At 43.5% G+C, this 431,924-nt stretch overlaps 3 protein-coding genes across 7 annotated transcripts; 1 reads left to right on the forward strand and 2 right to left on the reverse strand.

Moving 5' to 3' along the window:
• Positions 1-8,425: 8,425 nt before the first annotated feature.
• Positions 8,426-147,135, reverse strand: HIPK2 (homeodomain interacting protein kinase 2). 3 transcript variants are annotated; one of them, XM_082280218.1, is made up of 15 exons: positions 146,849-147,135; positions 102,315-103,413; positions 52,955-53,078; positions 50,749-50,868; positions 49,982-50,068; positions 48,708-48,892; positions 44,850-45,012; positions 42,085-42,211; positions 40,423-40,544; positions 36,122-36,264; positions 35,610-35,786; positions 32,831-33,112; positions 22,846-23,093; positions 21,677-21,837; positions 8,426-19,904 (listed from the first exon to the last, which is right to left on the reverse strand). In XM_082280218.1, the coding sequence occupies exons 1-15, from the start codon at positions 146,865-146,867 to the stop codon at positions 19,437-19,439; spliced, it is 3,525 nt and encodes a 1,174-aa protein (XP_082136344.1). In that variant the 5' UTR covers positions 146,868-147,135; the 3' UTR covers positions 8,426-19,436. The 3 variants fall into 3 exon arrangements, with proteins under 3 accessions (XP_082136344.1, XP_082136342.1, XP_082136343.1); XM_082280216.1 differs by having other exon boundaries at positions 42,085-42,304; positions 146,849-147,134; XM_082280217.1 differs by lacking the exon at positions 146,849-147,135 and adding an exon at positions 127,280-127,380 and having other exon boundaries at positions 42,085-42,304.
• Positions 147,136-180,084: 32,949 nt separating this feature from the next.
• TBXAS1 (thromboxane A synthase 1) lies at positions 180,085-407,619 on the forward strand (the record flags this gene model as incomplete). Its single annotated transcript, XM_082280876.1, has 13 exons — positions 180,085-180,182; positions 233,040-233,133; positions 259,714-259,766; positions 281,089-281,185; positions 308,114-308,230; positions 315,450-315,538; positions 318,004-318,152; positions 320,131-320,261; positions 342,249-342,563; positions 402,209-402,297; positions 404,738-404,875; positions 406,773-406,935; positions 407,545-407,619. The coding sequence occupies 13 exons, from the start codon at positions 180,085-180,087 to the stop codon at positions 407,617-407,619; spliced, it is 1,608 nt and encodes a 535-aa protein (XP_082137002.1).
• A 5,876-nt stretch (positions 407,620-413,495) lies between these two features.
• Positions 413,496-430,729, reverse strand: LOC309572509 (protein mono-ADP-ribosyltransferase PARP12-like). 3 transcript variants are annotated; one of them, XM_082280843.1, is made up of 12 exons: positions 430,406-430,729; positions 429,629-429,764; positions 427,654-427,948; positions 425,915-426,013; positions 423,326-423,449; positions 422,390-422,579; positions 421,657-421,777; positions 420,272-420,368; positions 419,221-419,299; positions 417,611-417,741; positions 416,809-416,960; positions 413,496-415,887 (listed from the first exon to the last, which is right to left on the reverse strand). In XM_082280843.1, exons 1-12 carry the CDS (start codon positions 430,720-430,722, stop codon positions 415,619-415,621), a joined length of 2,010 nt encoding a protein of 669 aa, XP_082136969.1. In that variant the 5' UTR covers positions 430,723-430,729; the 3' UTR covers positions 413,496-415,618. The 3 variants fall into 3 exon arrangements, with proteins under 3 accessions (XP_082136969.1, XP_082136968.1, XP_082136970.1); XM_082280842.1 differs by having other exon boundaries at positions 429,629-429,770; XM_082280844.1 differs by lacking the exon at positions 416,809-416,960 and having other exon boundaries at positions 415,709-415,887; positions 429,629-429,770.
• Between the last annotated feature and the right edge of the window lie 1,195 nt (positions 430,730-431,924).

The following is a 431,924-nucleotide window of genomic DNA, read 5'->3' on the forward strand; positions in this document are numbered from 1 at the left end:
CTGGATCAAAACCTGCTCATTTCACTAAATCTCCTCTCAGATCTTGAATGTTTCAGACTCATCAACACCACCCACTATGCTAAAACTTCCCTGTCTACTCCCACTCACATCTCCCAGCTTTCCAAGCCTAACTAGCCCCTTGCTGTCAGACCATGCTTGATCACTTTTCCCGACCGACCGTCTGCATCACTGTCTTCTGTCCTGCTACTCATTGCCAACCCCTGCTGTTAGCAAGTGATTTCATGTTCATTTACATAATAGATTACATTGTTACATTAATGGATTAAACTGCTTCCAGCATTGCCCTAATCTGCATGAACTTCTTTTGGACTTCTCATTGTCTCTATCATTTGGCCTCCTCTTGGTGCTGTTCACACAAGCTGTACTGATGTCATTTTTAGACTCAAAATGCAGTGTATTGCTGACTCATATGCCCAACACAGTTTCACATACGTTATCACTGTGCAGTTACCTTTGTTACTATACCAAATGTATAGTCTCATCAAAGCACAAAAATCAGGTTTGTTTGACAAGTTTGCTTACAGGTCCCATAAAACTCGGTCGGTGGCGTTAATCATATTCTTTCACTTAGTTCTTTCTTGACTGATCCATACAAGCTTTCCTTTACCTCCCCAGGAACTAAGTTTAGCCAGCCTCCAATTACTGGACTCATTCCCTGAGGCAAAACTAATACTAGTCTTTTTGCTCTGTTCCTTGTCTTTAATGTGCCCTGACCCTACCTTTCTCTGACTGTCCCTGCCCTGCTCTCCTTCACAGAGTAGCAGGTTCTGTTTTGCTCCTAGAGAGGCTTAGGGGAAGGGATTGAGGCTTCTTCCTCTCCTTTGCAGAACACTACAGAGCTATTGCATGTATCAAACGTTGGGTTCTGGCAGGGCAGAGGGCAAGAGAGAGAGCTGTGGAGATCTGCATGCCCACAGCACCACCTCGGTACCTCCACAATGTGCTGGTCTGTCCTATAGAGACAGTCCTGGTCACAAGAGGAACCAGCCTGTCTGAGAAAAGAGGGAGGAGTGAGTAGGGCAGAGCTGGGGAGCTCTCCTGCCCCTGCTTACACTTCTCCTAACCTTTGTCCAAAAGGTTTAACAGTACTGCCATGATTGATGATGGCATAGTATCATCCTTTTGGTTATTATCAGAAGCGAGGTTCAAATGATACCATTCTTCCTTACCTTCAGGCCTATTCTGAAGTCTGTTGGAGTCCTTTCATTAGCATCAATTAGCATCAGATCAGAGTTTATGCTTGCATTTCCCTGGAGGTGTAAAAGATGCTTGCATTCCTCCTCTTCCTTTTCGGGATGCTCAGCATGGTCAGAGGGTCTCCCCTGCAGAACAGCAGTAGCAGTTGCATTTGCATTTCCAGAGGAGTTATAGGGTTTCTTTCCATTCGCCAGGCCCCTTTCATGCAGCATACAGCTTCAGAGCCACTGGTGGAGCTCCTTTCCAGCAAGCCAGATTCTCTGATTGCAGGATTCACCAGAGGATTAAAATAGATTTTCTCCACAAGTCCTGACAGAAATCAGCACTTATGCACCAGGAAACAGACTCAAGATCATGCAGCTGTTGTTCTGGGGTAACCTGTCATAGAAGCCTGTATAAAGAGCATATTTCAGGCCCTAAAAAGCACAGGAGAAACACACATTGCACTTTACAGAGGGTAGATGCAGCAGAGTCAGTTTTGAATGAGGTTAGTGTATTCAGCAAAGCACTTCAAGTGCCATTTGCTGAGAAAACCTATTAATAAATGGAGACAAAGGCCATAACAAACTAAAGAGCAACTGCTTCACAGTTCAGAGAGTAAATACAGTGCCCTGGGCAAGGAAGCGAGATAGCTCAGTTACAGAGTGCTCAGCACAGACCTGCTCAGACCATTGATAACTCTGCTTATCACAAAGAGAAAAATCACAATGATGGGAGAAAATAAATGAAGGAAGAAGAAAAGTGAAAGAGAAGGAAGCCACAGAAAGCTGAGCTTTATAGTAAGTGTGTGCATTGACCTGTGACACTCTCTGCCTATAGTTAGAGGCCATGGAGGCACATACCTTATTAAACATCTCTTTAAAACCCCAGATCCTTTCTCTGTAACCTTCACTTGTGGTAAAGCAAGGTCATATATGGTTCTGAAAAATTTTCCCCAAGTTTTCATTAAACATAAGGTGTAAGCTGCAAGCAGTTTGCTTCTCAGAGACTCCTTATAAGTTATGCTTTTGCAGCAAAGCAGATCATTGGCTTCTCAAGTGCTTTCACATCACTCAAAACCTTGAAGCATTTATTGGTGAAAGCTTGGTCTCCTTTGAACATTTTGAACGTGGTAATGAGAAAAATCCAAAACCGACACCCTTCTCCACTCAGTTTTTTTTCTCATGAGGCTGAAATCAGGATGCTGCCTTTGCAGCTGAAGTGAAATATACTTGGGAATGGGGAAAAGGTATGAAAAAAACCCCAACAATCCAAACAGCTCCTCACCTTCATCACAAGTTATATTCTCCATCTTCCTTACTGTAGCCAAAAAGCATCTAAAGAGCAATGGATTTGAGAAGCCAGGGACTCCCATTGGTATTCAAAGGAAGGGCAACTGAAATGGATGAAGGGAACCCCATGACCTTTTGCCATCCAGATTTTGCGTTCAGATAGTTCCATCATTTTGCCATGAATCTCACAATCAATGGTTCCAGCACTAGATGTGTCAGAGCTGTTAATATTTGATATCCAGCTAAGGTACTATATATGCTCTGTGCGGGCACAGCACTGTTCCCTGGGATCAAAAGCAAGGCCTGTGATCAAAGGTATGTGTTTGACTCCTTCTGGAGAAAAGCACCAGTGATACCCTTACTTGAGTGCTGAATGAGTATTCTGTTCACTTTTGCTTTCCCTCTAGCATCAACTGTTTTTCTGACTGAAATCCATGAGTCCCTTTTTTTGTGATTGTATGTTCTCTGAAAACTCTTCTGCTACCTCTGTTTCAAGGCACCTGGATTATAATATCTCTTATAATGTTTCCCAGCTCTACAGGGTTTGGCTGGGATGGAGTTGGTTTTCTTCACAGCAGCCCATATAGTCCCATGTTTTGGATTTGTGTCCAAAACAGTGCTAACATGGAAGTGTTTTAGCTATTGCTGGCCACTGCTCACACAAGGTCAAGGCCCTCCCTCTTGCTCTGTCTGCATCCTCAGCAAGAAGGGTGGGAGTGGGCAAGAGGCTGGGGTAGGACAGCTGACCCCAGCTGACCGAAAGGATGTTCCACACCATAGAATGTCATATTCAGCTATAAAAACTGGGGGGAAGGGGGAGGTTCCAAAGGTAGTTGCTTAGGGACTGGCTAAGATTTGCTCTGCTGGTGGGTGGTTCTGCGTGACCTTGCATCACAGTGAGTTTTCTTCTTTATTTATTAAGCAGTCTTAATCTCAACTCAGCTTTATTTCACCCCTATGTTGTTGGATAGTTGCACCGTGCTCAGCATTTAAAAATGTCATCTAGCACCAACCTACTTTGTGTCATTCGCATGTACAGCACCCAGCACAGCACGCTGGCCAAGACTAACTTTCCAGTGCCACTTAATTACAGCTAAGGAATAAGGCAGAATTTTAAAGTCCCTTCACTTCTTGGTACTGACAGTGTGCCTTACACTCACCCGAGCCGAGCCGAGCCGAGCCGAGCCGAGCCGAGCCGAGCCGAGCCGAGCCGAGCCGAGCCGAGCCGAGCCGAGCCGAGCCGAGCCGAGCCGAGCCGCGAGAAGGCGCGGGCGCCCTCTGGCGGCCGGCGGGTCCGCCCGCCTGGTCAGGGCCCGGTGCCCGCCCGCAGCGGCGGCTCTGAGGGGCGGCTCCCGGAGGTTCCACCGTTAGAGCTGGGAAGAAAAACACGTTATTCCAGCACTCCCATGGACTGCTGTGTGCACACCCCACTTGGAGACCGCTGCTCCATAGGCTGCATGGAAAAATCTGGTGGCGAGGGGACCACATTTTTACAAGGGGTTGAGCATACAACCTTCCCCTCTGATCTCCCTCCCAGTAGTGGAAACTCGGAAAGTCAAAAAATTTTCACTTTCCCATCGATTTTATACTCTTCTTCAACCTATAGCCTGCTTCCCCCACAGCTGTCTTTTATCTCTCCTCGTATCTGCTCTCAAAGCATTTCACCCCCTTTATGCATCATTCCCAGTAATTCCAGAACCCCTCGCATCTTGTCACGGGAGGCAGTGTCCCCAGCCCTTGCCTGCCTGCAAACACCGTCATTCCTAATTTTAAAGTCTTAAAAACCCCAAACCCAGCTCTATGGGGTTTCCTTTTCCTGTCACCCTCCACTACCCACAGCTGCCTCTCTTAAGCCGCATCCCTCTCCCTGTGCCCCTGGGAGTTGCACCACATTGAGAGAAAGGAAAGGAGGCAAGGGGAGAGGTGAGGAAATGGGATCGTGCAGGACAGGGATCATTAAAAAAAAAAGGAGGAGGTAGTCAGAACCCAGAGAAAGCAGGGGTAAGCAGGGAAATGTGACCAGCACACAGATAGAGGAGAGCAGAGCTCTGGTGTCTGCATCTCTATGTCACAAAGAACAGGGTACAGGACACAAATAATCTGGTGTGTGCAGGTGAAGTGTGGTTGAACCTTCATCGATCCTCCTGCAGTCTCCTTCCAGACCTGCCTTTGTTGTTCCTGTCACTCCTGTTCTGTAAACTCCTGAGGACGCCTGTTGATGTCTGAAGGAGAGAGGCAGATCAAGGATATTTGGGTATGGAAGAAACAACTTCAAGAGAGCAGAAGAAAGCTTTTCTCATGCGGCCCAGCAGCTGTGCCCCAAACCCTGGTCATTGGAAGTGCAATACAACAGCAGCTTCGCTCTTTGTAGGAGCATGAATTCTTCTCTGTGGTTTTCAGACTGGCCCTGACTATCAAGACAGGATGAGAATTCTCATCGCAGGGTCCAGTCACAGTACTGGGAATTACAGTAAGTCCTTCTTTTAAACTGTACTTCTCCCCTTATTTTTTTTTTTTCTCCAGGTGCTGACATTTACTGCTGACATTACTACAATTTTTTTTTTTTTTTTTTTTTTTAATGAGCTTGGAATAAAGAAAGGGGAATAAAGTGACTTCTTTGTATTTAAAGAGCTCACACACCCGAGGCAATATGCTGTCCAAGTACAAATGGGAAGTGTTCCAGATGCCTCCTGGACTTGCGGCCTCCTGCACCACATATGCATGTGTCTGCATGTGCCTAGAAAAGCCTGTGCACAAGTGCAGCCTGGAGTTAAGTGTACTTAAGTGATGTGGGAACCCAGAGTGCAGAGAATATTTCTCTGCCTGTTTTGAGGGGTTTCACCCCCCTGAACAACACAGCTTTTGACCTCTGTCCATGGAAAAAAACTGCTCACTATTAAAAAAGAACTAGAAACTAAACTAGTGTGAATTAGGTGATAGACTACCATGTAAGATTGTCACAGGGTGAAAAATTTAGAGGTTTTGGGTTTGTTAATGTAGTAAATAGATAAAAGCAAAAACCAATCAAAATGGAGGATTGTTGTTATTCTCCAAACCTCCTTTTTCTTCTTCTACTACTCCATATTCTGCAGTAAAAGTAGTTTGGGATGACTGGACAAAGAATTCTGCAGTTCCTGGCTGTGTTACTAAATAATTGGTAGAAAAGTAAAAATAATGTATGTTTTTAGTAGCCACTGGTTGGTTTACCTTTAAAAAAGCCATTTAATCTTGATAATTCGGCTTTCTCCTGTATTCTCTGCTTTGTGCTATGTCTGGATCACGCTAGTGACTCTTTTTCTCTGATAAGAGTTAATAAACAACCATCAAGAAGCAGCGGAGGCTGAGAGTCCCGTTTGTCTCTGGAACTCCTAGCAAGGACTTTAAAAACTCTCTCGCATCAAGAGAGATTTGATTACGGCACGATCAGTGTCAAGCTACCTGGTGTGCCTTTTCACTGGACCTTCTTACACCATTAACACAGGGTGATGAGTCCCCATGGAAATGGAGTGCTGCTCCCTAGCTCGTGGCAGGTTCCCAGGGCTGGCAGTGCTGCCTGGAGAAGCCTGCTCCTGTCCCTGGAACTGCTGCTTTGACAAACGGGTTTAAGTGTGGCTCAGGATCTGTGCATCGAGCTCCTCTCGTGGCTGTCTTCCTGTGAGCAAAAGCCCCAAACAGCAGAGCCTTTGATATACAGTGCAGGGGCCTTTAAATAACAGCCTCTATCGCTCATTATTTGCACAGCCACCTCGCAGGAGAAAACATAAAGGAAAAAGCACATTGCAGGAAATGCGGATGCAGGTGTATTTGCCCTGGCCTGACCAGAAGAGTAAGAGAAGACATGAAAATTTACAAGCTGCAGATCCACTGCTCCAGCACGGGTTTGCTGTGGAGATCCAACACACACACGCAGGTGACCAAAGGACAGCAGCCTGTGTTTCAGAGAGCAGGTCCATTCTCCTTCTCCCAGACTCCCATTTACAGTTTAATTTGACATGAGTGGCAGCCAGGAGGGCAGAGCTGCATTGGAAGTCAGACAAGCTCTCCTCTTACATATAAATACAAATATAGGTGCCAAACTTTGGACTCCAGTGATTTAAAACATAGCCACTGCACTGGAAAGCATAAGCAGCACATGCCAGGAACAGCAGCATCACTGTGCATACACCACGTCCATGAGTCCACCCACCTTCCCAATTTTAAGAGCCATACCCACCTAGAATAAAGCAGTTTGGCTGAGGTGAACACTGAAAGCATCAGCAGAGATTCCTTGCAGCCCAGAAAGAGCTGGATTTGCTCAAGTTTGTTGGTGGTAGTTTTTATCAGCTGCTCAGGATTGTGGTCTCCAGGTGCTGACATTTACTGCAGCTCCAGTGGGTTTGAGAAGACCCTTCTCAGCCTCTTATTTGGTGGCTGAACCCCTCGCTGTTTCCTCTCATAAGGCACTGCAGGCTTTGTTAAAAGCAACCCTGCTTAAAGTGAGAAACCACTTTCCCCTCCTGGGAAAAAAAGGGCCAGAAAGTACAATCTCCAACTACAATGCATTTTTAATGTGTTTTGGTCTTGGACAACAGAGTGACAAATACTTTTTACAGTTTTATTGATAAGTTTTGCAAAAAGAAGAAACAAATAAAGAAGACACCATAACACATCACAGACATGGAGAAACTACACTAGTTAAACTATCTGTTCAGGATTTACAGCTGTTGACGTTAGATCATTCACTAATGTCTCTCATATCATGACCCAGCAAACTCCTAATTTCCCATAGAGTACTTAACACTGCAATTACCTGCTAGCTGTTTAATAGGACACATGATTTTAAATTAAACACTGACTTAACTGGTTTGCTGGACAGAGAGAGTTTTAATTGCAATTGCTCAGTTGGGTCTCACCCAGTTTAAGGCAGCTGGGAGAAACGGTCCATGACTTCCTGTCACCAAAGTTTCATACCCTTCTAGAAATTCATTGCAACAGTTTCTGCAGTGCTCCCTGTTTAGTCCAAGGAAACATGAGAAGAAGGCTGTAAAACCAAGGGGCCAGTACTCACTGATAAAACGAGCCTCCCGTGCTAACTCCAGGTTTACGTCCTGAGGCAATCCCCTCGCCTGGCAGTGCTATGCAGGGCCATCCAGTGGTTATTGCGTTTGCAGAAGCCATTTGCCAGACACTGAACACAGAGTGTGGTCCTGGATCGTGGGCAGCCAGTGCAGCTCATGAAGCATCCCTCTGGCCATCCCTAAGAAGGGAGAAGCTGACCTAACAAGATGAATCCTGTGGGCTGGAAACCCATGCAGGAGTCATGACGTTAGGAAAGGTCAGCAACAAACTCAGGCCAGTCTTACTCTCCCTCTGTTAAGAGGAGCTGTTGAGGAGCCATTGGCCTCCTCCAAGGTGACATTATAGTATAATAGGAGACACTTTGCAGATGCCTCCAGCTTGCTCCTGAGCAAACCTCCTGGTGAAAATCAGGCACAGCCCAAAAGGGCAGGTATGGCAATTGCCAACACATGGTGGCTTTAGCATTTTAATGTCTATCTAAGCCTTTCAAAGGTCAGCTGGGACTTGGCAAAGAGAGGAAAGGGAGCAAAGGAACTGAGGGCTCAGGCTAAAAGAAAATCCAGACCTGTGCTTGCAGCTGATGACCATAATCCATTGGGCACAGCAGGATATAGCAGGGAGCTCTTGACAGAGCTGAACACAGCAGCTCTGAGCAGCCTTCTGTGAAGCATCTGAATGCAGATGCTCTTCTGCCCTGGGAAAAAAATACATCTCACGAACCTAAACATGTTACCTCAAAGAGGAAACTATTTATTATTAATGATACTATTAGTGCTCTTTTTTTCAACAGACTGAGGAGATTAAGTTATAGTATCTGAAAACTAACCAAATGTTCAGACCAAACTTCACCTAGTGAGAAGACAGAGAGATACACAAACTTTGCAGTGACTTAAAACAGTTTAATGTAATTCCAAGACAAAGTGTGATTACATTTCTACACATATACAATATGCATATGTGAGTTGACAAATTCTGATTAATAACTCGTTTCACCTCAGAGACCGAAAAAATGATCAAAAAGAAACCGTGAATAACAAGCTATAACATAGTTCACCACAACGGGACCTCCTTTCTCACCCTACAGTTAGTAATATTACAATTAAAATAACTATATTCTTCTATAATGTATTTTCTGTTAAAATCATCTCATAAATTTACAATGCTATTATTAGTTTCCAAGACTAATATAAATTCACTCCATTTTTCTACAACGAAAATGATTATTAATTAGAAGCACACAACGTCATGATGAAAAACACAAGCATTTTTTTTTTTTAGTAGCAAGAACTTGATTGGTTAAGAATTAGTTTTCTTGTAAAACATTCTAAAGCCAAGTAAAATATCCATTCTTATAACATACCTATAATATGAGACTAAGGAATAGGTTACATATAGGTCTACAACACATCAGTTTGTTTTTGTTTTTTCTTTTAAAAGAAGAAAGACATATTACTAAAGGAAAAAAAAAAGAAAAAGAGGAAGGAAAGTAAAAAAAAAGAAAACAGAAAGGGACAATTCACATAGGTAAAAAGCAGTACACAAGAAAATACTGTTGCACACAATAATTTTCACGAAGATTAACATGGATTAACACTCTTATTACAGAAACCGTACAGTGAAGGAACACAACGGCTCAGGGCTTTTGTGGGGTTACTGGGCTGAGATGATACTGTAGAGAAAGAACCACTTGAGATCCAGAGCTGGGGCAGGGGCATCTTTTCCCTTGCGACTGCAATAGCGTTTCACAGCTCTGCCCCCACCTTCCCTTAATAATTTTGGTGCAGTGTATATTAACTTCCACTTTCCATCCAGAGTATGCTGGGCTTGTGGGCAGTTGAAAGGTATAAAACGTTCCCTCCATTTCACCCCTCCTGTTTTTAAAGGATTTTACAACTCATTAAAAAAATGTTTCACCCATTGGTTAATTTTTAACTACCCGAAATCTAGACTTTTCACCTTCCGAGATGCCCCTCTTTCTTCTCTCTTTCTCACTCCCTCTCTTACTCTCTCTCTCTCACACACTCCTTTATTAAAGCTATTAATGGCACTTTCTCTCCTTTCAGAAATTGGATTTGGTATGAAATATACAGGCTACATTCTGGTTCTGCCCAAGTAGAATCTGGTACCCAAAACGCCTTGATTGCTTTGTTGGTGAAACATGGGATGTGGAGATCCTTTTTTACACCTGAAATGGTTGTGCCCTGGAATATCTGTGGAAGTTCTGTTTCAAGAATACAGAATAAAAAATACAGAGAAAATTAAAAAATCAAACACATAAGGGATAACAGGATAACAGAAGTGTTGTATGTAACCATGTGAGGTGGAAGCGTTGCAGAAGCGCTTTCTTTCCTTGCTGAGGGCAGAGGTGCTGTATGTAACCAACCAGATCCTATGGGATGTGCGTTGCCAATGTTGGAAACCCCTTCTTGCCTACCAAGCTGTAAGCCAAGGTATTCAACAAGACTGTGGCTCCTTGAGTGTGCTGGTATTTGTGTGACTCCGCTCGGGAGAAGAGCCGGCAGGAGCCGGGGGCAGTGAAGCCTGTTGACTGAGTGGTGGTGCACAGGGAGGGAGGGTGGATGTTTTCCAGCTGGCCCGAGTGCTGCTGGCAGCCCTGCCTTGCCGTATGACACCTGATGGCTGCGGCAATGCGGACGGCGAGGCGGGGATGGCAACCCCCGGAATGGCGCTGAGGGAGGAGGAGGCGGGCGGCATCCCCGGCCCCACGGCTCTGATTGTACTGGGAGCAGCACCGGGAGCAGCTGCAAAGCATCGCCGATTGCTCCTTTCCACCACCTCTGCTGGGAGCTGACAAATACCGCCCCCTCAGGCATGGTGGAAACACGAAAGGAGTCCTCCCGTGAGCACCCCAGCTCCACAGCTGAAGCTCAGATGTACATATACATATTTTTAAATGCCAGTTCCTGTACTGTCGGGACCTCAAAGTACCATTTTGCCCAGCAGACATTTATACCATGTTCATTGATTACCCAAGTGAGAGAACACAACAGAAAAAACTAGACAGCTTAAGTGAGACCAGGGAGTGGGGAATGTGATATATCAAAATGCAAAGTACAGGGTAGCAGCAGTGGGGAACAGCATTAATGGGAACTGGCATGTGCTGAGAAAACAGAGTTGACAAGGAGATGGCCAGTGAACTTTGTGTTTTGTTTACTGGTTTAAAACATTTCTGTGGTGGTGAGCATCATTTGTAAGAAAGGGGTGAAAGATGAAAGCCAAATTACAGCATTGCCTCTGAGTGGCTCACATAAACACACACACACACACACACACACACACACACACTCTTACAAAAAACCCCCCTCCCCCCCAAAATAAAACAGGCATTCACTAACCCAGGAATTATTTGTTTGGCTAATGATTTATCACAGTACAATACAATCCTTCTAATGAATATCCTTCATTCTCCTGATGTGGGTATCTTCATCCAGATGAGGATCCTACACAGAACAGTGAATTTTGTATCATGCTCCCTGCTTCAACCCAGGGAGGCCTGATAATGCACGTTATTAAAACAAGCGAACAAACAAATAGCTTATCTGTTGAACTAAATCTTCAAAGTGGGTGGAGTGTTTTTTTCAATCAGACTTTGGAATACATTGGATTACTTCGTCTCTGGACTGACTTTCCAACACTATGTTATATCTCAAAACAGAATATACATATTAAAAACACACTTGTACTTTTCCATTTTTAACGGGCGAAATTAAAAAGAGGCAGCTGTATTGAGTTTTTGAAGGTGTCACTTATAAACACAAGATTTCCCTTAAAAAGTACCAGTTTAAATGTAAACTATAAAACACTGTAATAACTATAAAATGTAGCCAGAAAACTGTTTAAGTAGCCACAGTCTATTATTCAGTTCATATTGGTTTAAAATGTGACTCATTAAATATCTTCTAGAAGGCCAAAGCATTTTACAGTAGCTATAAACATATATACTTACATGTGCATTTTAACATCACAATTGATTAAAATACATAAAAGAGTAATCTATTCCTTGGTTTAAATTTTTTTTTCTTTTTAAAGATTCACTGTCTTCAGAATTCACTCAAGCAACAATGACCAGGGTGGGCATTTATCGCTATTCTGCCCCTATGGAGTTCAGAGTCTTTGAATCAAAGTTCAAGCTGGCTACATGATTTCAGAAAGGCTAAAACCAGGATGAATGCCCACATTTGAGGTAATTATTGCCATTAGGTCACAGTTTGCTTAATGTAAGTGTATTTAAATCCTTCTTTTAAAAAAGCAAAGGTATCCCACAGTACTGGGGGATACCCATTGAAGCAATCAGAATCCAGAATCCTGATCAGTGGGTTTGCTTCCAAAGGAGCCAGCGGTCCCAGAGCACAGGGCAGTCCCAGGACAGTCGCCAACCAGCCTAGAGCTCAGGCAAGCAAGCCTGCAACAAGCCTTTTTTAATTTTCAAAATTTTTTTAAAGAAAAGGAAAACGTAAGAAAAAATGCCATAAAATAGATGGGTAACTTTTCTGATCAGAATTCCAGACCAAAGCTTTTCTATCTGTCTTATTCCTTTCCAAACAGTTTGCTGAAAAATCAAAATACATTGGCTTAAATATTAACTCTATGCCAGCACTGCAAAAATTCCTTGGCTATGTTCTGAAAGTGGGATAAGCTTTGCTTTTGCTGAGCATTGTTGCCCCATTGCTTTCTGTTTCAAAGAGGAAACCTTGTTTGAAAGAAAGAAAGAAGAGGAAGAAGGAAATGAGGAAGGGAGGAAATGAAAAGGGAAATAAGGGAAGGGAGGAAGGGAGGGAGGGAAGGTGCAGGAAGGGAAGGGGGGAAGGGGGGAAGGGGGAAGGAAGGAAGGGGGGAAGGAAGGGGGGAAGGAAGGAGGGAAGGAGGGAAGGAGGGAAGGAGGGAAGGAGGGAAGGAGGGAAGGAAGGAAGGAAGGAAGGAAGGAAGGAAGGAAGGAAGGAAGGAAGGAAGGAAGGAAGGAAGGAAGGAAGGAAGGAAGGAAGGAAGGAAGGAAGGAAGGAAGGAAGGAAGGAAGGAAGGAAGGAAGGAAGGAAGGAAGGAAGGAAAAATAATCCCTGGCTGTCAGAAGTACACACAAGTATTTACAAGGTTTGTGTGAATCTGCACACAGTTCCCCTCACAGCGAAAGAGTTAAGAACAGAGATGTCACAATATTTATCAGTGCAGTAAAAAATATCATTTTTGGAAAAAAATATACCTTTAGTATTGCCTTTCTTAGATTAACTATGATAAGCAAAAGATTAAAAACAAAAACTTTATCTTCAAACACACATGAATAGTCTGTTATAGCAGCACTGCTAAAACTGGAAGGACAAAGCTAACCCGTAAATGAGAAACAGGAGTTTCAAACCACAAATGCTGAACGCAAAGCCTCCTAGTATGCTTCCTAAGACTTCTGAAGAACCAAGCCAATCTACCATTCAAATTTCACTCTCAACACACCCAAATGCTCTAAAACCATGTCTTCCCACTGAAAGCATTTGACACATGCAGAGCTCAGCTCAGTTTACCTCCAGACCAGTTCTTGCACCTCCACCTGCATCAGCAGCTCCTCACAGGTAACCACCATCTCTGGGGTCCCTCACAGTGATCACATTTGTCACAGGGGACAAGAACCCCTTGAGAGCAGAGCCCTCATGAGCAGGGCTCCTCTGCAAGCTGCCAGGCTTTCCTTCCAGGGGCCACCCCTGCCGTGGGTCTCGCTGTGTGCCTGGGGTGCCTGGTGAGCATGGTGGCATCACGGCGATATTCACACAGGTAGCGGTGAGGAGGATGGACCACAGGGATGGAGACCAGCCTGGAAAGCCTCTTAGCCGGTGCAGCGCTCCTGCAAGGAGTCTATGCACAGCCACTGACAACAGGACTGGCACCATCTCTTCGAGCACCTCACTCAACATCTGCAACCCAGGGTGAAACTGTCACTGTCATCAGAGGCAGCTTTGCTGGAGTACGGCAATGAGGGAACCTCAGCAGCAGAGAACCATCTTCTCCTCCCTGTGTCTGGAGGGAGAGAAATGATTTGTAGGCACAGAAGTGGGCCTCGAGAAGTAAGCTGGGGATTCCAGGTACTTTGAACACAGGTCCTTCTCACAGGAGCACCAGAAGGGTGATGTAGATGAGTGCCCAGGACCACAGATCAACTGCTTTGAAGCTTACACAGCAAATGGGACCACGGCAGGGAGAGCTATGTCAACAGGAAGAGGGAAAACATTCCCTTCCCACGTTTTTCCCCTCTGTATTGCCTACCCATGGCAGACCTTGCACACAGGTATCCAGGATTTGGCCCACAAGTAGCACTGCAGATTTCTAATGATTGCAAAGCCATGGAAGAACAAAAGTCTAAGTCCAACACCCTTGCCAAGCTAGCCTGACCATGGCATCACTGTTTGGGATATCAGGAAAAAGTTTTTCACCCTGAGGGTGGTTCAGCACTGGAACAGGCTTCCCAGGGAAGTGGTCACAGCACCAAGCCTAACAGAGTTCAAGAAGCATTTGGGCAATGCTCTCAGGCACATGGTGTCATTGTTGGGGTGCCCTGTGCAGGGCCAGGAGTTGGACTTGGTCTTGATAGGTCACTTCCACCTCAGCATATTCTCTGATTTTACAAACCCACAGAGCAAACCCAGTGTTCCAAATCCAGAGGAAACACTACAGAAGCATGCAGAGCATCCAGAAGCTTATCCCCACTACACAGCTCACCATTTGCACACTGCAATGTCACCACTGAAACACTTTAATCAGTGTGAACGAGAGAAGAAAAAAGTTCTTGACATCCCCTACAGTTTAGGATAGCAGCAATATTTCGTGTGAATTTCTCTGCTCATCAAGCTAGCTACTCAAAATGATGTCAGAAACTTGTGAGAGAGAGAGAGAGAGAGAGAGAAAAAGAAAGAAGTGAATGGAAAGATTGAGTTCCACGGTGTATCCTCATTGCCTGATGCTCATGACTCGTGGCTTCATTTAATTTCTGGAGTAGATGGGAGTCTCTTTCTCTCTCTTTTTTTTTTTTTTTTTTAAAGTTTCTTTGGTTAAAGAAAAAAACCAGGTTTATTGCCCTTCAAATTTGCTAATGGAATTGCCTTCAAACCAAATTGCAAGACACAATCCCTTGAATGTATAAAAAAAGGAAAAATGTCACAGTCGAAAGTGTCCCTTTCTTGGAATGTTTTACGTATTACAGCAAAACTGCTAGAGAAAGAGAGAGAATCAGAGACCTGCCCAAACCCAATTAGTTTGGTACAAGCAGGTAAAACCTGCCAAAGAAGATGCAATTGCATTTGCTCTCTCAAATGACTGGATTTGACCACTCTACAGTGAGATGTGCTTCCATTTGGGTTTTCCAGTCTGCTCATGTTAGTGGTTCTCTACCCTCCCTCCTGCATTCTGACCTCACAGCAGGCAACGGAACATCCACCTCTGAGGAGAGACTATGTCTGTGCTCCCTTCTGCTTCCTGCGCAAGCAGAATGCAAGAGGACATGATGGGGAAAAGGACCACTTTTTCACTCTGCCAGCCATAAGCCACCCATAAAACATCCAGTATCTAAACATTCTCCTACCCCCTCAAGTTTCCACGCCATTTACTCCACGCACAAAAGGAACACCAACTGAACCAAACCATGCCAATCCCATTTCCTCTCCAAAGGACTCTGCAAGCAAAACCAGCTGGCTGTTATTATGTGTGGTACTGACAGCATGCAAAGCTCTTACTTCCTCTGCTGAAATGACTGTTTCCCCTGTGACCAACCACACCTTCATCCATACAATTCCTTTATACAGGTGTGAGGGAGGAGGTGGTGCTCAGCTCCCTTATACCCACTGGAAAACACAGCTCTCACAGAGTATTGCACCATCAAAGCAATTTGATGGCTGTGCTGTGCATCTCTTGCAATCAGCATCCCATTATCATGATCGTCTGGCAGACCAGCAATTCCATAATAGACAGTGTGGAAGGTGGCTCCTCTGACATGCACTGCAACCCTTCTCTCTGCCAGCCTGTGCTGTTGTACCAGTTCCACTGCCAAATACCCCCCAAATGCAGATCTGAGCCTACGTGGGGGAGCAGGCCACATAGGTACACAGGGAAAATGCAATTAATACAAGTAAAACATTACTGTGATCGAGACAGCAACCTTCCATGCTTTGCTAATTTTAGGCCAGAGGAGCACATAAACAAGTATTTAACTTGAAATTCTTCAGCAAAGCACTCAAGTGCATGATTAACTTTTAGTCTCTGCTGAAGCCCTATAATTTTTCACTGGAATTTAAATTCAGTCACCGCTTCCCTCTATTCTACAAGAGCAGGTGATACAAATGAAACCATAAATATCTAAACTGTAGCAACCAGAATAGCTTAACAAAATTCCACAAAAAATAATTATAAAAGAAGGGAAAATCTACATCAGGAACAAACAAAGAAAAAAAATCAAACCAAGCATCCTGGCCTGTGGACACCTAATTAGTCTTTAGTGAGAGTGGAAGAGCAGGTGAGGAGCACTGCCCTGTCTGCAGCCATGCTCTACCCAGATAATGCCATCTGTGTGTGTCAGTGTGCTTTATCCAGTGATGGGACTGAGAGCCACCCTAGCGGCTCTGCCGCGGCTCCTTCAATAGCCCTGTTTCTGAAGAGCCATCTGTGTCCTCCTTTAGGAAATCCAAACCCTTAGCACGTAGTGTGGTTTTGTGTTCCTTGCAAGGGCTCAATGATCATGGCCTGGAGCACAAGTAAGTCTTAATCTTATATAAACGTCCTTTCAAACTAAGCGATGGTGAGCTGGACCCTGGGGCACCAAGGTCCTTACCTGCCTTTGATCCAGCTCTCCTGACAGATCATTACGTTAGCTGCTGTCAGGTGTTGGCCTCTGAAGGAATGTTTCTGGACTTATTCTGAAATGCAGATGTGACCCAGAGGATAACTCCTGTTCCTCAAGGCTGTAACCACTCTCACTGAGCAGTCCCACTCCCACAGATTAGTGGCAGAGTTTTCATCATTGGAATAATCTTGTTTCTCCTTCCTCCTGCAGTTCTCACAATCACAGTAAACCTTCCAATGCCACTGATGAATAGAAATAAAATTAACAACAATAACAACAATAAGAGAAAAAAAACCCCACAAAATTTAAGGAATGCGTGTGCAATTAAAACCCAGAGTAAAATATAATAATAATAATAAAATAATAATCATAATAACCATACAATAAAATAACATTATCTTTCCTTTTCATGACATAAGCAGCATGACGCTCTCGCTCCCAAACTGCTGAGAGAGGAGAGGAATGCAAGAGAGAGAGCAGGGCTTTATTTTCCTGCCTCAGACGAAAGGGGACATGTCTTTCCAAAGGAAGAGCAGGGGTAAGGTGCATAGGCCGCTGGGAGATTGCATCCTCATCTACAGTATATTGAGCTGGAATGAAGGACAGGCAGGAGAAAAAAACTGTGCAAGAGTAGCCCAGGAACCAGAGCTGGCAACCAGGAAGGTTATTTGGTGGTTTGCCAGAAGACAATAGTCTTGTTGAACAGCCTATGCATAGCAGGATCCCTTCGTCTTCCAGGCCAGCCAAGCACTTGCTGCAATACAATACACTTGTGCTTGTCTTTCTGTCAGCTTTTCCAACCTGAGAGAGCCTTCTTCCTCACTGCCACTCAGGGAACCCATCCCTCGCCACCCTGCCAACAAACCTGCTATTTTCCAGCATCTTGCAAAACACTGACTACTTCATGCTCTAGTTACAAGGAAATGTAGAGAGGAACTGAGCAGCCCCATAGAATTCAGCTTTCGTGGAAACATTCTACCAAACTCCTTTCTCTCCTTCCTCCTCAGGACATCCACAGGCATGATGGTACTGATGCACAAGTGCAAGTGCCATTACCAGGGAAACTCCCCTCTGAACCAAACCAACGATAGGAAAGGCTCTCTTTAGAAACTGTTGGAAAAAAAGACGACCATGTAGCATTCCTTGGTGTGGAGGACCAACGTGCTTTCCAGTTCCAGGGTCACTCTGCCACTGCAGGCAGTTTTTTGGGGTGTAGGTGAGAAGAGAGGAGGGGAGGCACACAGTGTCACAGCTATGTTAGAGTGGGTAAGGCTCTATGTATTACAATACTCTTTTCACTTAAGAAACCTGAGATTGACTCTCTCAACTGGATTTTCTCATGCTTGCTTTGGGACTCCAGCCCTTTCCTGACCCTTTCTCATCAACAGACACAGTGAGAGACGTTGGTAACAACTAGTGTTTCCCCTTTCAAAGACTAAATTTTTGTTCCCATTTCAGACACATGACCAGGACAACCTGATGATGAGGGCGGACAGTGTCCTCCCACTCCATCAAGAACATCAGCAAACAGCAGAATGAGAATTCAGTTTCCAAGGAGGAAACCTGCTATTTCAACAGGACAGAAACAGACCAGTCCATGAATGAGTCCCCAGACCCTCTGGGTCCTCACAGCTGACCTGGTTGCTTCCAGCCCATCCAGTGCTCGACAAAACACCCAGTTATATGCACTCCTGACCCCAACGAGCCTCCCCAACACCTCGCCAAGTCAGCTACGATTGACGACGTGGGAAAAAAACCCAACACCACCAGCAGGAGAAAATCGGCAGTAACAACCAAAAAAAAAAAAAAAAAAAAAAAAAGAAGAAGAAAAAGAAAGAAAAAGAGCTGAGAGTAAATTCCAACTAGCCTCAGTCAGTTTCTAGGAGTACCAGTGGAAGTAAACCCTTAAACCGCATCTGTAGTTCGGTAAGGCACTACGAGGGAATGATGTAAAACTAAGACTGTGACAGTTGTAATGGCTGTGCTGAGGAACACACCACAGAGAGAAGGCAGCATCTGCACACACACGCACACACACCTGGACAATCACATTGTTACATGCCTATGTTATATCACTTTTCTTTGTGCAATCACATTGAGGAATAGTCTATTGGTATCGTTGAAGTTCAACACAAAAGAGTAAAAAGGGGTATGACCTGTATAGTGCTACATTCTACCGGGGCTGGGGGCAGGGGGTTTGGGGGCAGCTAAAATGTCTCCTATACTAAAATGGCTAGGGATTGAAAACGAACACTTCCAAAAAAAACCCCAAAAAAAAACAAAAAAAGAAAAAAAAAGAAACTGAAATCCAACATACATTATTAGAGATCTTGTTTAGGAATAGCATTTCTCAGGGATTTATCCAGTGTGTTCAAGAAGAGGGAGAAACACCCCACTGCTTCTGCTCTCAACCAGTGCTGCACAGCCTGCTTTGCCCAGGTGTGTTTAAGTTTAGCAGTGTTAGGTCCAAATTTAGAGCACTGGGACAACATTTTGTCCTCCGCCCTCCGCCTCCCTTACCCACTTTCTTTTACCATTAAAAATCCCCCCAAACCTATGTATACTTTGGGATACAAAAACTGCTGTATAAACCCTTTGAAATGCTGGATAAATCCCTAGTCCATATACCTACAGGATTAAAAACCTAATGGATTTAATTTTAGGTGTTCTGGACAACAAATTTCTAAATGTAGCTCACTATTGGATGAAAATAACCTTTAAAAGTCTGTTGGTGAAGTTCTTCAAAAGACAGGACCCGCTGAAGGGTCCTTCTGCTTCTCTCTTTCTCTCTAGTTTGGTGCAGAATGGTTGGTTTTTTGTGGTTTATTTTTTTTTCTGTTCTTTTTTTCCATTTTCTCTTTTTTTTTTTTTAAATAAAAATTGTAGAATTGGTTTTCCCCCTTCTTTCCTCTTTTTCTTTTCTTCCTTAAAGTCTCCTTCGTTCAAGTTTCACATGAGCCTCCCATTGCATTGTTAGTTTGTCATGTTCTTCAATACAAAAGCGGCTGCCTCACTCCCCCCGGGATGGGTGCGTCTCTCGCTCTTTATTCCAGTGTTTAGATGTAAGGATACTGGTTGACCTTGGTGGGGCTCAGTGGGTATCCAGTGTAGACTGTGGAGGCTGGAGAAGCACTGATATAGGTCTGATGGGCAAACTGAGCCTGGTACTGACTCGGGTGGATGGTGGGCGAGGGCAGGACGCGCGGGCCCATGCTGACGGGGACCTGGTGGACGATGCTGGCGGGGTAGGTGGTGTGCTGCACCGCGTGCCGGGCGGAGCCTTGCGAGGCCACCAGGTGCGCGACGGTGCCCGTGGAGCCCAGGGCGGCAGGGGCAGTGTATGTGTACAGGTGGGGCTGGGTGGGCAGGTGAGCAGCGGCAGCCGCGGCCAGGTGGGGATGAACTGTACCGTGGCTGGGGCTATTGTGTGGGAAAGAGTACGGGGCCTGAGCTATCGTTGGAGTGATGTAGGCTTGCTGTCTCCGGTGACTCCCTGTGCGGTCAGTCGAGATGTGCTGCTGGGCCTGGATAAAGACAGCAACAGTGATAGGCAGTTACAAGACAAGAGATGGCTCTTTACCTTCTCAGTAGTGCCTGGGAGCCTCCCTGCAACACCAGGATGGCCTCAGGAAAGTCTCCTGAGCTCCTCCCGACACCCTCAGCATCACCAGTCTTTCCTTGGAAATGAGTGACAGCAGTGGATCCCTCACAAGCCTAGGAAGACTCTGTAGTTTCATACATTGACCAAAATGACCCCCAGCAGGTCAACAAGTCCCCCAGTTTGAGCTACAGCCTGCTGACACAGCTACCAAAAGACACAACCTTGCATGCCCAGCTTCCAAGAACATCTTCCACAAGGCCAGTTGCTCAGGCAAAACATGGTTTTTGTTAGTGAACTCTCTGATGACAAATTGTGGTGCACAGATAGCTCAGGGGAATGAAATTGCCTAACTATGCCTGGAACGGGCAAATTATTTTTTCTCAGTTTGGGTATTTGCAGTTAATAATTTCCTTGGTAAGTAAAAATAACCACGTTATTTTTTAAAGAGAAAACCCTCAGCTTGATTAGATCCTGCAGGTGCCTGGTGACCTCATTGTCATCAGCTAAAATTACTTGAGCACAGGCAACTTCTAGCAGTAGGATGGGACCAATGTACTTTTTTTCCCATGGATTTTCTAAGTTGTTTTCTAGCATTGCACAAAAATGTAAGGAGTTTTCCCAGTCATTTGTAGTCAGAGTGTTAAGTTACCAGTAAAGTAGGAATTAGAAGACAAGAAGGAAAATGCTCCATGCTATTTCCTTCTATTCTTCCAAACCTTCTCATCCTCTTTGTAAGCACTCTCTGTGCTTCTATTGTGGTCTGAAATACAGTAGCCACACTCTTCCCCAACACTTGCAAAGAGCATCTTGCCCACTTCCTCCATTTTCACACACTTTTATTTCAAATTTGTTCACATTTTTAAATTTCCTCTGTACCTTGAGGGAGAAGAGATATTCTTCTCCACCAAGTTATTTTTCTTTTTAAAAAATAAGTTCTGCTTATATCCAGTTCTGGATGCACACCAGCACTGTCCTCTGAGCTCTCCAGACTTTCTTCTCTTGAAACACTGGTAACTGAGCTGTATCCTCCCTACTCCTGTCAACTCACCTCAGGGAAGAGAGAGGCCCGAGGTAGAAGATGTGAAAAGGGCATTATTTCCTGCAGCTCCTGGGGAGCTCCCTGGAAGTTCTGATCACAGATTGTGAAACGTCCCAAGAACTGCATGCTGCCAAGAAATGGCATTTGTCCAGATCTCAGCCCAGCTTTATCAGAGGATGGATCAAACTCATTACATGAGGTCACGTATATGCATAGAGGCTCTGCTTTGCCTTGTCCCACCTGACGGGGACTTCTCTCCCAGTCCCACTGCCAGGCTCATGTACCTTCTTCAGCTGAAGATATTCTCCCCATGGTTACTTAGAGCACGGAGAATTCAGTCCTTCCTACATGCTCCTGCTCCACTCCTTTGTGGCTGAGCCACTGCACTTTCCCTCTCACATTATTCCCACTCACACTGTTAGACCATCAGACTTCAGAACACAGAGAAGGAGTACCCTCATCCCACTCAGGGGTGTGATCTGCACTACCTCTCTGCCTGAGCTGGAAGATCAGGGTCTGCAGTCAAGTAGAAAGAAGTTGATCAAACTCAACACAGGGTCCAACTATCACTAGACTGGAACAGGACAGCCCATGATGGAGGAGTGGTAGGTAATAGCTGGATGATGCACCACCAAAATCAGTTTCAGTTAACTTACCTGACTTAGATTAAGAGGCTGCTGCTGCTGGAAATGTGCTCCTGGTCGCTGCTGCCTATAGGCAACGGCTCCAGACGAGCTCCCTGAAGAGTGACCGCTGGTGGAGGTCACGGTGCTGGAGGACTTGGACTTGTAGGAGGATGAGTGGTGACTGGTGGTGACTGTGCCAGGAAAGGAAACACATTTGTAGCTTACATGACATTCTTTAATTGCTCACCCTACCTTTTCCTCACCGCGTCTCCTCCAGAGCGGCTTTTGGGAGGAGACATACAACAGAAGCAGGTTAAGAAAACTCTTTCTCTCAATTAACAGAATACTTCAGCAGGGCTTGATATACACGACCAGCCTGTCATCCTAGAGGCAGACAAATGGACCTGATTAACTGCACCCAAAGCAGGTCTGGAGCAAGCTTTATAGATCCTTCAGAACCATGAGACAATGTTCTGCCAGCAGAACTGTACAATGTAGGTACAAATCCCAAGGAGAGGAAGGAAAGTATGGTGTGCACAGCCTAAAAAAGCCCTGGCTTGCCTAACATCAGGTGAGCGCGAAGGGAGGGAGAAGGAGCTGGTGGGGAGCTCACCCTTTGAGCCTTTGTGTTCACCAGCAGCACGTCCAAAGCAAGGACTGCCAAGTAGCTCAAAGGCAACTGCTTCGGGCCAGACTTCCACCATAAAGCCCTTTTCAACACATAGTACTATCTAGCATTGCAGAGGTTCTGGATGAGCAAACCTCATCAGTCCACAATGAAGGTCCTGGGGAAATGTTCTTCCCAGAAATGTCAACAAGTTTGGATGAAAATTCACATGTGTTTTCAATCTCTTACCCATTTTAAAGTAAGCCTATAGAAAGGCAAGACAGCAAAGGTTCACACTTGCATTTGGGTGCCTTTCATGTCAAATGTTGAGCTAAAGGCTGCATTCTGTTCTTGGGTTTGTACAGAACTAACTGGGACTGACACTTGCCCCATGACTCCTGAGTGAACCACGGCACATAATTAATGCAATATGGCTACCAAGAACAGATGTGTCACTGAGAGAAGTGCAGGAGCACAGCTTCTTTGGAAAACAAACCAATCAACCAAACAAAATGAAACTGAACAATGAGATTCTTCCAAGATAAATCATTTATTTCTTACTAATTTTCTTGACGGAAGAGGTGCAATTTACCTGGTGCCAGGCTATCGCACTCTACCAACACCTCACTGGCCTGGGTTTTCAGTGGTGGCACGATGATCGTTCGGGGGTTCCCACTGCAGTGAGTCTCTGGAACCCCTTTGGTGTCGTAGCTGTTCCCATTATTCTGCCCTGTGCGATGTTGCACGGCGTAAGGGCTGTTGTTGCTGGAGGAATCGGAGTAGGGGGAGTCATGCACGGTGACACAGCTGATGACATTCTTCCTTTGCTTGGACAAGGTGCTGCAACACAAGCAGGCAAGTGGAAAGAGTGAACGGACAATGATCAACCTGACGCCATCAGAAAGCTCTGCCCGCAGCAGACAAGGTCTGTGAGGACAAAGCAGGGCCTTCAGTCCTCCGCCGGAGAGAGGCTCCTTAAGCCAAATCCCGGGCTTCAAAACTCCCTCGTTACTATTCCAGGAAAGCCTTCATGGAGGTCAAGGAGTGAGTAAGACATTGTGGATAGATCTTATATTCACACTGCTTAGAATAGCACTGAACCAGACTGCCAGATTTATTTTCAGACTGCTTTTTATGTATGTGTGCAGTAGAAGCCCAGCAGTTATACTATGCTTTGTTGCAAGTCTCACCACCCACACAAGAACGTGGCGGTTTCTCCCAGCCTTTCAGCAATGATTTAATAATAGATGCTATGACTTTTCATGCTTAAATTCCATGAATCTACAAAACACACACAATTCTATTTACTAATATGGTACAATGGACATATTCTCAAGAAGCATTTGAAAATAAGGAACAAATTACAAAGAAATGAGCGAAGTATGCAATGCTTTTGATTTTCTTTCCTTTCTCTGAACAGGTTCTGGGTCTCCTGACTCTAGTGTAGATTATCAAGGTCCTGCTGCAACTAATCTATGACATCAAAAAAGTGATTTAAAAGGAACATCAACACTTCCAAGATCAGTGCTGGAAGTTCATTAGACTAGACTGCATGAGTACGATTGGGATTTGCTCTGCTATTGTGTCTAATTATTCCTCATGGTTTCTCCTTCCTGTTATGAGCTTGCTTAGGGAGAAAAAGAGAGAGTGAGAAAGAGGAGGGAGGAAGGGGGATGGTGAAGATTTGCTTAAATGGCTCACATCCTTGACAGTGCGCAGACCTTGACTACAGAAAATAGCTGTTATGTTTCACTGATTGCATTATGTTGTTATGGCAACTGAAGTTTTTAAAATGATGAAAAGAAATGGATAGCACATAAAAAGCTAAGTAATTAGGCTTAATGGTGGAAACAGCCCCAACAGGAACAGAAATGCCACGAAGAAAAAGGCATCTTAACTTCATGAGGGTGCAGAGAGATCTCTTTCCCATGGAGTGTCCTCTCTGCTCTCTCAGTCTGGCTAGTCCAGTCCAGTCCAGCCCAGGGAACAGCTGATTAATCTGGTCTCAAGTCTGTGACAGAGCTGTTTTTCCCCTGGTCTCAGCATCTCTTCTTGCCCAAAGAAAGGTGGAGTAGACACTGATAACAGTTTCCTTCCAAGGACATTTTTTGCCTTATTTATTTTTCGTAGTTCTAAAGGAGCACTGGTGGGTTCCCTTCACCTTGCCCATCCCAAAGTCTCTCTGCCAGCATTCACAAACTGCAACTCACCATGCATCGGGGTTGAAAAATTATTTTCTTTTCCCTTTAAAGAACAGCTTGGGGTGCTGCATTCACAAACAAGTTCCCATCACACAGATTTTCCCTGGGCTATCATCACAGGATCCTGGTGTGCCCCGAGGAGGACAAAAGACCATGTTGTTCTACTCACAGTGAAAAACACAACTTGAGAGGCCCCTGCCATCCTAAAAGATTGTCAGTTGAAACAGCGCACATGATAGAGAAGGAGAGGGAGCTATTGCACAGCAGCTGGAAAGCAATCCTTCCAGGGGCAGGGATGGATGAAAAAGGAAAATGTACAACAGCAAACCCTCATATTCTGGCTTTTCACGAGGAGCTGGAGAGCACTGGATTAGAAATGGAAAGAGCAGCAGAGTATCTTAGATGGACAATGACTATGTGTAAAGAAAGATGTTGCAGTTTGGATATGCTGCTACGAAAGAAGAATATTAAGCCAATAAAAATGACTAATATTGCATCAATATTCCCCTCTCCATCAGTAGAAAGGCCTGTAATCACACATTTATGAGTATCCACGCTGCTTGCCCTTTGCCGCTACCCTTGGCTGCCAGTTGGGAAGAGAGACATATTCTTTATCTCTGACAGTTATTACATTTTATAAAGAAAAATCAAGTCACTAAAGAGTTTTCTGACAACTGATAAGGTCTAACTGTTCTTTTACAGTCCCTTCCTGATCTAAGTGGCTGAGCTGCTGAACTGGAAATACTTGCTCTCAGCTGACAATTGACGTGAGAAGGCTGAGCTGTAGAACTGGACGGGTAATTTTCTGTGTAATCTGTGCTATTTATTGTTTTAGTTTGGGCATATTTTTCACCAGTTTGATTGAGGGCTTGTCAAAACAGGTACCCTGGGAAGTCTTCTCCTTCAAAGTGTTAAAGCTCCTTGGCTACAATAAAAAATTCAAGTATAACTGTTTGGTTAAATAAATAAGTGACCCCAAACCCTTCCAGAGAAAGGGACCATATCAGAGTAGTAACTTATTTCATGGATGGGAATCTGAAAAGCACGAGAGCTATGGTCCTGCCAGGCCTTATGCAAGTGCTCAGCACTGCTAATACATGTCATCTCCCAAAGTCAACTGGACTATTCCTGTAACAGAGTTAAAGCCCATGGGTAAATATTTGCAGGATTAGGGCCCAAGTGATCAGCCTCTCGATTCAGCAGGCTGCATCATTTCAAGTACATGAGGAGTCCCACTGTAAGCAGCTGGATTTCTGTCTCTAGGAAAGGTAACAACTGTGGTTAATGTTACAGCAGGCAGAGAAGTCAGTTTGGTCTAATCACACGTGCCAAGAGCTCAGCACCTGCTGTATCAGAGCCTGCCCCAGAGATGAAGGGTGGGAATTTCAAAAACATCAAAGGCCCAACTCAAGCTGAAAATCAGCTGATTTACAGGCTTAAAGATACACTTTAATCCAAAATGGAGGCTTTTGAAAATTCAGCCCAGCAGTTAGCATTCCCCCTACTCAGAGTCTTCTTGCTAGCCAGCAGCTTTCCTCTTTCCAGCTCCCTCTAAGGACTCACTCAGCTGCTTGTCCCACTTCTCAGTAACCCAGGAGTTATCTGCGTGAGGCCCAGGCTGATGGATCGCCTTCCCTGCCCACAAACTATGAGGACTGAGAGCTTTTACCTGTTGACACAGCACTTGCCTACTCAGCAAGCTTACTGTATTCCTATAACTCAGCCACAGCTTTTGGGGATGTTTGTGCTTACACAGAAAAATACTATTAAAAGTCTTGCCCCCTTCCTATTAAGCTCTCTCCAAGCCTGGTAATTGCTTTCCCTCCTGCGTGCACAGAAGCGGCAGCAAATGTGATTTAGTAGTTTGGGGAGTCGCTCTGTGTTCCTGGTCAGCTCGTGTGCCTGCCTGCATTATGTGGGGAGGTATGTTTTAATTCTCCAGAGGAGGGACGGGGGAAGATTGGTGAAGTGGCAGTGAATCCATCTACACAGAATGAAAAACACTGAGCCAGGAAGGCTTTTTAACCCTTACTGCCAGGGTTTGTGTCCTCCTTTTCGGAACAGCAGATAAAATAAGCATTGCTTTGTACATTTATTATTAGTTTGTGAGTAGTATCCCCTTCCCACCTGGTCCTAAAGAGCTTATCCCCAAACTTGGACCCAAACCAATTCCTGTCTGTCCATTGTGCAGACACAGAGCATGACCATGCCTTTTAAGTAGAAGTGGGTTTTGGAGATGGCTCTCATCACATAACCTTCGTGAGTGCACAGCAGAGATGGATGTGGGTCCCTATTCCCTCCAGCAAGGAGAAGTCTGATAGAGGAAAGGGAAGGAAGGCAGTCTGTGCACAGGCACCCTGCAAGAAACTAAGGTGGTCATCTGAGATACTGTTAATGGCAAGGTGCTGAAAGGCAGATGTTGAGAACAAAAAGTGAGAGGAAATTAAGAAAAAGAAGATGCTGAACTAGGTGTTAAAACAATGCTGAATCCACCTCAATAGTCAAGGACAAGGAGACAACTCCTGTAACAATGCAACTTGAGATGATTTTCACTTGCTGAAGGCCCAGCCCAAAAGCTTGGTATGTGGCAGCGTTGCAGGAACAGATCTTTTTTTCCCTGAATACCTCGAGTTACAGCAGAATCACAGAAAAACCAAATGGTGTCTAGTGGGAGCAATTCTTCAGTGCGTGGTTCACTCCAAGAGCTACAAAACCTTTCAGTGCTGCTGACACTGTAGCAACAGTCTTTTAGCTCTCAAGGTCACCAGCTTGGCCTTCCAGCCTGGAGGATGAAGGGAGCCGTCGCACAACTGTGCCTTTGAACTGGTGTGCATATACACCAGGGCATGTTAGCTTTACCTCACATTGCAAAAACTCTGTTCCAGGTCTCTGAAAACTTAATAACATGTAAGCCTTTTAGGTTGCTGCTTCAGAATAATCCACCTATTCTAGGAAAGCATGGAGTCAGCCAACCAAAACTCACACCACAACTGCAATCACTCTCCTCATGTTGAAATCTTATGCCATGCATAGCTCAGTGTTGGGAACGTGCCCCCTCTCTTCAGCTCAGCCTCCATCCTGACCTGTTAATCTGCTCTCACCTTCTTTGTGAATTTGTGATGGTAAGAAATATTTATCAAGTACTACACTGAGGCCATTTTATTAGGCTATACAGCATGTGTCGTTGCTATTTAAGTCATATAAACTGAATTGCTTAGCAAGTTGTAAAGGTCCTGCTGCTGAAGGTCTGCTGACAGAGCTACTGTCTATCTCTGTAATTTTAAGTATTAGCTGCATGTTGGTGTCTTCTGGAGATGGAAGGCAGCAATCTTTTTACCAAATGACTGTGGTTAGTCAGTGTATTGCTATGCAGAGTCAGTGCATTACTATGCACAGCAGAACACAGCCACAATAGGCTAGATGTCAAAAGAGAATTACAAATGGTGTTTTGCCCCTCACATGTGCACATCAGCAAGTTGACAAAAACACCTGGTTTGTGCCTGCCAGCAATTTCTGTGTGTAAGGCTTCTGAAGTGGGCTCCACCACCACTGCATGACATGAACAAGGTGAGTAACAACCCACACCAGCTTACGCTCTGTTATAGAGCCGAGACTCACACAGAGACTACACCACAGAGCTTCCCATCTTAAGAGGGAAAACCCCACAACCCTGCAAGGATTTTGTGCCAGTGAACATGGTCAATGAGGCAGTTCCTCAACGTGCCGACACAACAGCAGTGGTCAGTCTGCCTTGCCCAGAAAGACAGTGATAAATGTCAGGAAGCCATGGAAAACCAAGGTGGAGAGATGTTACCTATGACACCAGCACAGGTAGTGGGGAACTGAGGGGCTCTCCTGCCTCTTTGGAAGCATCCCCAAAGCCACCCAGCTGAAGGCCACCACTGTATTGTTTCAAGGAGAGTCATGTTTTCCTTGGCTGCTGCACTCATTGCTTGGAGAGGAAGTCATCTAGGCACATCACAACAGTCATGTCCACTGCCCTTCCTTCCATCCCTTCCTCCTGCCATGCTCTGCAATGCATGGATGCAGAAACGTCCCTAACTGGACCACCAGTGCAGCCCAGTGCATCCCTCCCCAGGACGTTGCATGCTCTCTCTCCCCACCACAATTCCAAGGTGCCTTTGTGCCTCTCTGCTCTATGTCTCAGCTCTTGCTTTATTTCTCTCCACTTCTAAGCTTTAGAAATATTTAATCAAGGGAGGATTTAAATTTAAACCAGTGCAGCAGGTTGAAGCTGCATGCTGGGGAGTACGTAACCCCTATCACGTGCTACTCACTGTGTGCTCCAACCACTGCGACTGCACTTGCACTATCAGTCAGCTGCTCTGTGCACTAGACTTTCTTGCAAGTGCAAGTAGAGAAGCTAAAAAGGAATAAATTTAAAAAAAGAAATATCAATCTACTTTCTGTCTCGCTCTCTTCACACTGCTTTACAAGTAACAGTTAGACCTAATACCTCCTATTCAGAGTAAGTAACGGGGTTATTACCTTACAGCACAGCACTGGAAGTCTCTCTGCCTGATGAAATCTCCCTGTAAAGGACGCTGAGAGTGTACAAGCTCATTAAACAAACAGGGTGACAAAATAGTTTCCTGTTCATATAATGCTCTTTATAAGCAATTTTCCCCCCTGCTGTTCTATAGGACAAAATATCACATGCAAAAGTTTGTGAGCAGCAGAATCCAGGTAAAAATGGTTCCATTTGGTAAAAAGGTTCCCTTTTTATTTTGACCATTTCCATTTTATTTTCCTATTATTTACTTCTGTTTTGAAGAAACAAAACCCTCCATTAAACCAGAAAAGAGAAGTCTTCTCCTTAGTTAGTTAATTCCCTGACACTTTCTTTCCTTAAACAAAGGTCAAAACCTTTTGCAGTTTTGAAGCTCTTCCAGATTTCACTGTGTCGAGGGTATTACTACAAAAACCTCAATGTAGCCAGCAAAAAAGCCTTGGTTTTGATGAACTTACTTTTCTAATCAGGAATTTGCCCCCTGCAAAATCTCTGGCCATCTCTCTGAGGATGGGCCCTGCTGAACTGTAGCTGAGGCTCCTCCTCGGTGACTGTGCCTTAGGCACGGGGCTGGGGCCCAGTAGATGGCCCCCTTTGACAAGGCTCCACCGAGCAGGTCCTCCAGAGCTCATCTCACGCCACCTCCCCAGCACCTCTACCCAACAGGAGCCCAACATTTTCAGATGACTATTGATTTTATAAAGGTTACACCAAACTACCTTTATCAACAGTGCAAAACGAGCAATGTGCTGCCCTGCCGTCCTGATCAGCTGGTATTTCATAAACACATAACATAACACTTCCTACCCTTCAGTAGGAAAAGGAAAATTCTACTCACATCACAATCAATTTTTCAGATTTTTCTTTCACCAATAAAAAATGTGCATTCCCTGTATGAGAAAAGGTGTCCCTGCTGCTCTGGTATTGCAGAAAGGCTTTCCTTTCGGAGCAAATCCAAGTTGTAGGGCTCCTTTACTGCATCAGCAGTATCAATTTTTACCAATATTACCAGTACTTCTTAAACTGAGACTGACGAAACTCTTACACCACCAAAGGATCTACTTCTCACAACCAATCTCTCTTCACTGAGGAATCAATAAAATAAACATTTTTAGTCTCACAGGTCACAGGGCAATTTCTAGCCCTGCAAGAAGTAAAAGAAAGAAGTGCTGTAGCAAATTGAGGAGCTGATTCAATGACAGCGAAGTTAATGCAAAGTTACCACTGTTATCAGTAAGATGTGATCAGGCAACTACCTTTGATCTGTCAAATGCCCTATGATTTCTATATTCTAACCTAGAAAAAGCTAGTGTTTCTAGGATGTGAAAAATAGCACGTTTCAAGTGATTCCTTATTTTTCACCCCCACACCACAGCTATTGCCCAATATGGTAATATTTGCATATATGAGCCAGACAATGCATTCTTTGCATGGTTCCATTTTCAACTCGGATCCTGAACCTTTGGGCACTGATTACAGTAAGCACATACTTCACTGTCACTCCCATTTTTCTTGGAGCCAATAAAACAGGCAAGTAAAAACTTACAGGCACTTCCCTGAATGAGACAAATTTTGAATGAGAAAGACTTAATCAGGGACAAAGTCCACTGGCATTAAATGCTGATACAGCTCCTTGACTGGAAGCTACACTCTCACTCCAGCTGAGAATCCAGTCTTAACATCTACCCACGTCAAAAGGTACTGAGCAAATTGATTTTGCTCTCCTAGAGACTTTCACCAAAAAATTCTCATTCTGGCCATGCTGTTTTCCACCTGTGTCTCTACCTCTAATTCTCTATTTGCTCTGGTTACATCTGCACAGGCAATTTAACTCACTCGTGTCCATGCAAAAGGTCTCTACGTGGCTCAGAAGTTAAATCTAGCTCTTAAGCTCTGGCCTTTCTGGAATGCTGGCACCCTGGCACTCTATAGATATGCCATATGGATACAAAAAGTAGCCAGGGATCTGATCCCAGGCAGGAACGTGTCCGGAATATGCTTTAGTCATATCAAAGCCAGTTTGTTTATGTAAGTCTGGCTCCCAGGACAACTTTCCAAGCCCTTCGGCAGACCCAAATCTTTTAATACTTCAAACTCCCAACTCGATTTCCAGACATGCTCCTAAACTTTGTTCTGCCTGTCTTCCTGGAGAGGTGCTGAGTGAAGAAACTGGTCAGATGGCAGTGAAGTTGAAGCAGAGGAGACAACCACTGGCTGAAGTGGCTGCAGTATCCCAGCTCTTTCCTTCACCCCTCTCTGGACCCAAGAATGACACCCAGATGGTAAGTTTAAGGATTTGCACATAATGTCCTGAAGTCTGGGATCAGCAATGTGGGTAAACATGCTTTAAAAGAGCTCCCACGACCCCTGAGTTTTCACCATCTCTTTTGTTTGCCCTTCCTTTCCCGTAAGAGCCCTGGAAGAAGTGGCTTCTTATTTATAGTCCCCCTGACTTTCACACTGGTCTTCATGCAACTCCTCCTGGAAACATGCTTTCTACCCCCATCTAAGTAAGGGATGTTGTAGAAATTTTAAATTTTTTTTATTTTTAAAGTGAAATAGGTTAGGCTGTCCTGTGAACCACTGCATTCATGGCAAGGCTGACTCTGAGAGGCACTAAGCTCTTGCTGCCCAGTGGAGTTCACTAGCATGGAGAGAGGAATGGAAAGCAGCAGTGGCTGTTGGGAGGCATGCTGAAATTCCAGCCTGGATGCCTGAATCATATGGCTTTTCTTTACAGATTTTTAGCTCCTGAAGGCCAAATGTGTCTCGTCTGTTCTGTGCACATTTGCAGGCTTCACTTACCACCAGGCTGCAAAGATGCAGAGACACAGAAAGGTATCTTTGGTGATTAAAGGAAAATCTGCCATGGAGTGTGTTCTAAGTAAGTGAAAAATAATAATCTCTTGACAACACTGGAAGGATAAAGTTAAAAGTTTCCTACCTCAGTTACCAATATAGAGATGGTATAATTATTCAGCTGTTTGCAAAGCTACTTCTCTACATCTTACAAAGCAGAGCGATGTCTTGTGACTGGCATCAGATGGGAAACCCAGAGCACTTGCATGTGATGAAAGGTGCTGAAAGGACAGTCCTGGAAAATTAAGTCCTTTCTGATCCACAAGGGATGATCAGCAGTGGCAGCAGTCCTGGGCCATGCTGTTCACTTGGATAAGTTAAGTCTCTGAGGAGCAAACTCAGCCACCACTTTCTAGCCTCATCTATGCCTCTCTGCAGTGTCAGACAAAAAGTGGTTTCTGCCACTTTTATGATAGTTCAAGGATATTTTGGCAACACAATCCGGACTGAGCAGACCTCTTGCAATATATTTATCATTGTTGAGTGTTTATGACAGAACCATTGTTTTTGAGAGCTTTGTAAAGAAAAGTATTACATATGGAAGATGTCATTTAATGCTCTTTACAGATGCCTGGATCACTTAGAAAGAGAAAAGGCGAATTTAAGGTCCCTTCCTTCGAAGCCCTTCTTTCTGTCTTTGTTTTAAATATATGTCTCACTTACAGAGGCTCATCACCACTATCTAAAGTCTCCTTTCCACAAAAAGGAGATAGAGAAAACTGTTCTTTCCTCTTACAGATGGGAGACCACGGTATGGAAAAGACTACTACACTTCTCCAAGGCCACACAGCAAATGTAAAGCACAGAAGGGAGCATCACCTGAATCTGTAGAGTCCTCAGCTGGTAATTTTCCTCACAAATCAAAGACAACCAGGCTGCTGAGACCCAAACGTACCTCCTGGAACCCTACAACCTGCAACTCCAACCCTTCTACGCCCCTCACTCCTTCTCCTGCACCCAGTGAAGAGCAGAGAACTCCTGCTCACCTGGTGGGTGCATGCTTCTGCTCTTCCTCTTCATCCGTGTCGCTGCTGATGGTGATGACGCTGACGGCGGGGCTGGGGGTGTCGGGGATGACGATCGTCTGCCGCTGCCGCTCCCGCGTGCTGCTCGTGGCCACGTCGCCCCAGCCGCACGTGAGCGAGGTGCTGCAGGCAGGGCTGTTGTGCACCATGGCACAGCGGGGAGGGGTGTTCTCCTTCACTCGTTTTGACCGCTGGGGCGAGCTGATGGACTGAGAGGATGAAACTTCATAGGTGGATGCATTTCTGGAAAGGGGAAGAAGTGTTAGTTGGTTAAAACTCTGTATGTTTAAGTCGCCCGTTGCCATGGTTTGTGAGTCCTGGTCTCTGATTCAGTAGCACTGGGTTATGGAGTCTGGGAAAACTGCAAAATTGGCAGAGTCACTTCTTCAAAGAAGACAGTGCCTTGCATGACTTACTCATATAATTGGCTGAAAAGTAGTTTCTTTTAGTAAAAAAATTTAAATTTGTTTTCCCTAGAAATTTCCATATGAGAACTGCTGCCTCTCAGGAGTTTGCACTGGGAGGGTGAAGGCCAGTCACTCCACCCACACATACAGAACAAAGGCAGGCACAGCACGGCTGACACAGGAGGAAGAGCCACCCAAATGATAATCCCTTTCTCCTGTATCCTGCATGGATGCATCGTGACCAGATATTTTTTGGCCAGAAAAAAACTAGAGCTAAAACTAGAATTTGTTGTGGAAAACAACAATCACTTATCAGAAAAACTGCTCTTTTTAAACAGAAATGAATTGCTGTTTAAGAATCTTTTTCAATGAACTTTCCTGCTCCATACTTTATCCTCTAGGATGTGATGTCCCATGGATGAAAGCAGGCAGATGGGAGGACATATACTCAGTTTTATTTCATTCCCATGTGAAGCAGCATACAACATATATAAATCAGAAAGAAAAAAACAATATATTTATTATACAGTAAAGAAACATTCCCAGTCTTCCTATTTCAGCTTCCCTGCCTGACCAGTTGGAAAAGGCCCACTTGGATCAGGGATCCAAACACACCCCTATCTGCCAAACAGTGCAGTGTGGGTCTACAGATGGGGTTATTTACCAAAGCACACTGACTGAAGCCCATTTCACTCATTTCCCACACTTCCTTTCTTGGTTGTATTTCTTTACACTACTGCAGAACATCTGGAGATTCAAAAAGGAAGAAAACCTTAAAGTTCTGGTTTTGTTCTACAGTGGAGCCTGGGCTGCGTGTTCAGCCTGGCCTGAAAGCTAACAAAAGGAATAGGTGGCATCCATCAAAAGGAAGTCACCCTGGCAGTATATCACACTACACCAACTTACACAGGCTCTTTTGCATAACAAATGGCTGCACAGTAGCATTCAAAGTGGTTTTTGAATACCAATGAGCAGCGTGGAGTACCCTCCTCTCAAAAAGGAGCATGGTTCCTCATTTGGCACAAAAAGAGTCACAGTCAATGAATTCGTAGTAACCGTTTGCTGGGAGAGTGCCCCATTCCTCCTGGACACCACCACCCCGCCCTAGAAGTGACGGGAGAGGGGAGACCCTGCACAGGCACACTGGCTGCAACAGGCACTCTCTTTTGCTGGCTTGCTGGGGACAGAGCTGCCTCTCTGTGTTATGAATAGACTAAGACAGCTGGAGCCCACCCAAAGTAAATCCAACATTAGAGACCAGATAAATGGGAAGGATTTAAATAGTTGCCTCTTAACTTGAGTCAAACTGGTTGCGAACTCAAAGCCCCTCTGGCCCCAGTCCAGTCACCCAGGAAAGCCACAAGCTCAAGTTTTTGCCACTGCACAAGTGGTGACCCCTTTTGGTTCTCTCCCCTTCACTGTTTTGTGGTTTTTTCATTTAAAAAAGAAGTGTGATAGTTGCACAGCCCAAGGACCTTATCCAGAAAAACTGTGCATACACCTGAACAGCCTTGTCCTCTAAACAAGATTACAGTGCTGTGACAGGCACTGCAACAATCCTACAATCTGAGCTGTGCAAGAAACCCCAGACTCCTCCTTCCAGAGCCAAATGGTCCTACCAAGAGATGACAGATTCTAGACTGCCCAGTATGAGATATCCTTATAAAATGCTCCCTGTTTTATGCTGCCATGATTATAAGGCCAGGATATAATAATGGGTATCTGTTGCTGGTGTGGACTGTTGAAGACAGGGGCTAATGATCTATGTTAGAAGCTAGAGAGCTCAGGTGGCCTAAAGCCACCCCACTCCTCCACTCCACGTGGCCATAAAGCTCAGAAGACTGGTCATCACCCCATTGCTTTTGAAAGGGCAGATCTTGTGTGCGCACATCAGGCACATGTTCCTGAAGATGCAGCCCTCTCAAGGTGCAAACACTGCACCTCAGCAATGTTTCTTCCAGATGATGTGGGAAGAAAAGGTGTGGCAACTGGGCACTGTGCCACACCGACCTAAGAACATGGTTACATTTTTAAATCGTGGTGACTACAGGGCCTCGGGTAACTGCAGCAGCGCAACAAACTGTATGAACAGGGCCTGAGCCTCCCATCCTGCATCTTCTCCAGCCACTAACTCCCACACAAAACGATGCTCACTGTGTATATAACACACCTGACTACCTCCTGGCTACCGAAGAGGTGAGGCAGCGAAGAGCCCCATCACAAAATGTGTGATCTAATCCCCCACAGGCGTCAGCGAGCACCTCCCTCACCAGCACGCCGGCGTGGCGGGGCCGCAGTCGGAAGCGCCCAGGCAGGGAGCCCCCGGCACTCACCGTGGAGCTGACTGGTGCTGCTTGCTCTTCCTGGCGGAGGTGGCGGTGGGCGGCTGGCGCATGACGTGAGCGACGCCCACGTTGACGGGCTGGGCGGCGGGCAGGGCCACGTGGCTGGCCAGCAGCGTGGGCTGCTGCATGATGGGGTTGTAGTGGCTGCCGTGGGCGTGCGTGTTCCTGCACAGCGGGGACACAGGCACACGTTTAGAATGCAACCGGCGGCTCCTCAGCAGGCTCTTCCACAGCCTCCCACCGAGGTGCCCTCTCCTCCAGGGCCTGCTGGGCTCCCAGGGTGGAGCGTTTTCCCCAGGGAACAGACTGAAGGAGTGGTGTGGGCACAGCATTCCACTCCGAGAGCATGGAGCAGAGAAGTCTCCCATAGCTCTCAGACAGTGGGATCACAGGCTGCAGCCCTTCTCCCCTCAGCCCTGTAGCCTCACAAGACCCCAGCCCTCATGCCCCCTCCAGCACCTGTGGGTACTTTAGGGCACCTCCAAACACCTCCAGTTTACCTCCAGTCTGCCAGCGGTTGGGTGCCTGCCATGGACTCTGGGATGACGGTCGCGTGCTGGACAGAAGTGTGGGTGGCCACCCCGGTCAGCTGCTGCCAGGCGGGAGGGAGCAGGATCTGCTGAGTGCCACTGGGCCATGCTTGCTGTCAGACAGAGGGAAAGCAATTTCTTAACAAAAGGCATCAAGCACAGAACACGAGCGATGGTCCATGCTCAGCTGGGGCCCCTAATAATGATCATGGTCGTACTACATAGCTCTTACCACCTTTCAGTCACAGATGACATCACTGTTAGGAAACCACAGCAAAAGCAGGAATAGTTATTAATATAGAGAATGCAAAGGAGGGGGCAAAAAAATCCCTGCCATACAAAGCAGCAGCTGTGTTTTAGGTTAAACTGGGAATGGAAGGGATCAAAACTTGTTGGCATTTCAACCCAAACATCAGATTTTTTAGCACCGTCTAATTTTGGATCCCTAGATCATCTGGGCACTACTGGCTCCATTGTTAATTTCCCCTTTCTACAGCCAGCTTACTTTCTCAAATAATGCACAGCTACACATTGCATGCCTGTCCTCTCCACGTGTTCTCCAGCTTTTACCCCCCCTCTTAGAGGGAGGAAAATCTCTGCCTGTGAGTTGAGCCATCATTCTGCTATGCAATCACCCCTCCAGCTGTGCTGCCACAGGCATGACTCAGGTTGTCCTGCTCCAGTGACTCCACACAAGTCAGATGGTTGTTTTTAGAACTTGGGAAACTTTCTTTGCTATGTGCTGCCTGAACGTGGCTCTGGCAGCTTTTCGCTGCTGGGCTGAGGAACTCAGGGGTATGAGCTACAGCCCACCTTAGTCCTAACCTGCACTACTGTACTGGACCTGTGTTGTGTTATCTCACTGCTCTAAGGAGGCTAAACTTGAGGGGAGGCTTCCTCCAGGCATGCATTTATCCCCTTCCCTATCCTCACAAGGATCAAGGCTGCTATAGTGAGGCCTCTCAGCAACATCTGCAAAGGATGGAGAGTCACAAGGCTCCTGAGAGCCCTTCATCTAGGGAGCCACAACCATGGACTGGTGCTGCTTGGAGCAGGCAAAAGGACGAGGCAAAGGCACAAAAAGATCAGGGAGGAAAAAAGCCTTCTTATTATTCTCTTTTCTTTTTTTACCTCAGCTTTGCTTTAAAAGAGGAGACTAAACTACTGTTGCAGTCAATCCCAGGGGACTACCTGGATTTACTTGCAGACAAAACTGCTTCCTCCCTTTTCAGGAAGGGAATGGAACAAATCTAAGCTCCTTGTCCAACTGCAGTGCATAAATTTAGATGCAGTGTCAGGGCCTAGGCACAAATTCCTCAGTTATTAGGTAAGGACCACTGAATCATTTAATCTGCAGATAAGACTTGTCTAGGCTGATCCACCAGCACAGTGTGCTGTGCTTACACATGGAAGGCTTGTGCTGGCAGCGGCAGCCTGGTCCCAGTTAGTGCATTACTACAAAATTTTGCTGGAGTGGTGGAGCAATGCTCTGGCTCTTGTCCTCAGGAGCTGGTGGGTCCCCTGGTGTGACCGAGCTCGTGCTCCGGATATAGAGCAGAAACAACTAATGGAATAACGTGTTTGTTTTGAAAGCCAGTGGCAGGATCTCTGTGGGAAGTGTTGTTGGGAAGGAGTTAAAAGGAGAGAAAATCCAGAATCCAGGGTGTTATTCAAGGACAAGGGGACAGTTCTGGGTCACACCATGGAAGCCTGCCAGAAAACTGTACCGCTTTGCCTCTTTTGAGATCTGAAGCCGCAGTGAGGTATTAGTAAAGACAGGATCAGTCTCCTTTCACTGGCCTCTGTGCATACAGTATGTGGACCACACTCACACTTGCTTGAGAGGGTGAAAAGAGACCCAGAGAAGTTACAACCAAGTTACTTTAGCCACTGACCCTGCATCTTGCAGCCTGCTTGCTCTGTCTTGCACTGCCTAGCTCCATGCCACAGGCTGCAGACACACAGCTGCCAGAGATGATGCTCAAGCTCTGTCAGTGCCTCTGCCCTGGATCCCTTGTCCGAGACACCTGGTCTTGCACAAAATGCTCAGGAAGAACCCGATGCCACCTGCACTGAGATGCAGTAAGGCTTTACCAGCCACAGGCATCCTGAGGAGGGCAAGTACAGAAACCTGTGCCATGTGCTGGACAGGGGAGAAAGCCTGATGGCACTACACAGCTCTGGGAGAGCAAGGAGCAGCACCATGCCTGATCAGTGGGACAAATAAAGCAGGAGACAGACAGAAGTGGGCTCTGGAGGTGCTGCACTCTCTGCTGGGGCCAGTCCCTCTTGCAGTCGCAGCAGTCACACGGCCCAGGCTGAAGAGCATTAGATAAGCAGCTGTGCATGAGAGGAACAGCTCTCTGCTGGGAGAGAGACACGCAGCCGCCGAGATCAGATGTGACTACAATGCATCACAAAGAAGCTGTGTTTTTCCATTCAGAAAAACTGGAATTGGGTACAGATTTGTTTATCAGACCAGCTGCTCAGCCCGAACCGAGCGAGGCCCACGGACACCAGATGCCACCGGCATCAATCAGAGCGCCCTGCCATCAGAGACAGCTCGCATTTCTCATCGTGCGAGACAAACAGGCACAGCAACAGGCACATTGCCGCTCTTGGATTACATCAAAAATTAAAAATCTATGCAAGTGGCATGTTTCTGTTTTGCAGAAACAGCCAGAATTCCCCTTTGGAAGTGACAGTGAATGAAATGTCAGTAGAAAGTATGAAAGGAGGAGGCCATGAAGTGGGTGTTCAGAGGCAGCACTGCTATTGGTAACCTGTGGGCAGGAGGGTGCTCAGGAGGAGCTTTATTACCAAGCACTCCTCACTTGCATAGAGCCCAACGAGACCACCACGAGAAGAAAGAAGGAGCTGGAGGTACTGAGATCTTTCAGGACCCTGCTGTCTTTGAGATGCTTCAGATCCAACCCTCACCTCTTCAAGCCCAAATAATAGCACACCACAGGAGGCCTGGCAGAATGGTGGGGGCATGTAAAGCTCTGTGACCTCCTTTGCTCACTGCCTTGGCTGACTTCTTGCACAAGCAAGAGGTGCCAGCCACTGAGCCTGCACAGACTGCTCCTTGCTTTGCCATGGCTTTTGTTCCCCTGCCTCTTAGGCTCTCCTTTCCTACCAAACAAGGGAGGTGGCCCATGTCAGCTGTTAAAACAGGCTGCAGTAGAGACCGGTTTGATGTTTCAGACAGCTCTCTGACAAAGGCTCTGTTATTGGGAAGGGGCAGGGCACACTAGCTGATGGAAACCACACAAGCTGCAAGTTGCATTTTGATCTGTCTTCACCAGATAAGTGTGACTGGCAGCTGGCAAAAGAAGGCAATAACACCAACAGTCTTAACCCAGCAGTGCAATGCACAGGCGTAAACCCTGAAGTCTACTGGTACCTGACTGCATATGAACCTGCTGGCATGGAAGATCAAACAAGCCTGAGACAGAGACATGCCTTTGTAACTAGTAACTGGTCATCTTTTCCAGGTTGCACAACTTAGTCTTAAGTATAGTAGGGGCTTTTTTTCCCCTGTCTGGTATCAGCATGGCACCAGTCCAAAAACAGTCGGGGCAGATTCATTGAAGCCAGCACAAGGAGGAATGAACTGCTCCTCTGGTCTGAGGAGGTGGGGTACGCCTTGTGGATGTGCATGTGATCAGTAGCACCCATTCCTGTTTGGTTTTTTTCTAGGAGGAACCATGCTTTTCCTGTGAGAACATTTCAGACAATTGTGCCAGTAAGAACTGCTGACAAGGAGAGCTCCTTGAGTGTGGGGCTCTTGCCTCTGCCTCCTACATCTCTCTCATACCTCAAGAGCAGAGGTGCAGCTCATAAAACAGAATAGTGAAAACCTAAAGCATGAAAGATATTTATCAGCAGCATGGAATTCAATGCAACTCCTGGCTGCAAACTACCCCCAAGATTACAAGTTAAGGAGGATGCAAGAAGGTTATTGTTGGTCTCTTCTCAGCTGAGGCCTGACACTGCTTTCTCTGAGGCTTTCCCACTGATTCCAGTAGAAAAGCAGAAGGAAAGAAGGTTTTTCCAGTGGCTTTCACAACTCTGACATAGTTTTTGAGCAGAACAATGAGCTGGGGGAGATTTTGACATTTCAGAGAAAGCTGCAGATCCACGTACAGCTACCCAAGTCTCTGAACTGCACCACAGAAGGCCCTCAGAGAAAGCTTCTCTCCTCAGCCTCCAAGAGCTAAACACCACAGCAATTACCTGCTGAGCTCGGTGCCTTTAGAATTGCTTACCTGTGCGAGGAGTCCTGGCTGGATCTGAAGAGGCTGGGCCCCAGGAGCCTGAGTGACAATGGGAACGGCGTTCTCCATCCGAACCGAGTACCCAGCGTGCTTCGAAGGCGAGGCTTGTAACCCTGTTCCACCAGCACAGAAGGTACAGCATAAGCCACCAGCAGCATCGCCAGGAACAGGGGCTGGCTTTCAGAGATGCCTAAGGGCACTCACTGATGTCCACTTAAACTGCAGTGCTCAGACCCTCTGAATGATCAGCTATCAGAGTGCCACATGTTCTACCCTGGCCCAAAGACATCCATCAAATATTCACAAACACGACACGTGTATAAGGGTGCAGAAAAGACATTTCCAAAGGCACTAAGGGACTAACTGAGTTCATATTTTTAGGGCACCTCAAATGCAAAGGAAATATTTCAATACAGTGTGTACAGGGAGAAAAGGAAAAGAGGGGAGTGAATGGCTTTTCTTCCCCATATTCTCTGGTTTAACAACAAGAAATGCTCTTTGTCAGCCAAAACCCACTGCTATGTGAGAATGCTCTCTTTACACCGAAGTGGGATGGGCATCCAGAACTCCATACTCCCTCAGCCTTGATGGGGACAGGTGATCTTCTCTCGCACAGTTTCTTGGGACTCATATTTAAAAGGCCCTAGCACACCCCAAACTCCAATCACTACTGACTGAGCCCCACATGAGCCTAACTGACCTGGAGGATGCTTCCCTCTCCAGCACCTTAGTGCATGGCACAGTCTGTGCTGCCTCCTCCACTTCAGAGCCTTCTCAAGGCAGCAAGCTGAAGATGGTGGCTTACATACTCCACTTCTGAAGTCAAACCCTTGAGATGCATTTTAACTACGCAGAAGAGGTCTAGCTAAACTTCTCTAGTTCAAAAGAGCTTTGGTAATCTTGCAGAATATTTAACAAGTGCCTGGAGACTAATGCACAGACAGGCTTGTAGAAATGAAGAGCAGAAGCTGCACCAGCTGAACCGAGGTCTGTTTAGACCACTTCCTACAGATACTTGGCTAGTTTTCCCAAATTGCTACAGCATGTCAAGTCAAGAGAAGGACAAGTGGTTAACACTGAGCATCTCCCAAGTTGTCTGACAGTAGTACCTACCACTAGTATACACAGGCAGAGCTGTTTGCAGCAGGGCTGGAGCTAAGGGAATTGTCCTCATAAATGATCATGAGCATCTGTTATGGGGGAGAACCCTCGTCTCCACCAGCACCACACTCCCTGTTGCATTACCCTCCTGAGTTCCCTTTTTAGCACTGAGAGTCACTGAGAAGTGACAGTATGACCCATTACACATGTACTGATTTACTGGTATTGTGTGGGAAAACTTTCAATTTACCTAAATATGTCAGAAGAGCCTTGAACTTTGCTCAGGGCAAAGGATGACAAGTCTCACATATTCTCCCCCAGCCCCTTCTCAGTATCTGCCCCATCGTTTTAGACCAGCTGCCTCCAACTCAGGATGTTAGAGGTGCCTGCAAGATCCTCTGCCAACGCAAACCCTTCCATCTGCAACAACCTCACTGCTCTGATTTACTAGGCCAGCCCTTTTTTCTGCCATGTGACCTGCACTGAGAAAACTCATTTCCAACAAGATCTGGATAAAGCAGCAGGCCAAGACCTGGTGAGGCTGTCACTTACCTTGGAAGCCTGGTGGGCAGACGATGAGGGCTTGCTGTAAGGGGTCTGGCCGGGCACAGATCTGCGCTGTTCCCGTCTGCAGGGGCATGCTCCGCTGGGCCACCGCAGCCATGGACGCCGCTGAGGGCTGGTAGAGTGCAGATTGGTAATTTAGTATGGAGACCTCAGGGTTGGCTAAGGAAATAGTGGCACTGGAGGAGGTGGGAGCCAGGTTGGTGGTCTAAAGGAATGACGGGAATTAAAACAAAAAACAAACAAAAAATGAGGGAGATGGGTACGTTGGAAGAAGCAAAATCCAAAAAATAATAAAGTAAAATAGTGTAAGACGAAATAAAAACCAAACTAAAACAGCAAACAAGGGGTAGAACAGGACACTGAGGAGCAAAGAGACAAGGGCAGTGCTGGGGGAGGGATCACTGTCTGCCTGAGTAACCACAGCTGTACCATGCCCTGGGACCTCCAGCCACACGGTGCTGCTCAGAGGCACAGCACATTCCCTACAGCAGAACTGCAGCCCCATTTCTCACCCAACTGGCTCTGATTTGCAGCATGATGAAGATGGGCTCAGAAAATGTTGCTATCCATAAATTACACTGTTCACTCATTATGTACATAGCTCTAGAAGCTGCTCATATTTCTTAGGTGAAATAGACTCAGCACCTCCATGCCCTGTGAAATCTCATCCTGAGAGGGGAAATCCATTTCTGACCTTTCCTCTTAGATACCTTGTATCTAAGATGGCACATGCCCCTTGAATTATGTTTGGAATTTGAAGTAATCAGAAGGCATAACACGGCCTTCTACGCTAATACTTGCAAAGTCCAAACTTCACTTGACTTGTCTTTAAAATCTTTTGGAGCAGAAACTCCAGTAAGGGGATGTTTCAAAGCCAAAAAATCAGCCCAGAGTTCCGCAAAAATCTAGAAATCTGAAGACTTTTTTTTAAAACTTGGACTGAGTCTAACAGTTGCAGGCAACTAAACAGCTCTGCCACTGCTCTAAATATATGTTCTTAGCAAGCATGTCTAGGGAGCCAGACACTACCAGACCAGAGCCCATCCTTCCCCTCTGTCCAAACATGCCGGCAACACTGCTGGAGAAAGGTCAGACAACACTTTCTCATGGTGAGTGTATGAACCCAGGAGGAGGCTTTGATCAAGGTGCAGGAGAGAGCAGAGTAAGCATTTTGCACTGCCCTGGTTGCCACTGGACCCATGCTGCACGGCCACAGCCACAGCCATGAAGGATGTGACAAGAAAGCATTTCTTCCTCCTCCCCATCCCCTCTCAGTGCAGAGGCTGTGAATTGCAATCTGCTCTCCTGTGCAACGCACTGAGCAGCAACCACGGCAGCTCCCACACTCGTAAGCTCAGAAGCCATAACTGGAAGGAGGCGATCCCCTGATACTGTGCAGAGACAGGAAACAAAAGAAAGCCAAGACGAGTGGCATGTTGAAGAGAATTGTGAAAGGCTTAGAGCTTGTTCAAATTAAAACGCCCTTCCTAGAAATATTTCTACCAATTCCTCTAGGAACACTGGGGATACTGGTTCTGCTCACAACACACACCCCTTAGGAGAATTCAGAAATGACCATGGATCTCCCCAGCTAACAACTGATCTTAATGTCAAGTGAATTGCAAGGAAATGAAAGCAAGTCTGCCTTTTGTACAAGTAACTATGGTACAAACGGTGCCTCTGCCCTGCAGCTGGGGCCTAGGGGAGCATGTAGCATGTGTTTCTTTAGTCAGCATCTCAGAAACAGCTTAGAAAGGGAACTGGTGTTTGTAACTAAAACCCTCTCGCACTAAGTCATGACCTATCTCTGTACCTGCTTGAATTGTTTCAAAAGACCTTCTGTGATCACATGTATCAAGACCTGAGTGATGAAGTCTGGTTTTCTGACTGACACAGGAGCACCCTGCACGTCTACACGGACTCCTTTTGCTCCCTTGCTTTCCAAAAACCATTTCCGCAATGCCACCTGCAATCTCTAGAGTGAATCTTGAGCAGGCTGTTCCCAAAAGGCTTCAAAGACAGCAGCTATTTCTTGAGCTTCAGTCTCCTAGAGTGCTCTCCCTGGAGAGCTTCCTTTCACTGCTGTGATACAGTACCACAGCAAACAGCTTAGCCTGCTGGTCACATAAAATTTGTTAACACAGCACCCCCCAACCATGGGGCAAGTAAAACTAATACAAAGCATGATTATAAAGCCAGAGTCCCCAAAACTAGAATGCAGTGTGTTCACAGTGGGGTCATATGCACATGGTCCCCGTATCAACTGTGGCTCCTGAAGTAAAAGCAATGAGAGATAAGAATAAACATTATCACTAAACTCTTCTGTCCTGTTGATCAGTTACAATGCTGTGTCTGTTACAGAGGGTTTAAATTCATTTTACTTCAATGTCAATTTGAGGAAGAGCTGCAAGATCACAAATACTTCTGCCTCACCCAGGGAGTGAAGTACTGCTTGCTGCATTAAGGGACTAATGAGCTTTTCCCCATAGCAACTTCCCAAGTAAGCAGGATTTATCACCCCAACAACAACAACATAAAAAACAAGGGCAACATTTCACCGTCACACAAAATGTCACAAGATTACTGCTTGCCTGAAGAAAAGAGAATGAGGAAAAGAGCAGAGGAAGGAGAGTAAAAAGGCACCATCTCTTGGCAGGCATGTTAAATGGGATGCTACTTTGCTTTTCATCTTCTAGGCCCTCCTGACATAAATGTTTCAAGCATTGGCTGCTTGTGATTGATGCCCTCACCTGGTTGTGGACTGTGTTCAGCTGGTTGTTAAAAGTCATGGTCAGGTTGGTCGATGTACTTGGGGCTACGTGGGTGATGAATGGCGTCTTGCTCTGGTTCACCGTGTCGTACATATTCACCCGCCGCTTGCAAATCTCCATGTTCTGGAAGCAGGACTTGACACTGTGTGGGCAAAGGGGGGCAAGGAAGGCAGAGAAAATCAACCAAGCGACTCACACAGGTAACAGTTCATCACAGTGGCCCTGCAACAGGTCTCCATGGCAGGCTTAGCACCTTCTAGGCTCTTAAAGCCCTTTGCTATTTTATGCAGGTCTCTCTTAACCGGTGAGACTCAAATGAACCCTGCACTGAAGAAGGCCAAGACGAGAGCAGCTGCCATGGGACTCCTGGCCGCTCCCACGGGCCCCTACACTGCAATACAAGTCACAGTTGCTCTCTAGGGGACAGGGCAAGAAATACAAAGTGGCTATATTAAAAGACTGAAAGAGACTGAGAGCAAGAAAGAAAGATACTGGGTTTTTTCTGACGACTGAGCCCCAGAGGAAAAGACAACTCATGCTTTTTGCCTCTGTGTAAGCATAAAGATAGTTTTACATATATTTTGCAAGGAAGAATTTTACTGTTCTTGATCACTGAGACACCCCTAAAAAATCATCCTTGCTCCTTTTAAGAAGTAGTTCGCCGAGAGCTGAGTCCAGACAAGCAGCTAAAACATTGCCCCTGTCTGGCTAAACGCTTGTGCAGATGCTTATCTTGAAGCATGACATCTCCTCTTGCAGTCAATGGGACAATTCATATCAAAAAGTTATTCCAAAGCAAATTCCTCAATGCCCTGAGGGAATCTGGTTTTGAGGTTATCTCACACTGAGAACTGGATCTCTTGGGGAAATTATTACAGCTTCTTCCTCTACACTGACTTTCCCTTAAATGTTACTGATATAGCAATGGAAATTTTGAGAAGTATCCTATTTTGTGCCCCAGTAAATGAGTGAAAATACTCTCTACATTGTTAGAGCACAGTAGGCACCCAGTACATGAAACTGTCTGTATTTCATTTTTATAATTAGAATACCGAAGCACACAGAGGTTAAGAGACAACACCACAGTGAACCTGGGCAACAGTGTATTTTTAGTACAATCTCATTTTCTGACATGTAAAAACCAATACAGGTTTTCCACACTTCCACCACAGTAACTGATTTTACAAATGCGAACTCAGAGTCTGAAACACAACCTCAGAAAGTATAAGGGCATTTATTTTATTTCCATTATCCCAACACGGAGAAAGAGAAATTCCAAGAAGTGAAAATCAGCTGTGTGCTGATCGTTTTGTAATGATCTAAGCTGCTGGAGGTAGGCAGTATATCCTCACACAATTTTTAAGAAACAAAATATCCCTTCAAATGCAACAACCTTATATAATCCCTAAGGTTTATAGATCTTTTTATCCCTGTCTTGCCTCTTACTCAAATGGTCACCTCTCTTTTCCTACAAGTAATATCTTGGTACCTGGATCTGGGCCATGAACACCTGCAGACAAGCCAGGCTCTGGACACTGTGCACAGCTGCCCATTATGTGCATTCACTAATAGAACTATACCTGTTGGTCACAGAACATCCAGCAAAATCAAACACTTGTCACAGAAATACAGAAGGCTATTGGATCACTTCTTTTCAGACAAGTATGAATATAATTCCCCGTGCACAAAGAAGAAAGCACTGCGAAGAGTGTATGTTCTGTACACGTAGTGTGTGTTACCAAATGGTTTTATCTAACAAGGTGTAAGCTCTACAAATGCAATACCATGTTCTCTGGCTTTACTTTAAAAAAAGGTGGGGAAAAAACCCAGCAGGGACAAAGCAAAACAAACAGAAAGTCTGAGGAGTACTCAGCAATTTAAGAGCCAGGAAGATAAATATGTGAAATGGGAAGCTAAGCTCGCTTTGCTGTCTGCTTGTATGAAAGCAGAACAGCCCCTCTTGTGCCGCTCAAACTTGCAGCCTCTCTGAAACGTGCCACAGCAGACATTCCTTCCAGAAGCTACAGCTTCCCTATACTCTCACATTTTCTGCTGCCCAATTTATTTCCAAGAGAGATTACAGCTCCCTGCATCTTTCAAGGCTTTGAAGTTTCTATTCTCCAAACCACAGGTAATCACAGACAAAACTTTCATCCACTTGCCATGCTGGTTACAGCTTATGGCTCTCTTTGCCAGTCACCTCTTCCAGCGTGGAGGGGCTCGCAGGGTCACGCACCCGGCTGGCACATATTTAGTATTCAGAGACGTGATGCTGAATTCTTTATTTGGGTAAAATTCTCATTGCTATTGGCTCCAATGATATTTTCAATCTCTCTGGGCCTTTGCCTGAGCAGCCACAAGTGAGCACTTCAAAAATGAAGATGTGGTTATGGTCTGTTGCGTTAGTGGGAAGATCTCTGACGGCAATGCATTAGGTCACACATCTCTCGTATCTTACACAATCAGTTGCACAGTCAGAAGGGCTGTTGCAAATTAAAAGACTTTTGCCTATGATGCTCACTTAGTATTTTTACTGTCATTTTCTATTCATGAATGTTTTTTATATGAAACTTTACTTTCTTCCTGTTTAGCACAATCATCCCCCATCTTGTTTTCATTTATCACTTACTATCTATTTATAGGTAACAATGCTCAAAGACGGCTCTGCAGGCTAAGTCTGGGTCTACACAGATCGTGCACCCACCACCTTCTGGTAAGCAGCTGCTCTTATCTTGTGATAAATGTAACAAAAAGGCAGCTACAGCTCCTTCAAAGAGGGAAAGCTACCTTAAACAAACTCAAAATGCTGCAGCCACACATACAGGCAGGGGAACTGACACAGTTACCTGTTGCTCTGCAGCACAAAAACATACTCTGCAGCTCTTCAAGCATCCCTCTTTAATTTTGTACCTGAGATTCTGACAGCCTTTAAAATGCTCATGCAAATGGCACCCAATGAAGTACAGGACTGTGCCAATAATTGTTCTCCTGTCAAGGGGAAGGGACAGCCTGTGAAAGCACCTTGAACTGACAAGTGCTGTAGAGCTGGATGCTCAAAGCTAAGTGTCATGAAGGAAAACTCCCACTATGTGTCTACCTTCTCCACTAACGCCTAAGAAGCCTGTCCCTATGTGAACTGCACATGGGCAGTGGGCTGGATGCAGGTATCCTACATCTCAGGCTGCTGTGCTCTGTAGTGCAGCCTTAGGAGAAGGGGCAGTCAGGCTTGAAGGAGTGACTTCTCCTCCTCTCCATCAGGCAGTGAAGCCCATCCCCATTCCACATGTGTCAGCTGAGGTCAGAGCGTGGTATTTAAGGTGACACAGGTGGACAACAATCAAGCTGAAAATTGAACTCTTTGTCCTGTTGCTTATGCTTGTAAAACAGCCTGCTGCAGAACAGCTCTTCCCTTAAAAAGCAAACAGCCCCAAGCTGACTCCTGGCATGACGGGAAGGTTCTGGGAGGAAGGGTTGACTCCCCACTGCAGATAAGGTTGATTACTCCAGTAACAATCAGGACTATATTACTTTGAAATAGACTGATACTTTCAGCACTAATTGCATAATTTCTTCTGCATTTTAATGCAAAAAAATGTAATTACTGAATATTTACATAATTAATGTAGCACACACTGCAGCGTTTTAAATGCCAAGCACCTACAACACAATTCTTGCAACCTTGAGTTGGCAATTGTCTTTTTTTTTAAACCAGGAAAAGATTAAAACTTAGGGATTAAACATCTTAACAAAGCCCCTCAGATACACTTGGTCTCCACCACAACCAGCTCTCCTCTTCACCCCTCAATTCAAAACCCAAGGGGAACAAAAGCCACGTACTGTGTGCTGTGAGGGAAGTCGAGCAAGTGCGTCATGGTGACAAAAGGGTGGCTCAGAGTTTCAATGGGTGTTATCCTCTTATCCGCGTCTATCGTCAACATCTTCTTCAACAGATCTATGAACTCCCGCCGGTCTGCCTTTTCCACCAACATATCGCTTCCTTCCAAATCCGTTGTCATGTTTACCTAAAGGAGAAGGGACGGGAGTGAGCGCCAAAGGGAAAGAGCAGATGGTCAGGCCTCCAGCAAACTGTGTTTACTCTTCGTTGGAGCACATGCCCTGCGAGCCTCCCTGTCTAAAGGAGTAGCTGCTGAAGAGCCACGGCAGACTCCGTGGTGGCCACTCGTCTGGCTTGTGCACGTCACATCTCCAGACAGACTGTTAAGCGTTCAGCTCGCCTGGGTCAGTGGCTAATGAAACACTTAGTCACCCTCCACTGAGGATGAACAGCTTCCATGCTGTAGCAGGCAAGCTCTGATAATCAGAGTATTTATCATATGCTGTGCCATCAGATACTTATCTATGTGTCCTATGAGCAAAAAATATATAAAATACATAAAAATTGTCAGTAGGTTTATAAGAAACATCCCATTCATGTATCAGGTGCCAGGGAAAAAAAAGACTTGTTACATTATTTCACGCTTTATCTAGTCTCCTCTGATTCCACTCCTCAGTTCCTGCCTGTTTACATGTTTACTTGCTACAATGTCTAAACCTTGCTAGCACAAACTCCAGTTTGGTGCTAGAGTTGGGCCAGTTTTGCACACTGGTTTGTTTGTCAGCACAAACTCCCATCACAGGAGTGGTTATGCTGGGATCAGCTCTCACAACCACATGGGACTGGCACAGTGAATTAGTACTTCTCATTGTTGCCCCAGCCAGCCACGTTTTACAGTGAGCACACTCTTCTGTGGTCATGGTGAATATTTCCACTGTCACCCTTTAACAAATGGACATATTAAAACACAGAGAACTATGTGACTCGCCAGTGGTCGTACAGGAGAGCACTGGAGAGACAAGAGAAAATGCAGGATTTAAACACTCAGAGACATGCCTTAGCCACTTTCCAAGGCTGCTTTACTACAGCATACACGCCCCTGTGTGCAGTCACCTCCACAAAGCAGCACATAACAGCTAATTTGGTGGCATAACCCTGGTATTTTTCAGGAGCTGGCCCAAGAATTGGATACACAGAGAACTTATGTAATTCCGTTCTGTTAGTGTTGCTGGAAAGCATATAAACAGTCTTGCTGGTTACTCACCAATGCTCTTACCTGTGCCATATCATCCAAACAGTTGAAAATATACTTTCTTGCTTCCTTCGACTTAATCCCCGTCTCTGCCTCATGATCATCTGGCGTCTGCTCAAAACAGGACACAGGCATTGACCAACACTGCCCTGCAACCAGCTGCAGATTATGTGCCACTTCCCATTTGTGCCTCATCGTGTCCTCATCAGAGACCATTGTGCCTCTCTTGCCTGACCAGACACCATTTACACGATCTCTGCCACAGTTACGTGACATCTTTTACACAAGGTGATTTATCTCTTCTCTTTCACTTCTGAGGGCCCTCCCAGCTGTGGTGGATCTCTTACATCCACCCCAATGTGAGTTTCAGCATCCCATCCCAGCCAGAAGCTCACTGGCCTCTCTCCTTGGGGACAGCATGCAGCCAAACACGCCGGCACAGGACACTCAGGGCTCACTAGAGGTTTTGACTGTAGAATTAAAATGCTTGCCTTTTTTTTCCCCCCAAATGAGTTAGATATTAGAGCAATGTCTTCCCACTACACAACAATTCATTGACTACTGAGAGGGAGATTTCCAGGTCAGTTCTGGACCTAAATTTCCTACATCGCCATGCCAAGCAGGTGTATCATGGGCTCCAGATTTTGGGGATGGCGGTTTTACCTTGGGCAGTACTCCCCCTATGTCTGTGCCGCACTGCAAAAAGCAGAAACTTAGGCTGTGAAACTTAGGCTCTCCTCACTTCCAGCCAACAACCGCAAGGTAAAAGGAACACGGAAACATCTTCCTACCTTCAGCCTCCACAAGGGATATGGTGAGTCTGTATCCCTGTTGAAAAACCTCGTAGTCTTTGTCCCTGCACTTAACAAATACTCTGCTGGTAAGCCCTGCGTCTGTGAAATGTAGCGAATCTGTAAGAGAAGGATAAGAGGTCACTGTTTGTCCTGTGAAGATCTCTGGAGGTCTTCCTTGAAGGAGTGCAGGAGGCATTTGAAACAAAAAACAGAAGATGTAGCACATAAATATACTTCACCCAAAAAAACTCAAGTGCAAGGAATGAGAGGAAGAGAATTTCTGTATGGAATTCCCTTTGTTTATCACATACATCACTGGAAACTCACCCTTACAGTGCACTCCCACAAGGCCTAAGGATGAAAAGAGGAAAGTTCCAAAGTTTTTAGAGGTCAAAGAGAAGGACCCATAGAGCTATTTCAATGGGATGTCTCAACACTTAGCACCTTTTTATGTCACCCTCTCCTCTCCAGGAAGTAATTTCAACAATTTGATATTTGCTCTCTAACTTTTGCTGGTTTTCTTCCACCTGAGCACACAGCCTGTCCTAGGAGCAGTCTGAAGTTCCAACCAGAGGATTATGAAGTGACTGCCTTTGAACCGAGGTGAAATATACACTCAAACCAACTGACGCCCTCATGGTATGGAAAGTACTTGTCTCTACTGACTACATGACGTTATTTGGGTTGCATCCACAAGCATGACCTCATTGGCACCCACACAGCTAAAAGATACTCTATTTGTGTTTCCAGGATCTCAAACTTTTAATTATTTATAAAGGAGAAAGGGTCTGTGATTACACCACTGAAGACCGATGTCATGCATGCCTGGGGTGCCACACAAAACCTTAACCTTGGCACCTCCTGACTCCTGAAAGGCTTTGCTCTGCAAAATTGCTGCAAACTCTGCAAAACTACTAAAACCAGTCACCTACTCTAGAAAATTCTAGGGAAGAATGGAAAGTGTTTTTGAGAGAAGAAACAGAGGATAAAAACATTAAATAAATAAAGGCATGAAAAGCAGCCGTGGTTTCAATTACTTCCAAGCACTCAGGCCCCAGTTCACTGTGCATGGCTTCCTCAGCTCTGCAGCTCCTCAGGTCCTTAGAGCTCACACCTCTGAGAGGCACCAGGATCCTGCCTGCAGCCCAGGGCCAGTGCTGCAGCCAGGGGCTAGGATCAGCCCCTATTCCTTTCCCAGCTCCCCAGGAGCTCTCGTCATACTTTACCAGAGGAAGCTTTGTGCTGGGCAGTTAAACTGGCCAGTAAGGTATGGTGATTTCTTTTTCAGCTGTGTGTTTTATGGCTTTTGGGGTGCAACAGGGAAGAGAAAGAAATCTACTCTTCATGCTTGGTATGTGATTTTCAAACGCTTGTAAGTTTCTCAGCTACATCTGATTTCCTTTAGAGTCACTAATAGCTCTGCTCTTTGCTGCGAGTTATTTCCCCTGCCAAATTTTACCTTTAGAGCTCTGATTAAAAAAATACAAGTTTCAAAAGAAAAGTCAAGAAAACATTTCAGTATGTGAAAAACTTATTTATTATCCTGCCTTTTTTTTCTATTTTAAAAATTTATTTCCTGAAAGAAAAAAGACTCTTTTCAGGCTGCAATTGCAGACAGCTAAGATCAGTCTGAAGAATACTATGGGAATGTAAAGTATCCTACAGCCCTGGCTCTAGCTGCTGCTGCATTATCGGTTTTAGGACTAAAAGGGCGTAAAAGCCTATAGGGAAAAAAGGGACGACAGCTTATATTAACTGGAAACCTACATCAATGCCAACATTCTCCTTCTTGTCATTGCTTTTAATATGCACTCTCATAAAAGGGGTTATGAAATGCAGCCGAGTTCATGCAGTTTCTTCTAACAAATAAGCCTTTATACAGCACTTGCTGTTACAGCAGAGAACGGGTGCCTGCTCTGCTCACTGAGGAGAGACATGTACAGAGCTCTCCAGTCAATGGCAGCGTTGACTCTTGATTGAGATTTCACTCAGGCAGTCAGGTCTTAAAAGCAAGTGTATCAAGCTGCACACTGGTTACCTGGAATAAATACCCCAGATGCATAATGACAAGGTTGACTTGGGAGAGCAAGAAACACACATCCGTCATTAGCAAAAGCGAAAAAGTTGGTATCTGTTCACTCTGACAAGAGAAGGGAAAAAGATGTGTGCACTTACCAGCACCCAGGGCAATATCCACACCCACCTGATCGTACTCCGAAGCTCCTGGGTACAAGGGCCAGCCCAAGAACAGCTCTGCAATGACACATCCCAATGACCACATATCGATTGCTTCACAAAAGGGTAAACCGAGGATGATTTCGGGGGCTCTGTGAAGGAAGAGGTCAGAAAACATCAGCAAGGGGAGCAGAGCCACTCGGCTAGCGTAGGGCAGCTGGTGCCCGTCGTGACACTCGTGGAGCTGCTGCCAACGAGTGTCACTGCTCTGACAGAGCTGAGGGACACCCTGGTCACTGGCACAGTGCCTGCTAACCAAACATTAGTTGGTGAATATTTATCCTCGCAGAAGAGTCCTGTGGCCGTATATAGCCAAGAGACAGCCCTACGTTTTGCAGTGTTCTGTAAAGCAGAGAACTACCACTGCTTTCATCCAGCAAGTGGGACTATGAAGGCACCCAATCAAGGCCCCCACTGGAGGCTCTCAGGCTCAGCTCGCTGTCCTGTGGAGAACTGTGCAGATCCCCTGCGGTGAAGCATCCTCTGTTCACACAGCTCCGTGGGTTCACAAACAGCCAGACATTAAATAATCATTACAGGACTGGTATAAAAGGATTACTGACTTTTTAAACAAATGGCTGTAACAATAAAATAGAGAAATAATGTAATTAGATCTATTAGACCTAAGCCTTTTCCTCAGGAGGAAGTAGCCAAGAAGCCTTCCTTTCCCAGTCTGTCCCAGGCACCTGATTAGATTTCCTTTTCCCTTTCAGCCCAAACAGCCAAGATGCACCAGCACTCTGGCTATGCATTTATTGCCAGCTCCAGGAGATGCCACCAAAGCACCTCTGCTCCCTCCCCTTCCCGGGGGAACCTGTCCCACTGCCTTGGGGTGGTTGGAATCCTTCTCCACTAATGCTGGAAAGGTCTTTAGGATGAGGTGAGACGAGACGAATCCTGACCTATGTGCCCCAAACACATAGGTATTTCAAAAACTTCTGTGTGAAAGAATCAAAAGTATTTTTCAAATACTGAAAATCTTATACACACAAACACCTTCCTTACTCTTCCCACCTCTGCCTAGATGTCCATATGCAGTTATGTGACACAGTTCTTATTTACACAAGGACCTCCTACAGCTTCTTTCCTGTTCTTGTTGCAACACTTCTAAAGCCCCAGCTTCTGGTTTCAGGTGATGTAAAGCAGAAAGAATAACTTACTCTCCCACACTCCTCTAAAGAAAAAAAAAAAAAGCAGAAGACAGATAAAAGAAAAAAACATTGCTTTAAAACTTTCATCATTTCAAAAATAGCCTTGGGATTTCTCAGGCCCTCATGCATATTTTGGGAATGCCTGGGGTTGACTATTGAGCAAATCAAGTGCCACCATGCAAAGCTCGAAATAGGACCCATGGTTCCCGGTTTCCCATCTGTCATCAGGATAAGATCTGACACTAGTGAGATCATACTAAGGATTACCAATTGCAGTGGAAAGTATTATGTTTTAATCATGCCATTACACAGTCATGTCAAGACAAGTCTTTAGCCAAGAAACCAAGCAAAATAATAATTTTTTTCCAAAGAAGCAAAGGCCCTGTAGCAAGAATCCATGCCCCATCTTCAGTCCACAAACTTCCCCAGTTTTGGGTGGACTTGTAATGACAAAAGTCCCAAACTATCTCTTCTCAAACCAGCAATGCAGAATGTAAAAATTACAATAAATTCTGGGATTTTTAAGTTAGAATTTTTTGTGTCATTTCCACAAAAAAACAAGTCAGAAACTTAAAAAGTGGCTACCTTAGCCCTTCTAGCTTCATCTGTGCTTGCCATTGCCATACCCTACTGTTCTCTAGTCCACTGTGACAAACTTTTTATTCTAACAGCAGTCTCTCCTCATGAACAAGGGGTTAATTTTCCTCTTTTCCTCCCTATTCCGTCATCCCATCATCCCTGTCATCCCTACACACTACTCGACACCTAGACAAAATGCAGAGAGAAAAAGACAGCTATGGTGACCTGAATCTCATTACTATGTAAATCCTGCATTCAAAGCCATCTGCCTCTCCCTGTCTGCCTTCCACATTGTGAACGAAATGTCCCTGGTCACTAATGAGAGCTCAGCCACGCATCGCCTGAACTTCAAATCCCTCCCACTAACTCAAGTGGAGGGGTGGACTATAGGGATATTCCCAACATGATTTTGTGAGGAAAACTCCCTGTTCATAAAAATCACTTGCACTGCTGTCATATGCAGCACACACCTCCTTCGCTCTCTCCCCACACTTATGCTGCCAACACCTTCAGACCCCTGAAAGAAGGGATGACCTAGAATTTGAGGTTCCAAAATCTCTAATTTTTTTTTTTTCTCCTCAGTCTTTGGCTGTCCAGTGGGTTTTCCTTAAAGCTCCACTTTCAGAAGTGCAGCAATTAGGAGAGAATTTCTTTTTTACATGCGGAAGAAGCTTTCCATCTCTGCTATTGGGAAGAAAAGCACAAACCAATGTCCCTATTATTTAAACACATAAAATGCAACTAAACAGAACACCATTCATTCTATGAACTCTAACACTGGTGAGAATGCCTGTGAGAAGGGGCTAGATCGAGGTGATATGGTGCCCTATGTACACCAAAGCCAGCACTCGCTGGGGTTTTCTCCCAGCCTTCACATCATAATTGCGATTTTGCCATGGCGAGGGAGTGGCCCTAAGACAAAAAGATCTTGTTAACTTAATTAAGCAGTCATTAAGACACCTCAAGAACAACAGGTAGTGGACACCACACAGGCTTCCAGATTTTCAGCCAGCAGATACCTCCTGTTTGCTGTGTGAAAGAGGGAGCTGGAGTCATCAGGAGCAGTGCTCTGCCTGCTTGAGATGGCCAATGCCAAGCATTTTGGGGCAGGATGCTATGAGCTCTGCAACAAAATAGCCTGTCCACTGATAAAGTATCTTTGAACCTCTTCTGTGGTGGATATTGTTCATTATGCTCAGTTATGGATGCATACATCCTTCTGCACATAATATCTAACATGTGCAACTCCTCTCTTAACATAAGCATGTCATTTTTTTAAGACAAGGTGAGATCTTAATTTCCATCACATGTTGCGGCACAGAGTTCCACAGGCAACCTTCTGCTTTCAATAACATCTTAACTCAGCTGTTTAAAGCTTGATTTTCCTTCATCAGGTTAGAATTTGTCACCTCTTACTTCATGTTCACATAGATTGGTCTAAAGGTGAAGATGGAAGTGACTGAATCACCTGCCCTTTAACATAAGTTATTTTTGTATCTCTGCCCTGTTCTCCCATGTCTGCAGCAGCTGCTGGCTTCTCAGTGTACCATCCCATGGATGTTTCAATCCACTTCCACTGCCTGACCCTACAACTCCTCTTCCTCACATGACGGCTTGGAGACAGGCTGAACAGACCTAGAAAGAGTTAAACACAAGGATATTCCCCAGACTTATTTTCCACTATTTGCAGAATGCTTTTGCGTTGCAGTCTTCCCTAAGCTTAATATTTTGTTTGCTTTTGGAGTGACACGAGGCATTTCGGCAGATGTTTTATCTGGGAGATCCTCTGAGACACACAGTCCTTTCTCCAGAGAAGCTGCAGTTAATTTAGGACATAGAATTATGCAGAAATAGTTCATTTTTTGTCTTCTGATGTTTACTGCCTTTCAGTACTGCACTGATCTGGCATAATGTTTTCTGTAATCTAGATCAAATCCTTTAAATGCTCCTCACTCTTTTCTGCAGCCTAACCTAAGCAAGTTTGTGATATCTGCATGCTTGAACACTTTGCTACTGGTCCAGCAGTTTTTACAGCTAATTAATACATTAAATAACTCTGGTCCTAAAATGTGCATGCAGTCCACAACTGACCCTTGTCTCCCTAAAAGCACTCAGATTTAACTCAGCAATTAAAATGGTGTAATTCTTTTTCCCAAAGGGAAAGAAAACAGTTTCCATGTCTTAACCAGTTCTTGTGTGGGATTTCTCCATTCTGCAGCTGCTAACACTATGTAACAAGGGAAGATGCCCTATTAAAGTGTGCGCATCCGAGTACTGCAATCATAAATCGGAAGGACGATTCACACGGCAGCAGATCCTCCCAAACAGCACCGAGATCTTCAGCAGATCTCTCCATGGCTGAACAGGGAATTATTTTCTGTACTAACAATACAGGTTTTTTAACACAGGCCCACCAAACTTTTTGGTTGTGGTGAGGATCTTGTCTGACAGCACACAATGGAGCCAGCTGCCAGATACCTCAAGACGTGCAAGAACATCCCCGTTTCCCGCTCTCCGCCCATTTCTTGGCTGTGCATCTGCAACACTCTTGGCACAGTAATTCCTGCCTCCAGTTCAAGACACACAGAAGGAAAACAGAAAACTTTGCCCTCCTGTCCTTCCTCTCCCACGAGCTACCCTCGATGTCTTCCAACAAAAGGCAATCCCCTCCTCCATGCACAGGCACAACCTGTTCTACAGCTCACACAGATCTCACCAGCATAGACCAAGGGTTTAGAAACCACTTGCCACCAGCCTGGGAAAGACCGAAGAGCCCTGCCAAGAGCCTCTGTCTCCAGGATAAAAGCAGCCATCCCATCCCCACTTCCCACATCTCCTACCCCTTTCTGACCAAATTACTTGCCTGGACAGCAAAGTGTGACCTGCTCCTCGGCTCAGCAGTGGGTCCAGTCAGTCCCACAGCCTTTGCAGCCCAGCTTGAGTGTGCCTGTGTACACCACAGAGCTGCTGGTGATGGTGCCCCAGGGCGCCAGGGTCCCCGTGCTGGCAGCACCCGCAGGTCCCCAGAGGCACAAGTGCCATCTCATCATTTTCTTGCACCACACACATGACCCCGTCCTGCTTTCAGGCCTGCTGCTGGCAGAGTATTTACTTTAGCAACCCTGCTTTGTGGCAGGGTAATTTCATTGTCTGGTGTTTCTGTCAGAAAAATTAATTACCAGTCTAGCTCGCTGGCTTTTTCACCCACACATCACAGGACATTAAAAACAAATGCCAAAAAAATTAATTTCCACAGACTGGGATTCAGAGAGCTGGGCTCTTTCTGAATTTTAAAACTTCCCTGCAAACTGCCCTCCTCAGGGATAATTTACCACCCCTGGTAGGGTCCCATGGCCAAGCGTGATAGTCTCAGCAGAGTCCTTCATGGATAAGTATACATATCAGACAAAAATATAACTCAAAACTTGATACTTGCTGGCATGCTGAGCAGAGAGTGCTCCTGCTCCAGAAGAAGGTTGGGGGCAGCTGCAGGCAGTGCAGACAGACCTACAGTGAAGATGTCTCTGAGCTGGTACACACAGCTCCTGTCTTGCTCTACCTGCTCGTCTCACCTGCTAAAGCCTGAATTCCTGGAAGCAGGAGATTGCACATCTCCTCTCAGAACACCCTGGGCAGAGGCAGAGAGGCAGGAGCTGAGCTCCTCTAACAGAGCAGGGATGCACTGACCAGCTGCATGCCCAGGGCTTCACCCCACTCAAGGCTTGTGCTCTCCTAGGCACCAAGATACCACTTGTGAGGACAAAGAGCTGCATCCTGTGTATCTTACAAAGGGGTTTTTATTCAAGTGATGGAGCTTTATCCTCCTCTCAGATGAACCCTTTCTTTGGCATCTTTATGGACTCCTTCTCATACCTGCTCACTTGTATTTTGTGGCGGTGTCCACCTTTTACTGCCATGTACTGCAGAATGCAGAGTACCCTTAACTCTTAGGTAATGGAGGTGGAATGCACACAGCATCTTTTTTTTGTTCCTCTGTACCTCTCGGACTCCAAATCATTTCTTAAATGAAGGGATGTAAAAGGAGACAGGCTCATATTCTGGAAGTAAAAGGTTACAGTTGCTATTTCCCTCACCCCTCCACCTCTCCACTCACACTGACACCCGGAAGGGATGCAGACATCAAATATGGATGACCCTCAGACTAAGGCCATCCTCTGCTCCAGGGCTGGGCATCAGCAGACTTTGTGTCTGTGATAAAGGCAGCCACCATGGCCAGAGCTTAACATCCCTACAAGCACCAACAGCTCCTGCTTGCTCACTCCCCATCCCATGCAGTGGACAGAAGAGCAGCTCCAGGCCCCACTTGTGTCACTCAGCAGGGAAATGCTGGGCTCATCCTCACTGCTGGCCTCACGGCAGGACTTGTGCATTTCTCCTGCATCCCTGAGCAAGGGACAGCCCTGGGAGTCAAGACTCACTCCGGACTATGCAGGCACATCATGCCTTTCAGATTCCAGCATCAAGTTCCAACCATGGAGAGGCCAGTCAGCACAGGATTATTCCTGAGGGAGGGAAAGGACCCCTGAGGAATGCCACCCAATTGGTCACAGTATACTGTCTGCCCACAAAGATGTGTTGGTTTGAGTGATAAGGAAGGACAGTGCCTCCAGAGGACCTTCCAGCAGGCTCTGTATTTCACAGGTCAAACACAGGTACACCTGGTTTCTGGGAAGGACTGTGGGTGTAGCCAGAGCCATTTTCAGGGCTGACAGACCACCTGTACAACCAGCACTAGAGGGGAGCTCCAACACTGCACTGCTCACATTGCCCTTGCCCATCCCTCAGGATTAGTCTGCAACACTTCAAAAAATATCTGAATCAACTCAAAGGACTGGAAGCTGGATCCACTCAGCCCTCGGTGATGGTTTATGTTACAGGACATAAATATATACTGGAGGCTGGTAACCAGTGAGGTACCGCAGGGGTTTATCCAGGAGAGCCATGGTGTCCATGACAGCAGCCTGCTCCTCCACCTCTGACACATGGAGAAAATGGTGCCAGGCTCTTCCCTCAGATCGGTAGCAGAAGGCAGAGATGACAGACAAACTGAAACAGGAGAGGATCCCTCTGGGAATGGGGAGAACACCTCCACGGTGTGGATAAATGAACCACCAGCACAGGCTGCCCTGAGGGACTCTGCCGTTGCTATCCTTGAGGGCTTTTAAGGCCCAGCAAAACAAAGTCCTGATCTTGATCTCATGGCAGACCCTACCTTGACCATCAGGTGGGACTAAGTGACCTCCCAAGGCCCCCTGTCACCTGAACTTCTCTAACTCTGGAAGGTCCAGTAACCATACAATTCTCAATAGGAAGGTCACCACGATTCTCCTACACACAGGCAAAATCCTACACAGCTGGGAGTGTCTCAGGTGGTACAGGCGCAGGTCCCAGGGTGTTTTAATCAAGTGTACATACACACAGCTCTGTCTTTTAAAAACAGAGAGCAAGTTACACAACAATTACTTCTGAACTTGACTGGCGTAATTATCAACCGAGTCTCGTGAGCCTCTCACTGCTAGCTAAGGGTATTTAATAGCAAATAAATCATAGAAGCAGACTAGACTACCCACCCCTGGACACTGCTCATGTTCCACCAGGGTGCTGACTGGGAAGGATGAAAATACTCCAGAGGATGGTGTCAGAGGTGGACCAGGCTAACGTGGAGCTCAGGGAAGTCACCCACTCCCTCTCTGCCCTGATCCTGGGCCATCCAAGCAATGCCTGTGTCACTCCTGGCAAGCTTTCAGCTAGCCTGTCTCAGAGACCTCCCATGGTGGAGCATCCATAAACTCTGCTGTGCCCCAAAGGACCTCACCCCTTGTAATTTTAAGGAATAATACAGCTGTGCATAGCTAACTTTATGTCGTGCTTAATTACAACTTGTTGTCAATCTGGCATCTATGTAATACATATGGAAAAACATAATTTAATGCATCTCACTTGACTTTGCCTATACCTGGCTTTCTGCCAGGCTGCACCTCCTCCCTCTCCTCACTCTGCCTTGGCCTCAGCACATACTCAGTACCTATAACCTTGTCTCTTTTCCTCTCTTGCTCACTGTGTCAGTCTCTTTTTTCCACTTCATCTTTTCTGCTCTCTTCCCACACTTAATATGGACAGCCCCCACAGGAACCCCCTAGCCCTGTGAAGGGGGTGCACACCTCGCACCTGGAAACTCAACCCATGCTGCCATGGGTTTGAATCCATCTTTAAAACTGGCGAGTCACACAGACACATCTCAGGCACTCCAATAGGATCCCCCTGCTCGCTGCCACCATCCACAAGGCTCTTGGAAAAAGCAATTTCCATAGGTTAATCCTGGAAGACTTTCAAGTAAACCACACTTACATACCAAGCACTTGCCATCCCTATGCACCTTTCTTGGGATTAAGAAAGCTGGATTCAGCCATGAACAAAGCCTGGGTTTGAATGGGGAGGGAGGGGTCCCTGCTGGGAGGCTCTGCACCTCTCTGCTCTCCTATATACATTGCACATACACACTTCATTTAGGTTAGGGCCTTAAAGAAAACCTCCTGCTCTCTTCAGCAAGAGCATGTGAGCAAATAAATGACTGAAGCCCAGAGCTGGAGAAGGCAGTGCAGCTGTTTGTGGAAGCAAGACAAAAGATTTAGAAACACTTGCTTTTTTTCCCCCCTCTCCCATGTCAGGCTGTTTACAGAAACCAAGGGATGAAATTTTGCAGACAAAACCACTGAGAGCAGCCTGTCAGTCTCGAAGGGAAGGAGAAAGGGAAGGAGAGGGAGAGGGAGGGGAGCGTAGGCTTCTTTCAGGATTATGGATCATTGCTAAATTGCTCTATCAATTATTAAACCCATCACTCAAAGCACAGTAACCAAAATATAGCAGATAAAGCCTTTCTCATCCACTCTCTACCAGCTGCTCTCCTCCTCCTAAAGCCAGAGGGGAATGAAAATTCCCATAGTTTATATTTTATAAAGATCATTTTCCCTGTGCCTTGAAAATAAAAGATTTTCTGGACAAGGTACAGTAGAACCGAGCCCGCGGCGGGAAGATATTAAAGGAGGAATTGCCCTTTTGACTAACAGACCCAAGGAATAAAACAAAATCTCTCCAATCAATATGATTTCTTAACATTGACAGGTTAAAACATTTGTCTGTGACTAAATGAAGAGGCAGGCCTCAGCCATCAATAGCTGTTAGTTGCTGTTTGCTCTTTGCCACTGCTGCTGAACAGATCTGAAATCAACAGCAGGGTGGGCATGGTCCCAGGAAAGGACAGGACAAAGGGGCACGAGGCACCTGGTCTGGCCAGTGGCTCTGTGGAGAAGGAAACTGCAACCATGCATCCAGGGTGGGACAGGAAGCCCTGGGTGAGCAGTGCTGAGAAAAAAAACACACAGGGAGGATGATCGTGACCTGACATCCAGCTGGAAAGGCTTCCACGTGGCTACCAGGGTCTGGATGGGCGTTAGTTTTTAGCAGCACCACATGCACTTGCTGGAAGCATTTACCATACGCACCATCTGAAGCAAATACATGCCTGAGTCCTGGCAAGGGCCTGGCTGCAGCTCAGGTTAAACATGAACTGAAGTGTTTTACTGAACCTGAATCCCCTAGCAAGTCCTTGCCATGATTGAGCTGGAAATCATAAAAGGCAAAAAAATGCTATTAAACCAAATAATGAAAAAGAAAGCCAGGCCTTGGGTTTGACCAACAGCCTGCTAAGCTTGTCCCAGCCAAGCATCTTTGTACATCCCTGGAGGAAGCCCTACTGGACTGACCACAATCACACTCACCTCTTTCGAATCAGAAACGCAGGACTCCATAAACTCGAGAGGAGGTGCACAACAGGGAGCACCAGGACCATCGCCCCGGGGGTCGGCAGCTCCACACTGAGCCAGAAGCACAGAGGCACGCACAGGGGGTGATGAAATAACAGCTACATTCAGCACAGAGTGACCTCTGGTTGTTCTCCCAAACAAAGGGCCATGCATGGGGGGAGGGCTGGGGCTTTCCCAGGTTATGGAAGAAATCAGAGAATAGAAAAATCATAATTTGAAAACAAAAGCCCTATCCATGCCAGGCAGTGAATGGATGAGCCGCAACGTATTGGGTGCAGCAATCCCCTGAAGGAGGCATCTGATCAAGAGGGGAAGAATGCCAATTATGTGCTCCCATTCATGCCACTGCAATGAGAGCATAATTCTGACTCTGCTTTCTGACCCGCAATATGCAATTTATGCAAATCCAAGCTGTTCTCGCTTCCCTCAGAGCCAAGTGTCCACCAATGCCAGAGCTGGCTCTAACTTTTGTTTTCCTTTTCAAATCTATTGTTTTCACTGCTGAATATTTAAGACCTTTTGTTGTTGCTGTTGCATTTCTTTGGAAATGAAATAATAATTGAAAAAATCCCACAGCACACAGAAACAAACAAAAGTTGACTTCTCCTCTCTCCAACCATTCTGCCACGCTCAGTTCCATCCCAACCCCTTATCATTCCAGCCCAGAGCCTTGCCACATATTGGCCAAGTGAAGCTTGTGTGTGATCTGCAACGATCCTGACACTTTTGTTCACAGCAAATACTGAAAGTTGCACCAAGCTGTATGGTGGTTTTATAGGATTAGCCCAAATACTGAGCCAACTGACAATATAAGGCTCCAAACCATTTCTATCCCTGGCAAACACGGATACGAACCAGACTCAGGCCATGATCCTAAGATTGGCTTCACAGAACAAGTAGCAGGTCTGAGGCTAAAAATATCAAATTACTGCAGCCTTCCTTTATTTTTTTTCCCTTTTTTTAATCATGTCTACTGGCTGCCTTTTTTTTTTTTTATAATTAGAAAAAGACAAAGACAAAAATAAAGTACTTATCCTGCCTGCTCCTTGGAGAAAGGAGCATTGCCCTTTACTTATCTCTGAAGAGCCACACAGATTTAATATTATTATTAGCCGCAACTATTTGTATTTCTGTAGCACACAGAAGTCCCGGCAGAGCCCAGAGCCTCACAATGCTAGATGCTAAAACACGCCGTGCTAAGGGACTGTGTCTGCTCCAGAGAATGGATGATCTAAGACGATGTGTGGTGACAGGGGAACAGATTGGTGCAGCAGTTCGCCCAAGATCATACAGTGAGAGCACAGCAAAGCCAAGAAAAGAAGCGGGGTCCTTGTGAACAGCGTGCCCTATCTATCAGACCATGTCTTCTACTTTCTTATACCAGGGAACAACAACAATAATACACGGATTTGAAGGGTCCTTCAAAAGAGAGGGGTATTACTGAGGTAAGGCAGATTTTAGGTCAACATGACCTGTAGATGTCACCCAGCAAGACAGCAGCCATGCCGGGAACAGCTCATGAAATCCAAGGCCCACTTTTAAGCCCTGCCTGGTGACTCACAGCACCCTGCCTACGCTCTGAGGACCTGCTTGGTCCACACAGAAGTTCAAGGAAAAGCCTGGGAATGCGTGCTCATCTGCACATGGAGATACACATGGCAGGGAGCAGCAGGGACACCTCGGAGCTGCCCCAGTTGGCCATTCCTGCTGCAGAGAGTCAAAAATTTCCACTTCCAACTCAAGTCCTACTTGAGTCAGCACAGCCGGCAGAGCAGGTGACAACAGCCCCCTGTACAAGCAGCGGGGCACAGCACAGATTGCAGAAACACAAACCCACTCTGAATTTAATCTATTTTTATTACATTTATATTAGGGCTAACATCTGGAAGTGTTAAGTAGAGCCCTACTGTACTGCAAAAAAATGTAAGAAAACAGTCCTTGCACTAAAAAACTTGCAACCTAATTTGGGATCCCTCATCACCCTGGAAATAAAAGCTCTGGGACTTGCTGCTCAGCATCTGCTAAGACAGGACTGCAACCAAGCCTGAAGAAAACGCAATCCCTGGCCCACTGGGGTGACCACTATGAGTCTACATCCTGCAGCTACCATATTTTAGGGCCAAAGACTGCAATTGCTCCCTTGTCCAGAGATGGAAGAGGGCCCTTGTAGCTGTAGCAGAGGAACAGCTCTGACTTTACCTGTTAATGTCACACATCTTAGTGGAGCTGGACAGAAAACCAGGATACAAGCAAGAACGGAAGTGTGGTGTGCAAATAGTCCCAAAGGAACCATGGTGCTTGCGGGAAGAAAGGCACCGCTTCAGAAGAAAGACTTTTAAAACAAAGTCTTCTGCAAAGTTAAGTTCATTCTTTATTTAAAACCATCATATGGAAAATTCAATTGTTCTCTAATGCGTCTCTGTACCAAACCAGGAGCCTAAATTCAATCATTAAAGTGTGAAGCTGATGAATTTAAATCTATAGTAAGTGCAAATTTCAACACAATTTTAAGTAAGGAGTCGCTCCCAACACCTTCATAACATGTCAACACATAGTCATATATCTGTTTCTGGGACTCTTCAAATGTCTCCTTTTACTGTTTCATTTTTTTCTTGCCAAAACAAATTCTTAAAGCTATCCCAATGTTCTGAAAAAATATAAACATTTTCCGCATGTTAAAATCTAAGGTGGCCATGACAGAAATTTTAGAGAGACAAATTTTGCAGGGGAAAAAAAAAAATCATACAAAAGAAGCTTTTCGCTATACACAAGGGGAATCTGAACTGATTCCCATCTGATTAATTTTAACTTCTAATTTGTCCTTGGATCACACTGCAGTACGGATGTCATTTTTTAATTTCACTGTTTTGTAAGTAGCCAATACTGTCCTTGTAAAGGGCGAAGAAATCCCCATATATCAGGAATGCTTTTGGCTGAGAGGAAGTTTAGTAATTACTCCAGAGAAATAAATACAACAATCAAAAGTACTTCCCAGGACATGAAGGCATAGATCCACCCTTTCTTGAAAGAAGGGGCTGTCTTACGTATACATTCCTATCTTCAATTATCATGACTGCCTGTAACCATTTAGCTCTCTGTTAAGTCAACTGCAGGGCTCAAGAACATTTCCTGGCATTCTTCACATTTTTTTTACATGTTGCAATTTTATCTGGTGTGTATCATATGCTTCCCCCCAAAATGCCTGAACCGAATGCTCTTCCTCCTCACAGAGGAGTTCAGGCTTCGTAAACTTGACTGCAGCTCTCAGAAACCTCATCACTTGAGAGCTGCGTTAGAAACCAGTGAAAACAGAGCAGGTTTGGCTTTGAGAGGTAAAACCACTGTACGCTCAAGCAGCAGGGGATGCAAATGGACCAACGCCTCCCCTTAAAGACATCTTCATCCAGTTCTAAGCCTGTGAATTTACTGCCCCAATGTCTCGGAGCTTCCCTGTGCCTCCATCCAAAATCTTAGGGTATGTTTCGTTAGCTTTACTTCACCCTTCCACAGCTCTATCCCTGCAGCTCACCCGACACCCATTTCAGGTGAGGAAAGCTGTCATTTTGGTTTAACTGGGGCTGTGACAGAGCTGGTGCCCACACTGGGCAGGAGCCTCCAGCTGGATGGGGGCAGAATAAAAGGGCCCTGCATGAGGGGCAGCTCACTGCCCACCTGTGATTTACTACCAGCAAAACACACTATTTAGGGTGTAATAATAAGGTGGTACACGGGTGCTTTACCAACAAACAAGATGGGGAGGGAATAACTGTATTTCCCCTGTTGTTCTAAGGGCAGGTTCACCAAAAGGTTAGCGAGAAAACAATGCAGGCCCATCGATCACCAGGACAGCTACCCTAGAAAGGTTACCCCGTGTTCCTGCCTCATTTTTCACATCTATAATTACCCTGCCGCTTCTCCTCGCATCCCACCCATCGCCTGGCAGCAAATGCCAACCACCACTGCTTTATTAATTATGTATTTTGCTCACGCCCATTGTCGCCGCCCCCCAAGATGCTACAGTGGCTGCAGGATTAAGCAGTACGACTTCTGTGATCTCCGCAGGGTGGCGTGGCCAGGGAAAAGGAGCTTGAGGGCTTTCCTGTTTTTCCTTCACCAGATAGGGGAAGCTACCAGCTCCATACCCCATTGAGGTGGGATGGAGGTGGGAGGGAAGCAGCTCTTTACATCTGCCCTGCGAGAGAGAGAAGCAATGTAGGGGCATATGAGGGAAGACTGCTTCCATTCATGAAGGGCTCAGATTTCTCTTGGATCTTCATCCAACTGAAACAAAATGCCAATATTGCTGAACATACTTAGCACCTCCTAAAGTGCAATCCTACTCTGAACAGTGCCTGCCTAAAAACAGCAACGCCAGGCACCTTGTTTACTGTGTCTTCCTGATGCCCGATTGGAATGTCTCAGTTTAAAAGGAAAAAGAGGAAAAAAAGAGTAATTTTTCTATCTACCAGCCCAGCAAACCCAACCACAGCTTCAAGAACCACTATGGATTCATTTCTTGCATATTTATGCACACAGACACGAGCAGCCAAATTAAGAGTTATGCAGAGATGGGCAGGGGAAGTGCAAGGCAATGATTTGAAGACAACAAATTTGCAGGGAACTCGATATGTTTCTACTCAAAGTACAGCATCACGTTTCTGATTCAGGGGAGCCTGAGGGTTTTTTTTTTTTGCTTTGAGGAAACCTAAAATAGCCTCCTTTGAGAACATGCATTCTGTAATCACCACTTCATCCTTCTGCAGTATTTCTGGATCCAGGCTTTTAAGTTGTAGAATAATAGTAAATATGCATAAAATAGGGAAAACTTCTGCTTGATTGAGAAGTATTTTCTGTTCTTCCTTTTATTCTATCCCACCAGAAACTACAATTAATTTATGCTCTAGCAATACTAAAATAATTATTTTCTAATTGTAACCATATCTACAATAGAAGTCAGGATTGATGGAAAATGGAATAGAAAAAAAAATTGCTGACAAAAGCAAGAAGACTGCATGACAAAAGCTAGCACAACACAGAGTTGCATGCGTGTCTTGTTTTGGGCCCCAGAGAAGTTCACACCCATTGAATGGTAATGAAAAGAGAAACACCCTGGAAAAGCCAGTAGGAGTAGACTCAAGAGAAAATTAAATAAAGAATTTCTCTTGAGAAAAAAACCTAGAGTGAAAGCTTTTGCAGTCTTTGACGCTGTTGAGCTTGGAGATGCACACTTTAGGATCCTGATAGCAAAGTGTGCATCACTGCTTGTGAAAGCACAAGTAGGATCCAGAAAAACCAAGAAGGTATAGTACTCCTTCACACTGCCAAGAAAAACCAAAAGCATGGCACCTGCCGACCTGCTGCCCTTCGAGGCTAATTCACTGTGTCAAATGTGCTCCACAACACATCCCTGAGACTGGAGGTGATCCAGGCACTCTGCCAGACTTTTGTTGATGGCTGAAAGCAAGGGAAAACCCACCAGAAGCACTGGCTTTTTGCATTGATGGCCATCCCGCACACAGAGAAGGCATGGGTGGCTCCTGACCAGAAGTCAGAGTTACCATCAGCAGAAAACCTCTATCACAGAGCTTATTTGAATGCAAGAGAGTGAAAGCCACCTACACTCTCCATCCACACCCCTTGTGCTGACTTCTACAGTCAGGCCTGGTTTATAGTGATCTTCTTTCTTCCAGTGGAGAGGGACAGTGTTAGTGCAGTGCTCACCACACCCTGAATCCCTAAGGCAATGCTGATTCGTCATGTGAGTGTGAGGACTGACACTGTGCCCATGTATGGTTTGCTGGACTAAGAGGGGAGAGACCCCTCAAGAGTGACCAGGAGATACCTAAAGCTTCTGGTTTTGACACTGCCTGCGAGATCCTCAGGGACATCAGGAGAAGAAAAGGAAATGCCTTTATTGTGTTTTCAGGGCAATTTATGAGAAAATTTTTCTATCTCATGCATGATCCATTTTAAAAAATCTAAAATTCAACGATGGGAATTTTGTTGCTCTCCTCATTAAGCCCATTTACAGTTCTTTCAGGTCAATGGTTTAGCCATGAGCTGGGGCATATGTGCTTGGGAACATCTCTTGGTTGTTTCTTTGAATTCCATTGTTTAATTACTTGTTACAGAAACAAAGAACAATCAACAGCATGGTACAGAGCCACATGCTCTGGAGTGGAGCAGCAGCCACAGACCCTTCAGAATTGAGATGGGTCTTCTGAGGATCCATCTCACTCACTTTTAGAAAAATCCCTGCTTTCCCACTTTTCCTTGAAGCAGCAAGCTAAATGAGGGAAGGATTAATTAGCTGATGTTTCTAAAGCTCTTTGAAGATGAAAAGTGTTATTTTTATTTTCAGGTCTCACCAAATGAAAAAAAAAAATCAAAAAAGAAAAGGCCAGAGAAAAACTTCTGCTGTTTCCTACAGAGAGAGGTCTCAGGACTGAGCTCCTGTACAGAGACAATCCTCCAACATTATGTATTAACTGGCAAGCCAACACCACAGCCCTACCTCTGGGCCATGCATTAACAGGGGCTCTGCCTATAACAGGCCCAGCTGCCTATTTTCATGGAACATGTAGGACTCAATACCACTGAGACCTCTCTCCCTGCATCAAATTTGCTGAATTTGTTCACCAGATTCAAAAGCTAAGGGGAACATAGCAGCAGTGTGATCACACACACCTCGTTTCCTTAGAAAAGCAGACTAAAAGCAAATGAGGAAGGCCCTTGCATACAGATGCAGAGTGTCCAGTTGCCCAGAACCCTGGTGGGCTAGTTTTCCTGAAGTGTAAATCACAGAAATGATTTATCTTTCTTAAACACTGTGTACCTCCTGTTGGAATTTCTGTACGTCTCTATTCTTTTTTTTCTCCTCTTTGGCATCACGAGGATGCACTCAAGCAGCAGAGTGGGGAGAACTAGGATCCCCTGGCAGCTGGAGAGCAACAAGAAGCTTACAGGTAGGGTGCCCTGCCCTAGGAAGACAAAAATAGCAAGAAGATAGACAGGATTGCAATGCATTAGCCAAGCTGTGCTTAACACCCAAGACAAGGACGACTATGAGCTGTTACAGGTCAGGCCTGAAATGAGCTGGAAACCAAGAAGGGAAAGATTCCCCCGTGCAGCCCATTTACAGCTCCTTCAATTCCATGATCTCATCAAAATCTCACCACCACCAAATATAAACAGGATGCTTGCTTGGAGTTATCCTGTTAGGTAACACTGAATATTCATCTCACTGATACCTAAGGTCCAGCGCCAGATATATTCATTCCCCCTGACCAGGCAGGGCTGGCAGCATCTGTCCTGAGCCTGCTTTCACCAGAATTCCTCTCCCTGCTCTCAGCTCAGCAAGGCACAATGCGCAAGAGCTGAGAGGTCCTGCAGAAAAACAGCCATCTGGTGAAGGGGCAGGAAGAACCAGTTAAAAACAGAGTAGCTCCACCATATGGAGAAAATAATTCAGTTGGGCAGTGTAGGAAGAAGCAAACCCTATTATAATAATTGTGTTGCCAAGTGATGTTGCAGACTTGTTTTTCCCCTCACGGCTTCTGAACTGATTAAGAACAGCTTCCCCCATAATATGGCACAATCCCCACAGAAAGATCACACTGTTCCCCCAAGTGACTTGTGGGAATACCAGGTTAGTACCAAAATGTCCACAGCATGAACTGAGCATGGAGACAGGAGCATTGCTCCCCCTTACCACCTTGCCTATCCTTCCATTCTGAGTTAAAATACCAAGACTTTGGGATAAGCCAGCCTGGTTCAGCTGGACAGCATCCCGAGGAAAGCTGACTCTGACTTAGCACAGGAGGCAATTACACTAGTGACAAGCCAGGTTTGGAAAACTTCTGGCCCACCAAACCCAAAGACAGGTAATGTAAAACCTGCTTGGGGCTAAGGCACCTCTGTTCCTACACATGGGAATTCTGGTCCCCCTGTAATCACCCATGTATTCAGAACAGAGGAACTTAATAAAGCCCTGGTAATGAACAGGTCCTTCTACAACAGCTCCCCTTCTTCTCCAGGCTGTTGATATAAAGGTACCGGGTGTGGCAGCTCCAGAAGTACTCCTTCCCCTGCAGACTGAAGGTGACTCCTGCCTAGAGATCACACTAATCCCCCTCACAAGAGCCATTACTACTTGGGCTCCTAGAGTCCTGCAATCAGATTATCATCACTAAGAGCTAACTATGTGCAAACACTGAGTTTCCAATGTCCCTCCCTGTCTCTCCTGGTCACAGCGGCACACCCCTGCTGGGAATCCATCGGGCAAGGGATCCACCTCCGCTGCTGCTCCCTGCCCACTCTCCATGCTGCCCCAGCCAGCAGGGCAAGGTGAGGTGATGGCACCATCTCCTCGGTTAGCACACGCTGCTGCTGAGCCCGGCACACCAGGCAAAACAGCTGCCCAGGCCAGGCTGACTCTGGGGCAAGGACAGATCTGGATGCCAACCATAGCCACCACACTTTTTCCTTTGTTTCCAGCCCCCACCCCCTTTCCTCTTTCTCCCTCCTCATCCATTCCCAGGCTGTGGCTTTCTACTGCATTTTTTTCCAGAGACATGTATGCTTGTAACAGAGATTTCCTTGCATGAGCTGCCTTGCAGCTTCCATCCAAAATGGACAAACCCACTCGTGTCTCCAAGGGCATGGAAGACAGAGAGGGAAACACAGCCTCTTGCTGCAGGCATCTTTCCCAAGAAAGCAAAATCCCAGTCTGAGGCCAGTTAACGTATTAGTCATTAATTCTGGATAAAAGGAAACGTATTTGCATGGCCCTGCTTAGACAAGACTGAAATCTTAACATGCCCCTCCCCCTTCCCTGCTCTCCTTTAATACCTTATTAATATTATACGGCAGCACAAGCCAACATGCAAATAGAGCTCTATGCAAATACAGCTCAACGCAAAGACAGCTGCACTTGGTTCAGTGTGTTACTGCAACTCCAGGGGAATAGCCAGGGGAAAAATAAATCATATAGATGATAGAGAAAGCATGTCTTAGCTTCCAAATTTCCAGGGAGAAAGCCATGTGTGCACGTCTGTCAGGGCAGAGTTTACCAAGTTTCATCAAGGAGATAAGGTAGTTAATACTTTGCTTAATTAGAGGCTGCAAGGTTCTCTTTGGGATGCTGAGAGGCTTGCCCTCTTAAATATCTAAGGCTCTGTCTTGCAAAACCTAACTCTAAAGTGGACTTAAAAGTACAACTCTGCTCACTTAAAGGAATAGTCAGCTTTCCTGTACATTATTTCTCTGTTTATTATTTCACATCAGATATACTTAGTTTCTAGACAGAAGCCTTGTTACAGGTTTTCCCAAAGCACAGGCCTGCAAACAGAAACCCTGAATTTGAAAGTCAATCACTTCCATTCCTTCCCTAGCACTGCTACCAGCATTGCATTAATTGCTGCTGGCAATCAACAGGTCCCCAGGTGTAACACTGACGAGGGACAGATGTATTTCAACAGAGAGTGTTGAAGAGAACGAACAGAACGAAAATTTTACTTTGACACATTTGTTGTCTGGCCCCTTGGAGCAGGATCTAGATCAAGGGTGCTCTCAGAGCTGCTGATAACTACCATAGCTGCCTGCAAGCAGAATGAAGTTCCATTTGACTCTAGCTGTGAGAAGCAAGCCAGCAGGTCAGCCCTTAGGGTGCAGGTGGTATCAGAAAGACTCAAGCGTTTTGCATTTCCATGAAGACAGCTGTTGGATTTTCAGAAACTTTAATATACCCGGGTAAGGCAAGTACAATTTATTAATCCCACTTAATGGCTGGGAAGACAAAGAGATGTAGCAGAAAAATAATTACAAGTTCACAGAAGCAAACAAGGAAACAACTTCCTTTGTCCCAACCTTGTATGATAGCCAAAAGATCATCTTTGGATACAAGCGCCAAGTTTAAGAGTAATGCACATCACTGCAATTGGTGACCTTGCATTTAGAAGTATTTCTCAGCCATAAAGGACAGCTGAGAATGCATTAAGGTCACTTGGAGCACTTTTTGAGAACAAGCAGTCCAAGGAATGTGATTTTTGTTGAAGAACTATTTGGAAATGAGGTTCCCAGCTGGAAAGTTCATCTGCTAGAAATGGCAAAGGAACGAGGGCATCTGTCTTGCCCAATAAATACTGAAACAACACATCCCTGCTCCTAGCATAAGAACTGTGAGTCTCCAAGGAGCTGGAGTTCAGGAAAGAACTGAGCAGAACACCTTGCATCCTTTACTGGCATCTCTTCCAGCTGACACCACTTCATCAGTAAGCCTGAAGGAAGGGCTTGTAGAAGTTATCCCCACATGCTTCTTCCAGGCACTGGGTTTTAGATTTTTTGCAAATACCAACTTCAAAATGAGAGAAGAAGGTTACAAAACAATATAACAACTGAAATCTTGGCAAAGCAACATCCTGTCTCTGGTGATCATTGATTCAAGCCCAGGATGTGTTACTTTGCTGTTAACTGTACTCCATACTATTATTCCACATACTGCTTTTTATTACAGATAACCCTGTAGATCCATACCTGCTCCATGGGCAAGGCTTGTATTTGGAAATATAGGGTGGCATGTAGCAACACATCAGAAAGGGGATCAACAGTGTTATTTTTTTTAAATTTCAGTGGAATCAGTCTTTTAGCATTTTTCTTTCTTTATGTAACTGGGAAAGGGCTGGGGTGAGAAGGATCCCACACAGAAAAAGAGCTGGCTTGCAATGTAGAAGAATGAAAGCACTGCTAAGAAAATGAGAAGACAGCTGGCTGCCACAAAGGGTGCCAGACCTCGTGTCTAAAATTAAAGAATCTCATGTTCTGAGGTAAGCACCTAGTCTCACCCTTAAGTAGAAAATTAAAAAGCAAGAACTGGAGAACACCGTATTATCACTGGTGCCCAGTGATAATATAAACCTTATACAAGGTTAAAGATAAAATAAACCTTATACAAGCTGGGATCCAGACTGAACCCTACACATGTTGGTAGTACCTGACAGGCTTTATTATTCAGTGGCTTGTTTCAAGGCCTGAATGAATAGAAATCAAAAAATGCATGGTCAACGGCCAAGAGCTGGACCCCCCTCACAAAGAACAGTCACTTCTGGTAGCACAGCTGGGCAGCCCTAGAAAGGCCAAAGCCAAGTGAGTCATAAGGTCAGCTTAGCCCTTTACCTAGATGTGACCTCTCCAGGCCACGCAAGATAAAATAGAGAACAGGCATTTTACCCCTGCTCCAACACTGGTAATGCTACCACACTTCTCACTTCTCACCTTCCCTGTCTCCTTCCCCAGCAGGAGCTTAACTGTTCTGGATTGGAGAGAGACATCCTGATTAACAAAGATGAGTAACAAAGGAGGTACCAACACAGGCAAATCCTGTACAGCTCTAGTCAGACGTCAAGAGTACCACCTGCGGACCTGGAGTCTCACCTCCCTGCAAGGCTCGGGGAAGCACAGGCCCAGCCTGGCTGCTGTGGAGGCTGTGGTTTCCACATACATCTCCTCCTGGTGGCACTGCTGTTTTAACCAGTCTCTGCCCCAAACCCCAGACTGCCCTGCTGCTTATGACAAGCTGGTACAAATTCTCAGCAGAGCACGGGCAGGTGGACCAGCTCCGACGCACCACGGAGGTAAGATAGGGAGGGAGACAGCAGTGCTTAGGCAGCTGCTGTCACCAAAGGGCAGGTTTGTGAGCATGCCCCAAGAAGACAACTTGGTGAGCTCAGGACCAAGCTATCACACACAGGTATGTAAAAATCAAGCCAGAGCAACAAGCAGAGTGATGGAGATCAAAGTGGGGGAACACATCACCGGCCCACAGCTCATCTCTCCTACGCTCCCAGCACCGTGGTCTTTCAGGTGGTGCTTGGTGGTTTGGACATTAATCACAGATGAAGGGTATTCTCTCTCTCATGAAAGCAGAAACCCCCCAGAAGGCAGCCTGCCAGAGCAGGCTATGATTCACCCAGCATTCAGAGGAAGGACTGGCAGAGGCACACACCTCATAAGGGATCACAGACTTTGTGCTATCCCCTGTCCTCACCCATGGAGCCGCCAGGGAGGTGAGCTTGGCTTTTCATATTAGCGCACAGTAAATTAAATCTCTTTCTTTTTAGAAGGAAGGGGGAAATTGCATCACCTCCCCAGTTTCCCAGCACTTGAATCTTGAATATGTTTCCCACCAACAGCACAAATAACGTGTTTCATGTTCAAAAGGCAAAGAACAGCAGTGTGAAGGAAATGGAAAATTTACCACTCCTGATCAGGTAACAAATATGGGAGAAAAACATCCCTGTTAGGAGAAAAATCTCTTATGCTTTACCAAACTCTTACCAGATTGTTTCTGTTTACAAAAAAAAAAAAAAAAAAAAAAAAAAAAAAAAATCCACTGTCATTGACGGCATTTTGAATAATTAGTTTTGCACCTAGTTTTCTTGAATTGCTTTAGCACTGACTCAGGAGTTCACATACTACTCCAGTCTTTGCAGATTTTCTTTCAGACATATTTTCTCCCTGGCTTTGGGCCAAGCCCTGGTATTCTTTTTACTTGGGGAAAGTCCTCAGGAAAGTCTGTTGCAGATTTGTTTCAAATTATGGGTCTTTGCCTGTAAAGATTCATCTCTTCCCATCACTGACTAACACACGTGAAAACAATCAAGATCTGGTTGTTGGGAATTTGGCAGGATCACAGAAATTACCTAGCTGTGGCAACCTTGGCCACAACAGGCTGTGAAATACCCTTCACACTCCATGGGTCAAACTGCAAGAAGCCACCTGAGAATTCAGGTACACTGTTATGGGTATAAATATGAGAATCAACACTTATTTCCCCTGTTCCTATTTTCCTGGAAACTATGATGACAAGGTCCCAGGCAGCAGCTCCCTTTGCTCATCTGGTGGGCAACCAGCAGAAGGTGGCTGCAGACCTTCCCCCTCACTCCCCATCCTGCCATGCCCCTGCCCAGTCACCCCCCAGTTCAAAGTCGCTGGAGGCCTTGGTTCTTATCATGAAATGTTCTGCCAAATCAAATGTAAACAAATGACATGCACAGTTGACATGGCAACAAAGCAGCCCTGCACGCAACGCGGCAGCATTTAACTCTGCTGGGCTGGGCACAAATTTGCAGAAAAAAAGACCAGAACATGCAGGAAACTGCAAAGGTAAAGGACAGAATCTCCTCTCCTTTCCCTGGATGCCTGGAAAAATACACTGCTCAGCACCCAGGGGGTTACTGAAAGAACAGCCAGACATCCTGCAAGATGTGTTCAAATTTCCAGGCAGTTTTGGGTGGCATGAGAACTCCAGAGCATTACACATGCTTATGGATCTCAAAGCCCCTCACAAAGGAGTTCAGCATTTCAGACTAGTCTTTCCTACTGAAGACTGGCAGCATATCCCTCTTCCCTCATGACCCACCCTTGTCTATAGGCCACTCACAGGAGCAGAGCCCAGGCACCCACCACATACACAACAATGATAAAAACCAGGAGAGAGAGTGAAAAGGCTCAGGGAAGGGATGCAGCAAGGGATGCAGTGGTACAACCACTTGGTACACAGTATTACATTATTTGCCCACCTTTCAAATCTCCCACCCAAATACAGTTCTAGGCACATACATACTTAATAAAAGGTGTCAGAATAAAAGTTACCACTGCACTTGGGCTCACCCTGGACTGTGTAGTTTTGTCAGCTCCCTAATATTAAGCCAGATCCAATGGAAGCTTGGAGCCGAAGGTGGGTGTTTACCTGCAAGCACTTTGGGGCAGGGAATGCAGCAGTGTGATTTGACACTGCTCTTCTCTACAGACCTCATAATCTTCTAATTTTAGATGCCCAGGACAATTTTCATGCTTTGGTCTGATAAAAAAACCACCACGTGCTGCTAAAGAGCATCTTATTTTTATCATGGTGGGAGCACTGTTCCAGGTATGGGGGCACAAATCCCCACAGAGACAGCACAGGGTGTAAATACTTTGGGAGCATCAACACTAGGAAGCATCTTTTTTGGAGCAAACCACATTGGTTTCACCTCTCTGAGGAAGGCTTGCAGTCTCCGAGTGCCCTTCCAGGCGAGCCTAGCAAGGCACGTCAAGTCTGCAAGGCAAAGCCCCTTTAAATAAAAGCAGCTGCTGATGTTAAGATAAGCATCCAAGCAGTAAAAATAATGAAGCTGGCTCTTAAATAATGAGTGCTGATGGCCCCCTCTGCTTACATTCCTAGTCTAATTACTTACACAGTTAGCTCAGCCCTATATGCCTTTCAAATGCTGCCATTTAAAAATGAAAGTTAAATCCACTTGGAGAGGACAAGAACTAATGGCAACTACAGTGTGTGCACATTGCTGCTGGAGGTGAGGGTCCTGCCACAGGGGCCTTTCCCCTGCGTCTCTACTTTCAACAGGAAAACACAATTTAAAAATCAAATGAGTTTCCAGCTTACAGATGGAAGAATAGCTGTTTAAGATGGAGGAATCCGCAGCTTTTGAGCTTGGGAATTCAAATTGCTGCCTAGCCCGAAATACTGTGAGCCTTGGGTTGTGGTGCTTATGCCAGGGAAGGCATGAGGAGTAGCTCCTGGTGGTGAACCACAGGCCCAGGACACAGCCCCGCTGCTGCCCTGTGCTGGGACCTCCTTCAGTTCTGCCCAGCTCCAGGACAGCACCTGCAGCATCCTCACCCCATGCAGTGCATGTCCCAGTCATGCCCAGTCACACGGACAGAGCACCACTGGGAATGGACATGTGTGTGAAATCCCACCAGCACATCCAGAGGGCTCCTGGCACAGCTTCTGAGATCAAAGTAGAGGGTTAAGAGTTGCTGGGGGGAAAAAAAAATACAAAAAAAGAAAACACAGCCCCCCAAGAATAAGATAGGACTACACATACCGAATGGGATGAGGAAACAGCAGGAAGAGGGGCAGATAACGGCTTTGGTGAAGGAGTCAGGTCCCAGAGCATTGTCCCACCACCACAAGAGGGGTGCCCACCTGAAGAAAGGCTGCAACCCCACAGCGTAGCACCCCTACTCGTGTCTCATATGTGCTCTTCCCATTCAGTTTGGCACCAACATCTTGGCTCCAGAAGCTATCCTGGCAACAAATTCTTTCCTGAAAATTTATCACATGCCTCTATACAAAGCTGCCAGAATAATTTATAGACACTTACCTAACAATATCTGCCTTTTCTGCAGTCATTAAAGAAATAAAGAGAGGCTGGAAAAGAATCGGTTTGGAAAAGGGGCCTCTACTTAGGAGGAACGACAGGCTCGGACGAGCAAATGCGGCCCAGCCTCAGAGACAGGCTAGCGTGACAACAGTGATGGATTATGGAGAGGGAATGCTCCTCAAAATGACGTCCAATTACTCTTCATGCCCAATCAAACTGGTTTTAAGTTATCCCTCAAGTGAAAGAAGCATTCCTGACCTGGAAGAGAAGGCAGGGGCTTTGTGTGTAAATAAATAATTAGAAATAAACACAGGCTGATGGTGCAGTTGCCGGGGTCTATCAGAGAAGAAATGAGAAAAAGCAGCAGTAATGGATTGCTTTCTGTCTCACATATGTGTGGATTTTTTCTGAGATCTGTAATTTATGACAGATTGTTTTTATCAGCCAGTAAACAATGATTTATAACATTAATAAGCAGCAATAGGTAAGTTCCCCAAATATGATTTCTCTGTGTGCTTCCCCATGACAGGGATGGAAAAGATTTTCCTTTCTAATAGAAGAGTGAATCTCACAAAACCATTTGCACCATCCAGTAACCACAAAAGCAAGTCCTGTGTGCTTGTCAGGGACACAAACGCAGTTTGCAGCCCGCCTTTGTCCCCATCCCTGAGTGCTCGCCCCGGAGCAAAGAGGAGGGAAATGATGGCTGGGCTCACTCACGCATACAAGTGCATGGAACTAGGGCTCCTGGCTTGCAGTGTGCTTGGGGATGTGCTGTGCCTTTTGGAAATGAAGCACCAGCTACACATGCTGGATGTATTCACTGCAGGCACTACATGTCTCCATTGCCAGTTTTCCTGCATTTAACAACTCCAGAATGACCCTGACCACTTCAAGAAGGATACTGAGGAGGGCCTGACAATTACTTTTCTTTTACAACCTAGATTTGGAATAAATGGCTTGGAGGAATCCAGAATAACTCCCCTTGCCCTTTTTTCACAAGTCCTGACAAATTTCATACCTTCAAAAAGCACCTGCAAACAGCCAAGAGCTCAGACATAAAATGTGGTCGTTAATGAAGATGTGCTTCTACTTCCAGAATGTAATTCATTAGGAGAGGAGTGAAGGGGAGGGCAAGAAGAAGGAAATCAAACGCAGCTTCCTTAATGTTCAACAGTATTCTATGAGTCCAGTTCTGGGGAATACAAGTAGTAAAGTGCTGGGTGACTTTCTAATCTAATTATTTCACTTGCAATTCAAATTATTTTCCAATTAAAACCAAGCTAATACATTCTGAAATGTAAATCAGACTCTATTACCTTTTTTTAATTGCAATGCCGAAACTATTCCCCTTTTCCCTTTAATTGATAGAAGTCAGGGGGAGATTTCCACACATTCTCTTGCAGTCCTGTAGGGTTACTTCATACTGGCCTTGCCCGCCTCACCATCCTTCACCTCTGCCCTTGTTTCCACCACAGCGGAGGCCGGTGCTCTTTGCTTAATAAAGCAAAAAGCCTAGAGAAAAAGGCAGAGGAACAGCTCTCTTCTCTCTGCCTGATGGCAAAGGCACAAAGGTACAGACAAAAGATTTCCATCAAGTGCCAGCTCTTGCCCTAGAAACAGGGTGTTTGTCCCCGGTCGGTGAGGACCAGGCAGCCCTGGTGCGGTACACACAGCAAGTTCCCGTGGCTGCACTTCTCCTGCACTTGACGGCTGCCTTCGTTCAGGAAAAAAAAAGAGGAAATAAGTACAGAACGTTTTGTCCATTGAGCCAGCCCAAGTCAGATATAAATACATAAAGAATGAGCAAGGAAGCCTCTTCCGTAAAGGGAAGCTATTTTTGATTTAGGCAGGGCCCTTTCCAGACTGAAAACTTCTGAATAAACTTGCAATGTCTATATTACTTCCCTTTTCTCTCTAATTGACAAAACTAATCCTGCAGATTATCTCTGCCTTTCAGCTTCTTTCACATCCTACACTTGCCTTCTTTTTCTCCAAGTTCCTTGCAATTTTGACCTCAGCAGCCACTCAAGATTCTCTTGCTCCAGGGTGGGTGTCCCTACTCTTCCCCAGTAACCCTGATGACCTCCACAGGAGCTGGGCTACCGCATCCCTGCACAGTGGTGCTGCCTGGGCAGCGGCCCATCACAGCATGCCCACCTTCTGCAGTGATGGTGGAGGAACACAAGGCCCTCACTGTCACCGCTGTGGCATGGGATGGGAGTGGATAAACCAGCCTGTTCCCTCTGCAGTCCACGCCTGCCTCAGCCCCAGCCTTCCCTCCTGACCCCCATGGATCACAATGTGACGGTCGGAGCTGAGCAAGCAAAGGTGCCATGAAGGGTGGGTGCTCATCCCAGAATGAAATGCCTGCAGGAAAAGCAAGTGAAAACCAGTGAAACCAAGCAGAGTCACACCCCAGCTGTGTGGGCAGCTGCTCCAGCCGTGATGGGCTGCGCTCTTCAGCGTTCTCCTTCTTGAGTCAGAAACGTGAATTAAAGGGAGAAAAAACCCCCAAAGACACAAGAATAAGGAGTGGCTGACACTCAGCCTGGCAGACAGTAACTGCACCGACAAGAGCAGCAGGAACCCTCACCTGTATTCCACTATTAGTGGAATAAATTAATAGGGACTGCAGATGTGGAAAGGCTTGCCTTGAATCCAGAAGATGCCTAATGCAAATTCAGTGTGGATTTGTACTTCCCACAGTCACACTGCCTTCAAAAAAGCTAATGGAGATACAAGTCAAAGGGAACTACCTTCCTCTTTGGTGCAAATATGCCCTTTTCTGACGCTTAACTTTTCAGCATTATCTCTAAAGTGCTCTGGGAATTTTCAAAATACAGATTCGCTTCATCCAGCAAACATCCATTCCCTGCTTGTTCTCTTCCTAAAGTTTGATGTTAAAGCTTGTATTGCTTTGTAGTTTACGTCACTACAACACACTAGAAGTCATCTCACACGGGCAAAAAAACCCAAAACAATGGTATATGATTATTTTTTTCAGGTTAGTCCTCAAATGAAGTATTTCATCTGAAAAAAAAATTCGCTAAATATTAAAAGTATTTAATATATATACAAAATATTTTAACTTTATATTATGCATTTAGGTCCTTGAGTCAGAGAACTAGCCAGGCAGTTAGAAATTTGGATGCCTTTTGAGTCTGAACTATCAGCACCTTTTAAAAATTGTATGTGGAGATATTTTAAAAAAACCTGGCCATAACATATAGTTTTCCAGAAGTTATCTCAGCAGATGGGTGGTGATCTGTTGTTATAGAAAGCATTTTGGACTTCTTGTTTACTGTATTGTTTAAGAAAGGTTCAAACCTTATACATGAAGTCCCCATTTTCAAAATAGCAGGAAGGAGAAGCAAAAATCCCTAGTGGGATTTTTATGTGTTTAATAAATCACTGGCAATCTCTTCATGATCCAGGTCACGGTAATCCAGCCTGTCTCTCCCTCTCGAGGGCTTCAGTGGCAGGCTGCAGCTCTCCATGCCACAGTGACACCCCTCAAAGCCACTACAGCCCGTTCTGTTTTTCTCTTCTGGGTTTTAAGCCGTGTGTTGCCTGGTATGGCCAGTGTGCAGATGAAATAACACCATGCTCATCCAAACCCCTCCTTCCCAGCTGGTTTGTGACTGCAGGGTGGTTTTGTCCCTCCTTGGGTGCCCGTGGTTTCTGTGTTTCATTGCTTTGGTCTCTTCAACTCCTTCTTACTACGAGCATGTTTCTGAGAGAAGCAGCAAGCGCAGGGGTGAGCATGCAGGGAGGCAGTGGAGGGTTTGGAACCTGGCATTTGCAAACAAGGAGGTTTCAGGAAAAGAACAGAACAGGAATGACCTTGTGCTTCTCTCCTGCTCCAGGGTTTCATCTTGCACCTGGCTGCCCCACTATGAGGGATTCCTGGCACAGGGGTTATCACCTTCCCCCCTGGTTCTTCCCAATTTCTTCCCACAATGGATGCTGAGGATTTTAAGAGTCTGAAAGGCTCTGGGCAGCTGTGCACTGAGGAAGGATGCCCACCTGGGCACCTTCCCACTCTCAGGGCCAGGGCTGGCAAATAACATCTACCACCCCAAACCCCTTTTCACGGGGGATGCCCCGGGGCCCGCCAAAAGCAAAAGGGGTAGAAAAAACACTGGCCCCAGGACATCCCCCATGCAAAGGGAGGTTGGTCTCTAAAACTTAGAAAAGCACAAAAACCCCCAAAAACCCAACCAACCAACCAAAAAAACCATACCCTGGACCTCTTCAGCAGCTCCTTTTCAGAACTCAGGAAAGTTTTGAAAGCAGATTTTCCAAGAGATGTCATTTCAGTGAACCTGAACCACAAATAACTCCACAGCTGCTGCACTGGAGATGCATGGATTTAAATCAAGAGAGAAGCAATTCCTGTGACTTCCATATAACGGAGAATCAGAGAGGTATTCTTTTCCTACCCAGGTTGTTCCTGCAGGTTTTCTCCCAGGAAAGGATAACCTAAAAAGTCACCTGTTATTCACCAAAATAATGAGATTACATCTTTGTTTTTTCAGGAACATATTCAGTTTTTTATATCTAGCTTGTTTTTAAACTCCTTTTTGCAATAACACTGAGATCTAGAAATGCTTCCCTGCTTTCTAAAGTTAAAAACCAGATTCTCCCGGGTAGGTAGAATGTCCTACCTGAAACCACCCCCCCCCCCCCCAAAAAAAAAAAAAAACCACAACAACCCAACAACCAAAAAAGCAGATTATAAGACTTGATGAAAACAAACAATAGAGTACAATAGAGTGCACCTATACCAGTGCTTCAGCTGGGCACTTTTGAGGTAAGCTTCTCAGTTGCTTCCACTGTAGAGTGGTCTCAGAGTGCACAAATGAGCATTCACCTACTGAACAAGACCTAGTCCAAATCAGCTACCCCTCAGAATGCCCCAGCCATGGCCATCAGGTCCTTGACAAAGGATATGCTCTCCAAACCATCTCCCACCTGGCCTCACTGATTGCTAAGGCACACAGAGCCAAGGACTTGTGGGGTCCCATACACATTCCTTGTTCCCTGCCATCATCCATCGGGATGTCACTTTGTTTCACATCTCTGTGCCTGTACCCAGAACAGTGTGAATTTCAGTGTGCACCCCTTTACCTAGCAGAACAAAAGCACAGGCCTGATTTATCACATGACCCTTCATTAAGCCCATGAAAGGATTAACAAAATTAATCGAAAGGGTTAATATGTATCTGTAACAGGCTATCCTGGTTATGACATTTAGCTTCCCTGCCACAAACGAGTTATCTGGTCTCCTCTCTAGAGCAGAGATAAATGTCAACCGATATCAACAATCATGTTTTATAAATATGCAGTGCATAATTTTTTGTCTCCTGCTGTTTTGAAGCACTACTGCTTTAGATGACAGGCATGAAATACTTAGAAACTTTTGGAATAAGATGTTCTGAATCCTCCTAAACTTTTAGTAACTTGCAAATCGTGCTGTCACCCACAGGACAGCACCAGAAAGGTGCCTGTGCCAAGCAGCAACAGCCAAAAGCCAGTTCCACTCTCACTGTACCAAGCAGATACCACTTCCCACAAAGCAGGCATTGTAGCTGTTGGGTGTCAATTTGTTCTGCTGAGACAGTGGGGTATTACATGCAAAATAATGCAGATGAAGATCTGCAGAAAAATCATCCAAGTTCAGTAAAATCTTACAGAGAGTTCTCAGTCCAAATGACTCTGGCTTCTCTCTCTGTCTAAGAAAGCATGTAGAGCCCACACGGGATATGCTTCCACAGAGGAAGGCAGGATCTGCTTTACAGTAGGCACACATGTGCTAGATAGCTGTTGTTTACTAGGTCATGTTGATTTTGCTTTCAGCTATGTTTTCTTAGGCACCCACGTCTCTTCATGTAGGAGTGCCTTAGAAATTACAAAATATTACTCCCACTCAACATGCACTCATGTGTGTATACATTGGGACTGTGTGTACATAGCTACAGAGATGCCCACCATAAACAAACATTTGCATCCAGCTTTCAGTAAAACAAAGGTATTTTTCCATCCCTTCACAGGAAAGGACTGCACTTGAAGACAGCAAGCACTACATCCTCACTGCTTTCATCCACTCCCCTCATTCCAAAAGTACTTTGGGATCCCAACTCCTCTGTGCCTCACTTCCCAAGGCACAACACTCAGCACAGCTCTGTTGGCCACCTCCCTCCTGGGGCAGATGGAGGAGCAGAACGGGTTCCTGCTCCGCTGAAAGCCTTTCCCTGCAATGCAACTTGCTTGCAACTCAGCGTTTCCCCACAGAGGGGCCTCCAAATGCGGATAATTTCACTATTCTCTTTCCCTGCCTCTGAAGCATCCCTTCTGCTAGCTGTGGAAAAGCCCAGTTTCTTGGAAAGCAATAGATTCTTGCTTAAGATAGGAATTCCTGTTACGGAAGCTGATCCCGATCAAGCCCTTCCCTTCTGCCTCGACCTCCACCCCAGTTTAGGAAATTCACCTTCCTGGAAATGCCTTGGCTATAAATACAGCCCTTCAGAACAGCCTGTGACATTTTCCCCTTTACTACATAAACTTTCCACTCGCCGAAATCAACCCAGCAAAGGCCAGCACAGAATATGAACTGGGGAGAGCCGCGCTTCCCCGGAGCAGCAGCGCGGGTGGCAGCAGGCAATCCACCACACACATCCATCCCATCGGCACAGCTTCGGCCTGGAGCTACCCTTGCACGTGGATTTGCAAGATCCCTAACCTATCCAAAGGATTCAGCCCCTTGTGCTCGTCCCCTTAGCCCTCCCTGCTCCCCACCTCGCTGTCACACTGGGTTTGTTTCATTTTGTAAGCGACGGCTTTACAGAAGCCACACAGCAGAAGTTATTAATGCTGCTTTGGTACGGGGAAAATCTCATTAACGTCAGCAAAAGGAGGAAGAGTTCTGAAAAGCTCCCAGCTAATTTGCTTTCTTTTAATTTCTTGCAATTACAGTAAGCAGCATAACGCTCTCCCAATAAATGAGTCTTTAGCATTGTGGCAGAGTCTTCTCCCCAATCAATTCTCGCTCAATTTAACCCTTTGCTGGATTGCCAGAGAGCAGAAATGACTATGAGGTGCACGTTCCCAGAACAAACGGTTTTCAGACATTTCCAGTAATTTCTCCACATGGTGGAAAATCCCTGTTTTGGCTGTGGCGCTTTTTTTTAATTTTTTTTTTTTTTTTTAATTTTTTGCTTTGCAGCCATCACAGCAGTACCAAGCTGCTGCTTCCCACATCCTTTGCTTGGTCTAAATTCAGTTTCTCTTACAGTAAACACAGTTCCTAAAGGCTGCAATCCAGTTCTTTTCTGAAAAGAGGTTCAGTGTAGCATATCCCACACACTGGCTGATTTTTAAAACTCACTGTGTGTTCTATTTTCCCTTACTGCTTTGAGAAGTTGAAGAGCAACAATTCTATTCCAGACTGCAGCTTATTATTTTTACTCCACTGCAAAAAAATAAAATTACAATTAAAAAACTAATAATGTTGAAGAATGTTTAAGCATACAGTCTGGAGGGTAGTAAGAGGATAAGGGCTTGGTTTGCTTTGTAAAAAAAAAAAAAAAAGGCAAAAGTTCTCCTCTCGATAAAGTAAAACTGGATTGGTTCTTCAACCACCAAAAATGTTACAATAAAGCCAACCCCCAAATTTCATTTACTTAATTTCATTCAGTGGTAGGTTTTCAGTTAAAATGGAAGAAAAAGGTAGGGTTGTTGTTGTTGGGGGTTTTTTTCATAAAAAATTTGAAGAAGTGGAATTTTGGAGGGAAATCACATTCTGATTAGCCTTACATGAGATCACTTATTCACACCAAAACAAGTTAGAGAAGACCAAACACTACTATTACTATTATTTGATGACTCTTTCAAAAAGCCAATACCTTTTTTTTTTTTTAAATTCTCAACCATGGGTTCATCAAAGAAGCTTAGCTTTTCATTTTAATTCAGTTTCTAATCATAAAGGCTCCAACCCAATAAATCGCAACCTGAAATACAGAAGAATCTGTTGTTATTTTTTCCCCTACACACAGACTGACCAACATATTTCACCCATTCCTGTACTAGTACACAGGGAACCCAGGATAGCAGGAGTCCCTGGGAAGGAGCAGAACTTCTGCTTGGACATTTGGAAGTCTCTGCCCTGGTCTAAACGTTGTCCAGCCCTCCCAGCAGACCACACTGTTGACACTGGAGAGAAGCAGCATGAGAAGCTTCTTGCTCTCTGAGTTAACAGAAGCCTCTCCACAATAAAAATGACCTATCTGTCCTAGGAACTTCACAAAGAAAAAGCACATCCTGGCACATTCTAGAATACACTGAGTTTTTTGCAGAGTTAATCAGCACACCAGCTCATATGAAAAAAACCCCACTGTATTGATTAAAAATAACATTACATGTGGAAATTAGGTGGTTAAAGAACTGCTATATGACTAGACCCTTTGCTGAACACTTCTTGCACTGATCTGCAAGTTGCAGAAAACCCCACTGCTGCCAACATTTGAAAATAATTAAGTAGGACCTTTGTTGTTTGTGGAAAGAAAATAAGCCAATAAAGACACATTTTTAGCTTCTTTAAAATGATATTTAATGAGCACCAAGCTTTTTGGACATATAGAACTGTATCTGCACAGTAAAAAAGGGCGTCCACCAGTACATACACACATGCACCAAGCCCTGCACTGAGAAACGAGTTGTGCATCATTTATAGCTACTCTGTGTACTTCATAATGTATGCGTGGGTGAGCTATACCGAGTGCAGGATACTTAAACTGTCTCACTTGTCCAGGCCACTCACAATCACACAATGAAAGGATGGCCATAAAGAAATCCTCACTCCAACAGAGAACAGGAGGGGAAGATCAATTTCCTTGTTTTGTTAGAAATGCACCCACCCCCTCCACCCTCCCCCACCCCCCCATTTACAAGTGAAATCCAGGAGTGACAGGAATTTACAGTAATTAAAACAAAAAACCAATCAAGAAATTAGAAGTGGGTCAGGAAAAGCAAAGTCAGAGGATTTCACTGGACAAATCCCAGGGCTGTCACCCCAGCAGAAGTTGCTGTCAGGAACCAAACACCAGTTTAAGTTTTCCTCCTGTTTGTGCAGATGAAGACTTTAGAAACACAAGTCTTCCTTTCAGCTCATCACTACTCCAGCATTTTAAAATCAACTCTTATTTCATCTTGAAAACGTAGAGCACCGAACAAACATCTTTTGGTGGTGCAGTCAGTAGGAGAAGGTCCCTTCTTGCCACCCTTTCCTGTTCAGGACCCAGAGCTCCTCAGCTGCCAGGAGGATTAGAAAACCCGTTCTGTCATACAGCCAGAAATTTGCTCTCACTCAAAACACTGAGCTCGCTGTGCTCCCAACAAAGCCGTGTTCAAAACAAGCATTGGCATGTGCGTTTATGTGAGATGACTGAATGGCCCTGCAGGTTGATAAAAGGTTCTGGAGTCTTTCACATACAACTAAAGTCATCGGTTTGAACCCGATCCGCGTCAGTGGTGTCTGGAACTGGCTGCAGCTGGAAGACTGCTGTGTTCCATCTCACGGAGTCAGTAGTATCACTCTATCCCCTGGAAGACAACTATACACGCTGTTTTGGGGTGCTCTGCACAGTGAGGACAACACTGGTGGCATGGATTGTGATATACCTTCCACAGCTAAGTTTTAATTGAAAATATCTCCACATTACCATTTCCTACAGTCCCACAATCATCTACCACAGCCTCGTGAACTCATGGATGACACTTCAGCCTCCATGAGCACATGCTGGAAGAACCCATTCCTTCCACACCATGCAATAAAATCCTGATAGTGTTAAATCTGAAGATCATCCCTGAAGAAGCAGTAAATTAAAAAAGCCCAAAACAATACCATCCATCTGGAATCTGCCCTTCCCTCCATCTCCCAAGGCCATGACCAATTCTGCCAGTCAACTTTCCCACAACAGCTCAGTATTAGTACACTCAATCTGCCACAAAAGACAGATTTAGATACATAAATTCCCCATCCCATTTTTTTGTATAGAAATGCTTAGCCTGAAGGAAGCAAAACCCCATTTCGCCTGAAACTCACTTCTGAGAGTAAAGGTCCAATCAGGCTACAGTCAGAGAACCTCAGAAGATGTGGCAAAACCAATTGTAAAGTCATACTGAAATAAAGCATGGTTTGGATTAAACCTCATTTTACTGGGATCTCCAGACGTCCTATGGGCACTCAAACTGGTCTGGTTTTAGCCCATTTTAACAGCCTCACACTGACCACTTCAAAACTCTTATTACCCTGGTGAAAAGTACAGCCTAGGCTTTACTTTCTAAACAGTACCAAGCTGCTCATCAGCCCTTACCAAAATGACAGAGAAATGAAGAGCGATCCTCCCTGTGTGAACTACAGGCTTTGCCCCAGCCTCGCTGAGGTGGCAAACCCCGCTGGCTTGCTCCCGTTCACACAGACCTGCACATGCTCAATAACACCATTGATTTTGTTTGTGCAGGCAGAGAGAATCCAATTTTAAAAAGCCACATTGATTCCCACCCATTAAAAACAGAGCAGGCTGCAGCATTTGCTAGATGGATAGAAAAAGACTGAGGTCAGGATGGAGGGGTGGGAATAATGTCATTACGCTGAGCTCGTTCTGAAGGACAGAGAATTACAAAAACAGACAATAAAATAGTAACCATTTGACTTCTTATTATTTGCTGTAGTTTCTAAATTACAAAAACAGCAAGTCAACAACCAGGGAGTGCCTGGGCGCAGTGACAAGGGATGCACAACGGAAGGCATCCAAGAGCATGGAGCTGTGATTAGTTGCATTTGGAGCATGAAGACACACACGCACACAGCGAAAGAGGGCACAGACAGAGGAACTGAGAGAGAAGCCCTGCGACTATCTGCAAGGACCCTGTCTGCTTTTCAGTTCTTTGTTTTAGCACATTAAACAAACAGAGCCATCACACAGGTCACCGAGGACCTTCCTTCTGCAACTGTGGCCCCAGCTGCACTGCACACAAAAACTATTATTATTCTCTAATGGCTGCACCTTTTGGACAATGATTCAGTGTTTTGGGGGTTTTTTTCCTCCTTTTGTGCAGTGCCGCTTAGTCTTCTGCTTCATTTTATGTTTTATTTGCACACTCTTGAAATCTTCATGTAGTGACTAAAAATTCATGAGGCAGCCTTAAGTAGGAGCCCCCGCTTCCCTCCCTCCCCTTTTTGTACCAGTAACAAGCAGCTGAGGAGGTACTGGGCATACATCGGTGCTGCCGCAGCAGCAAGGGGGTGGGAGAAGCTGCGGATGGGGAGGGAGATGGTGCTGCAGCCCTGGGGGTGCCTCCTCATCCTGCATCTGGGAGCACAGGCTACAGACAGTGCCGATGCTGGGCACTGGGGCTCATCCACGCTCAGGGAACACATCCCAGAGCAGAGACACTCCGTGCTCGATGTGCTGGCTGTGCTTCAGCTGCACACCACGCACTGCCCGACCACGAGCCTGCCCGCGTGCTGCACAGCAGTCATTCATCTCTTCAACTTCAGCCCAACAATGTGAACAGGCAAGTGCTTGCTAGCATTAGTGAGGCTTTCATAATTGGTCCCAGCTGGTTAGTTGTAACATGCCTTGTTGTTGAGCAACTACCTAGTAACGCTGTCAGACATCCCCTGGTTGCATAAGGAGGGTTAGTATCTTTATTAATTACGGGCTGCCACCAGTCTGTGTCACTCTCCACAGATAAGAAAGCCTGTAAGCTCCTGGTCAGTCAAGGCCTTGTTGGAAAATCTTGTGCCAGCTTCGAGCAAAGCAAGCTCAGGCTGTAGCCACAGCAGCCTCCTGCCCTTGTTACCAGGGTTCCTGCTCCCCTCTGTCTGCCATGGGGGCTTCTGCCAATGCCACCTACTTGCCAGCTCTCCGGCCACCACGTGGGCATGCAGGAACCCTGGCTCACTGCGAGGCACGTGGGGGTGCACACTCAGAGCATACCAGGCGTTTCAAAGCATTGTGCAGAAATGCACCCCAGCGCCTGGCCATGCTGCTGACGAACACGGCGACAGCAGCGAATACTATAGTGTGGCACAGCTCCAAAACGCCAGCAAGGCAACACAGGATCAAGCAAATGCACCGTTCCTGCTGGGGAAGGCAAAACCCAACAATGTGGATCTCTCAAAAGGCAAAAGCATGGAGGAAATGTAATGGAAGTGGCCATTTCACAAGGTACTTGAGCACAGCAGTGGCTCTGAAATCCCCAGTCAAAGTTTGCAACCATCCCCACTCCCCCAGCCCTCACTTGCCAAGCAATGTGATCTGTGTGATACAGCAAGTCAGGCACATTTTCTGCTGAGAACCAAGCACCATGCTCTTCTGTCCGCCCTGTCACGGGGCTGCTGTGATGGTCCCCTTACAAATGCAGTGACTAGAGTTACAGCCTGCACACAGGATTCTTACACAACTTCAAATGTCATTTTGTGGGCAGTAATCAGATCCTGTAGCCCCAGGCTAAGGTAAAAGCTGTGAGTGTGTCTAGGAGCTAGAGCTCCACAGTCGCTCAAAAGCGCACACCTTGAACTGGAAATGAGCCTCTTCAAATCCCATGTAAGACCAAACCACAGGACTGGGCTGCAAAGGGTGGTCTGTATGGCTGTGTTGGCCATCTAGAGCAACTCTGACCTTTGCCATCCTCTGTTTTCATCTGAACCAACCTCTCATATCCTGGGTTTGCTGCTGCTTTTTCTCTCTCAGCTTCTGCTTTGGCTGCCCTTCAGAGCCTGAGATGGGCATCAAGGTGCTAGGAAAAGATCCTGACAACTTACATGCGGCAGACACTGCTGCATTTCGAGAGCTGCTGGAAAGAAGCAGCTGGCAATTCTTCACCTCTCTGATGGGACTGAAGGCTTGGGTTTGCTCAAAGGCCATTCAACAGCAGCTGCCCAACAAAGTGGCACAGGGTGGGATCTGTCCACTGTGTCTTGATGCTCAGCTTCCACACACTGCAGACAGATCCTTTTCCCAAGTCATGAGCCACCTCCCCATGCACACCCAATATACACATATGAACAGCGAATCCACTGCAACACTGCATGCTCATCACTACCATTTCTCATTTGAGCAGCCGTTCAACATATGCTTTAACATTACCCATATTTCTGAAAGCCAAGAGGGCCATCCACATAAACTTAATCTTAGTTACTCTTGCTGGATCATAGGTACTGATGCTGGAAGGTAATTCCCTAAATCCAATGTAAATGTTTAAAGTTTATTCCCAAAGGATTTATGTAGATATAAACACACAGATTAAAAACAAGCAAGACGTCAGGAGCTTTTTACTACCTTCTAAAGTAGCCAGGCACATGGATATTTTATCTCTCCTTTTGGATCTGCTTTCTTCCAACGGCACAGTTCAGAGACTTCATACAGATCAGAGGCAGAGTTCAGGCTAGCACTGACAATTTCATTAGGAAAAAAAAAAAAGATAGAATTGTGTTTTCTTATGTTCTCTGCTCTTTTATTGCTATTTTCAAAATGAAGAACAGACCCTACCAAAGTGCTAAGCGCTGAAAACATAACTCTAAATGATACAGGAAACCCAACTTTGTGCCAATCCATTTTTATCCTCTCTTTGTGGCCATAACAAAGCTGAGAACAAGAGCTAAACAATGGAGAAAAAAGAATAATTTCAACATAATTTTTTGCTGAAAGTAACATCAGTGACAATAACAAGAATCCATTCAAAAGACAGAAAGTTATCTTCCAACACAGTTAACATGCCTTTCTTTCAGTCGCTCATTATATATCTTACACATCAAGCTGTACTTTGACCTCCTTACAAAGGAATACATTTGGAGCCACCACATCCCTGTACCCATACTGGCATTGCTAAGTGAAATCCAGCCCATACTGCCATTCTCTTCCCTGCTCTCTCATGCACCTGCCAAGAGGAGATAGCTTATCAAATGAGCCTCCAGAAAAGCATTTCCAGGAACAACAATATGACTACCTCCTGCTCTTGCTTGTGCTCATGCAGCCCTTCAGAATCCAGTCTACTGATTTAACAGGCTAACAACGACATGAGCTGTATTTCTGACAACTATGGGGATGAGATAACTTAGATAAGCTTTTATTTCTGATATAGGCTGTCACCATCACTTCCTTCCTACTGAAATCAACTGGCAATATTTCATCATTAACTTTTTAGCACAGCATAGCAAATTCATCTAGCCTCAGCTGAACTTGTTTACATTTTGGATTTCATCTGCCCCTCTTAATACTGTTGTGAGCATCAAAGAAATACTCCATTTTCCTCTTGGATGACTATTCTCTGTTTGCAGTCTCCCATTGGCAAGTAAAACACTCTTAGACTAAATATATTGAAACTTTTCTTAACTCATCAGATGCTCATTCCACACCCTCATCCCCCTCCCAGACGCTGAGTGCAAAGCTCTGCATGGAAGCAACTATTGGAAACACAAATTCTTACCCTGGTGAATCCAAAAAAGGCCATCAGCTTTCCTTCTGTACGCCAGCTGTCACATTAACATGCGTGCTACCCCTCATTGTCATATGTACTGTTATACCCTATTGCCCTTTTGTTTAAGGGCCTCAGCCACAAAAACCTTTGTGCACGAGGTGCTGTAAACACAGCCCTGTGTCTGCAAACACAGCATTCCAGGAGAACAGCACAAGGTAAATGGTACAGACACCTACATCTAGGCTGGAGAGTACAGGCAGAAAATATGGTGTTGCTCAGCAGTTACTACCACGAGCCATCCAACCATGCTATGTGCAGTTAAAACAACTCAATGCAGTACAGCTGCTCCTGATGTCAATTCACTGAAACACTGCTAACTTCTCCTTGTCTGCCTCTATGTGAGCACAAGCATCAGCTGCTAGAACACACAATTCTCCTTCTCCTCTAAAGGCTTCAGCTGATGATCCTTCTGTGCTCAGAAGCTGTGCAAGTCACTAGAGTTATCTGAAAACTGCCCCAAGCCTCTAAAAAATGTAGAAATTCAGTGATAACACTATAAAATTTTTGGCACTCTTCATGTCTTATCAGGCTTGGGGTATTACACTTGCACTTGAGAACTTCTGCTTCAAATCAGCTGCAAATGGCAGTGGTTAACAAAAAGCAAAATAATGACAAGGAGTTAACCCAACACTCTGAACAGCAGAGTTTTCAATTCAGAGTCACTCCAGTTAGATTCAGGTCAATCCCCCCCCATCTACCCCACCTCTCTCCCTGAGCAGAAGCCTTTGCAGACAAACACTAGATTTGGTAGTGAGTAGAAGTCTGCTACTCTCTGGCTAATGCAAACCAGCAGAACCAGGGACAGAACCTGGATGTCCACCCAAGTACTGGTCCCATGAAGTCACAAAGGCAAAATAAAGGTAAAACAAAAAATGAAAGGTAAAGCAAAATGACTCATGTCTGTGCAGGTAAAACTATGTCTGCAATTATTTTTGTCCTTCAATAAGCAAAAGTCAAGCTGCCACTCAGGGACTCACAGATTACTTTCCAGCCCACTGCAGGAGAAAGATGCTGTCCTGTTTGGAAATTGGTTATCTCTGGCCTTGAAGTCTCCAAATAGCAAGGGTGAAACTTCATCTTCTTTCCTCCCACACCTTTCCTTATATGGGAAACACCAACTTCCAGGTAACCATGGCCTGTAAGAGGATTCCTCCTCTGCCCTTCCCCTCTCTCAGTTCCTAGAGCCACTTCCCTTTTCTTTCTTCCTCTTAAAACTGTGAATCTCTCAGAGTGTGTGTGTGTGTATATGAATGCCTCTCTTCTGCATTTCTTTTTTCCTCGTAAAGCACCACATAACAACTCTTGTATGATCTGGCCTAAAAGGCAAGGACATTTTCTTGACCTTCCTTCTTAAACAGGTAACAGCTGTGGCTATAACTCAGCTTAAGTCAGGCCACAAGATTAGGGTTTTTCAAGCAAGAAAAGCACTCTCAACTGCTTGAGAGTTACTCCTTTTCCCCAGCATAACCTGGAGAAGGAGGCAGCTACTGAGCCTCCACCTGAGAATAAGGTGCCTTTGCATAAGCTTAGGCTAACTGGAGGCATCAGTGCAGCAAATGGCTTGAGAAGATAGAAACTGGAGACTGGAGTCATGTCATTCAGGGGTCTGAAGATGGGGAATGTATAACCCTGTGTTAACTGCCGCATCTTCAGGTAATTTTTCTCTTCTGGTAATGACTCATTCATTTATAAACCAACGTCAGTCACTTTTCTAACCTCATTGCTAATAAGCAGCAGAGCAGAAATACTTTCTAACCAGAAAATGCTCTTCAGTGTAACACAGCTTTCCAGTACCGCTGTGCTGGGGCCTAAAACTTGTGAACCTAATGAATGCACAGACATACACAGTAAGCTTCCTCCATTTTACATTAACATCTCCTGCCTGCACTGAGCAAATGTACAGGGGGAGGTAAAAATCTGATAAGATTTAAATACATGGTACTTGAGCAAAGTATCCCTGAAATCCTGTGCAAACTGTGTTGCTAATGCTTTTTCATACTCAGGAGAGGATGAGGAATCTCACTACTCATAATTCTTTTATTTTCACACTTGGAGCACCGATTTCATCCCAACAGCCCCCCACCTCATTTTGCTTCTCAGCAGCCATCACTGCCCTGACCCAAACACGCACTGAAATAAATGTAGGAAGACATAGAAAATGCTACTAGTGTGTAAGAGTGACTGCAGTGCACTCTCCTTCACTGGCCACCTATAGCTGGAGCAACATCTGTGGGTTACCACACCACTGCTCCTGTGAGCTGCTGCTGTTTTGTCATCGGAGCTGAAAAGAAGAGCACCCTCTCCCTGCTCTGCTTCCTTTGCACTTGGTGAGGAAGTGACTTGAGTGGGAGGAGAGAAGGAAGAGCAAACACAAAACCACAGAAGTAAGCAACTAGAAGCAGAGGCCAAACTTTATGCTTTTCCTACACGTGCAAACAGCTGTCTCTGACTGCACCTGGCTCTTGCTGCAGCCCTGTGAATTGTACCTCCACTCATGTTGTCGCTGCAGAAGCAACTGCTCGTCACCGTCCTGAGCTTGGTCATGTCCCAGCCCCTGGGCTGAGCACAGGTATCTTTACCAAAACACAGTATGTCTTTTACATCCTACAGAGATGGAGTCGGAGTGCTACAGCCAATAGCTGCAATTAGGGTTTTGATTTCTTGTAGGTAAATAGCTCTTTTTAAGTAAAACAACCTGGCCATTTGCAGCTGTTTCAGGCTTGCCCTGGCACAGTAAATACAAGAGTGACCTTGATTTTTCACATCATTTCGCCAGGCTGCAGCCTTAACAGGACTTACTGTGTTTACAAAGCTTAAGAGAAGAAAAATAGACAGCAGGAAATCCTGTGACAGGCTTGTTTTGGTGGTGATGAGAGAGAAACAGTAGCAGGAGAAGAAAGGAAAAAAAAAACCCCATAAACCCAACACCTGTACTGTAGCCAACCTACAAGTGGGGAGAGTACGACTTCCAAGCCACTCCCTGATCTTCACAATGCTACTGAAACTACTCTGACAGCAAGTATAAAGAAGGTAGGGATTAGTTTAGGATTCTCTGCTGGGTTTAAAAGAAAAAGGTTTGTGATGTTCATGTTAGAGTTCCCAGATGCCTTCAGGTGGTAGTACATGGACTGGTAACAAGCGTATTTGCACACTGCCTCCTCTCTGCAAGCCCTCGAAGAAAGCATGAGGGAACTCCAGCTTAGCCCCATTTGAAGTGTTATTTGTTTCCAAATGGTAAGGTATTGCTTTTGGGGAGGTCAGCCCCAGGCCTGGAACTACGTGGCACTGGGTGGTGCAAATGCCCACAGAGGGAAGGTTTGTTTAAACGTGTAAGTTATGGAGTAGATAGGGTGGAGGGAAAGGGGAGCACAGTTCCAAAATCATGTCCCTCTGGAGGTGATGTGAAGAAGGATGACATGAGTTACCCCAGTTTGGGCAGGACCTGTGTCAGAGCTGGTGGTTGACCACTGAGCCCTGGTCAGCAGCCACATCACCGTGGCTCTGCTCCTCCTTCTGTTTCCTGCCTGCACAGCACTGCCTGGGCTGTGGGCAGTGCCCCTGAGGGTGAAGGGGGCTGCTTGCATCCAGAGGGCTGCCTTTGCCTTTGAGGGGATCACTGATGTGCTTAAAAGCTGCAGCAGCCTTGGGAAAACTACACTTACCTTCTTCTCCCCAGGTTTTGTTTGCTCTTTTACACCAGACCCAGAGCCCCTCACCTGAGGGGTGGCACCAGCTGACGGAAGAACAGTGCTTCTGACCCTGGTACCTGCCTCTGGCTGCTGTTCACATACTAATCTCTGATCCACAACACCCCTAATGAATTGATCCCTGCCAGTGGACACACAGGTTCCTTCCTCTCCAGCCACTGAGACAAAACTGAGATCTGCAGGAGTAATTACTGTCAGTGCCCTGTCTTTGCCATACAGGAGCTGTTGCCAGAGAGAGGAGAGGGGACTGAAGGGATTGGCTCAGCACTCAGTTGAGATATTTGATTTTCCACCTCTCAGACGCAGATGAGGCAAAAGGAAACAGCATGACAGTTCTCCCTTCCTTGCTCTACTGAAGACTTCTCTTTGCTGGGAAAAGACTCCCTGTCAGGTTCCTTGCAAGCAGCCCTTTGTTACAAATCTTCTTGGGCCTGGAGGCACGTAACTGGGAATATTTTATCCATTTAGTTAATAAATAAACAAAGCCCTCCTGTGTTAGATGGCCTTTCTGACTCCACACAGGGATGCAGGGCTCCTCTCGGAGAAAGGCCAGCATCATGAGCTGGAGCTGGGCAGGGAGGTGCTGTGGCGGCTCAAAGAAAGGGGCACATCACCAGCTTTGATGAGATAAAGGAGGAGCTGGCATGTCTGCTCAGAGCAAAATAAAACGTACTACGGAAATAGTAAGATGGTTTTAGCAAAGAAAACACTAGGGAGGGTCTAGTCTGAGGAGATTGTTCAGGCTGAAATACAGGCTTTTCTGTTTTAAATTAGAACCGAGATAGGGAATACAGGCAGCATGACTCTCCTGTTGGATGCACCATGAGCACAACGCTGATTTACCATCCCTTCTCCGAGGTGATTTATATACAGATGAACTTGGCAAAGAACTATCTTTGCTTGAGTCCTGTAAAACCAAAAAACCAACCTGGCCTGACTATTCCAAAGGTGGGCCAAAGCCAAAAGCTTTCAGCTAAATGTCTCTTGCCTTCCAAGACTTGGTGGTCTGGGTACAATAAAACTGAGATTCAATTAATCCTGATTTTGGTTTTGAAAAAAAAATCCTGCTGAATTTCGATTCTGAAAAAAACATCTTCAAACTCCAAGTGTCCTTGGGAAAGAAATTAACAACTGCTTAAAATAGTATAGCTTGAAGTCTGCTTTCCTCCACAAAGTCTTCTGCAATGTATTGCTGGTTTTGTAAGCCTGCAGTCCTACCAGGCGTGATCGTCACCAAGTGAAACAGAGCTTAGACTTCAGCAATGAACTTTGTGGTTTCACTCCAGTCCTCACAAGAAACTTTCCTTCTCAAACCACCCTGCGCTTTACCTTGGCGAGGCAGAGCCAGTAAAGCAGTGAATTTTGCAGGTAGGACTGAAATGGAACGATGTGGATCCCACAGCTGCAAAAGCAGTCAAATCTGAGATAGAGAAGTTTTTGCAAGTCCAGAATGGCAGAAGATTTTGAAATACAAATGCATTACACTGTTATACGAGGACATACCAGATGCCAATTCAGTGAGTAAACAAATAAGCACAGCCCATCCCTGTGTCATTACAACTGCCTCATTTAAAGGGCAGTTTTGACCGGAATGACACATTTGTGAGTCACACAATGGGGAATAGGTTGTGACTTTGCTCAGAAATCGACCTTGCTTTGGCTTCCTGTCAGCACGGCCGAGGGACGGATACCTGTCATGGCACAATGTCCATGTGTGGCAAGATAGATGCAGTTTAGCCCCCTGCATCCCTCAGACCTGCACTCACCCAGCTAAGCATGTAGAGCCAGTTAAAACCCACGCCTGCACACAGCCTCACTACACACTCTGTATGGGCGGTTGACAACATGCACGTAGCCTTTATGCATGCCTATTTTCTTGCAGCCTCTGAAACTAGACTGATAAACACCTCTTCAAACTGATACTCAGCTTCATTCTCTGTTATCCAAACATTCATCAAAGGCCACTTACCTACAAAGCAGACACCTCAACCCAAGCCAGACAAGCCACATACCAAAAGCCTTTTGGAAACAAGGAACCAAACCTGAATTTATTCGCTAATAGTGAAGGAGTGACAGTCGTTATTTTATATCTGCAATACTTTGCAAATTCTGAAAGACTTAAATCTCATAAGGTGATTACACCATTAATTAGCAAAATATTATCATCGCTGAGGTGCCAAGACAGTAGCTGTTTCAGCTGAACAGCAAAGAAAAGCCAAGAGGGCAAGGTAACAAGCTGGTAGTGCCCCCATGAGCAGCCTGACTGCTCCAGGCACCCCCACGCTGCCACCTCATGACAGGGAAGCACTCTTGTTCCAACAAGGGATGACCTCAACTCTCTCTTTACCACCCCAACCACCCCCACCTCCCAGAGGGCAGTACCCCCTCTTCCACCTGGGTGCATGAATGGGGGCTCTAACAAAGGCGCCATCTGTTGCAGCCTGAGCTTTGTATTTCTCAGGATGTGGGTTTTCCCAGGAAGCTGTTCATACATGGCTTATCAACCCAGAAGGGATCTCTCTGGTCATTCATTCCTCTGACCCTCTGCAAAATGGATATCATAGAAACTAGCTCAATGATCTCCTCTTCCAACTGCAGCATGAAAAGGAGAAGGACAAAAATAAAATCCCAGGAAGATACCCTGTGATGCAGAGGCTATCACAGCTTTTTGATCCATTACTCTGTGAACAGGGCTTCATTTCTAGCTTAAGCATGTCTGGCTAAAACTGCCAAGTGCAGAGCCCTGCTCCTGCACTGTGAGCTGGGCAGAGCAGCCCTTCATCGTTAGCTTCAGTTCCTCACATAGGCACCTCCAGACCATGCCCACATCACCACAAACCTCCCTGAAGGGTCAGTAATCAGGCCCAGGTTGATGCAGCTGGTGGTAAGGGACAAGATGAAGGACTATGGTGACCGAGTGGACAGGCTGGGACTCCTCTCCCAAGGAAAGGACTTTTGGACAGCGACCAGTCAGGTCCTACACACACTGGCTAAGGATACCATGAGAGAGACACTTTGCACCACAGGGAGTTCTGCACCACAGGCTGAAGATGGGTGAGCAGAAGAGGGATGATCCTCTTCACAGCACTCTCCTTTTAGATGACTACTCTGACCGCAGACTGTGTCTGTGATGTCCTTTGTCATGTCAGGCAGGGCCCATGGTGTGACCTTGCTGGGGCTCATTCCCTTCTCTTGAGGCCTGCAGCAGGCACTGGCGACACAATGGCACTGCCCTCCCAGAGAGGGATTCTTGGCAGCGGGGGAGTTCCTGCAAAGCCCACCTTAGACCATCATGTTCTGCCTCCCATGGGCTCCCTATAGTCAGGAGCAAGGGAGACAGATCTCCAATCTCCAGAGTACCACTTGTGGCAGCAGATCTAGCTTAGAGGAGGCTGTATCCTCTTAAGAAGGTTGAGAGCTCAATTCTGCTGTACTAAAGACATTTTGATACTTTTCATCCTGTTCTGTCACCTCAATGCTACCACCATCCTTCCAGAGAGCATTTGCTTAGAAATATCCCAGGTGGGACAGAGACAGTTCTGGGCTTGGGGCACCCAGTGAGGGCCCCTGAGCAGTGCCAGCAGCATGACAGCAAGTCTATTCACCATTCCTCCCACAAGAAACTTGGTCAAGGGATCCTGTTCATCTTCAGAGCATGTTACACGGCAGCAATGGCCAATCACTCACGGAAAGTCTGCAAGCAGCCATGGGGCTCTCTTGGTTTATGCAGATTCAGGTCAAGAAAAAGCACAGAGTTTGTTTAAAGACATTTTGTCCTCTACCTCCAGGAGAAGAAAACAGACCTATCATTTACAGGAAGGGGAAGGGCCTTACACCTCTCTGAGAAGGAGCAGGATCCCACACACCTTTCAATCCTTCAAAGGATTTGGCCATCACATTCTCAAAAGTAGTGATACAAAAAAGAAAAAGCAGGTTGTTAATAAAATATGGAGACAACTTAGGAGTTTGCTCGCAAAAGTCCATGATAAAAAACCTCCAGCTGAAATCCAGCCTCTACTTCATATGCACGGGGCACAGGGCTTCTGTCCCTTCTTAGCACGACTGCTTAGAGTCTGAGAGGTTTGACTAGTCTGAGGAAGCTTTTCCTTCACATCCAGCTTAAATGTGCCATTTCTTGAAGTCAGCCCCCCTTGTCTTTTATACTCTAGTAAGCAAAACAAGTGTAAATTAAATGGAAGACACATGAAATCTTTATAAAGCCCAGTGTTTCCCTTAGCATGAAAGTTCCTTCACTTTAGAGTGGAAGGGGTCTTACTCTGTGCTGTATTTTCCCCATCAGAAAATGAAGAAGAACATAAATTTTCCTCATGACTTGAATTTAGCTTAATCAGCAGCCCCCTGCTGATGTAATTCAACCCAATGAGATTTTTCTTTTTTTTTTTCCTGGTGAGCTGCTGCCCCTTTTCCCCTCCTCCCACCAGTTCAGGCATGGAAAACAAGGAAGGAATTAAACAGACAGAACTTATTATCTGTATCAAGCTGCAACTTCAGACTGGGCAGGAATAACATTTAAAATATAAAAAGCAAATTTTATCAGGCCTTTTCTTCCCCAGAGACTGCCACAAAAATATTCCTTGTTTGTCGCTGAGAATGAACCATTTTTCTCTTTCATTTCTGCTTTCTGTCACACATTTCATTTTGGGTGCCCCTCCTAGCTAGGGACCCCTCCTAGGTCCCCCCTAGCTAGGGACCTAGGCTGCTAACGCAGAATCACAGGTAACTCAGCAACAAAATGCCTGTATTCTCTTTCTTTTTTTTTTTTCTAGTCTGTCAGGTAATTGCAACTCTAAAAGCTTTTGCATATTTACCACAGAAACATGTCTCTCCAGGACGATGGGACTGTCATCAGGTAGAGTATCTTATTTAATAAGCCTCTTCTGAGGTATAAACTATTTTAGGGCTGGGGATTTTTTCCTGGCCTCCTTCAGAGCAAAGGACAAGCAGATAAAAATCAGCTGCTGCAGTGCTACACTGTCGAAGTTCCTGTTCCTGTGAAAATTAACTCTCTCCAAGCTCAGAGTTCAGGTAGGCTTTGCCACTGTGAAGTTTATGAAGTAGGAAAGGGGTCTGTTATCAACTCACGTTAATTGTTCATCCCCAGTCCTCCCCACGCAGACAGATTTCTTTCCTATTTACAAAGAGATCAACCACCCTGCTTTTCTGTAACCCATCTGATGAGCTGTGGATGCTGCCAGGACTGATTTTCATTAGAACAGTCATCAAGAAGGATCGCATTTTCTCTCCTTGCCCCTGTTTCACAGAAGTACAACAACAAAAATGTGGTCTGAACATTTCTAAATTCAGCTGTTATCTTAAGACAAATTCCCTTCACCCTGTTCACTATTTTCCCCCACCCCTGAGGCAGCAGTAGAATTGCTTTTCTTGGTCCCTAGGATGCTGAATCAAGCTGACTGGTACCAAAGAGAGGACGTGAGAACATCTACAGAGAGATTTTGTGTCTTGGAGTCAAGACAGAGGGCGAGGATGCCCCTCCAAGGGTTATGAAAAGAGGCTGCTCTGCTGAAACTGTTCAACAGACTGAAGAGGGCTATAGCTGGTTCACACATTTCACTTCAGGCACACCTCTGCAGAGGTCAGAACCCCATCCTAGCACGTAACGAAGCCCCGTGAGTGGAAATCAACAGACAACAACAGGTCCTCAGTCCAACACCAAATCACTGACAATACTCATTCACCTCTACCAACAGCTTCCCACGTGGCCATAGGTGTTTCCAGCCTGGCCAGGCTGTCTGCTTGCCTGGAGGAGAGCAGACAAGAGCCAGCCAGAATACTACTGTTGACTCACAGCCTGTGTGAAAACTAATCCTTGACAAACCATCTTCTGCATCCATACAGTCTTCCTGTGGGCCAACCTTGCACTTGTAAAGCCTCTGGTTTCATATATGAGTACAGACTGTAAGACACATTTGAAATATAGATTGATTGTTTAGGTTAAAGTAATTCTGAAATGAAGAACCTATATCCATTGACTTGGAATGGAAACATGGACGTCCCCACTTCTGGAAACAGTTCCAGAGAGAACAAAGTACTGACAGAAGTGAAAGGCTTTCTGAACTGTAGCTGGCAAACCCTATTTTTTACAACACTTTATGATTATTTACAAACTTACAATGGTTTTCAATGCAAGTAAACTCTAAGAGGTTACAACATCATTTTTTCTTATCATCAACAAGCCTTTCTAAGAGCCATCTCTGTTTAGGATTAAGGGATGGACTCTCATTCATTTAAATGAATGGAGGAAAATTTCCATAGGTAAAATACTTCTAGTAGTGTTACATGAGCCCAGTCTCTTACCTGTAGTATCTGGATTGAAGGTAGGTAGAACACACAGCTTTAGACACATGGCTAGCTGAACCAAAGTCTATGACCTTGACCCTATATGGCTGTCGGGATGGGTCTACCAGCATGATGTTCTCTGGTTTGAGATCAGCATGAATCAGTCCCAGGCTTTTCAGCTTCATTAGGGCAGTTGCTACCTGCTGGAGAATTGGTCGAATGTACTTAAGGGGCAAGGGACTGAATTTATTTTGTTTTAAGAAATCATAGAGGTTCTGCTCCAACATTTCAAATACCAAGCATGTGTGATTCTTGTGCTGGAAGCATTCATAAGCACGGACAAAGTTGTAGTCATCCGCACTTTCTGTGCTCAGCCGAGCCAGGATGCTCACTTCAATCTGGCCTTGCCGGGCATAAGAAGGGTGGTTTTTTAGGATCTTGATAGCCACAATCTCATTAGTGCCACGTTTCCAGCATTTGACTACTTGTCCGAAGGTTCCACGGCCAAGAAACTCTAACACTTCGTACGTGTTGGTCATGGAACAGAGCACCTCATGTTGCACCAGCTGGTAATCCCCTTCACTGTTGGAGCCACTGTTTTTGGAAGTGGCCGTGGAGGTGGTGGCGGTGGCTACAGTGGCCCCACTGGCATTGTTCTGAATCATTGGTGGATGCTCCTCGATAATCTGCACGCTGCTTGTGTTCTCAATCTCCTCACTCTTGCGCTTAAGTCCACATTTTTGGTAGGTGTCCAGAAGGCTCACAGTGCTGCGACGCATCAGGTTGTGTGGCCCGCCCAGTGTTTGCCCAGACACTGCAACCACACCAGAAGTGCTGTTGGCAGATGTAACCACGATGTGCCCCGTGCTTGCTGGGAAGATGATGGTCTGCTCGTAAGGGATGCTCGGATTGGGGATCTGGAGAGAGGCGTTGACGGCTGCTGCGGCGGCTGCTTGGGAGGACTGCACGTTCTTGCTCTGGTTGTAGACTTTGCTGTGTGTGCCGTACCCAGTCATATCCCAGTTCGAACTCGGCTCCACTTTCAGTTTCTTCACGCTACAGAAGGCACTTGACTGAAGGGTATGAGGAGAGAAAACTTGCACATGCGAGGCCATACCTGCAATACAACATCAGAGTGAAACCAGGGTCAAGATGCCTTCCCCAGCTTTTTCCATTTGCTCAGTGGCAGAAAAGGAAAATGGGATAGGAGCTTCAGATACAGCACATGCACACACACAAAAAGCCAGTTCTTCCAGATATGTGTATTTGACGCAAATAAAATATTATGCTCTAAAATAAATCCTTACCCCGGATTGAACTGTACTAACATTCAAGATTTGTGCTCTCTTGCTCTCCCCCCTTTCATTTTTAATAACAGGAATGTACATGTTATTTTTACCTCCTCTGCCTAAAGAGACTCCTATTCCCATTGTCTCCAGGAATATATCTAGCTCTCTGGAAGAACTCATGTCAAATACCGCAAAGTATTCTGACTACAGAAGCCAAATCTCAAATCCTCAGGCTCATCCAATCTTAAGCAGTTTGGTGGATCTGATTTACGCTCTCCACTTATTTCCATAAAACCACCGTGTAGCTTCTGGCCTGCACAGAGTCAAGATGGGACCAGGAGAAGATACACTGTGACAAAATGGAGGTGCATAGATAAAGTTGAGGAGCCAGAACAGAAGATGATGTTTCAGATTGCTTGCCAAGTCTGCGAGTGGGAATTGTGCACAATGCTAGTCTGTGCTCAGGGACACTGGAGATGGGAGTTACACAACATGAGCTTCACTGTGTGCTCTCAGTGCTCCCAGATTTATAAAATTTTGTTCATCTATTCTTATTCACAGTGACAATACCGTCACTGGAAAGCAGATCCCCTGGAAGTGAACAGCATTGATTATGAAGCAACATACACATTAGCATGTTGCAGAATTAGCTCCTTATATAGCTTTATTTTTACAGAAAAGACAAAAATTAATTAATTTTTGCAAGCTCATTTGGTTTCAGAAGAGTTAGTGGTCTTCTAAATCTTTATTAAAAAAACCCCAGACCATCAAAAAACAACCCCACAACCTCATAACCAAAGTGAAAATAATGTATCACTGAGACAGACTTACTGAAGGATTCTGAGTAATATTCCACTGAAACAGAAAATGTGCCTATTCAGAGGAAAAAGATGTGGTGCACAGAGAAGGGGACAGCTAAGTCCTGACTTGCTGCCAGCTTTCCCTGCCCAGGGTAGGGATAGGTCTGCTGGGGCAAACGTATTGTGAAGAACACAAATCCATGGGGATTCCTGGGGAAGGAGTCAGTGCCCAGCAGGAGTTAGAGCAGAAAGGCACAGCCTCCTTCACCCTTCTATCTGTCATCAGTGTTTCTTTTTAATAAACCAGAATGACTAGGGAAGAAAAAGACAATATGCTGAGCTGGCACCATTGTTGAATTATTAAGCACAAACATAACCTTGACTTGTTTTCAACTTTAAAAAGTTAAAAGCTGAATGAATGCTTCAGTAACAAAACCACAACAAACTCTGCAGTGCACATGGACAACTGCTTCATGTGGAGGCCTGACAGCATCTGACTTGGCCTCCTCATACTTCACTAGTTCATGTTCCTCTTCAGAAGATTCTCTGGAGCTCATGCGTACACACTCACACGCACGTATGCATAAACTTACACACTCATACATAAAAATACGGATGTCACTCCACACTCACAAAGCTCAGTAGTCAAGTAAACAGTTCTAAACATACCCAACATTCATTTCCAGTTAATTCCCAGCAGCCCAAAGGCCAGGAAGTGCTCAGGAGAGGGGTGGTGTGGTGAGCCAAAACCCACCATGAGTAACTACTCAGAAGTAACCAGCCAAGCAATCACTCCAGTTTGCTTCACCACCCCTGCCTTCATCCCTGCTGCAGTGATGAATTTACGAGGACGGGGCAGAAGCAAACGAAAACCCCATCAGGATACACGGGGAAACTCTCACCTGGGCTTGAACACGCAACACAACACCCTGCTGACCTCTCTCTAACAAGGAAGCCCTGCAAACCACAGCGTGCTGCCCTCTGCAGACATGACTCCTGGCTCTGAGGGGATTTCTGATTGTTTGCCGGCATTCTTTTTAACTCCACTACCCCCTGCTCCCCCAACCTCCTCGGCAGCAATTTCCAAGGTCCCTGCAACTGGGTACTCAGACTCCCTCCAGCTCCTTGCCCCTCTAAGTACCTTCTCTCCTCTCTCCTTTCCACAGGGCAATGATGCTGTCACGAATGCCATGGCATGTGGCAGGCGGCGAGCTCGGAGAACCGCAGCAGTGCTACTCAACTTGTCATCCTGGACACAAAGATCGCATGTGAGTGAGCCCAAACCATGTTTGTTTTTCCACTGATTAAGAAGAATCACGGTGTTCCTTCTAGTACAGTACTGACCTGCCTGGAGAGAGGGGGTGGTTTGATGTATGTTTTCCCCCTGGACACGAATAATATGGCAGATGTAATTGGTAACATATTGTGGACCTAGCAGAGGTGTAATTTATAGTTTTATGGCTTTCACTCCACAGTGTGCTTGAGCAATCTCTCTTCGTACAAAATAAGAAGGGAAAAAAATGACTGATGCAAAACAAGGAGAGACGTTCTTCTCGCACGATCCTCTAAAGATAACACCAAAAGACTGAGGCATAGCAAATTAAAGTCAAGGATGTGAAGCGCAGCAGCTGCAACTTTCTCAGCGCCACTGTAAAAATCAGGATAATCACCACCATTAAGGGACAGACTTTCAACTGGTGCAAACTGGCAGGGCTCCAGTTGATATCAGCTGACGCTAAAAACAAGGTCAGCAGTCACTCAACATTGTCAATGTCAGATGGCTGCCTGTGCCCTTTGGTGAAACGAGTTGTTGTTAGGGGCTGGTTTCCACATCGACAACCAGCCCCTTGCTGTCCCTGAAACACTGCTGGCAGCCTCAGCAGAGGACAGGAACAGGGGATAAACACTGACTCACCCTGGTACCCCAAAAATGGAGGGGGTGGAGGAAGCAGTGCTTCTGTGGATAAAGAGAGGACTTTGGACTCTTCTGCTGCCAGTGCTGCCCTTCTCAGAGGTTGGATCTCATCACAGAAAAGGTTGCTTTTTTCCCCTAAAAAAAGAACTATGCAATCTTCTTCCTTACATCCAAAATGATTTTCTCATGTTTGAGGTTTTAGGGGCACGCATTGTAGGGAGAATAACTCAGTGAGTTCTTCAGCATAGTCCGATACCTAGAAATTACAGGCTGATTTGACAGCTTGGTGATAGGAAAAGGCAGCTTCTGCAGCAAAGTAATTTTTATTGCAAATTTTCCTGTGCAGTTAATGCGAGAAAAACACAATCCTAAATTTCCTGGGGACACAATAAAACTGTGCTGGTGGCATATTCTTTTTTTCAAAAAGGATTTTTGCTCCATGGCAATAGCAGGAACAATAATAAATGTGAATAAAAGTTGGATGGTTTTGTTACAGGAATCAAATTCCTCATTACAGCCTGTAATATGATTTACACCTTCAGCCTTTTGATTACATAGGCTGACAACAGCTTGCCACAATGTCCATGAGGAAACAAGCCGGCAGTAATGGGGTGATCCATGCCAGCCCAGTGACACCGATGTCTCAGAGACAGTGGGGACACCCCTGGGGAGCGTTCTTGCTCCTGGGGTCTTGGAAAGGCAGAGGGGCCATAAGCTGCAGAGAGATGGAAAATGGGATGTTTCACTTGGGAAAAGTTCTTTTAACCCCCCACTCACAGGTCTGACAAGAAATCCGTGCAAGGTTGGGCCTCTCATATCATCTCTCTTCTCTACAGGAAGATTCCAGCAGTCACCTTTCCGCATTTTGCCTGGCATGCCCAAGGCTGGCACCTGGCTCCTCACTTTTTTGCACTCTGCCAGGAGTGGAGCGGGTGAGGATACTCAGGATGAGCAGCTCCGCCCACTGAGCACTCCTGCTCACCTGAAGCCCAGCTCAGCAGCCCCACCTACCCCACCAAAAGCTTTGGCTGGACTAAGCCAAGTGGCAACTCCAACTGAGCTTGGCATGGGTGCAGGGCAGGCACCTATTAGCCAGCCAGGATGCAGCCAGGACTCTGCAACAGCTAAATACATGTCCTGAAGAGTGTAGGTCTAAGTTTTGTATCACCCCTGAGCATGGTGAATCTCTGGGCTGGGAGCAGAATCAGGGTTGGGCACCATGCATTAAATAAAATTGATAGTTCCTTTCTTTAATAATGAGTTTAGTGTAGTCATTTAAAGCTCTCACAAAACTGACAGTAACTGGATTTAATGGGGCCTCCCCTGTCCTTGATATGACTCACATAACTCCCCATAGCATCTACATGAGCTGAAGTAGGTAGTGTGCAGCTAGGGGACAGTGTTAAAACAGCTGGAACGACTTTTGTTAAAAGACTTGAGGTTTTTTGTTCCTGAGAACTCCTCCCACGTCAGCTTTCACTTAATAATAATTTAGCAGGTGCTATTTACAATTCAGATGGCCCTCTTCTGCATGCACACACAAATCACGCAGCCGCCTCACTTGTACTTCTAACAGGTTTCAGGAAAGCAAATGAGGTAAAGTTCCCTATCCACCCACCTCACCCTAAAGGGCAAAAAATACACTTTGGGGACTAAAGAAGGAACAGTTTGAAAGTCACTGATGTTTTCTTCTGGTTTACTCCCAGCACTTACTGCTGATTTTTAAGTGTGGCCTTTGAGGTGGCAAGAGACCAAGCTGGTGCCCTGTATTAAGTAGGAAGTCAGACCTTCTGCAGTACCTGCAGAGCTACCAGTGCTCTGTAACCAGAGGCTGCTTCCTGGCTGCTGCCAGAACGACAGTGCCTGCTTGAAAAATACTGTAGAAAGCACATGGCATGTGTTCAGCATATAAATGATGCTCACAAGACAATGCTGAAATAAGTATCTTCCACTTCTCCCCACAGAGGCACAAGCCTGCAAACCCATATACATGCCCAGGTTGAGAAGGAAATGAAAAGGGGATCTGTCAGGTATGGCTAATGCATTGCACCTTCAAAATAGGCATGTCTCAAGCACAGCACTCTTCTTCACAGTGGCCTTGGTGTGGCTCCTTTGGAGGCATTGTCCCCAGCACCACTGCACTCTCAGAACCTCCTGAAAATTTATGTCCCTGGAGGCTATACAAATTCTTTCCCTTGTGCTCCAAATGTTTGGAGACAACCACAAAGCAGAGCTCAGACCTCAACAACCTCAGCTCCTTCCTGTTCCTGGTGAGCATAAGATGTCAAGGGGGCCTTCGTTCCAGGTGAAAATCTCCCTGCCTTCCTGCTCTGCTTTTCCTGTCCTGCTAGTAAAACTGTCTCAGCCTAATTAGTAGTTTTCTAAATGCCTATGTAGTGCACAGCAGTCCTCAAAGATGTAAGATGTGACAGAGCCTGTCCCCTGCACTGCTCCAGACCTGGATTCACATGGCTCCAACCTGCCATATTTGATCCATGTCCTGTGGCCAAACGAAAAACAAGACTTCCCAATGCGCGGCATAGCCACAAACAAAACCAAATGGACAAAGCTGAGCACCCATCTCCCTCCCTCTCATCCCCACCCAAAAAGCACATCCCTGCAGAGCAATGGCCAGGGCACTCTCACCATCATTACCTTCAAACCCCTTCTCTCCCTAACACCCCAACTGCCCTCCTACATATCCCTTTCCTGCATTTATAGCATCAACAACCCTGCCTACTATTTCACTCTGCATGTCATGACTTTCCTTCAGAGGTATGATGAAAATTATCGACCTGGACTTACTTAGTACTCTTGAGCATGGAGGTGGTGTAGGCAGTTATTCCTTATCACAGCCTGATCAGGTTATTTTGGCATGTGGCTCAGGATACTGTTGTCTCTCCTCACAAACCATCTTTATTCCCTTCCTCATTCTCCCTTTAACTTCCTAAATCCAGGGCAGCTAGTCTGCTGGCTACTGAAAGCTTTCTTATGTGTAATTTAGAAACATTACGATTCTTACTCATCCTTTTGGTGTGGGCACAGGGGCAGATGAGCCTGGATAACAAGCTATGGGCTTCTCTGACATATTCCTGGTTTTAGGCACATGAAGCAAAATCTCAGGACAAATACATACATTTACATTTGAATACTTTATTACACCTCAGTGCAAGATTCTTTCAGGGTCACCTCCATCTCCCACTGGAATGAACTGCAGTAATGACAAGAGATATTACAGATTTCCTCAGTTAATCATGTGACTAGTTTATGTTTCACATTATAGTTAATTAACTATGCAACACCTGAGGACACAGGTTAAAATATATCTCACCAGAGGCTGCCCCGTCGCTTCCCTGTAGATGCTGCAGCAACTGGATCTGACACCAATTTCTAGATCTCGGCGTGAGAAGGTGCAGCAGTCCTGAACTGAAAGATAACCCCTAGATACCTTCTTATGGGAAAACCTGGCACAGCTGGAATAGTGCAAAACTTCTCTCCAGGATGCCTCAATGTTACTGAGTGGAAAGCAAATGAAGACAGCAAGTGAATACAATTTAATAGTCTACAGCCTTGACAAAACAGAGCCAGACCCCAGTAAGTAAACCCTCTTCAGTGTATCTGTCAAAGCAGACAGAAAGATTGTCACCTCCATAGAAATCACGAAATGACACTGCAAATGCTCTACCAAGATGTCAAAGTGCTCTCCAAACATAAAGTGAGAAACCTGAGAGTCTGTGGTGCCCATGTCAGGTCTCTGGGGCTTGAGAAGGCAGATCACAGCCCTACCAGACGTAGCTTCCTGAGCAACAGTCCTCCAAGCCACGGAGGACTTCTGGAGTCCCAAGAACAAAATGAGGTGATAAACAATAAAGACGAGGCAGGGGCAGCACCTGAAAGCCTTCAAGGTCTGCATGAGAGTGTGAAGGAACTTACACACAATGTAAGCATAAAGGTATTTTAGGAAAGTGGGTGTCAGGGAAGTCAGGTAGAAGTTTTACAACCAAATGATCAGTACTCCCAAGGGCCTCAGAGGAGAAGGAAGTCTGCTTGGGAGTCAGAGATGGGATGAGAAAGAAAGAGCAAGATGAAATCAGACAGGTGGGATTGACAGAAGCCCTGCTTTGAAGCTTTATCTTTGGAGGACACTGAAGGATGTCTAACAAATGCTTTGCTGAAGAAATCCCTCTTTCAGATTTCTTGGAGAGAGGCCCAGCAGAGCTGAAGCAAGTGTGGAACGCCTGGCTGGAGCTGTGCTGCAGGCTGCTGGGGGACCTAGGAGCAGCACCACATCTGTTTAAAGAGCTGAAGACTGCAGCAACACCCACAGCACCACGCAAAATGAGGCGTGACATGCTGAGGCTCCTACAATGCCATGCCTGAATGAGCTCCTGAAGCACTGGGTACAGCCAGAGGAGATGGGGAAAGCAAGCTACCAAGGAATGTTTCCTCATCCTGAAGCCAAAATGGAGCCAGATGAGCCCAAAAGCAGTTACTCACATCAATGTGCCAGGTAGGACTGTTTGGCAACATCGTATGTGTTCTGGCCACCTTCCTCCTTCCCATCTGTCCTCTACAGTCACAAAGTGGAACAAACAGTAACCACGGCATTTCCACAGCACCCAAAGCTCCCTCTGTAGAACTGTACAAGACAGTCTCTGCAGTAAATGTGAAACTGTCCTTTGTTTGCCTTGTAGTCCAGCCTAATGTCTGCATCCCTACAATTAACCTCCAAGCAGGTCTATAAGGCAGAAGCCTCTAGGTTCCAACAAGCTCCATCTCTGATTGCTACCTGCTAACAGAGCTGCATCCTGAAAGCAGAACTGAAAGAAGGGTGATCTTGGCATGGCTATGCTTTCCAGGCAGCATGGCTCAAGTCACTGCTGTTCATCTTCCAAACAGGAAATGACCACAGTACCCCATCTTACAGGGGAAAGAGCGACTTTCTCAACCTTCCTGACCCTAGACTTCACTGGCCATCCCACCTGGCTCTCCGTTACCTTAGCTCCTGGGAGAGGGCACCAAGGCCTCTCAAAAAGGAACCAAAATGAATCAGGTTTACTTTGCTGCTCTGGTTGTGCTCCCCTCACCCACACAACACTGGCATATTCGAGGCTTCTCACAACCGCCTAGTGGAAAGGTCATTTTGGCTTTTTCCACGATGGCTGTCTCCCCACCTGGATTACTTTCCACTTGTAAATATTAACTTTGTAATGCCAATGACTCCAACTGGCCTGCAAGTGTGGTGAAACCACAGGGAATGCCTGACACCTCGCATACCTCACTTGTTAGAAACAACACTACTTGTGAAGGCAAGACATGGGCAAGGCTCACTGGAGTCTCTGGCTGAGCCTCTCACTCCCACAGGATTTTTTCTTAAGTGTTTTATTTGCAAAGAGGCCACTGCATGACATTCAGCCCTTGCTTTGTTTACAAAATCTGAAACTCAGATCAAGCTCTAGATGGGTTGAAAACATCAGTTTGCCTATTCACAAGGTCCCTTCTTTAATTTGATTTCCATCAGGATACAGACCTGCTGGAGAGAAACAAGCCCCTGGTGAGGTCTGGATGGAATACACAGGATCTGGGCTGCAAAGGAAGATGGAGATGCAAGGAGAAAGTGGGGAAGCTGGGCACAGGGTTCTGCCAAAGCAGAAAATTGAGACAGACTGATTTGTTGGCCTCCTGACAGCCACATACCAATTTCAAGTAAGAATGACCAAACACAGGACCTACAGCACTCTCAAACATTGAGGGCTATGGGGTGTTTTAGGAAATGAAAAGATACTGCAGGTTGATCACCTGACCTCCAGTTTAAGGAGTTGCAACAATTCTGTAAGTAACCTGCCTTCACATCATGCCACAAACACACACCTGACCTGCACAGAGAAAAGACTTCAGTTCCTCAAGGAAACACACCTTGAGCATTTTTCACCCTGTCTTCCAGACTTTATCTTCCTCATCACTTAGGCCAAGAAAACATCCCCAAAGTTATGGGCAAACAGTCAGAAACCTTTCCTTGCTGTCACCTGTGGCTTTTGGTTTGCATTCCAAAGTAGGGCTATAAACCCAGAAATGCATCATGTGAAACAGGCCATGAGCTGGGACCAGAACAGGCACAGTGGGACTGAGCCAGCAGGCCCAAAGCAAAAACCATCAAGGAGACACAGGGTGCAGGATTCAGATGTGGACTCATTTCTCCCAAAAACAACTGTCTCTCTTGGTCCATTCACCTTTGAGACTGGTGAGTGGCTCTTGTAGGAGACCACGGAGACAGAGAGCTGCTGCAGTCTCCATGAGAATATGGTGTGTTGACAGGTTTATGTGTGGGAACCAATGATTCTGTTTGCTATATTTGGGGTTGTACTGACCTCTGTCATACAAAACACATGGTCACGCTCAGGCACACATAGACATGTAAACACTTGCTTGCACAGCCAGATGACCCACGAAGGCAATGAATGTCATAATCTCCAAAAGAAATGAGTGATGCTACCCCAAGCAACCCCCCCCAGAAGTGCCTCTGGACACCTGCACCAGCCTCACTGCTGGCTGGCTTGCTGGGGCTGGTGCACACCTGATCTCCCACTGTCTTCACAGCAACTTTATTTTTAAGCAAGGTCTAATAGGACAGAGGCCAGATCAGCATGCAGAGAAGAGGCCTGTTTGGCCAAGGAAGGACAGCCTAGGTAATGTACAAATCTCTTGCTTCCACAGAAGAAACTCCTGATTTAGGCATAGGGATAAACTACATGAAGGATTTCAGAGCCTTGAAGAGTAAACATCCAGAAGCTCAGGAAAGGCTATCTACTTGAGAAAGGAGGATATAAGGCTCTTGTGTGTGATGAAGAAGCTCAGGGACAGCACTAACAGCCTACTCCCCCTCAAAGCTCTAAAAGAAAAGAAATCAGTCCAAGGGAAGTCATTAAGAGAAACAAAACAATAAAAATCTCCACCTGTATCAGCAGAACTCCCTGGCTACCATCAGTCTCTCCCCCAGGTTTCTCTTTTGTGCAGGATATGATTATTTATTGACATACTTATTTACTCAGCTCTGCAGTGCTTAACACCATGGCTGATGGGCTTCTTGCACTGTCAAAATTAGAGCATGACAGAAGAGGAGTGAAGCTAAACATGGACATCCAGTGTGACACAGGCCAAATGCCTTCTGCAGTGCAGCCTGAGGCATGCTACCACTGAGACAGGCTAGACTGGGGGACCCCACAGCCAGAGTGGACAATAAACACTCCCTAGGTGTGACTTTACTCCAGATCACTCAGTGCTTTCAAGAACCTGCACAGTGCCCTGCAGAGACCCAGGCACCAGAGCACACTTCAGGTACAAGTGCTGACCATGAGTACCTGCTGTGTGGCACTCATGGGTAAGGCACCAACAGCTGAAACCAAACCTGCAGAACCAAAAATCCACAGTAGAAAGGAGAGATAGCTGCAGCTGATAGACTAGATAAAGGGGCTGTCAAGCCTTCTTCTCATCCCTGATCCTACATTTAAGAGTTGACATGCCACTTTGCACTTCCAGCAGCATGCAGCCACTTGCCCCACCTCTTCATAAATATCTTTTTGGCACTGCTGCAACTGTTCTGCAGCCATGTGCTTTCAACACAGAACATTCAATTCTTTCCTTTTCCTACGCAATGGAATGAAAGGATTGAGCTTAGATGTAGTGGGACAATGAGTTCAGAATCACCAACGTGTCGGTGATGTCGCAGCCAAGCTGTCCACAGTCACATCTATGGGTTTTGACTAATGATGTAAGGGAAGTCTGGCCAAACTGAGTCATGGGGGAAAGAAGAGTTTCTGTGAAAATAAGCTCTGTATGATTTTCTCACAAGGAGCCAATACACCACTGTTTCCACAGGTGCCAGAAAAAACAGATTAGCAACAACTTGTGGTCAAATCACAAGAGCTCTCAATATGTTCAGGAGAACCTTGGGCATCTTAGCTTTGCAATAGTCATAGGAATGGCTAGGGAGTAAAATAGCCTGGGGTGAGCCTATGGGTTTTGCTAGAAAAATTGTGATGCTCCCAGCAAATGAGAGGGGGAAACTGCCATAAAAAAACCCACCCCAAACCAAAAAAAAACAGCCAGGGGAATTTAGTACCAAAAGTCCTGTGAACTTTCATCAGACCTTATGTACTCAAAACTCACTGAGAGCTTTCCAACATCCATATGGATGAAAAGGAAGAAGAGACTGAAAACTAGATTCAGCAGAAGCACAATAACTGTGTAAAGAATTTCAGTGGGAAGCAGCAAGTTTACACCTAGCACAAATGCCCAATTAATCTGATGTTTGCAGTACTCCTTTGTGGACACAGTCCTTGGTTTTGGTCATTTTTCATATCTGAAAATAGCCACGCTTCCCTCTTTACTCCTTCCTGGGCTCATGGGAGACTGAAATGAGTCACCAGAGGACCAGCTGAGTCATCCAGCCAAATCTTGGAAAGCAATACAAAATATGTGGTCATCACATCCACAGCTAAAATGTGTATGACGGCAGTACCCCTAGTAACCAACCATGCATTAGGCAGAAAGGGCTGGAGATCACTGACACTATGAGCTGTTATTCTGAGCCAGGCAGAAGAATGCCTTAAATGAAACCAGGACAATGCAAAACAAGAGCTGACAAACATGGCCGGAAAGCAGCCCAGTGGAAAAGGACCTGGGGGTGCCGGTCCATTGGCAGCTAAACACGAGCCAGGAGCGGGTCCAGGTGGGCAAGAAGGCCAGTGGCATCCAGATCAGAAACACTGTGGCCAGAAGGACCAGGGCAGGGACTGTCCCTCTGCAATTGGCACTGGTGAGGGTGCACCTCAGATCCTGTGTTCAGTTCTGGGACCCTCACTACGAGAAAGACATGGAGGTGCTGCAGCATATCCAGAGAAGGCAGTGGAGCTGGTGAAGGGTCTGGAGAGTAAGTCCTATGAGGAGCAGCTGAGGGAGCTGGGGTTGTTTAGTCTGGAGAAGAGGAGGCTCAGGGCTAACCTCATTACTCACTACAACTACGTGAAAGGAAGTTGTAGCACATTAGGATGGGGATGGTCTCTTTTCCCAGGCAACCAGCAACAGGACAAGAGAAAACAGCCTCAAGTTGTGCCAGGACAGGTTCAGGCTGAACATCAGGAATAATGTTTTCCCTGAAAGGGTGGTTAAGCACTAGAATGGGCTGCCCAGGCAAGTGGTGGAGTCACCATCCCTAGAAGTGTTCCAGAAACTACTAGAATGGCACTTAGTGCTATGGTTTAGTTGGCAGGGCGGTGTTCAGTCAAAGGCTGGATTCGAGGATCTTAGGAGTCTTTTCCAGCCTTAATGATTCTATGGCCACTGGTTCTGCACCTGGCACAAAGCCCTTCTCCATCCAGTTTCCCCATTCCAGTGGCATTAGGAAAAAGGGATGGCCATCTCCATCTTCCAGGTCATGAGATATTCCTAGCCCATTTTCCAGCTTCTGTGAACCAAAGTCCTAATTTATTCAATTCCTTTAGCATATCATCAAAACTTAACAAGACCTATTTCGATATGCAATCTCCCTGACAACCAAATAACTGTGACCTTTTAAGAACACAGGTCCATATTTCATTTTTATGTCTATTATCTGCAGAACAAAAGGAAGTGGGGCAGTTGCTTTTGGGCACAGAAACTGTATTTACCAAGCAGTTTTTTTATGATGATTACAAAAGTTTAACGAGTGAATTCAGGACAGCTGTCTCTCTGTGCTCTCATGGAACAACAACCCCGAATCGCAGCGGCTGGGTCACACTGCGCAGCTGCTGGGGGAACCCTGTCCCTGCACAGCTCACTGTTATTCCACAGACCTCGTGCCACAAGCTGCAGCTGAGCCAGGCATGGAGGACCCTGAAGCACCAGGGAGTTACGGGGACAGCATGTGTGGCACATCAACAGTACAGGCCCCTCTGTGGCTCACCCAGAAAATCCATTGGCTGGAGGTTTCCAGCGACACTCCTTTCATCTGGCCAAGCACCAGCAAATGGTGCTCAGGGACTACACGGCACCGAACAGGTTTTCATGAAACTGCTCAAAATTTCCCAACTAATGATGGCACTCCTGTTTTGCCTTGATCCTTCCTGCCAGCTCAGCCCTGGGTTTCAGCAAGGCCATGATGTATTCACCTTGCTGTGCCTCTGCTCCCAGCCCTTTGCACCTTCACTCCTATTTCCTTTGCCAAAAAAACTCCCACTTGAAAACAAAGGGAAAAATAAGAGCTGAAAGGTTCAGGTGGTCATGAGTGAATGACGAGCTCCACAAGACAGAGTAATGCTTGAGCCTTAAGGAAGACAGATGTCAAACAGAGATAACTGGTATAACTGGTGTAAAAAACAGGTTTAAGTGAAATTCAAGTAAAAATATTCAAAAGCTATTAAAGTACCTAAAATCCATGGTGTTTTGATCCCAGAGTTCCTAAGAACTTCGTATTATTTAGTCTTTTAAAGGCTCAGTGGTAGGGACTCCAAGCTGTTGAAATGTTAACTTACTCCATGCTCTGCAGAGACAGAAAATATATGTGAAACTAGATCCTGACATCACCACTAGATCCCAAAATTGACCCTCCTGCTTTCTGCTCTGCCTGCTCCAAAGAACATGCTATTCCTGGAGGAGTTTTAAAAAATAAAGCCCAAGCAAGTGTTCTCATGTCCTCTCCACTTCCCAAAGCTAAGGCAAGCAGCTTGCTTGAGTGGCCCTCCCACGCACATCACCCTCTGTGTCCTGGCACTTGCAAACAACTCTGCACCAGCCCCACAGGCTGGCCTGGCACCAGCCACGAGCAGAGCAGCAACCGCAGCGCGCAGCTCAGCACACTCGAGCTACAATAAATCTGTCAGACTGCGCAAGACATGAATCATATGGACTGCCACAACAGCAACCCAGCGTGTGCAGCCTTGCTAAAACAAACAAACAAACAAACAAACAAACAGACAACCCTAAGACATCCCAAAATACAGATGTAGGTAAAAGGCACTCTCCTGAGGCTGCCAGTACAGTTATATGACAGGGCTTGCTGGAAAAATATACATTCTCCTCACTTGTGACAACTCAGAAATGTTTCAGCAGAGCTGTAGTAGGGGGCCAGGGGAACACAGGACCAACAGAGTCTCTTCTCACTGGGAAACTGGACCCTGATCAAGCAAATGCCTGGGTTTCCTGGGATGCTGAAAGTGAGAGAAAACACCTGTAGCAAAGGCTACTGCTCATCGGTCACTGAGGGATGTGGCTGCAGAGGTTGCTCCGGGCCTTTTAGAAAACACATCTCTGAATGTACTTAGCTGAAGGTGATGCTTCTCCCACACTGGCTGGGAAGTTATGTAGGAGAAACAGCAGCATCTTTTCCTGCTTAGGGTTTCCCTGTAGTCCTTGGTACAGCCATGAGACTGAAGCATGGAAATAATGCTACAAGTGCATCTGAGGGCCTTGCATGCTGCCTCTGCCCTTCGGGGCAGCCTTGGGAGTGCATGACTGCTCCATCGATGCTTGTGGGCCATCAGGGCATACTATTTCATACCATGAACCTGTGACTAATAACTACACTTTGGATGTACATGTATTTTTCACTTGTATCATTGCAATACAGTCAATGGGGATAGTGACCATTTCTCCATTCTGTTTTCCTCCCTGCTATTTAATGAACCTACTGTGTCGCCTCTTAAGCCACAGTCCTTCAAACACTTGCAGACACCCCCTCATCTTCCAACCAGCAACCACAAAGCTGTGACCCAGGAGATGAATTAGGAAGACATAAGCACAGGGGGAAGGTTTATGGCCTTTCTATTTGCTTTTCCTGGCAGATTCAGTCTAGAGACTTTAGCTTTTCCAGGTGACAAGTGTCTTCCAAGACAGTGTCTGCATCAGAAAATATTCTATAAAATCCTGATTTAACTGTTCCCCTAGGACAGCTGGCTAGACCTTCACATTACTGCCACATGTGCCTGTGTCTGAGTTTAAGCACATGAATTGCCTTAACTGACTTCATCAGGACAACACATGCACCGAAAGCCCACTACATGTGTGTGTGTTAGCAGGAACAGGGCATTAGTCATCTACCTTGGTTTTTGAAAGGGTGTTTGTGTAGAAAAAAAAGCAAAAACCCTCCATAAAACTTGTGGGTACAATTCAGGCATCCAAGTGATACGTTAATCTAAATTAAAACCCTCTCCTTCACTCTCCCTTTTAAAAAAGCAAGTTCTTCTCTACAAGTGTATAATCTGTAGTTAACCGCTGTTGACTGATTTCAAAAGACATCCTGTGGAAGGTAAAGTCTCCAGTACCTGTGCCCACCCCAGAAGCAGCACACTCAGAAAATCTACATTTGGTTTTCTTGAGATTATTCCTTCCCTTCCTTCTCCATGACTAGCAATATGCATAGCAAAACATGCTCTCTGCTCTTGACAGAGTGGCTGCTGCTGCTGCTGCTGCTGCTGCTGCTGCATGTTCTCCACCTGGAGTGAAAATTCTCCGTTGTCACGGCAGCCAACAGTGATGTCACAGACTGAGTATTGTGACTTCAGCTGGAAAAGGAGCAGCAAGAGCAGATGAACTCTGAAAACAAAGATATTGTTTTGGTGTAAACAGCCTTCACAAAAAAGATGGGGAAAAAAGAAGGAAGTATATATACACATCTGACAATTACAGTTTTCTCAGAGAAGTATAAATAAATATATGATAAACAGAGTTCTCTCTAGACAAGTATCTCAAAGGTCCAACAAAGTACTGAAAGAATTGTCATTTTGCTCCTGTTCTGTTAAGAAACGGGACCCTTTTAGCTTTTGAAATACACATTTTCTATTCTTTTTTTACTTTTGTTTTTAATACCTTCTTGTCTGGTCATTGTCCCAGAATAAGTAATCAGCATTGCTGTGTAAAGAAATAAGTCTCAGGAAATAATGCACATGTTTGCATATGTTTCATTAATTCACAGGCAACTTGCAAGTACTGCCTGGATTCCTATGTGAGGGTGGTTGTTTTTCATATAGGTCACGTATTAATGCAATTTGAAAAAATTCTTAACTCCATTCAACCACATCCCCTTCCACATTTACACTGAAATCCAGAGGTTGTAATTACACCCGGGAGCAGGAATAAATTAAAACAAGGGCTCCTGTTGCCTTGAACTCTTTTTTGGGAAGAAAAGCAATTCCATCTACCCTGCCTTATGTGCTCTAAGTCTGAACTTGGCAGGCTGACAGGCAAAGGGGCAAATAGGTTTTTGTGAGTTAAGAGATGAAAACAAGTCACTTTCAGAGGTCAGAAATGGAGTAATGTATCCCATGTTCTAACATGTACCAGATCTTCAGAGGGGGATGTTGTCTTCACTACCTCAGCTCCTGCCTCACAGAACATCTTCAGGCTGTGGCACCCCTGAGCTGCTCTGTGGAGTGGAGTGGGAGGGAGGACACAGGCACCTTATGGGTTAGACACTTTCCACCCCTTAGCAAGGGCTACTAAACAAGTGGCACATCATGACAGTGGGAGGGAAGGAAGGAGGGAAGAAGGGAGGGAGGAAGGGAGGAAGGGAGGAAGGGAGGAAGGCAGGAAGGGAGGAAGGGAGGAAGGGAGGAAGGAAGGAAGGAAGGAAGGAAGGAAGGAAGGAAGGAAGGAAGGAAGGAAGGAAGGAAGGAAGGAATTAGGAAGGAAGGAAGGAAGGAAGGAAGGAAGGAAGGAAGGAAGGAAGGAAGGAAGGAAGGAAGGAAGGAATTCGGAAGGAAGGAAGGAATTCGGAAGGAAGGAAGGAATTCGGAAGGAATTCGGAAGGAATTCGGAAGGAATTCGGAAGGAAGGAAGGAAGGAATTCGGAAGGAAGGAAGGAAGGAAGGAAGGAAGGAAGGAAGGAAGGAAGGAAGGAAGGAAGGAAGGAGGGAAGGAAGGAAGGAAGGAATTCGGAAGGAATTCGGAAGGAAGGAAGGAAGGAAGGAAGGAAGGAAGGAAGGAAGGAAGGAAGGAAGGAAGGAAGGAAGGAAGGAAGGAAGGAAGGAATTCGGAAGGAAGGAAGGAAGGAAGGAAGGAAGGAAGGAAGGAAGGAAGGAAGGAAGGAAGGGAGGGAGGGAGGGAGGGAGGAAGGAAGGGAGGGAGGGAGGGAGGGAGGGAGGGAGGGAGGGAGGAAGGAAGGAAGGAAGGAAGGAAGGAAGGAAGGAAGGAAGGAAGGAAGGAAGGAAGGAAGGAAGGAAGGAAGGAAGGAAGGAAGGAAGGAAGGAAGGAAGGAAGGAAGGAAGGAAGGAAGGAAGGAAGGAAGGAAGGAAGGAAGGAAGGAAGGAAGGAAGGAAGGAAGGAAGGAAGGAAGGAAGGAAGGAAGGAAGGAAGGAAGGAAGGAAGGAAGGAAGGAAGGAAGGAAGGAAGGGAGGGAGGGAGGAAGGAAGGAAGGAAGGAAGGGAGGGAGGGAGGGAGGGAGGGAGGAAGGGAGGGAGGGAGGAAGGAAGGAAGGAAGGAAGGAAGGGAGGGAGGAAGGAAGGAAGGAAGGAAGGAAGGGAGGGAGGGAGGAAGGAAGGGAGGGAGGAAGGGAGGGAGGGAGGGAGGAAGGAAGGGAGGGAGGGACTACCATTGCTTGCTAAAATGCAATTCCCTAATGCTTGAACAACTGGAATAACCAGCCAGTGCTGGTAAACTGATGTCTGTCTTGACAAACCTTTCTGAAAATTCACATGCAGAAGAAGGGGAAATACTTGGTAGGACTTCAATTATCACTTTCTCAGGGGACATCACAAATAATGAGCAATTCCCTCCCCAAAGTACCCCAATGATATACTAGCTTTACAGAAAATCATGCCTGAATATTTTTTCTGAAATATAAAATTGCCACACACAGTCAAAATTAGAAAGAAATAATAGGGCATTTTTAAGAGAAATTCCATGGGGAAAAGCAACTGTGAAATAGCCAAACATCAATTATGAAAACGACATCAAGAACAGGCTCTTGTGCACGGGCTTTAGGGTTTAGGGATTTCAAGAAAATGTGCATCCTAGTTTGACTCATAACGTAGGCAGAGAATGAGCAACTTTCCTCAACTTAAAAACAGCTCAGTGAGTATGTAACCCTTTAAAGTCACTGTATCTATACAGCCTTCTTGTATCTCATAGGTCCTACTGATGGCAATCTTTGCTCTCCCTGCCCATCTCCTCTGCAGGGCTGGAGTGACAGGCCTACTCCCACCCCAAGCTGGTGCAGAAGAAATAGCTGATACTACTGTGACATGGGCAAACTTCTACTGAGGTGTGCACCCCAGCCACCCCAGAGCTTGTTTATTGGTGGCATTATCATGATCTCTACTGCAAACCTTCAACCAGAGCTTTCTCCTCCCCTGCTGCTGCCCACATACAACTCTGAACAGGCTGTGGGCAGCACTGCTTCCTTCTACCTGAGGGTAGAACACAAATGGAAGGAAAGCAAAAGGTAACAAAGTGAACAAAGGCAGAGGGATTTGGGGTTGATTCTGCCTGTGAGTCAGGGCTGGATCATTTTCCCAAGCTTAAAGATTATGGTCTCATGAGTGTACCATTTGGGACTTCCACAGGGCAGGATCTGGGAGAGGGAGCAACCTGAGCTGGGAGTACCGAGGGTAAAACCAGGAAACGCCTTCCCACAAGACCCAAAGAAAAAGCAACGGCATGATCACTTTCTTCCTTAAAATAACTTGCCAGTCTGTTGGTTTGTGGCATTGCTGTTTAATGCTAGAGAGCATTACTAGAGAAAAACAGCATAAACCAGACAGTTATCATAAGGGAAAAAAGACAACTCAGTTAATTTGCTTTTTTCCTCCAGCCCTGAACTTCTATCTTGAGGGTCACACTTGCTCCTACACAGAATGTCTGGACAGAACACTTCACCAAGAATTTTCCTCTCTGATGACAAATGGAGCCAAGCGCTTTCCTGTCTCTTCTTCCAGGAGTAACAACTGTTTGTTGTTCCCCATTCCCACTCTGCATGACCAAACAACTACACAGAAAAGAGAGAAAGGTGAAAGCAAGACTATTTAAAGCTGCAAATCAAGAACACAAGGCTTAGGAAAACTCAGCTTTATGGCTACCTGTGCAACCTTCGACCCTCTTTTCCTGCCTGTGTACCATGGCAGAGCTGTTAATCACATAATCACAGGCTATTTTTCCACAGGACCTTGGCCTCACCCAGTGCAGCAGGATCCGGGGTGCTCACCTAGTGAGCACCTAGTCACTATTTCATCTTCTTGGCACTGTTGGAGGTGTGGCCCTGAGCCTTGTTTACTGTGTACCTGCCACACTCTGCTCTGATCTGGAATTAGTAATTTACTCATGGCCTTTCCTACAATATGCTGAATGTTTCACAAACATAAAGGAATGTATTTTCACACTGCCCTTATAAAATAAGACACTGCATTACCCATATTCGATGGGCAGGAAACCAAAGCAGAGAGAGATTAATGTGAAAAGCTCCCACTAATTTTAAATGCTCAGTTGAAACTCTTAGGTACAAATCCCTGAGAGATAAGTTTTGCCAGTTGAGGCTGTGGTGACAAGCATTTTTTTTGGGTTGATGCTCTTGGAGATAGCAGAAGTGGTATCCCTGACATATATACCATTCAAATTTTATTGGGTTGTTAACGTGGAGGTTTGCTTTCTCATTTCTTTGTATATTTGTTATATTTAACATGCATCAAAAAATTCAGGAGAGGTATAAAAGAGCTGTTTTCTAAATATACATTCTGAAGCAGGTAGCTGGGATGGAAAATTTCTGCCCAGACAGTTTAAGTTTAGTAAAGTTGTGAACAACTAAAAATGAAGGTCTTAAAATAGGGAAGCTGTTGGATGGCCTCAACAGCAGGTCATTGCCATAGCATACACTTTTCTTTCTCTTCTCCGTTGTTGGAAGAAACCACACAGGTCAGATGTTACACTAACAGAATCAAGTCAAACTGAAACACAAACTGTAACTGGAACTTTATTTTATATCCTGGTTCTGTTCAGATAAACAAGATCAATTTATTTTTAACTTAAATGCACAACAAAGTCTTGTTACTCAATTCCAAATAGCTTAGAGCATAAGCCCCACCTTTCCTCCTGTTCTCTCGGAAAGAGAAAGCAAGTGTCAGGCACTGCAGGCAGCACTGGTCATAAACTGGGTATAGGCCAGGCAGATGGACAGTACTCAGAGGTAGTGAATCTTACATTGGTATAAACCGATCCTTCCCCTGATTATTTGCAGGGAGATTCACAAATTCCTATAAGAAAAAAACAGCCCATCTGAAAATTTCAGGCAGTGATTTATCTGTGCTAACCCCAGGAAAGAAAGACAGACAGACAAAAAGACAGACGGTAGGGGGGTGGGAATAATTCAACCAACTGCTGGTGCCAGCCTTCTTCAGAGAAATAAAGTAATTTTACAGACACTTCTGTAGGAGAGTAAAATCCAACCTTGCAACCGTGCACAGGACTCAGGACACACAGACACAGACACGCACAGACACACAGACACACACACGGCACTGGACAACAGTGTGAGACAATGTGGGAGCTGGCAGAACGGGTTCCTCCATCACCTCGGGAGCATGCAAGGACAACCCTAGGATAACTCCCAACAATTCCTCTTTGCCACCCAAGCTGTATTCCTGGCAAATGATGTTATGAACAGTTCCGTCCCTAGACACGTACCATATCCACACAGAGAGGAACACAGACCCAATTTCTCTGTCCTGCACTAAAAACTCTCACCACATATCCCTGCTTTTGAGCTAGTGATGTCTCCTGACTGCACTAACTTTGACTAATTTAGTATTTTTAATTACAGAGGGATTTATGGCACTGCACTACAGCGCTCTCTTTTATTATACCCACGGTTTCTGCTGAATCTGGGTACACTCTACATACAAAGTTGCACATTAGACAAATTACACTGCACATTAAGTAAATCTCTCTAGAAATAGGATTAGATGGAGAGGCAAATCTTCCTCATTCCTAGTGCATAAATTAATATCTACAAAATCAATATAAAGTAAGAGCTCCATATCAATTTAAGAAAAAAAAAAAAGTTTAAACGTACTCCACAATTAAACAAATTTATGTAGGAGATGCATTCTTTTTCTTCTATTTTGCTTAATAAATAAAACAGCTGGCCCAAGGAATCAGGTCAATCAGTGTCTGGAAAAAGCCCCATGAAAGCTGCTATATAACCTAGTTTCTCAAGCTGCATAAGGCATCCTAATATTGAAGAGGCAGAAGTCCATGCAGAGACAGCATGGATGGCTCAGCTTCTGGCCCTTCAGGGTTATGGAGGATATTTATCACAGAAGACAGCAGTAAGTGAGGTATCTTGCAAAGATCTAAGGAGATAGGGAGGCTCTGAAGGACCACAACGAAGACAACATGATGCATCCAGACCTATACATAAAATAGAGCTAGTAATCTTGGGCACCTAAGTTGAGGTCATCCAGCATAAGGAGATGGTAAAGGCCCAGATTTTCCCGTATGTTCAGATCCCCTCAAAGCTTGCCTAGCCCTGCTGCCACAGTGGGTGATAACACCTCTTCTCATAGCACTCCACAGCTACAGGGCTCCATCCCTCCCATGTCATGTGGGAGGGCGAATCCAGCAGTGCCCAAAGCTGTGGGTGTGTTTTGTGGGCACAGAGCCTATTCCACTGCAGGCAAAAACCCCACAGCATCAGCCCATCTCCTCCTGCAAAGCACACAGCACACAACACACAATGCCCAGGCCCTCCTCACCCCAGAAAATGCAGCCCTTCCTATATTTAGTAGGTTTGAAAATATTTTGCAAAGTGTATGACAATCCACATCCTATAGAAATAAAAATGGAGCCAGAAGGAAGTGTAGTGACTTGCTGAAGCTTAAAGAGCAAGGAGCATCAGAACTGGGAAATGAAACCTCCTGGCCCACAACCCTAGGTTTTAGCTTCTTAAATAAGGATTCTCTTTCCTCATTAAAAAACTAAAAACGGGAAGAGAGGGAGGAATATTCTGTAGACAGAATGAACTTCGCCCTCAGAGGAGTAGTGACCTGATATACTTTTTTTTCCTTCTCATCTCCATTTCCCCTGCTAAAGTTACAGTAACTTCAAGGACTATCCTTCTTTCTTGGTCTGCTTTAATCTAATGTGTCGGCTCAACATTGTTTTCCCAACCACCTGACGCCAGAGACCATCCTTCCCAGAGAGGAGATTACCTTCTCGCTTTCAGTCTCTCTGGACATCCTTGCAACACCCTGGACTGAGACTATTCTGCTTTCTGCATCATGATGAGGGACTCCAAAGTCCTATCCACTGGTCCCAGCCCATAGTACATGGCAGCCTGAAAGGGTACCCTGGAGGTAAAACCTGGTTGTTCTCTATTAATTTTTCATTTCAAAAATGGCTCCAGGGAAAGGAGGGAGATATAGGTCAGAGACTTTGGGGGTGGATTAGTAACTCTGTACATCTTCCTTCCTTTTTTCCCCCCTCAATTTTTTTTTTTTCTCTTCCAAATTCAGAAACAGAGGGCTTTCCCTCTGTATTTCTCATTTACTCCTTAAGCATCATCGGCATTAGTCAGCAAACTCCTGCTATCTCCTCACAAGCCCCTGACACTTGCAGAGTGACTAACCCTCTCTCCCCACACTTTGGTTCTAACAGTTGCATCTGGTTTTTTTCCTCAAGAAAAATGGATCTCGCTGTTGCACACGCGCAGTTCTCCCAGTAGTCACTGTAAGGGTGACCAGTCACTCCCTGTAAGCTCCCGCTGCCAGGAGGCTGTACACACCACACTTTTTCATGCACAGAGCCAAAGAGCCAGGAGGTGATGGCAGGGCCTGCTTTCAGGTCACTTCAGAATTCACCATCACAGTAGCAGTGTCCCTCAAACCAGGAAGAAGTTAGCTCCTGTCCCAAGCACAGGCACGTGGAGAACACAATGGAGGAAGCCTGAAGCCACCTCGCTTCTCTTTGCAGCCCTGCCAGTCACCTGGTCTGTTGGGTGACATTGTCTTCAGGTGCCTGCATTGGCCTTTCCTTCCCAGGCTCAAGAGTTTCTGCCCCCATTACAGAGCCTGGTGCTTGACACGATGTGCAGAAGGCCTCGGCTGGGCTTCTGAGACACAAATACAGGGTGAGTGAAAATACAGCTCCTTGTGACTCAAAGCCACCTCACCAGAGCATGATGGAAGGCTCCTCCTGGCCAGGTGGGCTTGCACAAGCTGCCCACCCACAGCCACGCTCCCAGAAGACCTCGCATGCAGGTCATGCTTACGTAGGCATACCCACAGACCTGCCCACACTGTGCCCTCAGAGCTGCGCTCGAGCACGCAGCAAGTTTGTTGTATCCACCTTTCCAAGGTGATGCCAAGAGCACAAAGACCACTCTTCCTTATGTCCAACATGCCAAGAGGATGTCTTGCCCCCAGGGCAAGGCCATGCCCTCAGGCAATGGTAGGCACTACCTGCTGCCACCCACTCAGGGAATAACCCACATCCAGAGCAGAGTACATCAGTATCAGTGGGAAGGCCGGTGAACTTGGTGCTGGAGTAGTTTATTCCCCATTTAACCTTGATACCCTCACCCCAGCACCGACTCCGCTCCCGCCACCCTTACCTCCGACCCCATTGTAGGAGAGCCTTCTGCATTGCTGTGTAGGGAGGCATGAAAATAAACCACCGGCTCCAGTGCCACACTCCCTCCTGGCAGATCTGTTTCTCTCTTCTTAACTGTTTCCAAGTGCCTGGCTGTTTTATAATCCCCAGTGAGCATTCCCTTAACTCCTTCCTCACTGATCCTTCCACTCTCCCTCGCTCGCTCTCTTCTAAAAGGCAGAAAAATCCAAGGCGAGGTAGGGGGTAGAGAAAGCAAAGGAGGGGGCCTGAATCAAAGAGGGAACATCTGAATCAAAGAGGGAACATCTGAATCAAACTGCACATATTAGTCATTTCCCCAGCCTTCTCTTAACACAGACAGACTGACTCTCCTGTTAACATATTTTTTTTTTCCCATGGACATTTGCGTACCTTAGAAACTTCTTTGCTAATCTCCTCCTGCTTTTTCATACCATGAGGTCATATGCTCCTGCTGGTAGCATGACTTTAAATCACACAGCAGCTTGCCCTTTGAGGTCTGAACAGAAATCACTGTCTTAGATCACAAGTAAATATGAGTTGATGGCTTCAAGCCCAGTGTCACCACCACCCCACTTATGCATATTGCAAAATTCGAGAAGAATCAAATGCAGGTGTTGCTTCCCAATGGAAAGGACTTTGGCAATCACTGCAAGGGCTGTGAGAGGGCTGTGTGGAGGAGCTCAGGCAAAGCAACACATCTTCCCTGTTTCCAAGACGTGGGACACTGCAACTACCCTGAAGTGACCTGTCAAGAGCCACACATGCTATGGGTGCTGAAGGCTGTGCACTGTGTGTGTGCTTGCATGCACGTCAGTGAGGTGGGGGAGGGAGTCACTTGGCCTGAGACATTTTAGGAGACCCATAGGTCAGGGCTAGACTTGGATGAGCACAACGTAGTGGAGGTCGCTGCGTGCCAGGATGTGCTGGCAGCACAGTGTGGGGTGGGACAAGTACAGCGACCCAGCAGCTTTGGATTTCATAACCCTGACTATGTGCAATGCAACGTCACAGAACACTCTGGTGTTTATGCTGCTCCTGTGAGAGCATGAATAAAGAATACGGCCAAAAAAAGTACTGGCTTTCACGTGTCCCCTCTCAGGTGGGAACATGACACGTGCAGCTGGCTGCTGCTCTTCCTCAAAGTCTATGGGTGCTTCTTCCAGCATCTTGAAGTTACCCCTGACAGATTCCACTCAAAAGTTTGCCAAGGTATCTTTTTCCCTGACAAAATGAGCTATTCTGTCACACAAGGCTGGGCCGCAGGGCTTTTAAAATCGGTTCTGCTGATGTTCAAAGGGAGCAGCTTGCTGTGCAGAGGAGTGGTAGAGTTAATAGCAGTAGGATCAGCACAAGCTCTTACCCTACCATCTGCCTTCAGCTCAGCCAGGCCTTCTGCTGAACAGCCAGTGTGGGCTGGGGCCACTGGAGTGAGCAGCAACTCACTGACATGAAAGACTGCCTGGGTTAGTTGATTAAGAATAAGATTACGAGCACAGGAATCCTGTATAGCGCTGGTACTGACTCAGTTCAGGGATTTCATTCGGATATTTACGCCCAGTTTTCCAAACAAGTATTTTATTTTGCACAGGTGGGTGTTTGTGTGTCAGCTTAAACAAGCCCCATGAACTGATGATCCCAGAAACAGGGGTAATCTCTGAAAATGCTATGCTTTCTTCTTTGGTCACCCCCACTGGAAAACAGGGATAAATAACACTTAACTATCTCACTCCCCTATAATGTTTAAGTCCTTTACACTTACAGAGCTCTGGAGGAAACACAGGAAAGGCCATTGGAATGGACAGGGATGCCTCTCACAACTATGGGTCACAGATCCCTCTTGTTCTGCCTTGTGGACTTCTTTTAAGCACTGGCCACTGCCAGCAGACCCTGACAGAGGCTGCTCAGCTCTGTTCCTGCACATCCAGATTGACAGCTTCCTCAAGAGTTCTCCCTCTCTTTTAATAATAGAAGAGCCACTTAAGGCTTGTGGATGACCTCAAAGTACCAAATTGCTGACCCACTACCAAAGTCGGAATCTGCCAATGCAACTGTGAAGAGCAGGGCTTGGTCCCCTTGAGGGATGCCAAGGGCAAAACAGTTCTGTAGTCCCATAACAAAATACTGAGGTCCCCTCTGATGTTATATCATTCCGTAGTAATACCCTACAGCAATTTAAAGGACTGCTGCAGCTGATCTCCAAACCCAGGAGGAAACACGTGGAGGATGCAGCAAAAGGGTGCTGGTCTGGAAGGGAGATGGGGGATCTGGGATGAGTGAGGGCACAACCTGTCTGCTCTGAAAGCGAAAAGAACAGAGAGGCCCCTCCTTTCACAGATGGAGGGAAGAAAAAAGCAAGATGAGCAAAAAGCCTGGACTTAATAATGAAAAACAATAGCTCATCATTTATTTTCATATCCTCTCACTAATGCTGGCATAATGCTAACAGTGGAATTCTTATGGCATGCATGTCATGCCTGCAAATACCAAGTGAATTATTTCTCAGCAAGGCTATGGGCTATGGCACTGAGCAGCAAATTCGCTACAAGCTATTGGATGATGAACGACAGTTCCCAAATTCCTCCTTCACAATGCTACTTGCATTAGTTGTAATTTAATGAGTGTGAGAGAGAAAGTTTTGGCTCAAAACACAGAAATAATATTGCCTGCTGCTGCTTCCCACTGGGTCTTGTATTAACTCACACCACCTCCACCTCCTACTTCTCTACCTCCTCCCTTTTCACACCTATCCTCAGGTGCTAAAAGTTGTGTCATGAAACCCATCAGCACGGCAAGAGAGCACGCAGAAGCCCCCAAGCACATGCATTCCTTCTGGCTAAAAGGCGGGAGAGGACACAAACCTCTCCCTCTTCTCTGCCAACAGTCACGGCAGGCTGGGGTGGTTCCTACAGCAGCCAGTCTCGGTGTAGACAAGCCACTTTGGTTCTTTCCTCCGAGGGAGCCAGTGCAGGTGAAAGACACCGACCTGCCAGTTCTGGAAACAGAGCACAAAGCACACACTCCATGACCCATGTTGGTGCAGAGCTCCCACCACATACCCCTTCCAGCGTGGTCCCCATGCCTCCCCAGAGGGAGCCACAGCAGGGTAGCCCAGCCTCACCCTCAGCTTGCAGGCTGTCTCAGCTGGTTTGTTGCTCTTTTTAACAATTCTGAGATCTAGTAAGCAGCCAGTAAATGTGAACAAAACTTTTGCTAGGGGGTAAGGCCTTCAGCAGTAAAAATGTGCCATCACTGGTGACCCCCAGTGAACCTGGCAATCACTGCCACAATGCCTCCTCCTGACCTCTTGGGTAGATCTGTACCTCCCACATCTTCAGGGCATAAATCAAGCCCCTCTTCTTTGCTCCATGGACCTTGACACAAAAGGGACAGCCACAGCAGCAGGGACATCTTGCAGGTCTCTGCCCTGGAAGGAGCCTAACTGGCCAGCATCACCTCCCACTCCCGTGGTAACCTTGCAACAGAGCCTGTACCCCTTCACATGACAGGACATTTATCCATCAAATGACCCTGCAGATAAGGCTCACACCTGAAGCAAGACCCACTGTGTGAGGTCTCATATGCTGGGCCAGAAGAAAGCCAAGAGGTCTGATCTGAGCAGCAGACTTATAACCAAGAGACTGCAAATATCACTACTACTCTCCTGGTGTATCCAGTCTCTTCAGTGTTTCCTGCTGACAGAGCCTAAATGACAACCATCCATGGGCTCCTACCCGGTGGAGCATACAGAATAGTCCTTATCCCTTCTGTGCCAACTGTAATTTAAAAGCCCCCTTCCCACATTTTGTAGTGTTTTGAGAAAAACAAATCCAAACAAAATTTACATGTTTCTGAAACGAAGGCATAAGCAGGGCAAGGGAAAATGCCCTTAAGGATTGGAAGCAAATGTGTTTGTGCAAATGAGACCCAGGATTTACAGTTACCTTCCAGCCTCCAGCAAGTGCTACAGTCTTAGCTTTGACTTTAAAACAATCTGTTTTCTCATAAAGGTTGAAAAACACCAGTGATATTTTCTCTGGTGTACTGGCCAAAGTCCCACAGCCCTGGCTGGGAGAGGAGGGTGGACATGATGTCACAGGACACTCCCAGGGACATCTGCAGACACAGGTCTGTAAGGACACACACATGCACATCTGTGCTTCCCAGCAATACAGCAGGCACGATGCTGGGGGCCACCTTCAGAAGCTATCTGGCCACAGACTTGCCCCTTGTCAGAATCTCCCTCCCAAGCCCACGTGTAGCACTGCACACTTTGTGGCTTTCTTAAAACTATAGCTGTGCTTTAAGCAGTGACCAGGCTCTGAAATAAATGAAGGCATGCCTTGCTAAAGTGACCCTAAATGAAAGCAGCAACAATTGGCACAAATAAATAAAAAAGCACCACAGCTGCAAATGAAAAAGGAAGAAATGGTGAGCCTCATCAGCCTGCTGTAACTAACCTTGTGCTGGGCAGCTCACCCACTCAGCAGTGTGGGGAGTCACGCATCCCTGCAGCAGGCACCAGATGGAAGGGGTCACTTTGGAGACAGCAAGCATGGGGAGAAGGGGACACAAGCACGAGAGGGAAGTGGGGGGCTCCCACGACAGTGGCCCACCACAGTGGCTGTGTGGCCTTTAGGAGCCTGGCACAGGGGTGCTGTTACCTGCTACCAGCTTGCAAAGAGAAGCAGTGACCAGGCTGGGGAGATGAAAAGCAGTTATCAGGGGCAGAACTGTAGGGATGAACATACCTAGACATAGGGAGACCTGCTGGACTGCCAGAACAGGCCTGTTACTGCAACATCTTCTTCGGGCATACAGTGCAAGCTACAGTGGTCAGAACTGCCAGCCACGATTTATCACATTTACAGTTTAAAACTCAACCAAATCCGACACTTCTGTTGGAACCAAGAAGTTCAGCTGAAGATTCCTGGAGCAGCTGGGAAGGCAGAGGCTGTCCTGTCTCTTGGTTCCCCTCCTGATAGGCTGTTGCGGCTCAGGAAGGGTGAAGCTCAGACACAGCACTTGGTGTCACACTTCAGCTCCCTTTAAGCCTTCAAATTAGGGCTTACACGGGGCTTAAGTGCAGCCTGTCCCAACACAGAGCTGGATTTCACAGCTCTCATGTGCTGCTAGGTTTCCACCTCCAACAGAAAAGGGGATGAGTGCCCTGCAGGCGGCCTGGCAGGCAGTCCATCCACCCAGATATCCTGAGCAGAGGATGGGGAGCACCTGATCCCAGCAGCTCTTCCCATGTCCCTGGAGGGCAAGATGGGAGGGCTGAGATCACCAGGGCAGGCTCCTGCTTCCCTTGCCTCAGTTAGCCAAATAACTCCAATATCCACCCCTTCATTAATTTCATGCTAACCACAGAGTGTTCTACCTCTGCGATCAAGCCTGTGCTCCCATATGTGTCCCCCATATCCCTGCTGGCCCCCCATGTCTCACCCTGAGCCCCAGGGTGACCACAGAGTCCCCACCCTTCTGGCCCACGGCTTGGGATGTCTGACATGCAGCATTCAGTTCCCATGTGAAGTCAGCATGTTCTCAATACACAGCATGCTATGTCCTCAGCCGTGAACACCTCAGGTGGGCTGGCCACCTTCCAGCAAGGACAGCTGAATATGATAGGGCTGGGCTGGGGAGGGGTGGCACAGGGGAAGAAGCTGCCAGAAACAGGAGTAAGGACACAAAATACTCTGGGAGAATAAAAGCCCCATCCCTTTCACCAGCCCTGCAATACAAGAAGGCAAGAAGGACAGGAGTATCAACCACAACAAAACCCAAATTAAAAATTACGACCTGCAACTTGCTCCAGTGATGCCATGTAACAAATGTGGCTAGGAAACACACTTCCTAGCTCACCATCAGGGCTGCCACAAGCATCTGCTTTATTGTACACGGTATCAAAAGCACCAGGCATCTGCATCTGAAATCATGCCCTCTCCTGCCATTCACTCACATCCCATCTTCTTTTTCTCTTGCACATTATTTTCTACAGGCAGCAGCTTTTTGGCAGGAGTCTCAGTGACTGTTTGCAACAGGGCATGGCAAGGCAAAGCAGACATCTCCTAAAGCATCCTCTTCCTGAAACCCCTTCAACCCTTCCTGGCTGAGAGGAAATGCAAGGATTGGTAATGACTCAAGTGCTCCTCTGGGAAACAGCAGTGATTTTAGAGGAAGATGAAATAACTTTTAAGCCAAGCCTAGTCCTGGAGAGGGGAACTCCACACGCTGTAGCTTGAGTTCACAGTAGAGCATGAACAAAGCCGGGATTCAGGCGCCCACCAGCAGAGATACTGGAAAAGATACAGCTACTTTATTGAGGTAGTCTCAACTACATTAAATACATTGTGAGTGATACAGTAAACACATCTGAAGGGATACAGATTCCTCAGGGAATACTGTATTTGCATACAGACCCTAGTTAAATCACACCACTAGGTAAAGTTTCAACTGAGAATACAGAGACAGACCTGAGACACATTAGCAGAGATGAAGATATATCCAAGAACTGGTCCAGTTGGGACACCAAAACCTGGCACTGGGAGAAGATGCATAAAAGATGCCTGCCATGCAGCTGTTCTGGATCAGGATAGAGACAAGCTGGTGGATGTGGATTACAGATCATTCTCCGTCAAAATGTCTTGAATGATATTTCTCTCAAGCTTGGATTTCTAGTAACCCTTTTGTTCAGCCTGAAAAGTCACATTGCTTGATAAAAATCTCTTCCTGCCTTTTAAAGGCAGAGTGGCAGTGTCCCCTCCTGAACACACTGTGATTTACAGTCTTCCACACTAACACTAGCAATGCGAGCCCTTAAGCAGAGACTGCAGACAGCACTCCTGCCAACACATACTCTGCCACAGCATCGCTCCACGTAAACACCCTGCATTCACCTTGTTTATATTTCCTCCTCTACAGGCTGTGACAGCTCACAAACACACACAAAGCCTAATTTATATTTATAATAAATCTCCCTTCTTCATTCACTGCAGCAGAAAAGAGCCCTGGTACAAATAAAATTTTTTGGGAACATGGTGTAACAGCTCTAAGGAGAATCAGGCCCATGCTCTTCTGTAGATAAAGAGGACAAAGCCACACCAAACACATGTGTACACTCCTACACATGACTACAAACATGGAAGGAGTCCCACACACACACACACACAGAGATACTCTTCCACCTGTGCTCTCACATACACTGCTCAATAACAGCACCTGCTGTCCCTTCTGACTCGCACGTGCTTTCAGGCAGCACAGACTTTTGGAAGGTGCACTTTTCATTACACAGGTGCTCACAGCCTCAGATAAGTGACAGGAGAACGACACTGCAAGAGAAGTACTGTCACCATCAGTGGGATATGCTTGTGTCTGGGTCTCACAGGTCCTTCTCAGGTGGTGCAGCTATTTTTAAATGGGGGTTGCAACCTGTTTCTTATCTCCACTTGCTAAATACACATATATTCTGCTGTTGAAAGAATGCAGAGAGGGAGTTAGGTGGGAAAGCAGATTTCTGGTGGTGCCACTGATAGTGCTAGAAGAGATGAAGAAAGTTTTTTATTGTACTCATGAAAAAAATGTGATCCCTAGTTTCTTTGTCGACACATGCCTTGGAGGATTTATGAGATCTTGGGTTTCTCCATGCTGTCCATAAACTGGCTGTAGCCAAGAGTTGTCCTTTTGTTTTAATTTGGTTTCAGAGAAAAGGTTGTGATCTCTCTTCTCTCCACAAAGGACCTTGTTGCTGCTTCCCTAGCCTCCATCACCCTGAGGCCTGATTGTGGCAGTGTCTTCCCCACAGGACAATGCTGTCAGCCTGCTCTGAAGCTGGGCCTAGTGTGCCATGTGGGTGCTTGCAGGGGAAGCACACCCAACCAGTCTCTGTGGTCTCTACTGGCTCCCAATAAGCTTCCATTAAGGTGACTTAACTATTAATTCCTGTCAAGGTGTTGTGTGCTCACATGTCTTCTGAACAGTTCTAACTCCTGATGGCCTTGCAGAGCTTGAGTGACTCAAGCAACTCGTCTGATCTGCCACCTTCTCTCCATCCTGGCAACACTCTAAGCTCAACCAAAAACTTCACTCTGCATCACCACCAAGCACACCAGCAGCCTGCCCACTACCAGAAAGTTCCTGTGCACTGACATTTTGGGAGCTGGAGGATGGGCATCACCTAATCCCAGCACTGCTCCGCTGCTGACCCAGGGCTCATCCCGCAGCACACTGCCGAATTCCCATAATGGAGAGAGCACCATTACGCACTGCCCTAGCCAACTGTATCGCTAAGGCGAGCTGACACATCACCTGGCACTGCTGTCCTCAGATCCCTCCACTTCACTCCTCCCTGGAGCCCCACAGGGCCTCAACATGGCATCAATTCTGTTTGTCAATGTTAAGGTGCTCAAGTGTGCCGCCAGAGATTTCCAAGTTAGAGATGACTCTGCTCTGGGTATTCTGAAGACCTAGTAATGGCTATTTAACTCCTCAGAAATTCTGTCACAAGAGGAAGATTAAAGGTTGCACACACACACACACACACACACATACACACAGAGCTATGAAGATATCAAAGATGGTTTTTTAGAAGTTTTTCTCCAGCTTTTGAAGTCAAACATCTAAATAAGGAAGTAGCAATGATGGCTGGAAATTACCACTATTTGGAGGTAAAACAGAGACCTGCTGAAAATCCTTGCCAAACTATGTGGAATTTGTCAACACTAAATGCTGCCTAGGAGAAAGTAAAGCCCCATGCACTTTAGCTGGACATTCTTCTCCTCCAGCCTATTGCTTTAAGTAAACAGATAGCCTTCCTACACACGTACATGTGCAGCAATACGAGCACTCACCCTTCTACAATCCTGCTGCTGTCAGGTCCTGACAGAGGAATAGCCCAAAGCCATGGCAGAACCATGCAGAAGGTCAAAAACCAGCCCACTCCTGGCACAGCTCTTCCACAAACACCACTATGAAAAGCTAACCCTGGGATGAGTCTCGGACCTCTCTCTGGGCAGGCTTGCAGTCTAGAGATCACAGTCCCACTAACATCCTTCTGGGTACTTCCTCTTCTCCCCATGCCACCTCTGGCTGATTTGAGCACCTGTCATGACCATCCCTTCTCAAATACAGGTTGTGCATTCTCTGGGATAATGCCATGCCACAACTGTCCATCTTCTGGAAAATCTGCAGCACAGAGATCCTTGACTTCGGATCCCAGCTGCCAGTGGCTATGAATAATTGGTAATTAAAGTAAAAGTGAAGCCATACCAGGGGATTGTTGTGCCTCTAAGTTTTCTCCAGACTACTCTCAGGAGACACAGGAGAGCTACCAGAGATAAAAAAATAAATCTCAGCTTACGAGGTTTACACAGAGACCATCAAAAATATGCATCTGTATTGTTCTGACCTCCAGATCTTTTTTTTCCCTTCACATTTTCCTAACCTTTAAAAGGCATGTAAGATAAACAGAGGAGAAGCTAGGCAGACAACATCCTCGGAAGAGATGTAGGAATATAATCAAGCCCTCAGACACACGCACACAAACACCATAATTTATCTCTTCCTCCTCCTGTTTGATATTATCCTCTGTTCTAGTATCATAATCTGTTGCTATGGAAACAGCTATGATGTCACTACAAGAGGTTTATGGATGCCTTGAACAGGAAGGAAAGGTACAGGATGATGGGAGAGGGAAAAAAAAAACCACCTACAAACAACTGCTGAGCAGGAGATGTTCCAGGAATGGCAAGTGTTAACAGGGAAAAGATAAATACATCAACGGTGCTGGAGTTGTTGCAGACAAGAGCAGAATATAAACTGCACTTTAAAAATAAAGAATGCTTACAAATTTTGCCTACAACTAAAAATATTCTGGGCAAGCTAAAGGACCTTCCTGAAAAAAAACAAACTTTCTTTGAAATGTTCAGCAAGTTTTCTGGGACTGGATATTCTCTGAGTCTTGCTGCTAGAGTCCAAGTCTCCACCAAGCCACTCCATCACCTGCTGTAACATTCCGTCCAGAAGCCTAACACCCCATCAATGCAGCTAACAGTTGGGGAGCTTGCTAACTATCCACCATCCTGTGTATGTCTCTACGACCTGTAACTAGAAAAAACCCTCGTGTCTTCAAGCAAAAATAAACAGAACCATAAAATCTCTTAGGCTGAAAATGACCTCTAAGATCAATGAGACCAACTGTTAACCAAACACTGCCAAGTGCAAAACTAATCATGTCCCCTAGCACCACATCTATATGTCTTTTAAATACCTTCAGAGATGGGGACTCCACCACTTCCCTGGGCAGCCTGTTCCAGTGCTTGACAACCCTTTCCACAAGGAAATTTTTCATAACATCCAATCTATGCTTTCCCTGGTACAACTTGAGGCTGTTTCCTCTTGTCCTGCCACTTGTTACCTGTGGAAAGAGGCTGACCCCCACCTCACTACAACCTCCCTTCAGGTGGTTGTACAGAAAGATAAGGTCTCCCCTGAGCCTCCTTTCCTCCATGCTAAACAAGCCCAGTTCCTTCAGCTGGTCCTCATAAGTCTTGTGCACTAGATCCTTCAGCAACTTCGCTGCCCTTCTCTGGACATGCACCAGCACTTCAATGTCTTTCTTGTAGTGCTCCTGTGCCTTTAAGATTTGTTTACTGGAGAACGTCCAGCCTTCCCGGACTCCTTTGTCCCTCAGGACTGTCCCAAGGGACTCTATCAATCTGTCTCCTAAACAGGCCAGAGTCTGCCCTGTTCAGAACTCCAAGGTAGCCGTTCTGCTGAGCCCTCTCCTTACTTCTTGAGAATTGACAACCGATCACTGTACCCAAAACAGCCTCCAAACACCACATCACCCACAAGTCTTTCTCTGTTTGCATAAAACAGGCCCAGCAGGGTGCCTTCCTTTCCTGGCTCACTCACCAGCTGTGTCAGGAAGTTATCTTCCACACACTCCAGGAACCTCCTAGACTGTTTCCTCTCTGCTGTTTCCTCTCTGTGCAAAGACACACTAAATCCACTGGATCACACCCAGTAGCAAATAAACACCCTGACCCCAAACTATAGTCAATGGAAGAGCTTTTATTGCTCTCTTCACCCAAGAGAAAGACCATAACCTTACAGACTCACTGCCAAACATACTGACATACCTGCCTTGCTACTAGAGAGAACAGTATGCTGAGCCTCAGACAATTGAGATGTGCCCAGCCTTCGGGCCATGCACATCCACGTGTGGGATGATGCACATGTGGTTCTCACCCAGGAGCTCAGGTGCTGATGCCTGGGCCTCCATGCTTGTACCTTCTTTGGCCACCCTGACTGATGGTGAGAGTAGAGCAGACATGATGACAGAGAGGATGGGGCAGTCACATATGTCCTTAAAGACATCATGTGCAGGCTGAGGGAAATTCAACATGAATTTGCCTGATGGGGAGGAGGAAGAAGAATGGCACATCAAATTGTCCTGCACAGGCACCGTTGTCATGGGATGAGCAATGGCAGAGAAGGAGGAAACCACAAGGATCTCAGATCAATGAAAAGTGGTGGTGTTTCAGATAATCTCTGTCCCATCAGTTTCCTGAGCATGGTGAGTGGGATCAAAGATTTTAAGGGAATGCCACAGCATCAGTTTTGCCTCTGGTGTCAGCTCCAGATGGGGAATACCCAGACAGACTCTCTGTTCTGCCTGTGAGCATTAGGATATTGGTAGTGTCTCCTGTCCTCGCTCACCTTCCCCTCCAAAGATGTTAGAGACAACTGCAGGGGAAAAAAACTGAGAGAGACTGAAGTCTGATGAGAGTGGGAGAGACTGAAGTCAGTAAGTGCAACTGTAAAAACAGTCCAAGATGGGATCTTCAGCATTTCACTCAATTTTCTGTTCCTGCCAGCCTTGGCTGTGACAGCCCCAGCCCCTGAAGTTCTCAGGGATGACCTCCTCCTCTTCTGTTACAGTCACTTGCCCTCATCTTTGTTCCCCACCTGCCTCTCTCATCATCTTCTCTCTTGTTCCTGACCTACTGACTTATTCCTTCTCAATCTTCAGCCCACCCATTCCTTTCCCAGAGGAACCTCTGTCACAAATGCTGTGGAAAACCCACACATTGTGACTTCCTCTCCCGAAAGTGCCCCGACAATTTGAATGATGCACCCTCCCGCGTCTGCATCTACATGAAATGCAAATCCTTTGGGGTGGGAACGACCTACCCCTTCATGTCAATGTCATGCCTAGTACAGTAAGGTTCTGCTTTTGTTTGGCACAGAAAATACAACTGTTATTAGGAACACCTCAAAAGCACCAAAGGAGAGTAAAAGAATAGGAGGTGTGAAAACAATGCCAAGTGTTTAGTGTGTTTTCCAGTTTCTTTTCTCTTTTGTGGGCAAGGTTCTGCTTCTATTTTTTATTAAACCATTTTTTCTCTTCTGTACTTTATATTTGGGACTGCAGAATAGACAACAAAGCTAATCTCGGTAAAGAAACAGAGACTGTGCTATTTAAATTGGCAGGTGACACCAAGCAGGATTGCAAAATTGGGGGAATTAGATAAGAATTCAAAACAATCACAACAAATTGAAGGGTAAAGGATAACATTCAAATGGGACAGATACAAAAATCACACACTTAGGTAAGAAAGCCTACCTCCACACATACGGGATGGAAAATGGCTCATGAGGCATCAGACTTCTGGGACAGGATCTGGGAGCCACAGCACATCACAAGCTACACAGAGATGAACAATGTTATGGTGCAGGAGTTAAAGCAAACAGGAGCACTGCCTGTAACAGACATGAAGAACACTTCTGCTCTCCTTGGCCAGCACAGGAGCCAAAGTACAGCACTGTGGTCTCACAGTGCCATTCAAGAGAGGGATGGACTAGGTGAAGGGAGCACAGAGAACCAGGAGGATGGTCAGAGATGAAGGGGAAAAGATACAAGAGAAAGAGTTGAAGAACGTGTTAGAGATATGATTTAGCCTAAGGAACACAAAGGAGAGACATGACAAAGACAAAGGCATAGTCTTCCTACCCCCACAATTAAAAAAGGACGACGAATCAGAGCAGGGAAAGCAGAGAGGAATTAGAGGAGGTAAAACCTTGTCAGTAACAAAGCAAAGGGCAATGATGACAGCCTGGGCATGCTGTGAACCATCCGTACACGGGGAATATGCTGGACAAGCCTGTTAGAGAACATGCTGGACAGGTATTTGATATCCTCCTTTGAAACACTTACTTAAATCTTTCCTTTGCCCATTTCCTATGATTTAAATGATTTTGGTGAGAGATAAGTTTCTTTGGCATTTCAGCATAGCCCAGAGCCCAACCCGTCAGCCTTTAGGACCAAAGGAGATGTTAGCCTGCAGGGTTCTGCTAGGTAACACCATTGTTCCAGGTCTTGCAGATTAAAATCTTTAAACTTTTACGGATTAAAATCTATAAAGAACAGGGAAGACAGCTGCCCTTCGTAGTTTCCCAAGTATCTCTGGCAAATACCACTGCCTTGTGGGATGACCGTTCCTGCTTTTCAGGGTAGGAGCTGTGTGTGACTGCTCTTACTTTGTCCTTCCAGAGACAGATGTCAGCACAGGCCCTGGAAGGTGAGCAGGACAGAGAAGGACGTGTAAATAGAGTGAGCTTTAACTTCTCCAAACATGTCCCATTCAGTGCTGACACTAAAGAAAACCAAGGGAGCAAACAATGGCATCCATCACCCAGCATAAAACTCCCTCTCCTTCCAGAACATGACACAGACAGGCTAATGCTCATCAGGTGGAGACCATGCTTCCCCTGGTGTAGCTCCCCGGGTTTCAGAGACATTGTTGCTGATCTGTATCAGAATCAAGCTCAGGAGCAGCTCAAGGGGGTCACATCTTGAAGATGCGTCCCTTCTTCTGGCTATTCTGTACACCTCCTGTGAGTAAGCAAAAGGCTCCGTTCCTTCGCATCGTTCTGTCAGTGGCCTGATCAGACAGCCACTCTTTATATAGCACCTTGAACATATACAGCATTGTATAAATACACAGTATTACATCTTATTGTTACTTTCATTCAATAAATAAATCCTAATGGCACAGAGAGCTTTTTAATTTAGTCCTGACTCTGGATTTTCCCAGGTATTTTGAGATGTGGCAATGCCTTTGCCAGCCTACAGAGACAGAGGTTGCTCCTCCACTCATGTGCGTGGGCAAGTCTTAGTAGAAGTATTTTTGCCATCAAAACGACCCAGTTCTGAATGATACCTGAATTCAGGAGTGGTCCCAAAATACAGGCACTTGTGCTTTCCTGAGGATGGACCTCAGTTTGCTGATACGGCCAAATGAGGGACTATTCAGGGGCGCTCTGTGCTGTAAATGAGGGGTAGCAGTAACATGCCTCTACTCCTCCTGCATGACAAACAAATTGCTAGATGTCCTGTCTGGAGTGAAATTATCACTTGGGTTTATTTTCAAAAGAAAAGGTGAATTCTGTACTGCTAGGGAAAATAGTTTCAAAAGAGAAGGCTTCCAGTTAAATACCTTGGTCCACATTAGGGTATCTAAACAGCTCAAGAAATAACCTTTTCTCCAAATAATGTTTAATTCTCACTTCTTGTTATCCACCAGTTATCCTTCCAAAAGTAAGAGAAAGACCTATAAATAATATTTCACATTCAGAGGGCAGAGATTTCCTAGTAAGGGTGAGGAAACAACCCCATTTTATAAATGGAGTGATTAAGCTATAGAGGCCATGAGTCACAAAGGTACTTCAGCGTGTGGCTAGCTTTAAAGACATAAACAATCCTAATGAAGTCAGCAGCACTGTCTGTGAGCTTAAATTTAGGCACAGACCTGAAAATATCTTCTTAAACTGGGATCAGAGAGGAAAAGGGTGGAATGTTAAAAAAAACCCCAACAAACCAGTCTTAGCCTTCCCATTCACTACAGACACAGGGATAGGGACACCATAACAGCTGTGAGCCCACCACTGGATGCCTTCGCAAACTCTCCTCAGGGGTCTCGCCCATAGGCAGCACTATCACAATTGCCTTGAGTCCTGCAGCTAGAAAAAGTTGTCTCATCTGCCTCATGCCAGTGTCTCAGGCTGGTCCCAGCACAAGGTGACTGCACTTCCCTCGACCTCACTATCCAGCAGGACTGCTCTAACACCATCACCTGGGACCCACTTGGTGAGGCCCACAATCACGACAGGGATTTACTTCCAGGCCCATGTCACCAATCCTGCCATGAAATCACGGCACTTTTACGCACCACTGCTATGATGTGGCTAAAATCGGGCCTTATTCATTTTGCCACCCAAGTCCATTATCTACCTCCAAACACATGGTCTAACTTCCCAAGGCTGAGCTAAGCTCAAGAGCCTCACAGGCATCAAGGAGGTCTCTAGGCTGTTCCCCATCAGTAGAAGAACCTACACTGAACGAGGTGCAGCTCTTAGCCAGTCTGGATGAAACCACATCCAGTGGTCTCAAAGCACCATGTAAACTGGGCAGTAAATAACAACCACTGAGCAAATGGGGAAACCTAGTGATGGAAAAATGAAAATTATTTCACTTTCCAGGCCAGCTGAGGTGCCCAACTGAAGGCAATTGGGTCTTCCCCACCTGTTACAGACACAAAGAGGAATGCACTGCACAGAGTCCAAGGGCTAACGACTGCAGTGAGTAGCTGAGCTTGCCTCTTTGTCTGTTCACCCCAGCCCCTAGTCCCAGCAATGCTCTTTTCCCTTCTGAAAATAAAACAGCATTTTTCACCCGTTACATCGCAAACTTGTTTAATCACTAGACACAGCAGCATGATAAGAACAATAATTTTAACTGGAGGGGGTTTCCTGTTATCCTGGCTATAGCCATATCCTGAGCAAATAAAAACTTAGGCTTTTGGTCCCAGCATTGACACAGCTTAAGTTCTGCTTATTATTTCATAAACAGGAAGCGTCTCTGAGTTATCATCTCCCTGCATGAACTTTGGGGTAAAAACCTTTACCCTGCCTCACTGGGGCCGCCTCCCTGATGAGCAAGTTTTGTGTGCTTTAACGAGACTTAAGGATGCATTCAAAACCCAGCAGGGCTGGCCTGTTTCTAGCATTAAATGGGATCTGATCCACAACGAGTACAGGGTCAGATTTTCCGGCTTTCCCAGCCCCACATGTGACAAGGATAGCATGCAGGCAGGTCCCTGCCTGTGTTCAGCTCCAGCAGCCGCACTGGTGGCGAGGTGCAATTTACAAATATTACCCAGATTAATTCCATGAGCCACCCACATAGAAAACTACCGATGCGGCTGCTAAAAATACACCCTGGATTGCAACAAAGTTGTCAAGAATAAGTAAGAAGCAAAGCGAAGAGGAACAAAACCAAAACAGAGGTAATCACTGTTTAGAAAATAAAGGTTAATACATATAAATACCTCTCTTTACACAATTGTGAAGGATGCCAGGTAGGAGATGCCAAGAAAATCGCTGGAGACACCCATCCTAGGCAAAAATCTACCCACAGCCTGTGATGTCTAGCAGACCCCCTCTTAAAATAGGGTCTCCCCTGGTCCATAGAGCCTGGCTCTATTCTCTGCACAGCAGGAAATGTCACAAGGTGAGTGCACAGGTGATGATTTTGCACAGCAAGGGCAACACTGCCTAGAGGAGGGTCCAGAGAACCAGATTCTTGCCTGGCTCAAGCCATGCACCTCCTGTGAAGCCAATACAGCCACTCCTGATGAAGCCACATCTCTGATGCTCGGTGGCATGGCAGCCACTAGTTTGCCCCAACTCTGGGGCACAGGCCATGTAGGATTACACCTGATGAGGTCTGCTTTGAAACTCAACTCATTTCCTTGTACAGCTCACAAATGAAACTAAGAACCAGGTCAAACATTTAACAGCAGTGTTACTTCTGGTTTGTTTCACTTGTTGTATTTTCATGTCCTTCATTTTACTGCTAAGCTCTCCACCACCCAGAAAAAAAAAAAAAGGATAAGAAAAACTCAGGAGAGGAGAAGACGAGCAAAAACTCCAAATTCTTTAAAACAAATGGGAAAATTCTCCTGGCACAGTGTGTGTGGGAGAGGATTTCACACCAGATATTCACTTATTTATCATGCCTCGCCTATTAATATCAGGTGAGGCACCATTCTGCTTCCCAGAACTGGTATTTAAGCCAGCTGCTCTGCACAAGCACACACCACCCTCACCGGCACATCAAGAATGGTGGGTGACTTTCTGCGTGTGCTCTATGTTATCACTCACTTAAATTTCTACTGGAACCACTTCATAAGGCCTTTGAGGTGTCACATTTCCTCCCAGGGTGCTTTTTCTGTCAAAGAGCCTATGTTCTGAAATCGGTACAGTGGGGATACGGTTTCACCTCCCCTCGCCTGCCTTGTGGTGGTGTCGGTGGGCATGCATGTGTGCCACCCTAGACTGCTCGGTCAAGGGCAGGAGCAGAGCAGCGCCTGCCCGTCGCAGTGCTGCTCCGAGCCCTCGGCTCCTGTGCTCTCCTCAGTGGCCTGACTGTACCTGATGCTCCAGCGCAGGGCTACAGACCGAACTGCTTATGCACATAACGTGAGGCTCGCAGGGGAGAATGGCAGTCCTTGCCTCCTTCCAAGGAGGAAATTGCATCCCCTGCGATAAGTAAGTTTTTATCTATGCACTGCGATATTGCAGGGAATTCGAAGGACCTCTCATGGCAACTAGGAGGCGAAAAACAATCATTAACCCCTCCTCCACCTCCCTCGAAGCCATTCACCAGCAATTTAACCCGCAAGCATACCGCAACACAACACAGATAAAACAATTTCTATCTGCCTTTACGCTATCTCCGGCTCCTGCCATTTGGGATATTCACCTCTAGTTTGAGGCTTAAGACATGCTGCAGAGCCTGGCCGCAGACCCTTCCGTATCTGCTGCGGGGGATCTGTTTCTACGGGTCACTTTCAGGGTATTTTTTCCCATCTGCTTTCTTTTTCCAGTCAGGCAGAGGCAGGGGCGCCGCTGAAGTTAGGATGCTCGAAGGAACCGCTAAACTTCCACCGCACGCTCCGGTGCGGCACCGCCGCCCCCTCCTCAGGAAGAAGCCGGCGCCCTGCTCGCCCCGGCAGTGGCCGAGGCCTCTTCTCCTCTCCTCTTCCCTCCCCTCCCCTCCGCTGCCCTGCCCGGCTCCGGGGAGGCGGCCGTGCCAGCGCTCGCCCACTGCGGCGCGCCGGGAAGGGGAGCGCGGCCGGGCTGACCGCAGGCCCTGCGGCCCCTCCGCCCCCGGCTGCTGCGGACCCGCCGGGCGCCGCCGCTCGCCAAGGGGCCCCGCACCGCCCCGCACCGCCCGCCGGATGCGGCCCGGCGAGGAGCGAACTTCAGAGCAATCGCCGCATGACCCCCCCGGCCGGCGGCGTCCGCCCGGGAGGGGCTGGGCAGGCTCCGCAGCGGGCGGTGCGATGCCGGCCAGGCCTCACCGGCCCGGTCACACCGAGGGGGGGGGCCAGGTCCGGCCCCGGGGGGCCGTCGGGCGGGGGCCGGGCAGGTACGCGCCCGGGCTGCGAGCTCCGCGCCGCGGCGGGGGTCGTCGTCATCGGCGGGCTCCCCCCGCCCGCGGCGGGGCCCCGCTGCCGGGGGAGGCGCCGGGGGCGGCCCAGGCGCGGGGCGGGGAGGGGAGGGGGGGCTTCCCGGCCCGGGGGCCGGGGCCGCTCGGCGGCGCGACGCGGCCGCCAGAGGGCGCCGGCGGCGGGCTGGCCTCGACCGGCACCCCGGGCCCGCCGCGGCCCCTCCGCCGGCACCGGCCCCGACACCGCCGCGTCCCCCCGGCTCCCCGCCGTCCCCGCACTCCGGCGGCCCTGGGCCCGGCCGCGGCGAGCGCGGGGAGGGCCGGCTGTACTCCCTGCGCTAACGAAAATGCTCCTCTTTGTCTGCCCGCCTCCGGCGGGGTCCGAACTCCAAACAGCGGGTGAGCCCAGGGCTGCCCAGAAATAACCCGGCGGGCCACCGGTAACTTTACACCGCCCGCCGAGCGCCCTCCTCGCGGGCGCCGCAGCCCGGGCTCGATTTCCTCCTCAGATAAGTTTTACCGGCCTCACCATGGGGAGGAAAGTACCGTGTGTTCCCGTGCCGCCCCCCCTGCTCCCCTCCGCGCCCGGGTCTCCGCCGCCACGGACCGAGCGGCCCCCGGGCGGGATGGCGCGGCTGCCGGGGGAACGTCCCTCCGCTTTATGTAACGCTCCCCGGGCAGCGCCGAGCCGGGAGGGGTGACGGGGAAGGGCAAATGCGTCGCGAGGGGATTTAAATTAACCCCGATACATCGTTGAATTTTTTTTTTAAACAGACACCCTGGACTACACATTGATCTAACACACACAGCCATACACACACACACACACACACACACACACACACATATAATTATTACGATTTTTTAACCCGAAAGAAACTAAGTTGGGGCACTTGGGCTTCTCGCCGCAGCCCGGGCTGGGCTGATGGAGAAGCCAGAGGAGCTGACAGGAGGCTCCAGCAGCCCCGTCCCCCGCCGCCGCTGCCCGCGGAGTGCCCGCGCCTCGGAAGAGAGGAGCCACGGCGGGGGGAACTCCTGGGAAACCGGCGAACGGAGCGGGGTGGCCGGTCCTGGGAATGCGAACTGCGGCGAGGGGCAGGCAGGCAGCAGGCACACACACACACACACACGGAGGCGCAGGGCAAGCTCCGTCCACCTCATTGTTCTGCTCGGCACCGGCACGGACTTCACCCACCGCCCCCCGCCGGGGACCGAGCGCCCGGGACCGCGGGGCCGGGGCCGGGCAGAACCGGGGGGCGACCCGCGCTACGCCCCGCTCCCGCCGGGCGCCGGGCAGGGCGGGGGTGCTCCGCCGCCTCCCCGCAACATCGCCCGGGGGGACGGCGAACCGCGGGCGGGCGGCCGGGGAACCCCTGCTCCCCTCCTCCCTCCCCCGCTGTGGCCGAGCCAGGGGTGCCGGCGGGGCGGGCCGGGCCGGGGCTTACCTTCGTACATGGGGGCCATCGGTGCAAGGACGCCTGTTATTCATGGCAACGCCGCCACGAACGACGCGAGATCGCAGCCCCCCAAACTCAACACACATCTGCCATCTTGAGCGGGTGTCTCTCGGCGGAGGCGAAGCTGCCGCCTGCCTTCTGCATCGCTGCCCACCTCAGCGCGGGGGGAGCCGGGCACATCCAGCCCCGCTGCCGGCCCTCCGACGCGGCCGGGGCGGGCGGGCGAGCGGGCGGGGGGCGGCGGCGCCGGGCCGGGCCGGGCCGGGCCGGGGCCGGGGCGAGGCGCGGGGCCGGGCAGGGGCGGCGGGCGGCGGGGCCCCCCCGGCTCGGGACGGCGGCGCTGGGGAGGGAGGGAGGGAGGGAGAGAGGGAGGGAGGGAAGGAGAGAGGGAGGGAGGAAAGGAGAGGGAGGGAGGGAAGGAGGGGGGCTGGCGCGGTGCCCCCGCTCTCAGCGCGGCATGGCTGCGTGTGCCGGGGCGCTTGCAAAAGTTGCACTGGGGGTGAGAGAAAGGGAGAGAGAGACGTAGGGAGAGAGAGGGAGACGGAGACCGAGACGGAGAGGAGGAAAAAAAAAAGGAGGAAAAAAAAAAAAAAGCAGCGAAGGGAGTTTGCAAATAATCAAGCGCCGATGGCACCGATCGCGGCTTCCCAGAAGGAGCGGGAGCGAGCGAGAGAAACCCTCTGCTGAGATTATGTGGGATCTTGTTTAACAACACATTTCAATCAGGAGAAAAAAGGAACAGTCAACAGAAGTTGGTGAAACACTTCTGTCTTCCCCCCCTCCTCTTTATAGAAAAGAGAGGAAAGGAAAAAAATAAAAAGGCAGCTGATTGAAGCTTTGCAACTCACTGGCTGTGGGGATCATATAATTTGTGCTCATGTTTTACAATAGCATGGAAAATTCCTACCTCTCCCCCTCTCCCCAAATAAATCTTCTATTCCCTCAAGGCATTTCACAATCTGGTTCACTGACAAAAATTCCAATTTATCTTTTTTTTTTTCTCGTTTAGCTTACTTGCAGTGTAAATATTTAGCGGATGCATTTAAAATAAACATACGTTGTTGCTTTTAGGAGTCAGGTTGTGTTTTTGTTTTGTTTTGTTTTGTTTTTTTTAAAAAAGGAACCACATCAAAGAAGTGTTTACTAACTGAGATTGACAGCCTATTCTCCCCCTCCCTCTCTTCCCCCCCCCCCCCCCGCCCCGTTTTTTTAAATTTTAAATCATCCGTCTCTCCAGTTGAGCTCTTGCTGTAGGAGCACCAACCCGACGAGCATCATTTTTGTCCGTGCATAGAGGAAAGCTGTAGGTGAAGCCACAGGAACCCCCTTTGCCTGACAGGAGCTTTACAAAGGAAGGTCAGTCGCCAGGTACCCATTAGGCAGGCAAAGGAAGCTGAGACTCATGCAAAGCCTCTGGCAAAGGTGGAAGCAAAACCTCGGGCTGTGATCCTGCATTAACAGCCGTCTGGATCTGACTGCCTGGAGCTCCTTACAGATAAGCAATCTGGGACTGGACCAGTGAAGACATAACTCCCTTTGTGCCTGCTGTTACTGCTGATGCCCCAAAACGCTGCCTCTCGCTGCTGCTGGTGCCACCCAGACCTCTCCCACCGCAGCACTTGGTCGCAGCAGGGCTCAACACCCGGCTACTCCCACTGATGCCTCGAGGACGAGGCAAGAGGTAACTTTTCCTTGGGAATTTCAGTGCGAGTCAAGCGCTACAGCCAGCCTGGCCCTTGTCTCGGGGTGCTGCGGGTGCCTACGCTGGCAGATAAAAGCAGGCCAGGGAACAACCCATGCTGACCAGCCGATGGCCATGGCTGCACTGAGGAGGATGTGATCCCCAGGCTCCTGTGGGCCATCTTGTTTGCAAGGTATCTTCAGTGTTTTGCATGATTTTTCTCCCTCCACTGAAAAATGCCTGAAACTACAGGAGAGCTGTCTCACGCCCCATTAGCATTCTGTTTGCAACATGAAGCTGAGGATACATTTTAAATGTGTCGGGGAGTGCCATGCAGGGCTGGTGGAGGTGATTGAGGGCTCAAAAGTGGGCTGGGATGGCACTGGGGGAGTATGTACACCAGAGGGAGCAAAACCTGCTCCCGTCTCATCCCTGCTTCATTTTGAGAGTGATCCTGAGCTCAACCATCACTAAATCTTGGAAAGAAATGGAGCTGCCTCCAGCTGGACCACTGGGGAAGTCCAGGCCAGAGGTGGAGGGCAAGTGTGTGGATGACAGCAGGCACAGAATTTGAACATGCTTCTTGTCCCTCTTTTGTTTAGCTATGGTGACCTGCAGGGTTCAGCTCTAGGCATGAGTCGAAAGCCTCATATTTTACTGAGACGTGTTTCTGGTCATTGTAATTCTGCACTGCTCTCTTCTTTATGATGGAGAACCCTATCTGCTTTCCAAGGCTACTGATGCTTCTGATCCCAGCCTGCCTCCCTGCCCTTGATCAGAGCAGCAGCCATGGAGCCCTGTCTCAGAGAGACAGAAGAGATGTGGAGAAGTGTTGGGGAAGAGCAGAAGACAACAATGGAAGAGCAGGCTGCTACAGGAACCAGCTTCACGTCTTGGCGTTGCATTCTGCTGCAGTGTGGCTCCAGGTTACTCACACCACCCTCACTCTCCTCAGCTGCAGAATGGGGGCAGATGTACCAGTCTCTGCTGTGTGAGACTGCACTGATAGTTTCTTCTCCTTTTGTTTCACCCTGAGCTATCCCATAGCCTGTGGGGTCTGTGTTAACGCCATGTCCATCAAAACTGGCATGACACAGGAGCTTAAAATACAAACCAAACTCACTCCTTGCCAGAAGAAAAGGAGGAAGGGGTCATCAGTGATATCTGCAGGACTCACCATGTGTGGCCTGGGCATGGAAGTGGTGCCTCCTAGCCCTATGGCTGGCATGAAGGGGGACACAGGAACATCTAACCTGCACCTGATATACTTAGGCAAATGCTAAAACTGTTGGCTTCAAAGCACTGGTTATTCTGCTTGTCTTAGGGAAAAGGTGCTGAACTTGATAGACTACTTGGCTGGTCCAGGACATCAATTCCTGAATGTCTCTCAGGTTCAGTATTGCTAAGGACATTACAGACTCTCATCCACCCACAATTTGTCCCAAGATAGGAAAATTAATGGGCATGTTTTTAACAATAAGGACTGTTCTGATCTTACATATTTTTAAATGTTGTTGCCAAATGAGGTGACATTTGGTAAATAAAAACCAGCCCCAATATGTCCTGACCTTGGCCCAGACTGGCTGCCACAATGTGCTGAATAGAGGATGCTGGTGTGGGCATGCAGGGGGAGCAGGGATTTGCCCAGCTGGGCACAGCCTCCCTCCCCAGCTCACACAGGGGCCTCCCCGAGTGTCTCTTTCGGAGAGAACTTAGGGCACATGATTGGAGCTAAGGGGGTACAACTCCTTGCTGTACTTCCCCACTGCTGTGAACAGATGGGGATGCACTCTGGAGATGGCCCAGCTCTGAGCCTACAACCTTATTTCCATTCTCCCCAAAACTGAGCATCCATGCAAGGATGTTACACCCTTGGCCATCTGGGCCCCTGAGCCAAGGCCAAAGATGTGGTGTGAACATACCTGTGGTGTGAACATACCTGTCGGGAGCCAGTCATCAGCAGTGCAGCTGCAACAGCCCTGGGGCAAGGCCATTCTGCTGGAGAGATCATGGTCCACTCTCTGCCTGAGACTGGAGGAGGTGTCACTGAAATTTTGAATCCTGAGATTTTCTAACCTTAACAGATTACTTCTTCTCTCTGTCCCCTTCTCTTGTGAGAGGAAGACAAACCAGCACTGGAGAAGCACCTTTTAATGCCTCATCTTCAGGTTTTTTCATTTCTCCATTTGCCTGTTTGGGTCTCCTATAAACATAGCCGTAGTCTGGGTACAAGTATGATGCTCAGCTGTGTCATGGAGTACCACCAAGGCAGCAGCATCCCCAGCTATGTCCAACGTGGCTGCTGGGTGGCGGTGGCAGACACTAAGCCAAGAAAAGGAGGGTGGCCTTTTCACAGCATTGGGCTGGCACTCAAAGGGGCTCCATTTCTGCTCCACATTTTGGAGCACAAATTTTGGTGGTCTTGGCATGTAACTCACTTCTCCAGAAAGGCACATGCTGTTTCACTGGTGTGTCTCAGGGGCCTGTTGGTAGCAACTGCAGCAGGAGCAGCAGAAGTTGCTGTTTCTTGCTGGAAATTGTGAGAGTTTGGGCTTTTTTGTCTTTTCTGTTAGAAATTACTATAGATTTTGAAAGTCAAGTTTAAGAAGGAAGGCAGATGAGTTTTAAAACATAGTTTTTGGTCATGATTCGCATTTTAGGGGGGTTGTGTGAGTAGACAAAAGATGCCCTTTGGTCTCTCAGAACCAGAAACTCTACGGCACCTTCACCACCTCTTCTCTGGTGCCTCCGCCAAACCCTTGCTGTGCCAAGAGCATGCCAGAAGCATTGCCAGAGGTGCCTGCTGCTGAGATGCAATTTCTTCCTCTTTCCCCAAAAGCTGCAGGGTCTGTGGCTCCCAGCCTTCTTGGCTCAGTGTCCATCCACTGCAATTATTTCTTTGGAGAGACTGAGCCTAAAACTGTACTAATAAAAGTCTGTATGGTACATTAAAAACAACGACAATAACAACACAACAAACCAAAAAAACCCAAAGAAAAAGCAGAAGAGAAAGGCTGTAAGCACACAGGGTGAGCATGTTCCCTTCAGTGACAACCTTTCATACCTGTTTGCGTTCATGGTGGAGCTGGAATGCAGCAAGTTGTTAACAAGGATCAGGCTCCAAATCTTTCACATTAAGCAAAGCAAAATATTTTTTTTAAACACCAGGGGAAGGTCTCCCAGTGAAATACACACAGTTGTTTTCTTTTTAAATGTAAATCAGTGAGGGAATGGACAATTTAATTAAAAGCAAAATTATTAGGTAAGTGCTGAGGGAATCTACATTATTTGCTGGGTACACTCACATATTTTTACTGGTGAATCAATTGCAATTTTTAATTTCTTTCCACCTAATAAGACCAGCTCAGAAGAGTAGCCACTGTGATGTGGAATATTTGGGGAAGGATTTTTCCATGGGTAGCAGAAATGTCTGTTCTGTATGCAAGCTGGGGATGCCGAGGCAGCCTGCTATGGTATGTCCATTACATCTCTGCTAACCACAGAATATTCTGAGTTGGAAGGGACCCACAAGGATCCTCATTAGCAAACACTTGCTATAGGCTGCCTCTGTGGCATCACCTGGAGGAAATCCTGTCCCTTGTGACAGGGATTTTGGGTCACTGCTAGTGACTGAAACACTTGGGCTTACGGCTGGCTGGATGCTAAGTGAAAGGTGCCACATTGTTAACCAACTTTACACCCTGCTGCTGCTCTGTTGCTGGACCCTGCTCCCTTCAGTGTCACCTGTCCCTCCACACACAAGCCTTTTTGCAGGCAGGTGTTTAGTGGAAGCCCCCCTGCCCCTTCCCTCAAGCCCATGTGTCCCTCTTGCGCCTGGCAAATGATACAGACGGACTCCCAAGCACATCAGAAAATAGCCAGTGCACTGGGCTGGGGCAATGCCTGCTTATTTTGTAAGGTTCTGAGGGAAGGCCCTTATCTTTGAACACATATGGAAAATACACTGCATACTTGAGTGGGGTTGGGGACTGATGGCTCTGTCACAGCTGAAGTTCAAAATAAGACCACAAAACCCTACAGCACAATTATCCCATGAACCAGCAAGTGGGACTCTGTAAGAACTCAGGTATTTTTACTCAGTCTGAACATCAGTGCCTTCCTCAATGCAGCTCAAGTGATGTAAATGCCCCTTTCAAGGGGTAACAAATGGATTTACAGTGCAGGCGTACAGAGGGATGACGCTTAATTCCCAATATGAAACCAGATGATGCTGATAAAACCTTAGTGGCTTCAACAGATGTACCCTGATAGAGACAGGAGTGTGGTGATGAGAAACAGGACAGATGTTGTAAAATGCTTTAGGTACCACGGATGGAGGAAAGGTGCGATGAAAGCGCACAGCCTGATCAGTGCCCCAGGGAAGGCAGAGATCTGGGTCACCTCAGCCAGACCTACCACCACATCTGATCACATTCCTGAGCTTGCTTCCCCATCAGGAGTATCACTGAAATAAATGCCCTAAAAATGATGTGGCCTCTCCATTTGAGGGGTTAAACACGATTTCCCATCGTCGAGCTTTTGCAGTTGGCTCAGGTATTGTTGCAGGATCTTGGATCCTTTTCTTATTATTATTAATAAAAGAAACTTTGAAATATATATTAAAAAAGTGCTTATCAGATAATGAAATTCTAGCTGTGGTTGTCTTTCAAACAACCAGGGCCATGATTTAATTGGAAGTAATTATAGTCTTTTCTGAAGTATAATTTTTAGGGTATTTTTTCCCCTGACATTTGCAGTGTGGAAATTAAAAATAAAACGATGTCAGAATCATGAGATTTCAATCTGTCTTCAAACAATAATGTGGGCTAGTGTCAGAGGTTTGTCCTTGGCTGGAAGGAAGAAAAACTCACTGAAGAAAATCCTGGTGAAAATCACCAATAGCACCTACTGGTGCCTTTGCTGTGCTGAGGAATTCCTGAGAGACTCCTGCTTCCCAGAGCTCACTAGAAACCCTCCTACCTCTGCTGCAATGGGAAAGGGCACATCAGTACCTAGCTCCTGAGAGCACCACATTTGTGATGCAGGCTTTGTTAATTATTCCACCGGTAAAGCTGTATTAAAAGATATACTTAGAGCAAAGAAAAAAAAATTCCCATTCTACACAACAAAAATTAAATGTATTCCTCGTATCCTGCTGAAAACAAAGTTAGTTCCATACTTCTTTTTCCCCCAATATTTTTTTTCAAATTTTTGAACAGGAAATTTTTCAAATTATCTCTTTCTAAATTCTACCCTGTTTTCATTTTGCAATTCTTCATCTTCCTTCAGTGTATCCCCTCAACTTTGACTCACACTCTGTGTCTTACTGAAAGTGCCGTTTCCAAAGGAGGGACAGTCTCTGCCAGCATCAACTCAACCTCTTTGGTGGCCAGGGGCATCAGCAGGGCCCCGTGGGCAGAGCCTGAGCTCCTATCAGCCTTTGTGGCTCTACAGGTACTGGTGATGCTGTGATGCCCCTGGACACATATGCAGCTCTAAATACAACCACTCAGAGGACAGTTTGGCTCAGCCTCCTAAATCACATTCTTCAGGCTTCAAATCATTCCTGTAGGGATGTGGATGCGCATGAGAAATCATCTTGCACTCTGAACTCTCTGCTTCTGGATCTGAAATTTTATATCTAATGCCCATTTTAAGTCCATTCCTGAATGTCAGTCAAAGGTAAAGGAAGGAACTATTTCAGATTAAAAGGGCAACACATATAAAAAGAAGAAGTTACCTATGAGGCTATGATTCACTGTATAAAGTGCTGTAGAGGATTGTATGAGGGATGCTCAGTTCTGCAAAGTGTGCTGACTTTTTGATGAGGCATTAGGTGAGGTCCCCTATCATTACAGACTCTATGGAGTTACTAACAGGATGCTTTACAAGCCAAATTCCTACTGGGCAATGCCTGCCTCGCCCACTCGTGTACCCCACCTCACTGCTCAGCTTTATTTATTCCATTTCACTGTTCACCTTAAAAAATCCCATTGTGTGGTCTTTCCAGTGAAGAACATCTATGTTTCATCTCAGACAGGCTTCAGCAACAAGGGAAGGGATTTCTCTACTCTTCAGCCTCTGAAACAGCCTTTTCAAAGAGAGGTATTTTATTATATGGGGGAAAAAATTTATACAGGCTGAGGTAAAGTTTTGGTCAGGCCTTATAAAACAAACTCAGTGACTTTAAAGTAATAAAACTTTCTGTGGTACTTTGCCAGAGCTGATCTTCTATACTATACGTCAGGGATAAGTACGGATGTGCTGACAGAAAAGTAGTGGTTCCAACCCATAGGCTGTGTAGAGCCTCAAGGGATTTTCTGGAAAGCAACTGCTTTTTAAAAGTTAAACATTTTTATCCCCCTTCCCAAAATGGCCATCAGACCAGCAGTGTTTCACAGACAAGCACATGTGTTTACTTCCATGACTTTCATGCTGTCAACAGAAAATATTTGAAATTGCAGGCAAAGTTTCCAAGAAAGCAGAGATGGAGATTTTCTTTGCTTTAAATTTCTGAGGACCTTCCAGCAGTCCTTCTCCTGTCTTTGCACCACTCTCTTGCTCAGCTGGCAGCCTGGAGATCTGAGCCCATGACTTGGGCATGGATCTGTCTGGGGACTCTCGTGCGTTTAGGTGCTGTGGGCCAAGGAGTACCTTTAGTACATGCAGTGCCAGCTACAACACAGTGCTAAGCTTGGAGGGACCTTTCTGGACAGGGGTGGAAAACCCTTCTAATATTTACACTTATTTGGCTATGCAGTGGATATTATCTCTTTTTCCAGCCCAGATCTCTATGACAGCCAAACCTGGCCATGATGTTTGTCACTGTTAATGCTGTACCAATAGCTAAGCTATTGGTGAAAGGTTGACACAAAAGCATTGTGCCTTGCTGATTAGTCACAGCCTGTAACTATCACAGCTTTAAAAATTGTGATCATGAGGCCTTGTCTTGCGACCCTGCTGCCCACCCACTTTCACACAGAGAGAGACGAATAAATATTTACTACTTCTCAAAATAACACCCAGCCACACTCACCCTTACTGCTGCAGAGTAGTTCATCTAATTGAAATAAGAACATAAGTAAATTGTTTGTCAAGGCAGTTTATTAGGAAAAGATTGCTGTGTCAGGAGCTCCCTCACTGCGAGAGATGCTGCGTTGTCTCTCTTAATATTTAATGCAATTTTAATAATATTTCCCAGTTAGGGGTGCAGGCTGATGTTATAGACTAAAGCCTGCCAAAGTGGGGAGGAATAAAAGCTTGAGGTCAGCCTCATTCAATTGACTTTTCCACCTGGAGGCTGGGCAAAGAGCAATGCTGCACTTTTTCCAAGGGACTCAGCCACTCCCAGGTACTTCTCTCATCAGCAGCTTTATCTCTTATTTGTGGATTTTGCCTTTCACTCACTCAGAATGACACTTTAAAAGGTGAGGGCCATATCCTGAGGAGGTAGTTATGAGAAACCCACCTTTCTTCCTTTGACAAACCCATTTCTCTTTGCGATGTTGTTCTGCTTGGGCTCATTAATCAGACAGTACTATAAACTACTGAATTTCTCCCAAGCTTGTGATTGCATCTGCAGCTACAGCACTCCTAACTGTCAGTGGCAAGTCTTGTTTTGGAAACCTCTGGGTTAAAATCAGAAGTGTTTTAGCTCAAGGAGTGGGGATATTCAGCTTAAGTATCAAAGGTCCCTGCTAGTAAAGTGTCCCCCGATGCTGCCTTGGTGTCACCCTCCAGTCCTCACAGACCTGTCTTGACTGCAAAGCTGCTGCACTGCTGGTGCCCCAGTCCCCATGCCATTCCTCCAGATGTCTTCTGGCAGCAATGCCCAGCTCAGGCTCTTCCTTGTTGTGAAAGACTCCTGACTGAAGGACCATGGAGTCAGAGCCTTTTGAAGCTTCTGCATAATAAGCTGTATTCTTTTCCCAAACATCACTAGACAGTTCAATAATAATTACATGAACTTTGTAATCGGCCAAACCAGCATAGCCATCTACCTGACCTACACGTAGCATTTGTGAGCAATTTTACATAAAGGGCAGGTACTTTTGTCCTTAGTGCATGGCCTTGTGCACAAACAGCTATAGAAGGAGGGCCCAATTATAAATAAACCGTCCTTAGTTGTCACTTTGCTGTCTCTGACTTCCCACGCATTCAAATGGTGAGACTGATTCATTTAATCTTACTCTAAAGCAACAAGCCACAGAGTCAGTTTCCTGACAGTTGCTTAAAAAAGTGTAGCTGAATTCTCTTGAATTGTCTTCCCTTGTATTATATTTAGACATTGTGATTAGAGTATCTGTCATGATATGCTTTTACTTTAAGGCAGAAGTTCAAGCCTCTTTCTGAAAGCAAACAGAGATGCTCCTGGGAGCTAAAGGGGCACGAGTGCTGGAGTTCGGCACTTAGGAGCAGAGATCTTCAGCACCACTTGTGCTGCTGGCTCCCCTGCACAGCCATCCTTATGAAAACCTGAGTTTCCATATAAGTGCAACATTACTTACCATAATGAGACTACTGGGAAGGGTGGAGTCAGCGAAAGACTTAGCGGCTGTTTCCAAGGGTTTTAGAAATATCAGCCGAGCAATTCTTACGATCTTCCCTTCTCCCTTCCTTCCCTCTTCTCCCCCCCCAAATCTTGTCAAAGGCTTGGATGCAAAATCTGGACACTCTTGTCTTATGAACATGGCTTTTATATGTTTGTGTCATTGCAAAGCAGATTGTAATGACTACACTTCATGCATTTTACCCTAATTAAGTCAGTGGAGGTTTCAACGCAGACACAAACTCGACGTGCAGCTCTGCCCTTGACAATTGCCTACCAAAGTGAATACCTGAAAGCTCTTGTTTTGCTAAATATGCTATTTAATATTTTGTAATGCTCGGGTAAATACAGTCAGTGAATGTAGAGTCTTCCACGTTTCTGTAGTATTGTGGAGGGGGTTATTACAGCTATGCTGAAGGAGGTTTCCTTGTTCCATGCTTTGGCAGAGCACTTGTCAAATACTGAACTGCAGGTTCCAGTCCTGCTGACCACCGTCGGTGATGAGGAGACCTCCAGACTCCAGCAGACTTTCAGCCACTTCTCTGCTGGCAGGAGCTCTCCAGCAGCCTGGCAGATGTGACCAGAATCTGGCAGACAGGACGAAGTGAAAGACTCGCTGGGCTCTAAGGTACAAGGGGGGATGGGAAGGGCTCTTTTGTAGAGAGGGAACAGCAGAGAGCAAATGCCATGCTTCTGTTGTGTTTTTTTAACCTGAAATAAATAGAGCTGTGGAATTTAACACACTGAACTGAAAGGTGAGTTTCTCCCATGTGCCATGTATAGGATGCCTGTCCTCCTCTAGCTTGTAAATCTATTATTGCTTCCACATACCCTCATAGAAACTTGTGCTTTAGGTTTAGTGTGTAGAAAACTTTAGGTCCTAGGTCCACATCCAAGTGTTTGTCTAAATGTGATTGGATTACCATTCCTTTAAGATTGGTCATATTCCTTTTCCCTCAGATAAAAATGTCATGCTAGAAGTTTACCACCATCCCTGTGTCTCTAGAGAGAATCTTGGAGACTTGAAGGTGACTTTTCTGAAAAATGGTCTCAATATAATTCCAAAAATACTTTATAATTTGGAACCTGCTCCTCAACCTCCAGCAGAGATCAAAGAGATCCCAGAAAAAAAATTAAGCACCATGCATTCCTAGGAGCTGAGCCTTTGGCTGTAGTGAATCAATCAACTACCCTTTTATCAGCCAGGTATAAACTGACTTAGGGCATTTTGGAGCCAAAGGCTACTAGTACAAGGCTGCTGGTTTAGGCTTTGTTTTCATTAAAAACGTTTGACTCCAAAGGAAGGTCTTTGTTTTCAGATTTTTTAAAATCTTCTTGTTATGTTCACCTTCAAGCTTGCTCAGCCAGTTGGGGTACGCAGAACGTGTTCTTGCTTCCTAGATCGTCTTCCTAGATCATCAAGATCGTCTGTTGAGGGTATGTATGGGGTGCTAATTACTATCTGTCATTGGTATTTATGGGGTTCCAATCGCTACAGTACCATAGTGCCAGGTACAGTATTGAGATAAGCAGATAAGTTATTGAACCTGGACTCTGGTCTTCCCACCCTGGTGCTTGGCCCCTTTGACTTGGAGACTTTGTCCTCTCACTCTTGCTCAGATGCAGGGCACCTGAGAAAAAGTGAGGTTTGTGCTTTGCTGTGAAACAGCCCCGGCCTGTGAGCTCAGCCAGGCTGTACCTGGTGCCCATGGCTCCATCTGGGATCATATCCTGCTTCTGTCCCTCATGCTGGTGTGTGACCCAAGGCACCAGTGGCACCAGGAGCAGAGCCCACAGAGCCCACACCCTGCACGCTGGCTGCTGCTGAACTCTTTTCCATAGAACTTTTTCCAAAATCCAGCTAACTGCGGCAACTGGGAAAGCTGAAATCAATTGAGGTGCTGCTTCCCAGCCTGTGAAGGGTCACAGAAGGTGTCCCAGTCAGACAGCATGGAAAGCTTTGATCTCTTTGGACAAGGAACTGCCGTGAAGCAGACAGCTGCTGGAGCCTGGCTGGCATTAATATGAAGAATTTCTTCTGGCTACTGGTACTAAAGAGAAAGTTTGCTTCTCAGACAAACTCAACCCTTTGACCAACTTGACCACAGCTGCGGCCAGAGACTCAGTCTCAGCCTGATTCTGAGAAAAACACATGCCTGGAACTCCATTTCTACCACTACAGAGAAATTAATATGAACCCACAAGAAGGTGGAGATGAGATGAAAAAATGCAGGTCACAGTAGCAGCTAGTTCCTAAGTGGGACAGGCATAAATTTCTTTAATGTGGATATAGAAGGGGACTTATTTTGTTTCTATTATTACTTGATTGTGGGAGGCTAAAGGAAAATTTTCTCACAACCTCAAGAAAGAAGTGTTCAAAACAAGTTTTTAAAATGTGAAAATTAAAACAAAAAATTAGGAAGGAAACTGTAATGGAGGATCTGTGTAAAATTTTTTCCCCCTTCTTTTTGATCAGCTCTGATGGTTCTAATTGATGTTCAAGGAGAAAGCTTGATGATTTAGAGATGAAGAAGAAAGGAATCACACCCTTGGTAAGCCCTGCCTATGGGATGGCAACCCCGGGACATGCTGAAACTGTTTAAATAAGGAATGTGCCATGAGCCAACATTTATCTCCTGCTTACCCTTACAGCTATTTTCTTACCCTCAAATTTTCAGGAATGAGGAGCTATAAGGATCAGTAATTATGCTGAGACTTTTCCTTTATGTATCACTGCTCACTCAAGAATTTCAGCCCATTACACAAATAGCAGTGACGTACTAGGCAGGGTCCCTTTGAAGCACAAAGTGCCATTGCTGCCAGCTTGGTTTCCTCAGCAGAAGAGTGGTGGCAGAAGGAGAAGAAGGGATGGAGGCTGCAATGCTGGGATGCCCTCACCTTCCTCGCCCTCCCAAGTCACTCGTGCCCTTCCTGCTTTGCCCCCATGGGGGTTTCTGGCCTCACAGCCCACCTGAGGCCAGGCTCTTTTGGGATGATAAAGCATTTCCAGATGCTTAGGTGCACCAGGCAAACAGGGAATGGGCACCCAGTACCCAGTGCTCAGTGCCCAGGGCCAAACAAGGGAGCGATCCTACTCCTTAATTGCCGAGAGCTGCTCCATGACGCCAGAAGGTTCACAGAGAGCAAGCAGGGCTGGAGTCAGGTTACACTGACTCCCAAGGACCAGGCAGCGGCTTCCCAGGGAAAATACATGCCCAGGTAAATAAAGAGGGAAATAATCATAAATAAGTAATTACCTGAGCAGAAGTACAAGTGGGAAGCTGAAAGACTGAAAGAAAAGAGAAGTGCATGAGCTTTTTTGTAGATGCAGAGGCTTGCATTTTACAGCTAAAGAAATAGAGGAAGAAATTTAAATACATATTTAGGGGAAAAAATTCCAATGGGAAATGTGAAAAGAACCACTTTTATGAGGAAGCCTCTGAAGAGACAAAGCTATAAATGTACAATTCCAAATATCAACCATTTCTTCTTCAACAGAAAAAAACCTCAAATAATTCATTCTGTACAGAGTTGAAGCAAACTTTTGGAAAAGCACCTGGGAACAGTGCTGGGAATTGCCCATCTAGTGATTTTTGCTCCTGTCACTGGGCAGTGTAAGTGAAGTGCAATTTATTCCAAGAAACTTTGCATTCCTTTTTTCTCACCACTGTCTTGCTTATGGTCAGGTATATTTATAGAGACCTGCTCAAAGACCTGAGATGCACTGCCATCAGTCTCCCAGCACCATCCACTCAGCGGTCAGTGGAAGGATAAGACTCCTATCCAGGGAAATACCCTTTCCCATACAATCACAGAATGCTTTGTGTTGGACGGCACCTTTAAACATCATCTCCCCTTCCACAGACAGGGACATTTTCATCTAGATCAGGTTGCTCAGAGGCCTGTCCAACCTAACGTTGAATGTTTCCAGGAATGGGGCCTCTCTGGGCAACCTGTGCCAGTGTTTCACCACCTTCATTGTAAAAAATTTCTTCCGTTTATCAAGTCTGAATCTATACCCTTTTAGTTTAAAACCCTTGCCCCTTGTCCTGTTGCTACTGTCCCTACTAAAAAGTCAGTCTCCATCATTCTTACAAGCCCTCTTCAGGAAGGCCACTATAAGGTCTCCCAGCAGTTTTCTCTTATCCAGTTGAACAACCCCAACTTTCTCAGTCTTTCCTAATAGGAGAGGTGCTACAGCCCTCTAATCATCTTCAGATTAAGCAGAAAATGGCTTATCAGGGAGGCAGGATCTCAATTAGAGAGCTCCAGACTGAAAACCCAGTCTTTAACTTTCTCTGAAAGACAAGATGGAAAACAGATCTAAATATGCTTTCATTGCTCAACCACCACAAGGTACCTTGTGTACCCTGCTCTCTCATGTTTCTGGATGAAAGAAAATTCAGGGGCAATTTATCACCAAATTAAGGTTGCCGCTATCAAAATCATTCTGGATCCCAAAGAGCCAAATAAATTTTATTGTACTTCTAGAAATGTATTTTGGGGAATGATAAGGAGCCTGGGCCAGCTGCTGCTCACTTGGGGATGGCTGAACGAGGGCTGGGTGGGGTCACTGCAGTGCCATGAACTGAGCTGGAGATGGAGGGGCTGGTGCTTGGAGACTACATTACATTCCTCAGCTTGGGATAATCCAGAGTGCCCAGAGACAGGGCAGCCAGGTACGTGCTGCCTTTTTTTCCAGCCTGTCTAGGAGGTAACTGGAGTGATACTGTAGGGAAAAGATTCAGGCAATGTGATTGGGAAAAAAAAAAAAAAAGGAAATAAAGTTCCTTTATGATTTCTCTATGATTTTGTGGCTCTCAGAGCACGCTGGGTGGTGGGACTGGAAGTGTGGAAGCTCAGCATACAGACAGACTTTATTAGCCTGATAAACTAGAAAGACTGGTGTGTTTTGGCACTCCATCAGTGTAACTGGCCTTTGGTGAGACAGTGTCTTTGGCCAATGCTATTTCCAGGGAGGATTTCTCTATCCTTATGTATACCTTGCCTATTGGGCACATGAGAGCTGTGCTATTTAACCCCTCCTTCCCCTTGTTTATATTCCCCATTTCCACACAATCCATAGGCAATGTTCTATAGCATTACTTCCCTCCCCCAAACTTTCCCTATTTCAGTTGGTGTCACCACAAAGGAATAGATTATTACTGACACTGATCCCAATTTAATCCTTCCAATAATCTGATTTTTCCAAGCCTATTTATATCCTTGAAATGACAGTAGGGTTTAAAGTGATACAAATACCTGAGCCTAAGCGCTAGTACTATCCACACCAGTCTGTTCCAGTTTTGACCCTTCAGAATAAACTGTAACCCCAAATATTATTTGATAAATCCCTTCCCAAGTGTTTGTAGTGCTAGACTGGTCCTTGGTTCCTCTTTTTGACTAGCTTTTTCACATTACAGGTTTATTCTTCATTACACTGGTATCAAGCTGAAGTCCCAGAATAAGTTTTAAAGCTCATATAAATGTAGAATTTCTTTTCCCTTTGTGGATTTTAATAACTTTCTGGTGTCTGGAAATGATCTAGAAGTAAAGCTTTCATAGCAGTGTAAGAAGTATAAATCCATTCTAGTTTGTTATTTCATCCAGCAACTTGAGAACTTTTTTTATTTTCCTGGGCTTTAAGGTGATCAGCCAATGTTTTCTCCCATCCCCAATCTCCTTAAGAAGCTTATTAATGTTTTACATTGAAAATAAAGACAAACCAATCTGAGAACAAAGCCATCCTTAGGGCTGCATACTGTAAATGTGCTTGCTGGACTACTTCCACTATTTGTAACCAATTCATTTTCATATTGCTCCTGCTTCTTGCTAGATCTGCAGAACTTCAGTTCACACGTAGCCAAGGAGTAGTTACACCAGCAGTCAGCAGGTTTTTGTTCTTTTTTTCCCCCCACTCTTATAATTCAATGCAATGACTTGTTTATATAACCGGATCCTGTTGTTTCTCCAAAAGGGACTTGGCTATTTCACTTGAGCGACAACACCCGTCGTAGGTGATGGTCTGTTTTTTCCAAAGCAAAGGCCTCAGTTTTCAGCAGAATTTACATTCCAGTAATAAATATTTAAAGGAATTATAATGGAACTGAAGCAAAGAATGTCCCTCTGAAGCACACACACACAGACACACACACACACACACACGTATATACACACACACACACACACAAATACATGCACACTCACAGTCACTTAGTCTGGGGTCCCTCTGGTGCAGATGGCGCCTCTGTTCAAACCCTGAGATATTTTGCTTTTTCCATTAGGAAACTTGGCCACCTTGGATTTTTAATACCCCATAAAAACCTTACAAAATATTATTCCTTACTGTCCATGTAGCAGATCACTCAAACATCTATATCAAAGGCATTTTCTGCAGCAGGATCTCTTTCTGCCCCTAAAAAAATGTAAACAAGAGTACAATCCATGCTGATTTCTTGGTGACCTTTCTCAGGTATGAGCTTTAGGATATTCAATCATCTCTATTTTATTCTATAATAGACTAAAATAAATTACACCAGAATGGCAGTTTTGGAACATACCAGGGCTAAACAACTACCTCTTGGCTTCTAATGTGTAGATTATTATAAAGCAAATGAGACACTGATGTACCTTTCCATTTACAAAGCTTGGACTTTCCCCTATGGGCGTAACACTAGGTGATGTCTTAATTAATGATGATGATGATCATATATGTGACATAAACAAAAGAGCTGCTTTTTAACAATAATAAAAAAAAGAACAAAATATTCCAACTCTTTTGAGAAGAACTGATGAATGAACTGATTCCAAAAAGTAGAATAATGAAAACCAAAAGGTAAAAGCAGGAAGAATGCAACATAAATATTGGAGTTACCTGCAAATGTAACCTTTGCCAACCAGAAAATATTTATTCTGTATATTTTACTGTATCCTTGTCTCTTCCTGTGCACTGTATGATGCCCACATTAGCAGCACTACATCTGCATTAAACTGCCTGATTATAATGCTCACTGAGCACTGCCCACCCATCAGAGCCTGCTTGTCCTTTCTCAAGCCAGTGCACGTGCAATATTCATAAAATGACACATGGGTCACCCACTTTGTCCACATTTACTACATATATATGTTTCACTATCTATGGAAAAAATAAGCATTGAGTCTTAACAATAAGTGCACAGAAGGGCAGCTTTGCTGTGAGGAGGCCTGCAACCTGCAGAGGAGTTACCTGTGCAGAACTGACCCTCTGACACAGCATGCTGAGCTGGACTCTGACATGTCCCTCTTCAAACTGGCAGATGAAAATGCAGTGGCCAGTGTTCCTCTTGTTCTCACCCCTGTGTGACCTGCATCTGCAGGAATCTTGGAATGGGAACAACACACTGATGGGTACTTATCAAGGGACAACCATGATTATCTCTGACTTTGAAAGATTGAAACATATAGGATGTGTGGGAGCTGCAGAAGGACCTGTGTCTGACAATCTCACCAAAAAAGCAAATTGAAGGAATGAAGAAATGGGTGCTAGGGGTACTGGGAATTGGTCTTGGCTCTAAGGGTAGCTGGAGGGTTACATGGGGTTTTTCCATTCATTCCTGTGTCCAGGGCTAAGCAGCAAAACAGTACCTCTCCATTTCCCCCTATCTCTGTTTTTTCACCTTTGGAATCTGGTTATTCTTAGCTCACTAGGTTTAATTTGCTGACCTGATGTGAACATACCATCTTCCATGTTGATCCTGGCTTAAACTCAACAGAAACGGAAGTAAGAGGGGAAAATAACCCTTCTGACAGCTAGAGACAATGACACTGAACCAGTTCAGGAGAAATGGAAGGCGGTCACAGGTATGTAGAAGGTCTCTGTCTACTCAAGGAAGTCCACGCTTTAGAAGCGAAAGAGTTTGTTGACATGAGCATGGACATGCAGACACCAGTGGAGATGTAGGGATAGATGCTTTTATACTCATCAGCCCTCATTGCTGTATTCAGCTTTCTGCAGGCATCACTGCAGGGGAGGCAGCCCTGGCAGAAGCTTACCTTCATCGAGAGAGACCTTTGGGATCGATCCGCTGGCCAGGAGAGGGAACGAGAAACCTGCTGCAGGAAAGGGGAGACCGTCTAGTTCAGGAGAAGCTTCTGGGAGAGGGGCAGGTGTGGATTGAGGCAGGAGGGCCTCCCGCTCCTGTCGCTCACCCTTCCCATGCCAGCCCTGCTCCATCTGCTGGCAAGAACAATGCGGAGCCGCTGCCGTTTGCCCGCCGGGATCCAGCCCCTCGTGTCCTCCTCCCCAGCCCAGATTCCCTCCATGTCTTCATTTCATCTCCCACAAGTGCCGAGGGAGAGAAGAGCAGAGCCTTCCCCAGACACAGGAGGGAGAACAACCCTTATTTTTGGATCCCTGCTTTCCTATGAGCTTCCCTCTATTTTAGCCTCTAATATGTCGAAGTTACAAATTAAGTACTGTGCATGCCGTATATTTGCTATCTGATCTTCTGGCTGGGAAGTTGACTTCTCTGCTCGCCCGTGGTCAGCAAAACCCAATGGAAATACCCTGCAAGTCCCCTGAGGCTGCACTTTGGGATATTGATGGGAATGGAGTGCGATGGCAGCACCAGCTGCTGCCTCAGCCAAGCGCCCAGGAAACCAGGGTGCAGCTGTGAAAGGTGTTCAGGGGAAACAGGAGTCCTTTGGCTCTTTGCTTTGCTGCTCAGCACTTTGCAAGGGTGTTGTTTTGGCTCTGCCTCCATTTTTCCCTTGCCTGCTAGGTGTTTAAGAGAACATGCTGAGGAAAGCTCTGATTTTTTCAAAGTATGGAAGCAACATGGAAAGCTTTTGCCGTGTGTGAGCCTGCATGGCATTGTGAATTTGACTCACTCTTCTCTGTACATGGAGATGCAGGGTGTTCACAGTTCCCCTGTGAAAGGGTTTTTCAGTTCTGGCACCATGGGCGTTAAATGCTTTTTCCTCTTGTCCTGCCTTCTGCTTTTGGGAAATCATCTGCACCTGGAATTTGCATCTCTTTTCCATATGGGAAAAGAAATATGTTCATCCTGCTGTGGTCCTTACAGATGGCAACTCTTTCAGCTCTGGGTTACAGGCAGTCAGGTGAATGGGGTGGGCTGAGCTTCCCCATCAGTCGGCCCCTCCGGGAGCGAAGAAGGGCAGCCAGCGTCAGACCAATGTTTACAGAAAATTTAGTCTGCACTGGATTTCCCTATTCCAGTGAAACAATAGGAGGGTCTTGTGCTGTATTATCCATGCTTCCTCTTTATTCTGATATTATCTGTGAATTCTTGCAAATAATAGATGACTGAGACCATTATTGTTCTGGGAAGTAGGAAGATGAAAACATTAGATGGACCTTAGCAGTTTCAATAGACTTATTCATGGTGTTTGTAGTTATGCAAGTCAGAAACTAGCAAAATACCTGTTGGAATAAGTAATAACCCTGTGCATTCACAAAAGCGGTTCTCTTACATCTCGTTTTTAATAAGAGAGACTGCCTCAGTCAACCAAGTGCTAGAGAGTTCAAAACAAAAGAAGAAAGCAAACATAATTCCACTTTTAATGCCACAAGACCTTGGGAAGCAATCCATCCCAGTTCTTCCATGTATCTGCTTTAATACAGGCATTCTGATATAAATTGCATGATTGTGATTAATAAATCTTCTATCAATTGAACTTGAAGTCAAAAGAACATACTTCTTTTTTTTCCTTTTTCTTTTCTAAACCTGCATTAAAATAGATTATTCAGAACTCTTGGAATGAAAAGTCCTAGGTCAAAACTCACATTTTTCTGGCAAGTCTATGAAAACTTACTATAAAAAGTCACATACTGTAGAATCTCAATTAGCCTGGAAGGCTTATCCGGGTTATGGCTTAAGTGTGCTATTCATGTGCTGCCAATTTGTTCTAGAAGTACAAGATGAGCTGTAGTGCCTTGCAAAGCAGCTAAACCCTTCCCTGGGCCAGACGGAATCCAGAAGTCATTCAGTGTATTGATCTGGGTGCAGAAGTCCTGCAGCTTCCCTTCAGTCCCATGCAGAGCTGGGCTGTGCCTCAGAGCTGGAAGCCACAGAGCAGTGTGGGTCCTCTGCAGTTCTGGCAGGACTCAGTATCTGCCTCTACATCATGTCCTCCTCATCTGGGAAGCCTTTTTCATTTAGAAACATTGCCCTGCAACTGGACAGAGATGGCTGTGGTGTGGTCCTGCATAGAAGCTAAGAAGTCTTTATGGGTACCACCTGTCTGGACATTAAAACCTCCTGCATCACTCATGTTTTATTATTTCCTATTACTTAGGACCTTTCCTTCTCTTCTTCTTCACCTCAAGTAAAGGGGACCTGTTGATATACCCATGGGTTTAATACCTGCTGGTCTTGGAAGAACTTCTCTGGCTCATTTTTTATGCATATTCAATTAATAATAATTGGGCAAAACTTTAAAGCCTTGGCTATATTCTGGACAGATTAAAGATTTTATGTTCTCTGTGAAGAATTGTTAAAACTTGCTACCCACAAGGACTAATTAATACGAGTAGATTTTACTCTGGAAGGAGAACCTTCTCTCCTCTGCACAGCCTTGTGTTAGAAAAACAAACATTCACAGTTAGGCAAATATGCTAACATGCTCCCAAAGGGGTTTTTTGTGAGTCTCGTGGTGTGTAGTGATCCTATTGATCTCCCAAATTCAGGGCAGCAGTGACTGTGTGAGAAACTTCACCTCTAGTTTTCAAAAGAAATGCCTAGCTTTTGGGAACAAATGCCTAAATGAACACTCAAACTCAAGGTGAAAACAGAACATGCAATTTAGGCTCACCTTGCATGAGTCCATCCATGTGGGCAAAGGGAGCTTGTGAACTGAAAGCTTGAACGGGACGAACTAGTTCAGAATAAAGCAGTGTTAGTGTGAAATACATGTCCAGCAAAGGGAAGGGGAGTTACGCAAGAGAAGCTACTCCGCAGTGACTCCCAATGTGGATAAACCCTTAATTACTTTTAAAATCTCAGCATTACTAAGCCATGCTTATAATTTCTAGAGGCCTTGAGTTTCTGGAACAACTGGAGTATGAGATTCAATTGCACTCACTTCAGTGGAGGATACAGTTAAGTATTGGCACGTTTGTAGGCTTGAGGCCTACAAACACCTTGCAAATTTACCTTGTGGTAAATACCTTGCAAAATTAACTAATTAGTGTATGGGAACATTTAAGTTTTTCCCATCTGATTTTGCAAAGCTATTTGGTAACACTGGCTTATGAGCTTTTACTTTCCACTTTTTCCCCTCTTCCTTCACAGCAAATCTAAGAACCCCCGCCAGAAGCAGAAAGACAATTGGAAGTACGCTAACTTCCCGTTTCCCCCAGCTGGAGATAAGAATATTTGCTGAGTTTTGCGCTTTTATTTTTAAATTTTTAATGCAGACATACATATATAGACTTTTAAAAAAAGAAATATATTAAAGATTTCAGAGAGTTTGCGGCCACGCAAAGCCTCCTTTCCTTGCAAGAGCATGTCAGTGGGAGAGGCTGGGGGTGGTGGCGGAACTACAGCCCCCAGAGGGCGTGGCGGGGGGCAGCCGAGGGGGACAGGGCAGGGACGCGCGGGGGCTGCTGGGAGCTGTAGTCCTGCGGCCCTGCCTGGCAGCTCTCCCAGCACCTGTCTGTTGTGTGAGGGGTGGCGGCGGCTCGGCGCCTCACTGCTGCCGAGGTCAGGCTGCTGGAGGGCAGCTGCTGGCTGGCACCCCAACCAGGAACCTCTGGAGGAGGCATGGGAGACCTCTGAAGGTAAAGATCTCCTGGGATTTTCTGTGTAAATCCTGTAGTCCACACTAGTTCTCCTTGCCCCGTGGTTTTGGCTGGGAGGCTTTGCCATGTCTTTCCTGTGGCACATCCTTGGGCAAAGTTTGGCTTGGCTGGCAGCGCTGTCTGCAGTGTCAGCATGTGGGATCAGGTAGAGAAGCATTCTCCCCTGCAGCCATGGTTAGAAGTGTTGGCTCCTTTAGGTAAAGGTTAGTGGGATAAATAATCAGTCTTAGAAAAAGTGAAGGTAGGAATCCCACTCCCTAGAGGGACTGGAAATCTTTCTCTAGTGAATAAGGGTCTTATAGCATCCAGCTTTTTGCTGAATTTAAGCTTGCTTTCTAAGTATTTTTTTCCTTTTGACTTTCTAGGTCTTAGTAGAGAGAAATTGACAAATACACGTTTTGAATATGTGGCTGCAATAGGCTGTGTACATTTCCTTCTTCCAGTGTATCTGCTGTTAGCTAAACTGGAGGCAACTCAGTTTCAGGCTGGTCAGACCCCTACAGGGAAAATCCGTGGAAGTGCTTCCGTTTCACCCTGTTGCTTAATAAAACAGAGAAGTGGTGTTATAATTGAACTGACTTGACTTGGTTTTCGTAGCTGAGAGAATGGTTAAGGGTTCCCTGTTAATTATTAATTAGTTAACCACTTATTGGGTATTAATGGTTTTGTCAGCTGATTGTTAATTGTTAGGAAATTCGTTGATTAACAATTGCTAAGGGGAAGTAGTGTTAGGAGCATTTTCTGTATCAGTGTTAGGATGTTGGGGGGTATGCAACTTGGTAACGAGGAAAAGGTCTAGAAGAGGGTCTGTGCCAGTCATGTCTCCTTAGCATAAGGGAATAAATACCACCTCCTGATAAGACCGAGACCAGCGAATCACCCCAGTGACGAGAACCTGTCCCCTAGAGATGACATCCTGACAAGCCAATCGGGCTATGGATGGTGGGAGGGCCTGGTGTGTAAGAGGGTGGTGCCTCTTGGGGAATAAAAGGCAGAGTCCCTGAGGGGACGGGGATTTCTCTGCCCGCACCCGACCGTGAGTGGAGACTTCAGCACGCGTCCTTTCTCTGTAACTGTTGGGCTAATTTGCCACAGAGATTCTTGATCATCTCAACTTAAACAGTAAACTCTAAAAAAAGACAATTGTGGTCATTTTTCTCAAGTGGTCAGTTAGCAGAGGCAGGAGAAATGGTTTTGTGTGCTTTGTGGGTAAGGTAGAACACCTCTGAACATTTTGGCTGTGATCCTCTGGCAAGCAGGTGCCTGGGAAACTATTCCAGCCTTGCTGTTGGTCCTTACACCTGAGTATAAGCACCAACAAGAGAGCTGTGGTACATACCTTGCAAAAGAACACACTGCACACCTCCCAGGGCTAAGTGTCCATGAGATAGTAATGCCCTGTGCATAGAGACTTTGTTCAGTGACACAATTACACCCTGCTGGTCCTTTCCTACAAATAATTTACTAATTAGTCTGAAGACCTGTGATTTTTTTGTATGCATTACTTATGGTCAGGGTCACTGGTTCTCAGCTACTGCTTCTGGGGTGAAGCAGCAGGCAGTGGGGAGGCTGAAAACTGTGGGAGCAGAGTGGGAGTTTTTAACTGAGGCTACTGGTGCAAGACCCTATTTAAACAAAAAAGGTTGAAGCTAAGGCAGGAGACCCTCCTAGTAAAAGTGTCACCCAGGAGAAGATGTGAAGGGGAGTTCTCAGTTCTGCTCGGAATTGCGTTTCCCTTTTAATGGCAATAAAGTAGCTTTGCTGTTGGTCTTTGCAGATGTTGCTAAATGCTGAACTGAGCAGGTCTGGACAAGGAGGCAATTCCCTTCCTGTTGAGAGGCTTGGCAGCTCCGGGTCAGTGTGAGGTACGGCTTTTGGATATGTGCGGCTTGCACATGGTGGCGTCAGGACTGCTGTCGTACAGAAAGGCAGAAAGCAGAAAGCTGAAGAGCTGGTGTCCTTCGTGAATCAAACATGCAGAAAGGTTAAACGCAGTGCCCTCAGATCTGAAATGAGGAGGATATAGCTAGTGTTAGAGGTGTTGGTGAGAAATGCTAAACTTTCTACGAACTAATCCATTACCTTAAAAATCCCAACATGTGTAACGGGGGAGGTCTCACCGGCTGCTTTCCAGGTGAAGTTTTTCATACACCTCATAGACTGATTAGTGGTGCTGCTGATATGTTTGTAATAGAAAATAACTTATGGGTGCATCTGAAGTGGAATAGAAATTAATTTTTGGGGGCATCTGAATCTGAAAGTGTTCCCTACACATTCCAAAAACTTTCTTAAATGTGAACAGCACTAATACAAAAAGCAGGGATCATACCTGCATGCAGCCTTGCTGAGCTTTGAGTGTTTCTCTGTACGTGGACAGTATATATGGCAGCTTAAGCCAGGGTGTCAGAACTCCTGCAAGAATGTCTCCAGAGAAGTGTGTTGGCTGGGGATGCCACTGAAACCCTGGGGCAAGGCAGGTGCCTGAGGAAGAGGATGGTGGTGGCACCAAGCCCCATGCAGGCAGCAGCAGTAATGGGGGCCTCTGCCCCCTCCCTCCTGGTGCTGAAGGTGGATGGAGCTCCCTACTCTACCTTTCCCCATCTGACTGTCAGGCTGCAGTGTTTAAAACAGGCGTGGATTTTCCTGTTTGCCCAACATCAGCACTCCTCCCAGCAATTGTGTCAGTTTTATTTTCCTTTCTTCATACACATCAGAAATCAAACAGTGTGATATGGCTAATGGGATTATATTGACCCACCTCTGCAGTTGCTAATAATATCTAAAGAAATCCTCAAATGCCTCAGCCACAGTGGTAGTACAGCTGCATGCCCATGTTTCTCTTACCAAACAGAGCGGGGATTTTTACGTTAGCAAGCCCAGTAATTACAAGTCCAAATTTTGCTTCTTGGTAGCGTTAAGAAGATAGGCACCAGATTATATGCAGAAGAGAATATATAGAAAGTATCTGTTTTTGAATGGATAGCAAGCTGATTTGCAATGTCATTTAAACAGCATCCTAACAGGCAATTCTTTTTTAAAAACAAATAAGGCTGAGGGGGTTTGAGGGGGCTCATGTCTTTTTCTTGCTGACCACAGAAACATAACCCACCCTTTCTGAAAAAAGCACATTTGAAACCCTGGTGCACAGGCTACTAAATTTCAGTTTCTGGGTTTATGTCATTATTGCAGTTGCAGTAACTAAAACACAAGAAGAAAGGTTGCTCTTTCCACTGTGAGCTCTTTCCATCCTCCACCTCCACAGCAGAGGTTACGCTAAGCAGTGTGTGTGTCTCTGTCTGTTGTAAGTGTAGAAATACGTATTATTCATAACTTGCCAATGTGTATGCTGGAAAAGAAAAGCTGAATTTATAGCTGTATTTCCTCTCTGCTGGGGTTTTTAGAGTTGAGTGTTTCAGTGTTTCCATTATAAACCCCTGTTTTCTGGGGTTTATAACAGTCTTGAAGAGCGGAGTGTTCTTGAACCATAATAGAAAATGTGTAATGTTGCATTTACAGTACAGCTGTAACTGCGCATTAAGGAGTGTAATCTTCTCAGTGTACCCTCAGTGCTTCAGTAAGGTTCACTGGAGTTACATATACTGAGAGAAAAACAATATTTCATGTTTGGAGTTGGTGCTGCCCCTCCACAGAGCTGAGTGCATCACACGAGGACAGAGAGCATCTACCTGCACCAGACTTACAAAAATTCCTTGCTAGACCCTTAGAATACTCATGCACATCCACGGGGGCCCCTCTGAATTACAGCTCACCATAACCTCCCTCTGTCCCTGGGCTGTGTGAAGTAGACCCAGCTAGTCTGTCATGCATCTGGGTAGTTCCTGGCATTTCTAGTTAGCTTGAGCTGCCACAGACAGAGCAGGGGCTCTTGAGGAGAAAGTTCCCTATACCCTGAGAAGGATACATATTTCCTTCTCGCACTAGCCCAGCTACAATATAAGGCCAGGCTTATCTGCCACGTGGTAGAAGGCATCAGAAGGTAGGAAGGAGGCCGGACTCTGTAAACTTTAGGCTAAGATCCCAACTACAGCACACTTTGAGAGATGAAGTTAAAAGGAGTGTCAGCAGGATTGAAATCTTGTTGAGACTAAGTTTTTCTTGCTGTTTCAACTCATAACATCAGGTTATTTAGTCTTCCACTTAACCTCTCTTCCCTTGGCTAATAGGTCAGCTTATTGGGTTCATGCCCTTTTGCAAGTATTGCTAACCTCAAGAATTCAGAAATCACAAATTTACTCTCAGATTCATGAGACTGCAGGACAAACATGCAATTTTTTAAATTGAGCAATTAAAATAGTTTAATTAGTATTTTAGCCCTGATCCTTTGAGTTTCACAGCTTTTGAGCACTTTTTTCCTTGCTTTGAGCTTGACAGTCTTTTCCCCCTTATTTGTCCCAGTTGCACAAATGAACAACCAGTGCTGTAGGAAAAAAACTCAACCAAGACTTCAGAAAGAACTTGGGATTTGGAAGTGCTGGTTTTGTGATTGCATAATTTTTTCCTTTTTCCACTTCCTCTTTTTTTTCTCTCCCCTCACTGGTTATGCATGTCCATGTTACAGCATGTCTGCTGAGAATGAGATAGCTGAAGGGATTTCTGATTTGGTGAATTAGTGTACAAGTGGCCAGCAGAAAAGTCTGCAGCAAAAAAGCCCAATGCATGGGAAAGCACAAAAGGCTGAAGTAAAGCTGCCCGTATGTTGCATGTGCTCCTCTGCCGTGTATAAGGGGGCTGCAGTTTGCATGTTAGTTATCTGTGCTCCCTTTCCTATGGGTAAGAAGGCCTTTGAGAATATTTGGCATGATCTACCAAGAATTATTCATCATGTGATGCATACATTTAGGCAGCAAATATGCTCTGTATAGGGGTATTAGTGAAAATAAGGCGTTTCAGTATACTTTATATTGTCCCTGCGTTTGCCCCACACTGTGAAGGTTTTATGTATCGTCCTGTCTCAGCTTTGTGTGTTTCAGTGCCCCATAAATTTTGTATTCTTACTGCCATCTGAAAATATTCATTATGGTTGTTCACAGTGCAGTTATTGTCATTTTGAAATGCTTATCATGGGGAACATTTTCAAAGGCAAGTGAGGCAACAGGGCAACAGCTTCCCCTGCCACATCTACAGAAGTCAGAGCAGCATTACCAAACCCTGCACCTGGTGTTCTTCAGGAGAGTGTCCTGTGAAGGGGTGTTTCTGCATCTTAAGAAGTGGTTCTGTAGATGCCACTAAAGAACTGCTGAAGAACTAGTCCTCAGTGATTCGTTTTGCTGCCAGTTTGAGCTTCTTTGCAGTCAGGTTGCATTTCTACATGTGGATGTAAACTAATAGCTTCTGGGCTTTTTGAGGTATGAAAACCATTGCTGTGGCAATAGTATTAGTCTGACCTGCTTCATTGCCAACTTTCTTTCTCCTTTTTGCCAGTTTACTGCCTCCTCTGTGCAGAGACTAGTAGTGGTAGTGCCTGAGGTATAGTACCTGTTCTGGTTTTGGCGTGTTTGTATCATTTAATACATTGCACATTCATTTGCTCTCTCTTTTTGCTCTCTAACTCATCTCAGAGGGACAACTGCATCCAAACCCTCTGATTTTAGACCGTTAGAGATAAGGCATAGAGGGAGAGCTGATACTGCCCACAGTTCCCAGATGGGAAGAATTCTAGCATTCTTGTCAGGCTGAAGGCCATGACCCATGGGCACATCCTCCATTCACATCTGTGGAGTTTCTTCTGGGAGCGTGTGATATTTGGAAAAAACAGTGGTGGACCTCATGCGAAGAACACTTCTTTACCTTGTCTGAGGTTCAAGTTTTTTGAGACTGTTGGTGCCTTCCCCATTTGTGATTTTGAATTTTGACAGGGTATTGATAAGTGTGTTGTATTAGTCAATAAGTTTGTTTAATTAAATTATAGAACAAGGTACTTCTGTTAAGTTTTTCACAGTTCTTTTGACTTGTGATCCGGCACCAAAGCATAGTTTGGAGAATTCAAGCCTGGAGTTTGTTATCTACAGTAGGTTTTCAGTCAGACAAATAAGGTTAGGTATTTTTCATGGTGTTTTATGAACTGAGCTTCACCAAAGAAATTATAACTTAGCAGTTCTTACCATAATATTTTTACAAAGGCAAACATTTATATGTCTCTCTGCAACTACAAGACTAGTCTAGGCAGGGTTTTTTGGCTTTCGCTGTGATTGTGGAGCTATTGATCCATGAACATAAATCCTTATTTATCTCCAGTCAAGTTTATAGGACAATGAAATTATAGGATTGCTTGAATCAATCAATGTTTCTACAGCAAGCTATAGAAATATAAACAAGTTACCAATTATTTAATAAAGTCAATTTGCTTAGAAATGCCTGGCGACAGGCAGCAGATGTTACACTAATTTCTGCTTTCTCTGGAATTTCACAGGGGCTGTAAGATCTTAATGTCACTATTAGCAAAGGTAACTTTATTTTTGAAACTCATTCCGAACTCTCACAGCAAGAGGAAGAAACTGTCATTCCTTTTGACCACAAAACCTGTGCTATTTCTAAGAGGAGTTCTTTGAAATAACTAGGATATCTCACAGCTTGTTGCTTTAGAGGGGACCTAGTACAGTGGCACTACATTTAGTTAGCATAATGAGTTTTTTAGCCTCTAAGATACTGGCTGAGTTTGAAGCACCATAACTTCTAGTCAGTTAAGATTAAATTTGTTAATGAAGTATAAGTTTGCATAATATTTTAGCTATTTCCTGGAATTTTAAACTGTGTGCTTGTTTCCTGAGAAGCATTTAGGTTAATATAACCAGGTTCTGACTTGGCAAAACAATTTAAGTGTAGAAGTATGTCTTTCCGCTTCTCAGTTGGAAGTGTCATGAAAGTGGCCTCCTCAGTGTGGTTTTACCGCGTTTGCCTTTTGAGATCCACTTTATTGGAGTGACTTTTTTCAAGGTGACTCAAGAATCTCCCATGAGCTCATGGTGTCCTTTTGGTGCTCCTGTCTGTTTTGAATGTAGAGCAGGATCTTTATTAGTAGGCTCTGATGCCTTGGTGGTCAGTCTGTTCGGTAGTTTGTCATAGTTTATCATGCAGGAGTACAGAATCATCTGATTAATCTGCTTAATCAATCCTTGAACAGGGATAGTAATAATTAAGTCACAGATGGCCGTTGTAAATCCTTCTATTCCAATACATTAATATTTCCAGTACTTTGGATATTAAGGTTGTTTTAAATTAAAAAAAAAAAAAAGTACCTCTGGATTTTTTTTTTTTTTTTTTTTGATTGGTCTACCTTGAAGATGCTGAGAATTCATTTTGGCTTTGGAAAGGTTTTTGCTTTAAGATAAATTATTTTCATATATACTTATACATTTCGGTACATGGGCTTTGTTAAAGCTTATACATAAACTAGTCACTGATTAATCTTTTTTTTAAGCTGTTCTGTGGTATTTGTCTTCAGTATTCCGTGGCTAAGCTGTCTGTAGCAGGATTTTGTTGATCTGAAGACTGTGCTGTAAATTTCTATAGACACAAACTGCTATAAAATTAAAACTTAACATCTTCCCTGACTTCCTTCATCTATCATAAAGTTGGTGTGGCTCAACCTTAATTAGATTATTATAGACCCAAAATATATGAGGTAGAATAGCACAAGAGGAATTGAATTTGGTCATTAGCAGGAGTGTGTGGTTAGTCTAGCTGGTGTAGTCAGTAGCTCCTGAAATATGAGACTACACTTTCCATTTGATATGCTTTGAAGACAGGTCAAAATCCTTAACGTGATTTAGGTTTACTGGGAAGGTCTATAGTCCTGCTTTTTAATAAACTCTCTATTTCATGTCCGAACACTACCTGTGTATGTCAGGCATTGCTGAGGCTCACAGCCACAGCTGTATTCCTTTGGAAGTTGAAATGCATTGTTTTGGAAGAGCATTTACAGAAAATATTACTGGACTCAGACAAGGCTCTGAGGCACAAAGGTTTCCTGTAAAACCTGGATTGTCTGGGTGCCAAGTTTTTGTTCTTTTTCCGAGGAACAGTTCAGCTTCTCAGACTTTGAATGCAGTTGTGTACTTCCCTGTTTAATAGCTACTGCTGCGAATGTGCGTGCAGGCTGCAGCTCTGGCTGTTCAGCACTGAAATCCTTCTGTCTGGGAAGTCTGTCGTTTGCCAGGGAGCTCCCAGGCAGTGGTGGGGAATGAAGGATGAGATGGGTGTCTTCAGTGCAGGTTTTAGTCAACATCCATGACGAACAAGGTGGTGGTCTGTGGATTTTAATTGCTACGTAAGAGAAGAGTGTGGATGGCACCGTGTCGAGGAGCTGCAAACCTCGGTAGATGCAATCTTGAGCGAAGCCTTGTGGATTCAAATACAAGCAGTGCTGACTCACAGCAGTCTGACAGGAAAAGGCTCTCTTCTGCTTGTCTCTGGCTTCCTCCAGCATGCTGTTAGGGAGGACTCTGTGTCTGTCTCCCTAGTTCTTTGATACTGTTACTATACTGGCCAGCGCGACTCCAGAAAAGGAACTTGGAGGTTGGTGAAAAATATCTGTGCTATTAACTATTAATTAGGATGACATTTCTCACGTAAAAAAACTTGTAAAGAGAATCTCAGGATTGATAAATAGCTTGTTTTCATTGCTGTCTGCATCCCTGACTCCTTTTTTCCCCACCCTGCAAAGCATCATGAGGATTTATGCGACTCCTCACAGAGCCTAGGTCCCTAACTCTGAAATGATAGCTGTTAAGTTCCTCTTCTTGTGATGGGAAGTGCTCCAGGTAAGTTTTGGAGTCAATGCTTGCCACCCTTCTTAATGGTTGGCGGTGCCAAGTTAAAATCCTTCAGCAAGAAACAGGGGATGAGGCTTAAAAAGTAACACAAAACAAAGCCCAACATCAGCAACAGAAAAGGACAAAAAGAAAAGAAAAAAAAAGCTTGATTATGTGTTCTCTTCCAAACTGGAGACCCTATTTTCTTTCTTAAGCGTATGTTAAGAACTATTCATACGTCCTGTGTCTCAGTGTGACTGGGAAAACACTCCAGTGCTTCTTGAAAAACAAGTGAGGTCTGTACTTGACCTGTGTGTGCTGATAGGAGTCATGCAGGTGATTTTAATAGGAGAACATCTGTCCTCTATGTGCAGAAAAATGTCTTTTAGTAAAAAGCCATGTAAATTAAAGTGAAATTGGAATATTATTTCTTGTCTTCTACCCTTGTGATGGTTGGTTTAGTTTTTTGAAAAGACTTTGACACATATCAATGCTTGATTTTTTTTTCTTTTTCTGAAAGTCCCACAGGATTGGTTGCTGGTTGGGATTAGCTTGTGCCCACTGATTAATTCCTTGTGTCACTGGTCTTGAATCTTGTTGCAGTTCTTCTTGGAGAATTTGCCAGCAGCAGCAAGCCAGCAGAGCTGTTATTGACCTAGAATAGCAATGGAGTTGTTAATACATGAAGCAAGGTTTTCTGTGAACCACGTTGCTGTTCTATGGAGCTGATGAGCTGGTTAACACCTTTTACTTACTCTGTAAGGATCTGAGGCTGGAAGGGAATTAATGCAGTTGTGAAGCACAGGGAACCAAAATAGCAGTGATTCAGTTAGAGTAGAGCCAAATCTTCTTAAAATTAAACTCCATTGTGTTAGAGACTTTACTTTTTTGATACCTATATTATTAAGTTCTCTGATAAAAGCAGGAAATGTAATACAGTGATATTGGAGAAGCCTTGCACATTAAATCTAAGCTATTTTCTTGGGGTAGTAACAGAAGAAACCACTCTTCATCGGGTGTGTTATGAGAATCAGATTTTACAGAATTTCTGGTTCTCAAGGTTACCATATAATTCAAAACCTAAATTTTTGCATAACATTGATTTCCTTAACTTTCAAATATGTTTTTTAGGATGGGGGGGAACTCTGCAGCACATATATGAATATTCATAGTTTCATAAGTAACAAACAATACTGGACAGTACAGGGAATTTTGTCGTGGGCAGAGGTGTTTACTTGCAAGCTGCTGCTTCTGATGTTGTCCTGAAGAGCTTTTCGGTCATGGAATTTGGTTACTTTACTGTATAGCAGGTTGGTGGACTGCTCTCATAGAAGTGCTTCAAGGTGTGTTTTTTGGTTTACCTTTCTAATTGGACTGGATCAGATGCTTAAAACAGGATTGAGGTTTGCAGGCAGGAAAATATGGAAGAAAGCTGAAGAATTCATATATGGAGAACAAACCATTTCCAGAACTGCAGTCAAAACTTGATGGTTGTGTGCGGGTTGTTCAAGGGGCTGTGGCAGCCTGACTGTGCCAGAGTGCAGAGATAGTAGATTTGACCATATTGATGTTAAATCTGATACTAGAAATACAACCTAAGGGTAGCCAGCATATCTCTGGAGAGACTGGTTAGTGATACCCGCAAGGGGGAAAGTGCACTGAGCCAGGAAAATTGGCTGTAGGACTCATGAACTTGAGATGATACAGCCAAACAGTGCTGTCAGTGTGGACTCATCAGTGTGGCAGATACTGACTTATGGATCTGGTACTACCCCAAAAAATTGAGGTTTTCTGCTCATTATTTCTATCTTTATATACATTCTAGAAGTCACATTAGACCAGTTTTCCTCTAATTCCTCCTTTTGGTTGTGGTAATTTTAAGTTTACTTTTTCCATTCTTACATGGTATAACCAGCTTGGAAATTAAGTGCTAATGAAGTTTAATATTGCAAAAATGCTCTGGTTTTGTTACTTTAGAGAATGCCACTGTGTGTATGTCAGGGCACCCCTGAAGTGCCTTTATATTTTTCTCCCATGATCTGCAAGATGGTCAGGCTGTCTTCCCCATTACTTTTCCCCACACATTCCCCAGCTTCCCATACTTGAGGTCTAAAAACCTATTCAGCAACACTGATGTCTCAAGCGGTGGGTATGTAAATATTTACTGGCATGGCAGTCAATAACAGTGGGAGGGGGGAAATTGCTACATTCTACCATTCAGGGAACCTTCAAGTTCTGTCTCAGAACAGAGGCAGTTCAGCAGTTGATGAGAAGAGGAAAGGTTTGCAGTTTGTGCACGTTTTTGCTCTCTCGGTTCCTGTTTTGTTGCAGATGTCATTCATTTAGCTGTGGAAGGCTTTATCAGCCCTTGCAGAGGCTTTCCCCTGAACACACCACTCAAGGCTGGAGCTGTAGTGGAGGAAAATGGAGCCTGTAGATCTCCTGGCACTTGCCTCCCTAGAAATGAACAGTACCACAGTTACCCTGGCTTTGCTGGCGATCTTCCTGGTCCTGCTGTATTGGTAAGTGATAACAGTGATGTGGGCTGCACATCAGGCACAAACCCTGCTGAAGCTCCACCAGCATCTGTAGAGTCTTTTATCCATGAGGGGAAACTGGAAGGTAATTGCCTAAGAGGGAAATGGAGGGGGAGTTGGTTTGGCTGCAGAGGGTGCAATAAATACTCAGAAAACTCATGATGCTTTTAGAGAATTTTCTCCTTGAAATACTGTCTTGTAAGTGCTTTACCAACTGCTAACAAAAATTAAGAACTTATTCTAAATTAAGAACTTATTTGTTGGTTTCTTATTAATTTCTTTGGGCAGCAGGAACGTTGGTCCAGGTCAGAAAGAAAACAAGTACTTGTTGGTTCTCTTCTCTGTACTATGCTGCACTGTTGTTCTTTGGCTTAAGTGTACAGACACTTTAACTGCTGCTTGAATTTCCTCTCTTGTTCTTTCCACACTGACTAGTGGATACAAATCAGAATAACAGCAGCCCTAATGCTTAGCACAGTAGGCATTGCAGTGAGCTGTGCTGAAATGAAAAAACCCTCACCCTCTCCTGACAGTTTATTTCAGAAATTAAATTACCTGAACGGGGAGTGTTTTTCTGACTTTTTTTACTTGTATGTCTCTTCAAATCCTGCCTTCCAGTAAAAGAATGGGGGTTTTTTCAGTTGTATGAGTGTTCAAGGAAAGGTTTCAGGGACTGTTGCAGAAAAAAAATCCAACAGAAATCCAAAGGTAATCTGGAAGAGAATAGTGATGGCACCATGAGTTCAGCACAATTGTTGTAGCAATGTAAATGACAGATCGTTTTGCATATATTTTGTCATTCTTTCACCCTGTTGAGCTTTATTCAGCTTCCTTCTGTGTCCAGGAGGGTCTAGGGAGACTAAAAAGGGTCAAACCCATATTTGACGTGTGTTGCTGTATGAAATAGGTGGGTGAGCCAGCTTTCTTAGCAAGATCTGCCCAAATCATCACAAACGTCCAAGTCCTACTTCCTCTGAATTTTACTGGGAAAAAGAATGGCAGTTCTAGGTCATTAAGTAAGACCATGCTGTTTAGCTGCAGACCTGTGCATCTCTGGGAGTGTAAGGGGGAGAGAGGGAGGACAGAGGCACATCCACAGTTCAGAAAAGCAGCAGATCAGCTGGTGAGATCTGGCCACCTGTGAGTCATTTGAAATAGCCCGATACTTCCACATAGCGCATGTCCAGATGTGCCAAGACCTCTGAAGACCTGGAACTGCTCCTTGTAAATGTCAGGTACCGTGTGGTGTGTGCTTGCCCAGGGCCTCATTTTCTGGTTCAGTTTGGGGAAGACTATTCCTCCCCTTAAAGTTAAGGTTTAGTGCACATTTGGTCTGGTCATTAACAAACCTAGCTCTAATTGCAGAGTTAAACCAGACTCATGGCTGTGGTCAGTTACTGCTGAATGGAGTGCCTACCATAAAAGTTTCAAAAAGTTCAACTTAGCAGTGAGGTGGGAAATTGTCTAAGAGTAGGGACACCCCATTCAGTGTGTCTGGTGGAAGGTGAGTTCTGTGAAAGCACCAAGAAAAGTATGCCAAAGTTTTATGTGGGGAAAGTGTTTTATACTCTTAACTACAGATTCAAGTTGATTTTTAAGTAGCTTATTAAATACAGGTGCATATAGATCACTCTTCCAATGGGAAGCTGGCGATTCTTAAACCTGCAATGAAATAAGCTATGGGCTGTTGGTAGGTTTGCCTGGTGGCTGAGCTGTTCAGATCTATTTATCTCAGTAAAATGCAGTGACTGAGCCCGTAAGGTTAAAGTCTTGAAACACATCTGTAAGCATGGTAGTTGTTGTTCAAACTTGTCAGCTTTCTAATCTGAGTCTATTTTGTTAAAGTTTTTTATACTGCATGCTTGTTTAAACAAATCAGTAAAACTCAATGCATGCTCACATCTTCCTTTATTCATGACAATGACTGAAACCTTGGGTTCAAGGAATTATTTAAACAGTGTGTAAAATGGTTGCTAATAGAAATGCAGGTCTCTAATTCTAGGGAATGTTTTTATTACAGTCGTGTTGCATACCTGATTATCTGGCTCTTCTAGGAGTTAGAAAACATGAGTGTTGTGTATGGCAGGAGTAATAATTAAGTAATAACTCTTAAAATTCCTTTGAGGTTTTCCTTATAAGCCTTATCCTAATTTTTTAATAACTACTGAATTATTCTTTTTTTTAGCTTTTTCTGCCAGGATTGTATCTTTTTAGAAGGGCAATCCTGGGGAAAGGGAGGAATGAATATTTGCTATTGTAAATTTTCTTATGATTGTAGCTTATGATTGATCGAGGTCACGTTGTGTCAACTGTTGTATGAGTGCAAAGAACGGGCAGTTTGTCCACCTTATTGGCTGTGAAAGGCTTAGTAAGGCTCAACAGAAGGCAGCTGCAGGTAGAGGAGAGAGTCAAAAGTTCTAATGCACACTAGAATAGGAATGTGGCAATGGCAATGTTCATGTTTTTGAGCTCTTTCCTTAGCATGGTTTTTGTGGATGGGGGTACTCTGTGATTTAAATGACAGCCTTGAGCTGCTGTCCATTGGCTCAGCCTCAGTCCCTGTTAGTGTGTGTATTGTAAGGCCAGCTGGGATTTGTCACAGTTCAGCTGGCAGGTGGTATCTTGCTAAGCTGTGATAAGGCCAATCTCTTCACATTTTTGGGTATGGTGAGGTCATATGAAAGAGGGAGAGAAGAAAGGGTTGATTGGGAAAGGGAGGAGAAGCTGTAGCTGCATAAAATAAACTTGAAGTTATAAGTCTTAGGAAGAAACTTGGATGATTTGATAATTTTTTGGGCAGTTATTTATGGTACAATGAAGATCATCAAAAACTCTTTATAACAAATCATGTAATAGCACATCTCTGATTTCTCATGCGTTGTTATCAGTGTAATATGAAGGTGTTGCTTGTAGCGTAGTGTATCAATTTTAAATCAGTGGAGCAACTATAACTTTTCAGTGTTTTTCTTCTACATGACCTTAAGTCAGCTCTAAGGAGAGGCTTTTTATGGTAGTTGATTTAATGTTGGGAGTAGAAAGAGCTATGAAGCTTTTTGGGTACATAGTCTATTTGGATTTGAACAGGAAGTTGTTTTTTGGTAATCTGTTAAGAGGCTGCTCCAACCTCTTTGCTATCCCCCATTCCTGAAGGATTTAGTTATCTGCTTCTCTCCCCATTCTTACTACTTGTTCTCTGTAGGTAAAAGTCTCTTCTTGCAGATTTCTTATCATGGATTCTTCAATGTCTGTTGCCACATCATTATTATTGTGATCGACAGGCTACTGCTTTATTGACCACAGGAAGGCATAATATGGCTAACTACCAAAGTTCAGTAATACCAGTGGCACAACATTTAGCGCTCTTAAAAAATGTCTTGTCCATGTCCTGCCTTGTGATTTCTTCCACACAAACTGATTATCGGAGCAGTTTCTTTTAAGAGCACTTGCTTTCTCAATTGTGAGCACTGCTGTCTCTATTTGCCTAATCTCTGTGAATCTCAGGGGGGTTTTTTTAGGCATGAAATAAAACCAAACTCTTAAGGGAAGACTGAGCTTAACATTTACAAATCCTAGTGATATTCTCCATTGAAAAATACAGTAGTATATCTATGCAACATATTGTTCATTTTAATTTCAAACATATGCTGAGTTGGATATCCCATACTTGGCTGTAGCTGCAGACATTGCTTTGTGTCTTTCTTTTTGCTGTCTGGGTAGATGTTTGATAAAATGAAAGCAGGAGTTTATCTTGCTTTAAAGTTTAATGTACCATAAGCTGAGCATTATGAAGAAGCTGTCACAGCATTCAGATACCTGTGTTCAAACTGGATTATCAATCCCTTGTCTAAACAAACCTGGGGTTTTTTAGAAACATGGAGGTTGGATGGGAGTGTTTGTTTATGTTTGCAAGATCCATGTCTAATTGCATGCTTTCAAACATAGCAAAACATAAACTAGTGGTGTTCCTGTCTGTTTCTGAAAAGCTAAGTAATTCAGAAAGATGTCATTTTTACATTGAAGTAATATTAATGATCGCTTGTGCTACGGACAAGTATAGAGAGACTAAGGGTTTGGGGTCCCCTTAGATCAAGGTACTGTCCACTCAGTGCAGAACAAATCAATCCTGACCCAGAGAATTTGCAGTCTCTGATAAAAACGAATGAAAACTGAACTTAATATTTTTCCTCCTCTGACCTTAAGTGTAGACATTTGCATACAGGTGGATGGGGGACATTCTTAGACATGGGACACACGTATTAGAGTTCATCAGTTGGTGCCATACCTGTACTAACCCACGCCAGAAGTTGATCTCAGGACAAGGAAGTATTTCCATACAGGTGACTTCAATACCATTGCTTGTTTGGCATTACTTTGCATCTGTGGTTTTGGAAAGGGCTCTAAAGGGAATGTTTAGAGGTAATCTTTTTTCAGCAAAAGCTTCATTCTGGTTTTGCAGAACCTTGCTGTTTGGGGTTGAGTTAGCTAAACCTTCTTTTTTTCTAAAGTAAATGCCACCTAATACTAGACCTTGGACCAATTTTTTCCCCTCAAAAGATCACTGTTTATGAAAGATGTTTGACAGCTAGAGATCTAGGCTTATGGTCTGAGTGCAGGCATAAGAGAAGTAGATTATTCCTGCTAACACATCCAGATAATGCTTCTGGACAGATCCAGGGACAGGCAGTACAAAACTTGGATCCTTTCTGGGTAGGTAGGCCCTAACTTTTCCACCTGGCACTGCTGCCATCAAAGGCACAGGGCTGCAATGACCACTCTGGCTGGAAACAGGCCTGGGTGTGGAGCATCAGCAAACATTCAGAAGGATGTACAGCTCTGCTCTTATATCAGGCTCTTTGAGGTGAGAGGTTCAGAGAGGCATCCTAATGCTCAGGTGTCAAAACCTGCTCGTTTCTGTTTCTGGCAGAAGGCACAGCTCCGTAGGCAGCGAGTGCTCGGGGGCTGGTGCTCCTGTATTGCTCCTGGGCTCTGGCTGCTGGACTTGTCTCCATCTCCCACATCCTTCTGACCAGCGATGTCTGACCTCTGAGCTGGGACCTAAGGTTATGGTCCCTAATGAGTCTTCTCCTATGACAACCTTGTAGCTTCTCAGTTTGCAGTGAACCCAGCATCAGGTTTACAGGGTCAGAAGGCTGGGAAGTTTTGGGGTTTTTAATATTCTGTTAACCCCAGCTGGTGGTTGTTTTGGTTTTTTCCTAAAATGGCCATTATGTCAGTGGAAATCATTCTGCTTCCCTCCTTTATTTGAATGTCCCATTAGAAAAGCTAGAAGGATCTGACTCAACAAGAAACATCAGCAAACTGATGTTGATGACAGAAAAAACATAAAAAGATTCTGAATTGTCTTTGTCATGCAGTTTCACATCAAGCAAATCTGGAATTCCCACGAATGTGTCAAACATAATTTGATCCCACAGCTGTGCAATATATGGCCTTGTCTTGGAGCTAAATCAAGCATCTCTAGGTGAGCCTGAGGAGCAGAATTATACTGCTGAATTACTGAATTATAATTTGGAAAAGTGCCATACCACAAGTGACAAAATACTTTATTTCTCTGAAAACAAAGTAGATTTGATCATCCAGAATGAAGTTCACTCAGTGCCCTGATTATGCTGCTTTTAGGTAAGCAAAATTATCTTACATTTTGGGGAAGAAGCAGAACAGTTTTCTGTTGTTGCTATCACAGCTTCAGAGCTAGGTTCTCTGGGGTATCCTCAGAGGCTGTTATAACACCTTGGTTATTCAGACAAATGTAGCTGGGTCTTCAGTGCTGTGCAGCTTTGGTTTTCCTGGGTTGCACTGCACTGCAAAACTCAGAAATGGTCTATATTAAAGTTTTGTTTTGTTTTCAGTTTAGAGATTACGTGTCCAGCAGTGTTTATTTGAAGGCCCTCAAGTAGTTGCTGAGCTTTTTGCTTTTGTGAAGGTGCACTTTACCCTAAAAACACTGTGTAAAAAAGTCAATCTCCGGCCTATTAATTCCTTGTGGTCTTCATTTTTCCCTGAACTTTTTCATGCCTTTCCCCATTAAATCCCAAATTAAAGCATAGTTTGATTTTAGTGCATGGAGATTGGAGCCTTAATAGTATGTAAAGGCAGACAGGCAGGGATAGGATGGCGTCCTTTCATGAAACAAGTATATTTACCTGTGTTCTGCTGTGATCTCCAGATCCATGTCCAGTGGAACAAGCTGCAAAGCTGGATAATGCACACAAATGCCGCAAGAGCAAATAGGAGCTGGACACAGCCCTTGAGCCGTCCCATTTCTGCTTCCCCCTCCTGTGGGGCTTGCAATGGCCTGGGTCTGGTCTCAGCTGGGTTGCACAGGCAGGAGAGACCAGCAAGGGAGGGAAGTACTCTGACTTCTCCATCAGGCAACTTCTGCCTGAGAGTCTGCTCTGGAGCTTCACTGAGCTCTTCTGGACCAGCAGTTTGGTTTTAACTTTTGATCTGCTTTTTGCCTTCAGGCAGGTTGCTTTGTTTAACTTGGGGATATTTGGGTCCCTCTCAAAGTGATTTTCGGTACTCCAAATTATCTTCTAGGAGCTCCTGCCTCCATCTACTGACAGTATTAGGAACATGAGGAACTTAATACCCTGCTGGTGGTGCTTTAAATGGAATTGAAATTAGATGGTGGGAGAAGGCAATGTAAACAACTTCCTCAGAGAGAAAGCTCTGCAAGCAGTGGGGCACTCCATCCCATTGCACTGGCGCTGTCTCTCGCTGTGTCTGTGCATTTAATTGCCAGGCTCACAGGGGCCTCTCAGGTCTGCTTCAAACACTGCCATGAGCTCTGCTCTTCCCTGAACCCCAGGGGTGCATACTGGCCGTTCCTGTGATTGCCCTGCACTGGGGGGATTTGTTGTTCCCCCTGTGCTTCAAGGTGTGTGGATTTTTGTCACTCCACTTTCAGATAGCACACAAAGTGTCCTGCCAGCCTGCCTGTGTTCCCTCTTAAGTGAAAAGTTAAAACAGTGGGCAGTTTTGACAGGTTAGAACTCCTCAGAGTGCTGAAATCTATGTTGTCTCTTTTCTTGTCTCCTTTAACATTGCTCCCATCATTTAAAAAAAATTTCCCATATTCATCTTCACTCCTTTTTGTCTTTGCATCAGACTTCATCCATGTCAGTGTTTGTTTTGTCCTCTCTGCTGGCTCACAGGTAATTTATGCCTTTGATTGCCATGCCTTGATCTTCTGCAGCGAAGTTTTATACAGTATTTAATGGAGCTGTCTGAAAAATATTTTAAAATATTGACATATTATTGAGAGATTGTTTTTTATCAGTTCCCCTTGACATACCCAAAATCTTTAGATGGATTTTTCTCTCTCTTATCTCCTTGGTTCTGTTTTTGTTTTTTTTTCTCTATTGAAAACAAAGTTTACTGTTCCATGAGCTCAGTATGTGCTAAGTACTGTGAGACAGCTGAAAGAGCTCAAAATATTTTCTGGTTTGGGTTTGGATATGCATTTATTTCACTTACCCAGGAATAGCGGAGGAGCTTGAGAAAATGATGTTCCATGTCTGCCTCTTCCTTCCCTCGCTTTCTATGCCATTGCTTAGACTGTTGACAGTTTCTTTCAAGCCTTACTTGTTTATTTGACATGTGTTATCTATGACTGGAGTGATGTGCAGGTCAATAGGAATACAAGAGTTTTAATGAAGGGATTATCTAGCATGTGGGAGATTCTCCATATCCATTCCTTTGGTAGTTTCTTTCCCAGCTAGTTGCTGCTTTCATGGTTCTGCAGAACCTCTGAAGCTGTTGGGGGAGCAAGGAAGAGACAAACAAGGAAAAGGGCAGAACTTGTTATATTGCTTTTTTTTGCTTGGGTGGGAAAAGAAGCTGGATGCCCAGCAATGGGTTGGAAGGGACTGGGAAGAATGACTGGGAACAGCAGGATATGACTCCATGTGAATTTGTAGTGGGTTGTTACAGATTGAGGTCAAGTATGTTTGGGTAAATTGAGGCTGGAAGAAAGGAGCTGAAGTGAGATGTATGTTGGGAGTAGGAAATGGGGCAGTGGCTGTGTGCTTGCTTGTATGGACAAAGTAAAGTCTACTTCCTTGGAAGGAATAATCCCTTTCAGCTACTAAAAACCTTGTGATGCTCTTTATGAGTTGAGGGGCATGGGAAGGATGAAAAGGCAGTGGACTTTAGAGGAGATGAGTAATTGGTAACTGTATGATCGCAGGCTCCTGCTGAATGAATGCCCTTGGATGAGAACTCTTGGCGGAGTTCTGAACCTGTAACCCTCAGTATTGTTTTAACTTACTTGGTGGCAATAAATCTGATGTAATCTGTGCATGCATGTTTGTGGTTTTGCATCCAAAAAGCTCCAAAGAGCTTTTATATAAACACCCTCTCAGTAGAGTTATAACAATTGAAGAGGTCGTCGAGGCATGTGGTTTGAAATGTGGGAAAGACATGAAATAAAGCCATCCTGGGAGAGGAATGAGCAGCTAAAGGATCCTCAGTGGGTTGCATGCTAGCATGACAGACAGAGAATGATGGTGGTCAAAACTACAAGGGCCCTCTTCCATCTTTAAAATATCGATATGACCTGTTTGTTCTCCAAAGACCTGAACAAATCTCTGTTTTAAGATTTTCTGAAATACTCATCATGGCTTGAGATCAAGCAATCTCTCCAAGAGAGCTCTCAGTATAAGCTTCATGGTAGCAAAACTGAGGAGCTGCATGTTTATCTTAGGATAGATTTCAGTGACTGTAACACTATTGTGCTGGATTGATTAATGTCTCTGAAAGCTATGATGAATTGTTCTCAGTATGGGACCCTGAGTTGACCAATTGTTGCTCAGTAGCCATTCAGGTTAGAGCTCTGGCCAACAGCTTTAGGAAGAAGAAAAAACCTCTCGGTGGTTCCAGAAAGACTTCAGATCCCCTCTGTAGCTCATGAAACAGGGTTGTTCTGGAGTAATATTCAGCAGCCTTCACTTCTATGTGTCTGGCTTGCTCTCTCTCATCTCCTCTTCAGAGCTAGGAAAAGGTGGTGCAAAGATAAAGAATCCTCAGTTTTAGGAAAATATTCCTAGCTATGGCAAAAAACCTCAAGCCTTTCCCATTTCAGAAGAATAGTATTTTAAAATTTGTTTGTATACTAGCAAGTTTTAGTCCTCAGGTAATTTCTCACAGTTTTTGTAGTTGTGTCTCTCAATAGTTGTCTTTTAAAATTTTAAAAAGTTTAAATTTTTAGCAGTAGTTAAGTATTCGCTGGTTTCACAATATATTTTCTTTCCTGAGATACAACTTTTGTGTAACATAAATGGATGTGCTCTCAATTTGAGTGGAAAACCAGCCATCTGGTGTTCTCCTAGGACACAGAGATCTGTTATTGACTGAAAGAGACCTTCAGACCTGGGGTGTCAGGCACAAAGGAGTGAGGAACCTCCCCAGCCAAAGTTTCAGAGCAAGCTTGGAATTTTAACTGTGGGCACAAGATGGTGGAAGGACTGTAGGAACCTGTGCCTTCACAGGCCATGAATCTTGTAAGGACAGGGGTATTTACAGTGTAAGTATGTTCATCCTGCCAGGACTCAGTCTCAGATTTGAGAGTTGGGATTTGGGTAGTTTATCCCTAACCTGCCTCCTCAGATTTAGGAGACTCAAGCCACTAACAAGCATGGTAAGGAGGCCTTTATTTCCATGGTAGCTGGTGACTTAGTTCCTATTTCAAGCTGTAACTGTGTCACTGGTGGACATTTTCTATTTAATTTTTGACATTGCTAGGGATTCTGTGCAGTAAAGCCTTCTTCTCCCTCCTTCTCCCCCTTTTTATTTACGTTCCTGAGTGAGAGCATAGCCAAGCAGTGAGCTCAGTGCCATGGAAGCATTTTATATTTTGAGCAGAGATAAAAATCTCATTCCTTCTATAAACAAAACAAATCAACAGATGATGCCCAGGAGAACCATTTCTCTATAGCCATTTTCCTCCAGCTGCTTTCTATTCCGTGCAGCTTGCAATGCACCATATGAAATACGTGTGTGCCTTTCTGTGTGTGCAAAGCACAGGTTTCCTCCAGACAGTGGCAGCTTCATCATAAAAAAATAAACAAAAACCACCAAAAAGCCCCACTTTTTTTGTCTTTTACAGTGCTGTATTAATAAGATTACTAATAAAGTTGAGATGCTTGGTTGTTTAATAGTGTGTAATTTAGCAGTGCTGGAGGATATGCTGGAGGAACTCTGCAGTCACAACCACTGCATCTTCCCTCTGAATGGGTTTGGACTATTGTCCGTGGGAGGATGAGGGACAGAAATAATCTGAGTGAGTCTGAGTGCCTCATAAACATGGCAGAGAGGAGAGTACAGTGAAACTGCTCAGAGTTTGCTGCCCTGTGTGTGCTTGCAGGTGTCCCTATGTCAGCGAGGAGATCTCTTCAGTGCTGCAGCAGCTTTGTGGCTGGGCACAAGCTTGTTGCAGGCATGAGACTGGTGGAAGGCAATAGGAATTGGCGCCTTCAGCCTGTTGTAAGCCCTTGGTTGATGGCACCTCTTGCTTTCCTGTTTTAGTTTCGCCGTGGTTCAGGTGGATGGCCAAGAGTTGCAGGGGGGTGGGGGTTGAGACCCTGAGGCACTATGGAAGGAGATCATGCAAGGGAAAGAGCAGAGGGGTTGTCTGGATGAGGAGCTGGTAGGTAAAGTGTACGGCAAGAACTCAAGAAGGAGTAGTTGCAGGTCAGCCTTTGGCAGAGGTGCAGCTGGAGGTATATCTTATCTCAGCAGAATCTTTCTGTTCACCTCCCCCTCCTGAGATGTGCTTTTGTACAGGAGGAGGGTGGCCAAGCCAGATGTTCCTAAGCTGGAGCCTGGGGAAGTAGTATCTATCCTTGCAGGGGCAGAGAAAGGTGATAAAAGTTTGAACATTGCTAGGTTAATGGACTGTCTGTTTGCCATCAATAGTAGCCTCTGAGACGTGAAGGAACTTGGAACTTAGTGGGGCGGGGGGGTAGGAGGGCAGTAAAATTTGGCAACATTATTTTTGGTCATCTTGATAAAGCACAGTTTAGAACTGAGGGAAGATATTGTGGTTTGACATCCAAAAAGCTCCTGAGAGCTTTCATGTAAACACCTTGCAAATATCCATGTATGTATACATTTACACCTATATATAAATACATAGCGAGTGACTCAGAACAAACAGCTTCTAAATAAGCAGCCAAACGTAACTGATCTGATCATTGGATAGATCATGTTCAGTGCCCAAAGCAACCCCCATATCCCATCTCCAGTCAAATGACTTCTGGCAGCTAAGGAAATAACCTTGGGTAAAACCAATAGGATTTTTATAACAGAGACATTAGCTATTGGCCCTGAGTGTATTTTATGATGCTGCCTCAGTTTTGGCTTGTATATCTTCATTCTGGTGTTGATGTGTTGTTCTGTGTTTTTGAAAAACTGCAGTCTCTCCCCACCACTCCAGGATCTGTGACTGCAGCAGCTGGCTGCGGGTTCACACTCATCAGCACCGGATCGTTCTCCAAGGCAGACCTCAGCTGGACAGGGCTGGGCACATGACACCACTTTGATTTGTTTAACTGGAGTGCAAGACAAGTAACTGATACAATTTCTGCTGTGCTACCGGGAGAACAAAGGCTGTACCTGATCTGGTTTGAAGTTCACTTTTCCATATTAACAAATTTCAGTTAAAAGAACTTTTTTCTACCAGATCAATTCTTTGGGTGGTATGGCTGAGATGGTTTTGATCAGAGGCTTCTTGCCCTAAACCTGAGTTTGCTGAATCATTGAAACAGAGTCTCAAACTTGCGTGAGAACGGAGTTCTGTTTACTTTGCTCAATTGCCCTGGTAAAGTTAGGGAGCAGCAAAATAATTGACTAGAAATTTCCCTGAATGACAAGTGCACATGAATCAATTTTTTTTTTTAACTTATATTTGTGAAAGTGTTTCCCAAGGATATTTGTTTATGTCTGAGCATTTAGGCTTGCACATCTATGGAGTTTGAACTCAGAGCTTTAAGGAAATGAAAGCTGTGTTGTAACATAGCTGACTTCTTCTTTTTTTTTTTTTCCAAAGAAGTAAAATATTTTAGGTGCTTAGTTCTTTCGAAAATCTAGATTTAAAGGGGGTGGTTAATAGTGGGAAATTTTGTCGCAATTGTTGGCAGCAGTGGCTGATTGTTTTTCTGTGTGGCACTATTTTGGGTCAACTTATAGAGCTGACTGTAAGATGTAAAACCATTTAGGTAAAGTTTACATGGACAGCTTGTCTCATTAATTATCCAAGAAATTCTGAACTCTTAAATAACAGCTCTAAGCTGATTTACTAGTGCAAGCCCTTTAAATTCATAGGCTGAATTTGGCTTGCATTGCTTAGACCAGTAATAAAACAGTATTGTGGGGTTTTTTCTTTCTTACCTGAGAACATAATTCTCCCACCTTTTAACTTTCACACGGTCATTTTTCTGACTAAAAAATGTTGTTGAACATAATATTGATACAATAAAAGAGCAACCCACACAGAAACCCAAGCTGCACCATAAATCCTTCTCTGAAGTTGCTCACACTGGTTATGTAAATAAAAGAAAATTGATGCTGTTTGCAGAATGTGATGATATAGGGGAAATTACTCTTACGTGATAGAAATTGTCTGCGTCTGTGTGTGCCCCTGTACCTGTCCCCCCACCCAGCTCTTTGTTGTTTTGGTTAGCTCTGTAGCTGATATAGACACCAGAGAACCACCCCCCGAGGCAGAAAATGTCCTTTCTCAAGGTTTCACAGAGGATCATTACAGTGACTGTTTTGTCTTTTCCTTGCTTGGGAAAGACCTTTTGACTGAAAAATATATTGCTCAGTTCAGGAGGAATTACTGTATGTAACCAGACACTAATGACTTTCCTTTGAATGTGGTGGGTTTTGGTTCCAATTCCAAATAGTGAATTGTTTCTCTGCAAACTAAGGGATGTTTTAACCCCATGACTGTTGATCCCCAAGGATGCAGCTGATCCATCTAGGGGGGGTTTTGTTTGTAAATTGCATTGCATTTGTAAATAGCTGGTGGCCAAAATCATTATCATTGTGTTAATTTAAAGATCAGTCAGCATTTTCAAGGGCTGGGCAGTTTCAAGAGCTTTCTCTGAGCAAGTTGGAGGCTTTGTCTTGGAGGCTGTGAGCAAATTGTTACAAGACACAAGAGAGCTGGTAGGAGTTTGTGGAATCATAATTAACTGACAATGGTTTTTCAAAAATGACATTTTTCAATTTAAAATAAGCTGTTAAAACAATTTAGAACAGTGTTGTGATAGTCCCTTGACACATATGGGGAGCTTTGGGTTAAACATATAAATAATGCTGAAAAGACTATATTTAGTTCCACACTGATCCAAGGACAAGTGAAAAATTGAAGGTCAAATAACAAAACGAAGAAAAGAAAATTATAGCCCTCCTTGTTCTGTTCTGCAGCATGCTGCTTGGCAGCCGTGAAGGTTCAATACTGGGAAATTTGTCACATACAACTATTTATGATTTGTACTTTAAGCAAAGCAAGTAAGCATGAAGTGTATGCACTTATTGACAACAGCACATCACTGAGTCCTGTCACACTGAATCTGGAGAGCAGCTCTGGAGTACTGCAGAATTTTGGGGGGGCTGGATATCAGAAGATCTATGAAAACACAATCAATCAATCAATCAATCAATCACAGCTTTCCCCATGCTCTGTCTTGACCCTTAGGCTCTAGTAGTTGCTTGGAACTGAGCTGAAGTGTAACCAGGTGCTAAATGGTGGGCCAAGACCATTGCTTGTTTTACTGTTTTTATTTGTACAAGCTATTAAAACTATGGAACAGGAAGAAGTTCAGGTCTCTACTAGCTGGGGAGAACTTTCAGTCTGTGCTTGAGCAGGAGTTTGTTTAAGCAGCCCAAGCACAGAGCTCAGTGCTTCCAACTGCAGAGACAAGGCAGTGAGCTTCAACCCATCTAAGTTATCCCTCCCATGGTGGTAGTGGTTCTTTTCCTCCTTTACGGAGACACCTCGAGCACTGCCGATCCGGTCAGGACCTGGGGTAGGTGCCAGGCTGTATTCCCTTCATGTAAGAATAGTACCTCACCAGAGGGGCTGCAGGTAGCACAGGCACTGTTGGAGCCACAGCACCACATCTCAGCAGGTCATGGCTATTTGTTCAGCTGAGGATCTGCACGAGGACAGCGAAACTCTGAATGCTCAGCCTGCTGATGCATTGATGGAGATTGTCAGTGATGCTATTTCTGCAATCATGTTTATGTGATGTTTCACTTGACCTAATCTTGCCAAGCCTGATCATGCCTGCGTGTCCTCTTGCACAGCTCCCAGCATGCCCAGAGCACTTTCCTACTGGCCAACCAGGCCACAGTCCTGGGGCCAGATCCCTTCCCTGGAGTATCTGCTGGCCACTTTGCTTCAGACATGTTCTGACTGTTCTGTTTTTATTAGGAGATTTTGGTAGTACATGGTGTAATTAATTATTTTCAGAGGCTTTATTTAATTTCAACTAGTCTCCCACTAGCCTTCCTCTCCTTGAACTGTTTATGAAACCTTATTCAGTTGAAACTACAGGGCATTATCTCACTGAGTAGTGCAGTCTTCAAATTGAATAATATACTTTAAATTAAATGCGTGCATTGCATGGACAATGTCTATTCAGACAAAGCTTTGGCTACCAGTTGTGTGAAAATCCAATGCATTTTTAGCAGTGTTCAAAAATGAGTAGGAATACATGTGGTCCAACTTGGCTAGCAACTTGTCCCAAGATGGGTGCATTCAACTCTGAAACTGCAATATTCAGAGAAACAGACTTCTTTTTCTTAGATGGAAGCCACGTCTTGCATAATTTGTGTTTTTGCAATTTCACTTCAAATCTAGGCTTTGCCTGTCAGAGATAATGGGAAACAATTATTTCTTTCAATTACTAGCTGGCTGTCGTTTACATTTCCTATGAGCATCTCTCTCTCCCTCTCTCTCTCTCCCCCCATTCCCTCCCTCCCCCCCTCTCTCTCCCTTAAAAATATTTTTGTGCATGCTTTATCTAAAAAAAAATCAAAGTGGAAGCCCAGTAATTAGGGTCATTCCTTTAGCAATGAGTTAATCTCTTTGCAGAAGCAAAAAACAAATTGGGATTGTCCTCAGCTGAAGTCTCAGATGATGCATCACTTTTTGTCTGGTTGTTTCTTCAGCTCCTGAATTTATTATGTCTTTAATCTTGACTGTGTTTCAGAATAAGATGTAAACTCAGTTATGGCTTGGATTGGTGGAAGTCTTATCCTGGTGAGGGCCTGTATAAACTGAAACTTGAAATTTGGCCTAAGAAAGTTGTACAAAACACTGATTCTTGCAAATGTGTCTCTTAATAGACACGTTTCTAACAAGTGTTCACTCATCCTTTCTTTTAATATTAGAAGGAGCAGTTACATGAACAGTGTATCTTTTCATTAGGTCATTTGTTGTGCTATTCGTTTATAGCTTCATTTCCCTTACCTCCAACTTTTACACATTATTTACAGAATAATTCTGAGTTCATAAACTTGGATATGCAAACATATTTTTTTTTTTTTTTAACCACCAAGATATTAATGGTTTGTGTGAGGAATTCCCTAGGCAGAACAGAGAGTTCAGCAGTGGCACAGGTGAATATGGGTACAGCTCTGGCTTTGCTTTAGTATATGAAGTTTGGTACTTGGATATGAATGCACAAGAAGAGGGAGATAAGTTACTGAAATCTTCATTTTCCTTACTGTTGACTACCAAAAAAGAAATTAAAAGGGAACTCCCAGCCCTTACTATTTATAGAATGTCACCACAGCACATTTTGGAGTTGTTTTTGAAGGGTCATTAGCCTTACTATCTAAAAGCAAGCAAGTAACCAGCATTCTTCTAGCTGTCAAATACAAGTTAAATGGATTCTTTTAAATTAGTTTTTGTCTCTGAAGAACATTTTGTTGTTTATGCTTAGTCTGTAAGGGTGCTCAAATTCCCCAGTTAAGGTCAGAGCCAGCCACATCAGGAGAAGTAATCTTTACACAACGTGGTATCTAGCTATGCATGCCTTTGTGATGAGAGGAATACATCTTTCCAACATGATCAAGTAAGAAATACCTTAGCTGCATGGAAAGCTTGATTATGATCTTTATTACCTTGCTGTAAAGCAAGATCAGCACGACTGAACTCCGTGGAGTTGCTCTAAATTGAAGTGTGAACTCTGAAATACAGAGCAGAATAAATTCACTTTATACCCTTTAACTTGGAGAAGGCAAGTCAGTGTGGCAGTCCCAGCAGGATTACCAGCATTCAATCAGTTTCAGGGCTTGTACATCCCAGCATTGCGGGTAGGCTTGGGAAGCCTAGTTTGCAGTAGAAATGTCACTGCTCTTCCACAGAATGCTCTGGTAACAGCCAAACCTCCTAAATAATCATCATCCCTACTGTTCAGTGTGTGAATGCTGGGAACAGAAGTGTTGGGGGAATCTTTTGCAGTTCTGGCAGGAAATGTGTCTCTTGGAGAACGGGAGACTTTCCACTGGCGCAAGTCCTTGCTTTTCAAGACCTGTCTCTTTGCTGAGACAGCCATCTGGCCATCTCAGAGGGATGGCAGTTTGCAGTGCAGTGCTGCTGGGGGTGGGTGTTATCTTTCCAGGTGGCAAGGAAAGCCTCTTACACTTGCCATTGCTATCGGCAGAATGCACAACTGCAGAGTTTTGAATGCTTAAATTCATTATTCAAACTCCAAAATATTGTGCAATCTTTTTGCAGTTTGGTTTTTTTGGTTTTTTTTTGGCAAGGAGTAGGGGGGAGCCCTAACCCTGGTGACTCCCACTTTTACTATTCAAGCCATAAGTATGTCTTTACTTGCTCATAGGTTTCAGGACTCTGAGATTGCTTTTGGTTCTACCAAACAACCACAAGCCTAGAAATAAGCTCTGCTTAGGGCTCATTAGCTGTGCCCAAGCTTCACTTCCTTATGCAATCATGCAGTTTTAATATTGATGCTTTCAGAAAAATCCAAATAATGAGGGATTCATGATAAAGCTGTGAGATTTTGTTGCCAGGTTTATTCTTGTGGAGCAGAACTAATAAAACTTTAAGGAAGAAGCCTTAGCCAAGTTTTTAAAAGTAGGTTATTTTTATTGTGAAAAACAAAATTAAAAACAAAGAAAGAAACCCAAAGCTTGGAGATTGAAACTCAAGTTAATTTAATTAATGTGGTCAGTGAAGGCTTTTTGGTGAGCTGGAACCAGGCAAACATGTGTCAGGTGCATATAAAACAAAGTAGCGTCAGTATGTTGGCTATGAACTGATCTTGGATTCCTCCTCCTTGCTTGCATGATATTACAATGAAAGTTGGCAAAAGGAAATACGATTGCACGTGATTAGATGTTGACAGCCAAGGAGCCTGACTTTCTGTTTACAGAGGGGAAAATGAGAAAAAAAATCGGGGAGTAAAACTTCCTATGTGTCTTTACACAGTCCTGGAAAACATGGGGTAAAAAATGTAAGAGAGGCTGTATTACCAATCTGATTTAAAAAAAAAAAATCTTCAAAATGTTCTAATGCAAAAAATACTCTGATTCAGATTGCAAAGGAAAATCCTTTCTCCCTCCGGGTGTGTGCTGTATTCCAGAGCAATTGAGAAATGTATGCTAACAGGAAAGGGGGGACAAGTATTCCCCTTTCCTGGACTTTTGATATAATTGTTTAGCCAACACTGAGAGAATCTCTGCATACTCTAAAACTTCAGTCATTTCTGAAATATTGATCTGGGAAGGTCACTAAATTCCAGAGCTGGTGAGATCAGGGTAATGAGATCAGGTGACAGGCCCAGCGGTACCCACTGATTTAGTTGTTTAGACACTGTAACCAAACCATGACCTCCTTGATCCACAGCCTCTTTGATCTAACTGTGTGAAAACACAGCTGCTTACTGGATATCACACGTTAGTGTGCATGTAGGCATTAGGGGAACTTCTCGTGACATTTACGTTAATTATTCTGGTGTCAGTTTATAAAAATGAGTATCACCCACTGGCTGGGCACTAGAACGGGCTCCCCAGGGACATGGTCACAGCACCAAACCTGACAGAGTTCAAGAAGCATTTGGATAATACTCTCAGGCACATGGTGAGACTCTTGGGGATGGTCCTGTGCAGGACCAGGAATTGGATTCCATGATCCTTGTGGGTCCCTTCCAACTCAGCACATCCCGTAACTAACCGTGGATCAGAGTCTCTTCTAATAGATGGGTGACTTCAGGTTGCTGTGACTCGTTGTGTGCGCTGGCAGAGGACCCTCTGGCTCCCCGGCTTTGCATGAAGAAACTGACAGATGCCCTATTTCCATGCTCAGTGCCAATTCCTCAATGCCTGCTTTCCCCTGCACCTCTCTGTGCAATGCAGCCCATGTTACTGGTATTGAGCAAACAGGGCAAAGCCTCCAGTGTGGGACCTGGGTCTGCCCTGGGTTCCACTTCTGTGTAAAACTGTCTGTGGTCTGGGTCTGTTCAGGGATGAACCTGTGTTTTGCTATTTTTTTTCAGTCTTTGTATTTCTCTCAATTTTGGGTAGCTGTTTGGTTTTCAACATCTCTATAACACAGCGGTTCCCTCTGGAGATACTCTGCCATCAACTCTCTGCTGCCTGTGCCAGAGCCCACATGGCATTTCCTTCCCCGGTAGAAAGATAGGTATGGAGCAGAAATTAAGCCTGCCAAAGCTGTACCATGCTCCCATGGAAATATATGCCCAGATCCATATGAGATCATACACTGTAGCCCAGCTGCTTCCTGCCCCAAGTTTAAATACCGTGAGCACAATAGTAAAGTTCCATGATGTATGGATGTGACCTGGAATCACTTAGAGCAGAGGAGCGGGATGGAGAATTTATGTCTAGCCCAGGGCAGAGCACGTGGGGTCCTGGCTTTTGTGTACTGTTGCCTTTTCACTTGCACACAAGCTTATCAAAATGTTTTTGCAGGCATTCTCCAACTTCCCTGCACAGCTTTTAACTCTTCACTTGGGGACCTTTGTGAACTAAGCAGTAGCAGGCAGTGTGCTCAGAGAGGGTGAGTAGTGAGAGCCAGGCAAAAAACCCAGGCTGCTGCAGAGCTTGGCAGGAGCTGGGAGCCCACAGCACTGTCTCTGCAGGCATGTTGGCTTGTCTCGTTTCCCCACAAGGCATAAGAGTAGATGCATTTAAAAATAAAGAGGAAAACAGTGTGGAGTGCCAGTGTTGTGTCCCTCTGAACATGATCTGAAACTACCTACTAGGGAAGTTTAAAGCTGATTAGACATGTGGACTGCCATTAGAAATATAAAGTGCATCCAGAGAGGCACCACAACTCCCTATAAAGTCAAGTAAAAATAATCCCATGATGCTTTCTCTCCCCATAAACAAACACATCCATGGAGACTGTCTATGGGGTAAGCAGACCTGACCCCACAGTACTGAGTGCTAAACTAAAGATGAAAAGATGGCCTAATAATGTTGAATACATTGAAGTGCAGGTTAGTTCATAGTCTCTTTCATGTGCACAGTAAGCAACAAGTTACAGGTCCTTAAAGTATGTTTTGTGTTTATCGAGAGATGGTTGTGTTTTTTGAGGAAGACAGACACTACCTCAAGCTTTCATCCAAACTGAAGTAAAGAATTGAAGCACCTCCTTTTTATGATTTTTCTGTTTGTTTTTAAAAAACACTCTCACCCACTTTGTATGTAACATTTGCACAGTGCAGGAATAAAAAGTGATCAGGAGAACGGTCTCTGCAGGCACTGGCAGGTTTTTACAGTGTGCACAAAGGTCTGGAAGAAGCATGTTTGGGAACATTTTCCCCTGGCCATAAAATGCCGCTTATCTGCAGAAAAAATGCATTACTTTAAGGTGGGAGCTTTTTTTTTTTTTCATGAGTGTGTAGATGTTTTATCGTAAAATTAAGTAATTTAAATGCTCTGGGTTTTTTTTTTCTTGTGTTTGTTTGTTTCTTGCTGTGGTTACCTCTCAAGTACCAAACCAGAATGCTAAACCAAAGCAAAACTGCCAAACATAGTCCAAATTCATAGCAAGGCAACAAGTATAATTATTTTTTATTTTATTGTGGATATCTGAGGAATCAACCGAGCATTTGTAAAGTACCTCTCTGTGCTCTTATCAGGCTGATTTCTAATGTGGATTTCTATCAGAATTTGTATTATGAAGGTGTGTGGAAGGAATTATTTCTGCTGCTTAGCATTATCTGTATGAAATACTCACCTAGAACTGAAAACCTAGTTGAACACTTCAAAGAAAAATAGCTCTCAAAGCATGCACTTTCTCTCTTCTGGGTTAAAAGAATTATGTAGAGGCTTAAGTAGTTAGCTGTATTCTGCCCTTTTGTATAATGCAATAGGGAATGATAATTTACTTTTGTGTTTAATACTGTGCAGCTGTGGGTTGGCTGTAAAGTCTGGAAACATGCTTACACCCGTATGAGAGGCGTGCTCCAATTGCACTGTCTGTTAGAGAGATGGAAGAAGTATTGCTAGAAAACTCCACAGAGTGCTATAAAACTGTGTCAGGAGTGTGTTGCTTCAGGGATCAAATAACTAAACCTGCAAAAAGCTGCTGTCTGTTCTTCTGGTAGGATGCATGTAGATAATTGTGTACTTTCCAAAGAAAATTTTTAAAAGGCCAAATTTGACTGGGAGCGTAAAGTCACCTTGAAAAGTAATGAGCAGTTTGTGTTTACTGGCTTTATTACTTGTATGCAAATTGGATACACACACATATAGCAGGAAAGGTATGGCCAGAGCATTTTCACATGTGACTCTTGAGGTGTTAAATCAGCCAGCACCTTAAATGGCTGCAGGGCAGGAAATTGGAGCTGGGTCCTGGAGCATTGCAGGGTGAGGCTGAGCTGCCTAGGGTACTTCTCACGGGAGTCAGAGGGAGCTTTCATGGAGCTCTCTGTCTGTAGCACATGGTATCATGGCACAGCATGAGTGAAGGAAATGGATTTCAAAGATGGTGTAGTCAAGGGAAAATTGGGAGAATCAAGGAAGGAAGTCAGTCAGTCAATACTGAGGTGTCAGAGCAAGTCACTGAGAAAATAGTGTTTCAGTAGAGGGTGTTGGGTAACTGTGGGGAATGCTGGTAGTATTTTCTGTGTTACTAAAGATGGAAACACTCTGTTAAATTTAAACTCCTCTAACTTTCAGCTATCTGGTTCTTATAGCAACCCTGTGAAGTGCATATGTGATATTGAAATGGATTAGATGGGTTGTGATGGAGTCTGTGGGATTAGAGTTCACTTTCCCACAGTGATCCTCTCTGGGCTGCATTTTTGCAGCCTGTACAGCTGTACTTGGCTATGGGCATGCTTCTGCTCAAACTCTCCCTGGAGTTCAAAACACCACAGTCTTGCTGCCGTAACACTGCCAGCCGTGGGCATGTGTCAGCCCAGCAGGCTGTTGGTATACCTCCTCTTTTCTTGGCATCTTGGTGTTAGGCAAAAAGTAAATGCACAGTGGGAGCCAGGCAGGAGAGGGAGGGATGGCTCAGCAGGGAGAGGGTGGTGCTATGAGAGGTCACATTTCTGTAGGCTTTTCTGTGCACTTTGCTCTTCCCCAGTTTACAGGCTGTGCTGGGGAAAAGGGCTGATGTACAGAGAAGTCAGACTGTGCCAGAGCAGAGCTGTGTTCTTACATAGCTCAGTATAATGCTGTATCTGGGAAGAAAGCCTGAATTATTCCCTCACTTGCATAACTGTGTGTAAGAGTGTTTATAATCAAGGACTTGGGCTCTGTCCATATTTATGAATGACCAGGGCTGAGTCTGGGCGTAATTCCAGCACTGATACTGTGTGTGAGTTGCACAACTGTTGTGAATACATGACATTGCTGCTCCATGCGAGGCCATGGGACGGACGGGACATCTGGCAGAGTTTGTGCTCCCTGCTTTGAGCAGCTCGTGCGCAGTGGGGACTGCTACTGTACAAGCACGCAAGCCCGGCACACTTAGAAATCCTTGCACTGATTGAGCCACTGTCTTTGGCCAAAGCAGACATCCTTCTCCTTCAGACAATTTAACTAGTTACAGGTCACCCCTTGAGTTTACCAGGAGCCTATCTCCAGCAAAAATAATAATCCCCCACTCCAGCTATTAACTCCCTTGAGTACTAATTGTTCACTCTTTTTGCCTTTTATTAATGGCATATGGATATAGGGTCTTTACTGTAGTTAACGAAATGTTGGGCAAAGTGTTGCAATTAGTTCCACAGCTGCTTTGGTCATCGATGTGAAACACTTGTACTTCTCTAGAGGCCACTTTAAATTGGAATCTGATCCAGTCCATTATTACCAACCTCTTTTGCTTTCACCTTCAGGTGAAGGAGTGGAAGCCTTGATGTTACCTTGGGGAGAAAATTAGCAAAACTGCTGTGTTTGTTTCACTCACACCTCAAGATTCTGCTCTGTAATGTGCTCTTCCCACACCCCAACCGGACTGCACCTCACAGGGGATCATTCATCCCCTAGTTACCACTTTGCAGTGATCTAGTCACAGGCAGTCTGTTTGTTCTATTTTCCTCCTCTTCAAGTTCCCCTGTGTCAGGTGGCTGGGTGAGAGCCCCTGCTGACAGGACTAGTCCCAGAGTGGGTTTCCAGTCCCTCCTGGAAGTAATGAGGATCCTGTCAGGCCCCTGTGTCTGATTGTGTGAGGCACGAAGCAGCGAGACCTTCCTGCTGTGCAGATCCTGTGGTCTAGAGCAGAGGACTGCTGGTGCTGTTTTATTCACTCCTGGCCAAGAGCTGTTGGCCAGTGTTCTGGATGAAGGCTCTGCCTGCTGTACTGACATCCATCCAATTTGGGTAAATGCTGGATTAAGCAAGAACGGCAGTGAGAAAATGTCATGCTGATCTCCCAGAAGCCGTGTGTGATGTACGACTTCCTTGCCTCATCCTAAATGAATTAACACTGGTGTAGAAAATGGAAAAAGCCCAAGCATCTCTATTCTTTCTCCTTGTACATAATAAGAAAGGGAATTTGCCTTCCTGACTGCATGTTGGCAAGTCAGTAGATCCCTTCTGAAATTACACAGAATTAAGGATGTAAAATAATGTTCCTGTAGTTGCATCACACTCTAATTTCACTTCCCTACCCAAGGTAATCTTTTCTCTTAGGAAATGCAATTTCAAGTTAGTGAGAAGTGATCCTATTTTTTTCTAGCAACTGTGTGTAACTTTGGACAACACAAAGAGTTTGATTTAAGGAGGAAGCATTGTTCCCAATTGTAACATGTCATGGGTCACTTGGTCATAAAAATATTCTGTTGTTTCTCTTCTGGAGGTACAACAGAGTTCCCTATGTCACTTCTAGAAATGTGCATGTACAAAACACACCGCATTAGAGCTCTGAAGCAGCTCACCTTCCAAAGTAGTTGCTTATTCAACTCCTTTTCAAGTATATTTTTGTCCAAAGCCAGGATACATGTTGCTCATGTTGCTCATGAGCTCTGCTTAAGGAGTTAAATTCCTCATAGTTCTCCAATGGCTGGATGAGGGCAATATGGCATTGTCTGCATTTGGCAGCAAGAACCCAGTCCAACCCTAAATGGTTAACTTTCTTGGGATAGTCTGTCACCAGTTACCAGGAATGGCACTTCTCTTTGAAGACTAACTCTCTTTGGGAGAAAGATGGTGGTTGCCGTTTTTAGAAAGCAAAAAGAAATGCAATTACCTTTACTGAAGGAAGGGAGCAGCTCTAATAGGATTTTTTTATCAGACTATTTTTTCAGACTATTTAGGTATTTCAGTGATTATTACTACACAGCTCTTTTTCCTTAGGGGATGCTAGATTGTTCCAAAAGCATTTGTTAGTTTACTTAGGCATTAAAGGGGTCCTTATGAATTTCGATTATCCTAAAGTATTTCAAAGTGTCCCTAGAGTCTCAAGCTGCTTTGAACTTAACCTCTTCTGCCCAGTCTTGTTGTATGTGTGAGCCCAAAGATTTTAAGCAAGAGGTCAGTGATTCTCAGTCTTTTTAATACTTTGACCCATGTTATAACAGGAAAAAATAAACAAACCAGATTCATTCTGATCTATCCAGGAAGAAAGAGAGGGGATGGTTCCAGTGGGCCTTTTGTGTAACCCTCTCCTGAACCTGCTAGCTCTCCTGACCCGTTAAATAGAACAAGCAGGGAAAAAACCAACAGACCCCAACTTTTAACACTCATTGGCCTTGCTTCTAACTGCTTTCCTTTAAAATGTCTTTGGTCCTCAGGGCACCTTGAGATCTTAATGGTTTCTTTATATAAAATTTGAATAATGAAGCATGTGAGACACTTGCGATTGGAAAAATATGAACTTTAATAAAGCTGGTCACGCTGCTTGTGAGCTGTGTATATCACACAAAAATGTGTGGCGAGATCCTCCGCTGGGACTGTTCAAAATAACTGCAGTGACTCCAGCAGTGCTCTGCTGATTTACGTGAGGTGAGAATCTGGCTCACATCCCGTATTATCTTGCAATGTGACTGTGCAGCTGTAACACAATCTTATTCAGCCCTTTGGGTTTGGGGGCAAAAGAAGTGCCCGGGGTTATTTTTGGAAAAACACGTCATCAGACGGGTTCATGTGATTCTCTCTCTCGTATATTTATTTTTTATTGCTGTTGACCTTCTGTTGTGGTTTGACCCCAGCTGGCACCTAAGCCCCAAGCAGCCACTCGCTCTTTCCCGCATTGCTGGGCTGGGGGAGAGAATCAGAAGAGTAAAAGTGAGAGAACTTGTGGGCTGAGATAAAGACAGTTTAACAGGTAAAACAAAAGCCATGCACACAGGCAAAGCAAAACAAGGAATTAATTCACCATTTCCCATGGGTAGGCATGTGTTCAGCCATCCCCAGGACGGCAGGGCCCCAGCACACATAACAGTGACCGGGGAAGACAAACACCATCACTCCCAACATCCTCCCCTTCTTCCTTCTTCCCCCAGCTCTGTACACTGGGCATGGCACCACATGGCATGGAATGTCCCTTGGGTCAGTTGGGGTCAGCTGTCCTGGCTGTGTCCCCTCCCAACTTCTTGTGCACCTCCAACCTCCTTGATGGTGGGTGGGGTGGTGTGAGGGGCAGAAAAGGCCTTGACTCTGTGCAAGCACTGCTCAGCAATAACCAAAATATCCCTGTATTGTCAACAGTGTTTTCAGCACAAATCCAAAACACAGCCCCATGCCAGCTACTGTGAAGAAAATAAACTCTATTCCAGTCAAAGCCAGCACACCTACATGAATTATTTTGGTGTTTGGAGACTTTAAAAAGAATAAGTCAGTATTTTTCTTCCCTTAATGGAGCTGGATAATTTGTCTTTTTCTATTGCTTCATGGTGTTGGTAGCTATACAGGTAAGGCATTATTTTGCACATGATGCAACACAGCTCTTGCTTTTCTTGAAAGGTGTGTCTGACCGCACCTCTTTTCACTTTCTAGGTGTCTCTACACAGCCTGCATTCTCCTTCACTGTTTAAAATAGAAATTGGACTGCTTGAGGGTTTTGTGGGTCACGTACTTCTCATTTTCCCATCTGAAATCTGAGCCCTCAGACCTTACAATCATCTTGGCTACAGATAATTTTGACAGTTCTTTTTCCCATTTTGATCTTTTGCTTCAGTCCCTGGGCTACAAAGGGAGCATGAGGGCTATTGGTGTCCTTGGTATCAGGGTCTGCTACTGATCCAAAAGCCTCTTGAACATATGCATCCTGTTTGTATGCCAATGTCTCCTCTGATAGTGTTAGGCAGAAGGAAATTTGGAGAGTCAGTTATTTTTATAAGCACAAAGCATTGCCTATTTCCCTGTAAGGCACAAGCAGCTCTTAAAGAACGTTTGGAATCATGAAGCAACAAGGTACAACTGGGTGTTATCACCAGCATTCTTCTTGAAACTATTTTTATTTGCATGCACTTTATCTGCAGCATTTCTCCAGTTTGAGCAGATCAAGCAGACGCCACATGTACAGTGTAGCCCAGACAGCCAGATGACACAGTACTGTTTTGATTTGAAAGTCAGACTTCTGCTAAGCATCAAGGGGCAAACCTTTATCTCTGCACGTAATGCTGAGGGGTGTAGGGAAGAATTCATTCCCTCTGTCAGTGGAGCTGATCTAGACTTTCCATTGCAGTCTTTAACTGCGAGTCTACTTGCTACAAGGGTCTTTTCTCCAAAGCAGCTCTCAGACCCCTGCCACGAAATGGTAGATCCACCAGCCCTGTACAGGTTCCTCTCCCTCATCTGTTTCTCCTCTGAAATTCCATTGCTGTGAAGCAAGTGCAGGAGCCTCTCCTTGGTGCTCACATAAAGGCAAATGAAAAGGCTTTTCTTCCTTTTACTATCCCACACCTTAATGACGTGCAATTGCAACCTTGGTCCTGCTGGAATGAAGACTGCCAGTGCCACAAGTTACTGGCTTGCTCCCAAGAAATATGTAAATGATAAACGTGGGTTCTTGAAATGAACTTTGAAATAAGATGTTGTCAGTAGATTGTAATGTATTTAGTCTTTTGGACTGACATAGGTTCTGGGTTGTAGCTTGCTGGTAAGGGCAAAGTCTTGTCCCTTACAAAAATCCTTAAAATAAAATTTATTTTAAAAGCATGAGGTCATCTCGTTCTGTGGAAAATTCAGTTCATTTGTCTTCTCTGCTGCAAGGTGTGCATAAATCAGACTGTGTTATGATAGAGGTGCTCACTGAAACAAATTCCTAATAAAAGAATAAACATGGAAGCAATCCATCTGTACCTCCACATTCCTCAGTGAAGCCTTGCTTGAATCACAGCCTGGAAGGGAACTGGTGGGGTTGATGGGGGTTACCACTTGCTAGTAAGCACTGAGAAATGAGGAGATATGTTCAAGTTAATTCTGTTTCCCAAAAAGTAAATCAGATTCCCAGTATACTTTTATTTTGCCAGCCAAGCTAATCCAGTCCCCACAGGTCTTTGCTTTTAAAAGCTGGGGCACTAATGCAGTGTGGAAAGCTCCTTTCATTAGCTCAGGTGTGTCATCTGGTCTTGTTGGTTGCAGTATAGTCTTGAATTTAGCTGTTGAAGCTGGCAACCCTGTGTATTTTTAAATACTTTTGTTAACCTCCTTCCCTGCTTCCTCTTTTCTCTGCTTCCAAGAAAATCCTGCTATCAAAAAAACCCCACCTCGTAGCATGTCCAAATACAAGCATGCCATTCTGTCTAGGTTAAATTTTGCATAGGCTTTGCCTGGGTCTGTGTCTGGACTGCAGTCTGTCTTATCCAACCAGATTATATTTAAATAACACTTGATAAATGGATACGTATGGCAAATGTCAAGAGCTTACAAGGTATTCCTTGTAAGCCATGGAGGAAGCATAGGAGAGGCTTGACCAGTTTCATCCACATTTCCAAGTTATTGATCCTAAAAATTAAATTGACTGCAGAAAAGTGCTTAGATTTGAGAGTGTGGTGATTGAGAAAGAAGAGAAAAGTGGTTGTCCTGTAGGGAAGAGGAGTTACTCTAAAGGAGCCTTAGCATAGAATTGTACTTCTTATACTGGTTTCTGTAGTCCCTTTTGCTTTAATACTTCTAAAGCTCAATAGACAAACCAGGAATTCTTGCAAGAGTGGTGGTTTTTCCATCCAAGGATGGGAGAGCTTGTACACAGAGAATTGATTTGCCACTGGTGCACAAGTCCACATCAGAGTTAAGACTGGGCCCAAAATTCAGGCTTTCTTTGCAGTGTGCTAGCTCTTAAGCATTATATTGGACTTGTATGAAGAAGGAGTAGCATGGAACTATCTCTCCTCCCCAGTGTAGCTGCAGTGCTTCCTGCATTTTCACAACAAAGTGAATCCTCTAGAATAAATTCCAGGAACCTTATTTCAGTTGTTCTGGAGACAGTGATTACAGAATGAGGGGAAAGTTGTGGTAGCAACAAATGCCTTGTCACTGTCTGAAAGCTGCCTTGGCTTGTCTGTGCCTTTCCTGCCCTGTATCATGAGGACTCAGGCAAGGTTTGATGCATGTTTGGTCTCCATGCATATGATGTGAACTGCCAGGAAGAATACACAGTACTTACCCAAACTTCATGCCCATCCTGGGCTGTTCTTGAAAAGGCATTGCCAGCATTAAATGGCTGCTGTTAGAGAAAACAGATTTTTCTGATGTTTCACTGCCTGCTCATCTGCTGCTGCTCTGTGTATCTTGTTTTCCCACAAGGGCACCTGTGTTGAATGATTTGCATTTGCCCTTGCAGTCTGGGGCAGGTACCTGGAAGAGGTAGTCTGGAACCATGATGGGAAAAGGAGGAGGCTGTGGCCTGGGGTTTGCTGGTACACTTCGTGCTTCTTCACTCATGTGAGTTGTCTAGAGGAGCCACCACAGACCCTCCAAGGTGTCCTTTGTGCCATGTCTCTGTCCTTGCTGGCTCTTGCAGCTCTGGCACATCAGTGCCTGGCCCTCAGCACCGAGGTGTGACTGCCAGCTGGGCATGAATCCTGCCTCACCAGTCCTTCCCTTAGTCGGATCTGCTGGTGCACTTCCAGCCATGCCTCATAGTACTGAGAAACCTTTCAGAAGCATCATCTGTATGGGGTGGGGAGTGTGGAGGGAGAGAGAGGAGGGTTGTGTAAACTGTCTCTAAATAAAGATTTGCTCCCGCTGTCTGTGGTTAATATTGATTTAACATATTTTTGCTACAACTCAATTTAGTCTTTACTCTCATCCAGCTGTGGGATCTTTGGTTTGCAATTGCCTGTGTGATTAATCCTTTTGTGCATTTCGTTCATTGTATGCATAGTGTCAACTCTCACCTAGCACATCACATGCTGAAAAAATCCAGAAACCTGCCTTGTTTTCATTTGCCCTGTTGCACATACATATCAGTGTATTGTTTTTGGTGGTTTTTTTTTTTTTCCGAACAAAATTATCCATGGAAACAATGCTGTAGTGTTAAACTTACATCCCTCCTTCCTTCCCCTTCTCTCACACCCTTCCATCCTTCCTAAACCCGTTAAAGGTATACATAATCATTTGGCTTTCCTGGCCGACTGCCATATTTTTTACATGAACAGCAAGGCACAACATTACCCGTGAGCCTTATAAAGGTCTTATTCATCTGACGGGCTTGTGCAGCACTTGGCGTGGAGAGGAGGAATACATGCACACAGAGCAGGAGGAAATTCTGAAGGTGTGCTTATGAGAGAAACGACGATGAGCACGGGACGTCGGGTGAGGGTTTGTTTGAGTTGAGGCCCCCTTGGTGTACTTTCTACTGACTGATGATGGCGAGTGCTCACCCCAGGTACCACCCTCAACTCTGCCACATACATGCACATTTGTGTCTATAGATCATTGTCCCCATCTTGTCCTGTCAGCTCTGACCGCTGTCCTGTGCCTGCTGGGCAGGGACTATATCCTCCTGCTGCCTCTCGTGCTTGAGGGAGGTGGCAGTGGGACATGATGTCTGACTTCATGTGCACAGTCATGCTTGTGCATCAGCATTCATACAGGACAGTAACATTTGTTGTGTTTTACTCCTCCTTTTTTTTTCTCAAATAAATAGGGGATCATATGGACAGGAGAATAGTTTGTGGCAACTTTCTGTTCCTATGGGTATGCACATCCTGCACAGGTTTATCTTGAAGTTTGACATTCTTTATGCTGAATTATTGCACATTTTTGTTGGTAGTTTTGAGAAAAGTTCTTGCAATTTTTTTGTCTGTCCCTTTAAAGAAAGCCAAAGTGGTATAAATTAATCTAGAGCTGGTATGAAGGTGCCTGTATGAATTTAATGTCTTGTCTGTAATGAATTTAATCAGTGTAAGTTTTATGTGAAGGACAAGACCTATTGAAATTAAATGCTCAACACTCCTCCTGTATTCTGCTCTGCTCTCAGTGTTTACATGCAGCTGACCCTTATTTGAAGATCAGTGAGATTTTCTTGCTTGCAGAGAACATGATTAATTAACTGAGGGGCAGTAATTCTGTAATCAGTAACCAGTGCAGTGTTAACAGCCCAGATGAATCAGCCTGGTTGTGCATCCACAAAAGCACCATCATGGGCATTTCTTCTTCCACAGAGGGAGCCTGTGCTGGTGCTCTTGGGCACGGAGTCCATTTCTGGAAGGGGCAGTGGGATTGTGTTATGAAATGCCCGAGGCAGACACTGGCTTTGCCAATGGGAAGCTGGGCCTGAGTCTGAAGCTCTGCAGTGATGCTTCACCCCTCTAGTGTGAGCTCAAACTTTGATGGAGGAGTATTTTAACTTGATGAAAAGTGATTAAAAGAGCTGTGGATTTCTCTTCCCCTCTGCCAGAAAAGAAGTATCATCTAGCTAGGGTAGCATGTGTCCCACCTTTTCATGTCAGTGCTCCTCTCATGCTCTGGAGGAATAAACTGGGCTTAATGCATGATTCCGTACTACAAGATGGTGATGTGCAGGGAGTATGAAGAGGTCCTTGATGGATACAGCTCTGCTGTCAGAGCTTTGAGTTCTCTGGTTCCCTTGGTAGACCTCCCCTTGGTCCTGGGCATGGTGGCTTTACCATGCTGCAGTGGCACACAGCTTTGCCAGGGTAGGGTGTGATGCCCGAGATGAACCTAAGGCATCAGGCTTGTGGTCAGTTTGGTGTACAGGTAGTCCTGTAGCAGTATGGATTTGGTCCTACAGTCATACTTTTGCCATGGCTGTTTGAGGTAGAACAGGAAAACAGTGTAGGTTGCCTCCCCTCCCACCCCAGGATCTGGCCAGCTGTAGTTGTGGGTTAAATCCTCAACAGACAAGGGGAGGCTGTGCTTTTTTAAACACAGAGTGTTAGATAATATGAGGCTGTAGAGTTTTTTGAGAAGCAGTTATGTATTTCTTTTTCCTTTAAAAACATATCAGATTAATTTTTTTCCACAGAAGTCAGTGGAGCTCTGTTGCTATAAAATCCTGTTAAGAAAGATCATACTTAAACTCTGGCTTCTGGTATTAGTGGGGTTTTCCAGGTCTTTCCTAAGATTGTGTTCCTGTTGGTATGTCAGTAACACAGATGAGCATTTAGAATCTCATGTTGTTTAAGAAGCCTCGAAGGTATTTTCCACTGGATAAGGTCTGTTTTTGAGAACATAATGTGTTTATCACAGGTTATCAGATCAAATCCTTTATAATTTTCTCAAAAAAAATTTTTTTTAGAATAAAATGGCATTGAAAAAAGAATTTGAGTGTTTCCTAATATAGTGCCCCTTAACCTATCTGTCAAAGTATTTTTTTCCTTGTAATATGTATTTGCATACTGTCTAAGTGCTGAAGTGCATTTTCCTAGTGTTATGGCTTGCATGAAATGTAACTCAGAAAAAGCTCAGCACACCTTCTACAAAGGCTTAATATAAGACTTAAGCACTACTCAGAGTTTAATGTAAGCCCTGTTTTGATGGGCTGAAGTAGGATACCTGCTGGCTTTTTGCACAGTGATTAATTTCACCTGTGAGGCTGGAGTCACAATTGATGTTGATAAGGGGATGGCTTACAGGGAAAGCAGGCAGCATGAGGATAAGTATGGAGGCCCTGCCTTCAACTGGGTATGGTAAGAAGTGTGGTGGGCTAAATTTGACATGGTTTTTTTATAGCTTGTGATATATAGGAATGGGTAGGGTTGTGAAAATAGAAATGAAGGCCTGTTTTCTGCTTTCTAATGCTTAGAATGCAGCAATAAACAGCAGTAAGAAAGTCAAAGGTATGGATGAGAAAGTGTCAGAGTAAGTCTGGGAATCTCCTGAGATGCCGAGCCCAATCCCCAGCGACTGTAGGCACCTGAGTCTTTCCATAAACTCATAAAACTTTAAGGCTCCATCTTATTAGGTGAGTTTGGCTCCTCTATGCAAATTAGCTCAGTTAACACATCCTTGTCTTCATGCCTCAGACCTCATTAATTTGAGGCAATTTATTTAGGAGACCAGTAAGAGGTGTAGTTAGGAAAGAAGTAAAAGGGCCAAGATACTCAGTTTAGTGGGTGGATTTTGTGAAAAATTTTGCAGAGTTGTAGATTTCTTTCTCATATCTAGGGAAAAAGGAAAAAAAAAATGGGAAGAGAGAAGACACAAAAAGAGAGTAAGTGAAAGATGTAGGAAAGTGGTGTGTGATTTTTCAGTCCATAAAAACAAAGATGAGAAGACTTAAATTTTTAATTCCGTTTGCAGAATATAAATACCATGTTGAAGGGGAGGGGGCTTTTAATTCACTGATTATAGCTGGAAACTCAGGCACAGTCTCATGAAAGCTGATCTTGGAGCAGAAGCCAGCACTGTGGGGCACTTGTGTAATATGTGACAGCCAGCAGATACAGAAAGCCAACATCTGTTTCATTGCCCAGCACCCACGAGCCAGCTTCATGCTTGAAGAACAGGCCAGGGTCTGCATGTATATGGTAAGACTTTTAAATGTCACTGGCAATGGGGAAGGGAACATAGCTGAGGCTTCTGTGTCACCTCCATGGAGTGGTACCAAAGTGGGGAGCATGCACCCCAAGGGATGTACAAAATAATCCATTAGAGTGCAGGAAGAAAATACTTCTGTACCTCTAATTAAAACAAAAAAAAAAGGGATTAATACATCTTTATCTCATACTTTCTTAATTTCCATTTTTGTATATGCTTTATAATGTACATAATTTGTTAATAATGTACTACATGTATATAATTATAAATAAGTACCTACCCATACATTGGGGGGATGTGATCAGAAATGTTCTACTGAGAAACAGGAAAAATAACTAATTGATAAGATACAGTATGATGAGTTGGACAGTGCATGTTTTAATGCAGATCTACAGTGTGCTGTGGACATTACTTCTCTGAAAGTCTTGCACAGGGATGCTCATCCATGAGAGAAGGACAGAGCTAAAAGGACTTCTTCAAACTGAGCACAGCGGTGAAACTGGAATGTTGGCATTGTCCATTTCTACGTCTGGTTAAAGCATTATAAAGGAGAGGGTATTGGGAACAAGACCAGCATTGTCACAGTAAATTTAAGAAGTATGTTCAATCACTTATTTGGTAATTAAGAAGTAATCTTCATGTTTCCCAAATTATTCACATACTTCACCTTCAGTCGCTCTACTGCCTCTATACAGCAAGGGCAAAATCCTTATATTGCCTTTACGATGTTTAAGCCTTATTTCTGCTTTCCAGAAATCAGATTTTGTCAGTCCTTCTAATGCTCTGTAATACTTTTTTATTCTAGCAGTACAGCCAATTAACACAACCATATCAAATGAGATTACTTGCAGAGTGGGTCTGATCCAAACCCCACTGTGGTCAGGGGAGGAACTCCCATGGTCTTCAGCATATTTGCTACAGGGCCCAGGATAAAAAGCTTGTTGAAATAGGGTGGTTGAATGAATCCCTATCCCTTTTCAATAGATTTGATTGAGCTGTGCTAACAATTTTTTCCCAACTGGGAAAAAACAGATAACAGCATGTTTGCATATGCGCTTGTGCTCCCCTCCTTCCTTTTCCCCTCCTCCCTGCGTGCACATGTATTTAGCACAGAGGCAGACGCGTGGTTGTGTCAACTCACTGACATGAAGCAGCACATCTCTGATAAAACTGGGACTCTGTTTGATGTAGTTGCAGTCAAATGTGCTTGATTTGAATAAGAGATTTTTTTGAAATCTATTTTTATGCAGATTTTTAAAGCCTGCAAGGTAATGAGTCAATAAGACAGCTATTAACACTTCAATCTTTCTGATACCCAGGATAAGAGAAAGCAATGGATGAGATCTGGCTGTTGTAGATTTAGCCAGCTTTTTCATGCTTGGGTTCAGTTAGCCCTGGTTTTATATGCTGAGTTTTGTGTTTGAGTAGTTCAAGATTTTTGCAAATGTGAGGTTCAGCTACATGAAAGACTGTTTAGGTGTGCTGAGATGTGCATCCTTCCTCCACTTCCACCTTTATATTTCTCTTATAGTGTTTGTTTTTTGAAAGAATCACACAATAACTTTCACTGACCTTAAAAATCATGTGAGAGGACTGCTGCTCATGACTGTCCTCGTGTTTTCTCTGTATTGATCACAGCAGGCTTGAATAATGAGCTTCAATTTCTCTCTTTAGTGTAGGCCATGGAAACACTGTGTCCAATTATTTGAAAGAAAAAAAAACCATAGAAAACACTTGATTATATATTTTAGAAAGAAATTTTCTTTTTTTTCATGCATGGTCCTGGCATAAATGACAGACACTAAATATTTTGTTTATTTTGCTTGCCCCTTTCAGGGTATGATCTTAGTTATACTCACTGAAAGTTGCCTGTGTACAAACACAGGATGCTATTGAATGTATGAAGTGTGCCTAACATTCACATATTTATGAATACTACATGTTCAGACTCACTAATTATACATGACAGTGCAGATAATTAGGGGTTCGTGTAGGCACGCACTTGGTAAAATGGTACAGACAGTTGTGAGTTTCAGCTGTGTGAAAACTGTGTCTCTACTCTTCAAATTACAGCTTTTGAAGGCTAAAGAAATTTTATACACAGAGCAGGTAGGGCAAACCCAGCAGTTCACTTGTTGCCTTGCAGACATGCAGCAGACAGGCAGCAGTCTGCTTCCTGCTGACTCGGCATTTCTCAGGGGTGACCTACAGGCCTGTGTGTTGGTGAGATGCTCTCTCAAAGCCCTGTCCCCCTTTCTAAGATGCAGACAAATCCCTCATTGTTCATCTCAGGCTTCCTCTCTTATATTTTCCCTTCCTTCTATACACTGTTATTTCTTCCTTGTGTTACTGGTACAGCAGCCAGCAGTTTCAGCTGGGTGTTTCTGTCAACTCTTTGGGCCAATGTAATCAAAAATTATTTCCTCTGCTACCTTCAGGTACCTGTATTTGGACACACACATATACCTAACGTGATGATTTCTTTTTTTCTATAGAAAAAGCTGTGTGCCTGCAACTTCCCTTTGTTTCTTGATAATTTCTGTGTGATACCTAATTAAGAGAGAGCCCCTATATTTGGGTAACTGAGTGTTGATTTAGGAGCTTTGTCTTTTGACACCCAAGTTTTAAAAATGTGGCTGCAGGCAGCAATGCAAACGATATAATCTTTCTCCTTTATAAGGAGAGAAACACTGAAATACGTTTCTAATAAGTGGGGATAATGGGATGTGGAATATGCAGCCTCTGGGTTATTTCTTGTTGTTTTTTTAATTAAATCCAGGAAAGTTTGTTTTGCTTAAGATCTTTGTAAGCTGAGAGTTGTGGTGTACCATTTGTGTGCAGAACTGCTGTTTTGCTGCCTGAACAGAAACAAGACCACATCCAATTCACTGACAAGGTGGATAAGCTAGGGCAGCTAATGTGGATGCTGTAATTACTGCATACCTGGGGTTCCTTGGCTTCCTGAGCTGCCATACCATCTTCCATAAGCACTAAATTATCTTTAAAAACGAAGAAAAGCTGCCACATGCTTGCAGCAGTTGAGAGACACAACCTATTTTATCACCAGCCACAACTTGCTAATGGAACAATAGGAACCACAGTAGCCTCGGATAACTGGTCTGAGGATGTTTCATAAGGGCCTCTGAGTCATCTCCCATCTATTTGTTGTAATGTTTCACCAACCAGGTGCAGGCAAGTCCCCGACACCCTTTGACCAACATGCCAACAGCTATAACTGTAAAAACCTCTTTTTTGTTAGCTCAGCCACAAGCAATTCAGATAAGCCAGTTCCCAAATTTTCTCCCATTGCCATATATGGCGCATTTGAAAGCCTGTACCAGCGGTCAGGCAACCAGAGGCACACCTGCAAAAAAAAGGGCTGGGCTGTGCCATAAAATACAACTCTGTTCTAATAGAGTTGCTTCAGAATTAAAAAGCAACTCTTCTCCTGGCTTTGACCTGCCAGGAGAGAAGAGTAATAACTCAGTTTTACTTTTCAGGAGGTTTAAGCCCACAGGTGGCCTGGCCATAGTAACAAGTCTCAGGTGCAATATAGGCTGCTAATAGAATAATTGGTCCTGCTTGCCAGCGTCTCCTAGAGTGGTAAACCAGCGCAGGCATGGCTGCTGAAGGATATGTGGTCTCCTCTGGATGTATGTGTTTTGAAGGTGAGACTAAGCCTTCTAAGATCTAGTATTACGAGCAGGTTAGACCAATGAGCTGTTTCTCAGTTTGTAGTGGAGAGGAAACTTTCTTAGAGATTCACTATATCAATATGTCTTTTAGAAAGTGCTCTGTGTCCTGGAGAATGTGTTTGGGAGTGCTGACTTTGAAATGGTAGGTTTTTGCCACTTTTTTCCTCCTTCCTTAAAAGGTGCTTTAGGTTACTGGCAGTTACTGTAAGTTGGAAATTTTTCTTTACAGCTGTTCATACATCCACACATGCTCATTCCCCTGTACATCTACAGGGTGGCAGGGAATCCTCTAATGATGTTGTGCTGGAGTGGTAAGCTTCAAAATGATGACTGCATTGTGGTCTGGTATCTCTGTTTGTGACTGTGCCCTTTAATAATAACTTCTTCATGCTCACAGGGAAATATTTTCTTTTGGTGTTTCTTCCCTTTCCTTCAAAGAATTACTATTTCCAGTAGTTTTGTTCGTTTTTGGTTTTTTTTAAGTTGATGATTATTGTTTATTTATTTATTAAAAATGTGAACGATTTGTGGAATGATTTGTTTCCCAAAGAAGCTTTATTTCATATGAGGAAGAGAGATTTGTCTTCCCCTCGCCCCCCCCCCCCCCCCCAGAGGTTTTTGTGTTGTTTTTAGATAGAAGGCTACCTGTCCTAAAATATATTTAATGAAACTGTGTTACAATAAGGTAACAAATGCTACCTTCTAATAAATGTTTCAGTACAGAAAAGCTTAAACGTGTCTGGGACTGCTTGGCTAATTGTTAGATAGCTTGGTGTCTTTGCTTAGACTTCCATTCAAAGAAGCAAAGTATTTGTGTTTGCAGATAAGCTGTGGGCAATTTCTAGCCAAAGTCTTTTTGTTGCTGCCTTTAGTTATGTGACAATTTTCCACTACTGTGGAAGGGGCCAGTGCCATGACTTTGTCACTGATTTGTATTGGTAGCACAAACCCCTCCCTGATGGGAGAGGAGGAAAATACTCCCTCTTCTATCAGTAGCAAACAGCAATTAGAGCAATAGTTAATCACTTGTTTATTTATAGACCAGAATGAGCTATGCTTCCATCTAGTTTGACTTCCTGTTTTTTAAGGCTCTGCATTATCCCTTAGACTTTGTAGGGGGAAGTGCTGCGTGGTGCAGGGTTTTGTTTGGTTGTACTTTTTTTTTTTTCTTTCTTTAGAAAGAAAGGGGGAATCTTCTAAAAGCTGAGCGCTGCAGTGAGTCCATTAGCATCCCTGGTAAACTGTTTTAATCTTTACGTGCCCTCAACCCCGAGAAATGGCATCTGAATTCAGGAGTTCATTTCTGTAATGTATATACCCAACTTTGTGAATATTTTGGCTTTGTCCTGGAAGATGGGGAGCTGCTAGAGCTGTTAGAGCTTGTTCCAGTGTAAGTATTTGCAGGCAGCAGTCAAGGCACATCCCAACTTTCTGTTCAATATACTGCACTGACATTTAAAAACTTGTTTTATATTTTTTTCCCTATTCTTAGAGCTCTTTAAAAATATCCTTTGAGCCCCACCCACTACTCTCATGTCTTTCCTGAACAGTACTTTGTGCAGGGGTAGAGTGGTTGTTTCACCAATGCTCTACATGTTGTTTCCTCACTTGCATCTGGTGGCCCCTTTTTTGAAAGGAGGTTGTAGTGGAGTGGGGGTCAGCCTGTTCTCTCAAGGAACAAGAGATAAGACAAGAGTAGATGGCCTCAGGTTGTGCCAGAGGTTTAGGTTGGGTATTAGGAATAATTTCTTCACCAAAAGGATTGTCAAGCACTAGAATTGGCTGCCTGGGGAAGAGGAAGAGTCACCATCCCTGGAGGCATTTAAAAGACATAGATCTGGTGCTTAGTGATATGGTTGGGAGTGGAATTAGTGGTGGTGGGTTGATGGATGGACTTGATGATCTTGGAGGTCTTTTCCAACAAAAACATTTCTATGATTCTGTGACCTTTCCAAGCAGAGCCTTCCATCCTGGACAGAGGGTATGTGTTCCTGCTTCCAAGATGTATCAACAGGCTGCCAGGTGACTTCAGTTCCCTGTTCTGGTGCTGAGGCATGTCCTTTTTTGTTTTGTGCTGTCTGACCCCTCTTCATGTAAGTGATTAACTTTGCCAGGAAAGAGCTGTAGAGCCACTGTGTGTGAGGGTAACATTTCACACAGTGGCTGAGCTGACCCTCATCACTTGCAGCTACCAAAAGGGGCATTCACCTTCCCACCACTGCCTTCCTGGGGCTAAGACACTCATTTGGTCCCCTGGGGGACCTATCCAGGTAACTATGTGAGTACTCCTCTCTCCTTCTAGATAGATACAAAACCACCAGCAAAATATTTTCGTTTCTAGTTTGCTGGTTTAGTGGCTGGATCAGCTTCAGCAGGGATCAGAAGAACATAGAGAAAGCAGCAGGAAGGAATATGTGGAGGTGGGCGGTATGGAGAAGGGTGCAACCTGCTTCAGCAGCAGTCAGCTCTCAGATTGTCTCAGCTGCCTCCTGCAGGCCTACTGTAATAGATGAATTGGACCCTTAGAAATGCCATGGCCAGGATGGATTGGTCACTATTCAGGTGAGTTGGACCATTTCTGCTGGTGTTTGATGCTCAATAGCTATCAAACAGCTGCTGGAACAGATTTCCAGCAATCAAGTCCCATGGCCATGCCTATGGCCCTGGCTCAATGGCAGCAGGATGCTGCAGACAGACCCTGGACATACTCCTCAGCACAGAAAATCTGAGGTCAGATTTAAGTGGCTGTAACTCATGATTCCTTTTACTAGTGTTTAAGAAACTGTCTGTAAATCCTCCTAGTAAGAGTCCTGTGGATCAATACCTCATGATTATGGGTCACATTTTGTGGTCAAGCATTGAACCCACTTTTAGCTTGTCTTGGTTAGTGTCATGTTAGTTCTCTGTGTAGTGTGCAAAATGTCTTTTGGGCAAGATGTTATGTGGTCTAGTGTTTCTAGCACATTGGACTAGCCCAAGCAGATGCTGTTGGGAGAGTTGTATTTATCAACCATACCCCCACACCTGTCAAGAAAACTAACCCTAAACCCACTCCAACCCAAAATGAAAGGCTTGTTTGACAATATTGAAATGCATTAATTACATTCTCCTCAATTAATTCTTCTCAAAATTCTTATGATAGTTCCATTACTTTATGTAAGGATGATGTCAGGCTTATTGTTACTTCTATTTTCTTCTTGCCTCTTTAGATTTTGGCATTATGCTGGTAATCTTTCAAAGGCTCTGAGTTGTGCTAATGTTAAAGATCAGTATTGTTGGTGCAGAGCACCTTAGCCATTTTGCTAGGTGTATGTTATGTGATGCTACTTAATTTTGAAAATGTTCATCTTCAGCAGGATGCTGCCTTGTTTTTTCTTCAGTAAGTTGTACCTTTTCTACTGTACAAGTGCAATAAATGATTTTTATAAGTATTGTCTAAATGCTGATGCCTGTAGATACAAAAGAGAAATCAAATGAATCAGTCTTCTAAACCAGTTCATGTAGGCATCCACCCAGTTCCTTCCTCACATAACTTCCATTTTCTTCTTTTCTCTTCTGATACTCTTTAAGGTTTGTTATCTTTTTTTTTTTTCTGTTTTATCTTGAGGACAGGGAAATTGCCACAGTAGGGAGCCTTTACTCCAGCTTGCTTGTCCTTAGGCTAATGTGTAGTCATGGGTGGGTTCTGGTCCTTTACACGGATTGAAAATAGAAGGAATTGAGAAGGAGATTCTCTGGTGGGCAGCCCAAATAACAGAATAGAACAAAACTAACTGTAACTATTGGGACCATGGAATGAAGATCTTCAGCCTTGTGTATCAGGCTTTTCTTGAGCATTGTTCAGTAGGGGAGCTTCCAAAGGGGGACGAGAACAGTCCATTGGGGGGGGAGGGATGGGGCAAATGCTGTATAGCAGCGTATCGTCCCCACCTCTGCTGCAGATGCATCTTCGAGGGATAGACTAATGTTAAAGATGGATGTTTAGTGTGAAAAACCCATCAGTGGTGTATAATGACTCTTGTGGAAAATGACCAGTGTCCAAAACATAAAGAATGTTTAAGTGCTCATTTTGCTCTGTGGGAAAATGAACAGATTTAGAGTGTGTGCATGCATGCACATGGATGTAAATATATGGATATATAAATAAATATAGAAGTGTGGTTTCCTAAGGGATTCAAAAGTATCTCAGCTTGAGTTAGCTATTCCTAGTGTAGTGTCAAAGTAAATAAGGCAGCCACTGTGCAGTGTGGTGTGCCAATATGGGACTGCACCACCTTATGTGGGCCTTTACATTGCAACCACAGTCTTCACTTATCACTTGAGGAAGAAATGAAAAGTAAAGATTATCTTCATTGCTCTGGTAGTGGCCAGTGAGGGTCACCTTTTTCCAGGCTGCACATGGTATATTAGATATGTGCACCACTCCGCTTTACAAGGTTTGAGCAGATTGTGCTAACATTTTCCTGAGTGTCTTTTTTCATATTCCTCCAATTCAAAGTTTTCTATCCATTCCTTTTTTTTTTTTGGCCATCATTGGATCTTCCTATCTAGCCTCTCTTACAGCAGGCACTAAACTTCAACTCCCCAGAGATATGTAAAAGTATTTTTCTTTAGACATCCAGCTTCATGTCTTATGGTTAGCTCCTTGGAGACAAAGTAAAGCTGGAAATAATGATGCAGGCCTGTAATGAGCCTTAAAAAAAAAAAAAAAAAAAAAAAAATCATTGTTTTAGTTAGGACAAGAAATACATAAGTTCCACTGCAATAATTAATGTATTTCGTAATATCAGAGTTTCTTCCTCATATCTTGCTCAAGGTGGTGTTGAGATCTTGTATCTCCTTTCCAGTAGGTGACTTCTCTGAGACTTCATCTGCCTAAGAGGCTGTTTCCCTCAATGAGCTCTTCCTGCCAGGATTCTGTCATTTGTATCACATCTTGCTCTCATTCTCTTCTGCTCTCAATCCCAGTTCTGTTGTCAGCCCTTTTATTTTTATAAACTTTCTAATCTCTTTTAAAACCCCTGTGTATCATCATCTAGTGTCTTTGTTCTGCCTTGGAAAAGATCACTGATCTGCACCCAGGTGCTTGCAGAGAGAGTGAAGAAAACCGGCTTCTCTGGGCTTCAGCTCTCCTCTTGCCTCTCTGAAGGTGAATTGCTCATGCTAATGACTCACTATCTTTACTTCCCTGTGGAATTTTAGTTCATTGTGGTAGTTAAAAAGTAATCAAATGACAGTGCACAGACTTCCCTCCACTTTAGGGGACCTGGTGCTGATCATTTATTTATCATTTTTGTTTCAGCAGGAGCTGCGAACCCCTGTCAAAGATCAGGGCTCTGCTGTGCACATGAAGGGTGTGGGATGTAATGGAAAAGATGGTCTCTGTCTCAGTGAATTTGCAGTTGAGGCGTTGAAGCGTTTTGCTTTCATGTGCCAGGAGCATTTGAAGCTGTTTAACTGGAGGAGAGAGGGTGAGCTGGGACAGGGGTGCAATAGCAGGTCCTTTGAGAGATGCTGGGAAGGGGGTCCTTAATGGATTCATACGGTACGTTACTCGTGCAGTGCTATGTCAGATGTTAAAAACCCTGGAGTCAAAGGGACAGGCGACAGTCATAGACTTTTCCATTGTTAGCAGGGAGCAATGATTACAAACTGCATTCAGGAGCCTGCCAGATAAACAGGTTGAGAGAGAACATGACCAATACAAGAGCAAAGAGTCTTCATTAAAATTAGTTCTTCCTGTCATGTGTGCAACTGCTTCACAGAGAGGGGGACTGCGGCTGTCTGGATTATGGAAGATCCAGACAAGTGGGCTGCAGAGTAAGCTGTCATGTGCTATGACACCGAGTAATGCAAATCAACTCTGTTCCAGGAAAGCCATTTCCACATCAGCCTCTACATGAAAACTATCTGACTTGAACAAGGGTTTCTTCCTGAAGTTAAGAGAATTATTCCTAAGGATTGGAATTTGTCTCTGTCATGGAGGAATGGCCAGAATGGACTTCAAAGTGCAGTCAAAAGATGAGATAATGTGAAACAAGCACTTCTTTTTTAATAGCCAACAATCCAGAGAGAGGAGCATGGCAGCTTAAAAAGTACATTGCTGTCTGAACCATCCAACCCGCTGTTTTACAAGTAATGCATAGCGTTACTGCATTTTTCAGTGCTTAAAGAAGGAAAATACCTCTCAGCCCATTCTGCTCAGGGCTTGACACTTCATGCATACCCAGTGTTGCTATTCCTGTGTGTAGTGGGCTGCTCAGTCTCCTTAAACTTGAATGGGTGATTCAGAGCTCCAGGAAACCCCAATTGCCTTTGTTTTGCTTTTAATCTGGATGGCACTTGGGAGTAGCACTTGAGCCTGCTTTTTTTAGGCAGTTTTTCAAGTTCAGAGGATCTCCTTGAAGTTTGCTTCCTGCAATCCTTTCATCCAGTCTGTTTGAAATTCTGTTTTTCCTCTGGCTTTGTTTGGCATCTATTCAACTATCTTCTGTTTTGTAGGAACGATTTTCTGCCTTTGTTAGTGGCCCACGATAGCTTACTTGGGCTGGTGATTGTGGTTGACTGCTCAAGCACACTGAAAGGTGATTGAAATAATTTTGCTGCTCCTCCTGTCTCATGCCTGTGGTTGCTAAAGGGTATTCTGCTAGTCCTGGGGTAGGAAATATGCTATGCATATTCCTTGCTTTATCTGCTGTGTCTCTTTATAAGATGAACTCACATTATGAAAAGGACTGAATTACTCGTCTTCTCTGTGAGCTCAACTCTTGTCAGTCCACAGGTGCTCAAGAAGTCATGAATAAGATGCAAAGGAAAAAAGGAGGCTGAGTTTATTTTCTGTATTGCCACATTGCTTTGAATCCCACTTCTGTACTTCCCCTCACTGTTCATGTGTTCATGAGCCCTGAGGTTGGAAGGATTTTCTCTTCTTCCCTTCAGAAATTAATGATGTTTCTCCCTGGTGGCTCCAGTTCTGTGCTTTGCTTTTCATGAAAGGAGCTCCAGATACCCTTTACTTTAATTCTAGTGGTATTAAATCATGCAGCAAAGTAGAACTCTGGACTTGCACTATTTAGATGCATGCATGGTAGCTTCTCTTGTTCAATTCTGAGGCTTTGCAGCCAGCACCAGTGCTATTTCGTAGCACGTTGCCATTTGTTCCCTGAAGCAGTCTCACTTCCAGTGGGTCTTTCTATGCCGCTTCAGGTGTGTGGGTCAGCCACCTGCCAGGACATGGGATCGCTCCTCCAGAGGTGCTTGTGCTTCCTCTGTACCCTAAAGATGTGAAAATGAAATGTGTATATGTGAAGTATAATTTCACAGTTTGTGGTAATTTGGGGTGGTTGTTATTACAAGGAAAGATGAGAGAAATGGGGGAATGAAAAGCTGAGCAAGAAAAGAAAGATAAAGCGGTATCTTATCTCCGCATGGCATCAGAATACTCTTGGTTTTTGAGTCATGGGGAGCCAGCAGTGTCTCCAGTATGAATTTCAAGTTTATCATATGCTGTCTGGTATGTACAGACATTCTAGCATCTTTCCTGTAATTAAGGGTCAGACAACGTTGTCATTGTCACCCTTGTACTATAATGGATTAGACCCTGCATAAAATAACTAGCTATGAGCTGAGATTTTATGTGTGCTCTCAGACTGAGAGCCAGCAGTTCCTTTATTTTCAGTCTGGCTTAGTTAATTATAGGTGGGTCTGAGAGCACCGCAAATTAAGGCTGTGTAATGCTCCCATTATACAACTCTATTTTAAATTGCTTATTGCTTTATAAAACTCCAGGCAGCTAGGATTGAAGTTTTCTGGGGCTGCTGGTGGAATTATTGAAAAATTTCAGTTAAAATGAGCTCTATAATTTCTGAGACAAATGCTAAGGAAAAATGTTTGGTTTTATTTTGGGAGTCTCTTGGTGTTTGGGGTTTTTTTCTTTATTTTATTATTCTTTAGAAGTGATATTCTGATTTTTACATTAGCTTTAAAGCAGGGTTTCAATATTTGGTGAGAGGAGGTGGGCTTCTGTCAGTGGATGTACTTTTTGCCTTTCTCATGCAAATTTGGACAAATTTTAGGTCTTTGAAAAATTACAGTTAGCACATGTTCACTGGAATATCTTCTGTTTATATATAATTTTAAGCTAATGTTTTCTGATTCTGTCTTTACTAAGCATGTTCCCACCCTCTGTGTGTGTGGAGGGTTGACCAGGTTGGTTGCTCTGAGGGACTGAGAGAAGCCTTTCTCTAATGGGATTGTGTTGGCATGTGATAGCATCAATGGGGCTTGGGCACAAGAACTGCAAGCAGGGAGCCTGTGCAAACAGTCTGGTGGGAATGGCGTTAGGCAAGGAGAAACGGGGATAAATTGCTGCATGGAGGAGGGAAATGGCTGATACAAACCAGGGTGGGACTGTGTTGGGAAGGGATCTTTTGGGGAGTTCATGATGCAAGGTGTTGCAGGGTCTGGGTGAGGGTGGCAGTACAGTCAGCTCCAGTGAGAAGCGGGCTGGGACTGGTGGCAGGTCCATGGATGAGGAACAACAGGGACGTGGCAATGGTGCCAGAGTGATGCCTTAGGTTTTACCTTTTATATTTTTCAAATCCTGTACTGCCTAGTGTGTAACTCTGAAGTTCCTTGTAGCCTGTTAATTTCTGCTCTCTCATGCTAGGTAGACATAACAAAGCCTCTCCGGGCCTGCTCTCCAAAAACACCCAGACCATCCCAAGCCCAAAAAGTATAAACCAAAAGCTTCTAAAGGGGGGGCAAGCTTGGGGAAATTACATCATTAACTGAAGCTTTAATTGGAGAATTAACCCTGATATGCAAATGAACCAAGCATATAAAAGTGTGAAGAACTCGTGGCCTGTTGTCCATCTTGGTGTCCATCTTAGCAATAGCCTCTGGCTCCCCAGGGGGTACCTTTGAGGACCTTTCAAACAAATACCTACCTTTATTCCCTTATTCTTGTCTAGTCTCTGTTTCTAGGAGGCCTCTTCAGGCATCAGAGGAGCAGATGAGAGCTCACTGGTAAGATGTCAGCACCCAGAAAGATCCCTTGCATTTTGGTTTAGGAACTCATCAATTCTGCTGTTTTTTTCTCTCCGAGGAAGTATGGAGAGACTCTCTGGCATGCTGTGCCTCACAGCTCCCTTGTGTGAAAGACAACCTGCTTCTTCCATCAGCTCTTCCATTAGCTCACTTGGCAAAGGTCTCTGCCATAGTCTAGGATCTTTTGATGACCCCTGTGGATGCAAAATGATGCAATATGATGTATTTTTAATGAGTTTTCTTTTTTTTTTTTTAATGAGAACTTGCAAAGAAAATTGCTTAAAGACACATTATTGAGGTTGTGAAGTCAAGCCCACACAAGTTAGGAAATGCCAGAACAAAGTTGGCCTGTGGACCATTAAGTCAGGCTCTTTGAACACTGTGAAATGATCTCTGGTGCTCTGATCATGTATGTTTCTGGTCGATAGGATCTCTGCCACATTCAGTGCACTACATGGATGGTGGCTCCTTGGGGTTAACTTAAGTAAATAGAATTAGTTCACGTGCTGTGTAACTGTGAGGTCTGAGCATTCCTCCAGAACTGTCTGCAGGGAGGTGAGTTGTCCCTGCAGTCTGTCACTGCTGCTCAGTTGAGATTACGAATGGGGAAGATGCCTGGAGTTTGTTCCAGTTACTTTGCCCCTGCTTTGGTACCTGCCATATATATACTGACAGACTGGTCTCAAAAAAGGGGATAGGAATGTGTTCCCCACCTCACCTTCAGTTAAGGGAGATATCTCTGGCCCTAAAGCACTGGGAGGTATTGAGCCTCTTGAAGCTTTCTCCCCCCCACGGCTTTCTTGGCAGGGTGTGACTTCATGCAAACCTTGTGCCAGCTGGTTCTTAATGGTGCTGAGTGGCTCTGCATGTGCTGTTGCTGTTAAGGAATGTGGTACAAGACCTGAACTCTAAAACCAGTTCCCTGACAGCAAGAGACACCATGCAAGTTGGTGTGATAGACCACGACTGCATGGAATAAAATATGAAAGGCAGCTGAGGTAGGTCTAGAGGGAACGCAGTGTGGCTTTGCCTGCACAGCACATCACTACTTGATGTGTTGCTAAATAACATTTTGGGAGTTCAGCCACCATAGCACTGCAACCTCTTTTTGGCCTTATGAAATAATGGACCACTGGCCTAGTGAGTACCTTCTTTATGTCAATGAGAAGCCAGAATGATCAGGCTCCCAAAAAGACTTTCCTTCCTCAATTTAAATATGAAACTGTATCCTACATCCATACAATTCTTCCCGGTATGTAGGAATGGCTGAAGTGCATACAGAAACTGATGCCATGTTTTCTGCAAAGGGAGTTGGATCACTAGGATATGAACTTGCATTACAATTAGGAAGGCTGATAAGGTTGAAACTTCATATCCTTTTAATTAAGATGTCCATTTGCAAAATTAAGATATGTAATTAGTTGAGGAGAGAGGGAAAAAAAAAAAGTCATGAAATTTCACTGTAGTTTCTGAATGCCATGTTTCTAGCAGTGCACCTGTTTTTGCAAACTTCAGTCGTCCGGGCTGAAGCAAGAACATTTATGGCCTTGAGGCGGAACCATTTTCTTCCGTATGCCCCACAATATCTGTCTGAATAAACAGGCGCTTGAAGAAATTACTCCCTAATAAAGGTATGGTGCCAGTGGTGCTAGGGAGTGAAAGGAAGGCTTGGTGTGTGGTTCAGGCAGCGGGGCTGGGACGTGAGCTGAGCTTAGCTATCAGCTCTGACCCACGCTTCCTGCAGACAGCGTGTATGGCCTCACGGATGCACTGGACATGAGATCCGCTGTGGACAGTCCTCCTGGTGAGGAGACTCCTCTTTGTGGTCATGTGGAATGGGGCTCCCACCTCCTTTCCCAAGGTTATATATTGCTATAAGGAGCCAGCAGCCTCTACTGCTGTTGACCTCCATCGTTTTGTTTAAAGGTGTTGAGCCAACAAAGAAGGGCTGAAGCTGTAGATTTATGACTCTTGTTCGTTTGCTCTTCATTTGGGAAAGTCACCGCCCAGTGTGAAGAGGTTGCACTCTGAGAGAGGTGATGAAATATTGTCATTGACCTGCTGTACAGACCATCTGTCTCTCCCAGGGCTACTCTGGAATATGGTGAAGTGTGTTGCTTTTTCTGTGTGGGCTTTTTCATTTAATTGGCCTTGGTTCACTGCTAATTTTTAAGAACTTAAATCAAAGCAACCCCCAAAACTTTAAATACGCTGTGAGAACCTGAAGCCTTATTACAACCAGTCTCGTGAGACTTGGTTCTCTTAAGAGACACTAAGGAAATTTTTTGACAAACCAGAACAGTATGGATTAAAAGATGATTGTTAGCAGATAGATGAGGTATAAATTTAATATTGGGCATATAATTTTGCCTTTTCTGCACACTGCTCCTGATGTATTTGCAAATCTTTCAATGAAATAATGTCCTATGATAATTTAGGTTTTGCAGCTGGAAAACATCTGCCCCTGTGGAGGCAGATGGTGCAAGTGTGTGCAATGTCTTTCTTTTTCTTGTGCAATTATGTCAAAATTAAGGCACTGTGAGTGCATGCAAGTGATTAAGGAGAGCAAGTGTTACATGGAAGTTCTCATTATCCCTGAAACTGTTATTACAGCCCTACAAATTCATGGTTAAAAAGTATAGATTTGTTGAGCTTGAAAATTAAATTGCAGTACTCACATATCCTTATCCCAAACTGACTAGTGTGTCTCTTGAAGATTAATTTCAGTTCATTCTTAGAGGCATACTTGTGGATATTCAGTATCTCTTTTTGGAGGTATAGTAATAATTCTAATACTCTGAGCTTGATATTCTACACATCCAAGTGTATTTTTGTTCAGCAAATCCCTCCTTTTCCACCACAGGTACTGCTGGGTAACAGTAAAGGACAATTTGATAACCTGTGTTGACCAAGGAAGAGGGATTTACTTTCCCCATATATCTCTCTTCTGTTTTCTGAGAGAGTCCTTCAGGACCTACCTGTCTTTTGGGGATGGACAGCTGATTTAATGTTGTGGGTTTTATTTTTCTTTCAATGAGTACACTTTCTGGAGGTGATAACCAGCGTAGGGTGTATCCTTCTGGGATGGTATCCACTTTGGCTGCAATACTCACCCACTTGCAAGACCTGATTTCTGTGTGTTCCTTTGTCAGAATGGGACCTGATAATGATTTTTCTACCTTAAATATCCTGAGCAGCAGACAAGAGGAAAGGCTTAAGTGGTGGCAGCTCTCCAGTGACCCTGCTGCAGTATTCATAATGCAAAATTTCTCAGTGAGGGCAGGGAGCAGAAAGTCTGTAGGGAGCTTTGGGATGATATCAGTGTTTTAGTGAGACTGGGCTCTCAGGGATGCTTGTGTATTTTTTCATGAGCCATCATTGTAAAGGTGGGGAGGCTACCTTTATTTTGTGTATCATCACTACTCTGTGAGCAAACTACATCCCAGTGTTAACTGGAATCTGGTACAGGTATATGTAAATAGACACAAATAGGTAAAAATGCATGGTGATTGTCTCTTGTTTGGCAGGAGTGATTTCTATTATCTCAGCAAAATACTTTGTTTTCCCAGTCAGTCTTGCAAAATAATGCACCTCCCAACAATGAGATTAAATAACATCACTTTTTTTTTATCTCTGTGTCCCAGTTTATAGCTTTTCAGATATTATTAGGTTGTGTATTACTTAGATGTAGAAGGAATGACGCACTTTCTCTATTGAAATTTGGAGTAATTTCAACAGTATGTTGAACTCCACAATGCAGAATTGGAAACTCTGCAATCTTGTCTGCTACACAAATTGATGACCCTGAATGGTAGACTGTGTAATACTTTTTCTCTCAGTACTGATCAGTACTGACCTGGCTGGACAGATGGCTAGTTCTGTTGATTATATATCCTTCATGACTTATATTAATGATATGTTTCTCTTTTTTTCTTTATTTTTTTTTGCATGGTGTTTTGTGGAGAGAAGTTAGTATTTCGGAGAGTTTATATCTGCCGTGCTGGCCTACAGGAATGTATTTGGCACTAACTTTCTTTTAACAGTTGTGTTTAATATATAGAGGGAGCATTTAGCTCTCAGAGGCCATCTGAACATCTTCAAAGGGTTATTGCATTGTTTATAGATCTACTTCATTACTGCTGTTCCTCGGTTCTTTTTGATATCTTGTCACTTCATTCAAAATATAATGCCAAGCTTTTAAATTAATACTTGTGCAGGAAGCCACACTTGTGTAAATATTAGGGTGTGTTTCTCTTTTGAGGGAGAATGTGCTAGATTGTCCAGTAAATATTGGTGCCATCAGAGTTTTATCCTTTTTATGCCCCTCACTTTGCACAGACTCGTTCCTCTCTTCCTCTTAAAAAAGCTGAAGTGTCTGGGGTTTTATCTTTTAGGTTTTGTAACAGTTTAATCTCTTATTCTGCTATTAGAAGCTTACAGCATAGTCCCCTGATTAAGAAAATAAATTTGATTAATTTTCTTTCCTTTCCTTTAATGTTTTCCATGTATTTCTCTTACATTTGGAAAATTTACTAGCTAAAAGTGTCTGTTGATTCCCTCCCCCCACCCCTATTAATTTATTCTATCGCCTTTTGAAGCTTTTTAAACTTCTGGAGTAGACAATAGTCTGTGGCAATGAGTTCCATAGTTAGTATATTTATTTATTGGAAAAGTGTTTCATTTTTAATCCCGTCATCTGAATATTCATTTGTGGATTTTCATACAATATTTTTAATTTGTGGGTAGTAACTCTTCATTTATTTTTTAAGCCTTGCAGGATTTTAAATGTATTTGTCATAACCTGCACCAGTTGCTTCTTTTTTCCATGACTAAGATTATAGCCTGTCAGCTTGTACAGAAGTGGTTCATTAGCTTTGGTTATCTTGGCCACTTCTTAGTATCTCTTCTATTTCTAGATTTTGCATTTGATTTAGCCTTTCTAGTCCACTGGTAGGTTTTCTACTGTCACTGTGTACCCACAGCAACAGCAGGAGGTTTCCTGATACCTGATTAATTTTTGTGATAAAGTAATATAGAAGTGTGTTAAGTGGCAGAGTGAGAAATAAGACTTCCCACTGGTGATAAGGCAGGCTTGGAACTGTTTCATTTAGATGTACAGCTTCTCCAGACAAATGGCTTTGCCTACAAGGCCACCCTTCCTGTATACACTTGCCCAGCTTCTAGCCCACCTTCCCTTCCCAGCAGCAAAACCTAGACACTGTTTTCCCAGTGCCCTTTGGATGCTGCTCTGAGTTTACTGGCCAAGTGTGTGTTGTGAGGGTGCTGAGTGACCAAATCACATAAGTTGGCCTGTTTGAGTTATCAGCCTCTTCTGCCTCAAAAGGCACAGGTTTGTGCCACAGAGCTGTCAGATTCCTGTGTTGCTGGTGTTCACTGTGTGTTATACAGGACAATTTTTCTTTTCCCTTTTTCTTTTCTTTTTTTTCTTTTCCTTTTTTTTAAGAAGTCCATAAGCCACTCTTTCCTCTCTCTGTCCCCCACCCAAAATAATGAGAATGAGCTGAAACACTGCAGAGACGGGGGGAAGCTTTTAATATTGAAGGTTGCAGAAAGTAAGCTGTTCCATTAGAAATGGTCAAAGTTAAGGCTATGTGTGCAGTGTTAGATCCTTCTGTGCGTGCAGGCCTGTCAGTCTCTGGTCACTTGCATACTGTTTTCCTCTCTGTAAAACATCAGGTATTTCAACAACACGAGAAATGTTGTAAAATCATAGAGTAGAGCTAGATATGTTTATTGAGGACATTTTTTTTTTTTCTCCTCCTGCTGGCTTCACCCTTTTGTTGTCATATTTCAGTCTGTAGCCCGACTATACTGCTTCTCTCTCCCATCTCATTGTAGACTGTCGTTCCCTATCTTTCGAAAACCTACTTCAAATGCAGCTGAATAAAAAGCAGTGGAGAAAACCACATTAGGAGGGGGAAAAGGAAAGCAAATCCTCAGCTGTATGAAGCTGCCAGTAGTGTTCAGAAGCTGACAATGATGAACTGTTCATCTAAGCATAAATAGTCTTCACAGTCTCTGTGTTTCTTGCCTTGTGAAATGGTACTCATTATTTTTTTTCCTTTTTAAATATTTGGTGATCACATCATTTACTTTGTCTAGTGTAAGCCTCTGTTGCAGTCACTCTTCACTTTGCTGTACATGAAAACCAGGAGTCTACAGATGGTCTGGTGTGCCATGAAATGAGCAGTTAACTGTAGCCCAGCCTGGTGTTTTGTTATCTGCCATGTATTTTACAGTGAAAACATCAGGATAGAATACTGCAAAATTGACAGGTTTCCATTGACAGGGATTTTAATCTTTTTTGCTGTTTACATACTGAAGATGAGGACTTTGCTATGACACAAAGACACTTCAGGAAGGTTTCAAACAGCAGCAGCAGCAAAAACAATCCTCTCTTTGGGGAAGAAAATGTATCATGTAGGCTGTTTTGTCATTTTAAAGTTAAAACATTTCTTTTCCCAAGAGTATTAGCTGAGGAAAACCTCATACTTTTTAAAGCAGTTAAGTAGCCAAGTAGTCAATAATACGTATAAAATGTGTAATAAACGTTGACTTCTGTGCCTTTACTCCCTGATACCTTGTCACACTTGACATAATGTTCCTGCATAGACTGAAGACATGTCATTGCTGTTGAGAGGTTTGTGTTTGTGAAGGTTTGTACAGCCCCATTAAAAAAGGAAAATGATTGCTATTCAAAAATGATTAAATCTCTATCTCCTGATTATGATTTTTGTAAAATATCTTCACAAAAGAAAATCCATTAAGAAAATAGGTACTGTGCTGCAGGAAATATCAGCAAATGGAAGCGCACAACAAAAGTTGTGTCTTTGGGTAATCAAAGCTGCTGCTGTTAGCTCCTGCTCTTTCAGGTTTCACTAATTGAAGTCCATTGACTTAAATCCATTGTTTGTATTAAGAAAGGGGGAGGGGAGGAGAAAGAAAGGCTCTGGGGTTGCGTTTTAATTTTTTCCAGTATTGTCCCTGTCAACATGCCACAGTTTCATCTGAAACAAGGGATGCATGAAGCTTTTCAGTCTGGGTTTTGTTTCCCTGTATTTTTTATATTTGTTTAATTTGCTGACTGGCAGCTCTAAAAAATCACTTCATCAGCATATCTGGCCCAAATACTAGACTTGACTTGAACATACTGATAGTGTCTTGGCTCATGGACAACTGAGACTGGTTTGAATTTTTATTCTGTGGTGTGTATGGGTAGAGGTGATGGAAGAAGAAAATAAAAGTCTGAAAATCTGTCTTGTTTCTTTCCCAGCAATGCCACAGAAGTCAAGCCCCAAATGCTTCTTTTGATCTTGTTTGTAACCTCATGTAGCTTTGGAGAGTCACTTCTGACTTACAAGACCCTCTGTGGGAAAAGGAGCAGCTCTCTAATTCCACTGCTCAATTTTGCAGGCTTGTGTTTGAGTCCCTTGGTCCTTTTGCCCTCTCTGAAGCACCAGTGTATTGCATTTACTTTTGTGACCGGAGGAGCTGCCAAGCAATGTAATCTCATTGGCAGCTCTGTTTGGCCAACAGAGAAAGCATCTTCTCCCTCTCTGAATCCAGGGAAGTCATCTGAACTAGTTACTGTGGCAAGTCCTATCATGGCAAAATCCCAAATTAATTTACTACCTTATCTTTTTTCCAGGTACTCCACATCTGCATTCTCCAAACTAAGCAGAGTAGGGATCCGACATCCTCCCCCTCTTCCTTTCATTGGAAACCTGCTCTTTTTCCGTGAGGTAGGATACATTTTCTTTGTATCAATCAAAGTGATGGGAAGAGTGGATAGGAGGCAGGAGGAATTGAAGGGAGTCCTACAATTCACTGGTACCATCTCTTCAAGCATGTCCCTCTGGAAAGGGCAAGCAAAACTCAGCTTTTTGAATGAATTGGTAGAAGCAGTCATGCGAAAGCACCTGTAATTCCAGGGTGAAGTAAACTTGAGGGAAAGAAAATTTGTAAGCTCCTGCAGTTAATAATTTGAGCTTTTCCAAGAAAGTTCATACCCTCAGTGAAACAAACTTAGTTATGTGAATAGAGCAGATTATGTTAACTAGCCCCAACTGGTTTGTTCTGAGTGGTTTTGGCTCGTACAACCTTTCTGTTTGTTTGCACTTTTGCTGATTGTACATATTTATTTTAAAGCCTTTAATGTTGCTTGCTCCTAAGCAGTAACTGGAATTAGGTACTGCTGACTGTTGTTGCTCTGTGCCGCAAATATTAGGGCTGTGAGGAAGTGGTGGGATTTTGCCTCCGGATTTTATTCCCTTATTTTTCTCACCTATCCGCTTTCAATAGACTGCTAATGCTGTGTTTTATTCCTTGTTCAATTTCAGTAATATTGCTGAGGGTCCAAGGTACCTTAAGAATGAGGAGCTGCCATTTCTCTGGTTGGATTTTACAGTAAAATCTCTCCAGTGTGTCTCTGTTGTAGCCCAACAACTTTTGAAGAAATCTGGGCCAACTCCAGCTGCTGCCCAGTTTTCCCTTTTAAGTGCATGGTCATCAATATCCATGCTGAGATTTGAATTATTAATGAGAATATATTGCCTCTTACCTTGGTCTTCATGGTGATTGTTCTGTCAATATCTGACTCATTATTAGATAAAACCCTTTTAAATACCAGTTTTACATGTACATCTGATTTCATTTAGAAAATAGCATAAAAGGTAGACTTAATCCGCTCTAGATTAATTTGAACTGGAGTTGGCAGGGTGACTTTAGTTTTTACAAGGGATTCTGGTGGTATGGAATGCAGACCAGTTCACCTTCACTCTTCTGGTTTCAATTCAGCTGGATGGCAGAAAGCCACTCATTCTGTAGCTCCTTGGTGGTGAAATCCAGTTATCATTAGTCACCTGCTAACGCTTGCTGTTAGGTAAAGTTGCTAGAGACTAAGTTATTTTGGTATGTTCTAGATAGGCTTGCCCTGTACCAGCATACAGGTGTAAAGGTTTTGGGAAATGACCCAAAATGATCATATGATCTTTTAGGTAAATTTCATTACTAGAATAGCATTCATTAAATTAATTTAAAGCAGACTAATGCAAAAAAGTTAACCTTGATTTTACTACCTTTTAGGAAGAAAAATAAAGGTAGCTGAGAAATGGTATCTCGGGATACCAAGAAATAGCAATTTCAGACAGTTTTGAAACAGAGCTGAGTGGTAGAAAGCCCCAAGCACCACCAGGCTGGATGTTCAGCACTATGGCATTTCACCACCCGTCTTCTCCACCATGCTATTGCTGCCAATAGAAATGGGCAGGGAGGAGTCCAGGCTCTTGGTAAATTTTCTTCCTTCCATCGTATATTTTGCCATTTTTTCTGAATCTGCTCCTGGGGCTGCTTTCTTCGAATAGTGCCCATAGCAACGCGCCAGTACTGGGAACTCTGCTTTTATACTGCAGGCTCTTGTCTAGGAGAGCATTTGCAGGGACACAAGTGCTCTCACTGCTGTCAGTAGAGGACATCGTCCACTTTCAATTTCCCAGCAGGGGAGAACCAGGGCTTGCCCATCACCTTACTGGACCTAGGGATGGTTTTAGGGGCTTAGCGCCCTTAAAACTGAGGGACACAGCTGTGCATGAGTAGTGGCTTGTTGGGGTTGGGTTTACTATATATATATATATTTTTTTTTTTTTTTTAAATGGGAAATAGAAAAAGGTTGATTTGTTCTGTTGCTACACATGTAATATTAAGAAGTTCTTGCCCATCCATGTTTATGCAACCATTCTCTTTCCACTGAAGTAGCTGTTCAGAGAGTCTTGCTTTTAAACAGGCCAGCCCTTTCTTAGTATTGCTAATCTTGTGCGGGGAAAACACAAGAGCCACACTCCCATTAAATCATCAGACTAGTGCTTTTCAACCATGAACATTTATTTCAAAGGAATTAATGAATGGTGACTAAGAGGAATGAATTGATATGTGCTGTATGGGAATCTGCATATGTGTAATTCATACATTTCCACTGTCGAATTTGGTCTGCAAATTAGCACAGGTTGAAAAGCCCTCAACACAAGTGAGATTTGGGTGATAAAAGGAAATCAAGAGGCTTCAACATATACAGCCTTGCAGTCCAAAAAGTGTCCTTATCTCATGGCTTCAGGCTTTTCTCCTAGAATATGATTGCTAGAAATTTAAGGAAAAGAAATAAAGCAGGAGAGGAAGTCCCTTTGACATAACAGAGTAAATATAGGACCTGGGAATTTAAGAAAAAACATTAAATATAAAAAATCTCAACAAAATTGTGTAAGCAGTATTTTACAATTTGTAATGGCATAAATTCAAGGATTTGCTTGTCTTTTCCCTTACTTGGGTGTAAATCACTTCTACTGAAATAAATGGAGTTTCCTGTTTTGCTGCACTGTACACGTGAACAGAGCTTCAGGCCTTATCTCTTTTTTTGCAGTTTTTCAAATGGGCCTGAAAACAAAGGAGCAATGCAAGCAGGATTTGACCACTAGTTCTGGGTTGTGGGGTACTTAATAAACTCTCAAAGTTATTTTAAATAAGAAAATATTTCGTTCATGAGATTTTTTTTTTTTAAAGAATTATTTCAGGGATTTCTTGAACGATATATTTTTTTGAGTAAAATAGTAGTAGCTGTTAATACAGTATCTCTGAGAGGGGAAGTGTGGAAAGTAAGGGGGCTAAGGAAAATGCAACAGGAAAGACCTATCTCCATCATAGAGAAGCAGAGTTTAAAATCTGGCTTGGGGAAAACCAAGTTATTTTACTGTAAGTCACCCCTTCTCTCTCAAGTACAATAAAGGGAGATAGTCACACTCTGAAACTAAAACATATCCAAGTTAATCATCTTATCTCAACAATGAGAAGATAGGAAATTATTGCAGTTCTGCAGCTGGGAAATTATCTGAGTCCAAGATATTAGATTAAAAATTCTTCCATTGCATGAGAACAATTTCTGGTGGTAAGTCTGATGTAATAGTAAATATGATTAGGCTGCTTAAAAAAAGCAGCATGTTCAATTTTTTCCAATAACTGAGCAGACTTGCAGCCGACAGGCTGCTGTTTTGCTACAAATTCCTGACTGTTCGCTCACCTCTCCATGTGTTGCATTTTTCCTATGAGTCTGGAAAAAAGTGAGGGTTGTTTGTGATAGCTGTGTAATGGTTGATGCAGGGGTACCATACATGTACATGGACTTTCACAGATGGGTCTGTATGGGCTTTATAGCAGCAGGTTGCAGAAAAACTAAACCAAACTCTTTTATCAATTCCCAGGCTAATGATTTTATTACGTGACAAATGCTCTGAAAACTGAGAAGCCACATATCCACATCACCCTTTCTCTCTGGCAAACACTTGACCTGTTGCTATGGCTGTGCTGTGCTTTTCTCCCCCTTTCTCATGCCTTTCCTAAAATGACAGCTGTGCTGTTTTTAAATGTCATTGGCTCTGACATTTGCATGGCCCTGGTTGCCTGGTGCTGTACCTGTGTGCACTGCTCCCTAGCCAGCCTCCTGGAGAGCCACGTTGTGCTGCAGTAGCCTCGGGGCTGGCCCCTGATGTTTTGGGGGTTGGTGGGTGTGGGGGTTGCTGCCTTGTTTTGGTCCTTGGTAGGTGGGATATGCAGTTGCGTGCAGCTGAGTGATGTGCTCTGGGTCCTCATAATGGCGTGATCATGTGTTGCTTCCCTCCTATTACTCCTACCAAGCTCCAGTGATGCTTTTGACTGTCTGTGTGCTTGCATCCCTGCCTTGCATGTTAATGAAAGACATAACTCTCTTTAGCCCCTCTCAGCTTGGACAGGATACTCTTTGTTTACTCTGTTTATTTCAGTCTGGCCTACTTGTAGATCCTGGGCTACCCCGGAGCGGCCCATTTCTGCTGAATGGGAGTGGGGGCTGTGTGGGTGCTTTGTCTTGCTTTCAGTTTGGGATCTGGCTGGGCTGTGTTGTTTTATGGCTGATGGGTGGGAGTGGAGAAGGGGGGAGTGCAGGGAGGAAGCAGAGAGCAAACATTATTTTTTTTTTCTTCACTACACATCTGCCAAAAGCATCCTTTGAGTTGGACGTAAAGAAAAATAAAAGGCAGAGTCCTTGCAGGAATGAAATTAACCCTATGTCTAATTTTTAGCCTAGAAAGCAGTGTGTGGGTGCTTAGAGAGAGAGGCTGCAGTGTTTACTGCTCTGGAATTTAATGACACAGCATTCAAACCTAAACAAGGCTGGAGAGAGGCAAGTGGTGAGGGGAGCAAAGAGGGGGGAAAGGAAGGAAAAGGAGCTCTCAGGCTCTGGACCTGGATTGAATTACAAGAATAATATGGCTTATATTGACAGTGAAAGCCTGCATATGGTTTTGTGTTTCTTTGTGCAGATAAACAAGAGAAGAACAAGATAGGGAGTGTGTGTTTTGCAACTTGATAACCCTTTGTGTGGAACCAGAAAGGGTGGCTGTGGCATCACCAACCAACCAGTCTTTATCTCCCCCAGACATCTGTGTGCATCTGCTGTGGGCTTCCGACTGCCAGAACAGACCTCTTGGGGTGATCCAGGTCTTCTCTTATGTCCTGGGAATGCCATCACCCTAGACTGGGAGGCATGTACATGCATGTGATGTAGATCTCAACCTAGCCATGTCACTGTCTGCAACATGACAGAAAACCTGGGGTTAAATGTGGGTTTATGTGTCTATTTCTACATCTATAAAGCCAGTCTTTCTCCCCTTTAAAGATGTGTATTTTCCTAGTTTCATGTGATATTCTGTGCTACCTCCTTTGATCAGATGTTAGCATTGTCAGATAACCTGACAAAGTTGGTGCAGTGTCTGTTTGTGGGAACTGAAAGCTGGAAATCAAGACAACTGGCTGTTTCCCACTTGACTAAATGCTATTTGCAGCTTTCAGCAAGAGCTGGACCTCAGTTTCTGAGATGAGCATCAGGTAGAGCTGTGCTACAGCTCACCCCAACTTCTCCCTGCCCTGGTGGGATCTCAGCAGGGTGAGCCTTTTTCTGGGGGAACAGTGTGTGTACCTTGGAGACCCTTCTTTAGAGACACAATGTCCCCAGCTTCTTTGTACTTGCAGTGTTTCCCATAACTGTGTTTGCAAGATACCCCTGAATGTGGTCCCAACTTTAAGTAATATTTATGGAAGCTGAGACAGTATCAGGGTGCACAAAGCAACTGGTAGGTTTTATGTGACAGAAAAATGGGATGAATCATCACTGCCTTGCTGGTAGTGAATAATGGTGACCCATGCAATGAAGGTGGTAGTGGCTATGACAGATGCCTTTGCTCTTCTGGACTATACCATTTTTCCTTTGAGGGAAGAAACAATTCCTTTTTATATTACAAGGAGTGGTGTGCTGGCTGTGTGGCTTTTGCCTGGAGCCGCTCTAACATCTGTTTTTGTGCAGGGCTGTGTGAATGTTTCCCATAGACCTCAGCAGCTTCCCCTAGAAGGAGATGCAGACCTCACTGATGAGTATCATCATGATTTTGGTACCCCTTAACCCATGTTTTGGTTGTTCCTTTTGACATACTTCATGCTTGCTTTATTAAATGCTTCATGAGGGGAAGAGGCAATGGCTGGGGCAACTGGTAGCTGTTAAGTGGAAAGGGGATGATGTTGTTTGTGGCAGTACAGCAAGTGAGCAGAGACTCCCTAATCATGTTCTTGGCTTTCTTCAGACTCTCTGTGTGATTTTGGGCAAGTCTGACTGGGGCAAAACTTTCTTCTTCTCTGGGTAAGCAAATCTCTTGCTTCACCTTGGGCCTCTTTTATCCACCTGCAAAACAGTAAAGATGGTGTTCTGGAATAGATAGGTCTGCTTTTCGATTAGGTTATGGTGAAACATTTTGAACAACTTCTCTGGGGCCTGTTAGATTTGGGAAGGCTGATATCACTGCTGTCTTAAATGGACTGGGACGCTCAAGGCCAGAGGGAGTTTAAATGTTTTTGCAATATTCATAGAGCAAGTGGGGCTGTGAGTTAATGCCAGGCCTGAGTTCTGGCCTATGAATGAAGGTATCTCAGTGAGGTGGGTCCCCAGTGCAACAGCGCTGAAGGATACTTCTCTGTTCTTCTATGCCATCCTTGACCACTGCCCTTTGATGGGTTTTTGGTGGCACCTGCCAAATGGCTACCCAAGATCTGTTAAAGCAGAGGTCTGCATCATTAAAATGACATCTGGCTCATCAGAATGGTGTAGGGGAACTTTGCCACGTGTTATGTCTTTGGGAGAGTATATTTGCACGTTCATCACATAACTCCTTGGAATTTGCTATGTAGCCCGCTCTTCAAGCAGTGTGTACTGCTAAATTAAAGCCAGCTCTGGCCTGACATGCAGCAGCAGTGAACCTAGACAGCTGAGCTACACGGTGCTTGGGCTGAGAGAATGGGGTAATGTGTAGTTGCAAAGGTAGCAGCATGCAGGTAGAGCCTGTGTAGTCACAAACTGGACTTTACCCTGGACTCCAGAAGAAGTCGGGACCTTCACCTTGAAGAGCAGCGCAGTAATGGTATGTTTGAACAGGAGGATTCCAACAGCTGTTGTAGTAAACTCAATGGGCTTTTACACGTGAACTTAAAAAAACAGGATTATTTCTTGGGTGTGACTGTCTTCTCTTCAGTTTTGTCTGTAGTCGCACTGGCTTGGAAAGAATGAGGTTGGAATAGATAAATTCTTTTAGTCCTTGAAATCAGGAAAGAAAGCAACAGAGTCAGGCTGTGACGAATAAGAGCAACTCTGTTATTTTACATGAGATTGTAATTTGCTCACATTACCTGTCAATTTGGAGTTTAGAAGCATCCTATGTTGTTCATCTTCTTACTGCATGTGGAGAACCCCACATTCAGAAAGCCAGTTCTTCTATGTCAGTAAGACCACTATGTATAATAATGGCCAGGTATCAGTTGTAATACTAAAATTATAGCAGGCCCAGATTGGTTATTGTGAACAGTTGTTATCCATGAGCCAACAAATTTAGCAGAGTCTTAACTTCATTAGCAGTGTCTAAATGCATTAGCCATATGCTCCTCAGCATATGGGTAAATACATAACAATTTATTTTCATTAGAGTTTTCTTACACGTGCTGCTAACCCAAGCTCCACTAGAAATGTTTACAGCATGACATGTCTTTTCAGATAAGAAGTTGACTTTCTGTACAGCAGGTCATCCTGAAAGGGTGACAAGCAAGATAGTTCCCTGTCCTTTTCGGGAACAGGTGGGTGCAGCTGCTGTGGGTCTGATCCACTGCATTTAGCTAGGCTTGGTTTCTGCAAGGCTTTATATTAAAATGAATAATAGAAGGCTTTAGAGAACTGCCTGTTCAAACACGTGCTGTTAAATCCCTGGTATTCATTGTGTGCTGCCCTCTGGTTGCCTGTGATGCACCTCGGATGGCTTCACCACCTGGTAACTTCGTAAGATTCATGAGCTTCTGGGTTCTTCCCACTTCCTCCCTCCCCAGGCAGGATGTAGAGCTGAAATATAACTTCACCAAAGAGGGACCGAGCATGAAATTAGGTGGTACTCATGGCCTGTAGTCAAATGGATGCAGTGCTGGAAAGGCATGGTGAGTTTGTAGGGTGAACACTGATCAGGGCTGTGAGGGCTTCAGTAGCTGCAAAGTGGCACAGATGTAACCTGGCCATTGTGTGCTCAGCATTCTCCTAATTTCTCAGAAATAAATGAAAAGCTATTTTCTTGAGAGCTTTTCTAAAAAAAAATTTTGATAAGCATTTATGCAGCTTGATCCAGAAACATGAGTTGCCTAGAAAGACATCGATGTGTAAGACAGGACCGATCTTATTGGAGAGGTAGAAAGTTCAAAAGTTAATCTATTGCTCCTCAGTCTCAGAGGCCTTGGTACATGTCTAAATTTAGATGGTAATGTGAAACAAGAACCAACTGGAGTTGGATTCTAATCAGGTTTTTTTGAGATCTGACTGGGTTTTTTTATTGTGGTTGGGTGGTTTTTTGGTTGGTTGGTTTTTTAGAAAACAAAAATCAACAGAAAGCCTAAACAAACCTGTGTGCTTTGAAAAGAAATGTGTTTCAAATTGCTGTATTTTCTTTTTGTCTTGGTCATCATGTAGTGCTGATGAATGGATGAGTGAACTGAACGGGAAGTCTTGGGTTGTCCTTGGACTTTTTAACTGTTCCTTTTGTTTATTAACTGTTAGCCTTTTTTCCTGCTTAAATTTTCTAATTTTGTAATACTCTATGAATTTTAGAAGATTTATAATAAGGTAGAGGGAAAAGTGTTCTTTGGACAGTTGCGCTGGGACAGTTAAATATTCAGGTACCAAAAACAACTCGCTGAGCATTGGTAACTTATTTTACCTTACTACAAGAAAACTGAAGATTACAAGCAAGAGAAAAAAAGAAATTGAAACTGAGCTACATGTTTCAAAATATTCTCAAATATGTATTTTTATACTAAAGTATGCAAGAAACAAACATAAAAATAATTGCAAATTAGTCTTTGCTATTTGCTGAATTTCTATAATTTTTGTGCATTATATCTGATGGCTTTTTTTGTTTCTGTGAGTATAGAAAACTGGTAGCTTTCATAGGCAGGATGATACCCGGGGTGATTTTGGTAGGATTAGTGAAAGTTGGGCTAAAGGAACCATAAGAAGTCACATTGAATGATGAGTTGAAATATTCTCTGTGAAGCTGAGTGGGACTTTAAACATGCTTGTTATTTTTCTGCTGAACAGTGCTTTTCCTGTTCTACTCAAAAGGGAAAAGGGGAAAAAATACATGGAAAGGGCAGGTGTTGGAAGGAAGTCTCTCTTTGGACACACAGAGAAAGGGGATGGTGAGTCCCAAAGTCTTCACTTATTTGTCTCCATTTGCTTTTATTTCCATATATTGAGAGGAAACAGTGGGTGATAAGCCCTAAGGGATGTTGTGGCTCTAGAGAGTAGTCTAGGAAAGAAGCACAAAGAGGTATGAATAAGAAATTGGTGCTTCATCCATGATTTTTGTGAAGGCGTGAACACATCTGCCTTGATCTGTTAATACACTGCAACATGTGGTGTGTTGGAAAAAGCACGTGATGAGGCAGAAGGAACAAGGGTAGCATTTGATTAATCCTTATTTTTGTTCCACTTCTGAAGGCAATCTAGGACCAGGAGCACCTTGCAGCCAAAGTGGAATGGAAAAGGCACTTGATCACAGAAAATGGGAAAATGGGAGAGCTTTGGGGGAGAAAAAAGCTGTTGGTGACCTTATACCAGAGGTCTCTGTTTTAATAAAGAGTCTTATAAAGTTCATCACAGATAGAATTAGGGACCTTGCAAGTATCTTGTACTCATATTTGTGTTTATATTTTTCCCTACCTTTTTTTTTTTTTCCTCCCCAATGCCCCAGGGAGCCATCTCTAAGACCTCATAAACGCGAGATTTCATTTTCTAATGCTATTTCATTTCCTGGATGGAGGACCTGCCACGAGAAGACCAGACCTCAAATTATAATAGCCCTATAAATAACTCCCTAAGGCAAAAGGAAAAAAAAGAAAACCTTTGAAAGACAACCACAAATGCAAAAATGGGGGTTTTGGGTTCTTGCAGAACCAGACTAAGCAGTTCTTAGTTAGGACATGGTTAATTTTTGGGTTTCCCTGTTTATCTCTTTGCATTGTTTACTAACAAAATTATATCTCAAAAGTCCTCTGGGGTCTTTTGCTTGATCTTAATTTTCTACAGTGTTTTGGTGCCTTTTGGGCTATCTTTAGATCCTGCTAGAAAATGGAGTTTCCAGGTAAAATTGAAAACAATTCAACAAACTGACTAAAACAAATACAATGATGGATTGAGTAAAATTAGTCTGAAAATGCAACTTTTTCTTCTTTCTGGGTGAAGCTGTTTTAATTCAGCAGACCCAGACAGTCTGCCTGCTTTCTACTGGAAATCTGTGCAGAATTGGCACATCGACTAGAATAAAAACATTCCCGAGGAATCGGCGTGTTCTGTCAAAACATTTGAACAGCTCCTGTCTCCCAGAGCACAGCACTGCTCCGGAGCCGGCAAGGGAGCTCTGCAATGCGTGGTGCAGGCTTCCCCTCCAGCCTCCCATCTCAAATCCACCTTTCTGCATGAGCATGGGCCAAGTGTTTCAGGTTCAATTATATTTAGCTGTGGAGGTAGTAGAGAAGGCAGTTTACAAGAGCCCTTTGCACCATGGTGTGACCTGTGTAAGGCTGTTCTTCCTCTGCTCCTGCTAAGGCTGTGTTGTACATGGAATCTTTCAGGTTGCAAAAGACTCGAGTCCAACTGTTAACCCAGCAGTGCTAAATCCACCACCAGACCGTGTCTGTAAGTGTCACATCTACATGTCTTTTAAATACCTCCAGGGATGGTGACTCAACCTCTTCCCTGGGAAGCCTGTTCAGTGCTTGACAGCCCTTTTGGTGCAGAAATTTTTCCTACTGTATGAGAGAAAAGTAATGAAGTTAAGGTTGGAGGATCCCAGTATCTTCCTGGAGCAGGCTGGGTCAATATAGTGGCTGGGGACAGGTAGGATGGCAAATCTGAGCTCCAGGAGAAGTCCTGCTGTGCAGGGGTGGGATTCCCCCCTGACAGATGTCTCAGTGCCATGTCTCTTGCTGCTGCATGACTCTGTTATGTGTGAGGCTACCCTCTGGCAGCAAAGTTCAACCTCTGTGTTGTGGAGTATTAATAACAATAATTTTTATGATTTGATCAATTAAAAAAAAATGTAGAAAAAATTTGGCTAGAAAGTGGTACCTAGCAATTACAGTGTTTAAAAGAGCAAAGTGTGATGAAACTCAACCTTTTCAGTTTGACACTGATAGCTTTACTTTTGCTAAGTAGTATCTTAGTCCCCCAGCACTGAGGTGAAGGGGGTCTTGCTAGTGGGCTCTGCTCAGTATGAATGAGACTGGTAAAATCAGGCCTGCAGACGATTTACTAGAGATACTGTCTGTCTGTCATTGAGACTAATTGCTTAGGAATGTAATTGTATAATTCCTGTTACCAAAATTGATACTCCCTGCCTGACTCCAGCCAAATGAGTTTTTATTTTTGCAGAATTTCTGGGCTGTTGCATGATAAGGCGTTGTGGTGGACAGCAGGCAGTCAGCATTTGAAAAAAATGAGGTTTTTCTTCATGCTTTACACAGAGGTGTGTCTTAAGCAGTACTTTACTGTGCGGATGCACTAGCAGATGGTGTCCTTTAAGGCTGTACATGTGACAGTAGCCTGTTTGAATGCATATCCATGCTGGTTTTAACACCAGCAGGAAATTAAAGTCCAAATAAGCCACTTCCCTTCCCCTGCTCCTTCCGGTAAGCGAGGGACCAAAAAAGTGCCTGGCTTTTCCTGCTGAAAGCACTCCTCACAGCGATGATGTGGCTGGTATGGAATAACTGCGTGGTCACACCCACACGGTGCTGAAACTCTACACCCTTTCTGAAACCAGGGCAGTCTCCTACCTGCTTGCCTAAGCCATGTCCAGCAGAAAAACCATTTATAAATTAGCATAAAAGTAAACAAGGTGGGGAAGGCAAGCAGCCCGATGTATGTGCTTAACTTGTTCTCCATGGCACATGCCCAGAGAGCAATTCAGTATCATGCAGGTACAAGTGGCATCACTGAGAAATGTGATGGAAGACCATGACCTGTACCAGCCACATCAGGGAGGGCAGAGGTGGCTCACAAACCAGCCCTAGATCTGCATGGATTAGTGTCAGCACAGCAGACTTGCAGGGGATGGGCTGTGAATGTGCATTCCTAACTCTATTACTTATCCCCTGGGCCAGAGGGGCCAGATGTGTTTCATTGCATAGGCAACATACATAATCTGTGAATGATCATTCCTGATGGATCCCCTCCAGACAGTCCAGAAGTTACATTACTGAGCCCAGACTACTTTGTGTAGAAAGACAAGACCACCCTATCCAGTGCCTTTAGGAAAGGGAGAAGGTGGAATTGCTGTGATTTCACATTTTATCAAGCAGCTGTATGCTCCATGGAAAAAAATGCTTATATACTAGTGTTTAACCAAAGGCAGCTAAAGCCATGCTTTGGTACCCAAAAGTGTAACCATATGATTTATCACAGCAGTTAACAGGTTTTGGTACTTTTAAATGTTGCTGTAACTCCTTTTATTTAGTTATGCAAAGTCTAGCCTGCTGCACTTAATTTTGTCTTAAGCATATACTATGCTGACAAAATACGGTCACCTTTGGGACTTAGGTTTCTGGAAACTGAGGTTTCCCATCCCTGAAAACCTGGGATAGGGCTCTGAGCAACCTGATCTAGTTGAAGGTGTCCCTGCTGATTACAGGGGGGTTGGCCTTTAAAGAATGCCTTTAAAGGTCCCTTCCAACCCAAGCTATTCTATGATTCTATGACCAAATAGATGAAAAGGTAACTCATTACAGTATGGCTATATGGGAAGGGAAAGCATGTTAAAATCCTTCTCTGAACAATTATGGTAAATACATGTTAAAAGGCTTTAAGACCTTGCACAGTGACGAGCCCATCTTTTCATAGGAGAGGTCACTGACTGCAACAACAGTGTCAGAATTGAAGCCTCTTAATATATTATATTACTGTTTTGCAAAGATCTGAGACTCGGGTTTGTGTGGACTTATCACTGCCCTAACACAGGGACATTCCCTTGATATGCCGGAAGCTTATCATCTGGAAAGGGAGACTTGGAAGAAAGGAAGTGTGCTTGCAGTTTTGTGGGCAAGGCAACTGAAGGCTGTGGCTATAACAATTTTACTTCACCACCCACTGAGATCAAGAGCCAAGTGCCCTCTGTCTTCACTGGGTGCATGGGAACAGGTGTAGCCAGTGATTCCTCTGAGCTTGTGCAGAAGAGGTTGTGACAAAGGCTGTGGACTGCATCTGCACCCAGTGGGCTTTGACACAGTGCCACAATTGATGCCACCTTCCCAGAGTCCCCTGTTGCTGCAGGAAAAGCTTATATTACATGGAGGAGGATAATGCCTCAAAACATCCCCACTGGAATAAATAAGTACCTTAAGCGGAGAGTTCAAATCCAACTTGCTTTTCTACTACTTTTGTAGTCAGTCTGGTAATTTTCATTTGGCCTAGGAAAAATAGAAATAAGTGTTAAATTCATGCTTAAAAGACTGCCTCTCTTCAGAGAGATTTGTTATCCTTTTTCTCATTTTCAACAAGTAAACTTGCTTTTGCAGTGGAGATTTTGACATTAAGTGTCTTGATAAAATAATAGGCATGAGATGGATTGCAATCTATTGCCTCAAGACTTTGCCAGTCATAAACTAAAATCAGTTAATGCATTGAGTTAAATCTTGCTATATTGGGCAATGTGCTAGTAGTATTAAAAAAATCAATCCAGAAAATATATTGATTATATTATCTCCATAGCAACAAACAATAATAGGATAATGTTAGCTTAATAATTGTGCTTTGTGAAAACCTTTCAGAATAATTACTGCATTGTGATCTTTTCACAATGTGGAATGCAATAACACTTCTTCCTTGACTGCAGTCACCATCAGCACTGCGTCAAGAGATGCTGTTTTTGTGTGCATGCATATGTATTCATGGGTAATTTTGCTCCGGGTGAAACAATTCAGCAGACTATTTTGGGATCCATTTTTAAATGGTCAAGACCGCAAATTGGCAATTGTTTTCCGTATGGCTTGTTTTCTCCCACCCCCTCTGACAACTGGCTACTGTAAAAAGAGGTCGTTAACATTCCTTCTCCTGCCTCTTTCTTTACAAGACACAAAGATTTTGGCATGTAACAAAACTAAATGTCCAGCTTCTCTGTTAAGGATTTGTGAGAGAGAGGAACTCTGCTCTAAAGACAGTGCTTCATATCTGTTCCTTTAATTGAATTTAATCTATCATCCTCTAGGAATGACTTGTTCTGCAGGAGCTGAGATATTTGCCTGTATTTTAGGGGACCTGGTTCTCTTGTGCATCCTAGATTGTCATATAAATAATAACCTGAGGTTGTTATGAATATATAGAGATACTTTCTTACATATAAGCAGGGAGGTGTACATATAACATTTTTAGCCTGAAATTTTGGCAGGAGAGTCAGAGGACTGATATATACACTCTTCATCTGGGTCTTGCTCTTTACTTCTACATGAACCCTGTAATTTATATCTTGAGTTAAAAAGAGGCATTAACACAAAACCATGATGAAGGACCTAAGTTTTTAGAGTGGCTCTGTGTAAGCTCTCCTCAGCAATAACAAAAACATCTCTATATTATCAACCCTGTGTTCAGCACAAATCCAAAATATATCCCTGTACTAGCCACTGTGAAGAAAAATAACTCTGCCCTAGCCAAAACCAGCACAACTGGTAAAACCTCCCAGTTTAATCCATGAAGTTTAAGCAGGGCTTAAACCATCCTGTGTCTGTGAAAGGTCTTGGGGTCCAGGCAGTAGATCTGGAGTCCATTCTCCTTCTGGTCATGCCAGTATTTCCTGCTGATCAAGGGCTGGGTTTAGAGATCAGCTGGCAGTGCTGCTAAATCTTGCACTGGCAAGAGCTTCCCCACAGCTTTTGCAGGGTGCCCTGTGCTATTCCCAGTGGTATGGTGAGATTGCCGCTTTACTTCCGAGGACACGAATGGATGTCACATTCTCTAGTGGTCACTCCTCCATCCCTTTTTCTGTGGGACAAACACTGATGTCAGACAGGTTAAACTTTTAGCACCTCTTCTAACTGTGCATCGTTTTATTTTGATTCTTAATTCTGGAGAGATTTTGTCATTCAAATGTCCCATAATTTGTCTTCTTACTGTTTAGCAAACAGGGATCCCCTTTTCTTTGAGGACCTTCAGGAGAAAGTCCCTGCTTTGAAAGCACTACCTACAATAAGTGACCCTCTTTGGACCTGGAAATGTGCAAACCCTCTGCTCTGTACAGGTGTATTGTGTATGTAAGAAAAGCAGGAGAGTGCAAGGGTGCTAACAGTTTTCCATCTGACATGACATCTTCATCAGGAGCTTGGTTGTGCTGTTTTCCTCTCCAGTCCCTCCAGGTGGTTGCTTTATGGGGAGGATGTGGTAGAAAGGTTGTTTTATATCCCTGGCAGTGGTTACTTTCTGCCACTAGCCCAGCCTCCTAGGGATGTGGTTAATTCACAGGGAGAGGGAGGAGCAGTGGTTGCTGTCGACTTTGTGCCTTATGCCAAAGCATCTAGTCCTGCATAACTGTTGTACTGAATGAAGGTGCCAATCGCCTCTCTCCTTTCCTGCGTGCAGATGCATTCAGTTCTGAAAGGACAGCTAAATGCATTGGTTCCTCTGGAAAATATCTGGTATTTGCAGGTGTGTAGCATCATTCACTAAAAAAAAAAAAAAGAAAAAAAAAAAGAAAAAAGCAAGCCCAGATGGCTTGACAAGGTGCTTTTTTCTGGTGCTGCTGCAGAATCCAGCCCTGAGTGATGATCTAGAAACAGAAATGAATGGCTGACAGGAGCCAATTCAATCCCCAACTCCAAACCTCAGCTCTTCTGTCTATGAAATTGTCACAGTTGAAATTCTGACTGTGCTTGACACATCCTGTGCTTGCCCTAGGTGCTGGCCAGTAATCTTACTGATTGCTGGAGCTCCCAAATTCTTATTCCACTGCAGTCTCCTGTTTAGTTTCCTTGTGCTATCTCAGCTCCTGATGCTCTCTGCAATCCTCTCTCCAGCCCACACAGGGATTGGCACTGTGTGTTTCTGTCTGCCTCTTCCTAATCCCTTTCCAGGGAGGCCTGATATGGCTTTCTAGTGTTTCTGGTTTTTTTGTGCTCAGATCCTACCAGCTACCACATGGGTGGTTTGGGTCTTAAACAGTGTTTGGCTTCAAGACAGAAAATGAAGAGTAACTTACCTTACGAAAGCAAGGAGATTTTGCTAGAACAGTTATATAAAAATAGGTGAAGAGTCAACTGCCTGCTGTAATGTGGCTGTTGGGGCTACAGCTTGTTGTATTCCCAAAGTGATAAAACTGTTCTCTTCTGCACAGGATCCTACAGCACATCTCTGTCTACAGTGGTTTGGGGTAGGTGTGTCCTACCTGGTGGCGTGTCACTCTGGGAGCAGGATGAAGCACAGGGAATGTTTGTTCCCATGGCTAGGCTGAAGATATTGCTCTGCAGACACATTCCCCCTCCTGCCCTGCTGAATGTATGGGCTCACTTCGAGCCTTGTGCGTGTCAAGCTGACGTGTCTGCCCTTAACCTTGTGGCTTTTACAGAGGTGCCATGTGATAGATGGGAGTAAAAGGGGACCTGTCACGCCTATGCCTGGCCTGTCCATGCTGCAGATAGCAGCATGCCCTGTTCTCTGTCAGAGGCCGGTACAATCTATGGGGACATTTTTTCTGTTTTTATGCTTGAGAGCTGCATCCATACAAGGTGGGAATCCGACAAGAGGAAGCTAAGCTTGTCTGGCCATGTTAAAATACAGAAATAGTCCTAGTATCTTTCAGTAATGCATTAAGTGGCATGATTAATATCTGTCACATGTAATGATCTTTCCAGGTTTCTTCCCTTGATGCAGTACTCTGCGTGCTGTCTAGTGCTTTGGTTTGGATACAGTTTTGTGTCTTAGCATCCTCACAATAAAAGATCAAAATTTGAGAGCTGAATTTGTGATTATCTTTCGGTCTTTCAGGCGTATGTTTCATAATTTCAAACTTGGTGGTCACAGATAATTAAGTGGCATTGATTTTATAACCAGTTCATAAACAATGGCAGGGACTCCTAGCAGTATACGAGGGGAATGTCTCTGAGGAGGCCAAGATATTGCCCACTGAATGAGTAATCTTGTGTCCCATAGATGAGGTTTTCTTGAAACCCACCTGTCTAAATAGTACCCACTTAGGCACTAATGAGCAGTATGAGATGGCCCAGAGCTTGCATCAGAAAAGAAAGCTTAATCACTGTCATCCTAATTCTATGAAGATGGAAGATTTGCACGTGGATGTGTAATTTTTGCAATGCTTATTTCAAAGTCTGCTTGCACTCTGTGGCACCCAGGACAGACTATTTCACAATGGGTTCAGTTAATATATTTTATCCTTTAAAATGACGTTTTCAAGGTCTGAAGGAATCTGCTGCTGATAGGTCTGAGAAGGAAGGGAACACTCTTCTGAAGTGGAAAAACTCCTTGGAGGAAAGAGTCTCTGTCTCCCTTTCTTGGGAGAGAAGTCAACTTTCATTTCTTCAAATGCCACTTTGTTGCCCCCTGAAACAGTGCTTTTGACAGAGTGCTCCCCAAACCTTTGTTTTCCTTTGTTATAGCTACTGTGTTTGTCTGTCCTACAAGAAGTTGTTTCCATTTCTTGGAATTACACAATGACTGTTTTGCTTCTCTTAAGGAAGGCCAGCAAAGAAAACTGATAAAGCACATTCACCTTTAGTGAGATGTGCTGAATGCTTATGCTAATCCATCTGAGACATTGAGCTCACAGTGAAAATCCAAATAGCAGTGGTCCTCTATTGTCCAGTGAATTCCCTCCTACAGAGAGCACTGTAATTCTCTCTTTTCCTGTTGTAGTTTGAGGATGTAGTTAAGGCAGCAAAGGTGGTTAGCCATCCAGTGGAATTACATGTAAGTAGAGATTGTGTAGGAGAGAATTACACTCAGTTTGGAAGGAAGACAACTTAGAAGACGTTTAGTGGAAATTACATACTTTAGTAAAAAATAAATCCTTTGTTCCTTTCTATTTTTTTCTAGTTTCTTGAGTTATTATAAATATATGTTTATCAAAGGATCAGAAACTGCAGTGAGTCTGTAAGACCTCATATGGAGCCTTTCATGAACACACATTGAACAAATTGTAATTTTCTTTGTATGTGTCTTCTTAATGACATGTTTTCTGGTTTTGATAAAGGTTCCTAGAAGCCTGAATAGGTGTCATCTGTGACATTTACTATGAAGTAAAATAAGGGCCTAGCAGGAGTAAGTGTTATCTAGACAATAGTCCTAGTAAAAATAGTAAGTTTGCAATTATATCTCTATAGCAGGTATAAACAAGGTCTACGGTAACAGCAGGTAACTTTCAAATAGATAAAAAAGAAATATTATTCAAGCCAGTGTAATCAGACTGGAGAATTCATCATTGCAATAATCAGGGAGTCGAATACAGCAGCTGGAATAATTTTAGCGTCTGGCTAATTCTATGACTAATTACATTTGTAGCTATGCATACTATAAGAGTAATTCAATCTTTAGCTAATAGTTGGATGAAGAAGAAACCTCCCTCTACTTAAAGCATTTTAGAGTTAGCCGTGCATACAGGGTTCTTTTCCTTATGCCTTTCTTCAAAGCCTCAGGTATGTGATATGTCTGAAAACTCAGAAACAGATCAAATTTGTTGATATTCCTTTCCTTTCTCATATACTGTCTGTGTTTCTGTGGCAGAGAAGGAATGTTTTTGTAAGCTACCAGGGAGGAGGATTGTGAAACCTTCAGCTTGTCTCTGGCTCTACCATTGACTTCTTGTGTGGCATTGGGCAAATTGCTTAATCTTGAGTACTTCCAACTCCCCACCTGTGACAGATGGGCATTTTAACATCCCAGAGATATTGTGGAAATGAAGTTTGTAAAGTGAAATGAGATTGAAAAAAGAGAAAGACAAAAAGAAAGCAAGAATCTCATTGCAGTATGCCAAATTAATGTATGAGACTATATCTATATGAGAATGAGTTGGAAAGTTGAGGTGAGTCAACTAGAAGTGTGAATGCAGTGTGCACATGTGGAAGTGTAGTAAATCTTTTCCATGAGAAGAGTCCCTCTTATTCTAGAAGTGGCTGTAGATCTCCTTGAGGGGCTGGTGTAGAGGAGCTGGTTTATTCATCCTACACTTCTTTTTTTCCGAAGCATCCAAGTCTTTCCTCCTTTGCCTCAAAACCCTTCTTGAGGTTCTTGTCCCCACTGTTCTGACTAGAAGGCTGCTCTAAAATCTTGCTAGTTTCTTTGATAGTCAATAAATTTTAGATAATTTCAAGCAACATTTATCCACAGCCAGTTTGTACTACTTTGATCTTTTAGTAATGTAGGCCTTTATATTAAATAGATATTTTTCTCTCCCTGGTGACTCCTCCCCGTACAGTTCTAGACAGCAAGCATGTCTCCTCCCTTTGGTCTCCTAAAATGAACCTTTGGTTAGCTAAAATGGACCCTCCTAATTATGACTTGTAAGACAGGCCTTCTGTTCCCTGAAGATCCTTGTAACCCTTTTCTCCACTTGTTCCCTTTTTAATTCATTCCTTTTGAATGTGGCAGCTCATCAGATTTACAATGCAGCATTCCAGAGAAAGCCTATCCCAGGTACTCTACATCTGTAGTTTCCATCATACTTTTTTCTGTCATACGTTTTCCATCATCTTTATCTTATGGTTAATGTGTCCATCCAGGTTATTCATTTCTATCTTATTTTCAAGCAATCACCTGCTACTGCAGAAGTTCTTGGAGTTAACATAGTCTCTCTCTAAGGCTGTGAAGCTTTGCTTTCAACTAAAGACTCCCCTGTGTTGCTGTTGTTCAGGTTCTTCAGATCATCTGATTCTTCTGGTATGACAATCTCAGTTTCTCTGCTTGCTGAGGAAAGGATCTGTCTTTTCAGAACCATGAACTTCACTGAATCCTGACTACCTGTTGTGCTAAACTCAGTCCTCCAAACATTGAACAAGGTTTGTCTCAGGATTGACCCTTGAAAAGACTGTGGATTTCCTCCTTTCCTGGCTGTACCTTTTCTTTCTACTCAGTCCATACTCACTTCCCTACAGCTTCAATGTTTACTGTTTTTTCTCTTTTATCCTGATTTTCATCCTTTTGGGTGTGATCATGGTTCACCAGCCACCAGACCAAATGCATTACTGAAATCTGTGTGCATCTTTCATTGTTCCCTCATCTACAAAATACGTTATCTTCCCAAAGAGAGAGAGCAAGCAGTGTATCCCATTTCCCATTCCTGTGACCCTCTTTCCATTAAGTATTTGCTGTGAAGTGGGGTGCCATGGGGTGCCTGAGGGACTGTTAACTGGCTGGAGTTGCTCCATCCAGCCATGCCACTTGCACAGTGCAGGTGCTTTCAACTCTGCTGTTAAAAACATATGATGGGGTTTGTGAGGAAAATCTGAGGACTTGGTCCCACGCACTGAGAAATCTTGCATGCTATTGAGGTCAGGCTAGCAACTGTGTGTTAGCTTGCTCGTCTTCCCCTCCCTCCAACTCTTCAGTTACCAGCCTATTAGAATCAGCCAGTAACCTGGTCAATGGGGAGAAACAGCAAATACCAGAAAGAATGATGTTCTTTTCTTAATTCCTGTTTGGAAACCTGACTGGTTGAAATGGTAAATGTCTCAAGAAAAGGCTGAAAAGGGTCCAAAACATGTCTTGCTTTTGTAATGCCAACACACCCAGGTGAAAAAGGATGAGATGAGTACTTCACTGGCGATTGGTCTTTGGGGGCAAGAAGGTAGGGCTCTGATAAAGCTGCTGAGGTGGCTTTAAGCTGGGGTGCTGAATGGGCATGACTGAACTGTATTGTGCCATCTGATCCTTTTGGGTGATAGGATTGGTTGAGATGATATCTGGATGCCTTCTTATCCTTTTTGTCATATGACTTGAACCCAAAAACCTTGGCCCTTTCTGAGTGGGAGAGGTAACGGATGACAGAAGAAGAACAGGGTAATGAAAGGCACGGAGTAAGGGCAGAAAGAAAGGAAGAGCTCACACAAGAGGGGAAATAACCATGTTTCAGGGAGGGACTGAAGCAGTTTCTCTGAAGTGAGACAACAGCTCTGTGTTAAGGACAGCAAGGACTAATACAGCACACAGTAATAAACCTGCCCACTTAGGTTTTATTAAAGATCTGAAAAGGTAGAAGGAAAGAAATTTACAATTTGTTTGGTGTTTAGTTCAGGTAATTTTTAAAAAAAATGTGTAATGAGATCACGTTGTCCAAATTTTCATATGCAGATTCAATTAGTGTTCAGTTAATTAGCCTTTACAGATGAGATTAACTTAATTACATAACACTAACCTCTCTTAATAACTATTAAGGGTACGAAGGCTGCCTTTAATAAATTTAGAAGGGCTATATGTGTTTTTTAAAATCTGAAATGACACACACATAAATTAAACCAAATTACACACAGAGGACAACCATTAATGGTAACGATCAAAGGAAACAAACTATGTACATAGCTCAGAATCAGGCTGCTTAGAAGTTCATGCTGTGTTCCTCCTCTTGTCTGCTGGCATCCTAGTGATTTCACTAGCATTATTACTGGAGATGATGTACAGTCTGGGGTCATTCCTTCAAAGAGGGTTGCAGACTGATGCAAGGTTGCTCTAATTAAAGGTTAGCTTGTGTTAAAAAAAATAATTTTGGGCGCTAGATTATTAGCAATTCTCTTTTTCAGGTGGTCTAAGGAAAAAAGATGTGCGGAAGCCCATTGAAGGCTAAAAAATCTGATCCATAAATGTCATTCATTGTCATTATGTACCATAAATAACTGTATAGATTTTTTATCTCTTGATATGAGGTGTGCACGCAAACAATGATGCTGTGCTTATTAATATCACAATGAAACAGAGCATCACACATCTGATATAGGGTAATAAGCGTGGAGCATATATGGGACTAGTTATGAGGTATGGCATCTTTGGCTTCTGAGTCACAAGTTGAATCCAGGGTGTCTTGGTAAAGTGACTGACATCAGATAGTATCTGACTTTTCAGAAGGCAGCAACAAAAGAAGCCTTTTCCCCTTGGCTGTTCTTGCATGGGTAATGTTTCCCACTTACAGTGAATTTTGATGGGCTCATCACATCCATCTCCCCAGAGCTCAGCAGCTTTTGTGACATTCAGTACACTACAAAATTCAAGGGCTACCCTCATGGCATTCTCTAGGACCCATTTCAGAGTCCAAATTTTGAGTTACTGTCAGGAGCATGCATCTGCTGGATCCCAGCTTTGTGGCCTTCTTTAAACCATTTTATCTCATGACCCTGAAGGACTATACTGAAGTTCATAAACCACATCATTTGTTTTCCACCTGCAGGAAGCTGAAATGTTCAAAGCATCCTCCATACAATTTGAGTCATTTCCCATTTGCAGCCACAAGATCTGCAGGTATTGAGCAACTAAAAGGAATAGTTTGGATATGCCTCATGTTAAACACCCCAAAAATCAAAGTGCATTGCTTCTCTGAGATACTGCCTCTTTCTGAAAACTTTGGCTTAGTGCCTACAGCCATTTTCAGCAAGGAGGGAAGATGACATTGCTGCAGATTTTTTCCTTGCTGTGAGCAACTAGCAAGGTGAATATGCAATGAGGAGGAAATTGCTGAAGTATCTGTCTTGGAGTGGCAGCATCTATTGAAGAAAAGGAGAGGGAACACTTGAGCAATTGCAGCGCTTTCATGTATGCAGCTCAAGCTGAAGCTTCAACATTCAGTATCTCAAGAGAAATGGTTGGCAATTACCAGACTGTGCTCTGTCTGATGCAGACCCAGATCTTGTTCTCTTCCATGGGGTTTGTACCTCTATCCCTGAGAGCAGGATTTGGCCTTGTGAGTGGTTCTATCCTCAGATGCAGCTGATGATATGTGCTCAGAGGAAAGGGAGAATGCAAATTTCCTGCAGGGAGGCAACTGCCAGCCATGTAAACAAAGAACCTTCTGGGTGTGCAGCAGTCAGCCCACTTGAGCTGCTGTTTCCATGGTATACCAGATGCTGTAAAATATGCTTTCTTCAGGGGAAGAAGCTTTTCCTACTCCTGCATTATCTTGTTTGATGATGGACTGTCCTCAGGCTGGTACCTCACTGTATGGGCCACAGTGTGACAAGTCCCCACTGGCCCAACCGTTTTGTGAGTTGATGATGTTAATTCACATTCTGCAGCTTCCAAACAAAGAAAAACCTTAAATGGTTTTTTTTAAAACTTGGAACATCATTGCTAACTATGATTTTAATTGTTACTAGTGGGTGTTTAATGTGCTACAGTTCTTCCTGATGCCCATGGTGTCATACCATCATACCGTGTATTGTTTTGCTTTTCTGTTTCCTTCTGTTTTCCTAAAAAATCGGAATACATATTTTTCCCTGATTGCCCTCTTCCTAATACCCATGTTGCTTCGTTATGATTCCTGGTTTAGGGAGGTTAAAGCCACTGGGTACAAGCCAGCAGGTACCATTTCTGAATTTGACTGAAGATCACCCAGTGGAGAAATATGAGGAAAGGAAGCAAAGAGAGGTGGTCTCTACTTCCATTTTTTTGTAAAACAGCAGCTGGTGGTGAGCTGGTGCTTGGTTATATCATAGATACTAAGTACAAGTGCAATTATAAACGTGGACAAGCCTGCAATAATTGCTTGAAGCAAACCAACCTCAGCCAGTGTAAATAAGTTACTAAAGCACTTATGAGGCTTGCTGTGCTTCAGACATGACTCACAGGAGGAGGAGGATGTTTTTAGGGTGCCTGTCTATTGGAAGCTGTGTTTGGGGATGATGCTGCAAAACTGGCAGAGCTGTGTGCACGTGGCATATCCCCTCACTCTGTTCTGAGTCCATGTAGGTTCATTGGCTTTCCTCATGGCTATCAAGAGCAAACACAGGTGCCTTATTATGACTCCAGCTTCCTCCAGCTGAAAGGTGTGCCTTGGTGTGTAAGGGATACACGCATGTCCTCTCTGCCTTGCCTACACTCTGGCCACCACAGCTCTGTAGGGTTCTGTGTGTGCTGTTGGCTTCTCTGTCCCAGGCCTGCTACCACAAGACCTGCTACCAAGTGCTTACCAGGTCCCTGAAGGAGGCCAGGACAGCAGTGGGTCCCAGGGTTAACCTGGGAGGCAGGTAGTGGTGTGTGTGTGTGTGTGTGCAGGGCATGAGAAAGTGTCCTGGAGCGTAGAGAATGAAAGCTGCTTTTACTCCTGAGGATGCTTTCTCACAGTCTTTCCCAGGTGCTTTTCAACTCCTCTTCCCCTATCCTGCAGGCTTAGACTTCTCACTTTAGGGGAAAAAAAAATTAAGTGTGGTTAATTTTAAGCCAGTGCAATTATTTAGGAGTCCTGGAGGTGGAAAACCAGTTACTGGTTAACAGACCTGATTTGAAATGTGTTCTGCCTGAACCCCCTACTGTAGTGAGCCAGAAGCAGTTCTTCCAAGAAGCTGGGTTTCTGGAAGGCTTTTTCACTGAATCATTTAAAGCCTAGTCTTCTTGAAAATGTTAATATCCTGCTGGCTCACTGGAATGCAGCTGGTGGGTACAGCAAGTGCAATACCTATGTGTGTGCTTGCAATCCAAAGCACAAGTGAGCAGGCAGGGTTCAGGCTGCAGTGTGGGTGTCCTTGCTGAAGGCTCAGGCTAGGAGGGAAGTGGGCTGGAGAGCAGAGCTGATTTGGCATTGTCCCACAGGACTGGAAGTTCCTCTGCCCCGACCAAGCAGTGCAGCTGTGATACAGCAGCGCTTTGCACCCCTTGTGTGCCTGTGCCCGGTGACCTCGAGCTGTGCCTTGTGAGGCGCTGGTGCCGCGGCATGGCTGGAAATGTCAGCTGTGCTTGTGCAGGTTGGGGCTGCTCTCCTGGGCACAGCGGTCAGAGCGTGCCCGTGGGCTGAGCCTGCTGTGCCAGCCTTAAACAGCCTCCTGGAGATCAGGGCTGGGGGAATTTGACCCCAGGATTCCCCCTTGCATCAGTAGACAACCTTTATAATGCTGAAATCATAGCAATTGCAGGCTGAAATCCTGCAGTGGCTGGAGTATCTCTATAGCAAAAATGCAGGTCGGTGTGAATGTATATGTGCCTTTTCCCCTCCCGCAGTGTCTGCAGATAAAAGCCTTTCTGAGTTAGCTGTATGTGTATTTGTGGTATTACAAAGGCTTTGTCCACCTTAGTTTGCTAATGGATGAGGCTTTTCTGCTTACCTTAGTAGTAAAGAATTTTTCAGGGGAGAATATATATTCTTTTCAGGCAATATACATTCTCCTCAGGCTGTCATCTAATCCACCTCTTTCGTAATTTTATCCGTAGTGTCTTCTTACATGTCATCCAGTGTTTTTTTGTAGCTAAAGGAAAACCTAGAGTTCTTGCCTTAAGCTGGAGAGGTATTGTCCTGCAGAATAAAAGTATTACGAGTCCAGGATTTAAAAAAAAAAAAAAAAAAAAAAAGCACTACTGTAGTATAAGAAGAAAAAAATAATTGAGGGTCTCCATGAGAGGAGGAGTGTAGGTGGTGGCAAGTGCTTTGCTAATTGGGACGATAAGTTAGCACCCAAGGGTGCTAAGTCAGATCATTACCTTTGGTTACCAGATTTTCTTTTGCTTAGTGTGGTAAAATGCTCTCAAAGCATACACACATGACATGGGCTTGTTTATCTATGTCAGCAGTAGATGTATTTACAGTAGTTTGTATTGTTCTAGCTAATATTCTGTGGTATGCCATAAAAACTAAGAAAGATTCAGTATGAGACATAAGTATTCTACACTGTTAGTGAATTTTCTCTGAAGAATGAAGATAGATCATGACAGTCTTTCTTCCATTAATATAAATGCAGATTAATGCAATCAAATGTGTTACTTTTTCCATAGACAAGTTACAAACACAATGGAGTATGGTTCTCAAATACTGAGGTTTCATTAAAACAGATTTTTTTATGTTCACTTTTGGGGATATATTTTGCACACCTTCTCTAGATTGATCAATTTGAATTCATTTAAGACACTAATAATTTAGTATAGTGGCAGGTTTCTTTAGATAAAGGGATACCAATTTTCATCAATTATGAAAATGAAGCACAGTAAAAATACAAAAAATTTGTAAAAATAAAGCTGTTTACTATTCTGTAGAGTGTAGCAGCTGACTGCCTTGTGCTAAACTCTGACTTGGCAGGTTTGGGGTTTTTTTTAAATAATGTGACTAAAACCAAAACAAGATGACCTTGCCATATTCCCTGGGCTTCTCTTTTGTGTAGTAAGTAATATACTTATACTCTTATTAATTTCTCTGTTAGTTTTCCACCCATTCGCATATCCGAAAAAAATTGAGTCAGGACGAAAATGATGAAATTAGCTTAAAAAGAATAAATCATGAAATAGTAACAGATTTTGGAGTGTAAAACCATGATGAAAACGTGCTTCATGGCTGTCCAGCTCTTTTTTGGGATTGGGATTTGTTTTTCCAGACATCATTTCTAGACTCTGTGTATGTCACATGTGGACAATGATAGAAAGGTGAGGTAATGAGTTAATACCATGGTTCTCCTGGCTGAGGTTAAAAGCTTTGTGTGTGTTAGAAACAGTGTGTAATAGAGCTTCTGCTGTGCACTTCTCTAAAATACTGTGTTATTTTTCTTTCTTCCAGGGTTTTTGGGAAAACCACACAAAACTCATAACGGAGTATGGACCTGTTTGTGGGTAAGCTTAACAGTGCTATCAGCTTTCTTCTTTCTGGCTCTTGCTCTTTGAGTTTGTGGAGTGAGAAAGGAGAAAATATCAAGATGTTCATCAAAATGCAGAGTGCAGTGTTTCAGTCTCGGGGACAGAGGTGGAGGATGTTTGATTACATGCAGCAAGTACTTTTGGCTTATTTTAGTTCAGCATTTGGCATTGGACTTCATTTTTTCTCTCTCTTAATTATGCACATAAAGTTTAGTCCTTTTCAGAACTGTACAAAGCTACCAGCCTTCAATATTCTCTTTTTATCTGCATATTCTTTATACTTACAGTGAACAGTGGAAATAATAATTTGTCATCTTAAAACCCCCTCAGTTTATGAAACAGTATGAATTTGATTCAGCTGTTGCTATCTGTATTTATGCAAAATTCCTAAACTTAAAATACAATGAAGTACAGATTAGAAATGAGGCATTCCTCTCTCTATAGCTCAGCTGGGCTATCTTAGCAGTTTATTGGAAGTAAAGAGGGTTTAAGCAGTGTATCTCTTCGTAGAAGCCCTTCCACATTTCTCTGAATGTCATTTCTGTTCTAAGAACTACTTACTTTCCAGTTGTCATCATTTAAAGTGGAAATGTAGTTGTTTTGTGGTATCTTCTATTGTTGTGGACAGTTGATGTTTGTAGCATAACTATTATTTCAATATATAATTATCAGGCAATATCCACAAAATATAGAAAATGTCGATTTCCGCCCCCCCCCCCCCCTCCTGTGGTCTGCAAGGAGTTTAAGACACTTGTAAGAGAGCATGTATGAATGTCTGGGTGTGTACATATGTGATTACAAAAGATACCAATATGCTCTTTATGCTCTTCCAGCAAAAAAGCTCTAGCAGAAAGAAGTCAGGCTCAGGCATTTGATGCTCTAGTCACAGCCACCTTGTGGCATTTATGCTCAGCCCTAAGGACAAAGTGCTGCAAGAAGTGATGGAAATAATGAATTCCAAGGCTTAGGTACTTGTCTAGGAGAAAATAATACAGTGTCTTGGCTAGCCAGGAATGGGAAAAGATATTCATTAATGTGGTGGCAATTTGTATGTTGTGTAACAAATGGAAAGTGACTGAGGCTTATTATCTCTGTGACCTTTGGTGTGATGCCCTTAAATGACAATAATGTAAGAACACTGGCATTCATTCCTCAGTGTACTTCCTCCTTATTAATATCATCCCTATTTTTTTTTTTCTAAGCTGAATTTGAGACAAGTTGCTATTTAGTCATCTGTCTGCTCACTCAGCCAGGCAAGGCTATGTCACTGGAGAAAGAGATGTATAATTACAGTGTGTGAGCAGATAGAATGTTTCATTTCTCCAATCTACTTACAGACTGTTAGGGAATGAAACCTCTCTTAGACTTGCATGGACTTCAAAGCTGGGTGATGGTGGTCGTGGTCAGCCAGGATAGTTCTGCCTCTTTAGGATTCTCTAGGTAGGAAGTGTGAGCAGATTGAGCATAAGTATGCTTCATTTATTGCATGCATGGAAAACTCAATTTGTGAGGCATCTAGGAGGCTAGCAGAGAAAAAAATGCTGCTTTTTGATGTCTCCCAGGAAAACAAAGCTGGATGCAAACAATGCTGTGGTTGAGGTAAGGTCTATTTGCAGTTGAAGGAGGATGTTTTAAAACCTGGCTTGCGAGCTGCTGTTCAATAGGTGGGGTATGTGTCAGGGGGTATTTATCACAGTCCTGTCAATTAAAGAAATTCCTTCTCCTTCCCTGTAAGTCTTCAGTGTGATTCTTTCTGTGGTTCTTTGAAATAGGCAAATAAATGGTAGGTGTGTTTATGTGTATACTCCCAGCAAAGTATTGGATCTGGCAGATGGAAGAAGATGTGGCATTTTTCTTTTCCCAGATTGAAAACTGCTTTCCAATAAGCATAAAGAGCAATGATCTTTATTTCTACAGTGGTGAAGTGAGTTGAATACAAATCTTTGGAACTGAAGCCTTTTTTTCTTCCTAAGGTCACTTGAATAGTCTGAATGATACCATCACAACTGTTTTCTTTTGTGTGTGAATTGGTTTCCTTGACAACAGGATGTCAAATCAACTTTTCAGCTTTAATCAAGTCAAAACAATATATCCCTTCCATTCCAAAAGGCCTCAAGTCGGAGAGAATTATTTCAAGTAAGGCTTTTGTAGGTCACAAAAGCTTTTTTTCCCTTTCGCTCCCGTGTGCAAATCCAAAGGAGAGGTGATGGTATTGATATTTTATAAAGAGAGACAATGCAAATAGTCCTCAGTTGTCAGTTTGTGTATGAAAACTGTTTTCATACAGAGGTGGCCCAAGATGGAGGCCAAGGCAGAAACAAACAGCTCTGGTTTGGTGCAGAAGCAGAGATGGAGCATTTCTATTCAACAGGGAAATCCAAGCCACTGACGTGACTTTTGAAGAGGTCCTACAACAGTGGTAGTCTTTGATTTAGCTATAATTTGGAGTACCTTCTATAAAAATGCTTCGTCTAAAATATGTGTGCTATTTCATCATAGCAAAAACAGAGTTTAAAAAAATCCTACTTGGAAAACAATGTACTGATACGTATTGAGATTTGCCTTGAATATTCTTCTATTCACATAGGAGTTCTGCAGAAGAGTAGCCCTGTTTGCTGTGGAAGTTAGTGATTTACACCACTCATTTTTGGATGAATATTGATGCTTTGATACTTTATTTTCATCTCCACCATACCCAATTGTTCCATTTCAATTGCAAGTTAATGGCTACTGTTTGCAAATAGGTGATAAAAGCAGACAGAGAAGTAAAGAGGGACAATATATTTTATGGAATCAGAGAAGCAACTACTACAATGTGAGCAGAGGTATATAGAGAGAGATAGTTTTACTTTCTATATACACTTCATATGCATTTGACCACTCTACTGCAATTGCATCATTATGGCTTTACAGAACTGTAAGCATGTATGGCTGATTTGGAGTTAAAGAAATCTGCCAAAATAAGTAATATATTCTTGGTCCAACAATATACTACCAGTGATAGTAGAAAATATGACACAGCCCCTGATTGCTCTGGGATGATGGAACTTATTCTGCCTTTGACTGTAGCAATGCATTTGGGCATGGGGAAGAATGTAAGAGATCATAACACAGACCTTACTGTGTGTAATCAAAGAGTGAGAACAGATTAAAATTCAGTGCCATTTGTGGGGTGACACTCTTTCTTTATGTTGTTTTGCATCTGAAATAGCTTGCAGCAGGTAAAACCCTATTGACTTGAACACTCAACTTCAACCTGCTGTGAGAAGTCTGAAGATGTCTGTAGTACAAGCTCTGTTTTGTCACTGGTGGGGCTTGGGGCTTTCCCCTTTAGTGGATGGAAGAGGGACATGTGTTTCTGGGACTTGGCATCTGGAACTTTACTCAAAGCCTTTTCCTTCCTTCTGCCCTCATCAAATACCTTGGGACAAGCCTAAGGTGGATAGGGCAGGATCTCCTCCTGCAGGGAGCAGCTGATGTCTTCCTCATGGGCCGAATTTAACTGAAGAAATGATGTCTTTATTGCTATTTTAATTTCACAAAGTTTTTTAACCCCTCTATTTCTAGCTTTATTCTGCTTTCTGTGGAAAAAGTAATCCCAGGACAAGTATTCTCATCTTTGTTTCTGAAGGCTTATATAAAGAGATACCTTAGTTTTATGAAAAAATCTTATCCTGTTTAATTTCCTCTTTTTCACTGGGGTGGTCAGTGGACTCACTACCTCTCTTGTGGTACTTCCTTTAGTTTGATATTTTAAAGAATTTACTTTTCATATTTCAGCTAGAGAAAATCACACCTGGACAATTATAGGGAAAAACAAGCTTCATGTTGCTGTTTCATAGCTCTTCGTAGTTTGTTTCACTCGTAACATGACAAGAATTTTGGTAGCCTCACTTGCCTAGATTTTTGTTTTCTGAAAGAGCAGTGTATTTTTTGGGTGGTGTCAGGTCTTTCATATTTCATCAAGATTTTTTTTCTTCTCACTGTTTTTTCCTTTATGTGTTGTGATAAGGTTCTTTGAGTCTATTAAGATTGCTGACCAGCCCCAGAATTGCTGTTGTGGGTTAGAGTTATCTCTTTCTTTCATTAACTATTTGCAAATTGTATGGTACAGCAGAACCCCTAACTTTGAACACATGAGTAATCACATTAAAGTCAATGGTATTACTCAACATGCTTCAGGTTAACCAGAAGTCTGTCTAACTTGCTGAATCAGACCCATAAAACAATTGCATTTGTGCCTTAAAAATATTTTTAGTGCTGTTGGTACACATAAACACCTAGTTCTATTGTACCTGGAAGAAGTTAATGGGGAGAAAAATATTTCTCCTTCCTCCCTACCCTCTTTTGATAGCACTTTGTATGTAGACAGTTTAGTTGCTCTCCTGTGAAATGTGTTAGCCATTCCCTCTGAAATGGAAAATATTATTGCATAAATGGACAGAACAATAGGACAATCTTAATATTTTTAAGTTAAACTTTCAGGTGCCTTTTTTAAAATTATTATTATTATCACTATGAGGATTTGTTAATAGTAGCCTATTTTTTAAAAAGTTGTCTTTTACAAAAGAACTGAAACCCAAAAAGAACTGAAACTCCTGGCAGAAACTCCAGGGCAGAATTCATGGTACAATGCTACATCTCAGTCTGAATCCACACACTTAACCATAATTAGGTGTTGGTTATAGTTGGCTCCAGTGGTTAAATCAAGCTGCTGGAACAAGCCCTGGGAGTCACTTTTGGGTATATCATCATCAGCTTCTCCTCTTGTCTCTAGAGTTAATTGGTCTTAAAAACATAACCTTCTGTGGGACTGAAGCCTAAAAATTTACCCAAAAGATGGCATACCACACTGTTCTGAGAGCTGGAATCTGTGTCACTGTTACAGGTGGAATAGTTTTTGTGGCTGCCTGATCATTATTGGAGTGTTTTACATTCTGCATAAGCTGATCTGTGGGCTGCAGTTTATTGGCCAAATTTACGGTACGTTAGTTGACTGGTTTAATTCTGGCACGTTTTAAATGTACTTAGTTCTCAGGAACATTGCAAATTGATACCTAGTGTACTAGTAATGTCAGAGGTATTTATTAATGAGCAGCTCATAGCCACAGACAAATCTGCTGTGTAGACTGTGACCTCCCATGAGAACTGTGCAACTTGAGCTTGTGTACTCTGTGATGGTTCTTGATTTGTTACTATAGCCTCTGACTGTCCCAGTAGGGTCCAGGGACATTTGTGTTCTATGTATACACAGACAGAACTCAAAAGCCCACCAATAAGTCACAGTTCCAGCCCTCAGGGCAGGCATACCCATTTGGATGGAAACCTTTGGTGCAAGTGGTGATCTCTTCTGTGTGCAAAGCCCTCCCACTCCTCTCTGAGGCTCCAGACATGACCTGGGGTGGCTGAGCCGCAGGCATGTGCTCGCTGTAGCGCTTTCTCCCAAGTTTGTTTCCTCCATCTAATTCCTCCACGAGTCTACTGCAGCTGTTTAAGCCAATGTAAGTCAAAGACCTGATGTAATCTTTCACACTTCGGGAAAGAGAGTGCGAAGTCCAACTGTATGAGACAGGCATTTTATGTGCTCTTGGCAAGGCAGCAAAGGACACTGCCTGTCACCTGCACCATGTTGCTGATGCTTGTTTCTGTAGTCACGGTGCGTGCAAGCTGCTGTGATTGTAGCTCCAGCAAATTACTGTTTGTATAGGGGAAGCTCTCCTGGTTGGTATGGCTCCACTGATGGATTTGGCCGGACACAGGACGGCTCTGAGAGACTGGCCAGAACTGTGTCAGCTCCTACGATTGTACCATATCTTAGCATCTGAGGAATCTGATTAAATCTTGATCTGCTTCTGTGTGTGCATATAGCAGCCTTGGCTAGGAGAAGGTTTCACCTCCATTTTCTCCTGCAGAAGTGTTTCTTCTTGGTTCCTTGCACACTGGTGCTATGCAGCATTTAGCTGTTGAAGCATAGTCCTTGTGAGCTCCCTTTTAGGAGTATTTGAAAAGTGAAGTCTCTTTTGAGAATGTGCTAAGGAGTGTTTTACAGCTAATATACAGCACAGGTGATCTTTGATCTCTGCTGTCTGCTTCTTAGCTAATTAATGGTTAAAATTATAGTTTTAAAGGGAATGAGACTGCTAAACAGATTGCTTCTTCTTATCATGTTACACCTGCATACCACAATGTGTCATCCTCATTCAAGGAAGGGGGAGGAAATATTCTGAGTTACAAAAACTAGTTTCTTAGACTCAATTGCACATTGCTCTACCATCTTCATTATCTACTGGAGCCTGTATTTGTTAAACTTCTTAAGAAGGTGTAAAGTCCCTGTTGTCATTCCCCCCCCCCACCCCCCTTTCCACCATTTGGAAAGAAGCAGGTGGGGAGCTTTTAAAAGACTGAAAAATCGGAGGCATTATTTCATTATACCAATCCTCCTAGAAGGTATGGGAAACAGCAGCGTTGTAGATTTAGCTGTGCATATTAAATACTTTCATTAGAATTTCCTGCAGCACTCAGAAGTATTGATGCAAACCTAAAGCAGATACATGCAATATGCAATGTTCAGTAGCTATTAATGGTCTCTGACTTCACTCACTGTGTATCTGATTATGAACTGGTGTTCCCAGTGTCATGCATGGTAATTTTTTAATGCATTTCCTGAATAATTTCCCCTCAGTCTGCATAGAGGGAGGAAAATGCATCATGCCTCCCTCTGTGTGTGTGTGTGTGTGTGTGCCCTTCCCATTCTTGGCAGCCTTTGAAGGAGATCAACTTTAATGTTCAATTCAGGTACTTCTCCTGCCTGCCTTGGTCACTTCACAGGAGAGTCAAATTTACTGCCTCTCCAGGTGACTCCCTAATGCCAGTTTCCCCTTCTTTCTGCCAGCCCAAAGAAATCCAAAAGCAGCTTGTGACTGTTTTGTGACTGTGCTATGAGAAGCATTGAGCAAAGGGGATTTCCCTTTTCCACAGATGCCACACTGGAGTCTGGAGAAGGATCCAGAGAAGAAACTGAAGATAGCAGCCTGTTGTATTTGCCTGTTGTCTGCAAGCCTAGTACAGGCTGGAGCATCCATGGCTCTGTCCCCTTGTCATGCCACCTGCTAGGAGCCCCAGGATACATGTGCTGGTTAGACCTTCTCTGCCCATGCTGGGGAGCTCATGGGGCTTCTGCCCCTTAGGACAACAAAGCGTTGCACAGGAATGGATTTGGGATGTCTATTAATTAGTTTCTTAAAAATAGTTATATTTTCCTTTGTGAGGATGACTACCCTTTGCCAGCTGTCTACAGAGGCATTTCCTATCGAGTGCTGCCCTCAATGCCGTTGCTCAGTGGTGCCATCACTTCACTGGGGTTTGTTCTGGTTTTGGCTTTTTCCATTCACAACCTTGACTTGTAGGATCTGTATTTATGCTTTTTCATACTTCCTTCCCTCCCCCCCCCTAAATATTTGCTCTGGATTTTTCTTTCTCGTACTTCTCTCCATCCTCTTTAGCCCTATGCTATCTTTCCTTCATGCTCTAATTTTTATTCCTCCCTGTTTTTCTTTTCCATGTTGAGTTGAAAACAGTAACATGACCTGACAATTTTAACGTTATTCCAAGGTTTTTATGTAATTCCATAAATCTCTTCATTACTTTTTTATTGTTTTGTCATATATAGGTTTTAGTTTTTCCTCTACCTTATTAGTCTGGGGATCAATTTTAGTCTACTATATTTTATTAGTAGAAAGGGGAACAAAATATCTCCTTTTTCTTTATTGGTTTGGCACCATCTTAAAATTGCCCTTTTTCTCTGTTTGACTACCTCTCTTCTTTCCCTGGAGAGTGTGCTTTATGTCAGACCTTTTGCTGGCAGTGAACTGGGTATGATTTCAACAGGCAATAGGCAAAAGTATACCCCACTGCAGAGGAAGAAGCTGTTTTCAGCTGTTACTTTGTTCATTTGTTTTTTCCTGTCTTGGGGAACATGGAATGAGCTGAGCCACCATTACCCAGGGGATTGTGAATCTTTCTTTCCCTCCAGTAAATTGAGTGGCTAAACCTGAAGGCTTGTCTTGAAGGAGGATTTATTTTAGTCATACTGATAAAATTCTACAAGTATAATTAAAAAGCTGTAGTAATGTCAAAAACTCTCCCATGCAGAGACACAGAAGGTCTGCAATGACAGACACTGCATCAGGGAAAAGACTGACCATGACCCCCAGCAATTATAGGGGGATACTCCCACAGGAGTTTTTTCTAGTCTAACTTAATAAAGATTCAAATCATGTCTTGTCCCAGAATCTCCTCTCTGCCCCATGCAAACAAGCCTGAAAACAGTGGTCTGGACCTTCAAGCTGTTGTTTACTTCAGTGTAGCTCCATTACAGACATAGAGTCATGACTATTGGAGCATCTTGACCCAATGTTTTTAAGTCTCTCTCATGTTATATAACTTCAAACCTACTGAATAAAATTAGGTTTTGTACAGCAAATTTTAAGACATACCCAGACCTCTTAAAGTAGTTTACAGAAAAAGGAGTGAGTTGGGAGCAATGTTCTGACTGCGTAGGTCTAGCAGCAGAAATTTTATCACTCAGCAATAATCCAAGCTTTTCTGTCAATGTTGGAATCTATTTTATTGAAAGAGGATCTTGGCAAGGACACTGGGAATTGCTGCAGAGTCTTTCAAAGTGACATTATGAGAGGATCTTGGTTCTTTGGGACCTTTTATTGTACAGAACATCTTATGAAATGCTCTGTGTGAAGGGCCAAAGTAAAATGTTACCAAAGCTGCCTAACAATTTTATATGTTCACTGGCTGTCCATTTAGGCCAGTAGGAAATAAGCTATGTTTGGGGCAGGAGAAAGTAGGTCTTCAAGTGCAGTACAGAGACAAATGTTTAACTAGGTCAGATGGTAATGTAACATCACATGGAAAGGCATTAGTTTTTAAATATTAAATTCTATTAAAATAATTTAAATTTTTTTTTGAAATAGAGAAGTATATTACAAAATGGGGAGATTAATATTTGAATTACCTAAACTTATCCTTACTACAGATCTATATTTTCTTCTGTCTCAGTGGCATTATATTTGCTTTTGTCCTGTAACTAATACAACTGGATTTTCATCAGTAGTGAAGAACAGAAGCTTGTGAAACTACCATAATTTTCATCCTGTTCATTTCCTAAGGAAAATATTTAAAGAAATATGCAGTTTGTAAGCCTTGGAACAGACCCTGACACCCCTTTGATACACCACTGTGTTTATACCTACTCCCAGGACTGCTCTGGGCATTGCATTCAGTGTATTTCCCAATCTTTTGCCTCTTCTGGGCTCGCCATTTTGGATATTGGATTTCTGCAGGCACACATGCATTCCCTGCACTGGCTGGCACATGCACATGGCTTCCCTGCGCTCTGAAATCCACAGGCTGTTCCTGCTGCTGGAGGAGTGGAAGCAGCGGATCACACTGAGGTCAGAGGACAAGGAGTGTTGCTGGCAGTGCTAACCCTGCCATGCAGGCAGCATTGCCTATATACTGGAAGGTCTCTGCTGGATTTAAAAGGCTCCAAGTGAGAAGAGCCTAATCAATAATGGCAGATATTAAAAGTGGTGCCTTCTCATGCTTTCCTGCCTTTTCCCCCTTTCTTCTTTGCCTACAGGACACGAAGCATCTGAATCCCCCAGACGATTGCTCATGCATTTACATTTTCATTTGCTTGGTTTATAGCAGGATTGTTCCAGCTTTTGGGAGGGGCAGCTATCAAAGATGTACAGGCACTGCCATTGTGTTTTATTGTTCCAGTCTATTTTTCCTTGTGAATGTAGGTGGGAGTTTTTCAGTGGGTTGGTTTTCTGGTTTTTTTTTTTTTACTTTCTCTTTCTTCTAAGAATTTATAACCCTTTTATTGTCAGTCTTCAATCATTTTTGATAGATCAATATATTTACTTCAATGATGGTTCATCCTACAGTTGTGCTTGTATTCTTTTTTTTTTTTTTTTTTTTTTGCTTTGTTTATAGGGGTTATGAATAGATTCAGGGATTGTATCTCTGCTATACCTCTGTCATTGCATGAAGATCAAGTTGCTTGAACTTGGTCCAGTATCTTTATATTTAAAAGGAATATTAGGTGTATACATTGCTCTGTGTTCAAATTGACTGGTTTTTCCTTTTTTCTAAGTAGACTTTGAGCAATTTAAAATGCCTTTTTTTTTTAGAAATTTTCTCAGGATTCTTAAGTATGACTGCTGGTGTTTCATGTACACTCAACTGTTTGGAGGCAAGGGCTAGAGGAAACTGCTCCTGCAGACTTCTGAGATCCAGAGGGTTTGGGGAGTAACATAGCAAAGCAGTGTGAATGATAACATGGACTCAAAAATGAGGCAGGTCCGTTGGAATCCTGTGGTCTCCAGCCAAGCAGCTATGACTGAGGCAGAGGGGAGATATTCTTGAGGGCTACCTGTCACTCATGTCCCCAGGCAGCCAGATGTGGGCCTGGGACAGCTGTTCAATGCAGCTGTGAAGAGAGCTGAGGAGCTGAGGTGTGCAGAGCAGTGTCAGTGTGATTTGCTGTGATCTAGGTGGGGGTCAGTCGAAGGAGTGGGTGAACAGGACCTGCTGGTGAAGGTCAAAGGATACGCCTGTGGAAGAGAGGGCTACGTGTACTATTCCACCCCCAAGGATTTGGGTTGTTTCATGAGACAGTGAGGTATATGCCATTTGTTATGCAATTGCCCCCTTCTCCCACCACAAAAAAGGGGGAAGCAAAGGGAGTGTGTTTGTTACAGCTGATAATAGGTACAACATGGAAAATGGAAAATACGTCAGCTAGGCAGTGCTCTCACTAATATTACTGTTTGAAACATGGTCTGTATCTTATGACTACACATTAAGTATGGGGAAAACTCCCTGAACCTGCACAGATTTCAGCGAGGTTTAATAATTTAAGCCAGGTGAGCATATTAGCTGTTTGTAGGATGTAATCCCCATAGTTGCTTTACCAGAGCCATATGCACTCTGGGGTTTGGTACATTCATTTTTGGGCTGAAATAATTTTCCATGTTATGAAAGCCGTGACTCAACTACCTCTCAGCAGTGCGTTGTCCATTTGTAGCAGCAGATTTTCCTGGAAGTCATTACTTTGGAGTGCCATTGTCAGCTGTACACATCACTCCTGCTCTTCTTGTCCTTTGTGGTGCAGATTTGCTCATTGTTGTTAGTGAGGATGTTACTGCTGATACACAAGCTATCAGGTTTTTCTGTTCTTTTCTTTCTTTTCTATCTCTGTTGAATTGCAGTTTCCTTTGTCTTCTGCGTGGTGCACTGAAAGAGGTTAGGAAATTTATCATGGTTATTTTTAATGGGTTTTTAAAGTCCCCCACAACACAGATTGAATTGATTCAGGAAAATTTCCTGGAGCTGTAGCATTGTACTATTAAAAATAATTTTATCATTGCAATTTTTCTGTAAGAAAATACATCTATTTTTTTTCCTTCTATCCTATAACAAAACCCTGCTTTCTAATGTTTCTACATGGTCAGATATTAGCCATTTCCCTAGATAATTTAGGTTGGTCATGTGCATTTTTATTGTAAAGAATTCTGCTAGTGGTTTCATGATAAATGCATCAAGCATTGGGAAATTACTTTTATTAGTGTACATTTAATAATGCATTAACAAAATAAATGAGTTTGTGTGTGTGTTTATCTTAAGAATGTATAGAAAAAGTACTTGCTGCTATAGGTAAAAAATTAATCTTTCCTGTGCGCATTTTGTATGCTGTAGCATAAGAAAAGTACATTCCCAAGAGCTCAGTAGGTGGTTACTGCCTTTTTTTTTCTTTGTTTAGACATATTTTTTTTTTTTTAGGCAGATTGTACAAGAAAAGCAAGTCCCAGTGACTGTCCCCCTCGTGGCCAGTCTTTCAAGCCTTTCCTTCCCTAAGTAAGGCTGTGCATTGTTGGCTGGGATCTGTGTCTTTATTGCACGCAAACCAAATGAATGAGTTGCTCATGGCTTCCCCACTTATGAAACCCTGCTTTTAAACTTCAGATATTTTCAGGCTAGTAACCATGACCAAGTTAAATGTCACTTCTTATTCTACAAAACAGTCTATTACATGTGTAGTTACATGAAATTCAATTTCGCTTACTCATTCCATCATGCTGTGTTTATGATGCAACCCCCCCCAGTCTATTGAGTCCTATCCATTATTGAAGAATTAAAATATTCTAATATTAAGACAGTATTATTTCAGAAATGCATACATCTGCATTAACATAAGCAGAGCAAAGGTATTAAGAGGGATGGTGTACAATATAATGTAACTCTCATTGATTTAAGATCAAAATCCCAGTAAGAAAGAGTAGACTGAAAGAAAATTATGTACATGTTTATTTCAGATACATTCAAAAATAAAATATTGTTTTGTCCACCACTGCTGATCCTATTTACAGGAGGCAGATGAGCTGTCTTGCCTATAAAAAAGTGAAAGATAAAGTGCAAAATTAAAACAAACAGAAACAGCCTGCTGATATTGAATGTCTCTGTTCTGAACGCTGCTTTTGAAGATACGTATGAGGACATGACTTTTCAGCAGACAGGGGTACTTGGTGAGTTCTGAAAGCCATTTCTTTCCCTCAGGGCTAAAATGGCGAAGCAAAACCGGAGAAGTGAAGAACTCCAGTTGCACTTGAGTTCTGGCCATGATAAATAAAGCATACATGAGATGAAGGTCGCAGAAAGGCAGAGTTAGGGATGGCTCTTCTGTGTACCCTGATGTCAGGTCTTAGGGAGGAATGATAACACAAACCTCAATTTTATCATAGTCAGAAATGCTTTATGAGAGGCGGAAGTCAGATCACACGGTTTTGTTTTAGTTGCCCTGAAATGTTTGCTTGTGTGAAGTTTAGTGGTGGGTGTGTAACTATAAACTTTATTACACTTGTGCTTTTATTGTAGTCAACCTACTTTATCGCCTGCTGTATCTTGTGATGTCGTAGTATCACAAATGATATTTAAATCCTTTGACCGCCTTCCTGTTTCATTTTCTCCGTATGATCACACATATGCTCTCCTCCTTTTGTCTCCTGGCCCCAAATTTTTCTTGGATCCTGCACAGTGACACACAAATGCTCCCCTGCTATCTGGGACACTGAGGATCCTCCTTGGCTTCATGTTCAGATATGTCCCCCATACTTTGCTCCTAACTAGAAATGAGCATAAGCATTCAGCAGATCCCTATACCTACCTTATGTGGGAAAAAAAAGAAAAAAAAAAATTGAGAAAAGGTTACCCTTGTTTAGATCAAGTAACGTTTTCTGCTTATCCTCCTCAGCCATCTTGTAAGTTTTTACATTTTGCTCCACTGTAAAAACAGGTAGCACTGTTGAATATAAATATTTGACTCATACAAATCCATACAAATGAACACTGTGTTCATAGTAGCAAGTAAAGTTTGGAGACACAGAAAGTTCGCTATTTTCCAGAGGTAGTCTTCCCTAGAAATAATAATCTAGTGTTCTGGAAATAGTAACCTGATGGTTTTTCCCTGGGGGTATGGCAAAGGAGTACTTTAGTAGTGAATTAGGTGCAAAGAGCAAGAGATGAGACTGTTCTCATGCTGCATCTCGAAAACCCCCAGAAAGGCCGGGCACAGAAATATGCTGAAACCCACAGGAAACGCCTGCTGCACCATCACATGAGGTCAGTCAGGCGTAGCGCACTTTAGCGAGCGCAGACAAAACAAGCTCTGGTGAAAATGCCACAGTCTAAACACGAGTAACAAAACACAGACTAATACAGCCCAAGCTTGGTGGGAAGCACCATGGGAAAAGATTTAGAAACATTCTTCTGGCACTCTTGCTGAGGTGAAGAGCTACGCGGACTTTCAGCGTCACCCAGTCACAATAGCACCATGCACCCACACAGGAGGAGTGACTGGTTTCTTATTAATATCACAGTAGTTCTCATTTCCAGTAGCATCCTGTAAGCGCAGTACCCTATTTACAGCTTTCATTTGGCATTAATGAAGTGGAATACTGATGCAGCTAATCAGCGCTAGCGGTATGATGCAAGCACGCGGAGCGGCGGCAGCGGCGGTGGCAATCATCTTAGCCCAGTTGGCAGGATAAAAATAACCCCTGCCAGCCCTGGGAAGCGGCAGCTCCCCGGCTGTGGAGGAGCACAGCCCATGACCCCGTGGCTCTGCTCTGCCCTGGAGCTCAGCTTCTGCTGCAGCCCACCTGAACAGAGAAAAGAAACAATTGTTATCCCTGTCTATCCATTTTGCTGCTTCTCTCCCCAGCCCCTGAACGTGGGCATGAATTTTTGTACTTGCGCTTAGGTCTGGACTGAGATTGCCTCCAAAAACCAAGTGGATGTAGGTTGCCGAATATGCTGTATAATTCAGAGGTGTTTTTTTTTTTTTTTTCCTCTTCGTGGCACTTTGTGAGCTTAATTTAATCTCTGTCATTTCTTATACGTGGGTAAATGTCATCTACTTCATTTCATGAATGAATTAACACAGCCATGCAGAGGCTGTGTCTCCTGCACTGCTCACTTGGGAGGGGGAAGGGATTAGTAGATGTGTGTGACACCCTCAAGCTGCTAAACCCCAGGGTTAGAGATGCTCAGAAACAGATTTCATTTGCACTCTGGTCTAAGTTACTTGAAAGACTCTACCAGCTCTGTACCTTGTAATGGCCTCAATCAGCCCTCCTTCTCCTTATTGTCAACCCTAAATATATTACTTTCTTACCACAAGTCCCTTACGGCACCTGACAAGGGAGGAGCTCCTTTAAAAATAGCTGTGCTTTTAGTGGTGGGGAGAAGATAAATAATCCCAGAATTTTCTTCCTTTTTTTGATACTTCCTTAAGCACGTCAGAAAGCAGAGGCCTTTTGGCAAGGTGCGAGTTTGAGATAGCGCAGAGGTTCTTGGTATGTGGAAGATAGCATTTTTAATCCCGGGTGTGTGGACAAAGAGTTGGGTGCATAACCATACAGAGCAGTGCAGGAAGTGTGTGTGAGCAAGCATTTTATGTTACGTGATATTTTTAATGCATCCAGGAATTAAATTAATAGTCCTATGTGCTTATTTTAAAGCTTTCACAACATGAAAAGAAACGTAGCTCATTGAAAAAGGAAGTGAGGAACAATTTATTCTTAAATAGAAATTGCTGTGGCCATGTCTCTTTTTTTTATGAATTTACACAATGGGTTGGATTAGTGTCTGGATGAGGTGCGTGAGTGTGTGTGTGTGTGTGTGTGTGTGTTGGCAGAGCTGTGCTTTGAAACTTTTCTCTGTGCCTGAGACTTCTCAATGCTACCAGGGCTTCATTTTCATGTGCAGTAATTTCACCTGTTTCTAGGGTGTTGTGGTTTTGGGGTGGTTTTTTTGGTTTTTCTTCTCTTAAGTGTTAATGAGAGCTTCATGGTTCTCTAATCTGGAGATACTCAACTTGTGAGTGCTTTATAAAAGTAGTTCAGGGAAGCACCTTGCCAGCTAGAGTCACAGACTAGGATGCAGAACAAGTGGCACAGGAGTTAGTTCCCAACCTTCCCAAAGAAAGCTGGCATGGGATTTCCAGGTGTATGTAGCAGCTGAGAAGCTCTGTTCTCACAGGGTGTCAACAGGAGAAAAAAAAGGTGATTGCTGGCAATTCCCATCTCCTCCACACCTGCCTGTCCCCCAGTCCCTCAGATGGAAAATGGAAGATGTTACTTGTTTTCCCCACTGTCACTCCAGGTTATTTAAGTTGTAGGCTCCATAGGCCTAGAATAAGATTTCTGCTTATGAGTAACTCCTGTCAAATTAGGGCATGGGGATCTTGGAGACCTTTAGCTGCTAATATAACACAAATAATAATGGGACTTGTGGTATTTGACGAATTTGTCCCACTCCTTTCCTCTCCTCTCCTCTCCTCTCCTCTCCTCTCCTCTCCTCTCCTCTCCTCTCCTCTCCTCTCCTCTCCTCTCCTCTCCTCTCCTCTCCTCTCCTCTCCTCTCCTCTCCTCTCCTCTCCTCTCCTCTCCTCTCCTCTCCTCTCCTCTCCTCTCCTCTCCTCTCCTCTCCTCTCCTCTCCTCTCCTCTCCTCTCCTCTCCTCTCCTCTCCTCCCGAAATAACCCTTTCTGTGCAGACTGTGTTTGGGTTTTGCAACTGTTCATTATGTATTTCTTATTCCTACTCCATCTGAATTGCCTGCGAGCACTGAAAGGGGACAGTGCTATGACAAATCAATTTGCTGGCCTCTGAAATAATTAAGTAAGTAACGCTGGGCTTCAGGCCTCTTTTAAACAAGCATTGTGCTATTCGTTTTTATGTGTCTCTGCCTGCAGTGAAAGGGTGTCTCTAAACAAAAGAGGCTAAGTGATTGAGGAACTTCTTTTAGGAAAAGTGTCCTAAGAAAATCAGCCTTTTCCCACTGTATCTCTGTGTTTTTGTACTCCTCTCCTTCTCCCCCTCTGCCTTTTTTTTTCTTTGTTCTTTGCTCTTCCCTGAAGAAAATAGTGATAAGAAAATATTCTATTTTCATATGGCTCTACAGATGATCTTTGTGTACTTAACCAGACCACAGCATATAGAAAACAAAGCCTTGCTCATTGCCTAACAGCATATATATATTTTATGATTAATGTGTTTGTAATACATGGGACTGAGATAGGAAGATCAAAGTCTTCTGTGAATTGATAGCAGCACTGTAAACAAGGTGAAAGGGTTGCAGGTGTTTCCCACATGGATGTTATACAAAAACATATGGCCCTTTGCCATAAGGTACTGTATGTGCTCTCCACCTTTTCCTGTGCAGCAAGGCAGTATTGCTGCAAGCTTTCCTCAGAGAGCATGTCCATGGCTCAGGACCTGGGAGATGCTATTAGCAGCAGATGACCATGCAGTGTGGCTAGGGTGATCTTGGGAGCATGGAAAGGCTGATGCTAAATTGGTCTTTTGAATTAAAAGTAGCTGATTGATCCTCTGTGTCATCTGAGAACAGAAATCTGCATTCTGGGGGGATCCCTGGCAAACATTGGGAAGGAAGATGATGGTCCTAAGTGTTTCAGGAGGGACCGAGCAGTCCAGTGTGCCCCTTGTCTCATTGCTCCTACTTCAGCTCAGAGTTGGACTTGGCAGGCATCTTTTACCTCCGCGGGTTATCTTCTGTGGCCGTGGCCATGGCAAGCACTAGGTGTGGGGTTGAGATACCTAGGCCACATCTCTGCAGAAAGCAACAGTGGTGCATGAGCAAAACTGCAGATATCATTGCTGGATTGCTGTTTATTCTTGGGGATAAAAGAAAAGTTGCATTTATTAAATTACTAAATCATTGTAAGTAGGGCTGCAACATCCTGGGTTGACCCTGAACACAAGTCCATCATCTCTGTCCTTCTCATTAATTGCCTTGAGAGTGGTGCTTGTCTGCTCTTAGGAATGAAACTGCTACGGCTGGGTGTGGTGGGTGTTTTTAGCCTCTTCAGTTATTAAAACACTTCTGATGAAGTTTAGCTTTTGTTCAGTACCCTGTAACATAACCCCCTCCTTGACCTGTGCACCCTTTGGCAATCTTTGCTTCTTTCACAGCTTCTGGGAATAGATCCATGCCCTCTGCTGAACACTTGTGAAAAGCTTTTTGCCTGGCCATCCCAGCCTGCCGGGGCAATGGCTCCTCATCCACACTTTCATCTGCTGGAGGAAGCTCACACTGTCCTTGTGCTGTTGATGTACTGGTACCAGGTCTTTCCTGCCTCACCCTCCAATGGAGCTAAAGCTACTAGTCTAAAATGTGAATTTCTTTCTCTGTTCTGGAGGGCTGCAGTTTAAACTGAAATATAATAGAAAGTGCCCTGACAGCATAATTTAATGAACCCATGCCTCATCTACCCAGGAAAATTTGCCTCCATATGTGGGTCATGAAATTTAGTTTTGCTGGTGTGGCAGTGCTACAGCTGATTTCCATGTGGACAGAGGTGCATCGCCCCAAGGGTGCAATGCTACATGCATGAATTCTTGCTTATTTGCCGGACTGGGCTAGGTATTCCCAAGTATTTGCTTTCCACCCTTTCTACATGAAAATATTATAAAGTATTGGGTCAAGCAGTGTGATGGTACTGTAGCCAAAGGTAGGACTTCTGTGTGTGAATGAGCCCTGTGAAAAGATTAGCCTAGGAAAAGTTAATAAAAAGTGCTGTCCTAAATTATTCATGAATCCATTTGTGATATACTTGCCCAGAGGCTTTTGTTTTTCTCAAACTCTTATTTATTAAAATCTGACAAGAATATCGGGTTTTGTTCAATAATAAATCTAAGTCTATTTGAGACTAGCGATATCCTCATCCAGTAATACAGCATCAAAATGAAGTTACATAGCAGGGGTGAATATGTTATTTACTTGGGAAGAATAGATTATTGTTCAGGAGGATTTTATCTTTTACTTGCTATTTCTAAACAAGTGAAAAAAACCCAAAACACCTAGTTGGGAGATAGCCTCTTGTTTTGTGACTGAGGCCTTGATCCTGCAAAGGATTTTAGATATATTAAAACTCAGTTAAGCATCTTTCTGGTGGCTTTTCAGGGTCTGAACCTGTGTTTGCTAAATGAAATAGCTCAGGTGATCTTGTTTTGTGTCTAGTTCTACTTGTCCTTTTTCCTTTACTTCAGGGAAAGACCATGGAAGTCGTGCTTCTAGTGTATGGATTTTGACTTACAAAGTGTGTCCATACAAAACCTCATTTTTTGTGTCCTAAAAAAGGTTAGAAAGATTATATACAGCAAGTAGGAGAATGGAAAAAAGGTGGGAAGAGAGCTTTTGCTGTTTGGGATAAAATAATGTGTGTGCTTTATAGCAGTCATTTCTTAAAAAAGGCAGAACTTTGCCTAAAAATCAATTTAAGTTTGTTTGGTTTTTTTCCCCCCAGCATTTTCAATTTAGTAGTTGTAGGGTTTTTTTTCTCCCCCTTCTTCTCCTTCTCTGCCCTAATTTATAACTGGATAAAGAAAGGAAAAGCAGGTGCCTATAGCTAGAAAGTTAGAGAAGAGTAAATGAAAAAGAAAGCGCTTAGCTGTGGAAACAGAACTGGGAGTTCGGGTGACTGGTCTGAGTTGGAGCGTGATGAATAGATTTGTTTGGATAAGCTTGGCTTGTGAGTCACTTTCTCATAAAAGCAGCTTGAGTAGGAGATGCTCCTGTCCCAAATTTTTAGTCCTGAATGCTTTCAAGCACAAAGTGCTTGTGACATAAAAACTCCTGCTGTGAGTACCATCCTGTTATCCCAGTGGACAGGAGCTGGAGATTTGCAATTTCCCAGGTCTGAAATAAACTAGAAGTGTGTCTCTCCTACACACACATGCTTTGCATGATGTATTGTGGGGTGTCCCTTGCTGGTCAGAGTTAAGCTGTCTGGGTAGAAGACATAATCAGCTTCTGGTTCAAATTTGGAATCTGGTGTCAGGAAATTGGTCCCTGTGGAAAGCTGTTTGTTGCAGGACCATCAGTCACTAACCATTTAATGTGACAAGGAACTTGCTAAACTTGGAGGGAGGAAGAGAAAAGCAAGGTGTGAGCATGAGAGGTCGGTATTTGTGGCTGGTCATCCTGGGTAGGTTCAGAGCAGCACGTATCTTTGCCTTGAGAGCTTGTGTTGCCTCTCTGATGCCAGAGAAACTGTACAAATTACATGCAAAAGGTGCGTGTAGTGAATTATCCTCTTTTGCTAAAGTCTGTGATCAAAACCCTCTTTAAACTGAGGCCTCAGCTCTTTTGTATGCACCTATGAGGATTCAGAATAAAAGTTTGACCATTAACAGACAGCTGCTTTTGCTGCGGTTGAGCAAACTGGGAAGGTTGAAAAAGGTGTACCTCCACAGACCACACCACCCATATCTAAGGTTCCAGTAGAGCCTGTGAGTTGCATTTGGGAAATAAAAGTTCCTTCTGGAAACCCACCAGAGAAGAAAAGATGATGTCTTCCCTCCTGAAGCACATTGTGTTCTTGTTCTTCTCTGCCATTCGTTTGTTACGAGTTTTGGTGTTAGGGAGGTCAAGTTGGACTGTGAAGCCTTGCTTTGGAATCAAGATATTTGTCTGATTTGTTTGCCCTTGAAGAAATCAGGCTGCTGCAGCCTCATTGCCATGGGAACCTCTAGTTACTATATTTAATTCAGCCCGGAGTTTGCTTGTCTGTTCAGTTGCTGCAGTGTAGACAGGTGATAAGCAATATATCGATACTGAGCTATATCATACCAAAACGATTAGGCACAGATATTACCACGGTATTGCAGCATCTGTGGTACTGCTCTTGTGTTCTACTGTGAGCTGCCTGGTCCTCCTGTGGCTGCTTCCAGCCTCTTCTTCCTCTCTCCTGGTGGAGAAAAGACAGCGCTGCCTGAACAGTCTTTCAGCGATCAACAAAGGTAGGGACTGCGAGCAACCTCTGCTTGCTGGTGGTGCCTCTTCCTCCCCCAGCAGAGCAGCCAAGCATCGAGTGCCTGTGGGCCTTGGAAGGAATGGGGCTAGAAAAGGGATCTCTGCACCCCTAGAAGTTGTAGGATTGGGATGGGTCCCAGTACCTCGGCAGCATCCACAATGGTGTGAAGACCCAGAAGGGCAGACCCTGGCTCCACAAGGTCATATTAAAATCAGGGCAGGGAGATAGAGGGTGTACAGGCCCCTATGACCCGTTCTTCTTCTGAAGTTTGACTAATTGCCTTAGACTTGGTAAAGCTTCTTTTGCCCCCTTTTTTTTTTCTCTCCCTATTAGTGTAACGTAAGATTTGTGCATGGCAATGCAGAACCTGAGTTGCACTCTGCTCCAGTGCTAGTAGAAGTGGTGGAAGTGTGCCTTTGTTGCAGTCATGATGGGGGGACTTCTGGAAAAACTCACTAGAGACAGGGCTTAGCCATGAAAAGACATTTCATGTGGCTGATGTCAGGAAATTCAATTTTGTAGGTCTTTCATGATTATTTGAGTTGGTTTCTAATGTTTTACTCCTCTATAGTTTGGTTTAGTGATACTACATCACTTTGTACAGAATTCAGAGTGAGCAGAGTGTGTAAACCTTTACGTTAAAATGTTGGCTGAGTATTGATTAATCAGTAAAAGATTTTAAGCTATTTCCTTTAAATTCCAGGACCATGCATCTTAATTTAACAGTTGATAGGGCTGGGGAAAGATACTGCTTTACCTAAGGGAATACATTTTCTGTGGTATTTGTTCACAGCAAGTATATTCAAGCAAAAAGTGATGTTTTAGGGAAGGAGATAGTTCTCTGTGGTCACCATCTGCTGAAATGGTTCTCTATTTCTTTCTAGGTATTATATTGGTCGTCAGATGTTTGTGGTGATCTCCTCACCAGAGATGATCAAGCAAATCTTAGTGACAGATTTCAGTAACTTCACCAACAGAACTGTAAGTACACATAAAAGTTGACTTTGTGGATGGAGTTGATAGCATGGCTAATTTAAGCTCAGACCAAAAGTGGCTACAAGGAAGCCAGAAATAGAGAGAGGCAAAATTACAACATGGTTCAATAAGACTTTAAGTTATATACACTCAATATATACATTCAGTCAATGACTCTTGTTACCAGTACACTCTAAGGATGAAAGGGAATGTCCTTAGAAGAGACCCACTGTCCTTGTGACTGAAGCACCAGATGGATGTTGAAGAGAGAGGGTTTCAATATCCAGTTTTGCCACTGCCTTCCTGTGCAATCTTGGGAAAATCACTTACTAGCTCTCTTCCTCAGTTCTCAATCTGTAACATGGAGATGGTATTATTTGCTTTCTCCCACACATGGTCTGTTTTGTGCTTTTAGACTTCACAGGGCAGGAGCAGTCTGCTTGGGACAAGGACATGTCTCCCACAGCTATTGTATATTAGTCATATCTGAAAATAATAAATAGCAAAGAAGGAAGTTGGAGTTAGCAAGAATTTATACATATGCTCTTGGTTACACTCATCTTGGAAAGCTCATTTTCAAGAGCTGCTTAGAACAAATAATGAGGGTGAATGGCCAGAGGGATAGTAAAGAGTTCCAGCAGTTGCTCAGGACTTTACAAGGAAATACTGTCGCTGCGTGCTGCCTCAGTCCCATACATTCCCTGCTTCCCTCTGGGCCCTTTGTATGCTCAAATAAACTCACATGTATTCAGGAGGGTTGTTTGTGCCCTCAGGGAACATTTCTTCTCTGATCAGCTGTCTGTCTTCTCTGTCCCTCTGATCCTGTCTGCAACCAGTCTCAGTCTGTTTGCAGTCTGCTTGTCTCCTTTGCTTGCTTCTTTTGGCACATGAGTTTCGTCTTGTGACTGCCTATATCTGACTTAATAACTACTGGTACCAGTTGCCCCCCATTCTGCCCATAACTCACATTTGAAAGCAAGAATCTGTTTTTAGACTTGTTAGGCTGAAGTTATTGTGACAAGGGGCTTTTCCCCATTTTCTCTATACTTGAAGAAATTTTCCATTCCTTCCCTTCTTCCACCCCAAGAAAGAACCCTCTTTCTTCCTGTCTATAACTTGTCCATGCTTTTTTTCTTTATATTTGGTAGTAGTAGACTGTACCTACTACTCCTAGCAGTAGCTGGTGATCCAGTAACACCTCCCTCAAATGAGAGAGCTTTTTTTGAGGGGACACTCAGAGATTTGTTCTGCTCTTAACTTTAGTCAGCCTGGTTGGTTGGATTTATCTTTCTCTGTATTGTCACCCTTCTCAGTTGGTGAAATTTTTCTTCCTCTCCAGGCTTTTTGTGTTCAGAGGTTTCTCTCTTTCTTGTGGTTGTATGTCCAGCTGTGATGGTCTGTAACATCTGTGTTACTCTCTAAAATTCAGATAGGTTATGTCACTATAGCCACTCTCTCCTTCTCTCTCCTTTGTTTTTTTCTTCATCATGGATCTGTTAGGTATAGCTGTCTCTGCAGGTTCATATCTTGCCCTTATCACTTGGCTGCCCCCTGAATAATTTGTGGCTTTTCTGTACAACATCCTGCTTTATTGATGAGGAACTGAGACATTGACAGAGTGACATCCCTGCCACTAACCAGAAAGCCTATGTCAGATGAGAAAATTTAACTCCTAGCCTCCCTTTAGCAAAATGAGCAGTTTCCCTCCAGTGCAGGGTTGCTATTTCTCTTGCTTAATGCCCATGAGTCTAAATCAAGTGAACCTCCTTCATTTTATATGCTCTCATATGCGTGTTCTATGGTCTTCTCACATACCTACAATCTTTGATAATTTCTCACTTTCCACTTTGTTCTCCCCTCTTCCAGCCATTGCTTTTCACTTGTTGGAGACAAGCAGCCCTATGTTTCTGGGTCCTTCCACATCTAACCTGGGCATCTTTTCTCCTCTGGAGTTTTCACACTGGAAGCTGTCTCCTCTTTAATTTGCAGTCAGCTCTGTTGGTGAAATATTCGGCTATCCTGTACACTAATAATTCTACATGAATATAAATAATGCTGGATGGTACATGAGGAAGGCCAGTGGAAGTTATTCAGATGTGATTTGGGTTGTATGCAAATAATGATTGAAAGGTGAGAGTGAGAAAAGCACTTTCCAAGTAATAGAATTATTTCTTATCACATTGACTGAATAAATGTCATTTTAAGACTTTTAATAGGGTTGCTTCTGTTTGTATATTTTAAAATTAGTCAAATGTTCCAGTTTGGTCAAATTTAGAAATACATCCTCTGAGAGAAGGCACAACCACCCCTCCCCCCACCAGGTTCAGGAAAAATAAATTTTCCTCAAAGGAAAGTGAAAGAGAGAAAAACTATTTATTTAACAAACACACGGGAAAAGGAAAATAATGCTAAATAATAAAATCTTTTGCTATGAAGAAAAAACCTGGGAAAGTGTTGGAGTCCTCCCTTTGGTCTCCTCAGAGCTGGGGCTTGGCCCAGGGCCAGACCCTCTGTGCTCGGTGGAAAGTCCTCCCGATGTGTTCTGATATTGAAGCAATCCACAGAAAAAGGGAAAAAATCCAAAATCCCAGGGAAAGGAAAAAAAGTTCAACTCTCAGTCTCTCTCCGGAGAAAAGAAACTGAACAACTGGCTGAAAGCTGGCTGGAAAAAAAAGTCACTATCTGTGTGTGACCTTGAACAAGCTGCAAACTGCTTTGAAAAAGTTTTGCTCAATCTTTTCCTTCCTCCTCTCAGGCTCAGTTTAAAGGCATGGAAAGGCACAAGAATTAATTTCTGGGCATAGGGCAGCGATATGGGATACACATCATAAAGTCACCCCAAGACATCAAAGAAAACTCCTCTACTTCAATTGAAGGTTTCTATTTGCTAGTGGGGAATTCAAAATACTAAAGAGATCCCCCTGCTTTATTTTACCAATTCCTTCCCCAGTGATGAGTGGTTATAGACCTGACTTTGGAGTCAATGCTGTTCACAAAGCTAGGCTAATGTATTCCAGTCCAGACATGGCACAGGCTTATTATTTCCACCCAAAGTCTTTTTTTCAGCTTAAGAGTGTCAGTCTTTTAGGCTGAGAGGATGGGAAAGCAGGTGGGTTTGAACAGGTCTTAGGAAAACACACTTGTGCTTTTCTTCCCCCTCCTCCTCATGTGCATTTCCAAAATCAAGATTTGTACTTCATTCACCAGAGTGAAATGTGAGTTGTCTAATCTAGAATGCCTCAAACAGAGATTATTCGCTCTGTAGCAGTTGTAACTACTGTAACAAACTGTCACTGAGTTTCAGGATGTGCAGGACTAATTCTAAAAGCTAAATGTAGAAAAAGTTTATATTCCATGTTTCTTTTGTCTCTTTTTCAATTAATTGTAAAATATATACATATTTGATTAGGAGACAATGGGAAATTTAAATTGTGAAGGGATGAAAACAGTGGGTGTATTGGTAGAAGCCAGTAAGATGATGATTCAGTGAGTTCTGACAGCTTTTATTAAAGCTGTCTGTAATGTGGTTTTATGCCTTTGAGTGCTCGTAAGCAGGATGACTTTAATCTGGGATTGTGCATTTGTGGACTACCTTCTGGGAAGTCATTGGAAGGCCTTTATGGAATGAGAATGGTTTTAATCTGCTGAGAGGATTCTTTTGGAAGCACCTTGTGTCCTGTCTCTACGTCCTGAAAGACCTAGACCATTTGTGCACTTGTCACACATTAAACCTGTCTGCTCACTCATTATATAGACAAAGTAGATCTTGCATGTGAACACAAGCTAAACTATTCTTCATTTTATGTTTCCCTTTGATACTGTATATTTCATGTCTTTACTATGGATATCTTTTGAATATTGCTGTAAAAAGTCTTTTATATTCCCCTGCCATCTTCTCTTGTTTCTGAATTACTAGTTATTAATTCTTGCAAAAGAAGCGTATGGTGACTGCAGATCAAATCTGCATTAAGGTTCACTTCCTTATAGAATAAGCAACCAAGTCTAGCACACAGGCTGTTATTGCCTTGTAGGAACAGGCTGTATGTATTGTTACCTGTATAATCACAGGAAGGCAATAATGACACTCTATTTTCCCATTTAATTTGATCTCAACTAATGTAAGTATTGTAGCCATTTAAAACCAAAAATGGCTGCTGTAATATACCTTCATACTTGAGGCATATGAAGCCTTTTCCCCATGTTTTTAATTATAGTTGAAGAAGAAAATATGAAAATTAGTTTATAGACCTTCTGCCAAAAAATGTGGAATTAATTTTAATTTAGGTTAACAATGGAAACCTCAGCCAGCATTTAGGCAGGGCTGTGCTGGAGTAAATGATACCTTTTTCTCACAACAGTGTTAAGTTGTCTCTTGAATAGAAGTTTCCTTTTAAGAGCACTAAGACCATTTTTAACTTCATTACTGTCTTGTGAATGAGATAGGATTATGATGGTTGTTGCTTTCTTCCAGGTGGGATAATGATACATAATCTGTTGTCAGATTGTTTTCAATTTCTGCATTGAAAATTTGTTTTTCAATTAGTACTTGAGAATCATCAAAGTGTAGTTTTAAAAATGTAGGAGCAGAATGTTAAAATGGAACAATGTGAAGAGAAACATGACCTGGTACATAATTAAAATAATTCAGAAATTGTCAGTAAAAATATTTCCTAGAAATGTGGATTCAATGAGCCCTAAGGCAAAGGTAAGTACTGGCTAGTCAAGGTTTGCTAGGCTGCTGGAGCCAGTGGTCTGCCAGGATTCATGTGGCTATCACAAGTGAAAACTAGTGGTTGATTCCCAAGACCAAATCCTTAAATCTGCCTGCCAACCAGCTGGGGGAGAGTGACATTTTAAAATTCAAAAATCTACACCAATTCCATTTGCTGTAAGAGAACGTTGCTGTTTTCTCATCAGAAGCTTTCCTGCTACAGTGGAACAAATAATAATGGATTAACAGCAAACAATAATGAAGTGGTAAAAATAAGAACAAAAAAGTACCAGAAATATAATGTGCTACAAATTCCTTGTATCCCTTTTGAAGGAAAAATGAATTGCTTGAGCATCTTTTTGTTTTCGCTTGTCTGTTCGTCCTCATCATCTTCTAGTTCATCCACATAAGATCTGATTATTCTTTTCACACGTAGAATTTGTCTGTTACACTAAGCTGTTTCATCATCACCACCTTTATTTGGTAAACCTATAATCATTCAGGCTTACCTGGGGCATTAAACAAATAAAATGCAACCACCAAGTAGGAAGGAACCTATTTTCTGCATTTTATTCAGTTGTGGTCCAGGATGCCTGACATAATCCTGAACTGGCTGTTCTTTCTGGTCTCTTGCTAGGGGAAAGAAAATTGTATATTACTGTATCAAAAGATCTATCTAAATTTGATACAAGATGCCCTCCAGAGGTCCCTTCTAAACTCAACCATCCTGTAATTCTGTGAATTTTGGGTCAGGCCCTCAGTCAACAGAAATCAACATATTAACTTTAGATGACTCTACACTGACTGATAATGATTATGTGTCTCCAGAGCAGGACTGGGATGTAACAACTGGCTTCAAACAGCTCAGCTCAGGAACTGGTCTATGTGTGTGTTTGTGTTCTTCACCTTTTGCAAATGAAGGACCACTTACATGTCTTGTGCAAGATCTTTCTTGCTGCCTTCTGCCTTGATTTTTAGAGAACAGGCATCAGCCCCACTGATGTGCTGACTTTCAGTAAACAGTGGTAATCCAGTTGTGTATCCAAACCTGGAGTCTGATCCAGTTTATGGGCTGGGCTGTTTCTTCAGTCTCTCTCTCACAAATACAGTTTTTATTTTGAAAAATGAACCCACCAACATACTCATTTGGAGACATGTAATGTGAAAATAGTTAAGGAATGAAAAGTTCTATACTGTTGCCAAAAGACACACAGGCATGCTGTCTTGACCCTTTCCCCCTTGGTTGTTTGGTTTAGAAATGTTTCTTTTCTTCAAGTTAAACTTCCTAGGATTATTTCTGGTTGTGTCGATGCCATCATCGTCATCCTTTCATGTGAATTTCTTTGTTAACTTAGAAATTGTTGTTGTTAAGTGCAATGAACTCAGCTTGTAAACAGATGATCAATGAACTTTGCTGGAAGCTTACCTTTGCCTGGGCACACGGTTTGGAGCTCCAGTGATGCAGTACGGCAGCAGGCAAGTTGGTACTTGGAAAATGATTCAAACAAATGAGAAAACATGGTAAATGTATATATATAATGAGGTCTTCGTTTTTCCACCCTTTAAAATGACTGTTCAGTGGGATGGCTTAATACATGAGTGATGATCTGGGGTGTGTGAATAGTCTGATTGTGATATTTAGTTTTGAATGCATGCTGGGTTTTGTGCCTGCAGAGAGAAGGAATGTGCTTTAAATTTTTTCACTGCTTATTCTGTTTAGATTTTTTTTTTTTTTTCATTTTTTCACTCCTTCATCCTGTTTCATCTTGGTTTTTGTTTGGTTCGTATAGGACATGGAAGGTGACTGGCATAACACCTCTGGAGCCACCATGTCCCATGATTAGTTGCTATGTCTGCATGTGAGCTTGAATACATATCTGTATATATTTATGGATGCACATATATTAATTTGGGGTTTCCTTGTGATTTGAGGGGAGGCTGAATCTCTGTTCCAGTCTCTAGAGCACTGTAGACATCAGTTGTGCCATCTTATTATGGAAACTTCACAAAATATCTCTCTGTACCTGCCATGGTGGCATTTCGGTTTGTGATGCAGTAAAGCCGTTGTGCCTGATGGCAGGCTGTGCCTTGAACATCCAGTTGTTTGTGATTTCCCTCCCTCCCTGGCTTTGTAGGACAAATCCAAGCATCAATCCTGCCACATGTACAATAAGCCTTGGTCTCACTGAGCTGAGGATATTCAGTGCTTCCAAAAATCATTCTCTGCCTTACAAGGATAAGTGAAAAGGTGTCCAAGCAGTGAATTTATTAAGACTTAGGTTTTTTGCCTACTAGTTTGATACAGCTTCTAGATCATAGTTGTTTTGAAATCTTGTCTGGTACAGCATCATTATAAAAAGGCAGTCATGTTAGCAGGGAATGCATTTGCCTGTATAGCACTTATCTGTTTAATATTAATTTGTTTGACTGCATATTTGTGGGTGCTGTTATACAGCCACGTGAGCCCAGATGCTTGAGTGATTTTCCAGTGCCAGGAAGCTGAGCAAGGGCTCTTTTCCTTGTTTTGACCTGATGGCTCAGGAGCACTGAGAGTAAACAACCCTAATATCTGCTTTCTTTCCCAAGTGTGTCTCCATGGCTGTCTTCTAGACATACTAGAATACCTTTCTAACTTGGTCTATATATATAACTATTTTGCTGCTTTCTATACCTCATAAAATAGCTTTTAATTCAGGATTTCTTTTTTTTCTTTCCCCTTTTTGCTTAGAGAGCTTGCAGGTTAATTTTTCTGAGCAATTAAATTCAGTTTTGTTTAAATGTTTTAAAGTAGCAGTGCTTATGCTTGCAATGGACACTTGAAAATTAAAATAATAAATATCAGGAGGGTCATTTCTTTCACACTATGTAAGTCTTTTTATACATGCACAACAAATTGTCCCTTATTCCCCATATGCTGAAGCTAATAGCACAAAACTAATGTTGTCAAATGATCACTGCTATTGACTGTAAATTTAATCAGACTTTGGCTTCGGTTACCCTTAAAGAAGGAGCTGATATATTAGTAGACCATGTTCTGTGAACCACCTGATTCTCTGAATCCCAGTGAGAAGAGGTCTGGTTTGGTGATTAGGGCTCTAGGTCAGGATTCAGGAGCTCTGAGCTCAGTTTTTGGCCTTGCTACAGAATTCCTGTGTTCACAAGGGCAAAGCATTTAGGAAGTGCTTTGTCACCTTAATAAATGTAAAAGAGTATGTTGGGAATTTCCAGCTGAAGAGTATCATTAGTGAATGTGAGTGCTTCAGGACTGATGGCAATGGGTTGGGATTTGATTTATCTGTTAATTTAAATAGTTGTGGTGGGAGGGTTTTTTGTTTGTTCTTAAAAGAAGCTTCAGAAATGCAGATTTAAAGTTTTAATGAAAAGCTCTTTTTTTTCTCCTTTTAAGTAAGTTTCTATTTTGAAGTATTAAAAGAAGCTAAAGTAGGAAAGTTAGTATTATCAGATTTAATTGAGTGTTTGAGGATCATCATCTCAAGTTTGTAATTTTTATTTGTGAGTCTAATTCAGAACAGGAAACCAAGTGAAACCTATGTCCTGCAAAGTGGGAAAGCTCATTTGCATTTACCTTTGGAACGCCTGGCACCTTCTTCTGCTGACCACTTGTGCTGGTTCTAGCCAGGACAGGGTCAAGTGTTTTGAGTAGCCGGGAGGGGGCATGGCCAGGACCCTGAGGTTATTCTATACCACATCACTGCCAGGGGTGGAGGAAAGGGACACCCTTCTTGGGAGAAGGGGTTCGTTCTGGTCAAGTAAATGTGGTTGAAGGAGCTGTCTGGTATTGTTTATTGTTGGAGGGGTTTCCATGTGAATCCTTTCTTTTCTTGTACCCTCTCACTGGTATTGTTGCTGTTACTGTTCCTTTTCTTATCTCACTGCTGTTTCCAGTAAATTGCTTTCATCTCAACCCATGATCTTTACCTTTCCTGCCTCCTGTTCCCCTCTGCATCCCGCCACAGGGAGAGGGGAAAGCAGGGGAGCAAGAGGGCCACAGTGTGGTGTGGGGAGTCTCAGTGGGGGCGCAGAATTGGGGAGTACGACTCCTAAACCAGGACTCCACTCTTCATAAAAAGATGTCAGCATTTGCTTACTTCTATGCACGTTCTTACTTCTCATTTAATTCAGTGGGCCATGACTGTATTTACATACTTACGGGATATTCCCTTAAATGGGAGACTTTGTTTTTTCTTTACCTCTCATGGAAAAGAGGGTGAACACAGTCTCTCCTCAAACATTTGAGTTTTCAGTAAAGACTTGTGAAAGTTTAGGAAGATACAAAGTAACAGTAGACTGGAGTGCCACAGAACCGCTTACAAGCAATCAGTCTTTAAACACTGACTGTAGTTAAGTCAAATTCATTTGAGGATGGTCCTGTTGACTGACTTGGAGACACCCTCTAATTGACAGTGTATTTCCTTTGAGTGGTGACTTAGGTAGTTTGCTGTTTGAGGAAAGTTTCCTGTGTTGTTGTGGCTGAAGGAAGCTCTCCGCATATTCCGCAGCAGTGGTGACCAGGCTGTAGCTGGGTTTGGAGAAAGCCACACTTCCAGTGAGGCTGCTATTGTAACTGGATAACATATTGTTGTCCAGGTAGGTCATATGAATTTGTTTGCTTGAGACTTATGAATCTCTAATTGAGTAAATGAACATTAATATTTGTCACATTTCCAGGTGAGATTGCAAATAAAACTGGCTGATTCCTCCTCTATGAAGGGCTAGCAGTGATGGTGGAAACAGATTGGTTACACACAGATGAAATACAAAATAAAAACTTCCCACTTTATCTCTTTTCCAAATGTGGGTTGTCTGTTTTCAAATGCTATGGGCCATAAACCTTGGCAATATAAAGAGAATGCAATGCAATTGACTGTAAGGAGGCCAGAAGACTTAAAAACAAGTTTCCTCTTTCCTTGCCTCCCCATGAGGAAATGATGAGTCAGCAGGTTGAGACCACAGCTGATGTTGAGATTCACAGTCCTCTTATTTTTCACAAGAGTTATTATGAAATGAGTTGTTTTTCAGCATGGGTCTAAGCATTTGAATCTATCCCTGAGTCTTTCTCCGGTTTATTAATGGGCTGCAGTGCTGCCATCACCATGGTATCCTGCTACCTCTTCCCCTGTGAAGACTGCAAAACCACATGATGAAATTTACATTTTTAATTCTCCACTCTCCATGCCTGTACATATAGAAATGATTTGCAAAACCATGGGAGAGCACAAATGCAAGGACAATTCAGTATCAAGGAACGACTCAGGTTGCTGTGTGGTTTTGTTAGTTTTTAAGGCTCTCCCTTTATGCTTTTATACTGCAGCCATCCATGGTTCAATACCTGCTCCTAGGTAGACACCACAACGCCAGATGGATTACGTACTTTACAGCACTAATGATAGTGGCTGATAATGTGTGCAAATCTCCCTTTCACTGCTTGTTCAAGGCAGTCAAGAAATACTGAATACAGCTGTACATAATTACACTTCTTTTGAAGCTAAATCAGCCTGTGAAATTTCTGTTCCTGGAAAATGGTCAAAATTAGTCAATAAAAAGCCCAACAAAACAAACAAACAACAAAACCCCAAACCCTTTGCATGTACTTAGTTAATGGTGTATTGTGACATTCTGTTTCTTAAATGCAAGGCTTCCCTGCCAAACTATTGAGATTTAAAGGGAGGGGGGCAGGGGAATTCTGCATCATGAAACTGTGAAAAGGTGGTTTTGCTGCAGGTGTAGGAAGATGCTGATTTGACAATATGCTGTGCATGTGCACTTGTTTGTGCCATGAGGAGTTTGTGTAGGACTAAGTATGTGTCTTAATGTCTTGCAGGTATGTGAAGGGTCCCCCTGTCTTTTTACCCACTCCCTGTTTCTTTCACATGTTTCTTTGAGTTACTGTAAGGTCAACCTTTGAAATTATCTGTTTTGGCTTGTTTATCCTCACCTCTATTTTCTTTATTCTATCATTCTGCAAGATTCCCTTTTCTAAGCAACTGAAGAGAACAAGATCAGAGTTTCATTAGGTTTTGCCTTCCCTTCCCCCAGTTTTTTCTCCTGTTGAAACTTGCCAATCACTTTTAAAGCCTACACTGGGCTTTTCTGCAGCACAGGAGATATCATTAAGGCTTTAAACCCACTAATGAGGGAAATGTGCACTGCTTGAAGGCTCCTGCAATATTAACTACATCCAATTATGTTAGGTAAACGTATGAGTATAGTCAAAACAGGATGAAAGCATATCTTTCTATTCAGGCCAAAAGCAGTCTTCTGAGCCAATCTTTCATCAAACCTACATTGGCTATTTATTTACTGGGTTTGCAGCACTTTTTTTTAATACTGAATAGTAACATTGAAGAGAAACAACACTCATAGGCAAGAAAGGACTATCTATTCCTAGGGCTCTGTTCCTTATTTAAAGAACATGTTTTACTGCTGGATAAAATATGTGAAATCTTAAGTCTGATGAATATTTTTTCTTGTTTAAATACATTATTGCTTCCTTATCTAATCCTGCCCTTAGCTGACTGTGTTATGAGCAGGTGGAGTGCAAATGCAGATTGTGCTGGTCTTTGCTGGTCCTGACCTTTGATTTCTGTTGATTTGTTTTCTTTTTGTTGGTTTTTTTTTTTTTTTTTTAGAGGGAAATTAAACTTATCCTACTTCTTTGGACATAGGCTGTGAGAATACTTTTTTGGGAACTTACTCAGTCTAATAGCACAGGTTTTTAACAGTCCCTCATTTCTGACTTCTGAAACTGTTACTTGACAGTAGCAGATTGGTTGTTTTGTTTATAGTTTTCTTAATTTTCCCTATTCTTGACATATAGTAGAGTGTCATGTCCTTTGATTCCTGCCTTTCCCAGTCTGCTTTTGTTTAGAAGAGTAATTAGTTTGTCACTTGTTCCAGAATTGACATAGGCTCAGATCACAGCATCTGAGTTGATGCTTGAGCAATCAGAGTTCAGACCCAGTGCTTTTCTTTGTTTTCATGTCTTTAACCACGTTTGGAGGTAACTCAGCTGCTCATGTACAAACAATCCTTTTGAAGCATCTGATGATACAAGAACCCTCTTAAGCCTATGCAAGTGATGTTTCATAGCACAGAGAAGTGATTTACATGTGTGTACCTAGGAGTATGGTAGTTCAGCACTGGAGTAGATGTGAGATGGCAATATGTGATATTTGAATGGTTGTCATGTATCATACCTAAGATCTGTTTAGCCTGGTTGAGTGTGCTCTTCCAAAGGTGGCCAGCAGCAGAATTCCAAAGACTAACATAACAGCAGGACAGACAGTGACAGTAATCTTCCTTCTGGCTTATCTGCCCAGCCTCCGGCAACCAGTGCTGTCGTGACTTCCAGTGCCAGATATTGCATCTGAGCATCATTTCTCCCATTCATTCCATCGGCTACAAATCTGTTCCCACCCCACCCCCATCCCACTATTAACTCTTAATGCCAGCAGGTGGGGGTTTTTGTTTTGATTTTTTTTTTTTTTATGGATAAGCTTTTTATTTTGCGTGTGATAGTTCTGTCTGGGAACTCGTGTGTGTGCACAAGTTCATTCCTCTTCAGTGAGAGTTAATGTGGTACATGTGGGCATTATTATACTAATCCTTGAAAGATTTTGCTCTTCATTTCAAGTATTTTAAAGGTAGCATTATATCTTCCAAATAGTGGGAATAATTCTCTCTTTAGACATTCATTCAGATAGCTTAATCAATTTGAATTTGCCTGCCTTTATATTTATATTTGAGCTTAAAAGTATGAAAGGTCCTTTTTTTTCTTCTTTTTTTTTTCATGATATAATGATAGTGTTCTTATCTAGCACAATGCTAACAACCTTTTGTTAAGATGTCTAAACTGGACTCAGCATTTCCACAGCAAGGCCTACAAAACAGATCAAATGAGCATTCCTCATCTGCTTCAGCTCAGAAGCGAATCCATCTTGGTTTACGTGTCAGTGTGGACTTTTTCAAAACTATGCAGACTGACATAGCACTGAGGCAGATGAGTGCTCACAGGAGCTCTCCACCATCTCCATTTCAATGGTGGTTATCTCCAATAGATGGGGAGTGGTGAACAGCTGATGGGTTTTGTAGCATCTTCTATTGATGCAGCTGGTTTGCAGTGGTCCTCTGACCAGAGCCTGGAAATTTCTCTTCTACCTAGCAATCACCTCTGGTAGATCTGTGCCAAGTGAAAAATTTTGCCACCTTTTTTTTTTTTTTTTTTTGCTTGTAATCTACACTATGAAACATTCATTCTGCAAGAATGAAACCTCCACAGGAAAGGATATTCAGAGACTGTGCCCTCCTCCCCACTGATGACGTGTTACAGCTATAAATCTGGAGGATCAAAAGTGAAGAATGACTCGGCAGGTATTATTTTACTCTCTAGTGAGAATTCTTTATATAGTAACCACATATCTTGGCACCATTTGTTGTGAATAATTGATAGCAAATAGCTGGCTGATCCGAGCTTTGGGGAAGGGAAGGCGCTGCCATGTGTTATTGGGGGTGCTGTGGAAGCACAGCTCCTGACCATGACCAAGGAAAGTCTCAGGACACTTGCCGGTGCTGCTCATGTATTGTCAGCATTTAATTCACCACACTTAGAAGGGAAAGGGAAGAAGATGAGGGGTGTAAAATTCAAGTTTTTACACTGCATGGCTCACTCACAGCTCTCCAGCATAATGAGTCCTCCTTACTTTGAGCACACCTGGGCACTGCACATTTTCATGTTCATTCATCTGTTTCTGAAGTGATGGCTCGAGGAGACTCCATTTAGCGTCACAGACACATATTCAGCAACATATATACAGAGATCAGGAAACAGGTGTCCTGCAGCAAAAGTAAGGGATTGTTGATCATTGTTAATTATTTACTCTTGCCAGCCTCCTCCCACTGGTGTTAAGCAACAGAAACAAAAATAATGACATTCTTACTGAAATAACATTCCATTCCTCTTCTTTTCATTCCATGCTTGCTCTTGCAGTAAAGGATTTGGGGAAATAAGTAGTAAAAACAAGAACTGTTTTGCACTCTTCTCCTCTGCTAGATTCGTTGTAAGTTGAAGGTACATAAGATGTTACTTTTTTCCCTTTTCAAGGCAATCACAAATGACAGTTTCCCCATTTCCTTTTCCAGTCTCAGTATGTGCATTTAGATGAAGCTAAAATTGCACTCCTGCACTTTTCATGCAGCTTTCCTAAAATAATTCTGAATAATTTAACAATGGCTCAGAAACATTCCAGTTTAACCAGTCATTGACCTTCAGTCAAGTTTTAATGTCCCCGGGACTATACTGGTATTTCATCAGTTCCAAAGAAGCTGTACTGTCTCAGAGGCAATGGTGAGATCTATAATTAAAGTTGCCCAATGTCTCCCATTACAATGTTTTCTTTTCAGTAGATTACCATAGTTTAACTGCTTCAATTAGTATTTTCCATTTACAGTTTTTCAGTCAAAATGGTCTTGCTATTTTGGAGATGATGCCTAGGGAAAAGTTTGGGTTATTTATTGATTGTGAGGAAAATAAACCCAGAGTCTATTGCTTTGGCTTTGGCTTTGTTCCCTCTAGTGTTAAGGGCTGGATATAAAAACCACTTTGAAAATCTGACCAAACTGCTTAAGTTTATAAGCCCCTAAAGAATCTCAGTAAACACAGACTCAACAAAAAATTATTAAAGGAGACTGACTTACTACTATCGCTCTCTGCTGACAGAACTCTACAGATGACTAAGAATTTCTACAAGTCATCATGTGAGTGTTATGTCTGAAGGAGGAGAGCCCTGTGTTTGTGACTGATTCATTTTACATGAAAGGTTTTTGGTTTTTTTATGTGCAGTGTTAAAAGTTTCAGGATATTATTTTCTCTAGAAATCTTAAATTTGAGAAATCAAATCAAGATCCTGTGGGGAAAAAATGGTATATTGATAACATAACTAAAGAATTGGACCCATTTGGACCCATTTTTGCATATGCTTTAGGATATGAAGACTGCACTAAGCCTAAGATTTTCAAACCTCTTAATGCTTTATTTTGCTCTCTAGTATCTTCCTAATATAATTGTAATTGACTGCAGTAGGAATTGATGATATACTGCACTGTCAGCAGTAAGAATAATAAAAAAACAAGACAGCCTTACCTTAGTGATTTCTGAGATTTGATTAGGAAATGTGTGGAAGACAGAATTTTCCTGTCATATCTGATTTTGAAGAGTTGAAAGCCAAAATAAAAATAAAGAGTTGATTAAAATAATTTGTTTCAGTTACAGCTTTGAATGTAAACAAAAAGTGGTTTCAATTTACAAGGTAAGGTTATTTTGTTCCAAAAAACATCTATAAAAAGGTAGTTTCTTGGACCTTTTCTCCTCCTTTTCTTCCAGAAAGCCTAGAGAAAGAAATTGATTTTGCAGTATTTCCAGTTTCTTGCAAATCTCATGGCTTTATTTAAGTTTCTCTAACCGGCTCTGGTTTTATTTTTGTTCAATGTTTGATTTGAATTTTTAAAAGCAATGTACCCTCCCTAGCTGGTGTTTCACGGTGTCATTTTAGATGTTCTTTAAATGCCCTGGCTGCTGGATGGCACTGCCTTGGTTTACCCTCCTTGTGGTCAAGTGGGGTAACTCTCATTTTTTCACTTTTTTCAACTCTTCCATTTGCACTTGTGGTAGCATTTATATTATATTGGCAGTGGCAGTCACTCTTGGTTGTAAGAACTTAGGTTTGTCCTAGGGTTAAGATTTATTCTAAGTAAAAAAATCAGCAGGGTTTTAGACATGTCACAAGGGGTTATTTTTTTCAGTTTCAAGATCCCTTTTCTTTTCCATGCTGCTGGGTGCTGGGGGTGCTCAGTGTGAACCTCAGGTGTGAGAGAAGCAGCCGTACAGATGCAAAATGAGTTCTTGTGATGTTGGAGTGTGTGCTGTGCTGGCCAACACCGATGGTTGGGAACTACAACTCCCACCCACCAACTACAGCTCCCACCCACCAATAAAGCTTGGAAGTGGGGGCTTGGAAGTGCATATACCAATAACTTGCAAGTAAAAATAACATACTGGGTGCACGCAGTCAAGTGTAATGTGTGTGCTGAGTATGGGTACAGCCTGGCAATTTCACTGGTGTGTGGTCCTCCCAGAGAGTGAAGCTTCTTTCCTTCTTCATTTAGGAAATCCCAGCAGGCAGAGCAATGGCAGCCTCCAGTCAGGTTGCCCATTGCCTTTCTGTGTGTGCCTGGCTGTCTGGGGGTTAATCCTCAGTGAAAGGTTGCAGGTGTCTCATTCTCATGGCTGGCACACACTCCTTCCCCGGGCACTCGATAAAAGGGAATCTAAATCCCAAATCTCGCTCTGTCCTTGTGCATGTTTGCTCAGCTTCCAGCTTGTCTGTGCCTGAAATGCTGGTGCTGGCTTTTTGGGCACCATGAGTGGGCAGAATTTGGGCTCTGATCCATCCCTCTGATTTCACGTCATGGTAACAGTGCACTAAAACTGAAGCAAGAGTAGTGAAACAGGCCCCCCAAATGCTGCATCACCTGAAGGAAGCCTGTTTGACCAGAACGAGATCTGTGAGCTCTGTGGTGTGGACTACAGTTTGTGGGGGTTTTGTTGTTTGTAACATTTTATCTTATCCTAGAACTCTTAAGATAACAAGTTATGGTGGTGTGCTTTATGTTTCATAATCCACACTACTTCCTATTATAAGTCTAAATGTTTTAGAATGCAAAAGTAGCTGATACTGTTAATTTATTTGAATGAGGTACTCGCTGAGACTCAGAAGAGTGTTCCAACCTTTCTCCTTGAAGAAATCAAATAAGAGTGATGTGAGCAACAGTCTGCTTACAGGTTGTTTGTGAAGTAAGGCTGTTTTACAGAAATTGTGAGCTCCAGGGAACTCATGATAAGTCCTGTAATGTTATCTGTGCGCAGTAGGACTTTATTACTGTTGAAATTATCTTATGACAAACATTTAATTCTAGATATGCTCAAATTAATTTGTAAGAGGCAAATGAACACACATTATTTCATATAAGCATGTCAAAACATGCTTTCATAAATTAGGATTGTTTTATTTATTTGATTGAAACCAAGCAATAACCACAAATATGAAATCTTGGAAGATAAAATGCTGAAAGTGTGCTGTGCAAACTCCTGAGAAAGTTTTATAGCCTAGCTCCTCTTGAGGGACAAATAAGTGAGGAAAAAAAGCAGCTACTGCTATCAGGAAAATGCACTAATGTTTTGACAGATAGATGTGGAAATCTTAATATATGAAATTCGGATTTTTTTCCCTGATGTGTAAATATCCACTTAATGTAATTAGCAAGAATTGTGAAGTAGCAGGCAGGGAATTCAAATTCTTCTGCTGAGCAGATACTGCAAATGTGATTTGTTGACAGCTTGTCATTCTGCCATTAAAGCTGACCTGGAGTTTTCTTTCTGAATGACTTTTCAAAGGAAAAGTAACATAAAAAGTTAATTATTTAGCCAGGCAACGTTCTGACTTGGACTAGCAGCATATGCTTAGACAAAAAGCAGAACAAGAGCAGAGCAGTATTTCCTATAGAATATCCCTCTAACGTCTGACTGCCCATTGTCAACTTCCTAAGCTGAAGGCTGTATTCATGTTTTTAATTCTTAATAGCCCTTTTATTCCAGTAGTTTGATTTAAATACCATCTTGAACCCATTTTTTTTGTTTTTTTAAACCTTTAGGAGGCTTCACAAGAAAACTTTTATCGGCTTCATTTGACATTGTTTTGAAATTTTCTTCTTCGCATTGCAGGGAAAAGGTGAAATACTTTTTGCTTGGGTTGTTTTGCACATATTGGAGATCATCAGTTTGTAGTATAAATGCCAAATATTCTGTTTCAAATTAGATAAATGACAATTTGAAGTTTATTTTGAATATCAAGATGTTGTCACGTGGGAAATGGGGTATTAGGCAACAAGTTTGAGGTGCTACATGGGAACTTGGAAGACTGATAGAAACCCTTTGAAATGTCTTTCACTTTTTGGTCATAGTTTGCTACTTAGCCTCTTGTTTATTTTCAGTGTTTCTCAGTGCTTTGAGATTTTTAGCTAGACAGGCCTGTATATAATTTTATTTCTGTATTGCAGCATCGGAGTGGAAGAGGTCAAACTGAAATTGTCAATAAAATATGAAATACATGAAGAAGTGACATTTCTTATATAGACTCTTCTCAGAATAAAAATTTTGCATTCAAGTGATATTTTTAAACTAAGCCATTGGTAAGCCTCCCCTTCACCTGGCTAGCTTACCTCTGCTAGTGAACAGAAGGTCCTAGGCATTTAACCCTTATTTGAGGTGCTTAATTTGACAATACAGATTTAAAACTCTTCCTCAGACATAGCTAATGTTCTGAAAGTGCCTTGAATCCCTTGGAGCTGCTGATTTCAGCAGCTGAAATCACCAACGGAAGCTTAGCAGCTTTGAATCTTGTCCAAGGTAGGAGATCTATGAATATGATGTTTCAAGAGGAGATGGCCCTCACAGGTACCTTTGAAGCTGTTTGGCAGTTCAGGAACTTTAGAAAATGTAGCAGCAATAAATGTGGTTCTTTGTAAAACAAGGTGGTGGAGCCAGGCTGCTTCGGTACAGTCCCCCATGACAAGGGGAGCTGCCCAGAGTGCAAGAGAAAGGCTTTCACATATTTACCTGCTGGAAATCATTCCAAGGCACTCCTCTCATCTCTCTGTGAAGTGCCCTACCTAGAAACTTACAGGCGATTCTTTGAGAAGATGCACTTACAACGTTATTTGTTGAATTGACACCACATTCTGTGTGGTTTATGGCATTCATGATAGAGAAGTTAGTGAATCTCTGCACCCTGATAGGTCTCAGACTATCCCTCCCTCCCTCTAACCTGTACTCCTGCTGTAATAATTCTTATTTACTTACTTTTCTTCCTATCCTTATCCACAGGAAGGAGTTACAACTTTTTTCCTCCATTGTGAGTTTTGTTCCGTCAGTGACTGTTTGAAAGCGGGTTAATTCCATGACTTCTTTCAGTTTACAGTTGTAACAAAGGGGGTGACCTCTCTTCTGGAATACATTCTGTTATTACATTCATGTGAAGAAAGGTAGTGAGACCTTAAGGAAGTGTAGGACTCTTCCTACGTTCCTGTCATGGCAGCTTTGACAGCTCGGTGCTCATTTTGGTGAACTCTTTTTCTGAGGTATCTAACTGCATACCCAAGGTATTTGGGTCAGCAGCCAGGAGGACTAGCAGTGGGAGGCTGGGTAGTACTTACAATCTCTCTTGGTATTCTTCAGAAGCTTCAAGGTTGCTGCAGGTATGTCCCTGGGTGAGCAGAGTATGGAATATGGTGGTCCTGTGTAAATAAAAAGGTCTAGCCAAAGTTCTTATGGGCATTGGCTGTCTTTCCTACGTATGCCAATGACTGAAAGCATGGCAATATATGTGTATCAAAAGATCTTGGGGACTGCTTTCTTCCAAATACTCCTTACAAACCTGTAAAAGGAACTTTCTGGTCCTCAACCTTTCCTCAAGGAGAAGTGTGTATAAACAGAGAGGCTTTTAATAGTCTTATAACTTTATCCAATATTAAAAAGGCCAGTTATGTCAGCTGGAAAGTGGATTTAAACATGTTTAAAAACTGCTTCTCAGCACAGCAGGAACTGTGTATAAGTATGGCTTCTCTAGTACAACCTGGGTTTGTTTATAATACCAACATTCCTAATTAAATAAGAGCAAGTAGTTTTTTCTTTGGTTTGATTGTTTTGACCCCAAATATGCAAACTGACCACCATATGCAAACTCATGAAGGCATGGACTTAATTTTGGTGTTGCTTACTCCAACAAATGGAACGTGTGACTTGCATCAGTTTGGGTCAGACTGCAGGAGGCCATATGTGTTTATTTTAGCATTTATGAATGGTTATATTTACCTCATTGCAATGACTCGCTTTGGTTTCTATTGACAAAACCATGACTTAAGAGAATGTTTGCAGAGACAAGAACAGATGTTTCCAGGCTGTTTGCCACAGAGGGGAAAAAAAGCCAGTATTTGCTTGTAAGCTGGTTTTGGCTGTGCCATTTTTCCAATGAGTAATTAGGAATGGTAGTTATTAGTCAGTTGCTGAAGATCCTGACTTGATGACAAAAGAACCTGCTTGGAGATGCCTTTTTGTATAGTCTGATCTATAGAGTAGAATGAAAGACAATTGCTGTAATCACGGAAACCAATTCTACCTTGTCACACTCTCTTGAAGTGCCTTAATGACCAAGGAGAACCTAAAAGCTTAATGAAATAGATAATCCATGGACATTTTCTCCTCTGCAGGCATGTTGCTTTCAAATTAAGCTAAAAACTTTTACTAGACGCTTTTATGAAATTGCAAAGCAACATGAGGTTTTTGGAGTTCGTTTGGTGAATTTTTTTTTTTTTTTCTCCCCTCTGGAGCCATAAGATCGCCTTCTGTATCATACATACTAAAATCAAACTTGTTTTAAACAAAGAGAAAAAAGGGGACAAAAGTGTAATAGAGTATTAGCAGGGTTGGTGATCTGGGAGGGTTTTGAGTAACGTGTTTGTGAAGTAGTGTCTGTCCCCGTAGTTTTAATGGGCAAGGAAAGACTGATTTCAGCTACCTGGGAGCAGCAGTGTGGGATGTATGGCATCTGAGAATTTGTAAATGGAGTTTTGGAAAGGCAGATGAGGAGCAAGCCTACTTTGGGAGAGACATCTCTTGTGTGTAGTGATTGCCTCGGGTGTTATATGGATGGGAGGCCCTTTGCAGGCACAGCAGAGGAGCGAGAGTGGCCCAGTGGTCTCCCACACTGGGACACAGCCCTCAGTGGGCAATGCCAGTCCTTTGCCCCCTGCAAAGGCTTTGGTCCTGGGGTGAGGAGTTGGGTCTTGCTCCATTGTGAGATGATGATTTGTGAAGAGAAAAATTTTACATGCTTTGAAGAGATGCGGCTATAACATCTGTGTATGCAAGGGCCTTCCAGATGGAAACACCAATGAACTCCAGAGTATATGACATAAATGAACTCTATTTTGGGTTTTAAAAACATGCAACTCAGTGCTTTCCTGGTTCAATCAAAAGCCACTACACAATATGTCGTTGAATGTCATGAATACAGAGAGATCTGAGCATGACTTAAAACACCAAGGAAGTTGGAAGGAATATGCTGTATCAGTTTACCAACAGGGAATTTTAAAATCTAATATATGGAGGCATCTCCTGCCTTCCCACTTTCATGATCTACTTACTGCAAGCTTGGTAAGATGTATTCCTGGAGATATCTCAGGGATTTTTTTTCTGTTTCTTTTTTTAATAGCAAGTGTTATGTTGATCTGTTAAGTGTCATGCCACTGCCACTGACTGGATGAAATACCATATGGGCAGTTCATGGGTTTACTGGTTCCACCTGCTGGCTGAACTGGAGGTGATGACCTGTCAGTCAAGGGGAGTTGAATGAGTAATCTTAAGAGATTTTATTAATAACTATTGTATGAGGTATGGGGATAGTGTCTTGTCTTCATGCTACACACTTTGTCTCGTTTTTTTATTACTTTTTATTTAATTAAATTCAATTTAAAAATGCAATTTCTTAAACAGGATGGCAATGCCTAATCACAAGTACATTTTTAGTGAGAGAAGGACAGCAACCCTTTTTGAAAATAAAAATATGAAGTTAACCCAGTGATGTGCAAGCACTTTCGCCTGCTCATTGTTTCTGGAACTTGCCTTGGGGAGAAAGCCATCCCCCACTAAAGCTCACACAGATAACTGCACATTCTCCCAGTCATGAAGACTGGGAGAACGATGACCCCTCACATTGGGAATATACCCCAAAAATTTCCCTAAAGAAGGAAAAGGATGGGGGTGGGAGGAACCCGGAGTTTGACTTAACTCTGGATACTGAAGCCCCTGTGGGTACCAAAGACAGGCTGAAGGAGAGAGGAGCAAATGGTTCTCATTAGTGTGGGTCGTACGGTTGAGATTAGGGCTGAAGTTCAGGGGAGTGTCAGCATGGGATTCCAGTTAAAGCTGGATCCCGCAACGGCTGCAGGACTAGAAGAAAGCTTACATGAAGGCAAATGGTGTTTGCTAGGGATGACTAATGCCAGAATTAGTGTTGGAGTTACTGTTTGGATTTGGGATTTTTGGTGCTCTAGAGTTTAGTTCCTTGTTTGAATCTGAGTGCTGAGTGCTGAGACTGAGTGCTGAGGTTTGACTCCTGCAGAAGTAAATTGTTTTTGATTGGTTTTGTTAGGAGTGGGGTATGATTAAGTCTAAGATAACAAAGTGTCTGAGATCCCATTTTCTGGAGTTTCATTTCTCACCCTGTTGTCAAAGCACATGGAGAAGATAAGCAGCTGGTTCTGTGGAGGTGAATGGTGTTTAAAGGTCTTTAAAGGTACTCTTTAGGTTTTTTGAAGATTCGTCCATTCAGGATACTTAGAGTGCATGGCTGCATTAACTGCCTTCTGATGGCCGCAAACCTTTATCCCTCATTTTTCTACCAAAGAGGTAAGAAGAGGTGTCTAAGGGAACATCATGGTGCTGTTACCCTTCTTTCTGCTCTAGGCAGTCACTGGTGGCTGCCAGAGGTTGTCTAGACTGCTAGTGACAAACTTGGGAAAGGAACAAATATTGAAATACATAAATACTGAATCATGGAAGGCTACAGTTTTTCTCCAAGATAAAACAGGGACAGGATATTAGTGCATGAATAGGTCCTACGGATGTCCATATTGACATGCTTCTTGGCATGGTTTTGTTGTGTATTGATTAGTTGTCCCTAGGCATGGTCTGGGCACAGTTCAGGAGCAGAACATGTAGCATGACCAGAAGCAGTTTGGATATGTCCATTCTTTTTGGGAAAGGGATTTAACTTTCGGGACAGGAGGCCTCTGAGTTCTACTTGGCCTCAGAGCCAGAGAAGATTCACTTGCTTGAATTATTTAGTAATACTGAGGAAGTCAAATTGACTAAGGGACAAACAAGCCAATAACTGGGTCTGAAGGGTCATCCTGAGGAACACCTTATGGGGGAGGGAATTCCTGCATCAATTGCAGAGATGCCACTCATCTGCAAATATTATTTTGTTTTCTCTTTTAAAAGCAGTGATGTTTTAAAGGATTTGTTTACAAGTAAATCCCTGCAATTTTCCTTGTTGTGGTCTATGATTGTGGGAACTCAGCAGCACTTGCAGGTAGACTGCAAGAGATAACTATGCTGCATTGGTTTTCATGCAGCATTGCTGTACCAGAAATGGTTGATTACACAGGAGAAAGAAGCGCAGAGCAGTTGTTCAGTATTTAGATAATGCTAGTTGGAACATGATCCTGATTGCATGTGACTTAAAAGCAACCTCCTTTGCTTCCCAAAAGCCGAAATTCCACCCTGAAAATATTACAGCTGCCTCCCACGGTAATCTTCTTTGTGATTTTTATAAGCTCAAGATTTTTTAGATACATCTAGTACTTCATCCATTTGGAAAGAGGTGACACTTCATCTTTCACTGAGATACTTCAGTCTCATTCTCGTACCAAATCCATTTTCATTCCTACTATATGAACCTGTAATACAGCTTATGCAATTAGGAGGAAAGTGTTTGCAGAAACTATAAGGAAAACCTGATAAATGAAATCCACTATACACTGTCAGTCATGCTGATGGTATTCCAATAAACACAAACATATTTTTGCATGCCCAGTTTTAAAGGTACAGAGTAAAATAATTTATGGCCAAAGTTGTTTTTGCTTCCTTGCAGCATTTATATATATATAATACTGTGCACACCAGAAATATGTTAAGGGAGCATTACTGACATAAAGTAGAGTGCTAAAAAGGCAATGCTATAGTTAATGTCACAGTTATAATATTATAGTTAACAGGCTCTTTGTTCAGTAACTGGGTCCCTCTCTGTGAATGTGCTGTATACAGTCTTTATGCAATTAGGAGCACTTTTTAGGGCAAATGTTTGGTTTTAGGAAGGGAATTTGCTTTCAAGACAAATGCAGTGAGATTTATATCACATCTGTTATTATCTGAGTGGAGCTTTGTCTTGCAAAGGAGATTTGTCTTCTAGAGTGCACAGTTTGGGCAGCCTTCAATTTAGGACTGGATGCAAAATACTTTTCCGAGTGTTGCCCTGTAATTTTTTCTGTTTTTCTTTTTTTTTTTTCTGTATGCTATTTAAACCTTGCTTGGAAGACAAAATTGGTCATTTCCTTGTGGGAATTGTTATTCTGCTCTTTCACTGTAGTTGCTGAGTGCCTCAGAAATGTTAATGTATCGTTAGCATTTCTGAGGCGGTGATGTGATATCTCCACTTTATAAAGCAGAAGTGAAGGCTGGTGGTTGATACACGGGTCTGAGAGTGTTTGCTAATTTGGGGGCTGCATTCAATGACCTGATTTCTTGGACTAATGCATTTGCCAGGATCAAGGATGTTCCCTGTTGTTGATTTTGTTGAGTGCTCAGGAGCACTGCAATCTGGGCCTCAGGGTTTGAAATGAAGACCGAAAACATAAGGAAGACTCATTTCGTGACCAGCTGAGTCAAGATTTAGTGTAAACGGCTGCTCTAGCAGTACGTAAGAACTGTGAAGCAGAGGGTAGCATACAGTACTTTCTGACAGGATGACGCTCATTTCCAATTGTCTGGAGCCTCTTTCTTCTGATTCTCCTGTGCCTTTGAATATTTGTAACAAATGATGGAGCGCTCCACCGAGGGATGGTCTTTCTAGCTGCACTTCTGATCCTCAGGAAAGATACCTACTGACAAGTTAGAAAACAGATCATTTATTTAAAGAGGCTATTCAGAGAAAACAGTCCAAGATGTTTCAATTTTGACAGCCTGTCCAAGGTTTGCCTTGTTACTGTACAAAATAGAATAGCCTATATATACATTAGAAAAGTGCCCTTATTTTGTTTTACAGTACCTAATGACAGTACCTAAGTCAGTCTCTTCCTTCAGCTTAATATGTACTTTTCTACCTGAAAGCTGCTCATCTTTGCACAAAACTGGTCGGTAGTGTCAGCCCAGTGACATTAGTTTACTACACTGGATGGTGTTGCTGAGAATGTAAAACTATCCCATTAGCCTGTTTGCAATATAAAATAGGCTTCTGCATTTTACAAGCTTATGCAGTGTAGTAAGAATTTGGCAAGTGTAAAGGAAAAAGGTGTTAAGGAGAGCTGGCAGCTCCTTAAAGAAACGATATTAAGTGCAAACTCTTCCAGTAAGGAGGAAAGTTAAGGAAGTGCAGTGGAAGACCAGCATAGCTAAATTGCCAGCTCTTCATGGCTCCTGAGGAGAAATTGTTTTTTTACAAAGTGGAAAGTAGGTCAGATTTCCAAGAAAAAGGATAAAAAAATAGCGTGTAGTGGCAATAAAATCAGAAGTATTGAGGCACAAAATGAAATTAAAGTATCCAGGTGTGTAACAGGTCGTAAGAATTGATTTTTTCATGTACATTAGTACCTCCTGGTAACTGGAGAAGTGTACACCTTCTGCCCACACCCACTAATCTTAGTGTGGTTTTTCTGGAGGACATTGCTGTACAATGCCTGAAATGTATTTTGGAACAGTCCATTGTTGGAAGGGAAGGGAGAAGCCCAGTGTGCCTTCTTTGCAGGAAGTGTTCTGTACTTTTGTTAATGATTTAGATGATGGTATGGATTGCTCTAACATTTCAGGTAGAAAGCTGGTAAGGATGAAAGATGCTATGGAAAAAAGGGCTAAAATTCAAGGTGGGCTTGATCAATTGAACAAATTATCATAAAGGGAATGGTCATAGTTCAAAAGGACATGTTCTAATGTGACTCTTGGGAGTAACCAGCTTTAATGATAAAGGCCGGGAATAACTTCCTAGAGAGTGATCATTCGGACAGAAGTCTGAAAGTTGCAGGGAACCACAAACCAGTACATGAGTACAGTGTCATGCTGTGGTATGTAATATTCCAGGGTGAATAGAGAACTGCAGAATGTCTGGAGAAAAAACATCCATCCTTGCCTGGAGTACCATGTCAGGTCACAGGGACTGTTACCTTGAGAAAGAAGTAAATCAGCAGGACTATGCAGAGGAACAGTATCAACCCTGAACAGCCCTAGATAATATAACTGATAAGTATGTATTGAGTGAATTGGTGTTATGTGGGGTAGATGGCTGAAATATGCTTAGTGGTTATTATAGCCTTCTGTATGTATGGGCTGCTGCAAAGATGGGGAGAATAACCTGGTTTCTATGCCTGCGACGGCATAAAGACTAAAGTTCCGGCAAGAGAGAGAGATTGGGCTACCATGGTAAAAGTAGTATAGCACTGAAAGAGTTTGAGTGGGGAGGTTATTGAATCTCTGTTATTGGAGGTCTTCAGGAACAATTAGGAAACATTTTCTGATATACTATAAGATGTAATATTTTCTACTGTGGGGCTGGATGTCTCCTGGTGCTTCTCCCAGGCAGAAGTTTCCTGACTCGCTTTCTCTTTTGTCTTTTATATCCTTTTACTCCTTGGTGAATATCACTGTTCTCTGGACAGGAATTTCTTAGATGGCGGGGGAGGTTAAAATTTAGTAAATTCACAGTAGTCATTTTGGTACTGAACTTCGTGGGGCAGTGCTTTAAGCTACTATATTTGACCAACTGCTGCAGCTGTAAGAGTCACAGGCCACAACTTCTTAGTGAGAGTGTTCCTTATCAACAGAGTAAGGACTGGGACTTGCTTTCTAATCAACATATTTTCTGAAGACTTTTAAAATGCATGTAACAATTTGACATACCAGCTGTCACCAGAAATTGTGTCCCCCACCAACACCGGCATGCGGTGCGTTGGCACTCATGTCACACGGAGAGGGAGTGTTGACAAGTCCTCTTGCTAGTCACCTTAGAAAGAGCAGGAAGAAGCCAGGCTTCAGTGAAAGTGGTCTCAGGAGAACACCAGGAACATCAGAACCAGAGCAGTCTGAGAAAGGAGTTACTGGGTTGGTCCAGGACTTCTACAAGCCCAAGAGAAAATGAGTGCAGCAAAAGAGAAATTTTCTCTAGCCTCATCCATGTTTAGCTTGGTGTTTGGGACTGATTTGAACCTCTCTTCATGGGATAGCAGTGTGATACCATTCCTGAGCAATCTTCCCAAGTTCCAGAGTCTTGAGTAGCTGTAGTTGCATTTGTGTTAAAACTGAATTATGTTTTCTGTCGACTTAGAAGCCGAACTTGATTTCCAAGCCAATGCTTGATAGCATCCTTTGTCTTCGTGATGACAGATGGAAGTACGTGCGGAGCCTGCTGACCCCAGCCTTCAGCGATACCAAACTGAAAGAGGTAAGGTGTAGACATTGCTGCTTTCATAATTTAGAAGACTTGTGCAGGCATCTGCTTTATGTAGGTCCATATTAAGGATAGGTAAAACATGCTACTTTGTGCCACTTTATTTAGACCTGAAGAGCACTGCGGCAGAGCTTCCATACGGCATGGTTCAGATCATAGATTGGTGAAAATCAGAATAGCTCATCTGAGGATATGATCCTCTGTCTTCCTCTATATAAGTCAGTTTGTCCATGAAAGTGTAGCATACTCAAGAAGGACCCTTACCTCTTCCTCTCCCTTGCGCTGTTAGGAGTAAGCTTAGGTCCAGGAAAGGTTATTGCTCCCAGTTGGAACATAGCTTTTCTTGATGTGCAGAGTCAGCAACTCTCATGTTAACACAGGAACTGCTGTCAGTTTGTTTTCATTTCTCCATCTCCTTCCCCTTCCCTCCTCCTTTTATTCTTTAATCCTTTCATATAATAAAATAAGTCACTGGAACAGAATGTCATTGCCAGATAAATACCTCTGACTGAAAATAAATGTCTCTGCGCTAACCTGCTGCTAATTTCCTATAAATGTATCAGCATTTGCTGAGCCATGGATACCCATTACCCAGTAAAAAAGTCCTGTGACACGATATCTCTTAATTAAATGTATATAAATGATTGACTGGTTAAAGTCTTCTCTCAAAGAAAAATACAAAATACAACCCCACAACAAAAAAAAAATCACCTCTTCCTTTTTATGTTTTACTCTGAAAGGGAATCATGCTCACTCTGGTGCCCAGTCCTGGGTTGTAAAATTTTCCACTGGGCAAACGCTTGTGTTGTTTTGACATGCCGCTGTCGAAATCCACAGTAACATCTAAATGTGTCTGGCTCTCCCAGCTCTATAGACAGCGGTCGCTTAGCAACGCCGGCTGTCACCTCCTTATTATGGTAAATTCTAATTGGCTGCGAGCCTGGCGGAGATGCTGATTAATCACGACTGACAATGCCATTGGTTATACGCCCTGACATTTGCTCTGTCACCAACTCCATCACGAAATTTCAGCAAGGCGAGGGTGTTTAAATATGCAAGCGATTAGTTGCACATGGCATGGTGGCAAGAGGAGAGTTTTGCATTTTCCTAGCGGAAATTAATCTGCCTTACTGCAGGTCATCGGCTCTTTGCTCGTGGACTAACAAAAGATTGCGCCGCACTCCCCTCAATTTGTGGAGAGCAACCTCTGCCGGCACCAGCCGGGCAGGCTTGGCTGAGGAGCACGGTGAGGGCAAGAGAGGGGAGCCTCAGGGATCCTGCTCTGGGGCTGGGCACGCGTGGCTTTGCAGGGTCTGGCTGATCAAACTGGGCTGGGAGGAGAAGTCATGGCACTCCCTTTTGCATGGCTTGGTGGTGGAGCTGGAATGCAGGAATAGTGGTAGGAGGTAAAATGAAGGGCTGGCCAGTGCTTGGTAGCTGTCTTGCATGCAAAGATTGAGATCTTTGATTTTAGCCTGATAATCAGCTTTGCCCATGCTGCCTCTTTCAAGCTCTGTGGAAGGCATGTGTGTATGGGCTTAGGGTGACCTGGAAATTGTCACTTTCTCCTCCCATTCTACAGCAAGTGGGAAAAAGAGGACTGGGGCAGGTGTCTCTGAAAGGTTCAATTTTGCTTTTCTCTCCCATGCCTTCACTAGAAGTCCGTCCATCCCTACACAGACAGACACTTGCAGCAAGCCCATGTGAGGTTAAGAACCGCTGTTGAACGGATGTGCTCCTCAGCCTTGCGTTTCATTTTCTACCCAAATACATTAGCAATCCTGGGATTTGAAGTTAATGCAACTTAAGTCCTTGCCCATGTGCTTTTCCTGCTGTTGCTTAATTTAGAAGCCATACCAACACTTCTCAAAGGAAATCAATGCTCATTAATTATGATCTCACTTTTTAACTCTCCCATATTTGGTACTCTCTCAGAACCTCTACAGCAGCATGGAAACAAAAATACCATGTTCTAGTATTGGCCATACTGCAGAGTATTCAGCATTATCTGCAAGACATCCTGTTTATAATAAACCCTTCCTCTCTACTTTGAGTTACAAACACAAATTTGGTACTAATATATTGCATAAAAACCTAGATATGCTATTTTATACATGTCTATAAATACTACTAGGACATTCCTTATTTCTTCTTCCAGGATATTAATTCCTCTGACAAAATCCCACACCAAAGTCTTCCACTCTGTTCACTCTGTCTGCCTTACCTTTGTTCCTCTATGAAACTCCCCAGTGGTGCTGGAGAGACTGCAGACCTCGTGAGTGTCTTTGGAGAGTGACTCCCCTTGAGTGTTGCAGCCCCTAGTGCCACTCCATAGGCTAGTCTGTCTGGATGCTGTGAGAGAACTGGGAGCTATTAGCCTGTGACAGAGCAATAAATGTTAACAACTCTTTGTGCTCCCCATAGCAATCACTTCAGATGAAAGATGCACTGGGGGACAGAGAGCTCAGCGTAGGTTCCTGATATCTCCATTTCAGAAACACAAGAAAGGACAGTTTCAGGGCTAGCAAGAGTGAGAAGTGAGAAGCCCCTTTGGCCTGGCTGCTGGAGGACAAGACCCAAGACAGAGATAATGTGTGTTGCTAAGATTTAACCTGCAGTGCTCCACAGAGGCACCTGCGGCTGTGGGCAGAGGCGAGCTTTGCCCTTGTCACTTCAAAGAAGTGGTGTAATGTCACTGAGGAGTTCACTGAGCTTGAGGAATTTCCCTGTAGTTTGGCAGATATCTCCAACAGTCAGCCAGCAAATGATGAAGAGTTGATTCCAGAAATTTTGAATTTTTCAAAGTTAAAGGAAATGAACTGAAGTTATAGAAGAGGTTATAGAGTTGCTGGATAGCAAATATAGTGATTTCTGTGTGTCTACAGAGTTGTTTTTGTAACATTTTCCAACAGTTTCTGACATCTTCTCCAGCTTTCTCTCTGTCTTTTCTCAATTTCTTTAAAAGCTATGTACTGTTTCACTGTTGCTTTTATGGATTTCTGTGTGTTGTGTGTTCTCCCTGTTTAATTTTCTTTTTCTAACAAGCATTAGTAAAGGAATCCACTTCAGCTGAAGGAGGGTTTGGCTCTGGATATCATTAAACACAAATGCTATTGTGGTGCTGAGCATAGCATAAAGCAATAGACTTGTAAGCTTGATTCTGCAGTAAGATTGGGTAGCATCCCACGTGAGATGGCACTGGAGTTGGTAGCAGATCTAATAGTAAGCTCTTTCCAGTAAGACCCCCGAATGAACCTCATAGTGCCATTGCTGTGGGAGCACTAAGAATGAGAAATGAGAGACAGGAGGCAGGAAACCCAAGAAATGTCACTTCTAGCGCTGCCATTGACTGCCTGTGGGTGACCTGACAGAAGCTACTTAAATTCTCTGCACATGAAACAACTTTATCTGTTAAGTGGGAACAATACCAATCACTGAAAGTTGGTCCAAGATGTAATTCAGGAGAAATTGTTGAATTATAATACTAGACGCTCTAAGTAACAGAAACATTTCCCAGTGTTCCTGTCATGCTCCCTTCAGCTGTTATGTATTGAAACAAGCTGACATGTTAGTGATCTTGCTGTACCAGTCTTGATTCTCTATTTAGTATTTCTTAATTTGTTCCTCTTCTTTTTGCTGTGGTGCCTGTGATGATCCTGCAGTTCTGGACCCCTTGTCAGACTTGATAAATAGCTTTACTCTCTTTTACAGCCAACACCAGCAGAAAACCTATTGATTTTTATTTATTCTGATGGTGCTGCAGTAGTCTTGTCATCTCGTATCAGTGTGCCAGGGATCCTTTCCTCCATTAACAAACCATTTAAACAAAACAGAACACAAAAATTAAAGAAGAGAGCACAGCTTAATGTAGCATTGTCCTAAATAACCTGTGGAGTTTGTGTTGAGGCATTTCTTTCAAACAAAGGGAGACACAAAGCAGAACTTGTAATAGCATGGCAGAGCAGTGCAGAAAAATCCTCCAGTGTCACTCTCAGGCATGTAGATCTTTCATGTCCCACTCGGACTAAGATCTGACAGTCCAACCATTAAGGTTTTCTTGATTTGCTGTTAGAATGTACACATTGGTCAAAGGCATTTTGGGAGTGTCTCTAGAAATTGCTGTTGTTGGTGGACAAAGCAAGTGTACTCACCTGAGGAAAAGCATATCACTAATGTAAAAAGTGATACGTGAAATGTGCGTAATCTTGAGCCACAGGCCAATGTCTTGTTGAGTTGCTCATTGCGGTAAGTTGTGCCCAGGAATAGCAGAGCTCCACTCTCAGGTGACGGAAACAAATCCTCTCACAAAACATCTTTCTGACACTTCTCTTTTTCTGGTTTTATTCAGGGACTTGAAATCTGGAGGAGAAGCAATTCGTGTGTTAGGGATGAATTCTTTTTCCTTCTCCTTCCTTTATATTTCATAACATTTGTGGGACTAGAGGCCCAACACGACTTCTGCTTGCTGTATGCGAACAGTACAGTCTCCAGTGCATCTGTCTACAGTGAATATGATCCAGCCTTCTAGTTTTCAGTTTGGATGCTAATAAGGAGAGTAATAATACTGATGAATACTGAGGACCACATCTAACTAGAGGAACGTGACTCTGATGCCTTTGAACAGTGCAAACATCCACATGCACTGTGCATACGCAGAATCAGAAGCTAATTGTTGATATGTGCCAAATAGCATATTGGCAGGATTTATACAGCAAAGCCCCTGGCATCATGAAAACCCTAACCCCAAATGCTCTTCTTTGGCAAAAAGAAAGAAATTTGGACTCTGGGCTACTCTTGCTATTAGATAACTGTCAGATCAAATATTTACAGGGACCATATTGTTTAGATTTTTCTTCATCCTGTTACTCTCAGCCAATCTGAACACAGAGCAGCTGGGGTTTGTTTACCCACCAAGAACTGAATCTCAGGCAGGTTATGCAGGTTTTATGTTCTGACTGGCAAATGAGAATGTATGGGAAGTCACTGATACCCAAGGCAGTGTAGATCAATGTGTCTGTTTTTGTGCCACTTTCCTACGCTTGGTATGGTTCACGTCCCCTGACACTACTTTATTTTTCTTGACAATTGGACAAAGATTTTGGGGTGTTATGAGACTTGAGAATATTTCAGTCTGTGGTCTTTGTAGTTTGCTATATTGGACTAATTTATGTCCCCCAGGGGAATAAAAACCCGAACCCAACCTAGGATTTCAGAGTCGATATCCTCTGTAGCTTTCATATACAAATAATTGTCTTATTGTCATATCACGCGAACAGTAAATCAAATCCATGTCCCCCCCCTCCCTGTTTTCCTGGTTAGATTTACTAATAAAAATATCTTGTGGCTAGGAATGAATTGCAACAGTATTTCCAAAGGCTGGTGGAACGTGCAAAGTGCAGAGGTGCTGTGGGATGCCCTGGCCAGACGTATGTCCCCCTGACGTCTCTGCCAGCTGTTGAAATGTGATAGCAACCAGCTGGCTGGTTACAGATCTGGTGATGTGATGAGGAATAAAAGAGAAAATAAGGCAATAAAAGGAAAATCTGAAATGATCACCATCTGTTTCAGTAACATCATACCTGTTAAAAAATGGATTTTGATTTTGTTCTCCTTGGCTGGTTCAGTTCATTGGTGGGGCTGGACCTAGAGATTATGCAGTATTTCACCTTCATTCAATCTATTGAATAAAAATGTATTCATTTTGTTGAACCATTTGAGAAGAAGCTTGCTGCAGGGGACCTTCTTTGGAAAACCAAAAAGGGGAAGAAGACTGCCACATAATGTGGTGTGCACCTCCCAAAAGTGTAACAACTGCTTTTACCGAGCACTAATCTGGTATCAGAGTTGTCTTGTGAGACTGTGGCAAAGCCCAAATCGACCTGGCTTTGCAATGCAATTTCTCTCATATAGACATGGGACCCTGAGAGCAGCTAGACACATTCTTGACTCAGACTTCTGCCTTCGGAAAACATATTGGATGCTCCCGCGTTGGCCTTTTGACTGCGTATAGTCTTGCCCATGTGTTAAGATGGCAGTGTGCCTGTGCACAAAGTGTTATGCCAGTTTCACAGAGGTAGAAGTGCCAAGCAAAATGGACTTGGCTGGGCAGGCTGCGTAGCTCTCAGAGTGTGCTGTGAGGCTGCAGTAAGTCTTTTTTGATAACAGGAATGTCAGAGGAGTAGGATAAGTCTGTTCTCATGTTTGTTGACATCCGTATGCTGAAGGAGGTAGTTCAGGAAGGAAAGGCAAGCTTCTGTGTGTGCGTTGCTGATGCTTGGCATAGTTGTTGAGGTAAGACTCTGGTATTAAGTTGTAGGCTGTTCTTGGTAGTCCATATGGGAAAGAGCTATAGAACATAGTTCCTTTTGGTTCACGGCTGGAACCGCATATTTGGTGTAATCAGGGAAGTGTCTGATTCCTCTCATACGTAGAAACTAAAGGGACAGAAAGAGAGACTTTATAAGGCCTTGATGTTTGCCTGTGCTATGGTTTCCATGAAGCCCTAAAGAAGAGACTATTGCACTGCTGGCTACAGCCAAGCTGTGGGTAAGTCTACCAGACCAGCATGCGTCAGTGACTGGAAAGAACCCTTAGATTAATAAATTCACATGAATGTCCATTTAATGGCATCACCACTTCAGAAAAGATTTTCCTCGTGTACCAATAGCAGTTTGCCCTCAGCAGCTTGTAGTGGTATCTAGGGTGGTTTTCTAGTGTACATGTTAGGTCCCTCAAACTGAGAGACGGCAGGGTAGAAGTGCTGGGTCTCTGACGCCAATGCCTTTACAGGACTTTGGAAAACATTATTCCTTCTGCCCTGGAGCATATGCAACCTAAAAGTCCATATAGAGATCATGATAAATCATCATTTGGAACAGGGAATGATTAAAAATAGAGGGGGATATTTTTGCCTGATAGCTCTCTGTGTATGTGGCCACAGCGGGGCAAGAGCCATCAGTCAGGTAAGTGACACAGCCTCTTGTATTTAGGCCCAGAGCTGGAGAAGGGCATCCCTGTAATGTGTAGGTTTATTTTGAGCTGAAAGTGCCAATATTTCATTTCAACTGTGCATAAGTGCCTAACAACACCTGCAGAGGCACCTGAAAGCTCTATCCCATTTGTCAGATCAAAATAATTTTAAATAATTATTTTTGTTTGTTTTTTTTTTCTTAACATTTTATGTTTTTTCACAATTCAGTATGTTCCTTTCTAGATGACACCACTGATAAACCAGGCCTGTGACGTCCTGCTGTGTAACTTGAAAGTCTACGCAGATTCTGGCAAAGCTTTTGATATCCAGAGGTATGTTCAGCATGCCAAAAATTAGTAGCAGGTTAAAAAAAAAAAAAAGAAAAAAGTCAATAGCAGCAGTTATTCTAAATTCACACTTACTGTATAAAAGATTTTTTTCCTCCCTCACTTTTAAAAGTGGAGATCATAGTTTAATAGAGGGTGTGTCTGATAAATGCCTTTTCTTCCTGGGGACAGCCATTGCATACTTGAAAAGTAATTTTAGTAAAGCATCTAATGTATTTCTGGCAGTTATTTAATGAAGTTTTAACAGCTGGAAGCACAAAGGAAGGCTGCATCAGTCCCTGTCCAGTCTGTTCTCTACAGGCTGCCAATAATGTACAAACACAAGAAATGATCTAGTATCAAATATATCTAGTCCTTCACCCTTTTGCTTTTTTTTATATATGAGGTTTTTTTGAGCACTTAATCATTCTCACCACATTCTTCATAACCCCCTCTCATGGCACGCTATCTTTTTGTGAAATAATGGCATCAGTACTCCAGATGAAAATGCACCACTGATTTATAAAATGACATTTTAATATTTTCCATATTCTGCTTTCTCTCATTTGTTATGCATTTAATATCCTATTATCTTTTTTGTTGCTCTTTCATCAGAGGTCTTCACTGAACTGATCACAACACTGTTTAGTCCCTTCTCTGAGTAGATGCATTTCCTCTAAGACCCTGGGTGGTAGTTCAAATGCATCCTTTCTAACGGGCACTATTTTTGCTTCATTTTTCTTACACTTCATCTGCTGGGTTGGTCAGCACCCTCTGAAGTTCTTCATGATTTTCCCCAAACTGCAGCAGCATAAATAATATTGTTTCATCAGAAGAAATGGATATTTAGCCACAATTTATTAATCTTTTTTCAGGTACATGTGCACGTGTAAGTGTGTGTGCGCACAGAGATCGCTTTATTAAATGGCTGAAGAGATGCTATGAAACCTCAAGATACATTATATTAGCCTAGTGCTGGGATGAAAATTGACCTTTCCAGTCCTTCCAGTCTTTTCCCTTTTTTCCATTTGTCCTTTGTCTTTGACTGGGCTTTTAGCTATTAATCCATTATAGGGTTTCACCTCTCAAGAGACACTTTGGAAGAGACCTTTTGAAAGTATAAATGAATGATGTTGACCATCTCAGAACATGATCTTCCAGTTGTTTTTTTACCATGCTACCATTTCAGCAGGTTTGATGTATTTATAAATGTGATTTTCGTTCCACTGCAGTTTCACAAAATTGCTGTGGGAGCTGGTTTTTTGGATGTAAAGACCCTAGCTGTAACCTCCTGTGACCTTAGTTGTCTTTAGCCATTTTGTGTTTTGCCAACAACTCGAGATTTAGTTTTTAAGGGTTTTTTTTTCAGTACCTTGGAGAGGTAGATGATTGAGTCCTTCTGATATTATTGTTTTATAGGAATGCCCTCTCTTTTAACATTTTAACTTCTAATAATGCTTTTTTTTTTTTTGGTGTGTGTGTGTGTGTGTGTAAGAGTTGAAGACCAAAAGAAGTTACTTAGCTTTGCAGTATTGTTGTTATCTTTCAAATCTGCTCTGGTGTGATCAAAATGACAGCTCACAAAGATCATATTTAGAAATACTGATTCACATAATATATGCAGGATATAATGGGCCTGACTCCTGTTCTTCTCTTCATACGTGCTCACTCAGGTTAAAACACCAGAGATTGATATTAGCCTTTTGTAAGGATCGTGGAAGTACAGTCATTGCTTATTTTACCACAGATCAGAAGAATCAAATTCCAAGGATATTTTACATTCTTGGTCCACTTATCTCAAAACTTAATAGAGCTGCTAAAGCTCACTAGGAAAATAAAGATGGTAAGACAACTGGATAGATGGTCAGATATGCAGGGAGTGATTCAGTAAATTCTGAAGTTTCTAAATCGTGGTCCACAGATCTTTTGTAGTTCCCAAAGCACTGACTGCTCCTCTGCAGAGATACAGATTTCACATAGTGTCAGTTCCTCTTGGTTTTATCCACAGAGTTACATTACAAAGGAGGTATGAAAAAGAAGAAGGAAATCCTTAAGCACCTCTTGTGTCTGAGAGTTTAGACTGGACAGGTAGTAGGTGTGGTTTTTGCAGTTTAAAATGAGAAAGGAGTGATCTCATTCATTAGGATGCATACTAAGAAAATGCTCATGAATCTCTGACATGTTGCATTTGATTTCTAGATCATAACAAATTTAATTGTTTTTAATAAATTTTTAGTGGATTCGTTGAGCTATATGAAAATACATCGCATTGTAGGTGTAGAGAAGGTGATCGTTATTAAGCATCAGCATTTTTCAGAATGATGGAAACATCTCTTGTTGGCAAAACTCAAATCTAAAACCAAAAGGAAACTCAGTGGCAAAAATTAATGCTATGTGATGTTCATAGAAGCAAGATAGTAATGGATATGTGATTTGTAGATAATTATTTATCATTCTTCAATTAAATGCAGGTGTTACAACTGCTTTACCTTGGATGTCGTTGGTAGCGTAGCTTTTGGTACTGAGGTGGATTCTCAGAAGAATCCTGATGACCCCTTTGTTAAGAATTGCAGAACATTCTTCGAAATGTCTTTGTTTAAGCCTCTTCTCATTCTAATCCGTGAGTATAGTCCACATTTGTCTACTTTCTTGTGGTAATTTCCTAAAAGTCATCCTCAAATTGCAAAACATGCTGAAGCCGGAGCAGGAAGTTTTATAGCCGAGATTATTTCAGAGGTGTTCAGAATGCAACCTACAGGCCAATTGTACCCTTGAGAGTTCCACCATATGTTCTACAGGTCTTGTCACCATTAATGAAACTTACTCCAGAAACTGAGAGTCCAGGAACACAATGCTCCAGGTTCATTTGAGAGGAAAGTTTCTGGGTTCTGCCATTTCTACAGTACTTGTTTTAATACACTTCTCACTAAAACAGAGTAACTGCCCTTTGGAACTTAAGTGTAAAGTTTCTGTGCACTTGGTTTGCTTAGTAGAGACTGAAATCCCATCCATTAACAACCCACTAAAGAAAAGAGGTGGAAGAGCATAAAGAGATTGTGTAAAGTACTCCCAATTCTTTTTTTGAACAGCAGGCACAGCCTGGTTGATGGTTCTAAAGGATAAAGATCACAAGTGTCATGAAGAGAATGCATTTATTTTAGGTGAATAAATAGGCAGTGCACGAGTGGAGTATAAAGCCACGTAGTTCTAGGGCACACAGGCTAAGGCTTCGTGGTGGTGATGGTCTTAATTCAAGGGCAGTAAGAATCACAGCTGAGGAAGCCACAGCATAATCAAGGTTTTGAGGTTTTATCATCTTGTTATCTAGACCTGCACACAGTAATATCAGGTGGCACAGTGGCAAAGTTTCCTGTGCCCATCTGATCCTGCTGGCATTACAGATTGCACCTGTACGCGCAGTGCATCAACTGTTTCCTTCTGGAGTTGTGTATCCATATTGCCCTGGGGTTAACGTTAACCTGATTGCGAAATGTGATTTGTGACCAATTTCTTAATGGGACAGAAATGTGCCCCTATACATCTAAGAACATGTTCTTCATTAGAAAAAGTTTCTGTAGTGTTTGGAGTTGGATTCCTGGATTCATCTCTTTCTGCTCGCTCATTAATGTGGCAAGAATTCCCACAATGTATCTGCTCTGTTGGCAGAACAAGGTTTTTCCAATGATTAATTTGTTAGTCTTAAGTTGTTCATAAGTTAACGAGGGGTTTATTAGGATGTAAGACTTCACTCAGGCTCCTAGGTCGTGACTATAAAAGTCATGGACTGGAGACCATCCTTGTGATAACATCCCACTTCCAGAGTCTGTGGCCTGTTTAGAGAAGCAAAATAAATAGAATCATAGAATAGTCTGTGTTAGAAGAGACCTTTAAAAGTCATCTAGTCCAATCCCCTATGATAAGCAGGGATGTCTTCAACGAGGTCAGTTTGCTCAGAGCCCCGTCCATCCTGACCTCAAATGTTTCTGGGGATGGGGCATCCACCACCTCTATGGGCAACCTGTACCAATGTTTTACAAGCTTCATTGTACAAAACGTCTTCCTTATATCTAATCTGAATTGGCCCTCTTTTAGTTTAAACCCCATAGCCTTTGTCCTACTGCAAGAGGCCCTGCTAAAGAGCCCCATCCTTCTTACAGGTCCCTAATACTGGAGAACTGTAAACAAGAATGGAAACTACACTGTTTCATGGGTTGGTGCCATAAGCTGCTAGGCCAGTTCAAGATCCCCCACCTTCCCTATATAATTGTCTGAGTAGGCAGGGGAAACAGTGCTCCCCTTTGTTGTGGTGGCTCCATGACACCAAAAAGCTGAACCAAAATCCTGAAGCATTGTGGAAGCAAGTTTGGAAGGCATTTGTCTGGCAAGAGAGTCCTGGCCAGCAGGACATTTCTAAAAGGAAATCCTTTTTTCTTCCACCCCCATAGGTTGGTAAAGGGAGAGGAAAAGAAGAAAAATCAGTTTTCATAAAAGGAACACATCCCACTTGATAAGTTTTATAATATTAAGGAGGAGTGGGGCGGACTATTTTATGCCTGCACAGTCTGATTCACTGTTTTCTGCTTTAAAATCTCTTACAGTTTCTTTCCCATTCATAATGATCCCATTGCTACGTATTTTTCCCAACAAGAAACAAAAGGAACTGAATGGATTTTTTATCCAAACCATAAAAAATGCAATTGTCTACAGACACCAGCAAGATGCAGCTGAGGTAAGGCTACTTCTGTGATAAATATATGGATAAGTAAATATTTTGAGGAAGAACTGGAATGAACTCAGTTTCATTCCAATATTGCTTCTCTTGGAGTAAGGATGCAGAAAAGTTACATCTGGGATGACTTTTCAGCTTAGTTTCCAGACCCAGAGGGAAGGATTCAGCCAGTGGAATTTTTTTCACATCTTAGAGTCAGGAGTCGTGTCTGCACTACTTTCACTTAAGGACCAGAGGAAAAGGAGCCCTCACTGAGTGTTTCAACTCAGTCATTCCCTAAAAGCTGAGGCGGGTGTTATATAGTCCTGTGACAGTTTCTGCTGCTTTGGAACATGGAAAGAACCTGAGCATCTGGTTAGAGCAGTCACTTGGTGTTGAGATGGCTAACTAGAAAGGTAGGAAATACCACCTGAAGTATGCAAACAAATGGATACCCATGGTTAGCAAATCATTTGTTACCTCTTTTGTTTGGACATAAGGCACTCTGAGGGAGTTTTTTGTGTTTGTTTTTAATCAGTCTTGTTTTATGAAGTATGTGAAGGCACATACATTTTTATGAAAGTCTCTGTTTTTGGTATATGAAGCATTTGGAACGTAGGCCTCTGCTTTGATTCTATGATACAGAAGTTCTTCTTTTGTCCAAAAAGACAAGCATGAAAGGAAATGAAATCCCAAGATTTCTTTTATTTCATTTTTCCTTTCTTTTCCTTTCTTTTCATTAAGTTTAATTTCATTTCATTTCATTCCTTGACTTCTCATTTCATTCCTTTCATGAAATGAAATCCCAAGATTTCATTTTATTTCATTTTGTTATATTTCATAAAATTTCATTTTTTAATTTCAGTTTTTTAATTTAATTTAATTCTTTGATTTGGCATTTCATTTCCTTTCATGATATGAAAACTCATTTTGTGAAAGGAAATGAAATCTGGAGATTTCATCTAATTCCATTTTGTTATGTTTCTTTTAATTTCCTTTCATTCCATTTCATTTCACTTCATTTCAATTCATTCCATTAAATTTAATTTCATTTCATTCCTTGACTTTTCATTTCATTTTCATTTATGACATGAAATCCCAAGATTTCATTTAATTTCATTGTTTAATTTAATTTCTTTTCACTTTTTTATTGTTTTTTTAAAATTTTCATTTAATTTCCCTTTATTCCATAATGTTTAATTCCATTTAATTTTATTATTTGATTTTTCATTTCATTTCCTTTCATGAAATGGAAGTTCATTTCATGAAAGGAAATGAAATCTTGAGATTTCATTTAATTTCATTTCTTTAGGTTTCCTTTCATTTTTCTTCATTTTAATTTCATTTTTATTTCATTTTTTTTTCATTTCACTTAATTTCCTTTTATTGCACGAAGTTTCATTTCCTTTCTTCTCATGAAGAAATATGGATGTGTAGTGAGAAACAAAGAATATCGGTGAGAATTCTATTTTTAAGGTAACTGAGACAAATTTTTGCATAACAATTGACATGAAACACACAACATACACACGAAGGAAGCTGTTAATATTGAAGTGTAAGAGATGTTTCTTACCACTCTGAGATGAAGAGTAATGCTGATGGAGTTAACAGCACAGGTGAGAATGGATCTTCCCTACTTACTCTCAGAGCTTTGCCCCACGGCTACCACTTTTCAGGATAAAATGGATTTTAGTTTACTCTACATTACTTCCAGGACACATTTAAAAATAAAATTTACATTTGAAGATATCACTGCTCTTTGACTTTTTCTGCAGTGATGTCTCACTTCTCCATTTGTTGCAGTTTATCACTACATGCTGCTTGTTGTTCCTTCAGCCCACCTTCATCAGTCTTTGTTTTTCTTTACATCAAAAGATGGTAAGCACTGCTGACTGGCCAAAACAACTCGTGATTCATAAACATGGTTCCTGGCCCAGGCTGAGTGCTGCAGGAAGATTTTCTGACAGTGATGATGTGTATAAACTGCTTGCAGGCACCTCATTTCTACTGCACAGGTCCAGTGTGAACTTTTAATGGCATACAGATGTGGCTTTCATTTTTAAATCAAAGATTTATGCCAAAGGGGGCTGCATGGAAAGTCTATTCTGTGTATCAATTATCAAAGGATAAAAGGGACAACAAAACAACATAATGTGGATTAAAAGTTTTGCTGTATTAACCATGACTAATAAAATACAATGTGTTTCTGTGGCAGTAGTACTGAGGGGATCGATCATGGGCTTCTTCACTGTGCTAGAGCTGGTCACTCCCTTAAACAGGGGACAGCACAAAGAAAAGCAAGGTTGTAGTGACAAGATCAGGAGGCAGAAATCTGCATAATGCAGCCTGTTTGCAGGTTACAGTGGTTGATGGACCAGAGGCTTAAGGTTCTATTGGAAGGGATATTGGAGGTGCTGTAAGAGATAACACATGGCAGTAGCTGCCCAACACCAGGACAACGTGGAGGAAAGTGCAAAGTCCATGTTTGCCTTAGCAGTGTATGTACAGCTCCATGACTGCCTGTGGACCCGTCTGCTCCTGAACTTTTGCCTAGTTTGCAAAATTGGCATGTAGGAACTGTTTCAGGTGCTGGGATTTAGACACTTAGGGCCAGATTTCTGAGGGCAAATTAAGTCCCCTTTGCAGTTCAGTATCATTGTTGTTCAAAAGTGACTAGAAAGTTTGGAGCTTTCTTTTTTCCCCTTTTCACTGCCTGTCTTGTTACATGCTCTTAGAATTTTGACTATTTTAGGTTGGTAGTACATGAGTCTTGTTACAAATATAGGCAACTAATATTTCCTGGAGACATAAAAATGGTGTGTGAAGCAGAACAAAATGCAATTTTTTTCAATTTAATGCAGAAATTAAATCTTTAGAGATTAGGTGCCCCAGATAGCTGTGCATGTGAAGGAGAATTATGTCCTCTGTCCTAGGTCTCAAATGATGAAATGTACCCACTGAAACCAGTTGGAGTTTTGGCACTGAATTTTAATAAGGCCAAGATATAACTAGCAGCCACTGGTTCTTTGTGCTAATAATGAGAGCTATAAGCAAAGTCTTATGGTCTCCCTGAGGTGCATTAGGCCAATGGGTATTCCTTAGTTTGCCACATTCCTAGATGTTACATTGTGTGCATCTTTTACTCCCCATTGATTTTATCACCATTAAAAATGCTTTTGGGTTCTTTTCTCGAGGGGAGGGGGTGGGGAGGATAAAAAAAGCCTTTGGAACAAACTGTAAAACAATGAAAAGCTCCACGACAGTGATTCAGCTGAAGCTTGTCTTCCTCTCATCTGCAGCTAATGTGAACAAAGAATAAAGAAAGGCCAAAAAACAATGTGACAAGCAAAGTCAGCCTGTTATCATCCCTGTTCTATCAGTAAATGAAACAATGCTTCTGAATGCCTAAAGATAATCCCATGGGTAGATAGTAATTTTACAGCCAGGTTTAGATCTAATAATACGCTTGCAGCTTATATGAGATCTGTGATGTCACTTTCTCTCATCCCATCGGTTAGTGGTGCAGATGTCATTTTAATTATATATTATCTTTCTGTGGTCACTTGAATAATTTTGGTCCTGGATATTCCACTCATTTGGCTTATGTACAAAAACATTTAATGGTTGTACTTTAGAAATTTTAATATATTACATTTATTCATAGATTCAAATTATTGTAAAAGGCTTTTCCCACTATTTACAGAAGAGCAAATTTACCCTGCTCAGAAGAAACAGCACAAATTTAATGCACCACTTAACACCTACTTTAAAGACTCCAGCAAGATTTAAGTGTTCAAATACTTTATCCTGATTATCTGCCCAGGTTTAAATTTTTCCCTGAGGCAAAATATATCCAAAGACAGGACAGATAGACTAGTTGTTTACTTCAATAAATGATACTTTGATAGATTTTCATTTAATAATCTGATATGCAAATCTTTTTCATGTTAAAGCTATTTTTATATCATGTTATAGCTCAGTTCTTAACCTACTAGTTTCTTTTAAATTATGATGTCTAGATGAAGGAGTCTTTCATAGTGCTCAAAACTAAGACTCCTTTCTAAAACTGTGGGTTGAAACTAAGCCTGCTGTCAGCAGATTAAAGTCCAGAGTTTCATTTGTAATCCATAGTAATAACAACAATTGTAATGTAACAATTTAAGGCTATTGTAAAATACTGTTTTTGGAAAACCACCACAGATCTGTGGGAGAATCCACTATTGAAAATACACATCCTTTAACAAGGAGAATTGGAGAATTCATAGAGGCTTCAACACATCCTTCTGACACTGTCTGATTTTTCCAGTCATACTATCTGCTCTGAATGCGTAATTCAAGGTCACAGATCCATGCCAGGCCGGTAGTGATCTGATGATGTTTCTGATGACCATCAGCTGCTTCCTGGTGGTTTCAAGTCACTTTGGAATGAGAGGGTGACAAAGCACAGGCAAGTATCACCTGAACTATTCATTGGCATTTCAGTTTGCAGTTCAGTCAGTCTGGCTGCAGACCTATGGACTACTTGAGTGCTTTTAATGCAAATGCAGAGCAGACAGAAAGAACAACAGGAGAAGAGTCTGAAGGCTGTGAGCCGTGCTTCCCACTGAGCCCCATGGTGTAAAGCCACACAGAAACTGTACAGCATTGTCAGTCCTCGTGATGATCTGGCCCCCTTTTAATTGGTGTGGCTTTGGGATGCTCTGTAGTCTACTGTGCCCAGGTATAGATCAAAAGAGGCTGTCCTCTGATCAAGCTGCAACCCCCTCCAGTTTTCCCTGCTTGCCATCCTGGCCAGTCTTTTCCCTGATCACCGGAAGCTACAGTCAGTGGCTCTGCTTTTCCCAGGCTGCCTGTACACCTGGGCAGGCATGAGACATTCCTGGTGAGTGGAAGTCCTTTGCTTTATCAGCATCAGCCATGGGAGCCTGAAAAGGTCAGAAAACTGAATTTTGACTAACTCTGAAACTAAGGTATTTGAATACTTGCAAGGATGAGGGGTGGGGGGGGGGGGGGGGGGGTGGACTGCTCATGCTCTATGGACTATCACAACAGAAATGTGCGATAAAGAAGGGGTATCTTTTAATATCTTTCTGGGAAATTATGGCCAGGTTAGAACTTTAATCTCTGGAACACTGATTCCCAGGGAAAAACATGCAATGATCTCCCCTAAGGGGAAGAGGGACGTGTGTGTGTGTACCTGCATTCTGGAGGATAAGCGACAGTCTGAAAACCTAATTACTGTGACACTCTCTTCTTTTCTCTTCCTTCCCCGGTAGTTCCCTGGAGTCCTTCCTTTTCATGAACTAATGAACTATTTTATTCAAGAGCTGCTTGAAATGAGTTGAGCAGAGGTAATCCTCCTGAAAAAGTCTGATCCTCTCCTTGTCAAGGGAAAACTATACAATTACAAAGAAAACTTAGTTAAAAATTTGCTAAATACTATGTACATTCCAGGAGCTATGTGTGTGTTTGAACTGTGTAAATGCAGTACAGATGTTAAAAAGTAAATATTTTTCTACGGAAACAGCAGATGGGAGGATTAGACACCTAATAGTGTGCAGTATTCTTATCTTTGTAGAAAACCAGGCAAAATTTGTTTCTGTTAAGAAGACGGTGGTGTCCATTTAAGGTTACACACTATATGGCAATATTAAATAATCTATTTTTATGGATTAATATAAGTCAGTAAAACAAAGGAGCAGTCTGATCCTTTTGTTTTTCTAAGTCTGTTGGAGGGATGCTGTGATTCTGTTCTGCTGTGCTATTCTCACAATTTGATCATCCCATTACACACTGCCTTTGTCAGATGGAAATGTGGACTTTCCAGAAAGGTAAATGTGTGTCTTAAAGATATAGAGGAAATTTGGGCTAAATATGGAGTTGAACACAACTCTCAAACCTCAATTCCTGCTGCTTTTAGCAGAATGGTATAATTGCTCTAGAATATGTTAAAAACCTTTTGAACATTAAATCTGGTATCTGTGCTTGGGCAGCACACAGTGACGAAAAGAATGAGGAGCATTATATTAAAAAGCATTTTAGTTATTCACCTTCTTTTAAAAGTCAAGCCTTTGCTTGTGGTTTAAATTGTGTTCCTTCCCCCATTTGATTAATATTTTTTTTTAATTATTTATTTAATTTATTTTTCTTAAAGAGTAATGAGTAATGAGTTTTATAACTTTCTTGGGATTTATGAACTGGGTATTTAAACATAACAAAGCTACAAAACCTTGAATGGAAATGAACTTGAAATCCTTATTACTTCTGGGCACCAGCTGAAATTTCTTGCTCACCCCATTGTTGTCTTTCCAAGGAGGAACTGGAAACTTAGCAAATGTGATCTTTGGGTTTCAGGCCTGGGCTGAGGTGTCTGGCTGAGGTTCTTTCATCATGAAATGCAGCTCTGCAGTCTCTCTGCTCAAAAGAGATCAAGGACAGAATAAGTAACAAGAGCGGTGTCTTTCTTGCCTCCCCAAGGCGTGCAGGAAGAGTTTTGCATTATTGCTGCATCTATCCCAGTTCTACAGCTCCAGAACACCTTTGAGCCCAGGGCTTTATGAGCACTATGGCCACAAGAAGTTAGCAAATGTCTGCTTGGTTACCTGCTGCCAGCAAGCACATGGCGGTCTGCTTGCTATTGCTCGCCCTTTGCTCTAATGCACCATTTTACTGTTTCCTTGGTTATGGCTCAGAGTGCTTCATGGACTCTAGACAAGGAATAGGCAGATGGTATCATGTATGCATTATCTGCCCCACTCCAGCAAACCCTGCAGCAACCCTAACAATATAATCTGGCATCTGCGATTCTCTCCACTCACTTTTGGTCTTTCTCAACCACTGCAGTTTATCTCTGTTTTTTCTTCTGGAGGTGACAGGAGTGATGTCTGTATCTCATATTTCACAGATCCCACCTCAGCTACACTCTGGGATTTGAAGTGCCATCATGCACGTGAGCCATCTCCATGACTTCTCGGAGCACTGCTCACATAGAACCACAGAATCATTTAGATTATAAAAGGCCTTTAAGATCATTAAGTCCAACCATTAACCCAGCACTGTCAAGTCCACCCCTAAACCATGTCCACCAAGTGCCACATCTACGTGACTTTTACATACCTCCAGGGTTAGTAATTGAACCCCTTCCCTGGGCAGCCTGTTCCAACAACTGACCACCCTTTAGGTGAAGAAATTTTTCCTCATATCAAATCAAAACCTCCTTTGGCACAACTTGAGGCCATTTCCTCCTGTCATATTACTTGTGAAAAAAAGACCAACCCCTACTTGACTCCAGCCTCCTTTCAGGTGGTTGTAGAGAGTGATAATGTTCCCCCAGCCTCCTTTTCTCCAGGCTAAACAACTCCAGCTCCCTCAGCTGCTCCTCATCAGACTGGTGCTCCAGACCTTCCCCAGCTCTACTGCCCTTCTCTGAACATGCTCCAGCCCCTTCAAGTCATTCCTGAGGGGCCCAGAACTGAACACAGCACTCAAGGTGTGGCTTCAGCAGTGCCAAGTACAGGTGATAACCATGCTTTAGTTTGCAAGAACATAGACTTGTACTAAAGGACAGATATTAAATTGAAGCACCAGCGTGTTCATGCTGATTAGCCTGGTTAAGTCATTGCATATCCACAGTTGCCAAGAATGATCTTGCAGATAGTACCAGGAAAAGCTAACTTCACTTTCTAAGAGATGTGTGGTGGAGCTCATTCAGAGGGCCTTCAAAAAAATTTTAGGTTTGGCCCTTTCTGGGCAGAACAGGAGAGGTTCAGATGCTCCCTGTAGCAGCATCAATCAGCAGGAAGTCACTAAGCCAACAGGATGCCTTCAGAGTTAAAAGGAGGAAGGACTTAAATGCCTCTGTCAATAAGTTTTGGCATGTATTTTCCTCCTGTTTTCACCAGCCGGTGTGGGAAGTGAAGATGGACATTTGGCTTTGCCAATCTACAGCATATGAGAAACATCTTTTATTGGCGAAGGTGGGATCTTTAGTGCTGAAAAAAGGCTTTTTTATCTAGACTGAAAATAAATAAACCCACATGCTCAGTTGTTGGTAATGTCAAGGTTTTTAGTGACTTTTAAAAATTGTGTTTGCATGGTAAAATCAATCTCTTAAAATACTGTTTACTGAAAATCCAGGTCAAAAGATAGCTTAAGGACTCTTCAAATAATGTTTGCAGTAAAACTTATCTGAAAAACTGAAAGAGGAAAGAATTGAAAGGCAAACCTGCCGTTTTCAAAGAAGCTACTCCCATCACTGAAGGAGAGATGCAAAGTCCTCTTATTTTTATTTTTTTCCTTCTTCTGGGTGCTGGTTGTTGTGGCTATATCCTGGTTTTCCTCTTCTTGATGCTGAAGAGCATGAAGTGGTCAGAGCTCTATTTTATGTGTCTATTAAAATAAGGTGACCAAGAGCTCATTGTGCTTTGAAGGTGGCATCCAGAGAAAACTGGCCTTTGTTGCTGAGTTTTGTGGTGGCTTGACCACCGCAGGCGAAAAAACAGCAGATGAGAAAGCAAAAAAAATTAGGTGGTTGCTCCTTATAAGGGCCTGGGTCTCTTGCTTCTCCTCTGCAGTGTAGACCTCGCCCACCTCATCATGAATTTTTTGCTTTACTCTCCTTTATGATCACAAAGGGACCCTGTGCTTGCTGTGCAGAGTGAGGTTCAAACATTGAAAATCCTGTTTATGCCTGTGGTAATTCCCTGTAGGCAATAACGTCAGTGCTGGCCACTTGTCCCAGCCTGATCCTGTGCTAGTAATGAGTATTCGCAGCATGCATTTCAGTGTCTGATTAAATCTTTCTGAAAGGCCATCTGTTTGAGGAGGATGTGGCATTGGCTTTAATACTTTTTATACCTAGTACTCAATGCTGCTCTTTCATGACCTTAGACATAAAGTTTGTCCCCTTGGTTAGTTCGCAACTTTCCTGATACTCTTATCAGAAAAAATAATTGAATCAGGGCTGTTGCAACCTGGTGGGTCACTGTATATATTTGGGGAAATGTGCATGCTCAAGCCACAGAAATTTCACATACCCAATGAGACTTTGTTGTGTTCAGGGCTGAGAAAAAGGTCTCTGTTTTCTGGACAGGGAGTAAAGCACATCCAGCTGCCTTTCTTTTATAGCACTCAGACTTGAATCTGATGTGGTCATATATCTGTTGATACATGCCAAATCAGTAAGTAATCTGGCCTTTCTGCTGCATGCTTTCAACTGTGCAAAATAGCCAGCTTAAGCAGGCTTTCAGAGTCATCTTCCTATAGGCTTGGAAACACAGTTTCCCTTTGTGATCCTATTGGCATAAAGCAAATCTTGCCCAGCCTATCTTTTCCCGCTTCCTGCCATTTGTTTTCCTTCATGGTATGGTCTCAGTAGTCAGCCCTTCAGCTGAAAGGGAAAATTGTTACCCTGAGGTTGTGCACATTCCCTTTCTTTTGTAGTTTGTCTCCCTTACTGTTCTTCACCTCTTCTTTACGTTACCCTTTCAGTGTGCTCCCCAAAAGTTTCTCAGAAGATGCTACTTGAGGTCACTGAAAGCCCTTTCTTTTCCTGCTTCATCTGTGATCTGGGTGTGGGGTTTTCAAACCAGCAAGCAAAAGGAATCTTGTATTGAATTAAATAATCTGGAGATTAACTTTCTGCACAGCAGAGGCTTTAATGCCAAGGTGGGATATAAGATCTAATCTTTGTTTACATAGTCTTTTGTTTTGTTTTGTTTTTTCATACTCTTCATCTAAATCTGCAAGGGGCCTATTGACTGAGACCAGGAATTTCATGTATTAATTTCACCTTGCTGTTTAGACGAATAGCATGTTTGGGCACTTTCCCACTATAAACAGGCTTTCTTCTGACATGTGTAACTAGAGCATATCATCTAAATTCTCAATATAGAAAAAAAAAATCACGGATTTACTGACCTCATTGCAGCAACAGAGCTTTCCCCTTCTCTGTCAGTTTTAACAATTTCAGTTTTGTCTTTCCCATTTCATCCTTTTTTGGTTTTTTTTTTTTTTTTTTATCTTCTGTCTGTTGTTGGTTCACCATTCTTCCTTCCTGAGTCACTTCCAGAACCAGAAGGGGAGTTGCAGCACTTGTGGTATTAGTGGGTGATCTTTGAATTTGTCTCTTCATCTTTCTGTGTCTCTGTTTACCTACAGTGACCTCTCTCAGCCCCACGCACTGCCTCCTTTTTGCAATACAGTGTGACCTTTTCTGAAACAGTTATGAAAAAGCTGTTCCATGGTATTTCATTCTTGTTCAACCATCTCGTCCATCTTTTGGCGTGTTTTGATCTCTGGAGGTTTTTTCCTTGATCTGTCTTAGCTGTTACCATCTACTTTGCACTCCTTTGATATTTCTCCCTTTTCTCTTGTGTCTACTTACCTTAGCAGATCCATACTCCTACTTATAAGAGGCACTGACAGTCCATCTTGCCAGCAGGAGAACCATTTAAGTGGCCAGCATTTGGATGCCAAGTGCATGAAGTTGCTTTGCTTTTTAACGTGATGACGAGTCAGTCTGACCATCTCCGTGCACAAAGGCAACCAGCTTTGTTTGCTGGGGCAGTTCTCTTCTTGCCACCGTGTCCAGGCTGCCCCAGGGGCTGCCTCTCTCCACCTGCCCTTCCCTCCCCCCAGCCTTCTGGAGCCAGCAGAGCCAGAGGCTTTCGCTAGACCCCGTATCTGGATTTTGAGGAGAATTTAACATTACTTAACATAACGTTACTTATTATGGAAAACAACAGATTGTCTGTCACGGGTAACCTCGAGGAGAGGCTTGCTGAAATGTGCCCTCGATGTCAGCCAGCTACAAGGCAGGAATCCCTGCATAGTGTTTTCTGTCTGCCCTTTGTTAAGAGCAGCCTGAACGATGGTGGTGATTCCCTCCCGAAAATCCACCTAGACAATCCTGCATCCACGCAGTCAATCCTGCCTTGCCCTGGCTTCACAGCCTGTGAGTGTTCAGGGCTTTCTCTTCTTCCTTCACAGCAGCTACCCTTCATTTTTCCCTCCCGCTGGGATAAGCAAGCTATATCTAAGGGAGACAGAGACTAAAGGGGAGCTGAGCACCTCCTTTCTCTCTTCAGCAGAAATTTACACTTTTTAATAATGTAATCTCAATTAAAAACATACCAATTAAAATGGGCTTTTTAGTAGCTCTCTGGGGAGAGGGAGCTATAATTCACATTAAAATGTAAAGCTTCAGAAGCAGGGAGAGCTAGGTGCATTGCAAGTGCCCGAATATTCAGTGATTTTAATTACAGTGGAAACTTGATAAATTGCTTTGTGCCACAATCCATTATTAACAGCTTAATGAATATCACTGCTGCCTCTTTTAAACTGCTCCACGGTGAAAATGATTGTCAGTATTTCAGTTGTGAACTCTGACTTTTTGGTGTGCCTGTATATTTGCCCCTTAAAGAGAGAAGGTTGGTGAAAGTCTGCAGGCTTGGCTTTGGGTCTGGATGAGTTCTGCTGGCTGCAGCATCCTGGGAAGGAGAGACAGGTCGAAAGATGGAGCTTTGGTGTTTTGCCGCTATTGGGACTGGCCAGGGTTTAAATCTGCCCCTTGCAGTTTAGAAGCAATGTCTTTGAGCATGCAAAGAGCCAAAGAGGGATCAGCAGATCATGAGGCTGCCTTTACATGTGCTGTTTCTCTGCAAAATGCACATCAAGGACAGAGGACTGCTTGGGGTGTCTGCTCAGGGTTAAAGGGAAGCAACAGTGTCACAGCCCATGGTCAAGCATGCTGCTGCTGAGCTTATTTTGGAGTGAGCAAGGTGCCAGTTGGTTTGAATTTTCCAGGTTTTAGCCAGGAAAAAAGCTGGTTTGAGGCATGGAATTAGGCAAGTCTTTTTGGAATGCTGAAATGTGACCGGTGATTGTGCTCAGCTTTGAATAGAGATAAAACAGTTATTTTTTTCTTGACAGTTATTATGGCTGTAATTGTGCTCGTGTTACGATGCTAATGTTAAACATATTTATATATGTATTTGTCGTGAAATGATACCTTTCCCCCACTTTTCAAAGCAGCTTAATGTTTCAAGGACAAAGGTTATTTTTAGGAATGATACTATTTTAGATGCTAATAGCAGGTATAGGGGGCTTATACTTGTGTCCCATTGAAGTGTTAAATCGTGGGATTTTAAATAGCCATGGTCTGGCTTCTATGCAATTTATTATTTATTGTGGGTGTTCTGTTTTCACTTGATCATGTGGTCAGACCAGAGGGTTACAATCCCAAAATGGGGTTACTGCCAGGTGTTGACAGGATCTTGACAAGATCTGAGTGAGATGCAGGATAGATCTCAGGACAGAAATGACTGGAAACTGCTCTTTTAATTCAGAGAAGTCACAAGTGCCTGTATGGGATAAATGTGATTTTTCTGAGTATCTTGGGGGCTTGCTGTTATGATTCTAATTATGTTTTTCTGTAAAACAACAAAAATGTATTCACTTTCACCATCTCAGAAATGCTAACATTACTCATGATGATGTTAACTTGTACCCTGCCAATTACACAGAACTCTTCTGGATCATTATATCATAATTTTTTTTTTTCTTTTTTTCTTGTGGAAAATCTTCTGTTGACAGAGTAGTAATGATGCCTATAAGTTTCTTAAGTATTGCTCAGTCAGGGATATGTAAGATGTGGGAGATGTCCTCATAATTTTGGGGAGAAAGACAGCTTGTATTTGATGTGCTGGTAATGTTTCTGTAGTTGTATTTTTAAAATTTTTTTTAGTTTTACTTCAGGAAGCATTCCAGGCTGTCATTTTTCATGCATCCCTGTACTGGCAGAGGACAAAGTGGCAGGCAGTATATAAAATGTCATCTAATTTTTCTTTTGTTCTTTAATTCACGCACACGTGCTTCTTCTGTGTGTTTATCAGTGCGCACAAAATGCCTATATTTGCAAGATAATAGCTGTGTAAATATTAGAAAGTCATACTGAAACTCCGTGAAGGAAAGGAGAGCAGGGGGAGAATCCTTCCTGCTACCGAGGAGCCATCTATTGGATAAAACCCATAACTGAACCGAGCATCCATGAAGCTGTGGAGGATAACACAGTTTGTTATTGGTCACTGGTTAGCTGAAAATAATCCTTTCCTTCCCAGTGCTTTCACCCACTGTGTTAGAAACCTGTATCCCTTCACGCACACAAGTCATGGGAGTCATATATAGATGTGATTTATGTACTTTAGGTAAAAGCCAGTTTAATATAGCTGAAAATCCGGGATAAATCCTAATGTAGGGTGCAGGTGTGATCATGAATGGATAAGCTGGCAGTAGGATTGCCTACCAGCGGTGGAGAGCAGTTGCTTGAAGAAGTGATAAAGACAATTTCTCCCCCCATATTGTTACTAGAGAATAAAAATAACATTAACTGTACTTTTTTTTTTTTTTAGCAGTATGTGCCATTTATGTCAGTCTGAAAAAGATGATTAGTTTAGTTAAAAAAAAGGTTTTTTAGTTTCCTGAAATTAATTAAGGGCATCACAAAACCAAATAATGAGCTGTTCCTTCCCTCAAAACATATGCAATCTATATGTTGTGTGATGCAGAAAGAAAGAATCTTGAACAAACCCTGGGGAGAGATGAGGGAGAGCAGGATGTGAGCAGTAAATTCCCTGAATGGCCCCAAAACATCCTGATGGCTCTTCAAAGTGAGTGGTGGGGTTTTGCAAGAATATTAAAAGGAGCATATGGGGCAGGAAGAACAAAGAGTAAGAAAGAAATAATGAGATTCTTGTGCATTTTCTTGAGTGTCAGACAACTGCTAAAACAAGAAATTATTATTAATCAGGAATTAAATATAAGCAAATAAAATTGTAATCTGTGGCAAGTAGAAAGGAACAGAGGACTGCCTGCAACAGTAGCCTTTAGTCAGCAGTTTGAGTCAGCAGAGGGTCAAGCTTCTGGGTGTCAGACACTTACCCTAAAACACTCCCTTCCGGCATCCTCCCTTCCTCGTGCAAATAACAGAGGGGAGGAGTGCCAGAGGGTTTAGCAGGAGGCCAGATGAGCTTTGGGAGAGGATGCATGCATACAGTGTGAAGTAGGGTGGACAGCTTGCTGCTGGTTTGGGGATGGGTGCCTGTTCCACATGCTGGCATACATGGCAGTGCCTGGACCAAGCTGCTGTTTCCCCCCCATCATTCAGTTATTTCTTGCCTTGTGTTTCCACACTGAGTATTCTGACAATGTCACTCCTCCCCCTTCAAGCAGCAAAACACGTGTGGGGCAGGAGAAGCTCAGCTACCGCACACACAAATCCAATATTTATTGTTTGCACTGTGATAATGCCAGGACTCGTTATCAGAGTGGTGTTATCCTAAATGTTTTGCAAATACCAATCAGGAGGTTGCTGTCCACTGGTATTTGCTGCCAATGTCTCTTGCTCACCACGATGCAGAGACTGGGAAAGCTGGATGGGACTCTGTAGCCACTGAATTTTGGGCTGCTTTCTGAGCCTTCCCCATGTGTGCACGCAATGGAGGGAGCTGTGCTGGTTATGCTGCTGTGCTGTCACCTGGGCTGAGGCTGCCAGCCCGATGTGGCAGAGCTGCCAAGCAGCTGCCATAACCTGCATGACACTTGTTTGCTATTAGACTGAATTTCATGGTGAAAAACTTAGTGCTTGTCTTAGATACCCGAGCCTGGTGCTGGAGGAAAACTCCCCAGAGTCAGAGACAATGGCCCAGTTCATTAGGGGTGTAAATGGACCCTGCTGCAGACAATCCCTTGATTTTACACTGAAGAGCCACTGGGAGGGTTTCCAGCTCTCTAGGCAAGCTGCGTGTTTCTCTGTGGACCCACACAGTTAATGAAACAACCAAATAGGACTGTATCTTCTTTCCCACCCATAGCTGTAGTATCTCTTCATCCTACAGATCACTTCAGCCAAGTCAAGCCTTTGGCTAGGATCTTAAAACCAGTCTTCTCTTGAAAGAGTTGTAAACAGCTGTGTTAACATTATGTCAGCTACAAACAGCTTTTTGCTTTCTCTTCCTTCACTAACAATTAATAAATAAAATAAATTCAAGTTTATTTTTGTCCCTGGTTTGTGTGGGACCATCTGGAGAAGGAGGCTGCTGTCTTTCAAGACGTGAGCCCTCTAGTGCCACTTGCAGCAGTATAAGCGGAGGGGAGATAGGTCACTAACAAAATCTTGGATTTAAGAATTCCCTCCAGGTTTATTTTCAGGCTGAATTAGGCTTGCCCATCTCTCTGTAAGCTACTAATGCTTTTACTTTAACTTTGCTTTTTGAAGGTCAGAAAGGTGCAAAATTTTTGAAGAAGAAACTATCAGTACCTGTGCACTCTTCTCTCCTGTGAATGGAGGCACTACTATGTGAAAATAATTTTGTATTTTTCAGCAGTTTGATTTTTATGTTATCATCATGCTTTATTAAAGATTTTGAATATATATATATATGAAAATATGTACAGGTTGTGGAGTTGCAGACTTTATGGATGTAGCTGGTGAAATCTAATGATTTACAATATCTGTGGTGACTCACTGGAGGAGGGGAAACCTCTGCAGTGACGAAAAAGGTCCAGTGCTGGGGTGGACTGCCTGGGGATGCTGTGGGAAGTCAGGGTTTGCTGGGTTTTTAAGAACAGGTTAGACAAACAGCTGTCAGTGCTGGTTTGGCTGATGCTGCCTTGTGGCAAGGGGATGAAGCGGATAACTTGCTGAGTTCCTTCCAGGGCTCCTTCCCCTCTATGATGATGCTTTTGCCTTAAACTCTTTGCGTGTGTGTAAATCTGTTTTCATCCTAGGTCTTAAAGGGTTTTCTGAGATCATCATTAGCTTCTCTTCACGGTGTTTTATAAGATTTGATGTCTGTTGTTCTGATTTTACAGATGGAGAAGCTGCACCAGCTATAACTGTGCTTTACAGGCAAAAAAGGGAGTGCAGCCTAAAGCATCTCAGCTACTGTGGAAGGGCACTGCTTTAACCAGTAAATCAGGTTGGCCACTATGCAGATTTAGTGGTAAACTTAGCCAATAAAACCCATATCATCTTCTAATTTAGGCTTATTCTCGGCTTTATTTTTATCTTTTATTTTTTAGAAGAACACTGGTCACATAGAGAAGATATGTTTTGTTGCCATGTTTAATGCTTTCTCTTGTCAGGTGCCTTCATCTATTTGCTGACTTACCTGCCCTTCCTGGGGGCAGCTTTCATTTTGCCTTTTGCAACATTATTGTAGGGACACTTTTCTTTCAAGTAGCAAGCAAAGGCATTGCTGTGGCTTCTGACATCAAATGCAATGTTATTGAATGCTCACAGGGTTCTCTTATAGATGTGAACTATGGTCAGCAGTTTGCATGCAAGATTAGTGATGGTAAGATACGAAAATATCCAGTCCAAAGTTACACAAAATCTTCTCAATCTGGAGTTTTATTATAAATATTAAAATCAGATCAGGCTGGCAAAAGGCTGCTCCACCTTCCAAATCAGCACTCAGTGAGGTTTTTTTTGCTTTAAATTTAGTAATTTTTTTAATGCAAGTTATATCACTTTGTAAGACCTGCCTGCCTTCAGACACTCAGCCCATTCACAATAAAAATATTGCAGTGTTTTCTTCTGCTGCTATTAGCAAATGCAAACAAAAGGGTTTTATCTGCCAGACTGAAAAGTCTGCTGGCCACTCTTGAGCAATGGCCATACCCTGCAGTCCAACAGAATCCAGGTCCTTCCAGAGCTGAGCATCACCTCTGAGAGCACCTTGTCCTCAACCTTCAGACACACAAATTTGTGGGCCTCTCAGTTGATTTCAGCTTCCATGTTCAAGCACAAGGCAAAAGGACATTCTCTCTGAAATGTTTTGGACTTAGATGTATTAGCAGAGAAACTGGGGTTTTTTGTGATTTCACTGAGAAACCAAATCAAACCTGCAAGTGCTAGAGGTTGAATTTGATCCTTTCAAAAAAGTTTGGCAAAATGATAGTTTTAGTGGGGCTCCATTTTGTGCTTCCTTTTCAAAAGGATCTGGGTAGCTGCTGCAGTGCTTTACTGATAACTTCGTGGTGATGCAGGTTTGTCTCACCTAAAATGAGGGTTGCCATATCAAGCTTATAAAAAGCTTCCTGGATATACATTGATAGAGCAGTGTTTGTACAAGTTTGCTGAAATAATATGAGATGTGAGCTTTCTACCTGCTAGATAAGGATTCTGAAATCTATCTTTTTTGAGTTTCCATCAGATCATTTGAGAAAGAACAGGAGGGTCTGTACAGTTTATTTGGAATGGTATTATGTTAGCAGCATCACATTTGTAATACTTTCACACCACAGCAAGTGCTTTACAGCCTACTGACCAATTATGTCATTTATTTTGATTCCTTGATTCATCATAAGGTAGATTTTTGTGTTTCTGGGCTCTTTTGAACTCAAAATGCAGATATGAACTATCAGACTGGTGCAAAATTTGAGCATAATTTGCAGAAAACATGACTGAAATCAAAGCATTAAGAACTAAAATTGTAACTGATATATATTTGGTAGTTTTCCTTAAGTAATTTTTTTACTTCAGCTTGCATAGAAGTCGAACAGCTTAATCTCTCTACCAAAAGCATGACCCAAGGGTCCCCTGGATCCCCAAAGCATGGTGAATTTGCTAGAAGGTCAGCTGGCATGTCGGTCTTAGATATGAAAACACAGCTCCCTGTTTAGGATGGAGAGAGCTGGAGACATCTCCCGCCCCCCAGGACCCTGGCCTCCTGTGAGAAAAGTCACGCTGAATCTCTCCTGTGAGCAGTACAGCTCTCATCTTCTGACAGCTGCAAAACTTGCAAGCCATGATTTGAGGAGGGGAGGTGGATTCTGGCGGCCTGGCCTTCCCCAGCACCGCGCACGTCTATCCTTCCAGCACGGAGCACATCTCTTGTTACGCCTCTGTGCAGAGCGATTCCTCTGCATGGCCAGGTGATGTTTAAGGAGACTAATGAGAGGAATGATACGGCCCAGAACACCGGTGTCAGGAAATATATTGCAAGGTGTCTATCTTGGGGAAGCTGTAAGCGGGGCTTGTCTTATTATATATTTCAAAGGGGATGTCTGTGTCACCACCAAGTTAGACATTCACCCTGTCCCACACTGCATTCAAATGATATATTTTTTTTTCAAATTGTAGCTTTCCATTCAATTATCATTGGCTTAATGACAGGCTCTGTGTTGTACAGGGGCAAATCAAGAGTCCATCGCATTAGCACGCCATTCTTTTGTGGCAGGAATTTTTCTGAGGCCATTGTAACATAACTATGCAAGTGTCAGAGGACAGGATGGAGGCTATTATGGGCTTCTGCTTTTTGTGAGGGAAATCAAACAAATGTCCCTGATGGAAAAAGGAAGCCAGCAGCTGGATGTGATGACCAAAGAATGTTTTTGTGCAGTGGCACTGTAAGTACTTGGTCTGTTGTCAAACTGAAAAAAATGCCTTTTTAAAATTTTTTTTTTCCTTCTGCTGTCAGCCAAAGTGGAGAACCCCCCCCCCCCCCACCCCCCGTGAATTTTCATGAGATGCCTTTTCCTTATTTCTAGCACTTAACAATCCAGTTGTATTTGGGTTTATGCTAGTATTTACCTCTATTGCCATTGTTAGGTTTTGGAATCAGAGCAATTTTTCCATCCTGATGGTGCGGAAAAAAATATGTTTCATTATGACTTGTTATAACCCTGGAAATCTCTTCTCTCGCTTGGGTTGACAACGATTTTTTTATGTAGCGCTCTATACTGATGCCTAAAGTGAAGTAGAATGAAGCATAAGGAAGAGAAGCTTTGCTGAAATATCGCTCCTTCCACCGTGTAGAATTATCTCAGAAAAAAGCTTGCTTCTCCCTAATGTTATGCTTTTTTTCCCCCCTACTATTATTCAAATAGTTTTTGCAAATGAATGTTGTTTTTGCAAGGTTTGTTTATGAGGCCATTGCTCTTAGCAACCCCTGCTCACCTGTGAGCAAATTACATGGCACAGATATCCAGTATCCGGTTGCTTCTGGATAGGATGACCTTAAAAACAGATTCTGCAACAAGACAAGCTTTTAAATTCCTAACCAAATATATTACGTGAGTAATAAAAAGAGCTCCTCAAAATGGCCACAGAGGCATTTCAGAGCACATTCCTGGGAATATCCGCTTGTGCTAGTATTCATTAAGTTTGCTTTCAGCAAAAATTCTCATGAATGAAATTTTATTCACTAGTCATTATGATTATAACTTTGCTATCGCAGCAATAACCCGATGCTTTGTATAAGGCCAGGACCTGATTTTGTTTAAGGCTGGAAAAACATCTTACAGGGTCTCCAGAGAGTGTATTGTCTAAATATAAGACCAGGCTCGTCTAACAGCTCATGACTGGGAACAGCAAACCCTCAGAGGGCAATGGGTTTGTTTACAAGAAAATTCACAGCTAGAGAAGGATGGATGCAGAACCATAGCAAATGTTACACCTTTCAAGCTACAGGATGCTCCAGTGTTACAATTCCACTGAATAGGAAGGTAATTATGCATTTTTATGTTGTGAAGGTAGTTTAGGTGATGGTGGTTAGTCTTGCAGATAAAGAGACTATCTCTACAGATGCAGTTCATTACTACATTGAGTTTATCCACACACTAATGAACGCACTGGAACTGGACTCTCTTGGTTGTTGGTTTTTTTTTTTGGTTGGTTGGTTTGGATTTTTGTTTTGGGGTTTGTTGTTGGTTGTGGGGTGGTGGTTGTTGTTGTTGTTTTTTATAATTTTACAAATGGCCTAATACAAATATATATACCAGGGAAATTCCTGAAGCACAGGCTATGCCAAAGAGTTGGACTCCGAGTTGTGCAATACATGAACTCCTAGGGTGTCAATTAAGCCCTTCCTGGAAAAGTTAAATGGGATCTTTTAGCTATTCACAGCTGCAGTGCGCATGAAGTCTTGCTTCCTCCAATCTGCAGGAACATAATGGAGCAGAGATATCCTATCATGCTGGTGGGAATGTGCCTAAGTCTATGTTACAGCGGGGATTACTGTAACACGCATATATCAAACCAGGAGTCCCGTGGGAAAGAAATATATATAGAGAGATTCTTGATAGCTGTTTCAGAGATGTTTATTTCTCCAGCCGCATGGCCGGGGCTCTGCCCAGGAACTGTTCCAGTCACGGGACCAAGGGTCCTTCTGCCCGTGCAGGGAACACAAACCAACCAAAGGGAATGAGGCTGAGCAGGGGCAGGGAAACCCCGTGCCTCCCCCCAGGGCCCCTCTCCCAGGGCTACATGGCAGGGGGAGGAGACCCCAACAAGTCTGGGCACAAGAAAGTATTTTCAGAACTGCAGCTCATTTGCAGAGCACAATGTCAATAATGATTTTTGTGTGCCTTCACCTACTGTTGGAAAAGCATGTCTCCCATGCCTTGGAGGAGATTGTCTGACTGGTGAATGTGTAGAGTCCTTCAGCAGGCAGTGACTGGCACTGGCTGCTATCTGGATTTTTGGGTGTACCAGGGTACAAGATGCTCATGGGTAGAAGGTACATAATGGAAAGATTCTGTGGGGTGGAGGGAAGGAGCTGTTAAAGAGGCACTGAGCCAATCCCTTGTGTTATTCAAACCCCAAAATAACCATTCCTCTCTGCCTGTAGATTGGTCAGAACAGTTTGTTGGCAGCAGAGCTATGTACAGGACACTGAGTATTCTCCTGTTTTCTTGTATCACTGCTTTCTTTTCCCATGTCATATAAAAAATAAATAATCTGATTAAGCCGTTTGACATTTATAATTAATTAGTTCTTCCTTACTCTTATCTTGTTTGCCTGTACTTTTCTCTGGCCCTTCTTTTTTCTATTTTATCTCTCAATCATCAGATCCAAGAAATCATTCAAATGATTTATTTTTAACACATAAATGCAGCTTTACAGCATATTCTTTTCTTTTGAAGAAAGGCTTGGTCCCTTCTTTTGTCCATCCCACTGCACAAGTTGTCATGTTCTGGCACTGCAGTCACTTCTAAGTCCTTGAGCTATCATGTATTCTGTTGGTATTTGAGGAATTGAAAATCAATCACACAGCCTTATGGCTTAGGTTCAGCACAATTCTATTATGCCCACTCGCAAAAGTCAATTCAAACCTTTTGGGCTATATTTCAAAGCCTAATCAAGCTTGCTGTCCACACTGGTTTGGAGTCAGCTCACTCTTGGCCGTAGGTCTGTTGATTAGAGCTTTGGTGTCAGAAAACTAGTGTGAAAGAAAGCAGTTCTCATAGCAATAGAATCATTCAGTGGGCATTTTGCAAAGACAAACCACCCAAACAGGTTTAGTGGTAGGGGAATGCTTACTGTTTTAATATGGCTCTGCAAATATGTTTTAAAAAAATTAAATTATTTAAAAAAAAAAAAAAGTTTTAAAAAAAACCTATCTTGGTAGGAGTGTTCATAACTGTACTTTCTCATAAAAAGATATCCCAGTTTACTGAGATTAGATTTCAGTCCTGTCACGCTAAGCTGGTACACAAAGTATTGTAGATGCAACCCTGAACTTAGATGGTGACTTTCATGCTTTGGACCATATGAACAAATGAGGATGGTTCATCCAAGCAGATGGACCAGCTCCTCCAAGCACGAGTTGTGCTGCCTCCATCTGGCAGGTGCACATGGGGCCTGCATGTACAGTGTCTGTATCAGTCCCCCCAATTTCCAGCAAGTGCCAAGAACTCACTCTAAGAATGAAAGAAGTTCTGGAATGAAAGAGCTGGCTGTTAGGAATCCTCTGTGAAGATACGTACCTGTTATGAATTGGGGGCAGATCAGTCTCATCTGACTGGGAAGAAAGCAATGACAGGCTTAGTTACAGCATTTCCATCTGATTTATGAAAGTCTCCTCATTTGGTGAAAGGCTGGTGGCCATTCTGTGGGAGCAAAGTGTACACTGTAAATAGGAAGTAGCTCTCTGTTCCCATCCTTGTGGAAGACATTGCTCTGTGTCCCATTCCTCACATTCCTTGTCCTGCTGTGTTCTGCAGAGGCGCAGGGATTTTCTCCAGTGGATGCTTGACGCCTGTGATTCAGCCAACTCCCTGGCAGCCGGGTGCTCGGATGTGATCGGCCCATCTGCTGCTCCCAGACAGAATGAGGCGCCTCTGGTTGGCAGGGCCTCATCTGGAAAGGCTCAGAAGACGCTAACAGAGGATGAGATAGCAGGCCAAGCTTTCCTGTTCCTGATCGCTGGGTATGAGACCACCACAAGCACGCTGTCCTTTGCCACCTACTTGCTGGCCACCAACCCAGAGTGCCAGGAGAAGGTGCTTCGGGAGGTCGATGACTTCTCTGCAAAACACGTGAGTATGATGTGCTGGTCTGGGGCTTCCTGCTGGGAGCAAGGTGATGTGACTATATCAACACAAGAGATGGCCTAGAAACTTTGTGTCATGGTGAATGCTTAGCCTTTAAGAAATATTTTCCGCTATTGAAATCAACCGGCTGTTGTCAGGCTCTAAAAATACATGTTTCTATTTTTTTCCTCCTGTATGAATGCTTTTACTGTTTTTTGTGGTCAATTTTATTTACTGATCTTTGTAGGACCATAAATAGTGTTCTTACAAATTATAAACTTCAAATTTTTGCTTTAAATGTTCATAAATTTGTTTTCCTTTAGCAGCAGAATATATGTGTAAGCTTAAAAAAAAAAAATCACCGTATGTAATTCTCTTATACTGTGTTCGAATTACTTCTCCTTCATTATCGGTATTTGCCAAGGGCATTTTTGTTTCCGGGACTGGAGTTATTTACTTGTTTCATTCATGTATGGCAGGTCCAGTTGTGTCCTCATGTCTGGCGAATTCAGCTGACTTCCTTAAGGCCTGCCTAGCCATGAAGGTGCAACCTGGCCTGGAGTATGGGCAGTTTACGGGGTACTGCGGGGGGCAGAGTTGCACACAGAACCTCCTGCTATGCAGCCCCAAGGAAAATACAGTTAATCTCCTCACCAGGTCCTGAAAGCTGACAGCCTAAGGAACCAAAGGGAAACTGCTGGGAGAGCTGTCCTATAGGATAGGTGTGTGATGTTGTTCGTATCTGTCTGTTGACAGGGATGTGAAATAGTAGACTTTTCCATGCAAGTGAACAGAAATCTGAGTGCAATCAGTGATTAACTGTCTGGTTCCTGTAGTAGGGAACTGTAGGGAATCCATGTGTGTGGCCATGTCTACATTAACAAGTAGTGTGCTGCTGTAGGCACAGGTTCATCACCCAGCACAGCTGGTAGTGGGGACTGTTGGGTACACACTCTATGCACCTCAGGAGTTTATTCTGGGGTAGTTACAGTCTGGCTCTGTGAGTACCAAATTTCCCTTAGCCGTTGGTCTGGTCTAGTTCCAGTTAAAGGAGCCCCTGCTGTACACTTGGAAACTGCAGTGTGAGCCAGTGCAAGAGGTTCAAATGTGGGTGTGCTTCCGATCCAAGCTAGAGAACTTAATGGACCCTGGCTTGTATCTGACCTGACTGAGCTGCCACTCACTATTGGTAATGTTTCAATAATAATCAAATTCAAGTGCTTAATTCTTGACTCTTTTGGCTCTCTTTCAATATTTTGCTAATAATTTCAGCTTTTGCACTGTCTAGGAGAGGTTATGAAGCTAGGGACACTTGTGGCAGAGAAGTCAATGTAGAGAATTGGCACTCAAATTAATTTCTGCACGTCACCCCTGTACAAAGTCTGTGTGGTGCCTCGAATCAAACTGGTGTCCTCATCCCAAACCGTGCCGTCCCATGTCATGTATTGATTGGAAGCACCTTTCACATAACTTCCCTGTACTTTGTGAGTTGTCAAGTTTAGCTTTAGACGGTGCATATATGTCTGCATGGCCAAGGAGAAGAGAGAGAGAAGGATAACGATTTATCTGCAGTCCCTGATAACAGGAAATCTGTAGATCTGATCTGTGCAGCCCCATCCTTCAACAGATTTCCTTTCGTAAACAGGTCATGATTTGGCAGGGGAGTGGGAGGGGGCAATACACTGCTCAAGGAGCCCACCCCAGAATAAGGAAAAGGGTGCAGCAGTTCAGTCCCCTTAGTGACTGTAATTAACTACTTTTAGCCTAGAAAATGAGATCTATGTGAACGGTTTGCAAGTTACGGGAGCAGAAGCTATTTTGGAACTGGGTATATATAGATGCTGTGTTCAGTTGTCATGCAAGAGAGAGGGAGGGAGGGGACACAGAAGCTACAGGCTCACAGTTAGTTATCAAGTCAGTTGCTAAGAAATTTGATTAGGTTATTGCTTGTATTCAGCACATCAGCTTTGCTCTTATCAAGGTGCTTTGCAATTTTCAGAAAGGAAGGGCTCTAGAAGGCCAAAACAGGGGGGAATGGTAGAGTCAGATTGTTTTGACATGTGCTGGAAGACTGTTTTGAATTGCAGATATGCAAGTATTAAACACAGTACCCTCTTCAACCAAATGTATACTCAGGTAATTATAACTACAAAATGCCCTCCACCATGTCTCCCTTCCATCCTCCAACCATTTCAGTTGCCTGATGCAGCATGTTTTATTGCCCTAATCTGTGGTGTGGAGCTGCAGTCTGATTTTACAGCTGCTGCTGTGTATCATCCCAGAGATGATTGTACTTTGATGGTGAACAGAGTGATTTATGTACTCATTTACCAAAGTTTATAAAGACATGTGAGAGCTATCTGAGAAAAGGTACTATAAATGACAGGCACAATTCCAGCTTTTTGGCACACCAGTCAGAAAGACAAAGCATGGCGACCTTGTGATAGCCAGTAATGGAGCAAGGTTGGTCCATCTGGGCATACAGCAGTATTTTGGTGGCTCTGGGTGTTGTACTTGAGGATACCCCTGCATTTGCTGTGATCTTCATTTGTCTGTCTTGCACAGCAGGTGCACTGGCAGGATGGGAGAGCATAAAGGGGATGGAGAAAGCTGAGACACTGTTGTGTTAAGAGATCCCTGCACAGGCGTGGTGCAGACTGCTGCACTGTGGTGTGGAAATGCAAAGCTAGGTGCTGGAAGTGGTCTAGCCCCAGTGCTGGGAGTTGGGAACCCAGAATAGAGACAGGAGCATATTGTCCTGCTCTGTTGTGTCCAGCCAAGTTTGTTTCAGAGCTGTCCTGGGAGATCTCATAGCTAATCTTCACCACAGAGCCTGAATACACTGTGGAGATGGCACTTCCAGGCAAGCGTCCTCAGAAAACAATGTCTGAGTGAGCCATGGGTTGTCATTTTTTTCTTTTTACCTCCAGGACCATCCTCATCTGCTTGCTAAAGGACTTTTTAGGTCTTTTCTTGACTGATAGCTAAGTGTCAAGGCTTCATGATGTCTCTTTCCCTCAAAGTGAGAAGACCCACCTGGCCCGTTTCAGAGCCTGGCAAGCAGGAGAAGCCTCTAGCCTCAGTTATTGTAGAGGTTATTGCCCCCTCACCTTTATCTGGGTCTTTAGGGTGTAGGGAAAGGGTGTGCAGAGCTTTTCATCTCCGGGGAAGCAGAGAGACAAAATACTCAGTGGTGACTACTTGTCCCCACACACTGCATCTTCCCATACTACTTTTGAATCCCTATGTCTGCTCCAACTGCACTGGAAAAGACAAACATAATTCTTCTAACACACAAATAAAAATTCAAATTTTAGAGACTTTGACCTGACCCTCTTCATAAATCCATTGGGAGTGTAGTATGTGCCCTGTGAAGGTCAATCTGCTAAAAATAAGATGCACCTATTTGCTGCAAGCTTGTTGCTGGGTGTGCAGCTTGCTTTGATACCATGAAAGCAAAATAAACAAGATGAAAAGAGAGTTAAATATGAACTAGTGGGGGCAGGACGCCTACCTCTGTGTCTGTATAAAATAATATTACTTTCTGCAGAGGCCGCGGATCTGGGACAGCAGAGGGGGTCAGATCCTGAGATGGGTTAAACTGGTACATGTTTGGTATTGGTAGAGGTATGGTGATATGCATCAGTTGAGAAGCAAGCCTGGTATATACCAGTAAAGGAGGACATGGGGGAAAAAAGGAAAGGTTGCTATTTCAAGACCAGATTATTTTTATAGCGTTTGTGGCTAACCATTCCTGAACTGTTAAGGCTATACAGTTGTGAAAGAGATGTTTTTATCCACATTCACCAAGTGAGAAAGAATGCACCCATGGTCTTCACCTCTCCATTTCAGTCAGAATGGTCCCTGTGTAGAGTTTTTAACAAGCCCTTCACAAGACATATTTAGGAATGGTTTTTGCACTTGTGACTAATTATTTTATTGTAAAAGCAAGTTGATTTTTGTTTATTTGTGTGTGTGTGCTTAGCAAAATCATGGCAAGCCTGGAGCACACATTCATTCTGAGCAGATGGACGCTTGCTTCTGAGTGCCACTGTGTGCTCTGAGCTGCTCTGTGTGTTATGTCCTAAGCCACAGAGCTTAGGGCATGAAAAATTGCATCTTCCGTGCTGGGGATTCCCTTAATGGTGGGGCCTCTCTTTTTTACCTCTATTCCCATTTTAGCATTTAAATGTCTGTCTCCCTTCCCTCTCAAGCCTGAATCACTCAAAATTATAAATTTTTTTTGTTGTTGTTGTTGTGCTACCGGACTGCATAATTTTGGACAGGAGTAGTGGCACAAAACAGAGTGCAAAAACATAGGTAATCAAGCTAACTTCTCATAAGAAGTTATTTGTTACCCTGAGGTGAAATGTGGTGAGTGGCTGTATGTATGTGCTCCTGATCTATTGCAAAGTAAACACCTCAGGTTAAACCAGTGAAACTAGGTCATTTTCCTGAGGGGGGAAAGCAAGCATGCTAGGGACAACTAAGGAGGGGGGAAAGCAAGCGTGCTAGGGGCAGCTAAGGAGGGCAAAAGAGGTGTGAGAATGATCTGCTCTGTCTCCATGCAATAAAGAAATCCATACTTGAAGGTGCAGAGCATAGAAAAGCCTGGAGCAAGAGCTCCCTGAATTCTGTCTCACCTTCAGGAATAATTTACTGCATATTCTCAGTAACAGACAACCAAGCCTTGCATTAACAAATGGATAGACTTGGTGCTACAAGTTTTGGGATTTTTTAGGTCATATCTATACAAACCTATTGTTACTTAAGGCACCACAGAAAAAGTTGCATTGAAGGGTTAGTGCTACCTACAGAACCGGAGATGTGTTGCTGCACTGATATGTAAGGCTTCAGGTCTGGTGAAGGACAGAGTAGCAGCTCACTACTCCTTGCTGCTGATGCCTAGGAATACTTTCAGGAGCCCTGACAAAGGTGAAGGAGAGCACAGGAGTAAGGAGAAGTAAATAAAAGTGAGTACATGAAAGAGCAGCTATTACCATAAAACATTCATTGGAGACTGCAGGATTAACTGTGTTTTCCATTCCATTTTAAAAAAGCTTTGTACTACTCTTATCACTGCTTGATATGACATTTAGAAACATTAGTGTGAGAGGAATGAAGAGCAGGATAAGACACAGCATGTCTCTACTCCATCCAATTTCCTATCCACACAAAGTACTAATGTAACAATTCAGTGCTGGTGTGACTTACCAACATTTTCACCTCTGTCTAGAGACTGTAAAGAAACTTCAAAGTCCTGCCATACTCTCTCTCTCTATTTAAATGGAGACTTGGAGATTTTTCTTTATATTAAAGACATCTTCCTGTTCCTATAAATGCTTGGTTTTGTATAGCTTTAGGGCCTAAGGAATATTTTCAATATGTTTAATTGAAAATGTTGATCAGACTGTTCCATCTGTATTCTTTCTTGTCAAAAATATTGAATGATGCTACTCCAAAGTCATTGCAATCTGTAGCTTTGTTAATGAAAAGATACTGTTTTTAACTGCTGTGTGTAGTGAGTTGCAAATGGCCCAGGTTGAGCTGGACTGATGCATAAACTATTTATGGCTGATGATTTTGGTGCTGTAATCCATCACATATACTGGGTGTGGCAGTTGCTCATCTGGGGTAATTGTCATCGTTGACTTGAATGGAACTGTACTAAACTTTACACTGGCTTATGATTCTGCTCTTCACACTGAAAAGCTCCTTCAGTAACACCTCTGCAGTCTAATGGAGATGGCTTATTGAAAAGAGATTTTGCCATTTCAGAACTTTCCCTTCCCATAAAATTTCTCAAGCAGAGAGAGGTAGGACCATTTTTATGGTGTCTCTGTGCCTGATTGAGTACTTTAGATTTTTAAGCAGTCTATGCAGAGAGTCTCCTTGGTAGCACAGACGGTTTTCTCCAAGCATTAGTGAAAATGAGAGGTGAAAGTCAGAGAGATGTCACTGTCAGGGAATTACTACAACAATTTGCATGAGTTTGGTGCCTTTCATGCAGTATCTCAAGGCACTGTGCTCTCAGAAGCTTGCAACTACAGAGACTAAGCTTCACTAAGGAAATACTGCTGACAGTGAAGGCTTGCGTTTATCAAGGGAGACTGAATTGTAAATAGTGTGCAGAAGAAAGTCTACAGAAGAGAGTCGCTGTTACACATGCATACACATACACACACAAAACATACAGAACCAGGAAGCACAAACAATATTGTGTGTTGTTGCTGTTTATTCTCTTGAAGGAAATGACACTCTTTGATTTCTCTATTTGTTTAAGAAGGTGTTGCAGAGCCTCACATCATTTATGAATGTCAGCTGTCAGCAATCAGGTTTGTTTTAAACAAATAGGGAGATGCTTTTAAACATGGAGAGACTGAGGACTTAGGTGTGTTTCTGCAGTTCTTCATGCAGTTGTTCAGTGTCTGAAATCAGTTATTTTTCTTAGTCTTATGGTTCTGTACATACTGGTCAAAGGTTGCTAAGTTAGGAGAAGACAATAAGCCTTTCCCTGAATTTCTCCTCTGCTGTAAGTACCTAGAATATACTGATTTGAAATGCAGGCTTTGGACTCAAGAGACCCAAAATCACTTCTTTTGGGCAGAGGTTATTTTGGCTTCTAACTTTCTTCTTCCTGACTTTCAGCCACTTAAGCACCTTTGAGACTCAGGGCTTCGGTCTCTTTACCATCTTGAGTCCCTGCTGTGTAAGGAGAGGTATCCTGAGAAAGTCCTGAGTCCAAGCCTGCCAAGTGTTTGCCCACTTTGCCACAAACCTGTTCCTAGGCCCAAATGCTGAGGGGAAGCCCTGAGGGGGAAAATCTTGGGCTCAGTTTTCTCACTGTGCGAGCCATAGCAGGTATCTCTTTGTACAGGTTGCTTTCTGTCCCAGGCACCCTCCCAGCGCCAGCAAGAGAAGTTGTCTTAGAGGCCTGTCTGGAAGATCCCAGTTGCTTGTTCCTGCTTTACTGAAGCTGGGATTTTTAGGCAGTCCCAGTCACCCTTTGGCTGAAGTGTGAGCAGGCAGGGAGAACATGACCAGCCAGGAGCCACGTGAGAGCAATTCTTCCTTCTTGCCATGTATTTGTAGTTCTTACACTGTATCTACAGGTTCCTGCTCTCCAAAGGAGATAAAGACTTTCAAAAACAACAAATACTTTCTGGAGAGTCAACTTATTTATGATATGCAAAGAATTGAGTCAATCAATTGGTAAGTCAGGGTATCTTTTAGGAATGGTTTGACTTTGCTATTTTGAGAAGTCTACTGTTAGCTTATAGGAACAAATTCCACGTTTTAAACCCCAGTTGCATCTTGACATTGTACTTCTTCCTTGACGTTTCCAAGAACCCTATAAAAACCACAATCTGAGTAGGAAAAAAACCTTACTTCTCTCCTAGGAAAATCCTCTTCACTGCTGAGAAGTGGTAGTTCTGTGTGTCCTGGAATTGACGTATTGTTGAGATGATTAATGTACCTTTATTTCAAGGAACTTCTTGTTGTCGTTGACACTGCAGAGTTCATTTACCCCTTTTCACCCAAGTAAAAGAAATAAAAGGAAAAGAGAAAAAAACCCTTTTATTTTTCCATTTTTTCAGACCTATCAGTCTCTTGCCCATGAAGACTAATTTATCTTTTGCTTGCAATGTCACATGTTGCTCAGTGACTCTGCCTTATTGCTATTCTTGAGCAAAACTGAGTCTCATGTAATGTATGCTAGACAGATACTCATTTTCACCCCTGAATTTTCCTGGTATTTTGCCATCCTCATAATGATTGACCCACCAGCACTGCTGCAGGGTTCTTGTTAAAGAATAAATTTTTCTAGTGACATGGAACGTTTTATGGTGAAGATGTTAATAATGCAGCACTTTAAATGTGATTAGACAGATTTGTTTAAAGAGGAAGTAAAGGGAAGGATGCATCTTCCATGTCTTTCTATTCCTTGTCCCCATCCTTTCCCCCCTCTCACTCCAGGCTTTTATGGAGAAAAAAAGCATATTTGCTTTTAATTTAAGGAAAAATATCACTGCTGAGCAAGAAACTGGTTACAGTTTTCTTCAGGATCTGTATCCCAACTGCTCCTGTATATGCAGTTAGCATGCTTCCTCCAGGGACAAAGTAAGCCAAATTAATACCAATATCAATGGCCAATCAATATTTATATTTATATCAGTGTTAACCTTTTAGCTGCAGATAGGTAACATCATTTGGAGGGTGGAACATAGCTCCAGGTAGAATTGGTAGATCAAATTTTTGCACTGGGCAGTTGATCCTTGCAGAAAGGGAGCCAAGGACATAAGCTCAAACCACAGTAAGTATCACCACTGCTTCTCTCCATGACATTGGGGGACATACTCTCACCAGGCTAGCCAGAGGAGTTACATATGGCAGGAAAAGAGGTGAACATGCCATGACTTCTCAGGAATAGAGATGCCTTCGCAGGTGTAAGTGCCCGTTCTTTGAGTGGTAGCCTGTCTAGCCCTCAGCAGTTTTTCAGTGTGAAGTAGGAGTCAAGCCCAGAAAGCTATTATACTAATTTATTTTTTTTCCCATGGGAGTTAGGCACTAAAAGTTTCCATAAGGTATGTGGTGCTGTATCATAAATACTTAGCAAAGAAAGACCAGCTAGCAATAGGCACAACCTCAGTGCAAAAAAATCAGAGAAACGAAACCATCTGGCCCTTGAAAGAACTTACAAATGAGAGAGGGTGGCCTTGGACATCTGTGTCAGGACCCCCACACTGTGTCTCAGCATTAGCAGCCAATTGTATTCATCAGGCAGGAACTTGTCTCCTGGGAAATAGTAAATACTAAGCTAAACAAAGAAGCATTTTCAAGCTTTATGTTAGTTAGCATTCATTTGGAATGAGATCCCTCTGTGTCCCCAGACTGACAGGCAGATTCTTCAGAGCATGAAGGTGTTGGCCCAGCCCTGGCATCCTCGTCTGCTGCAGGAATCTCCACTGAGCTGTGTACTTCAGAGAGGCTTTCAAGACCAAGGGATAAAATCTTGCTTTAATAGCATTTTGCCTTGTGAGGACAATAGTGACTCTTGAGACTGTAAAAACAAGAGCCACATTCATGATAAGGGCTTTCCATGGAACCTCCTACAAGGGCCTGTAGTGACAGGACAAGGTCAAATGGCTTTGAACTGAAAGAGGGTAGGTTTAGGTTCAATTATTTACTATGAGGGTGGTGAGGCACTGGAACAAGGTGCTTGGAGGAGCTGTGGATGCCCCATCCCTGAAAGTGTTCAAGACCATGTGGGATGGAGTTCTGAGCAGCCTGGTCTAGTGGAAGATATCCATGCTGATGGCAGAGGGGTTGGAATGAGATCGTCTTTATGGTCCTTTCCAAGCCAAACCATTCTATGCTTCTATGGGCAGAGGAAGAGAAGGACAAGTATTGGGGGACAGTTGATAGAACAAGTCCTGTTTGCGCACCTGTGGCTGCATGAGAGAGAGAAGGAGGGAGAGAATAAATGATGACTGATTTTCATCTGAAAGTTTCACACAGACTCCTGAATTGCACATATTATATGCATAAGGTGCAAAAGTTGAGCTGAGGAGAACACATGCCTAATTTATTAAGAAACAGCAAATCCCCAGCAGCAACCAAGAAGAAATTAAAATTGTTTTCATCAAATTCATAGCTTAAAAATGATCTTAGCTTATATGAATGTAAGGTCAAAATGGAATTTTTCCTCCAGGTATCTACCTAAATTAGGAAGCATTAATAGGAAGTAACCAGTCCATTTGTTTGTCGGTAAGCATTCAAAGTGAAGGCTGAATGAGCTGGTGCCAGAAGGAATGGAAACTAGTTTGCATTTCATGATTATGTAAAGCAGTTTTTTGGTAGAATGAACTTATTGTGACCTCCCTTCCCTTTTTTTTCCCCTTCTTTACCACTCTGGCAGAACATATGTATGTAAATAATTTCCATTTCTAACAATATGTTTGTGCTACTTTTAATCAGTGTGAGATGTCTTTTCTATTGTTTGCTCTGCTTCATCTTACACTTTTCTTTTAATATGGAAACAAAGAAAAGGTGGTGTTTCTGGGTGTGCCCTTGCTCTAGAAATGTAGTGATCTTCCAGTGATACGAGTGAACATTTCCTTACTTAACCAGATAGAAAGACTGGAGCAAAGGGAGTAGTCAGGAAAACCCAAAGAATCATAGGAAACACATCCTGTCTGAGGACTGTTCCATTTCAAATCAGTTAATATATTTTACTGTCTCAGAGAACAATTTTTCACTAATATTTGTTGAATTGGTCAGGTTGGAAGGGACCACAGGTGAGCCTCTGGTCCAGACTCCCTGCTCAAGCAGGGCCATCTTAGAGCACAAGGCACAGGATTGTGTCCAGATGGTTTTCGAATTATCTGCAGTGAGGGAGACTCCACACCCTCTCTGTGCAATCTGTTCCGGTGCCTGGTCACCCACACAGTAAAGAAGTTCTTCCTCAAATTCAGGTGGAACTTCCTGTGCTTCAGTTTCTGCCCATTGCCTTTGTTTTCCTTTTGTTATTGATGTATTTCAAAAACCCTTCCTTGTTGTCCTTGACATTCTTGGCCGGATTTAATTCTGGCCCCCAGATGGGCCTTGGCCTTCCTCATCTCATTTCTACTTACTCTGATATCCTCTTTATATTAATTCTAAGTGGTCTGACCCTGCATGCATCTCCTGTGTATTTTCTGCTTATGCTTGAGTAATGAAAGGAGTTCTTTATTCATCCATGCAGATCTCTTTCCCCCTTTGCCCAATTTCTTGTTCATTCTTGAGCCTGGAGGAAGTGATCCTTGAATATCACCCAACTCTCTTAACCCCTCTTCCCTGTGGGACGTGTTCCCAAAGGATTTTTCCAAGAAGATCCCTGAAGAGGCTGAAGTTAGCTCTCCTGAAGTCCATGGTTGTAATCTTACTTATTACCAACTAATTTGATGTTTGGTTTTCATAAGACAGGTTATGGGACTTTTCCAAAATCAAATCCTTTAAAGCAACAAAATCTACCTGTACCTCAGTGTAACTGGTCATGTTTGCTTTGGTCAGTGTCCCACAGGGATGTTTCTATGCAAGCAGTCTGTCCAGAAGTGGAATTTCACCACTGCAGTATCCACTGGGATAGGCATCCGGGGCCTCAATCAGGGGAGGCTTAGAACTATTTTACACCAGAAATGCCAGTTGCTAGTACAGACTGGAATGTTGGGCTTTTAACCAACACTGACTGGATAAAGAGGTGCTTGCATGAAGGTTCATTTAATAGCAGTCACCATCCTTAGTCAGGTCTCAGATGTAGTGAGACTGAGAACTCGGTTACTTTCTCAGTCCGAGGAGTTACCTTTCCTGGCTGTCACTGAGGCATAGCACATTATGGCATCTTGTGAAAGCAATTCACTCTTTAGCCCTGTTGACTCAGTGTTTTCCACCTGTGTGAAATCTGTGCTTTCAGAATTCAACAAAATATTCGTATTATTTTGTATGTAAAACATTTTATATGTAAAACATTTTGCTTTTACACACATCTTAACAAATGGATTTCAGAAAAGTCTCTGTTAATAAGCAGGAGGGAAAAAAAGGTTTGGGTTGGGTTTGTTTGTTTGTTTGGGTTTTTTGGTTGTTGGGGTGTTTTTTTTGGTTTTTGATGGTTTACATACCATCAGCTTTAAAGATGGAATACAATAAGATGATTTTGATCTTCTGGTTCAACAGAGATTTTGAATAAACTTTAATATCTTTTTCAATAGTCCTAGCTACACTTTAAATTTACAGGAGAAAATTGAGAAGTGAAAAAGTTCTGAACATGGGGCTATTATTCACAACCCCTTACTGCTGTTGATCTAAATGAAGGAAAAACGAAGAAACAAGATGTCAGAAAGTCATTGCATTGTGAACTGGAACAAAACACATTTAAAAGCTCTTGCTTTTTGGAACTTGTTTCATCAAGTTCATGTGCACTCATGATACAATAGGAAGACGATTTTGTGCAGTCACAAATTTAGATTTAATAGCCTGATAAGTAGAGAACTTTACAGATAATTTCAAGGTGTTAATCTAACCTTGCTGTGCCTTTAATCTTTTGGCACAGCCAAATTCTAGAGAGTGAAAAAAACAAAAGCTGACTGTTTTAATATCATAGAGTAGTCACAGAGAAAAATTTCCTCCATCAGAGCAGCTTTTAAATAAATTATTACCTTTTTTTTCCCCTTTGGTGGGGAAAAATAAATGTAAGATGAATTTAAACAGAAGTGAATTTACTGAATGTCCTGCATCTTTCTCTCTTGTTAATTAGTAACAGTCAAACGCTCTTGTTCTACAGACAGTGACTACAAAGAAAAGGATAAAGAACTTGGGAAAGATTCTAGAGCTGAAATAATTAGGCAATTTATCATTCAGGGTAATTGGACTTGTACAAAGCAGCATTATTTACCATGGGTTTCCATTTCTTCTAACTGGTTGTGAAAAATACAGCTACATTGATTGGGAAATGTTCTTAGTGCTTTCTTTTTCCAATATGCATTGTGCCAGGGACGTTCAGTTCAAAGTGTGGTGTTCCTCCCAGTGATTTCTTTTCCCTCAGTGATCTTCAGAAGCAGCCTTCAGCTTCTAAAACCTCAAACCAAAATTAGATTAAAGTGCCCAATATGGGGTCAGAAATGGGAGGGAAAGAGAGAGGGGTTTCCACCGGGGAATTTTCACTTAACAAATGAAAGCCTTTGCTTTGTTTCAAAGAAAAAAATTGCAAAGTGGAGGCACATCTTAATCACATCGGTAGCCAGCTGAGATGTTTATGCTAATTTCCAAAGGTATGTAAGTATAGGAATCAGGGGGTCCAAAACTCCTGCCTCTCTAATGTGAAAAACACGGGCATTTAAGCACCACCAGCAGATAGCTCTGATGTTGTTTCAGCGTCAGGGAAGACGGGGGAGTAGTCACAAGGGGTTACTTGAATTTCACTGTACAATTTGCAGGCTGTATGAATACCCCTTCACCCAAAGGGGTGCGTTTTTCCACTGTTTTTCTAAGGAGGAGAGCCCAGCTACTCTTTTGCAGTTTGTTGAGTTACAGCACTCTCCCAGCTTTGTGCTGTTCCCTTCCACTCTAGAAAAGTACATCTTCAGAACCGGCTCTACTTGTGATGGATGTTCCAGAAATGTTCAAACTCATTGGATTTCACCACCAAAGACTCTGAATGTGTTGACCCCACAGCTGGCTTTCTGTCAGACCCCTGGGGTGGTCCAGGGTGTCACATCCTGCTCCAGCATATTTTGTTTTGAGCTGTGGGTACTTTGTGGTGCTGGCATCCTAGTGTTCAGATACATGTCACCATGTATCTGGTGGTGGGCAAGGAATTCAAGCTGTGGGAGAAGTTATTATTTAGAAGTGATCTTGCTCAACCTGCTTGGTAGAAACCAGCCAGCGGAGATCCCTGCTGGGAGGAGCATTCACTAGGGAAATAAGATGATGTTTAAAAGCATTTTACTCCCTGCCTGTGATAAATTCACGAATATGCACTGCCAGGCTGTCTTAGGTGGGTGCTGAAAACATGCTTTAAGTCGCAGAGCTTGACACGAGTTGCATGGGTGTCTTCAGATAGTGTCACAGGTTGTGGGTTTTTTCCCCAAATGGCTTGTTATTTTAAAACTTTTGTGTGTGTTTGATACCTTCTGTAATAAGAAAGTCATGACTACCAGCAATTTTCTATGAAGACATGAGGAGCAAGAAGTAGTTACTGAAAATACTGCCTGTTGCCTGAGCAAGCTCAAAGTGAGACAAAATGCACAATCTGTGTGCAAACTAGGAGTGCTTGATCCCTTGCCAAAGGAGCGTTTGAACTCCCATACTCAGAGGCGCACCTCTGTGGATGTGGCCACGTTGTCAGCTGAGAAAGATGCCAACATTTGTCACATTTTGTACCGTGTCGTAATTTGCTGGCTGTTCACACCGCTCACCTGTGGTGAGCTGAGCTGCTGGCTGAAATTTCAGGGCCTTTGGGTTGTTTGGCTTAGAGCCAAATATCTTTGACGTGACTCTACTTGTTTACAAGGACTGTGCACACTCTCCTTTTGCCCATCCCAGCAGGAATTGAGCAGCAGGACGTGGCTCCTGTGCTCACAGCTCCATGGAGCAGCATGGACCGTGGCAGTCCCTCGCCAAGCCGTGTTTGCTGTACTGAGACGGCGCCTGGTGCTTCTTGTCTCCTTTGTTTTCCTTTTCTGATTGTTTCCCTTCTTCCCTGAGCACACGGCTCTGTGCAGAGCGCTACCTTGACAAACCACTCTGCCCACAGGTGCTGTGCAGAAAACCTTGCTGGTCGTTTTGCGTGGCAGCAGTCGCCAGCGACTTTGCACAGGGGCTGTAAGCCTCCTGACTTGTCCCTCTGGATAAATATCACAATCAGATAAGCTCCATTACAGAATCAAGTGGCTGCTTTACCTACAGGTTTCAACAATGCTTAACCTGAACAGTCACTGTCACACAACTGAATTTTTTTTTTTTTAGGTTTGGTAGCCTGGTGCCACTTGAGCACAGCAGACTTCTGACAGTGGGAGCAAAGATACCATATCTTTTCTAAATAGTTTAGGTTATTTTAGCACTTTTCATTTGATAACATCCAAATGATACATAAATACTAACCTCCAAAAGTACCTACAAGCCTGTAATATTAACGGTCCTGTTTCTTCAGGAGGCACAGAGAATTTAAAAGTTTTAGCATGGGAAACAGAGAACTCATGGAGCAGTATTTGCATGATCTGGTTAACTTAGGTTACACAAAAAATCCTTTGCAAGATCATTTGGTGTTTCCCCCATGGGTTTAAGTGAAAATAGAGTGATTTTCCTCAGAGATCCGAAATGCAAAAGTCAACAGATCCACTGGTGTGCACAAATTGAAGTATGTACATGCATCACCCTATGCAAGGACAGAACTGCAAACTGCTTTCCAAGAGTGTTTCGAGTAGTCCCTGGAAAGCACATTCTTCTTCACTCTGCAGTGGGGGAAAAAGAGTTGTTGTCTATGAATTCATTAAATGATACATTTTAAGTTTAGGAATTTGTTATTGTGCAGTCTAATCTTGTGTATAACCAAGGGCACAGGACTTCTTTGTGTTAATTAATTAGTGTATCTGTTTAAGAAAAAAAAAACAAACAAAAAACCCCAAACCCTCCCAGTTGTTTTAATTAGATGGCACAAAATATCTTTCCTGACTTGAAAATTAGGGATCCCAAGAAGAACAAGCAAAACAAAATGCTTTAGTAATCTTTTTAATTGTTCCTGTTCAATTGTTGCACGTTTTGGTGTTCTAGAAATGTTGGGCAGAACTGCGTTTAACATACTGTTTTCATAAGACACTGAAGGTTTCTACCTTTTGCACTAATTAAACGTATAAATCCTATAAACTGTATCCAGGGTAACTGCAAACCCAGATTCCCAGTTTACATTTATGCCCTCTTTCCTGTTCCTGTAGTGGGAACGGACCATGAAGGTGTGTGTACATCAGCCTTACCCTTCATCTGCAGCAGGATCATCATCTCCTCATTTCTGCTGTTATGTTAACAAACAAGGGCTTGCAACTGTGGCAAGGCCTGTTTCTGCTGCCCTGGTAGCACCTTAGTGAAACTGAGATCAGGCTCTAAAGACACATCCCTTTGTTCTCACAATCCAGTTATGTAAAGGAAAGGAGCAATACTCATCATGCTGGCAAGGAGCACAAAGCAAAACCAGTTATTCAAAAACTGAGAAAGACAAAAAAAACATAACACACTCCATTAAGTTTTTCTCCTGTATTAATGGGAAGAGCATGGATGTTTTCATCGTGCTGTGTACTGAATTTGGTATAAGAGGAGTTATCCATGCAAAACAATAGCTTTTCTTATAGAAGTTAAAAATGGAGACAATTTTTTTGATTCTTTTTTTGTTCACACCACCTACTTTCATCATCTCTGTTGGACTAAAGTAGGAACCTTGATAGAGGAATGCAGATAATGTGATTAAGTTTTGGATCTTACCAGAGGTAAGGTTCACCTTGTGATGTAGAGGTGCCTGTCATTTAGGAAATCTGCAAAGACTTGACCCAAAGCCTTGGGAGGATGTTGCTTTGGTTCAGATCCTAACTGAGAGCAGGGTTGTGCTTTAATAATCAATCAAGAGGCTGCTGTTGCTGGGCTCAGGGTTGCAGTTGTGCCATCAGCCCCGGAGGACCAGCTGCTCTGCTGCAAATTCGGGCTGCTACTGAGGGGGAGTGAGAGGCACGGTAAACACACAGAGTAGCAGTAAATGACAAGAGGCTATGATATGTAACATTAGCCAGGCTCACTGTTTGCTTAGGTTGTGGAATGGTCTTTTAAATCAATCTTTTATTATCAGTGGAGCCTTAGCAGTGCACTTAAATGAGAGAACAATGCAAGGACACAGAGACTTGGTGCAAAGCAAACATCCTGCTTTCTTTCCTAGCTCTGATTTTACAAGAAAAACCATAGATAGACCCTGGCCACAACATTCAGAAGGAAACTTTTTTAATGTTTGGTGACCTTTGGAATTGGGCTCTGTTTTGATCCCCATTGCTGCTGTATGGGTCCATCTCACCACCAGTCCTGACATACTGCATAAAAATAGCTGGGAATATGTCATGCCCTCCTACTTCTGCCCTAATCTTCCTGGCAATGGTGAATTTACCACAGTTTTGTTTAATCTCTTCTCCTAATTTAGTTATCCTTCTCCTAAATAAAGATTAGGATATCATCTGTAAACCACAGTGATATCACCTGTTAGTTGTTTCTTGTATTAAAACTGTACATTCCTAAAATTCTTTCTTTTTTAAAATTTATTTTTATTTTTTTTAGAAGTTAGACAGTATATGTGCCTGCTTTCAGAGGTTCTCCTGTGGGTTTTTAACATCTTTTAGAAAAAATGTGGATATTAGAATTGGATAGAGTATTCTAAAAGAAGTTTTCCACTGGTGTGAAATCTCAGTGGTGTGAAATCTTTGTTAATCTTATCTTACAGACCTGGTTTTGCTCAGTGGGCCCTTGTTTCAAGTGTCGTTGTTGTCGTTGCAGTTAAGTGGTTTTAAGTGTTGTTAGATCTTTTTCTCAATGTATTTATTCTCTGCTTCTATAGTTCTATAAATGCACAAAGAGAAATTAGATGGGAAGTGTTGCCTCAAGTTGGGGGTTTTGTTTTGTAGGAAAACATTTTTACCAGATCTTTTATCACCCAAAGCTAATTGCCATAGTGGCTGCTTGAAACTGAATAGAAATTTGAATACTGTCTTTTCCATTTTTAGCATTTCAGGTTAATGAAGTAATAATTTTAATCCTACTTACGCTCAGACTTTGCAGAGAAATGTGGTAGCCATGAGACCCTTGCTGTGCACATGCAGATATGCAAATTCTAAGCAGTGAGTGCATTGGCAAACGCCATCAAGCCCTCACGTGCATCTGTATGCATCTAAATATATGTACACTGGTATATCCTTCAACACCAGACTATGCTATGAGATGATAATTATAGACCAGGTCATTTTTGGTAGTACATTTTTTTTAAAAAGCTTTTGGGAGAACTTTCTTTTCCAAGCCAGCGATGGGGAGAAAAGGTTTAATTTCAATGTGTTGTCCAAAGTGTACAAACTCTTCAGTGGCTCAGTACATCTTATCTCCTGGTCCAGCTCTGCATTTCTGTCAGCAGTGCAGTAATCAAACCAAGGTATGGGATTTTAACTCTTTATTTCTGGATTGCAAGAGCCAAATGGAGAGTCAAATAAGCCCACATCACCAGCTGGAGCAAGCAGGTTTCTCCACTGTGCTAAGAGATACTAGACAGAATGCTGGTCCAGCCAGTGAACACTAAAGATCTTAGCTGGAGCTGTCTGAGTCTACTGCAGGGGGCAAAGCTGTAGAAAATGGATTTACATCCATTACGGAGTGAGGTAGGAAACAGATCTCTAACCTAAAAGTCAAGCAGGGCTTGTATTCAGCCTGGATTCAGAGCAGGGAGAAGCAGAACCACCAAAGGAACACTCAGAACTGTAATACTCAGTTAAACCCACAGCAGTGGTAGGACTGGACAATCACTAGTTAAAGGTAGTTAATTATTTAAGAAAAAAAATTATGAAGTATAAAATATTCAAAATGCCTGTGCCTGATGCATGCCATTGCCACAAAGGCATGTGCACCTGGGTTTTGAATTCTTGCCTGTTTATTACATTTTTGTTTTGAAGTAAAGATATTTTAATACTAACGGTAAGATAATATTATTTATGAAACATTAATAATAAACAAAATATGGGTGAGAAACTTTGCTATTTACTTCCTCCAGAGGGGAATATGTCTGCTTTCTTTAAAGTGAAAATAATTTACAAGGCTTCTTAGCTCTCTCAGAAATGAATAACTTACCAAGTGTTGTGATAATTGTGCAGAGAACCCGTTACGGTAACACAGTGTAACTACAAAGTGACTGGGAAATTGGTGCCTTGAGTCTGAAATTAGATGTTACAGTTACCAGGCGTCATTCCAGATTAGCTGTACCTGTCTCGTGGGCAGCTCCTTGAGAGCCGCGCGGGTGACGCACAGGGACCCACCATTCCCCTCACGTAGGAGCTGGCCTGGCATAGATGGCTTAACTTAGAAACAAAGATGAAATAAAAATCAGGCTCTGCTGAGCTGTTGAGCCCAGAGACAGGGTCTGCTGGAGAACTGGCTCGTTGGAAACCTCAGCAGAAAATAAAACCTGCCTCCTGCAAAAGCTTGGAGATGGTGTGAGGCAGCTCACATACCAGTGACGATTCTCGAGTACCTGGCACTCGCCTGAACTTGCTGTCGACATCTGTACACCTGCTCTTAGCAGGCAGAAGGCAGCATTTCCCTGACTGTACCTAAAAATGGCATTTCTCACAAAAAAGAAAAAAAAACCTGTTAGTTGCAGTATCTTTGCCAAAACCCATTTACATGTTGGCTGCTTAAAGACCCATCTGCAGTGTCGATCGCCTGACACCAGTTCACTTCCTGTCCTAAATTGCTGAAAAATCCCAGTGCATAAACCGCTGGCGCCGTGTTCTTTTTGTCAAATCAGTGACCTTCTTCCTCCCCACGTCTGCTCTGTGCTCTGTTGTCTCACCTTCCTGCGGCTTGCCCTTCTGGGTGCCTGTGGTAGAGCTGAGTTGGCTGAGACCTCAGGACCTGGCCCTGCAGGCACCAAAGCTGGCACTTCCCAGCTTTTCTGCTCACCATGCCATTTATACTCATATTTCTGTCGTCATGATCTGAAGTCCTCATCCCTAATTGGGAACCTTTGCTGGGTATGCGTGAGTAGTTCGAGTCACCTTGGGGAGTAGGGCTATATAGAGGCACATGTTTTGAAGTGCACTGAGATTCTTCAGGGTATAAGTTTTATAAATGACTGATATTATAAATCCTGACTGCCTGATGGTAGGCACTAGAGTGGAACATTTTGTCATCAGTGCTTATTATCTCAAGATTCTTAATTAGTTTCATTGATAATTTTGTCGCACTTGAATGTTTCGAATGATTAAATATTTCAGTGCTTCTTTAGTGGCAAGTCTCTCCGTTGTGTACAGCAGGACATGGTGCCGATTCCAGACAGTCGCTGGTGCTCACTGTTCCTTTTGCAGACCCTCATGGGAGCTCCTCTCTGAGTGCTGAGGTTGGGTCTCATCATGGCCAGTTACAGAACCTGAGGTGGGTGATTTAGGGGTACCAGAAGGGGGAACAGTGGAAATACCTAGTTTTTCCTCTCAGCTTTGAACAGTGTTTTTCCTCCCCTGCCTAGTCCACTATTCAGGTGTCCCAGCTGAATGCACAGGAGTCGTTTGCTCTATTCCTGCAGAGAAAGATATTTCAGCTAGATGGGTTTCCCAGATTTAAAGAATTATACCTGGAGGAGGCTGCCTGCAGTTTTCTTTCCATATCCTTCACACTTGTGCTGATGGCAGCAGGTTCCTGTGTCGTGGCTGTGGATCAGTGAGTCTCCCTTTTGCTTTTGCTGTGCACTTCCTTGACTCTTGCCCACCCTCCTGGCCAGGGTGAGATGTGCCTCAGCACCTGCTGGGGGCCAGGGAGATGTTTGTGAGGTGGGTGTACGGACACACACACAAACCATCCCCCACCCTCCCCAGCCAGGAGAGCACAGGCCATGTGCAAAACCCTTGAAACACTAACCACAGTTTATTTCTAAGATAAAACCTGTCGGGAATTACAAGGATTTTCAGCACAGCATGTGGTATGTCTAGTTCATATAAAAGAAAAAAAAATTGAAACAAAGCACCAAAACCCTTTAAAATACCATGTCTTGTAACTATTTACTTACTCCATAGGCCTGAATGCTAAATGTGTGTTGTAAATTGATGGTATAAATATTCTGTTTGCTTCACAAGACAATTTGGGTCTTTGCCTTGCGACTTGTAAGAAGATAATGCTTTTAACCTGTGGTTGGGAGGCATGGTATATTCATATCGTTACTTTAATCAGATTATTGTTCTCATTTTTTTTCCTTCTTTTTAGACCAAGTTGTAGCGGTTTTTACCAGACCCCTGTTTCTTGAATGTTTCCCATAGGCGGAATGTAATTAAGCTCCAATGGCATCTCCTCCTGCTGGGATTTAGGCTAGAGACAGATCTTTAGGAAGCATAAAACAAATAATGTGAAACCTTGTTGGAAGGTTTGCCAGAGGATTGGCTCTACTTCATTTACAAGCTGATAGTTTTGAAAATCTGCCCTTTCTCATTTTATGAATTGCTTTCTAGAAATTGTTAATCAATCATTTAAACACTGTGGGGGTGGGGGAAGCCTGTGAATCTTTTGTAGCTCTCACTCTGCTCATGGGCTGAGAGTTTACATGTCAAGAAGCACTTTCTGTCTCAAACCCTGGCTTTTACTTAAAATAATTTGACAAGGAAGGCTGCACCCTGACGGTGTTGAGGATGGAAGGCTCTGAGAGCAATGGCAAGTGCAATGGATACTTGAGCCCTCACCATACTGGTGTGACAGTGACCTGTCCCCTGGGAAGCTCTCCAGGCTGAGGATGTGGGGCAGCTCCTTTCCCAGCTGGGTCAGAGCTTGTTCCCCTTCACACAGGCCTGTGAGCACAGCCTTGTGCTACTCCTTTCTAAGAGGCTATTCCCATGTTGTACCTCAGCTCCCTCCACCTGCAGAAATGAAATAAAATATGAGACCTACCTTTCAGTTCTAAGGGTGTAAATATGGAACAACCTTGTCAGCTCAGGGGTTTACTGTGCTGTAACGAGGAGGAGAATCTGTCCCGAGGTATTGCTTGACTAATGGCTGTTGAAGGCAAAAGTGAAGTGATAAGAGTTTGGGATCAGTGCCTAGTGAGCTAATATCTATATTGCAAAACAAACTGTGGTGTAAGTTGGACTGCCTTTGGTGATCCTCCTGCCTTAGGATTTCAAATGTTCTCTTTGGAATCAGGAAAAGACCTAATGCTGGATATGAGGTATTTCTCACCTACCTGATGTAATACTGCTTCCAGTTTCTATGTACTCTTGCAACAATGAAATGAGTCCTTACTTCTTAGTTGGCCAAGTCTGCTGTTTGGATGTTGATGTGTGTGGTGGAGCAGATCTTTCATCCTGGTAGAGGAGAAAAATGTTGTGCTGCTCTCCTCACAGAGCAGAGAGTGCAGTTGCTGAGATCCAAGGTGAAAAGTAAGTCGTCTTTTAGTAATTCTTTGGTAGGTGGTGATGAGATAAGCAGTACTAAGAGATTTTTTAATACCAGTTAGGGAAAAGCATACAGCATGCCATGTAATGGCTAGGAACAGTAGTCAGTCAAAAGCATTTTACTAACTTGCTTTTTTGCACCATCTTTTTTCATCTATACCAATGGCTTTAGCAGGTGGGTGTGGATATACAGGTGATTACCACACTGCTGTACTGTAAACAGAGTAGAAGTCATCACAAAGTCATTGCTTTTCCTTCTTCCCTCTCTTCTCTGTCCTCACTTCCAAGCTCTGTACCTCGTATATGCTCTCCTTTGTATTTTTGTTCTCACCATGACCCTTCATCCATTAAGGTGCTGGACTCTGATCTGCTCCCAGTTTGGTGAGGAAGCTTTCTTTGTGTCAGTCACATGTGGCATCAGAGTGATTACATAGGAGAATAAGAAACAGAATAGGATGTTCCCCTAATTGCTGTGATCTGAAATCACACTCGCTCCAGAGACCACACATAATTTACAAAAAATAAGTACCCAAGTTCAATATGGATAAAACAGCCCAGTTTGTGCATCTGTTTGCTATTAGGAGTATTAGTTTTCAAGAGCAATCCATTATACTGTGAAGTACCTTACTTTGTTAGACAAACAAGAAAACCCACACTTTTAATCTCCTGAAGCTTTTAATGGCATCACAGGATGCAGGTACTTGAGATACTGATACCTACAGCAGAGGGATGAAATGGCCTTAGCTTCTTCTTACTGCTGGCCTGAAACCAGCAGAAACAGAGCTGAGCCATTTTAAGAGGATTTTGCCAGCAAGGACATTTTTTGTAAGCACATCAGGTGCATGCACTTGGGCAATAAAGGCTATAGAAGAGAGAGAGGTCTGTGCTTTGAGTGCTCTGGATTCTCTATAACTGTGTGTTAAATTCAAAATAGCAGTCTAAAGAGTACCTTCATCAGCAGAGACTGCTGAAGGGGAGAATAAAGTGCTGTGGGAATTAACTGAGGTTCTGTCACCTCAGAGATACAGTATGTGGGGGCCAGGGAGGCTTCAGCATCATCTGCTGAAGTATGGCAGGAGAAAGAACAGCAGCAAGCCGGGGAGGTGCTGCCCACCTCTCTGTGTAGCCAGAGATAAATTGCTGCAGCAAAATTGTGAGCAGTGTCTTGTAAAGAAAACAGAGGAGCTGCTCAGAGGTTGAGGAAGATGAGCTGTTTTTTAGGGCTGTCTGGAGCAGAGTGACTTCAGGGTGTTCTGACATGTTCCAGCTGCAGCAAATGTACAAAATGGGGGCAAGCAGGCTCACCCACAGCCAGGCTATTATTATTATTATAATTTTATTATAAGTGGCTACACTTCATTAATTGTCTCTTTCTCTTTGTGTACAGACTGTTTTTGGGGCATGTGCATGGTGTGGGGATGTTTCCGTGCACACAAAGTGGTGAAGCCAGTGTTTGCTGCCATGCTTCTGCATCTTCTCTAACGATTGCTGTAAATTTGCCTCTTCCCTTTTTCAACTATGCAGCCAGCACTGAAATAAAATGTTCTTTGTGAAGAGAATATTGAAGAGCAGAAGAGAAAAAAGAAGGCATGGGTGTGCTTAATAAAAAAAAAGATTCTCTGCACTATCGCAGGTGCAGTTGATGCTGTTTAGAGCAGTCACTCATCTCACTCCAAATAAATAGTAATGACTGTTTCCTGTGACTGTGCTGTGAATCATACCCAGTCCATGCAGGGGAGTAGAAAATAAAGCTGCATGCAATCCACACGAGATGATGGCTCTTGTAATATTCAGCAGTTGGGCCTGGTTAGAAGCATTTCATTATCTCAGAATTAAGAGAGAGCTTCCTGCTGTTGCAAAAGCTTGTTTATTCTTCTGCCTTCCCTCCCTCCCCTCCCTCCCTTCTTTCTTTCCTTAACATCTATCCCCTCTTCCTTTCTCCCATCTCTGAAATGTTGGCTTAATGTTTCTGAGCAGAACTGCAAGGTCAAATTAGGGACAGTGGCCCTGGAAGTACATTAGTCATTTTTAGCATGGTTTTTGGCTTAATAGGCGGGCACTTGAATTTTCTTTTATCTTTTGCCCTCTCTGCTTCTTTTCTTAGCTTATACTCAAAATTTATCAGGAAGAAGCAGAAGAAGCTGACCTTCTTTCCCATTTCTTAGTGAACTACAGAGTTTTTCCTTATCCTTGGCTTGCTCCAAAGTTAATCAGTGGAGGTCTTTCAGTGAACTTCAGTTGCTGCTGTTACCTTAAGCCACAACAGAGTCACCTGTGGCAAAAAGGTGTTCTGTGGGTACAGGTCTGTTTGTGCTTAAGCTGGATGCTAGAGGTCAGCTAGCAAATGCATAGTGAAACTAGTCAGATTCCCTCCTTGACTGGAGGGCTGAGCCAGAACTCCTTGCCTAGACCCTTCAGGAGGAAGCTAACAGCCAGAGCCTGCTGTTCAGGCTTCACCATCTCTGCAGAGTGGCAGTGTGGGGTGAGTAAATCTGTGTGAGGCTCATGTGAACCCTCATCATGAGCTGCCTTTGTAACTGGTAGGGAAGGGCTCCACTGCTTCTGAAGCTGTGGAGGATGAGACACATGCCAATTCCCAAAATCCCTGTATGTCCTCTTTAGCACAAGTGTGGATAATGTATCCCTGTGTGCTGTGCCTCACTGCAGTCAGGATTGCTGGGGCACCCCACTTGTGTGTATCAGTTTCAGTCAGCAGAAGCACACAGCTGGACAGTGGAAGGTGCATCTCAAACCAGGTGTGATTTATAAAGCATCTTATCTCAACAAGAGATCTGATGAAGGTTTTCACAACTGGATGATCACTTAGATTCCTTATGGGTGAAGTTGGTTGTGTACCACTCCAACACGGCCCTGCTGTGTTTAGTAACCAGCATATTTGACGCTGAATGGGTGCAGCCGGTGTCTTTACAGGGTGTCCAATTCCAGCTCATAGCTGGACTGATGGAGGGACCTGTGTGATCCTTCCTGGCTCCTCTCCAGCAAGTTCTGAAACTAGAGGAAGAGGTATGCTACCTAAGGACACTGACTTACATGGACCGCGCCCTCCTGGAGGGTGAATCCGTGAATACTAATGAATTCATTAGTCCTCCAAAAGCATCTCTGTTTCAGTAGTGTTTGCCTCAGCAGCAGTCAAGATGGTTAAAAGGCAATTGCAGCCACTGAAATATGTAGCAAAACTATTATCAGAAGATGTCATTTTTCGTAAATGTCAGTATGTAGATTTTTTATGGAGATATGGTGACAGGTAGTGAATAATTTAACATAAATTTACATAATATAGTGCAGCTGTTAATTTATGGCCATATTAGACTACAAGGTTATGTATCTAATGGCTTTTGGTCTCCTCTTTTTTTTCTTTTTTTAAAGTTAAAACTTTCCCTAAATTGTCCCACTTTACTCATAAATCATGAGACACCTGTCTTCCCTCCCTCGTGCCACACAGAAGGCTGTGCATGTCATACCCTTTTTGCAGCCATGTGATTCACAGCAAACTCATTCCCATCTCCCAGCCTCAATTATTTCAATTCAGTGTATCCCTGTTTTTATTCAAAGCAGGCCTGTGAGGGTCAAGAAGTGCTGTTGCTGCTGGTTGACTTGTATTCCTCAAGGCTGAGCCCTTGGACGTAGCTAGAGACACGCATTGCTTCCCCTTGTTTGAAAAGCTGGAGATGTGCAGCCAAAACTGCTCCAGAGGTCAAGGTCTCCACCTGCCTTCCCTTTCCAAAACAGTCAGAGGAGCTGGCTTCCACTCAGTGCTTGGCATCTGCAATTGAGGATAGATTTTTTTCCAAATATTTTCTTGGTGGCTTTCCATGGTACAAATATTGGCCTAAATTTTACAGAGGTGTCCATGCAGGATGAAAGTACAGAGGTGAGGCTTTGTACTGGGTTTGTGTGACAAGGTTTTGGTAGTGGGGGGGACTACAGGGGTGGCTTCTGTAAGAAGCTGCTGGAAGCTCCCCCCATGTACAATAGAACCAACGTTAGCTCCTCCGAGACGGATCCACTGCTGGCTAAGGCTGAATCCATTAGTGATGGTGGTAGTGCCTCTGGGATAACAGAGTTAAGAACGAGGGGGAAAAAAGCCTGTGCAATAGAAGCAGCAGTCAGACACAAGGAATGAGAACATGGAGAGAAACAGCTCTGCAGACACCCAAGTCAATGAAGAATGAGAGAGGAGGTGTCCAGACACCAGAGCAGAGACTTCCCTACAGCCTGTGGTGAAGATGATGGTGAGGTAGCTGTGCCCCTGCAGCCTGTGGAAGTCCATGGGGGAGCAGAGACCCACCTACAGCCTGTGGAAGACCCCATGCCAGAGCAGGTAGATGTGCCCAAAAGAGGCTGTGACCCTGTGGAAAGCCTGAACTGGAGCAGGCTCCTGGCAGGATCTGTGGATCCACAGAGGGAGAAGCCCAGGCTGGAGCAGGTCTGCTGGCAGGACTTGTGACCCTGCAAGGGATCCACGCTGGAACAATCTGTTCCTGAAGTACTGCATCTTGTGGAAGGAACCAATGTTGGAGTAGTTCATGAAGAACTGCAGCCTGTGGGAAGGACTCATGTTGGAGAATTTCATGTAGAATTGTCTCCTGTGGGAGCGACCCCATGCCAGAGCAGGGGAAGAGTGTGAGGAGTCCTTCCCCTGAGGAGAAAGGAGCAGGAGAAACAATGTGTGATGAACCAGCTGTAACCCCCCTTCCTTGTCCCCCTGTACTGCTGGGAAGGAGGTGGATGTAGGGAACTCTAGGGTATTGAGCCCAGGAAGAAGGGAGGGATGGGGGAAGGTGTTTTTAAACTTTGGTTTTACTTCTCATTATCCTACTCTGATTTGATTAGTATTAAATTCAATTAATTTTCCAAAGCTGAGTCTGCTTTGCTTATGATGGTAATTGCTGAGTGATTCCCCTGTCCTTATCTAGACCCAAAAGCCTTTCTTTATATTCCCCTCCCCCATCTAGTGGAAGAGGGGAGTGGTAGAGAAGCTTTGGGTGGGCACCTGGCAGCCAGAGGGGCTTAAGCCACCAGAGGCTTGAATCTAGAGGGGTTGTCAGGGCTTAAGTGGTGGCAGGGCCTCTTGGAGTACTTGATCTGAATCAAGTATTAATGGACCATGTTGTTGATTCCAAGCCGGCCTGAAGCTGCTGATTCCAAGCCAGCCTGCTGCTGTTTTACCCAGGTGATATCCAGCTTGTGGGGCAGAGCAAGAAAGGTATGTGCCTAACTGTACTTGATGCCTCTGAAAGTTTTCTCCATTTAGGCACTCGAATGAGACTCGGGCTTTCAGGGGAGCTGTGTGCATCTAGCACACAGTGATACCAGTGTGAATCCGGTATGCCCAGCTGTTTGTATCGCAGATCTTTGGCTGCCCCTTGCAGGACATCTAGGTGGGAGGTGAGCTCTCTTTGGAAACCTTCTGCAGAAATCAAACCACCTGAACGCCCAGGGCAAACATGGATCATAGTACAAACATGCAACTCTGTAGTGAGGAACTAGGATTAGGAGTCAGTGTTCCTAATTAGAGCAGAGGTCCTTCTTGTGAGGCAAGTAAGTTTCCATCCAATTTATTGTGAATATTACTTGAAATATTTTTAAAATGTTCAGCTACAGCTTTCCTCCCCTCCATACACCGCCAGATGGACGTAAGGAAGCATGATTCATGTCCAGAAGATAGGTTGGCACCAATGTGTATTAGAATAAGGTTAAACTGTGTACAGTTTTACTCATAAACCTTTGTAGAAGGTAATTGGGGCAAAGGGTGGATATTTGTCCTTTTGTCCTGGGTAGTGGAGGGAAGGGGTTTTTTTTGTTTTCTGTAGAGAATAATAATAATCAGCTTTTTTTTTTTCAGATGTTGTACAATGTGTCCAGTTGCACACCCCCTCTAGAGCAGTGACATACACCCTTTCTTATTTGGAAGCCTGTGTAATCCTGGAGGTGGGAGAAAAGACTGGTTGTTCCATTTCAGCCTTGTTCCTGCCTTCATCATTGTGTCCTTCTGGTGGCTTTTCAGAATTGGAAAATCCTGTGCCATTGACATCAGGGACTATGTCAATTCTGTATGGAATCACAAAAAAAGTAATTTCCTTTGCCGAGGCAGGTAAAACCCTAAGAGCAGCGTGACCACTGTTTGTTTTTCTGTACAGCACTTTGGGAAAGGGTTAGTGTTTAAAGAGCAAGTAAGAGAAGTGTAATTGTGCTCTACTGTGTTACAGAGGAAGGGAAAGCAAAGGAAGCATTTTGTTACATACAGCAGAGTAGTTCATGTTCTCTAAAGCGAAATATTGTTCCTTTAGTTTCAAATTTCCAGCAGACACTGACTTCTTATCTCCCCTCTTCCAACCAAGAAGCAAGTTGCGCCATTTTGCCACAGTGGTTTTCCATATGCTTTGTTTCCTCATGAAATATGAAGCATCATGTGCTCTGTTACCTCTCAGAGTCTGAAATATTACACCTATGGCTGTCCCCCAGGCTCTGTGCAGAGGTAAATTGTGCCAGTGGAACTCCAGAGACCTTCTCTTGGAGCTCACCACAGTGTAGTGACAGCAAAGGAATGTCTATTGGCCTCTCTAGGAAAGGGTCTCAGTTAAATCCTCAGTATGTTCCTAATTGCTCCATCTTGCTGTCCCACCTCTGGTTTGAGCTTCTCATCACAGCCATATAGCAGAGAGAGAGCTGTGGTTAAACAAGATATCCCTGCCCCCCATGCCTGTTGTGTTTCCAAAACTCCCACTTCAATAATGTATTAGCTTGATTCATAGAAAAGCAGTGGACCAAATGCCTACCTCTCTTCTCATGTTTCCACAAGCCTTCCAGGAATGAAAAGAATTAGTGCACAGACAGCCGATTTCCCTAGCACACCACAGAGCTGTATTTAGTGTGGCCTTAACCTAGACTGGATTCCCACTGGACACCATACAAATGTTTAATAATTAATGTCTCTTTTGAAAAAATCAAAGAGGGTAAAAAGAGGTTGATCTATCCCAGTGATTCTTAACTGAGGGATGGCAATGGATTGAAGAAGCCTAAACTCTTCCTACCCTCTAATATGTCTTGTCAGGAACAGTAAACAAGCCCCACATTTTTGGTACAGTGTTGCTCAGTGTTCCTGGAGCACTAATGGGAATATTAAGTATAAGACATCTGTGAGTCACTGTGGTTCTCATTCAAGTCAAAAGCATAAATAGCACTTCTCATATATCCATGCTGTGTCAGTCAAAGACACTGCATTTCCTTTCCCCTCTGCCTCTAATAAACATCCGCCGACCTTAAGCTGCTATATACAGGAAACAGCCTGTTGGTTATTGTGTAAAACTGATAAGGTCCCCTGGGATGCTTTATCTGTCTCTGTTTTGCGTATAAATTTAGCTTCAGTCATTGTAGGTTTTGTTCTTTACCCTTTTTCCTCCCCTCCTTTTTTAATGCCTGCTAAGTAAACATGGCATTGTGGATAAGGGGATAAAGTAATTATCTAACATAGTAAGATCAACACCCAGAGACTTAAGATTCCATCAATACACTTTGCCTTTTGCTTCTTTTGCCTGCATTTTTCTTGCAAATAATGGGTTTCCCTGTTTTGAAATGTATACCTGTTATTTATTACAGTACCCTACCCACACCCCCATTTCATGCAATTGTAAACTGCAGCAGACCAGAGTGCCTGTCACTATGATTTTACTCAGAGACATGATGGTATTTACAGCAATGCTGTATTTCCTCTCCATTTATGGCGAGTTACGGGCATTTCTTGCTCGGCACAGTGCTGTGAGATGGTAGCCAGAATTATCTTTTAATGTAATGCTCTCAGGAGGTTGGGTTCTTGAAGATGTAGAGCAATTAACACTCTTAATACTTCCAGTGCTGGTTAAGGGTTTGGTGTTGGGAGGGTGGAGCTAAGGTTTGGATTTGTTGTTTTATATTTAGGAGACTCCTATCTTTCATTCCTTATTATTGTTACACAAGCCAAAAATATAACCAGTGGTGTTTCAAAGGTGGCTCAAACTTCTGGGTGTGATCTGTGTGGTACAGCACTATTGTTCCTTACTTTTGCCTGCAGTGTGCTCCATACTGAAAACATGTTGGAGAGCTGAAGGATGTGTCTGGATGCAGTAATCCTTTCCTACTCTGCAGTCTGTTGGGGGCTGTTTGAGTTGAGTTTTCCTGAGGTGACTCAATTTCTTTTTAAGATTCACTTACAGCCTTCTGCTATCACTCATCTTACATTCAGGAGCTGGTGAGCCTGATGCCCTGGAGTATATCTTTTGTGTAATTCCTTCTTATGCAGATCTGAGGTAAGCACATCAGGGTGCATTTTATGCTCAGCTTGTAAAAGTACGACGGTTTTGGCAGGGTGCTGGACAGAGGAGATTCAGGCCAGACATTTTACCAGCTTCTTCTTAAAAGCTGAAGTGGTAGCTGGGGAGACAAACAGGCATTTATGCCTTGAAAAATCCCCTGCAATGTCCTAGTCTAGCTCTCACTAGTTACACACCCCATGTATGTGGTGTAGTGGCTGCAGCATAACCAAGAGAAAGGGTTTGCTTAGCTTTTGTTTAGCTGAGTGACCATGGTCCAGATGACAGGACAAGTTAATTACCCGAGCACTGCTCTAGTTACTCAGGTGAATTTCAGTTCTCACTGACCTTTCTGCTTCTGGTGTGGTTTCCATTACTCTTAGCTGGTTCAAAGCTGCCTCAGCAGGTACATCCACAACAGTAGTGGCCTTAACTGCATATAGACTTTAAGAAGCTTGGTGTGGTTTTCAGAACAAAGGGCATGGGATCAAAAAGTCTTTAAAAATTGTAAGCTAAAAAATCCCCGAAACATCCTTTTGGCACCTTTTCTTATTTCAGCTTCCGGCAAGGGCTACACCTTCTTTAATATTGAGAGACTTAGGAGATCCGACTGAAAACAGGATCTTCAGTAAAAGGCCAGATAAAGTCTTCACAGCACTGCTGCTTCACAAATTTCCCCTGCAAGGTGGTACTTGCATTTAGGCTTGCAAGGCAGTTGCTGGAGATCTTCCATAATGTTTGGATGAGGAATTCGTCCAAGCCAGCCACGGGCAAGGATCTTGCCCTGCTTTCTTCAAAGATGATTTTGTCGTGAGTGGTACAAAAAAATGCATTAGCGTTTTTTGTCAGTAATGAACTTCCTTATTCATTAGGTTAACATTGGCTGCTGTCACTAGTAAGTACATTTTAATGAGGAAGAGAGCATTCTGAAATGGTGGAAACCTGGCACTCTCGGCTCTAATTCACAGCTCATTGAAGTCGGTGAACAGATAGACTCCCACCGAATTCAGGTCCTGTTCAGAGCAAGGGCAATTTACCCTGGCTGAGGACCTGCCCCTGGTTTCCCCAGTGGCTACTCAAGTGTAAAGTGCAGCTGCTGCTGGCAGGTTTTTTTCTTCCATTTAGAGTTCTCAATCTATTCAGCATTTTTTTTAAGGCAACAACACAGCAACCAAAGTTTTGTTCTACCTCCCCAAATTAAATAATTCTCTTACATCATTTACTTCCACTTGCTGGTTTGCTTTCATTTGACCTGCTAACCATGTCACACAGCATTAGCTTTGTAAATGCTGTCATGGACTTGGTTTGAAGGTTTGTGCCAGGTCAGTTGTAATTCCCTGTTTTTCTCTTGTGTGCCAGAACAAGCAGAGAAATGTATATCATGGGTGCGAGCCCAACTAAAATGAACTTTGATAACTTAAAGAGTTCTGTGCTGGTAAAATAAGTGACCAGGTTCTTGGCTACTGTCATATTTTAAATCTATTCTTTTGCTTGTAAGTCCCCCAAACTTTCTTTGTACTCCCATTTCTGGTGTTTCTGTTTTAAAAAATACATATTTTTGTAGAATGAGCAAAACAGATTTTCACAGTAAATAGTTCTGTGTAAAAATTCCACTTGTTGCTTTGTGGAAAATATACGGATGTGTTTTTAAAAACCCCTTCTTCGTTATTTCCTTCTCTTCTTAAATAACAATTGTACTTATTTTCATACAAGTCTTCTTTTCCTGCATGGTACACTTTAATAATTTACACATCCCTGCTGCATGGGAACCAGAGAGCAAAGCAGACTTCCTGAGGGAATGTCTCTGCACTCCTCATTCCTGTGATTATTGCTACAGTACCACTGAGAATTTCCACCCTAGATCTGGATTTTATTGTAGCATATGATGTTCAAAAAACCTAATAGGACACAGATACATAAAAGCTTATGGTGTGTACTTAAACTGACAGAACAATGTGGATTTAAGATTGTATATTGCTGTTAGAGATGTTGACTTCTCCTAATACAGGAAAAGAGGGTGGGTGGGCCATTGCTCTGCAGTAAAACAACACTGAACAGATTAGGACCCTCAACTAATACTCAGATTTCCAGTGTGCCTTTTGTGGTATTAGAGTTTGGATGTTTCTTAGGGTCACCCTCCAAGCTTCTGACTGTGGTCATGTATTTCTTTAGATGCACTTGAGCTGAATGCAGGACAGCAGCAGTTCATCAACCAACCTTTTCCCTCCACCACAGTTTACATTCCCTACAAACCTGCAAGCCCTCATAGTTGTGCCCCCCCACACCTGCCTCAGTCAAAATGACCCTATTTACCATGAAGGAGTTTTAATTTAGTGTGAGACTTCATCATAAAGCAGCAGGGATTTTGGACTGAGTGGAGAGCAGATGTGCTGTGAGGTTCTGAGGGGCTGGTGGATGGACTCAGGGGTGGTGATGGGTGATGGAAGCAGTGAGTTCATCCTGCTCAGATGCACACAAAATGCACAGTGTGCCCCAGGCCCAGCCATGCACTGACCTGCCCAGTGTTCTATCACAGGACAGCACTGCCTCACAAAGCTGCCTCCAGTGGCTGCCGTGGTGCACCCATGGGAGCGTGGGCTGCTGAAATAAGTCCACTGCTCATTCTGAGTAGATTTGGGAAGTTTAAGAAGGGATGAAGGGAAGGGAAATTGCAATCTTAGACTTAAGAACCCAGGAAGAACACGTGGGTCATCATAGTATGTGCCTTCACGAGGAAGCAGACACTCAGAATCTCATTTGAAAGGATCCACAAAGCTCCTTCTCCACACAGCACCAACATATTGTGGATCGTAGATGTCCCAGGCCTTCATAAACAACTAGAAACCTCTATTAAAACATCACTAGCTGCAATTATAATGTATCACAGGAAGAAAGGAAAAGAGATCAAGATCTCAAGTCCTGGCAGTAGCAAGGCATTTGTTAAATAAAACTCGTCTTCAATGATCAAAGCTGTTGTTAGTACATTGGTGAGTGCAGATATCTTTTTAATGGTTTTCATTTTCACATTAACCTTTAAATAGTGAGTGAAATCTTTCTAAACTAGAGAGAGAAATTATATATTCACAGCTAACCAAGTCAGTCAAAGTCATAAAAGGAGGACCTTTTCTGAGTGGTAATTTTTCTGAAAATTTAATTTCCAAGGTGCTCCCATTAGGCAATGGTTGAATCACACAATCCAAAGTCACTTCCCCAAAGCTATGAGTTTATGCAAGGTTTCCCTTGGCTTCCCATCGACAGCTGCTGCAAAGGATTCTTGCTTAACTCTCCAGGCTCATGTGTTTTTTGGTTGCTCATTTAGTGCAGCCTTGACCTCCAAGGTCTTCACACAGGAACAGTGCACCTCACAGTTGGGATATGTTTTCCTTAAGGATATTATAATTGTGGCTCTTTTATATGAGTGGATTGAACTTAATTTAGGGGGAGCAGGAGTAGAATGAAAGGGAAGTTTCAGTTTCCCAAGGGAAAATGAAGTGAACTGTGTAATCTTAATGGTTTGTTTTAACTCTTGCCACCATCTCTGGCTTTCTCTAAAGAAAGTCCTTCGTCTTCTGGCAGTGACTGCAGAGTGGTTTATAACTTTCCATGCTTTAGCTTTGTGCCCTAGGAGCAGTGGTACACGTAGGCGGTGCTGTAGGCAAAACCTTCTATGTTGTGGTGGGGAGTGTTTTCTCCTTTAAAAATGTCAAGCTTAATACAGTGATGCAAAGGACCAGGGCCTCTATTAACCCTCCCCAACAAGGAATGATCCCAAGATCCTACTAGTTCTTTATTAGAGCAGTGGGGTTTCCCCATAAGGCATCATTTGTTATATTACTTCCACCTTGTAAATTGCATTTTCTTTTTTTTTTTTGTTTGGTTTTGTCTTTTTTTTTTTTTTTTAAAATTATGGTCTGGGGAGGCAAGGGGAGGGAAGGGACAAGGTATGCCTCTGAATTGGTGTTTAGGGGGTGTGGGGGAGAAAGGAGCATAGTGAAATACTTTCCATCCAAACATAGGGAATAGAGCAGGTTCAAGAAGGAGAAATTGCCTGCAGAACAAAAGAATTTTAAGAGAAGTTTTGAGTCAACTGCATCAGGGTTATTTTTTTCAGCCAGATAAAGTGCTTTTTTGGAAACCTATTTTGTTCACACCTTTATTTTCCACGCAGTTGATCCTCTCTTATATTCTTGGGAGGGATCCCATGACTTGTTTCATTCTACAGAAAGCCAGTGATGCTTCGTGCTAAATGAATGAACTGCTTTGTCGTCAGTGGTGAGATCTGTGGTGATGAATCTGGCATTCCTCTTCCCTCTTATGAAAGCACGCTGAGGTTGTCAGGCTGCTCAAGGACTACTAAGACTGAGGACACTGATAATCAAGCCAAAATGAAGGAATAGATGTCTTAAGAAAAATAACGCATGTAGCATCTGTAAGCCTGAAAACATTTCTGAACAGCTTCTTTAGCCAGTATCAGAGTCCCTTCATGCCTCCTTTTGCAAGCAGAAATGAAAGCAGCCTTTCAGAAATGAAAGCAAGGGATAAAACCCAGCCAGCATTTTAGCAACATCTGTCTTCGTAAGATGTTGACATGTATAAACATGGTCACTTCCTTTTTCCCTCCCTGGATACTATTAACGTAGATGTGGTACTGTGATGTAATGTCATATAAATCAATCCTTATGCATCCACTGTTGATCGATTAGATGACAACTGTTAACTATTTATCTGGTATTTTTCCATTGATCCTACAGTTTCAGCATCCAAGTTCCATATGAAGTGTAGATAATCTCAGTGACCTCTACATATGCCCAGTTAAATTGATTTTTTTTCTGTATGTGTCACTGCTTTCAAAGGAGCTATGCTGATTTGCACCACATGAAACTGTGTCCCAAAGCCTCAGGCTCAGAGGGTTCACAATGGAGAGGGATGTGTAGCCCAGAGGCAGAGGACTACCATCTTTACTGAGGCAGGCTTTGATTTTAATGTATTAGGAAGGCTTTTGAGATCTTTTAACTACTTTTAAAAGTCATAGTGTTGAAATAATGAAGTTTAACAGTGCATATTTATTTCTTCGTCGTCATTGAAAATAATGAATACTGGATCTTTAAAATCCTGCTAAGGTAAATTGTAATTAATCATGAGCCATTCATCAAAAGCTAATTATTCAATTACATTAAAAATAATCTTGTTTTCAGGGAATATCAATCATTAAATGAACAATTATTTATTTCTAATTCATAAGATCAACACTATTACTTCTGTAATTGCAAGTGTCATGAAATGGCCACAGCATAACGAAGCATACCTGCCCTATAACCTCCATATTAAATCAGAATGTCATATTGACAGATACTGTGGCATTGCAAATAAGTCACCTTTTGCAGCCACCTTTTTCCAGTTGAAACAGCTGGGATTAAATGAGGAATAAATACTGTCTGTGTCCTAGTTAAGACTGTTTGGAAAAGTCTAAAGAAGCAAACTATTAGTTAGCAGACTGATAATTACAGATGTTTAAAAATAGATACTCAGCTATTTATGCTGTCTGAAGTATTAATAACTTTATTTACCTTTGGAATAAAGCTCAGCTGTGAGAGCCAACCCCATGTGACATTTCCATGTGGTAGCAGAGGTGGCCCTAATATTTTTAACTAGTGAAGATTTCACCAGCAAAGTTTGTGGCAGATCTTGTGCTTACATGCATGTACAAATAAAGCAACGGAGGTTTGAGAGAGCATTATTGTGCAAAACAAAAACATGCAGTTTATTCATTCATTATATTATTCATTCATAATATAATATTTTAAACAAGATGAGAATAGTTTGTTGTAATATGCTGGCAGAGAGAAAAAAAAGAAAGCCTTGTAAAGGACCTTGTGAGGTTCTGCAATGTGCCATGTTCATGCTCAGCCCGTGGTGCCATGTGTTGTCTTTATGAGCTTGGAAGGGAAAACCCTGCTGCAGGCTGCTCTGCAGGTTCTGCATCCTGCCCACTGTTGTGGTGCCAGGCTGGGTGTTACCAGAGGCACTGTAACCCCGTCAGGGGGAAAATGGGGCTTGCAAAGATTTTACGGAAGGTTATAAAGTTCTGGTGGGGTTGGACCTCACCTTGCTAAAGATAGGAGCCCACTTCATGGTGGGAGTAAGAAAAAGGTTGAATTCATGCAGGATTATCAACATTTAATAATCTGGAGGCTCAGGAGTTCATTCAGGTGAGAGGGACTTGCAGGTCAGGCAGATCTGAATCCCCAGAGCTCTGTTCCAGCTGTTTGGTGCCCGCAGTAGCAGCCCCAGCGGCACAGACAAGGAGGCCTCAAATGTCATCTGTTCAAAGGCTGGTGCCAGTGATCTTTTAATTCCTCCGTGAAATTGAAGTAGACATACCCATCAATGCCTGGCTTTGCTGCTTCAGCAAGGCAAGCTGTTTATATTATTGAAAGCTGGATATTTGAATTTGCAAAAGCAGTTTTTCTCTGTCTCATTCAATCTTTCTGCAGCAGTTTTGGTCACTGAGCAGGATCTGTGTGTGTTGTTGATAGTTGCTCATGGAGAAGGTTGAAGGAGCAGAGGAGAGGCTTGTGGGAAAGGGAGGGCTGACCCTTTTCCATCCACAATCCCCATCACCACAAACTGCTTTAAGCAAAACCAGCCAGATGCCATGTAGAGCAGCGCTGTGCTTTCCAGGAGCCATCCAGGACTGGTGTGCAGCATACTCCCTGCTCTGCTTGAGGGCACCTGCATGACTGGGGGAGTTCAAACCTGCCATTTGGGTTTGAACTGTCAGAGCCAGTGGGCTCAGCAGCAACATAATGATGGACAAAAACAGGGCTGGGAGGAAGTAGCTTCTTCTGTCCATTTTGCTGTCTGTTTCCCAGATGAGATTTATCACACTGTTAATGAGAACTTAGTGCTTTCTCTGGGCCATGCTGCTGTAGTGGCAGGGGTTTGTCCTGGCCCCAGGTCCAGAGGGTGCCTCTGCATCCAGCACTGGATGCATATCCAGTCAGATCATTGAATTAAATTCACAGGTCTTCTTTCTCGCTCCCTGAACTAGTCAGAGCTAAAGCTCCCACAGGAAGAGCCCAGGTGGTTTGCTATGGGGAAAGACTGCCTGGCAGGACTGCAACTGCCCCTTGACTGACCTGGGGACAGTCCCAGAGACCTCTGGCAGGAAGCCCATCACACCCAGCCCTTCCTCCTGGCGGGAGGAAGGTGCCAGCAATGACCTTGAGTGGGAGTTTGCACACAGCTCTGGCTGTGAGTTCCTGGCAGTCAAACTCTGATTGTATGGCTCCAGTGGGAAGAGTGTAAGATTTCGGGGGGGATAAACCCCTGCATCTCGAGTTTCTAGAGTGTGTAACAAGTAATGTAACTGTAAAGTTAATGATTGCTGAGACATCCCTTAGCTCTCTTCTCTATCTGATGCATGCCACTTTGGTGCTGTCGGTGTATCAAAGAGCAACAAGGGCTTTGTTTGTTAGATTGATACAGCAGCATGTATTTTAACTGCTTAATCAACAGTACTGCTCCAGAAGCTGTAATAAGCTTGTCCTAGTAGCTGTACCCAGGTGGCATCTAAGTGATTAATCTTGATAAAGATGGTTGCCCAGCAGAGTGGCAAGTCAGAAAGCAGACCCACCATTTCATGGCTTGGTTGTAGGAAGTAAGAGCTGGAGTGAGTGACAGAGATAGAGGCATCTTCAGAGTCAGGAGAAGATGTGGGCCAGGCTTTTTGTGCATGACTGCCGCTCTTACCCTGTGCCAGCTGGCACTCGGATCATCAGCAGAAGCATATGTTTGACCAGCCCTCCTGCCAGGGGAAGGTGGTACCTTGGGCTGGTTTAAGGGGAATGAATCGGGAAAGAGCACAGTGAGCAATACAGTAATTTCCTTTGTCAGTATGAGGTATTTTTTAGTAAGCTCTACACTGAAAATATTGTTACCTTTTGATTCAACTTTGGCATGCCCTCAGGCCTGAGTGTGGCATCCATGATCATAGAATCACAGAATAGTTTAGATTGGAAAAGACCTGTAAGATCATCGAGTCCACCTGTAACCCTAATGCTGCCAAGTCTATCACTAAGCCATGTCCCTAAGTGCCATCTTTTAAACACCTCCGTGGATGGTGACTTGACCTCTTCCATGGGCAGCCTGTTCCAATGCTTGGTTTTCTCAGAAGGACCACAGGAAGCACGCTGAGAGTCGTGCTGAGAGTCATGGTGTTCCTCTACCTCTGAACAGAGAGGGAAAGGGAAGTGGTAGCTGGCTAATGTTGCTTGAAGTCCTTTCTTTCTTAACTTCTGACTTGCTCTAAGACCACAGGCTGTTCATGTGGTAAATGGAGCATGCTTATATTTATCTTAATGGGTGTTTGAGATTCTCAGATAAAGGGCATTAGGGAAGAGAACATATTATTATAATTTTAGTATATCTCCTAGTTTTTCATGACAATATGAAAAGTTCGTGGTAGTATTTCAGCATCAGCCTACACAAATAGTATTTAGCAGTGGTATTTTCAGTCACGGGTGCCTAAAATTAGTCCCCTAACTCTATATTTAGGCACCTAAATAGGTGCTTAAGTTTGTTAAAGGGACCAACCACCAGCAATCTCCACCAATGTGAATGAGAGCTTTACACCCTCAGTGCCTTTAACACACACACAAAATATTTATGAGAGCTGTACCAATCTCTCATCTCACTCAAAATTTGGTATGTCATAGCTGATTTTGCATTCAGCATCCAACTGCAAAGAAACAATAGCTGAGTGTCAATGCAGTTTATGCAGTTATCAAAGACAGTTGGTGCCTCTTTGGGGCTTCTACTTAAATCATCCACTCCAGGAAATACAATTCGCATGTTTAGCAGTCTTAATGTAAAAAATACTGTGTATTTTTGAATTAAGTCAGGCCCTGAAGTGTTTTCTGATTCTAGTATCACTTATCTTCCCCATCAAGGTGCACAGCAGAGAGGGCAGCCAGGCTGTTATTGCTTTTACTGTATTCTAAACACGCACAGGCGTACACACACATCTGTATCTTCAAAATCTGCCAAAAGTATTTGTTGTTGTCTCTAAGAAGGAGTAATGCTCTCCTACAATGTGCAATTTATAGGCACTAGTTTTTGCTGTTTCTTATTATGAAAACAATTCATCTCATTGCAGAATGTGTGCTTAATTATAATTTGCTAATGCCCTTGAGTTTTTTAAAGTCAATTTTATTGCTCAAGTGTACTGTAGCCAATATAATCTGGTGACAAAGCAAGGGAATTAGCTTAAGGAACTGATTTTTCTAGCACTGAATTTGTGATCTGTGACCTTATGCAAAACATTTTACCTTTTTCATGAGTCAGCTTTCCCATCTGTTTTTTAAAAAATGGCTGGAGATTACTTGGTGAAAGGTGCCATATTTTTATTTTGTTAAGCACCAGAGCACAGGATACATTCAGCACATTATTTATAATGTACATCTCTGCATTCGAAACACCTCATCATATTTACACTTTTAATTTGGCTTTATTTTTGCCATCGTTGTTAAACATAAGCCACCCACACAGATTAAGGACACTGATGTTCATAGTAGTCAATTCAACCTAAACTTAGTGCTATAACCAGTCAGTTCTGCCAGTGGTCTTGGGGTTCCATCACAACAAAGCAGTGTGGAGAGTGAAACCCATTTTTCTCTTGGCTTCTGGTCCACACCAAACAGACATGAGCCTGCTCGTGCAGGGTCTGAGGCACATGGGCTCTGCCCATTTGAAGTATGGGTCTTGTCTTTGATCCTCATCAGCTCCAATGACCCTTTATCTGCTGTGCCAAGGGAAAAGATGGGGATGCTGTGTACAATAGAAAGAAGAGAGGTCAGTTTTTTCCTCCAAAGACATGAGCTTTCTCTAGTTTGTGGCGACTCCAAGGAGCGTGCTAACAAATCGGTCCTGCTGCTTCTGCAGCAGAGGGCCATGGATGTCATGTCAGTGACTGCTTTCAGAGCAACCCCAGGGGTGTTTGAGCAAACATTTTCTCCAACTGTTGACATCTTGGTGGCCTCAGAAAGCTGGCCCCCTGTGGCTCATAATGGGATGGTGGCTGGACGAGATGGAGCAGGGCGTTTAAACAAACCACTGTTGCTTTTCAGTTCTTGCTTGCGTTCCTGCTTAGCTGTGTATGTATCATATCACATCACACATCTGCATCCTGTGAGGCATTCGTAGTTGATAGAAAAATATCTTTGATGGGAGTATGCAAAGAAACTCCACTATTTTTTAAGCTAAACAGCTCCGAAAACTTTGTTTTGCTGCCCACAGCACGGAGATGTTTTCTTTTACAGCTACAATATGAGTACCACTGGGAGAATAGTGTATGCCCCAGGGGTACACATAAACTCCTGACCTTACTTAAACTGTGTGGCACACAGCACCGGGCACATGTCAGCAACATTTGTGTGCTCGGCACTGCCGTACCAAACCCTGTGTTGTGACACATCATTCACATCCAGCTGACCACGGGTCCAGCAATAATATTGTAATCACTGGTCCTGGTCACTTCCTGACAAACAGCAAACACAGCCTGTCCTCCCTAAAAATAGAGACCTTTCTCACTGCACTGTAATCCCAGTGCCAGCACCAGAACCATACTTCTCCACAGTCACTTTGAGTGATAAAAAAATTTTCTCCTACTTTCTTTCTGGCATAAAGCAGAGTTTGGGAAATCTATTAGGGCTATTAATTTTGTTTCAGGGAGCACAGGGGTGCTAGTGTTTTATTAACACAGTAGCTCTGCTCAATGGCAACATCTGGTTTTCAGTGAGGTTTCAGGGTTGGTTTTTTTTAACTCCATTTTCCAGCTGTGTTGACTCAAGTCAAAAGGCAGTCAGCCACTTGTGAGACTGAGGTCTCCCAACACTTAAAGAGCTGAGATATTCTTTGAAACCCCTGGATCTTGGAAAATTAGGGCAGAATCTGACAATACCAATTTTTCCTCCGAAGGCTTGCAGCATTCACAGTTCTGGTTCCAGCCAGGATCAGGAAATTAAAAATCACATGGAAACTTCTGCGGTGTTTTCAGGATGGCTGTAGGTTACATCTCCACAGAGCAAAAAGTGCAGGAGGGAGACTTAGTTTTCCTAGGTCATTTGTTTTATGTTGTTCATGTATCCTGAAAGATGATTTACCTTGCTCGACAAAACATGTAAGTCAAAAGAATAAAATCTAGGTTGTCTGGAGCAAAGAATGGAAATACAGCTTTGGTGTCGAGGTATTAACAATTCATTAGGCTTACCTGTGTCCCAGTAGTGGGGCCAGAATGAGACAGATACTCTTGTAGCTGACACCAGCTGCATTCTTGATGCGCGTTATAAATCCCATCCCTCTGGGACTTTTGTTAGCCAGGTGTGGGTACGTGCCTGTGGCTTGAGCTCCCACACAGCAGGGTGTTGGAGCTCAACACCTTCTGGGTGGCCAGAAGGACCTCCATGCCACTCCTCACCAGCTCTCCTGCTCTCTGCTCCCAGCACATCCTGGACCCCAGCCTTCTCCTAGCCCAGGAGCTGTGGTTCCCTGCTAAATCTCAGGGGAAGGCTGAGGTACCTGAAAAGCTGTGAATGCTGTCAGGGTGGCTTCTCTGCCACCTCATCCACCTTTGCTTCTGTCCTTGCTTCCTTACCTCCCTCCCACAGCACTCACTTTGAATACATCTCTCCTGTTTTCTGCTCCTGCATTATTCAGCTCTCATTCTCTGGCAATGTTTTTGCCCCTCTCTTTTTCACCTCTCAGCTCCCCATGCTCTGTGTGCAGGAGGAAAACAGCAAGCCATGCAATACAGCCTTGTGAGCCATGAGTAATGACAGATTGAAAGAAAGAGGAGGGAAGGCAGCCTTAATGCTTGGCATCTGAAAATGAAATGTTTGCTTTTTCTGCAGTCAGTTTTGTTAGAGGTGCTCAGGATTCCTTGTTCCTGTCCCAGTAGCCTGACTGAAGCAGGAGGCTGTGCCAGCTTGGGATGTGGACTTTGAGTCCAGGGTCTACTTCTGTGGCACTGCCCAAGCCCAGAGGAGCTTCACTGATGCAGCAGAAATTTGCACGGTGCCAAGCTGACATAGCTGGCATCCATAGCCTGATGCCTCATGTTTTAAGTATTTAATGTTGCCCTAACTTTTGCCCTATTCTCAACCCTCTTTTTTTTTTTTTCCCCTGAAAAAAAAAAGCCTGGCCAAACTGAGGGAAATCACTCTGTGAAACAGGAACCATTGAGTTGTTTTAGGGTTAAGTTACAACTGTGTTGTTTTTTTCCATGCATGATTTTTCTTTTTTTTTTTTTTTTCCTTTCCCAGACTGCTTGAGTCCTAAATTCCCCCTGTAAATCTGCTTTCTGTGCCATCAGTTCTCAGAACAATGAACTGCTTGATATACCTGATAAGAGTTAACATGAAAAATTAATAAATCATTTGCTACTCCCTTCTCTTTTTTGCTGTAACTGGGTGTTGGTCTATAAAATGAAGGAAGTTACATTGAGCAGGAAGTTTAAAAAATGCTTAGACAGATGCCATTTAAAAAAAAAAAATCAAACTTGGCTTCCTGCCAAGTGTCTGTAATTAAAATTATTCTTCTTAGTGAGAAAAAAGCAGATGCAAAGGGAGGTTTCCTGTCTCTCAAAGTAAGAAATACAAATAACTGTTAGTCTTGCCTTTGTGTGTGCATGTGTGCACGCATATGTGTTTGTGTGAGTGTACGTCGTGGTGTGGGACTCTGATGCTTATTTCTGAAGTGGCTTGCGATAGAAAACTTCAATCAATACCGTGTGGATGGGTGCTTTATTATAATCTATGCTCTTTTCGGTCTTGCTTTTAAATTAGATCTTTGTTGAAAAATACTGTATATAAATTGCCTTTTCCATATTCCACATTACAGAAATGGCTGGTCTTACAGAAAAGAACAGTGAATTTCTGTGTACGGTGTTGAAGGGAGAACAGGATGTGGGTGGGTGCACACATGTGTATGTAGCTATACTTATCTATACACATCATATAGCTAGAGCTGATAGCTGTATTAACTTAGAAACCAATGCAGTTAACGTCGTGCAACTTTCCAGCATATGTGGAAGTACACAAATATAAAACTGCTTCTATCAATGTAACTTCTTTCAGTACAAGCATCTTATAATAAAAATTATATTTTTATTTTGTTTCTTGTCTGATATACAAACTCTGAAACAGTCTATTATCCAAATTAGGCGAGTCTACCATCAGGGAATGTGCTCTGTGGCTCTTTCCTGTCACCACTATTTAAAAGGGGGCTGATTCCTTTTCTCTCCTATGCATAGATAGACTTACACAGGTTGAAGAAATTCTATCAATCCCTTTACTGGTTTTTTTCAGACGTTGCCCTGAGGTTTGTAGTTTTGTTTCTTTTTAAAAATAAGCTCTTTCTGAGGAATGGCAGACAAGGCATGGGCACATGTTCCAATGCTGATCCATGAGAATGGGCAGATGCTGGTGGAGCAATACCCCTTGGTGGTAGCAAGGGCTCCTACCTATTGCACTCGTTTGTGTAGTGTGTGTTCCATGTTTATATCTGGATGCTTTTTAGCAGCCCCACATTTACACAGGACAGATGTACTGTGTGGTTCTTCCACCAGCACTGGTGACGAGCTTTAGTTATTGTATATCTGCATTGAGAAGTACCATAGCATAGATACAGTTCCCTGGCAAAAGTGTCCTGGTAATTTTGTTTATTCTCCTCACTGTATTGGGATAAATGGGTCCAGGGAAAGGGGTTAGGAAAAGTGTGCTTGTACTGATGTGGAATTTTCCTAATTTATTGTGCTATCCTATGCTTTTTAGCAGACTGTGCTTGAATTTGCCTCCAACTCTGAAAGTGAGGTATAGCCCCAATCCCATTGTACCAATCAGTACATACTGCTCTAACATATATCAGATGGCAATCAATACAAACATGCTGTATGCTGTACAAATAGCACAGGGTGTAGGTGTGTGGGTGCAGGGCCTCTGTCTCATCTTAAGCACATTAAATGAGGAGTAGGAAACAGCAGATGAGATCCCCAGTGTGTTTTGGGTGGGCATACCTCTCCTTTTCCAGGAACCCTTGACAATACATTGGAATAGTTTAATTTTACTGCTTTTTTCTGCAGGACTCCACAGCTGCTTGGCTTCTGTTTGTGGGCTGACTGGTCTCAATGAAATTAGTTTCCTACAACAAGAACCACTACTTACATTGATAAACCCTGGCTGACCTGAGTATCAGGAGCTGGTTGGCATGCTGGTGCAGTGTGTACTGACCTTTGTAAACAATTCTTCTGTGATTCTGGCATCTTGGAGTGCTCCTGGAAAAACTTCCCTTGGAACAGATAACAGAACGCGCTTCTGTACTTTGAGTTGCCAGATTATCTGGCAAGAGAGCTGCTAAAAAGAGGTTTTGAGAACAGCTGAAAAAGAGCAAGTACACACCTGCTGCAAGCAATAGAGCAACTGGTACCCACTGAGCCAGAGTAGTGGCGATCTGAAAACACAAGAGGAATATGGACATGTACCTCCTATGGGTGTTGCAGGGCTGTGAGAGCCAAAGAGAGTTCTTAATTGCTCAGAGAAATATGGAGGGCCTAGTCAGAATGGACAAGGACTAATGCAGGCTTTGGAGATGAGATCAGCTTACAAAAGCTAAGCCCAAGAATGCTGTTGGAAACTTTAGCAACAGCTAAGCTTACGGTTCTTTCAGAAAATGGAAAAGAAACATTTTAAACTCACAATCCGCTTTATAGCATAGCCCAAGGCTATAGTAACCCATCTCTACCAATCCTAGGATGTCCTCAGTAAACACATGTTGAATAATAGCTTTGCAAGAAATCTTCTTGTGTCCTCCTTGAAAAGAGATTGCTGTTTCTGTTGAAACCCAGAGATCCTATGAAAAGGTAGGGAAGATCAAATGTACAGCACCAACCATGAGAAATCCCTGGTTGTTCCTCCAGTCCTGACTCTGTGCTCTTCTGGAGGGCAGTTTGCCTAAATGTAATCTGGCTGGGTTTGCAGTTATGTCTGGTATTCCTAGGATAAGACTACCAAATACACTTTTCAGAGGCCCCAGGCACGTAGCAGGAGAGGTTTTATTTCTGCTTCCCAAGTAGGAAGGGGAGCCACGTCAGGATTAAATGGCCTAATCTGTGGCAACACTTGCAGCTCCCAAACTCTCATCTGATACCCTACTCTCCTAATCAGCAAATGTTTAGACTCTTGCTTTACTTTAAGCTGCTAGGCCATTACATGGAAAAGATAAGGCAGTCTCTGCTGTTGGCAGTGATGATGTCTGCTCATGCCTCCCCCTGTAGTGGTGTGGTATGTCTGCACTTGGGGAAATGAGCTGTGAGGGGAAGGCAATGGGGAGTTTTACTTGGGCCAGGTGGAGGGAAGACTGATCCTTCTTCTACTAAGAGTGTCAGGTAATACACCAATGGTTTTCACTCTTGTGCTGCTCTGCTGCAGACATTTTGCAAGCTGAGAAGGAAAGCAATGGGTTTTTTTGTTGGCATCTTGACAAAGCATTTTCATGAGCATGGCTGCCCATTGAAGACATCTGTTTAAGTTCCCAGCCTGGGATAGCAAACAGATCTGGGCAAATGTTCGGGACAGCATTTTTCCGGCAGGTTCACTAATGTTTCACACACGTGAATCCAGGACAAGTAGCAGATGCCCTGAGCAGGCTTAGCCAGTGCTTTCAGCTGAAATGTGTGTTTTGTGTCCGGCACATTCTCAAGGAGCTCTTTTGAGGAGTTCTGAGTAAACAATAAATCTCTCCACAATGGAATTCATACTGAGTGAATTATCAGGGTTAAAAAAATATTCTGTTGCTTTCAGCTCTTATCTTTGTTTACCGTATCGCCAAGGACAGTGACCTGCCTTTGTGCCCTAACACTGAACTGTCAGCAAGAGAGACAGGAAATGCTGCCTCCTCTATAGGCTCAGCATATAGCTTAATGAGAAGAATAACATCTCAGCAGCAGCAGCTGTTGGTTTTGCTCAGTTTGGTTTATTCTCTTTTGTTGTCTTACTTCAGCAAACCTAGATAATCTTAGACAAAGGCCTTTGTGCCAAGTTTCTGAACTCTAATTTAGTGACCTTCAGATATTTAAACATTATTAAGACCAAGTCAAGCTGACAAAAGAGTCTATATCCTTTTCATTTCCCACCAAGCTGAGCCTGTTGCACCCTGTGTGGCGCCTGGTTGTGCACAGCACTCTGAACATGAGCCATCTTTCAGCTTGAGGGAGGAGGGAGTGCACCAACCCCAAGCAAAACACTGGCTTCATCCCTCACTGTGGTAATGTTGGGTTCAAGGGAAGCCCCACCACTCCTGGGCCATGTGATTAGTAACTCCCCTTAATGAAGTGAGAAATGAATGATGGAAAAAATAATCAAATAGGAAAGCGCTGTCCAGAGCAGAAATGTGCTGGTAGTGCCACACACAGTGGAGTGGCCCTGCCTTGTTTCAACAGCTGACCCTCTAGATTTTGGGAGCAGGGGACATGAGCGCAGCATGAGCCTGGCTTCTACATCCCAACACCGGCTGCAGGAACCCACCCTGGTGTCTGCTCAAGGAGCAGTTTTGGTGCAGCTCCTCTTCCACAGGTCTAATGGCAGCTGTAGTTTCCCTGCACGGTTCCCACTTAATAATTTGAGATGGCAGAGGTGCAGGGAGCAGGGAGAATTCCCATGGGTCCCAGACTCTGTTTGGAACCCAAGGACATCATAGCTAGATAAATCTTCAGAGCAGATCGCTTAAACTTTAAATTGCAGCTATTTTTTCCATGCAAGGTAAGCAAAGAGTGTGTTCCTTTGCTGGTTTGTTGCTGGTGTGTGGGTGAGTGTACAACACACTTTACAACTATTTTCCCCCAGCAATTGCACGTCGTAAAGCAAAGCTTTAATGGCGGGTTAAGTTCACTTCTTTATTTACACAGAAGGAATGTGTAAAATTTCTGTTCTAGTAGTCTGTCCACAATTTTGTTTTCCATTCAGGATTTACCTTTATTTTGTATAATATCAGTATTAGGTGCCAGGGTTTACCTTACTCATGACATAAAACCTTTTTTTAAAAAAGCAGGGGATTTGTTGTTAGTACCATGTAATGATCAGGCTTTAAACAGGAACATCATATGCTGCCGTCCTCTGAGCATGCCAGCAGTCTCCACACAATCTCGTGATTAAGGTTTATCAGTCTTATTAAGAGTGGTGGAGGAGAGGAAAAATCTTCCAGAAATTTGCTTGGAAAGCTGCGTCAGGACTTGACCTTCTGCTAGCAGGCCCCGTAGTTTTGCCACACAAGGGCTACTCCCCGCTCTCCTCCTGCCCTCGCAATAATGTGCCTGGAATCTGACCCCACATTTCCCGCTGTCATGTTGGTATCAGCTGGAGATAAATGAAGCCTTTTGTTAACTCGTTCCTTGCTTTGCAGGGTGCTCTTCTCTTCTGCTTTAAAGAAGAGCCAGTGGTGATGTGGCACTGAGGCAGAGCTACATATAGGCACTGTCGGCATGGTGTTTGTAATATACCAGCCAAAGCATCTCTTGTGGCAAAAATGAGACAAGACTCCATTATAAGGAATACAAAAGGGAATTTTCTATCAAGTCCACGGGAAGCAGGGAGCAAGCTGTCATGTTCCCTGGCTCTTCAGCTCCCAGCCTGCGTAGTACCAAGGAGCAAAAGCAGTGATGTGCATATGCAGAACACAAAAAAAGTCTTCCCACATCCTGACCTAGATAAATAGGACTTGGAATGAATTTTCTGACTTCACAGCAGTGACACTTTGAATCTTCTGAGATTTAAAGAATATATATATTATATATTTTTAGTCGTTTTTATGCCACTTCAAATAGATGGATGTGTTACAGAAAGTCCACGTGCACACGTGTCCGTGCGCATGAAGAGAGGCCAAAAGTACTAATACCAGTCTCTCTTACTGTGCCATAATGTGAAATAGGAAGCGAATGTGTTAGCAAAAGCAGTGGGTATGGACAGAAGTGCAAGATGCTCTGGCTCTTTGAGCTGTGTTGCAAATACCTTGGGAGCTGAGGCAGGAAAAGCCATGAGGTTGCTCTAAGTTAGGCTGGCAGAAGGCAGGTTGAAGTAGGCAAGGGGTGCAAAGGGGGATCACATCCACTCGCAGTTTTTACCAGCACGTTTCTTACGAGAGGTGTAGCTCTGGCAGAATATGATCCCAAGTAACCTGCTTTCCAAAATCTTTTCTTCATAATGAGCCAACTTTTACCGCCTTTTTTGGGGGTTTTTTTAGTGTGATGTAAGTATTATATGACTGGGACTATGACTTGGGCTACCAAGATATTGCATGGTATTGTTTAAACAAGAGCAGCGAAGTTGGAATAGCAGCAATATGCCATTGGCTTTTTGATCATCCTGCTGGTTCACTAGAGAGTATTAGAGTAGATTTCTTTAAGCACATAGAAGTCAAAGAAATAATAAGCACTCTTCATCCATCAGATAGTCTCTATTTATAATCAGGGTAGGTGTGAGAAGCAAGAAGTCCTGTCTTTTTCTCTTTTTTTTTTCCCCCTGCTAATTTTAATTTTTTTACTTTTTAATTAAATTTCCTCATTTAGAGTCACACAGCTGTCTGGGCTTCTGCCATAGATAAGTGGATCTTCATCTGACAGCAACAACCAGAATTTATCTTTCTTTTCCCTCTCTCCCCCTCACTTCCTCCCTTCCCCACCTCCCCCCTTGTACTCAGCAGAAACAAAATGCTATATATAAACTCAGCACAGTTTCCCCCCCCAATTACTTTGTCTGCATGTTTCAATTTCGTTCTGTGTCAGGCTTTGCCAAGGTACCAAGTTTGGCATTTTCAGAAAGGGGTTGGATCATTATTCCTTGAGGCCCCTCTTGTAGTAACACCCCTCACACACCCCCAAAATGTGTGCTACTGTACTCTAGGTACTCCGAGGGGCATGCTTATCTGATGGTTATTCGAAGTTCCTGGTCTCGTAGACTTTTTTCTTTCTTTTTTAAAAAGTCTGCATGATTCTAGGTGAGTGCTAGCAGCAGATGGCCAAAGGACAGGCAGGGATGGCCCATGGTGCTCTGTAAATGGAATATTACCAGCATCATGCCATCAGGCTGCAAGTCTCTGTTATTTGTTTTGTATTCTCTTCAATCATTCAACACTGAAGTCAGGTGTATAACCAGAATCTCACATTTCATTATGAAAACAAAAGACAACCAGTAAAGAAAAAATAAAAGGAAAAAAGGTTTATAGTTGAAAAGGTAAGACTGAAAACATGAATTGCAGTTCAGAAGCCAGAAGGCATATGAAGTTCAAAATACTGTTATTTGTCATAAATCTCATGTGTTTTGCAGCCAATTTCAAAGTATGTTGGGGCCTTGCTCATAATGTTTGAGCAATCGGGATTGGTAATATGCTAGCTGCTCTTGTGTGTGTGACAGGCCCTTTAGAGAAAAAGCCTACAGCTGTGTTTTGTCTCGGTACTCAGAAAATCCCTCCCCACAAATTAGCCCATCTCTAGATATCTATAGATTTTTGTGCCTCAATTCATTGTAAAAGGACAGAGGATACCATCCTTTATTAGGTGTTTTATATGGGTAAAATTGCTACTGAACCCCCTGCAGAACACTATGTTTTATGTAGTTTTCTGGGTTAAAAGCACTCTTTTGTGTTGAATGATTCTATCAAATGTGTCAGTTTGTGGGTGTCACCTTTGTGGCTCAGGGGTGTCTGGATCAAGTGGCCTACTTGTCAGGGCTGGCTCAAACCCAGCTGCATGCCCCCGTGTTGGCCAGGTTCCCCTGTACCCCAGAACTTTTGAGACTTGATGCTTTTGATCTTTGAAAAATAACAATAAAGGATAAAATACTGGGCATTAAAGTAGCGTGACCATAAGTGAAATGACTGCACAGAAGCAAGGTGTTGCAAATTGTAAAGATAAGGGTATTCTTGGAAATACAGAGATAAACAAGTGATGTGGCCAGGCACTGAGACAGGAAAGGGTCAGGTTCAAGAAGCAAAAGTATCTCTGAGAAGCAAGAGAGAAAGAACGGCAAATTGGTCTTCACACCAGGACCGTTGTGGGACTGTGAGGTAATAAATAAATAAAGGCCAAAGCAGCTTACTCATAAAGCAGAAGAAATCGTGACCAATACTTTCCATTTGCCTTCCCTGTAAAGCCTTATATCATCCTAAAACATGCTGGAAATGACCTGTTTCAGACTAGAAATGCATTCTGCATTTTCTCACTGCTGACCCTGTGACTTCATCCTGCAGCTCTTTGAGTTGTTCTTTTGTTCCCCTTTGCTTCCATGTGCTCATGAGGGCCAGTGAGTCAGCACACGAGGGAGAGCTTTACTACCCCTGGCACTACGTGGTGCCCCCCAAACAGCTGCGCTTTCCAGGCTCTGTCCTCAGCTCCTGCACACGGGGGCAGGTCCTCTAATTCAGGGATTCAGGTATGTGTTAAAGGAGACCATGAAACATGTGGCCTCCTGCACTGAATACTGTCCTTTATAATCTCTTCTCAAATATGCATCTTTAAACATCAGAAAGGCCCAGGCCTTGGTTTCTTTTCTTGTCTTCTCTTCAGTTTTTGTGGATCACTTGGACACTGATAACTGCAAAAGAATTCCATATAAAAACCCAAGTTTTTGATTATACTTCCTGGGCTTAAGGACAGGAAGGCTCTCCTTGGGGAGGAGAGCCTTTTTCCTTTTTTTGATTGGAAATGTTCCCATAACTTGGGTACAGTTTGAGTGTCATTACAGAGGTCCAGTTGGCCCTCAATAACCTACTGTGCTTATCAGTGTAATCAGGACCAAGTTATTGTGAGAAGTAAATCATAAACAGATGGACAGTCGTGCCATGCTGGTCTACAAAGGGTAGAGGAGAGCAAAGACACAAAACAGTGCCAGAACATGACACCACGATGGCTTCACTAAATCTAAGCGTGAACAGGCTTAGGGAAATTTTTGTGTTCCCAGATGGAGAGAGATAGAGTCAGGGAATAAAAGGAAAGGGATCCTTGAATAGGCATCTGCCAGGATTCTTTGCAGACAGCTTTATCTGAGTATCTAGAGAAGTTTGTCATAGGTTAGTGTCATAGTAGCAGACACCCCTGCTCACAGCCAGCTCCCCACTGAGCTTGGGGTAGTGCATTTTGGGCCGACAAGCTGCATTGTTTTTTTTTTTCAAAGATCCTTTTCATGCACTGGAGGAAAAAAACACAAAAGCTGTTTCAAGTGCTATCAAATTTTTTCACATACCAGTCGTAAATTGCTTTGTTGTACCCAAGGCAGTCAGAACCTTCCAGGGGGAGCAAAAGAGGAAAAGACACTGAACAGCTTTGGTTAGAAAATACTTTTTCCCCCTTTCTTTCTCCATTTTTCATATTTTCAGTTGAACTGTAAGAAGTTTCAACAGGAACAAACTTTTCCTTTGTGCCTGGTAAAAAGGGTACATGCTAAAATTTGGAGCTTGGACTGGACATGGCTTTTACTGGTAAATTTTGCCTGTATTAGGTGGAAGGTGCAGAAGTCTATGCCAAGGAATTGGAGCTTTGGCACCAGAAACACTTCTTTACCTTCTGTACTTTTAGTGCCGTCAGTTTCTCAAGGACAGGCTGAACCGTGAGTTATGATTTTGGCAGCTGAAAGCAAACAAACTCCTTTTAGTTTAAGTCCTATTTAAATGCCATGCAATGGACTTCTTTCTTTTTTGGTCACTTTAAGTCTGTGCATTCAGAGCAGCATTTGCCTGTTTATGAACAGGAGTCACATTGAGGCTGAAAAATAAAAATCAGGCTAGTTATGAAGGCTTGAGCTGGTGGGTGCTCAACTCTTAAGGTTGTAAATTGATGGTCTCAGTCTTCAGCACCTTTGCTGGCCCCTTGTGTTTAGGGGAGGGATTATTTACCAGGAGCACCTCACACATGCATTTGGAAGATGACCAACTAATTAATGTTTGCTAAACGCTTCGCGAGCCTCAGGGGAAAAACAGCCATGGAAAGGCAAAGTCTTATTATTGTTGTGCTGCACCTAATGTACGTTAGATGTTTTCAAGGCATCAGGCACTCCATAAATGTTGTGTGGTATTAAAACTGACCTGCCCTTGTCAGAGCAAATAATAATTACGCTGAGTGATGAGAGAATCTTGCATTTTCTCTGCTATGAATGTTTTCCTGTTTACTAATTCAGAAAAGGTCTCATCCAGCAATTGCTGAAGCCAGTTGACTTAAGCAGCCACTGGCTCAAGAAGGGCAGATTACAGAAGTAATTTATTTTGTGTAAAGCTCTGATCTCCTCATAGGTTGGACTGTGCTCTCTAGGGCATATTTCCCCAAACTGAATGCCTGGGGCTGAGTAACCTCTCAGTCCATAAGGCTGCCATGGAGATGGAAAACAACCAAAGACAACCTCAGCACATAGACCATAAGATAGCCTCTATTTGCAGCATGAAAATTAATGCTGATGCCTTTTAATATAAACATAACATGAGGAAATGAACATTTGATTTAACTAAACACACCTTTTATATGCAAGGCCCTAATTTAAAGCACTGTCACCTCCATACAGAAAATACCAGCTGGAGTAGAAATGATTAAATTAAATCATCTGGCTCTTATGTGATACCATGAATGTCTACTGAGAGGAGAAAAAAAAAAGTCTCTCCTCTTTATTCCTGTAGATCTTCAGCAACCATCAAGGGACACTTCTGTAGCAGGAAGGATTAAGTCTTGCACAAACTTCAGTGGTTAATGTGCTTTGGACTGGTGACATGCCCTTCGGACAGACCTACCCCAGTTTTATAATTCTCTTTCTCAGCCTTTCGGGCCTCTGGCAGTCCTTTCTCCTATTTAATTTCCTCCTTGCTTCCCTCCCACTGGGATCCTTCACCATTCAGCATTTCTGCCACCCAAGTAGAAATTTTGATTGTGTCAGACAAGTGTAGAAAGAGAGACTTTTGAGCCTCGGTGGGCTGTGGAGAGAACCGGGACAGATTTCCTGGGGGCTGAGTGTTTTTTAAGGAGTCAAGAAAGATGCAGTCTCTGTGCCTCTGCTGAGCTTAGCTTGCTGCAGTGCATGGGCAGGGATTGTACCACATCGCAAATAGCTGGAGCAGGACATGCATTGCATACAGGTAGGGAGCCACTTCTAGAGGGGAACTACTTTTCCCCATCCAACCTAAGTAAAATAATAAAAATTAGTATAGTGAGGGTACTTATGTACGAAATGCTGCCTGGCCTGGCAGTATCAGCACACTGGGGACCTGCACCTTCCTTTGTGACAGCAGAGCATCCCAGGCTCCCAGTCTCACAGTTATTTAATTGATTTTCATTTGAAGGCACACACTTCTCTTGGCAATCTGGGACTAGGGGAAGCTGACAAATTTACAAAACCTGAACAGAAACAGATTTTTTTCTCTTTTCATTTGTAGCTTGCCTCGTAAAGTATTTCCTCATAGATTTTCTTCTTTTTGCCTGACTTTATTTTTTCTGGATCTTCTACCTGATGGCACGCGTTCTGTTCTTGCTGATCACCATGTGTCAGTAGTAATGTAGGTGGAAGGGAATTTCTGACTGTTTTGGTTGCAGCTTTTATGTTTATCAGTTTGGCTTTGGGACACTGTTCAGTTTCAGGAAGTATTTTTATCTCACAGAAGTTTCCTTGTGAGTAGTGATGCTACAAAGACCTTGTTTTAGCACTGTGGAAGCTACTGGAGGTAGTGCAGGTCTGTCTTCTGTCAGGAGCTGAATCCTTTGATTGAAAAAGCAAAGTAACATTAAAGTGAGTTGACATTGGTGTAACCTTATACCTTCTGGCTCTTTCCCCAGCACTGTTTGGTACATCCTTAGAACTGCATTTTCCTCTCCCTTACACTGACACAGCCCCAGGGAGCTGTGTGGATTTGCACCAAAGGGGTGGAGGGAATTTGGCTGCAAGGTCTGTGTGTAATGTGGTTATCGGTACAAAAGTGGTGCGCCATCCTTTCCCAGCAGCTCTGAACTCCGCCTGCAAATCGGCACCTTCCTCTGTGTGCGGTCAGTTGACTTGCATGGTAGTGAACCCAGAGAGAGGTGGAGTTGGAGGTGAGGGTGACTGGCAAGTGATTTGAACAAAAAGCTGTAAGATTAAATTTATTTGGCACTCACAGTCTTTAGGAGAAGCTGGGAGGAGTTTGTTTGAGGTGTCTGAAGCACTGAATGTTGTCACATTTTGAGATGTGCTTCAACGAGCAAAGAAACTTTGCCAAAGCCAGTGACCAGCCACCAAGGGTGGGGGTGAGAGCCTGACAAAATTCAATTTGAATAACAACCCAAGCAGATGAAAAAGGTGGCAGGTGACCCACATGGAACAAAGAAATAAATTGAAAGCTTGGTAGTATGAGTTTTGGATAGCTTTTTCTTGCTTCTGGGGAAAGATGCAAGAGGGGATGGAGCTGAGAACTGTAACGTTGATTTCTGAGAGCAAGTGAGAAGGCACAATGCTGATGGTAGATGCTCTAGTGCTACCAAGGTGTGCTCTAAGGCTTTGAGAGGTGCCAGGCAGCTCAGAAAGTCTCTTAATCTGGAAATCAGGCTTGTTGCCCCATTTTTCGTTCCTGAACCTTGTCCTTAGTTCTGTAGTCAAGAACTTAATATTTTGCTAGAAGGTTCTGTAGGCCTCTGTCGCTAGAAGTGGCCAACAGACACTTGGTGATTTTAGGCAGACTCTTCTCTGTCTTAAGGCCATGGTCTGTCTCCCAGAGCAAGTGGGACTCAGGAGCTTCAGGGTCCTGTTTCCTGAGCAGCACAGACTGGTTCTGCCTGGTGCCTTGGCTCAGAGACACATCTCACCTGGCAGGTGCAGGCTGGACCACAGACAGCAGAGGAGCAGTAAGTGTTGTATGAGGACTGCCTTAAGCATTTTTGAAGTGTTTGGTCCAAGTTCTGGGGATAAAGCTAAGAAATTTTACTTCATCAACTTGGTCCCTATCCTGCTGCCTGAGATCGAAGGGAGGCTTTGGTTTGGTGCTTTACAGGGGTTCCAGCATTTTGTCATGGAAGGAGTAAAACATGAGACAAGGTTTCTTTAAGTGAGTTAAGGATAGGTACCTGTTAAACCAACCCACCCCTTTGTTTCATTGATCTGCATTTTGAGTGCAGTCCTGTCTCTAACCTTTCCTTTGGTGATACGGTTGTTGGCAAAGTTGTTGTGGGGCAACCCTAATTTGACTTTCTTGTACTTAACATTCTTACATTTTTTCCCCCTCTCTGAGGCTGAGTGAGGCACACAGGCTCTAGTTCTGTTAATGTATCCTAGAGGTGGCCAGAGAGGTCAAAAACCCAGGCAGATTCTTTGATCTATTGGCAGCTTTTGACCCATTTGATCAAGAAACATTACTGACCTGCTTGTGAATGGCTGTGGTCTGAATAGCCCTTTGGGCGATTTGAAAGGGAGTCGGGTGAGAGTAATTGAGGGGTGATATTGGGTTTTTTTTGACTCCTATCCTATTGCTATCCAAAGTCTACATTTTGGGGGAGAGCCCATGTGGGCTGTGTAGCTATGCGTACACGATAACTCATGGATCTGCATCTGTGCTTAAGCAGATCTGCACGTCATCTCTCTGACCTGGACTTTGTCACAGCCACACCTGCCCATGAGCCATTGGATTTGGATTGCAATTTCTCAGAAACCTCAGCTGGTTCAGTATCAGGCCATGACTCAGCAGTGCTCCTTGTGAGGAATGTGGTCTCCGCAGGCTTTGCTGCTTCTAAATTGATTTCAGGTGCACGTCACACTGTCAGCTGCACAAAATTTTCTCTGATTTTTTTCATTCCTGGATGCTGAGCATCACTAGAGCATGGCCAATAGGATAAGTGGAAATCTCTTATTCACTGATGTGTACTTTGAATTACCATTCCCAGAACAGAGGCGGTAGAGGAGGATGATCATCAGCTACTTTGGGGAAAAGTTAGTGTCTCGTCTTGAGCTGTCACTGAAGATGGGTTCATGCTGGACGTTGTATGGAAGCAACTGAGGTGCAGGCATATGTTCCCTTCTGCTGACTTGGCTGTGGTGGCACCAACCACAGCCAGCAAAGAAGAGCCAGCAACTGGGAACAGTAACATCTCAAACTGCAGCAGAGTGATTGGCCAGACCGCTCCTGTCAGCACTTGGATTCCCTTGCTGTTCATTGAGGAATTAAAAGTTAACTGAGGGCGGTGGTAAAAAATAGGTTTGCCTGCCTAGAAAACGTTAAAACCAATATTGAAAAGCAGAGGTGGATCTGAAGGTAGTTATCTCTCTTGGAGTTTATATGAGGATTAAAACACGCGTCATCCTTGTAGCACATAGGCAATTTTATAATCACTGCTGGTATTTCACCTCAGGGTACTCTGTGGGATGAAGAATTAATTTCCCATCTTTTTCCAAGTAATGGAGGCTTGTGATTTTCTGTCAATCATAAAGGAGAGTCTGTGGCCAAACTAGATGCCAGAAGTGATTGAACAATCTGGGATTGGTAAGGGTGTACCACCACCCGTCCAGAAACCAAACTGGGGAAACATGCATGCAGAGAAATGCCACAAGATGTTACATGGCCATTTCACTTCCACATCAACCGGAAAAGACACTATGAGGCTATGCAAAGCACAAGAAAAACTGCTGTGCAAAGCAGTGGCTGCAAAATTAAAATACAGGATGTTTTATTATCTGCTGTGTCTTTTTCCTCCCTCACGCCCCCCATCCCTGCTTGTTAAAGACAGGAATTTTTCTTAGTGAAAAAAAACAGCTCATCTTGAGTACAAGGCAATTTAGACAAATTTTTTTTTCAGGGGGTTAAAGTGGCATGTTTGCACAACACCACCCTCACCCCAGCAAACCTGCCAGCAGTTGATAGATATAAATAGGGACATTTAGGGGAGAAAAGCATATTTATGTTCCTTTGAAATGTGCTTGGCTAAAGGCATATTTTTAAGAGAGGGAGTGGAAAAACAAATGGAAAATATTTTCTTTGAAAGGGGGAAAAAAGCAACAAACTGTCCTTCCTGAATAGAGATGCTTGGCTTGTGTGTACTTTACGCAGCTGCAGGTCAGACCTTGCAAACAACTACTAAATTAGGTCCAGCTACTTTGATGCTAAAAGCATGGAAGTGCCAGTAATTAAGTTGCATCAGATGTAGGAAATGACTGATGTGTCTGTCATGCTCATGATAGCAGAGTTCACTGCTGCCATTTGACTGACCCCTCCTTCTTTATGTAAGCAAAAGGAATTTTCTTCTAAAGAAAATCAGCTGATTTTACACCTTGGTTTTGTTTTCTGAACTGCTAATCCCCTGAAGGTATAGAAGCTATTTGAAAGAGCAAATCAAAGCTCCAATAATTTAGTGTTATATTATTCGTTGATGTATGGTTTGATTTAGTGGCTACTTATTATATCAGGTTACCATATAATTATCCTAATTATTGACTCCAGAAGTAAGTAGAGGGATTATGAGAGAGACAGGAAGGCCCAGTGGAAAGAGCATGGTTCAGAGAATCAAACACATCTCGGTGTGCTCTTGGCTCCACCACTCATTTTCTCTGAGCCTGCACTCTTCTCTCAGCCAGCCTGGCCATGAAATCATGAGGGATTGCAGGAACAGGACTCAGATGCTGACTCAGGATTCAAAGAGATGCAGGAGAGCAGTATAAAAAGGACAGGGGAAAGTTCTGAAAGAGAGTTGTAAAATGGGCAGAAAAAATAAAAGAATGCACACCACAGCATGCATTTGCATTGAGGAGTGGAGCACCTCGGTGGGCATGGAGAAGGGGAGTGAAGACCTGAAATTTGAGACTACATTTCCAGCCTCTGCTACTGATTTCCCACACAAAATTAGGCAGCCCTCAGATCCCTTTCTGCAAAACAAGGGTGATAAAAATAATTCTCCCAGCTTTGGTTTTAGCTATTGGAATTATTAGAGCACTGTTCCTCACACAGCCTTCAGCCATGGTTCTCACATGGTTTTTAGTCTCCTAGTCCTTGGTTTGATAACCACTGACTTAAGCCAAAGGGCTGAGTTAGCAGGCACCACTACAAGATAAAAGCCACACTGAAAGGCTGGCAGTGCAGTCCATATTTCCTGTATTGATAATATTTGTCATAAACTGGCAAAATACTTCATCTATTGACAAGCTGAGTTGCATTTTTCCCCCTAAGAGAGGAGCACACACACTGGTTCTACTCAGCCTGTGCAAATTACTTTCTCTGCTTCTGCTTTTCTTTCCTGAGCCAAAAAATGGGGATAATAGAATGTATCTATTTCCTTCCTAGAAAAGATCAGTTAATGTGAAATGGTGCGTGGTGGCTTAGTGCTGAATAAGTGGGATACCCTAATCCAGCAAGGTATCCCTGTTCTATTGTATGCCTTTTCTGCATACCATCTGGAGTTGTTCTCTGCTTAGTATTTTCAGTATCTACCATATGTTTTTGCATGAAAATTCAATAAAATATGCATTATACATGAAAAGTGCTGTAGTAAATAAAGGAAGGATGGAATCCAGTCCCCTTTGTGAACGGCAGGGGCCCCAAATCTTCATAAAAGGTTTAGTCTAGTCTGACGTCTGTGCTTTTCTCCAATTTTCTCTGTGTCAGTCTTCAGGAGATGCTCTAATTTAAAACAAAACTCTACTTTCCTGATGAGGTTATTTGATGTTCTTCGGCTGCCCTCTGCTGAGAGCACTGAATAAAACAGGGAAGATGTCCTTTTTCCAAGGAAGGTAACAGTGGAAGAAATTCCCTGTTTCTCCCTGTGCTGAGTCGTGCCATTGCTGCTGTTTGATGTCTCTCGTTGTCTGTTTGTTGCCATTCAGAGGGCAAAGCCTTCTGAGCTACAGCCCTGTTGGGGTTTTAGTGCCCACCACTCCTTGTCAAGGGCTGAATGGCTTTGTAGGATTGTGAAAACGTGGGCTCAGGCATTGACCACCATGAAAAATTAAGCAGCATTAAACAAGGGCTGGAGGAAACAGGCTTCTCTGCTCAGGCACTGCTACAGTCCTGCCAGGTGGGATTTGGGCTATACCTCAGCACCACCCTACCTGGCAGATCAATTTAGCACTGCTTGCTGTTCCTCATTGGGGTACCAGCTCTTCCAGTGCCAACTCCATCCCTCCACAGGCATCACAGCACTAGCACTGTGCTTTATTTCTATAGCTGGGAAAGTGCAGAGGGGTTGTTCCAACTTCACCAGCAGTAACTGAAGGACTTGCTGTTTCTTGTGAATGAAGTGTGAGCCATGCTCTTGCCCTTGGGAAGAAACAAGGGTCCTGTGCAGATTTTGGTACACGTGTAAAACAATAGCTCTGTTGTAGCTGTTGATGCTCTCTGTAACGACCTGCTTTTAGTACTCCCTAGCAAGTTGATTTATTATTATATCTTCAGCTGGGCTGTGTACCAAAGCGTTTTGATGATGAAAGGAATGTTATACACACATTTAATTACTGCCCACATTTTTGTATAATTTTATCATTTACTGTTTTAGATGAGACATCGAGTTCTTCTACAGGAAAGATGCCCAGTAAAAAATAGATGATTTAAAAGCTAATCTGAGATGAGTTTGGCACTTAACATGTGAGAAAATGTAATTGTTCCTTTCGTCCTGCCCTTTCAGATGGTCCCTGATTACCAAAACGTACAAGAACTCCCTTATCTGGACATGGTGATTGCAGAGACATTGCGCATGTACCCACCTGCATTCAGGTATTTTTTTTTTTCCCCTTCTGATTACACAGGATAGCTCCCTGGCTCTATTAAATGGAAATCTGATGTTGGAAGACCAATGGTCTCTCAGTCTCTGTGCCAACATCAATACTGCTTTGTGCATTTGAAAGATATAATGCAGCCTATTGAAGGAAAGCTGGATAATTCTGGTATTTCTAAAGCACATTTTTACAGTGAATTGGCCAAGGTTGCTTCCTCACCATTCTTCACATCCCCCAAGGTTAGAGGATGGAGCCATTTTGAAGCAGGTCTGGCCTTAGAAAGCCAGAGGCTTCTGCTTCCATGTGCCTCAGGCATCAGGGATATGTGTCCCTACCCTGTTGGTTATTAAGGCCCTGACCTGTGGCAGGGTTGCAATTCAGAAAGTTGTATTTTACATGTGTGTTTAACTTTGGCCCATTCACACTTAGCACTGCAGTACACTAATAGAGCTAAACTAATGGTTAACATCCATGAACTTTCAAAAGTTTTGTCCCAATTCACACAAGACTAATTCAACTATATTGATGAACTGAAAACAAGGGAAAAAGAAATTAGAAAACTGTTTGATTGTTAAAGCTCCAAGTTATCACAAGCATAAATACAGATATTAAGAAATAGAATTTTTCAAAGTGATCAGCCAGTTGCAATACTTCTCATGAAGCAAATTTATATGACTGGAAAGAAGCCAAAGCTGAGCTTGCTGTGAGAGCTTTTGAAAAATTTAACCCATGACTGCAAGCACCTTAAAAAAAGCTTAAAATCATATTCTCTGCTATATGTTCATTAAGATTGGAAGTCAAGATATTTTTCATGGGCATCTGCAGGATTGTTCAGAGAGTAAATATCAAAGAGATCTGCTCCTGGATGAGATGATGGGTCTTTACTGTGTTAAACTTGGGGTACAGGTGGAAATGGTTTTGCTGGTTAAAGTGACAGGGGTCTTTGAGTTTGGGCTGTATCACTGGGAAACAATCTATGTTTGTCAGATGGGAGACAAAACAAGAATGGAGCAAAGTTGTTCTGAAGTTTTGTTTGGTGTTGTCAGTGCTGTTTATTGATCTGGCTTTTACTCTGATGGATGTGGAATGGATAGAACAGCCCAGTGACACTGAAAGATGGTAATTGCCTATGACAAGGGTAAAGCTGAGTTAGGGGAAAAATCAGCAGCAGCCAAACTTGTTATAAAATGAGTTGGTTTTAATTTTTTTAAAATGAATTTACTATCCAGAGAACTTTCTCCCCCAGAACTCATGTTTCTGTTATCACCAAATTCACATAAGAATGAGAAGGGTAGCTTCAATCCTTCTTTTTTTTTTTTTTTTTTTTTTTTTTTTGCCATGCCAGTGTTTTGTTCCAGGTTTGGAGCCTCCGTTATTTATTTGTCTATGAGAAAGAGAGATGAGTGACAGTGAGGAAAGAATGTGTTCCTGTAATGATACCAGACTGACAGCCCTGAAGCTGAAATCTTTGTTCAACTTTCTAAGCAGAGTGTGGGAAGCAGCAAAGGAAGTTCCTGCACATTGTTTCACCCCTGTGCTTGCAGCTGGTGCCAGGGAATAGCTCCCAGACTGAGATAGCAGGGCACCCACCTGGTCTGGGCTGATTTGGGATCTGTACTGACCACCTGCTTGCGAATGGCTGTGGTCTGAATAGCCCCAAAAGATGTGGATCAGAACCTACCACCACACATGCACACCCACACACAATCCTTTGTAAGGTTTACAGAGACAAGCTCGGCTTTAGCAGGCCGCTTTCCTGAGTGATTTTTTTGTCATTATGAGGTTCCTAAGGACACCTCTGTCACCTATCACCACAGGGTGGGAGAAGACTGCAGAGTTTTGTTGTTAACATCATGCCTGTCTTTGATGAGTGTATGTGAAATGTGGTTTTCCAAGGCTTGTGAATTGGTTGTATTTCTGGAGTAGGAGCAGCAGCAGAACACTCACCCCTAATATTGAAACCACCCTTGCTAAGTTTCAGGTGCTGCACCAACAGGGGGAGCTTCTCAAATAAACAAACTCAAAGCTATATTTACTATCCTTTTTTTTTCTGGAAGCCAACCAGCATATTCTTTCTACCTGTTATTAGAGGTGACTGAGAGATTTGATCAGCAATTTTCATAAAGAATGAGTCTAAACCCAACTTCAACAGCAAAATTGCAGTTTAGCAGTTAATGCTTTGGAAAACAGTATACAACCAGAAATGCTTTCTTGTGAAAAGGGCAAAAGTCAACCAGCTGGGCTGGAGTTACGGACTTCTAAGTGGAGATGATTATAACCTGAGAAGACACTGGCATCAGCAACAGTTTTCGCATTTATCTATGAGGAATTGTTACCCCAGAAACTGTATGGTCAGATGAAGACAGATACTTTTATAGATCTCTCCTGCTGTGTTTTTAACCTTTATTAATAATCTGGGATGCATGATGTTGTTGCAGATTCACTAGGGAAGCAGCTGAAGACTGTGTAGTGCTGGGGCAGCAAATTCCAGCTGGAGCTGTCATTGAAACTGCAGTTGGATACCTTCACCACAACCCTGAGTTCTGGCCAGAACCCGAGAAGTTCATTCCTGAGAGGTACATGGAGTAATGCTTTTTCATTCTTAAGTTGAAGTCCTTACTTGGGCCTGTGGGCACAGAACTCCAACCTGTCCAGTGCAGACACCAGGTTCGGCTGCTCTTTCACAGCCACAGTCACCCACTATTCCTCCAAACCAGCATTTCCACCAAGAGGAGCACAGTTTCATTTGGACCATAAAAACATGTGATTTCTACTAAATCAGACAAGTGATGATAGTGGTGTATCCCACAGAAGGTGTGAGATTTGGTCAAGGTTGAACTGTGGCACAGGTTTTCAGACCTGTTTCCAAATCAGATACTGTGAATAATGTCATTTCTGGGTGCCAAAATTCTGAAGTGGGATAGTGTATACCTGGGAATGTACCTGGGAAACTCATCCAGCTCCTGGCTCGTTTAGAGCACCCTTTTCACCTGAAACATACCAGTGTGGCTGCTCTGTGAGTGGGGAACCTACCGATTTCCCACTGGGAATTTGCTGTCTGTCTCTAAGTCAGGATCATTGGTTCTTGTTTGGCAAGACATAGTTTCACATGGAGCGTTTATTGTCTTCAGTGGGTGGGGAGAACCCTGTCAAGCTGTGGTTTTGTACATGCCCTGTGTTACAGGTGCTGCCTTGAGCTTACAGGGAGAGTTTCAGCTGACATGGTGCTGTGTGGAAGCACAATTTAGTCTTGTGGGCAGCTATATTTTTAAACTGTTTTGTGGGCAGTTGCATTTTAAGCTACCACTACATTGAAAAGTTTACTAAGAAAAAAAGTGCCTGCTCCACAAACAACTGGGTGTGAGGCAGGCAGCCCAGAACTATCTCTGCCAGTAAGACAACACGTGTGCGGTGTAGGTGGGTTTGCCTAATGCTCCTTCTGGAACATATCTGGGCATGTGCTCCATCAGACTCTTTTGGCCATGAAGAAGAGCAATGCCAGGGTTAGAGAAGCCCAGAGATTTTGCTGGAGAGGAATCTTAGCAGTAACTGGAAGTCTGGGGTGGGTATTTTTAGCAATGCTTATCTAGAAATGCTTTCTTAATTGTTTATTCACCACTTTAACAGTAGTATGAAAGGGTAAAATGGTTAGTGGGGGCTGCAGTCCCCTTGACTCACACAGTGCTGTTCATTACGAATCTGAGATTAATTCCCTTTTGAACCTTCCCTGAGGAATGATGCATAATTACTAACACTCTGCTCAGCTTGTATCAGTTGGTAATGTTAGTAAGAATGATAAGAGCATAACAAAAAATAAAATAATTCAGCTACAACCCCCCCCCCCCCCCACCACCATTTCATTTTGAAATTGGCCGTAGGAGTTAAAACAAGGGAGACTTCAAATTTACCAGAATGATATATGGGGGTGAGCAAGGCAAGAATTGCCTGAACCTGTTTATACAGGATATGCAACAGTGCTTAGTACATGAGTTAATGGTCCTTCAATCTCAAATCAGAGGCCTCTACAGTACTTTTTGGAGTAGTATCTCAATCTTACTTAGGTTATCTAAGCATGGGGATGAAATTAGTGGAAATACACAATATTTTTCTCCAAAGTTTGAAATAGCTTGTATTGCCTCTCATCTCTTTCTACCCTGCATGAGTTTTCTGGGCTTTAGCAGTCTAAAGTTCTTGGAAAGTGAATCCAAAATGATGAGAGATTTTCATTAAAGATCGATTGGAAGTAATACTCATGTCTCCACATCCTCTCCTGAAATCACCAGCTGACAAAGGCTGATGGCCATAAGTCAATTATCTGTTTATTTAAGATGTCAGGACATAATCTGTCAATAGTCCCCTTGAACTGTCCATTAAGATCAATTGAAATAACCAGCATTTGAGATTTGAATGAAAAACGTGGAATCAAGAGCAAAAAGCATTTCTTGAACTGGTTTCCATCTCTGCATCTTTTAGGTTTACAGAGGAGGCCAAGAAGGAACGACATCCCTTTGTATACCTGCCCTTTGGGGCAGGACCCCGTGGCTGCATTGGCATGAAAATGGGTTTGTTGGAGACAAAAATGACTCTGCTGAGAATTTTGCAGAAGTTTCAATTCAAGACCTGCCCAGAGACTGAGGTTTGTAAATGCAGAGGCTTAAAGATCACACTTGTTAACTTGAGGGAGTTGACAGTGTGTCTTAGGACAACTGATTTGCCTTTGTGACTTCTCTTCATTTGAGAAAATTGGTAGAGACACTTCCATAATAAGGAGGGACAAGAGGCCTGGACTGTATGTTTTAAGCAAAATATGATTTAAGATATATAATTTTCCAACAAAAGACCTGTTACACAGCCTTGCCTTAGTGGAGAGCAGTATGGCAAGACCACAGGCAAAATGCTATGATCCATAGAGGCTGAGAATGTGTGTACATATCTCACAGGAGCTTAGCTCTTCAGTATAGGCCTATTGCTACAGAGCTTGCACCCAGCTCTAGAGTTTACAGAGTTAATTTCTTTCTGTTCAGATCTACAGCATTCCTGGGTAACCACTGCCTTAGCCTCTGGCTGTAAATTCTATTTAATATTATACCACCACAGCTGACTGTAAAACAAGTACTTTACAGCTTCCACAGTAATCCTGGTATGAACTGGTCCTCCAGCAAAAATGTCTGTGTGTATGTGGGGCTGTCATACACACATAAACAAACACATACAACTGCACATAAGATGCTCTTTTTTCTTTCAGATTCCTTTGCAGCTCAAATCAAAAGCCACACTTGGACCAAAAAATGGAGTCTACATTGTGCTGGAATCTCGCTAAATGGAAATGTGCATCCTGAAGCCTTCTGGGATGAGGCCCTTTGTTAGTGATTCACTGGGTATAATTATTTTTCAAAACTCCAAGGACGGGTTGGAGCCTAAGTCCCTCTGATGGTCAGTAGGTGCTTGCTCACTGCCCTCCTGTGGGACAGCCTCCAGTCACTTTTTAAAATGGGCTCCACAGTCTTTTTTGGAGGTTTTCAAATTGCTGTGAATGGTATCTGTGAAGAAGCATCCCACTTTCACTTGCTTTTCTACATCACACTTCTTTTCACTTAATCTTTGAGAATGCTTTCCTCATGCTCAATTTCCGCAATTTACAGTAGATTTTAATTTCAATTCATTGCATGACACATCCTTCTCATGCACTTGTGAGTCCCTTCTCTAGAGAAAGCCCCAAAGGCACCACAGTTACAGCAGAAGACCTGGGACGCAGTGCATTGGATTTTATCATGAACTCCACTAACAATCAAAGCTGAGGCTCCTGCACAATGCTTAATCTCTCCCTGTGTCTGTAAAGCAGGAGGAGTTGCACCTCCTTCATGCTTTGAAGAGATTTTAAATACACTTAGATTAACGATTTGCACTTGGCACATTCCATCGACATGACAGAAGAATGAAGAGTTCCCTGGCTTACTAGTAAAGTTCCAGTAGCTAAGACCAAAGAAATGAGGTGACAGCCATTTTGCTGGCTGCTGAACTGCTGTTAGAAAGGTGGAGTCAAAGAAGATATGAATTCAAAGCAAGCAGGAGGACTGGAGGAAATTTAAGGGTAATCAGAAGGTGTTGGTACATCTGCTCCATGGGGAGGCCTTTCCTTTCCAAGCATTGCAGCTGGCACCATCCCTGTCTAGCTCCTTGAATCAAGGAAATTAAGAGCATGCATGCAGTAGAGCCAGTGGCAAAGGGGTGGGATCCAGGATCATCAGACCCAGCAGTTCTCTTGACTCCGTCTGAGACACTGGAGCAGGTCATGTCCCAAGTGCCTCACTCCCCTCAGGAAGGAACTTGTCTGATTTCCAGCTGCAGCAGCCCCATGGATACGTTCTAGCTGTGTGACTGTGCATGTGCATCTTCTCAGCCAAAACAGCCATACACTTCCATTCCTCACATTCCCTCTGTCCTACTCCTCTGCAAAGCCTTCACCCACCACACAGCTAGTGTTGCACAAGAAGCTGGGAGGGGACACAGCTGGGACAGCTGACCCCCACTGACCACAGGGACATTCCATACCCTATGGCACCATGCTCAGCACATAAAACCAACGGAAGAAGAAGGAAGGGGGACATCATTCAAAGTGATGGTATTTGACTTCCCAAGTCACTGTTAACACCTGCTGGAGCTCTGCGTTCCTGGAGTGGTGGAACACATGCCTGCACATGGGAAATGGTGAAAGAATTCTTTGGGTTTTGTGTGGTTTTTGCTTTACCTATTAAACTGTCTTAATCTATGAGTTTTCTCATTCTTACAGTTCTTTCCCTCATCCCACTGTGGGGGAGTGAATGAGCAGTTCTGAGGGTCTGAGCTGCTGGCTGGGGTTAAATCACAACAGAACCATGAGAAGAGATTGGTGCAGTGTCAAGATCCTTTTAAAAATTTTATTTATTCTTATATTTTTTCTTTAAAATTCTTGTATATAACAAAAATTTTTGCAGCATTATAAAAATAATGAAGCACCTTTGGTTCTTTGCAAGTCTTGACCTTCTTCCTGCTTGGCATAGTCTGCTTGAGGTTTCCTTAGGTACAGCATCTCTCTTGGTGGTGTGCACAGGGAAGTGTTGCAGCAGCAGGAGGAAGAGACTGACTGCTCAGCTTCACTGCAGGGATGGAGCCATCTGCTCACTGATGCCTGGCTAGGTCCCTGAGTTTCTCTCCAGCAAGCATCTTTTGCTGCCTTCTTTCCACATGCTGCCTGAACACTGATCAAATTACTAGATCTTGTTCCTCAAAGATTGTCTCTTTCTCTTTCATGTGGTTTTTTTTTAAACATATCTCTATAGGTAGTAGTGGTGAAGTACTGACGGGGGCAGTCTTGGAATTGTTCCTTTTTCCACGGAGCATCTCTGGCATGCTAAACAGAAGTTCCCTGTTACAGACACAGTGATTAAATGAATTGCTGATGGATAGATTTGTTATTCATTTGAAATGCAACATGCTGTATTTACCTTAGTTTCTTCACATTTTACATAACTTTTTCCCTCCTTAAAACAGTATGTTGGAGGCTGATTTACTGTGCAGCTTATACACAGAGTTGGCAAAAAGCTGGATGGGCCTTGCCTAAAAACTTCCCACCTGCCTGAATGAGCAGCAAGTTTATTCCATCTAAAGTCGTCTGTCAAAGGCTTGTTTGTATTCCTTACATGAATTAGGAGGTTGTCATGTGCTTCATTTTTGACAAAATACTCCAAGCCTAAATCAAGCTTGTCCCTTTCTTACACATGATTTTGTATAAACTCTTCTTGCCAGTCCCTGCCTCTGCAACGTGGGTGGTGTGGCTGGAGCACTTAGCAGTGAAGACCGAGGCAGAAGTCATGGAATACATTAGCCTTCTTCATGTTCTGGGTAACCAGATCTCCTGTTTCCTTCTAGAGAGGGCCCACACTTTCCTTAGTCTTCCTTTTATCACTGACATACCTATAGAAGCCTTTTTTGTCGCCCTTGACATGCCTGGCCAGATTTATTTCCATCAGGGCTTGCTTCAGCTTTCCTAACCTGATCCCTGACTGCTTAGACAATTTCTCTGTATTCCTCCCAGGATACCTGTCCTTGTTCCCACCCTCTTTAGACTTTTTTGTATTTGATTTGTTCAGGAGCCCCTCATTCATCCATGAAGGTCTCCTGGTATTTTTGCCTGACTTCCTCTTTGTTGGGATGCATGACTCCTGATCTTGGAGGAGGTGATCTTTGAATATTAATGAGCTTGTTTGGGCCCCTCATCCCTCCCTTTAATCCTGACCTGTAAGGTGTCAGTCAGCTCCTCATCCATCCCTAGGTGGAGCTCCATGCACTACACCTGGTCACCGACAGAGGGTGACACCCCCTGCTCATCTCCTCCAACAGTCCTTCCTCAAAAGCCTGTATCCTTCCATTCCAGCCCTTCAGTCACAGGAGCCATCCCACCATGGCTGTGTGATGCCAGTGAGATCACAGACCTGCAGGAGTGCACATCTCTAACCCCATTTTTCATTCTGCATGCTGCATGTGCTTGCACAGAGACAGTCAAGATGGGCCCCATCTTACTGGCTGGAGTGGCTGGAATTCCCTTGTGCTGCTCTTCAGGTGATCTCCTGCTGATCTGTGATCCCTCTCCAGGCTCTATGCATCTCTTGTTGGCACTGGCATCAAACTGGTACGACTGGGATGCATTGAAGTTTCTCTCCACCAGCATCATTTCAAATATTGATTCCACTGGAAAAAACCAGTCCTGCAGTGGCTGCAGCTGTGCATCACATTTTACAGGCTTGGGAAGTGAACCAAGAGTCTTTCCCAGCTGCATCCATGTTGAACATGGACAGTATGTGTGCAAGTAAACTCACTTGAGTCTGTGCTAACAGTCTTTCAACTGTTCTGCAGGCTTCTGGTTAGGAAGTGTTATGTGTTTTCACCTGTCAGTTTGTAGCACTGTGAAACAGAGAAATTATTTTTTGCATCTGAAGGCAGATTCCTGGAAGTGCATCAACCCTTGTTCTACATGCAGGCTGAGACAGACAGCTAGAGAAGACAGAAAAAAGGCTGCCAGCTTTCCAGTAATACAGGAAGAGCCCCAAGCCATTTGTTCCTTCTCAGTAACAGTTGGCAATACAGCCCCCAGACACTGCAGACACTGTACCAGGACACTCAGTGGTGCTGGACCTGACCCTGGCTGTGTGAGCTCAGCAACACACCTGCAGAGTGAGCTGTGGCTGGGCTCAGTGAGCCTCTGGAAGCACACATTTCCAGAAAAACAAGGCATGAGACTGCCAGCAGCTGTCCAAAACAGAAACTGGTAATATCACCGTAATCACAGTATGTTTGTGCACCTATATAACATGATCCTGAGCAGAGCTGGTTTTACAATTAATTAAAAAAAAAAACAAACTAAAAAAACCAAAAAGCTACCCAAAAAATCCCCAAAACAAAACCAAAACAATAACAACAAAAAACCCCACCCCCAGCATTATGTTTATAGTTGCAACAGCAAAACATAGCTTTATATCCTTAAGTAATGGTAACTATTTAGCATTTCTGGTACAACATGCTTCAGTCAACAGCAGTTGGGTCTAGGGAGGAACAAGGGAGCTGGTTTAAAATAATTCCTCTCCTCAGAAACAGCAAGTGTGTTGTCTTGCATTGCTGAGCTGTGAGTTTGTTTAAAATTTGGCACGTCTGTGTTAGAAAAGGGTTTTAGTCATTCTCTGACAGCTGATACCAAGCAAAGGCTGCTTGGTAAAGGAAAGCTTCTATTAAATGTCTTCTGGTCTTTGTAATGCTGACAGAAAGCTGTCAGTGTAAAATGGTATTTTTAATGAGGCTGCTGATAGAAAAAAGGCTTTACAGTTTTGTACTTTATAAATAGTATTCCTAGAAAAACAGAGTTGGGTGGCAGAAATCATTATGCTTCGTGGATTGCAAATTTGAACTATCTATTCTTACCTGGCATTAAACTGCAGAATTTCCTCTCTGTGTGAGATACTTCAGGAAATGACCACCTTCTCATTTCCCTTTGTTAAACATCCTGGACATAGCTTCACCTGATACCAGACTCTTCCACGTGTTTACAGTAGAAAGCATGGTAAAAGAATTTAAAGCTGATTATAAATTGTTTCATTGCTTGGCTCATACTGGCCCCACTCACTTTTCTTCTGACCTTGAAAAATCTCATCCGTCTCCAAGATGTTTTTCTCCCTGCACTGCTGGGAGCTGGTGCTACTTTCAAGGAGGGAGAATTTCCTCATTTGCTAGGATTTCTGCAATAGAGACAAATTTGTGATGGGCCTGAAGCAAGAAGTGCAAGGGGAGCTATGGAGGCCATGAAGCCTATCCCTTGGTGAAACAGGGAAGCACCAGAAATGCTGCCCATGTAACAGCCATGCCACCTGGATTTTCTGCTGGATGTACTCCAAGTTAAGCAGCATTTCTGCAACTCCCACTTGCCCTTTGGCCCTAAGGCATCTCTGAGCACGGGTTCCTAGAAGCCACGCTCCTTCTCCAAGGCCAGCAGCACTGAGCACACCACCACAGCCGGTATGTGCCATCCACCCAAGTTCCTCTCACCCACCAGCCCTTACTTTGCCAGGCTGCAGGTATCCACACCAGATACTTCCACTCCTTTGCTGCCAAAACTTAGGATTTTGACATCCACATCTTATAAAATCTAGTCAGAACATCATGACAAACCTGGCTACAGGTAAGCTTCCTTAAAGGGTGCAGTGTATTGCCTTTGGCTGGCTGGCTGCCAGCCCCCTTCCCAGCCCAGCAGGTGTGGGATCAGGGCTTATAAACCCCCATGCTCCATACCCCACGGCTACCACAGCAAGCTGTTTGGCTTCTGCTGGCTGTGCAGTCGGTCTTGCCAGGATGGACCTGCTACCGAAAAAGGAAACAATCTTCTCAGCTTATCTTTCTCCTCACATTGCATGGGAGTGAGTGACAGATTACTGCACTCTTCCTGCTCAGTTGCTTGTCTTAAGTAGCCAAAAGAGCTCCTCCTCACTCAGAAAAGAGGTTCAATATTACTTTTTGTCCAAAGTTTGGATTTAATGCAAACATCTCTTTAATCTGTTCATTTCCAAATGCAATCCAAACAGCTGTAGCTTCCAAAAACTCACAAGTGTATTGAAACATTGTAGTTTCAGTATTGTTAGAGAGAAAACCATCAGAAGGAATTTAGTGGTTTGAATACCTGTTTATTTACTATACACAAGAAAGTTACCCCTGCAGTTTCAAAAGTGGAAAACATGGCAACTTTTATTTTTCTGTGATAATAGAGAAATAACAGATAACAAATTACTATAACCAGGCATTTTATTTGCTGTTTTACTTACACTCATACACACACACAAGCATACACACATCCTCTCCAAGAATCAAGTTAAACATTTTAAAAATACAATAAAAAATGTCAATAAAAATATCTCAACTTTCTTCCTTTAAAAAGGATGTTTGTTTCAATTTTCTGACAGAAGATTAATATAATTTTAACTATCCTAGTTCTTACCTGAAATTCTGGTTATGTTCAGAGGAAGAAAGGCATACTACCAGTATTCTCATTTGCCATTAACATGTAGATGGATATGGCGGTTTTTTTGGCAGAAAAACCTTATTCTGCACAGGTAGGAAAGCTTTCCCACATAAATGTTATCCTCCTCAATGAATGTATTATTTGCTGACAAGCTCATTTGCTGACATGAGATTTATCATTTATGTTCTATTACAAATCTTTCAGAAGAAGTAACACAGTCAACTTGCCTTTCCCTATCCTGTGTTTTACTGGGATTAAACACAAATAGGAGTATTTTCCTTTAGGTATCATGCTGGTAGATTTGCAGTTCACATAAAAAGGGGTCTGCACAGCCTTACTCCAGCTAATCATGGGCGAGCTCCTGGCTCACAGTGCTGAAGTAATAGAGTTACCCAGTGTACACCTGTAAGTCATCATCCAGATGAATTAAAAAGAAGTACACAGAATGCAGCTAGAGATGAGCTTTTTTAGGTCATATGGAAAGTATTTTTTAAGGCTTTTGCAGTACACTATAGCTGACTTATAGCTAATTTAGCACATTAAACCTATGATAAAGTATCTCTCTGTGCATCAGCAACTTTAATCTTAAAAAAATATTTGCACGCTCAAGTTTTTTGATTGCACACATGTAAGATGACTGCTCAACACTAGTATCTTGTTCTGATGGGCATAATTAAATATTCAACCTGATCTTCACATTTTAAAGGTTTCAGCTCTGTGGCTGAAGACCACTTCCTTAGTAAGCACATCTTTCCTGAAAAAAGTCCAAAGATAGCTTGATTACACAGGAAACCTGTGAATCTCCTGCACCCAAAGAGGCAGTACACCTGATGAGAGACAGTCACTCACCATCCTTCCCAACAGCTGTAAAGGAACAATAAAGTTCATCCACAGAAACAAGGTACCGATAATCAAGCAGGACAAGCCGTGTATTTCACTCCTAAGTATGGTATTAAATAACAGTGTGAGTTGCCTCCTCTGCTTCCTCCCCAGCACCTGCCAGCACTCTTCCATTTGTAGGCACATTGAAAGTAATGAAAAACTTGTGTTCTCACAGACATAAAATAGAGTATTTATTTGATAGTTTACATCAACTGAGTCACACAGCACCAAGCAACCCGTTATGCTTGTATCTTTGGTACTTGTTTCAAATGAGAAACTCAACAAGTGAAAATAAGTCTCTGTTCTTTTTCAACAAGCAAGTTTAATTTTTGAGGTTTTGTTGGTGCAGATTAAATAGGGACAAAAAAGAAGAGTGCTACTAGTAATTTATGCAATGAGTTGAGCACAGAGATTGTACACTCACATTTGCAAACACCTGAATGTCTACTGTTACAGGAGACAGATTACTAAAACACGTGTTTTATCCACTTTTGAGTTAAAAGATAAACAGGTAGAGGGACAGAGCCTCTGACCAATGAGCATGTGTAAAGATCTATCCTGAAAGAGTAACTAAAAATTGTTTAAACTTGGCAGTCATAGCCAATCCTCATGCTACAACCGTCAGCAAATTCTTCTAATAAATTTAGGAAGGGCTCTCATAATGCAGGGAAATGTGAAAGCTGCTAAAGATAGGATACAGACACAAGATTTTAGGAATTCTAAAACATCCTGTCTTTTTATGCCTTGTTTTCTATTGCACAGAAAGGATAGAGAAAAAATGTTTCTGGCCACTCACCTATCTGATCACACAGCTTCTTGGAAATCAGTTTCTCTCTCTTAAGCCAAAACTAAAAAAAATGTTTAAACCAGTTAAACATAAGGATGACAGGCTTGGCTGCTATAGATATCTTGCTGATGCCTGGTATTCTATGAGATACTCTGGATAAATCTGCTGCTTCTCAAAGATGACAAAGATAGAAGGGTTTGAAGAGTTATTCACACAACTGTCATAGAAGTTTTGGCTGTCCTTCATGGGAGGCCGAACATAATCAGAACTACCAACAGTGAACTCCCCCACCAGCACTCGTGCCAGAAACATGGTCTTGGTGTGTGAGTCTGTCCCACAGTAGTTGTCAGAATAAGATGCATCCCTTGCAAAATAGCTTCCTGCAGAAGAGAAACCAAGACAGAGTTGGTAAGACATCAACATTGCAGGAACAAAATGATACTGTGTGAAAATGAATTAATAAACAAACCCATTATGCAGTTCACGAGCAGCCTTTCCAAAGCCTTCACTTGTCCTGTATGTCCCTCTACGTGAAAATGACCACTGTGCATTACCTCCACTTTTTAGTTTTCACAGCACACATATTAAAAAGCCATCCCAGCAATGTTTTAAATGTTATCATAATCCTCTAAAGGATTATCCTCCTGATCCTAGATGTCCACCTTCCCCAATAGCACCAAATTTCCTCTCCTGGCAGAGGCTACTAATATTCATCAGCACAGCTGTGGGTTCCATCCCCTTACAGGCCATTCACTTAGGAGTTGGACTTGATGATCCTTGTGGGTCCCTTCCCACTTGGAATATGCTACAAAGTATTCAAGCAGAAAGGTGGGTAGTCAGCCAGTCAGCCTGTTTCAGCTATTCCACTCCGTGTGCTGGTAATTTCCTGTACACAGGACAATGTAAAAGGATATAATTTGCTAACAAGGCAAAAAGCCTGTAACCAGAATGGCATTTACATTCCTGGGGGAGAAAAAAGAAAAAAAAAAGCCAGGCTGCTTTCCTATAGGAGTTGGGAGAAACTGGAACAGCACTAAGCCTGGAGTCTAGCAGAAACCAACTCTACAACTGACCTCTCCTAAGTCTGTCTTTTCTTGCAAGGACTTAGGAGAGCAGAGCCCAAGGCCTTTCAGTGTGCCTTAGCTCCAAATGACCTTTGTGAAATTCAGCTCTGTTGCCCACATCACAACAGAAAGAAGCCCAGGACTGGCCAAGTACTGCTTTCTAAACTTTACACCTCTGCAGTGAGTACTGAGAATTTTTTAGCAAGTCTAGGATTACTAAAAGAGGTGAAAAACAACCTTTGCCATAGACTGTCCCATGAAGGCCACAGATTCTCCAGTCAAAGTTTTGCTGACAGATGGCATCAATGTCTTTTTTATTAGTCCCATGAAATAAAAATCGCTCATCTGCAGCCTTTCCACCATTGGTCTTCTGCATTAGGTCCTTCTGCCTGCAATGAAAAGCAGAATCTTTGCAGTTCCACAGTGGCTGGCCCCCCAGGTTCCAGCCATACGGGCACTCAAACACAATTTTACAGAGTATATTCTCAAAATCCTTACAGTAAAGCCTAATTTGGGCATACAAATCTTGCTGTCAGGCTGCAGACAAACATGCTTTCATTATACACAAATGCATTAATACTACAATGTTTTCTTTCATTCACTGCCTTTGAAGAGAGGGGGAAAAATCTCAGCATTATTTTTTTTCCCTGAACACATATTCATATTAGTTCATATTAAGGCTTGCCCTCGATGACTTTTGCATTTAATTTTGAAGGCTGTTTCACTTTTGACCAGCTGCAAAACATTGTGGTAGATGTGGCTCATTACCAGCTCCAAGGTTTCACTGGAAGGAAGCTGTCATGGACACAGGCCTGGCAGAAGTCAGGAGCAAGGATTCCTCCCACACAGCTCCGAATTTGACTATTCTAAGCTCTGTGTCTTGACAGAGTTTTGGGTTAGTTGATACTAGGCAGGTAGTTCAGTGGGAGAGTGGAAGCAGAGGCATTTCAGGAATGTGTGTGTCTAGGATACAGCACACAGCTAACTGCAGCAACAACAAACATCATGCATACATAGCAGAGCAGTGTTTTACACATACCATTGATACAGTTCCCAGAGGGATGGGTTCTGAACTCTACAAATCCTTTTAATAGCTGCTCTGGGCATTGTGCGTTGAAAGTCCACCTTGACTTTCTTGTATTCTTCAGAAGAACAGTCAAGCTCAATCAGCTGCAAGGAAAAGTTTGAAAAGCTACTCTCATCTTTTATTTAATCATAACAAAGCCACCCTACCTAGTGCCCTACTCAGACTTTTAAAGTCTTTTTTGTGAAGCAGAGGTATGAGCAGTCAAAATAATCTAGGAAAAAATGCAGATTGAAAATCCCCACTCTGGTAAAGTGAGCTCTAATCTAGGGAACTTGTAGTGTTTATGACACCCAGGTTGCTCCCTCACAAGACAATAAAGGATCTGCATGCTTTTGTGCAGCCACTCAACCCCTCTTAATATTTGGGTCAAGATATATTTGCATGCATCAAACGGTATCTAAATACATAGCAGAAATGAGCACATAAATAAAAAAGGAGCTGAGAATTTACATTACAGAAAACCAAAGAGAATCTTTTTAATTTACACTCCCTGCACTGCCTGTTGTGTTTCTAGACCAATTGAAGAGGCTTTATTTGAACAATTTTAGGGAAAAGCACGATCACACTACTGAAAAATCAGTTCATTACATGACAGTCCTGAAAGGAAGCAAAGTTTACTTGCATGATTTCATAGGAACATAAAAAATGTCAACATTAGTCTTCCCTATTTCTTAGTGACAACTTCTTGAGGATTTGCATTTTGCAAGATAGTGATTTTTGAGGATCAGATAACACTTTTTCTGTAGGTACAGTTACTGGAGTTGACAGAGGAGCTGGTGGAAGCAGACCGGAAGTCAGAGAAGGTAAACCACGCAGGCATTAACTGGGTGTGTTACAAAGGTAAACAAGTTTTACTCCACTGAAGTGAATAAAATAATAATAAACGTAATAATAAAATATCCGTAATAATAAAATAAAATAATAAAATAAAATATAATGTAATAATAAAATATAAAATAATAAAATAATAAAATATTATCTATTACTGAACAAGCTGCCCTGAGAGGTTGTGGAGTCTCTCTGGAGATATTCAAAACCCATCTGGACACAATCCTGTGTGACCTCCTCTAGGTGAACCTGCTTTAGCAGGGGGGTTGGTCTCTATGATCTCCAGTGGTCCCCCCTTCCAAGCCCAACCATTCTGTGTAATTTTGTGAAATCTGATGGTTTCAGCAGTTCTCCATAGACATACAACAGTCTACAGCTAAGGGAATGGCTACCCTGAAGTTCAGAGGCATCATTTACCTCTGATGCTTCAGCATGTGTTGGGACTTCAAAACAACAAATTTTGGGCACCAGTAGCATTCTTGTTCACACAGCAAATTTGCCAAGGCAAGGGATTTAATAGTAGCCACGAAAGTCCATGTTGCCACAGTTTCACTGCCACCATTTGTTTCACCTCAGGTCTGCCCAGTGTGATATCAGGCTCAAATTTACCAATACCTCTGTATTATGCTACATTAGAAACAGTCATTTACAGAGCCAGAAGAAACATTGAACTTGTAATGGAACAAACCTTACATGACAAAACTGACAGAAAAAAACCCCCAAAAGCTCCAAACCTTAAATCCAAGTTCAGGCAGGGCAGATTTGTCCCAGTGAGCTGGAATGCTCTTAAACCCTTCTGTATGTTTAAAGCCCCTGTAGATTATAGGACATTACAAAAAGACAATTAAAATAAAACTAAACATGGCATTTTATGTACACATTATACTTAACATTTCTGTCAAGTTTAGGGAGACTACAGGCAACTGGACATATTCAAAAATACTTCAAAACTGTCATTTCTATTCAGCACATGAAAATATTTGTTCCAAGTCATCGTGTCAAGATTTATGTCAGGAAGCAAGATGCCAAATTAGAAAAAAAGAAAGATATACTCTGAACTAAACATGTAAGGATTTCTCTTGCAGAGGTGAATGTATGTATAAAAGCTCTGCTACACCGGGGTAGGTAAATACAAATGCATCCAGTATCACATCCGTTTGACAGAAACAGGATAGACACAGTCCTCCCCTCTACTTCCATCCCAATTTTAATTAGCGTGCTTAGCTGTTCTTTTCAGTGTTTAAGCAAGGACTGTGTGCTGCAAGGGAATGTGCATAAACTGGCTGTTACATGCAATTGTATTTCGTTGCAAGCTCCCACCTTTTGCACTATCTGTAACAACTACTGCTTTCCTTTCAGATTGTCTGGCTGATCTCATAAGAATTTTTCTAAACTTGCGCTTAGCTTTGAAAATTACTCAATGTACTAGCTCTCAGAAAGAGCTAGTACACATAAACATTATTGATTCCATCTGTATTCACTGTTCAAGTCAGCAGCTCCTCCAGCATTGCTACGTGTTGAATTATTTCCTACATTTCCACACTTCCTGTGGCCAAGCCCAAATTTTCTTCACTGTAGAGGTTCCTGAGTTGATGTGGGAACTGCTGGCGAGGCTGCAACACTGCCCTGGCTAGACATGGTTGTAGGAAAGGTATGTCCCTTTCCCTCTCCAGGTCTTTCACAATTGCCTTAACAGCTATTTCTTCACCCTACTTGCACCCATGGAAGATTCTGCATTCACAAAGCACTAAACCCATCACCTCAGAATGAGCAGTTGTGGTTTACCTGGCTCTTGTGTTTTCCACCTCTGTCTGAGAGACAAATTTAGGTCTTCTGCAAATCATTCTCTCTGTTCTGTAGTGAAGGTTTTTCTGCATCATGGCTGGGAAAAAAAAACCAAACAGAATCCCATGAACAATCAAAGATGTTTTCGAAAGCCTTCACACTGCAGCCACATTTGCCTCTAAGTTGCTTTGTCAAAAACATCAACAAAAAGACTCCTTCCTCCTCATTTTACAACTGAGATACTTTCTTCCTACATTTAGTTGTAGATTTCAAACCCTGTAGACAGAACTCAACATCTATCACAGACCATTAATTTTTATTGACCACCAACAGAAACAAGTCACAGCAACCTACATTTTAGAGGCATTCCTTCTGGATCTTGGAACCTCTGCAGCTACTGCGACATCATACTAACAATTAAGAGTCAGTACCAGCCAGGACAATGAGGCCTCATCTTCAGAGACATGCAGGAAAACAAACAAACAAAAAAACCTCTTGGCATCATCAAGCCTAGAAATTAAGTTTTGGAAGACATCTACACTGCATATTTTTGCCTAAGTTACTAAAAAAGCCCAAACCTTAGAAAAGGGACTGCTTTACTGGGCAATTTCACTTCTAAGCCGGACAAGTTTTTCAGCATTGCTTTTGATTAAATCACAAAGAGCACACAACATGCCCTTTCTGGTTTTTTGGTTTGGAGTTTTTTTGTTAGGCTTCTTTTCACGCAGAATGAGATAGTAATGGAGAGCTGGATCAAAGACAACTACACCAAACTGACAGTCTAGGCAGGCTGATTTCTACCACTCTTCTCTGTAATTTTTGACAAGGATACCAGAAAAGGGAACAGCTCAGGGATGACAGTGCCATTACTTTTGTGGCTTATATTTCCTGAACTCTTGGAAAACACTTCTTCCTACTTTGACCTACTCAAGGTATTTTCTCAGCCTTTCCAGACAGGATGAAAAGAAAATATCTGCAAAAATCTTGTAATGCTGAGGATTGTCTGGACCCTACACCTTGTCCAAGCATTTGTTTTCCTGCAAGCCAGTGATTAAAGCAGACCAGAGGCTGGCTTGTCAAATCTTTCAGAAGTTCCTCACCATTTGTGTTGGTGCCAGCATCAGTGTCATACTTGGACTTTCTGGCAGACATTTTGAAACCTAGCACAAGAACTTCTCAAAAATAAAAGCTTTGAAGGAATAGAATGCCACTCTGCTTATGTGAACAGCTCTTATCCTGAGAACTTTGGTAGAAGCTCTGTCTCTGTAAGCATTGCAATTCAAAGTCCAAATTTCTCTCTTATATCTTCTGTAAAAGATAGTTCAAAAACACAGGAGACCTGGGAGGCAGGAACAAAACAAAACAACAAAACAAATGCAACCTACATTCAAAATTTAGTTCATATTCATGTCTTCCAGCTTTGAAGGTCAGCTTTGGAGAACTTTTGGCCAAATAAGCCTTCTCCAGGTCATCACTGGAGACAGTAGCAGCTGCATGAAGATCACCCTGTCAGGCCAAAAGTAGAGAAAAAAGAAGTTTCTCCTGGTCTGTTATAGACAAGGAAGTTTAAAAACCAACAACTCTCGTATGTATGGTGGATGCAGGATATATCAGCATATGAGAAATTCTTGATTTAGAGTGAGCACCACTTAACAACAACTAAAATCTCACTGTTTTATTCATGTTATTCTAATACTAAATGCAAACACAGCATTGCACCAGCTACCAGGGAGTAAATTAGCTCCATCCCAGCTGAAGCCAGGACAGACCACACATTCACCAACTAGACCAACAAAGATGCAGAGTATTACTGGAACTTCAGAGAAGGAGGCTTTACTCAGAAGCAATGGAAAGAATGTATTAATGTGTTCCTATCCGACACAGCTCACTGAATAGTTATCTGTTGATAATATTTGTGACTCACCAGTGATCAGTCCTCTACCTGAACCAATCAAAATCTCAGGGAAAAGACCCCATTAGGCCTTTAATGTCCATCTGTACAGTATGAGTGAGAGGAAGAGGGTGACAAAAGAGGGGGAGGCTAAAAACACTGTGCACTTTTCAGAGTTCCACGCTTCTCACACAGAGTTAGGAGTCTCCCCATTTCTCCACACTTACTTGTTTTCCATACTCCTGCCACATGTTGTATTCATCTTTCCAGTACCAGATCCATTCTGTTGTAAGAATGAAGTGAGGGGGTTTGGTCACAGAGGAGGCTGTAGAAAGACGTCTGACTTTTGCAAACCCACAGCACATATCTTGAAAACCGACACAGAACGAGCCACTTTCAGTAATGGCATAATCAAATCTATAAAAAAAAGGAGGGGAAAAATCGGAACTGTTTGAAGCTTTACTCATAGGTTCAGAAGCCCACTGCAAATTTGCAAATTAAGTTGATCTCACCCAAAAACAGAACACAAAAGGTGCACTTTTCACAACAGTGTGTGCTTTGCACTTTGCACTTTTCACAGCTCTGTATGCTAGCTCTGTTTCGTATTTGTACATATTTTGCATTTCAGTATTATCTCTCACATTGGTTCTATGGGCAATAACCATAACCCACTCCTAAATTAGTGAGTTACATAAGATAAACAGGAACGGTGGAAAACAGGCACTGGCTCCTTCTTGCTGACCAACTATATTCTAAAGAGAACACTGTCCTAACTTAAGAAGGGCTTCGAAGAGGCTGTAACAGAAGAGGAACAGGTAATTTTCCAGCATGGGACATGGCATACTGGTATGAGCCCCTTCCAATACTCTCTTCGTGCTACATAACGAGTTCAAACTCTGAAAGGTATTGCCATATTCTTCATGTGCTCTGTACCCAAGAGTATATCTCTCTCTCTCTCCAGGTATTCTGCCAGTTCCACAATACGGACTGTGGGACAAGGGGGAAGGAGGGCCAAATCTCATGCAAGGTGAGGTCAGCAGAAGAATGCCATATGAAACTATTTATATAATGACTACAGTAGAATTGTAGCAATTTGTAGCCACTAAGGGCCTGCTACAATATAGCAAACTCCAAACATTATAAATTTTTGTAAGAGTTTGTACCTGACATTCTTTGGGTCACAATATGCTTTTTCTATTTCTTCCATATTCTTGAAGTCCTTCCAGGTTTTACCATCAGAGACCTGCCATCTATATGGCAAGTGAAAATGGGTTCTGATACACTTTTCTGTAAAGGTTTTTAAAAAAAGAATTAGGAGATGCATTATTTTAACAGGCTGTGAGAGAACTCCAACATTTCAGGGCTGTACACCTAGCTGGAAAAATCATCAAAAGGATAGTTAGGGGAAGTGTTCACCTATGGAACCATTACAAGCAGTAGTTCAGAATTTTTCAGCATAAGCAAGCAACACTTAATTTTTGGGCTTAGGTAGAAGGTCAGTTTCTGTACATACTAGATTCTCTTTGCACATTAAAATTGCACAGATCGTTCTCAGTTCCAGAGACAAAAAAAGAATAAAGATGACAGGCTCATACAAGGCTATTATTTCATAAATAGAAAAAAATGTATTTATGCTTAACAACTACATCACAAAGTGGTATTACTGAGGAAAAATCCAAAGCACAGCAGTGCTTAGTTTTAAGATACGAGAAGGACTGCCATGGTTTCACCTCAGATGGTAACTAAGTACAACACAGCCACTTACTCCCATTTGCCCCAGCAAGATGGGGAGAACAGGAAAAAGGTAAAATCTGGGGTGGGTTGAAATCAGAAGAGTTTAGTAACTGAAATAAAGTACAATATAATATAAATAAAATAAAGTACAATATAAAGTGTAAGTAGAAGTATATATATGTAGATATACACTCTCATATATCTATAAGGAAGTTAACAAAAAGCAAGAGAGGAATAAAGCCCGAGAAAGAGAAGCGATGCACACTAGGATTGCTCACCACCCAGTGACTTATGCCCAGCCCATTCCCAAGCAGCAATCAGCCCCTCCCAGCCAACTCCCCACAGTTTATATGCTGAGTATATGTCTTGGTTTGAAAGACAGGTGTCTGCTAAGGAAGGCAGGAGCCTCCCTTGGAATGGCAGGTGCGACTCCCTTTCCCTCCGAGTTATTATAATTTTGAAATCAAGGGGCTTTTAGGCAAAGATGTGGGAAATAGGAATAACAGTTCTTTACTATGATATATCTATATGTGTATAACCAGTCAAACAAACAACAATAACCATGGCAGTAACAGCAAACAATCCCAAACCCAGTGCCAGCCCTCTCGGCTGTCGGGCCCTTTCCCCTCGGGTGCAGTTCCGCTCGCAGCCGGCAGGTGGCCACGGCCCGGCTCCCAGTGGGGCAGGGAAGGTGGGCTGGGGATCCTGGGGTTTTTCTCCACAGAAGGAAAAGCAGCCTCCCTCTCCTTCGGACCGACTGCCCACAAACCCAGGTGAAACAAAAGAGTAGCCAGATGCATCCCACCCCCAATGGGTAGCTCTTTGTTTTTCTTAAATACCCAGCAATTTGTCCCCCTAGCAACACGTATGGGGAAAATTCCTTTAACAGAAAAAAAACCCTAGGAGAATTCCTAAAACCCCAACAGCGTAATATTCTAATGGTATGGAATAGCCCTTTGACAAGTTCAGGTCAGCTATCCTGGCCACGCTCCTTCCCAGCTTCTTGTGCACCTCTTCATTTGCAAAACATGGGCAGCTGAAAAGTTCTTGACTTTGGATAAGCACTACTTAGCAACAACTAAAACATCAGTGTGTGTTATCAATGTTTTTCTCATACTAAATCCAAGCCACAGCACTGTACCAGCCACTAGGAAGCAAAATCACCGTCCCACCATGCCTAGGTCCCGCGCTTTCCAATACAACCCAGTTAACCACCATCACCTTTCCTGTCTTTTGATACATACACAGATATTATTCCATTACTCTCAAAGTCCTTTGCCCTTCAGCAAATCTCTGAGAGGTCCAGGCCCCACGAAGAAGAGCAATGGTAGCAGTGAGCCAGGTATCACAAGTGTTACTCAGAGTTCAAAGTCAGTGTACAGTCACTCCTCAACAGGAGTGAAGGTGACATCACCAGCACACATGCGCATAAACCCGAGGTCAATTTGCACAGCAGAACAAAAGGAAACTTAACTACAGGGAAAGTCAAGGAGAAACTGCACCACACAATTCATATGAGAAGGTGTGCAGTACTTCAGGGAGCTACCACAGGTCAGAACATCAAGAAGGAAAAGATGACACAAAGTCAACAAGAAAGCTGGCACAGCAGCCTTTTCCTGCACACCTTGGAACATTCTGAAAGGCAGACAGCTAAGACAGATGGAACAGAAGAGTACTAGAAGAAACAACAGAGAATGTAGAATTCAGAGTATCTTTTGCATCTTTCCTGTTTGGAAATGTGACCCCTATCATTCAGCAATCCCTTAGGTAAACAGAGGTAGAGTAGCCAATCTTCAGCACGGGCAGATTCCAGAGCAAAACAAAACACTTCCTTTGTTTGGTGTGCCAGGTCAAACACTTTCCTACAGTACTCAAGACACTGGTGAGATTTAACTAAACATAAATAGAAACTCTGAAGTTTCTCCTTTCTGTGAAAGATGTCTACCACTTCTTCTTTATGAGAGAAGAAAAACAGGCTGGACTTGACACAGTCTGTACTGATACTTGAGACAACCTACCTTTAAAGCCACAACTTCTGTACAGATGATGTAAACATATCTGTTCTGGTTCATCATCATTTGTAGCTGAGGAATTCCGTCTAGAGCTGGGTTTTTTGTCTAGGGAGGGAATTATAAGACTTATTAATACCCTTTGTATCAACAAGCCCTCTTAAAAGTGCTCCTATCCCTAGGGAAGATGCCTAAAGGCAGTGTTTGTAACTACCTAACTGCAGTCAGCTCCAGAAAGACACTGAAGCCTTTGATAACCTTGTATACTCCAAGTCCCATCCCTGTATCCATCCTTTCTGAACTTGACTTCCCTGTAACTGCTGACTTCCTTGGATACAGTTTTTAGCTATCACCACAGAATGAGAATAGAATCCAATGCCTTTACACTTCCAGATGGACTCACGTTAACTGTGCATTCCACACAGCTGATCATACACTGGCAGCTATAAAATATGAAGTTTCAAAATTTGATATTCTATAAATTAAAGCACATTAAGGAAATAAAAAAGAAGGAACTGCAGGCAGAATAGTGGAGATGAACATACACACTTGGATTCTCCATTCTGTTAATCCTTTTTTTTTTCCTGCTAGGCTATACTTAACTTACAATTCTAAAGAAAGAACTTCAAAAGAAAAGTGCAAACAAAATATTACACTTCTAAGAAGTAACTAGAATAGTGCCATTTGCAAATTCTTGTGCTGGACAATTGTTACATTAAAGAAAAACAACTAAATAGTTTATAATCAGACAAGTAACCACCACTCCTATTCTTAAACAGAATACCTTTAGAACCTTTATTCTTAAACAGAATATACCTTTACATATTTTGCCAAAGAAACCCCAAAATTGTAGAGCTCCCCAGTTCCTGTTATGCTTTTTTAACCTCAAATTTAAGAATTTTATGAACACCAGCACTGTCTTTCTCAGAAACCTCTCCTGACTTCACTTGTCAAGACACAGATCTCTGAGACAGATACAAGGTTGCTCCTAAAAGACAAATCAAGATGTGAATACTGATTCGTTAAATCCCAATATCCACGGACAAAAGACCCTCTAACTAATTAAAGTTAGAAAGTGGTATGTTTATTCAGGCACTGGCGGGCGGCATGGGAGTAGCCTCCTAAAGACACGCCAGCAAAGTAAAGTACAAGGTTCTTTGTTCTCTATTTATTACACGAAGTTTTACATCTTCTACATATGTATGACCTCAGCACCTCCCATCCTCCACTTCATATTAAAATGAGATCATTGGTCTTTCACACATGCGCAATTTCTCTCTCAAATTGGGTCAGTGGTCCTGAAAGATGAAGTCTGGAATGTCTTCCTCACAGTAACCTTTTAACCTTCTTGCTGTTGGCAGGCCTTCATGACCTCTTGGCACAGCCCAAGATCTCCTACTTTTGATTCATTACTACAAAACCCAGGTGCTGTTCTTAGTTCTATTGGTTTCAATTAGTTTCAATTTGTTTTGATGACAGTTCATTTATTCTGTTTCCTTCTACAAACAAAACTTAAAATATAATGGCAAATAATACATCACTTGGCTCTAGCTTAGGCATCTACTAATCATTAACTTGTCTTTTGTTTCTCTACTCTGTATCTTAATTAATATAAATTTTGTTTTAACTCTTAGCTAAAATTTTAACCTTTCAGAACCTTGACTCAATACCGTTTTCTTAATGACACCTGGGAAAATATTAAATTCACTACAGTGACTCTTCTGAGGTATTCAAAAGATATTATTTACCTTTGCACGGTGAAGACTTGGCATCTTCTATGTCATTCATGTTCCTTTTGCCATTTTTTATGTCATACATGTTTCTATAAATGGAAGGTAGTTTCTCAATAATGTCTGAGCTCATTCCCTGTCTCTCCAATTTCTCAAAACATTCTGGATTTAATAAGTCATGGGACCGTTTGCAGTTGCTGCCAAATCTGCACTGGCCACGCAAAACGTACTGGCAAACATGCAGTTTGGTGCAGGATGTTTTAAAGGTACAAGATCCATGAAGTCCATCACCTTTGTTATAATGCAAGCAGACCTTGGGTAGGAGAAGAAAAGAAGAATTTAAAGATTAAAGTACAATGCGCTCATTTAGACTGAATCCGTGATTTTTAGTTTTGTATGGCTATGTGCATACATTTGCTTTTAAAAGATACATTTTTTCTTTCTTCTTGTTTTCCAAATGATTACTTGATAGCTTTTCCTTTGCCCTGCTAATGTTTAGAAGGATTTTTCAACAGACAACATTCTTACAGACGTTCTCAAGCAGATAAGATTTAGTGCTAAGTCACATCTCTTAATTTTCTAGTTTTGGAATAGTGAATTTTTTTGACCTGATTTTGTTGGTAAGACATACTGGATCTGGCTGGGATGGAGTTAATTTCCTTCACAGCAGACCATACCATGTTATGTTTTGGGTTTGTGACCAAAACAGTGTTGATAACACATCCCTTTGGTCTGTTCAGGTTAGCTGTCCTCGCCATGCTCCCTCCTGGCTCCTTGTGCAGCTCCTCACTGGCAGAGCATGGGAAGCTAGAAAGTCCTTGACTGAAGGTAAGCACTACTTGGCAACAGCCAAAATATCAGTGGGTTGCCAAAGTTATTTTCATATTAACCCCAAAACACAGCACTGTACATGGTACCAGTAAGAAAATTAACTCTATGTCAGCTGAAACTGGAACAGATAAACACCACACAGCCTCTCACTGACTCCCTTCAGGGAATGTGGGAGAGAATCAGAAAAAAAGTAAAACTCGTGGGGTTCAGATAAACACAGTTTAATAGGGCATAAAAGAAAGAGGAAATAATGATGATGAAAGACTAGACAAAACAAGTGATGCACAATTGCTCCCCACTCACTGACCAAAGCCCAGCCAGTCCCCATCAGTGTGCTGCCATCCCTGGGCCACCTCCCCCCAGTTTTAGTGTTCAGAATTATGTCATATGGTATGGAATATCCTTTTGTCCAGTTTGGGTCAGCTGTCTTGGCTGCATCCCCTCCCAGCCTCTTGTGCACTCCCAGTCTATGGGCTGGCAGGGCTGTATGAAAAGCTGAAAAAGTCCTTGACTTAGAGCAAGCACTGCTCAGCAAAAACTAAAACATGAGTGTGTTATCAACATTGTTCTCATCCTGAATCCAAAACACAGCCTTGTACCAGCTACTAGAAAGAAAATTAACTCTCTTCCAGCCAAAACCAGGAAACAGTCCAAACTGGCCAAAGGGATATTCCATGCCATATAATGTCATTCACCAAAAATGAAAAAAAAAAAAGTAGTGGGGAAGGGGACAGAGGGAAGGTGGAAGAAGGGGGAGATGGGTCCTTCTCACAAGGCGGCGCTTGCTCAGAGACTTGTTGGGCATCCGTCTGCTTTCGAGGTGGTGAAGCAGAAGTGTTCCTTTGCAACACTTGTTTTCTCCCTGCTTTTCTCCACTTGCTACACTGTCTTCATTCACAGGTTTTGTCACTTTTGTTCTTCTTGTTAATGCTCACCTCTTCTGCTTGTTACAAGGGAGTGAGGAGTGGGTGAGCAACTGTTCAAGAGCTTAGCTGCCAGCTAGGGTGAACCCACCACAGGCGAGAACAGAGGATGAAGATTTATTTTAAGATTTGCATTAAGCTAACTAAATTGACGTCCAACATCTCCATCTCTGTCAAGCGTCTTCCACTTTGTGATGCTCACTGAAACAAGGCTAAGAAGCTCGCACAGTAATACTCACCTCTGGTAAGAGGGAAGGGTCATTTTGAAGCAGAAGCTGGCAAAGTTCATCGTGGTTTAAATTCTCAAGTCCATATTGCTTTAGAACACGGAGATTGTGGTCTGAGTAGAAGTTGTGAACAAACCTGCATTCCTTCCTAGAACTCAAGAAACCCAACAGCAAAAAGAGTGTAACAGACTGGCACTACTTTGCTACCCCATGGGCATTACACTGAACAGCTGAAAAAGCACACCAAACTAGCTAGTTGCAGAAGAATCCCTACTGCTCCTCTATAAAGCCATTATGTGATTTGCAAAACAGATTACATAATTACTCTGAGAATAATTGCCACGCTATTTCTGATTCGCAGTCATTATAGCCTTAGTGCAGTCTGACAATATCGGCATTTTTGACCTGCAGCTCACAACCACGAAACCACCAAAGCTCCAGAGCATCGCTCCCTCTGAGCCGATGAGTATATCCCCCAGGGTCCCGCAGCACAGGGACATGCGGGGACACTCAGCTTTCCCTTGGCACGGCCCTGCTCACGGGAAGGGAAGCGCCAGGGTGATGATCTGGGGAGGAAGTGCTGAGACCCGAAGCTGTGAAACCACCGCCTGTGTCTGTCTCCTTTGCAACAACACACGCGCAAATAAAAGGAGGCGGGCAATGCGCATTTCAGACGCGGAAAGGGCTGCAAGGCCTTTACTGAGAGCTCCTTCCCCCGAAGGAACACACCGTGCCCAAGGCCGAGCCCCGCGGCCGCCCGGCGATGGAAGCCGCCCCCCCGCCCCTCACCTGGCCAGCTGGTTGCGGCAGAAGCCCTTCAGGTGGTACTTGCAGAGGTGCAGCCGCCCGCACTGCCCCGGACAGCCCGCGCCGTTCTCCGGGCACAGCCGCACGGGGGTGGTGGCCACCACCACGGCCACCTCGGCCGCCGCCCCCGCCCCCGCCTGGCCGGGCCGCCGCACCAGCGTGAAGCGCTGCGCGTCCCGCAGCACGGCCGCCAGCTTCTCGGCCGAGGGCCAGCCCGGCAGCCGCCGCTGCAGCTCGCCCTGCTCCAGGCAGCCGCCGCTGGCGCACAGCACCCGCAGCGCCTGGATCGCCAGCGCCATGACCGCGGCCCCGGGGCTACCGCGCCGAGGAGCCCCGCCCGGGAGAGCGACGGAAGCGGAAACGAAAGTGAAAGGGCCCGAGAGGGAGCGGGGCCGCCTCGGCTCGGAGCCTTGGCTCTGCCCCCGCAGGGGAGTGGCGTGCTCTGGGTGACCCGGCGGCGGGGAGTGAGGCACGGGCGGGGGTACCGGGCCCTTCGCCTCTCTCCTCTGCCTGACTTGGAGGATGTATTGACCGTTTCTAATCAAATGCCACCTAAAAGGGATGGCAGCTGGGAGATCGCACATTTCCTGTAGGAAAAAGTGGGCGCAGGGATGAATGGAGCCATCAGCCGAGTCTCCTTCACCACCCTCAGGTACAGGCAGCAGGGAGGAGGCTGGTGTGCGACTTCTGCCGCCTTTAGGCACCAGAAAAACATCTCAGTTAAGGTTTCTGAGGTGTGCCAGTTTGATGGTGATACATCATGAAGGCTGCTCTCGCACCCATTTCCTTTAAATATCTAAATTAAAAGCTCAGTCATGGCCACACATATCCTGGATACGTAACTGCCCTGCTTGCAGTGCTCATAGTACCGCCTGCTACACGGGTGTCACTGCGTCTGCCCACACAGCAGCCATGGCAACAGTGTGGCCAAGCAATGGCCACACCCTCTAGGAACTCACAAACCATTCAGAACGGTGCCCATCTTTAATTAAGTGCCTTTGGATCATTTTGACACTCCTGGTGCTGCATTACATTCGCTCAGAAGCATGCTTTAAATGTGGCAGAACAATGATATAAAGTGCCATCATTTAAGTCAGACTGGCAGTGGAAGGCATGGGGACTCTCACTGATGGTGGTTCTCATTGAACAAAAATCCTTCCTCCTTCCTTCTTTTGCCAGTCCTGTTCTCTTGTGCCTTTCCCCATGTCTCGTCTTACTTCCTGCTTGCCCTGTGAGATCAGGAAGGGAATGACAAAATGAGAAGCTTGAGAAGTGCACTGAACAGAAAAACTGTTACAGCGGGCATTCTGTAACACAGTGTATCAAACCAGGAGGCCCGTAGAAAGAAGTATGTAAGAACAGATTCTTGGTAGATGTTTCAGAGATGTTTATTTCCCGAGCTGCATGGCCAGGATCTCCCGAGGAACTCCCACAGTCACCGGACCGAGGGTCCTTTGCCCGCGCAGGGGAACACAAAACAACCAATGGAGAACAAGGCTGA

This window comes from Coloeus monedula (genome assembly GCF_965178545.1).
Source record: "Coloeus monedula genome assembly, chromosome: 4".
Lineage (NCBI taxonomy): Eukaryota > Metazoa > Chordata > Aves > Passeriformes > Corvidae > Coloeus > Coloeus monedula.

Coding starts and splice junctions, on each gene's coding strand:
- HIPK2 (XM_082280216.1), bottom strand. Junction 40,545..42,084: donor CTGCCCACCAGGCTTCCAAG/GTAAGTGACAGC, acceptor CTGGTGGAACAG/GGTTACAAGCCTCGCCTTCG. Junction 23,094..32,830: donor CAGAAGCATGCACCCACCAG/GTGAGCAGGAGT, acceptor CTTGTGTTGCAG/CACCTTGTCCAAGCAAAGGA.
- LOC309572509 (XM_082280842.1), bottom strand. CDS start 430,722: ATGGCGCTGGCGATCCAGGCGCTGCGGGTGCTGTGCGCCAGCGGCGGC. Junction 421,778..422,389: donor GGCAGGAGTATGGAAAACAA/GTAAGTGTGGAG, acceptor TTGGCCTGACAG/GGTGATCTTCATGCAGCTGC. Junction 415,888..416,808: donor TGGGACAGTCTATGGCAAAG/GTTGTTTTTCAC, acceptor TCTCTTCTGCAG/GAAGCTATTTTGCAAGGGAT.